Below are 485226 nucleotides of genomic sequence, written 5' to 3' on the forward strand. Positions count from 1 at the left end.
CAAATCGACTGGAGTGTGGACCAGAGATAGGGAAGGTCTAAATCCTACCCAATATTCTTGTCTCCCTTAGGAAACGAAATACGTACTTAAATACTACATCCCCTGAAGATTTCCTCAGCAGGTCACTTAATCCTGGCTCTTCAATCCCATTACTCCTCAAATCTAATAACAATCGCTCCCTTTCCCTCCCATATTTCTGGCACTGAAATAGAACGCGTTCCACTGTCTACATCTCTTGACAATGATCCCACCTCCCAGTCGGATGTTTCCCACCAATTTCAATGTACTATTGAGCCTTGTGTGTCCCAGTGTCAGCATTGTGACTACACTTTCCTCCCTTCTCTCTCGGCCTGATGATCTCCCTGACCCTACCTTTTCCTGAATCTTATACAGGTGTCTTCCCTTTCCCACAACTCTTGCCATTTGTTTTTAACCACTGTTTTGATCAACCCCTTGACTTCTGCTTTACTGATTGACAATTCCATCTCAACGTTAGGATGTTTAAGAGCCTGCTTGGCAATTACATCCACTTCTTCATTCCCCTCTACTCTCACATGAGCTGGTACCCAGACAAAAATCACAAATACCCCTTCTGTCACCCTATACAAACACTGCAAAACCTCATACAATACATCCTGTCTGCTCCAAGACACAAACTAATTGAAGCTCATCAGTGCTTAGTGGAGTCAGAGCAGATGACTACCCTGTCTGGCCACACCTCCTCCACCCACTCTGCAGCCAAGAGTATGACCATCAACTCCATTGTGTAAACAGATAAATGATCCGTTGCTCTTTTTGTCACTGTCACCTTAAACTCTGGAACACTAAAAGCTGCACCTGTCCTCACTGTTTTAGGGTCCTTAGATCCATCTGTGAATATACTCAAGAAAGCATCGTATTATTGTGTGCTTAAATGTTCACTAACAACTGAATCTAGTCCTTCCTCAACAGCTCGTACCCTCTCAAGCAACCCTAGATCAATCACTGGCTGAGGGAGCAACCAAGGTGGGATAGCAGAAAGCAGTTCACTTTACCTCGCTCAGAGGTCTGTCAATAGCTGTTGACATCACATGAACCTCTCTGAGCCAATGAACATTTTGCAGGCACGCTTATGAAACTAGGGCGTGTAGTACCATTTATATCCACTGGATGGCAGTATAATGCACACCATTGGAAGAACAGCAGCGAGCTGAAACTAGCCATATGTCAGATATACTGTAAATGTCCAATTTATAGTTTATAGTTTTTTTTTTTAAACGTATAGTATAGTCTTTTTAATCGATAAAAAAAAACAATTAAACAGCCTACTGCCTGCCATACTTCTTTGTCAGCTCAAGAGGATACTGACTAGTAACTCAAACTCATCACCCATGTATTAACGGTGACCTGCCTTTGATGTTCTGTGTTTTCAGCTCAACAAGCTCACCACTGTTTTCCCCACCCCTATATAAATTAGCATATATCTACATATGGTCGAAGATGATCTACTTGATATGTTTGCATATTGATGTTATTAGATTATAATATTTATGGACCAAGTCTTTATTCATATTTGTTTTTCTTGTTGGGGGGGGGGGCTACATACACAATACACAAATTCATATAATTTCATAGTGGGCTGCCACATTATTTAAAAAGGTACACAAATACAAAGCATTGATCACCATGATCATAACACAGAGCCAAAAAGTAAGATATGTAGTATGTAAAGAAAAGAAAATAAGTTAGCCTCCACCCTGAACCTCCCAAACCCACCCATCCAACATGTCTCCATCCATATACGCACCTCCCACCCCCCACCTGGAAACCATGTTTTCCACCCCTTCCCACCCCCCACCTGGAAACCATTTCCACCCCTTCCCATCCTCCCTAGCAACTAGGGTTTCTTGTCAGTCCCTTTTTTTTGCGGCAGTAATCGTCTGATATATTAATAGATTCAAGGAGTTATCATCGTTAAGTAACATAGTAGATGCGAAGCGTTGAATATTTACATTCATGCACTTCTAAATGTATTTTGTAATTTAGTCCCAGAAGCATTTAACAGCAGGGCACTCCCACATCATATGAAGGAATGTACCTATCTGATTTGGGGGACACAGTGAACAGTTGGGAGTTGGGGCCAATTTCATTGGAAAATATATCTTGGTGTTAAATACAGTCTGTGAACAAATGTACAATGTATAACTTGATGGTTCGGATTATGGGATGTCATAATCTGTTCCAGTAAAAGGGTTATTCATATTCACTTAGATTTGTGGACCATATTTTTTTAATGGCTTGCTCAGAATATGAGCTTTCCAAAAGTTGTTAATATATTATAGAGATCAGTCCTTTCGGGAGCCCAGATAATTTATTTATAAATCACATCATTGGATGGTTCTGTAGTTGGGTTTCCCAGCATAGCTGACCTAAATTGTAAATATATAAAAAGGAGTTGCCTGGTAATGTGTGTCTTTCAAATCTTGGAATGTTCTAAAACCATTAGTCCATGATATCGGCAAGGGTACGGATTCCACATTTGGACCATTGGGGGGATGCAAAAGGCCGCCCTTCAGATCACAAGGAATTATTGTGAAATATTGGAGTATGGGCATGCCATTTTGATTCCCAGTTACATTGGTTATCAATTTTGCACCAAATAGAGATTGTGTGAGCAATAATTGGACAAAAGCATAGTTTACATTGTCTAAGGGATATATCAGTGAAGATCACCTCTTCCAGGGCAATAGGAGACACCATATGTCGCTCTATACTCAGCCAGTGGGGCAGAAGAATCACGTCTAAACCAATTTAGGATGGGACGAAATGCTAGTGCCTGGAAATACTATTTAAAGTTTGGTACGGATAGTCCTCCTACGTCTTTCCCTCTTTGTAAATTTAATAATTTTATCCAGGATCGCTTACCTTGCCATATTAATTTTGAAACCGCACTGGATTTGATCCCAATAGCCAGAAGGGGGAGACAAGGGAAGCATTGAACTAAAGAAATTCAGCTGTGGCAATATATTCATTTTGACAATAGATATTCTGCCGGTTAAATATTGTTATTTGTCAATAATAAATGTGTAGCTATATGCTTTATCAATACTTAGTAAGTTCATAGGTTGTTGTTGGTTGTGGTGCAGAAGAGCAGCATGAATATGAGCCCTCTACAGGTGGCTAGTGATTTGGCCACCTCCATGTAGATGCAATTTGTCTTTATACCATACCGTGGCAATTAATACACATTCTAAAGCTTTTCATCATAGCATCATCTAACAATAGATTTCAGTGGAATTCAAATCTGTCAGATGAGGAAATCAAATGCATCTTATCAAGCATTTCATTTATAAAGTCAACATTTGCCAGAAAAAATATGCTGTGTGACTCCCAATGGAAATCTGACCCTGAATTTTTGTGATGGAACTGTGTGAGAACAAGGTTGATGTCTGTGAGAAACTCAAAGTGATTGAGATCCAAGAAACAGCTTTGAGACATGGACTGACTCTGGATAATGCCTCTGTACTGGCAATGTAAAAACAACCAATTTAGGACATACATTCCATCTTATAATAAAGGTTATAATATGTTATGTCTCTTGATGTATCTAAATGTCAACTGACTTGTATTTAGTGAGGGTCGCTATGAGATGATTGTAAAACATTATGAGGGTTCATAACTATATGCTCATAACTGCGTCATAACTTTTCAAACCTTTGTGTTACCAAAACAATGATTTCCTTTTGTAAAAATGAAAGGTGCATGTCAGTCACTGAGCTAAAACAGACACCTCATGTAACACAGAAACAACACACACTGATGTTTATTACATTACAACACCAAGAGGCTCACCTGCCCATGCCTCTGTCTGTGTATCTATCTGTATCAGACACAATAGCTGCTGCTGTGTTGCGTCAGGCATGGGAGGTAGGAGGATAATTAGGACCCCAGAGATGCCTCTCTACCACGCAAGGAGCGATAGCAGCAGACATGCTGCAATCCCCTGCAATCCTTTCACCACTCCGCCATGCGCCGCCGCTGCCTGCTGTTGCCTAGAAACGGGTCACAAAGACCACCGTGGCTACTGATACCCTGAAAGAGTGATGCTGAGGAAAAGAGCGAGAGATGCTGAGGAAAAGAGTGATGCTGAGGAAAAGAGCGAGAGATGCTGAGGAAAAGAGTGATGCTGAGGAAAAGAGCGAGAGATGCTGAGGAAAAGAGTGATGCTGAGGAAAAGAGAGAGAGATGCTGAGGAAAAGAGTGATGCTGAGGAAAAGAGCGAGAGATGCTGAGGAAAAGAGAGATGCTGAGGAAAAGAGAGAGATTGATGCTGAGAGAGAAACAACAAGAGAGGGAGAGAGAATGAAAGAGGGAGGGATAATGTCATTATCTCTTGTTGTTTCTCACTCAGCATCACTTTCTCTCTTTTCCTCAGCATCACCCACGCGAGAATTATTGCGAGATAGAGAATGACAGCGGGGGACTACAGTGGCATTTTTCCTATTTTGTTGCCTTACAACCTGGAATTCAAATTGATTTTGGGGGGGTTTGTATCATTTGATTTACACAACATGCCTACCACTTTGAAGATGCAAAATATTTTTTATTGTGAAACAAACAACAAATAAGACAAAAAAACAGAAAACCTGAGCGTGCATAACTATTCACCCCCCCAAAGTCAATACTTTGTAGAGCCACCTTTTGCAGCAATTACAGCTGCAAGTCTCTTGGGGTATGTCTCTATAAGCTTGGCATTTCACTGGGATTTTTGCCCATTCTTCAAGGCAAAACTGCTCCAGCTCCTTCAAGATGGATGGGTTCCGCTGGTGTACAGCAATCTTTAAGTCATACCACAGATTCTCAATTGGATTGAGGTCTGGGCTTTGACTAGGCCATTCCAAGACATTAAAAAATGTTTCCCCTTAAACCACTCAAGTGTTGCTTTAGCAGTATGCTTAGGGTCATTGTCTTGCCGGAAGGTGAACCTCCGTCCCAGTCTCAAATCTCTGGAAGACTGGAACAGGTTTCCCTCAAGAATTTCCCTGTATTTAGCGCCATCCATCATTCCTTCAATTCTGACCAGTTTCCCAGTCCCTGCCGAAGAAAAACATCCCCACAGCATGATGCTGCCACCACCATTCTTCACTGTGGGGATGGTGTTCTCTGGGTGATAAGAGGTGTTGGGTTTGCGCCAGACATAGCGTTTTCCTTGATGGCCAAAAAGCTCAATTTTAGTCTCATCTGACCAGAGTACCTTCTTCCATATGTTTGGGGAGTCTCCCACATGGCTTTTGGCAAACACCAAACGTGTTTGTTTATTTTTTTCTGGCTTTTTTTCTGGCCACTCTTCCGTAAAGCCCAGCTCTGTGGAGTGTACGGCTTAAAGTGGTCCTATGGAAAGATACTCCAATCTCCGCTGTGGAGCTTTGCAGCTCCTTCAGGGTTATCTTTGGTCTCTTTGTTGCCTCTCTGATTAATGTCCTCCTTGCCTGGTCTGTGAGTTTTGGTGGGCGGCCCTCTCTTGGCAGGTTTGTTGTGGTGCCATATTCTTTCCATTTTTTAATAATGGATTTAATGGTGCTCCGTGGGATGTTCAAAGTTTCAGTTTTTTTTTTAAACCCAACCCTGATCTGTACTTCTCTACAACTTTGTCCCTGACCTGTTTGGAGAGCTCCTTGGTCTTCATGGTGCCGCTTGCTTGGTGGTGCCCCTTGCTTAGTGGTGTTGCAGACTCTGGGGCCTTTCAGAACAGGTGTAAATATACTGAGATCATGTGACAGATCATGTGACACTTAGATTGCACATAGGTGGACTTTATTTAACTAATTATGTGACTTCTGAAGGTAATTGGTTGCACCAGATCTTATTTAGGGGCATCATAGCAAAGGGGGTGAATACATATGCACGCACCACTTTCCCGTAATTTATTTTTTTGAATTATTTGAAACAAGTTATTTTTTTAAATTTCACTTCACCAATTTGGACTATTTTGTGTATGTCCATTACATGAAATCCAAATAAAAATCCATTTAAATTACAGGTTGTAATGCAACAAAATAGGAAAAACGCCAAGGGGGATGAATACTTTTGCAAGGCACTGTACATTTCTTCATCACGATCTGCTACCCAAAACAACACCTCACCGCAACAGTAGATAAAAGGTTAATTTAAGTGACTAGTTGACTTAAGGTAGGATAGAATAGAATTAAGCATTCATTAGTGACATACCAGGAAGCCTATCCTCTAATCTGATGGATCTGTGGCTCCTTAAAAGCTTCTCAGCAGAACTGCGTCTAAGCGCAACAAGGGATAAATTAGACAGTAAGACTGGGTTTGGTGTGGTGCTTACTGAGTGCAACATATCAAAACACTCAACAAGAAAAAATGTCACCCAAGCATCTGTCACATGAGTCACCTGCTGGGAAGCATTGCAAAGTCATGTCAGCGATTGCCGACCTTTACACCATCCTGCTGGAGGCTTCCCTGTAGTGTGTCAAGGGGACATGCTAATTGATTTCTTCTCCAGGGAAGTAATTTCATCATACTTTTGTTTTTAACTCATCTTACACAATCCTTGCAGTAGTCTCTCTGAGGATGGATGCCGTCTCGAAGGGACCTTCCCTGGAAATGAGAGTGAGTAAATCTAGTAGTGAGTGGGCAGGAGGGGGAAATGTGTGAGTGTGTAAATAAAATAAAGTGAATAAAGGTGTGAATGAGAGGGATAGATTAAAATACACTATATATACACAAAAGTATGTGGACACCCCTTCAAATTAGTGGATTCGGCCATTTCAGCCACAGCCGGTGCTGACAGGTGTATAAAATCGAACACACCGCCAATCTCCATAGACAAACATTGGCAGTAGAATGGCCTTACTGAAGAGATCAGTGACTTTCAACATGGCACCGTCATAGGATGCCACCTTTCCAACAAGTCAGTTCGTAAAATGTCTACCCTGCTAGAGCTGCCCCGGTCAACTGTAAGTGCTGTTTTTGTGAAGTGGAAACGTCTAGGAGCAACAACGGCTCAGCCGCGAAGTGGTAGGCCACACAAGCTCACAGAATGGGACCACCGAGTGCTGAAGTGCGTAGAGCGTAAAAATCGCCTGTCCTCAGTTGCAACACTCACTACCGATTTCCAACTGCCTCTGGAAGCAATGTCAGCACAAGAACTGTTCGTCCGGACCTTCATGAAATGGATTTCCATGGCCGAGCAGCCGCACACAAGCCTAAGATCACCATGCGCAATGCCAAGCGTCGGCTGGAGTGGTGTAAAGCTCGCCGCCAGTGGAAATGGGTTCTCTGGAGTGATGAATCACGCTTCACCATCTGGCAGTCCAACGAACAAATCTGGGTTTGGCGGATGCCAGGAGAACGCTACCTACCCGAATGCATAGTGCAAACTGTAAAGTTTGGTGGAGGAGGAATAATGGTCTGGGGCTGTTTTTCATGGTTCGGGCTAGGCCCCTTAGTTCCAGTGAAGGGAAATCTTAACGCTACAACGTTAAAGACATTCTAGATGATTCTGTGCTTCTAACTTTGCGGTAACAGTTTGGGGAAGGCCCTTTCATGTTTCAGCATGACAATGCCCCCGTGCACAAAGCGAGGTCCATACAGAAATGGTTTGTCGAGATTGGTGTGGAACAAACTTGACTGGCCAGCACAGAGCCCTGACCTCAACCCCATCGAACACCTTTGGGATGAATTGGAACGCTGACTGCGAGCCAGGCCTAATCGCCCAACATCAGTGCCCGACCTCACTAATGCTCTTGTGGCTGAATGGAAGCAAGTCCCTGCAGCAATGTTCCAACATCTAGTGGAAAGCCTTCCCAAAAGAGTGGAGGCCCATGATTTTGGAATGAGATGTTCGACGAGCAGGTGTCCACATACCTTTGGTAATGTAGTGATATAGGTGACTAGGTTTATGATGTGGATTGTGGAGAATGTTTTTGTGAATACAGGGAGTTATTCAGGAAGATGCAACATTATACAGAAAATACAGACAGCCTGGTATTGTGTAGGTTAAAATGGACATTATTCTCTGTCACTGACTCATGCGAGTTCTATAAATTACATTTTTATCTCCAGCGTTGTGAACTTTCACTCCACTGAACACACCCCAGGTGACCACACCCTGCCTGTTTTGTAAGCACTTCACCACAATGCTAAAGCTGAGACAGAAAGCCTAATGGTTTTACATGTAATGGCTGTGCCCACAAAAGGCATTGAATCTAGACGTGACAAAGGACTGGATTCAATCTGTATCGCTGAAGCGTTACAGATTGCACGATCAAAATGTAAAAGTAATTTCTGATTGAGCCAACATATGCAGCGTTTACAGTGAATGCAGTCTCCGCTAACTGAGGAACATTGCCTTTAAATTTCAATCACGCTTTAACGCTGAACTTCAGTGATACAGATTGAATCCAACCCTAAGTCCATATCATTAGTCATTGAAGTTATTGACATGAACTGACTTATGTGTAATAGTGATAGACATATAGGTTTGGTTGACCCCACACAAGAGGGTCAAAGTATATACTCCTAATATTGTAGCTACACACAGCAAATTGGCCAGTATTACCTAGTGTTGATTTTCAGTGTTAGATTTCTAGTGTTGATTCAGGTGTTAAATTAACTCAGTGGTGTAAAATAACCCCAGTGTTGGTGTTAATAACCAGCGTTAAACCAAAACCACACCCCTCATTATCATATTTCCCAGCATGCTCTACCGCAGGTTGATTTTTAGAGTTGTTTGTTTCAATATCTATGCTTTCGCATGTACTATTGTATCTAACAATTGCTGTTGCAGTTAGAATTGATTAATTAATGTTGTGCTACTCAAATATTTTGGAAATTTTTTTATTTCACCGTTATTTAACTTGACAAGTCAGTTAAGAACAAATTCTTATTAACAATGACGGCCTACCCCGGCCAAATCCGGACGACGCTGGGCTAATTGTGCGCCGCCCTATGGGACTCCCAATGTCGGCCGGATTGTGATACAGCCTGGAGTCGAACCAGGGTCCGTACTAGTGGCTTAGACCGCTGCGCCACTCGGGAAGAACTCGGAATGTAAATAACATACATTTTTCTAAACTAATCCAATCTGTTACTTGGATTTATTGCACCCGTTACTGAAATGGTTGTTCCAGTTTAGATGCTTTAGGTAGTCTCATACCTTATTCTTCCCAAAAGTTTAGTGATGGGCATTCTAAGTATTTTGGGTGAGTTGCATCATTTGTCTCCGTTCACGTAAAAGAGCCGCATCATTTGACTCCCAACGGCTCATCATTCAAAATGCTTGAAAATTGACCTAGAACCATAGAATACATAAAATAGTATTAGGATCTCTAACTCCTAAATTCTATGCCAAGAACCATGACAAAATTGAAAATCTCTAATGTAATGCTCAAAAATTAAGCTACCATTGTGTCAGATCATGATATGCACGATCAAATACATGTTTACCTGGTCAAATTATTAGATTGCCTGCAAAAAAATGTAAGGTCACTGCAAAAATTAGCGTGGACCACAATGATGCGCTCTCCCCACTGTGTACTGTTTCTGCAATGAGGATTCACAATCTTCAGATAATTATTTTGTAACTTATTTGTAGATAATGGTTGTTTTAAACTAAAAAAACAGTAGCAGCAGTAGGCAAATCAGGGAGCCAAATGAATGTCTCTTTCACCGATGCTATTCGGTTCCCAACGTTCACCAAAAAGAGCCGTTCGTTCGCGAACAATCCATCACTGCTTCCTAACAGGCAGTCATCCTGAATCCAGGTTGTTGGTGAATAAAAATTCAAAATGTTGGATATCCCCACTTTGGCTGGATTCCAATAGGAATTACACATCACTTTGCAAGCCATCATAATGCAACTTGTTGGCCTGAAAACCATCAGTTTCAGGCCACTGAATTAGGGTAACAACACTGCTTTACAGTAAAATAAATCAATCACACAAACGAAAGTTCACGTAATTGACATGTAAAAGCAGATGCTCATGTTAAAGTCAAGATTCAGCCATTTTGAATGTCACACCGCTCAGAGATGCACAAAAACGATATAACATTCAATGTGGGTGAATCTTTCCTTTAACCTGCTTAGGAAAATTCTGAATCTGTAAAGATTAACATAGACAGTCCATTATGATTATGGTGTGAAACAAGGTTTTATTTATGAACTACAGTATGATCACAAATACCATCTGCTTATTATTATAGTTCTAAATACACCACTTATCTGGATTAAGATTTCAAAACTGATACAATTCAAACACTTAAAACATTTACAATAAAAACAAGCTCCATAGGGCATGAATAAATTACATTGCTGGGTCAGTCAGTAAGGCATACAAAAGTACATTAAATACAAGGTTAATAACTATAATAAATATAAAATAAATATAAAATCAGTGCAACAGTCACAGTTGAGTGTTGAGGTACAGTGCAGGTAAAATTTGATGACAAATCCTATTGGCCTAGGACCACCTTTCTTATAACTGACCTAAAAACACATGTTGCATTGCAACCAGTCAAAAGTTCAATAGAAAATTATGGAAAAACATTTATGTTCGGAGCTCATGGACCAGGGGTGTGGCCAATGTTGAAATGCTTAGCAGATTGGCCCAGATCTTCTCTCTGTGAGATTGACCGAAGCAGTAGCCAATGGCCTGCTCTGCTTCTTGGATCCTCCTTCGGAACCGTCCTCTGTCTCGGGCTAGCTCCTCCCAGGGTCCTTTGCGAGACGCCTGCCGAGCGAAGGGCCAAGTATGCATCACGTGAACCTGAACAAGTGGTGAAAACCGCACCTAAAACACAACAGGTACACACGTGTCAGTCAGATAAGGTCTTCTTCAATCTCACATTATTGTAGTGTAGAATTTAACACAACGGACAGTTTTAGTTCCATCTGTAACATTCTAATCCAGTACCAAGAGCAGGTGACTGCAGTGTTGGCAGAGAGACTTGCACAACACCAATTAACTGGAACTGAACTCTCTGCTGACTCGTATCACATGACGGGGTTAGTCATAACAACCTGTTGTTGCTAATCAACCATAAACAAGGGCTTGGGTAATCACACTTAGTGCGAGCTTATGAGGCAATAGTCATGTTGACTGACCTCACCATAAACTACAAGTGACATGACCTATTTTTTTTTTTTTATCACATACATTGGTTGTTAATACCAAGTATTTCTGAGTAAATAAGTGGTTCTCCCATCCTAATATTCAGTTCCTAATATTCAAGTAGTGTGAACTGGATTTATTGTGTGTTCATGTTTAGCTAATATGTCAATTTGAGCTATAAATAGTCCATGTTTGGTTGTGTATGTTTATATGGATGATGTGATAGGAGTATATCATGTTTAAGGTGGTAACGTTAGAACTAGGACTATAGACTGAGGGATGTAGAACTATAATAACCTTTTTTAGAGGTTGTTTGTCCTTGTCTTCCTGTGTTACTTTAGCTTCTGGTCTCCTCCAGGGCACCAGTGTAGTAACTGGGTGGCAATGCTGCTTCAGCTGTCTCTTGGGTAGACAAGGCTTTGTAGGACTGGTTGTTTGGGGGCTTTTGGTCCCCCTCTGCTTAGCATGGCCGGGTGGTGTCTGTGTGGGGCAGCTCTGTGGGGTGAGTGGGTCTTTTGTGCTGAAGGCAGGTGGCTCTGTGGTTTTAGGGAATCTCTGGAGGCAGGCACGGAAGTTCAGAGGGTGGTAAAGGTCGTCGTTTTGGGAGATGGACCTCCACAGCTGCTCCTCCTCGTCATCCTCAAAGGAGGAAGGGCCCACGCTCTCCCTCTCTGTGTCAGAAGAACATGAGGTCATGACTGAGGCCCTTTCAGCCTCCTGGGAGTGTGTAAGTGCTTTCTCTGTGTGAGGGACTGAGCTGACTACAGATGCCGTGAAACACAGGGGATTGTATGGGTCGGTGGGGCTGGTGAAGAGCTCCCAGAGCCTCTCGCTCTCCTCTTTGTCCAGGTCTGCGCACGAACCATCTGAACTCCCCCAGCTGCTCTCGCTATCTGAACGGCTGCTCCAGAAGCTCACGCCACCGCAGGTCTCTTGAAGTTCTTCGCCAGGCCTGCTGGATAGGTTACAATCGAGGCTGCTCCCAACACAATCTTCATTTTTTGTTTCCCCCATATTGGAGCAGCTTGAAATGCAGGCGGAGAAAGAGAAGGGGTTGTAGGGGTCGTTGGAGATGGACAAGGATTCCCAAAGTGCTTTACTGTCCTCGCTGTCAAACTCACCCATGTTTCGGTCATCCTCCTTTCCCCAGCTAAGATCCATATCATCTTCGGTGGTGTCATGTTTGGGTTTGAAGTCAAACACTTTCTCCTTGCAACACATTTCATCCGAGCTGGAGCTGCTTTCAGTGCTGCTCATAAACAGGTTCCAGTCACCTGGAAAGCCCAGTTTCCAGCTGGGGTGATGTCCAAGGCACAGTCCATCTTCGCTATCCATCGTGGCACGGGACACAAAGTCGTCCACCAATCCGCAGCACAGCTCCTCAGCCCGTAGGCTGGACAGAAGGGCCCCTGAGTGGGAATTCCCAGAGAAGGAATCACCCACGTCCCCGCAGAAATTCGATAGGGTGTTAGAGCCAGCAAGCATGACGCTTTCGTCACTGTCAAACAATGAGGAGAAGAGAAAGGATTCGGCTTGATTTGCTGCAGTAGTCATGTGCTGGACGTGTTGACCAGTTTCGTCCGTGATTCTCAGGTGGACTTCAAACCGGAACATTTGGAAAACTGTTAAAATAATCAAACAAAAAGATTTGGCTCAATATCAAATTCTCCCAAAATGTCCTCTTTTGCCTGATTAAACCAGACTGTATGGATTTAACAATTAACAAAAATATATTTGTTGACAATATTATGGCAACAGTAGTTCAATATCCGACATTTGTTACTTTGTAACGTCACTAGTACATTCTGCCAGTGTTCTAAAATAAGTTACGTAAACTACCGATATATTGGGTGCGTTTGTAAATTCGCTCTGGCTATCTCCTCCGATTTCAGAGCACTCTCGTCTGAGTGTCCCAGAGCGGAGAATAACTTTGAATTTACGAACGCTCAACACCCGTTGAATATGGCTGGTGTCAGTAAACATCGGCAAAAAGGCTTAATTAAATTGTTGCCAGCATCACAGTAACCAACGCTCTGGATAACATGAAAACAGCCTAACCAGCTCTGCTAGGGCAAGTAAAATGGTCAGTGAGGTGTTCTCTCATTTATGTCTGGAAGTAGCTAGCAAGCTAGCTAACTTTAGCCAGTTAGCTTGGGTGCTTGACTGCAGTTGTGAGACCAGAACTCTCGGACAACCCTACTCCTCCGCCAGAGCGTCCAGTGTGCGTTCTGAACGCTCCGAGAGCGAAACGTTCTGAATTTACGAACGGACAATCTGACAACGCTCTGAATTTACGAACGGACAATCTGACAACGCTCTGAATTTACGAATGGACAATCTGACAACGCTCTGAATTTACGAACGGACAATCTGACAACGCTCTGAATTTACGAACGGACAATCTGACAACGCTCTGAATTTACGAACGGACAATTTGACAACGCTCTGAATTTACGAACGGACAATTTGACAACGCTCTGAATTTACGAACGGACAATTTCACAACGTTCTGAATTTACGAACGACCAGAGGTCACTCTGGCACTCCAGAGTGAATTTAAGAACCCACCCAATGTTCCCAAAGAAAGTACAGTAGGGTTTAGAAACCCTGTGTTACGGTCGTCTGTTTTATGGTATCAGGACAAAACACAAGTTAGCAGTCCGACCAGGGCCACATTTCCCACACATACAAAATGAACAGTGAGGTTTCTGTTGCATCAAATTACCTGCCAAGAAGCTGTAGTAAATGACATGGACCAACACCCGTAGTTGTTCCCACAGTACGGTCAGTACGTGCTTGGTCCAAGGTAGAAGCGCCATACCCCCCTCGCCAAACCTCTCCATCGCAGTCCGATGAGAACCCTTCCTAAAACCAACACTTGATGCCATTTTTTCTTGAGCCATGTCGATGATTCTAGGAATTATCCTCACGTGTTCTGATATTCCTCGTCTAAAACAAATAGATTACTCTCCGTCGTCAGTTGTCGTACTGTACGAAAATACTTCATTTTCACCAGAAGTATGTCTTTCTACCTATATTAAAATCTCAAATGTTGACTAGTGGCGCCATATTCTCAGTGTTGTTATTGTTGTTGTAGCTAGTAAAGAGTGAATGTCAAACTAGTGCGACACTGCCCTAATATAAAGTCCGTGTCGTCATAACATGATGTGATTGGACAAGGTAAGTGTCAGTCACACCCAAGTACATCCTCATTGTAAACACTCCCTCAAATTACGTGTTTTAGTGACGCAGTGAAAGTGCCAGTAAATTCCCGAGCCAGCCAGCTGAGGCTGACCCTTTCGGTTAGTGTAGATTAAAATGTCTGACATCACAATAACAAAGATAGAAGCTTTCACTATCCATATCATTCCGACTGTTATTCATTGGTGGGCTACATAAAGCCAAACAAACTATTCTCAAACGTTTCCTCTTAAAATAAAGACAAATAAATATTTCAATCCAAATTCTTTATTTATCCAAAACGTGATGATGATTATGCCACCAGAGCAGAAGCTGTCGATGACTCACTGTAGAACAGAAACAGAAGGAAATTATTACAAATAGGAAAGCACATTACTACTCTCATAATCCAAAAGTGAAACACCAAACCAACCAACCATGAGGAGAATACAAATAACTACTTTGCATTTCAAGATCCAACATAAATCCGGGCATTTCAAGATCCAACATAAATCCGGGCATTTCAAAATCCAACATAAATCCAGGCACCCCACACTTTCACTTCAAGGCTTTACTTTAAAATCTTAAATAATGACTTTCGCTTTCTTATCCTTTCTATCTGACCCCAGATCAGTCAATCAGCCTATGTGAATCAAATGACCAGGGTGCTGGCAATCCCAGGAACTAAGCCATTGGTTGGAGTGTATTATACAGTGCTGTATGAAGGTGACTGGTAGAGTTGGCACAGTGCAGCCACTCTGCTAATTGAGCTCCAATGTTCCTCTGGCACAAAATAAATATCTTAGCTCTTACAGAGCAAAGAGCAGGACAATGAATTGTGCAGGATAAATGGCATAGACAGAGGCTTGATACATTTACATTTTAGTCATTTAGCAGACGCTCTTTAATCAGAGCGACTTACAGGAGCATTTAGGGTTAAGTGCCTTGCTCAAGGGCACATCGACAGATTTTTCACCTAGTCGGCCCGGGGATTAGAACCAGCGACCTTTCGGTTACTGGCACAACGCTCTTAACCACTAAGCTACCTCACGGATTTATCAGGGGTAAAACATTTCCCTGACAGAGGTTTTGGTACGTACTACTTCCAGTTGGGAGCAAGTACTCTCCTGGTCTTGTAGTAACGGGCCAGCCTGTGGATCCTGCTCTCAGTGAGGATCAGGCGGAACTTGGCATCCTTGTCCTGCAAAGAACAGGGGTACAGATATTAGCATATCTAGAAACAAAGAACTTGACAATCCATTCACGAAGAGTGAACATGACTCCTCCCACATGCAGTACAAAAACACCTGGCCAAGAAGGGAGTGTGCTATCCATGATATGGCTCAAAATATGCTGCACTCAAAAACATACACTTTATATACACAAAAGTATGTGGACACCCCTTCAAATTAGTGGATTCGGCCATTTCAGCCACACCCGTTGATGACAGGTGTATGAAATCGAGCACACAACCATGCTATCTACATAGACAAACATTGGCAGTAAATTGGCCTTACTGAAGAGCTCAGTGACATTCAACGGGGCACCATCATGGGATGCCACCTCTCCAACAAGTCAGTTCATAATTTTCTGCTCTGCCCCAGTCAACTGTAAGCTCACAGAACAGGTCCGCTGAGTGCTGAAGTGCATAAAAATCGTCTGTCTTCGGTTGCAACACTCACTACCGAGTCCCAAACTGCCTCTGGAAGCAACGTGTCTTGCTTAATAGACTCAAAATGGGGGAAATTGTTTGCGAACAGAAAATGAAAAAAATCGGGCATCCTTGTTTGACAAGCTTTGGTAGTACCCCTTCCATTTCAAAACGCATGCTGTGTGTGTGTGTAATGAACGCAACACATGCATTCTGGTTCTTTCAAACCCTGCCTGACATCTGGTCCCCTTTTCGCTAACTTCCATAGACGTAGCGCACCGTCTAGTTTCTACCCCGTAACCTTCACTTCTATCAGATCAATAGTGTGACTGAGGGGCTGAAGGGACAGCTTTCTGAATGCAATGCAGCATAAGAAAACACAACCTCCGTCCCTTGAAGTCAACACTGTTCTGTCATGACAAGATTTCACCCATCAAACCATATTTGATCAGCCATTAGCCTACAACAAGGAAATACATTTTTATGTTATGCACACCTTTCTGTTCCTCTCTAGATGCTTCCTGACAGCCACAGCCTTCTTGATGAGGTGGTACAGGTCCTCTGGGAGGTCTGGGGCCAGGCCCTTGGTCTTGAGGATCCTCAAAATTTTGTTGCCGGTGACAAAGCGTACCTGGGCCACACCGTGGGAGTCCCTCAGAATGACACCTGGACACAGAGGGGGAGGAAGGAAGGGTCAGAGTCAACTTGACAGTCGAGAAATGACCTAAGTCAAGGCTGGATGCCTGTCTGTTTGGCATGACAACAACGCATTCTGAAGAAACAGGCACATGAGCTAGCCTAAATCAAGCTCAACAACAAATAGATACTAAGCTCTCATTCATGGATTGTCTGCCACAGAGGAAAATAATTTGCTATTACTAATATGAATACTTATTAATATGAATATTGATAGATTGTATACTGAACAAAAATATTAACGCAACATGTAAAGTGTTGGTCCCACGTTTCATGAGCTGAAAAAAATTATGCTCACAAAAAGTTTTTCAAATTTTGTGCACAAATGTGTTTACATCCATTAGTGAGCATTTCTCTTTTGCCAAGATAACCCATCCATATCAAGAAGCTGATTAACCAGCATGATCATTACACAGGTGCACCTTATGCTGGGGACAATAATAGGTCACTAACATCTGCAGTTTTGTCACAACACAATGCCACAGATGTTTCAAGTTGAGGGTGCGTGCAAATGGCATGCTGACTGCAGGAATGACCACCAGAGCTGCTGCCAGAGGATTGAATGTTAATTTCTCTACCATAAGCCGCATCCACAATGTCGTTTTAGAGAATTTGGCAGTACGTCCAACCGGCCTCACAACCGCAGACCACGTGTAACCACGCCAGCCAAGGACCCCCCACATCCGGCTTATTCACCTGCGGGATCATCTGAGACCATCCACCCGACAGCTACTGAAATTGTGGGTTTGCACAACCAAATAGTTGTCAGAAACTGTCTCAGGGAAGCTCATCTGCGTGCTCGTCAACCACACCAGGGCCTTGACCTGACTGCAGTTTGGCGTCGTAACCGACTTCAGTGCGCAAATGCTCACCTTCGACGGCCACTGGCACGCGGGAGAGGTGTGCTCTTCACGGATGAATCCCGGTTTCAACTGTACCGGGCAGATGGCAGATAGAGTGTACGGCGTCGTGTGGGCTAGCAGTTTGCTGATGTCAAAGTTGTGAACATCGTGCCCCATGGTGGCGGTGAGGTTATGGTATGGGCAGGCATACGCTACAGAATGCACAGAGATCCCCTGAAGAAATCCTGAGGACCATTGTTGTGCCATTCATCCGCCATCACCTCATATTTCAGCATATAAAAGGATCGGTACACAATTTCTGGAAGCTGCAAATGCTCAATTTCTTCCATGGTCTGCATACTCACCAGACATGTCACCCATTGAGCATGTTTGGGATGCCCTGGATCGACATGTACGACAGCATGTTCCAGTTCCCGCCAATATCCAGCAACTTTGCACAGCCATTGAAGAGTGGGACAACATTCCACAATCAACAGCCTGATCAACTCTATGTGAAGGAGATGTGTCATGCAGCATGAGGCAAATGGTGGTCATACCAGATACTGACTGGTTTTCTGATCCAGGTATCTGTGACCAACAGATGCATATCTGTATTCCCAGTCATGTGAAATCCATAGATTAGGGCCTAATTCATTTATTTCAATTGACCGATATCCTTACATGAACTGCAACTCAGTAAAATCTTGTTGCGTTTATATTTTTGCTCAGTGTATTTGCCAGTTTTAAAAAAAATAACATGACCGGGATATCACAAAAAAGGCTGACATATTTCCATTGTGGTCCCTAAACTGTATTTGCCAGTTTTGTTGAACATTATTTTAAAATTACGTTATGGTAAACACGTGCTTTGAGTTGCTGTGATAGTTTGTTCCAGTCAACAGCGCCAGTATATAAAAAGGTCTTAACGGATACACTCTTAAATTTAAAAACAGGCAATAGAGTCTCTGGTGTTGTATTGGTGGACATCTCTAATATAAGTTAAATAATATGATAAGTACCTAGGGGCTGAGTCAGTAATAATTCTATGGAACAGACAAAGTAAAGTTAATGACTCTCTACAGATCATATTCAGTTAAAGATCCACTATTCAGAAATCGCTCCGGCATTTCCGGGTTGCTAAAATTCGAATAGTTTGCCCAATTTCAGTTTATGTGACAAAATAAGCAAGTATAGTGTAGAGAATCATTGTACCATCTAAACCGATGTGAAATATATTTTCCATAACCTAAAATATTTTATTTTCAACTGAAAGTCGCTCTGGAGAAGAGCGTCTGCTAAATGACTAAAATGTAAAAATGGTGTACAAAACCAAAAGACGCAAAAATCTAAACTTAAGGGGAAACAGAAATAGCGCACATAGAACCGATCTACCGCTTCTTGGACTTGCTTCCAATGACAGATCAAACTCTTTTCTATATAAATTTGGTCAAGTCACCCAAAAAGTTACATATTGCAGCTTTAAGAGTGATTAACACAATGCTTAGCATATTTATCCATTTCCCCTTTCTGTATTCATGTTTTCACTGTAAGTTGCTCTGGATGAGTGTCTGCTAAACGACTTAAATGTAAATGTTTAGAGAACATTTTGTACGACCTGATTAGAATATAAAGCGCCTGTCTCCAAGAGCCCAGTTAGACATTTCCTGTAATTGTGCTGGAGGTGTTCTCCCTGAATTCTAGTATTAAACCAGATAGATTTTTTTAAATTGATATTATCAATGACAGCTCTCCTTTTGTGGAAATTCCTATTACACAGTGGTAGTACTTGTTAACTTTACCAATCTGAGAGGGGGTCAATCCCTTCTTCGCCAGCTTGAAGATCTGTTCCTTGACATCATCAGAGGCCAGCTTCAGCCACTGGAAGAGAAGACCATAGGAGTATTATAGCCGGAGTATGACGATGAGGGCCGACTGTTCATCCAATGATCACCTTACGGATCCCAGACTCAAAAAGGATATGAAAATGTTCCTCAATCCAGGCCTTGAGTTGGCATAGGCTTCTCCCGATTAACCCTCAACTCAAAGTAGTGAATAAAAATGATCAAAATCCATTTAGCTTATTCATAAAACACAGCTTTCTATCTCCAAGCTAATGCTAAAGCAGGCCATTGGAATCCATCAAAGTGTGAAGCTTGTTGGGATGAAAAGCTGCCGGAATACAATGGCCTGGCTGCTTTAGCTACCTAGCTTGGAGTTGGAAAGCGGCGTTTTATTAAAGAACGTGGCATATCTTTGATAATTTTCCTCTTTTTGTTGCACCGTACTAAAGCGTTTTGCAACAATATGTAATGAATACACCCCGGGATTGAGGAACCGTTTCATATCCGTGTCCAGTGAGCAGATCAGGAAATGACGATAGTAACCCCTAGCCACATTCTGTAACCCGGTATGTGGCGTTCCCTTACAGATACATATTGGTATTGGCACCATACTCACCAAATACAGAAGTATTTTACCCAAACGTAACTTGTCGATACTTCATTCTGGATTTGGAAGGCTCTGGTGGCTTATAAACTCCTGTGGCTAGTTGTCCATGATAACCAGGCAGTCAGAAAATGCTAGTTATTTCATTTATTTTTTTGCACCATGCACAAATTACATTTTGGGTTAAGTGCCTTGCTCAAGGGCACATTGAGAGATCTTTCACCTAGTCGGCTCCGGGATTCCAACCAGCTACCTTTCAGTTTCTGGCCCAACGCTCTTAACCGCTAGGCTACCTGCTGCCCCAAATAATATACAATGTGCCATCTGGGTGTCATTCATAACGACTCTTAATCCAAATTGCACTGTGACATGCAGTACTTTGGGGTGGACTCATTAGTTGCACACCATAATTTAACGCTTTGCCACGGAAACAGTTTACTCCAAACGCTCTGCAACTTGACATAAGCTGTTGAATTCCGTTTTGTTCTGTCTTGATCAATGAGATGAGGTCGGAAAGTGTTGGTGAGAAGAATTCAGAAAGTATCGGCAAGTTAAATTCAGATAAAAAAGGACTGCAACAGGTAGGTGTCCACCCACCTTACTTACCAGTCTTATGTAGATAGTAGACACTAGTTGCCTACATCCACTCGTATAGTATACAGCAGACCAATATTGACCCAACAATATTGATGAACCGTTATACTTACAGTGGGGACACTTCGCCTGTAAGGCAGCGCCGACTGGGACAAGCCCTTTCTGCAACAATAATTATATTCACATTAGTTTGTCAACTTATAAGTAAACTGTGGCAGGAAACAAGTTGAAAAAATGTGAGTACCGTGCAATTCATTGCCTACAAATTCAATGAACCGACTGAGGTGGTTATAGCTAGCTAGTGAAGTCTGTCAAATACTAACTAGCCAACGGCTCTATTGCAGACAATAAGACTAAAATGTTTAACCAGGGAGTAGGCCTGACTAGCTAACTCATTAATAAGCCAGTGTTAAACATGTGCTGGATCCTTTAACTTACCGAGTTTAACGTACATCCCACATGAATGCAGTTAAGTGTGTTGGCTAACTAACCTTAGCTAGCGGTAACTAGCTTATTGCTGGCTAGCTTGTTCAAACTCATTTATTGGAACTGGGGCAATTTAGACGGTTCAATGTGGATGTCATGTGTACACAATATATTCCCATTGTATAAATGGTAAATACATGTAATAACAGATGTTAGAAAAACACTTTTGTACGTTGAAAAGAAAGCTTACCCGGGAGCATGCATGCGACCCATGATGGCGGTAGAAGAAGAGAGGGCCTCCACGAGACTGAAAGAACAATGTTGCGCCTGCGTGGAAAATGACGTCATATGCGCTTGACTAGATAGCCACAATCCTGAATTTTTTGGGGGGGGTCATTTAGCAGACGCTCTTATCCAGAGCGACTTACAGGAGCAATTAGGGTTAAGTGCCTTGCTCAAGGGCACATCGACAGATTTTTCACCTAGTCGGCTCGGGGATTAGAACCAGCGACCTTTCGGTTACTGGCACAACGCTCTTAACCACTAAGCCACTAAGCTTTCTACCCCTCATTATCTTTATTTGTAAACCCCTCTACCTGTAAAGTGATCAACAAGACCTTTGACTTCATCTGGAAAATATGTCTCAAACTAAAAAAAGTCAGTCCTCTCAATTAAAAGATCTGAAGGAGGTCTGGAATAATGATGGGAAGTTCGGCTCTTTTCTGAGAGCCGGCTCTTTTGACTCGGCTCCCAAAGAAGAGCCGGCTCTTTCGACTCCCGAACGGCTCTTTATTTAGGATCTTTTGTAGCCTATATTTTACCTTAACTTTGAAAAAAAATCATGGTTTATGTGTTGAAAACCCTTTTGCTTTCAGTGTTTTTATGAGAGACCTTATAATGCCTAATTCTGTGCATTTATTCTGTGACAAAACCACTCTTACATTTGTTTATTTCAATTAAACTTTTTTATTGCACAAATTAACAATAAACTTCAAACAAATCCACAGAACAGAATCAAAACCAGAACCAAACTCCAGCAAACAGCATTAGTCCTCAGGGCAGGTTGGCATTCAGGAAGATCAGATGCCTCAGCTTGGATGGGCTGATAGGCCTGATACGATTTCGCCTCTCCGTGAGTATCTGCCCTGTTTTGGAGAAGATTCTCTCAGAAGGAACTGATGTGGCAACAATACATAGTCTCCCCTCCATCACATCAGTTGCAGTAGGAGAGGTTATACTTGCACGCATGGGGATGGCAGTAGACGTTACAGCAGCTGTTGTTCTGGTATGAGACACACCAGGATCAGTAGATGGTGAGCTGGCTTGCCCTCTCTCCTCTAACTGCACTGTAGGATGGACAGTTCTTGTATGTCTATGCAGGTTTGTGGTGGAACCTGCTCTTATAGTGACCTTCGTTTTGCAGTGAAGGCACTCTGCTTTCTTGTTCCCAATATCTTTAAACTGCAGCCAGATGCTGCTTCGCTTTCTAGTGTCACTCATAGTTAAACGACACGACAATGCAAGACGCACACACGCTCCTCAGTCCGCTCTGTCTCTCTCTTCACTTGCAGTGGAGTCAAGTGGTGTGTCTGCCCCGCCCCCCTCTCTGTTTACACATCCTTAATTCTCACGTGAATGCCGCATGCTGGTCGCCATGCTGGCCAATCATAACAGACCTCTGTGAAAGTGAAACCTAAGCAGCGAATGGGCAAAAAACTGGGAGCCGGCTCTCACTCGATGCGAGCCGGCTCTTCTGATTCACTACAAAGAGCCGGCTCTCAGAGCCGATGCTTGTGCGCATGACCCATCACTAGTCTGGAAGTGTTGGATTTTGTTGACATAAATAACACCTCAAGATCAATTGGTTGAAAATATGTTTAGTCAATACAGAATCTATTTGGTATTTCATTCCAAACATTGTGTTAAATAAGTTGTGAAGTCTTCAATTTTTACTCTAATGTAATTATATTCCTGAAAGATTTCCCGCTAAATTGGCTAGGTTTCACCAACAAGCTTTAATGTCCTGGAAAATGTTTCCTGCACAACTTTTCCCCACATAAAGCTATTTTGTGGAATAATTCAGACATAACTGTAAGGAATAAGTCATTGTTCTACCCTAGCTGGCATGAGGAAAATTGACTTTGTTCTTGGCCTGTCTAACTTGGGTTTTTACTGCAAAATTATCATTGTTTGGCTAATTGTGGGGTGCCGAGGTTTTGGACACCTTGAACACGCAACTTAAATATCATCCAAAAATCACTTTACAAATACAAAAGGTACACTTACCGTTAGCTGTTTTACCACAGATTTCCAATGAGGTTTATTTAACACAGCTTCGAGACAACGTTTTTCAGAGTTCCCTCCTGACTTTCCGTAGTTCAGGTAAATGTGCCACGCAAAAAAAAAACACCTCTGTGGGAATCTGTTAAAACCGCACACAGTAAGGCTGCGTTTAGAAAGGCAGCCCAATTTTGGTCTTTTGACCAATCAGATCAGCTCTAAAAAAGCGATGTGAAAAGATCTTACGTGATTGGTCAAAAGTATATATCTGAATTGGTCTCACTGTCTTAACACAGCCTAAGAGTTTCAGGACTATTGTTCATATTGGCAGCGCTGTGGTTAATATTTCGAATGAGAACCCAAGGCTTTGGATCCTCGAGAGATAATCAGGTGCATGGAAATACTAACCTAACGTGCAGGCGTAAAATAAACGCCTGAAAATAGATCTCCTACATACTGGTCTTGAGGAATAGAAAAACACTTTTGGGAGAGATTCTCTTCTGCACTGTCCATCAACCAATCCAGTAAACGTGTAGGAGTTAATATAGAGTGTCGCCTTGCTAGCGTTACAGGCTCTCTTTTTTAAATTTCCCCTGAAAAACGGAACATCCAGTTGTTGGGCTATGGAAATACAGACCTTTCTTTGGTGCAATAACTCTCAATGAGAGTCAATATGACTGATTCTATTGGCCCTTTCCCAACATGAATCATAAAAAAACACTGTCACAATCTTTGTTCAAAAAACATTTAATTTGCTTTAGGAAAGAGGGATTACAGTACACACCGATTCATTCGGGTTAAGGTAACCAATTAAGAATAAATAACTGGCCATGTTAATAGAAAATCATACAGTCATTAAAATAGTGGATCAAGTCACTATTCATAGTGTGAGTGATGCTTATCATAATTGTCTTTGTTGACATTCTCTTTAAAACCACTCCCGGATAAATTCATTATTTCATCTTTAGGTTTGTAGTCGGCTCAGAGGAAGCAGTGTATCTCCTGCCCTGGATGTCTTTCCCTTTTTTTGTCCTGATGGCTCCAATTCAGAGTTACCCCTATAGCACAAATCTAGGATCAGCTTACCCCACCCCAAATCCTACCCTTAAAACCAATAGGAGGTGAAAGAAAAACTGGCATTGGATCAGTGTTGAGGCAACCTTATCCTACACCATCAAATGCACAGACAAGAGAATGTTCGTGATACAAATCCCCAAAAAGGTGCAGTGAAAAGGAGTCAAGTATTTACCATATAAAATACATGGTAGTATGCATACAAGTGGGAGCTGATCGTTCCAACACCTTCTGATGCTAGTCCAGAACCCTGCTCACACTGGAAGAACTGTTGACATTATTTGACAGAATAGATTTCTTTTTTTCAATTGGGTTATCACAATTTTTTTATAAAATATATTGCGATAAGGCTAAAGTGGAGTGTATACGAGATTGTGAACACAAACAAGGCACCATGTTCGCTTCCCCTTTGAGAGTGGTTTGCCATCATCATCAGTTCTTTTGGCACGTGATTGGATAACACAAGATCACTCTCTTTCCTGGAGACTGGTTTGTGATGGGTACGTTCCCAGACGTTCTCAGCTAGCTTAGCAGGAAACCAGACGCTTCCTATTTGTTTACGTAGGAAAAAAATAATGTAAAAATGAGCCACTTCAACAAAAAAAAAAAAGAAGTGTCAACCTATATACACACTCTTCTGAAGCTAAGATGTTTTGGTCCTCGAATGTCAAAATGTACAAAACATTACAGCTCCTGTGTTATAGTTTTTGAACAAACAAAATAAGTGGAGATTGTTTGCTACAATGAGGAAACAAACTTGATTAGTGAGAGGGAGAGACAGAGAGCGAGAAAGGCCCCAACCAGAATCAACCCCTAGCCCCTATCTATCTCTTAGGCACTTGTGTAGAGCTGAAAGGTCGGTGCTACAACCATATTGCTTATAATTCTTTAGGATCTACATGAAGTGCCAAAAGGGGTAAGGGGCTAGGGGTGGTTACTGGACAGGACCTAAGGGGTAAGGGGCTAGGGGTGGTTACTGGACAGGACCTAAGGGGGTAAGGGGCTAGGGGTGGTTACTGGACAGGACCTAAGGGGGTAAGGGGCTAGGGGTGGTTACTGGACAGGACCTAAGGGGGTAAGGGGCTAGGGGTGGTTACTGGACAGGGCCTAAGGGGGTAAGGGGCTAGGGGTGGTTACTGGACAGGACCTAAGGGGGTAAGGGGCTATAGGAGGTTATTGGACAGGACCTAAGGGGCTAGGGGTGGTTTCTGGACAGGCCTTAAGGAGCTAGGAGGGGTTTCTGGACAGGGCCTTGAGGTTGAGGAGGAAGGGGGTGGATTTGAGGCACCACCCTGGGGGGTGTGGCCAGTTCCCAGTTCCGTTGCCCTTATATGGGTGTATCTCGGGAGTTTTCTAAGAGAGGCGAGAAGCAGCGTTGTTCTCAGGTGGAGTCGTCTAGAAGTAGGGCACGGCGGTCAGCTTGTACCACTTGACAGTCTCCTTGCTGAGGTCGAAGTCTTTGAGTGTGAGCGTGACGCCGCCCAGGTAGCAGTTCTCTCTCAGCGACTCGGCACTGAGCACGCTCAGTTGCAGCTCCCGCAGCCCCAGGGTCTCCTTGCTGTAGCCACTGTACACCAGCTGAGGAGGAGGTAGTCAGAGTAGTTAGCACATGCTAGCATCAGTTAGCCCGAGTAGGCAGCAGTTAGCCCGAGTAGGCAGCAGTTTGTATGAGTTAGATCAGTCACACAAACAGATCAGGAGAACAGTTACAAAGTGACACAGCAGGTCAGGACACAAAGCCGTTAACTATGACAATTTGCTACAGGGCCCTAATGGAAATGACCAATAGCCTACACCGATTTCACTCACCATTTCGTTGAAAGTGGGGTTCCTGGTCTTCCTGGATATCTTTGTTTTGCGCTTGGAGGTTTTGTGGGGGTCTGGGAGCAGGTAGGTTTTCACATAGGGGTTAGGGTCTGTCCCCTCCTCAGATACCTATGAGCAGGCGGATGGACATGGACCTAGTTAATGGTGCATTGGGTAAGGCCAAACTGAGGATTCACGTCCGTAATTCAATCCAATGCAACTTTATTCATCCCATCAGGGGCAAATAAATGTCCCTTGAGATATGTTTAATGGTAAATTAACCACCACGCTGCCTCAGCCCCCTCTGTAAGGCTGAGGATAAAAGTATAAATTCATTATAAAAATGCCAAATGTTTTGAGTTGTGCGCTAGTTAGGATTGGGCCCTGTGAGCCACCGTACTCACCAGGTCTCGGATGTGCATGACCATGATAAAGAGTGTGCTGTTCCTGTAGGACACGGATAGCTTCACCTCCCCCTCAACTCTGCCTGAGGTGGGACTCAACGGTGGCGCCTCTGCAGAACAAATCACATTTTAAAAACTGTAGCTGCGACAATGGTCATACGTAGAGAAATTGGGCAGAGTAGGACTCAGGTTTACCTGGTGCTCTGGCCGTCGCCTCCAATCCTTCCGTCTTGTCGTCTCTTGCGATCGGATGGAAGAATGTATAGATAAGATCACACTGATAGAGAGAGAGAAAATGGTCAGTGAAAATGGAGTGCATTGCGCTTTTATAACTCTTGTGTAGGTGGGTGTGTGTGGGTGAATGGTTAGGTGGGTGTGTGTGTGTGGATGGTTAGGTGGGTGTGTGTGGGTGGATGGTTAGGTGGGTGTGTGTGTGTGGGTGGATGGTTAGGTGGATGTGTGTGTGTGGGTGGATGGTTAGGTGGATGTGTGTGTGTGGGTGGATGGTTAGGTGGGTGTGTGTGTGTGGGTGGATGGTTAGGTGTGTGTGTGTGGGTGGATGGTTAGGTGGGTGTGTGTATGGTTAGGTGTGTGTGTGTGTGGGTGGATGGTTAGGTGGGTGTGTGGGTGGGTGGGTGGATGGTTAGGTGGGTGTGTGTGTGTGGGTGGATGGTTAGGTGGGTGTGTGTGTGTGGGTGGATGGTTAGGTGGGTGTGTGTGTGTGGGTGGATGGTTAGGTGGGTGTGTGTGTGTAGGTGGATGGTTAGGTGGGTGTGTGTGTGTGGGTGGATGGTTAGGTGGGTGTGTGTGTGTGTGTGGGTGGATGGTTAGGTGGATGTGTGTGTGTGGGTGGATGGTTAGGTGGATGTGTGTGTGTGGGTGGATGGTTAGGTGTGTGTGTGTGTGTGGGTGGATGGTTAGGTGTGTGTGTGTGTGTGGGTGGATGGTTAGGTGGGTGTGTGTGTAGGTGGATGGTTAGGTGGATGTGTGTGTGTGGGTGGATGGTTAGGTGGATGTGTGGGTGTGGGTGGATGGTTAGGTGGATGTGTGTGTGTGGGTGGATGGTTAGGTGGATGTGTGGGTGGATGGTTAGGTGGATGTGTGTGTGTGGGTGGATGGTTAGGTGGGTGTGTGTGTGTGGGTGGATGGTTAGGTGGGTGTGTGGGTGGATGGTTAGGTGGGTGTGTGTGTGTGGGTGGATGGTAAGGTGGGTGTGTGTGTCAGTCACCTGGGTGACCTCTGTGGAACTCCTCAACAGGTTTTGAACATAACCGTTGAGCTCAATCTTCCTCTTGGCTGCCACGTCCTTGATGTGGGTGCGGCCCAGCACCATTCTATTAGGGAACCTAGGGAGGGGACGGGGAAAGGTTAGTGCACTAACAAGAAGGGTGCATCTGTGGTAGAAGTGGGAGCTACACTTGGAAGGGAAGCATACATTACCCACATACAATGCAAGGCACTGAGTTAAAGCACAATTGTTTTTATATCGTTATGAATATTATTACTATCTTTGCACAAATGTAAGTTACTTTTGGCTTTCTAAGGTCCAATAAGGCAGACTTTCAACCTTTACCACGTCTTTTTGGGAACAGAGTAATGCTATGCCACTTCCAGACAGCCTCAGGTTCTAGGTTCTCCACAAATGTCTGTGTGTGTGTCTGTGTGCGTACCCTGGCAGCTTCCACAGAGGGAAGAGGATGCACAGCTTGTTGTGGAGCTCTTGGAACTCATCGAAGGTGCGGAAGAGAAACTGGGCCTCGCTCTGTCCCTCTCGCAGGAGCCTCACCACGTACGTCTACAGGAGGAGGAGGGAGAGGAGGGGAAGGAGGAGGAGGGGAGGAGGAGGAAGAAGAGAAGGAAGAGGGGGTGGAATTTGAGTTTCTTATTCAGAATTCCATTGATGTTGTGACTACTCTATATATTTTCATTTACACAAAACTCTTTATATGCCAGATATGTGTTCTTCTGGCATCCCTATAGGGCAGCTTGGCCCTGTCTATGAAGGAACAGTGAGACCATGGTGTATGTAAACACATCAATAGACACATTCATATATGTACGTCTCTGGTTGGAGACTCACATAGTGCTTGTCGGGGTTGTATCTCTTCTGGAAGGAGAAGATGGAGGCATCGCGGATGCGCCCCTCCTGCTTCAGTGTATAGGTCTTGGGGGAGAAGGAGAGGATGAGCTCGTCGTTGGACGGCAGGCCAGAGAAGCGCAGCTGGGCCAGGTTGTGGATGAAGAAGTTGAACTTGGTGGCCACGCTGCCCAGGCTGGATTCGATCAACCTGGAGGGAGGGAGGTGGGAAAGAAGGTTAAACTTTAGACAAAAGGGAGTATGTTGTTGAATTAATCTATTACACAGAGGGAGAAGAGAGACAGGAGGTAAATGGATGATAAAATGGCTAATAGCAGGCTAGTAACTGGGAGTTCTAAGGCGTTCATGATGTTATGCTGCAATGATTTATATATACACTAGATGACTGACAGGGGGCGCTGTTTTGAAGGGAGTTCTAAGCTAACATATGGAATTGTTTTAAAATGGTCATACCAAGGATAGTTTAGCTATTTTATTTAGAATTGTAAGACCCCTTAAGGTATCAAAAATATATATAAAATATTTTTGGTATGAAACATTGAATTTGGCATTACTGCTATTAGCCAATAGAAACACATTGGATAACAGATTCACTACATGGAACAACAGATAGTCCCAAAAAAATCTGTCTGTCCTATCTGAGAGATATATGAAAGATCCGGAAACATGTTTTTAACATGTATTTACCCCTTATTTTAGGCACTAAACTATCTCTATATATAGTTCCATTAATTTTTTAAACTGGCACTGGGGACATTCTGATGAGTTTTGTGGGCGTCCCATCTTGTTCGTGAGTCTCAGCTTTCCACAGAGGGGTCATATTAGTGTGTAGCCCAAACAGTTGGGACGCTACAGACAGAAGTTGGCAGAAGAGGCTGTACCGACTTCAGACAAGTCTTGTGAGGCTTGTGGGTGTCCTAGAGCAAAACGGAGAACCCCATCGTGTTCATGAGTCTCAGCTTTCAATAGATAATAGTTTTGTAGGCCAAACCATTCCGACGATACAGACGTTTTCGTGAGAAGACTGAATTTTGGGATGTCTCATGGTCTGACAAACACCGCTCTAGCTTTCACCGCAGATGCGGAAGGGCGATATCGGCGGATGCGGTGGATTGCTTAAACAGACGGATTTGTATGGGGATTTGTTTTATTATGTTATTTATGTTAATTCGATTTCCCAGCAGGGTGCGACCATGGTAGGCCAAGGGTTAAAGTACTAATGTTACTGTCCTCACTACAACAACAAAAATACTTAAATACATGTAATTTTGTCCTTGAAATTATTTAAATGAAATACTATAGAATTCAATTCATTCCTATGGGGGACTGCTTTTCTGGCTTCAAAACCTCTCATTAGCCAATACATAGCATAAGCAATGCAGGTATTATTATTATTTTATTAAAACATTTTCAACAATACAGAACATACACATACAAAGACATCACAAGACGGAGCTGCTCTTCCTCCCGGGGAAGGACTGCCCGTTCCATGATCTCGCCATCACGGTTGACAACTCCGTTGTGTCCTCCTTCCAGAGTGCGAAGAGCCTTGGCGTGACCCTGGACAACACCCTGTCGTTCTCCGCTAACATCAAGGCGGTGACCCGATCCTGCAGGTTCATGCTCTACAACATTCGGAGAGTACGACCCTGCCTTACACAGGAAGCGGCACAGGTCCTAATCCAGGCACTTGTCATCTCCCGTCTGGATTACTGCAACTTCGCTGTTGGCTGGGCTCCCTGCCTGTGCCATTAAACCCCTACAACTCATCCAGAATGCCGCAGCCCGTCTGGTGTTCAACCTTCCCAAGTTCTCTCACGTCACCCCGCTCCTCCGCACACTCCACTGGCTTCCAGTTGAAGCTCGCATCTGTTACAAGACCATGGTGCTTGCCTATGGAGCTGTGAGGGGAACGGCACCTCCGTACCTTCAGGCTCTGATCAGTCCATACACCCAAACGAGGGCATTGCGTTCATCCACCTCTGGCCTGCTGGCTCCCCTTCCTCTGCGGAAGCATAGTTCCCGCTCAGCCCAGTCAAAACTGTTCGCTGCTCTGGCACCCCAATGGTGGAACAAGCTCCCTCACGACGCCAGGACAGCGGAGTCACTCACCACCTTCCGGAGACATTTGAAACCCCACCTCTTTAAGGAATACCTGGGATAGGATAAAGTAATCCTTCTACCCCCCCCAAAAAAAAATAATAATTGTAAAGTGGTTATCCCACTGGCTATAGGGTGAATGCACCAATTTGTAAGTCGCTCTGGATAAGAGCGTCTGCTAAATGACGTAAATGTAAATCACACAAACATTAACTACATCGCACCTGACCAGACCCTTCTCCAGCGCCCGCATCACTCTCCACCACATGGTGTCAAAACGCACCATGTTGTTTCTCTCCATCGCCCACACACTTTCAACATTTAGATAATAAAGCATTTCACCTTTCCATTGTGTTAATGACGGAGGATTGGTTGCGATCCAGGGATTATATACATCATTGTTATGCTGCCACCAGCTGGGCATTGTGGGAAAGTCGACAGTTGCAAATCTGGGCATTGTGGGAAAGTCGACAGTTGCAAATCAAGTATTGTGCTGCGTCAATTGTGACGGCTGAAATGGAATAGTAAATCTAAGTTATATTTTAATTGAGACTACAGATTGCCTTTTTCAAGTGAAACTAATTCAAGCTACTAAACATAGTAAGAGTTAAGGATGTCTTGTGCATTTTGCATTGTAAGGCAGAACACATTGACAGTGACAGAGGCTCAAAGTGAAGCAGTGCACCATGTTTCAAGATATTCAGAGAGTTTGTGGAAAGCAAACACTTGACAGACAGTACCTGGTGAAGATGGTGGCCTCTGATATAATATATTATGTTAAAGGTAGACTGCGCTTCCTGATTTGGCCTCATTTTGAAGATTACTCATTAAGAAACGAGAGATGTCTTGAGGGTGTGGTTTAATGTGGGTGTGTTATGTTCGCATATCGTACCCTGGGAGGTACTGTTGTTTGTCCCTCCTGAGTGTTGCAAAATTCCGGGTACTTTCAATAAATTTGCTGGTTTTCCCGAGATCCTGGTTGGAGGATTCCCGAAATCAGGAGGGAATAAGCAACCGTATGTCACCGTAGAAACGACATAGGAACTTTCTGAAAAGAGTCACTTAATAAAATTAATCTAGGCTAAATCAAGAAATCTGTAATTAATTTAGAGGTTTTTGCAGAGGAGGTCTTAGTCACGCAATTTTACATCTAGCTAAGGATTTTGGTGCAGTATTTCTCAAGTGAAAACATTTGCAGGAAAAACTAGTCAGCGCACTGCATATAGTCTATCTGGCTGCGTGCTCAGGACTGATTTCTGAGAACAATATCATGTCTACAACTTCCTCATCAGCTGTCAAACTATCATAAATAAAGCACAAGCTACACACTGTTTATCAGTGCCCAAAATCACTAGCTGGCAAGCTAAGTTCCAACTCTGTGTTTGTCAATGACGCTAGCAAGTAGTAGCTAGCAGGCACATTGAGCAGCCAGGCCACAATCAGTTTATCAAGTCACTGGCGAGTGGCGACGTGTGCTTCGGTGCCATTTAGTTTTTCACAACTTTCTCACTATCTATTAATAACAGAGTATGCGTCTGTCTGGCAGTGTTTCATAACAGGTCGCAGTAGAAACAAGTCACAAATGGGTTTTGGAATATTGACAAGTTGCAGTTAGGATACAAGTGCGCTCTGATTGTTTCAATTCTCAAGTGATTGACTTGAGTGATTGGATTGACACTAGAGTCAATCAGCCAGTGGCCAACCCATAAAGGCTTAGGGCCAAGGGTTATTTCAACATAACAATGGCGACGTGTTGTCTTCTGTAAACAAGTCTGAGGGGCTGCGTAATGGGCAGGTCTGTTTCACGGTCTGGAGGTTCTGGCTGCTATGATTGGATAGAGCGCATGCAGCTGATAGAGCGCAACCACACAACTGCTTCTCTTGTGTTACTGGGCAAGTGGGCATGATCGTAATCCATACCCAAACCTCCAGTAACTCGTGACGAACTCACAAAAATCAGTTTTGTGCGAAATATTTTATGACGATAATTAACACTTTGTAGTCAATTTTGACACTTCAGAGTTGGCTTAACGTTGGACCAAAACTAGCTAACAGTAGCTAACTCCGTTCCGTCCATATGTGGGCAACCGCAGCATTCAAACGAGGCTGCAATGAAAACTAATGGGACTGTAGCGACTGTGTTGCCGTCAAAATCTGGGGTGTGAACTAAGTTTCGATTCAGTGTTGATTGACATGGTAATGGACCAATAGTATTGGAGAAAAGTTGAAAAAATTGACCCCGCTGACACTGTACGTTAAAGTGTGACATGTCACGACGTAATGTACCGCACGCATTATTCAACTCATTCTGTGCCGTACAGCCTCTTTACACTAGGTGTAGCGCTTCTCTCGCAGATTAAAAACAAGAAATGATCAATGGTGAGTGTAATGGTGAGTGTAAAGTTAATTACTCGTGAGTTCATCAATAGTTAATTCAATCAATTGTTAATTTTTCACGTAATCACTGCGAGCCATCATGACTCTCAAAAACCGTGACACCCACAGTTTAATTGAAAAAATTTAGCACCGCCCTAAAAATCCTATTCAAATTCGACACAATACTTCAAATAGGTATGTAATGAGACATTATATAAACTCTTTATAGTGTTTTATTTACATTTTAGAGGTGATAAGTTGGACAAATCGGGTGAAAAAAGCCGGTTCCCCACACTATATATCTCCCCCTTTCATTATGACGCTTTCGCTTCCCCAACCGCTATTTTTAAAAAGACCCGGCGGAGCTCCATTGCTTTCTTCAATCATGCAGAGACGGGCAGCATGACGGTCTCGTCATTGATTTTGCTGGAAAGGGAAGAAATTGTGCTTTACAATAATATTCATATTACAGTTGACCTGGAAGTATTACGTTTTTGGGGGCACTAAAATAAGGTCAAATGTACGGAACAGCGCGATGTACAAAATTGTGCTAGCTACCGTTAGTTAGCAAGCATGTCTGTAGAGCGGCACCAGAATAAATAAAAAACACGTCTTACCTTTTTGTAGTTAATAAATCCAATGTGAAACGTGATAACTATAATATCCTTAACTAACGTTGAAAAAGTGAATCCATTATTCTCTCATAAAAATCTCCCCAATTTCTTAATCACACTTGTAACGTCAGTAATAAGCTAGTAGACTATGCTTCGGCCGGGGAGGGGGCAGGAAAGCTTACACAAGTACACACAGTGGGAAAGATGTCCAGCTGGCAGGCAGACACTGGGATACGTTTCTGAGTGACAGAGTGAGGGCCTTGCATAGGCGCTTTGTTGCGTTTTTTTGTGTGACTGTAAAAAATGCCCGGAACGTAAAATAACATTATTAACCGGTTCCCATGCTTTTAAAATAATTGTTCTGTTCCGGAACAGTATAGATCACATTCGTTCCCGGTTTTGATTCTGTTCCTCAAAATATTCTGTTATTTTACGGTTTTTGGTTCGGTTCCTTGAACTGGTTCCCAACCCGTTTCTGACTCATATCGATGTTTAAAACCAGATAAGTTGGTTCATAAGGGGAAGTTGACCTTTAATATATGGTAATATGTATATATGTACCTGGTGAAGAAGATGGTGGCCTCTGCATCGGTGGTCTGGGGCTGCAGAGCGTCGTATACATACTTTAGGTCCTGAGTTCCTGTCAGCTCTGGTAGGCCTGACAACGTCATCTGTCAATCACACGCACACATACGTGTGAATTTGTTTTGCTTTGAGACCTAGTTAAAAGGGCTTTATAATTGCAATTGCAATACATTATTATAATGTACAACGAAATGATTTAGTAACAAAAGACTAAGAACCAATGACTTGAGGAAGGTAATATACCGTAGCCAGCAAGGTTTGATTTATGAGGCTAGAGTAGAGCATTTGAATCACAAAGGTACACTCAAAAAATTCCTTAGACCAAGAAGAGGGCCATCACCAAGGACTAACAAAAAAACAGTACCCAGGCAACACCAAAGTAACCATTACGAGTTATTTACTAGGCTGGCATCACACTTTTAAAAACACTTATTTCATGAAGCAGTCTCCTTGTGCACCATCTGTCTCCTATGGTCGTTGTCATGTTAAATGTTTGGCATGACAACAACCATAGGAGTCCGCTATACAGCACACGCTGATCTGGGACCAGGCTAGAACTTGAACTTGACAGCAGAGTGTTAGTTATTACCAGGGAGAGCAGGTTGAGGAAGAGGCCTGAGTGTTTGCGGATGAGGTTGTAGGCCTGGGAGCACAGGTCCACAAACAGCTGGAAGCGACTGGTGGGCCTCTCTCCCCCGTTGATCACGTAGGCCATGTCAGAGGTAAGCACAAATGGAGCACGGTCCCTGGCAGAAGGGGAGCGACAGGAAGAGAAAGGCTCAATAAAACATGGGAGACATGTAACCTGGTTAAATAGTGAGTGTTCTGGTATAAAGCTGGAATCCTTAAATGGTGAAACTGCCACGTCTGTTTGCAATATTACAACAACAAAGTTACTACAACCAACGAATACCGTTTTTTTCTTCCCTCAGACATCACGTGCAATAGAACAGCAGAATATCTACTGCACATTTGTTTTTACCACGCTGCGCGACGCTCCTCACCTCCGCTTCCTCAACAAAACAAAAAACAATAACAACGGCGGTGGGGCGGACAGTGGCGCCGTTTCCCCCTACTGCGGAGTCCATCTTGAACCAAGCTACATGTCATTTTGTATGGACACCTGAAAACAACATGCAACCTACTTTCTGTTTTGCCTGGTACATTCTGGTTTCCCAGGTCTAAATCAGAGAAAGAACAAAAGCAGTAGACACTCAGGCCCCATCTTGAGTGCAAATGGTTCTCAGAGCGCACGTTCCTGTTGTCAATAAACCTTTACTTGTAGTACTTGAACTAAGCACACAATTTATTTTTAATAAGCAGTGGGAATAGGTTAGCGAGAAACAGTAAACGTTTGGGGAGAGAGTGAGGGAGGGAGTAATGAGGGAGGGAGTGAGGGAGGGAGTGTGCTAGAAGATTAGTGGGTCAGATTTGAACCCATGCTAACACTGTTACATGTGTTCTGGAGGAAGCAGCTTGGACCACTAGACCACCCCAGGTCACACTCTTACCTTTTGAAGCTGCCGAACATCTGGGCGTGGCCCAGAAACTTGCCAAAGTCGATGTGGAACATGTGACCGGTGGAGCGCAGCATGATGTTGTCGTTGTGGCGGTCGCAGATACCCAGCACGTAGGTGGCCACGCAGCAGCCCGCGCACGAGTAGATGAAGTTCTCCGAAGCCTGGACACACATAGTGAGGGGCAGAGAGGAGGAGTGAGACACACAGAACATTTTCACACTATCGTGCCGACCCAAACCAAACTGTGCTGGCTTGGATTTTTTAATAATATAATAATAATAAATAATAATGTTGTACTTGTATTTTTTCTGTTCACATTGCCCTCTTCAGCACTGTTCCAGCAACCTTGGTGGGTGTGTGACCAGGGCAGCTCAGAACAGCTTGATTTGGCTTGGCTCCATTCAGCTCAGTGTGAAAAGCCCTACAGTATCTTGTTCTATCTCTAAAAAGAACTCGGAACTCTGAGCTAAATGTGACCTGCATACGTAAATTGGGACTTTCAGCTGAATCATGCATTGATCAAGGACAAATCAGTGTGTAACATATGCACATTGAATACAGACAAGAAATAAAGAGTAGATGTCAGTTGTTCATCTTCTCAACCTCATCCTCTGTAGGAGTCTGGGTTAGGGTTCTAAGGTCTGAGGGTCAGGTTTCGGGGTGAGACAGTTACCTTGTCGTACTCGTCCTCAGCAGGGTTGTACTTGCGGAGCCACTCCGCCAGGGGCTTGTCCTTGAAGGAGCCCGTCACTCCGTACTCCGCCTGGATTTTCCTCAGGGTGTCGGAGGACGGCACCAGCTCCACCATACCTGGCAACATACAGCACCACGACACACACACACTATGTCAAAACCACAGGCATGGCATGAGTACACACTGAATTATAAATTAGTAAACCGGATGTAATGTGATGACGAACACCAAGTTCAGCAGCAATCATCTAACAATCACCCATTGAAATATGAAATATGGCCATGACGGTGCAGTTGCATTGACTTTGAAGCAAGCTTTGTCATGGCCAGAATGGTAGAATCAGAGCAGAGGTTGTGTTGTCATGGGGACAAACTGGTTTCAGTAAGTTTCATTCAAATCAGAATGATTTAGTTAGTGATTTGAGTATATGAGTTCTAGTCTGTGTGTATAGTACCGTTGTCTTTCCCGGTGGAGATGCATTTGAAGTTGACGATGCGCAGGTCCAGTCCCTCCTGAAGCCAGATGCGGTCCATGATCCGGATCATCTGCAGAGCCAGCATGTCCTGCCTCAGGTCCTCTCCCACCTAACACACACACACCAAACACACACAAGCAGACAAAAACACACACACCAAGAGACACGTTAGTTACCATCCACAGAGACTTATTCTAATATTCTCATTACGGAGTTTCATTCCATCTGTGTATCTGCAAGTCTGGTCAAGCAAAGACTCCCATACACATTCTATCGTCAGGGCCTGGTGTTATGTTATGTTATGCCACCAGGTGGTGCAGTTTCAACCATGAAAGACGATGCAAACGAGTGTAGTAACCGATCTCTTCCCTGTGGGGAAGATAATGGACAATGCAGCGTTGATATCAAGCTGTTATAGCATCAAATCAAAACACAAAGAAAACTCTTTAGAATGTATTCCTGCATTCCTTCAAGCTTCAAATACTCCCGAAGCAATGGTTAAGTGTGCCATAAATCATGCAGAGAATGTGTCAAGGTATTTCCAGAGAATGTGTCTAGAATATGTCAAGGTATTTCATGGACTACTTAGTATTACATTTGTGATAAATTGCTTGTCTACGGAGCTTGGCATCTTTCAGAGACTCTGGCTTCATAGAAATATAATCTAGTAGTCTAATCTGATAGCTATTCTATGTGTATGTGTGAGCCCCCATTCACAAAGCATGGCCAGAATAGGAGTGTTAATATAGGATCAGCTATTTACAAGGCAAAACTGGTCCTAGATCAGCACTCCTACTCTAAATACGTCCCAGGTGTGTATCCCGGCCTGTATTTAGAGTAGGAGTGCTGATCTAGGATCAGCGTGTCCCAGCCACCCACCTTGAACATGACGTTGATCTCCTCTCCCAGAGGGTCGGAGTTCACCAGGGCCAGCTTCAAGGGCACCGCGTTGGAGTTGAAGAAGGAGCACGACTGTACATACACACACACACACACACACACACACACACACACACACACACACACACACATTAGATCAACAGGCCCAGATATTGTATTCTAGTCAATGGCCTCTTACAATAGAGGTGGTGGGGGTACCTGAAATGACCTGTAGATGAAGTGCCAGTCAGCATTTGGATGGTGGAGGTTATGATGACATCACTAGTCACTAGGACGACTACAGTATGGGTCAGGACAACTCATGACCGGCAAGACTTAAATGTACCGGACATCCATATGCATTGGGTGCGAAACGCATTAGGGCGTCCATCCACGGTGCTCAAAATCACATTTACATGATTGTAATTAGTCTTAACAGAAGAGAAATTAGCATTGTCTAAGCAAAACATTACCCATTGTGTCTTCATCCCTGCTATAAATCATAAATGAATATCATTAAAAAAAGAAAAAAGCATTTAGCCTAGAAGAACAAGTCACCTACACAGTAGTAAAACAACTTCAAAATATATGTGTATAATATCATTTGTGAACGACCTGTCTTATAGGCTATTAGTATGAACATTTTCATTAATAAATAACAAAACACAGCTGTTTTCAAATACAATCTAGGCCACTCTAATTTAATTTAGCCTCTCTTTGTAATTTAGCCTCTAATTTATTTACGTGGTCCTCTGTAGTTCAGCTGGTAGAGCACGGCGCTTGTAACTCCAGGGTAGTGGGTTCGAACCCCGGGACCACCCATACACAAAAATGTATGCACGCATGACTGTAAGTCGCTTTGGATAAAAGCGTCTGCTAAATGGCATATTATTATTATTATTATTATTATTATTTAGCCTAGGCATGAACATTTTAATTAGGCCTAACAAATAACAAAACATGGTTGTCTACGAACATGAGGGCCGGCCGGTCATGGCTAGAATGGATCCAGCTTTTTTTCAAATTAACGTCAGATTTGACTTTTCGTAGCAGGTTAGGAGAACTTCTGCAGCAGGTTACGATAATTAACGTAGCAGGTTTGGAGAATTAACGTAGCAGGTTAGGAGACTGAGATTAAGGTTAGGAAAATGGTTAGTGTTAGCTAAAATAATCTCCTTTTATGTTAATTTGACAAAAGCTGGATGCCTTCTAGCCATGACCGGGCCAGCCCTCCCCACAGCAGTGCAAAGAGGACACTCTAGGTGGCCATAAAATGAAGAAATTATATGTAAATAAACTAAATTAATTAAGGCTGGTTCATTGAGAGAAAGTTTATTTTAAAATGCTCCTGTGAAACGAGGACCGCGCCATGCATTTATGAAAGCACTTGTTTCCAAACCTCAAATTATATCTCACTCTTTTCACAGTTCTACTGGATGATGTTAATAAATGTTATGTTTATTGTCATTTGAACTATCGTGGGGTCGTGACTCGTGTCATGTGTGATATATGTGGCTTATTGATAACTCTGTTTCCTACTGTAGGCAGATGGCTGCCTAGTGATTGCAACATTAACTCCACTGTGAATAGTTGACAACAATGTTTTGTTTCCAAGTGCTACTGAATAAGCTCAATTGAAATGCACAAATTGCGCATGATACATCATTACCCTAGTCTATCAATCCATTCCACATCTTTATACTATACATGACACAGGGGTGGCATATGTTGATCTTGCCTAGGGCGGCAGCAGAACTGCTAGGAAAGGGCCTGACGAACACAATCATTTGCCTTTCATTTACTTGCGATTGCAGCGGACATTGGCCTGCTCAAAGTGAGCCGCTGCTGTTGGGAAGTCAAAACTCTCCAACTCCTTGGAGCAGCTTGATGCACATCAGCCTCATTACTGGAGGCTGTCTTTACTCTGTTTTGGAGAAAGAATCCCCTCTCGGCGGACACACTGGAAACTGGAATAATCAACACAATTGCAATGGATGTTGTTGTTGTTTTTTTTGGGGGGGGGGGGTAATTTTGCTGGCAACAATTGTATTTATCCGCTTTTCATATATATATATATATATATATATATATATATATATATATATATATATATATATATATACACACACACACAGTGAGGGGAAAAAAAGTATTTGATCCCCTGCTGATTTTGTACGTTTGCCCACTGACAAAGACATGATCAGTCTATAATTTTAATGGTAGGTTTATTTGAACATTGAGAGACAGAATAGCAACAAAAAAATCTAGAAAAACGCATGTCAAAAATGTTATAAATTGATTTGCATTTTAATGATGGAAATAAGTATTTGACCCCTCTGCAAAACATGACTTAGTACTTGGTGGCAAAACCATTGTTGGCAATCACAGAGGTAAGACGTTTCTTGTAGTTGGCCACCAGGTTTGCACACATCTCAGGAGGGATTTTGTCCCACTCCTCTTTGCAGGTCTTCTCCAAGTCATTAAGGTTTCGAGGCTGACGTTTGGCAACTCGAACCTTCAGCTCCCTCCACAGATTTTCTATGGGATTAAGGTCTGGAGACTGGCTAGGCCACTCCAGGACCTTAATGTGCTTCTTCTTGAGCCACTCCTTTGTTGCCTTGGCCATGTGTTTTGGGTCATTGTCATGCTGGAATACCCATCCACGACCCATTTTCAATGCCCTGGCTGAGGGAAGGAGGTTCTCACCCAAGATTTGACGGTACATGGCCCCGTCCATCGTCCCTTTGATGTGGTGAAGTTGTCCTGTCCCCTTAGCAGAAAAACACCCCCAAAGCATAATGTTTCCACCTCCATGTTTGACGGTGGGGATGGTGTTCTTGGGGTCATAGGCAGCATTCCTCCTCCTTCAAACACGGCGAGTTGAGTTGATGCCAAAGAGCTCGATTTTGGTCTCATCTGACAACAACACTTTCACCCAGTTCTCCTCTGAATCATTCAGATGTTCATTGGCAAACTTCAGACGGGCCTGTATATGTGCTTTCTTCAGCAGGGGGACCTTGCGGGCGCTGCAGGATTTCAGTCCTTCACGGCGTAGTGTGTTACAAATTGTTTTCTTGGTGACTATGGTCCCAGCTGCCCGTGTAGTTCTGGGCTGATTCCTCACCGTTCTCATGATCAGTGCAACTCCACGAGGTGAGATCTTGCATGGAGCCCCAGGCCGAGGGAGATTGACAGTTATTTTGTGTTTCTTCCATTTGCGAATAATCGCACCAACTGTTGTCACCTTCTCACCAAGCTGCTTGGCGATGGTCTTGTAGCCCATTCCAGCCTTGTGTAGGTCTACAATCTTGTCCCTGACATCCCTGGAGAGCTCTTTGGTCTTGGCCATGGTGGAGAGTTTGGAATCTGCTTGATTGATTGCTTCTGTGGACAGGTGTCTTTTATACAGGTAACAAACTGAGATTAGGAGCACTCCCTTTAAGAGTGTGCTCCTAATCTCAGCTCGTTACCTGTATAAAAGACACCTGGGAGCCAGAAATCTTTCTGATTGAGAAGGGGTCAAATACTTATTTCCCTCATTAAAATGCAAATCAATTTATAACATTTTTGACATGGATTTTTTTGTTGTTATTCTGTCTCTGACTGTTCAAATAAACCTACCATTAAAATGTTAGACTGATCATTTCTTTGTCAGTGGGCAAACGTACAAAATCAGCAGGGGATCAAATACTTTTTTTCCCTCACTGTGTGTATATACAGTGGGGAGAACAAGTATTTGATACACTGCCGATTTTGCAGGTTTTCCTACTTACAAAGCATGTAGAGGTCTGTAATTTTTATCATATGTACACTTCAACTGTGAGAGACGGAATCTAAAACAAAAATCCAGAAAATCACATTGTATGATTTTTAAGTAATTAATTTGCATTTGATTGCATGACATAAGTATTTGATACATCAGAAAAGCAGAACTTAATATTTGGGAGAGAAACCTTTGTTTGCAATTACAGAGATCATACGTTTCCTGTAGGTCTTGACCAGGTTTGCACACACTGCAGCAGGGATTTTGGCCCACTCCTCCATACAGACCTTCTCCAGATCCTTCAGGTTTCGGGGCTGTCGCTGAGCAATACGGACTTTCAGCTCCCTCCAAAGATTTTCTATTGGGTTCAGGTCTGGAGACTGGCTAGGCCACTCCAGGACCTTGAGATGCTTCTTACAGAGCCAGTCCTTAGTTGCCCTGGCTGTGTGTTTCGGGTCGTTGTCATGCTGGAAGACCCAGCCACGACCCATCTTCAATGCTCTTACTGAGGGAAGGAGGTTGTTGGCCAACATCTCTCGATACATGGCCCCATCCATCCTCCCCTCAATACGGTGCAGTCGTCCTGTCCCCTTTGCAGAAAAGCATCCCCAAAGAATGATGTTTCCACCTCCATGCTTCCCGGTTGGGATGGTGTTCTTGGGGTTGTACTCATCCTTCTTCTTCCTCCAAACACGGCGAGTGGAGTTTAGACCAAAAAGCTCTATTTTTGTCTCATCAGACCACATGACCTTCTCCCATTCCTCCTCTGGATCATCCAGATGGTCATTGGCAAACTTCAGACGGGCCTGGACATGCGCTGGCTTGAGCAGGGGGACCTTGTGCGCTGCAGGATTTTAATCCATGACGGTGTAGTGTGTTACTAATGGTTTTCTTTGAGACTGTGGTCCCAGCTCTCTTCAGGTCATTGACCAGGTCCTGCCGTGTACTTCTGGGCTGATCCCTCACCTTCCTCATGATCATTGATGCCCCATGAGGTGAGATCTTGCATGGAGCCCCAGACCGAGGGTGATTGACCGTCATCTTGAACTTCTTCCATTTTCTAATAATTGCACCAACAGTTGTTGCCTTCTCACCAAGCTGCTTGCCTATTGTCCTGTAGCCCATCCCAGCCTTGTGCAGGTCTACAATTTTATCCCTGTCCTTACACAGCTCTCTGGTCTTGGCCATTGTGGAGAGGTTGGAGTCGGTTTGATTGAGTGTGTGGACAGGTGTCTTTTATACAGGTAACGAGTTCAAACAGGTGCAGTTAATACAGGTAATGAGTGGAGAACAGGAGGGCTTCTTAAAGAAAAACGAACAGGTCTGTGAGAGCCGGAATTCTTACTGGTTGGTAGGTGATCAAATACTTATGTCATGCAATAAAATGCAAATGAATTACTTAAAAATCATACAATGTGATTTTCTGGATTTTTGTTTTAGATTCCGTCTCTCACAGTTGAAGTGTACCTATGATAAAAATTACAGACCTCTACATGCTTTGTAAGTTGGAAAACCTGCAAAATCGGCAGTGTATCAAATACTTGTTCTCCCCACTGTATATATATATATTTTTAATTTATTTATTTATTTATCAGCCAAAACCCGGCATTTATCGGCTAATGGAAACCCTGGTACGGGTCATGGCCCATATGTTGTTGAGATGGTAAAAATGATTTTGATGATCAAATGGGCATTTGCAGAGACAATGGACTTACCTTGATATTGAGTTGTTTGGCCTCCAGGCTGGGGCTGAGGGGCAGTCTGCAGCTGTTCCTCTGGAAGAACGACTGCACCCTCTCCAGACCCTCCTGGAGCACCATCTGGACACACACACACACAAGCAAATAGTTTAATTAGTGTCAAGCAATTAAGGTTTGAGAACGCTTTATTTCATAGTTTAGCTGGTATTTACAACGGAATTACAAGGTAAAATGTTTAACTTAAACACAATTGGTAAATAACTGGTTCCAAATGAAAGAAAAGTGGTTTAACCTCATCAGTCCTGAGACCCCAGCAAAAATCGGCTTTTCATTTATCTGACTTTCATTTATCTGCATGTCCAGCCCTTATATTTAGCCTCACAAGGAAGTATTGTACCATTTTCCTTTCAGGACAACCAGGGTTACAAGTAGAACACAACCCTATTTGACATAAACAGTTGAATTCATGAGTTTTATTGCCAAAGCAAAAAACAGATAAATGAATTTATATAAATGCATTAAGTACAGAAATTGTTTGCTCAGTGGGAAATGAGTATCCAACTAGTCAGTGACAACTCTGTGGAGTTTGGAGTTTGTGACAGAAACTATGTGAGCTTATTAAAGTATTACAGACACTATGTACAGGGTTTTCCTTTGGTCTTCTATGTAGAAGAACCCTTACCTTCTAACAACCCTTGTGTAGCTTGTGAGCGTCATAGAGCAAAACATGTTGCACGTGCATGTTCGGTAGAGTGTGAGCTTTTCATAGATAGCTTTTAATAGTTTGTAATTCAAACCATTCTGACTATACAGATGTTTTTGTAAAAACAAGACCAGGGCCTCTTCAGGATCCGCCCATGTTTCACAAACACCGCTCTAGCTTAGCCCCGGTTAATCACACTGACGGTTGGTTGGTACCAACAGATGCCGAAGAAATAGATTAAGTCTGTAGCTCAAACTCACAATCTATTTTCTTTTTTTCTTTTACCTTTATTTAACCAGGTAAGCCAGTTGAGAACAAGTTCTCATTTACAACTGCGACCTGGCCAAGATAAATCAAAGCAGTTTAAAAGGGGTACGAAGTCCTAAATCACGCCGGCGAGACTCATTGGGTTAAGAAGACATCCCTACCATAAGTAAATACAGGATTAACAGCAGACTGTAAAACAAAGTGTTATCAAGCCTTTATAGAGGCTCCCTGAGGTATAGGTTGGACATTCTAGTAGTGTGTGTGGGTGTGTGTGTGTCTCCAAGCCCCATCACCTGTCGTGTGGAGCCCCCGGCCTGCCGGACCTTCTCGGCCAGCGCCCCCAGCAGAGTGACCAGGCGGGTCTGTTTGTCCAGCTCATCCCGGAGGCCGGCCCCACACAGACACAGCAGGGCCCCCAGCACCTGGTCGTACCTCCGGCCAAACGCTGGGTCCTGCACTGCATCTCTCAGTAGCCTGGTAGGGAGAGAGGATCAGAGTACAACGGGATCGGACAAAGCAGTCGATGCTGCTAATAGCTCCGTATAGATTACTGTGTCTTTTTGGCGACAATATTTAAACTGCAAATGACTTTCCTATTCTTACTACATGTAGTCCTACGATTAAGTTTCCCAGCCTAGATACCGACTTAAAATTCTCTGTTTTGGGCGTCCGGGACAAGCACACTACCTCCTGTTCCATAAAGGTTCAGACCACTTAGCAGAAGCCATGTATATCTATATACAAGCTATGCTATGCTATATACCAGGGGTACTCAACTCTTACCCTACGAGGTCCGGAGCCTGCTGGTTTTCTGTTTTACCTGATAAAAAATTGCATCCACCTGGTGTCTCAGGTCTAAATAAGTCCCTGATTAGAGGGGAACAATTAAAAAAAGTAGTGGAACTAGCTTCGAGGTCCAGAGTTGAGTTTGAGGGCTATATACTATGCTACTAGTTCAGTGGGTGGAGACTCACCAGTACAGGTAGTGGGCGATGCTGACGTTGCCCTGTGCTCTGGACAGTAGGAATATCACCAAGGCATTCTTTAGGTGACACTCAAACTTCAGGGCCTGAGAGAGCCACAAGGACATGGGACAAGGAGATGGGGTGAGAAAAGCCTTCAGAGTCACTAACAAACTGATTACCTGTGTGTGTGTGTGTGTGTGTGTGTGTGTGTGTGTGTATACACTAGACTGTTTACCTGCACTAGCTGAGGCAGGTAGTCTGCCAACTCGTCATCACTGGTGGATTCGATCCAGCTGACAGCCACACTCCTCACCTCTGTGTCAGCAAACCTGCAGGACAGAGACAAAGAGAGACAGAGTGACCTTCAACCTACATACCTTACAGAAAAGTACAATCTGACTGTCTACTATTTATTGAACTACAGTCAAACACAGGTGATTGAATTAGTATAGGTTACATTCTCTTCGATCTCAAGCTGTCACGCTAACCACAAGCAAGTACACACACAGAGAAAAATATAAGACTCCTGTGATATCAACTCGCACCTCCCATTTTACAAATCTAACTTTTTTCTATTGACTATGAACCAAACTAGTTTCACATACTCAAACTCGAGGAGTTCTCTCAAACACCTTCTCTCAAAGTCTCAAACACAAGTGTATCAAGTGTTCAAGAGAACGTCTGTCTGTCTGTGTGTGTGTGTCTGTCTGTCTGTCTGTCTGTCTGTCTGTCTGTCTGTCTGTCTGTCTGTCTGTCTGTCTGTCTGTCTGTCTGTCTGTCTGTCTGTCTGTCTGTCTGTCTGTCTGTCTGTCTGTCTGTCTGTCTGTCTGTCTGTCTGTCTGTCTGTCTGTGTGTGTGTGTACACGCCACACATACTTAGAGTCAAGCAGCTCCAGGGCACAGACGGGTTGGAGCGAGGGCCAGTGATGGAGTAGGGAGTGGATCTCAGCCATGCTGCCCCAGTCCCAGCTGGGGGCGCTGGCCAGCACCTTGGGCAGGCTGTGGGTGTGGGTCCGGCAGTGGTGCCGCTGATCCCACAGCAGCTGGCGGTCGGCCCGCGTCAACCTGGGAGAGGGAGGGAAGAGGGAGAGACATAAACAATACAAAACATCTTTATTGATCGGTGATACAGAGACAACGGAAATTGTTCATTTTGCTATTACAGTACCCTCATACTGTACAAACACACGACCGTCTGTGAGCAGCACAGGGTCAGCCACAGAGCAGCGCCCCCTGGAGCATGTTTGGGGTTAAGTGCCTTGCTCAACGGCAGTAGGTGAGTCATAGGATGGGTCAAAACATAGACCACTGCTGACAGGGTCATCACTATCTGGCAATAGGATGGGTCAAAACATAGACCACTGCTGACAGGGTCATCACTATCTGGCAATAGGATGGGTCAAAACATAGACCACTGCTGACAGGGTCATCACTATCTGGCAATAGGATGGGTCAAAACATAGACCACTGCTGACAGGGTCATCACTATCTGGCAATAGGATGGGTCAAAACATAGACCACTGCTGACAGGGTCGTCACTATCTGGCAATAGGATGGATGACAGTGCGACACTCTCGCTACCAATGCCAAAATGCTTCAACCTTACCCAGTCTAAAGCCATCCACTACTTGGCAATGTAACCTCTGATGATATACCTTTTATTGCACATGTTAGTGTGTCCTTTGTAACTTGGTCATCTAGGACTATCCATGTTAGTGTGTCCTTTGTAACTTGGTCATCTAGGACTATCCATGTTAGTGTGTCCTTTGTAACTTGGTCATCTAGGACTATCCATGTTAGTGTGTCCTTTGTAACTTGGTGATCTAGGACTATCCATGTTAGTGTGTCCTTTGTAACTTGGTCATCTAGGACTATCCATGTTAGTGTGTCCTTTGTAACTTGGTCATCTAGGACTATCCATGTTAGTGTGTCCTTTGTAATTTGGTCATCTAGGACTATCCATGTTAGTGTGTCCTTTGTAACTTGGTGATCTAGGACTATCCATGTTAGTGTGTCCTTTGTAACTTGGTCATCTAGGACTATCCATGTTAGTGTGTCCTTTGTAACTTGGTCATCTAGGACTATCCATGTTAGTGTGTCCTTTGTAACTTGGTCATCTAGGACTATCCATGTTAGTGTGTCCTTTGTAACTTGGTCATCTAGGACTATCCATGTTAGTGTGTCCTTTGTAACTTGGTCATCTAGGACTATCCATGTTAGTGTGTCCTTTGTAACTTGGTCATCTAGGACTATCCATGTTAGTGTGTCCTTTGTAACTTGGTCATCTAGGACTATCCATGTTAGTGTGTCCTTTGTAACTTGGTCATCTAGGACTATCCATGTTAGTGTGTCCTTTGTAACTTGGTCATCTAGGACTATCCATGTTAGTGTGTCCTTTGTAACTTGGTCATCTAGGACTATCCATGTTAGTGTGTCCTTTGTAACTTGGTGATCTAGGACTATCCATGTTAGTGTGTCCTTTGTAACTTGGTCATCTAGGACTATCCATGTTAGTGTGTCCTTTGTAACTTGGTCATCTAGGACTATCCATGTTAGTGTGTCCTTTGTAACTTGGTCATCTAGGACTATCCATGTTAGTGTGTCCTTTGTAACTTGGTCATCTAGGACTATCCATGTTAGTGCGTCCTTTGTAACTTGGTCATCTAGGACTATCCATGTTAGTGTGTCCTTTGTAACTTGGTCATCTAGGACTATCCATGTTAGTGTGTCCTTTGTAACTTGGTCATCTAGGACTATCCATGTTAGTGTGTCCTTTGTAACTTGGTGATCTAGGACTACCCTGGCTGGGTGTGCACCTGTTTACTACTTAGTTCACTACTACATCTAAAAGCATTGGATTGGTGAAAGCATGGGCTAGTGGGAGTTTTCATCGTGTTTCTTATACCGGTCATTTCCTTTTAAATCAGTGAAGGGAAGTGAACAGGTGCACACTAGCTGAAGTCTCTTGTTCTAAGAGAATCTTTACGACTCGGAAATACACCCTAACAAAACAGACGGCAAAAGAAGAAGATGGTTAACATGGGAGTAAATGAGAGAACGCTCAGAGAAAGTCAAAGGGATTAGCGCCTCAGAAGAAATGGCTCTCTGTGGAGGCTGGAAAGCCTAATGGATCTGGCTGGCAGCCTGGCAGAGGTTGGCACTAGTTGGTAGTGTGTAAGTGGGCATTTATATGCCCACAGTTAAACGTCTGGGGGAACAGACACTCTGGAATGAGAACAGATAGACTTCTATGGTCTGGGTCTGGGAGGACTGGAGAGTCATTTGGGGATGAAGTCTTGAAACTTACATCATAATGCCCTACATAAGAGTGTTATAATATGACATTAGTTGTTATAAAGCTGGACTTGGCACTACTCCCCTCTGGGCGCAGGTATAGGGCACCAGCCTGCAGGAAAAACACAACTAGACAATCATTTGTACCAGGTGTGATAACTCTCCTAAACAGCTGGGGTTAATGTCCCTATCCACCCAGTAAGGTGTGATATCTCTCCTAAACAGCTGGGGTTAATGTCCCTATCCACCCAGTAAGGTGTGATATCTCTCCTAAACAGCTGGGGTTAATGTCCCTATCCACCCAGTAAGGTGTGATATCTCTCCTAAACAGCTGGGGTTAATGTCCCTATCCAACCAGTAAGGTGTGATATCTCTTCTAAACAGCTGGGGATAATGTCCCTATCCACCCAGTAAGGTGTGATATCTCTCCTAAACAGCTGGGGTTAATGTCCCTATCCACCCAGTAAGGTGTGATATCTCTCCTAAACAGCTGGGGTTAATGTCCCTATCCACCCAGTAAGGTGTGATATCTCTCCTAAACAGCTGGGGTTAATGTCCCTATCCACCCAGTAAGGTGTGATATCTCTCCTAGACAGCTGGGGTTAATGTCCCTATCCAACCAGTAAGGTGTGATATCTCTCCTAGACAGCTGGGGTTAATGTCCCTATCCACCCAGTAAGGTGTGATATCTCTCCTAAACAGCTGGGGTTAATGTCCCTATCCACCCAGTAAGGTGTGATATCTCTCCTAAACAGCTGGGGTTAATGTCCCTATCCACCCAGTAAGGTGTGATATCTCTCCTAAACAGCTGGGGTTAATGTCCCCTATCCACCCAGTAAGGTGTGATATCTCTCCTAAACAGCTGGGGTTAATGTCCCTATCCACCCAGTAAGGTGTGATATCTCTCCTAAACAGCTGGGGTTAATGTCCCTATCCAACCAGTAAGGTGTGATATCTCTCCTAGACAGCTGGGGTTAATGTCCCTATCCACCCAGTAAGGTGTGATATCTCTCCTAAACAGCTGGGGTTAATGTCCCTATCCACCCAGTAAGGTGTGATATCTCTCCTAGACAGCTGGGGTTAATGTCCCTATCCACCCAGTAAGGTGTGATATCTCTCCTAAACAGCTGGGGTTAATGTCCCTATCCACCCAGTAAGGTGTGATATCTCTCCTAGACAGCTGGGGTTAATGTCCCTATCCACCCAGTAAGGTGTGATATCTCTCCCTAAACAGCTGGGGTTAATGTCCCTATCCACCCAGTAAGGTGTGATATCTCTCCTAAACAGCTGGGGTTAATGTCCCTATCCACCCAGTAAGGTGTGATATCTCTCCTAAACAGCTGGGGTTAATGTCCCTATCCAACCAGTAAGGTGTGATATCTCTCCTAGACAGCTGGGGTTAATGTCCCTATCCACCCAGTAAGGTGTGATATCTCTCCTAAACAGCTGGGGTTAATGTCCCTATCCACCCAGTAAGGTGTGATATCTCTCCTAGACAGCTGGGGTTAATGTCCCTATCCACCCAGTAAGGTGTGATATCTCTCCTAAACAGCTGGGGTTAATGTCCCTATCCACCCAGTAAGGTGTGATATCTCTCCTAGACAGCTGGGGTTAATGTCCCTATCCACCCAGTAAGGTGTGATATCTCTCCCTAAACAGCTGGGGTTAATGTCCCTATCCACCCAGTAAGGTGTGATATCTCTCCTAAACAGCTGGGGTTAATGTCCCTATCCACCCAGTAAGGTGTGATATCTCTCCTAAACAGCTGGGGTTAATGTCCCTATCCAACCAGTAAGGTGTGATATCTCTCCTAGACAGCTGGGGTTAATGTCCCTATCCACCCAGTAAGGTGTGATATCTCTCCTAAACAGCTGGGGTTAATGTCCCTATCCACCCAGTAAGGTGTGATATCTCTCCTAAACAGCTGGGGTTAATGTCCCTATCCACCCAGTAAGGTGTGATATCTCTCCTAAACAGCTGGGGTTAATGTCCCTATCCAACCAGTAAGGTGTGATATCTCTCCTAGACAGCTGGGGTTAATGTCCCTATCCACCCAGTAAGGTGTGATATCTCTCCTAAACAGCTGGGGTTAATGTCCCTATCCACCCAGTAAGGTGTGATATCTCTCCTAAACAGCTGGGGTTAATGTCCCTATCCACCCAGTAAGGTGTGATATCTCTCCTAAACAGCTGGGGTTAATGTCCCTATCCACCCAGTAAGGTGTGATATCTCTCCCTAAACAGCTGGGGTTAATGTCCCTATCCACCCAGTAAGGTGTGATATCTCTCCTAAACAGCTGGGGTTAATGTCCCTATCCACCCAGTAAGGTGTGATATCTCTCCTAAACAGCTGGGGTTAATGTCCCTATCCACCCAGTAAGGTGTGATATCTCTTCTAAACAGCTGGGGTTAATGTCCCTATCCACCCAGTAAGGTGTGATATCTCTCCTAAACAGCTGGGGTTAATGTCCCTATCCACCCAGTAAGGTGTGATATCTCTCCTAAACAGCTGGGGTTAATGTCCCTATCCACCCAGTAAGGTCAGTAGGCTTCGCTTTTACTTCATTGGTATATACTGTATATAACAGTCCTGAATTTGTTGTCTACTGTACTGTTCTTGTCCTTTAAAGTCAGTAAAGAAAAGTAAACATAAAAACAGTTGTCATGGCAGCTGGTATCAGCTTATGACAACAGAAGCAACCCAGTTATGATGACAAACTTATGAAACGTCCATCATAAGGCCCTACATAACACTATTATAATTATAACAGTTGTCATGGCAGCTAGTATCAGCTTATGAAAACAGACACAGTTAAGATATAAACTGTTATTTAGGTAAGCTAGCTTCTTGCATAATGCCTAGCCAACTAGCTAGTGTCTTTGCCTAAGACGTTGATTCAGTAGTATATTTGGTGTCAGTAGTCACCACAGTCAGTGCCACCTTAAATTTGTCCTCCTGTTGTAGCCTGTTTACTTTGGCTGGATCTCATCAGAAAGTAAATAGAGGACTACATCGTCACTAAAACAAAGAAAAAAGCTCCACAGTATAATATTGTATCTTTAAAACTTAGCTGTTACCTTGTAGACAATCCCCAAATAAGAATTCTTAGCAACCGCTGAACAGTCCAACTGCGGAACAGTCCAACCACGGAACAGTCGAACACAAAATTGTTACACGATATACGCCCGTAAGTCTGATTTTTCTCCAATTGATATAGATCAGGATTTAGGTAAAATTCTAGCCTGTTACATATGCAGATCTCAAGTTAGGGGGGTTGGGCCCTTACTGAAGTGCCCCAGTACACCAGTGACTCATACGTACCCGAAGGTCGAGGCTCGGCTGCAGAGTTTGTCCACCTGGCGACGCAGGTCAGGGTCTAGCTCCTCCAGGGTGTTGGGGTCAGGGCTGGGGCTCTCCCGGGGACCCACGTACAGCACATCCACTGCTGGGCTGGGGAAGTCCAACTGAAGAGAAGGGGGTCAGAGGTCATGGAATGGTAAAGGCATCCGCATACTAGGTTTGGTTTGCTCCTAGCAGAACTCGACTAGGCGAAGAGAATGTATGTGTCTGGCACCAAAATACATTTGGTTGAAAAACGAGAAGAAAGCAGCAATATTACTGTTTGTCCCCTTTTTGAGACACCATAGCAACAACATATAGTAACACTTCTTCAAAATAGGTTGAATCAATCTAAGATAAATCAAGAAATCTGTCAAATGTTTAAGTTCTTGCATCTAGCTAAGATGTTTAGTGCCGTGTTTCTCAAGTGAAAGAATGTGCATGAAAACTAGTCGTCTCTCATTGACAACAAACACTTAATTGAAGAATCCCTACTGTTGACCAATAACCAATGAGTGGGGACGTAGACCTCGGCTACTGAACTTCGGGTGCTGAACACTGCTGAACACCAAAACTAACAATAACATCACTAAATATTGTCGTAATATATGCGCAAACTGTTTCGACTGTTTGGAAAGCATACGGTAAGCTTTAGGCAGACACATGCACACAAACAAACTTGCACGCAAGGGCACGTACACACACACTTATTAGGTCACCACAGAAGGCGAAATATGTTTGCGAAAGGGGAGTGTGTGAGCGAGACCTTGGTCCTGTTTGAAGTACATTTCCTTGAGGTAAAAACTGATCTAACATGATTGAACAGGTGCTTGCTTTCCACTGGAGTTGAATCACTGATTGCTTTGAGGAAGTGTGCATTTGAGCAGTGCCTGTACATTACAAAAGTGCAGAAGATTGACTTAAAATGGTAAGGGCCGTTCCAGTAATTCCCAATTATATTGTTTGTATAATTTCACATTTATATGGGCATTCCTGTGTGTAGAGTGGTGTGTGTGTGTGTAGAGTGGTGTGTGTGTGTGTAGAGTGGTGTGTGTGTGTGTAGAGTGGTGTGTGTGTGTGTAGAGTGGTGTGTGTGTGTAGAGTGGTGTGTATGTGTGTAGAGTGGTGTGTGTGTGGCCTCCTGTAGCTCAGTTGGTAGAGCATGGCGCTTGCAACGCCAGGGTTGTGGGTTCGATTCCCACGGGGGGCCAGTATGAAAAGAAAAATGTATGTACTCACTAACTGTAAGTCGCTCTGGATAAGAGTGTCTGCTAAATGACTAAATGTAAAATGTGATTATTTGCCCCGTGTAGCTCAGTTGGTAGAGCATGGCGCTTGCAACGCCAGGGTTGTGGGATCGTTTCCCACGGGAGGCCAGTATGAAAATGTATGCACTCTGGACCACTGTCCTCCTGAGTGGCGCAGTGGTCTAAGGCACTGCATCGCAGTGCTAGCTGTGCCACTAGAGATCCTGGTTCGAATCTAGGCTCTGTCGTAGCCAGCCACGACCGGGAGACCCATGGGGCGGCGCACAATTGGCCCAGCGTCGTCCAGGGTAGGGGAGGGAATGGCCGGCAGGGATGTAGCTCAGTTGGTAGAGCATGGCGTTTGCAACGCCAGGGTTGTGGTTTCGATTCCAGTATTTAAAAAAATATTTAAAAAATGTATGCACTCACTAACTGTAAGTCGCTCTGGATAAGAGCGTCTGCTAAATGACTAAAATGTAAATGTAATAAGAGCATCTGCTAAATGACTAAAATGTGTGTGTAGAGCGGTGTGTATGTGTGTGTGTGTATGTAGAGTGGTGTGGTCACCTGCAGTATGATCTTCTCAGCCAGGTTCTTCCTCCGGATCCCGGCTGCAGCAGAGGAAGCCTGAGGAGACGTCCACAGACACAGCAGCTTGGTCCCCCTCACAAGCACCCTAAAACACACACACACACACACACCATTAACATACACACATTCTAAATCCCGAATAGACAGCTATTACACACAATCAACTCTTGAAATAGACTATACCACACCACAGACACACAGCAATTGCACAGTCAACCACTAAAATTAATGTGGTTGTGCATTACCGTCGGAAGTCAAACAAGGGCAGGGAGACTTTGCCCAGCAGCTCTGGTCCCTTGCGCTGTTTGTTGGAGTCTGGGGAGCCGCTGGCGTTCTGGTTCAGGACCCCGAAGAGAGAGAGAGTCAGCATGGACTCCAATGGAAGCAGGGCCACCGCCATGGGGAAGTTGATCCTGGAGAGAGAGGGAGTGTTTGAGTGGATCAGTTTGAGCAAAGCAAGGCACAGCATCACTTATCTTGATCACATGATGAGTAGTTATTTGGGACGCAAGGCAATTTTTGTAGATCAGTGATTCCACGCAGTCTGACTGCAATGTTCACTACTGGTCAAACGTTTTAGAACGCCTGCTCATTCAAGGGTTTTTATTTTTTACTATTTTCTATATTGTAGAATAATAGTGAAGACATCAACACGATGAAATAACGCATATGGAATCATGTAGTAACCAAAAAAGTGTTTTATATTTTATATTTGAGATTCTTCAAATAGCCACCCTTTGCCTTGATGACAGCTTTGCACACTCTTGGCATTCTCTCAACCACCTTCACCTGGAATTATTTTCCAACAGTCTTGAAGGAGTTCCCACATATGCTGAGCACTTGTTGGCTGCTTTTCCTTCACTCTGCGGTCCGACTCATCCCAAACCACAGCCTGGAAGTGTGTTGGGTCATTGTCCAGTTGAAAAACAAATGATAGTCCCACTAAGCCCAAACCACATGGGATGGCGTATCGCTGCAGAATGCTGTGGTAGCCATGCTGGTTAAGTGTGCTTTGAATTCTAAATAAATCACAGACAGTGTCACCAGCAAAGCACCCCCACACCATAATACCTCCTCCTCCATGCTTTACGGTGGGAAATACACATGCGGAGATCATCCGTTCACCCACACCGCGTCTCACAAAGACACGATGGTTGGAACCAAAAATCTCTAATTTGGACTCCAGACCAAAGGACACATTTCCACCAGTCTAATGTCCATTGCTAGTGTTTTTTGGCCCAAGAAAGTATCTTCTTCTTATTGGTGTCCTTTAGTAGTGGTTTCTTTGCAGCAATTCAACCATGAAGGCCTGATTCACACAGTCTCCTCTGAACAGTTGATGTTGAGATGCGTCTGTTACTTGAACTCTGTGAAGCATTTATTTGGGCTGCAATTTGAGGCTGGTAACTCTAATGAACTTATCCTCTGCAGCAGAGGTAACTCTGGGTCTTCCATTCCTGTGGCGGTCCTCATGAGAGCCAGTTTCATCATAGCGCTTGATGGTTTTTGCGACTGCACTTGAAGAAACGTTCAAAGTTCTTGAAATGTTACGTATTGACTGACCTTCATGTCTTAAAAGTAATGATGGACTGTCGTTTCTCTTTGCTTATTTAAGCTGTTCTTGCCATAATATGGACATAATAATACTATCTTCTGTATACCCCCCCTACCTTGTCACAACACAACTGATTGGCTCAAACGCATTAAGGAAAGAAATTCCACAAATTCACCTTTAAGAAGGCACACCTGTTAATTGAAATGCATTCCAGGGGACTACCTCATGAAGCTGGTTGAGAGAATGCCAAGAGTGTGCAAAGTTGTCATCAAGGCAAAGGGTGGCTATTTGAAGAACCTCAAATATAAAATACATCTTGATTTGTTTAACACTTTTTTGGTTACTACATGATTCCATATGCGTCATTTCAAAGTTTTGATGTAGTTACAATGTAGAAAATAGTAAAAATAAAGAAAAACCCTTGAATGAGCAGGTGTTCTAAAACTTTTGACCGGTAGTGTAGTTCCTCTCAAACACACACATTAGCTTAAGTATGAATGTGCATCGTCTGTGATATATACTGGTAGTGTGTGTTTCAGTTGGTAAGAGGGTTCAACAATCACATACTAAACATGTATGCACTGACTGTACTCTAAGTTTCTTTGGATAAAAGTGTCTGCTAAGTTAAATCTGCTATTATTACTAGTAATTGTATCCAGTGGTTGACCGAATGATACACTTATTATGGGTAACAACAGATACACTTATTACAAGGTAACAATCCTTTAACGTTGTCATGTCTTATCAGTTTGTATTATTGTCCTGCTATGTTCGTTGTGTTGGTGACTGAGCCTGTGTAACAGGCACAAAGGAAATTTCACCCTAGTTTACATTTGGACCCTAAATGGGCAATCAAGATTGGTAGAGGCACATAATTCAATACAACATTATTATAGATTAGATAAACTATTATTGATTTGGTCATGTGCTTCATGATCAAGTACCCATAAATACAGAATAATATACAATTAAATTCATATGGTTGTGTTATGTATAATGACTTGTCTAACAGTATTGTATTGTATAGTATAGTATAGTATAGTATTGTATTTATATGGGTAGAGGGCAGTAGTGACGTACAGTTCGTCCCATTTGATGTGGTAGAAGAAGCTCTTGTAGGTGCCAACTTTCTTGGACTGGATGGGCTTGAACAGGTTCCGGCCGTTGTGCGTTAGAGCACACATCAGGTAGTACTTCTCATAGCTGCAAAACAAGGGAGGAAGGAAAGAGGAGGAAATGAACAAATTATTCACTCTGTTTATTTTCACAGTTTTGATGAAAGACATTTTTGACATTCTGAAAGACCTGGCATTCCATAAGCTCCAATGAAAGAACCAGGCAGTGAACCATTTAGGATTCCAAAAGATTTCCTATTGCTCAACGCCATCTGTCTTGTGTTACAACACAGCACAGTATGCATGCGTTCACTGTTGCTGGTGACATGATGCATCACCATGCCTACAGATGGTGTGTGCGTGAGTCATAAAACTCTAGCCAAAACAGAGCAGAACACTCAAACCTTGATGATGAAGGACGATTCCAGCAATGCCATAATGTATCTAGTGTGTTCCTTACTGCAATTAAGAACACTTCTAATGGTACTACTTTTTTATATGTTCAATAGAATTTGGCCAGGGCAATAATGCTGTAATACAAAAAGTGAAAGTTATACCAAATGACAGGCACTGACAAGTCCATTCAGAAACGGGCAAACAGGTGATTATTAGGATGGGACTGGTCAGTAACTAGGGGTAAAGAAATGTAATTTTTCTCTCTTTCTTGGCTCAGTTCATTGCATCTGTTCCCAGGTGTGCAACTGGTGCACATCTGCAAAAGCAGAAGAGTCGCTGTCCAATTATCGAGCAACAGCACCTAGCAGACATTCCAGCCTCCCGCAACATTCACCAGAGTTGTGGACTCAAGTCACAAATTTGATTTGAAAATAAAATAATGACACTTGACTCGGAGCCTCAAGACTCGGGACTCGACTTTGACTTGAGAAATTATCTGGCCAGGTTTTGTAATGCTTTGTCACTCATTTTGTGGCACAGAGTCTACGTGGATTACTCTACACGCAGCCAGAGACAGTAGCCGCAGCGTCGCCCTTGCAAAACAACCTGCAACAGTTTGGCTAGTGAAACGCACACTCGCCACTCTGATTGTACCAGCAAACTAACAAAGAACACATGTCGGGTGGTGAGCTAGAGAACAGATAGCTGGTTCCCTGTACAGCATTAAGATCAGGTGCAGCACAACATTAAGTTATAGGAAGAGGACTGCCATGATAAATAAATATGCAGCTCCAAAAATGGTTTGGTGATTAACAATAGCTCATCAGCAATGGGGCAACAATTACTAGCATAGGCCTACTGGTATTTTGGTATGTAACAATTGCTTGAAATGTTGAATTTAGTTATGAAGCTTGCATTTGGAAATGTGTTTAAAATTAATTATTACTGTGGTGAAGACGGACCATAGGCGCAGCTCTTCACTTGCGCTCTCCAAACACCCGCCAGTGGAGTGCGCTTTTTTTCTCTTGTTGAAATGTTTGCGCTTGCTTTCACACGTTTAAATGCACAGGCCCTATGTGGTAAATCTACATTCCATCTAATACTACAATAATTGCTAGCGTTACATCATTCTATCCCCGTATCTTTTATTGCAACACGTAGACATTTCTGTTTCATGTTTGATAGGCTTACGATACATTTTCATTTAGCCAACCATTTCTTACCCGCTTTGGAGTCAGAACGTTGAATAAAAAATTATTGTTCCATGTATGCATGTATTGAAATATCATTAATAATCATTAAGTCTGTACCGAAGTAACAATGGATGTGTAAATTGCCTTTTACATTGTAGATCCAGTTTATTGGTTGTAATTGCCAATTGGGTAATCGTATGGTCCTGGGGGCCAAGTGGTTATATTATGTAGGCCTGCCTGTTTGAGCTCCTGTTAGACAGATTCGATTTGGTTTCTCAAGGGGAGGCTGTACAGCCTTGCCCTCTACCTGTGTCCATTCAGATAGGCCAGGTTAAAGGGATTCTCCTGTACTTTTGTATACTTTTTAGCCAGTAGTGGTAAAAGTACTGGAGCACGTCTTTAAGCCTGATACAGAGGCTATTTCTTTTGGGCTATCACCCATGTATATTTTGTAAATCTACTTGTATATTAAGACAGATGTGTAGCATAGCATCCAAACATTGTAAAGTGCCATATTGTATTTTGTTAATTATTGGACTGCTAGGTGAGTATGGGGCACAGGTGGGAGGGATCTTTCCTGTTAGTTATTTTTATTATCAAACCCTCCCCCAAAAAGTAGCTAGTAGCAAAGAAAATGATGTGCTAGTAAATAGCTAGCTAGCTGCACTACCATGTCAAGCCAATAGTGGGTGCCTGGTACACTCACCTGCTGACCCAAGCGGCAGGGATGCCATGCATGGCGAACAGGGTGAACTGCAGGTGGTCCGTGGTACCCGAAGCCTCCTTACTGCTACGCCCCTCCGCAGGAGACTCCCCCTCGGCATGCTGGGAGATGGAGGAGGAGGGGTCAGGGGAGGAGATGGAGGAGGAGGGGTCAGGGGAGGAGCTAGAGGAGGAGGAGGCGGGGCAGAAGGAGCGCAGGTAGAGCTTGGCCAGGTCATAGACGGCGTCCGTCAGGAAGCCCATGCTCTCCTCTACGGGGCTGAGGTGACCTGGAGGAGTCAAAGGGTATGGAGAGGGTCATGTTAACTCAAATGATTTGAACTCTTTTTGTTGATTTCTGTAAGCAGGAAGTTGCGCCACTGTGTGTGATGATATTCTGATCATAGTCTTGCTGAGTCAAACTTCTAATGTGTATGAAAAATGTGACTGGTTGTTGTAGCACTCACCATTTGCCGAGCTACCTGAGGATTTGGAGCCCACCTGAGATAGAATTGTAAACAGATTGGAATAATATAATTCCAGTCCATGATAAACTATCCTATGCCCATCACTGCAGTTCAGAGAGCTGTTAGTGTAGTTTATTAGGATCTCCACTAGCAGCCGCACATGCAGCAGCTACTTTTCATGTGGTCCATAAAACGTACAAATACATGACAAAGAACAGAACTGTTATAGACAAGAAAAATTAATAAAATAAGAGTGATATATTGGAAAGACAACAGAACACAATTACTATTTACACACTTCATTTATACATATTCTTATATACAGTACAGTTAAATTAGATCTTTAGAAAGAGGAGAGGCGCTGTGATAAAAAAATAAATTGTAACTTCACTTCTTGCCTGAGTAACCTCTGGTGGCAGAGCATTCCACGATTACATGGCTCTATACATAAAACTGAGTGACGCATTAAATCTGTTTTTGGTTTGGGTACTTTGAAGAAACCCATGGTGGCGTGTCTGGTGGGGTATGTATGTCTGTTTGAAGTGTATGCAAATAGATTATACAAGTGGTTAGGCATTTTCAACTATGGGAGGCGCACAGTACTATATAGAGCCATGACTACATGGAACTCTATTCCACATCAGGTAACTGATGCAAGCAGTAGAATTATATTTAAAAAACAGATAAAAATACACCTTACGGAAGAGCAGGGTCTGTGTAGAGACATACACTGGTACAGACACACATACGCACACAAAACGCTAGCACTCTACACACATACATTGAAATAACGTTGTATGGTGGTATTATACATTTTGTATTGTAGATATGTAGTGGTGTAATAGTGTTATATGATGTACTGTTTTACCTTTTGTTTTATGTGTAATGTAAGTACCTTAATGTGTTTGGACCCCAGGAAGAGTAGGTGCTGCCTTGGCAGGAACTAATGGGGATCCATAATAAACCCCAGGAAGAGTATACAAAACACACAAATGTTTCTTAAAAAGAAGAGAGGTAGTCAATTTCTCCTCAACTCTCAACCATGAAAGACTAACATGCATGTTGTTGATGTTAGTTCTGTGTGTACAGTTAAGGGCAAGGCGTGCTGCTCTGTTTTGAGCCAGCTGCAGCTTTGCTAGGTCTTCCTTTGTTTTACCTGACCATATTACCGAACAGTAATCAAGATGGGACAAGATCAGAGCCTGCCCAACTAGTACAGTTGATGTGTCAAAAACGCAGAACATCTTTTTATTAGACATACCTCTCCCCAACTTTGTCAATATGACTTGACCATAATAACTGACCATCCAATGTTACTCCTAGGAGTTCAGCTACTTCAACTTGTTCAATGGTCACACCCTTTATAAACAACTCCAGTTGAGGTTTAGGTCTAAGAGAATGCTTTGAACCAAATACAATGCTTTTGGTTTTAGATGCATTTAAGACCCGTTTATTGTTAATTACCCATTCTGACACTGACTAATGCCTTGCTAAGAGTCTCAATGAGCTGACTGGCTGTAGGTGCTGATGTGTAGTGTACAATCATCAGCATACATAGTCATTTTAGCTTCTTGCAAGACAAGTGGCAAATCATTTGTAAAAATAGAGAAGCGTAATGGCCCAAGGCAACTGCCTTGAGGGACACCGCACTGTAAATATCTGATGTTAGAGAAGCTTCCATTGAAGAATACTCTGAGTTCTATAGGATAAGTAACTCTCCAACCAGGTGATGGCAGGTGACGTAAAGCCATAACAAGTGAGTAATTTTTTTTTTTATATGATCAATAACATCAAAGGCTGTACTGAAATCTTACAATAAAGCTCTAACTAACATCTTATTATCCATTTATTTTAGCCAATCATCAGTCATCTGAGTCAGTGCAGTACAAGTCGAGTGCACTTCCCTATATGCATGCTGAAAGTCAGTAGTTAACTTGTTCTTTGAAAAATAGCATTGTATTTGTTCAAACAATTTTCTCCATCAGTTTACTAAGAACAGGCAGCAAACTGATTGGGCGGCAAAGGGTGCTTTACTATTTTTAGGTCGTGGAATTACTTTAGCTTCCTTCCACGCCTGTGAACACACACACTACTTTAGGCTTAAGTTAAAGACATGGCAAATAGGGTGGCAATATAGTCTGCTACCATTCTCAATAGTTTCCCATCTAGGTAGTCTAAAGCTGGTGGCTAATCATTATTGATGGATAACAATAGTTTTTCAACCTCTTCCACACTAAATTCACCAAATTCAAAACAGCAATCCTTCTCTTTCATTATTAGATCTTCAATACACAAATATGATGGTTCACTGTTCAATGTTGTCACTTCACTTCTCATTTTGTACACTTTAATAGTGAAATAGTCATAAAAATGCATCTACATCATGCACTACATCAAAAGGTTTCGTTAGAGATCGGTAGTAGTGAAGTGACCAACCCATAGAGACATGCATTGATATATTCGTATGATGTTTATACATCACTGAACCTACCTCTGGTGAGCGTGTCCTGGGGAGGTTGACTGAGCGCTTGACTCTCTTTACTGCCTCCGTGATGGCCTGGGTCTCCACCTCATCCAGGGCACAGCACAGGTTCTTCACCGTCTGAACCACCCCATCCACCGTCTTATACTGGGTACTCTGTGGTGGAACAAAGTCATTGTTTAGAGTGTGTGTGTGTGTGCAATCTCTATTGAGTTACTCAACAACGCAAGTGATTCTTGAAACAGCACATTTCTTCCAGGAATCTATAGGCCTTTCGCAATTGTGTGTGAACTATCCACGCAATGCACAACCCCCATTCAACGCCTGATAGCAATTCTGCACCACAACCCCAGCACACATGTTTAGGGCCTTCAATGCAGCATCAGAGGTGAATTAACTTAATAAATTACCTCATTCTGCAGGCAGATGTTGACTTGATTGTGATAGCCTTCCAGATAGTCGGCCAGGCCTCGTCTGGGGGGTGGGGGGGAGAGAGAGCATGAACAGATAGTTATCGGGAATTCCAGATGGCTGTATTTGGCTCCAGACAATCAATAAGATGATGCGATAAGGAGCAGAAAGACATGTTCCTACCTGGTGATGTTTTCCTTAAATGGCCTCTCCACTTGGCTCAGGTGCCTCTCCAAGTCCACCGGAGAGGTGTCGTCTTCCGCCTACGTGCACAAAAACCATGAAACAATGAGATCTCACTGTGGTCTCACTCCAGTCTCACTAGGTTCTCAATGGCTGCAGTCCAAACACATTATTTTTACCCCCACAGCCCTCACGCTAGCCACTTTCCCTTGGGGGAATCCCCGTCGTAACCGGATAGAGTTTGATTGCCATCTTAAGTGGAGGTCCAATTCAATAATGTTGCCCCCTCGGCCCTCGATTTAGCTCAAGGGAGCAAATGAAGAACTCTGATCACTTATGGGGTTGACATGACCCACAATTCAATGCAAACTGTAGTCACGTGTCATATGCCGGTGGCCGCGAAGTGTCACATTTAATCAACACAGCTGCATTTTTGGCATGTCAGACAAAATGACGTGAGCTTGCAAAAAATATATATATATATAGATTGACATCGATTTTAGCGCTGGCAAATTGGCTTAGTCTCATAGTGAAGAGCCTATAAAAGGTAGCTAGCTTCATAAACATATTTTTGGGAATTCTGAAATTGAAATATTGGAATAAATGACCAAACTATAAAACTAGCTGGCCAGCTATGGGTAACTGTAACTGACAGGAGTGCTAGCTAGCTACGTTAGCTTGCTAGGTACATTAATAGCTTTAGGTTGGTTGTTTTTAAACTCAACTTCAAGATTTCCACCAATGACGTTGCCTCTCCAATCATCACTCTCCCTCGCTTGGGAAAGGCACATTTAAGGTACACTCGGATGTGATGATGTAAAACGGCTGAGGGTTTAGGGCCGAAGGCTGTCTACTTTGAGTTTTGACTGCAGCCAATGTCTGCTAATTTCTGGAGTGCAGTTTGTCGAGCTATTGATGTGAGGTCCAGGTCTCTCGGCGAGTCTGTCCGTCGGCCTCTCGGCGAGTCTGTCCGTCGGCCTCTCGGCGAGTCTGTCCGTCGGCCTCTCGGCGAGTCTGTCCGTCGGCCTCTCGGCGAGTCTGTCCGTCGGCCTCTCGGCGAGTCTGTCCGTCGGCCTCTCGGCAAGTCTGTCCGTCGGCCTCTCGGCAAGTCTGTCCGTCGGCCTCTCGGCAAGTCTGTCCGTCGGCCTCTCGGCAAGTCTGTCCGTCGGCCTCTCGGCAAGTCTGTCCGTCGGCCTCTCGGCAAGTCTGTCCGTCGGCCTCTCGGCAAGTCTGTCCGTCGGCCTCTCGGCAAGTCTGTCCGTCGGCCTCTCGGCAAGTCTGTCCGTCGGCCTCTCGGCAAGTCTGTCCGTCGGCCTCTCGGCAAGTCTGTCCGTCGGCCTCTCGGCAAGTCTGTCCGTCGGCCTCTCGGCGAGTCTGTCCGTCGGCCTCTCGGCGAGTCTGTCCGTCGGCCTCTCGGCGAGTCTGTCCGTCGGCCTCTCGGCGAGTCTGTCCGTCGGCCTCTCGGCGAGTCTGTCCGTCGGCCTCTCGGCGAGTCTGTCCGTCAATCTAGCTGGTCTTTCTTTGTGACAAGCACACACACCAAAGTGATACGTCACTGATTGGTTGGTTGGTTGGTTAGTTGATAGATGGTTTGGGTCTTACCGTTCGTGCCAGATCCCTTCTCATTGTGCTCTGGGAGAGCAGCTGGAGCTTGATCTCTGCCTCCCACTTCCTGCAGTTCTGTACATACTCATGGCTGCCCAGGCTGTGTTTGCTATGGAGAGGACACAGGACCATAGGGGTGAGGGGCAAAGGTCAAATATGATATCAAGGTCGTGTTCATTAGGCACCAATCAGAAGAAAACAACAGGGACTCCCTAGACTTGGTCCAAAAAGAAATGCTCATGTTCTTTTTCCTTTTCAATAAGTTTTTTTTATGTTTCCTGTTGCCTGCCCAAATGAACAACACCCGGCAGTTATATCCTTATGCTCAAAGAATTTTGAGGCATGGGCCCAGTTCCATTTTAGCCTTTAGGCCCTAGCCATTACCACCTATCCTTGAAGTTTATAGATCTCAAAGGATGGAATGATGTCAGCAAAATTATGGTGGCTCCACCTAGACATCCTATAGGCTATGTTGGGACTTCCGGCATCTTGTTTAAACTTAGCCAGTGCTTTCCAAATCAATGGTGTTCAATGGTGAGGAACTAGACAAAATGGAACTAGGCCACAGTCACCGACTTATCGGTTAAGGCCAGTGGTGTCAATAAAAAGACAAGATTAAGATGGGCAGTCTGAGATATGGCTTTTTCTTTGCAACTCTGCCTAGAAGGTCAGCATCCCGGAGTCGCCTCTTCACTGTTGACGTTGAGACTGGTGTTTTGCGGGTACTATTTAATGAAGCTGCCAGTTGAGGACCTGTGAGGTGCCTGTTTCTCAAACTAGACACTCTAATATATTTGTCCTCTTGCTCAGTTGTGCACCGGGGCCTCCCACTCCCAGCCAGTTTGTGCTGTTCTGTGAAGGGAGTAGTACACAGCATTGTACGAGATCTTCAGTTTCTTGGCAATTTCTCGCATGGAATAGCCTTCATTTCTCAGAACAAGAACAGATTGACAAGTTTCAGAAGAAAGTTATTTGTTTCTGGCCTTTTTGAGCCTGAAATCGAACCCACAATTGCTGATGCTCCAGATACTCAACTAGTCTCAAGAAGGCCAGTTCTATTGCTTCTTTAAATCAGCACAACAGTTTTCAGCTGTGCTAACATAATTGCAAAAGGGTTTTCTAATGATCAATTAGCCTTTTAAAATGATAAACTTGGATTAGCAAACACAACGTGCCATTGGAACACAGGACTGATGGTTGCTGATAATGGGCCTCTGTACGCCTATGTAGATATTCCGTTTAAAAAAAATCAGCCGTTTCCAGCTACAATAGCCATTTACAACATTAACATTGTCTACACTGTATTTCTGATCAATTTGATGTTATTTTAATGGACCAAAAAATTGCTTTTCTTTCGAAAACAAGAAAATGTCTAAGTGACCCCAAACTTTTGAACGGTAGTGTACATATGAGATGAGTAATGCAATATATGTAAACATTTTTAAAGTGGCTAGCGTTCCATTTCTTAAAGTGGCCAGTGATTTCTAGTCTATGTCTATAGGCAGCATCCTCTAATGTGCTAGTGATGGCTGTTTAACAGTCTGATGGCTTTGAGATAGAAGCTGTTTTTCAGTCTCTCGGTCCCAGCTTTGATGCACCTGTACTGACCTCGCCTTCTGGATGATAGCGGGGTGAACAGGCAGTGGCTCGGGTGGTTGATGTCCTTAATGATATTTTTGGCCTGCCTGTGACATCGGGTGCTGTAGGTGTCCTGGAGGGCGGGTAGTGTGGTCCTCTGTAGCTCAGATGGTAGAGCACGGCGATTGTAACGCCAGGGTAGTGGGTTCGATCCCCGGGACCACCCATACACAAAAATGTATGCACACATGACTAAGTCGCTTTGGATAAAAGCGTCTGCTAAATGGCATTTTTTTTTTTAAATTTGAGTGAGAGGTTATTTTCCAGGCACCACACTCCCAGAGTCCTCACCTCCTCCCTGTAGGCTGTCTCGTCATTGTTGGTAATCAAGCCTACTACTGTTGTGTCATCTGCAAACTTGATGATTGAGTTGGAGGCGTGCTTGGCCACGCAGTCATGGGTGAACAGGGAGTACAGGAGGGGCCTGAGCACACACCCATGTGGGGCCCCAGGGTTGAGGATCAGCGAAGTGGAGGTGTTGTTTCCTACCTTCACCACCTGGGGGCGGCCCGTCAGGAAGTCCAGGACCCAGTTGCACAGGGCGGGGTTCAGACCCAGGGCCTCAAGCTTAATGATGAGCTTGGAGTGTACTATGGTGTTGAATGCTGCGCTATAGTCAATGAACAGCATTCTTACATACAGTGGGGAAAAAAAGTATTTAGTCAGCCACCAATTGTGCAAGTTCTCCCACTTAAAAAGATGAGGGAGGCCTGTAATTTTCATCATAGGTACACGTCAACTATGATAGACAAAATGAGAAAAAATATTCCAGAAAATCACATTGTAGGATTTTAATGAATTTATTTGCAAATTATGGTGGAAAATAAGTATTTGGTCAATATCAAAAGTTTCTCAATACTTTGTTATATACCCTTTGTTGGCAATGACACAGGTCAAACGTTTTCTGTAAGTCTTCACAAGGTTTTCACACACTGTTGCTGGTATTTTGGCCCATTCCTCCATGCAGATCTCCTCTAGAGCAGTGATGTTTTGGGGCTGTCGCTGGGCAACACGGACTTTCAACTCCCTCCAAATATTTTCTATGGGGTTGAGATCTGGAGACTCCAGGACCTTGAAATGCTTCTTACGAAGCCACTCCTTCGTTGCCCGGGTGGTGTGTTTGGGATCATTGTCATGCTGAAAGACCCAGCCACGTTTCATCTTCAATGCCCTTGCTGATGGAAGGAGGTTTTCACTCAAAATCTCACGATACATGGCCCCATTCATTTTTCCTTTACACGGATCAGTCGTCCTGGTCCCTTTGCAGAAAAACAGCCCCAAAGTATGATGTTTTCACTCCCATGCTTCACAGTAGGTATGGTGTTCTTTGGATGCAACTCAGCATTCTTTGTCCTCCAAACACGACAAGTTGAGTTTTTACCAAAAAGTTCTATTTTGGTTTCATCTGACCATATGACTTTCTCCCAATCCTCTTCTGGATGCACTCTAGCAAACTTCAGACGGGCCTGGACATGTACTGGCTTAAGCAGGGGGACACGTCTAGCACTGCAGGATTTGAGTCCCTGGCGGCGTAGTGTGTTACTGATGGTAGGCTTTGTTACTTTGGTCCCAGCTCTCTGCAGGTCATTCACTAGGTCCCCCCGTGTGGTTCTGGGATTTTTGCTCACCGTTCTTGTGATCATTTTGACCCCACGGGGTGAGATCTTGCGTGGAGCCCCAGATCGAGGGAGATTATCAGTGGTCTTGTATGTCTTCCATTTCCTAATAATTGCTCCCACAGTTGATTTCTTCAAACCAAGCTGCTTACCTATTGCAGATTCAGTCTTCCCAGCCTGGTGCAGGTCTACAATTTTGTTTCTGGTGTCCTTTGACAGCTCTTTGGTCTTGGCCATAGTGGAGTTTGGAGTGTGACTGTTTGAGGTTGTGGACAGGTGTCTTTTATACTGATAACAAGTTCAAACAGGTGCCATTAATACAGGTAACGAGTGGAGGACAGAGGAGCCTCTTAAAGAAGAAGTTACTGGTCTGTGAGAGCCAGAAATCTTGCTTGTTTGTAGGTGACCAAATACTTATTTTCCACCATAATTTGCAAATAAATTCATTAAAAATCCTACAATGTGATTTTCTGGATTTTTTTTTCTCATTTTGTCTGTCATATTTGACGTTTACCTATGCTGAAAATTACAGGCCTCTCTCATCTTTTTAAGTGGGAGAACTTGCACAATTGGTGGCTGACTAAATACTTTTTTTCCCCACTGTAGGTATTCCTCTTGTCCAGATGGGATAGGGCAGTGCAGAGTGATGGTGATTGCATCATCTGTGGATCTATTGGGGATGTAAGCAAATTGAAGTGGGTCTAGGGTGGCAGGTAAGGTAGAGGTGATATGATCCTTGACTAGTCTCTCAAAGCACTTCATGATGACAGAGGTGAGTGCTACAGGGCGATAGTCATTTAGTTCAGTTACCTTTGCTTTCTTGGGTACAGGAACAATGGTGGCCATCTTGAAGCATGTGGGGACAGCAGACTGGGATAGGGAGAGATTGAATATGTCTGTAAACACACCAGCCAGCTGGTCTGCACATGCTCTGAGGACGAGGCTAGGGATGCCATCTTGGCCGGCAGCCACGGAGAAGGAGAGCCCACAGCCCTTGGTAGCGGGCCGCGTCGGTGGCACTGTGTTATCCTTAAAGCGGGCGAAGGTGGTGTTTAGCTTGTCCGGAAGCAAGTTGTCTTGTTGTTGACTTTTGTAGTCCGTGATTGTCTGTAGACCCTGACACATACGTCTCATGTCTGAGCCGTTGAATTGCAACTCCACTTTGTCTCTATACTGACGTTTTGCTTGTTTGATTGCCTTGCATAACTACACTGTTTGTATTCTGCCATATTCCTAGTCACCTTGCCATGGTTAAATGCGGTGGTTCGCGCGAATGCTGCCATCTATCCACGTTTCTGGTTAGGGTAGGTTTTAATAGTCACAGTGGGTACGACATCTCCTATACACTTCCTGATATACTCAGTCATCGTATCGGTGTATTCGTCTAAATTATTTTCGCAAGCTACCCGGAACATATCCCAGTCAGCATTATCAAAACAATCCTGAAGCGTGTTTTCTGATTGGTCAGACCAGCGTTGAATAGTCCTTAGCACGGGTACTTCCTGTTTGAGTTTCTGCCTATAGGAAGGGAGGAGCAAAATGAAGTCGTGGTCAGATTTGCCGAAAGGAGGGCGGGGGAGGGCCTTGTAAGCATCGCGGAAGTTTGAATAACAGTGGTCCAGTGTTTTAGCAGCGCGGGTACAACAGTCGATATGTTGATAGAACTTCGGCAGCCTAGTCCTCAAATTTGCTTTGTTAAAATCCCCAGCTACAATAAATGAAGCCTCAAGATATGTGGTTTCCAGTTTGCATAAAGTCCAGTGAAGTTCTTTGAGGGCCGTCATGGTATCGGCTTGAGGGGGGATCTAAACGGCCGTGGCTATAACGGAGGAAAATTCTCTTGGGAGATAATACGGTCTGCATTTGATTGTGAGGTATTCGAGGTCGGGTGAACAAAAGGACTTGAGTTCCTGTATGTTATTACAATTACACCATAAGTCGTTAATCATGAAACACACACCTCCACCCTTCTGCTTCCCGGAGAGATATTTATTCCTATCTGCGCCATGAACTAAGAATCCCTCTGGCTGGACCGATTCCGACAGAGTATCCCGAGAGAGCCATGTTTCCATGAAACAAAGTATGTTACAGGCCCTGATATCTCTCTGGAAAGAAATCCTTGCCCTGAGCTCATCAGCTTTGTTATCCAAAGACTGAACATTAGCGAGTAATATACTCGGAAGCGGTGGGTGATGTGCGCGCCTCCTAAGTCGAACCAGCAGGCCGCCTCGAGTGCCTCTCCTCCTCCGCCGGTGATGTTTTGGGTCGGCCTCTGGAATCAGTTCAATTGCTCTGGGGAGAGCAAACAAAGGATCTGCTTCGGGGAAGTCGTATTCCTGGTCGTAATGCTAGTAGTTCTGGTGAGTTACCACCGCTCTGGTATCCAATAGTTCTTCCCGGCTGCATGTAATGACAAAATATTTCCTGAGCTAATAATATAAAAAATAATACATAAAAAAACAAAATACCGCTAAGTTTCCTAAGAGCTAGTCGCGAGGCTGCCATCTCATTCGGCACCATCATGACTCTCCTCCGCTCCTGACTGCATGTGCTGCCATCGAATTATCATTCTATTTCTAGGTGTGCTGCTGCATTATGGGGGGCATTGCATAGGTCAGTGGTTCCCAAACTGTGGGGTGCACCCCCTAGGGGGAGAGGTTGGCGGGGGGGTGAGCGGCCGTCCCGTCTTCAGTTAGCTGCTTGTTTTTTACGGTTATTTAATTCTCTTGACCCATAAACGTCAGTTACACGGTTATACGGTAATTTTGCCAGCCCTAGTTAGAACTAAACACTTAACTCCCACTTAAAAGTTAAAGAGTTCCCATGAATCTAAAGAGTGAGAGGGGGACCTGACTTGAGAGAGATGCTATGCTTGGCGGGGGCAGGGAGCAATGGAAACATCCGTTGAGTCTAATTCCAGCACCTTCTGAGGGCTTGCCAAGATCAGACAAGGCCTGGAGAGCACAGATAAACACACTGGAGAATTTGCAGCGAGACACAAAGTGAAAAAAATTTGCGCACACACAGACACACACTTAACCTAACAAGATTGGTGCTGAAGTCTTTAAAAGGGAGTCCTGCTAGTGCTCAACCCCTCAGTTCTTTATTAGTAAAAGCATCCCCTGCAAAATGTCCAAAAGGAAACATTTTCCAAACACAATTAAAGACAAATAGCTCCCTGCTTGTGGAATGTTGGCAGTGATCTTCTTGATCTTCTTTTTTTTTTATCTCACTCCTCTCTCTCTGCGAGGGGACATTGAAGCAGGATTGTTTGAAACGCAGGGGTCAAGTGGGTTTCTGTGTATGTACAGTTTATGTGCGCCATGTGCAGGACTCACTTTTGCAGCACCTCCTCCTGGCCGCAGACCTTGAGGACGTAGCTGCCGATGTCCACCTGGTTGAGGTCGTCATGAACCCAACATAGGGCCTGCATGATGAGGAGTTCCACAGGAGAACTCACTATGGGGGAGGGGGGCAGAGGCGGGGACAGAAAGAGAGAGGCGGGGACCGAGAGAGCGAAAGAGGGGGGAGAGAGAGGGGAAGAGAGAGAGAGGGGTGAGAGAGGGGGGAGAGAGGAAGGAAGAGAGGGAGAGAGAGGTTGCGGGGAGAGCGAGAAGGGGAGAGAGGAAGGAAGAGAAGGGGAGAGCGAGGGAGGGAGAGAGAGAGGGGGAACGAGAGAGAGAGAGAGCGCGAGAGAGGGGGGAGAGAGAGAGGGGAAGAGAGAGCGAGAGGGAAGGGAGAGAGAGGGGGGAAGAGAGAGAGGGGTGAGAGAGGAAGGAAGAGAGGGAGAGAGAGGTTGCGGGGAGAGAGAGAGGGGGAAAGCGAGAGGGGGGAGAGAGGAAGGAAGAGAGGGGGAGAGCGAGGTTGCGGGGAGAGAGAGGAAGGAAGAGAGGGGGAGAGCGAGGTTGCGGGGAGAGAGGGGGGAGAGAGAGAGAGGGGGGGAAAGAGAGAGAGAGAGGGGGAAAGAGAGAGAGAGAGGGGGAAAGAGAGAGGGGGGGGGGGGGTTTAAGCATAATTGCATACACAGTCCTGTAAAGTGTATCCTTCCTTGAAGTAATCACTGATTAGACATGATTGGTGAGCGCAAGTGCTCCACCACATGGCTTTCACTGGTCCACTCATTTCTAATCAGCGAATACAAGGAAGGGAGAAAGGAAGAATGCACTTTTAAAGAATTTGAACAGGGCCATAGGCTACATCTCACACTACTAAGGGGCATCAGGCATAAAGCAAGGTGGCATTTGTCCATGTCTAGCCACAGGTAGGAGGGGAGCATATTTTAATTCAAGGAGTTTAGATCTAGTGATCTACACAATAAGTGATGATTTCAAGTCCAAGAGCAATGGAATTATGTCCGAAACGATCACTCATGTAAAGAGAGTCAATAATTGGCCCAACAGAAGTTTCATTAAAATATTGTTAAAGTCCTCTCTGACGGATTACAGTATGGGTGGTTCAAGTCAAAAATTATATTCATACATAACCTAGTCCAAGATCTGTATGTGCCGTCTTGCCGAATTCCTATAGTCAATGATAATGAACGTATAGGAGTTGGCAAGACATCATAAACAGATCTGGGACCAGGCTAATACGTATTGTATTACCATATTAATTTCATATTCCCTTATTCAATAAAAACAGTTAACCTAATCCAGATCTCAGGATGCATTACAGTACTGTGGTATTGGAAAATACTCATATGTCAGCATGTCTCCTTCTAGGAAATATTTGTGTGTGTGTGTTTATTGTGTGTGTGTGTGTGTGTGTGTGTGTGTGTGTGTGTGTGAGAAACCTGACACAAAACAGATTGTTCAATCTGCCACTTCTAGAGGGTTCTTGGCTTCTCCTCCGTTTGATGCCAGCACACACACACACAGACCACCCCAGGACCCCGGGCTCTCCAGCAATAACAACCCCACACCCTACTGAGGAATGGACCGGATTAAGGCACCAATACTAGAGGGCCTATCGTATTTGGGCCTGTGTTTTTGGATTCTGACAGAGCTTGTTTTGATTGGTCACGCCTCGGTAGTGGGTGGGTGATGTGAAGTGGCTTTCTAAGGATCCTTGGGATGCTAAATCGTCAACAACCGAAGAGGGGGGCTTTTTGGTAGCCTGTTCCCAGATCTGTTGGTGCTGCCTTGCCTCCTGGTCATTTCGGAGGGTGTGTGTTGAAAAAAAAGACCTTGGTTGTATGTCCCTACAAACTCACACATTGTGCTGGAATGTTTGAGACTTACAAGGTCACACGCACACCAACATGGGTGTTTGGGGGGCTCGGTCTGGTCTAAAGCAGGATTGGTGTCTATGATTACAATACTAGTCTAGCAACACAGCAGGATAATAGGCCAAGTCGCTAGCTAACTAGCACTGGAATACCGAGCCAATGAGTGACATCGATAGAGGGCTCACGTCCAATCATTCCCCAAGAAGGGGCCTGGTCCTGGGCAACCCTACCAGGGAAAAGCAGAACCCAGATGTATTACTTCAGCACCAAGGGGGAACAGGAACAACTAAATTCCTCATCATTAATAGAGGGAATGTAAACAACTCCATTTGTACCGTCTACTTCTTCAACCGATTTAAAAAGGCAGAAAGAAAAAGGAGAGCAACATAACAAGCGAGAGAAAGAACATACCAGAAGATAGTAAGAGAGAGAGTATGATGGCAAGTGAAATCAAAAGACAGAGAGGTGCATTTCAGATCAGAGAATTGCAACAGAGTTAAAAAGGGGGGGGGGTTGATTAAGGTGTCACCCAATACTCTCAAAGCCACAAGACATCCACCTCAGCCAGTTCCCAGGGTTTCCGCTCTCCCCACGCCATGGTACGCAAGGCATCATTAACCTAAATCTTGCGGTTGGAGATTCTAGCCTAAGAAATAATGAATAGTTATTTTCTCCCCGGTAACAGAAGCCAGCTCGGCTCTGATTGGCTGTTAAATACAATAAGAGTGTCAGAGCAGAGCAGAGAAGCTGCTACAGTAGCAGTTGGGGAAAGAGTCGTATGGGAATGTGTTTTTTTCCCCAGTTTACTTTTCCACGTCACATTTAGGAAGTTGGTAAAACGCTGGTGGAAGTGGAACAGAGAGGCCTGGCCTGCCTGACAACGGAGAGAGGAACGCCGTAGATTAGAGAAGCAAGAGAGAGGGGAAAAAAAAAAACTGCTCTCCTTCCCCCTGCACACCTCTCTCCTCCTAGAACAGAGAACTGCTCTCCTTCCACCCACACACCTCTCTCCTCCTAGAACAGAGAACTGCTCTCCTTCCCCCCGCACACCTCTCTCCTCCTAGAACAGAGAACTGCTCTCCTTCCCCCGCACACCTCTCTCCTCATAGAACAGAGAACTGCTCTCCTTCCCCCTGCACACCTCTCTCCTCCTAGAACAGAGAACTGCTCTCCTTCCCCCCGCACACCTCTCTCCTCCTAGAACAGAGAACTGCTCTCCTTCCCCCTGCACACCTCTCTCCTCCTAGAACAGAGAACTGCTCTCCTTCCCCCCCGCACACCTCTCTCCTCCTAGAACAGAGAACTGCTCTCCTTCCCCCGCACACCTCTCTCCTCCTAGAACAGAGAACTGCTCTCCTTCCCCCTGCACACCTCTCTCCTCCTAGAACAGAGAACTGCTCTCCTTCCCCCCACACACCTCTCTCCTCCTAGAACAGAGAACTGCTCTCCTTCCCCCTGCACACCTCTCTCCTCCTAGAACAGAGAACTGCTCTCCTTCCCCCCGCACACCTCTCTCCTCCTAGAACAGAGAACTGCTCTCCTTCCCCCCACACACCTCTCTCCTCCTAGAACAGAGAAATGAGGGACATTGTTCCTTTGTGTCGATATATACGACCTTGGCTTTTCCATTGTGGCCAATCAGGGGAATCTAAACACAACAAAGTGGGTCAGCACTATTGGGTAGGAACCAGGAAGTGAATTGAGGAGCAGGCGATGCGGCCAGCAAATCAGGCCTGGCTATACAGTACAGGGGAAAGAAGAGGCAGTGTGACCAGTTAGTGAGGTACAGAGAGAGACTGGGTCAGTAGGACAGGGCACGCACGCACAAACAACAGGAAATAGCAAAAGATACCAGTTTGTTTGGCACAGAGGGTTAAAAAAAGGTAATTAGGACAGATGGAATACAGACACAGCCATCATGTGAGGAAAGGGAGGGACACCGTTTGTTGCTTCACAGCCAGGGTCCTCAGTGGGGACAGACAGTGCCAAATCTCGCAACCCAGTCAGTATTATCCACACACAAAAGGTTGGTGTTGATTTGCTGCCAGAGCCCAGGGAGTTCAGGACAGACTCCATTAGAGAACTTGGTCACAGGGCGTGGGCCAAGACAGGTCAGTGACTGGCTTTGGAGGGGTTGCCTCAGGGGTGGAGCTACAAACCTGGGGTCAGCCAATGACAATGCACCCCCAGAGAGGGAACCAAAAGCACTTTGGGTGAATGAGAAGATAATATAGAGAAGGCCGTATACAGTGCATTCGGGAAGTATTCAGACCTTCACTTTTTCCACATTTTGATACGTTAAAGCCTTATTCCAAAATGGATCAAAATTATTTTTTCCCTCTCAATCTACACACAACACCCCATAATGACATTTACATTTACATTTTTAGTCATTTAGCAGACGCTCTTATCCAGAGCGACTTACAGGAGCAATTAGGGTTAAGTGCCTTGCTTAAGGGCACATCGACAGATTTTTCACCTAGTCGGCTCGGGGATTAGAACCAGCGACCTTTCGGTTACTGGCACAACGCTCTTACCCACTAAGCTACCTGCCGCCCCATGACAAAGTGAACAGGTTTTTAGAAATGTTAGCAAATGTATTAAAAATAAAAAACAAATACATTACATAACTATGACTCAGACCCTTTGCTATGAGACTCGAAATTGAGCTCAGGTGCATCCTGTTTCCATTGATCATCCTTGAGATGTTTCTACAACTTGATTGGAGTCCACCTGTGGTAAACTCAATTGATTGGACATTATTTGAAAAGGCACACACCTGTCTATATAAGGTCCCACAGTTAACAGTGCATGTCAGAGAAAAAAACCAAGCCATGAGGTCGAAGGAATTGTCCGTAGAGCTCCAAGACAGGATTGTATTGAGGCACAGATCTGGGGAAGGGTACCAAAAAATGTCTGCAGCAATGAAGGTCCCCAAGAACACAGTGGAATTCATTATTCTTAAATGGAAGAAGTTTGGAACCACCAAGCCTCTTCCTAGAGCTGGCCGCCCGGCCAAACTGAGCAATCGGGGGAGAAGGGCCTTGGTCACGGAGGTGACCAAGAACCTGAGTCACTCGATGCTGTAATCACTGCCAAAGGTGCATCAACAAAGTACTGAGTAAAGGGTCTGAATACTTACGTAAATGTGATATTTAAGTTTATTTTTAATAAAGTAACAAACATTTCTAAAAACAGGTTTTTGCTTTGTCATTACGGGTTATTGTGTGTAGATTGATGTGGGGAAAAAACTATTTAATCAATTTTAGAATAAGGCTGTAATGTAACAAAATGTAGTAAAGGTCAAGGGGTCTGAATACTTTCCGAAGGCACTGCAGCTACTCCAGGACAGGGGTATGGAGAAGCCCTTTGGGTTCCCTCCTGATTCCCGGGAACTCTCCTACCGGGATTTCTGGAAAACCTGTGAATTCTGAGAAAGTTTACGGGATTTAGCAATGCTGGTAGGTGTATTGTGTTAATGTCCTTACCATCGCAGGTGAAGGTGACAGGCTCCTGGGACTCTGAGATCTCGATGGACACCTTGACGCTACAGCCATTGTCCCCGCCCCCGTCCCTCTGAGGGATGACTGCACTCAGCACGTACCCCGGGTTGGTGTGGAGGTCATCATGGGCGAACCTTGACCTCAGTCTGGAAAAAAAGCCAGTATGTCACGTTTACCGTTCATAGACTTCATAGACTTGATTATCTTATTTGTATTTCCTTACTCAGCTAATCTGGAAGTTATACATCCATAAACTAGTAGATAATCCAGCCATGATCCATTCTCCTACTTAACTTCCCATAAAAAAAAATAAAAAAAGTTGTATTGTCACATACAGTGAGGGAAAAAAGTATTTGATCCCCTGCTGATTTTGTACGTTTGCCCACTGACAAAGAAATGATCAGTCTATAATTTTAATGGTAGGTTTATTTGAACAGTGAGAGACAGAATAACAACAAAAAAATCCAGAAAAATGCATGTCAAAAAGTTATAAATTGATTTGCATTTTATTGAGGGAAATAATTATTTGACCCCTCTACAAAACATGACTTAGTACTTGGTGGCAAAACCCTTGTTGGCAATCACAGAGGTCAGACGTTTCTTGCAGTTGGCCACCAGGTTTGCATACATCTCAGGAGGGATTTTGTCCCACTCCTCTTTGCAGAACTTCTCCAAGTCATTAAGGTTTTGAGCCTGACGTTTGGCAACTCGAACCTTCAGCTCCCTCCACAGATTTTCCATGGGATTACGGTCTGGAGACTGGCTAGGCCACTCCAGGACCTTAATGTGCTTCTTCTTGAGCCACTCCTTTGTTGCCTTGGCCGTGTGTTTTGGGTCATTGTCATGCTGGAATACCCATCCACGACCCATTTTCAATGCCCTGGCTGAGGGAAGGAGGTTCTCACCCAAGATTTGACGGTACATGGCCCCGTCCATCGTCCCTTTGATGCGGTGAAGTTGTCCTGTCCCCTTAGCAGAAAAACACCCCCAAAGCATAATGTTTCCACCTCTATGTTTGATGGTGGGGATGGTGTTCTTGGGGTCATAGGCAACATTCCTCCTCCTCCTCCAAACACGGCAAGTTGAGTTGATGCCAAAGAGCTCGATTTTGGTCTCATCTGACCACAACACTTTCACCCAGTTCTCCTCTGAATCATTCAGATGTTACAATAATAATAATAATAATAATAATAATGCCATTTAGCAGACGCTTTTATCCAAAGCGACTTACAGTCATGTGTGCATACATTTTTACGTATGTTCATTGGCAAACTTCAGACGGGCCTGTATATGTGCTTTCTTGAGCAGGGGGACCTTGCGGGCGCTGCAGGATTTCAGTCCTTCACGGCATAGTGTGTTACCAATTGTTTTCTTGGTGACTATGGTCCCAGCTGCCTTGAGATCATTGACAAGATCCTCCCGTGTAGTTCTGGGCGGATTCCTCAACGTTCTCATGATCATTGCAACTCCACGAGGTGAGATCTTGCATGAAGCCCCAGGCCGAGGGAGATTGACAGGTCTTTTGTGTTTCTTCCATTTGCGAATAATCGCACCAACTGTTGTCACCTTCTCAACAAGCTGCTTGGCGATGGTCTTGTAGCCCATTCCAGCCTTGTGTAGGTCTACAATCTTGTCCCTGACATCCTTGGAGAGCTCTTTGGTCTTGGCCATGGTGGAGAGTTTGGAATCTGATTGATTGATTGCTTCTGTGGACAGGTGTCTTTTATACAGGTAACAAACTGACATTAGGAGCACCCCCTTTAAGAATGTGCTCCTAATCTCAGCTCGTTACCTGTATAAAAGACACCTGGGAGCCAGAAATCTTTCTGATTGAGAGGGGGTCAAATACTTATTTCCCTCATTAAAATGCAAATCAATTTATAACATATTTGACATGCGTTTTTCTAGATTTTTTTTGTTTGTTATTCTGTCTCTCACTGTTCAAATAAACCTACCATTAAAATTATAGACTGATCATGTCTTTGTCAGTGGGCAAACGTACAAAATCAGCAGGGGATCAAATACTTTTTTCCCCTCACTGTATCATCACTGCACCCTGAAAGGACTGGAGTGAGGCTGCATACCCAATCATACAAACATTAAAATTACAGCCCACACACACACTCACTCACTCACTCACTCACTCACTCACTCACTCACTCTAATGCGCGCTCACACACACACAGTGGCTTACATTGCTACGTCTTCACAGAAGGCTACAACTTCTAGGTTCTGGGCTTCCTTCTCCTCTAGGGCGGTGTACAGTACTCTCCCAGTTCCCTTATCGTGCTGCGAGACGACACACAACATGGGGGACAAAACAGTAAACAAGAAAAATGGAGCATGGGCCAAAACACACGTTTCAATCTCCATTGAGAAAGTGTATTAGGTTTACTGGTGTTAATTTCATATGGAATTGGAATTAAATAGGTGTTCAGTTAGTCATGTGTGTAATGTACACAGATTAAACATAAAAACTACAATTGCAGTAAAGACAGGAAATGCAAATGCACACCCCAACACTAAATTTGACCAATCCACAAATACATTGACACATTATACAAACTGACTGAGGTTCGATTCATTTAGTCTTGTGCATTTGTACCAAAGTAACTGAGGTGTTTAGGAGTGGTGTACGCAGACGGCTCAAATAACAAGGAGACATTTTTATATATGAACGCAATGAATCCTATTGAGTGAATAAACATCAAGTCAGGAAGGGCAGACTGGGGCAAAAAAGCTACACACACCCTAAAAGGGCCCACCCTAGGAATTGAGTTCTGGGATTCCTGGATGCAGTGCGAAAGCTGCCGGGAACTGGCAGGAGGTACGCCCCATAATTCTACAAACTAGCTGTCTGACTGCCAGGGCTAAGAATGTGTTTCCTTTCCTGTGCAACAGGGAATTACCAGTGAAAGTCCCGCCTCCTCTTCCTGATCTACTATGAGTCGGCACAACAGCACAAGAGGTGCGTTGGAATTTAGTGACATCACGATGCACAGAGGAGCATTGGAATTCAGTGACATCACGATGCACACAGAGGAGTGCTGTAATTCAGTGACATCACGATGCATGAAAGAGAAAGACTGATTCTGCTCTGAGGGAATTGGGGAGGGTTACAAAAAGTCCTGGTATGCAGAGTCCCTTTCGTGTGTTGTTCCATGTGTTACATTTTAAACCAAAAACACAAGAGAAACACAAATGTGTGCTTTCTAGGACACTGACTAAAAGCTGCATCAGAGCAGCTTTACACTGAACACCTGGAGAGGCAATCACGCTCTCCGTAGCCGATGTGAGTAAGACCTTTAAACAGGTTAACATTACCAAGACGCGTACTCAGAGCATGCGCTGACGAGCTGGCAAGTCTTCACTGACATTTTCAAACTATCCTCGACCCAGTCTGTAATACCTACATGTTTCAAGCAGACCACCATAGTCTCTGTGCCCAATAACGCCAAGGTAACCTGACTAAATGACTAACGCCCTGTAGCGCTCACATCTGTAGACATGAAATGCTTTGAAAGGCTTGTCATGGCTCACATCAACACAATCATCCCAGACACCCTGGTCCCACTCCAATTCGCATACCGCCCCAACAGATCCACAGATGACGCAATCTCTATTGCACTCCACACTGCCCTTTCCCACTTGAACAAAAGGAGTACCTACGTGAGAAATGTTCGCCAATGCAGAGTGAAAGAGTTTGGGAACCACTGCGCTAGAGAACGTTGCCAGGTGGTGCTCAAACATACAGTGCCTTGCAAAAGTATTCATCCCCCTTGGCATTTTTCCTATTTTGTTGCATTACAACCTGTAATTTAAATTGATTTTTATTTGGATTTCATATAATGGACATACACAAAATAGTCCAAATTGGTGAAGTGAAATGAAAAAAAAATAACTTGTTTAAAAAATAAATAAAAAGTGGTGCGTGCATATGTATTCACCCCCTTTGCTATGAAGCACCTAAATAAGAGCTGGTGCAACCAATTACCTTCAGAAGTCACATAATTAGTTAAATAAAGTCCACCTGTGTGCAATCTAAGTGTCACATGATCTCATATATATATATATATATATATACACACACACACACACACACACCTGTTCTGAAAGGCCCCAGAGTCTGCAACACCTCTAAGCAAGGGGCACCACCAAGCAAGGAGAAGTACAGATCAGGGTTGGGTTATAAAAGAATATCCGAAACTTTGAACATCCCACGGATCACCATTAAATCCATTATTACCACAACAAATGTGCCAAGAGAGGGCCGCCCACCAAAACTCACGGACCAGGCAAGGAGGGCATTAATCAGAGGCAACAAAGAGACCAAAGATAACCCTGAAGGAGCAGCAAAGCTCAACAGCGGAGATTGGAGTATCTGTCCATAGGACCACTTTAAGCTGTACACTCCACAGAGCTGGGCTTTACAGAAGAGTGGCCAGAAAAAAGCCATTGCTTAAAGAAAAAAATAAGCAAACACGTTTGGTGTTCGCCAAAAGGCATGTCGGGGACTCCCACACTCTGGTCAGATGAGACTAAAATTGAGCTTTTTGACCATCAAGGAAAGCGCTATGTCTGGCGCAAACTCAACACCTCTCATCACCCCGAGAACACCATCCCCACAGTGAAGCATGGTGGTGGCAGCATCATGCTGTGGGGATGTTTTTCATCGGCAGGGACTGGGAAACTGGTCAGAATTGAAGGAATGATGGATGGCGCTAAATACAGGGAAATTCTTGAGGGAAACCTGTTTCAGTCTTGCAGAGATGTGAGACTGGGATGGAGGATCACCTTCCAGCAGGACAATGACCCTAAGCATACTGCTAAAGCAACACTCGAGTGATTTAAGGAGAAACATTTCAAATGTCTTGGAATGGCCTAGTCAAAGCCCAGACCTCAATCCAATTGAGAATCTGTGGTATGACTTAAAGATGGCTGTACACCAGCGGAACCAATCCAACTTGAAGGAGCTGGAGCAGTTTTGCCTTGAAGAATGGGCAAAAATCCCAGTGGCTAGATGTGCCAAGCTTATAGAGACATACCCCAAGAGACATGCAGCTGTAATTGCTGCAAAAGGTGGCTCTACAAAGTATTGACTTTGGGGGGGGTGAATAGTTATGCACGCTCAGGTTTTCAGTTTTTTTGTCTTATTTCTTGTTTGTTCCACAATAAATAATATTTTGCATCTTCAAAGTGGTAGGCATGTTGTGTAAATGAAATGATACAAACCCCCCCAAAAAATCCATTTTAATTCCAGGTTGTAAGGCAACAAAATAGGAAAAATGCCAAGGGGGGTGAATACTTTCGCAAGCCACTGTAAGCACCAACACTTGATTAACAGTGCATAAACTATTGTAGAGGATTAATTGCATTAAGAAATATATACATTTTTTAAATATTTCAGTTTCCCTTACAATGAAAACATTAGTGTAATCCATTTGATCAACTTTATTTGTAGATTTGATTAGTAATAGAGTTATAGTCATTGACACAAAGTCCAGTTACAGCTTCTTTTGACAAAGTAGAAATGAAAAAGAACATAACATAACCAGTCAGGTGCACAGGTGAAATGATTTGCCTAAACAAAAGCACCAGTGCATTAAATATTGTAAAGGATGAATTACATAAATAAATATTTGTGGAAATATATCCATGACAAGATATAAAAGTAATTTGTTGATTGTGTCGGACACTGTATTGTGGCTTTAAACATGAATCAATCTCATTTTCTCTTTATGCTTCGGGTCAACAGTCAGCACACAGCTTCGGGGCTTTGCGTGAGAAAGCCCCACAAACAAAATCGGTTGAACTTCACACAGTTTTCATGGGCCTTGTTTCGTGTGCACCTGCCGCAGGTGTGGCAAGGTCTCTCGGAAAATGTCCACCCCGTACCTATCAGACCAAAATGACTCCACATCCCGCGGACATACAAGAGTGCAATAAATGCTTTGAGTTCATCCATAGACATGTCCCACGTACGGTTTCCTTTTCTATGCACGAGCAACAGTACAATCGCTGATGTACTGCGACATATGCATGTCACAAACTCGTCACTCCTTTCTACCCAAACCATGCCATCCCTCCCAGACTCCTGTCTCACCGTGGCAGTTGGGATCACCGTCTCAGTTGGCTCTGCTCTGTTTTTTTCTGCGGCGAGGCTCAGGCATCAGAATTAAAGTAAAGATCAGAATCAGATTACTTTTCATCAGCAACATCGATTTCAAGCTCAATATCCAATGCTCTGTCCAACAACCAACTCATCTAAATTCTGTAGCATTTGCAATGCTGTCAGTGCATCCATTGGTTTGGTTGGTCTTGCCATTGTGAACTACACACATTGTATGTTGTACTCAGTGTCTGATTTGACTCAGAGGAAATTATATTCAATTTCCAGCCTTTCATAATAAAATAAGACCGCCCACAACTCTTCATCATCATCATCACTACACTATTGTTCTAAATTCAATCATCCTCTTCACCCTCATCACTCAGATCAAATTCAATCACCCTCTTCATCATTCAGTTCATTGAAGTCACATGCACCATTATCAGTTTCTATCGCCCATTCATCCATTGACGACAGAATAGCATATATTAATTTGATGATGTTACTAGTTTCTGCTTAGTAGCCAGAGCAATGCTGCTGTGCGAGTGGTCATGTGCTGAATGAATGGACAGCACGGATATTGCTGGAAAAAGTGACATTTGGAAATAGAGCTGCACCTCTTGAATTGAGTTATTTGACAAAAGGTAAATGTCATAGAAACTGCAGAATATGCTCTTTTTGATACTATATAGAAATCAAAATGTTTTACCTGCATGTGACTCTGAAGAGGATTTGATAAAGTGATGCTCCTTTCAATGCATCTGTCAATTACAAGATGCGTCCATCTCTTCATGTTCAAAAGTTGTTGTTTTTTTTTTTTTTTTTTCACCTTTATTTAACCAGGTAAGCCAGTTGAGAACAGGTTCTCATTTACAACTGCGACCTGGCCAAGATAAAGCAAAGTAGTGCAATAAAAACAACACAGAGTTACATATGGGGTAAAAAAACATAAAGTCAGAAATACAACAGAAAATATATATACAGTGTGTGCAAATGTAGCAAGTTATGGAGGTAAGGCAATAAATAGGCTATAGTGCAGAATAATTACAATAGTATTAACACTGGAATGCTAGATGTGCAAGAGATTATGTGCAAATAGAGATACTGGGGTGCAAAAGAGCAAAAAGAAATAACAATATAGGGATGAGGTAGTTGGGTGGGCTAATTTCAGATGGGCTGTGTACAGGTGCAGTGATCGGTAAGGTGCTCTGACAACTGATGCTTAAAGTTATTGAGGGAGATAAGAGTCTCCAGCTTCAGAGATTTTTGCAGTTCGTTCCAGTCATTGGCAGCAGAGAACTGGAAGGAATGGCGGCCAAAGGAGGTGTTGGCTTTGGGAATGACCAGTGAGATATACCTGCTGGAGCGCAGACTACGGGTGGGTGCTGCTATGGTGACCAATGAGCTAAGATAAGGCGGGATTTGCCTAGCAGTGATTTATAGATGGCCTGGAGCCAGTGGGTTTGACGACGAACATGTAGTGAGGACCAGCCAACAAGAGCGTACAGGTCACAGTGGTGGGTAGTATATGGGGCTTTGGAGACAAAACGGATGGCACTGTGATAGACTACATCCAATTTGCTGAGTAGAGTGTTGGAGGCTATTTTGTAAATGACATCGCCGAAGTCAAGGATCGGTAGGATAGTCAGTTTTACGAGGGCATGTTTGGCAGCATGAGTGAAGGAGGCTTTGTTGCGAAATAGGAAGCCGATTCTAGATTTAACTTTGGATTGGAGATTCTTTATGTGAGTCTGGAAGTTGAGTTTACAGTCTAACCAGACACCTAGGTATTTGTAGTTGTCCACATACTCTAGGTCAGACCCGTCGAGAGTGGTGATTCTAGTCGGGTGGGCGGGTGCCAGCAGCGTTCGATTGAAAAGCATGCATTTAGTTTTACTAGTGTTTAAGAGCAGTTGAAGGCTACTGAAGGATTGTTGTATGGCATTGAAGCTCGTTTGGAGGTTTGTTAACACAGTGTCCAATGAAGGGCCAGATGTATACAAAATGGTGTCGTCTGCGTAGAGGTGGATCTGAGAGTCACCAGCAGCAAGAGCGACATCATTGATATACACGGAGAAAAGTGTCGGCCCAAGAATTGAACCCTGTGGCACCCCCATAGAGACTGCCATAGGTCCAGACAACAGGCCCTCCGATTTGACACACTGAACTCTATCTGAGAAGTAGTTGGTGAACCAGGCGAGGCAGTCATTTGAGAAACCAAGGCTATTTAGTCTGCCAATAAGAATGCGGTGGTTGACAGAGTCGAAAGCCTTGGCCAGGTCGATGAAGACGGCTGCACAGTACTGTCTATTATCAATCGCGGTTATAATATCGTTTAGGACCTTGAGCGTGGCTGAAGTGCACCCGTGACCAGCTCGGAAACCGGATTGCATAGCGGAGAAGGTACGGTGGTATTCGAAATGGTCGATGATCTGTTTGTTAACTTGGCTTTCGAATACTTTCGAAAGGCAGGGCAGGATGGATATAATTTGACAACTGATAGGCCTAATATTGTCACTCATCAGTTTATTGTCTATTTAATCTTGTCTATAGGGTAAGTATTGTGTGTGAAATGATTTTAGGCATAGTTGAGGTGTAGTTTAGGTATGGTTTAAGCATTGTTTTCTTCCCGCTCATCAACTTGGATAGAGTCAAGGATATGTTTTGCAATACAATACATTTAATTAGTAATAGAGTTACAGTAAATCAAAAAACAGTCCAATAACAGCTTATTTTTAGTAAAACATCAAAAGAGAATGGTGTCAACCCGCAAGGCACACAGTCTAATTATTAACATGAGCACCAACGCTGGTAAACAGGCAGAACCCAAACTCATCATTACACTACTGTTGTTCTAAATTAAATTCAGTTAGGCCTAATTTAAATTTGATTGTGAAGTAACTTGCACAATTATCGCCCATTCCATCCATTTGTTATTCAGTGGGCTGGCATCGTTTGCTTCCCTGGATAGAGTCAAGGATATGTTTTGCATATGTGACTCGTTTCAGGAAAGTAGGCATTTGTCAGGAAAGTAGGCGTTTGTCGCGGGTCACTACTTCACAGGAGAGCCATTTGAACATAACTTTTTTTATTAAATCAAAATGCTTTTTGTTTTAGCAGAAATGCCTTCTGTAACCTGTGAACATGTGCCTTAATAACAAACTTTTATGCCATCTGTAAATACGATTACAATTATTAAATTACGAGCCTAGTTGGTTTAGCCACAGAAAAAGACAGCTAATCACGGCTAGCGGGAAGGTTGCTGAAATAATGAGTGGGCTGGACATGCTGAGAGATTTCGGATTGGTCTGCCATATAGCACGCTTCTGTCTATTTGAGCTGGTCAGTATGTGTAGGTAATCCTGTCTAACGCGGCTTTAAACAATTTTTTATTGCGTTGTAAAACTGCATAAGTGTTGCTCTCCACTTTCTGGAGGACCGATCTACATTTTCACACATTACACGTTTCTAATTATGACAGAAAGTGGTTTAATTTCAAGTAAAGTGTACTGTTAGCTAGCTAACGTTAGCTGGCTGGCTCGCTAGCTAACGTTACGTGTATGATCTTATTATTCCCCAATGGTGGAACAAGCTCCCCCACGACGCCAGGATAGTGGAGTCACTGACCACCTTCCGGAGACACTTGAAACCCTACCTCTTTAAGGAATACCTGGAATAGTATAATAGTAATCCTTCTACCCCCCCCCCCCCACATAAAAAAAAAGGGAGTGGTTGTCCCACTGGCTATCCTAAGTTGAATGCACCAATTTGTAAGTCGCTCTGGATAAGAGCATCTGCTAAATGACTTAAATGTGTAAATGTATCTCAGAAGTGAGATTACAAGTTTATCAACTTTCAAAGCAGAATTACTTTCCCATTGTTCCTCAAATGCAGTGTATGATATACCATTTTGCTACACATATTCTAAAGGCCTACTGCAACATGTAGCATGTTATCGTTTCCCTGACAATACATTTGATTAGTAATAGAGTTATAGTAAATAAAACAGTTCCATAACAGCTTCTTCTCACAAAGGAAAACGTAAAAGATAAATGGTATCAACCTGCAAGATGCGCTGTAAAATTATTTGCTGCTGATAAATAGGCAAAACACAAACTCATCATTACACTATTGTCTTTCTAAATTAAAATCAACCTCTTCACCCTTCTTATGATTCAGTTAGGCCTAATTTAAAGTAAGGTTAATTATTCTTGCCCATTCATCCATTTGTCATTCATTCAGTGAGGAGAGAGAGCGGCATTAGCGCCTGGCTGGGTACCAACGTCCTACAGCACATTGTCTTGGCGGGTCAAGTTAGGAATAAAAATACCAAGAATTACCTGGACTTGTCCAATAAGAAAATGCTTATTTTAGTTTTCCATTGCAAAGCGTGTAAAAACAAATAATCTGTTGCGTGGCCTAATAAAGACAACCCAAGGAACTGTTACAGAGACAAACGTATTTACCTCAAATAGTATTAAACTGAAACATATTTACAAAGCAGTGTGTTAGTAGCGTCGACTTGGCTGAGATGCCACTCTCTCTCACCAAGCACCTTGTACATCCCATCTAGCCAGGCAGGAAAGGAGTGAGGCATTAGCAGTGTTTGTGTTTTTAGACACAATCCTTTCATCGAAAACAAAACACACAAAGATAATCCAATGAGGCAGGGTGAGCGGTGTGTTCACTCACACCCCCCCCCCACCTACAGGACAGACACCAGGCTGTAGAGTTAGACAGGCCTGTCTTTGTTCTCCTTGTTTCATCCTCTGACGAGAGAGAGAGAGAGAGAGAGAGAGAGAGAGAGAGAGAGAGAGAGAGAGAGAGAGAGAGAGAGAGAGAGAGAGAGAGAGAGAGAGAGAGAGAGAGAGAGAGAGAGAGAGAGAGAGAGAGAGAGAGAGAGAGAGAGAGAGAGAGAGAGAGAGAGAGAGAGAGAGAGAGAGAGAGAGAGAGAGAGAGAGAGAGAGAGAGAGAGAGAGAGAGAGAGAGAGAGAGAGAGAGAGAGAGAGAGAGAGAGAGAGAGAGAGAGAGAGAGAGAGAGAGAGAGAGAGAGAGAGAGAGAGAGAGAGAGAGAGAGAGAGAGAGAGAGAGAGAGAGAGAGAGAGAGAGAGAGAGAGAGAGAGAGAGAGAGAGAGAGAGAGAGAGAGAGAGAGAGAGAGAGAGAGAGAGAGAGAGAGAGAGAGAGAGAGAGAGAGAGAGAGAGAGAGAGAGAGAGAGAGAGAGAGAGAGAGAGAGAGAGAGAGAGAGAGAGAGAGAGAGAGAGAGAGAGAGAGAGAGAGAGAGAGAGAGAGAGAGAGAGAGAGAGAGAGAGAGAGAGAGAGAGAGAGAGAGAGAGAGAGAGAGAGAGAGAGAGAGAGAGAGAGAGAGAGAGAGAGAGAGAGAGAGAGAGAGAGAGAGAGAGAGAGAGAGAGAGAGAGAGAGAGAGAGAGAGAGAGAGAGAGAGAGAGAGAGAGAGAGAGAGAGAGAGAGAGAGAGAGAGAGAGAGAGAGAGAGAGAGAGAGAGAGAGAGAGAGAGAGAGAGAACACTGGAGCCTGAGGGGATGGGTATGGCCCATGTGACTCACACAATTCACAGATCATTCATCAGGTCCGGTCTGCTTTACAGCTCCTCTGTCTTGAGTCAGTCTTAAGATGGTACAGTAAACCACTTCATTGTCCCAGGCTTGTGCTGTTTTGCTGCCTGTAGCGGTCATAGAATGGTACCTACTTCACTAGCCCAGGTTATTAGTAGTTTACTAATACTGTAGACTTCCATTGGCAGGAGTCTATTCTACTTTCCTCAACCTCTTCACTATTCTTGTTTGGGACTTGTTAACCATGTCAGGAGAACCAGCTGACCAAATTAAGTTTGAATTCTTCTTTCAAATCAGGAAGTTAATGATTTCTCTCTACTTTAACTTCCACTGTGGCATTATAGAAATCAAATTTTTCAACAAAGGTTGCTGTTGTCTAGATAGGACTTCCCCAGCTGATTCAGAGGATGCCATTGGGGTTTGCCTCTCAACCACAATTGTTATCCACAATGCACTTCCTGTTTGTTGAGACTAAACCGGGTGAGAGGTGAAGAAGACGGAGCTATTGGACTGGTGAGTCACTGAGTTCACCTGTATCTATCATCACTCTGTAGGCCTATTGATCCACCCCCACACAGGGCATATGGAAGAGTACAGTATGCAGCAGGAGAAAAATACATTTGGTCATAACTGCTACGCCATTTCCTGGTTTCTAAATTTCTAATAGTTTGCCTAATTTCAGTTTGTCACAAAACAAGCAAGTATAGTGTAGAGAATCATTGTGCCATCTAAACTGCTGTGAAATATATTTCCCAAAGCTAAAAATATAGTATTTTCAGCTGGTGTACAAAACTAAAAGTAAAAGACACAAAAACAAAACTTAACAGGAAAGCATAGAAATAGCACACATAAAACCGATCTACTGCTTCTTAGACTTGCTTTCAATGAGAAAGACAGATCTATAACTCAAATGTTAATGTGGTCGGGTCGCCCAAAAGGTTACATATTTCTGCTTTAATGAGAGATTCTCACAGAGGTGTGCGGATATGTGAAAAGCTGTTCAAATGGAGGAAGAGAGGACAGAGCTGAGGTGGCTTTCGGTTATATAAACACACATCCTCTAATTTTAACGGCCATTGATCAACAGTCCCCACACACAGAAACACGCACAACAGCCTGTCGTAACAAGCAAGTCCTAGCTAACACGCTGCTGTGATGACACAGGCGTTCTGTGCGTTCTGTGCGTACAAAAGTCTTGACTTCGCAATGACTGAACTCTATGGTGCACTTCAGTGCTCTGCTGCAGATGGTGTTGTCACCCGGGCCTACTGCATGCTGGGAAGTCCTCTCGGCTTTCCAACACAAACTGCAGGGGGAGCTGACCTGACTAAATGTTTTGCTCCGAGACATGACTGCTCGAAAAACGGATAATGCTGTTTGTTTGACTTTGGTTCCTCAATACAAGGGCCCGGCCCTGGGCTTAGCTACCACAGGTCGTCAATGCTTGAGAAATAAAATAGTAGGGAGGAGAGAGAGCGAGAGAGAGAAAAAGAGAGCGAGAAAAGCTCACTTGTTTCATTTAATACAACAGCAAACATTTCCACAGAAACAAACTACCTGTTTTGCAACATCTGATGCCAGCCCTTGAAGTGTTAGCAACAACAGGCTTACTTACACCCAACCGCTGACGTCCAATCTGTTAATTTGGAAGGTAATGACAATAACAAACAGCACTCTGGCTGGAGTAGGGAGTTGGCTGCGATAGGCTGTGGGGCAGATTACTATGGGCCTGGGTAACTCTACACCGCTGTGCTGTGTAATGCTGCTTGAGAGTAGTGCTTTGCCCGCCAGCCTGCTCACACACACACACGGTCTTACACGCTCGGCCTACATGAGAGCGCCTGCTGCCATGGCAACGCTGGGCCGCTCTGGGACTTGTCAGATGAGTCCGCCGTGGGGCATGGTGGGGAGATGTATGGGCTTGTTCCTGCTTAGACTATACCAACACTACTGCTGCCTGGTAGCTAGGCTAGTTGGCTAGGGCGACACACACAGACACACGTTGCACAGACTTGTACACACACACACAGTTAAGGCGAGAGCATGTACAGACAGACGGACATGCAAAACAGACCTATGAATGCAAACACCCAGACTACAGACAAAACGTTATGTAACAGCAGTCTGTCTAACACACACAGACTACAAACAGACATAACAGTCAAGCAGCCATAAACGTTCACAGAAAAACAGACATTCCACAACCAGACACAGCAGAGTGAACTGGACATAGTTCTCAACTCATGGTACCGAGTAGGTGACACAGACACATTGAAAGGGTTTTAGGTCAAATCTGATTCATTCAAATTTTACTGATGTTCAGATATTTGTCAAATCAAAGGCGCTCCGGTACCGCTTGCCGTGCGGTAGCAGAGAGAACAGACGGTGACTTGGGAGGCTGGAGTCTTTGACAATTTTTAGGGCCTTCCTCTGACACCACCTGGTATATAGGTCCTGGATGGCAGGAAGCTTGGCCCCAGTGATGTACTGGGCCATACGAACTACCCTCTGTAGCGTTTTGTGGTCAGATGCTGAGCAGGTGCCATACCAAGTGGTGATGCAACCAGTCAAGACGCTCTCAATGGTGTAGCTGTAGAACTTTGAGGATCTGAGGGCAAATGCCAAATCTTTTCAGACCAAACTAAATGATGGTGTTGGAGTCGTGTCATGTTTGAATAGGGAGTACAGGAGGGGGGTAAGCACGCACCCCTGAGGGGCCCCAGTGTTGAGGATCAGCGTGGCGAATGCGTTGTTGCCTACCCTCACCACCTGGGGGCGGCCCATAAGAAAGTCCAGTATCCAATTGCAGAGGGAGGTGTTTAATCCCAGGGTTCTTAGCTTAGTGATGAGCTTGGAGGGCACTATGGTGTTGAACGCTGAGCTGTAGTCAATGAACAAATCAAAACAAATTTTATTGGCCACATGCGCCGAATACAACAGGTGCAGACATTACAGTGAAATGCTTACTTACAGTTCTTAACCAACAGTGAATTTATTTTTAATAAAAAAATAGAATAAAACAAAAAAGTGTTGAGAAAAAAAGAGCAGAAGTAAAATAAAATAACAGTAGGGAGGCTATATATACCGGGGGGTACAGGTGCAGAGTCAATGTGCGGGGGCACCGGCTAGTTGAAGTAATATGTACATGTGGGTAGAGTTAAAGTGCCTATGCATAAATAATTAACAGAGTAGCAGCAGAGTAAAAAGATGGGGTGGGGGGGGCAGTGCAAATAGTCTGGGTAGCCATGATTAGCTATTCAGGAGTCTTATGGCTTGGGGGTAGAAGCTGTTGAGAAGTCTTTTGGACCTAGACTTGGCACTCCGGTACCGCTTGCCGTGCGGTAGCAGAGAGAACAGTCTATGACTAGGGTTGCTGGAGTCTTTGACAATTTTGAGGGCCTTCCTCTGACACCGCCTGGTATAGAGGTCCTGGATGGCAGGAAGCTTGGCCCCAGTGATGTACTGGGCCGTACGCACCACCCTCTGTAGTGCCTTGTGGTCGGAGGCCAAGCAGTTGCCATACCAGGCGGTGATGCAACCAGTCAGGATGCTCTCGATGGTGCAGCTGTAGAATTCTTTGAGGATCTGAGGACCCATGCCAAATCTTTTCAGTCTCCTTAGGGGGAATAGGTTTTGTCGTGCCCTCTTCACAACTGTCTTGGTGTGCTTGGACCATGTTAGTTTGTTGGTGATGTAGACACCAAGGAACTTGAAGCTCTCAACCTGTTCCACTACAGCCCCGTCGATGAGAATGGGGGCGTGCTCAGTCCTCTTTTTTTTTCCTGTTGTCCACAATCATCTCCTTTGTCTTGGTCACGTTGAGGGAGAGGTTGTTATCCTGGCACCACACGGCCAGGTCTCTGACCTCCTCCCTATAGGCTGTCTCATCGTTGTCGGTGATCAGGCCTACCACTGTTGTGTCTTTGGCAAACTTAATGATGGTGTTGGAGTCGTGCCTGGCCATGCAGTCATGGGTGAACAGGGAGTACATGAGGGGACTGAGCACGCACCTCTGAGGGGCCCCCGTGTTGAGGATCAGTGTGGCAGATGTGTTGTTACCTACCCTTACCACCTGGGGGCGGCCCGTCAGAAAGTCCAGGATCCAGTTGCAAAGGGAGGTGTTTAGTCCCAGGATCCTTAGCTTAGTGATGAGCTTTGAGGGCACTATGGTGTTGAATGCTGAGCTGTAGTCAATGAATAGCATTCTCACGTAGGTGTTCCTCTTGTCCAGGTGGGAAAGGGCAGTGTGGAGTGCAATAGAGATTGCATCATCTGTGGATCTGTTGGGGCAGTATGCAAATTGGAGTGGGTCTAGGGTTTCTGGGATAATGGTGTTGATGTGAGCCATGACCAGCCTTTCAAAGCACTTCATGGCTACAGACGTTAGTGCTACGGGTCGGTAGTCATTTAGGCAGGTTATCTTAGAGTCCTTGGGCACGGGGACTATGGTGGTCTGCTTGAAACATGTTGGTATTACAGACTCAGTCAGGGACATGTTGAAAATGTCAGTGAAGACACTTGCCAGTTGGTCAGCACATGCTCGGAGTACACGTCCTGGTAATCCGTCTGGCCCTGCGGCCTTGTGAATGTTGACCTGCTTAAAAGTCTTACTCACATCGGCTACGGAGAGCGTGATTAGTCATCCGGAACAGCTGGTGCTCATGCATGCTTCAGTGTTGCTTGCCTCGAAGCGAGCATAGAAGTGGTTTAGCTCGTCTGGAAGTCTTGTGTCACTGGGCAGCTCGCGGCTGTGCTTCCCTTTGTAGTCTGTAATGGTTTTCAAGCCCTGCCACATCAGACGAGCGTCAGAGCCGGTGTAGTACGATTCAATCTTATTCCTGTATTGACTCTTTGCCTGTTTGATGGTTCGTCGGAGGGCATAGCGGGATTTCTTATTAGCGTCCGGGTTAGGGTCCCGCTCCTTGAAAGCGGCAGCTCTACCCTTTAGCTCAGTGCGGATGTTTCCTGTAATCCATGGCTTCTGGTTGGGGTATGTACATACGGTCACTGTGGGGACGACATCATCGATGCACTTATTGATGAAGCCAGTGACTGATGTGGTGTACTCCTCAATGCTATCTGAAGAATCCCGGAACATATTCCAGTCTGTGCTAGCAATAAACAGTCCTGTAGCTTAGCATCTGCGTCATCTGACCACTTTTTTATTAACCGAGTCACTGGTGCTTCCTGCTTTAGTTTTTGCTTATAAGCAGGAATCAGGAGGATAGAGTTATGGTCAGATTTGCCAAATGGAGGGCAAGGGAGAGCTTTGTATGCGTCTCTGTGTGTGGAGTAAAGGTGGTCTAGAGTTTTTTTTCCTCTGGTTGCACATTTAACATGCTGGTAGAAATTAGGTAGAACGGATTTAAGTTTCCCTGCATTAAAGTCCCCGGCCACTGGGAGCGCTGCCTTTGGATGAGCGTTTTCCTGTTGACTTATAGCCTTATACAGCTCATTCAGTGCAATCTTAATGCCAGCATTGGTTTGTGGTGGTAAATAGACAGCTATGAAAAATATAGATGAAAACTCTCTTGGTAAATAGTGTGGTCTACAGCTTATCATAAGATATTCTACCTCAGGCGAGCAAAACATCGACTTCTTTAGTATTTGATTTTGTGCACCAGCTGTTGTTTACAAATATACACAGACCGCCACCCCTTGTCTTACCGGAGTCAGCCGTTCTATCCTGTCGATGTAGCGTATAGCCGATAGCTGTATGTTATCCATGTCGTCGTTCAGCCACGACTCGGTGAAACATAAGATATTACAGTTTTTAATGTCCCGTTGGTAGGATAACCGTAATCTTAGGTCATCCAATTTATTCTCCAATGATTGAAGATTGGCTAATAGGTTTGATGGGAGCGGCAGTTTACTCGCTCGCCGTCGGATCCTTACAAGGCACCCCGACCTACGTCCACGATATCTCCGTCTCTTCCTCATGCGAATGACGAGGATTTGGGCCTTGTCGGGTGTCTGTAGGATATCCTTCGCGGCCGCCTCGTTGAAGAAAAAATATTTGTCCAATACGAGGTGAGTAATCGCTGTCCTGATATCCAGAAGCTCTTTTTGGTTATAAGAGACGGTGGCAGAAACAGTATGTACAAAATAAATTACAAATAACGCAGAAAAACCCACATAATAGTACAATTGGTTAGAGGGCTGTAAAACGGCAGCCATCTTCTCCGGCGCCACTCTATAACTTCAGCATTCTCACGTAGGTGTTCCTTTTGTCCAGGTGGGAAAGGGCAGTGTGGAGTGCATCTGCGTCATCTGTGGATCTGTTGGGGCGGTATGCAAAATGGAGTGGGTCCAGGGTGTCTGGGATGGTGGTCTTGATGTGACCCATGACCAGCCATTCGAAGCATTTCATGGCTACAGATGTGAGGGCTACGGGATAGTCATTTAGTCAGGTTACCTTGGCGTTCTTGGGCATGGGGACTATGGTGGTCTGCTTGAAACGTGGGTATTACAGACTGGGTCAGGGAGAGGTTGAAAATGTCAGTGAAGACACTTGATAGCTGGTCAGCACATGCGCCGAGTATGCGTCCTGGTAATCCGTCTGGCCCTGCGGCCTTGTGAATGTTAACCTGTTTAAAAGGTTTCTCACATCGGCTACAGAGAGCGTGATCACACAATCGTTCGCAACAGCTGGTGTGCTCAAGCACGGTTCAGTGTTGCTGACCTCGAAGAGAGCATAGAAGGCATTTAGCTCATCTGGTAGGCTTGCGTCACTTGGCAGCTCGCGGCTGGGTTTCCCTTTGTAATCCATGATAGTTTTGCAAGCCCTGCCACATCCGATGATAATCTGAGCCGGTGTAGTAGGATTCGCTCTTAGTCCTGTATTGATACTTTGCCTGTTTGATGGTTAAATCGGAGGGCATAGCAGGATGTTTTATAAGCGTCCAGATGTGTGCCCCGCTCTTTGAAACCGGCAGCTCTAGCCTTTAGCTCAGTGCTGATGTTGCCTGTAATCTATGGTTCTGGTTAGGATATGAACGTATGGTCACTGTAGGGACGACGTCATCGATGCACTTATCAATAAAGCCGGTGACTGATGTGGTAAACTCCTCAATGCCATCGGATGAATCCTGGAACATATTCCAATCTGTGCTTGCGAAACAGTCCTGCCTTATTGGACCACTTCCATATTGAGCGCATCACTGGTACTTCGTGTTTGAGTTTTTGCTTGTAAGCAGGAATTAATAGGATGGAGTTATGGTCAGATTTGTCAAATGGAGGGTGAGGGAGAGATTTGTATGTGTCTCTGTTTGTAGAGTAGAGGTGATCTAGATTTTCTTTCTCTAGTTGCACAGGAGACATGCTGGTAGAAATTAGTTTTAAATGGATTTCAGTTTCCCTGCATTAAAATCCCTGCCACTAGGAGCGCCACATCTGGGTGAGCATTTTCTTGTTTGCTTTTAATAATAATACAATATGCCATTTAGCAGACGCTTTTATCCAAAGCGACTTACAGTCATGTGCGCATACATTTTTACGTATGGGTGGTCCCGGGGATCGAACCCACTACCCTGGCGTTACAAGCGCCATGCTCTACAAGCGCCAGCTCGTTGAGTGCGGTCTTAGTGCCAACATCGGTTTGTGGTGGTAAATAGACAGCTACAAAAAATATAGATAAAACTCTTGGTAAATAGTATGGTCTACATGTTATCCTGAGGTATTCTAACTCAGGCGAGCAGAACCTCGATACTTCCTTAATATTAGAGATTGTGCACCAACTATTGTTGACAAAGAGACACACACCCCCTCCTCTGAGCTTCCCCGACGCAGCCATTCTGTCCTGCCGATGTATAGAAAAAACATCTAGATTTATATTTTCCATGTCCTTGTTCAGCCACGACTTGGTGAAACAGAGGATATTACAATTCTTCAGATCACATTGATAGAATAGTCTCAAACGGAGCTCATCCAGTTTATTTTCCAATGATGGCACGTTCGCCAATAGAACGGATGGTAATAGTGACTTATCCACTCACCATCTCAGTCTCGTTAGATATTCCGCATGCCAACCTCTATATCGTCGCTGAGTGTTGGGGATTTGGGCCTGGCCAGGGATGAGCATTATGTCCTTCGCCTCCGATTCGTTGAAATAGAAGTCCTCATCCAAATCGAGATTAGTAATTTCTGTTTTGATGTGGTCCTCTGTAGCTCAGCTGGTAGAGCACGGCGCTTGTAACGCCAAGGTAGTGGATTCGATCCCCGGGACCACCCATACACAAAAAAAATTATGCATGCATGACTGTAAGTCGCTTTGGATAAAAGCGTCTGCTAAATGGCATATTATTATTATATTATTATGTCCAGAAGCTCTTTTTGGTCATTTGAAACGATGGCCGAAACATTATGTACAAAAAGAGTTAGGATCAGCGCAAAAAATTATACATATATCCGCCGCCATTACTCATTGCACATATTGAGACTGGTAGAGGATGATGTCAATTCCCCCTGGGCTTCATCCATCCTCAGGCTTTTATCGTTACAGCAAGAGGTTCGTAAAGGCTGCACCCAAATTGCCCCCTATTCACTTCATAGTGCACTACTTTTGACCATCATAGTCAAAATAGCACAATTGGTCAGGTGTCCTGCTTATTACTATGCCTCTGAGACAGTGGGGGAAAAACCGAATGACACCGTTTATAGTTAAGACAATCGTCTCATGCAGAACGGAAATTATGGTCTTTCTGTGGGAAGAATGCAGCCAATTGTCCTGTTCCGACACGGAGAAACACAATGAGACAGGAAGTGGGCTTTCTGGGAACACCACACACACAGTCTAGGCCTTACTACTCATTCATTCTCTCATTCCAAAATCTATTTTCTGACTAAACCAGACTAAAAAAGGGAAGAGACACAGTAAATAAAGTAATTTCAGACGAGTCATTGTGTGTATAAAGAAGTTACACAACAATTCTGTGACCTCTCTTCAGTTGAGCTCAAACCCACTGACAATGCTTCAGACAGATGGTTGCTCACTTTTAGGAAAAGGATGGAGGCTAATGTTATTCTGTGCCACATGCCTTCGGTCCTGTCCCAAATCTCAGACATTTTGATTAAAATAGACAGATTTAGCGTAGAAAGAGCATCTTTCCTCTCAAAAAGGATTTGAAAAAAAAAAAAGGAGTGGAGGTATAGAGGTCAAGCCTTCACAAGGTGTTGGCAACCATACCACACTACTTGGCTACATGCTTTGGGAACCAAAATTGATGTTTTGGCAGTGCTAGTATGATGTGGGACTTGTAACCCAGTTGTTTTGGCTGGGATTTGTTGAACCCCTTTAATAATTGTATTGTGCTAGAATCTTACCCATTTGTTTTGGCTTGTCACAAGGGCTACATTTAGACAGGCAGCCCAATTCTGATATTTTTTCCCACCAATTGGTCTTTTGACAAATCACATCAGATCTTTTCACATCAGATATTTTTCAGAGCTGATCTGATTGGTCAAAAGAGAATTGGGCTGCCTGTCTAAACGCAGCCATAGTTTGGGCAATGGGCATTGCAACCATTACTGATTGCTTTGCTAGTGGTATTTGCTTTAGGGACCAAATTGAGGTTTCGGCAGTGCCGTTATGATGTAATTGATGTGGGACTTGACCTTGTTTTGGCTCGGCTTTTGATGAACGGACCCTTTAATATTTTGGTTGCGCTAAAGTGCTTTAACTACGTTGGGTTGTTTTGGCTGAGCCATGGTAGAACTTGGTTGTTTTGGCTGAGCCATGGTAGAACTTGGTTGTTTTGGCTGTGCCATGGTAGAACTTGGTTGTTTTGGCTGTGCCATGGTAGAACTTGGTTGTTTTGGCTGTGGTGTGGTTGTGTACAGAGTTGTTTTGGAGAGAGTTTGTATGATCGTCTTATGCAAGTAGAGGACTAGACATACCTGATTGTTTGGCTTGTGCTGGGACGAGGACTCTGGGATGGTGAGGGAGTGGCTCCTGGTGACCCCCGCCCCCACCGACAACTGCCGAGGCTGAGAGCGACCTGCGAGTTGACCCTTCACCTCAGTTGGTGGACTGCTGCCGCCAGCCCCTCCCTCCGTCTCATCTAGCAGCACAGCGTCCCAGGGGTCCCCGCCGGCTGGCCCTCCCACCACCTTCACGGTGCCGCTCGGTGAGGTGCCCTCCTCACACTCGGCTTTGCACTTGTTGAGCGGGTCCAGGTCCAGCCACTCAAAGCGGCTGACTGCAAGTGGTTCCACGGCAGGTGGCGGTGGGTTGGGCGCCAGCGACACGGCACTGGTCGGGGCAGCATCCAGGTCAGTACTGGCCGACCTGCCGTTCTTCAAGTATTCTGAGGTGCTGTGGATCTTGTCAAAGAGCTTGGCCATCTCCGGGGTGACGGTGGGCTGCTGGAACACCATGGCTCCGGGCTGCTGGATAGGAGTGAAGGCCATGAAGGAGGTCTGCGGGCCAGGCAAGCCCATGTAGGGCGGCATGGCTGGAGAAAAGCCTTTCTGGAAGGAGCAGGTCTGGGGCTTGGGAAACGGAGCAGTGGGGAACATGGGAGCCTGTTGGTGGTTTGGTGTGGACACGCCGGAGCCGGAGGGCGTGGAGAGCATGGAGGGCGTCCACTGGCCGTTGGGGAAGGGAGAGGGGCTGCAGGTGGCTTGGCCCCCCGGGTAGGAGGCGCTGAGGTTGAAGCCCAGCAGCGAGGAGGGCCGCGAGGCCTTGCGGCTGTTGGCCCCGAAGCTGTCGTCCAGCAGGAGCTTCTCCAGCTCCTCATTGGTCAGCTTATCCACGTCGATGTCCCGGAACTTGTCCTTCTCCGCCTGCTTCTTGGCCTCGGGGAAGACGATGAGGTCCTTCTCTGGTCGGCTGCTGGAGGAAGGAGTGGGCCTTGGAGCGGCGGTGGTGGGGAGTTTATTTTTAGAGGAAGCAGAAGAAGAGGAGGTGGAAGAGAAGGTGGTGGTCGCCGTGAGCGTGTGTCTCTTCTCCCTTTGTAGTTTCGCTAAGGCCTCCGCCTCCATGCGAAGGGCCTCCTCCTTACCCACAACCCCCATGGGCTGGGCCACGTCCAGCTTGAACCCATTACCACTGGATATCTGGGCCATGGTGTCAATTTGAGGGTGCCATGTACGTAGAGTTTGTAGTCAGCACTGGTGACAATAGGTAAGACAGGAGATCTGCTTCTTCAAACACCTGGGAAAGGATGGGAAAAGAGCACAAGTCACAATACAGACATCACCAGGAACAATACAGACATCACCAGGAACATTCTACAACCACGACAGGGTCCGACTGAGGCATCTGTTCCGCATTTAGTGAGCCATTTCCATAGCCAATGGTAAAATCTGCAAGACAAAAAAATAAATAAACTGATACTAATGCCGATACATTGTTCCCTTACAGCTAGGCTATTTAAAATCTATTACCAAAATATATCAGCTATAATCACACAGGACCATTCTAACTGTGGCTTGTAAAGACATCAGAGCAAGAGGCTTACTGGCATCCTGAAGTATCAAAGTTGTTCAACATGTAGAGACGGCAGAGAGAAAATCCACGACACCCCCACATACACAATGATGCACAGTCAGGGTCAAGGTGAATCCATAAAAGGCCTGCTAAAAAGTTTAGTGCGCCTGGCTAGCACAAGGACTGTCACATGGGTCTCACACTACAGTACAATGTGCTTCAAAATAAAACATCTTCCTTACTGATTTGACTGTGTGTAGCTACAGTACGGATCAATGTTTTGATTGACTGTTACAGGTGTTGTGGTTGTCCAACTTATTTGGCTTGTGTGTGTTTTTGGAGTTAAGAGTTGAGAATCAGGCAAACACACATCTACTGCAGTCTTATGGCCCTTTTCATTGAAATTGATTGTTGGTCGCATACAGCAGCAAGTAATAGCCATGTTATCAGAGGCTCTTCGTGAAAACTGACACGACGCAGTTGTTTATGATCAAACAACCATAATGATATGGGTGTGTAGTTAATCAAATGATGATGCCGTATGCACGCATGACTGTAAGTCGCTTTGGATAAAAGCGTCTGCTAAATGGCATATTATATTATATTATTATATAAAAGGTTTCATAGACAGGCTAAATAATGATACCATGATATTACAGTGCCTGATTATTATTATTTATTTACTTTCGAAACAAAATATTGGATAACGATTTACAAAATCTATTTCAAATGTAGAACATTAACAGGCCTACGTGTTGTGATAAAAACCACTCCCTGGTTGCAATATGTGTGCATTCATTGAGTTCCTCAAACGACACAGCTCTCTTCTTCTCCTCCTCACTACCCAGGCCCTCAGTCAGATCTCTCTCCCCCAGGCAACACAGCCCCTCTCCTGATCTTCCTTCCCATAGTGGTGAAGAATAGCTGTGCCTGGGATCTCTAGCTAGCCAAGCGCAATTGTGCGTGAGGAATTTGGCATGCAAGGCAGCCAGACGGGTCTCTTTCGCTCTCTGTACGCTTATGGCCCAAGAGTGTCTTATCAGCTGTGCTAATATCAGATCCTGGGCAGAGATTCCAGCGGTGGCAAACCAACGGCGGGAGCAGCACTCAAACATTTGTCTAGTAAGCCACATTCTGCCAGACAGACGTCGACCGAGTTTGATCTGGGTAAAGAAAACAGGAAGGCAGACTGTGGTGGTACTGGATGATTTTCTTTCTTCTTCGATTCGTCATCATGTAGCCTAGAATTGGCAGTTTGTTAAGTTTTGCCCTGAGTCTTCCTTTTAAAAAGTAGCCTATACTTGGAGTAGATGCAGTGGGCTATGGCATCTGTTGATGCTATAGGCTTGGCTGGTGGATTTCAAACGTTTCACAATTTTGCTGTGGCCTTAAAATAGCTCACCTCATCTAATCAAGAGCTTGACAGTTAGTTGACAAGTTGAATCAGGTGTACTAGCTCTCTGGAACAGTTCACATACATGGAACGGCTAGGGGTCCCTGAGCAGAGGTTTGAATTGAAAGGGCTACAGTAAGGGATCAGGCCTATATACAGAAGGACTACCAATGCCATTCAAAGGAAGGGTACCTGAGGAAGAATTAGCAGATGTAAGCCTATATGCAATATAAATGAGAGAACGGCCGATAATCGGCCAAGCTGAATTATCCAGCTGATATTGGCCTTTTGTAGTCTTTGCCTATAGTAAAGCTGCTGCTATGCCAGCCGCCACTCACCGCCTGAGCCACGAGCACTGCACAAAGCTGAGGAATAATCTAGCTGGGAAAATTAGCAGCAAGCTAGCCCATTCTCCAACAGAAAAGTGCAGTATTGAGCAATTGATTGACACAGTGACCAAAATCGAACTCCTGTTGCAAATATTAAAATTTAGTTAATTCACTAATAAGGCTCGTGTCGACGTGCCCGGACATACATGCATGCAATAGCAAGCTAGCTACAGTGCCTTCGGAAAGTATTCAGACCCCTTGACTTTTTCCACATTGTTACGTTACAGCCTTGTTCTAAGCTTGATAAAAATAAAAATAAAATGATCAGCAATCTACACACAATACCCCATAATGACAAAGCAAAAACGGGTGAATACATTTGCAAAAATGTCTATACAATTTTAAACTATAATACCTTATTTACATAAGTATTCAGACCCTTTGCTATGGGACTATATTGAGCTCAGGTGCATCCTGTTTCCATTGATCATCCTTGAGATGTTTCTACAATTTGATTGGAATCCACCTGTGGTAAATTCAATTGATTGGACATGATTTGGAAAGGCACACGCCTGTCTATATAAGGTCCAACAGTTGACAGTGCACATCAGATCAAAAACCAAGCCATGATGTCGAAGGAATTGTCTGTAGAGCTCAGAGACAGGATTGTGTCGAGGCACAGATCTGGGGAAGGGTACCAAACAATTTCTGCAGCATTGAAGATCCCCAAGAACACAGTGGAATTCATCATTCTTAAATGGAAAAAGTTTGGAACCACCAAGACTCTTCCTAGAGCTGGCCACCCGGCCAAACTGAGCAATCGGGGTAGAAGGGCCTTGGTCAGGGAAGTGACCAAGAACCCGATGGTAACTCTGACAGAGCTCTAGAGTTCCTCTGTGGAGATGGGAGAACCATCTAGAAGGACAACCATCTCTGCAGCACTCCACCAATTAGGCCTTTATGGTAGAGTGGCCAGACGGAAGCCACTCCTCAGTGAAAGGCACATGACAGCCCACTTGGAGTTTGCCAAAAGGCACCTAAACACTCGAACCATGAGAAACAAGATTATCTGGTCTGATGAAACCAAGATTGATTAATGGATCAAAGTACAGAGAGATCCTTGATGAAAACCTGCTCCAGAGCGCTCAGGAACTCAGACAGGGCTGAAGGTTCACCTTCCAACAAGACAATGACCCTAAGCACACAGCCAAGAAAATGCAGGAGTGGCTTCGGGACAAGTCTCTGAATGTCCTTGAGTGGCCCAGCCAGAGCCCGGACTTGAACCCAATGTAACAGCTCTGGAGAGACCTGAAAATAGCTGTGCAGCAACGCTCCCCATCCAACCTGACAGAGCTTGAGATGATCTGCAGAGAGGAATGGGAGAAACTCCCCAAATACAGGTGTGCCAAGCTTGTAGCGTCATACCCAAGAAGACTCGAGGCTGTAATTGCTGCCAAAGGTGCTTCAACAAAGCACTGTGTAAAGGGTCTGAATATTTATGAAAATTTGATATTAGCAAAAATTTATAAAAACCTGTTTTTGCTTTGTGTGTAGATTGATGAGGGAAAAAAACAATTGAATCAATTTTAGAATAAGGCTGTAATATAACAAAATGTGGAAAAGTCAAGGGGGCTGAATACTTTCCGAATGCACTGTATGTGACTTGTTAGGAAAGATTACGATAACTAACCCTTTCATCTGTGATGTTAGCTAGCTAGCTATATTAGCTACTATGTTAGCTAGCTGGCTAGATATACATGGCGCTAAGATATCAGATAGGAGGTAATAGCCAACATAGCTAGCTAACGTTAGCTGGTTATCATTTTGAACATGCACCATTTTCGGCAACGAGCCATTCGACTTGCAGTGTAATGTTAACTATTCACTGGTGTGCTGATCAGACCAACTGCAATCTTAACCATAAATTGACAGTTGATAGTCGGATTACATTATTGTTGTGATAGGGAAAGGCGTTTTTAAATGCCAAAATAAAGGTTGGCAATAGGTTTAGCTACCTAAGAATCTTCCTGCATGTTTAAGGACCAAGAAAGCTGTAGATCAGCGCATGTGTGCGTTCTCACTTCTCAAACTATGGACAGATTTGAGCCATTCAGACAGAACGTGCATCGTCGTTTCATATTTTTTCCTACCCTCGCTTCTCAGATATTATTATTTACATTGATGGCTTGGTAGCAAAAGTCATCGCCATTGAGCTAGTTGTCATAGCAGCAGTAAACTGCAGCAAGTGATGTGAGCGATGGAGAGAGATGTGAGGAGATGTGTAAGGGAGCAGAGTTACAGCCTCGCTCTATCCAATCGTAGCAGTAGGATCAAGTTAAAGCCCGCCCATTTCTTGACCGATAGCTGAACTAGCCAATTGAGTCGTTTCGTCCTGACAGCAATTGTTTTTTAAATATATATCCAGATCACGGAATATGGTTTCATAAGCATCCGTGATCACAAATCATGACATTACGTTGAATGCATTTGCATTGAATACATGTGCTTTTATATTCTCAAACAGCAGTGCCTATATCAGGGTTCTTCAATTCCGGTCCTGGAGGGCCGAAACACCTCTGTTTTTCATCCTCTTCTTCTAATCAGGGGCTAATTCAGACCTGGGACACCAGGTGAGTGCAATTAACTACCAGGTAGAAATAAAAAACAGAAGGTTTCGGCCCTCCAGGACCGGAATTGAAGAACCCTGGCCTATATGATGTCCTTCAACACAGGCGTGAAATGTTGGAGTGATGTTTCTATGCAAATGTTGTTGATCAGTAGGCTAATATAAGTCCCAAATGGAAGGCAAACAGATTGTCATCTGCAGCACCATAGACTCCACTGATCAGCCAAAACAAGCTCAATAACTCAATGCATGCACACACTCCTATTGAATATGCATTCACCTGTATTGTAGGCCAATGCCATCTTACATTTACCCAGTTTATCATGAGATTTACCATTCAAATAAAATTATTACCATTATGTTGTTATGTAGTTAGATTGGCAAAAACAAAGTTCAATTTATTGTTAGATTTTAAAATTGACGCAGTTATGCATACATGGCTGTCTCTGGAAAATTGTATCCACATTTTCTAATTCAATTATATCGAATACTGGTCATTGGCCTCCTTGTCCCCAAAAAATTGGTATCAGCGTCACCCCCTAAAAAATACATATCTGTTGTTCTCTAATATAAATGGATTGACATGAGCCAAAATAATTTCAAACAGAATGTACCCAAATGTCTCTTACATTTAGCCTACACATTAGGCTACTATGTGGGGCTGCAGGAAGGCAGGCTAAACCTACAGCCACAGAACAAAAGGTCCTGACCCGAGATGGGCATCATGTTTTAGAAGCCCTTAAAAGGCAATGGGTGAAATAAAAAGAAAGAAAGCACTCGGGGAATAGGCTCAAAGTTAAACATATCTGTGGCGCTGTAAACCATGTTGGGCTAAATTCCCTAACGACTTCAAAACGGATCTGAGAACATTGCTTGTTTACCATATTAAAGTATCAAGGGTTAAAAAGACGGACGATACTGGAAGCTACCTACTACTGTTTTTCTACTACTGTGGAAATGTCTGTTTGACTAGAATCATTTAAGGATGCAGGGGTCACGACAACAAATTACATTGAGTTTGAACTTCCAGAGATCATTTGTTCACTCGATTGAGTAGAATGGGCTCTTTTCCATTTCAAATTGCCAACAATCTACTGGGCAGAAGATCAAAGTACAAAACAACATCTTTAATACAGGAATGAGTAACCAGGTCATGCTTATAACGTTTAAAAATGCCGTTTGTACAGTGATGGCCATTGGCTGGGCTAAATCTAAAATGCTGAGCTTCCAAGCTGCTTTGGGTTCAACAGAGAGCTGATGCAAAACATTTATAAAAAGAAACACATTCTGACATCACTTTAGTGTCCACGCTTGAACCTAGAGTCCCAATACCCTATACACAACTATAATGTCACATTATGTCCATGTAGATGAGATTTGAGAGGTAAAAGTATGCAACAAAGTGGCAATAGCCTAACTCAAAATGTTAGTTCATAACTTCAGTACACTAACAGTACATGTGCACTTTCATGCTTATGGTTCCCACATGCAAACTCTGTCACAAACCATGTATGTTTCCATCCACAGTTACGCGAGTAAAGTCATACCGTATTTAAAAAAAACATCACGACACCATCATATCGAAATAAACTTGAAGTCACGCGATGCTATGGTGTGTGGTTCTCCCACTATGACTTGAGAAACCATGCAGTTTACTAGGCTACAGATGAAATAAATTATGATGAAATTCACAGGGTGGTGAAAGTGCACAGTGCTCTTGATGCTCCTTTCCAATAAATATCGAGGTCCTTACACTGGTGACATGATGATCGATGCTTGACTGCCGTTTGACAAATACAAATATTATCGCTCTTATCCATAATAATGTCATCATGTAGACTAACCTACCCACACTATCTGCGAGCTGTTAGCTAGAGAGCACGTGCCAGAGTAGGCATATTTGCTATTCAACGCAACAGTTTGTGACAAAACTATCGGTAGAGTTTAAAATGTGATGGAAACACATTAAATACCTTGTGTGCACTACGTCATCACGCACTGATTTTTATCCGCTACAAGTCAGTTGTGTGAAAACACCACCAGTGGGAAAATGCGCATATTTTCTTTATGCAGATTTTTTTATATTCGCATTAAAATCTGTCACCAATGGATGGAAAACTAGCTAGACACAGATCCTGCCTTTCCCTCTGGGAAACATTTCTGTTGAGTGGGCAAATAGTTATCGGACACTTAAAGGAGCATGAGAGCATGACCTGCTTCTCCAGTCTTTCTGTAGTAACATTACCAACTGTTCTGCGGTAACTAGGCTAAGTTTCACAAAACCATAAAGATCAACTTTAACACTAAGATAATTGCTAGGCAATGGAAGAACGATGATTTAAATTTTTAAAAGTATGTTTATGTTTGAGAAACTCACCCCTGATCAGCAGCAGCCATGACAACTAAGCAGGAGGCAACAGGCAGTCAGCAATGACAAAGAACATACTTGGGAACCCGCAAAATCACTTGATCCACCTCTAATGACGCTGAAAGGGCTTTGAACTTGAGTCTTGATTGAGCAAATGTTGTCACCCCATTCTGTTAGCCCAAATGTCTTCCCCGACAGGCTGGGCAACAGATTTCACACAGTCATAGCTCTTAACTATCCACATAGGCCTACATTGGTGGTAATGCAATATCAGTGCTTCAAAAATAAGGCTCTGGTAAAAGGACAAGATGTTCTATAAAATATATAATACAAAATATAATAAATAATAATATGCCATTTAGCAGACAATTTTATCTAAAGCGACTTAAAGTCATGCGTGCATACATTTTTAGGTATGGGTGGTCCCGTGGATCGAACCCACTACCCTGGCGTTATAAGCGCCATGCTCTACCAATTGAGCTACATACGCTCATGTTGTTGTTTTTTTTTAAACAAAGGACATCCTCTGATACGGTAGTCTACCTGTCATCAAAATGATATGGTAGCCTAACGTTACCTGGCGTCGGTGCACACTGTACCAGTATCTGTGCTCCGATTCAAACTCCCATTCACCAGCTCCGCAAGCATTGTAATGTCAAAATACGTTCGTTCACCAAATATGGAGTTTCGCTGAGCAACTATCTTCATTTACTCACGTTACTGCGGTATGTACTTCCAAAAAAGGTTTAAATAAAAATATACAAACAGAGGAAAAAATGCCTCTTCGGCACCTCCAATGTATTGAGCTGCTGCAGACTTCCGACCTGTTTGTTGCAGTAATGAGTGATTGGAGGTGCCGAATATGCATTCTTTCGGTTGCTTATGTAGATTTTTATTTAGATTTTTTTGGGAAGTACATACCCGCCGTAACAGGAGTTTGTTGCACAGCGAAACTCCATATTGGGTGATCAACGAACATATTTTGACATTATAAAGCTTGCAGAGCTGGTGAATGAGAGTTTGAATCTGAGCTCTCTTGGGGCACAGATACTGGTTCTGGTGCACACCTACCCCCATTCATTGACGATAACTACTTTATCGCCTATTGACGATAGTATCTTCTTTTGTTAGGAGCACCCACGCTTAGTCTAAACATTAACATGCATCGCTTGCAGTACTGTTTTGGAAAAATTCGGAATGTATCTTTCATATCAGCTACAACAACAAAAAACTGGGGGGGGGGAATGTTAAATTACTGCACACCTTTATAGGGTAGTGTTCCCACACGGCCATATCCATGTTACAGCCCTTGTTTACGCTGCCACCTGTGCCATCAAGCCTGCTCCAAACACCTGTGTGTAAACTAACTGGGGAGGAAGTGTAGTTCAACTGGAGGCACAGTGTATGGTTATGTACAAAACTGCAACAGTAAGTATTTTTTTTGGGGAAAGATTATTTCTGTCTTATATGAAAAATAAGGGGCATATCAGCATGTTTCGAAAACAATTTCGAAAGCGACTGATGTTTCTAAATGTTAAAAACACAGCATCAATTGTAGTTTACACGGAGCCAAATGTGGGCAAATGTAACCACTGAAAACCCGGACGTTACATACAGAAGGGTTTTCGAGAGCTAGTGCACACCTGACTCGACTTGAACTTTGAAGCCTAGCCTATTAGCTACTAGTTCTCTGCCACAAATACAATTCGTACTTTGATGTGTACACGTGTCAAGTAGGATTTTACAAATTGAAAATAATAATTGAGTTGATTAACTAGTTAGTTAGAGATAATTCAGTGAATAAACTTGTCAACAGTGACTAACTTTGGCTACAGTGACTAACTTCAAATAGTCAGACAGAGAGCTAGAGAAGTGAATTTCAACGTCGAATCCACGTTGGTACGCGACGGTGGCATAACTACGTGTCATTCGTCTTGGAATAATGTGCTCACGAGGCGTCAAATGTTTATATTTGTTGATCAGAACTTTGCACAACACTGATTCAATAATTTAAAGCACTCCGTGACCTGCCAACAAAGTTAAACACAACAAGGAAGAAACGCAGGATTTTGAGTGCGCGCAAAGCCCGAATACCTGACCGAATTTGGCCAAATATAGTTATCGGTATCTTAACTTTTACATACATATATGATCGGTAAATACATATAATTTCTCACCTTTTAGCGGTACGATGTTTCTAGCCATTTTCCTGCAGCTACAAATTTTATCCATCCACTCGCTCGCGCAGACACAACGTCAGTTCCTGTTGAGGTAGTTTGGTTTGGTTTGATCACGTTTCACCAAAATCATAGACAATTGGGAAACAGCGTCACCATGTGGCACAAAACAGAAAGATGAAAAGGAAAAATAATCATCCTGGAAAATCTTTGGACATTTTACATTTAAGTCATTTAGCAGACGCTCTTATGTTGATGTAATCTAAATCTCTGATTATACTTTTTGTATTTATGCGTGATGGGCTATTTGGTGTCACTGTCCTCAGGTTCACAAACAATATGAATAGTTAGTCATTTTATTTTGTATGATCAATTTGTAGTCAGATTTTTTTATTGAGCTTGAGAGTTGACTACTATGAAAAAATAACAAACAGAACAGTTTATTCAAATAACATAACTAGCAATAGCTGTATCACCTTATCCTCAATAAAATCTCTCCGTTTCTGTCTCTCTCTCTCTCTCTCACACACATATATACACACACACACGCGACATGACAAATTCTAAGGCATTTACATTTTAAGGGCTGTGCATTGTATTCAAATGTCTACTGTAATTCTTGACTGACAGAATGACTCAAATACAGGCAACAGCTGAGACTGGAATGAGTTGGACCCATTGGGTTGGACCACGTCCCAATTCAGCATCTCTTCGGCTCTGATGTAACTCCACCTTCTTGGTTTACACAGGTTTGTAAACGCCACGTACATCTTGCTTCACAGCACCTTGACCAACAATTTTGAGGAAACAATTTGACTGACTACTTCTGCCCAACTGGCTGCTAACGCGACTATTTCACAGAGCAAAGAGAACATTTTTACCCAATGGTGATGGTTGGGGGCGGGGCGTTACCATGGCAATTAGGGGTTTGGTTGGTCTTACTAGGAAGAGGCTGACCGGTGTAAAGTGCATGACAGCTGTAAACAGACTCCAGTCTTTTCGAATTGTCTCCAGGGTTGGATGAATTATAGCAAACGTTTCAAAAGCTCAACGTGACAGAAAATAACTGAAAAGGGTCTACTGTCAAAGTAAGTTTCTGTTTCTCTTAGCTTTTCAATTAAATGTATTATCATGCTATTATGGACAAATGACAGTTCTGTAGTTGCAGATCGCCAGTTGGAGGGAGATGCGACTTGCATCATGCATGCTTATCATCTATCCACAGCATACTTGTTCAACACTTCAGTACCTAGCTAGCTAGTTATTATGCTACTACCTGTATATCGTACACAGAGCTCATTAGAATATTATCAAGAAATACCCACAATATGAACCTGGTCAAATTAGATGGCTAGATAACAGATGTAACAGAACATGTGCAAAACTATTGGCTGCTGCTGATGTGGTCATGATGTTACATCTAAACAGGTTGACAAGGTTCTCTTTCAGGTGTCAAAGCCCAAGAGAACTGGGCTATGGTCCTCTGTAGCTCAGCTGGTAGAGCACGGCGCTTGTAACGCCAGTTAGTAGGTTCGATCCCCGGGACCACCCATACACAAAAATGTATGCACGCATGACTGTAAGTCGCTTTGGATAAAAGCGTCTGCTTAGTGGCATATTATGTTCAGTTGCTAAACGTTGTCGAACACTGCAGATAGAAATGCAATGAATAGAGCCAACATGATTTCTTGTTCTACATGTCAGAGAGGCACTTTTGTTCTGGCAAACATATCTGAACGTTCCAAAATGTGTCCTACTGAACACGTAGGTTGAAGATCTCTTCAACCTAGCGGAACACCCCTTTTATCCCACAGAGACATGAGTGGCACAGTCGCCACGGTTTTCTTCTGGTGGAGGTTACTGTGGAGATTAAGATTAAACTTCTTGAATTTGTCAACACATTGGTCAATGGGGAGGAGTGGGTGTGGGTTCACTGATTCCAAAACCATCGCCCACATTGAACTTACCATAAGAGGGTGATGTTTACTGAAGAACAGTTCAGTATAACCCTGTTTGTTCATATTACCTATGAAACATTTAGTAATTTAATATGCCCTATACTTAAAGAGCTCCATTGGAAACATACAATATCAATGACTTACCTATAGGCTCAAATAGATGCTGTACATCTTGCCATTCTGTCTGTGAAATAGTAGATTAGTGTCATTTCATTTAACCAACTGTGAAGTATGAAATGTGTCTATTTGACCATTAGCCATTTCTCATAGTTTCTCTTGAATCAGCTGTTGATGTAGTCAATGATTAACCTTAGCTTGGTGATGTTCTCCTGTGTACACAGATGTTATGGAGTAAATCATTCTGCCGCTACGCTGTGCTCCCCCTGAGCCTGTGGTTCTGTGTGGAAGCAGTGCCCATCGCTGTGGACAAGACTAAAGTGGAAACCCCAGAGGAGAAACTGGAGGCACCACAGAGTGTGGTGAGTGGAGTGTATGTGTGTGTTGCAGTACCTATGTGCGATTTGATGCATACGATATAATGACTGTGTAGGAAGCAGATGTGATGTTTAATACTTGTCAAACAGTATTTTGAGACTAGCTAGGTTTCCATCCAATTGGTGTCAGATTTTCATGTGAATATTCTAAAATACGTATAAAAACAATATGCGCATTTTCCCAACAGAGATGTGTTTCCATCAAATTGACTTGTTGCAGATAGTCTGTGTGTGATGACGTAGTGCACATAAAAATAATTATTGTGGTTAAATTACCATGTACTGAATTAAAACTACAAGTTAAATGGGTTTCCATTGCATTTTCAACTCTACTGATGGTCTTGTCACAAAAAAATGTTGCGTTATATAGCGAATGTGCCCACTCTGGTATTGGCTCCTGCGCTCTAGCCAACAGCTCGCAAATATAGTGTGAATGTAGCCTACATGATGAGATTATTATGAATAAAAGAGCGAGACTAATTATTGGAAAGGAGCATCAAGTTTATCACCTTGCACTTTCAACCCCCTGTGCAGTTCATCATAACTTATTACATTTACATTTACATTTTAGTCATTTAGCAGACGCTCTTATCCAGAGCGACTTACAGTTAGTGAATACATTTATATATATATTTTTTATACTAGCCCCCCGTGGGAATCGAACCCACAACCCTGGCGTTGCAAACGCCATGCTCTATCAACTGAGCTACATCCCTGCCGGCCATTCCCTCCCCAACCCTGGACGACGCTGGGCCAATTGTGCGCCGCCCATGAGTCTCCCGGTCGCGGCCGGCTGCGACAGAGCCTGGATTACAGTCGTAGTGGGAGGACCACACACCATATAATTGCGTGACTCCAAGTTTACTTTGATATGATGGTTATTATATCAATATTTGCGCATAAAGGCGTTTCCACTGCCATTTCTCGCATAATTAATTTTACCAACAAAAAAAAGATCCCACCATGTCGATCGAACAAATTATCTGTCGGCATTTATAAAATTGTACTGACACTACCTGTTTCCATCACAGCTGTCGTGATTTGTTTTTATACGGTATTTCTTGCATAAAATCTGTGGATGGAAACGTGGTTTCAGACTAAGCTAGGCTGTTTAGGACACTGTAAAGTCCATGGAGAACCTCCTCCCAGTTGCCCACTGCACTGAGGCTATTTGTACGCATAAGAAAAAGTAAAGGCTCTTGGAGCCTGAGCCAGAAAGAGGAAAGGCTCTTAAAGAAATACATCACTCCGGGAAATGGAAGGAGGTCTAGACATACCATAGGCCACATGTGAATCCAATGTAAACCTCTCCCCTCTGTCAATTTACATACTGCAATGTGGATTTGGACTTTGGGTTTTTGTTTCAGGACACCGGGCTTCACTATGACCGCTACCTCAGGGAAGTCATTGATTTCCTGGAGAAGGACCAGCATTTCAGAGAGAAGCTCCACAATACAGACATGGAGGACATTAAGGTACCCCAGCAGCTATAGCATTTGCAGGGAGGGGCTATTTGTACTCGTCCAATAGGAAATGCTCATTTTATTTTCCCGTTGCAAAACATTTTCAGCTGTTGTTCGTTCCGTGCCCTAATGAACACAATCCAGCTAGCCTGGTTTGTTTCCTTTGATTGTTATTGGCCCTCGAAAATCTCTGGCTGCTTTTGTTTCTGAGCAGCAAGGCAAGCTGGCCAAAGAGCTGGACTTTGTCGGCCATCACGTGAGGACCAAACTGGACGAGCTGAAGAGGCAGGAGGTGAACAGGCTACGGAAGCTCATCAAAGCCAAACAAGACGTTGAGGGAAGGCATGGTACGCTGGTCTATCTGTTATTCAAATATGTCATTTCCTGTCTAACTGGCCGTCAACTTATGAGCAGGAATGTTTGTCCACTTGACAGGACATGATGTAATGCACCACCAACATTCTACGCTTGATATAGTCTGTCACATAGGAAAGTGGAAGTGCCTTGAGGCTATTGTGCAAGTAAATAGTAAAATGTTGTGAAATGTCTATATTGACACATTTGGGAAGAGGGATTGAGGTTCTACTACAAGAGGGATCGAGGTTCTACTACAAGCGGGGTTGAGGTTCTACTACAAGCATGGTCTTGCACTCAAACAAGTCTGTGCTTACATTGGAACTGCCAGAAATACTTAGCTGTGGTCACTGCCAAAGCTAACGTGCAGTCGAGAGTCGGTCATCAAAAAACTCAAATCTTAGCAATGTTTTTGCATTGCACTACCAATGTCCACAATGTCAATAACTGCTTGGTATTATCAGTCAAAATGGTGTGTCTAGTTCATTATTGTTAAGAGGGGATTTTAATATACAACGTTTCAGACTAAAGGTCACTATCATTTATTACAAACATACAGTATAATTACAATGATTGAATTGTGGATAAACGTCAGCTGTAACTGCACAATTACCTCATCATATACAGCCTCCATTTTGTCAGCAGTTGTCAGCAAGGGACTTGTAACCACTTAAATCGTAAAGTATTAGTTTCCCTCCTAATCAGATCCTTCTCTCCTCTTTCCCCACAGAAATGAACCACAAGGCGCTGCTCAAGCAGTTTGAGTACATGAACCACATGAACCCACACACCTTCGAAGTGGATGACCTGGATAAGCTTATTAAATCGGTAAGGATGTTATCCATACACACTACACCAGGGATCATCAACTAGATTCAGCCACAGGCCCAAAAAAATTATTGAGCGGCTGGTCGAGGTGCCGGAACATAATTACATATAATTTGTAGACTGCAAATTGACCGCAAGAAGCCCAAACAGATATAATACAGTGGGGAAAAAAAGTATTTAGTCAGCCACCAATTGTGCAAGTTCTCCCACTTAAAAAGATGAGAGAGGCCTGTAATTTTCATCATAGGTACACATCAACTATGACAGACAAATTGAGAAGAAAAAAATCCAGAAAATCACATTGTAGGATTTTTTAATGAATTTATTTGCAAATTATGGTGGAAAATAAGTATTTGGTCACCTACAAACAAGCAAGATTTCTGGCTCTCACAGACCTGTAACTTCTTCTTTAAGAGGCTCCTCTGTCCTCCACTCGTTACCTGTATTAATGGCACCTGTTTGAACTTGTTATCAGTATAAAAGACACCTGTCCACAACCTCAAACAGTCACACTCCAAACTCCACTATGGCCAAGACCAAAGAGCTGTCAAAGGACACCAGAAACAAAATTGTAGACCTGCACCAGGCTGGGAAGACTGAATCTGCAATAGGTAAGCAGCTTGGTTTGAAGAAATCAACTGTGGGAGCAATTATTAGGAAATGGAAGACATACAAGACCACTGATAATCTCCCTCGATCTGGGGCTCCATGCAAGATCTCACCCCGTGGGGTCAAAATGATCACAAGAACGGTGAGCAAAAATCCCAGAACCACACGGGGGGACCTAGTGAATGACCTGCAGAGAGCTGGGACCAAAGTAAAAAAGCCTACCATCAGTAACACACTACGCCGCCAGGGACTCAAATCCTGCAGTTCCAGACGTGTCCCCCTGCTTAAGCCAGTACATGTCCAGGCCCGTCTGAAGTTTGCTAGAGTGCATTTGGATGATCCAGAAGAGGATTGGGAGAATGTCATATGATCAGATGAAACCAAAATAGAACTTTTTGGTAAAAACTCAACTCGTCGTGTTTGGAGGACGAAGAATGCTGAGTTGCATCCAAAGAACACCATACCTAATGTGAAGCATGTGGGTGGAAACATCATGCTTTGGGGCTGTTTTTCTGCAAAGGGACCAGGACGACTGATCCATGTAAAGGAAAGAATGAATGGGGCCATGTATCGTGAGATTTTGAGTGAAAACCTCCTTCCATCAGCAAGGGCATTGAAGATGAAACGTGGCTGGGTCTTTCAGCATGACAATGATCCCAAACACACCGCCCGGGCAACGAAGGAGTGGCTTCGTAAGAAGCATTTCAAGGTCCTGGAGTGGCCTAGCCAGTCTCCAGATCTCAACCCCATAGAAAATATTTGGAGGGAGTTGAAAGTCTGTGTTGCCCAGCGACAGCCCCAAAACATCACTGCTCTAGAGGAGATCTGCATGGAGGAATGGGCCAAAATACCAGCAACAGTGTGTGAAAACCTTGTGTAGACTTACAGAAAACGTTTGACCTGTGTCATTGCCAACAAAGGGTATATAACAAAGTATTGAGAAACTTTTGTTATTGACCAAATACTTATTTTCCACCATAATTTGCAAATAAATTCATTAAAAATCCTACTATGTGATTTTCTGGATTCTTTTTTCTCATTCTGTCTGTCATAGTTGACGTGTACCTATGATGAAAATTACAGGCCTCTCTCATCTTTTTAAGTGGGAGAACTTGCACAATTGGTGACTGACTAAATACTTTTTTTCTCCACTGTATTTGACTAAAACATAATAATTTCAAACCTTGCTTACATTTGTATATGATCATGTCTCTCTATTATGTGTGGGAATACTTGGGAACAGAATTCCCAGATGAAAATCCCTTGGAGCTGATTTCGCCAGTTGGGAAACCCTTCACTACACCATGATACAATGATTAAAATGGTTCTTAAAACCACTGTGCTCAGAACTTGTGGTGCATGGGCCAAGGTCTATACTGAAAAATACACACTGACAATGGCCTTACAACCGAAATGTTTGCGCTGCACTTGTTGCCTCTTGAATGAATAAACAACTCTCTGAACGAGGACATCCAACTCTCTGAACGAGGACATCCAACTCTCTGAACGAGGACATCCAACACTCTGAACGAGGACATCCAACTCTCTGAACGAGGACATCCAACTCTCTGAACGAGGACATCCAACTCTCTGAACGAGGACATCCACTCTGAACGAGGACATCCAACTCTCTGAACGAGGACATCCAACTCTCTGAACGAGGACATCCAACTCTCTGAACGAGGACATCCAACTCTCTGAACGAGGACATCCAACTCTCTGAACGAGGACATCCAACACTCTGAACGAGGACATCCAACTCTCTGAACGAGGACATCCTTTTGGAGCCAACAGCCCAAAGGGTTTATAGCCTTAAAGCTAACTTGCTGTGTTTGAATAATAGCAGATCTATTGGAAAGTTTGCCCTAACCATGCACATCACGTACATGTGCTCCGTCTGGTGAAAAAACTTTTAGAGGGCGATAATTTGCACTTAAAACTAATCATCAAGAACATGTCACGTCTTTCTCACTCTCTTCTCTAATGGTCTCGTTCCCTAGTTGTTAGTGGTCTCTGACACAGAACAGTGGGCTTATATAGTATTCATTTCAATTCCAGATTGTAATAGGAATTTCCAGGTGAACATAAAGGAGAGCAGTCGTTAATGAAGTCAATCAAAAGGAATCCAGTTGAATACAAGAATTCAGGGAGAATGCCTCCAGAACAGAAGCATAGGGAATGTCTAACGGTCCTTCTCTGAGAAGGACCCTGTATTAATCAGACAGTGCCAGATGTTCTGTGAACATCAGCCCGAGAGGCTTGTACGAAGTCACAGCATCAGCGACTACAGAATCACGCCGCATCACAGAGACATTTTCAGTGTACCTTCCGCAGCTCTGGCATAAATCACTATCAAACATTCAACACTGACAGACATTTGATACTGGCAGTTCAAACAGGTCAAAGGTAAGAACATCCATACTTAGTTACAACAGATAATTGTAGACTCACAAGTGAAAACAACCTAATTAAATATGGTATTTAAACGTACATGTTTAAGTCCTGTTTCCCTCCCCAAGGGAATGTATCTGTATGCGTCTCCCCGCATATAAAATCATGTTTATTACACAGGAGGCTGCGGAGGGGAGGACGGCTCTTAATAATGTCTGGAATGGAGTAAATGGAATGCTATCAAACACATGGAAACCATGGAAACCATGTGCTTAATGAGTTCAATACCATTCCACCTATTCCGTTCCAGCCATTACTATGAGCCCGTCCTCCCCAATTAAGGTGCCACCGGCCGCCTGTGGTTTATTACATATCGATCCAGATCCCAGTAAATCAAATACAGGAAAATAATTAATCAAATAATTTCCCATTACACAGATCTACCAAAATGTTCACTTACCTGGTAAAATTAGGGTTGCTATAGAAAGAATAAGAATCTCATGCTCTTTTTTTCCTGGTTTATATATAGGCTACCAGTGACCTGGAGAACTACGACAAGAAGCGCCACGAGGAGTTTAAGAGGTACGAGATGATGAAGGAGCACGAGAGAAAGGAGCACCTGAAGAACCTCGACGAGGAGCATCGCAAAGACGAGGAGCAGCACTATGAAGAGCTGAGGAAGAAACACGCAGACCATCCCAAAATCAACCACCCTGTGAGACATTACCTTGATACTGTAACTAAACCCAAAATCAACCACCCTGTGAGACATTACCTTGATAATGTAACTAAACCTAAAATCAACCACCCTGTGAGACATTACCTTGATACTGTAACTAAACCCAAAATCAACCACCCTGTGAGACATTACCTTGATAATGTAACTAAACCCAAAATCAACCACCCTGTGAGACATTACCTTGATAATGTAACTAAACCCAAAATCAACCACCCTGTGAGACATTACCTTGATAATGTAACTAAACCCAAAATCAACCACCCTGTGAGACATTACCTTGATAATGTAACTAAACCCAAAATCAACCACCCTGTGAGACATTACCTTGATAATGTAACTAAAGCCAAAATCAACCACCCTGTGAGACATTACCTTGATAATGTAACTAAACCCAAAATCAACCACCCTGTGAGACATTACCTTGATAATGTAACTAAACCCAAAATCAACCACCCTGTGAGACATTTACCGTGATAATCAACCCCCTAAAGACATTTCAGTGACATTAAACCCCAAATTACCTGAACCCCAAATTCACTAGCCTGGTATACCTATACAGCACAAACAGGCTCTTGGAGCCTGTATACCTTCACAGCACAAACAGATCTGGGACCAGGCTACAAAAAAAATCACCTGCTAGGAATTTACAATGATATTAATCTAACATTAACAAAGACTATGTTACTGTATATACAGTATAAACTGTTCTACTGAAGTCTTTAAAGTGAAGCATGTGTGTGCATGTGTGTGTGTGTGTGTGTGCATGCGTGTGTGTGTGTGCATGCGTGTGTGTGTGTGTGTGTGTGCGTGCATGTGTGTGTGCGTGCGTGCGTGCGTGCGTGTGTGTGTGTGTGTGTGTGTGTGTGTGTGTGTGTGTGTGTGTGTGTGTGTGTGTGTGTGTGTATAGGGCAGTCAGGACCAGCTGAAAGAGGTCTGGAAGGAGTCAGACGGTTTGGACCCAAATGAGTTTGACCCCAAGACCTTCTTCAAACTCCACGGTAAGTTCACACCAGAAGCCAGTCACAGGTTGAAAACACTGAACAAAAGTATAATAAAATAATCTTGTCTCAAATTACACACCAACCACAACGAAGCCTATTGAGAAATGATCAAATACAATACTTGATGTCTTGCAGACACCAACGGAGACACCTACATTGATGAGCAGGAGCTTGAAGCCCTGTTCACTAAAGAGGTGTGTGTGTGTGTGTGTGTGTGTGTTTTGTAGCTGGAGTAGGCCCAGTGTTGAAGTATGTGTTTGTGTGTGTGTTTTGTAGCTGGAGAAGATGTACAGCTCCAATCTAGATGAGGATGACATGACAGAGATGGAGGAGGAGAGACTGCGCATGAGGGAACACGTCATGAATGAGGTGAGCTGGCACGAGGGGTGGGGTATGATGGGGTCACTGAGTCATACCGTACACACCACACACACACACATCCAACTGTTTTCAGGACTTTGCCCCACTGCTTCTTCAGTCAACCTACTTGCTGACATTGCCTTCCTTTCATCTGTACTCAGGTAGACACCAACAAGGACAGACTGGTCTCCCTGGAGGAGTTCCTGATGTCCACAAACAAGAAAGAGTTCTTAGAGCCAGACAGCTGGGAGGTAAGAGACAGGCTGCCACCACCTGCTGCAGCCTGAGGTGGTCAAGAGTACAGAAATGGTGTTGATCCTAACTCTAAGAGGCTATGCAATAATGGAGCTTCTACCCTCTCATCTCATCTTCTCTCCTCCTCCTCAGACTCTGGAGCAGGCTCCCGCGTACACAGAAGAGGAGATTAAGTTGTTTGAGGAGCAGCTGGCCCAGGAGGAGAGCAACCTCAACCAGAAGAACACAGATCTACAGAAACAGAAGGAGGAGCTGGAGAGGCAGCAGGATAAGCTCAATGCCCAGAAAGCTGAGCTGCAGCAGGTAACCTAATACAGTAGCACATAGCAATGTTAGCATCTACAAAATGTTAGCATAAACAGCTAACAACTCATAAACAGCTAACGTACCCATTTGACACAAAATGCATTTGCAGCCCCTTAGCAGAGGAGCTTTGACACAGTGGAATCCAGCACCTTCATTATTAGAGGGGTAACCAACTTCATAAATACGTGACTTGTAATTTGACTGTTTATTGTGTGACTTTGCCTCACCCTAAACAAAAGAGAGCACCGTTTAATCTACAGTTTGAAATTGGAAACACTTTTGAACTGGGTCATCACTCTCCCATGTTGGTGGGATAACATCTTCTTCTTCTCTTGTCTGTCTTCTCCTCAGGCCGTGGAACACATGCAGATAATAAAATCGGAAAAAGTAAACGCCGCTGTTGAGGTTAAAGGTTAGTTCAAGTTACCTTCAGTTATAACATCCTTTTCCATAGACTAGTATTACCATAATTTAATAATAACTAATGGTAGAATCCTAACTTACACTTAAGTAGTCATGCATTGATGTCAATGGGAGACTAAGTGAACATTAGACTGAAGAGGAAGTTAGGATTTGTCCCCATCTGTTTCAAACATTGTGGTGATGTGTTAACTTGTCTTTAGATGGAGGAGCTACAGTAGCAGTGCCCCCTGGAGGTCAAGCATTGCCAGTACTACCAGGAGACAGCCAACCTCTACCCCCTGGTCACCAGCAAGACTTACCTGCACACTCTTAGCAGGCCCGGCAGCTTTTTCTGTGTGTGGATCTGTGTGTGTTTGCGTGTGTGTGTGTTTACGTGTGCATATGTGTTTTTGTGTGTCTATAAATCTTGCAATTAATCCAGTTTGAGTTTGTTTTAATGTGTTGTCGGAGCTCCGGATTTCCCACAACACACCCGAATGCACACATACAGTCCAACAATTTCCGGAGACTAGCTAAACCAATCAGAATGTAACCTTTGATTTTGACCCACTTCTAGTAGTGGCATTCCGTAGCAGGCAGGAGCAGCCATCACAACCGACAAGACTTGAAAGAATCTCTGAACCAGGCATTCTGTGGACAATCCACTCTTTGTTATTAGTTCATTATCAATCAATCAATCAATCAATTTTATTTTATATAGCCCTTCTTACATCAGCTAATATCTCGAAGTGCTGTACAGAAACCCAGCCTAAAACCCCAAACAGCTAGTAATGCAGGTGTAGAAGCACGGTGGCTAGGAAAAACTCCCTAGAAAGGCGAAAGCCTAGGAAGAAACCTAGAGAGGAACCAGGCTATGAGGGGTGGCCAGTCCTCTTCTGGCTGTGCCGGGTGGAGATTATAACAGAACCATGCCAAGATGTTCAAAAATGTTCATAAGTGACAAGCATGGTCAAATAATAATCAGGAATAAATCTCAGTTGGCTTTTTCATAGCCGATCATTAAGAGTTGAAAACAGCAGGTCTGGGACAGGTAGGGGTTCCATAACCGCAGGCAGAACAGTTGAAACTGGAATAGCAGCAAGGCCAGGCGGACTGGGGACAGCAAGGAGTCACCACGGCCGGTAGTCCCGACGTATGGTCCTAGGGCTCAGGTCTCTCAGTTGGCTTTTCATAGCCGATCATTAAAGAGTTGAAAACAGCAGGTCTGGGACAGGTAGGGGTTTCGGGGCCGCAGGCAGAACAGTTGAAACTGGAATAGCAGCAAGGCCAGGCGGACTGGGGACAGCAAGGTGTCATCATGCCCGGTAGTCCTGACGTATGGTCCTAGGGGCTCAGGTTCTCAGAGAGAAAGAGAGAACGAGAGAATTAGAGAGAGCATACTTAAATTCACACAGGACACTGGATAAGACAGGAGAAGTACTCCAGGTATAACCAACTAACCCCAGCCCCCGACACATAAACTACTGCAGCATAAATACTGGAGGCTGAGACAGGAGCGGTCCGGAGACACTGTGGCCCCATCCGAAGAAACCCCCGGACAGGGCCAAACAGGAAGGATATAACCCCACCCACTCCGCCAAAGCACAGCCCCCGCACCACTAGAGGGATATCCCCAACCACCAACTTACAATCCTGAGACAAGGCCGAGTATAGCCCACAGAGGTCTCCACCACAGCACAAACCAAGGGGGGCGCCAACCCAGACAGGAAGATCACGTCAGTAACTCAACCCACTCAAGTGACGCACCCCTCCCAGGGACGGCATGAAAGAGCACCAGCAAGCCAGTGACTCAGCCCCTGCAACAGGGTTAGAGGCAGAGAACCCCAGTGGAGAGGGGAACCGGCCCGGCAGAGACAGCAAGGGCTGTTCGTTGCTCCAGCCTTTCCGTTCACCTTCACACTCCTGGGCCAGACTACACTCAATCATATGACCTACTGAAGAGATAAGTCTTCAGTAAAGACTTAAAGGTTGAGACCCAGTCTGCGTCTCTCACATGGGTAGGCAGACTGTTCCATAAAAATGGAGATCTATAGGAGAAAGCCCTGCCTCCCGCTGTTTGCTTAGAAATTCTAGGGACAATTAGGAGGCCTGCGTCTTGTGACCGTAGCGTACGTATTGGTATGTACGGCAGGACCAACTCGGAAAGATAGGTAGGAGCAAGCCCATGTAACGCTTTATAGGTTAACAGTAAAACCTTGAAATCAGCCCTTGCCTTAACAGGAAGCCAGTGTAGGGAAGCTAGCACTGGAGTAATATGATCAAATTTCTTGGTTCTAGTCAGGATTCTAGCAGCCGTATTTAGCACTAACTGAAGTTTATTTAGTGCTTTATCCGGGTAGCCGGAAAATAGAGCATTGCAGTAGTCTAACCTAGAAGTAACAAATGCATGGATTAATTTTTCTGCATCATTTTTGGACAGAAAATTTCTGATTTTTGCAATGTTACGTAGATGGAAAAAAGCTGTCCTTGAAACAGTCTTGATATGTTCGTCAAAAGAGAGATCAGGGTCAAGAGTAACACCGAGGTCCTTCACAGTTTTATTTGAGACGACTTTACAACCATCTAGATGAATTGTCAGATTTAACAGAAGATCTCTTTGTTTCTTGGGACCTAGAACAAGCATCTCTGTTTTGTCCGAGTTTAAAAGTAAAAAGTTTTCAGCCATCCACTTCCTTATGTCTGAAACACAGGCTTCTAGCGAGGGCAATTTTGGGGCTTCACCATGTTTCATTGAAATGTACAGCTGTGTGTCATCCGCATAGCAGTGAAAGTTAACATTTATTATTAACATTTATTATAACCTCCTTGACAACCAGTGCACAGTTCTAGAGGGAAGTGCTTTGGGAGAAGTGGGAAGAGTTTTTGTTCCTGAATATTAGCAGAATGTGTCCAGTATTTAGTTTTCTACCTAGTTAGGTAGGCTAGGTAGGCTACACAGTGACATTGATTATGTGGAGAAACATGTTTAATATACAAAAAACATTTGGTTAAATCATTTACAGAGGTGGGAAAATGAAGGTCAAATTAATGTCTATTTCGATACGCTTTAAATAGTCTTGCTGATTCATTCCTGACATTAATAATTGCCCATACACAGATACAAACTCATATTGGCTTCACATCAATGACAATGAAGGCATAAATCGTTATTAGTATTACATTGGTTTTAATTGGACTTTGTTAATCAAGAAACTATTATGGTACTGTAATTCAATGTTGGCCACCTCTTTTTAACCTGCCATAAACTGCCATTCTTCCTGGTTTAAAGTGGACTATGAACGTTGTTAATTGTCCCATTGTGGTTGATACTGACAATAGTGGGATTGGTATTTCATTTATCTTAGTGGTGACTGTCTGTTTACCATGGATATTCTTCTATACTTAATACCATGGATGTTCTACAATACTTAATACCATGGATATCATTCTAAACTTAATACCATGGATATTCTTCTATACTTAATACCATGGATGTTCTACAATACTTAATACCATGGATATCATTCTAAACTTAATACCATGGATATTCTTCTATACTTAATACCATGGATATTCTTCTATACTTAATACCATGGATATTATTCTAAACTTAATACCATGGATATTCTTCTATACCTAATACCATGGATATTCTTCTATACTTAATACCATGGATATTCTTCTGTACTATATCCCTGTGAGGGTGGAATCATGGTCTTAATCACCTGGTTGCATGTCTGACTACAGTAGCTTCTGTCCAACAGGTCTGGCCATTCTCTGGTCCACCCAATCCTTTACAGACTGAAACCAACAGGTCTGGCCATTCTCTGGTCCACCCAATCCTTTACAGACTGAAACCAACAGGTCTGGCCATTCCCTGGTCCACCCAATCCTTTACAGACTGAAACCAACAGGTCTGGCCATTCTCTGGTCCACCCAATCCTTTACAGACTGAAACCAACAGGTCTGGCCATTCTCTGGTCCACCCAATCCTTTACAGACTGAAACCAATAGGTCTGGCCATTCTCTGGTCCACCCAATCCTTTACAGACTGAAACCAACAGGTCTGGCCATTCCCTGGTCCACCCAATCCTTTACAGACTGAAACCAACAGGTCTGGCCATTCTCTGGTCCACCCAATCCTTTACAGACTGAAACCAACAGGTCTGGCCATTCTCTAGTCCACCCAATCCTTTACAGACTGAAACCAACAGGTCTGGCCATTCTCTGGTCCACCCAATCCTTTACAGACTGAAACCAACAGGTCTGGCCATTCCCTGGTCCACCCAATCCTTTACAGACTGAAACCAACAGGTCTGGCCATTCTCTGGTCCACCCAATCCTTTACAGACTGAAACCAACACAATACCCATCATTCCACCCAGAGCCATACTGTATATAGATGTGTCCCAAAGCCATATAAAGAGATGTATCTGTTATGCCGGTTAGGCAGCCTTAGTTGTGGAGCACAGCAGTGTCTTCTCTTTGAGTCAGGAACCAAACCACCATTTCTAATTTAGCGTGGTCTTCATCAGGGTTGGGCAAAATACGGCCTGTAGGACGGATCCGATTAAAATGTGGCCTGCAGTGGTTTTCCTAAAAAATATAAAAAATACCACACTACACTTGAACGTTGAAAACCAGATAGAAAGTCATATGTAGAAATTATTATGGACCTATGTGTTTGGAAATAACTGTCAATTTTCTGGCCCGCAAACCGGTCCAAAAAGAATCTGTGCGGCCCTCCATAGATTTTCTAAATCCTGATGTGGCCCTTGAGTCTAAATGATTGATATTGCATTCAGTGTCTGTATCAAGTTTACAAACTATAATTCTAAATTTATTAAAGTTTCATACATTCAACTTCTCAGATTTCAGATTCAGTTTTCAAATTCAGTCTAAATTCAGATTCAAAAGCAGAGATAACATCCTGGTACTTTGCCAGCCAGGTAAGGTAGAGGAGAACAGACAGAATAAAATGCTCTCTGTGGTAAACAGAACCAATGTGGCATTTGGCTCTAGCTATTATGACCCCAATCCTGAAAGTTTAGACTGTCTGGAACATGGATCTGTCTTCTGTTCCCCTCACAGGCCGCACTGAAATCGCTCCATACAGGTTTGCTGTTGTATTCTTAATCACATCTGTCCCAACTGCTTACTCAAGAAATCCATATGGCTGTACTTCAAATGAAGACATTTACAGCTTGGTTTTGTTTGTATCATTGTGTTTAAACTGATGTAAAGCAAAAACAGGTATAAATACTTTTTATTGTCAACGTTTTGGCTCCAGGTTTTCACAAGACAAGTCTCAATGCAACAGGCTAGTAGTGTACATAGCCCAATATTTACTATTAACATGGGAAATGCTCACTTCCTCCCATAAGAGTAGTCAGAGTCAGGCCCCTGTCTTCACCAGGGGATATATTACACAGGTGCAGTAGAAGGTTAGGAGGTGGTTGACATGACTGTCATAGTTATACAGCTCCACCTACTGCTTATCTGAAAAGCTACTTTGGTCTCTTCTAACTCCAACCAAACTAATCGCGGAAACAACTCAGACCTTGCTCAACTTACAGTGCCTTCAGAAAGTATTCACACCCGTTGACTTTTACCACATTTTGTTGTGTTACAGCCTGATTTTAAAAATGGATTACATTGAGATGTTCTTGTCACTGGCATACACACAATACCCCATAATGTCAAAGTGGAATTATGTTTTTCGACATTTTTACAAATTAATTAAAAATGTTAAGCTGAAATGTCTTGAGTCAATAAGTATTCAACCCCTTTGTTATGGCAAGCCTAAATAAGTTCAGGAGTAAAAATGTGCTTAACAAGTCACATAATAAGTTGCATGGACATGCTCTGTGTGCAATAATAGTGTTTTTAACATGATTTTTGAATGACTACCTCATCTCTGCACCCCACACATAACATTATCTGTAAGGTCCCTCAGTCGAGCAGTGAATTTCAATCACAGATCCAACCACAAAGACCAGGGAGGTTTTCCAATGCCTCGAAAGAAGGACATCTACTGATAGATGGGTAAAAACAAAAAGTAGACATTGAATATCCCTTTGAGCATGGTGAAATTATTAGTTACACTTTGGATGGTGAATCAATACACACAGTCACTACAAAGATTTATGAAACATTGAATTTTGTAATGCCCATAGAAACGCATTGAATAACTGATTCATACATGGAAAAAACAGATAGTCAAACAAAAATCAAAAGGAAGTTTGTTTTGAAGTGTCTATCCTAGTCAGTCACAGTGGTGCAGTAGAAGGTTAGGAGGTGGTTGACATGACTGTCATAGTTATATCTATATACAGTGGGGGAAAAAAGTATTTAGTCAGCCACCAATTGTGCAAGTTCTCACACTTAAAAAGATGAGAGAGGCCTGTAATTTTCATCATAGGTACACGTCAACTATGACAGACAAATTGAGAGAAGAAAATCCAGAAAATCACATTGTAGGATTTTTAATGAATTTTTTTGCAAATTATGGTGGAAAATAAGTATTTGGTCACCTACAAACAAGCAAGATTTCTGGCTCTCACAGACCTGTAACTTCTTCTTTAAGAGGCTCCTCTGTCCTCCACTCGTTACCTGTATTAATGGCACCTGTTTGAACTTGTTATCAATATAAAAGACACCTGTCCACAACCTCAAACAGTCACACTCCAAACTCCACTATGGCCAAGACCAAAGAGCTGTCAAAGGACACCAGAAACAAAATTGTAGACCTGCACCAGGCTGGGAAGACTGAATCTGCAATAGGTAAGCAGCTTGGTTCGAAGAAATCAACTGTGGGAGCAATTATTAGGAAATGGAAGACATACAAGACCACTGATAATCTCCCTCGATCTGGGGCTCCACGCAAGATCTCACCCTGTGGGGTCAAAATGATCACAAGAACGGTGAGCAAAAATCCCAGAACCACACGGGGGGACCTAGTGAATGACCTGCAGAGAGCTGGGACCAAAGTAACCAAAGCCTACCATCAGTAACACACTACGCCGCCAGGGACTCAAATCCTGCAGTGCCAGACGTGTCCCCCTGCTTAAGCCAGTACATCTCCAGGCCCGTCTGAAGTTTGCTAGAGTGCATTTGGATGATCCAGAAGAGGATTGGGAGAATGTCATATGGTCAGATGAAACCAAAATAGAACTTTTTGGTAAAAACTCAACTCGTTGTGTTTGGAGGACAAAGAATGCTGAGTTGCATCCAAAGAACACCATACCTACTGTGAAGCATGGGGGTGGAAACATCATCTCTGAGAACCTGAGCCCTAGGACCATACGTCAGGACTACCGGGCATGATGACACCTTGCTGTCCCCAGTCCGCCTGGCCTTGCTGCTATTCCAGTTTCAACTGTTCTGCCTGCGGTTACGAAACCCCTACCTGTCCCAGACCTGCTGTTTTCAACTCTTAATGATCGGCTATGAAAAGCCAACTGAGAGACCTGAGCACCTAGGACCATACGTCGGGACTACCGGCCGTGGTGACTCCTTGCTGTCCCCAGTCCGCCTGGCCTTGCTGCTATTCCAGTTTCAACTGTTCTGCCTGCGGTTATGGAACCCCTACCTGTCCCAGACCTGCTGTTTTCAACTCTTAATGATCGGCTATGAAAAGCCAACTGAGATTTATTCCTGATTATTATTTGACCATGCTTGTCACTTATGAACATTTTGAACATCTTGGCATGGTTCTGTTATAATCTTCACCCGGCACAGCCAGAAGAGGACTGGCCACCCCTCATAGCCTGGTTCCTCTCTAGGTTTCTTCCTAGGTTTTCGCCTTTCTAGGGAGTTTTTCCTAGCCACCGTGCTTCTACACCTGCATTACTAGCTGTTTGGGGTTTTAGGCTGGGTTTCTGTACAGCACTTCGAGATATTAGCTGATGTAAGAAGGGCTATATAAAATAAAATTGATTGATTGATTGATCATGCTTTGGGGCTGTTTTTCTGCAAAGGGACCAGGACGACTGATCCGTGTAAAGGAAAGAATGAATGGGGCCATGTATCGTGAGATTTTGAGTGAAAACCTCCTTCCATCAGCAAGGGCATTGAAGATGAAACGTGGCTGGGTCTTTCAGCATGACAATGATCCCAAACACACCGCCCGGGCAACAAATTAGTGGCTTCGTAAGAAGCATTTCAAGGTCCTGGAGTGGCCTAGCCAGTCTCCAGATCTCAACCCCATAGAAAATCTTTGGAGGGAGTTGAAAGTCCGTGTTGCCCAGCGACAGCCCCAAAACATCACTGCTCTAGAGGAGATCTGCATGGAGGAATGGGACAAAATACCAGCAACAGTGTGTGAAAACCTTGTGAAGACTTACAGAAAACGTTTGACCTGTGTCATTGCCAACAAAGGGTATATAACAAAGTATTGAGAAACTTTTGTTATTGACCAAATACTTATTTTCCACCATAATTTGCAAATAAATTCATAAAAAATCCTACAATGTGATTTTCTGGATTTTTTTTCTCTCATTTTGACTGTCATAGTTGACGTGTACCTATGATGAAAATGACAGGCCTCTCTCATCTTTTTAAGTGGAAGAACTTGCACAATTGGTGGCTGACTAAATACTTTTTTCCCCCACTGTATATACATACATACATACATACACATACATATCCTTTAAAAAAATATATATATCCCCTTTATTACTTTCCAACCCCATCACCCTTTCCCTAATTGGAGTAAACTAGTGAACAACAATGCTTAGGCCTCTACTTCCAGCTTATACTTACTATATACATTTTATGGACACAGTCAATTTTACAATAATTATATTTTGTTTGTTTTTTCTCCTGAACTTCTTCTACTCTCAACCTCTCCGATCATTTTCATGATGTCCATCCGGTTTGCCCTTCTTGCCTCGTCTCTCAGATCGTTCACAGCTTTGTGGAAGTTACCTGTGGCGCTGATGTTTAGGCCGAGGTATATATAGTTTTTTGTATGCTCTAGGGCAATGGTGTAGATGGAATTTGTATTTGTGGACCTTTTTTGGAACACCATTATTTTTGTCTTACTGAGATTTACTGTCAGGGCCCAGGTCTGACAGAATCTGTACAGAAGATCTAGGTGTTGCTCTAGGCCCTCCTTGGTTCGGGACAGAAGCACCAGATCATCAGCAAATGGTAGACATTTGACTTCAGATTCTAGTAGGGTGAGGCCAGGTGCTGCAGACTGTTCTAGTGCCTTCGCCAATTCGTTGATATATATATGTTGAAGAGGGTGGGGCTTAAGCTACACATTAAGAAATGTGTGTGTTTTTTGCCAATTTTAACCGCACACTTGTTGTTTGTGTACAAGGATTTTATAATGTTGTATGTTTTACACCCAACACCACTTTCCATCAATTTGTATAGCAGGCCCTCATGCAAAATTGAGTCGAAAGCTTTTTTGAAATCAACAAAGCATGAGAAGACTTTGCCTTTGTTTTGGTTTGTTTGTTTGTCAATTAGGGTGTGCAGGTGAATACGTGGTCTGTCGTACGGTAATTTGGTAAAAAGCCTATTTGAAATTTGCTCAGTACGTTGTTTTCGCTGAGGAAATGTACGAGTCTGCTGTTAATGATAATGCAGAGAATCTTCCCAAGGTTACTGTTGACGCATATCCCATGGTAGTTATTGGGGTCAAATTTGTCTCCACTTTTGTGGATTGGGGTGATCAGTCGGAAGTTTACATACACTTAGGTTGGAGTCATTAAAACTAGTTTTTCAACCACTCCACACATTACTTCTTAACAAACTATAGTTTTGGCAAGTCGGTTAGGACATCTACTTTGTGCATGACACAAGTCATTTTTCCAACAATTGTTTACAGACAGATTATTTCACTTATGATTCACTGTATCACAATTCCAGTGGGTCCGAAGTTTACATACACTAAGTTGACTGTGCCTTTAAACAGCTTGGAAAATTCCAGAAAATGATGTCATAGCTCTAGAAGCTTCTGATAGGCTAATTGACATAATTTGAGTCAATTGGAGGTGTACCTGTGGATGTATTTCAAGGCCTACCTTCAAACTCAGTGCCTCTTTGCTTGACATCATGGGAAAATCAACCAAGACCTCAGAAAAAAATAGTAGACCTCCACAAGTCTGGTTCATCCTTGGGAGCAATTTCCAAATGCCTGAAGGTACCATGTTCATCTGTACAAACAATAGCACGCAAGTATAAACACCATGGGACCACGCAGCCGTCATACCGCTCAGGAAGGAGACGCGTTCTGTCTCCTAGAGATGAACGTACTTTGGTGCAAAAAGTGCAAATCAATCCCAGAACAACAGCAAAGGACCTTGTGAAGATGTTGGAGGAAACAGGTACAAAAGTATCTATATCCACAGTAAAACAAGTCTTATATTGACATAACCTGAAAGGCCGCTCAGCAAGGAAGAAGCCACTGCTCCAAAACCGCCATAAAAAAGCCAGACTACGGTTTGCAACTGCACATGGGGACAAAGATTGTACTTTTTGGAGAAATATCCTCTGGTTTGATGAAACAAAAATAGAACTGTTTGGCTATAATGACCATCGTTATGTTTGGAGGAAAAAGGGGTATGCTTGCAAGCCGAAGAACACCATCCCAACCGTGAAGCACGGGGGTGGCAGCATCATGCTGTGGGGGTGCTTTGCTGCAAGAGGGACTGGTGCACTTCACAAAATAGATGGCATCATGAGGAAGGAAAATTATGTGGATATATTGAAGCAACATTTCAAGACATCAGTCAGGAAGTTAAAGCTTGGTTGCAAAAGGGTCTTCCAAATGGACAATAACACCAAGCATACTTCCAAAGTTGTGGCAAAATGGCTTAAGGACAACAAAGTCAAGGTATTGGAGTGGCCATCACAAAGCCCTGACCTCAATCCTATAGAAAATGTGTGGGCAGAACTGAAAATGTGTGTGCGAGCAAGGAGGCCTACAAACCTGATTCAGTTACACCAGCTCTGTCAGGAGGAATGGGCCAAAATTCACCCAACTTATTGTGGGAAGCTTGTGGAAGGCTACCTGAAACGTTTGACCCAAGTTAAACAATTTAAAGGCAATGCTACCAAATACAAATTGAGTGTATGTAAACTTCTGACCCACTGGGAATGTGATGAAAGAAATAAAAGCTGAAAATAATACTCTGACATTTCACATTCTTAAAATAAAGTGGTGGTGATCCTAACTGACCTAAGACAGGGACTTTTTACTAGGACTAAATGTCAGGAATTGTGAAAAACTGAGTTTAAATGTATTTGGCTATGGTGTATGTAAACTTCCGACTTCAACTGTACATACCCAGCGTCCGACAGAGCCACAGGAGTTGTGACCCAATTTTGTTGGTTATGTTGTCATAGTTGTGTCTAGGGGGGCATATGGGTGGAGGGAATGCTGTCACCTCCAGGTAGGTGTTTGTCCCCCTGTGTGCTGAGGGTGTCAGGTTCTTGTCCAGTTCTGGCATTTAGGTCGCCACAGACTAGTACATGTCCCTGGGCCTGGAAATGGTTGATCTCCCCCTCTAGGATGGAGAAGCTGTCATCGTTAAAGTATGGGGATTCTATTGGGGGGATATAGGTCATGAGGACATTTCTCTGTTGAGATAATTTCCTTATTAATTTCTAGCCAGATGTAAAATGTTCCTGTTTTGACTAATTTAATAGAGTGGGTTAGGTCTGCTCTATACCAAATTAGCAAAATGTTATTTTTATAAGAAACATTAATGCGTTGAAAATCCCAATTTGTTGGCATAGTCAACTTACACACAGCTCTGACACATACACTTTCCCCACCAGACATGCCACCAGAGGTCTTTTCACAGTCCCCAAATCCAGAACAAATTCAAGAAAGCGTACAGTATTATATAGAGCCATTATTGCATGGAACTCCGTCCCATCTCATTTTGCTCAAATAAACAGCAAACCTGGTTAAAAAAAAACTGATAAAGCAACACCTCACGGCACAATGCCTCTCCCCTATTTGACCTACAGTGAGGGAAAAAAGTATTTGATCCCCTGCTGATTTTGTACGTTTGCCCACTGACAAAGACATGATCAGTCTATAATTTTAATGGTAGGTTTATTTGAACAGTGAGAGACAGAATAACAACAACAAAATCCAGAAAAACGCAGGTCAAAAATTTTCTAAATTGATTTGCATTTTAATGAGGGAAATAAGTATTTGACCCCTCTGCAAAACATGACTTAGTACTTGGTGGCAAAACCCTTGTTGGCAATCACAGAGGTCAGACGTTTCTTGTAGTTGGCCACCAGGTTTGCACACATCTCAGGAGGGATTTTGTCCCACTCCTCTTTGCAGATTTTCTCCAAGTCATTAAGGTTTCGAGCCTGACGTTTGGCAACTCTAACCTTCAGCTCCCTCCACAGATGTTCTATGGGATTAAGGTCTGGAGACTGGTTAGGCCACTCCAGGACCTTAATGTGCTTCTTCTTGAGCCACTCCTTTGTTGCCTTGGCCGTGTGTTTTGGGTCATTCTCATGCTGGAATACCCATCCACGACCCATTTTCAATGCCCTGGCTGAGGGAAGGAGGTTCTCACCCAAGATTTGAAGGTACATGGCCCTGTCCATCGTCCCTTTGATGTGGTGAAGTTGTCCTGTCACCTTGGCAGAAAAACACCCCCAAAGCATAATGTTTCCACCTCCATGTTTGACGGTGGGATTGGTGTTCTTGGGGTCATAGGCAGCATTCCTCCTCCTCCAAACACGGTGAGTTGAGTTGATGCCAAAGAGCTCCATTTTGGTCTCATCTGACCACAACACTTTCACCCAGTTCTCCTCTGAATCATTCAGATGTTCATTGGCAATCTTCAGGCGAGCATGTATGTGTGCTTTCTTGAGCAGGGGGACCTTGCGGGCGCTGCAGGATTTCAGTCCTTCACAGCGTAGTGTGTTACCAATTGTTTTCTTGGTGACTATGGTCCCAGCTGCCTTGAGATCATTGACAAGATCCTCCCGTGTAGTTCTGGGCTGATTCCTCTCCGTTCTCATGATCATTGCAACTCCACGAGGTGAGATCTTGCATGGAGCCCCAGGCCGAGGGAGATTGACAGTTATTTTGTGTTTCTTCCATTTGCGAATAATCACACCAACTGTTGTCACCTTCTCACCAAGCTGCTTGGCGATGGTCTTGTAGCCCATTCCAGCCTTGTGTAGGTCTACAATCTTGACCCTGACATCCTTGGAGAGCTCTTTGGTCTATAAAAAAAAGACACCTGGGAGCCAGAAATCTTTCTGATTTAGAGGGGGTCAAATACTTATTTCCCTCATTAAAATGCAAATAAATGTATAACATTTTTGACATGCGTTTTTCTGGATTTTGTTGTTGTTATTCTGTCTGTCACTGTTCAAATAAACCTACCATTAAAATTATAGACTGATCATTTGTTTGTCAATGGGCAAACGTACAAAATCAGCAGGAGATCAAATACTTTTTTCCCTCACTGTAGATACTAGTCATGCTGGTGGTGATGGTCCCCAGATATAATGCTCTGTTTTTCTGTACAATTATTTTTGTCTGACTGATTTAATCTTCAGAGTTTAATTAAAACATAATGATGTATTTTTATCAAATGCAATGTTTTAATTGTCTACATTTACATTAATCATGATGTTTGCTGTTAATGTATGTTGGTTTGCATTCAGAACCATTGAAATGTTTTCTCAATTGGTTCTCTGTCTCAATGTCATTTTCCTCAGTATCATGGAACAGGTAGTGTTACTTACTTGCTAATTGAACTATATGGGCCGGTTTCCCGGACACAGATGAAACCTAGTCCTAGACTAAAAAGCATGTTCAATGGAGATGTCCAGGAAACCGACCCTAAGTTTGGCATATTTTATTCTCCCATACTGCTCAGTCAAGCAACATTAAACCTGTCCAGCTGGTGGTGCTATTGACCAAACAATAAAAAACAGCAGATATCTTGACTTGCCACTCAGTATATATCAGTAATGTTCAGAATAGTACTTTAATATCATTGGAGATTGATGGTCTTTTTAATCCACTATCCAGAGTCTGGAACAGATGAAGTTAGGTCTGCTACTGTTCAGTTATTAAATATGATTTATGGTGATGGGAAATAAAAAATACATCTAGTAGTAGTTTTCCTTTGCTATTTATTCCAAGGTGTGTCTTTAACTTGTAAATGGATTGTGTTGAAGCTGGCATGTGGTGTGGATGATAGAATAGAGTGAATAGAGGAGAGAAGAGAGGAGGAGAGGAGAACATAATATAGAAGACAGATAAGATAGAGAGAGAATTCATACCCAGGGGAGTTACTGGCTCTGTCCCAAATGACACCCTGTTCCCTACGTAGTGCACTAGGCTACTTCTGACCAGATCAAAAGTAGTGCACTACATAGGGACTACGGTTGCCTATATATCATACTGTAATGTTAGTGGTTGCCGCATTAGAATATTAGAATATCATACTGTAATGTTAATGGTTGACTCCCCCCTTTTTCTTCTGTTGTGTGTCCTCCCATAAGTCATTGAAGCGTTCAATGAGATAGGCCCCTGCCTTCACAGGGGGATATGTTGGACCGGTCACAACAGGTGATGAGGGCTTCATCGTCCAGCCAGGGACTGCTGTGTGCTCGAGTCTCCAGCGGGGGAGAATATCATACTGTAATGTTAGTGGTTGACTCATTAGAATATTAGAATATCATACTGTGTTGTTGGGCTTTACTATGGTTCTACATACAGTAGCTGTACCTGGAGGGTTTCTGCTCACATATTCCTTTATCTCCACAACTTTATCTGATTCTCTGTCTCCCACTTCCCTTCATATATTTAAAAGGAAATGACTGGTATATGTAAACTCCCTCTACCTCATGTCAACACCAATCCAATGCTTTTACATTTGTGGGGAGTAGTGAACGAGTGCTACACTTCAGGAGGAAGGAGAGATTATTGGGACACACCCATGGAGTGAAGATAGAGGGATGTCAAAGAGGAGAGAGGTAATGGTTGTACTTGACTTATTTATTCTCTCATTACTGACATACTTTTTCCCTAACATAAAATAATTAATGCTAGATAGATAATGCTCACTTCCTCCCATAAGAATCATTGAAGCGTTCAATGAGATATGCCCCTGCCTTCACAGGGGGATATTTGTTGGACCCGTCACAACAGGTGATGAGGGCTTCATCGTCCGGCTGCACAAAGAAAGCCAGGGACTGCCGTGTGCTCGAGTCTCCAGCAGGGGGCAGCAAAACCCTATGGACCTGAAAGGGAAAGTGCCATGCAAAAATCAAAGGTGAATTTACCTTTGTGTCCACAGAGACCCGAGTCATATTCACTAGGCAACAAACTGAAGAAAATGAACTGAATTTAAGAAAATAAATGTTTGTTTTCATTTTCTGTTGCAGAATGTTTTGCTACAGTGTGCCCTAACGAATATTATTTTAAATCTTACAAATACTTTGAGCATTTCCTTTAGTCTTCCAGGTGGGTGGGGTTTGTTTGCACTTTTAGGACTTTTCTATTGGTTCCATTACAACAGGCACATTCAATCAAGCACTGCTTTTAAGTATTCCAAATTATTTTAAATAGTATTTGAACGCAGTTCTGTTTCCACATGCAATAAACCTGTAACATCTTGTATGATCTTATCAGGTAACAGTGTGTCAAATGGAAGGGCAAGTCTCACCGCTGAGAGGAAAACATCACTGGTCCACCTCTGCATCAGGTCAGCTATGTTGATCAGTACTGTCCCAGGGATGCTGGGAGCAGAGATGAACTCCCCTGACCTGGTACGCACCTATGGAGTTGTCATTTTAATATCAGTTTAACCCCATTACTGCTATAACACACATTAGCCATGTTAATAGAATGAAATGGATCCAGGTTCCATTTATTCTACAATATATTTCACCCAGGTCACTTGGTAAGTTTGTTAATCTCCAAAGTGTTCTGAAATTGAGGTGACTGCAGGTCTCATTCCCAAACGAATGGGGGAAATGGCAACATCTAATAAGATGGCATTTAGAGGTATGGATAACTTTATTTTTGACAAACTTTGCTATTGGGGTGAACAAATACATACAGTGCATTCGGAAAGTATTCAGACTCCTTCCCTTTTTACACATTTTGTTACGTTATAGCCTTATTCTAAAATGGATTAAATAAAACATTTTCCTCATCAATCTACACACAATACCCCATAATGGCAAAGCGAAAACAGGTTTTTAGACATTTTTAGCAAATGTATTGCAAATAAAAATCTGAAATACCTTATTTTCAGACCCTTTGCTATGAGACTTGAAATTGAGCTCAGGTGCATCCGGTTTCCATTGATCATCCTTCAGATGTTTTTTACAACTTGATTGGAGTCCACCTGTGGTAAATTCAAGGTCCCAGAGTTGACAGTGCATGTCAGAGCAAAAACCAAGCCATGAGGTCGAAGGAATTGTCCGTAGAGCTCCGAGACAGGATTGTGTCGAGGCACAGATCTGGGGAAGGGTAACAAAACATTTTCGCAGCATTGAAGGTCCCCAAGTGGCCTCCATCATTCTTAAATGGAAGAAGTTTGGAACCACCGAGACTCTTCCTAGAGCTGACCAGCCCAGCCAAACTGAGCAATCGGGGGAGAAGGGCCTTGGTCAGGGAGGTGACCAAGAATCCCATGGTCACTCTGACAGAGCTCCAGAGTTCCTCTGTGGAGATTGGAGAACCTTCCAGAAGGACAACCATCTCTGCAGCATTCCACCAATCAGGCCTTTATGGTAGAGTGGCCAGATGGAAGCCACTCCTCAGTAAAAAGGCACATGACAGCCCGCTTGGAGTTTGCCAAAAGGACCCTAAAGGACTATCAGACCATGAGAAACAAGATTCTCTGGTCTGATGAACCAAAGATTGAACTCTTTGGCCTGAATGCCAAGCCTCACGTCTGGAGGAAACCTGGCACCATCCCTACGGTGAAGCATGGTGGTGGCAGCATCATGCTGTAGGGATGTTTTTCAGCGGCAGGGACTGGGAGACTAGTCAGGATCGAGGGAAAGGTGAACGGAGCAAAGTACAGAGAGATCCTTGATGAAAACCTGCTCCAGAGTGCTCCGGACCTCAGACTGGGGTGAAGGTTCACCTTCAAACAGGGCAATGATCCTAAGCACACAGCCAAGACAACGCAGGAGTGGCTTCGGTACCAGTCTCTGAATGTCCTTGAGAGGCCCAGCCAGAGCCCGGACTTGAACCCGATCGAACATCTCTGGAGAGACCTGAAAATAGCTGTGCAGCGATGCTCCCTATCCAACCTGACAGAGCTTGAGAGGATCTGCAGAGAAGAATGGGAGAAGCTCCCCAAATACAGGTGTGCCAAGCTTGTAGCGTCATACCCAGGAAGACTCGAGGCTGTAATCGCTGCCAAAGATGCTTCAACAAAGTCTGAATACTTATGTAAATGTGATATTTCAGTTTCTATTTTTAATACATTTGCAAATATTTCTAAAAACCTGTTTTTGCTTTGTCATTATGGGGTATTGTGTGTAGATTCATGAGGGGGAAAAAACTATTTAATCAATTTTAGAATAGGGCTGTAACGTAACAAAATTGAAAAAGCCATGGGGTCTGAATACTTTCCCAATGCACTGTAGTCCAGTAAAAAAGTTTTTCCTGCCAGGTGATGTAGCCAGGAAAAACTCCTGCCCCTAATAGACACTGCAGAGGATTCAGTGGTGTCTTGTTTACCTGCAGGCCAACCTCTTGGTTCTAGAAGACCAGAGGATTCAGTGGTGTCTTGTTTACCTGCAGGCCAACCTCTTGGTTCTAGAAGAACAGAGGATTCAGTGGTGTATTGTTTACCTGCAGGCCACCCTCTTGGTTCTAGAAGACCAGAGGATTCAGTGGTGTCTTGTTTACCTGCAGGCCACCCTCTTGGTTCTAGAAGAACAGAGGATTCAGTGGTGTCTTGTTTACCTGCAGGCCACCCTCTTGGTTCTAAAAGACCAGAGGATTCAGTGGGGTCTTGTTTACCTGCAGGCCACCCTCTTGGTTCTAGAAGAACAGAGGATTCAGTGGGGTCTTGTTTACCTGCAGGCCACCCTCTTGGTTCTAGAAGACCAGAGGATTCAGTGGGGTCTTGTTTACCTGCAGGCCACCCTCTTGGCTCTGGAAGACCAGGGTGATGCTGCCGTAGTCAGAGTGTTCTCCACAGCGCAGCTGGCCCTCCTTTACCCTGTCACTCCTCACCGGGGGGTAATACAGAGACCTCAGGGTACTGCCGTTCTCATCACCTGCAGGAGACAACAACAATCAAGCCTGAGTCACACAATAGAGCCCCAACTGTATTTCCTTTCACATTGTCCTTTCAAAGATGGTTCCAGCACTATTGCAACCGTGTCAGAATGTTAAAATACACATTGACGTTGAAAGGGAACCATGATTAATGTGTATTTGTAACATTCTGACACTGTGTTGCAATAGTGCTTTGACAAAGAAGCTTGCTCCAAAACGCTTTAGAAATTAATATCGTTAAAGGGGATAAGCTGCCATCCTTAACTTTATTTTTCAACTGGGCAATTCCACTGTCAAAGAGTGACACAGACTCAGATTTTCACTTTAAAATGTAAGTCTAACAGAATGAGTTTGTGCTCTGTGCCATCATTCTGTTACCAAACTTTGCATCTGCACTGTTCAAGTAAATGTGTTTTTGTTACATTTTGTGTGTACATTGTTAAAAGTAGTCCTTGTACATAGAGTTGTAAGGTTTGTTTAATTTTGCAATCATTGGTTTTTGTTTGACATGCAGTACTAGTCAAAAGTTTGGACACACCAACTCATTCAAGGGATTTTCTTTATTTTTACTATTTTCTACATTGTAGAATAATAGTGAAGACAGCAAAACTATGAAATAGCACATATGGAAGTAACCAAAAAAAGTGTTAAACAAATCAAAATATCCACCCGTTGCCTTGATGACAGCTTTGCACACTCTTGGCTATTTGAAGAATCGCAAATATAAAATATTTTTTGATTTGTTTAACACTTTTGTTGGTTACTACATCATTCCATATGTATTATTTCATAGTTTTGATGTCTTCACTATTATTCTACAATGTAAAAATAAAGAAAAACCCTTGAATGAGTAGGTGTGTCCAAACTTGACTGGTAGCATACATTTTAAAGTAAAGAATCTGAGTCACAGTGTCACTCTGTTACCATGGAATTGCCCAACTTCAGTTTTACATTCCTAGGACTGAGCACCCCTTCACCCAGGTGTGATTGTACATAGATAACCCCCTGAGAGAGAGCTGTACTCACTCCCTATGTGTCTGTGTACACTCAGGAAGACCTCAGCCTCCAGGCCCAGACTGTAGGCCATCACATGGAGCACCCGGAGACTCAGGTCCTTACAGCGCAGGAAGAACGACGACTGGATCTCACAGAATCCACTCACTCCTTCCCACGATGGCCATTTCTATAGACCAGGAAGAGTTATGTAAGGACAGTGAAATCAGAGCTATAGAAGTGCTCAAAAAAATAAAGGGAACACTTAAACAACACAATGTAACTCCAAGCCAATCACACTTCTGTGAAATCAAACTGTCCACTTAGGAAGCAACACTGATTGACAATACATTTCACATGCTGTTGTGCAAATGGAATAGACAACAGGTGGAAATTATAGGCAATTAGCAAGACACCCCCAATAAAGGACTGGTTTTGCAGGTGGTGACCACAGACCACTTCTCAGTTCCTATGCTTCCTGGCTGATGTTTTGGTCACTTTTGAATGCTGGCGGTGCCTTCACTCTAGTGGTAGCATGAGACGGAGTCTACAACCCACACAAGTGGCTCAGGTAGTGCAGCTCATCCAGGATGGCACATCAATGCGAGCTGTGGCAAGAAGGTTTTCTGTATCTGTCAGCGTAGTGTCCAGAGCATGGAGGCGCTACCAGGAGACAGGCCAGTACATCAGGAGACGTGGAGGAGGCCGTAGGAGGGCAACAACCCAGCAGCAGGACTGCTACCTCCGCCTTTGTGCAAGGAGGAGCAGGAGGAGCACTGCCAGAGCCCTGCAAAATGACCTCCAGCAGGCCACAAATGTGCATGTGTCTGCTCAAACGGTCAGAAACAGACTCCATGAGGGTGGTATGAGGGCCCGACGTCCACAGGTGGGGGTTGTGCTTACAGCCCAACACCGTGCAGGACGTTTGGCATTTGCCAGAGAACACCAAGATTGGCAAATTCGCCACTGGCGCCCTGTGCACTTCAAAGATGAAAGCAGGTTCACACTGAGCACATGACAGACGTGACAGAGTCTGGAGACGCCGTGGAGAACGTTCTGCTGCCTGCAACATCCTCCAGCATGACCGGTTTGGCGGTGGGTCAGTCATGGTGTGGGGTGGCATTTCTTTGGGGGGCCGCACAGCCCTCCATGTGCTCGCCAGAGGTAGCCTGACTGCCATTAGGTACCGAGATGAGATCCTCAGACCCCTTGTGAGACCATATGCTGGTGCGGTTGGCCCTGGGTTCCTCCTAATGCAAGACAATGCTAGACCTCATGTGGCTGGAGTGTGTCAGTAGTTCCTGCAAGAGGAAGGCATTGATGCTATGGACTGGCCCGCCCGTTCCCCAGACCTGAATCCAATTGAGCACATCTGGGACATCATGTCTCGCTCCATCCACCAACGGCACGTTGCATCACAGACTGTCCAGGAGTTCGCGGATGCTTTAGTCCAGGTCTGGGAGGAGATCCCTCAGGAGACCATCCGCCACCTCATCAGGAGCATGCCCAGGCGTTGTAGGGAGGTCATACAGGCACGTGGAGGCCACACACACACACACTACTGAGCCTCATTTTGACTTGTTTTAAGGACATTACATCAAAGTTGGATCAGCCTGTAGTGTGGTTTTCCACTTTAATTTTGAGGGTGACTCCAAATCCAGACTTCCATGGGTTGATAAATTTGATTTCCATTGATAATTTTTGTGTGATTTTGTTGTCAGCACATTCAACTATGTAAAGAAAAAAGTATTTAATAAGATTATTTCATTCATTCAGATCTAGGATGTGTTATTTTAGTGTTCCCTTTATTTTTTTGAGCAGTGTACAATATAGGATATAAAAGATTACATGTTTTGACAACTGTCAATGTATTCCTATGGGGGGCCTGGTGAGGTCTGTTCCAAGATGGAGTTTTATCAGAGTGGTTGAACTCTGTATAATAATAAAAATAACATGCCATTTAGCAGACGCTTTTATCCAAAGCGACTTACAGTTATGCGTGCATACATTTTTTTTTGTGTGTATGGGTGGTCCCGGGGATCGAACCCACTACCTTAGCGTTACAAGCGCCGTGCTCTACCAGCTGAGCTACAGAGTGAGGTCAATCACTTTGTACCTTGACCTTAACACTGATAGCAACAACAACCACCTCAGAGAAGTTGGCTGTGTCTACAGCTGTCGCAATAGAGACAGAGACAGAGACAGAGACAGAGACAGAGACAGAGACAGAGACAGAGACAGAGACAGAGACAGAGACAGACAGACAGACAGACAGGTTGTTTACTATGACTGGATGAAGGGATGCAGTGTTGAAGGCTTCCTTTAGGTCTCCTGGTCTCTTGGGATTTAAACTGTGAATACAGATAGTCCTAACCATTCAATCAATGTACTAAACAAACAGTCATCATTAACACTATACTGAGTGGAGCCTATGGATATATAATATAATACAATACAATAGAATAGAATGACTAGAATAGACTAGAATAAGGGTTTTGACATGAAAGCACAGCCAGATGTTTTGACTTGGCAGTGTGTCTATATACCTCTCAGTCTCTGAAGACACCCAGCCATGGTTAGGATTATTTGCGAAGCTTTTCCTGCTGAAAGGCAGTTTCATTTCGTCTGGTTGCAGAAAGAATTTCTTGGATATGTTCATAACACCGTCCACCTATAAAGCATAGCCAAATGTTGGTCACCCAAAGCACATAACGCACTCGCACTGACATGCCCAATATATCTAACATCTTTAAAAAAAAAAAACTCAGCTCACCTCTTGTTGCACTATCCCAGTATTCTTCAAATAAACAAATCCCACTTCAGTAAAAGCCGTTTTCAACTGCCTGCTCAGGATCTCTAACTGCTCGCCAGAAACATCGTTCTCCCCTAATTTGTATGCTCCGAAATCAACTACTGGTATCTTCATGTTGGAAATTGGGACAATGATCTGGCTAAACAATGAACCAGTGAGTAGGATATGATTGCACCCAGACAGTGGGGTCGCCGGGAGTGTATTCCTTATGCCAATTCTGTTGAAAAACTTTTTTAAACGAAAACAAATGGAACGAAACGGGGAAGGGTCTACCTTGAGTTTGTCCAATAGAAACTCTCGTAAAAAAAAAAAAAAACGGTTTGCAACTGTTTAGACTAATGATTACACACTAGTTGAGTGAGCGAACTTTGACGTAATCCCTTTTCCTCAGTGTGCGTGAACCATGTGACTGTGAGCCAATAGGAAAGCGACCTTCATTTACTGTAGCTTGTGCAATCCTATTATTTCACCTTTGGATGTTAATTGTCTTATATAAAGTTAGCTAAGGGCTCATGTTTGTTTGACTCACGAAGGATAAATACGGTTTTTGTTACGTTTATTAGCCCGCAAATACTGAATTATTCACTTTTTACAAAGTTGGTAAATTTGAGTGACAGATTTTGTCATTGAATGACATCTAACATAAACAGTTTTACAGTGTTGTTGACCATTAAAGTCGGTGTGGTTTACTCAAAATAAAGATGCTCGACTTGAAAGGAGGATGGAATATTTATTTTGCAGGTTGTGGGTTCATTGGCATTTACTACGTAGGAGCCTCTAGCTGTATCCTTGAGCAAGTCCCCCACCTCATGGCGAATCCAAAGTATTTGGAGCCTCGACAGGTGCATTGATGGCAGTGGTGCTCACCATTGGAATGCCCATAGGTATGTTGAATACTGTACATTGGTAGTTGGCCGAAACTGTTGAAACGAACAGACTAAATATGACATACATGAAATAATGACTTCTTAATTATTATACAGTCAATATTTAATGTATTTAGTACATAATGATTAGGCATATAGGCCTACTATACCTTGTGCATGAACAGGTAGAATGTGATGTCGGATTGTTATTAATGTAATAACAATCTCTAGGGTTCTCATTTATCAACCGTGCATAAATGTCTTACAGAATTATGGCATATGTGGAGATTCTAGTATTTGCGTTTGAAACAAATTATTGGGATTTATCAAACAGGCGCAAATTGATAATTCAGAGCCATACCATATTTGTGAGCTCGTGAACGAGCACTACAACCCCGCCTTGACTGCACTGTGCTGAACTACACTACTTTTCTTTACTGAACTATACTTTACTGTACTCTGTAGTGTAAAGTACCTTAGCAAAAATACTTTTAAGTACTACTTTTTTGTGTTCTTTTTACTTTACTATTTATATTTTTGACAACTTTTACTTCACTACATTCCTAAAGAAAATAATGTACTTTTTACTCCATACATTTTCCCTGACACCCACAAGTATTTGTTACATTTTGAATGCTTAGAAGGACAGGAAAATGGTCCAATTCACACACTTATCAAGAGGACATCCCTGGTCATCCCTACTGACTCTGATCTGGCATTGACTTATACTTTTACTTTTGATACTTAAGTATATTTAAGCGATTACATTTTCTTTTGATACTTAAGTATATTTAAAACCAAATACTTTTAGACTTTTACTCAAGTCATATTTTACTGGGTAGCTTTCACTTTTACTTGCGTCAATTTCCATTAAGGAGAGGAGCATTCAGCATTGTGGGGAAAACAATTTGAGGTACATACTGTTCTATCACGCGTGCAATGATACATGAGGGGGAAGTAACTTTGTTGTAATATCGCAATCGGAGGTGGCATTTTCACCAAGTACGGATTCCAGCTTTAAACTCTTAGGGCTGGTTTCCCAGACACAGATTAGTCAACTTAATCTTGGACAAAAAAACCACTTTAAATGGGAAATCTCTATTGAACATGCTTTTATTCCAGAACTAGTCTTAATCTGTGTCTGAGAAACCAGCTCTTGGTGATTTCTGTTCAACAGATAATGTCTGAGATATGCAACAATGGATACATGGATGCACTTTGATTCCTGCAAGAAAACAGTGAGCTCTTTTTTAACTTGCTATTACTTTGTCTAACGTAATGAACATGTATTTCACATCAACGTTTGTTTATTCAAATTATGTATAATTGAAAATGTCTCCATTCATTGGTGTGATGATATTTCAGATCTCTTCCGATCTGAGAGCACCTCTGCCGGTGTGATGGTGACTGAAACAGGCTCTGGCTGTGTGATGGTGATGGAAACAGCCTCTTACTATGAGATGGTGAATGAGTCAACAGAAGCCACTGCTGAAGAGATTTGGTCCACTAAGACCCTGCTACTTCGGAGGCTCAACCCCCCGCGCAAACACCACTGGTGGCTGGATGTACACAGCATTGAAAACCTACCAGTACCTATTCAAAAAGGTCAGATGTGATACACTCACAGAACAATCACTATTTTTGTATGCGTTTGCTCATATCAATGTTTTCCGAATGAAAGTCAAGTCTGTCTCTGTTGACCTCTGTATATAGAAATGTAGTATAGTACTGGATACTGAACCTTTAAATGTAGTATAGTACTGGATACTGAACCTTTAAATGTAGTATAGTACTGGATACTGAACCTTTAAATGTAGTATAGTACTGGATACTGAACCTTTAAATGTAGTATAATACTGGATACTGAACCTTTAAATGTAATATAGTACTGGATACTGAACCTTTAAATTTAGTATAATACTGGATACTGAACCTTAAGTCTGGTTTGAAGTCCTATGTTAGCAGGTTGTCTGTTAGCTATGTTTAGTGTTTAGTGTGTGTGTGTGTGTGTGTGTGTGTGTGTGTGTGTGTGTGTGTGTGTGTAGGCGTGCAGGGAGAGACATGCAGGCAGTCTGTTTTCCCAGGTGACTGAGCTGCTTCCAGTGCGTGTTGCCTCCTACATGCTGATGCCCTGCGCTCTCCCAGTGGAGTCAGCCTACTCCATGGCTCAGAGGTAACTGTGACCACTATTGGGTGGGGTGTGTGTTCCGTTCTCTTGAGTGTATTATAGTTAATACATTATAATACGGAAGTCGTCATAATTACTGTGTAAGTCTATGAAAGGGGGTGAGAACCATGAGCCTCCTAAGTTTTGTATTGAAGTCAGTGTACCCAGAGGACGACGGAAAATAGCTGTCCTCCGGCTACAGCATGGTGCTACCCCAGAGATTGCTGTTGAGGCTACTATAGACCTTCATTGCAAAATGTGTTTTAATGAGTTATTTGGTGGCGTGAATATATTTATTATAGTTTAATCTAAAAAGGATCACTTTTGTTATGTTTCACTATTTGTATTTTTATGAAATTCACTGAGGAGGATGGTCCTCCCCTTCCTCCTCTGAGGAGCCTCCACTGATTAGCTCAACCTAAACAAAAGAGAGCACCGTTTAATCTACAGTTTGTTAATTGGAAACACTTTTGAACTGGGTCATCACTCTCCCATGTTGGTGGGATAACATCTTCTTCTTCTCTTGTCTGTCTTCTCCTCAGGCCGTGGAACACATGCAGATAATACATCTGGGAAAAGCAAATTCCGCCGTTGCGGTCAAAGATCATTACAAGTTACCTTCAGTTATAACATCCTCTTTTATAGACTAGTATTACCATAGATAATAATAACTGTTTGTCGAATTCGCACTTCCTCAAGTAGTCATGCATTGATGTCAATGGGAGACTAAGTGAACATTAGACTGAAGAGGAAGTTAGGATTTGTCCCCATCTGTTTCAAACACTGTGGTGATGTGTTAACTTGTCTTTAGATGGAGGAGCTACAGTAGCAGTGCCCCCTGGAGGTCAAGCATTGCCAGTACTACCAGGAGACAGCCAACCTCTACCCCCTGGTCACCAGCAAGACTTACCTGCACACTCTTAGCAGGCCCGGCAGCTTTTTCTGTGTGTGTGTGTTTGCGTGTGCATATGTGTGTTTATATATATATACACTACCGGTCAAAAGTTTTAGAACACCTACTCATTCAAGGGTTTTTCTTTATTTTTACTATTTTCTACATTGTAGAATAATAGTGTAGACATCAAAATTATGAAATAACACATATGGAATCATGTAGTAACCAAAAAAAGTGTTAAACAAATCAAAATATATTTTATATTTGAGATTCTTCAAATAGACACCCTTTGCCTTAATGACAGCTTTGCACACTCTTGGCATTCTCTCAACCAGCTTCACCTGGAATGCTTTTCCAACAGTCTTGAAGGAGTTCCCATGTATGCTGAGCACTTGTTGGATGCTTTTCCTTCACTCTGCGGTCTGACTCATCCCAAACCATCTCAGTTTTGTTGAGGACGGGGGATTGTGAAGGCCAGGTCATCTGATGCAGCACTCCATCGCTCTCCTTCTTGGTAAAATAGCCCTTACACAGCCTGAAGGTGTGTTGGGTCATTGTCCTGTTGAAAAACAAATGATAGTCCCATTAAGCCCAAACCAGATGGGATGGCGTATCGCTGCAGAATACTGTGGTAGCCATATCGGTTAAGTGTGCCTTGAATTCTAAATAAATCACAGACTGTGTCACCAGCACCCCCACACAATAACACCTTCTCCTCCATGCTTTACGGTGGGAAATACACATGCAGAGATCATCCGTTCACCCACACCGCGTCTCACAAAGACACGGCGGTTGGAACCAACATTTTCAAATTTGGACTCCAGACCAAAGGACACATTTCCACCGGTCTAATGTCCATTGCTCGTGTTTCTCGGCCCAAGAAAGTATCTTCTTCTTATTGGTGTCCTTTAGTAGTGGTTTCTTTGCAGCAATTCGACCATGAAGGCCTAATTCACACAGTCTCCTCTGAAAAGTTGATGTTGAGATGTGTCTGTTACTTGAACTCTGTGAAGCATTTATTTGGGCTGCAATTTTTGAGGCTGGTAAATGTAATGAACTTGTCCTCTGCAGCAGAGGTAACTCTGGATCTTCCATTCCTGTGGTGGTCCTCATGAGAGCCAGTTTCATCATAGCGCTTGATGGTTTTTGCGACTGCACTTGAAGAAACTTTCAAAGTTCTTGAAATGTTCCGTATTGACTGACCTTCATGTCTTAAAGTAATGATGGACTGTTGTTTCTCTTTGCTAATTTGAGCTGTTTTTGCCATAATATGGGCTTGGTCTTTTTCCAAATAGGGATATCTTCTGTATACCCCACCCCTACCTTGTAACAACACAACTGATTGGCTCAAATGCATTAAGAAGGAAATAAATTACACACATTTACTTTTAAGAATGCACACCTGTTAATTGAAATGCATTCCAGGTGACTACCTCATGAAGCTGGTTGAGAGAATGCCAAGAGTGTGCAAAGCTGTCAAGGCAAAGGGTGGCTATTTTAAGAACCTCAAATATAAAATATATTTTGATTTGTTTAACACTTTTTTGGTTACTACATGATTCAATATGTGTTATTTCATAGTTTTGATGTCTTCATTATTATTCTACAATGTAGAAAATAGTAAAAATAAAGAAAAACCCTTGAATGAGTAGGTAAGACTGGTACTCATTTGCAAAGGAAAAGCCATATATCAGACTGGCCAATAAAAAGAAAATATTAATTTTTTCTTTGCAACTCTGTCTAAAAGGTCAGCATCCCGGAGTTGCCTCTTCACTGTTGACGTTGAGACTGGTGTTTTGCGGGTACTATTTAATGAAGCTGCCAGTTGAGGACCTGTGAGGTGTCTGTTTCTCAAACTAGACACTCTAATGTATTTGTCCTCTTGCTCAGTTGTGCACCGGGGCCTCCCACTCCTCTTTCTATTCTGGTTAGATCCAGTTTGTGCTGTTCTGTGAAGGGAGTATTACACAGCATTGTACGAGATCTTCAGTTTCTTGGCAATTTCTCGCATGGAATAGCCTTCATTTCTCAGAACAAGAATAGACTGACAAGTTTCAGAAGAAAGTTATTTGTTTCTGGCCATTTTGAGCCTGTAATCGAACCCACAATTGCTGATGCTCCAGATACTCAACTAGTCTCAAGAAGGTCAGTTTTATTTCTTCTTTAATCAGCACAACAGTTTTCAGTTTTCTTGCAACATAATTGCAAAAGGGTTTTCTAATGATCAATTAGCCTTTTAAAATGATGAACTTGGATTAGCAAACGCAACGTGCCATTGGAACACAGGACTGATGGTTGCTGGTAATGGGCCTCTACACGCCTATGTAGATATTCCATTAAAAATCTGCCCTTTCCAGCAACAATAGCCATTTACAACATTAACAATGTCTACACTGTATTTCTGATCAATGTGATGTTATTTTAATGGACAAAAAAATTGCTTTTCTTTCGAAAACAAGGACATTTCCAAGTGACCCCAAACTTTTGAACGGTAGTGTGCTTGCAATGAATCAGTCCAACAATTTCCGGAGACCTGATAAACCAATCAGAATGTAGCCTTTGATTTTGATCCTCTTGACACAACCACTGCACAGTTCTAGAGGGGAAGTCCTTTGGGAGAAGTTCTTGTTCCTGTATATCAGCAGAATGTGTCCAGTATTTCGTTTTCTACCTAGTTAGGTAGGCTAGGTAGGCTAGGTAGGCTAGGTAGGCTATCCAGTGGCATTGTTTCTGTGGAGAAACATGTTTAATACAAAATACATTTGGTTAAATAGTTTACAGAGGTGGGAAAATGAAGGTCAAATTAATGTCTAATTCGATACGCTGCTTGACAGTATGCTGTCATGCTAAATAAGTTAGAACTTACCTTGATACTAAATAGACTTGTTAATTCATTCCTGGCATTAGTAATTGGATATTCTTCTATACTTAATACCATGGATATTCTTCTTTACTTAATACCATGGATATTCTTCTATACTTAATACCATGGATCTTCTACTATACGTAATACCATGGATCTTCTTCTATACTTAATACCATGGATATTCTTCTATACTTAATACCATGGATATTCTACTATACTTAATACCATGGATATTCTACTATACTTAATACCATGGATATTCTACTATACTTAATACCATGGATATTCTTCTATACTTAATACCATGGATATTCTACTATACTTAGTACCATCGATATTCTTTTATACTTAATACCATGGATCTTCTACTATACGTAATACCATGGATATTCTTCTATACTTAATACCATCGATATTCTTCTATACTTAATACCATGGATCTTCTACTATATGTAATACCATCAATATTCTTCTATACTTAATACCATGGATATTCTTCTATACTTAATACCATGGATATTCTACTATACTTAATATCATGGATATTCTTCTATACTTAATACCATGGATATTCTTCTTTACTTAATACCATGGATATTCTACTATACTTAATACCATGGATATTCTACTATACTTAATACCATGGATATTATTTTATACTTAAAACCATGGATGTTCTACAATACCTAATACCATGGATTTTCTACTATACTTAATAACATGGATATTCTGCTATACTTAATACCGTGGATATTCTTCTATACTTAATACCATGGATTTTCTACTATACTTAATAACATGGATATTCTGCTATACTTAATACCGTGAATATTCTTCTATACTTAATATCATGGATATTCTTCTATACTTAATACCATGGATATTCTTCTGTACTTAATACCATGGATATTCTTCTATACTTAATACCATGGATATTCTTCTGTACTATATCCCTGTGAGGGTGGAATCATGGTCTTAATCACCTGGTTGCATGTCTGACTACAGTAGCTTCTGTCCAACAGGTCTGGCCATTCTCTGGTCCACCCAATCCTTTACAGACTGAAACCAACAGGTCTGGCCATTCCCTGGTCCACCCAATCCTTTACAGACTGAAACCAACAGGTCTGGCCATTCTCTGGTCCACTCAATCCTTTACAGACTGAAACCAACAGGTCTGGCCATTCTCTGGTCCACCCAATCCTTTACAGACTGAAACCAACAGGTCTGGCCATTCTCTGGTCCACCCAATCCTTTACAGACTGAAACCAATAGGTCTGGCCATTCTCTGGTCCATCCAATCCTTTACAGACTGAAACCAACAGGTCTGGCCATTCCCTGGTCCACCCAATCCTTTACAGACTGAAACCAACAGGTCTGGCCATTCCCTGGTCCACCCAATCCTTTACAGACTGAAACCAACAGGTCTGGCCATTCTCTGGTCCACCCAATCCTTTACAGACTGAAACCAACAGGTCTGGCCATTCTCTGGTCCACCCAATCCTTTACAGACTGAAACCAACAGGTCTGGCCATTCTCTGGTCCACCCAATCCTTTACAGACTGAAACCAACAGGTCTGGCCATTCCCTGGTCCACTCAATCCTTTACAGACTGAAACCAACAGGTCTGGCCATTCCCTGGTCCACCCAATCCTTTACAGACTGAAACCAACACAATACCCATCATTCCACCCAGAGCCATACTGTATATAGATGTGTCCCAAAGCCATATAAAGAGATGTATCTGTTATGCCGGTTAGGCAGCCTTAGTTGTGGAGCACAGCAGTGTCTTCTCTTTGAGTCAGGAACCAAACCACCATTTCTAATTTAGCGTGGTCTTCATCAGGGTTGGGCAAAATACAGCCCGTAGTGAATTTTATTGTAGAGTATTATTTATTTAAGAAATGACTCCACGCTACACTTCAACGTTGAAAACCAGATAGAAAGTAATATGTAGAAATTATAATGGACCTATATATTTGGAAATAACTAATTTTTCTGGCCCGCAAACCGGTCCAAAAAGAATCTGTGCGGCTCTCCATTGAATTTTAAACATCCTGATGTGGCCCTTGAGTCTAAATGATTACCCCCCCAACCCCGAATTAAAATATTCAGTTTCAATGTGGTAGATATTGCATTCATTGTCTGTATCAAGTTTACAAACTATAATTTAAAGTTGATCAAAATTTCATATATTCAACTTCTCAGATGCATTCAGATTCAGTTTTCAAATACAGTTCTCTAAATTCAGATTCAAAACCAGAGATAACATCCTGGTACTTTCCCAGCCAGGTAAGAAGGTTGGTGGCACGGTATCAAATACATCAAACACATGTGTTTGATGCCATTCCATTCGCTCCTTTCCAGCCATTATTATGAGCTGTCCTCCCCTCACCAGCCTCCTGTGCAGGTAAGGTAGAGGAACACAGATAGAAGAAATGCTGTCTGTGGTAAACAGAAGCTTCTGGCGGTTTCTGAAGCCAATGTGGCCTGTTGAATTTATTTTCTTCCTATGAATTTGGCTCTAGCTTTTGAACCGTTTTGGATATAAGCTATTATGAATGCTTAGACTCTCAGGAACATGGACCTGCCTTCTGTTCCCATCTATGATGATCACAGGCCACGCAGGACACGTCGGAAGGGAGTGTCACAAAAAACACAATTTTGCTGAATAGTTGAATAGCCCTGTTATAGGTTAGATTTCACCCCCCTTTGACCTCATATTCAGAGATCACAGCACCAATATAACTGACTGGGTTCTAAATCAGGCCTACTGCAAAACAACAACACTTTCTATGACAAACACAAGTAGACAGATCTGTGCCCCATTTAATGAGAGTGCAACAGAGGTGGTTTGGTGATCCATGCATGTGATGAACTCCTGAGTGGCGCAGTGGTCTAAGGCACTGCATCGCAGTACTAACTGTGCCACTAGAGATCCTGGTTCGAATCCAGGCTCTGTCGCAGCCGGCCGCGACCGGGAGACTCATGGGCGGCGCACAATTGGCCCAGGGTAGGGGAGGGAATGGCCGGCTGGGATGTAGCTCAGTTGATAGAGCATGGCGTTTGCAACGCCAGGGTTGTGGGTTCGATTCCCACGGGGGGCCAGTATAAAAATAAATAAAAAAGATGTATTCACTAACTGTAAGTCGCTCTGGATAAGAGCGTCTGCTAAATGACTAAAATGTAAATGTGATGAGCAACATTGTCTGAGACCTGAAGACGTGTTAGTTTGACCGATGGGGTTCTAACCCAGGTCTCCTGTGTGCCAGACAATGCAACCTTTTAGGTCTCAGACAAGTTACTCATCACACGAGCGTAGTCACTGAACCACCTGTGTTACACTTCACCCCCCTTTGACCTCCTCGTTGAAGAGACCCATCCAAGTCACAGGACCAATTCCTAGGCTTTAGCTCAGCAGGCTAACACAGTCTTAACCCAGACATTCACGTTACCCATATAATGACTATCCTTGCTGGAGACTTGAAACTAACACATGTCAAACTAAAACATCTTCAGGTTCTCATCACATAAGCATGGATCACCAAACCAAGCTCTTTTGATGAGTAATCTTGCTGGATCTTAAAGACTTGTATTAGTGTAGCAGATCTGTGAAAGTCTCTCCTCAGCCTGAAGTGTTGCCCCTTGCGCAATTTAAGACATTTTTAAAATAACAAGATGGGTGGGAATGCTTCAGGAGGGCGGTCACATGTGTTTTTGAGGCAGAAGTCCTGAGATCGAGTCACTGTATGAGCTGAATCAGGGGGAAGCTGATAGAATAATTATTAATGACTAATTATTACACCCTGAAACTGTGTTAGAATGTGTGAGTGTAGGACCAGTAAAGACTATGACATTGAGCTACTATTTAGCAATGTGAGTAAGAGTTAGGCCAGACAACAAAGGACAAGGAGAACTGTCTACAGACAACTGAGAAACCAAGATAAAGAGGCCTCCCAATTTAGGGAGGAGAGAAACGGTTAGGCTTTTTAAGGAGTATGAGGATGGCGATAACTAAGGAATGCATGTGTATGTGTGTGTATGTACAGTGGGGGGAAAAAGTATTTAGTCAGCCACCAATTGTGCAAGTTCTCCCACTTAAAAAGATGAGAGAGGCCTGTAATTTTCATCATAGGTACACATCAACTATGACAGACAAAATGAGAAAAAAAAATCCAGAAAATCACATTGTAGGATTTTTTATGAATTTATTTGCAAATTATGGTGGAAAATAAGTATTTGGTCAATAACAAAAGTTTCTCAATACTTTGTTATATACCCTTTGTTGGCAATGACACAGGTCAAACGTTTTCTGTAAGTCTTCACAAGGTTTTCACACACTGTTGCTGGTATTTTGGCCCATTCCTTCATGCAGATCTCCTCTAGAGCAGTGATGTTTTGGGGCTGTTGCTGGGCAACATGGACTTTCAACTCCCTCCAAAGATTTTCTATGGGGTTGAGATCTGGAGACTGGCTTGGCCACTCCAGGACCTTGAAATGCTTCTTACGAAGCCACTCCTTCATTGCCCGGGCGGTGTGTTTGGGATCATTGTCATGCTGAAAGACCCAGCCACGTTTCATCTTCAATGCCCTTGCTGATGGAAGGAGGTTTTCACTCAAAATCTCACGATACATGGCCCCATTCATTCTTTCCTTTACACGGATCAGTCGTCCTGGACCTTTGCAGAAAAACAGCCCCAAAGAATGATGTTTCCACCCCCATGCTTCACAGTAGGTATGGTGTTCTTTGGATGCAACTCAGCATTCTTTGTCCTCCAAACACGACAAGTTGAGTTTTTACCAAAAAGTTATATTTTGGTTTCATCTGACCATATGACATTCTCCCAATCCTCTTCTGGATCATCCAAATGCACTCTAGCAAACTTCAGACGTGCCTGGACATGTACTGGCTTAAGCAGGGGGACACGTCTGGCACTGCAGGATTTGAGACCCTGGAGGCGTAGTGTGTTACTGATGGTAGGCTTTGTTACTTTGGTCCCAGCTCTCTGCAGGTCATTCTCTAGGTCCCCCCGTGTGGTTCTGGGATTTTTGCTCACCGTTCTTGTGATCATTTTGACCCCACGGGGTGAGATCTTGTGTGGAGCCCCAGATCGAGGGAGATTATCAGTGGTCTTGTATGTCTTCCATTTCCTAATAATTGCTCCCACAGTTGATTTCTTCAAACCAAGCTGCTTACCTATTGCAGATTCAGTCTTCCCAGCCTGGTGCAGGTCTACAATTTTGTTTCTGGTGTCCTTTGACAGCTCTTTGGTCTTGGCCATAGTGGAGTTTGGAGTGTGACTGTTTGAGGTTGTGGACAGGTGTCTTTTATACTGATAACAAGTTCAAACAGGTGCCATTAATACAGGTAACGAGTGGAGGACAGAGGAGCCTCTTAAAGAAGAAGTTACAGGTCTGTGAGAGACAGAAATCTTGCTTGTTTGTAGGTGACCAAATACTTATTTTCCACCATAATATGCAAATAAATTCATAAAAAATCCTACAATGTGATTTTCTGGGAAAAAAATCTCAATTTGTCTGTCATAGTTGACGTGTACCTATGATGAAAATTACAGGCCTCTCTCATCTTTTTAAGTGGGAGAACTTGCACAATTGGTGGCTGACTAAATACTTGTTTTCCCCACTGTATGTGTGTGTGTATTTATGTGTGTGTGTGAACTGATGGTCAGGAGAGCAGTTTTAAAGTGGAAAACTACAGCCTGCCTAAAGAGGGGAGGGATTTTTGTATGACGTATGAGTATAAAAGATGGACTCTGAAATTGTGATGGCAGAATTCTCAATGAATAAATCTCTGACTATGCAGACCGGGACTCTGTCCGTTTCTTAAATCCAAAAGACTTACAACCTTTTGGGAGACACACAGAGACACTGAAATAGTTTGTTAAATAATTCACATAACAGAAGCGGTACTCACTAAGCAGGCAGCTTGGCGTCCTTTACAACGGTGCCAATGGCCTTGGAGCTACAGATGCGCTCACCTTAACCACTGGGGGTCGCTGTGGAGGAAGTTTGGGGGGTAAATGTAGCAGATGGGGATCTGTGAAACTCACTCATCAGCCTAAAGTGTCACCCCTTCCGCAATTGAAGAAACCCTTTTTTAATAGCGTGTTGGCTTAAAATGCTTCAGGAGGGCGGTCACGTGTTTGCGAGGCAGAGGTCCTGAGTTTGAGTCTCAGTATGATCTGAATCAGGGGGAAGCAGTACTCGTTAAGTTAGCAGTGTGTCGTCCTTTACATGAATTTCCTGAACTTATCCCTATAGGCTTTAGCTAAGTTGGCTAAAACAGTCTTGTGACATGCAGGAGACCTGGTTCGAACCCAGTCAGTCACTAGAGCAAGATTAAATAGGGAGTAGAAAGGCTATCCTTAAAAGGGCTATGACAGGGCTATTCAACTAAATTTCTTATGGGGACCAAATTGTGTTTTTTGTGACACTCCCTGTCCTGCGCGGCCTGTGAGGGGAACAGATGACAGATCCATGTTCCAGAGAGTCTAAACTTTCAGGATTGGGGTCATAATAGCTAGAGCCAAATTCATAAGAAGAAAATAAATTCAACATGCCACATTGGCTCTGTTTACCACAGAGAGCATTTTATTCTATCTGTTCTCCTCTACCTTACCTGGCTGGCAAAGTACCAGGATGTTATCTCTGGTTTTGAATCTGAATTTAGAAAACTGAATTTGAAAACTGAATCTGAATGCATCCGAGAAGTTGAATATATGAAACATTTGATAAACTTGAAATAATAGTTTGTAAAGTTGAAACACAGACAATGAATGCAATATCTACCATATTGAAACTGAATATATAAATATTAAATTATATTGATATTGAATTTTAAAACTTTAATGAAATATTCATTCAATTCCGTTTCAAATCATGAAATACAAGTTCAAATTATGAATTCTATTATTCAATTTGTGCATTACAAATGCAAAAATATGAAATTTAAATTCAATATCCTAATACAAATGCAAAATGATAGAATTAAAATACAATTTCTGTTGGCACTGAAATCGCTCCATACAGGTTTGCTGTTGTATTCTTAATCACATCTGTCCCAACTGCTTACTGAAGAAATCCATATGGCTGTACTTCAAATGAAGACATTTACAGCTTGGTTTTGTTTGTATCATTGTGTTTAAACTGATGTAAAGCAAAAACAGGTATAAATACTTTTTATTGTCATCGTTTTGGCTCCAGGTTTTCACGAGACAAGTCTCAATGCAACATGCTAGTAGTGTACATAGCCCAATATTTACTATTAACATGGGAAATGCTCACTTCCTCCCATAAGAGTAGTCAGAGTCAGGCCCCTGTCTTCACCAGGGGATATATTACACAGGTGCAGTAGAAGGTTAGGAGGTGGTTGACATGACTGTCATAGTTATACAGCTCCACCTACTGCTTATCTGAAAAGCTACTTTGGTCTCTTCTCTAACTCCAACCAAACTAATCGTGGAAACATCTCAGACCTTGCTCAACTTACAGTGCCTTCAGAAAGTATTCACACCCGTTGACTTTTACCACATTTTGTTGTGTCACAGCCTGAATTTAACATGGATTCAAATTATATGTTTTTGTCACTGGCATACACACAATACCCCATAATGTCAAAGTGGAATTATGTTTTTCGACATTTTTACAAATTAATTAAAAATGTTAAACTGAAATGACTTGAGTCAATAAGTATTCAACCCCTTTGTTATGGCAAGCCTAAATAAGTTCAGGAGTAAACATTTGCTTAACAAGTCACATAATAAGTTGCATGGACTCACTCTGTGTGTAATAATAGTGTTTAACATGATTTTTCAATGACTACCTCATCGCTGTAAGTCCCCTCAGTCGAGCAGTGATTTTCAAACATAGATTCAACCACAAAGACCAGGGAGGTTTTCCAATGCCTCGAAAGAAGGGCACCTATTGGTAGATGGGTAAAAAAACAAAAAGTAGACATTGAATATCCCTTTGAGCATGGTGAAGTTATTAATTACACTTTGGGTGGTGTATCAATACACCCAGTCACTACAAAGATACAGGCGTCCTTCCTAACTCAGTTGGCAGAGAGGAAGGAAACCCCTTTAGGTATAAAAAAATATATATACAAAAGTATTTGTTGAAACACTGAAGTTGGTATTACCCATAGAAACGCATTGAATAACCAATTCATACATGGAAAAACGGATAGTCCAAAACAAAATCTAAATGAAGTTTGTTTTGTAGTATCTGTCCTATATCTGAGAGATATAAGAAAGATCAGGAAACTATTTGTTTTTAATTTAATTTTTTATTTTTATGACACATTCAACCCCTTTTTTTAGATACTAAACTACTTCCATATAGACTTCCATTCATTTTTATAACTTTTACCGGGCTGCCTTCAGACAAGTCTTGTGTGTGCTCGTATGCGTCCTAGAGCAAAACAACCAACATTTACATTTTTTTTACATTTTAGTCATTTAGCAGACGCTCTTATCCACAGCGACTTACAGTTTAGTGAGTGATATATATATATATTTTTTTTCATACTGGCCCCCCATGTACAGTAACAGTCAAACGTTTGGACACACCTACTCATTCAAGGGTTTTTATTTATTTTTACTATGTTTTACATTGTAGAATAATAGTGAAGACATCCCAACTATTAAATAACACATATGGAATCATGAAGTAACCAAAAAAGTGTTAAACAAATCGAAATATATTTTATATTTGAGATTCTTCAAATAGCCACCCTTTGCTTTGATGACAGCTTTGCACACTCTTGGCATTCTCTCAACCAGCTTCACCTGGAATGCTTTTTCAAATGTCTTGAAGGAGTTCCCACATATGCTGAGCACTTGTTGGCTGCTTTTCCTTCACTCCGACTCATCCCAAAACATCTCAATTGGGTTGAGGTCGGGGGATTGTGGAGGCCAGGTCATCTGATCCAGCACTCCATCACTCTCCTTCTTGGTAAAATAGCCCTTACACAGCCTGGAGGTGTGTTGGGTCATTGTCCTGTTGAAAAACAAATGATAGTTCCACTAAGCCCAAACCAGATGGGATGGCATATCGCTGCAGAATGCTGTGGTAGCCATGCTGGTTAAGTGTGCCTTGAATTCTAAATAAATCAGACAGTGTCACCAGCTAATCACCCCCACACCATAACACCTCCTCCTCCATGCTTTATGGTGGGAACTACACATGCGGAGATCATCCGTTCACCCACACCGCATCTCACAAAGACACGGCAGTTGGAACCAAAAATCTCCAATTTGGACGCCAGACAAATTTCCACCAGTCTAATGTCCATTGCTCGTGTTTCTTGGCACAAGCAGGTATCTTCTTCTTATTGGTGTCCTTTAGTAGTGGTTTCTTTGCAGCAATTCAACCATGAAGGCCTGATTCACACAGTCCCCTCTGAACAGTTGATGTTGAGATGTGTCTGTTACTTGAACTCTGTGAAGCATTTATTTGGGCTGCTATTTCTGAGGCTGGTAACTCTAATGAACTTATCCTCTGCAGCAGAGGTAACTCTGGGTCTTCCTTTCATGTCGCGGTCCTCATGAGAGCCAGTTTCATCATAGCGCTTGATGGTTTTTGCTACTGCACTTGAAGAAACGTTCAATGTTTTTGAGCCAAGCACGAGCTAGCGAGATCCTATTGGCGCATTCTAGCATGTATTTGCACATTTCCATTAGGGAATGCCTACTCTGTGAAGTGTGTGTGTACAATAACACAATTCGTCCTTGCACTCCTTCTAAACAACGCAATTTTTTGAAACTTTGGCAAAGGGTCAAGTCTCCAGAACTTAGTCCACTCTGTTCGTAACAGATTCTAGTTTTGCGAACAGAAATCTGTATTGAGATCAAATGTTCAATCGATGAGAACATTAGCAGAATGTTGGCCAAAATCCACCTTGTTCCATCTTCTCCCACTGCCGGCCACTGGGCTTCCTCTCACCACCAACCGGATGCTTCACATTTATAAATCCAGTGAAATATCAGTCTCATTGTTCTATCTGTGGTCTCATCTTTCCATAGAAGGCCATATTAGTGTGTAGCTTAAACTGTTCGGACGCTAAAGACAGAAGTTGGCAGATCTGTGGTACAGACTTCAGACGAGTCCTGTGAAGCTTGTGGGGGTCGTAGAGCAAAACAGAGAACCCCGTTGTGTTCGTGAGAGTCTCATGTTTCCAAGGAGGTTTTATAGGCCAAACCGTTCGGACGCTACAGATGTTTTCGTGAGAAGACCAATTTTCGGGATGTCCCATGGTCTGACAAACACAGCTGTAGCTCTGCCAAATATCTCTATCTTATACAGACAGATTTGAATAGGGATTTTTTTATTATGCTAGTTCGATTTCTGCGGGTGCGCAGACATCAACTCTAGGGTTTTTTAAAACAGTTACACAATTTAATAGCTGTGATAGGAGACAACTGAGGATGGATCAACAACATTGTAGTTACTCAAATACTAGCCTAATTGACAGAGTGAAAAGAAGGAAGCCTGTACAGAATAAAAAATATTACAAAATATGCATCCTGTTTGCAACAACACACTAAAGTAATACTGCAGAAAATGTGTCTAAGCAATTCATTTTTTGTCCTGAATACAAAGTGTTATGGCAAATTAAATACAACACATTACTGAGTACCATTCTCCATATTTTCAAGCATAGTGGTAGCTGCATCATGTTATGGGGATGCTTGTAATCGTTAAGGACTGGGGAGTTTTTCAGGATAAAAAAGAAACAGAATGGAGCTAAGCACAGGTAAAATCCAAGTGGAAAACCTGGTTCAGTCTGCTTTATACCAGACACTGAGAGATGAATTTACCCTTAAGCAAGTAAATAACCCTTAACACAAGGCCAAATATTGCTTACCAAGAAGACAGTGAATGTTCCTGAGTGGTCGAGTTACAGTTTTTGACTTAAATGTGCTTGAAAATATATGGCAAGTTGCTACATGGTTGTTGAAGAATCTTGAAAAGAATAATGGGCAAATGTTGAACAATACAGGTGTGGAAAACTCTTAAGAGACTTACTCAGAAAGACTCACAGCTTTAATCGCTGCCAAAGGTGATTCTAACATGTATTGACTCAGGGGGTTGAATACTTATCTAATCAAGATATATTCGTTTTTTATGTTTCATATATTTGTTTTACAAATGTAAGATTTTTATTCTCCACTTTGACATTACAGAATTTTTGTGTTGATCATTGACAAACAATGACAATTAATCCCATTTTAATCCCATTTTGTCAATACTTTCTAAAGGGACTGTACTTCCTTTATTCTAACAACTCATATTTGAGAAAGTTCATTATTTGATTTATTCCATGTTAAACTTAAGGCCTTAACCTGGAACAAAACTACTTGTCTGTCTCCCTCCCTTCTTTTAACCCCACCCACCCATCTGGCAGAACCAGAAAGTCCATTCCCCTTCCACAAACTCTCTTCTGAGGAAGAAATACTGATCTGAGTCTCTGTGTCGTCTGTCTGTGTGAGAGTGAACAACCGTCCAAATGGCTCAGCAGGGAGTTCTGCTCGACCTGGACCAGGACCAGTTCTGTTGTTCTGTCTGTCTGGATCTACTGAAGGAGCCAGTCACCATCCCCTGTGGACACAGTTACTGTAGAAGCTGTATTGAGGGCTGCTGGGATCAGGATGTTCTGAAAGGGGTCTATAGCTGTCCTCCGTGCAGAGAGACCTTCATTCCAAGGCCTACTCTGAGGAAAAATAACATGTTGGCTGAGGTGGTGGAGAAACTGAAGAAGACAGGACTCCAGGCTGCTCCCCCTCCTGCTCTGTGCTATGCTGGACCTGGAGATGTGGCGTGTGATTTCTGCACTGGGACCAGAAAGCAGAAAGCCCTCATGTCCTGTCTGGTGGCCTCTTACTGTGAGACTCACCTCCAACCTCACTATGAATCTCCTGCTTTCAAGAAGCACAAGCTGGTCAAAGCCACCGCACAACTACAGGATCGTACCGATCAGCAGTGTATCTGTTATCAGTGTGTGATGGATGAACATAAAGGCCATGATACAGTGCAGGCTGCAGCAGAGAGGACTGAGAAACAGGTAAGACCAGAACTACTTGTTGGTGACTGTCTGATAAACAAAGAATTAAAGATACAGTAGGATCTAAGGCTGTTTGAATATGAGAGAATTCAAATGAAATCGATCCTCAGCAGAACAAATATGAACACAAACCTTGAGCATATAGATTTTCTTAACCTAGATGCTTCAAATGTATCACAATTTTCTAAAGTCAAACACCATTATTATTTGTTATCAAACACCATTATCGTTTTGAATGCCCTTTTTTGAGTCAAAAATTCAGTCTGAACTATAATCATTCACATAGCAGCATAATAATACCATATTGCAAAGGGACTTCCTCAAGATTTTAGACATTCCTCTCTATAGGCCCTACATCACAATATTATACTGTTCATCTACTGAACAAATAAAGCTTGATAGCTCATTGAAGAGTGATTCTCCACAGAGGCAGCTGGGGATGAGTCAGCAGAAGGTCCAGCAGAGATTCCAGGAGAGAGAGAAGGAGCTCCAACAGGCTGTGGAGTATTGTTGACCAGAGGAGACACACCATTTCACTTCTCTCCTCCAGTCAGAGAGAGAGAGGGAGAGAGAGAGAGGGGCCCGTCTCCAATCCCACTGTGGGAAACAGGCTGCTTGGGCTCCCAGTTGGAAAGATAATAGACTGCTTAAAATGGAGCCTTCTCTCTCTCTCTCTCTCTCTCTCTCTCTCTCTCTCTGTCTTAACAGCACTCTGCACAGGCAGCAGTGGAGGACAGTGATAAGATCTTTACTGAGCTGATCTGCTCCATTGAGAGAAGGCGCTCTGAGGTGAAGGAGCTGATCAGAGCCCAAGAGAAGGCTAAAGTGAGTCAAGCTGAAGGACTCCTGGAGCAACTGGAGCAGGAGATAGCTGAGCTGAGGAAGAGAAGCACTGAGCTGGAGCAGCTCCCACACACAGAGGATCACATCCATTTCCTCCAGGTAACTAAACTGCCTTGTTACATGTGATATGAAAATAAACGTTTCAATCATTCTGTTCTGTTCTGTCTGTGTGTGTGTCTCTCGCTCTCTCTGTCTTTCTCTTTCTCTCTCTCCAGAGTTCTCAGTCTCTCTCCAGTATCAGTGTATCTTCAGACTTAACCAGCATCGTTGTCCGTCCTCTTCAGTACTTTGGAGATGTGAGTAAGACTGTGTCTGAACTGAGAGAGAAACTAGAAGACTTCCTTAAAGGAGAATGGACCAAGATCTCCACTACAGGTGTGTTGAAAATAATAAGAACATCAACTTTAGACCATTGAATGTTCCCTACTAGTCATATACATGTGGAATATGGTATGATGATAACATTCCCTCTCTCTGTGAATGTGTTTGTGTGTCTGTAGTGAATATAGTGGATGTTGTACTGCCTCCAGAGCCCAAGACCAGAGAACAGTTCTTACAATGTGAGTCTCTTTATTCTGAAGTAACTAACAGTCTCTTTTTTACTGACACTCCTAACAATCCCTCTAGAAATATATAGAAATAGTAGATCTAATCAAAGACTGGGTAGCTATCTGACTCATCATATTTCTCTGATTTGATCTCTGCTGTGCTCTGATCAAAGACAGGGTAGATACAATATCTGACTTAACTTATTGTTCTAACTCCCCTCATTGGTCTCTGCTCTGCTCTTCTCCCAGATTCCTGTCAGCTCACACTGGACCCAAACACACATACCTCTCTCTGTCTGAAGGGAACAGAAAGGTGACCTATAAACGCTAAGTCCAACCATATCCTGATCATCCAGACAGATTCACAAATGACTTGATGGTTCTGTGTAGAGAGGGTCTGTCTGGATGCTGTTACTGGGAGGTGGAGTGGAGTGGGGAGTGTGTTATTACAGCAGTCTCATATAAAGACATCAGCAGAACACGGAGAGGTAATACATTTGGACTCAATGACAAGTCCTGGAGTATAAAGTGCAATAGGTGTGGTTATTTGTTCAGACACAATAATGTTGAGACTAAAGTATCAGGCCCTCAGTCCTCCAGAGTAGGAGTGTACCTGGATCACAAGGCAGGTACTCTGTCCTTTACAGTGTCTCTGATACAATGACCCTCCTCCACAGAGTCCAGACCACATTCACTCAGCCCCTCTACCCTGGGTTTTGTCTCTCTGGTACTGTTGAGCTGGTTAAACTGTAGTAGGGTCCACATAGATACTAGTTATGCTGGTGTAGTCTATAGCTGAGCTGGTTAAACTGTAGTAGGGTCCACATAGATACTAGTCATGCTGGTGTAGTCTATAGCTGAGCTGGTTAAACTGTAGTAGGGTCCACATAGATACTAGTCATGCTGGTGTAGTTTATAGCTGAGCTGGTTAAACTGTAGTAGGGTCCACATAGATACTAGTCATGCTGGTGTAGTCTATAGCTGAGCTGGTTAAACTGATCTTTGATCTTCATAGTTGAATTAAAATGTAATGTACTTATTTTTATCAAATGTAATGTTTTAATTGTCTACATTTACATTAATCATTATGTATGCTGTTAATGTAAGTTGGTTGTCATTCAGAACCATTGAAATGTTTTCTCAATTGGTTCTCTGTCTCAATGTCATTTTCCTCAGTATCATGGAACAGGTAGTATTACTTACTTGCTAATTGAACTATATGGGCCGGTTTCCCGGACACAGATGAAGCCTAGTCCTAGACTAAAAAGCATGTTCAATGGAGATGTCCGGGAAACCGACCCTAAGTTTGGCATCTTTTATTCTCCCATACTGCTCAGTCAAGCAACATTAAACCTGTCCAGCAGGTGTGGCTATTAACCAAACAATAAAAATAGCAGATCTCTTGACTTGCCACTCAGTATATCAGTAATGTTCAGAATTGTACTTTAATATCATTGGAGATTGATGGTCTTTTTAATCCACTATCCAGAGGCTGTAACATAACAAAATGTGGAAAAAGTCAAGGGGTCTGAATACTTTCCGAAGGCACTGTAGATGGAGAGCTTCTGGGTTATCAACAGTCTTCCACTAGGCCTATGATCTGGTTCAATTCCCCTTTTTTAACATTATTGTAAAATATATATTTAGACATAGCATATTCTTATTTGCCTGGTCCCAGATCTGTTAGTGTTCTTGCTAAACTGATGGCATGATAGCACATACAGACTGACACTCAGGCTTCAGACTTTTACTGTCTACCTGATCACCTCTTGGCTGTTGCAATCCTCTGTAAATGTGTCTTTTTTTCTCTTTATGTAAAACTGCAGTACTGGCAAACCGGTAAAATCAGAAACTGTGATCATTGTTTATCCATTTATGATCAGATGAGAATATTTAAATCACATCAATCAATTACTGAATCAATGTGATCTTTCAAAATAAAACTCATCATCATGACATTGGAATCGCTCTATTATTGAATTGATTGACACAATTAATCAGCTATTTCCAGTAATGTATGCACCAGTATATCCATTTAGACAAAAAGACAGCACATAATACACCCACACATTATATTGGAGTACGAAGGAACACAAAGATTTAAGTCTATGACCATCTAAACCAGTGGTATTCAACGTCGGGGTGGCGACTCCTAGTGGGGTTACGGGGGAACAAAAAATTAAGAGTACAGATTATTGTATGGGACAATATACAAACATTTTTGAGAAAGATCATTTGAAAATTTTATTTTATTGAGTAAATGTATTTATTGATTAAAATGTAATGAATTCATGTATTTTTGTTGATTTAAAAATAGAAATGTACAGTATTTAAGGTTGTGTCATTAGATTTGGGATGGGGTGGGGTCGCAATAAATTAATTGGGAAAAAATGGGGTCCCCAGAAATTCTGGCGGAATAAATAATTGGTATTCAATGAATAAGTTTGAATACCACTGATCTAAACTGACTGTCTAAAACTGACTGTTGAATACCACTGATCTAAACTGGCTGTCAATGAAATGAATACACAGTACTGTACATACAATATATATACAAAAGTATGTGGACTCCCATTCAAATTAATGGATTTGGCTATTTCAGCCACACCAGTTGCTGACAGGTGTATAAAATTGAGCACACAGCCATGCAATCTCCTTAGACAAACATTGGCAGTAGAATGGTCTTACTGAAGAGCTCAGTTACTTTCAACGTGGCACTGTCATAGGATGCCACTTTTCCAACAAGTCAGTTTGTCAAATTTCTGCCCTGCTAGAGCTGCCCGGTCAACTGTAAGTGCTGTTATTGTGAAGTGGAAACGTCTAGGAGCAACAACGGCTCAGCCACAAAGTGGTAGGCCACACAAGCTCACAGAACAGGACCGCCGAGAGCTGAAGCGCGCATAGTGCAAACTTACAAATTTGGTGGAGGAGGAATAATGGTCTGGGGCTGTTTTTCATGGTTTGGGCTAGGCCCCTTAGTTCCAGTGAAGGGAAATATTAACGCTACACCATACAATGACATTCTAGACGATTCTGTGCTTCCAACTTTGTGGCAACAGTTTGGGAAGGCCCTTTCTGTTTAAGCATGACAATGCCCCTGTGCACAAAGCGAGGTCCATACAGAAATGGTTTGTCGAGATCGGTGTGGAAGAACTTGACTGGCCTGCACAGAGCCCTGACCTCAATGACATCCAACACCTTTGGGATGAATTGGAATGCCGACTGCGAGCCAGGCCTAATCGCCCAACATCAGTGCCCAACCTCACTAATGCTCTTGTGGCTGAATGGAAGCAAGTCCCCACAGCAATGTTCCAACATCTAGTTGAAAGCCTTCCCAGAAGAGTTGAGGCTGTTATAGCAGCAAAGGGGGGACCAACTTCATATTAATGCCCATGATTTTGGAATGAGATGTTCGACGAGCAGGTGTTCACATACTTTTGGTCATGTAGTGTACATAAATAAAGCAAGTGGAAGTCCAGCGCTACAGGGGACAAAGGTAGTGTAGAGGTCACAACACTGTGTCTATGGAGGATGTTGTGGAGGAGCATTCCATGGTGTCGTAGAATCGCAGGCAGGTCTTGTACTGCAGGAGTTTCTCTGCCAGAAGGCTGCTTCCTACTCCTCTACACTGCACCACACTCAGGTCTAGGTACCTGGGACACAGGGGAGGAGAGACTGCTAGGGTGGATCTGTCTCAATACTGTCACCTGGCCTAATACTGTCACCTGTCTCAATACTGTCACCTGTCTCAATACTGTCACCTGTCTCAATACTTTCACCTGTCTCAATACTGTAATTTGTCTCAATACTGTCACCTGTCTCAATACAGTCACCTGTCTCAATACTGTCACCTGTCTCAATACTGTCACCTGTCTCAATACTGTCATCTGTCTCAATACTGTCACCTGTCTCAATACTGTAACCTGTCTCAATACTGTCACCTGTCTCAATACTGTCACCTGTCTCAATACTGTCACCTGTCTCAATAGTGTCACCTGTCTCAATACTGTCACGAATCTCAATACTGTCACCTGTCTCAATACTGTCACCTGTCTCAATAGTGTCACCTGTCTCAATACTGTCACGAATCTCAATATTGTCATCTGTCTCAATACTGTCATCTCTAAATACTGTCACTTGTCTCAATACTGTAATCTCTCAATACTGTCACCTGTCTCAATACTGTAATTTGTCTCAATACTGTCACCTGTCTCAATACAGTCACCTGTCTCAATACTGTCACCTGTCTCAATACTGTCACCTGTCTCAAAACTGTCACCTGTCTCAATACTGTCACCTGTCTCAATAGTGTCACCTGTCTCAATATTGTCACGAATCTCAATACTGTCACCTGTCTCAATACTGTCACCTGTATCAATACTGCCATCTGTCCCAATGCTGTCACTTGTCTCAATACTGTCATCTCTCAAAACTGTCACCTGTCTAAATACTCTTAATACTGTCACCTGTCTCAATACTGTCACCTTTAATAACTGTCACCTGTCTCAATACTGTCACCTGTCTCAATACTGTAACCTGTCTCAATAATGTCACCTGTCTCTATAGTGTCACCTGTATCTATAGTGTCACCTGTCTCAATACTGTCACCTGTCTCAATACTGTCATCTGTCTCAATGCTGTCACTTGTCTCAATACTGTCATCTCTCAATACTGTCACCTGTCTCAATACAGTCACCTGTCTCAATACTGTCACCTGTCTCAATACTGTCACCTGTCTCAATACTGTCATCTGTATCAATACTGTCACCTGTCTCAATAGTGTCACCTGTCTCAATACTGTCACCTGTCTCAATACTGTCATCTGTCTCAATGCTGTCACCTGTCTCAATACTGTAATCTCTAAATACTGTCACTTGTCTCAATACTGTCATCTCTCAATACTGTCACCTGTCTAAATACTGTAATTTGTCTCAATACTGTCACCTGTCTCAATACAGTCACCTGTCTCAATACTGTCACCTGTCTCAATACTGTCACCTGTCTCAATACTGGCACCTGTCTCAATACTGTCACCTTTAATAACTGTCACCTGTCTCAATACTGTCACCTGTCTCAATACTGTCACCTTTAATAACTGTCACCTGTCTCAATACTGTCACCTTTAATAACTGTCACCTGTCTCAATGCTGTCACGAGTCTCAATACCCTCACCTGTCTCAATACTGTCACCTGTCTCAATACTGTCACCTGTCTCAATACCGTCACTTGTCTCAATGCTGTCACCTGTCTCAATACTCTCACCTGTCTCAATAATGTCACCTGTCTCAATACCGTCACTTGTCTCAATACTGTCACCCGTCTCAATACTGTCACCTTTAATAACTGTCACCTGTCTCAATACTGTCACCTGTCTCAATACTGTCACCTTTAATAACTGTCACCTGTCTCAATACTGTCACCTGTCTCAATACTTTCACTTGTCTCAATTCCGTCACTTGTCTCAATACCGTCACCTGTCTCAACACTTTCACCTGTCTCAATACTGTCACCTGTCTCAATACTGTCACCTTTCTCAATACTGTCACCTGTCTCAATACCGTCACCTGCCTCAATACCGTCACCTGCCTCAATACCGTCATCTGTCTCAACACTGTCACCTGTATAAACACTGTCAGCTGTCTCAATACTGTCACCTGTCTCAATACTGTCAGCTGTCTAAATACGTGTACATGTCTCAATGCATGTACCTGTTTAGTACTGTAATCTGTCTCAATACTGTCACCTGTCTCAATGCTGTCATCTGTCTCAATGCTGTCACCTGTCTCAATACTGTCATCTCTCAATACTGTCACCTGTCTAAATCATCTTAATACTGTCACCTGTCTCAATACTCTCACCTGTATCAATACTGTCACCTGTCCCAATCCTGTCACCTGTCTCAATACTGTCACCTGTCTCAATACTGTCACGAGTCTCAATACTGTCACCTGTCTCAATACTGTCATCTCTCAATACTGTCACTTGTCTCAATACTGTCATCTCTCAATACTGTCACCTGTCTCAATACTGTCATTTGTCTCAATACTGTCACCTGTCTCAATGCTGTCATCTGTCTCAATGCTGTCACCTGTCTATATACTGTCACCTGTCTCAATACTGTCACTTGTCTCAATGCTGTCATCTCTCAATACTGTCACCTGTCTAAATCATCTTAATACCATCACCTGTCTCAATACTTTCACCTGTCTCAATACTGTCACGTGTCTCAATACTGTCACCTGTCTCAATACTTTCATCTGTCTCAATACTGTCACCTGTCTCAATACTGTCACCTGTCTCAATGCTGTCATCTGTCTCAATGCTGTCACGTGTCTCAATACTGTCACCTTTTCTCTATACTGTCACCTGTCTCAATACTGTCACATGTCTCTATACTGTCACCTGTCTCAATACAGTCACATTTCTAAATACTGTCATCTCTCAGTACTGTCACTTGTCTCAATACTGTCACCAGTTTCAATACTGTCACCTGCCTCAATACCGTCACCTGCCTCAATACCGTCATCTGTCTCAACACTGTCACCTGTATAAACACTGTCACCTGTCTCAACACTGTCACCTGTCTCAATGCTGTCATCTGTCTCAATGCTGTCACCTGTCTCAATACTGTCACCTGCCTCAAAACCGTCACCTGTCTCAATACCGTCACTTGTCTCAATACTGTCATCTCTCAATACTGTCACTTGTCTCAATACTGTCAGCTGTCTCAATACTGTCACCTGTCTCAATACTGTAATTTGTCTCAATACTGTCACCTGTCTCAATGCAGTCACCTGTCTCAATACTGTAACCTGTCTCAATACTGTCACATTTCCAAATACTGTCATCTCTCAATACTGTCACTTGTCTCAATACTGTCACCTGTCTCAATACTGTCACCTGTCTCAATACTGTCACCTGTTTCAATACTGTCACCTATATCAATACTGTCACCTGTCTCATTACTGTCACCTGTTTAATACTGTCACCTGTTTCAAAACTGTCAACTGCCTCAATACCGTCACCTGCCTCAATACTGTCACCTGTCTCAATACTCTTAATAATGTCACCTGTCTCAATACTGTCACCTGTCTCAATACTGTCACCTGTCTCAATACTGTCACCTCTACATACTGTCACCTGTCTCAAAACTGTCACCTGTCTCAATACTGTCATCTGTCTCAATACTGTCACCTGTCTCAATACTCTCTATACTGTCACCAGTCTCAATACTGTCACCTGTCTCAACACTGTCACCAGTCTCATTACTGTCACCAGTCTCATTACTATCACCAGTCTCATTACTGTCACCTGTCTAATACTGTCATTTGTCTCAATACTGTCACCTGTCTCAATACTGTCACCTGTCTCAATACTGTCACCTGTCTCAATTCTGTCACCTGTCTCAATACTGTCACCTGTCTCAATATTGTCACCTGTCTCAAGACTGTCACCTGTCTCAATACTGTCACCTATCTCAATACTGTCACCTGTCTCATTACTGTCACCTGTCTAATACTGTCACCTGTCTAATACTGTCATTTGTCTCATACTGTCACCTGTCTCAATACTGTCACCTGTCTCAATACTGTCACCTGTCTCAATACTGTCACCTCTACATACTGTCACCTGTCTCAAAACTGTCACCTGTCTCAATACTGTCATCTGTCTCAATACTGTCACCTGTCTCAATACTTTCTATACTGTCACCTGTCTAATACTGTCATTTGTCTCAATACTGTCACCTGTCTCAATACTGTCACCTGTCTCAATACTGTCACCTGTCTCAATTCTGTCACTTGTCTCAATACTGTCACCTGTCTCAATATTGTCACCTGTCTCAATACTGTCACCTATCTCAATACTGTCACCTGTCTCATTACTGTCATTTGTCTCATACTGTCACCTGTCTCAATACTGTCACCTGTCTCAATACTGTCACCTGTCTCAATACTGTCACCTGTCTCAATTATGTCACCTCTCAATACTGTCACCTATCTCATTACTGTCACCAGTGTCATTACTGTCACCTGTCTAATACTGTTATTTGTCTCAATACTGTCACCTATATCATTACTGTCACATGTCTCACTACTGTCATATTTCTCAATACTGTCACCTCTCAATACTGTAACTTGTCTCAATACTGTCATCTCTCAATACTGTCACCTGTCTCAATACATTCGCCTGTCTCAATACTGTCGCTTGTCTCAATACTGTCACCTGTCTCAATACTGTCACCTGCCTCAATACTGTCACCTGTCTCAATACTGTCATCTTTCTCAGCTGCACAGACTATATTGATACTTTGTTCAGGTCACATCAAGGGGTCAAGGAAATTCTCCAATTTGTTTAACTGAAAATGTTGAAGTCCAAGACTGAAAGAACTCTAATGGCTTCCTCTCCTCCTCATGTCCTCTGTCTCGTCTACAGTGACTATATTGATACATGAGAGGTTCTCATACTGTACCTGGAAGATATCCACCAGAACACCAGAGTGTTTATGGTCATCAACATGGCTAAGAAGAAGAAGAAATGCTCCAGATTCCCTTCATGCAGTGTGTTTGGGTAGAAGTTACCTGTAGTTGGACAGAACAGTGCTATCAGTGGCCATAGGACTGAATCACCATAATGCAGACAGAACCCCATCAACCATTCCAACATGAATGTATGTTCCTCTTCAGTTTCTATGGTTATGATGATGCATCTGTTAGTGAAGCCTTTACCTCCAGAGAGTAGGTAGACCAGCTGGATGATGAGGGCTCCCAGGAAACAGCCCCCTCCGTAGGACAGGGTGAGGAAGTGCAGGGAGATGCCTCTGATATGACTGGGTGTCAGGTGGAAGGAGATCACAGAGCCTGGAACAGAGAAGAGAGGAAGACTGGGAAGAGAAAGAAGCATTCATTTGGTTCAAACGTCTCTTGTCTGTCTCTAATACACCAGTAGGGGGCATCCTAACCCTAGCTTCCAGAGTTCAGAATACTATCCTCCATGTTGGCAGTTGGTTCCAACACTCCACATTCTAACTTCATCCCAACTACATATGGTGTCCATTGACATTGTAAATCTCCAACCCAGTTTGTCTCTGTGTACGAACAGTGTAGCAGCAATAGGTGTGTCAGAAATACGTGCTGGCTCTCTGTCACTCACAGGCAGGGGTGACGAGGGCCTCAGCCAGCCCCAGTAGGATGTACTGGGGAGCCAGCTGGAAGCAGGCCATGGAGGACACCTGGAGCACCTTCCCTGACAGGGCCTGCTCCGTCAGAGGATAGCCCTTTCTGTGGACCTCAGACAGGCCCGCTACCAGGACAGACAGGGCCGCACACGCATGACCCAGCGCTGAGAGAGGAGAGGAGAGGAGGGGAGAGGGAGAGAAACAGAGAGAGAGAGAGGGAGAGAGAGAGACATTAACATTGACTGACTCATTAATGAGGATGGTATTTGTGCATGTGTGTGCTTGCGTGTGTGTGTGCCTGTATGTATCTCTGTGTGTGCCGTGTGTGTGTGTGCTTACTAATGACTCTGGCGGGGGAGAAGGGTGTTTTCTCCATGGACAGGTAGCAGGAGGTGACACACTCCATGAGAGGGGCCAGCAGCAGCAGAGGTAGGATGCTGATGACGTTCATGGCACCGATGGGCAGGAGGAAGCTGTTCAGGTGCAGGTTAGAGTTCATGGTCTGAATGTAGTAACCTGCTGGAATCTGTGGGAGAGGTCAGGGTAACAACAGATTCTAGGACAACTTTTTGGAGCATAAATAAACATTATAGATTTGCCAGTTTTACCCCCAACATCTGAAAAATGATGTATTTGCACTTGCCAATGACCTGAAAATGCTCTAAAAATCTCCTTTTGAAGCATGTCAATGTAGAGCCCTGATATTCTCCATTACATTGACCTGCCTGAGTGATGCAGGCCCGGTACAGTATCTGCAAGCCATACAGGGGGAAGAGCCTGGCCAGGACCTTGACGTTCTCCACGTGCGTCTCACTGTAGCACCCCCCGTTGTTCTCCTTGGCGCGGTCCAGCCAGCTGGCCACGCCCCCACTCAGGTGGCGGTAGTGCAGGCAGCACATCTTCAGAGAGTTCAGGAACACCCCCAGAGTGGTCAACAGGGAACTGCCTGCACAACAACCACATCAATACTAGAATAGACCACAACAACCACATCAATACTAGAACAGACCACAACAACCACATCAATACTATAACAGACCACAACAACCACATCAATACTAGAACAGACCACAACAACCACATCAATACTAGAATTGACCACAGCAACCACATCAATACTAGAATTGACCACAGAAACATAGGTACATACACTGTAACACAAAGGTGAGATAGTCTGTGTGTGAGGTTGAGGTTGTGTTACCTTTCTTGGGCCTGCAGGTGAGATTGAGGTTGTGTTACCTTTCTTGGGCCTGAAGATGAGGTTGTTGCGGACCATGTGTATGGTTATGAGCATCAGCAGCACAGACATGAAGGGGATGAGGAATCCCAGGTTGTTGGCCACTGACTGCTGGATGTAGGCGATACCCAGAAACACTACCGTCGAGTTCAGGTTCACCAGCCAGTAGAACCTAAGAGGACAATATAACAACCAGGGATGAGGGGAAACTTTTTGGAATTAAATGCAGGCCCTGTGCTCTCCACATTAATCTTGGTACCCATAACCAAATCAGCTAGTCACTGAGAGACTATTTATCAACACACCATCCAACACACCATCCATACGGCGCCTCCAACCACATTTTCGGATCAAGCATAACTTGGCTTTAAAGCCACTCTACAATTAGGGCCACATCCTAGTTAAGCAGTACACCTTGCTGCAGTCAGCTCTCTATGCCTGTTTGGTGAGCCACCATGCGGCTGGTTGTCACCAACCCAGCCACTATCTCAAACACTATGGACCTCTTGATGAACTCTTTTGATGTAGTTTTGATTGGTATGGTGGCCAAAGACATTTCAGTTATAGTTTTGACTTAAAGGGATACTTCAGGATTTTGGCAATGAAGCCCTATATTTACTTCCCCAGAGCCAGATGAACTCGTGGATACCAGTTTGAAGGAAGTTGCTAACTAGCATTAGCACAATTGCTAACTAGCGTTAGCGCCAAAACTGGAAGTCCCGAAGTATCCCTTTAAAGTGATTATGCGCTGAAGAGAGCTAGTTATTTTATTTTGCCTTTTGAAAGTGATTTGTGAAACATTTAGTTTTAATAAAACTTATTTTCAACTGGTCCTTTGCCTCCAGTGGTCATGCCCTGAAAACACCCTGCATACAGAGTATTCTACTACCAGGGATGGGCAAACATTTAAAAAATAAAATTACAAAATACAGATACAAAATACCATAAAAATCAATGTATCAAAAATAATACTTGTATTTTGTAATGTATTTAATTAAAAATACAAAAATACATTTGCAAGTATCCAGCCCGAACAGCAACAACATTTTCAGTAACGGTTCCAAAACCTTTTTTCTTTCTGTGAGCAAGTTACTCTGGATAAGCTAAATGACTAAAATGCAAGTGCAAATGTGAAAATGAACATACCAAATTAACTGCAAAGCACACTGGGTATTATTGTTCGGGGCGGAGCTCATTAGAATAATCCTCAGCGTGCTCTGTAGTTATAAAATGTACATTTACATTTTAGTCATTTAACAAATGCTCTCATCCAGAGCGACTTTCAATTTATGCATTAGTACTCATCTTAAGATAGCTGGGTGAGACAACAACATATCACAATTGTATCAAGTACATTTTCCTTCAACAAAGTATTTATCAACATTTTTACATATACATGTATATTTACTTCATTTAGCAGACGCTCTTATCACACCACCAGACTATTCTGGGGGGGGGGGGTAGACAAAATGTGAACCGCTATAAAACAAAATGGCATAGAAAAGTATTTACTATTTTGAAAATACAAATTACAGTAGTGTAGTTCAGCCCAGCATAATTCAAATGACCTATACTCAGAAGTAATTCAAATACGTATTTCAAATATATGTAACAGAACTACTAACCATCTCTGCCTACTACGCAACACTCTGTTACACTTCCTTATCAAAGAAACCATACCCCCTCTACATACAGAGTTCACAGTCAAGTAGGAAGCCACTCCCTGTCCTCTGGTGTAGAGTTCCATGAAACAGAAAATAATCTTTGTTATTCTGTTGCTCAACCATTGGGTGAAAGCACTAAAATGGCTGACAATCTAGAACTGTTCTGTTGCTCCATCTGTCTGGATCTGATGAAGGATCCGGTGACTACTGCCTGTGGACACAGCTACTGTATGGGCTGTATTAAAGAAAGCTGGGATCAGGATAATCTGAAAGGTGTCTACAGCTGTCCACAGTGCAGACAGACCTTCTCTCCAAGGCCTACTTTGAAGAGAAACACCGTGCTGGCTGAAGTGGTGGAGAATTTGAAAACAGCAGATTTCCAAGGTACCCCTCCTGCACACTGTTATGCTGAACCTGAAGATGTGGAGTGTGACGTCTGCGAAAGGAAAAAACTCAAAGCTGTCAAGTCCTGTCTGGTGTGTCTGGCCTCTTACTGTGAGACTCATCTCCAGCCTCACTACCATGTGCCCCCACTAAAGAAGCATAAGCTTGTCAACGCATTGACAGATCTACAGGAGAAGATTTGCCCAAACCATGACAAACTGCTGGAGGTTTACTGTCGTACCGATCAGCAGTGTATCTGTTATCAGTGTACAATGGATGAACATAAAGGCCATGATACAGTGTCAGCTGCAGCAGAGAGGACTGAGAAACAGGTAAGATGCTGAATAGTACTCTCCCATGATATACAGTATACTTGTTTACATAAAGAATTGCATTGTTATCGGACGGATCAAACCACACAACATTAATGTCAACCGATCCAACAAAAACTAGAATCTATTAGCATGCCTTCAATGTAATATCCACCATTAGAGAGTAGCAAGTTCAACATAAGCCAGCACACTAAAACATAAAGGGCGGGTTTCCCAGACACCAATGCAACCTAGTCCTAGACTAAAATGCAAGATTAAAGTGGCATTATGTAACTTTTTCGTCGACCTCACCAAATTAACATAGAAATGTGAGTTATAGATCTGTCATTCTACTTGAAAGCAAGTCTAAGAAGCGGTAGATATGTTCAATGTGCGCTATTTCTATGCTTCCTGCGCTTAAATTTTGTTTTGGGGTCTTTTACTTTCGGTTTTGTACACCAGCTTAAAACAACTGAAACAACAATATTTTTGGTTATGGAAAATATATTTCACAGCGGTTTAGATTGTACAATGATTCTCTACACTATACTTGCTTATTTTGTCACATAAACTGAAATTAGGCGAACTATTAGAATTTTATGAACCAGGAAATGGCGGAGCGATTTCTGCATAGTGCAACTTTAATAGATAATCTCAATTGAAAATGCTTTTTAGTCCAGGATTAGGCTTGATCTGTGTCTGAGAAACTACCCCATAATGTATGCAACTTTTATCAGTAAGATAAGTATGTTGAACTCTCAAAGACCTTTCCTTTTGGTATGGCAGAGTTTTTATTAGTAAAGTATGTTATGTGATGTGTTTGGTATGGCAGAGTTTCTCCTAGTAAAGTATGTTATGTGTTTGGTATGGTAGAGTTTCTACTATTAAAGTATGTTATGTGTTTGGTATGGCAGAGTTTCTACTATTAAAGTATGTTATGTGTTTGGTATGGCAGAGTTTCTACTAGTAAAGTATGCTATGTGTTTGGTATGGTAGAGTTTCTACTATTAAAGTATGTTATGTGTTTGGTATGGCAGAGTTTCTACTAGTAAAGTATGTGATGTGATGTGTTTGGTATGGCAGAGTTTCTACTAGTAAAGTATGCTATGTGATGTGTTTGGTATGGCAGAGTTTCTACTAGTAAAGTATGCTATGTGATGTGTTTGGTATGGCAGAGTTTCTCCTAGTAAAGTATGTTATGTGTTTGGTATGGTAGAGTTTCTACTATTAAAGTATGTTATGTGTTTGGTATGGCAGAGTTTCTACTATTAAAGTATGTTATGTGTTTGGTATGGCAGAGTTTCTACTAGTAAAGTATGCTATGTGTTTGGTATGGTAGAGTTTCTACTATTAAAGTATGTTATGTGTTTGGTATGGCAGAGTTTCTACTAGTAAAGTATGTGATGTGATGTGTTTGGTATGGCAGAGTTTCTACTAGTAAAGTATGCTATGTGATGTGTTTGGTATGGCAGAGTTTCTACTAGTAAAGTATGCTATGTGATGTGTTTGGTATGGCAGAGTTTCTACTAGTAAAGTATGTGATGTGATGTGTTTGGTATGGCAGAGTTTCTACTAGTAAAGTATGCTATGTGATGTGTTTGGTATGGCAGAGTTTCTACTAGTAAAGTATGCTATGTGATGTGTTTGGTATGGCAGAGTTTCTACTAGTAAAGTATGCTATGTGATGTGTTTGGTATGGCAGAGTTTCTACTAGTAAAGTATGCTATGTGATGTATTTGTGAGCAGCACCAGTTGGGAGAAACACAAGGGGAAGGGAAGCAGAGAGCCCAGATGAGAGAGAAGGAGCTGCAGGAGCTGAGACATGCTGTAGATGCCATGAAGGTGAGTTTAAATCAAGGTTCAAATGATGGGGGTGTCAATGGTGCTGGGGCTCTGGGTTTGGGGAGCCAAGAGGAACAGGGGGTTTACAGTCCTGGTGAGAGCTGTGTTTTTGTGTCCTAACAGGAGTCTTCATGGGTAGCAGTGGATGACTTTGAGAGAATGTGTACCATGCACATCCTTTCATATATCCGCTCCAATGAGCGAAGGCGTTCTGAGGTGAAGGAGCTGGTCAGAGCCCTGGAGAAGGCTGGAGTGAGTCAGGCTGAAGGACTCCTGGAGCAACTAGAGCAGGAGGTCACTGAGTTGAAGAGGAGAGATTCTGAGCTGGAGCAGCTCTCACACATAGAGGATCACATCCATTTCCTCCAGGTGACGTTACTCTCTGCCTTAGACAATGTTGTCAGTGAAGTGTGTTTGAGCTCCAGAAGTCTTTGACTCAATTCATTGTCAATTTATTTTCAGAGTTTCGATTCTCTCTGTGACCCTCCTGGACCAAAGGCCTTTCCTAGCAGTTTTGAAGCAGTGAAGAAATTTGTCTCTGAACAGAAAGAGAGAATGAAAAATATATGCAAGGAGGAAACCGACAAGATGTGGAATTGTCTCGAAAGAAATATGTGTATGGCGAGTAGAATCTTATCTACACTGAACAAAAATATAAACGCAACATGTAAAGTGTTGGTCCCATGTTTCATTAACTGATATAAAAGATCCCAGAAATGTTCCATACACACAAAAAGGTTTTTCTCTCAAATGTTGTTTAAAAATGTGTTTTCATCGCTGTTAGTGAGCATTTCTCCTTTGCCAAGATAATCCATCCACCTGACAGGTGTGGCATATCAAGAAGCTGATTAAACAGCCTGATCATTACACAGGTGCACCTTGTGCTGGGGACAATAAAAGGCCAACCTAAAATGCGCAGTTTTGTCACACAACACAATGCCACAGATGTCTCAAGTTTTGAGGGAGCATGCAATTGGCATGCTGATGTCAGGAATGTCCACCAGAGCTGTTGCCAGAGAATTGAATGTTAATTTCTCTACAATAAGCCACCTCCAACGTTGTTTTAGAGAATTTGCCAGTACATCCAACTAGCCTCACAACCGCAAACTACGTGTATGGCGTTGTGTGGGCAAGCGGTTTGCTGATGTCATCATTGTAAACAGAGTGCCCCATGGTGGCGGTGGGGATTATGGTATGCGCAGGCATAAGATACGGTCAACAAACACAATTGCATTTTATCGACGGCAATTTGAATGTACAAAAATACCGTGATGAGATCCTGAAGCCCATTGTGAGGCATTATATCTGGATTCCCAGTCATGTGAAATCCATAGATTAGGGCCTAATAAATGTATTTCAATTGACTGATTTCCTCAAATAACCGTAACTCAGTAAAATATTTTAAATTGTTGCATGTTGTGTTTATATTTTTGTTCAGTATAATTTATACATATAGTATGTCAGGTGACAATCATAAAATCATTATTAAGGTGGTTGAATTGCAGTGAGAAGTAATACATAATGGTTTAACTTTCTCTTGGTACGTTTCTGGTTACAGTAATAAGAGTTTCATAATTCTATGGTAAAAGTTCTGTGACAGTAACGCTCCATCTGTCTTCATAGTGACAAAACCATCTTCACCATCTATGCAAGTGGACAGTACAAGAAGTACATTTTTGAATGGTGAGTAATAATTATTTTGTAATAATTGCACAAACACACATGGACTCTCAGCATCCCTCTTTATGTCCTGTCCTATCTCCCTGCCTCTGGCTCGCTTCTTCTTCTTTGGTATAATGGCGTTCACAACAATTATCTGTGCATTCCGTCACCTACTGTGGATAATAAAGATGAAATAATGCGTTGTAAAATAATAATAATACAAAAAATAAATATATATATATTTTTTTAAATTATAATAAAAATGAAATAAATAAAATCTCTCTCTCTATATATATACAGTGGGGAGAACAAGTATTTGATACACTGCCGATTTTGCAGGTTTTCCTAATTACAAAGCATGTGGAGGTCTGTAATTTTTATCATAGGTACACTTCAACTATGAGAGACGGAATCTAAAACAAAAATCCAGAAAATCACATTGTATGATTTTAAAGTAATTATTTTCCATTTTATTGCATGACATAAGTATTTGATCACCTACCAACCAGTAAGAATTCCGGCTCTCACAGACCTGTTAGTTTTTCTTTAAGAAGCCCTCCTGTTCTCCACTCATTACCTGTATTAACTGCACCTGTTTGAACTCGTTACCTGTATAAAAGACACCTGTCCACACACTCAACCAAACAGACTCCAACCTCTCCACAATGGCCAAGACCAGAGAGCTGTGTAAGGACATCAGGGATAAAATTGTAGACCTGCACAAGGCTGGGATGGGCTACAGGACAATAGGCAAGCAGCTTGGTGAGAAGGCAACAACTGTTGGCCCAATTATTAGAAAATGGAAGAAGTTCAAGATGACGGTCAATCACCCTCGGTCTGGGGCTCCATGCAAGATCTCACCTCTTGGGGCATCAATGATCATGAGGAAGGTGAGGGATCAGCCCAGAACTACATGGCAGGACCTGGTCAATGACCTGAAGAGAGCTGGGACCACAGTCTCAAAGAAAACCATTAGTAACACACTACGCCGTCATGGATTAAAATCCTGCAGCGCACGGAAGGTCCCCCTGCTCAAGCCAGCGCATGTCCAGGCCGGTCTGAAGTTTGCAAATGACCATTTGGATGATCCAGAGGAGGAATGGGAGAAGGTCATGTGGTCTGATGAGACAAAAATAGAGCTTGTTGGTCTAAACTCCACTCGCCGTGTTTGGAGGAGGAAGAAGAAGGATGAGTACAACCCCAAGAACACCATCCCAACCGTGAAGCATGGAGGTGGAAACATCATTCTTTGGGGATGCTTTTCTGCAAAGGGGACAGGACGACTGCACCGTATTGAGGGGAGGATGGATGGGGCCATGTATCATGAGATCTTGGCCAACAACCTCCTTCCCTCAGTAAGAGCATTGAAGATGGGTCATGGCTGGGTCTTCCAGCATGACAACGACCCGAAACACACAGCCAGGGCAACTAAGGAGTGGCTCCGTAAGAAGCATCTCAAGGTCCTGGAGTGGCCTAGCCAGTCTCCAGACCTGAACCCAATAGAAAATCTTTGGAGGGAGCTGAAAGTCCGTATTGCCCAGCGACAGCCCCGAAACCTGAAGGATCTGGAGAAGGTCTGTATGGAGGAGTGGGCCAAAATCCCTGCTGTAGTGTGTGCAAACCTGGTCAAGACCTACAGGAAACGTATGATCTCTGTAATTGCAAACAAAGGTTTCTGTACCAAATATTATATATATACACAGTGCATTCAGAAAGTATTCAGACCCCTTGACTTTTTCCACATTTTGTTACATTACAGCCTTATTCTAAAATTGATTAAATTATTTCCCTCATCAATCTACACACAATACCCCATAATGACAAATCAAAAACAGTTTTTTATCAATCTTTGCAAAAAAACGGAAATATGACATTTTCATAAGTATTCAGACCATTTACTCAGTACTTTGTTGAAGCACCTTTGGCAGCAATTATAGCCGTAAGTCTTCTTGGGTATGACGCTACAAGCTTGGCACACCTGTATTTGGGGAGTTTCTCCCATTCTTCTCTGCAGATCCTCTCAAGATCTGTCGGGTTGGATGTGGAGCGTCGTGGCATAAATATTGTCAGGTCTCTCCAGAGATGTTTGATCGGGTTTAAGTCCGGGCTCCGGCTGGACCACTCAAGGACATTCAGAGGCTTGTCCCGAAGCCACTCCTACTTTGTCTTGGCTGTGTGCTTGGGGTCATTGTCCTGTTGGAAGGTGAACCTTCGCCCCAGTCTGATGTCCTGAGCACTCTGGAGCAGGTTTTCATCAATGATCTCTCTGTACTCTGCTCCATTCATCTTTCCTTCGATCCTGACTAGTCTCCCAGTCCCTGCCGCTGAAAAACATCCTCACAGCATGATGCTGCCACCACCATGCTTCACCGTAGGGATGGTGCCAGGTTTCCTCCAGACGTGACGCTTGGCATTCAGGCCAAAGAGTTCAATCTTGGTTTCATCAGACCAGAGAATCTTGTTTCTCATGGTCTGAGAGTCCTTTAGGTGCCTTTTGGCAAACTCCAAGCGGGCTGTCATGTGCCTTTTACTGAGGAGTGGCTTCCGTCTGGCCACTCTACCATAAAGACCTGATTGGTGGAGTGCTGCAGAGATGGTTGTCTTTCTGGAAGGTTCTCCCATCTCCACAGAGGAACTCTGTAGCTCTGTCAGAATGACCATTGGGTTCTTGGTCACCTCCCTGACCAAGGCCCTTCTCCCCCAATTGCTCAGTTTGGCCGGGCGGAAAGCTCTAGGAAGAGTCTTGGTGGTTCCAAACTTCTTCCATTTAAGAATGATGGAGGCCACTGTGTTCTTGGGGACCTTCAATGCTGCAGACATTTTTTGGTACCCTTCCGCAGATTTGTGCCTAGACACAATCCTGTCTCGGAGCTCTACAGACAATTCTTTGGCCTCATGGCTTGGATTTTGCTCTGACATGCACTGTCAACTGTGGGACCTTATAAGTTAGGTGTGTGCCTTTCCAAATCATGTCCAGTCAATTGAATTTACCACAGTTGGACTCCAATCAAGTTGTAGAAACATCTCAAGGATGATCAATGGAAACAGGATGCACCTGTGCTCAATTTCGCGTCTCATAGCAAAGGGTCTGAATACTTAAGGTTTTTTTTTTCACTTGTGCAGTACAATTAATAACTGTGGCTATAAATGCTACAAAATCCACCTTCTTCCAAATAAGTGTATCCAGATCACTTGATTGACGTATAACATTTGCAACTGGTTGCGGTGCATCCACCGCCATATCTTCTTCAGCACTGTGGCCTCTTTTTAATTAAATGTTTCATAATTTAGCCGACGTTCTTATCCAGAGCGACTTACAGGAGCAATTAGGGTTAAGTGCCTTGCTCAAGGGCACATTGACATATGTTTCACCTAGTTGGCTCGGGGATTCGAACCAGCGACCTTTCACTTACTGGCCCAATGCCCAGCTGTCCACTTCATGTGTCGATAATTCCGCGAGCCACAATGCACACTCCTTTTGCTCTTTAGATACAAACCATATCAACACCATACCACTCCTTGTTACTTTGACGGCATCCACTTTTCCCAGCGTCTTCTTCACCATCCTCGTGACTTCAAAAGTGTCTCGATGTACTCGGGGTACTCGACGTGCTTTCAGCTTTAAACAACACTTCTGCTTCCTCCAGCTCAACCTCTCTCTCCGAAGCCTCTGTTCTTCTTCTTCTCCAAGCACCTCCTTGTTTCTCGATGCCACAATATTATATATATAATAATATATTAATAATGATGCTGAGCACGGCTTACTTTTTTCACTCCCGCCTCTCTCTCTCTCAACCTCGCCCTTTCTCTCTCTTTCTCTCTTTGCCTCCTCCCATCTCTCTCTCACACACACACACACATACACACACACACACACACACACACAGCACTGACCTAGTATCTTGTACGACCTCTTTTGCAGACTATCGAAGCATGGAAGTGGATCCCAACACAGCATGTGCAACCCTCTCTCTGTCCAACAGAAACAAGGATATATCATGGAGTGACAAGGCCCAGGCCTATTCAGACCATCCAGAAAGGTTTACTTACTATCACCAGGCTCTGTGCAAAGTGGGTCTGGCTGAAACCTGCTACTGGGAGGTAGAGTGGAGCGGGGGCATCGTTGATGTGGCGGTCTCATACAGAGGGATCAGCAGGAAAGGCTGGGGCAATGACTGTTGCTTTGGACACAATGATCAATCCTGGAGTTTGGTCTGCTCTCCCTCCAGTTGTTCATTCTGGCACAATAATAACAACAAAACCAAAATCCCTGTCCCCCGCTCCTCCAGAGTAGGAGTGTACCTGGACCACAAGGCAGGTACTCTGTCCTTCTACAGCGTCTCTGACACAATGACCCTCCTCCACAGAGTTCAGACTATATTCACTGAGCCCCTCTACCCTGGGTTTGGAGTTGATTTAGGATCATCTTTAAAGATATGCCACCTGCCAGCATGACCATGATCTAACAACACTCAAACCCCTCCTAACATGTTATGGTTCTGGTACACTAACCCTAGGCTTGCTCTATTGGGGTTTTATTTATTTAATTTTAGTTAAACATGCTCTGCCTTTGTAAAAAGCACTGTTAAAAAGGAGTGGCAATTTTTTGGATTAAGGGCTCGTAAGTAAGCATTTCATGGCACATATGACAGATAAAATGTTATTTTATTTAGATGTTTTATTCCAGATATTGACCACTCAATTTCTGTCTATATTAGTAGATGGGCAAGTACTTATGGCTTCATATGTGTTTTTGATCAATGTCAGATGAATAAAATCAAAGTAAGATCAGTATGACTTTGACTCCCTGTTTTTGCAGACTTTTTCAAGTCTGTCCAATACAACAGGTTAAATGTGTATCCTCCCTCTCTGAATGGTCAAGTTACTAGTTTAGTTACTGTTTCAAGGCATCACCTCTACCATGTATAGCACATACACACCCCTCTATAACGCAGCAACCCACCAGTTGAAGAAGGAGAGTAGCTGGTGCTGGTCGTAGCCCTGTAGTTTGTATGCCCCCATGGGACAGAGGATGGCACGGATGCCGCCGATGCCCAGGGCAGCTGCCAGCAGGCCAGTGTAGAACAGGATGTGCTGCTCCCGGTGCTCCAGCTGGTGGATCATGTTGTGTGTGTCGATGTAGAAGTCCTCGAACGGGAACGCCACCACTGGGAGCATGGCTGTGCCTGAGGTAGGACGTGGGAGTGGAATCAGATTTTCATTAGAGGGATTTTATTTGGATTGGGAAAATGTACAGGGGTTGGTAGAAGTAGGCACACATTTGAAAGTGCAGCCATGTACATGACAGTGATAGCAGAGCTGGTGAATACTGAAACAGAAGGAAGTTAAATTTAGAATGTAAGATAAGATAAAGGTAAGTTAACGTTTTTTTGCATCATCTTAGATGCACGTTTTTTTTTACTAAGATGCTAGCTCCAGTAGCTAAGTGTCTCGAATGATTTTCAAATATCTCTATACGCACTGTCAGACTCAGATCAGTCAGTTTAGGAATAACATAACCAGTTACCAAATTCCAAACTGTCGTAAAATCCAAACTTGCAAAATCAAGGTAGCTAATTGCTAACTAGCTAGATGAGCTAGGCTAGTTGATCTGAGCCACGAGTCTATGACAAACAATAGGCTACTAAATGTACTGATAATTAATGTACTGCAATCAATGCGCCATTGTATGTGGCATATTAGCTTTCAAGACTTAGATCTCAATACATAGCTAGCTATCTAGATGATTTGTCTAGAGGTTGTCGGGAGAGGTTGTCGGGAGAGGTTGTGTTTTTCTCTAGCTGGAGGTAAGCAGGAGGTAAGCTTCTCATATGGTGTTGAGTAAAGCTTAACCATGTATTAGATCGTAGGTAGGTAGTTAGCTGTAGTTAGGTATTGTATTTATTATAGGTTAGTATTGTTGTTATTGTAGGTTTCCGTAGGTAATTGTAGGTTAGTATCGAAGCACGAGGCTAGCTAGCTAGCGGGTAGCTACTGGTAACGATTAGCAACGCTGGAGAGCTGTTTCCAATGTTAATGTGCTGCTAGCCAACGTTTAATTTTTTGCTGCGTTATGCGTTATGAAAGGAACTAGACACGGACTTGAATTATCTGTTTAGTGTGCTAACACACTCTTGGCAGTTTGTTGTAACCAAGTATTGGTGCTAAATTGTGTGTTAATGGATGCTAGCTTGCTAGTTAGCTACGGCGTCATAGCTAGGCATCGTGGGTTGTTGTGGGTAGTTACTGTGTCTTGGCAGTGTCTTCGGCCGTGCCGGCTGTAGCACGAAGCGAGCTAACTAGCCGTTTTTTCGAACAGAGTCAGAGTCAACACAGTAGCCATTGTGTGCCGGGTGTAGCACGAAGCTAGCTAGCTAGCCGTTCTTCAAACAAAGTCAACACAGTGGCCATTGCTAGCTACCCAACACGACCAGCTAACTGTACTGTAGTAGCTAACTACAATATACTTGTCCTAGCTAGCCAACGTTTAATCATTGCTGCGTCATGAAAGGAACTTGACACAGACACGAATGATCTGTTTAGTGTGTTATCACACTATTGGTGGTTTGTTGTGACCAAGTGTTGGTGCTAAACGGTGTGTTATTGTTATTGGATGCTAGCTTGCTAGTTAGCTATGGTGTCATAGTTAGCTAGCTGAATAAAGTGGGTTGAGTCTATTCCTTTAAACATTGAACCGCTGTGGTTCACAACAATTCTGATTTCTAAAGGTGGAAGTTGGGAGAGTTTTTGTTCAGGTGGTTCAGTGAAACAATTTTAGTTTCTGAGGTAGAAGTTTTTGGTGAGGGAGGCCCTGCTCTCTCCTCTCCCAGATGCTTAGCTCATTTCATTCCGATCTCCTCTGCATTTTTGTAGCCATTTGCTACAGCCTGTCAACTATGCCTCTGCCTATCCCTGTTCTCTCCTCTCTGCACAGGCTACACAAATGCACCACACCGCGTGGCTGCTGCCTCTCTAACCTGGTGGTCCCTGCACGCACCACCCACGTGGAGTTCCAGGTCGCAGGCAGCCTCTGGAACTGCCGTTCTGCTGCCAACAAAGCTGACTTCATCCCAGCCTATGCCAACCTCCAGTCCCTCGACTTCCTGGCGCTGACGGAAACATGGATCACCACTGAAAACACTGCTACTCCTACTGCTCTCTCCTCGTCTGACCATGTGTTCTCGCATACCCCGAGAGCATCTGGTCAGAGGGGTGGTGGTACAGGAATCCTCATCTCTCCCAAGTGGACATTCTCAATTTTTCCCCTAACCCATCTGTCTATCTCCTCATTTGAATTCCATGCTGTCACAGTCACTAGCCCATTTAAGCTTAATATCCTTGTCATCTATCGCCCTCCAGGTTCCCTTGGAGAGTTCATCAATGAGCTTGACGCCTTGATAAGTTCCTTCCCTGAGGATGGCTCACCCCTCACAGTTTTGGGGGATTTCAACCTCCCTATGTCCACATTTGACTCATTTCTCTCTGCCTCCTTCTTTCCACTCCTCTCCTCTTTTGACCTCACCCTCTCACCGTCCCCCCCTACTCACAAGGCAGGCAATACGCTTGACCTCATCTTCACTAGATGCTGCTCCTCTACTAATCTCACTGCAACTCCCCTCCATGTCTCCGACCACTACTTTGTTTCCTTTTCTCTCTCGCTCTCCTCCCACACTACTCACTCTGCCCCTACACAGATGGTAATGCGCCGCCGCAACCTTCGCTCTCTCCCACTACTCTCTCCTCTTCCATCCTATCATCTCTTCCCTCTGCTCAATCCTTCTCCCTCCAATCTCCTGATTCTGCCTCCTCAACCCTCCTCTCCTCCCTTTCTGCATCCTTTGACTCTCTGTGTCCCCTATCCTCCCGGCCGGCTCGGTCCTCCCCTCCAGCTCCGTGGCTTGATGACTCATTGCGAGCTCACAGAACAGAGCTCCGGGCAGCGGAGCGGAAATGGAAGAAAACTAAACTCCCTGCCGACCTGGCATCTTTTCCTCCCTCCTCTCTACATTTTCTTCATCTGTTTCTGCTGCTAAGGCCACCTTCTACCACTCTAAATTCCAAGCATCTGCCTCTAACCCTAGGGAAGCTCTTTGCCACATTTTCCTCCCTCCTGAATCCTCCCCCCCTCCTCTCTCTCTGTGGATGACTTCGTCCAACCACTTTGAAAAAGAAGGTTGACGACATCCGATCCTCGTTTGTTAAGTCTAATGACACTGCTGGTCCTGCTCACACTGCCCTACCCTATGCTTTGACTTCTTTCTCCCCTCTCTCTCCAGATAAAATCCTGCGACTTGTGACTGCAGGCCGCCCAACAACCTGCCCGCTTGACCCCATCCCCTCCTCCCTTCTCCAGACCATCTCCGGTGACCTTCTCCCCTACCTCACCTCGCTGATCAACTCATCCTTGACCGCTGGCCATGTCCCTTCCGTCTTCAAGAGAGCGAGATTGCTCCCCTTCTCAAAAAACCAACACTCGACCCCACTGATGTCAACAACTACAGACCAGTATCCCTTCTTTCTTTTCTTTCCAAAACTATTGAGCGTGCCGTCTTTAGCCAACTCTCTTGCTATCTCTCTCAGAATGACCTTCTTGATCCAAACCAATCAGGTTTCAGGACTGGTCATTCAACTGAGACTGCTCTTCTCTGTGTCACGGAGACTCTCCGCACTGCTAAAGCTAACTCTCTCTCCTCTGCTCTTGTCCTTCTAGACCTGTCTGCTGCCTTTGATACTGTGAACCATCAGATCCTCCTCTCCACCCTCTCCGAGCTGGGCATCTCCGGCGCGGCTCACTCCTGGATTACGTCCTACCTGACCGGTCGCTCCTACCAAGTGGCGTGGCGAGAAGCTGTCTCCCGCACCACGTGCTCTCACCACTGGTGTCCCCCAGGGCTCAGTTCTAGGCCCTCTCCTTTTCTCCCTATACACCAAGTCACTTGGCTCTGTCATATCCTCACATGGCCTTTCCTATCATTGCTACGCTGACGATACACAACTAATCTTCTCCTTTCCCCCTTCTGATAACCAGGTGGCGAATCGCATCTCTGCATGTCTGGCAGACATATCAGTATGGATGACGGATCACCACCTCAAGCTGAACCCTGGCAAGACGGAGCTGCTCTTCCTCCCGGGGAAGGACTGCCCGTTCCATGATCTCGCCATCACGGTTGACAACTCCGCTGTGTCCTCCTCCCAGAGTGCGAAGAGCCTAGGCGTGACCCTGGACAACACCCTGTCGTTCTCCCGCCAACATCAAGGCGGTGACCCGCTCCTGCAGGTTCATGCTCTACAACATTCGAGAGTACGACCCTGCCTTACACAGGAAGCGGCACAGGTCCTAATCCAGGCACTTGTCATCTCCCGTCTGGACTACTGCAACTCGCTGTTGGCTGGCCTCCCTGCCTGTGCCATTAAACCCCTACAACTCATCCAGAATGCCGCAGCCCGTCTGGTGTTCAACCTTCCCAAGTTCTCTCACGTCACCCCCCTCCTCCGCACACTCCACTGGCTTCCAGTTGAAGCTCGCATCCGCTACAAGACCATGGTGCTTGCCTATGGAGCAGTGAGGGGAACGGCACCTCTGTACCTTCAGGCTCTGATCAGTCCCTACACCCAAACGAGGGCATTGCGTTCATCCACCTCTGGCCTGCTGGCTCCCTTCCTCTGCGGAAGCATAGCTCCCGCTCAGCCCAGTCAAAACTGTTCGCTGCTCTGGCACCCCAATGGTGGAACAAGCTCCCTCACGACGCCAGGACAGCGGAGTCACTCACCACCTTCCGGAGACATTTTGAAACCCCACCTCTTTAAGGAATACCTGGGATAGGATAAAGTAATCCTTCTAACCCCCCCAAATTGTAAAGTGGTTATCCCACTGGCTATAGGGTGAACGCACCAATTTGTGAGTCGCTCTGGCTAAGAGCGTCTGCTAAATGACGTTAATGTGCCCTTGAGCAAGGCACTTAACCCTAATTGCTCCTGTAAGTCGCTCTGGATAAGAGCGTCTGCTAAATGACTAAAATGTAAATGTAAATGTCTACTTGGCGCCACTCACAATACCCTTATGTTATGTGTTAAGTCTCATTGGATCTAACGTTAATTGAGATGCAAGTTAGGCTAGTCAGGTAGACTGAGGCTAGTTAGATAGGCTGTGGGAGTAATTCAGGAGACAGTGAGAACCCATTAGGTGTTGGGGTATAATAAACAGTTATTTTTACAAGCAGGCATGGTCCTTAGAGATGTCGCTAGAGAGGGTGGACTCCCATGGTCAGTTGGCAGAGGCCTACACTGGGGGTCAACTGTAGTTACACCACTATATCTAATATTACAGAACTTATTTCCTCAGAATCACCTCATTTTCAGTTGCCTAACACTTTGTGACAACTGCTGTTGTAAAAAGGGCTTTATAAAATTAATTCTAAATACACTGCTCAAAAAAATAAAGGGAACACTTAAACAACACAATGTAACTCCAAGTCAATCACACTTCTGTGAAATCAAACTGTCCACTTAGGAAGCAACACTGATTGACAATACATTTCACATGCTGTTGTGCAAATGGAATAGACAACAGGTGGAAATTATAGGCAATTAGCAAGACACCCCCAATAAAGGACTGGTTTGCAGGTGGTGACCACAGACCACTTCTCAGTTCCTATGCTTCCTGGCTGATGTTTTGGTCACTTTTGAATGCTGGCGGTGCTTTCACTCTAGTGGTAGCATGAGACGGAGTCTACAACCCACACAAGTGGCTCAGGTAGTGCAGCTCATCCAGTATGGCACATCAATGCGAACTGTGGCAAGAAGGTTTGCTGTGTCTGTCAGCGTAGTGTCCAGAGCATGGAGGCGCTACCAGGAGACAGGCCAGTACATCAGGAGACGTGGAGGAGGCCGTAGGAGGGCAACAACCCAGCAGCAGGACTGCTACCTCCACCTTTGTGCAAGGAGGAGCAGGAGGAGCACTGCCAGAGCCCTGCAAAATGACCTCTAGCAGGCCACAAATGTGCATGTGTCTGCTCAAACGGTCAGAAACAGACTCCATGAGGGTGGTATGAGGGCCCGACGTCCACAGGTGGGGGTTGTGCTTACAGCCCAACACCGTGCAGGACGTTTGGCATTTGCCAGAGAACACCAAGATTGGCAAATTCGCCACTGGCGCCCTGTGCCCTTCACAGATGAAAGCAGGTTCACACTGAGCACGTGACAGACGTGACAGAGTCTGGAGACGCCGTGGAGAACGTTCTGCTGCCTGCAACATCCTCCAGCATGACCAGTTTGGCGGTGGGTCAGTCATGGTGTGGGGTGGCATTTCTTTGGGGGGCCGCACTGCCATTAGGTACCGAGATGAGATCCTCAGACCCCTTGTGAGACCATATGCTGGTGTGGTTGGCCCTGGGTTCCTTCTAATGCAAGACAATGCTAGAGCTCATGTGGCTGGAGTTTGTCAGCAGTTCCTACAAGAGGAAGGCATTGATGCTATGGACTGGCCCTGTCACGAGTTACAAAGCCAGAACCCAGAAGCAGACCAGGACAAGGTAAGTTGAAACGAAGGTGAGTGTTTATTTACAAATTCAAGAGTGATGCTGAATAATCCAGGGAACAGAGCGGGCGGCGTTGATTAGTTGTTGGGGGTGCAGTGGTTGATCCCATCATGGCTCGGCAGCCGCCGACCACCAGGCAGAGGTTGGATGAAGGTTCCGGACGAGTGACTGCAGATGGAACAAAACGGAGGTAAGTAAACAACAAACCAACAAGGTGCAAAAACAACAAAACTAACGCTAGAAGCTCTAAGACTGATACTCTGGTAAACCTACTGTTCATGGCTAACGATCCGGCAGGGAATGGATGTTAGGCCAGAGCCTAAGAAGGGTGATGATCAGGACCAGGTGTGCAGATTGCTGATGGGATGCAGGTGCGGAAATCAAGAGAGCTCCCCGAGCGTTCCAGAACCCTCGGGAAACTGGAGATCCCGAGCAGAAAAACTAGTCCACAGACAGGACCCGACTCAGACTGCCGGGATCGTTACAGTACCCCCCTCCGACCAACGCCACCGGGCGGACTCCCCGGAGCACCAGGATGGAGGCGGTAGAAGTCACGGATGAGGTCAGCATCTAGGATCTGTCGCCGCGGAATCCAACTCCTCTCCTCAGGACCATACCCCTCCCAGTCCACGAGATACTGGAAACCCCGGCCCCGCCGTCTGGAATCCATGATGCGTCGCACCGTGTAGGCAGGACCACCTCCGATCATCCGAGGAGGAGGAGGAGGAGGCGGAGGAGGCAACAGAGGACTGAGGAAAACAGGCTTGAGGCAGGAGACATGAAAGGTGGGATGGACTCTGAGCGTCCTCGGGAGTTTGAGTCGAACTGCCACCGGATTGATCACCTTCTCCACCACAAACGGACCAATGAACTCGGTAACAACTTCCTAGACTCAGTCCGTAAAGGAAGATCCCGTGTGGCCAACCAGACCCTATCTCCGATGGTGTAGGTGGGAGCGGGGGATCCGGCGACGAGTCGCCTGGAGCTGATACCGGTCCGAAACTCTAAGGAGTGCCTTTCTGGCCCGATGCCAGGTCCGGTGGCAACGGCGAATATGGGCCTGAACAGAAGGCACTGAGAGCTCCTTCTCCTGAGAAGGGAACAAGGGAGGTTGGTAGCCATACAGGCACTGGAAGGGAGACATCCCAGTGGCAGATGTAGGGAGAGTATTGTGGGCATACTCAACCCAAGGCAACTGAGAGACCCAGGAGGTGGGGTTGGAAGAGGCCAGGCAGCGTAGCGTGGATTCCATCTTCTGGTTGGCTCTCTCCGCCTGACCATTAGATTGGGGGTGAAAACCAGATGTGAGACTGACTGTAGCTCCAATGGCCAAACAGAAGGACTTCCAGACAGCAGAGGTAAACTGAGGGCCACGGTCGGAAAGCGATATCACTGGGCAACCCGTGGACCCTGAAAACCTCCCTAACCAGGATCTCGGACGTCTCCGAGGCAGAGGGAAGCTTGGCAATTGGCACAAAGTGGGCGAACTTGCTGAATCTGTCCACGATAGTCAGAACGACCGTGTTCCCCTCAGAAGCGGGCAACCCAGTGACAAAGTCCAGGGCCAGATGCGACCATGGTCGCGGGGAATAGGAAGGGGGTGAAGTAGTCCAGAGCTGGGCCGATTGGTACCCTTATTCTGCGCACACACTGGACAGGCAGCAACATAACCCCCGAGTATCCTCGGCCGGCAGGCCACCAAAAACGTCTGCGAAGAAACGCCATCGTCCGAGCCACGCCAGGGTGACAAGCCATCTTGCTGGCGTGGGACCATTTGAGGACCGCGGACGAACCGACTCAGGCACAAACAACCGACCGGGTGGACCGTTACCGGGGACCGGGCTGCGTCCGAAGAGCCGCCATCACCTCCTCCTCAATCTTCCACCTAACCGCTCCCACGACGCAGTTCCGGGGGAGAATTGTCTCGGTCTTGGACCCACTCTCCTCCGTCTTGGAGAACATCCGAGACAAGGCGTCCGCCTTGCCGTTCTTAGATCCAGGTCGGAACGTCAGGGAAAAATTGAATCGTCCGAAAAACAACGACCACCTGGCCTGAACGGGAGTTGAGACGTCTAGCCGATTGCACGTAAGCAAGATTCTTGTGGTCAGTCCAGACAATAAACGGTTGCTCCGCCCCTCCAACCAGTGGCGCCACTCCTCCAAGGCAAGTTTCACCGCGAGAAGCTCCCGGTTACCCACATCGTAATTCCTCTCCGCAGGCGAAAGGCGACGAGAGTAGTAGGCGCAGGGATGGAGTTTACTGTCCGTGGAGCATCGCTGCGACAGGATGGCGCCAACTCCCACATCAGACGCGTCCCACTTCAACGACGAACTGACGGGCCGTGTCCGGTTGAGAGAGAATCGGTGCGTTGGTGAACCGCCTCTTCAAATCCAGAAACGCTCGATCCGCCTCCGGATTCCACTTGAAGCTCCTGATACTGGAAGTCAAGGCAGTTAACGGAGCGGCCACACGGCTGTAATCCCCGGATGAATCTGCGGTAGAAATTCGCAAACCCCAAAAATCTCTGGAGCTGCAATCTCGTACCGGGCTGGGCCCATTCCAGAACCGCTCTAACCTTCTCCTGGTCCATCCTAATCTCTCCCCTGGAGATGATGTACCCGAGAAAGGATGTCGTGTGGGCGTGAAACTCGCACTTCTCGGCCTTCACGAACAGGCGATTCTCCAACAATCGCTGCAGAACCTGCCGGACATGCTGGACGTGGTCGGAAGGTTCCTTCGAGAAGATCAGAATGTCATCCAGGTAAACAAACACAAAGAGACCGATCATATCTCTCAGGACGTCGTTCACCATACTCTGGAATACCGCTGGCGCATTGGTCAGTCCAAACGGCATCACCTGATACTCGAAGTGACCCATCGGTGTATTGAAACCCGTCAACCACTCGTCTCCCTCTCTGATCCGGACCATGTGATACGCATTGCGTAGGTCTAGCTTGGTGAACACCGTAGCACCCTGTAAGGAGTCGAAGGCAGAACTCATCAAGGGCAGGGGATACTTGTTCTTGACCGTGATGTCATTCAACCCCCGATAATCAATACACGGTCGAAGAGAGCCATCCTTCTTACCCACAAAGAAGAATCCTGCCCCCAGGGGGTGATGACGAGGGACGAACGAGACCAGCAGCTAGGGACTCCTTGATGTAGGTCTCCAAAGCCTCACGTTCAGGGCGGAGATACTGTATAACCTTCCCTTGGGGTAGACAGCTCCAGGGAACAGGTTGATGGCACAATCATATGGTCGGTGGGGAGGGAGTGACAGAGCCTTCTGCTTACTGAACACCTCCCCCAAATCGTGATATGTCTCGGGAACCAGGGACAAATCTGGGGGTTTAGCCTCAATCACCTGACTGGGAACCGAATGGGGACAGGCAGTCTTGAGACAGTTAGCATGACAATCAAGGCTCCAACTCGTTACCTTGCCCGTCACCCAATCGAACGTGGGATTGTGTTCCTTCAGCCAGGGGTATCCAAGGACCAGAGGAACATGGGAAGACGGCAGAATGAAGAATGAAATCATCTCCGAATGATTCCCGACAACAGCATCTTAACCGGTTCAGTCCTCATCGTGATACGTGCCAGACTACTGCCGTTCAGAGTGGTCGCTTCAATGGCTTCCGGCAATTGCTCCTTGGAAAGCCCAGCTGTTCCACCAACTCGGCATCAAGAAAGCTTCCACCGGCACCTGAATCGATAAAAGCGTTAATCGCTAAGCTCTGATTCCTGTTCACAAGGGTAGCCGGGAAACGGGGTCTGACAGAGGTACTGAGAGGTTGAAACCGGCTCGCTAAAAGTCCTCCCAACTTTAGCGAGCCGGGCAGTTTGACGACCGCCGAGAACAAGTGGAGATGTAATGTCCCGAGCTACCACAGTAGAGGCAGCAGTTGGTCTTACGTCTATGTTGACACTCCTCCTTGGTTAACCCGTGCCGCCCCACTTGCATGGGTTCAGAATCGAAGAGAGGACCTCTCCACTAATCCTTTGTGGTGGAGAATGATCGACGTGTTCTGGTCCACCACCCGACCCGACTGGGAACTGAGAAGCTGATCGATTGGACGGACCCCATTGCTTCTCCCTCCTTCGCTCTCGGACTCGATTATCCACCCGAATAGACAAGGCTACCAAGCTGTCCAGGTCACTAGGCTCCGGATAGGAGATCAACTCATCCTTGAGCTGCTCCGACAGACCCTGGTAAAAGGCCGCTTGCAGAGACTCCTCATTCCACCCACTCTCCACAGCCAACGTCTTGAACTCGATCACGAAGTCGGCCACGCTGCGAGTTCCTTGGCGAAGCGAAAACAGGCGCCTGGCTGCGTCCCTCCCTCGGACGGAATGGTCGAAGAGCTTCCTCATCTCGGCCGTGAACCCCTGGTATGAAGCCATGCAGGGATCCTGTCGTTCCCAAACGGCTGAAGCCCACTCCAGCGCTCGACCACGCAGCAACTCAATCACAAAGGCTATCCTAGCCTTGTCTGTGGCATAAGAGTAGGGCTGTAGATCGAACACTAATCCACACTGCATAAGGAAGGAACGGCATCTTCCCAGCTCCCCCTCATATTTATCCGGCGTCGGAACCTTGGGCTCACGGAAGGACACAGCTCCAGAAGCGGCAGGCGAGATGGGTGAAACCGGTAGTGGATCCTCCACCGGAAACTTGCGTTGGTTCTGGACCTCCGTCAGACCGGTAGAAAGGTTCCGAACTGACAACGCCGATCTCCTGTAGTACCGTGCTATGATGGCCCAACATCTTCTCCTGATGGGTAATGGCATGGCGAACAGAGTCCAGGTCCGCTGGGTTCATTACTGGCCGGATCGTTCTGTCACGAGTTACAAAGCCAGAACCCAGAAGCAGACCAGGACAAGGTAAGTTGAAACGAAGGTGAGTGTTTATTTACAAATTCAAGAGTGATGCTGAATAATCCAGGGAACAGAGCGGGCGGCGTTGATTAGTTGTTGGGGGTGCAGTGGTTGATCCCATCATGGCTCGGCAGCCGCCGACCACCAGGCAGAGGTTGGATGAAGGTTCCGGACGAGTGACTGCAGATGGAACAAAACGGAGGTAAGTAAACAACAAACCAACAAGGTGCAAAAACAACAAAACTAACGCTAGAAGCTCTAAGACTGATACTCTGGTAAACCTACTGTTCATGGCTAACGATCCGGCAGGGAATGGATGTTAGGCCAGAGCCTAAGAAGGGTGATGATCAGGACCAGGTGTGCAGATTGCTGATGGGATGCAGGTGCGGAAATCAAGAGAGCTCCCCGGAGCGTTCCAGAACCCTCGGGAAACTGGAGATCCCGAGCAGAAAAACTAGTCCACAGACAGGACCCGACTCAGACTGCCGGGATCGTTACAGGCCCGCCCGTTCCCCAGACCTGAATCCAATTGAGCACATCTGGGACATCATGTCTCGCTCCATCCACCAACGCCACGTTGCACCACAGACTGTCCAGGAGTTGGCGGATACTTTAGTCCAGATCTGAGAGGAGATCCCTCAGGAGACATCCGCCACCTCATCAGGAGCATGCCCAGGCGTTGTAGGGAGGTCATACAGGCACGTGGAGGCCACACACACTACTGAGCCTCATTTTGACTTGTTTTAAGGACATTACATCAAAGTTGGATCAGCCTGTAGTGTGGTTTTCCACTTTAATTTTGAGGGTGACTCCAAATCCAGACCTCCATGGGTTGATAAATTTGATTTCCATTGATACTTTTTGTGTGATTTTGTTGTCAGCACATTCAACTATGTAAAGAAAAAAGTATTTAATAAGATTATTTAATTCATTCCGATCTAGGATGTGTTATTTTAGTGTTCCCTTTATTTTTTTGAGCAGTGTAGTTTACACATTAGGGCTGAATTACTTCTGAGCTCTCTACTTCTCAGATCCCAGTATGAAAATGTATGCACTCACTAACTGTAAGTCGCTCTGGATAAGAGCGTCTGCTAAAATGACTAAAATGTAAAAAAATGTAAAGTCCCTACTTCTGAGCTCCCTACTTTGCCCCATACTATTACTGTGTGTTGGGCTGCAACTCTGAGATGAGACAGCAACTTCAAATAATGAGTCATCATAAGTAATGGGGTTGGTTTGAGCTCACATCCAGAGTCCAACTGCTAACATTGAGCACACGCAGTCCTCTGATGCATTTATTCACCCAAAGCACTCAGACCCATGTATTTATATACATGTCTCTAGACCGAAACTGGCCTTACAGCTGAACTGCTGAAATGGCCATGGTAAGAAATGATTATATTTCGAATGAAGGAGTAGAAAACCTTTGTTGGAACCCATAAAACTAGCAATGTAATGCAGTGCAGTCCACACTCCACACATCTTCTCCTTCAATGCAAATGTATTGTAAACTCAGAACCTTAATCCCCATCCCCCCACCCTGTAGTTTCTCTAAGAGACTATAATCCACAGAAATTATTCTGCATTAAGAGATAGATAATGATTAGGCATTGAGAAAATAAAGCTTTGAAAACAGTAAAAATGATGTTACATGAATTAAATCAGTTTGACCAATAAGTATTCCCTATACCAATATAAAAGGATAAGTGTTCAACATCAATGTTCCAAACTTCCCCCTCCCCTTGAAAACAAACAGGAGCACCTTACCAAAGAGGTGGAGAAGAGCGCACAAGTAGAGCACCTTGGTTCTCCCAAGGCAGGTCTCAGCAAACCATCCCACCAGCACAGGAGTGAGTGTGCTGGCCCCAACAAAGCACAAGTTGACGGTAGCAGCCTGGTAGTGATCATAGCCCAGTTTGACCGTACAGAACAGGATCATGTTACACACGATCCCAAAGAAGGTGAACCTCTCAAACAGCTCCACCAGCAGGATGCAGATGATGACTTGGAGCTTCTTGCGGGTCTTCTGGGGACAGTTCTGGGGCAGCCCCCTGCTCGGGCACGGGGTCATGGAGGGCCGACACAGCTGGTGGTGCCCCACTTCCATGGAGGGCCGATGCAGCTGATGGTAGTGCCACCCCTCTTCCGGCAGCCCTTGGAGGTCCACTGCCACCATACTGCCTGTCTGCCTGGTTATCTGGCTTCCTGGCTGACTGAATGCGTCTTAGAGAATATTACAATAGAGAGAGAACACTCCTCAAAAGAGGAGTTACTGTAGAATCCAGGGCTGGAATTATACACCTTTCTGTGAGTGCTCTGGAACCGGAATGGGGTATCAGTGATCAAAGTGTCCGTACTGGGTGCTCTGTCCTTGATCCTGTGGTGGCTCAGATGTGTCTGCTGACTAGGATGGTAAGGTTCCAGCAGTAGTTTGATTGGGGGCCACCACGTGCAAATTATGCAGTGCCATGTGTTCCCTGTGACCCATACGCAGGTGTGAGTGATAAGAGATATTTAGGAAGTGTCCCTGACATATTTTCTAAATGAGCTTCAGGGTATTCTCAGGGTATACTAATATTGTTGTTTTGAGGGATCCTCTGTTACAAAACAGAGATGTGATAAAGGGATAATGGGGCTTCGATGGCTTCTGTAATGTTTATAGTATATTGCTACAAATAATGATGGAGTTATGAATAACTGATAGTTAATAAATCATTTGTTTTCTATATTTATTTTTAAAAATCCGAAATTATTTCCTAAAATATCAAAGACTATAATTCTGGGTGCTGTGTTTTGTTATCAAACCCTTTGGACAACAGTGCATTCTCTGGCTGTGCCCCCACCTCCACCCAAAAAGGCTACCAAAACAAATGTTACATGTTTATATCAAATCAAATTACAGACAATTGAAATAGAGGCCAACACCATTACAGACACCTGAAATATGTCACACTCAACTGTTTGAGCAGTCTTCCAAAGTGAAAGTTAATTTAGGTTCACCCTGAAGAGGTGCTGCCACAATTAGACAGCTGGTGTGAAGTGTGAGACCTTGAAGAGTCAGCATGTCTCCAAGCTGTTTGCACCTCTCCTCTGACAAGCAAGGCTGGCTCTGATATAAACTGATATAAACTAGTCATCCTGGAATTATGCTGCATTCATGTAGGCTGCCTGCTGACACCATCATCATAGGAACACCATATGGAAATGCCCATATAATTACATTATAACTTAATATAGGATCTCCCTAAGGGTTGGCCTGGCCCATAGAAAAATAATCGCATGGTACATTTTCCAATATTTACCGCCTTTTAAGAAGATAAAACGGTCTATTTCCATGTCCATCAACTTTTTCATGGTTGTCACTACAGCCACAATCTATCTTCTTAAATTCTGATATGAAACCTAACCTTAACCCTAGATTGAACCACACTGCTAACCTTATGCCCATCCCTAACCTTAAATTAAGACCGAAAAGCACATTTTTACTATAGCCAATTTTGACTTTCTGGTTGTGGTAACAACCCTCGCCTCATGATGTCGCTATGGTTACCACACAGCGTCTACAAGGAGCGTCACGTTCTGCTTTGGTGATTTGCTAGACATTGCGTGTAGCTCAGTTGGTAGAGCATGGCGCTTGCAACGCCAAGGTTGTGGGTTTGTTTCCCACGGGGGGTCAGGGGGGCCAGTATGAAAATGTATGCACTCACTAACTGTAAGTCGCTCTGGATAAGAGCGTCTGCTAAATGACTCAAATGTATCATGGGAAAATAAATTGTTTGTAATCCCAACCAAGTAAACAGAAGGAAAGAGAAACACCCAAATGTTTCTTGGATAGTCTAGCTAGATAAAATAAAATGAATTCATAAAGCCCTTTTCATCCACCGCAGGTGCCTCGATCTGGCTCTGATGCCATGGTGCCAGGACCGGCTGATAACCTAGTACACACTGAAACGGAGACAGGTTAGTGGAGGAGTGGCGGAGGGAGTTTTGGGCCATCTCTGCCCAGGGGATGAAAACCGGCCACTCCCCTGGCCGGTCCTGGCAATAGGACCGCAGAAACCTACCCACATCCTGGTTAACTCTCTCCACCTGCCCATTACTCTCGGGGTGAAAACCTGAGGTCAGGCTGACCGAGACCCCCAGACGTTCCATGAACGCCCTCCAGACCCTCGATGTGAACTGGGGACCCTGATCAGACACTATATCCTCAGGCACCCCGTAGTGCCGGAAGACGTGGGTAAACAGGGCCTCCGCAGTCTGTAGGGCTGTAGGTAGACCGGGCAAAGGAAGGAGACGGCAGGACTTAGAAAACCGATCCACAACGACCAGGATCGTGGTGTTACCGATAGGTGTGACCATGGCCATTGTGGAACGGGTAGGGGTTGTAATTTCCCTCTGGGCAGGTGTCTAGGTGCCTTGCACTGGCCACACACCGAGCAGGAGGAAACATAAACCCTCACGTCCTTAGCTAAAGTGGGCCACCAGTACTTCCCACTAAGACAGCGCACTGTCCGACCGATGCCAGGATGACCAGAGGAGGGTGACGTGTGAGCCCAACAGATCAATCGATCGCGTACATCAGACGGAACGTACAGATGCCCAACTGGACACTGGGTGGGAGTGGACTCCGTACGTAACGCCCGCTCGATGTCCGCGTCAACCTCCCATACCACCGGTGCCACCAGGCAAGAAGCCGGAAGTATGGGAGTGGGATCCGTGGACCACTCCTCTGTGTCATACAGCCGGGACAGTGCGTCTGCCTTAGCGTTCTGGGAACCTGGTCTGTAGGATAGGGTGAAAACAAAACAGGTGAAAAACATGGCCCACCTTGCCTGGTGAGGGTTCAGTCTCCTCGCCACCCGGATGTACTCCAGATTGCGGTGGTCAGTCCAAATGAGGAAAGGGTGTTTAGCCCCCTCAAGCCAATGCCTCCACACCTTCAGAGCCTTGACAACAGCTAACAGCTCCCGGTCCCCCACATCATATTTTTGCTCTGCCGGGCTGAGCTTCTTCGAAAAGAAAGTACAGGGGCGGAGCTTTGGTGGCGTACCCAAGCGCTGAGACAGCACAGCTCCTATCCCAGCCTTGGATGCGTCCACCTCTACTATGAATGCCAAGGAGGGATCAGGATGAACCAGCACGGGAGCCGAGGTAACAGAGCCTTCAGGTGACCAAAAGCCCTGTCCGCCCCAGCTGACCACTGCAGTCGTACCGGTCCCCCCTTCAGCAAGGAGGTAATGGGAGCCGCTACCTGACCAAAGCCCCGGATAAACCTCCGGTAGTAGTTGGAAAACCCAAAGAACCGCTGCACCTCCTTCACCGTGGTTGGAGTCGGCCAATTACGCACGGCTAAAATGCGGTCATTCTCCATCTCCACCCCTGACGCGGACAGGTGGTACCCTAGGAAAAAGACGGACTGTTGGAAGAACAGACATTTCTCAGCCTTGACGTACAGGTCATGCTCCAACAGTTGACCAAGCACCTTACGCACCAGGGACACATGCACATCGCATGTAGCAGAGTATATTAGAATGTCATCTATATACACCACTACATCCTGCCCGTGCAGGTCCCTGAAAATGTCGTCTACGAAGGATTGGAAGACTGATGTAGCATTCATCAACCCGTACGGCATGACGAGGTACTCATAGTGCCCAGAGGTGGTACTAAATGCCGTCTTCCACTCATCCCCCTCCCGGATACGCACCAGGTTGTAAGCGCTCCTTAGATCCAATTTGGTGAAGAAGCACACCCCGTGCAATGACTCTGTCACACTGGCTATGAGAGGCAGTGCGTAACTGTACTTAACAGTGATCTGATTTAGATCTCGATAGTCAATGCACGGGCGTAAACCTCCATCCTTCTTCTTCACAAAAAATAAACTTGAGGAGGCAGGTGAAGTGGAAGACCGAATTTATCCCTGTCCCAGAGATTCTGAGACATATGTTTCCATAGCCGCCGTCTCCCCCTGAGACAGAGGATACACGTGACTCCTGGGAAGTGCTGTGCCTACCTGGAGATTTATCGCACAATCCCCCTGTTGATGGGGTGGTAGTTGTGTCGCCTTCTTTTTACAGAAAGCGAGAGCCAAATCGGCATATTCGGGGGGAATGTGCATAGTGGAAACCTGGTTTGGACTTCACCGTAGTTGCACCAATGGAAACACCTACACACCTCCATGAGCACTGACGTGACCATCCCTTGAGAGCCCTCTGTTGCCACGAAAGAGTGGGGTCATGAGAGGCCAACCAGGGAAGCCCCAACACCACAGGGAATGCAGGAGAATCGATCAGGAAGAGACTAATTCTCTCCTCATGACCCTCCTGCATTTTCATACATAGTGGAGCTGTGACCTCCCTAATCAGGCCCGACCCTAAAGGACGACTATCTAAGGCATGTACAGGGAAGGGCACATCAACAGGAACAATAGAGATCCCTAATCTACGGGCCAATGAACGGTCAATAAAGTTCCCAGCTGCTCCTGAATCTACTAGCGCCTTATGCTGGGAATGCGGGGAAAACTCAGGAAATTCTATGCATGCACACATGTGCGCAACAGGGAGCTCTGGGTAAGTCGGGTGCCTACTCACCTGGGATGATCCACCAGTGCCCTGCCTGCTGCCTCGACTCCCTGAGGAAACCTCCCCAGCACCGACCAGCAGTGTGCTCTCTGCGACCACAGTTGGTGCAGGAAACGCCCCCCCCCTCCGGTCACCCTTAGAGCAGCACCTCCGAGCTCCATAGGGGTAGGGTCAGAGGTGCTGGGGAATGGAATGGACAGACCCTGATCCGGACGTCTGTGGGTGGCCAACAGGTTATCCAGCCGTATAGATAGATCCACCAGCTGGTCGAGGGTAAGGGTGGTGTCCCTGCATGCCAGCTCCCGACGAACGTCCTCACATAGACTACACCGGTAATCGTCAATCAGGGCCCTCTCATTCCATCCCACGCTGGCCGCCAAGGTCCTGAAGTCCAGTGCGAAGTCCTGTGCGCTCCTCTTCGCCTGTCTGAGGTGGAACAAACGTTCCCCCGCCGCTCTCCTCTCAGGTGGATGATCGAAGACCGCCAGGAAGCGGCGGGTAAAATCCTCATAGCGAACCAACACTGCGTCTATTCCTCCCCATTTGGCGTTGGCCCACTCAAGCGCTCTCCCCGACAGACAGGAGATGAGGGCGGACACGCTCTCGTATCCCGAGGGAGCCGGGTGGATGGTCGCCAGGTAGAGCTCCACCTGGAGCAGGAACCCCTGGCACCCGGCAGCCGTCCCATCATATGCCCTCGGGAGCGAGAGCCGAATCCTACTGGGTCCAGGTGACGGAGGGGTGGACATCGGTGTGGGTTGACCTGAAGTTGATGGGGGTGTGGGAAAACCCCCTCTCTCCCAGCGCTCCATGGTCTGCAACATAGCTGTGCCAAGATTCTGGAGCATCGTCGCGTGCTGCTGGACGCGCTCCTCCACTGGTACCGGAGGACTGGCTGCACCTGCTGACTCCATTCTTGGTGCGTGTTTCTGTCATGTGTCAAATGTGCAGCGGTAGGACGGAGTCAGGCGCAGGACACAGAACTAAAAAATAAACCATACTAATCTCCACGCAGGGAGAACACACCAGCTCACATAAGTGTATGACACAAAACAACGAACAAACACGCACAAAACCATGTGGGAACTAAAGGGTTAAATAGGGAAATAATCATAATAATAATAAACAAATGGAAAAAGAAATCGGTGGCAGCTAGAAAGCCGGTGACGACGACCACCGATAGCCGCCCGCACAAGGAGAGGCACCAACTTCGGCGGAAGTCGTGACAGTCACTCAGAAATGTCCTTGTTTTCTAAAGAAAAGCAATTTCTTTGTCCATTAAAATAACATCAAATTGATCAGAAATACAGTGTAGACATTGTTAATGTTGTAAATGGCTATTGTAGCTGGAAACGGCTGATTTGTAATGGAATATCTACATAGGCGTACATTATCAGCAACCATCAGTCCTGTGTTCCAATGGCACGTTGTGTTTGCTATTCCAAGTTTGTCATTTTAAAAGGCTAATTGATCATTAGAAAACCCTTTTGCAATTATGTTAGCACAGCTGAAAACTGTTGTGCGGATTAAAGAAGCAATAAAACTGGCCTTCTTGAGACTAGTTGAGTATTTGGAGCAATTGTGGGTTTGATTACAGGCACAAACTTTTGAACGGTGGTGTATATTGCCTGTTTTGCATGTTATTTAGGCATTAATACATGTCACATATCAGTTTGCAAACAATGTAAAAAAAAAAATGGAGTTAATAAAGCCGCATACAAACATGGTCTCTTTTTTGCTTTCTTGAGTAAGGCAGCTCCAAAATGCAGGTGTTTCAGCCCAGCTCAGTGCTTTCTGTGGTGGTGGTGCAGGAAAATATGGAGCATAGGGGTTGGTAATGTTCTCTAGTTGCACCATGATTGGCTCAGTGTTCTGTCACTCATGCGGACACTATGTCACCACAAAATCTACGGAGAGCACGAAAATTCAAGCCCCTTGGATGCCGCCATAGAGTTACATTAGAAGTGCCCATCCAAGAATGCTCAAGGTCATTGGCCACAGATAAAATGAAGTCAAATCACGTTATATCTACTGTAGCTTTGATTGGACTGATCATGTCAACATCATACTTTCAAAGTCTTAGCTAACAAAAGCTAGCAGTCATCATCATGAATCAAGTCGACAATCTACATTTACATTTACGTCATTTAGCAGACGCTCTTATAATAATAATAATATGCCATTTAGCAGACGCTTTTATCCAAAGCGACTTACAGTCATGCGTGCATACATTTTTGTGTATGGGTGGTCCCGGGGATCAAACCCACTACCTTGGCGTTACAAGCGCCGTGCTCTACCAGCTGAGCTACAGAGGACTTATCCAGAACGACTTACAAATTGGTGCATTCAATTATGATAGCCAGTGGGACAACCACCCTATTTTTTAGAAGGATTACTTTTATACTATTCCAACAATGAGTGGTTTGGAAAGAATCAGTGGCTAACTGCAAACATTGCAAAGCAATCACTAGCCTGCTTTTAAGTGGAGTGGGTGTGTGGTCCAAATCTGGGGTTAAGGGTCTCTTTTCCAAGCTTAAAAGGATAAACATTCAACGTTGGCCATGCTGTCAATCCAGCATGACTTCTGCCGTGTTCAAAACAACTGGAAACTCGGAACTGGGAAATCTCAGACTTCAGTGAGTTCAAGACTACTGGGAACTCTGAAAAAATACGTTTTTAACTATCATCCAACTCGGAATTTCAAGTCGGGGACTCGGGCCTCTTTCTAGAGCTCCGACCTGAAGATCACTGACGCCATGATTCAACCTTGTTTTTTCAGAGTTCCCAGTTGTCTTGAAAGCACCATAAATCCAGAGAAATTTGCCCACAAAGGACCGCCACGCCACCTTCCTGTTCAATGGAGCACAGCACAACAAGGTGAGTCCAAAAATGTATTCTATGCTGTTGCATAATTGATGTAATATGCCAGGGAGATATGTATACTGTAGCTAAGAAAGTAATACTAAGTGTATGTTGTGTAGTAAGCTGTTAGTAGCCCATGTGCCTCACCATTATAATTTGGTCCCTTTTCCCCCTCATAATTTAGCCTACTGTTCTGACTTGGTGGTGCACATGTAGCCTATAGCTTGTTTTAGAGAAATGTCATAATAAAATATTGTAAGAGCTTTCATTGTCTGCTCATATGCCCCCATTATTTATCGTACGGTTCTGACTTGGTGTACAGGGAGAATACTGTAAGAACAGCCCATGTTCTGAATTCTGTCGCTGTACATTTCAAAAGTGCTGAACAAATAGTTATATTGACTAAGTCCGTCCTAGCTCGCTCATTAATGTCTTAACCCTCCCGTTGTCCTAGGGTCAAAATGACCCGCCACTGTGTTGAACCAACTTTATTTAATTTTTATATTTTTTGGATCATTTGTGAGAAGGAGGCAGTGATACTTTCTTTAAAGTCTCACTGCCTCCTTCTCACAAAAGATCCCCAAAATATAAAAATTAAATAAAGTTGGTTCAACACAGTTGCGGGTCATTTTGACCCTAGGACAACGGGAGGGTTAACATCCATACTCAAACAGTACAGCGGTACAGTCCACGGAATGTGGTCCAATAGGGGGGTGTTTTTAAATCGCATACCCAAACTCACACAGTCCACAAGCCGGTGAAGCACAGTCCACAAGCCGGTGAAGCCCCTCTGGCGGTTATGCGTTGTGTTTGCATTTGTTTTCGTTCACCCTGTATGTTGTATGACCACTAGATGTCGGCATTGTACCGCTGTAAAATGATAGGTCTTTGATAATCAAAATTACAGATTGCCTCTTATCTACTCGTCGTCCCCTTATGCCATAGTTTGTACATCTCAATTGTCAGTAGAAACCACATTTGTTTAAGCAAGTCAGCCATATCAGCTATGTTTTTTAAAAGGCAGTAAATGAGGCTGAATTAACTGTTTCGCTGCCAGACAAGGCTTCGCTGATAGCCAGGTGTAGCGGTGGTAAGGTGTTGGGACTGCTGTTGGGACAGCTTTATGTAGCCCCTAACAGTTTGTGGGCACCGTTTGTCACCATTCTAGTGCAATTAATGTATTGTTTAGTGTTGTGTTGTGTTGTGTTGTGTAGTGGCTTTGCTGGCATGCATCGAAATATATATACAGTGGGGAGAACAAGTATTTGATACACTGCCGATTTTGCAGGTTTTCCTACTTACAAAGCATTTAGAGGTCTGTAATTTTTATCATAGGTACACTTCAACTGTGAGAGACAGAATCAAAAATCCAGAAAATCACATTGTATGATTTTAAGTAATTAATTTGCATTTTATTGCATGACATAAGTATTTGATCACCTACCAACCAGTAAGAATTCCGGCTCTCACAGACCTGTTAGTTTTTCTTTAAGAAGCCCTCCTATTCTCCACTCATTACCTGTATTAACTGCACCTGTTTGAACTCGTTACCTGTATAAAAGACACCTGTCCACACACTCAATCAAACAAACTCCAACCTCTCCACAATGGCCAAGACCAGAGAGCTGTGTAAGGACATCAGGGATAAAATTGTAGACCTGCACAAGGCTGGGATGGGCTACAGGACAATAGGCAAGCAGCTTGGTGAGAAGGCAACAACTGTTGGTGCAATTATTAGGAAATGGAAGAAGTTCAAGATGACGGTCAATCAGCCTCGGTCTGGGGCTCCATGCAAGATCTCACCTCGTGGGGCATCAATGATCATGAGGAAGGTGAGGGATCAGCCCAGAACTACGCGGCAGGACCTGGTCAATGACCTGAAGAGAGCTGGGACCACAGTCTCAAAGAAAACCATTAGTAACACACTACGCCGTCATGGATTAAAATCCTGCAGCGCACGCAAGGTCCCCCTGCTCAAGCCAGCGCATGTCCAGGCCCGTCTGAAGTTTGCCAATGACCATCTGGATAATCCAGAGGAGGAATGGGAGAAGGTCATGTGGTCTGATGAGACAAAAATATAGCTTTTTGGTCTAAACTCCACTTGCCGTGTTTGGAGGAAGAAGAAGGATGAGTACAACCCCAAGAACACCATCCCAACCGTGAAGCATGGAGGTGGAAACATCATTCTTTGGGGATGCTTTTCTGCAAAGGGGACAGGACGACTGCACCGTATTGAGGGGTGGATGGATGGGGCCATGTATCGCGAGATCTTGGCCAACAACCTCCTTCCCTCAGTAAGAGCATTGAAGATGGGTCGTGGCTGGGTCTTCCAGCATGACAACGACCCGAAACACACAGCCAGGGCAACTAAGGAGTGGCACCGTAAGAAGCATTCAAGGTCCTGGAGTGGCCTAGCCAGTCTCCAGACCTGAACCCAATAGAAAATCTTTGGAGGGAGCTGAAAGTCCGTATTGCCCAGCGACAGCCCCGAAACCTGAAGGATCTGGAGAAGGTCTATATGGAGGAGTGGGCCAAAATCCCTGCTGCAGTGTGTGCAAACCTGGTCAAGACCTACAGGAAACGTATGATCTCTGTAATTGCAAACAAAGGTTTCTGTACCAAATATTAAGTTCTGCTTTTCTGATGTATCAAATACTTATGTCATGCAATAAAATGCAAATGAATTACTTAAAAATCATATAAAGTGATTTCTGGATTTTTGTTTTAGATTCCGTCTCTCACAGTTGAAGTGTACCTATGATAAAAAATTACAGACCTCTACATGCTTTGTAAGTAGTAAAACCTGCAAAATTGGCAGTGTATCAAATACTTGTTCTCCCCACTGTATATGCCCTACTAAGACTTACATGCTAAAATCGCCACTGTATAAGTGTTGAGGCCACATCATTCTTCAAGATGTACAAACGTTCATAGATGACCAGCAGGGTCGAATAATAATCACAGTGGCTGTAGAGGATGCAACAGACAAGGTAGCACGTCCGGTGAACAGTTCAGGGTTCCATAGCTGCAGGCAGAACAGTTGAAACTGGAGCAGCAGCACGACCAGGTGGACTGGGGACAGCCAGGAGTCATCAGGCCAGGTAGTCTCAGATCCTGAGAGAGAGAATTAAAGGGAGTATACTTAAGTTCACACAGGACACCAGATAAGACAAGTAGAATTTCACCAGATAGGACAAGGAAAATTTCCCCAGATCGGACAGACTGACCCTAGCCCCCCGGCACATAGACTATCGCAGCATAGATACTGGAGGCTGAGACAAAGCATGCGTAGCCAAGTAAGTAACTAGCTCATTTGCTAACTGGCTAACGTGGTACCTAGCTAGATAGCTAACTAGCAAAGGGAGGCTAGTTTACAGTAATTTATCTAAGCATGTTCAACAACAGTCTGCTAGGCTTGCTAGGGCTGCTCGGCCCTGCACATAGCTTGGATAACTTTAGTAATGTGTGGTGAAGCTGGTGGGTCTTTGAAGCTCTGCTTTGGCTGTCTGGTCTGTAAATGTTCAAGTAGCCATGTACATGATGCTCGCTAGACTAACGTTAGATACTGCTGTTCATAGGAGTTGCAGATCAGTTTTAGGATCACCTTTGCAGAGATTTGCTTTGTTGCTGACATATCTATATTTTATCAAATTGTTTAAACTGTAATTCATTTCCTTCTCTGTGACTGCACAATATATCAGTGTGAGCATCCTCCAAGAGTTTCAGCTGAACTCCTCTGAAGATGTACCAGGACAGTGGCAGGAAATGTGGACTATGACTCGACAGGTGACCCCACCTACTCTTTGCTCTCCCCCATCTACCACCACGACAGCTATGAGAGTGATGAGGACCTGTCTGCAGTTCACCACGCCCATCAAACAGACACCTCAGCCAAACGGAGTAAAGATGCCAGACCCCTGACACCCATCAGATATGGTTGGTGTACAAGAGCAATGTTACCCAACTCGACTCAGCAGACAGTGAACTAAATTGTTATTAGAGCCACCTGCTGTTTAGCTAGGGTCGATCCCCTCATCAACAAATAAGGGGATAGTTCACCCAAATCACAAAATGTGACATTGGTTTCCTTACTCTGTAAGCAGTATACGGACAAGGTATGACAGCAATCCATTAGGGCCGGGACGATACCAGTATCGTGATACTCGTTAGTATCGTGGCAAGGAAACAAAACATGAAGGGGATATGATTTCTTTAGGAAAACAGCCCTAAAGTTGGAAACAAATAGCATTATGTTGTCATCCAGAGTTACATGTATTTATTTTCCAAGCTATAGCACACAATATTCTCCATACAGCTGGTTTTTAAAGAACCAAAGAGTATGATCTGCTTCGTGTTTTAATTTTTGCCATGGAAAGATGATCCACCACAGAAGCCCCCAGAGAGGACAGCAGTGACCGAGGCAGAGGATCCAGAGGCATCTCTCTCTGCATGGGAGAGGTGGCTGGTCTGGAAAGCCAAAGAGCAGCGACTCAGAATAGAAAAAGGAAGCAGAGGAGGTGCACTGCCATATATCTTTTTAGTTTCTTCTTCAGTTCGGCATCTCTTGTTTGCATTTGAGTCAGAATTTGATCATTTAGTTGTTGATAATTATTAATATTTTCAATTCCGTAAATTAGGGCCGCAAATGTCTCCACATGGAGCAACTGAGTGTGACTGGGACTGGCAAGTGTTCTTTGTTAGAAGCGCCTACTGAAGGAGCGGAATGAGGAACAGGAGAGAGAGCAGAAGAAGAAGAAGATGGTGGTGGAGAAAAGATCCAGGAGTGGCTGCAGATGAAGAAAGAACCCCCTTATTTTCACCCAGTTATTAACACAATCCCAGAGAGGAACCGTGCAGTTTGTGTGCTTTCTGATGCATCTGGGCACCTAAAGGTGGGAGTAATGTTTGTGTTATTGTTTGCCATCTCCAGGAGAGACAGCTGAATGAGAGCAAGGAGCAGAAGGAGATGCAGAGGGAGATTGAAAAGAAAGCAGAGGAGAAGTACAGAGAGTGGTTACGGAGGAAGGACCTGGAGAAAATACAGTAGGTTCCTTAACTGTAGCCTTGAGGAATTATTCAGATAATTATTCAGAACAGTAAACTGAAAAAGAGGAAAATGAATTAAATGTTCTGTTGCTTTGCTCTCTACATTAGCATGCTAGCCATTTGCTAAATATTCCAATTCTCTCTCTCCTCATGCTAACTAATCAGCATCAACACACAACTAAACCATGTTATTGAAGTATACAGCAGTTTGTTACTCTGAATACAAGTTGATGTGAACTTGTGGAACTGAAGTAAGGCAAATTCCTGTAAATGCAACTTGAAGTTGAGTTTGAATGTTTCTGACAACATAGCGTTGGTTTCCATGGAAACTAGTATGAGCTGTTCAGGTGCTGAGATTGGAGCGCTTGTGTTGTAAGAGGAGGAGGCAGCCAGGAGAGGGAGCGCAGACAGCGAGCAGAGGAAAACTTTAAGGAATGGCTTTGTGCCCAGGACAAGAGTCGACCCAGTCCCAAGGTACCCGGCTGCCTACGAGGTAACGTAATGGTCTTCCCCTTGTTTAGGGTTGTTCTTTGTGTCATATTCACCTTGTGGAAAATGGCAATTATGAGGGAATTAAGTCAAGGTCAGAATACAGCGTACAGTGGGGAAAAAAAGTATTTAGTCAGCCACCAATTGTGCAAGTTCTCCCACTTAAAAAGATGAGAGAGGCCTGTAATTTTCATCATAGGTACACGTCAACTATGACAAACAAAATGAGGAAAGAAAATCCAGAAAATCACATTGTAGGATTTTTAATGAATTTATTTGCAAATTATGGTGGAAAATAAGTATTTGGTCAATAACAAAAGTTTCTCAATACTTTGTTATATACCCTTTGTTGGCAATGACACAGGTCAAACGTTTTCTGTAAGTCTTCACAAGGTTTTCACACACTGTTGCTGGTATTTTGGCCCATTCCTCCATGCAGATCTCCTCTAGAGCAGTGATATTTTGGGGCTGTCGCTGGGCAACACAGACTTTCAACTCCCTCCAAATATTTTCTATGGGGTTGAGATCTGGAGACTGGATAGGCCACTCCAGGACCTTGAAATGCTTCTTACGAAGCCACTCCTTCGTTGCCCGGGCGGTGTGTTTGGGATCATTGTCATGCTGAAAGACCCAGCCACGTTTCATCTTCAATGCCCTTGCTGATGGAAGGAGGTTTTCACTCAAAATCTCACGATACATGGCCCCATTCATTCTTTCCTTTACACGGATCAGTCGTCCTGGTCCCTTTGCAGAAAAACAGCCCCAAAGCATGATGTTTCCACCCCCATGCTTCACAGTAGGTATGGTGTTCTTTGGATGCAACTCAGCATTCTTTGTCCTCCAAACACAACGAGTTGAGTTTTTACCAAAAAGTTCTATTTTGGTTTCATCTGACCATATGACATTCTCCCATTCCTCTTCTGGATCATCCAAATGCACTCTAGCAAACTTCAGACGGGCCTGGACATATACTGGCTTAAGCAGGGGGACACGTCTTGCACTGCAGGATTTGAGTCCCTGGCGGCGTAGTGTGTTACTGATGGTAGGCTTTCTTACTTTGGTCCCAGCTCTCTGCAGGTCATTCACTAGGTCCCCCCGTGTGGTTCTGGGATTTTTGCTCACCGTTCTTGTGATCATTTTGACCCCACGGGGTGAGATCTTGCGTGGAGCCCCAGATCGAGGGAGATTATCAGTGGTCTTGTATGTCTTCCATTTCCTAATAATTGCTCCCACAGTTGATTTCTTCAAACCAAGCTGCTTACCTATTGCAGATTCAGTCTTCCCAGCCTGGTGCAGGTCTACAATTTTGTTTTTGGTGTCCTTTGACAGCTCTTTGGTCTTGGCCATAGTGGAGTTTGGAGTGTGACTGTTTGAGGTTGTGGACAGGTGTCTTTTATACTAATAATAAGTTCAAACAGGTGCCATTAATACAGGTAACGAGTGGAGGACAGAGGAGCCTCTTAAAGAAGAAGTTACAGGTCTGTGAGAGCCAGAAATCTTGCTTGTTTGTAGGTGACCAAATACTTATTTTCCACCATAATTTGCAAATAAATTCATAAAAAATCCTACAATGTGATTTTCTGGAATTTTTTTTCTCAATTTGTCTGTCATAGTTGACGTGTACCTATGATGAAAATTACAGGCCTCTCTCATCTTTTTAAGTGGGAGAACTTGCACAATTGGTGGCTGACTAAATACTTTTTTCCCCCACTGTATCTGTTGACACAACTCTGCCACACCTCCATTTCTGCGATCTCCACCCCAGACAAATTCCTGGCTGACCCATGCGTTGCCCATGCTAAAGTTCAAGGTCAAAATACCCATAGAGAAAAAGGTGCATAAAAAGGAAATTAAGTTCCATTTACGCTTAACTCAGGTCTGAATTCTCCCCTAACTGTATTTTTCTGATACAGTAAAAAAAATGCTAACATGGTGAAATCAGTAGAGAGCTGTAGAATATTAATCAATAACAGGAGATACGGTGTCGGTCGGTGGGTGTGTGTGTGTGTGTGTAGTCAATAACAGGATGTGTGTGTGTAGTCAATAACAGGAGATGTGGGTGAAATATAAACATTCCTCAGGCTACAGTGCTTAATGTGGAACCATCATGTGACACACACATACACACATACACACTGAGGTAGAAGATGGTGGCCAGCCATGGTGCACAGCGCCTTTCACACTCACATGCATTGTTCTGTGTCCAGCTTTGCCATGTGCCTCTGTGGGCTGAGATGACAACGAACCAGTGTGTGGGTAGAGAGAGAGAGAAGAGGGGGTCTCTGATTTCCAGAACAGTAGACTCTTCATCACTCCACTTAACATCTCCCTGAGAGGTCATTGTATGGATTGAGGTCAAATGGATTCATTACACAGAGTAAATTAAATCAACCCTCATTAACAAGATGTCTATAAACAACAAGATAACTCATGTAAAATATACTGGTTCAGAACTTTAGTGAAAAAGCACAGTTAGAAATATATGGCAAATAGAAATCAAAACTGTATACTCTTCAGAGATAGATGGGAGGGGTTGAGGGTAGCTGAAGGATGGGATTAAAAACAAACAAAAGATAACTATTGTAAAATACATTGTGTCCGTAAAATGTATATAGTATGTATAAGCTAGAAGTAGAAGCCCAAGTGTTGTTGTCCATTAGTTTACTCCAATTAGGGGAGGGGTGGTAGGGTTAGGGGAAAATAATAAAGGAAAAAATATGTTTTTTAAATACATATGCTGTTGGAGGTCAACATTTGATTTAGTGTGGAATGAGCTCACTTAGGGATATATATATATATTTACCAATAAAATATATGGGGGTTTGGAAAGGATGCAGACAATTACATTGATGGATGCTACAATCTATCTGCAATATTAAAGCTGATTTACCCCCCCTCCAAAAGAAAAGAAGATGTTTAAAATGCTTAAGTGTTGTCTTGTGTTTTTGCCTGCTTTTTACTTAGCTGTTATCGTGTGGTTTTGAATGCACTGGAATGTGTTAGTTGTCAGGAGGTGGCAATAGTGAGAGGGGCAGGCCGTGTGTGTCTGTTCATGTGTGTTTCTGAGTGTTTTCTATGCAGCTCTCTGGGGTCCAAATGCCACCTGTCAAGACAAAATAGTTGAGTGTTTCCATTTCTTTAGGAGCAGCTATAGGAGGAGTGATTCCCTCTGTTGAACGATGTGTACCTAGTGAGCCTTGTAAGAACCCAGAGACAAGTCTTAGATGTGACCGCTGCGACTGATAAACAATGAACTTCTCACTGACTAATCCCTCCTTCCTGTCCTCACAGACCTGGGACCTTGCCTAGAAAACTACAATTCCCAAGATGCAGCGGTGCAGGTGGCCAGACAACTGGTATTCGCACCTGCCAGGAAAGGTAAGGGGTGTACCTTAGCGGTCTGTGAACCAATGAGAGTGGGGAGAACAACAGAGTAGTAGAGAGAGGGATATGGTATGAAAGGCATAAGCACACTAACTGCACAGGGAAGCAGTTGGAAGAATGAGCACAAAGAATGTGAGTGATTTGGATGTATACAACCTATCGAACAGGGTAAATAGGACTTGAAACGTGGACCTTAAAAAAATCAAAAAATCAATAATAATCCAACACACTGTTCATTGAGGACTAGCATTTTATATGTGATATTGTTTATACTGTGAATGAATCTGTTGCAGGTCAACATTTGATTTAGTGTGGAATGACCGCACTTTGGGAGATGGACACCTGAGGAAATATCTGAAGAGGTGCCGAGTAGGGAACACCTGTAGAGGTAGAGGATATAGCCTACTGAATGAAGCCTTATCTTCAATACTTCAGCAATTTATTTTCTGCATAGGAACCTTTTATTTTTTAAGTTCCTGAGCTTTCCCAAGACAATCTGAATAGAAGTGACACAGTTTAAGTAGGAAGTGTTCATGTACTTCTTTAGCTCCTCTTGAGGAAGTGTTCTCCCCATGTTTCTGACCAGGATGTAACCAATCTCTGTCAACAGTTTCAACTGTTATTGACACAACTAACAACATACACATTAGAGAACCAGTTCTATCACTGCTGCAGGGCATCTCAGCCTGGCCCTAGTTTAGTGGTGTCTCTGACTGGCCCTGTGGCGACCCCTCACCATGCAGTCCTCTGGGCCGGAGCAGGACGACTCCTTTGACTTCCTCTTTAAGATTATCCTGGTGGGAGACTCAGACGTGGGGAAGACCTGCGTGGTCCAGAGATTTAAGTCTGGTGTCTTCATGGAGAAACAGCAGAACACTATCGGGGTGGACTTCACCGTCAGAACCATGGTCATCAATGGCAGGAAGGTCAAGGTAAGGTGCATGTGTACATTTTCCATTTTTCTAGGATAATCAATGATAAGTACAGGACATTTTGTCTTTGCTTTGTCAGTGTTTAAGTTGTGTCAATAGGCCTAGCTATCTCAACTGTCTTTACATTGTGTGAATCCTTCTGCCTCTGCTGTCTTCGTCGGGCAAAGAAGCATTCAGCATATACTTTTTTTGTATTTTAAGGAACAAGGGTGGTCTAACTAACATTCGATCGCCCCGCTGCGTGAGTTTTCTGGGTGTGTCAAGTGACTACAATTGAGTATATGGATAGTATAAGCGTTTTCCTAGGTGCATGTTTGTCTGTGTATTTGGAGGAGGGAATGGAGATATTATGGACTTTAAAAACATATCTTCCATAAATTAAACAAGTGACAAACCTCCCTGTACCAGTTTCTCCTCCACAGTGATGTATAGAAGTTTAAAAAACACAGTCCCTTCCCTGTTAAGGGTTTGCCGAAGCGACTAGGTAAAAGCAATATGGTGATGTCTCCAGCTGGCTTTCTAATATGCTTAGGGGAACATTCTCCATGCTTACACCGATCTCGTTCCACCGAAGGGTTGGGGAAAGGGCTAGGGGTGCTTTTTCAATGGACCCTTTGTTCCTTAGCTGAGTGTGTGTGTAAGGAATTGGTGTACTGTGTGTGTGTGTTCTCCAGCTGAAGCGTGTGTCGTCTCGTCTCCTCAGCTGCAGGTGTGGGACACAGCTGGACAGGAGCGTTTCCGCTCCATCACCCAGAGTTATTACCGTAGTGCCCACGGCGCCATAGTGGCCTACGACATCACACGCCGGCCAACCTTTGACTCTTTGACACACTGGATCCAAGAAGTGGAACAGGATGGGGCTGCTAGCGTTGTGCTCATTCTCATTGGTGGGTGGGAGAGACACAGGAAAAACATGGCTTTAGATAAACTCTTGTTATAAAGCCTACTGAACAGTTATGACATAACAGATGTGGTGCTCATCTTCACTGGTGGGTGAGAGAAATGTCTGACACACACACAAAAAAATGTAATCTTCCAAACAATCAACATTCATCAACAGAAACTAACATAGAAAGACACATTTCCTTCTGTAACTTCCTCTGCTCTTCTCTTCTAGGGAACAAGTCAGACCGGCAGTCGGAGAGACAAGTGCTGTTTGAGGATGCCTGTACCCTGGCTGAGGGGAGGGGTGCGCTGGCCGCCCTGGAGACCTCGGCCAAGGACGCCCAGAATGTGGAGGCAGCCTTCCTGCTCATGGCCCGGGAGCTGATGGTGAGGAATGGCCTCGCTGTCACAGACCAACACTCACAGGCCTCCCCACACTTCTCCTCAAACTCCCATCCAATCCATGGCTCCGATCCTACAGACAGGAAATCATGTTGTTGAGAGAATTGACGGGAAGCGTGGGAGACGTTGTGGTGCTGATAACCTGTCTGGAATCAACGTTGCCTACACACTGTCCCTTGACACTTGTAGATGTAAAGCCACAAAGCCCACTAGTTTTAGACTGCTTACATCTATAGGTGCTGCCAAGAAATGTCTTAGGATAGGGGATGTGTGTACTATATTGTGTGGATGTGATAAATGTGCATTTGGAAAGTATTCAAACCTTTGACTTTTTCCACATTTTGTTACGTTACGGCCTTATTCTAAAATTGATTAAATTGTTTTTTTCCCCTCATCAATCTACACACAATACCCCATAACCACAAAGCAAAAACAGGTTTTTAGAATATTTAGCAAATTTAATCAAAATAAAAAAACTGAAATATAACATTTTCATAAGTATTCAGACCCTTTACTCAGTACTTCGTTGAAGCACCTTCGGCAGCGATTACAGATCCTGTTGGAAGGTGAACCTTTGCCCCAGTCTGAGGTCCTGAGCAGGTTATCATCAAGGATCTCTCTGTACTTCGCTCCGTTCATCTTTCCCTCGATCCTGACTAGTCTACCAGTCCCTGCCGATGAAAAACATCCCCACAGCATGATGCTGCCACCACCATGCTTCACCGTAGGGATGGTGCCAGGTTTCCTCCAGACGTGACGCTTGGCATTCATGCAAAGAGTTCATTCTTGGTTTCATCGGACCAGAGAATCTTGTTTCTCATGGTCTGAGAGTCCTTTAGATGCCTTTTGGCAAACTCCAAGCGGGCTGTCATGTGCCTTTTACTGAGGAGTGCCTTCCGTCTTGCCACTCTACCATAAAGGCCTGATTGGTGGAGTGCTGCAGAGATGGTGGTCCTTCTGGAAGGTTCTCTCATCTCCACAGAGGAACTCTGGAGCTCTGTCAGAGTGACCATCGGGTTCTTGGTCATCTCCCTGACCAAGGCCCTTCTCCCCCGATTGCTCAGTTTGGCCGGGTGGCCAGCTCTAGGAAGTCTTGGTGGTTCCAAACTTCTTCCATTTAAAAATGATGGAGCCCACCCCAGAGCTGTGCCTCGACACAATCCTGTCTCGGAGCTCTACGGACAATTCCTTCGACCTCATGGCTACGTTTTTGCTCTGACTTGCACTGTCAACTGTGGGACCTTATATAGACAGGTGTGTGCCTTTCCAAATAATTTCCAATCAATTGAATTTACCACAGGTGGACTCCAATCAAGTTGTTGAAATATCACAAGGATGATCAATGGAAACAGGATGCACCCGAGCTCAATTTCGAGTCTCATAGCAAAAGGTCTGAATACTTATGTAAATAAGGTACTTGTGTTTTTAATCTTTAATACATTTGCAAAAATTTATTTTAAAACGTATTGCTTTGTCGTTTTGGGGTATTGTGTGTAGATTGATGAGGGAAAAAAACGATTTAATCAATTTTAGAATAAGGCTGTAACGTAACAAAATGTGGAAAAGGACAAGGGGTCTGAATACTTCCCAATGCGCTGTAGGTTTAGGAGTACTGTACTGATGATGGTGACTATCACTGCCACTGAAGTTGTTTTCACTTTTAACTTTCACAAGTTTACCAGTAATTTTAAACATGGCTGCCAGTAGTCATAAGCACCTCATTATTGTTAACATACTATTATTGTATAAACAATGCCAGTACTTAATAACCAAACGTGTTGAAAGTATCCCTAGTCACCTGTGGTCTATTTTACGTGGGGGGAAAAAAATGACTGGTTTCAATGAATACTCCTGTTTGAGCTTTTACCTTTTTTTTTTATTATTGTCCTTCAGTTTGTCAAATACAGTGTTGCATTTATGACAATTCCACAGTCTCACACGTCTTTCCCTCAGAACTTTTGGCCAATTGAACATAGCTAAAAATGTTGACACCCCTGCATAAAACATTCAATAACAAATCCCATAAAAATAAATCATTTCATAAAATATCACAAAATGCTTTACATCCCCACAATGTCCTGCCTTCACATGCTAATGGCTATTGTAAGACGCTCCAAACGTTACTTGGAACACAACCAGATATGTAGCACCTGTTTAGTTAATGGTAAATGGAACAACTAGCCTTGCATCAATTGTGGAGCCCATCGAAGAACATTCCTGGACTTAAACTGGTCACTTGCATGAAGTTGTTCCTGTGATTCTGTAACAGGCCTGGATAGAGACATGGCAGACAGATATAAAGGGAAACTGTATATCTTAAAAGCTAACCCATCACAGTAAAGTAACTGGCCTATCAACAGTGTATTTAATGTATTCAGTCCACTGATGCTGCTTCAAGTTGACTAAGAATATTAATCAAGCCAAAACAGACCGCATTACACCTTCAAACAGGCCCACGGGTGATTTTGTTTCTCCCCACCAGACGCGTTCATGACACGTAGATTAAAATACCAAAACCAACTATATTAATTTGGAGACGGGTCAAAACACACATGAAACATTCATGGACATTTAGCTAGCTTGCTATCGCTAGCCAATTTGTCCTGGAGATAAACATTGGGTTGTTATTTCACCTGAAATAAATATAGAATTTTGACCCATTTTGAGTCATACAAAATTGACAATTAATCCACAGATAAAAGGGGAAACCTTGTAGTTAATCTCTGCTCGTTCATTTTTCAGTCACCCACGTGGGTTAGTATGCTCGAGAAAACCACTGAGTAGATGGGAGCGCCGCCCGCAGTTCGGATTAAATGATGGAATAACATGCATGTGTACATTTATTTTGCAATGCTCGCGCATGCAACTTGGCAGGTCTAGTCAGCATGCTACACTCCTTAGAACAGGGCACGTAACAGTAAGGTAAAAGTTAGGGAAATCTCAATGGCAGTAAATGTGCACAGACATTCTAGACTTTTGCTGTATGAGTGACTGTACTAGTATGGCCGAGTGAGGCGGTTGAGGAGGACGTTGCTTTCATATGTGAACTTGTATTTTAGAAGTTTATTGGTCACAGAGGGGTCTCTGAACTCTTAGACCCTGTCCTAACCCAAGAGGATGCGAGTACACAGGCAGCACAATAGATGTTTTGGCCACTAATTTGTCTTTTGACCAATTGGATCAACTCTGAAAAAGATCTGATGTGATAGGTCAAAAGACCAATTAGTGAAAAAATGTTTTGGGGGGGGGAATTGTGCTGCCTGTGTAAACACAGCCTTATAGACCCAGACATTGAGGGGCTGTTAATTTACTTGGCAGGCAGTGCTGTGAACAGGGTACGGGACAGGACAGTATTTTTGACTCAAGCCCCTCTTACTCCAGAGGCCATCCCTCCTGCTGGAACACCAGCTCCACAGCCTCCTTCACATCCTGCACCATGAAGGATGGCTGGGTCAGGTTGGGGTCGAAGCGGAAGTCCCTGTGACCGTGGAAGATCTGATGCTCTGTAACCGTATGCCTGGGGTCAGGTGGCAGCTCCTGCTGGTCCCGGGTGTACACCCCCGTACACACCAGGATGGAGCTGCACCCCATAGGGAGGGGCTCCTCACCCCCGTACACCCCTGTAACGCCTCCCATCTCGGCACAGGTCATTTCGTGGGCGTCCTCCAGGGGTTGGCTCTGAGGCTCCCCCCCTCCCCCCCCTTTGAGCTGCATCAGGGCCCGGGTGCGGTGGCAGGACTGTAGGTAGCGGTTGTAGAGGTTGGCGCCGTAGATGTCTGCCATGGGGTTGTCACTGAGGGAGAGACGGGAGGGAAGGCAGAGAGTTAAGGAACTTGAGTTAAATAGTCAAGTTGGAATGCATAGATGTGACCCAGGCCTGATTGAAACAGTATCTACGCCGGGCAGGCAGTCTCACCCAATGGCGTAAACAGTATGTAACCCAGGCAGGCAGTCTCACCCAATGGTGTAAACAGTATGTAACCCAGGCAGGCAGTCTCACCCAATGGTGTAAACAGTATGTAACCCAGGCAGGCAGTCTCACCCAATGGTGTAAACAGTATGTAACCCAGGCAGGCAGTCTCACCCGATGGCGTAAACAGTATGTAACCCAGGCAGGCAGTCTCACCCGATGGCATAAACAGTATGTAACCCAGGCAGACAGTCTCACCCGATGGCATAAACAGTATGTAACCCAGGCAGGCAGTCTCACCCGATGGCATAAACAGTATGTAACCCAGGCAGGCAGTCTCACCCGATGGCATAAACAGTATGTAAACCAGGCAGGCAGTCTCACCCGATGGCATAAACAGTATGTAACCCAGGCAGGCAGTCTCACCCGATGGCATAAACAGTATGTAACCCAGGCAGGCAGTCTCACCCGATGGCATAAACAGTATGTAACCCAGGCAGGCAGTCTCACCCGATGGCATAAACAGTATGTAACCCAGGCAGACAGTCTCACCCGATGGCATAAACAGTATGTAAACCAGGCAGGCAGTCTCACCCGATGGCATAAACAGTATGTAACCCAGGCAGGCAGTCTCACCCGATGGCATAAACAGTATGTAACCCAGGCAGGCAGTCTCACCCGATGGCATAAACAGTATGTAACCCAGGCAGGCAGTCTCACCCGATGGCATAAACAGTATGTAACCCAGGCAGGCAGTCTCACCCGATGGCATAAACAGTATGTAAACCAGGCAGGCAGTCTCACCCGATGGCATAAACAGTATGTAACCCAGGCAGGCAGTCTCACCCGATGGCATAAACAGTATGTAACCCAGGCAGGCAGTCTCACCCGATGGCGTAGAGTCTCTCCACAGGCTCAGTCCAGCCCAGACTCTCAGCCTGCTGTCGGATGAGCAGCTCAGCGTAGTTATAGGTCACCACACTGGGCTTTCCGATCAGAGCTTCATACTTCAGCTCACAGCCAGTCACCTTCTTATACAGACTCTCGAGACACACCAGGAACATGCCGTGACCAAACCTAGCAAACAGGGACATTTACAGTTGTTTTCAACAATTTGGCTACAGGTTCACTGAGACTGAGCTAAATCGCCTTGATGGTATGCTCAGTGTAAGTATGTGTTCCCACCTGGGGTTCTTGGCCTCAGCCACCCACATCAGGTCCATGTTACAGGCCAGCACTGGGATGTGAGGGTACTGCAGTGTTGTCAGGGCATTCCCAGGCTTCCCATTGGTTAAGAGCACGTCCATTATTAGCTGGAGGTTGGTCTCCCATCTGACTGGCTCGCCAAACAGAATGATGGCTAAAAAAAAACAAAGTTAAGACAGTCAATCAGTCAAAAGTCAATCTTCTGTAAGTTTAAAAATGTTTTATTTTTATATTACCTTCTATCGGGGGTAACTCTTTACTTGGTGGAACCTGTAAGATAATTCAACACTCTGTAAACATGCTGGAGATCCGAACGGTAAATCCATAAGAACGTATGCATCATAAAGGTCTAATTTAGCTCTCTATTCTCCTCTTTCATACCATTATTAGTTTGTTCCTGCTGAACACAACCCAGGTCACACCCTTTCTCCCCCAACTAAACCCTCACCATGTCTTTGGGTCTTCTGTTGTGATCCACCATGTCCTGGAGAGGATAGGCATCCCTCAGCATGTCTATGGTAACAACATTCTGAAATCCCAGACTGGTGTTGGATAGGTTAAAGGTCAAACTGAAAATAACAGAACATTAAACAGAGCAAGACAATGCAACACATTCATAGAGGGAGAGCAGCACAACAGTGAGCATTTAAAAAGGTTATGCTGGGATTAAAGGGGCAATCTGCACTTTTAAATTATTGGTCTTTTAAATTAATGATATACCCATTGATTCTTGAAGAATATAACTTATAAATGCCTCACGAGCTTAGTTCAACTGTTGTATCCCATCAGAACCCAAAATATAGGCTTGTTTTACTCCACTGTTTGTAAACAATCACTAAAGCCTCAAAACATGGTTTAAACTACAATGTATCATGGATGGTCAGTCCTTGCATCAGAAACGATGTCTATGAATTTGAGAGTGGTTACAATTCTCCAGCCCCATCCCTCAGCTGTTTACTGCAACAGTGGGGGGTTCATGCTTTGTTATTGTTGGAACTGCAGATTGCCCCTTTAAACCGTCCTACTGTTTACCAAACAGTTGAAGCAAAATCTAGACAAAGACCTCATCTTTCTTGGACTACTGAATGGCTCAGGAAAACAAATGTGTGCCTATTTTGCCCAATAGATGTCTTCTATTGTATTACAGTCTGCACATCAGTTTTGATCGCAGTGTACATTTTACATAGTTGGCTGTGAAAGGACATCCCTTTAGAGGACAATAGAGACTTAATCTATACATAGTGTACTGCTCTTCACCACTTTTAAAATGACTGAAATGTTGTGTATATCCCTAGACATCTCACAGTCGTCCCAATTATCACTGCTGCTCTGTTACATAGATCATCTATCTCTCTTCAAAATGTCTAGGAGAGAGTCACCCCCATGATCACTGCTCTGCCTGGAGATTAGTAAGGATACTTGTAAGCCACTTCCAGCACTGGGCCCTGACCTGACACCAGCACACACATGTTGTGATATTGACTGAACATACGCAAAGGACTGTGGGACAGCATCACCTGGTCTGGAGACACCTGTGGGGGAAAACACAAGCAAAACAATCAGTAAAGCACAGAACCAGTTAGTGCAGGATTGTTGGCTGCAAGATGCATCCCTGACCTCCACCTCCAGTAGGTGAGACATGACAACATGACCAAGACGCATCCCTGACCTCAACCTCCAGCAGGTGAGACAATATGACCCAGATGTTAGTGCAGGATTGTTGGGTGCTATATGACAATATGACCCAGATGTTAGTGCAGGATTGTTGGGTGCTATATGACAATATGATGCATCCCTCACCTCCACCTCCAGCTGGTGTGACAGTTGTTCAGCTTTGGTCTGCCTCATCGAGTTCCCTGCGTTGGTCACAAACACCACAGGCACCTTGTACTTCCCTTTCCTGTCCACCAGGTTCCTGAAGATCTGTTTGGCTGCAGGGATGGGTGTGCGGCCCCGCACCAGCACCCCATCGATGTCGAAGAGGAGCCCGAACAAGTTGTGGCCCTGTGGAGAAATAGGAATGGTGTGTGACGTGCAGCCTTTCTTTAGTGGACTTTGAGACTTGATGGTTTACAGTAGTGGTCTCGCATCCTTGTATGTGTGTAGGCCTTAGGTCTACATGCCGGACCACCCTCATTTTCTTTATGGTAGGCCTTTAAGGTGGGTTAGTAGTGGGATTAGTCTGCAGTGATACAGTGACCAGCCCAACAGTTACGCAACAGCAATGTCCTGAACTGGTTCCCTTCTGTAAGGGGGCTGTCCAAGCCAAGGACAGGTAAAGACAGGCAGTGAACATACTGTATCATAGTGGTGTGTTTACATGTACTATATTCTGTCCCTGTCAACCAACTCTTTCAAGTTTCAGCCGGTTGGGAGTGGTATTTTTAGGACAGTATTGGCAGGGACTGTGGGTCATTAAGGACAAGCAAGTGTAAAGGTGACACAAGGGAAACTGTCTAGCTAATCTAGCCAACTCGGATGAAAATATTATGTCAGTGGTTTACCATGCAAATGCCATTATCAAAGTCACCAGATTGGATAACTGTGCGTTTGAAACTGAGATTTGTAGCTAGCTATGTGGAATGTGAATATTGAGTGACCACACTTTGAATCAAAGTTTGATTATGGTAACTAGTTAGCTAGCTAACTATAAACGAATCAGAATCAACAATGAAATATTCGACTTACATTGCTGTAACTCCGTGATGACAAATACGAGATATAAAGTTGTTTGCCTGCTCCTGCGTGACTTGATTTCAGGAGTCGCCAACCAAATTTCAAAACGTTAAATCTTTGCAGAAACTCTGCCATTTCCTCTAACGCGTTAACTAGCAAGCGTAAGCTAGCTAAAACAATTGCTACAGACAAAAAAACAACAGCAGTGACGTTACACACTACCAAGCGCTAACTAGCTACAGCAACTACATAACTAGCTATATCATACACGACAGTAGGAAAGTGAAAAGTGTGCCATCTCTAAACTTGATAGCTAGCTGCCATATAAATAACAGATGGCCTCACTTCGTCTAGCTAGCTTTCTGTTAGTGTCAACCCATACCGCGCTTGCGCACATCTCAATTTGATGGAAGTGACGTCGCCTACATCGAATTGAGCCAATGGGCTTTTTTTCTAAAATAAAGTTTCGATTCATATTTTGATTGCGGTCTGTTTCTGTTCAGAGGAAACATCAAACATGTTTAATGCATCTAGCTCACTTAATTGTGCATTTGGTTTGTAAACAGCCATTTTCAATCTAGTTATTACAATTAATTATAAAAAAAACATCTTTATTGATCAAAATGAAACACCCACTTGTTCTTTCATAGCAACACACAATAGATAAATCAGTAGTGAAAAACAAGTGTGTCTAGGATGAACTTTGTTTTGTGCACATTGTTCATGCTGTTCTGTTTGTATTTCATTACTGTATCAATGTAAAAGGAAATGTAATACATGTCATACACACCAAGGTCTCCTTGGCCTAAAACCTAACCTAAAACCTAATCGCAAACAAAGTTCTGAGACATTCGTGAGACATTCTAGATAGGCACATGTGCTGCATCTCATATCATCAGGTGTCAGACAAAAATACTAGCCAAACTCAAACTTAGCATGTCGAAGGGGGAATACAGGATCATGATGAGTAGGGCATTCTAAATTAACTTGTCCAACAACAATGTAAAATTATTCAGTTTCCTGTTTCGTGGCTACTGAACAGTACCCTGATCCCCAGTGGGCCAGTGTGCGCTGTATCTCAGCTGTATCGGAGGTCGTTCTCCAGGCCGTAGATCTTGGCCTTCAGGGTCTTCAGCTCCCCCTGGACCTTCTTGGTCCGAGCGTTGGTCTGATGCACCTCGTGTAGGATGGCCAGGTCCTGATTCGGGCCCACGTTCAGGGTCACCTGAAACACACAGGTACCACACTCACACGTGAGCCTACACATAGAAGCTAAGTAAACATCCAACCAGGTAACACACCTAGGTCTACGATATACACCCCCTACTCACCTTGAAGAGTTGTTTCTCCACATCTTTGAGTTTCTGTCTGAGGTGTTTGATGTCGGTCTTGAAGCCCTCCACCTCCATGGCCCTCCTCTTCTCCAGGGCCTCATACCGCTGGGTCGTCATCTGAAGACGCTTCGCCATCTTGTCCGACCGATCCTACATACAAAGGTGAGCAAAACACAGTGGCGTAAACTCACACACAAACACAAGGTGCTTCTACATCTGCATTGCTTGCTGTTTGGGGTTTTAGGCTGGGTTTCTGTATAGCACTTTGTGACATCTGCGGATGTAAAAAGGGCTTTATAAATAATAATAAAACATTTGGTTGTATAACAACACAAACACAATAATTTAGCAAAATATAGTGGTCAGAATTATTCATATCAAGTAAGGATTCGTGGCTACGCACCTTGAATATCTCCCTGCCCATGTCCCCCTCCTCTCTGATCTGAGCCAGGTCTGTCTCCAGGGTAACACACTGCTCCCTGTACATTTCAGCCAGGCGGTGGGCCTGCTTCAGCTCTTCCTGCACTGCCTGGGGCCACAGGAAATAGCAGGACACAACAACGCTATTAACACCACAGGAAATAGCAGGACACAACAATCAATCAATCAATCAATTTTATTTTATATAGCCCTTCGTACATCAGCTAATATCTCGAAGTGCTGTACAGAAACCCAGCCTAAAACCCCAAACAGCTAGTAATGCAGGTGTAGAAGCACGGTGGCTAGGAAAAACTCCCTAGAAAGGCCAAAACCTAGGAAGAAACCTAGAGAGGAACCAGGCTATGAGGGGTGGCCAGTCCTCTTCTGGCTGTGCCGGGTGGAGATTATAACAGAACCATACCAAGATGTTCAAAAATGTTCATAAGTGACAAGCATGGTCAAATAATAATCAGGAATAAATCTCAGTTGGCTTTTCATAGCCGATCATTAAGAGTTGAAAACAGCAGGTCTGGGACAGGTAGGGGTTCCATAACCGCAGGCAGAACAGTTGAAACTGGAATAGCAGCAAGGCCAGGCGGACTGGGGACAGCAAGGAGTCACCACGGCCGGTAGTCCCGACGTATGGTCCTAGGGCTCAGGTCTCTCAGTTGGCTTTTCATAGCCGATCATTAAGAGTTGAAAACAGCAGGTCTGGGACAGGTAGGGGTTTCGTAACCGCAGGCAGAACAGTTGAAACTGGAATAGCAGCAAGGCCAGGCGGACTGGGGACAGCAAGGTGTCAGCATGCCCGGTAGTCCTGACGTATGGTCCTAGGGCTCAGGTTCTCAGAGAGAAGAGAGAACGAGAGAATTAGAGAGAGCATACTTAAATTCACACAGGACACTGGATAAGACAGGAGAAGTACTCCAGGTATAACCAACTAACCCCAGCCCCCGACACATAAACTACTGCAGCATAAATACTGGAGGCTGAGACAGGAGCGGTCCGGAGACACTGTGGCCCCATCCGAAGAAACCCCGGACAGGGCCAAACAGGAAGGATATAACCCCACCCACTCTGCCAAAGCACAGCCCCCGCACCACTAGAGGGATATCCTCAACCACCAACTTACAATCCTGAGACAAGGCCGAGTATAGCCCACAGAGGTCTCCACCACAGCACAAACCAAGGGGGCGCCAACCCAGACAGGAAGATCACGTCAGTAACTCAACCCACTCAAGTGACGCACCCCTCCTAGGGACGGCATGAAAGAGCACCAGCAAGCCAGTGACTCAGCCCCTGTAACAGGGTTAGAGGCAGAGAACCCCAGTGGAGAGAGGGGAACCGGCCTGGCAGAGACAGCAAGGGCTGTTCGTTGCTCCAGAGCCTTTCCGTTCACCTTCACACTCCTGGGCCAGACTACACTCAATCATATGACCTACTGAAGAGATAAGTCTTCAGTAAAGACTTAAAGGTTGAGACCGAGTCTGCGTCTCTCACATGGGTAGGCAGACTGTTCCATAAAAATGGAGATCTATAGGAGAAAGCCCTGCCTCCCGCTGTTTGCTTAGAAATTCTAGGGACAATTAGGAGGCCTGCGTCTTGTGACCGTAGCGTACGTATTGGTATGTACGGCAGGACCAACTCGGAAAGATAGGTAGGAGCAAGCCCATGTAACGCTTTATAGGTTAACAGTAAAACCTTGAAATCAGCCCTTGCCTTAACAGGAAGCCAGTGTAGGGAAGCTAGCACTGGAGTAATATGATCAAATTTCTTGGTTCTAGTCAGGATTCTAGCAGCCGTATTTAGCACTAACTGAAGTTTATTTAGTGCTTTATCCGGGTAGCCGGAAAGTAGAGCATTGCAGTAGTCTAACCTAGAAGTAACAAATGCATGGATTAATTTTTCTGCATCATTTTTGGACAGAAAATTTCAGATTTTTGCAATGTTACGTAGATGGAAAAAAGCTGTCCTTGAAACAGTCTTGATATGTTCGTCAAAAGAGAGATCAGGGTCAAGAGTAACGCCGAGGTCCTTCACAGTTTTATTTGAGACGACTTTACAACCATCAAGATGAATTGTCAGATTTAACAGAAGATCTCTTTGTTTCTTGGGACCTAGAACAAGCATCTCTGTTTTGTCCGAGTTTAAAAGTAGAAAGTTTTCAGCCATCCACTTCCTTATGTCTGAAACACAGGCTTCTAGCGAGGGCAATTTTGGGGCTTCACCATGTTTCATTGAAATGTACAGCTGTGTGTCATCCGCATAGCAGTGAAAGTTAACATTATGTTTTCGAATAACATCCCCAAGAGGTAAAATATATAGTGAAAACAATAGTGGTCCTAAAACGGAACCTTGAGGAACACCGAAATGTACAGTTGATTTGTCGGAGGACAGACCATTCACAGAGACAAACTGATATCTTTCCGACAGGTAAGATCTAAACCAGGCCAGAACTTGTCCGTGTAGACCAATTTGGGTTTCCAGTCTCTCCAAAAGAATGTGGTGATCGATGGTGTCAAAGGCAGCACTAAGGTCTAGTAGCACGAGGACAGATGCAGAGCCTCGGTCTGACGCCATTAAAAGGTCATTTACCACCTTCACAAGTGCAGTCTCAGTGCTATGATGGGGTCTAAAACCAGACTGAAGCATTTCGTATACATTGTTTGTCTTCAGAAAGGCAGTGAGTTGCTGCGCAACAGCTTTTTCTAAAATTTTTGAGAGGAATGGAAGATTCGATATAGGCCGATAGTTTTTTATATTTTCCGGGTCAAGGTTTGGCTTTTTCAAGAGAGGCTTTATCACTGCCACTTTTAGTGAGTTTGGTACACATTCGGTGGATAGAGAGCTGTTTATTATGTTCAACATAGGAGGGCCAAGCACAGGAAGCAGCTCCTTCAGCAGTTTAGTAGGAATAGGATCCAGTATGCAGCTTGAAGGTTTAGAGGCCATGATTATTTTCATCATTGTGTCAAGAGATATAGTACTAAAACACTTAAGTGTCTCTCCCGATCCCAGGCCCTCGCAGAGCTGTGCAGATCCAGGACAGCTAAGCCCTGGAGGAATACGCAGATTCAAAGAGGAGTCCGTAATTTGCTTTCTAATGGTCATGATCTTTTCCTCAAAGAAGTTCATGAATTTATTACTGCTGAAGTGAAAGCCATCCTCTCTTGGGGAATGCTGCTTTTTAGTTAGCTTTGCAACAGTATCAAAAAGAAATTTTGGATTGTTCTTATTTTCCTCGATTAAGTTGGAAAAGTAGGATGATCGAGCAGCAGTGAGGGCTCTTCGGTACTGCACGGTACTGTCTTTCCAAGCTAGTCGGAAGACTTCCAGTTTGGTGTGGCGCCATTTCCGTTCCAATTTCCTGGAAGCTTGCTTCAAAGCTCGGGTATTTTCTGTATACCAGGGAGCTAGTTTCTTATGACAAATGTTTTTCGTTTTTAGGGGTGCAACTGCATCTAGGGTATTGCGCAAGGTTAAATTGAGTTCCTCAGTTAAGTGGTTAACTGATTTTTGTCCTCTGACGTCCTTGGGTAGGCAGAAGGAGTCTGGAAGGGCATCAAGGAATTTTTGTGTTGTCTGAGAATTTATAGCACGACTTTTGATGCTCCTTGGTTGGGGTCTGAGCAAATTATTTGTTGCGATTGCAAACGTAATAAAATGGTAGTCCGATAGTCCAGGATTTTGTGGAAAAACATTAAGATCTACAACATTTATTCCATGGGACAAAACTAGGTCCAGAGTATGACTGTGGCAGTGAGTAGGTCCAGAGACATGTTGGACAAAACCCACTGAGTCGATGATGGCTCCGAAAGACTTTTGGAGTGGGTCTGTGGACTTCTCCATGTGAATATTAAAATCACCAAAAATTAGAATATGATCTGCTATGACTACAAGGTCTGATAGGAATTCAGGAAACTCAGAGAGGAACGCTGTATATGGCCCAGGAGGCCTGTAAACAGTAGCTATAAAAAGTGATTGAGTAGGCTGCATAGATTTCATGACTAGAAGCTCAAAAGACGAAAACGCCATTTTTTTTTTTGTAAATTGAAATTTGCTATCGTAAATGTTAGCAACACCTCCGCCTTTGCGGGATGCACGGGGAATATGGTCACTAGTGTAACCAGGAGGTGAGGCCTCATTTAACACAGCAAATTCATCAGGCTTAAGCCATGTTTCAGTCAGGCCAATCACATCAAGATTATGATCAGTGATTAGTTCATTGACTATGACTGCCTTTGAAGTGAGGGATCTAACATTAAGTAACCCTATTTTGAGATGTGAGGTATCACGATCTCTTTCAATAATGGCAGGAATGGAGGAGGTCTTTATCCTAATAAGATTGCTAAGGCGAACACCGCCATGTTTAGTTTTGCCCAACCTAGGTCGAGGCACAGACACAGTCTCAATGGGTATGGCTGAGCTGACTACACTGACTGTGCTATTGGCAGACTCCACTAAGCTGGCAGGTTGGCTAACAGCCTGCTGCCTGGCCTGCACCCTATTTCACTGTGGGGCTAGAGGAGTTAGAGCCCTATCTATGTTGGTAGATAAGATGAGAGCACCCCTCCAGCTAGGATGGAGTCCGTCACTCCTCAGCAGGTCAGGCTTGGTCCTGTTTGTGGGTGAGTCCCAGAAAGAGGGCCAATTATCTACAAATTCTATCTTTTGGGAGGGGCAGAAAACAGTTTTCAACCAGCGATTGAGTGCTGAGACTCTGCTGTAGAGCTCGTCACTCCCCCTAACTGGGAGGGGGCCAGAGACAATTACTCGATGCCGACACATCTTTCTAGCTGATTTACACGCTGAAGCTATGTTGCACTTGGTGACCTCTGACTGTTTCATCCTAACATCGTTTTTGCCGACGTGGATAACAATATCTCTATACTCTCTACACTCGCCAGTTTTAGCTTTAGCCAGCACCATCTTTAGATTAGCCTTAACGTCGGTAGCCCTGCCCCCTGGTAAACAGTGTATGATCGCTGGGTGATTCGTTTTAAGTCTAATACTGCGGGTAATGGAGTCGCCAATGACTAGGGTTTTCAATTTGTCAGAGCTAATGGTGGGAGCCTTCGGCGTCTCAGACCCCGTAACGGGAGGAGTAGAGACAAGAGAAGACTCAGACTCAGACTCCGACTCGCTACATAATGGGGAAAACCGGTTGAAAGTTTCTGTCGGCTGAATGAGCGACACCGGTTGAGCATTCCAACAGTATTTCCCTCCAGAAGCCATGAGAAAGTTGTCCGGCTGCGGGGACTGTGCGGGGGATTTATACTAACGTTACTATCTGTACTTACTGGTGGCACAGACGCTGTTTCTTCCTTTCCTACACTGAAATTACCCTTGCCTAACGATTGCGTCTGAAGCTGGGCTTGTAGCACAGCTATTCTCGCCGTAAGGCGATCGTTCTCCTGTATATTATGAGTACAGCGACTGCAATTAGAAGACATCATGTTAATGTTACTACTTAGCTTCGGCTGTTGAAGATGTTGACGAACCATGTCCAGATAAAGCGTCCGGAGTGAAAAAGTTGAATGAGGGAAAAAAGTTGCGATGGAAAAACTAAAAATATAAACGGTAATTAAAAACAAAACAAAACAAAAAAAACATAAAGTTGTCAGCTAGCAAAATAAAGTAAAGTTGGCAGCAAAAACGCACAGCAACAAAACGCACAGCAACACGTCTGATGCTCTTAACACCACAGGAAACAGGAAATAGCAGTACACAACAATGCTCTTAACACCACAGGAAATAGCAGTACACAACAATGCTCTTAACACCACAGGAAATAGCAGTACACAACAATGCTCTTAACACCACAGGAAATAGCAGGACACAACAATGCTCTTAACACCACAGGAAATAGCAGGACACAACAACGCTATTAACACCACAGGAAATAGCAGGACACAACAACGCTATTAACACCACAGGAAATAGCAGGACACAACAACGCTATTAACACCACAGGAAATAGCAGGACACAACAACGCTATTAACACCACAGGAAATAGCAGGACACAACAACGCTATTAACACCACAGGAAATAGCAGTACACAACAACGCTATTAACACCACAGGAAATAGCAGGACACAACAACGCTATTAACACCACAGGAAATAGCAGTACACAACAATGCTCTTAACACCACAGGAAATAGCAGTACACAACAATGCTCTTAACACCACAGGAAATAGCAGGACACGACAACGCTATTAACACCACAGGAAATAGCAGGACACGACAATGCTCTTAACACCACAGGAAATAGCAGGACACGACAATGCTCTTAACACCACAGGAAATAGCAGTACACAACAATGCTCTTAACACCACAGGAAATAGCAGTACACAACAATGCTCTTAACACCACAGGAAATAGCAGTACACAACAATGCTCTTAACACCACAGGAAATAGCAGGACACAACAACGCTCTTAACACCACAGGAAATAGCAGGACACAACAACGCTATTAACACCACAGGAAATAGCAGTACACAACAATGCTCTTAACACCACAGGAAATAGCAGTACACAACAATGCTCTTAACACCACAGGAAATAGCAGGACACAACAATGCTCTTAACACCACAGGAAATAGCAGTACACAACAATGCTCTTAACACCACAGGAAATAGCAGTACACAACAATGCTCTTAACACCACAGGAAATAGCAGGACACAACAACGCTCTTAACACCACAGGAAATAGCAGGACACAACAACGCTATTAACACCACAGGAAATAGCAGTACACAACAACGCTATTAACACCACAGGAAATAGCAGTACACAACAACGCTCTTAACACCACAGGAAATAGCAGTACACAACAACGCTCTTAACACCACAGGAAATAGCAGGACACAACAACGCTCTTAACACCACAGGAAATAGCAGTACACAACAACGCTCTTAACACCACAGGAAATAGCAGGACACAACAACGCTCTTAACACCACAGGAAATAGCAGGACACAACAACGCTCTTAACACCACAGGAAATAGCAGGACACAACAACGCTCTTAACACCACAGGAAATAGCAGTACACAACAACGCTCTTAACACCACAGGAAATAGCAGGACACAACAACGCTCTTAACACCACAGGAAATAGCAGTACACAACAACGCTCTTAACACCACAGGAAATAGCAGGACACAACAATGCTCTTAACACCACAGGAAATAGCAGTACACAACAAGGGCTGTGGCAGTCATTACATTTTGTCAGCTGGTAACTGTCATGCAAATAACTGCCGGTCTCAAGCCACTGATGCGGACCATTGGAACATTTACATTTTTAAAAGTCTAATTAATCCATTTAATATAGCTTACACCATCACAAATCCATTATTTATTTTAGGCAGATCTAAAGAAACATTATGATATGAAGAAAATGTAGCCTATTTCAGAAGAACAGAATAGCATATTCTGAGTCGTCCTTTCGTTAGACCCTGATCTGGCTATGCCATATGGCTGTGGGCTACACTAGTTCATTTAGCTGACAAGATTTGCTTAGAATTCCCATGTTATTATTTTAGAGTAAGAAGAATACAATTGAACATAGATTAATAAAATATAAAATATATTTTTCCCCAAACAATTTCAGAGGGAGTGTGCACATGCGGCTATTCTGTGTTGAGCGGTTAACAAAGTGATCATTTGAAACACGTCCTCCTATATGCTTAATTTAGAGTTATTTATGCAATTTTAGTTGTGATACAATCATTGGGCTATATGTTTTGATTTCTAATACATTCTAAGGCTGCATGATGCGACTAATAATGATTTGAAAAAAGTCGCATTAAAAGGCATGCGTACTGCTCTGTTTGTTCCACATGCTACACACTTCAGTCTCTCATTCACAATTTGACACTTGATCATTTTCTCAACCATTAGACTATTCTCAATTTAATATGGTCTTTATATATGTGTAGAATTATTATTTGTATTTAGAATGGCCCACAAAAAAATAAAATATATATATTCCGTAGCCTTAGTAAATGCAGGAATCGCTTCCTGCGGTTATGGTCACTTGGGGGGAAATGCCCCCCTTAAGGGAAATTTCTATTTCCTAACAGAAAAAAGCAAAGTTTGGTAAGATTTAGATATGTGCATACTATACTATATGCTTTATTTAGGCATTTTTGAGTAATTGACTCTTAAAATCTAAAGTCTAGGTATCTTATTTTAATCTATTTGTAAGTCGCTCTGGATAAGAGCGTCTGCTAAATGACGTAAATGTAAATGTAAAATTAAATAAATCAAATATTGGAACAAAATGACATTGCACATCTCTCTATTAATATCCTCACTATGATGAGGTTCTGATGTACAGACCCTCTTTTTATTTTCACCATTCCTGTCCAAATAATCCTAAAGTATCTCAAAATTGATTGTGTAGCTGATAGATTAATTTGTATTTTAAGAATAATGACTAAAGGATTTCACCCCAAATACAGTATAAATGTGTAAACTGTGTAACAATTATCAACCCACTAACAGAGGGGGGGGGACTAAACATTCCAGGGTGAAGGAGAAAGGTGGAAACTGTTTAAGAAAGCCTCCTAAAGGTGGGCAGAGCAAAGTGCCTTTGTGTGTCAAGAGGTATAAAACAGGAGGGTATGGGTTTTGGCGCCAGAGCTCTCCATGAATAAAGATACAGATAGTCCTTGTTGGTTGTGGACCTTGAATCATTTATGATTAAAACCAGAGCCTTACAACCTCTGGTAATGATTCAAGCTTAGGTTGAATTAGAGATAGGAATTCTCTTAACAGAGTGGTCCTTTGAGCGGAGCTTAAATACGTCTTTGTCGTTCTAAAGACACCGAAACCGTGCACGGGCGGATGATTGCATCCGTGGAGAATAGTCCTGGCCTTCCACGTTAAGGTTATAAACAGGCCGCTGATTACTCTTATGAACGATAAAGACGTTAACGAGTTTGAAAAAGCATTTAAATCCAAACTGCAAGAAAAAGGTCAGTAATTTTTATTCATGGATTTTGGTGAAATGATTTGAACTTGTATAAGAATAAGTAATTCTTGTGAAGGGCAGAGAATAGTTACCAAAATCTCAAAGGAAGTAATAATTATTACTAAATGGGGAGGGTCCGAAATTGACCCTAGGTATAATAATATAATATGCCATTTAGCAGACGCTTTTATCCAAAGCGACTTACAGTCATGCATGCATACATTTTTGTGTATGGGTGGTCCCGGGGATCGAACCCACTACCTTGGCGTTACAAGCGCCGTGCTCTACCAGCTGAGCTACAGAGGACCACAGGTAAATAGCTATTACCAAAATAATCTAGTCCGAAATGACCCGGGGTGAATGGCCATCACCAATGTAAACTAGTTTTTATTGAGATTGTACTGGGTACAATGTTACAATAAACAGGGAGGGGATGATTTTCGTCGTGTGCTATGGATACATTAAACAGGTCAAAAGTCGCGTAAACAACTGGGGATTTGCTATAACTCTGTAAACTGGAGCAGTTACGACCTCTAGGTTACAAATAGGTTTGGCAAATGATTGTATAATGTTGTGTACGTGTGAGATTTATGAATCCATCGGAATACGTGATAATTGTTTCAAGGAAGGAGCTAAAAATAAGTCGCGTGAGAAAAAATGGTTATCTGACTCTTTTCATGAAACCGGAGTTTTAAATAAAAAACTTTGGGTTAGGGGTTAAATAATTTTAAATGGTTAATTACAAAAGCAGATCATACATTGGCTCAAGAGACGCACTAAAATAATAGCTCCTAGGAGAATAATTCTGGGAATTATTACTAAACGGGGGGATTTCTTATTTTTCCACCATGGGTAATAAATATTCTAAAGAGGTCCGAGAATTAACGGGGGATGAAAGATATATGTTAGGAAGAGATCGAAGAAATATGTTTTATGGATCCATTTGGGAGAAGAGGTACAGATTTATTGGGCATCTAGATTAAAAATTAGAAGTTATGATTGCATGTAAACTGTGGAACGGATTTGAAAAAACAGCGAGGGGAGGGGCTAGAGACAGCAAGGGTCTTTTTTAAGCGCGAAAGTGCTTTAACGGTAACAAAGGAATATTTAACCATCGTGACTGCAGGGGTAAAGGAAAGGGCAGTGTTGGAGATAGGACAGTCTATTTTTTGGTTCAACGGGTAAAATGTTTGAAAAAATGATTAGTGTCCATTAAGAATTGGCTAAAAACACCACGAAGCGATTATTTGAGAGGTACCTATAAAATTCCAACGATGCATATGTATGAACTTTCTCACTCAAACGTAGACGTACGTCATGAGTGAGAAAGTAGAGAATATTTACATTTGCATTTTTGGTCATTTGGCAGACACTCTGGTCAGGAGCGACTTGCAGGAGCAGTGGGGGTTGGGTGCCTTGCTTGGGGGCACATCGGCAGATTTTTCGCCTGGTCGGCTCGGGAGTTGGAGCCGGCGACCTCGGTTACTGAGACGGTGCGCTTGGTTACTGGGCTACCAGCCGGCGGGGATGAGTTTAAGGTTGTGCCATTGTTTGATTAGGTGATAAGGTTATGTGATAAGGTTTAATGGGTAATCGGACCATAACTAAAGTGGTTGTCTAATGTATAAATAGTAGAGAGCCAATAGAGGGTTCCATTGAACTATTATGTTTTGTTGGGCATTTGAATGGCATAAGGTGAAATATGTGTGTATGAGGGAATTCAACGGCGGGTATGAATGATAACCGGATACTACTTAGTATTTGGTTGGTTAAATGCTGAATAAAAGATTTGAGGCGTGGTTATGGGGTAACTAGGAAGACGCACTTATTCAATGGGGAATGGGTGTAGGGAGAGAGAGTTTTTACGTGTATTAAAAGTTGCATTAGATAGCTTTAGTAGTATTCTAGATAGGTCTATGAAAATATGTTACAAGTACGAATGACATTATTTCCTAAGAAGGAAAATGTGTAGGGAAGGTCCCGCGCCTCCCCAATAATGTAGGAAGGAGCAGGAGAGGGGGGGAGAGGTGAGAGACAATACATAGTTCAGATGGTAGGAATGTCATTAAGTGTATGCTTATCAACGATATCAAGTATTTGTTTTATTGATTGGGGCCGAATCAGAGAGAACGGTTAAAGAGATTGAATAGTGAACTGAAATGGGTTAGCGGGAAAATACAAATAGTTGGAAAATTTTTGAACGATAATTTATTTTCGTTACGGGGAAGCAAGTGGCATTGGCTGTTGTGCTGGGGGAATAGGGCCAGCCTGTGGTGGGTTCTGGATTTGTTATAAAGAAACGTATATTTTAAACCAAAGTGATGTTATAGGCTACAATTATAACATCAGAAAAAGGGCACAATATAATTTGTAATAGTTATTACAATTATTATTGATAGTTATTACAGTTATTATCATTGATTCAGTAATGATAGAAGGATAGTAGAGGAAAGGCAAGGGATTAAATCTCATTTAGGGAAATAAGAAGAGTATGAAATATTAGGGAGAAAATACCATTAACTGAGGGAACATTTGATGTAACCGTGATTGTATTGGCTAAAAACTGAAATATGACATTTACAAGGGGGACAGGAACAATAGAAGGGGAGACAGATTTTCCTAGGGGGTTGAACAAATAATGGATAATGGATCATTTGAAATGAGATCACATGTAGCAGATTTAGGGTAATCAATTAAATAATCATTGGATATTCGAGGAATTTTGAGTGGTTTTATGGATTAGTTATGAGGAATTAGATTGATACAAACACTATTGATGGGTTAGGACTGGGGATATCTGTATCATGTTTTGTGTGTACTACCATCTTTAGATTACTGATGGTAATTGAAGGTTAACAAAATGTATAACCAGGAGGAAGAGATTAGCTTATGTCATTGGAATGTTGCTAAGGGGGAGCAGTAGTGAAGTTAGGCAGTATTTAGGTCATAGAAGGGAGCTACCAAATTAAGTTGAGCCTGGCTATCTTTGATTGTTGTTTTTCAAATTGGGTTTTTCAAATAAAAAAACAACACACCTAGCATGATGTTTATAAAGGGTTGTTATGTTGAATTTAGGGGATTTTCAACAGTTCATAGGTGGTGTTTGCTATGCTGTGGGATGGAATGGTTTGTTGGGGGATATTTGAACCTAAATTAATGCAATAAGCTGCAGTAATAAGAGGAATGTACAATCTAAGGCGAGACAGCTCTTGCCTAGAACATTGATTTAGCAATAGGATCAGGAAGATAGGGACTAGAGGAAAAAAAAAAAAATAGATGAAGAATTATGAGCTTTTTGGTGATGATAGACTGCTGTAAAGCTTGGGTACTCCATTATGTACTGCATACGGGTAAATTAAGTGATCTTATCTATGGGAAGGCAATGGCAGCCCATGGTAAAATCATTTAGAACTCTAAGGAGGCATACATATATCAGGGATGTTACCCAAATGGTAGAGAGTAAAGAGGAATATGACATTGGTCGTGATTTAAAGATGATGAGGGTTTTTTGGGTGGGCTATTAGATATAACTGGGTTAATCACGAACATAGAGGTTTTTATTCTTTGTTGCTAGGCAGAAGACTTAGGTGACCTAAATATGGAATTGTCATCTCCAACAATCAGTCTTCAGGTCAAGCCCGGGAGAGCCGGGGTAGAACAGAGTTTGAACTAAACATAAGTGTTTTTACAAGATAAGAGATTGATTGATTGGATTACTAATTGATTCTGAACTGAATGAAAGTCGAATTTAGCCGCCATAAAGACAAAGGAAGTGGGAGGAGCAATAAAGAAGCAAAAGACAATCTCAAAAATGAAAGGCATGGCAATTGGTTGATAAATTACCTAAGGGAATGTTTAGGTAGGTGGTAATATTGACACATGAGCAGAACTATGTGTCAAGAGGGGGGAAGAGGCTAATTGTAGGATTAAATAATATACGAAGGAGAGGACAAAATACTTAAGAAAATTTTTTTTTTTAGATACAGTCTAGAAAGAGAATGCAGTCAGAAATTGTTAGATTAATCTGAACATGTGTGAAGATAGTTTATTAACCACACCCGTATGTCAGAGGATTTGTGCCCCACAGGTGAACTAAAGGAGAAGGTGACCCACTATCTAACCAGGTGACTGGTGAGCATCCAGTCACTAGAAGGAAAACTGGAAGCAGGCCTGTTGGGAAGGGCCCTATCAGGTTATATTGGTCACCGCCTTTGCCATTAGAATAGCAGAGAGAGGAACCTGGGTCCATGTTACCCACTGCAAGAAGGTAAGACCACATACAAGCACCACTTAGCACACGCAGAGTTGGAGAGCAGAACTAGACCAATAGGGTCCGGGGATCACCTCTGTCAACGAAGATCTCCTACCCCGACCTATCATCACTGTAGTGTGTTCTTAGGGTGTGAGTATGGGGTGGTACCAAGCAGAAGGACTAAAGGCAGGAGAGGGTTGGCGGTTATTGGGAATATGGGTGACCCTGAGCTGCATCATAGTCTCGGCAATAGTCTTGGTATGTCAAGATCCACCACCACCTCGCACCAATTACGCTATGGCCTTACCATTATTAAGAAATAAAAGGGAAGCGACCCGACATACTGACCGTGAAGGACGAGTGATCTACAAAATAGGAGTCAGAGAAGGGTGGGGAGTAAGATTCAAAATTAGGATTAGGGATCTTATCAGGACGGATAAGCAAGCAACGTGGGATTATAAAATCCCATTGTATTTATGTTCAGCTCCCTCGGCGGATTGTTCCTGGGCTCAGGTATTTAGACATACTGGGGGACGGAGATATGAGACGGGGGGCTGGACGTCCAGATGGAGGATAAGAAGGTATAACGACATCCCCACGGAGATGGTTGTAACAATAGTAAAGGTCACTAAAGAGGACATGAAAATAACTTACTGGGCTTGCGCGGACGAATACGGATGGGATACTTGTCTAAGATTACATTTGATGGAGTCAAAAGATATGGAGGGCACAGGTACTGTCATTAATCCATTAATAGCAATAGACCGAGTAGATCAGTCAAGGGATGACGGAGTCAATTCGACTAACCCGTCCACTATGAAAGATTTTCTCCTCCAAGAATGGAACCAAGGGGAAGTGGAGGGGGTCCCTGATGAGAATCTCTGGTTAAAGTGGATGAAGTACACCGCTAGGGCCTTGGGGGAGACCAATTGTTATACATGCTCAATTGGGCGACCGACAATGTTGACCGCCCCAATGCCAAAGGCAATGTTTCCCTGTGTATTAGACCTGGGGTCCAATCAAAAAGAGCCAAATTGCACAGGGATTGGGCTGGCAAAATTGACATACTCGGCCAGCCCACCTAGATTCACTTTAACTCCTGGCGAATACCAGTGTTACAGACATAGAAATGGCACCCGTAACTTGGGTGATTTTGATGGCTGTAAAGAGATAATTAATGTGACTGATTTAGATAAGGAAGGGAGGGGAAAAATTAGGAACCTTACCATCCCTCTGACTGATGTGTGATGGGCATGCACTAACAAAGGGAGCATTCGACAGACATTACCAGAAGGATGGGTGGGTACTTGTGCACCAGTATTGTTGGTCCGTCCAAACCTGTAAGAATTAGTCATCAAAGACCAGTGACAGGAAGAATAATCAGGAGGAGAAATATAGGTCAGAAAGGAAATAGCCCAATTTGGAAAGATGGTATAGGCATCCCCAGGGGTGTTCCAGACGAATACAAAGCTATGAATCAAATATGGGAGGGTTTTACCACAACATTTTTCTGGTGGGTGACAATAAACAAAAATGTTGATTGGATAAATTCTATCTATTACAACCAACAACGATTTATTGACCAGACTAGAGATGCAGTAAAGGGGATCTTCGAGCAATTATCCGCCATCCCGCTCATAACTTAGTAGATGATGGTTCTAGATCAGGCAGAAAGGGCCGGTGTCTATAGAATGATAAGCCATTGTTGCACATTTATCCCTAACAACACCACACTGGATGGGACAGTCACCAGAGCTCTTACAGAATTAACTGCACTAAGTGAAGAATGAACTGAGAACTCAGAAGTTAGTACATCGTGGATAGGGTGGTTTGAGGAAATATTTGGTAAATGGAAAACCATAGCAGCCACCATCTTAGGAGCGGTCAGTGTTTGTATGGGTATTCTTGTATTATGTGGTTGTTGTCTTGTTCCCTGTGTCCGAGGATTGGTGAATCAGGCGTTGGTGAAATGCAGTATCTAAACAATGATGAAAGATGGACTGACTCCGGACTCTGACCAGGGGAATGTGAAAAAACGATCCTCCAGGCTTGGTGGATGACGAGGATTTGGACCCTGAAAGACCGCAATTGGATGAAATGTTTATTAGTTCTGACGTGATCTCTGAGATTTATCCTGAATATGTAATACATTTATCCTGAAAATGAAACCATTTAGTCAAAGGGGTGGATTGATAGATTAATTTGTATTTTAAGAATAATGACTAAAGGATTTCACCCCAAATACAGTATAAATGTGTAAACTGTGTAACAATTATCAACCCACTAACAGAGGGGGGGGACTAAACATTCCAGGGTGAAGGAGAAAGGTGGAAACTGTTTAAGAAAGCCTCCTAAAGGTGGGCGGAGCAAAGTGCCTTTGTGTGTCAAGAGGTATAAAACAGGAGGGTATGGGTTTTGGCGCCAGAGCTCTCCATGAATAAAGATACAGATAATCCTTGTTGGTTGTGGACCTTGAATCATTTATGATTAAAACCAGAGCCTTACAACCTCTGGTAATGATTCAAGCTTAGGTTGAATTAGAGATAGGAATTCTCTTAACAGTAGCAAAGAAGTGACTTTTTTATTTTATTTATTTAACTAGGCAAGTCAGTTAAGAACAATTTCTTATTTACAATGACGGCCTACACCGGCCAAACCCGGACGACGCTGGGCCAATTGTGCACAGCCCTATGGGACTCCCAATCACGGCCGGTTGTGATACAGCCTGGAATCGAACCAGGGGGGTCTGTAGTGACGCCTCAAGCACTGAGATGCAGTGCCTTAGACCGCTGCGCCACTCTGGAGCTTATAGATGATTTGGAAAATGCTAACATACAGTGCATTCGGAAAGTATTCAGACGCCTTGACTGAGAATGCCAAGAGTGTGCAACGCTGTCATCAAGGCAATGGGTGGCTATTTGAAGAATCTCAAATATAAAATATATTTTGATTTGTTTAACACTTTTTTGGTTACTACATGATTCCATATGTGTTATTTCATAGTTTTGATGTCTTCACTATTATTCTACAGTGTAGAAAATAGTAAAACTAAAGAAAAACCCTTGAATGAGTCTGTGTGTCCAAACTTTTGACTGGTACTGTATATATATATATATATATATATATATATATATATATACACATACAGTGAGGGGGAAAAAGTATTTGATCCCCTGCTGATTTTGTACGTTTGCCCACTGACAAAGACATGATCAGTCAATAATATTAATGGTAGGTTTATGTGAACAGTGAGAGACAGAATAACAACAAAAAAATCCAGAAAAACGCATGTCAAAAATATTATAAATTGATTTGCATTTTAAATGAGGGAAATAAGTATTTGACCCCTCTGCAAAACATGACTTAGTACTTGGTGGCAAAACCCTTGTTGGCAATCAGAGGTCAGACGTTTCTTGTAGTTGGCCACCAGGTTTGCACACATCTCAGGAGGGATTTTGTCCCACTCCTCTTTGCAGATCTTCTCCAAGTCATTAAGGTTTCGAGGCTCACGTTTGGCAACTCAAACCTTCAGCTCCCTCCACAGATTTTCTATGGGATTAAGGTCTGGAGACTGGCTAGGCCACTCCAGGACCTTAATGTGCTTCTTCTTGAGCCACTCCTTTGTTGCCTTGGCCGTGTGTTTTGGGTGATTGTCATGCTGGAATACCATCCACGACCCATTTTCAATGCCCTGGCTGAGGGAAGGAGGTTCTCACCCAAGATTTGACGGTAAATGGCGCCGTCCATTGTCCCTTTGATACGGTGAAGTTGTCCTGTCCCCTTAGCAGAAAAACACCCCCAAAGCATAATGTTTCCACCTCCATGTTTGACAGTGGGGATGGTGTTCTTGGGGTCATAAGCAGCATTCCTCCTTCTCCAAACACGGCGAGTTGAGTTGATGCCAAAGAGCTCGATTTTGGTCTCATCTGACCACAACACTTTCACCCAGTTCTCCTCTGAATCATTCAGATGTTCATTGGCAAACTTCAGACGGGCCTGTATATGTACTTTCTTGAGCAGGGGGACCTTGCGGGCGCTGCAGGATTTCAGTCCTTCACGGCGTAGTGTGTAACCAATTGTTTTCTTGGTGACTATGGTCCCAGCTGCCTTGAGATCATTGACAAGATCCTCCCGTGTAGTTCTGGGCTGATTCCTCACCGTTCTCATGATCATTGTAACTCCACGAGGTGAGATCTTGCATGGACACCCAGGCTGAGGGAGATTGACAGTTTCTTCCATTTGCGAATAATCACACCAACTGTTGTCACCTTCTCACCAAGCTGCTTGGCGATGGTCTTGTAGCCCATTCCAGCCTTGTGTAGATCTACAATCTTGTCCCTGACATCCTTGGAGAGCTCTTTGGTCTTGGCCATGGTGGAGAGTTTGGAATCGGATTGATTGATTGCTTCTGTGGACAGGTGTCTTTTATACAGGTAACAAACTGAGATTAGGAGCACTCCCTTTAAGAGTGTGCTCCTAATCTCAGCTCGTTACCTGTATAAAAGACACCTGGGAGCCAGAAATCTTTCTGATTGAGAGGGTTGTCAAATACTTATTTCCCTCATTAAAATGCAAATCAATTTATAACATTTTGACATGCATTTTTCAGGATTTTTTTGTTGTTATTCTGTCTCTCACTGTTCAAATAAACCTACCATTAAAATTATAGACTGATCATTTCATTGTCAGTGGGCAAACGTACAAAATCAGCAGGGGATCAAATACTTTTTTCCCTCACTGTGTATATATACAGTGGGGAGAACAAGTATTTGATACACTGCCGATTTTGCAGGTTTTCGTACTTACAAAGCATGTAGAGGTCTGTAATTTTTATCATAGGTACACTTCAACTGTGAGAGACGGAATCTAAAAATCCAGAAAATCACATTGTATGATTTTTAAGTAATTAATTTGCATTTTTATTGCATGACATAAGTATTTGATCACCTACCAACCAGTAAGAATTCCGGCTCTCACAGACCTGTTAGTTTTTCTTTAAGAAGCACTCCTGTTCTCCACTTATTACCTGTATTAACTGCACCTGTTTGAACTCGTTACCTGTATAAAAGACACCTGTCCACACACTCAAACAGACTCCAACCTCTCCACAATGGCCAAGACCAGAGAGCTGTGTATGAACATCAGGGATAAAATTGTAGACCTGCACAAGGCTGGGATGGGCTACAGGACAATAGGCAAGCAGCTTGGTGAGAAGGCAACAACTGTTGGCGCAATTATTAGAAAATGGAAGAAGTTCAAGATGGCGGTCAATCACCCTCGGTCTGGGGCTCCATGCAAGATCTCACCTCGTGGGGCATCAATGATCATGAGGAAGGTGAGGGATCAGCCCAGAACTACACGGCAGGACCTGGTTAATGACCTGAAGAGAGCTGGGACCACAGTCTCAAGGAAAACCATTAGTAACACACTACGCTGTCATGGATTAAAATCCTGCAGCGCACGCAAGGTCGCCCTGCTCAAGCCAGCGCATGTCCAGGCCCGTCTGAAGTTTGCCAATGACCATCTGGATGATCCAGAGGAGGAATGGGAGAAGGTCATGTGGTCTGATGAGACAAAAATATAGCTTTTTGGTCTAAACTCCACTCGCCGTGTTTGGAGGAAGAAGAAGGATGAGTACAACCCCAAGAACACCATCCCAACCGTGAAGCATGGAGGTGGAAACATCATTCTTTGGGGATGCTTTTCTGCAAAGGGGACAGGATGACTGCACCGTATTGAGGGGAGGATGGATGGGGCCATGTATCGCGAGATCTTGGCCAACAACCTCCTTCCCTCAGTAAGAGCATTGAAGATGGGTAGTGGCTGGGTCTTCCAGCATGACAACGACCCGAAACACACAGCCAGGGCAACTAAGGAGTAGCTCCGTAAGAAGCATCTCAAGGTCCTGGAGTGGCCTACAATGTGATTTTCTGGATTTTTGTTTTAGATTCTGTCTCTCACAGTTGAAGTGTACCTATGATAAAAATGACAGACCTCTACATGCTTTGTAAATAGGAAAACCTGCAAAATCGGCAGTGTATCAAATACTTGTTCTCCCCACTGTATATATATATATATATATATATATATATATATATATATATATGTATATATATATATATATATATATATATATATATATATATACTTTTTCTATATGACAAAATATTAGTACTGCAAAATAGTTTTGTTGGAGTGACTTAAAAAGTTGAGATGATACAGATTATATTTTTAGTTGAGCAAGACAAGGCATCCAGGGAAAGTATTGAAATTATTTTGGGTGACAAAATGGTTTCTGTGAGAATTACAGGAGGGGGGCGTTTAACTCCAAGCCACCCTACGTTTTTAATATGCCAGGTAGGCTACACCATTTGTAAAGCGGATTAATGTGCTTCATTTTAGCAGAAGAGAAAGCTGGGATCCTATTTTAAATAGTGGCCAGTCGATTCCACAATGACTGGGCTTATAAGAACACCTTTCACTATGCTCTGTAGGCTATGGGCTCTCCAACCCTGTTCCAGAGGTCCGAGGCCTATAGGCTACTCTTAGGGTTATTTGGCCACTTCAGTTGTGATACAAACCTTATCTAAACATATAGGCCTATAGGCTAGGCTACGTGATGCTTGCGTCTATGATTTTTAAAAAGTTGCAAAAAATGCATGCGCTGTTTCTTGCCTTAGACTGCACACGCAGGGTATCATTCACAAGTGATAACATTCTCACCCATCAGACTATTCTCAATTTAATCTTGTCTTTACATATAATATGTGTGACATTAGTTTTGATTTAGAATAGACCATTATCATGCACCTGTTGAAACAGGGGCAGGGAAAAAAAGACGTAATCCGTATGCACTTAAATAGGGAATGGAGGACGCTTTTCCCAAGGTTCATTTTCATGCCAGCCAGGTAGGCGACTCCGGTTGTAAAGCAAAGCAATGTGCTTAATATTAGGAAAGTTCCTAAATAAATATTGTTAGCCTATAGAAAGCTGATGGGATCTTCCTCTTTTTAATAGAGGCCATCAGAACTGTTTTCTCACGCAATTACATAGCCTATAGAAATGTTATGCAACATGGGATTATAGGAACACATTTCATTCCATGCATCAACCAGCTATGAGGAGCTGGCTCTCGCTGTGCAACAGATGATGATCATATTCCACTCCAACTCTGAACGCCAGGGCTCTAATGAAGTGCTTGATTAGATTTTCGATCACATTTGCATAGATGTCAGAGTGATTAGAGAGACAATAGAGCGCTGAGTACCAGGCCATTAGCAAGTTTGGTAGGCTACTAATGACTATCAGAGCGCAGTTTTGGAGAAGCCTAGTTACCGTGACGGTCACGTGGAATTTGACAGCGGTAATATGGTCACCGTAACAGCCACGCTTTTAACACCACTTTAAAGAAGAGACCCTCCTTTATTTGAGGTGTTGGGTGGGACATGATCCCAATTATGTAAGACCTCTGATCTGAAGCATGTGTACCACTACTCACCCTGATCTCCTCCCTGTGGACGTGCTGTGTGTCAGGCTGGGGCTGGGTTAGGAGCAGGGCCATGCTGCTGCTGTGTCCTCTGGATCCTGGTCCCGGCTGCTCCCTCCCGTGACCATCACTGGCTTTCCTCAGACGGTCCTGGGTTGAGTCCAGCTCTCGCAGCAGCCGGTCCTTCTCCACCATCCAGCCCTTCTCCTGGGCCCGCGTCTCAAACTTCAGCTGTAGGAAGTCCCTGGTGCTCTCGTACAGCAGGTTCTGGGTCCGGTCCAGCCTGGGAGGGAGAGTAGAGAGGGACAGGGAGCGGGAGCGGGACAGAAAGGAAGGGAGAGAACATGTATTCGGGATAGTGGTACGTGAACTAGGATGGGCATTTGACATTTTCTGACTGTTCGAGTACTCAGATGATTTTTTTCTGAGTACTCAGGCCCACACTGGAAAAAAACATGCGCATTTATCTATATGCCAACAACAATGCCTAATATAACATAGCCATTACAGGATAACAAATCTGAATTGCTAAATTGCCCCATATACACTGAGTACACCAAACATAAAGAAAACATTCCTAATATTGAGCTGTACCCCCTCTTTTCCCCTCAGACCAGCCTCAATTTGTCAGGGCATGGACTTTACAAGGTGTCAAAAGCATTCCACATGGATGCTGGCCCATGTTGACTCCAATGCTTCCCACAGTTGTGTCAAGTTGGCTGGATGTCCTTTGGGTGGTGGACCATTCTTGATACACACAGGAAACTGTTGAGCGTGAAAAACCCAGTAGCGTTGCAGTGCTTGACACAAACCAGTGCGCCTGGCACCTACTACCATACCCCATTCAAAGGCACTTAAATATTTTGTCTTGTCCATTCACCCTCTGAATGGCACACATACACAATCCATGTCTCAATTGTCAAGACTTAAAAATCCTTCTTTAACCTGTCTCCTCCCTTTCATCTACACTGATTGAAGAGGATTTAACAAGTGACATCAATAAGGGATCATAGCTTTCACCTGGTCAGTCTATGTCATGGAAAGACCAGGTGTTTTTATTTTACCCTCTTGTTCGATCTTGTCTCATCGCTGCAACTCCCCAACGGGCTCGGGAGGTGAAGGTCGAGTCATGCGTCCTCCGAAACATGACCCGCCAAAACGCGCTTCTAAAACACCCGCCCACTTAACCCGGAAGCCAGCCGCACCAATGGGTCGGAGGAAACACTGTTCACCTGACGACTGAGGTCAGCCTGCAGGCACCCAGCCCGCCACAAGGAGTCGCTAGAGCGCCATGAGCCAAGTAAAGCCCCCTCGGCCAAACCCTCCCCTAACCCGGACGACGCTGGGCCAATTGTGCGCCACCCTATGGGACTCCCGATCACAGCCGGTTGTGATACAGCCCGGGATCGAACCTGGGTCTGTAGTGACGCCTCTAGCACTGCGATGCAGTGCCTTAGATCGCTGCGCCACTCTGGATACCCAGAACAGGTGTTCTTAAATGTTTTGTATACTCAGCGTATATTCATTCAATAAAAAAAACAAGTGCCATTTAAGACTAATTTATTGAAACCGTAATATCAACTAGTTACATTATATTGTGGAACACAATCTTCAAAACGGCAGCAACCTCGCCAGTGGCACTTGCTTGTAGAAGCCTATGGCTGTGCATTGGCATAGTCTTGCTTTGTTAATTTAGCAGACAAGACACTTATTTCCGAGCCCTTATCACAGTAAAGACACACCTATTTTATCAAAATTATGTAATACAGTGCCTTCGGAAAGTATTCAGACCACCTGACTTTTTCCACATTTCGTTAGGTTGTTTTTCCCCTCATCAATCTACACACAATATCCCATAATGACAAAGCAAAAACTGGTTTTTATAAATTTTTGCAAATGTATTAAAAAAAACAGCGACTACGGCCTCGAGTCTTCTTGGGTATGACGCTACAAGCTTGGCACACTTGTATTTGGGGAGTTTCTCCCATTCTTCTCTGCAGATCCTCTCAAGCTCTGTCAGGTTGGATGGGGAGCGTCGCTGCACAGTTATTTTCAGGTCTCTCCAGAGATGTTCAAATCGGGTTCAAGTCCGGGCTCTGACTGGGCCACTCAAGGACATTCAGAGACTTGTCCCGAAGCCACTCCTGCATTGTCTTGGCTGTGTGCTTAGGGTTGTTGTCCTGTTGGAAGGTGAACCTTCACCCCAGTCTGATGTCCTAAGCGCTCTAGAGCAGGTTTTCATCAAGGATCTCTCTGTACTTTGCTCCATTAATCTTTCCCTCAATCCTGACTAGTCACCAAAGCCCCATATACTACCCACCATTGTGACCTGTAAGCTCTCGTTGGCTGGCCCTCACTATATATTTGACGCCAAACCCACTGGCTCCAGGTCATCTATAAATCACTTCTAGGCAAATCCCCGCCTTATCTTAGATCATTGGTCACCATAGCAACACCCACCCGTAGTATGCGTTCCAGCAGGTATATCTCACTGGTCATCCCCAAAGCCAACACCTCCTTTGGCCGCCATTCGTTCCAGTTCTCTGCTGCAAATCACTGGAACGAACTGCAAAAATCTCTGAAACAGGAGACACTTATCTCCCTCACTAACTTTAAGCATCAGTTGTCAGAGCAGCTTACCGATCACTGCACCTGTACACAGCCCATCTGTAATTAGCCCACCCAACTACCTCATCCCCATATTGTTATTTACATTATTTATTTTGCTCATTTGCACCCCAGTATCTCTATTTGCACATCATCTTCTGCACATCTATCACTCCAGTGTTAATACTAAATTGTAATTATTTTGCACTATGGCCTATTTATTGCCTTACCTCCATAACTTACTACATTTGCACACACTGTATATATATGTTCTATTGTGTTATTGACTGTACGTTTTGTTTATTCCATATGTAACTCTGTGTTTGTTGTTTTATCTTGGCCAGGTCGCAGTTGTAAATGAGAACTTGTTCTCAACTGGCTTACCTGGTTAAATAAAGGTGAAAAAAAATAAAAAGAATAATATTGTCTCACAGTCCCTGCCGCTGAAAAACATCCCCACAGCATGATGCTGCCACCTCCATGCTTCACCGTAGGGATGCTGCCAGGTATCCTCCAGACGTGACGCTTGGCATTCAGGCAAAAATAGTTCAATCTTGGTTTCATCAGACCAGAGAGTCTTGTTTCTCATGGTCTGAGAGTCTTTAGGTGCCTTTTGGCAAACTCTAGACTTCCGTCTAGCCACTCTACCATAAAGGCCTGATTGCTGGAGTGCTGCAGAGATGGTCGTCCTTCTGGAAGTTTCTCCCATCTCCACAGAGGAACTCTAGAGCTCTGTCAGAGTGACCATCGGGTTCTTGGTCACCTCCCTGACCAAGGCCCTACTCCCCCGATTGCTCAGCTCAAGGAAGAGTTCTAAACTTCTTCCATTTAAGAATGATGGAGGCCACTGTGTTCTTGGGGACCTTCAATGTTGCAGAAATTTTTTTGTACCCTTCCCCAGATCTGTGCCTCGACACAATCCTGTCTCGGAGCTCTACGGACAATTCCTTCGACCTCATGACTTGGTTTTTGCTCTGACATGCACTGTCAACTGTGGGACCTTAGATAGACAGGTGTTTGCTTTTCCACATCATGTCTAATCAATTGAATTTACCACAGGTGGACTCCAATCAAGTTGTAGAAACATCAAGGATGATCAATGGAAACAGGATGCATCTGATTTCAATTGAGTCTCATAGCAAAGGGTCTGAATACTTATGTAAATAAGATTTGTTTTAAAAATTTTATAAATTTGCTTAAATGTCTAAAAATGTGTTTTTGCTTAGTCATTATGGGGTATTGTGTGTAGATTGATGAGGATTTAAAAAAATATATTTCATACATTTTAGAATAAGGCTGTAACGTAACAAAATGTGGAAAAAGTCAAGGGGTCTGAATACTTTCCGAATGCACTGTATAACCAATAATGTGTATAAACACTGGATGACTGACAGGGGGCGCTATATTGAAGCGACCACACAGCCATCTTGGCAATCCTCCTCCATTGTAGAAAATAATTTGAAAGCTATAGAAATGCATTTATTAATTGTCTACATTCGTTTTGACACGTTTATTCTATTACAGACACCTTAATGCATACTTTTAAATTATATTATGCGAGCTAAACATAAAAATATATAAATATACACAGTGGGAGAACAAGGATTTGATACACTGCCGATTTTGCAGGTTATCCAGAAAATCACATTGTATGATTTTTAAGTAATTAATTTACATTTTATTGCATGACATAAGTATTTGATACATCAGAAAAGCAGAACTTAATATTTGGTACAGAAACCTTTGTTTGCAAATACAGAGATCATACGTTTCCTGTAGGTCTTGACCAGGTTTGCACACACTGCAGCAGGGATTTTGGCCCACTCCTCCATACAGACCTTCTCCAGATCCTTCAGATTTCGGGGCTGTCGCTGGGCAATATGGAGTTTCAGCTCCCTCCAAAGATTTTCTATTGGGTTCAGGTCTGGAGACTGGCTAGGCCACTCCAGGACCTTGAGATGCTTCTTACGGAGCCACTCCTTAGTTGCCCTGGCTGTGTGTTTCGGGTCGTTGTCATGCTGGAAGACCCAGCCACGACCCATCTTCAATGCTCTTACTGAGGGAAGGAGGTTGTTGGCCAAGATCTCGCGATACATGGCCCCATCCATCCTCCCCTCAATACGGTGCAGTCGTCCTGTCCCCTTTGCAGAAAAGCATCCCCAAAGAATGATGTTTCCCCCTCCATGCTTCACGGTTGGGATGGTGTTCTTGGGGTTGTACTCATCCTTCTTCTTCCTCCAAACACGGCGAGTGGAGTTTAGACCAAAAGCTATATTTTTGTCTCATCAGACCACATGACCTTCTCCCATTCCTCCTCTGGATCATCCAGATGGTCATTGGCAAACTTCAGACGGGCCTGGACATGCGCTGGCATGAGCAGGGGGACCTTGCGTGGCGCTGCAGGATTTTAATCCATGACGGCGTAGTGTGTTACTAATGGTTTTCTTTGAGACTGTGGTCCCAGCTCTCTTCAGGTCATTGACCAGGTCCTGCCGTGTAGTTCTGGGCTGATCCCTCACCTTCCTCATGATCAATGATGCCCCACGAGGTGAGATCTTGCATAGAGCCCCAGACCGAGGGTGATTGACCGTCATCTTGAACTTCTTCCATTTTCTAATAATTGCGCCAACAGTTGTTGCCTTCTCACCAAGCTGCTTGCCTATTGTCCTGTAGCCCATCGCAGCCTTGTGTAGGTCTACAATTTTATCCCTGATGTCCTTACACAGCTCTCTGGTCTTGGCCATTGTGGAGAGGTTGGAGTCTGTTTGATTGAGTGTGTGGACAGGTGTCTTTTATACAGGTAACGAGTTCAAACAGGTGCAGTTAATACAGGTAATGAGTGGAGAACAGGAGGGCTTCTTAAAGAAAAACTAACAGGTCTGTGAGAGCCGGAATTCTTACTGGTTGGTAGGTGATCAAATACTTATGTCATGCAATAAAATGCAAATTAATTACTTCATACAATGTGATTTTCTGGATTTTTGTTTTAGATTCTGTCTCTCACAGTTGAAGTGTACCTATGATAAAAATTACAGACCTCTACATGCTTTGTAAGTAGGAAAACCTGCAAAATCGGCAGTGTATCAAATACTTGTTCTCCCCACTGTGTATATATATATACAGTACCAGTCAAAAAGTTTGGACACACCTACTCATTCAAGGGTTCTTCTTTATTTTTACTATTTTCTACATTGTAGAATAATAGTGAAGACATCAAAACTATGAAATAACACATATGGAATCATGTAGTAACCCAAAAAGTGTTAAACAAATCAAAACATATTTTAGATTTTAGATTCTTCAAAGTAGCCACCCTTTGCCTTGATGACAGCTTTGCACACTCTTGGCATTCTCTCAACCAGCTTCATGAGGTAGTCAACTGGAATGCTTGAAGGAGTTCCCACATATGCTGAGCACTTGTTGGCTGCTTTTCCTTCACTCTGCGGTCCAACTCATAATATAATAAATAATATGCCATTTAGCAGACGCTTTTATCCAAAGCGACTTACAGTCATGCGTGCATATTTTTTTTTTTTGTGTATGGGTGGTCCCGGGGATCGAACCCAATACCTTGGCGTTACAAGCGCCATGCTCTACCAGCTGAGCTACAGAGGACCACAACTAATCCCAAACCATCTCAATTGGGTTGTCGGGTGATTGTGGAAGCCTGGTCATCTGATGCAGCACTCCATCACTCTCCTTCTTGGTCAAATAGCCCTTACACAGCATGGAGGTGTGTTTTGGGTCATTGTCCTGTTGAAAAACAAATGATAGTCCCACTAAGCGCAAACCAGATGGGATGGTGTATTGCTGCAGAATGCTGTGGTAGCCATGCTGGTTAAGTGTGCCTTGAATTCTAAATAAATCACAGACAGTGTCACCAGCAAAGCACACCCACACCATCACACCTCCTCCTCCATTCCTTCACGGTTGGAACAACACATGCGGAGATCATCCGTTCACCTACTCTGTGTCTTACAAAGACACGGCGGTTAGAACCAAAAATCTCAAATGTGGACTCATCAGACCAAAGGACAGCTTTCCACCGGTCTAATGTCCATTGCTCGTGTTTCTTGGCCCAAGCAAGTCTCTTCTTCGTATTGGTGTCCTTTAGTAGTGGTTTCTTTGCAGCAATTCGACCATTAAGGCCTGATTCACGCAGTCTCCTCTGAACAGTTGATGTTGAGATGTGTCTGTTACTTGAACTCTGTGAAGCATTTATTTGGGCTGCAATCTGAGGTGCAGTTAATTGCTGATTTCTGAGGCTGGTAACTCTAATGAACTTATCCTCTGCAGCAGAGGTAACTCTGGGTCTTCCTTTCCTGTGGCGGTCCTCATGAGAGCCAGTTTCATTATAGCGCTTGATGGTTTTGCGACTGCACTTGAAGAAACTTTCAAAGTTCTTGACATTTTCCGCATTGACTGACCTTAATGTCTTAAAGTAATGATGGACTGTCATTTCTCTTTACTTATTTGAGCTGTTCTTGCCATAATATGGACTTGGTCTTTTACCAAATAGGGCTATCTTCTGTATACCAACCCTGCCTTGTCACAACAAAACTGATTGGCTCAAACGCATTAAGGAGGAAAGAAATTCCACAAATTAACTTTTAACAAGGCACACCTGTTAATTGAAATGCATTCCAGGTGACTACCTCATGAAGCTGGTTGAGAGAATGCCAAGCGTGTGCAAAGCTGTCATCAAGGCAAAGGGTGGCTCCTTTGAAGAATCTCAAATATAAAATATATTTTGATTTGTTTAACCTCTACGGAATCGGTGTCCCGTATAAGGGACGGTTGAGCTAACGTGCGTTAATATGATTAGCATGACTGTTGTAAGTAACAGCAAACTTTCCAGGACATATACATGTCTTATATGGGCAGGAAGCTTAGATTCTTGCTAATCTAACTGCACTGTCCAATTTACAGTAGCTATTAAAGTGAAAAAAGACCATGCTATTGTTTGAGGAGAGTGCACATCAACAAAAAATGTATCACGGCAACTGGTTTGATACATTCACCTCTGAAGGTAAATAATGTACTTACATTCAGTAATCTTGCTCTGATTTGTCATCCTAAGGGTCCCAGAGATAAAATGTTGCATAGTTTTGTTTGATAAAATCAATTTTTATTTTCAAATGTAGGAATATGTAGTTTGAACCCCTGCTGTCTCTGGCTCCACACCCACCCCGCCCGGCCATCTAGATATGTGAAAGTTAGTGTATAAGCTAATGATCCATCATGTATGACATTCATGGGAGTGTATAAACTTACATTTTGTATTACTATATCATTTTTGTATGTTCTCTATAGTTATGTACTTGAAAATATATCATCTGACCAATTCGGCACATTTGGGCAGACTTGATACAAAATTGTCCAGTATTGCAACGCTTCACTGGATCAATCTGAAACTTTGCACACACACTGCTACCATCTAGTGGCCAATATCTAAATTGCGTCTAAACTGCAATATTATATTGTGGCCTTTCTCTTGCATTTCAAAGATGAAAAAAAACAAAACAAAAAAACATGTTTTTTGGTTTGTATTATCTTTAACCAGATCTAATGTGTTATATTCTCCTACATTAATTTCACATTTCAAAGTGTTTCCTTTCAAATGGTATCAATAATATGCATATCCTTGCTTCAGCTCCTGAGCTACAGGCATTTAGATTTGGGCATGTCATTTTAGGCGAAAATTGAAAAAAGGGGTCCGATCCTTAAGAGGTTAACACTTTTTGGGTTACTACATGATTCCATATGTGTTATTTCATAGTTTTGATGTCTTCACTATTATTCTACAATGTATAGTAGGTGTGTCCAAACTTGACTGGCACTGTATATACTGTTCCTTAAAGTATATTTTTAGAGAGTACTATTGTTACTGTCCCCACTACAACAACAAAAATACTTAAATACAATGTAATTTTGTCCTTGAAACATTTAATTGAAATACTGTAGAATTCCATTCATTCCTATGGAGGACTGCTCCTGCTGGGGAGTGCCAATATGGATGTCCAGTGGCTTCCAAGCCTCTTAATGGCCAATACATAGCATCAGCACCAGGGTTTATATACATAATTGAATATAACAGAATAAAATGGAACATAATATTTTTCCAAATGAAAAAAAGTTGACAGTACGAAGTGATGCGCATCTCGCGTCGAAACAGTTATTCTCAAAGAGTTATAATTTGAAACGGGACTCAATTTGGCGAGTTCAAAGACAGTTTTTTCATGTCTTATTTTCGATATAAAGACGTTCAATTTAGTATATTTAGCCTGTTCTTTGGAATTTTACAAATGGATTAACAATTCCACATTGAACACTGCATGGGGATGAATTATGGCCACAACATCTGTTTGGTGAGTAGGCCTAGGCTAATGATTCTGATGAAAATATTTTCACCGTCTATGTTTAGGGGGGTTCTAAATGGCACTAGCACTTGGGAAAGTAGCCTAAGCAGAAAATAGACAGGATGCAAATATTTCAAAACTGCAGCTCTCGTTGTTGGAACACATATTTCCCTACCTCAGTCAACCAGTCAATTTTGAATGTGATTAAACTGTCGTCTTTTGGCAAGCTTGTGTATCCCATCAGTTAGATAGTTTTTATAGACATTTACAGTGCTTTCAGAAAGTATTCATGCCCCTTGACTTATTCCACATTTGTTGTGTTACAGCCTGAATTCTAAATGGATTAGATTAATTTTCTCCCATCTTCACACAATACCCCATAATGACAAAGTGAAAACATTTTTTGAAAATGTTTTGCAAATGTATTAAAAATACAGAAATATCTAATTTACATAAGTATTCACACCCCTGAGCACCTTTGGCGATTACAGCTTTGAGTAGTCTTGAGTATGTCTGTATCAGCTTTGCACATCTGGATTTGGGGATTTTCTCCCTTCTCCCTTGAGAATTTTCTCAAGCTCTGTTAATTATGATGGGGAGCGGCGGTGAACAGCAATCTTCAAGTCTTTCCATAGATTTTCAAATGGGATTCAAGTCTGGGCTTTGGCTGGGCCACTCAAGGACATTCACATTCTTGTTCTGAAGTTCAGTTGGTAGAGCATAGCGTTTGCAACGCCAGGGTTGTGGGTTCGATTCCCATGGGGGGCCAGTATGAAAATAAATAAATAATGTATGCACTCTGGATAAGAGCGTCTGCTAAAATGACTAAAATTTAAAAAAAGGCTGTATGCTTGGGGTCATTGTCCTGTAGGAATGTAAGTCTTCGCCCAAGTCTAAGGTCGTCTTTCTACTCCGAAACAGGTTCTCATCAAGGATATGCCTGTACTTGGCTCCATTCATTGTGTCCTCTATCCTTACCAGTCTCCCAGTCCCTGCCACTGAAAAGCTTCCCCATAGCATGATGCTGCCACCACCGTGCTTCCCGGTAGGGATGGTGTTAGATGGGTGATGAGCTGTGCCTGGTTCTCCAGACATAGCACTTTGCATTCAGGCCATAGAGTTAAAAAAAAGTATAAATCTGACTACAGAATCTTTTGCATTACTATCTCAGTCTTTCACATGCTTTTTTACTAACTCCAGGCATGCTGTCATGTGCCTTTTTCTCAGGAGTGGCTTCCATCTGGCCACTCTCCCATAAAGTCCTGATTGGTGAAGTGCTGTAGAGACTGTTGTCCTTCTGGCAGGTTCTCCCATCTCAGCCAAGGAACTCTGTAGTTCTGTCAGAGTGCTCATTGGGTTCTTGGTCACCTCCCTGACCAAGGTTCTTCTTGCCCTGTTGCTCAGTTTGGTCGGACGGCCAGCTCTAGGCAGAGTCTGGGTAGTTTCATATTTTTTCAATTTCCCAATGATGGCGACCACTATGCTCTTGGAAACTTTCTAAACTCTAGAAATTGTTTTATACATTTCCCCAGATACATGCCACACATCTCAAAGATCTTCGGACACTTCCTTGGACTTCATGGTAAAGTTTCCGCTCTGACATGGACTGTCAACTGTGGGACCTTATATAGACAGGTGTGTTTCTTTCTAAATCATGTCCAAACAATTGAATTGGCAACAGGTGTAGTGGCATCTCAAGGATGATCAAAGGAAATGTGATGCACCTGAGCTTAATTTGGTGTCACAGCAAAGGGGTGTGAATACTTTTAAATTAGATATTTAATTTAGTCCCGTGTAGCTCAGTGGGTAGAGCATGGCGCTTGCAACGCCAGGGTGGGGGTTTGATTCCCACGGGGGACCAGTACGAAAAAAGTATGAAAATGTAATGCACTCACTACTGTAAGTCGCTCTGGATAAGAGCGTCTGCTAAATGACTAAAATAATTTTTTTAAATGTAATTTTCAAAACATTTGCAAACATTTCTAAAAACATATTTTCACTGTCATTATGAGGAATTGTGTGTGAAAAAAAATAATATTTAATCCATGTTGAATTCAGGCTTTAACAACAAAATGTGGAATAAGTCAAGAGGTACAATTACTTTCTGAAGGCACTGTATTTCTGTAGGCCTAACGGGAGCTTGTGTACGCACTCAGCACATGTGTGTATAGGAATCTGTCGGAACGCAATTGAGTGAGTGAGTGAGACAGAGGGGAAAGGGAATTTAGGGAGAAGAACTGTGTGATGATTTGCTTGGTTAATTTTTTGTTGTGCCCCGCAAATGCACATGAACAAATGGAACACTAGAGTCAAAGCAAATTAACGTTGTCTTCAAGTCAAAATTTCGATCTCTGGTTAAAGATGGCGTTTTGACGTCAGTTGGAGTACTCATACCCATCCCAAATGTGAACCCACCTTGACAGTAAGAGTAGTGATGCAGTCCTGGCCTCTAGTAGAGACATCTCTCTCTTACAGATCATTTCATGGTACAGTATGTGGGGTGGAGAAATATGAAAGGTAGTAGTGATATGAAGAGTACAGTATAGTAGGTAGTTAGCATACTTGTCAGTGAGTGTGGTGATGCGGTCCTGGTCTCTCTGGTGCTGGACCTGTCCCTCCTCCACGTGGATCCTCCTGTCCTCCAGCAGAGACTCCACCTGCTCTTTGGACAGACGAGTCTGCTCCTCCATCTGAGCCTGCAGCGCCTCCACCTGCACAGGTAGGCACATTACACCAGTTCAACTTACAGCAAGAGTGTTCAAGGAGCTAAAGGAGTTGCTTGTGAGTGTGTGTCGTACTACCTGTAGCAGTAAGGTCTGGTTGTCTCTTCTGTACTGCTCTGGGCTTTCTCCATTCACCACTCCCACTGATCTGGACGCCTGGCTTCCCTCTGCTCACAGACAGAAGCAAGGCTAAGTGACACAGTCAGGAAAATATTGCACTCCCAAAACGGATTATTCCACATTTCCGTAAACTGATGTGCTAAGAACCCACTGTGATCCTATTTACTAAATTTGATTTTAGTAGCTCCCCTCCTTAGGCTTAGGTTTATCTTACGTAGGGAACATCTTTCAACTCTTAGGTAGAGCAAATTGTTATGAGATGCAGGGCCAGCCCTAGCCCACACATTTTTGCCATGGGACGGAGAGAAAATTGTGCTATTTTATAACTAATTTTATGGTATTCTACTAATTTCTGCGTTGGTCGGAGAGAAAAATGTGCAGTTTTACAGCTACTTTCCTGCAATTCTACACATTGCCATGACTTATCCCATGCTGATATGATATCTGAGGGAGAGTGAATAACAAAATCAAATGGGGGCCCCCTGGAGGTCAGGGCCCCTGGGCACGTGCCCTGGATGCCCGGTCGGTAATTCGACCATGATTACGATAAGTTTAGATAGCTGGCTAGACTAACTTACCAATCTAAAACGTTAGAGTTGACATGGGCTAATTGAGTGATTGTCAGTGACTGACATAAGAAGAAAACTGCTAATCCACAACCAAATTTCGGAATTGCACCTTGTGTATTCTACTATTCTAACTATCAACAGTAAGTTGAGACCTCAACGGTCGCCTATGTCGCTTATGCCTGGGGCCGGCCCTGATCAAATGCCATCTAGAATGATTTTTACTTATAAACCTTCTGCAATATCTCAAACCAACAGATACATCTAAATATGTATACCCCAAAAATATATTTATCAAGTCACGGAAATTTTCTTCAACCTTTTGCAGATCCAGTTCTTGACTTTGCCGTCTTCCGATGGTCCAGAATCCTGGGCTCAAGCTCCTTCTGGGCTATGGTAACCTACAGCACAGCAGACAGACAGGCAATAGTCATGTACAGTGAGGGAAAAAAGTATTTGATCCCCTGCTGATTTTGTACGTTTGCCCACTGACAAAGAAATGATCAGTCTATAATTTTAATGGTAGGTTTATTTGAACAGTGAGAGACAGAATAACAACAACAGAATCCAGAAAAACGCATGTCAAAAATGTTATAAATTGACTTGCATTTTAATGAGGGAAATAAGTATTTGACCGCCTCTCAATCAGAAAGATTTCTGGCTCCCATGTGTCTTTTATACAGGTAACGAGCTGAGATTAGGAGCACACTCTTAAAGGGAGTGCTCCTAATCTCAGTTTGTTACCTGTATAAAAGTCACCTGTCCACAGAAGCAATCAATCAATCCGATTCCAAACTCTCCACCATGGCCAAGACCAAAGAGCTCTCCAAGGATGTCAGGGACAAGATTGTAGACCTACACAAGGCTGGAATGGGCTACAAGACCATCGCCAAGCAGCTTGGTGAGAAGGTGACAACAGTTGGTGCGATTATTCACAAATGGATGAAACACAAAAGAACTGTCAATCTCCCTCGGTCTGGGGCTCCATGCAAGATCTCACCTCGTGGCGTTGCAATGATCATGAGAACGGTGATGAATCAGCCCAGAACTACACGGGAGGATCTTGTCAAAGATCTCAAGGCAGCTGGGACCATAGTCACCAAGAAAACAATTGGTAACACACTACGCCGTGAAGGACTGAAATCCTGCAGCGCCCGCAAGGTCCCCCCGCTCAAGAAAGCACATATACAGGCCCGTCTGAAGTTTGCCAATGAACATCTGAATGATTCAGAGGAGAACTGGGTGAAAGTGTTGTGGTCAGATGAGACCAAAATCGAGCTCTTTGGCATCAACTCAACTCGCCGTGTTTGGAGGAGAAGGAATGCTGCCTATGACCCCAAGAACACCATCCCCACCGTCAAACATGGAGGTGGAAACATTATGCTTTGGGGGTGTTTTGCTGCTAAGGGGACAGGACAACTTCACCGCATCAAAGGGACGATGGACGGGGCCATGTACCGTCAAATCTTGGGTGAGAACCTCCTTCCCTCAGCCAGGGCATTGAAAATGGGTCGTGGATGGGTATTCCAGCATGACAATGACCCAAAACACACGGCCAAGGCAACAAAGGAGTGGCTCAAGAAGAAGCACATTAAGGTCCTGGAGTGGCCTAGCCAGTCTCCAGACCTTAATCCCATATAAAATATGTGGAGGGAGCTGAAGGTTTGAGTTGCCAAACGTCAGCCTCGAAACCTTAATGACTTGGAGAAGATCTGCAAAGAGGAGTGGGACAAAATCCCTCCTGAGATGTGTGCAAACCTGGTGGCCAACTACAAGAAACGTCTGACCTCTGTGATTGCCAACAAGGGTTTTGCCACCAAGTACTAAGTCATGTTTTGCAGAGGGGTCAAATACTTATTTCCCTCATTAAAATGGAAATCAATTTATAACATTTTTGACATGTGTTTTTCTGGATTTTTTTGTTGTTATTCTGTCTCACTGTTCAAATAAACCTACCATTAAAATTATAGACTGATCATTTCTTTGTCAGTGGGCAAACGTACAAAATCAGCAGGGGATCAAATACTTTTTTCCCTAACTGTAAGCCGCCAACTAGATATCGATCCCTGTCCGAAGTCATGTAATGTAAAATAAGACAATGGGGTAGAATAGGTCCTGAAGTGAGACTGTGACCCCTGACCTTGTGAGGAGGGTCACGGTGGAAGTAGGTGATCTCCCCAGTGTCTGGCCCCACCAGGGCTAACAGATGCTGGATTTTCTTCCTGTCCTCCAGCTCTCTGAACACAAAGACAACATAAAACCTTCAACTTTCATGTTTTTCATGTCTAAAGCTGGAAATGTCAATAGCAATTGTAAAGTGTAATTGTGAATCAAATGAGAGCTCACCTGATCTTGAGCCTGTCATTCTCTGCGTACAGACGCAGGGCCTGTTCCCTCTCCTGGAAGAGGTACACTTGCATGTCGCTCAAAGCCTTCTGCAGCTCAGAGATCTCCCCCTCGCGCTGGCGCACCTCCCACTGCAGCTTGTGCTGGGAGGGCAGGGAGAGACAGGGGATTAAAACACACTCATCAGTTGCTCTGTCTGCATGCATGCCCCCTACCACCACACACACAGTTTACCTGGTCCTCTGTGGTGCCTCTGTACTTCTCCAGCATCTGCATCAGGTCATCGTGTTCTCCATCAAACTGGGCAATCTTCCCCCTGTAGAACTCCAGCAGCTCTCTGGAGGGGCGCAGGTAGGCCAGACGCTCCGTGATGGGGGGCAGGGGAGAGTCCTCCACCCCAGGGGTGCGGCCCGTCGGCCTGGAAGGGAAGACAACCCAGAAAATAGGAAATTATCCCACTAAGCTAACAAAGATAAAACCAATCTAGGAACAATTCCTTAGAGTCAGATTAGAGTAGGAGCCGTAGGGGGATTAGACACAATAATGTTAAGTATTCTGTGATTACAGTTACTAGGTTTCTTGACTTTAGTGGATTCGTCAGAGTTGGTCACTACAATTATGTTATCTGATAGAGGAAACAATTAAACAACACAATACAGGTAGCCTTTATAATAATAATAATAATATGCCATTTAGCAGAGGCTTTTATCCAAAGCGACTTACAGTCATGTGTGCATACATTTTTACGTATGGATGGTCCCAGGGATCGAACCCACTACCCTGGCGTTACAAGCGCCATGCTCTACCAATTGAGCTACAGAGGACCACTTTACTTACCTTTCTCTTGTTGGAGGTGACTCCATCATGTTGACCTGAAACAGATTTACAATATTGACTTGTAATACATATATTGTTCAATTTGAGACACAGTTAGATGATTGTTATGATCTGCGTGGAAGACTGGTAGGTTTTAAGTAGGGCATTATAGCAGCTATCTGTTGTTGTGACTTGTGCCATGATACTGGGTGTTCAGTTGCCCACAGGAAAGCATCTAGTCTAAGAGATGCTAACACTGTAAAAGGACCTCTCAAAACAATGTAATTCCCAAATTGAGTAACAGGTGTCTGGCCGCTCTCCTGTGTAATTCATTCAGGGTAGCCTTCCCGTCGTTGCTAAGCGCCTGCGTGGCAAGGGCGCGGTGAGTTTGAAACTGCACAACGCTACTGTAGCTGGCTACCACCACCACTGGTTGCACTTGGTTACCCAGCTAGGTAGCGATTTGTGTCTATTAAATGTATTGATGAAATACAATCGTTTGCTTGCTAGTTCGTTCGTTCTAACAAAGTGAGCTGCCAGCTAGAACAACGCAACAGTGCACTCACTTCACAAACAAGTCTCAAAAACATTCGCCAGTCAAATTAGCTTGCGTTAGCTAGCTAACACCGATGGATAACAGTACAACGCTCAGGTTTGAGTGCCATATCAGATGGCATTATTTCAACAATGATTCTGTTTTAAACATTGACATTCGTTTTCTCGTTACCTTTTACTGTTTCATGAAACTTCTAACTGTCTGCCGCTTGAGATACCGGAAGTTTACAAATGTCTTTCTTCGGAGAAAAAAATAAGTGCAGTGTGATTCGAGTAGCGATGCTCTACCGCTACCTACTGTTCTTTGTAGTGAATTGAAACATTGTGTGGCCGGCTGGACTTGTGCACCAATTTCTACATTTCATTTGATGTAGCAACATCACTGTTTTAAGGTAGCCCATAAGGAAATAGTGATATATAAGCCTAACTATGTTTTTTCTTTGTCATAGACAATTAGGCCTAAAACGTAATTGCCACAGGCACTAGTTTATCATATGTTAAATAACCTAAATGTACAGTAGTAGTAGAGGTGGTGGCATAAGGCCTATGCTATGAATTATTTGCATTCATAACCCTGTCAATTGAGGTTATGATTTGGGGAGTGTACGCTGATCCTAGACCTGCTCCTGAGCAACTGTTACCCGGAGCTATTCTCTAAATAGGGCCACTGGTGTCACGCATCTACCACCCAGCGTTCATTATCGGTAGCGCCACTGTTGGTAGGGAACTGTCGATTGAACGCTGGTCGGTGGCACCGTTTTTTTTGTTGTCGAAAATGGAACGAAAAGTAGCTCGAGAATTTAAGCACAAGGTAAGAACTTAAGAATGAAATATTTGCATAATGTGTTAAGCAAAGCAATTGGTGTTTCAGTTCTCTTTGGCTGTCATCAAAGTATGATGTACTCTGAACCCTATTGGGGTAACGCTTTTACTTACACAGCAGTCTTTAAATGCGTTTATTATGTATTGATAGGTGTTGAGAACTAATTAGTATAGGACTAACACAAGTTCTGTCTTGGATTTTTATTGCATTGTTTCATCCTTTATTTCACAATTGTGAAATTAGGCTGTTTGTGTTATACAACTGTAATACAACTTCATTCTCTGTAAGATTAAAACGTTGCCCCCTCATATGTAAGGATATTTAATTGAATATATTCCTTTTTAACACTGTATGTGTGTATGGGTTATACAGTAACATACATTTAGATGATCGGGAGAGTCTGTACAGATAAACTAGGCTACAGTATATCATGATGACATATGGCCTGTGTGTCGGCGTTCTTGATTGGTTAGTCTTTGTGCACTATGTGTATCGTAGAAAGTTCGTCTGGGTTTTCCAACTTCTATTTTGTTTGTTGGTCATTCTTGATCCAACACAAATATACCAATGATGCATTTTGTAGGCCTACATAGACATACACTTGTTCATTTCCCAAATGCAGGTTACAGTATCAGGGTAATAATGTCAAAACATAAACTGTGTAAAGGGAACGTGATACATTTGGGTTCAATCCTCTGTAATGTGGATCCCTAGCCATCTGGCCTCAATGTTGTAGGCTGTCACTGGGTCGCTCCCCATTTGATAATTTAGTCAGTGTCAGGGATGTCCAACACAGCTGAAAGGAAGGGACAATTTACAGCAGCAATTAGAGAAGGAGAGAGCAGGCAGGCAGGCAGGCAGGCATGAGCAACAACAACTCATTTGATTTGTCTTTTAGAGGTGAATATAGGCTAATGTTGGATTGAAGTGGGCCCTTTAATCTCTCTTATAGCTGATTTGACATTAATGTGTGTTGTATTCACCCCTGTGCTTTTGTTGAATGTTTGAGAATAAGCTGTGTGTTGGTCCATGTTCCCGGACTACCCAGTGTTCTGTGGGTGGTGCTTTATGATCTGCTTCATCAGTTTATGTGGCCAAAGTCTACACATAGTCACATTGCTTACCTTGTCTCTCAATGTTGAGTTAGAGAGCTTTACAACACTATAAACCGGCATACACCCAGCAACCTTTGCATGTTTGTGCTTGTGTGCGGTAATGTGTATCTAGGTGTGTGTGTGTGCTTGCGTGTGTGTGTGGACGTGTTTAACTATGCTTGTGGGGACCAGAAGTCCCCACAAGGTCAAATGCTATTTCTAGGGGGGTAGGGTTAAGGTAAAAATTAGTGTTAGGGTTAGAATTAGGGTTAGGGTTAGGAGCTAGAGTTAGTTTTAGGGTTAGGAGCCAGGGTTAGGTTTAGGGTTAGGATTAAGGTTAGGTTTTGGGGTTAAGGTTAGGGTTAGGGTTAGGGTAAGGGTTAGAGTTAGGGTTATGGTTAGGGGGTAGGGAAAATAAGAATTTGAATGGGACTGAATTTTGTGTCCCCACAAGGTTAGTTGTACAAGACTGTGTGTGTGTGTGTGTGTGTGTGTGTGTGTGTGAGTGTATCTCTAATACTTTTTTTTGTATGGTGGAGGACCTCTTGTCTCAGGGTTGTACTGTAAGGTTGTATTTCTCACCTCACTATTCCAAACCCCCCTCCAACCTCTCCCCTCCGTCTCACTCCCTCTCTCCCTCTCCCCAGTCCGGTGGCATAAGAGTGGCTCCCAGCCCAGAGTCATAGTAAGAGCCGGCCACTTCACAGGAGAAAGGATCTAGAAAGAGGGAAAGCTATCTGGCCTTCTGCCACCAGCATCAACAATAGAGCAGAGATACTATTGATGCTAACACTTTTATAGGCACACAAACGCACACACGCACACACACACACACACACACACACACACACACACACACACACACACACACACACACACACACACACACACACACACACACCTAGGGCTAGAGTGCATGCCCCATGCCGTGGTGAAAGGACCACAGTTGAGAGGGATGTGTTTGTAAGTATCTGCAGCCTTCTCTGCCTGTGGCAGCTGCCATCTTGTCTGTGATGATGAGGATGATGATGAAGATGTATTTGTTGTCTAGGTGGAGCTGCTCATTGACAATGAGGCAGAAAAGGATTACCTGTACGATGTCCTGCGGATGTACCACAAGTGAGTACCACCATCTCTGTCTGACTTTCACATTAGTTTAGTGCTAAATTATTGACTTGTTTGTAATTTTCAGGACAACCTATTTTCACCACAGTTGTTACATTTTCTTCCCTTAACTGATTTCAGTTTGCTGATCCTTTATTTGGGTATTATTAGTAGTGTACTCTGCCAGTACTAGATAAATCAATTGTTAGTAGTTAGTAGTATTTGTTAGTAGTGTACTCTGCCAGTACTAGATAAATCAATTGTTAGTAGTTAGTAGTAGTAGTTGTTAGTAGTGTACTACTATATTTCTGTCACTTCTATTTCAACCAAGATGGAAATGGTCAAAGCAAATGTCTTGATTTCTCTCAAATTACACATTTATGTATAATAGGAGGGTTAAGTCTCCTGTGTGTGTGTGTGTGTGTGTGTGTATGTGTGTGTGCATGCTTGTGTGCGTGCTTGTGTGTGTATACAGGTATTTTATGTTGGAAGATAAGGTTTCATTCAGGACTGTGATGTTAATGTGGACTGAATGGGAAGTTAGAGGTGCTGGTTTCCATGTGCTCTTGTGGAGCCAGAGCCCTAAGACCCCATTGGTTAGACCTATGTTCAGTTTTCCATTGTGCTCCGCCAAGCCTGGCCAGCTATTCACAAAAGCCATTTCCACTTTCATACACGAGTCAGGAGTGAAATGGTGAACGTTAATAATTAATAGTCATAGGTCATAGGCCTATTTGTTCCCATTGATAGGTTGATTGCACATTCTTGGAATCCTTGATGACCCATAAGGGTGTGGTGTTTATCATACTGTTCTGTCCTAGTTGTTCTGTACGCTGCTTTGAGTCACTTTGTCCTCAAAGTCATGTAAAAAAAAAAAAATGATAAAGAAAGGCGTTCAAAACGTCTCCCTCTCTCTAAGATTATTGTGCAGTGACACAGTGTGTGTGTGTGTGCTTCCGTCAAGCATGTGTGTGTGTGTGTGTTGAGCTGTCCTCTGACCCTCTGCTCTCTCCGTCAGGTCCATGGAGCTGTCAGTGTTGGTGGGGGACCTGAAACTGGTCATCAACGAGCCCAGCCGCCTGCCGCTGTTTGATGCCATCCGGCCCCTCATTCCCCTCAAACACCAGGTGGAGTACGACCTGCTCACCCCCAAGAGGTCACGGTGAGTGGAGGGGTCGCTGCCATCCACCAGGCTGGAGCTTTAACAGTCCATAGACTTTCAATAAGATGCCCTTGTCTTATACGTTCTAGTCACTATTCCAAGGTAATGAGAATGTACACTACATCGATACACATAACTGATAACCCCTTCCTGTCATCCTCCATCTATCCCCTTCTCCTTCTCCCCTCCTGTCTTTCTCCTCCTCCCCCTCTCCATCCTGTTGGCGCAGTAAGTTAAAGGAGGTGCGTCTGGATCGTACTCATCCTGAGGGGCTGGGGCTGAGTGTAAGAGGGGGCCTGGAGTTCGGCTGTGGACTCTTCATCTCACAGATCGTCAAGGATGGACAGGCTGGAAACAGTGGCCTGCAGGTTTGTGTGTGTGTGTGTGTGTTTTCATGAGGTCATGAAAGGGACAGTCTTTCATATGATATGGTCAGTATTTCCACTGGTTGGAGTAAAGAAACATTGATTGGATAACCCTTGAGAAGCAGATTCATAGACAGCACCACTTGACTCCGTTGAGAAATGGGAAACCTCATGACGTCAAACGTCTTTGTATTAGTCATTATGAAGTTCATATGAGTATCTCCCTTTGCTGGTTTACATATAGTAATCAGGGTTGGGGTCAATTCCTTTTAAATACAGTCAATTCAGAAAGTAAACCAAATTCCGATTCCACATTTTCCTCATTGAAAAGCATTGAAGAAAATTGGAATTGGAATTAGAGTTTCAGTGTTATTTCTGAATTGTATGGAATTGAAATGGAATTGACCCCAATCCTGCTGGTAATCGAATGCATCACCTATGCATGCCTCAAATAAAATCAATCAGAGGAACCAACCTCTTTGATAAAAACCTTTTAAGTACCTTCCTGTCCTTCATGAAGTAATTTGCTCCTGAGTCAAGACTGATTGGACCTGCTGTCCTGTCTGTCTGTATACTGTAGTTATTCCCCTCAGCCAGCGCGACAGATGTCCCACACTTCCATTAGCTCAATAACCGGTGACACAAATTGACACACCGCTACAGCTGAGGTGTCACAGCCATCCTGTCTGGCATCTGGAGATAAAAACTATTCTGAGACACATCCTTACCCAGTGAGCACAAGACATTGAAAATATGTATTTTCAACGTCTTTTGCTCATCGAGTACCCAGTATGGAGGGCGGAGGGGTTGTTGTCAGACATCTGAAGAGAAGCAAACACATAATGCGAAACATAACACTCAGAGAAATGTAGTCACACTTTGTCACAACCCATAAAAAGTGATGGTCGTCGTAACGTCTGACCTCTGTGTGACCTCCAGATGGGAGATGAGATTGTACGCATAAATGGATACTCCATTTCTTCCTGTATCCACGAGGAAGTCATCAACCTCATCAAGACCAAGAAGACCGTGTCGCTCAAAGTCAGGCGTAAGTCCACCCAACCCCTTAATGGCATATCCTAATAATATACCTATCTTTATGCCATCTAAGTAATAAGACTTAATTTCAATTTCTGTCTCTTTCCTTCTTTTCTCTGTGCAGAGTTTGGGATGATACCAGTGAAGAGGTAGGGCTGTTTCTCTCTTGGTTGGTATTGTATTTGACAACTTTCTGTTTTAGCAAAGACTGAGATGAATAAAACAACTAACTACAGTGAAGGAAAAAAGTATTTGATCCCCTGCTGATTTTGTACGTTTGCCCACTGACAAAGAAATGATCAGTCTATAATTTTAATGGTAGGTTTATTTGAACAGTGAGAGACAGAATAACAACTAAAAAATCCAGAAAAACGCATGTCAAAAATGTTATAAATTGATTTGCATTTTAATGAGGGAAATAAGTATTTGACCCCCTCTCAATCAGAAAGATTTCTGGCTCCCAGGTGTTTTTTATACAGGTAACGAGCTGAGATTAGGAGCACACTCTTAAAGGGAGTGCTCCTAATCTCAGTTTGTTACCTGTATAAAGACACCTGTCCACAGAAGCAATCAATCAATCAGATTCCAAACTCTCCACCATGGCCAAGATCAAAGAGCTCTCCAAGGATGTCAGGGACAAGATTGTAGACCTACACAAGGCTGGAATGGGATACAAGACCATCGCCAAGCAGCTTGGTGAGAAGGTGACAACAGTTGGTGCGATTATTCGCAAATGGAAGAAACACAAAAGAACTGTCAATCTCCCTCGGCCTGGGGCTCCATGCAAGATCTCAGCTCGTGGAGTTGCAATGATCATGAGAACGGTGAGGAATCAGCCCAGAACTACACGGGAGGATCTTGTCAATGATCTCAAGGCAGCTGGGACCATAGTCACCAAGAAAACAATTGGTAACACACCACGCCGTGAAGGACTGAAATCCTGCAGCGCCCGCAAGGTCCCCCTGCTCAAGAAAGCACATATACAGGCCCGTCTGAAGTTTGCCAATGAACATCTGAATGATTCAGAGGAGACCTGGGTGAAAGTGTTGTGGTCAGATGAGACCAAAATGGAGCTCTTTGGCATCAACTCAACTCGCCGTGTTTGGAGGAGGAGGAATGCTGCCTATGACCCCAAGGACACCATCCCCACCGTCAAACATGGAGGTGGAAAACGGGGGTGTTTTTCTGCTAAGGGGACAGGACAACTTCACCGCATCAAAGGGACGATGGACAGGGCCATGTACCGTCAAATCTTGGGTGAGAACCTCCTTCCCTCAGCCAGGGCATTGAAAATGGTTCGTGGATGGGTATTCCAGCATGACAATGACCCAAAACACACGGCCAAGGCAACAAAGGAGTGGCTCAAGAAGAAGCACATTAAGGTCCTGGAGTGGCCTAGCCAGTCTCCAGACCTTAATCCCATAGAAAATATGTGGAGGGAGCTGAAGGTTTGAGTTGCCAAACGTCAGCCTTGAAACCTTAATGACTTGGAGAAGATCTGCAAAGAGGAGTGGAACAAAATCCCTCCTGAGATGTGTGCAAACCTGGTGGCCAACTACAAGAAACGTCTGACCTCTATGATTGCCAACAAGGGTTTTGCCACCAAGTACTAAGTCATGTTTTGCAGAGGGGTCAAATACTTATTTCCCTCATTAAAATGCAAATCAATTTATACAATTTTTGACATGCGTTCTTCTGGATTTTGTTGTTGTTATTCTGTCTCTCACTGTTCAAATAAACCTACCATTAAAATTATAGACTGATCATGTCTTTGTCAGTGGGCAAACATACAAAATCAGCAGGGGATCAAATACTTTTTTCCCTCACTGTATATATTCTGGATAAGAGGCATCCGGGGAGCACTGAAATGTTAACTAGATTCATGTTTTATGTATTTCCTGTGCCAGGTGTCCCTCACAAAATAGGTTTTCAACTGTCCTCAAGGTATCATCCTGGTTAAATAAAGGTTAAATAAATACATAAATGAATATAGAATTAGATTTCTGTTCTTCTCCAGTTCCACAGAGGAGCCTCTGAAGTGGCAGTTCGTGGACCAGTTTGTGTCTGAGTCTGGGGTGAGAATGAGATTCATATTCTTTTAGATTCAATATTCTCTCATATTCTTTAGGCCCTTCTTCATTCCCATTGTTGTAATTGAATAAACACTCTTATCCAGAACGACCTACAAATAAATAGAGGGGCAGAAAATAACATACTGTAATGCAACCAACCACATCATTTTCTCTCTCTCTCTCTCTCTCTCTCTCTCTCTCTCTCTCTCTCTCTCTCTCTCTGTCTGTCTGTCTGTCTGTCTGTCTGTCTGTCTGTCTGTCTGTCTGTCTGTCTGTCTGTCTGTCTGTCTGTCTGTCTGTCTGTCTGTCTGTCTGTCTGTCTGTCTGTCTGTCTGTCTGTCTGTCTGTCTGTCTGTCTGTCTGTCTGTCTGTCTGTCTGTCTGTCTGTCTGTCTGTCTGTCTGTCTGTCTGTCTGTCTGTCTGTCTGTCTGTCTGTCTGTCTGTCTCGTCTGTCTGTCTGTCTGTCTGTCTGTCTGTCTGTCTGTCTGTCTGTCTGTCTGTCTGTCTGTCTGTCTGTCTGTCTGTCTGTCTGTCTGTCTGTCTGTCTGTCTGTGTGTGTGTGTGTGTGTCTCTCTCTCTTCTCTCTCTCTCAGGAGAAGACGAGAAGTGTGGCAGGCCTGGTGTCCATGGGAGGCAAGGAGATGAAGGAGAAGAAAGTGTTCCTGAGCCTGGTGGGCACCAAGGGCATGGGCGTCAGCATCTCCAGTGGCCCCACACAGCAGCCTGGTATCTACGTCAGTAACGTCAAACCTGGCTCTCTCGCTGCTGAAGTAGGACTACAGGTAAGAGTTTGGCCCTGTTCAGCGTACTGTAAACCACTTTGAAATGAACATCTAGAAATGTATCATGATGATCACATGTGCATAATAAACTGGCTAGGAATTGTTTCTGAACCATGTCTCAATATTGTGTGAGTGTTTATGTGAGAAGATTCCATCTAGCTGGGTCCTAGTATGCCACAATGTCCAAATATGGATTCCAATAAAGTACTGACGTGTGTGTGTTGTTGCATGGTTGGTATTGCGGGTTGTATTGTGTTTTGTGTTGGTAGATTGGTGACAAGATCGTGGAGGTGAATGGGGTGGAATTCACCAATCTGGACCACAAAGAGGTAGGACACACGAAATGCAAACAAAGGTTTGATACCTCCAGAAAACAGTTTTGCTTGGTAAATAATACATTTGTAATATTGTAATCTTTTGTGTTTATTGCTTAGTAAAGTTGTATCTGTATTGTGTCTGCAGGCTGTCAGAGTTCTGAAGAGCAGCAGGAGTCTAACCATCACAGTTCTTTCTGGTGCTGTAAGTACACCATCAACTGTTACGAATAGTGCTTCCTTAAAGGAATAGTCCACTCAAAAACACTGTACCCCTAACGATATACTATACCCCTAATGATATACTATACCCCTAACGATATACTATACCCCTAATGATATACTATACCCCTAATGATATACTATACCCCTAATGATATACTATACCCCTAATGATTTACTATACCCCTAATGATTTACTATACCCCTAATGATATACTATACCCCTAATGATTTACTATACCCCTAATGATATACTATACCCCTAATGATTTACTATACCCCTAATGATTTACTATACCCCTAATGATTTACTATACCCCTAATGATATACTATACCCCTAATTATATACTATACCCCTAATGATTTACTATACCCCTAATGATATACTATACCCCTAATGATTTACTATACCCCTAATTACTTACTATACAACTAATGATATACTATACCCCTAATGATATACTATACCCCTAATGATATACTATACCCCTAATTACTTACTATACAACTAATGATTTACTATACCCCTAATGATATACTATACCCCTAATGACTTACTATACCCCTAATGACTTACTATACCCCTAATGATATACTATACCCCTAATGATTTACTATACCCCTAATGACTTACGATACCCCTAATGATATACTATACCCCTAATTATTTACTATACCCCTAATGATATACTATACCCCTAATGATTTACTATACCCCTAATGATTTACTATACCCCTAATGATTTACTATACCCCTAATGATATACTATACCCCTAATGATATACTATACCCCTAATGATATACTATACCCCTAATGATATACTATACCCCTAATGACTTACTATACCCCTAATGACTTACTATACCTCTAATGACTTACTATACCCCTAATGACTTACTATACCCCTAATGACTTACTATACCCCTAATGATATACTATACCCCTAATGATTTACTATACCCCTAATGACTTACTATACCCCTAATGACTTACTATACCCCTAATGATTTACTATACCCCTAATGATTTACTATACCCCTAATGACTTACTATACCCCTAATGACTTACTATACCCCTAATGATATACTATACCCCTAATGATATACTATACCCCTAATGATTTACTATACCCCTAATGATATACTATACCCCTAATGATATACTATACCCCTAATGACTTACTATACCCCTAATGACTTACTATACCCCTAATGATATACTATACCCCTAATGACTTACTATACCCCTAATGACTTACTATACCCCTAATGACTTACTATACCCCTAATGATTTACTATACCCCTAATGACTTACTATACACCTAATGATTTACTACACCCCTAATGACTTACTATACCCCTAATGACTTACTATACCCCTAATGATTTACTATACCCCTAATTTTTTACTATACCCCTAATGACTTACTATACAACTAATGATATACTATACCCCTAATGACTTACTATACCCCTAATGACTTACTATACCCCTAATGATATACTATACCCCTAATGACTTACTATACCCCTAATGACTTACTATACCCCTAATGACTTACTATACCCCTAATGATTTACTATACCCCTAATGACTTACTATACACCTAATGATTTACTACACCCCTAATGACTTACTATACCCCTAATGACTTACTATACCCCTAATGATTTACTATACCCCTAATTTTTTACTATACCCCTAATGACTTACTATACAACTAATGACTTACTATACCCCTAACGACTTAATTTATTTCTACTTCCTAGTAGAGTCACACATACCCCTAGCAAGTCCTTCTAAATATCTGGTAATCCCTTTGGCAATTTTGGAAAATGCAAATAACTTTGATAAAAATCTATCCAAGTTTACCCTAAAGCTTTATACCCACACCACAGTTTCCACAGTTACTGCAGAAGACAAGAACATTGCATTGTGTCCACCTACAGAGTAGAATAATCTCACTGGGCACACACTGGTTGAATCAACATTGTTTCCGCGTCATTTCAATGAAATTCCGTTGAACCAACATGGAATAGTGGGATGTGTCTGTTTTCTCTTTAGGAAACTTCCCATTTACAAAGACAAACACATCTGTCTGCTTCAGTAGGCGAAAATGTATCAATAGATACATTTGAAAAATGAAGCTATTTACCAGGTGGTTGTCATCAGGCCTCAGTGACAGAGCTGTGTTCTTGTCACACGCTATCTCCTCTTATTTACTGCTGGCAGAGTAAAGAACACTTATCCCCTCATTAGTACATGTATAAGTATTCCCTCTGCCCCCCTTGTCCTTGTGGGTAATTGTTATTTGTGAGTTGAGTGTAGCTCGGTTGAGCTATCCGTCACTTGTATTTCCGGGGCTATTGTTCCGCGTGTGCCTGTATTTTGTTGACGCTATCCAGCGTAACTGTGTCCTACGGAATAAACTCTGTATTCAGTGATTTACCTTTCAGCGCCTGACTCCTTCAAATCACACTCTCACAGAATCACCCACCCTTCAAAATGGAATGATGAGATATGGAGCGGCAGTGGCTAGTAGGCCGTTGACGACGAACGCCGAAGCCTGCCCGAACAAGGAGGGGAGGCAGCTTCGGAGGAAGTCGTGACAGTACTATTTTCTACATTGTAGATGTCACGAGTGTCAGTGTAATGCGGTGGATCGAAGTCAGGTGCAGGACACAGAACTCTTAAGAAACGTACTTTACTGAATAAGTAAAGAACCAATACAGTAATACCTCTTTTTACTGAAGGCGATAGCCAAATCGGCATACTCAGAAGGAATGTGCATTGTGGAGACCTGGTTTGGACTCTCCACCGTAGTAGCCCCTAAGGAAACCCCTACACACCTCCCTGAGCACTGACTGGACCATCCATTGAGAGCCCTCTGTTGCCAAGAAATAGTGGGGTCATGAGTGGTTAACCAGGGAAGTCCCAACACCACAGGATACGCAGGAGAATCAATCAGATAGAGACTAATCCTCTCCTCATGACCCCCCTGCGTCCTCATTAAGAGTGGTGTGGTAACCTCCCTGATTAGGCCTGACCCTAACGGGCGACTATCTAATGCATGTACAGGGAAGGGCACATCAACACGAACAGTGGGAATCCCTAAACTAAGTGAATACTGATGATCAATAAAATTCCCAGCTGCGCCTGAATCTACTAGCGCCTTATGCTGGGAATGAGGAGAAAACTCTGGGAAAACAACCTCTATACACAGTTGACCAACAGGGAGCTCTGGGTGAGTCGGGGGCTTACTCACCTGAGATGGTCGACCAGTGCTCTACCTACTGCCTCGACTCCCTGGGGACCCTCCCCAGCACCGACCCGCAGTGTGTCCTCTGCAGCCACAGTTGGTGCAGGGGACGGCCCCTCTCCTGGTCTCCCTAAGCGCAGCACCTCCGAGCTCCATGGGGGTAAGGTCGGAGGTGCTGGGAGATGGAATGAACGGGCCCTGATCAGAACGTCCGCAGGTCTCCAACAGGTTATCCAGCCTGATGGACATCTCCACCAGTTGGTCCAGGTTGAGGTTGGTATCCCTGCGGGCCAGTTCCCACCGAACGTCCTCCCTTAGGCTGCAACGATAGTGGTCGATCAGGGCCCTCTCATTCCATCCTGCGCTGGCTGCCAAAGTCCTGAACTTCAGCACAAAATCCTGGGCGCTCCTCCTCTCCTGTCTTAGGTAGAACAAACGCTTGCCCGCCGCTCTCCCCTCCGGTGGATGATCGAATAGCGCCCGGAAGCGGCGGGTGAAATCCTCGTAGCGGACAGATGTAGCGTCAATTCCTCCCCACTCTGCGTTGGCCCACTCGAGCGCCTTCCCCGACAGACAGGAGATGAGGGCGGACACGCTCTCGTATCCCGAGGGTGCCGGGTGAATGGTTGCCAGAGACGATGTCCTCCGGAAGGCCATAATGCCGGAAGACCTGTTGGAACAGGACCTCAGCGACCTGGAGAGCAGAAGGAAGACCAGTTAGTGGCAAAAAATGGCATGATTTGGAGAACCGATCTACGACCACCATGACTGTGGTGAAGCCGTCAGAACGTGGGAGAGGAACTAGTTTGCCTGCTGGGGCGTTCCGAGGTGTCTTCGTTTGGGCACATACGGAACAGGAGTTGACATAGCGGGAGACATCAGAAGCCAAGGTGGGCCACCAGTATTTTTGGGCTAGAGATTGCAGGATGCGTGTAATACCAGAGTGCCCTGCCGTAAGAGTGGAGTGCGCCCAGATCAGCAGGCAGTCACGCACACTGGTGGGTACATACACACGCCCCGGAGGGGCGTTGGCAGGCGGGGGGTCCTTCTGAGCCGCCAGGCGGCTGTCTTCATCCACATCCCAAATGACAGGTGCAACGATGAGAGACGAGGGCAGGATAGGACCCCCCAGATCCTTCCTGTCTCCGGTATGGTGCATCCTGCGTCGGCTTTCACATTCTGGGATCCTGGGCGGTAGGACAGAATGAATTGAAAGCGAGTAAGAAATTGGGCCCACCTGGCTTGACGAGAGTTCATCCGTTTCGCTGCCCGTATGTGCTCCAAATTCCGGTGGTCAGTAAGAATCCGGAATGGATGGACTGCGCCCTCCAGCCAGTGTCTCCATTCCTCCAGAGCGAGGACCACCGCCAACAGCTCCCTGTCTCCAACTCCATAGTTCCTCTCTGCGGGAGTAAGCTTTTTAGAGAACAAGGCACAGGGATACATTTTCTCTGGCGTACCGTGCCGCTGGGAGAGGACCGCACCCACGCCCTCCTCTGATGCGTCCACCTCCAGGATGAAAGGACGAGATGGATCTGGGTGTTTTAGGATGGGCGTTGTGGTGAATCTCTCCTTCAGCCTCTTGAAGGCAGCGTCAGCCTCAGGGTTCCAGGCCAGCTTCTGAGGCCCACCCTTAAGGAGAGAGGTGAGCGGTGCGGCTATGGAGCTGAAGGACCTGATAAAACGCCGGTAGAAATTGGCGAAGCCCAGGCAACTCTGTAGGCCCTTGATGGTGGTGGGGACTGGCCATGACCTGACGGCGTCTGTCTTCACTCCTTCCATGAACACTCCCTGAGGACTGATCCTGTATCCCAGGAAGGAGATGGCCTGTTGGTGGAATTCACATTTCTCCCCCTTCACCAACAGGCTGTGTTCCCGGAGGTGGAGTAGGACAGCTCGGACGTCCCTGACGTGCTCCTCGAACGTAGCTGGGTAGATCAGGATATCGTCGATGTACACCACCACCTGTCTACCCAGCATCTCCCGGAACACGTCATTGACGAAGGACTGGAACACAGAAGGTGCGTTTGCGAGGCCATAGGGTATTCATAGTGGCCTGATGTAGTGCTGAATGCCGTCTTCCACTCGTCTCCTTCCCGGATTCGGATCAGGTTGTAGGCACTCCTCAGGTCCAACTTGGTAAAGTACCGGGCCCCTCGTAGCTGCTCGATGGCCGACGGCACCAGAGGGAGCGGGTACCGGTACTTGGTGGTGACTGCATTCAGTCCCCTGTAGTCAATGCATGGTCTCAGTCCTCTGTCTTTTTTGGCCATGAAGAAGCTGGCGGAGGCAGGAGAGGTAGAGCGTCTGATGAACCCCTGTTTCAGGATCTCCGCAACATACCTCTCCATGGCCTCTGCCATGGAAAGGGGGTAAATGCGACTCTTCGGGGGGGTGTTGTCCCTCCAGCAGGTCAATGGCGCAGTCCCAGGGCCTGTGAGGAGGGAGACACGTAGCCTTTAATGAAGAGAAGTAATCAGAGAGATTTGCGTACTCATGTGGAATGTTGGGCTGGAGGGTGGACTCCAGACTCTCCACTGACGTGGAACAACAAACCACCAGCAGGCAGGTCTTCCGGCATGAGGTGGACCAGGCTGTGATCCTCTTGGTGATCCAATTGATGGTGGGGTTGTGTAGCCTAAGCCAGGGCAATCCCAAGACGATCCAGTGAAGGGGTGACATGACGATGTGGAATGACAGCTCCTCGTGGTGCTCCGGTAGTGTGGGAATGGTGATGGTGATGGGGAGAGTGACGTGCATAATGGTGCCTGATCCAAGGGGTTTATTGTCCAGTGAGGTGACGTGTAGCGGAGATGGCAGTGGCACGGTGGGTAACCCGCATTCAGAGACCAGCTCCCTATCTACAGTATAAGGTTCCCTGCTGATCCGGAATCTATCATTGCAGTAGAAATGGAAGAGAAGGAATAACCATTCACCGTTATGACATAACACTCACGGAGTGGCGACGGGAGTCACACCGCCTAGATAGGGAGCCACCAGGAGATCTGTGGTGGTGTAGGGGGTGCTGCCCACCTCCATGGGTGAGGACTCGGAAGCAGGGTGGCTTCCATAGCTCAGATGGGGTGAGCGTTGAGGCTCCGGGAGGTGTTGGGAACGCCGTCTCTCTCTCAACATGTCGTCAAGACGGATGGACAAGGTCCATCTCGTCGTCCCAACATGCGAGTTCCGTCTTAATGCCCTCCCGTAAGCCTCTCCTGAAAACCGTGCACAGAGCACGCTCATTCCAGCCAGAAGACCACGCCACCATGCGAAAGCTCAGAGCGTACTCGGACGCGGGCCCCTCTCTCTGTTGTAGATGGAGGAGACGCTCACCCCCGTCCTTTCCCTCCGTGGGATGATCAAACACCGCCGTGAACCGAGCGAGGAAGGTGGGGTAGGGAAGCGCCACTGCCTCCTCTCCTTCCCAGACTGCCGTGGCCCAATCCAGCGCCTTTCCTGTAAGTAGCGAAATCACCAGCGCTATCCTGGCTTGGTCAGATGGATATGCCCCAGGCTGACGCACCTGATAAAGTGAAACCTGTAGCAGGAAGCCGCTACATTTAGTAGTTTTACCATCATAGAGCTCCGGTGGGGCGAGGGGTTCCCGCAGAAGTGGGTGATAGCACGGGAACAGGTGGATTGGATGCACTCGCCACTCCCTGAGGTGGAACCGGAGCGCTGGGCAGATTATGCAGAGTTTGGAGCACTTCCTGCATGGTGGCGTTCAACTGGGCAAGCTGCTGCTGGTGCTGGTCGAGGCACTGGGAAACTCCTGCTCCATCCATTTTCGTGGTGTGTGATTCTGTGATGAGTACTGATATACGAAGAGGCAGGACGCAGGAATTAACAAGGTCAAGGTTCACTTAATAATGAGGAAGAGAATAACAAAGAGAGAGTAAACGACACGAAGCTAAACAATCACACACAACACAATACAGAACAGTCCAGGGCTAAATAGGGGTGGTGATGAGATGATGAGGTGCAGGTGCGCTGGAGGTGATTAGGGTGCGTTGGGTTTCCATTCCGGTGTTGCCGAGGTGGTGCGCTCAGACCGGTGGCTCAGTAGACCGGCGAATCAGAGCGCCGGAGGGGAGCAACGGGAGGAGACGTGACAATAATAATTTATTGGATTTATATAGTGCTTTTCTACCAACTGAGATACTCAAAGCACTTTCCATAGTAGGGTGAAACTCCATCATCAATGTGTAGCACCCACCTCAGTGATGCACGGCGACCATTTTTATGCCAGAACGCTCACCACACATCAGCTATCAGGTGGAGAGGTGAGGAGTGATATATGGCCATTAGGAATGAGGGGGATGATTAGGTGGCAATGATGGAATGTGGCCAGGTTGGGAATTTAGCCAGGACACCGTGGTGAACACCCCTAATCTTACAATAAGTGCCAAGGGATTTTGAATGACCACAGAGAGTCAGGACACTCGTTTTAACGTCCCATCCAAAAGACGGCACCCTACGCAAGTGGAATGGCACTTTCATTACAGTCCATCACAGATGTGTTATCTGTTGATTTGTGTGCAAACAAGTGCCTTCTTGTGATTGTCCATATGCTTGAGTGAGTTAACATTCGTTTAACCCGTTTGTAATTCTAAGGCTCACCCAAAGTTCCAAAGCTGAGCGATTGGAACACTCTGACGCCCCCTTTCTGCCTGTCTGTCTGTCCGTCCGTCCGTCCGTCTGTCCGTCCGTCCGTCCTGCCTGTCTGGATGTCTGTCCACCTGCCTGCCTGTCTGTCTGCCTGTCTGCCTGTCTGCCTGTCTGTCTGTCTGTCTGTCTGTCTGTCTGTCTGTCTGTCTGTCTGTCCCCCACAGGGCAGTGAGTTGTTTATGACAGGCGAGGAGCGTCTGGCGGTGGAGGCTCGCAGGGAGCTGGACAGACAAGAGCTGATGCAACAGAAGAGGGTTGCCATGGAGACCAACAAGATCATCAAGGAGCAGCAGGAGAAGGAGAGGCAGTGCGTGGATATCAATGAACTGATTGATTGACTGGTTGATAAAAATTTGATATTTGGTTCTACTTTTAACAATAAAGAAGCTTTTTTATTTAATTCCATTGTCCTCCTAGAGTTGCCGAATCTCCTCTCTACTTCAGTTTGCGCCTCAATTCATGCACCTTGGTTGGAAAACGAGGTAGCAGCGGTGATCCCTTCCCAAAAACACAATTTAATCCACACAAGTGGATATAGGGCATTTAAAATCATCAAGTGTAGCTCAAAGAGGTGATCAAACATATTTCCATTGTGGTGCTTAGAGCCAGGGCCAAATCCTCAAAAAAATATTCTATAGAATAGTTTTCCCTCCAAACAATGATGGGGAGATTGGACAGAAACACTCACAGAAAACACTTGATGACTATATATTATTGTATTCAGAGAGCTGGAGCTTTGACATTTGGGAACTGATCAATGTACTTTTGCCAAAAGTTATTGTTGTCTGTGCATATACTTTATGACCAGATACCTATCTTGGCACACCCAGAGAGAGAGAACATATGTCATCTCTTTGGGCAGACAGTAGGTGATGACTGAAACATATGTTGCTTTCCACTTTTCAACCCACAAGAAGACAATCTTTGCTCAGTTTGCCAAATTCCGTCCAGGCATCTGTTCAGAAAACAATCTGTGAAGACATCAGCAGAGCACAAAAGCCTCTATCTCTTTTGCTCTGTACACTAGAAAAGGACTGCAATTCCACTAGCAATGATAGCAATCAGACTCACAGGAGAAGACAAGCAAAACAGAAGATACATTTTTTTTTTCTGATTGGCATCCAAGATATACAAAGACTCCAGTGATTACTTGTTGTCAACATAACTTTCAGAGTGAATGCATTACACTGACACTATCTCCAGAAGAATAGGCTGTACATCTCAGTGTGATAGCTAGCCTATACATGTTTATGTTGTTAACATGTGTTTCTTTGTGTTGTGAACAGGCGAATGATGGAGATTTCTCAGAAGACTGCTGAGGAAGAGGAACGCTACCAGAAGGAGATGGAGAAGTGGGTTCACCCTGCTTGCATATTGATTGCTGTTTCTATAATAAATGTATTTGGTATATTTTGTATTTGGTACAATAATGCTACACTTAATAACGTATTCTACTCCTAGAGGAACATACAGGTCAGTCAGGGACTAGGAGAAACAGACGGATCAGTCAGGGACTAGGAGAAACAGACGGATCAGTCAGGGAATGGGAGAAACTGACGGATCAGTCAGGGAATGGGAGAAACAGACGGATCAGTCAGGGACTGGGAGAAACTGACGGATCAGTCAGGGACTGGGAGAAACAGACGGATCAGTCAGGGACTGGGAGAAACTGACGGATCAGTCAGGGAATGGGAGAAACAGACGGATCAGTCAGGGACTGGGAGAAACTGACGGATCAGTCAGGGAATGGGAGAAACAGACGGATCAGTCAGGGACTGGGAGAAACTGACGGATCAGTCAGGGACTGGGAGAAACTGACGGATCAGTCAGGGAATGGGAGAAACAGACGGATCAGTCAGGGAATGGGAGAGTGACATAAAGGGAACCCAGGATCTATCTAAACTTCAAAGACCATCTAGTTGAAATAAAAGAGTTTCAGTTCTCTTGTGTGTTGACAACTATATCAGAGAATGTTTAGTAACTTTGGATGACGCAGTGACCTCCTGACCTGTGTGTGTGTGTTTAGGATCGAGGCTGCGGAGGTGAAGGACAACAGGGAGTGGGAGGAGGACTGTACCCCTGGAGAACAACCCAAAACCAAGAGTCCCTCCCCGGCCCCGCCCGAAATCAACACCCCACCCACCAAGTCCAAGAGCTCTGGTAAGGACAAGGGAACAGGCGATACCTATAGATGAAGGAAGAGCAGCAGGACCAGGAAGGGCCTAGTCTTACAGTTGTGTTGAATCTCTGCATGCTGTCTGTCTCCTGTCTTCTTCCTCTGTGTGCCGTGCTTTTCTGACTTTCTTCACTTCCAGACTATGAAGCCAGCTCGTTTCAGGCTGACGACAATGATGATGAGGAGGAGGAGGAAGAGGAGGAGGAAGAAGAAGAAGAAGAAGGGAGAGAAGTGAGTGACTGAGTCTCACAGTGTACCGACACATCGCAGAGTCAGAGACTCTCACAACATACCACTCACAACATGCTCAATTTCCTTTGACAACCAAAACCCATTGACATGTTCATATACTGTACATTAGTAGTGCTAGCCTGGATGCTAGGCTGTTTCTGCTTTAGCTAGCTTGTCTTGTGTTTCCTAAACTGCCTAGCATCCAGGAGGGTGCCATGTTTCTCAATACAACCCCTTGAGCTCTCTTTCTTTCTTAATTTCTGTTGTGTGCAGTGGATTCAGTTGACCAACTATAATAGATGTGTTTCCTCTATAGTTGCTCAAGTTATACGCTGACTGAGTTCTCCGGCCTTGCAAGGTTTTGCGTCTGTCATCAAAGTGACTCTGGTTGATGTTGTTTTTCCTCTATGAAGGGAAGCTGCCCACACTCCGCAAGGTCTTCTGTACGGTCGCAGTTTGGTGTACTGTGAGTGTGTTCTCTCAAAGCTAATGCATATACAGTGCCTTCAGGAAGTATTCATATCCCTTGACTTACTCCACATTTAGTTGTGTTACAGCCTGAATTCAAAATGGATTACATTTATTTTTTTTCACTCATCTACACACAATAACCCATAATGACAAAGTGAAACCGTTTTTAGAAATCTTTGCAAATGTATTGAAAACGAAATACAGAAATATCTCATCTAAATAAGTATTCAAGTCAATACTTTCTAGAATCACCTTTGGCAGTGATTATAGCTGTTCGTCTTTCTGGGTAAGTCTCTAAGAGCTTTGCACACCTGGATTGTACAATATTTGCACATTATTCTTTTAAAAGTTCTTCAAGCTCTGTCAAGTTGGTTGTTGATCATTGCTAGACAGCAAGTCTTGTTATAGATTTTCAAGCCGATTTAAATAAAGTCAAAACTGTAACTAGGCCACTCAGGAACATTCAATGTCATCTTGGTAAGCAACTCCAGTGTATATTTGGCCTTGTGTTTTAGGTTATTGACCTGCTGAAAGGTGAATTCATATCCCAGTGTCTGGTGGAAAGCAGACTGAACCAGGTTTTCCTCTAGGATTTTGCCTGTGCTTAGCTCTATTCCATTTCTTTTTATCCCAAAAAAAAAACTCCCTAATCCTTGCCGATGACAAGCATATCCATAACATGATGTAGCTACCACCATGCTTGAAAATATGAAGAGTGGTGCTCAGTGATGTGTTGTGTTGGATTGTGTTGTATTTTCCCCCAGGACATAAAGTTCATTGCCACATTGTTCCAGTTCTACGTTAGTGCGTTATTGCAAACAGGATGCTTGTTTTGGAATATTTTTTATTCTGTACATTCTTCCTTCTTTTTACGCTGTCATTTATATTAGTATTGTGGAGTAACTACAATGTTGTTGATCCATCTTCAGTTTTCTCCTATCACAGCCATTAACCTCTGTAACTGTTTTAAAGTCACCATTGGCCTCATGGTGAAATTGTAACGATCCCGGCAGTCTGAGTCGGGTCCTGTCTGGTGACTAGTTTTTCCTGTTCGTGATCTCCAGTTTCCCGAGGGTTCGGGAACGCTCCGGGGAGCTCTCTTGTTTTCCGCACCTGCATCCCATCAGCAATCTGCACACCTGGTCCTGATCATCACCCTTCTTAGGCTCTGGCCAAACATCCAGTTCCTGCCGGATCGTTAGCCATGAACAGTAGGTTTATCAGAGTATCAGTCCTAGAGCTTCTAGCGTTAGTTTTGTTGTTTTGTACCTTGTTGGTTTATTGTTGACTTACCTCCGTTTTTGTTCCATCTCCAGTCACTCGTCCGGAACCCTCACCCTACCTCTGCCTGATGGTCGGCGGCTGCCGAGCCATCATTGGACCAACACCTGCACCCTCAACAACTCATCCACGCCGCCCGCTCTGTTCCCCTGGATTATCCTGCACCTTTTTGAATCTGTAATAAACCCTCACCTTCGTTCAACTCTCCTTGTCCTGGTCTGCTTCTGGGTTCTGTCTGAGGGAACCGTGACAGAACGATCCGGCCAGTAATGAACCCAGCGGACCTGGACTCTGTTCGCCATGCCATTACCCATCAGGAGAAGATGTTGGGCCATCATAGCACGGTACTACAGGAGATCGCGTTGTCAGTTCGGAACCTTTCTACCGGTCTGACGGAGGTCCAGAACCAACGCAAGTTTCGGTGGAGGATCCACTACCGGTTTCACCCATCTCGCCTGCCGCTTCTGGAGCTGTGTCCTTCCGTGAGCCCGAGGTTCCGACGCCGGATATATATGAGGGGGAGCTGGGAAGATGCCGTTCCTTCCTTATGCAGTGTGGATTAGTGTTCGATCTACAGCCCCTACTCTTATGCCACAGACAAGGCTAGGATAGCCTTTGTGATTGCGTTGCTGCGTGGTCGAGCGCTGGAGTGGGCTTCAGCCGTTTGGGAACGACAAGACCCCTGCATGGCTTCATACCAGGGGTTCACGGCCGAGATGAGGAAGCTCTTCGACCATTCCGTCCGAGGGAGGGACGCAGCTAGGCGCCTGTTTTCGCTTCACCAAGGAACTCGCGAGCGTGGCCGACTTCGTGATCGAGTTCAAGACGTTGGCGGTGGAGAGTGGGTGGAACGCAGGAGTCTCTGCAAGCGGCCTTTTACCAGGGTCTGTCGGAGCAGCTCAAGGATGAGTTGATCTCCTATCCGGAGCCTAGTGACCTGGACAGCTTGGTAGCCTTGTCTATTCGGGTGGATAATCGAGTCCGAGAGCGAAGGAGGGAGAAGCAATGCGGTCCGTCCAATCGATCAGCTTCTCAGTTCCCAGTCGGGTCGGGTGGTGGACCAGAACACGTCGATCATTCTCCACCACAATGGATTAGTGGAGAGGTCCTCTCTCCCGATTCTGAACCCATGCAAGTGGGGCGGCACGGGTTAACCAAGGAGGAGCGTCAACATAGACGTAAGACCAACTGCTGCCTCTACTGTGGTAGCTCGGGACATTACATCTCCACTTGTTCCCGGCGGTCGCTCAAACTGCCCGGCTCGCTAAAGTTGGGAGGACTTTTAGCGAGCCAGGTTTCAACCTCTCAGTACCTCTGTCAGACCCCGTTTCCCGGCTACCCTTGTGAACAGGAATCAGAGCTTAGCGCTTAACGCTTTTATCGATTCAGGTGCCGATGGAAGCTTTCTTGATGCCGAAGTTGGTGGAACAGCTGGGGCTTTCCAAGGAGCAATTGCCGGAAGCCATTAAGCGACCACTCTGAACGGCAGTAGTCTGGCACGTATCACGATGAGGACTGAACCGGTTAAGATGCGGTTGTCGGGGAATCATTCTGAGATGATTTCATTCTTCATTCTGCCGTCTTCCCATGTTCCTCTGGTCCTTGGATACCCCTGGCTGAAGGAACACAATCCCACGTTCGATTGGGTGACGGGCAAGGTAACGAGTTGGAGCCTTGATTGTCATGCTAACTGTCTCAAGACTGCCTGCCCCCATTCGGTTCCCAGTCAGGTGATTGAGGCTAAACCCCCAGATTTGTCCCTGGTTCCCGAGACATATCACGATTTGGGGGAAGTTTTCAGTAAGCAGAAGGCTCTGTCACTCCCTCCCCCACCGACCATATGATTGTGCCATCAACCTGGTTCCTGGAGCTGTCTACCCCAAGGGAAGGTTATACAGTATCTCCCCACCTGAACGTGAGGCGTTGGAGACCTACATCAAGGAGTCCCTAGCTGCTGGTCTCGTTCGTCCCTCGTCATCACCCCTGGGGGCAGGGATTCTTCTTTGTGGGTAAGAAGGATGGCTCTCTTCGACCGTGTATTGATTATCGGGGGTTGAATGACATCACGGTCAAGAACAAGTATCCCCTGCCCTTGATGAGTTCTGCCTTCGACTCCTTACAGGGTGCTACGGTGTTCACCAAGCTAGACCTACGCAATGCGTATCACCTGGTCCGATCAGAGAGGGGGACGAGTGGTTGACGGGTTTCAATACACCGATGGGTCACTTCGAGTATCAGGTGATGCCGTTTGGACGACCAATGCTCCAGCGGTATTCCAGAGTATGGTGAACGACGTCCTGAGAGATATGATCGGTCTCTTTGTGTTTGTTTACCTGGATGACATTCTGATCTTCTCGAAGGAACCTTCCGACCACGTCCAGCATGTCCGGCAGGTTCTGCAGCGATTGTTGGAGAATCGCCTGTTCGTGAAGGCCGAGAAGTGCGAGTTTCACGCCCACACGACATCCTTTCTCGGGTACATCATCTCCAGGGGAGAGATTAGGATGGACCAGGAGAAGGTTAGAGCGGTTCTGGAATGGGCCCAGCCCGTACGAGATTGCAGCTCCAGAGATTTTTGGGGTTTGCGAATTTCTACCGCAGATTCATCCGGGATTACAGCCGTGTGGCCGCTCCGTTAACTGCCTTGACTTCCAGTATCAGGACCTTCAAGTGGAATCCGGAGGCGGATCGAGCGTTCTGGATTTGAAGAGGCGATTCACCAACGCACCGATTCTCTCTCAACCGACACGGCCCGTCAGTTCGTCGTTGAAGTGGACGCGTCCTGATGTGGGAGTTGGCGCCATCCTGTCGCAGCGATGCTCCACGGACAGTAAACTCCATCCCTGCGCCTACTACTCGTCGCCTTTCGCCTGCGGAGAGGAATTACGATGTGGGTAACCGGGAGCTTCTGCGGTGAAACTTGCCTTGGAGGAGTGGCGCCACTGGTTGGAGGGGGCGGAGCAACCGTTTATTGTCTGGACTGACCACAAGAATCTTGCTTACGTGCAATCGGCTAAACGTCTCAACTCCCGGCCAGGCCAGGTGGGCGTTGTTTTCGGACGATTCAAGTTTGCCCTGACGTTCCGACCTGGATCTAAGAACGGCAAGGCGGACGCCTTGTCCCGGATGTTCTCCAAGACGGAGGAGAGTGGGTCCAAGACCGAGACAATCCTCCCCCCGGAACTGCGCTCGTGGGAGCAGTTATGTGGAAGATTGAGGAGGAGGTGCTGGCGGCCCTTCGGACTCCAGCCCGGTCCCGTAACGGTCCACCCGGTCGGTTGTTTGTGCCTGAGTCGGTTCGCCCTGCTGTCCTCAAATGGTCCCACGCCAGCAAGATGGCTTGTCACCCTGGCGTGGCTCGGACAATGGCGTTTCTTCGCAGACGCTTTTTGGTGGCCTGCCATGGCCGAGGATACTCGGGGTTTTGTTGCTGCCTGTCCAGTGTGTGCGCAGAATAAGAGTACCAATCGGCCCAGCTCTGGACTACTTCACCCCCTTCCTATTCCCCGGCGACCATGGTCGCATCTGGCCCTGGACTTCGTCACTGGGTTGCCCGCTTCTGAGGGGAACACGGTCGTTCTGACTATCGTGGACAGATTCAGCAAGTTCGCCCACTTTGTGCCAATTGCCAAGCTTCCCTCTGCCTCGGAGACGTCCGAGATCCTGGTTAGGGAGGTTTTCAGGGTCCACGGTTTGCCCAGTGATATCGTTTCCGACCGTGGCCCTCAGTTTACCTCTGCTGTCTGGAAGTCCTTCTGTTTGGCCATTGGAGCTACAGTCAGTCTCACATCTGGTTTTCACCCCCAATCCAATGGTCAGGCGGAGAGAGCCAACCAGAAGATGGAATCCACGCTACGCTGTCTGGTCTCTTCCAACCCCACCTCCTGGGTCTCTCAGTTGCCTTGGGTTGAGTATGCCCACAATACTCTCCCTACATCTGCCACTGGGATGTCTCCCTTCCAGTGCCTGTATGGCTACCAACCTCCCTTGTTCCCTTCTCAGGAGAAGGAGCTCTCAGTGCCTTCTGTTCAGGCCCATATTCGCTGCTGCCACCGGACCTGGCATCGGGCCAGAAAGGCACTCCTTAGAGTTTCGGACCGGTATCAGCTCCAGGCGAATCGTCGCCGGATCCCCGCTCCCACCTACACCACCGGAGATAGGGTCTGGTTGGCCACACGGGATCTTCCTTTACGGACTGAGTCTAGGAAGTTGTTACCGAAGTTCATTGGTCCGTTTGTGGTGGGGAAGGTGATCAATCCAGTGGCAGTTCGACTCAAACTACCGAGGACGCTCAGAGTCCATCCCACCTTTCATGTCTCCTGCCTCAAGCCTGTCTTCCTCAGTCCTCTGTTGCCTCCTCCGCCTCCTCCGCCTCCTCCTCGGATGATCGGAGGTGGTCCTGCCTACACGGTGCGTCGCATCATGGATTCCAGACGGCGGGGCCGGGGTTTCCAGTATCTCGTGGACTGGGAGGGGTATGGTCCTGAAGAGAGGAGTTGGATTCCGCGGCGACAGGTCCTAGATGCTGACCTCATCAGTGATTTCTACCGCCTCCATCCTGGCGCTCCGGGAGGTCCGCCCGGTGGCGTTCGTCGGAGGGGGTACTGTAACGATCCCGGCAGTCTGAGTCGGGTCCTGTCTGGTGACTAGTTTTTCCTGTTCGTGATCTCCAGTTTCCCGAGGGTTCGGGAACGCTCCGGGGAGCTCTCTTGTTTTCCGCACCTGCATCCCATCAGCAATCTGCACACCTGGTCCTGATCATCACCCTTCTTAGGCTCTGGCCAAACATCCAGTTCCTGCCGGATCGTTAGCCATGAACAGTAGGTTTATCAGAGTATCAGTCCTAGAGCTTCTAGCGTTAGTTTTGTTGTTTTGTACCTTGTTGGTTTATTGTTGACTTACCTCCGTTTTTGTTCCATCTCCAGTCACTCGTCCGGAACCCTCACCCTACCTCTGCCTGATGGTCGGCGGCTGCCGAGCCATCATTGGACCAACACCTGCACCCTCAACAACTCATCCACGCCGCCCGCTCTGTTCCCTGGATTATCCTGCACCTTTTTTGAATCTGTAATAAACCCTCACCTTCGTTCAACTCTCCTTGTCCTGGTCTGCTTCTGGGTTCTGTCTGAGGGAACCGTGACAGAAATCCCTGAGCGGTTTATTTTCTCTCTGGCAACTGAGTTAGGAAAGACGCCTGTATCTTTGTAGTGACTGTGTAATTAATAAGTGTAATTAATAACTTCACCATGCAGAAAAGGGATATTCAATGTCTGCTTAGAAAATATTTACCCATCTACCGATAGGTGCCCTTCTTTGCGAGGCATTGGAAAACCTCCCGGTCTTTGTTGTTGAATCTGTGTTTGAAATTCACTGCTCGACTGAGGGACCTTTACAGATAATTGTATGTGTGGGGTACAGAGATGAGGTAGTCATTCAAAAAATCATGTTAAACACTATTATTGCACAAAGAGTGAGTCCATTTAACTTATTATGTGACTTGTTAAGCAAATCTTTACTCCTGAACTTATTTAGGCTTATCATAACAAAAGGGTTGGATATTTATTGAGCTTTTCTTTTTTGATGAATTTGTAAAAATTTCTAAAACCATTATTCCACTTTGACATTATAGGGTATTGTGTGTAGGTCAGTGACACAAAATCAATTTTAAATTCAGGCTGTAACACAACAACATTTGGAAAAAGTCAAGGGATGTGAATAATTTCTGAAGGTTAACTTGGAGCAAAATAACATGACTTATTTACTGGTTCTGTCACCACAATGCTGTGGCAGTTATTAACCTATATTGTAATGGCCGTCAGTGTCTGTTGGAAGTTGGAAAACGTTATTGTACTGTATCGTTTTTTGCATGGTTTGTGGTTTGGAGTGGAATCATGGGTTCTGGTTTCTCCTTGGTTTCTATAATGACAAACTTAACTGGCGCCTCAGAAAGGAGAGAAGAAGAAGAAGGTGTCCAACATGGACACCCTGCAGGAACAGAGGAAGAACAAGAAAGAGATGGAGTTAGAGCTGAAGCTGGCTGCAGAGAAGGAGGAAATGTATGAACGAGAGAAACAGCTGAAGATCAGTAGACTGGTGCAGGAGGTAGGAGTAATGATCTGACTGGTGTAGAAGGTAGGACTAATGATCTGACTGGTGCAGGAGGTAGGAGTAATGATCTCACTGGTGCAGGAGGTAGGAGTAATGATCTGACTGGTGTAGAAGGTAGGACTAATGATCTGACTGGTGCAGGAGGTAGGAGTAATGATCTCACTGGTGCAGGAGGTAGGAGTAATGATCTGACTGGTGTAGAAGGTAGGAGTAATGATTTGACTGATGCATGAGTTAGGAGTAATGATCAGTAGACTGGTGAAGGATGCAGGAGTAATGATCTGACTGGTGCAGGAGGTAGGAGTAATGATCAGTAAACTAGCGCAGGAGGTAGGAATAATGATCAGTAGACTGGTGCAGGAGGTAGGAGTAATGATCTGACTGGTGCAGGAGGTAGGAGTAATGATCAGTAGACTGGTGAAGGATGCAGGAGTAATGATCTGACCGTTGCAGGAGGTAGGACTAATGATCAGTAAACTGGTGCAGGAGGTAGGAATAATGATCAGTAGACTGGTGCAGGAGGTAGGAGTAATGATCAGTAGACTGGTGAAGGAGGTAGGAATAATGATCTGACCGTTGCAGGAGGTAGGACTAATGATCAGTAAACTGGTGCAGGAGGTAGGAATAATGATCAGTAGACTGGTGCAGGAGGTAGGAGTAATGATCAGTAGACTGGTGAAGGAGGTAGGAATAATGATCAGTAGACTGGTGCAGGAGGTAGGAGTAATGATCAGTAAACTGGTGCAGGAGGTAGGAGTAATGATCAGTAGACTAGTACAGGAGGTAGGAGTAATGATCAGTAGACTGGTGCAGGAGGTAGGACTAATGATCAGTAAACTGGTGCAGGAGGTAGGAGTAATGATCAGTAGACTGGTGAAGGATGCAGGAGTAATGATCTGACCGTTGCAGGAGGTAGGACTAATGATCAGTAAACTGGTGCAGGAGGTAGGAGTAATGATCAGTAAACTGGTGCAGGAGGTAGGACTAATGATCAGTAAACTGGTGCAGGAGGTAGGAGTAATGATCAGTAGACTGGTGAAGGATGCAGGAGTAATGATCTGACCGTTGCAGGAGGTAGGACTAATGATCAGTAAACTGGTGCAGGAGGTAGGAGTAATGATCAGTAAACTGGTACAGGAGATAGGACTAATGATCAGTAGACTGGTGCAGGAGGTAGGAGTAATGATCAGTAGACTGGTGCAGGAGGTAGGAGTAATGATCAGTAAACTGGTGCAGGAGGTATCTCGCCAATAGTATGTGCGTTCTTTTTTCATTTATACTTTGCTGTATGACTGAGCCATAACCCAGCCTTGAGTTATATGTTGTTCTGTATGACTGAGCCATAACCCAGCCTTGAGTTATATGTTGTTCTATATGAGTGACCAGTGACCCAGTCTTGAGTATTCCGTTGCCTTGCGTTGCGCTGTGCAGTGCCCCAGGTGTCAGAGACTGAGCGGGAGGATCTGGAGGAGTCGGAGAAGGTGCAGCGCTGGGTGGAACGTCTGTGTCAGACATGGCTGGAACAAATTTCCTGTGTGGAGAACGAGTCCCCAGAGGTACACCTAGAACCCCCTCTCCTAGAACTATGTAGAACTACCTCTCCTAGAGCTATGTAGAACCACCTTTCCTAGAACCCCCTTTCCTCCTTGTATCAGTGAGGACCACCTGTGTTCCTATCGCATATTATTTTTTTATTTGTAGGTAATTGATAGATTTGTGGTAGGATACAGTGAGTCATTTATCTTGTTATTCAAAGACAGTGATCATAGTGCTCTGTGACTGTCTGTGTGGAGTACTGTGATAGCTCTGTGGTTGTGAGTGTCTGAGTGACAGGGCTTGTCCTTCAGATGTCCCCTCCTCGGTCTCCTGCCTCTGGGCCCATGGTGAGGCGTTTCCATGGGGGTCTCCGGCTGGCAACCACTGACCTGGATGATTTCAACTTGGATGAGGTGGACCAGAGTCTGAGGGGGCACCTGAAGAGACTGGACCCCACCCAGCCTTCTTCCTCCCAGCCCCCACCACCCCTACCTCTCCCGCCACCTTCCCCCAGACTCAACCCCACCATCCCCAACTTCTCTCCCCCCTCACCACGACCATCGACCCGCAAGCCCCCTCCCTCGGCTTCTACCGCGGCCTCCAGAGGATGTCAGCCCCTTCCTCCTCCTCCGCCTCCACCTCCTCCTTCTAGGTACCCTCCTCCCTCCTCCTCCTCCTCCTCCCACTACCCCCCTCCCTCCCCAGGCCACCCTCCTCCCCCTGGCCCACTCCTCAACCTCCACCTCCTCCACCCCCGCCTCCCCCACCCCCTCCGCCCCCACCTCCCCAGCACCCTGAGGGTACCACCACCATCACCCCTCCAGTCCTCCAGAGACAAGGAGCGAGTGGGAAGGGGGTGGGTACCTGCCGAGGGGAGGTTACTCCTCGTCCAACGCCAGTGAAATGACCTACCCCTCGAACTCTAAGGTAGCCTCCCTGGGGTGTCTATGGTCTGGTCTGAAAACAACCCCTAGCCCCTAGCCCTTGCCTTGCCCCGAAACCTTTTAGCTGAGTTGATGGGTGCGGACAAGTGTGAGCAACAATATTGTTATGGTTCCCAGTAAACCATCTAATTGGTTTAGGGAAGATACTTTTACATTGCTGCTTACATCTTGTTCCTTCAGATCTTAGAACATCAAGGGGGCAGGGTAATTTGTTAGGACATTAACTCTGCATGATCTGTGCTGGGAAGATGTATGGGAGAGGAAAACATCACAATGACTGAATGGTGTGAAGAACGACATCAATTTCCTCTCCATTGAAATGAAATGCTGGTTTTTATTCAGTCTGTTTGTGGTGGTGCTGTGTGATTTGTAATGTTGTTATAGTATTTGACAGCAGTGGGTGTAGAATCGCATGGTGTGTTGTGGTGTGATATGCAGTAAGTGGTGGGTGTTTTACGTTACATTGTCTATGCAGGCGAGAGAGGCTGTGAGTCAAGAATGAATAGCTCATCTTTAAGTGCAATATTTCTCCTCTCTTGATGTATGTTCCACTTCAAACCACCCCTTTGAGTGTGTGTGTGTGTGTAACATTGATATTCCAGTAGCGTTTGGCAAAAGTAATTCAGGGATGAATACACGATACTCTTTCCCTGGTTCAGGTGATGAGAAACACTTTCCATGTCAGTGGTGTATCCAATTCAAGCAATCCCCTGGTAAGTCTGATATTTGAGATTGTTCAGTAAGCCTGCCTAGAAGGAGTTACTTGTGTGATGTGAACAAATGTTGAGACAAGCTGGAGATCTGTTGACATTTAAACCATGCCACGTTCTTCACAGTTCTAGAACATCCCCAGGCCTCTGATCTTACAGGGTTAAACATAGAGATACACAGGGTTAAATCACAGTTGGTAAATCTCTGATGTCAGTGGTTTCATCATGAGCTGTTTGTTCTGGGATTCAGCAGTAGAATCCTTATGAGTGCTTTTCAATAATGTCCATGGTGCTCTGCTTCTCACTGTAGACCACTGTAACCCCATTGTTTGCTGTCATATTTGCTGCTCAACGGATGTTCCCAATAGCAAATAGCTCCTAGCCCACCCAACCAGAGGCGTCAGATGGCCCCTGCCATGTCTAAACCAGTCATGCTACCCCAGAACCAGTCCCATCGACCTACCCTCCGCTCTGAGGGCGTGGTAAGAAACACAGACTCCTAACCCCCCTCTTTCTCTCTCCCTCAACCCCTTTGTGCACGCTTGCTGTGTTCTCCTGTCACTGTCCCTAGCCGGGGTGCTAGTTGGTTGTCACTGTCCCTAACCAGGGTGCTAGATGGTTGTCACTGTCCCTAACCAAGGTGCTAGTTGGTTGTCACTGTCCCTAGCCGGGGTGCTAGTTGATTGTCACTGTCCCTAGGCAGGGTGCTAGTTTGTTGTCATTGTCCTAGCCAGGGTGCTCGTTCAAGCTGTTTCCCTGGTTTCTGTGCTGCACCAGACAAGGGTGGTTAGCGTACAGATGCTAACTTCATTATCAGGATGTTATCAGGTTGACCCAGAGGCTAGGCAGGCAGAGGCTATCATAGCTGTTGGATGAAAACCTCTTAAAGGTCCAATGCAGTAGTTTTTATCTCAATATCAAATCATTTCTGGGTAACAATTAAGAACCTTACTGTGATTGTTTTCAATTCAAATGGTCAAAAATAAACACATCATCATAGCAAAGAGCAATTTCTCAAGCAAGAATCTGGCTAGGACGGTCTGGGAGTGGTCTGAGTGGGGAGGGGAAAACTGAAAACTAGCTGTTATTGGCAGAGAGGTTTGGAACTCCCTTTCTTGTTGGTCTATTAACTAATTTACCGCCTGGTGATGTCACCAGGTAGACCAAAACTAGGGCTGTGACAATACCAGGATTGCAATATTGTTTCCACAGCAAAAGTGAAAACACGAAGAAGACCAAATTGTTCGGTCCTTTAAAAACCTGCTGTATGTAAAATATTGTGTGCTAAGGTTTTAAAAAAAAAATTGGACTCTGGATGACAACATAATTATGTTTGTTTCCAACATTAGGGGTGTTAAATCCGCTTCGTGTTTTGTTTCCTTGCCGTGATACTCGTTTACATTATTATTCCAACCTCATAGTGTGGAAATATATATAAAACACAGGAAAATCATGTTTTTGATTGCACTGTATTCAAAATACATTCTGAAGTTTCATAATTGTATGTTCGTTAATGGGAAAATATGGCAGCTTTTTCCATTTCCTGAAAGGTTTCTGTTTTGGAGATAAAGAGGTTTTCATCCAACAGCGAGGCTATGCTAATGTCCCTTCCTCTCTCCCTGCCACTCTCCCTCCCATGGAGATAGCACTCACTCTGCTCCCACTGGTCATTTACCATATGTCAGCACCACAGGAGGTTGGTGGCACCTTAATTGGGGAGGACGGGCTCGTGGTAATGGCTGGAATGGCATCAAATACATCAAACACGTGGTTTCCATGTGTTTGATGCCATTCCATTTACTCTGTTCCAGCCATTGCTATGAGCCGTCCTCCCCTCAGCAGCCTCCACTGGTCACCACCATCCAGAAAAACCAAGAGAGGATCAGCTCTTTATATATCATCCATGTTGTCAAGGGTGAATCCACAGAGAGTATTATCGTCTTTGCAGTTTATCTACAGAACTTGTCAGTAACAGAGTACTTAACCGTAAGATGCAGAGGGAAATAGATAGAGAGAGGGAGAGAGAGGGAGAGAGAAAGAAGAAGCTTAGTGTTGTAGTGTCAATCTCTTATGAATGCTGTCTGGTTCCTGTTACAGCCCCCCGAGATGCTGAAACGGATGGTGACGTATAACACCTCCTTTAGGTCCAACAACAAGAGACAAGTAATCCATACCCATCACCACCTTCCCTTCTGACTCTCCTCTCCTCTGACTCTCCTCTTCTCTGACTCTCCTCTTCTCTGACTCTCCTCTCCTCTGACTCTCCTCTTCTCTGACTCTTCTCTGACTCTTCTCTGACTCTCCTCTCCTCTCCCTCTCCTCCTCTCCTCTCCTCTCCCTCCCTCTCCTCTCCTCTCCTCTCCTCTCCTCTCCTCTCCTCTCCCTCTCCCTCTCCTCTCCTCTCCTCTCCTCTCCTCTCCTCTCCTCTCCTCTCTTCTGACTCTCCTCTGACTCTCCTCTCCTCTGACTCTCCTCTCCTCTTCTCTCCACTTCTCTTCTCTCCTCTGCTCTGAGTGGTTATTAGTAGTTTAGTGGCTGTTTCCCCTTCCTCTTTCCTATCTAAATCAATCCCTCTTTCTTCCCTTGAGTGATGCATGGAGTGACTGCCTCCTTTACGTCTCTGGTTCCCAATCTGTCCTCTCTGTTGGATGCACTAGTTCCTTGTAGTCGATAGCTCAACTAATGACTGTGTACATGAATTGGGCGTTATTTTGTCTCTATGTAGATATGCAGATGGTGTGGATGCTGAATGGTGTACATTATGTGGGTGTACAGCTTCTTTAAGTGTCCAGGTTGACCTCATGTGCGCTGACAGTGCATTGTCCCACTGTCAAGGCCTTTTTAGTGTTTGATACAAACTGAGACTGAGACCAAAAACCACTTCCTGTGCTCTAGGAAGAAAGACCTCCCTGTTTTTATTCTAACCTACATGATTATTGTTATTACATTTTTTGATTTGACAGTCCTTGTTCTAAACTTCATTCCAGATCTGTCATAACAAACTCTGTGGAAATCTCAATTGTCACTCTGCTGTTCCCTATATTCTGCACTGTATCTGGTGAAAAGTGATGCACTATAGACAATTTGAAATGCAGCCTCGTACCTCAGAGGGCCTTTTGTTCTGGTGATGCTATTCAAAAATATGTTGATGTGCCCATGAGCAAGGCACTTAACCCTAATTGTTCCAGGGTCGCCGTCAATAATGGCTGTTCCCTGGCTCTGACCCCATTCTCTGAGGGTTCTGTGGGATATGTAAGAAAACTATTTACCAATTCGCACTTGTACATGTGTGAAATAGGACAAACGTTCATTCAGAAAACAATGCTTTTATAGAGACGCTTTTTATTCCTCCTTTGTTACAGATGACGGTGTGTGTGCTTTTGTGTGTGTGCATGCGTGCGTATCAATGAGGCCTGTCCTAGAGGAGAATGATGAGCCTTTAGATGTCACATTGTGAATGTCACATTAGCAGACAGAGACACGTGAAAGGCAGATTGAATAAGCCTGTTCTGTTTTCTTTCTCTCTTTTTTTACTCCTTTTGAGATATTTTGAAGTGAAAATAAAAAATGTGGTCGCTATCTCGCTTTTTCAAATGACAGTTCTTGAACAGTGGAGAAAACGGAAAAACTGATTTTCAGCAACTGTTGGTAGGACAATGGAAGTTTGCTTCAAAAATCTATGTTTTATAGTTACATCCAATGCATTGAAACACTGAAATGAGTTGGTTTTAGCAATAAAAGATAGATTTTTGAAGTTAGCCTTGTTCGTTTAATTTGACCGATATTCATACTGACGTTCTTATCTCTACAGTTGCCTAGACCTTGTCATCACTTTATTTTACAAAGATTGAAAGATATGGAAAATGGATCCACAGCCTTGGTTTTTCTCATATTATTAAATAAATCCATTTAAAGTACCATTTAAAGACATAGAAGTGGTTGTCAAAAGAAATCTAGCCCTTTAACACTCAGCACACTCATTCTCTGCTAGGGCCTGATTACATGCCAAAGTCATTTAGAAACGTAATGATAAATGATAAATGATACGCTACATTGAACTGGTTTGGGTTGAACCTATGAAGAAGTTTTACAATGTTGTAGCCTAACAAAATAAAGAATTGCCATTTCAGTGATATAGGGTTATATTATAGACCTATTGCTCAACCATGTTTCCTAGTGGTGCTGAACCTCAATGCAGGAATGACATGTTGAACTGTCTCATCATATGTTGTTTGTCTTTCAGAGCTTTCAGAAATATGTGGAAGACTTTGATCCCCACTCCATGGTACTGTATGCCTGAGCTTAGCCTGTCTATATCTGCCAGACTTTTAAACGTATAGGATCATGTCATGTACAGTGCATTCGGAAAATATTCAGACCCCTTGACTTTTTCCACATTTTGTTACGTTACAGCCTTATTCTAAAATTGATTAAATAGTTTTTCCCCCCCTCCTCAATCTACACACTAAATCCCATAATGACAAAGCAAAAACTGGTTTTTATAAATTTTTGCAAATGTACTAAAAATAAAAAACGGAAATATCACATTTACATAAGTATTCAGACCCTTTACTCAGTACTTTGTTGAAGCACCTTTGGCAGCGATTACAGCCTCGAGTCTTCTTGGGTATGACGCTACAAGCTTGGCACACCTGTATTTGGGGAGTTTCTCCCATTCCTCTCTGCAGATCTTCTCAAGCTCTGTCAGGTTGGATGGGGAGTGTTGCTGCACAGCTATTTTCAGTGCTCTTCAGAGATGTTCGATCAGGTTCAAGTCCGGGCTCTGGCTGGGCCACTCAAGGACATTCAGAGACATGTCCCGAAGCCACTCCTGCGTTGTCTTGGCTGTGTGCTTAGGATCGTTGTCCGGTTGGAAGGTGAACCTTCGCCCCAGTCTGAGGTCCTGAGAGCTCTGGAGCAGGTTTTCATCAAGGATCTCTCTGTACTTTGCTCCGTTCATCTTTGCCTTGATCCTGACTAGTCTCCCAGTCCCTACCGCCGAAAAAAACATCCCCACAGCATGATGCTGCCACCACCATGTTTCACCGTAGGGATGGTGCCAGGTTTCCTCCAGACGTGACACTTGGCATTCAGGCCAAATAGTTCAATCTTGGTTTCATCAGACCAGAGAATCTTGTTTCTCATGGTCTGAGAGTCCTTTAGATGCCTTTTGGCAAACTCCAAGCGGGCTGTCATGTGCCTTTTACTGAGGAGTGCCTTCCGTCTTGCCACTCTACCATAAAGGCCTGATTGGTGGAGTGCTGCAGAGATGGTTGTCCTTCTGGAAGGTTCTCCAATCTCCACAGAGGAACTCTGGAGCTCTGAGTGACCATGGGATTCTTGGTCACCTCCCTGACCAAGGCCCTTCTCCCCTGATTGCTCAGTTTGGCCGGGCGGCCAGCTCTAGGAAGAGACTTGGTGGTTCCAAACTTCTTCCATTTACGAATGATGTCCACTGTGTTCTTGGTGACCGTCAATGCTGTAGAAATGTTTTGGTACCGTTTCCCAGATCTGTGCCTCGACACAATCCTGTCTTAGTGCTCTACGGACAATTCCTTTGACCTCATGGCTTGGTTTTTGCTCTGACATGCACTGTCAACTGTTTGACCTTAGATAAACAGGTCCCACAGTTGACAGATCATGTCCAATCAATTGAATTTACCACAGGTGGACTCCAATCAAGTTGTAGAAACATCTCAAGGATGATCAATGGAAACAGGATGCACCTGAGCTCAATTTCGAGTCTCATAGCAAAGGGTCTGAATACTTATGTAAATACGGTATTTCTGGGGTTTTTGCAAATAATTCTAAAAACCTGTTTTCACTTTGTCATTATGGGGTATTGTGAGTAGATCGCTGAGAATTTTTATTTATTTAATCCATTTTAGAATAAGGCTGTAACGTAACAAAATGTGGAAAAAGTCAAGGGGTCTGTATACAGGTGTAGAACCCACAATACGCAAAAATATCTCTTTGAAGAAGTAGATCATTCATATACCACTGGGCACAGACGTCAATTCATTGTCTATTCCACGTTGGTTCAACGTAATTTCATGGAAATTATTTGGAAACAACATTGATTCAACCAGTGTGTGCCCAGTGGGATGCCAATAAGATCTTTACGAAGAGACTGAACAGAAGATGTGCCTTTGAAGATCTGTGAATCGTGACTTTGACTATAAAGCCGTGTGTAAATGTCAGTCTCCTTTCAATGTGAGCCATGCCTTCTAGGTAACCATAGATCCTCATTGAGTCGCTGTGACAGCCATTCTATTCGTGTTATAACCATCCTGGAAACCTCTTTTGTTCTCGTCTTTCTTTGAAAAAGTAAATGCACCTCAGGAAAGCGGTTTTCTATAGCTAAAGCCATATATAATGGAGATATAATGTATATATTGTACTATCCATACACTCTTAGAAAAAAAAGGTGCTTTCTAGAACCTAAAAGGGTTCTTCGGCTGTCCCCATAGGATCACTCTTTGAATAACCCTTTTTGGTTCCAGGTAGAACCCTTTTGTTTCCAGGTAGAACCCTTTTGTTTCGAGGTAGAACCCTTTTGGGTTCAATCTACATGGAACCCAAAAGGGTTCTACCAGGAACCAAAAATGGTTCTACCTGGAACAAAAATGGTTCTCCTATGGGGACTGCCGAAGAACCCTTTTGGAACCCCTGTCTATACATGTCTATTCACTGTGATCCAGTATTGTGATGTAACCATCCCTCTCTGCTGGCTGTGTTAACAGTTCTCCTCGGAGCAGATAGCTGGACGAGACGTGAGACTGCTGAGAATCAAAAAGGTAATCAGAACCCCCCTCAGGATTAACTGTCCAGTTATGACTACAGTATACTTCTCAGGTTGTTATAATAATAATATGCCATTTAGCAGACGCTTTTATCCAAAGCGACTTACAGTCATGCGTGCATACATTTTTGTGTATGGGTAGTCCCGGGGATTGAACCCACTACCTTGGCGTTACAAGCGCCGTGCTCTACCAGCTGAGCTACAGAGGACCATGCTTTTTATGAAGGAAAGAATGATTAAAACACATTTTCCTTCAGGGCACATAGAGTTAATCCTGCCCTGCAGAATTATTCCTTTATTACCTCAGACAGACATACAGTAGGATGACAGACATACAGTAGTATGACAGACATACAGTAGGATGACAGACATACAGTAGGATGATGATGATACATCTATGGCTTTAAATTGTATGTAATGAATGGATTACATGTACTTCCATGTACAGTGAGGGAAAAAAGTATTTGATCCCCTGCTGATTTTATACGTTTTCCCACTGACAAAGACATGATCAGTCTAGAATTTTAATGGTAGGTTTATTTGAACAGTGAGATAAAGAATAACAACAAAAAAATCCAGAAAAACGCATGTCGGAAATATTATAAATTGATTTGCATTTTAATGAGGGAAATAAGTACTTAGTACTTGGTGGCAAAACCCTTGTTGGCAATCACAGAGGTCAGACGTTTCTTGTAGTTGGACACCAGGTTTGCACACATCTCAGGAGGGATTTTGTCCCACTCCTCTTTGCAGATGATCTCCAAGTCATTAAGGATTCGAGCCTGACGTTTGGCAACTCAAACCTTCAGCTCCCTCCACATATTTTCTATGGGATTAAGGTCTGGAGACTGGCTAGGCCACTTGTTTTCTTGGTGACTATGGTCCCAGCTGCCTTGAGATCATTGACAAGATCCTCCTGTGTAGTTCTGGGCTGATTCCTCACCGTTCTCATGATCATTGCAACTCCACGAGATGAGATCTTGCATGGAGCCCCAGACCGAGGGAGATTGACAGTTATTTTGTGTTTCTTCCATTTGCGAATAATCACACCAAATGTTGTCACCTTCTCACCAAGCTGCTTGGCGATGGTCTTGTAGCCCATTCCAGCCTTGTGTAGGTCTACAATCTTGTCCCTGACATCCTTGGAGAGCTCTTTGGTCTTGGCCATGGTGGAGAGTTTGGAATCTGATTGATTGATTGCTTCTGTGGACAGGTGTCTTTTATACAGGTTACAAACTGAGATTAGGAGCACTCCCTTTAAGAGTGTGCTCCTAATCTCAGTTCGTTACCTGTATAAAAGACAGCTGGGAGCCAGAAATCTTTCTGATTGAGAGGGGGTCAAATACTTATTTCCCTCATTAAAATGCAAATGAATTTTTAACATTTTTGACATGCGTTTTTCTGGATTTTTTTGTTGTTATTCTGTCTCTCACTGTTCAAATAAACCTACCATTAAAATTATAGACTGATCATTTCTTTGTCAGTGGGCAAACGTACAAAATCAGCAGGGGATCAAATACTTTTTTCCCTCACTGTATCTCTCTTACCTTAGGTTGGACCACTTGATCTGGCCGTGGAGGGGGGAGTAGACTCCCCTCTGGGAAAGCTAGTGGTATCTGCCATTTATGATGGAAGCTCGGTAGACAAACATGGTGAGTCCATAAATGTCATAACGAAGTCCATAAGAAAGCACCCCCATTGGTATATGTTACAGTATTCCATTGAAAATGCAATACAGAAATACTGCTTTTAGCTTTTTGTTGTTGTTGTTGGGCTACATAGACAATTGATTTTGTGTTTCAACACTTGATTGATTTTGGCTTCATGTAAAGAACCTGACAAACATGAATCTCTTTCCTTATGCTCTGTTGTCAACAATAAACATGGAATGTTGTTTTGTGTATGATTTCAGAATATCAATGAGAAAAGGTTTATTGTACCCAATCTCTCAGTCTGATATTTATTAGGCTGGCTCATTTCATATCCCCTTGGAGCCATTATAGTAGAAACTAATCCCAGGCTATTGAGTGGGATCTGGTTACAAAGCATAAATTGAATCTACATAGGCAGCACTATTGTGGTATGTAAAAACAATTGCAGACAGCAATTAATTAGTAACTGACTCTGCATGTGTGTGTGTGTGTGTGTGTGTGTTGTGTGTGTGTGTGTGTGTGTGCCTCCCCAGGTGGGATAGTACCAGGAGATGAGGTGATGGCTGTGAATGGGGAGATCCTGACTGACTCCTCACTGACAGAAGGAGAGAACTCTCTGAACGAGGCCTGGAACAGTGGAGGGGTACGATTCTACTGTCTTTTTTTTACAGCAACTCTGACAACCATATCGAAGATCAGAAATACTGGCGGGTATTTCTCGCAGCAGAATCGATGAGTTAGGCAGTTTACGTTCATGACTATTCTCAATAAACAGCCATTTATTATATTTATCCCGATACTACCCTGATCGTTTGTGCTGAAGGTAATTTGTTGCCGTACAAGAGTTTTATTGGTGTGGTTATAAAGGCCAGCCCTGATGAAAACGTTCACAATCAGACCAGTTGGTTTTATAGTGAGGGGAGGGAAGGAGAGGAGAGGAGAGGAGAGGAGAGGAGAGGAGAGGAGAGGAGAGGAGAGGAGAGGAGAGGAGAGGAGAGGAGAGGAGAGGAGAGGAGAGGAGAGGAGAGGAGAGGAGAGGAGAGGAGAGGAGAGGAGAGGAGAGGAGAGCGGTGGGGGGAGGGGAGAGGATATTTTGTAACCATAGAAATCCTGTATGGAAGAGGGATAGAAATGTCATCACATTTTTAGGAAGATGTTATAGATTTGTTTTATTTCTTTATATGTCTGTGTGTCTTTAGGATTGGATTGAGCTGGTGATAGCAGTGTCACCTCCAAAAGAATACGAAGATGAGGAGTAAGTATATTCTCTCCATCAACTCAACATATAGTATATTCTCTCCATCAACTCAACATATAGTACATTCTCTCCATCAACTCAACATATAGTATATTCTCTCCATCAACTCAACATATAGTATATTCTCTCCATCAACGCAACATATAGTATATTCTCTCCATCAACTCAACATATAGTATATTCTCTCCATCAACTCAACATATAGTATATTCTCTCCATCAACTCAACATATAGTATATTCTCTCCATCAACTCAACATATAGTAAACTCTCCATCAACTCAACATATAGTATATTCTCTCCATCAACTCAACATATAGTATATTCTCTCCATCAACTCAACATATAGTATATTCTCTCCATCAACTCAACATATAGTATATTCTCTCCATCAACTCAACATATAGTAAACTCTCCATCAACTCAACATATAGTATATTCTCTCCATCAACTCAACATATAGTATATTCTCTCCATCAACGCAACATATAGTATATTCTCTCCATCAACTCAACATATAGTATATTCTCTCCATCAACTCAACATATAGTATATTCTCTCCATCAACTCAACATATAGTATATTCTCTCCATCAACTCAACATATAGTAAACTCTCCATCAACTCAACATATAGTATATTCTCTCCATCAACTCAACATATAGTATATTCTCTCCATCAACTCAACATATAGTATATTCTCTCCATCAACTCAACATATAGTATATTCTCTCCATCAACTCAACATATAGTAAACTCTCCATCAACTCAACATATAGTATATTCTCTCCATCAACTCAACATATAGTAAACTCTCCATCAACTCAACATATAGTATATTCCCTCCATCAACTCAACATATAGTACATTCTCTCCATCAACTCAACATATACAGTGGGGGAAAAAAGTATTTAGTCAGCCACAAATTGTGCAAGTTCTCCCACTTAAAAAGATGAGAGAGGCCTGTAATTTTCATCATAGGTACACGTCAACTATGACAGACAAATTGAGGAAAAAAATCCAGAAAATCACATATTAGGATTTTTAATGATTTTATTTGCAACTTATGGTGGAAAATAAGTATTTGGTCACCTACAAACAAGCAAGATTTCTGGCTCTCACAGACCTGTAACTTCTTCTTTAAGAGGCTCCTCTGTCCTCCACTCGTTACCTGTATTAATGGCACCTGTTTGAACTTGTTATCAGTATAAAAGACACCTGTCCACAACCTCAAACAGTCACACTCCAAACTCCACTATGGCCAAGACCAAAGAGCTGTCAAAGGACACCAGAAACAAAATTGTAGACCTGCACCAGGCTGGGAAGACTGAATCTGCAATAGGTAAGCAGCTTGGTTTGAAGAAATCAACTGTGGGAGCAATTATTAGGAAATGGAAGACATACAAGACCACTGATAATCTCCCTCGATCTGGGGCTCCACGCAAGATCTCACCCCGTGGGGTCAAAATGATCACAAGAACGGTGAGCAAAAACACTACGCCGCCAGGGACTCAAATCCTGCAGTGCCAGACGTGTCCCCCTGCTTAAGCCAGTACATGTCCAGGCCCGTCTGAAGTTTGCTAGAGTGCATTTGGATGATCCAGAAGAGGATTGGGAGAATGTCATATGGTCAGATGAAACCAAAATAGAACTTTTTGGTAAAAACTCAACTCGGTCGTGTTTGGAGGACAAAGAATGCTGAGTTGCATCCAAAGAACACCATACCTACTGTGAAGCATGGGGGTGGAAACATCATGCTTTGGGGCTGTTTTTCTGCAAAGGGACCAGGACGACTGATCCGTGTAAAGGAAAGAATGAATGGGGCCATGTATCGTGAGATTTTGAGTGAAAACCTCCTTCCATCAGCAAGGGCATTGAAGATGAAACGTGGCTGGGTCTTTCAGCATGACAATGATCCCAAACACACCGCCCGGGCAACGAAGGAGTGGCTTCGTAAGAAGCATTTCAAGGTCCTGGAGTGGCCTAGCCAGTCTCCAGATCTCAACCCCATAGAAAATCTTTGGAGGGAGTTGAAAGTCTGTGTTGCCCAGCGACAGCCCCAAAACATCACTGCTCTAGAGGAGATCTGCATGGAGGAATGGGCTAAAATACCAGCAACAGTGTGTGAAAACCTTGTGAAGACTTACAGAAAACGTTTGACCTGTGTCATTGCCAACAAAGGGTATATAACAAAGTATTGAGAAACTTTTGTTATTGACCAAATACTTATTTTCCACCATAATTTGCAAATAAATTCATTAAAGATCCTACAATGTGATTTTCTGGATTTTTTTTTCTCATTTTGTCTGTCATAGTTGACGTGTACCTATGATGAAAATTACAGGCCTCTCTCATCTTTTTAAGTGGGAGAACTTGCACAATTGGTGGCTGACTAAATACTTTTTTCCCCCATTGTAGTATATTCTCTCCATCAACTCAACATATAGTATATTCTCTCCATCAACTCAACATATAGTATATTCTCTCCATCAACTCAACATATAGTACATTCTCTCCATCAACTCAACATATAGTATATTCTCTCCATCAACTCAACATATAGTATATTCTCTCCATCAACTCAACATATAGTATATTCTCTCCATCAACTCAACATATAGTATATTCTCTCCATCAACTCAACATATAGTACATTCTCTCCATCAACTCAACATATAGTATATTCTCTCCATCAACTCAACATATAGTATATTCTCTCCATCAACTCAACATATAGTATATTCTCTCCATCAACTCAACATATAGTATATTCTCTCCATCAACTCAACATATAGTAAACTCTCCATCAACTCAACATATAGGAAACTCTCCATCAACTCAACATATAATACATTCTCTCCATCAACTCAACATATAGTATAATCTCTCCATCAACTCAACATATAGTATAATCTCTATAGTATGTGAATGCATAGCCTACAAATGCTCACAATTATTAAATTGAAAGTAGAATTGTCTTTATGTGTCGACTGTGATGTGACTGTAGCTAGTGAACCTGGTCTGTGTTGTGTGTGTCTGTCAGACTGTGTATCTGTCCATGTTCATGTCTCTATGTTGTGTGTGTCTGTCCAACTGTATCTGTCCGACTGTGTCTGCATCTCTATGTGTGTGTGTCCAGCCCTAAGTCGGCATCAGTCAGTCCCACTGCGAACCGAAAGGTGTTTGAAGGCAGTGCATCAGTGTACAGACACGGCTACCGGCTCCAGTTATAACCCTGAACTCCCACCCTGCACACCCCCACCTGAGAGTAAACCCTTACCCCCATGCACCCCTGTGCCCCTGCCAGAGGGGGATGTTTGCCGTGACTCTGTTTAGCCCCAGGGGAGGTGGGCTATATGTTCTTGTGCACTATGCATCTATTTCATGTGACAGTGTTTCTGTCAATCAGAAACGAGGACACACCAGCTTCAAGACAAGTTTTATGCCTCTCATTTTAGACACTTAATGTCACAATGAATGACACAGTGCCTGTCTTCTAGAGCCATAGACATACTGCACATATGTGTATATCTAATGCTCTGGCCTGTCCTAAGAGGTCACGGCCATACGTAGCATGACATAGCCTTCTGCCAGCCTTCAGCAGTTGTTCTGATTGACGTTAGTCAATAGGGACTGTTACATGTTTTGACCTATACTGGGAGATTACTATAGTGGTGGTCCCCAAACTGTCCCCAACTGTTTTGGTGCTGTGACCCACCAAACACTTTTTTGGAATGTTCCCATGTACCCACCACATTATGACCTATCTAGTTGAAACAAATATTTCTGGTCACAATTCATGGCTCAAAAATAATTTATGGAACCCACCAATGGGTTCAATCAGTCTATTTATGTGGAACACAGACCTATAGGGTTTCTCCACACATCTGCATGCGGTGTTATTTCTAACTTGCTTCTACTTGTGACTAAAGACATGTTCTACGGCTCCTCAACGGATGACATCCAAGTAATTCACCGGTTTCTGTCTTTCTGTAGGACATTCTTCTGAGAGTCACTTCACCGCCAGCCTGCCAAACAAGCCACACCCACCAACCAGCCAAACAAGCCACACCCACCAACCAACCACCCTTCTCATTCTCTCTGATCTATTTCTATCATCACAATCAAATCGCTGCATCAAACTGTTTCAAATGCAATGCTGATCGTTACTGAAAGCAAGTCTGTTGAACCAGAACCACGCTGTCAAATGCTACCTGTAAACTGTATGTGAACTTCATCCTATGTTGAGTTTCATTTAGATCCCAGTACAGATACTTCCTGGAGAATCTGGAGGGTTATGATATATATAATAAAATTGATATGGGGCAATATTTAAACAATGCTATGTAACTGAATGTCTAGAAATGTCTAAATTTGGCCCAACTCTCTAAATACATGTCTCTGGTAACCCCACTTCTTCTCATATTAGAACACGACAGCAAAGGAAGTGTGTCTTATTGAGTTTCGAGTCAATCTAGTGGTGAAAACCTGAACTCTGAAGAGCCCGAGTGTCAACTGGTCTATATTGTTCATTCCCAAGTGGAGCTGGTAGTGCTGAAAGTCTAATTAAATGCTAAGTGCATCTCAGTGAGCTTCTAGTATGCTATAGAGCAAAGCATGAGCTGGTGCACATGCAAAAATGTTAGTAGAGGTTCTGACTAACGGTGAGTAAACTGGAGGCTATAAAAATTTAAAACAGAGTCACACACTACATATAAGCTCCCAGTAGTTTATTGGGTAAACCACCAACGGTTCGGCATCACAGTGCCCGTGGTTTACCCAATAAATTACTTAACTTATACTGTATATATAGAGAGTTATTTTATTTTTATAGCCTTCTAGTATGCCATAACATGCCCTTGGCTCTCGGTGAAATGGCACTCCTAAGTCCCCAATTAAAGGTGTTTGATATTATCATTCAGTTACAATGGGTAATCAGAAGCAGACGCAGAGGCCCAGCAGGCAGGCAGGCACACTGTGATGTAATCAATGTCCTTCCTCTGAAATCACTCTCTCAGAATTAGTAAAGGTATTTGTTCACTTTGACTGACTGATGAGATTGTCTTGACTTAAAAGATTGTCAGTTTATAATACTGGAATTCTAATGCATTAGTTAGTTAAATCTCTCTCTCTCTTTCTCTCTCTCTCTCTCTCTCTCTCTCTCTCTCTCTCTCTCTCTCTCTCTCATTGCATTGATTAAAATATTGTTGTGGATATTAGTCCTAAATCTCATACTCATTATGCACTCCTGTGAAATTATTAACGTCCACAGGGGGCAGTCATGTTCCTCTCTTCTGGTCTAAAGTGGAGTTCCTGATTTTACAGTAATTGGCGAGGTCTCCCTTAATGGATTGGTCATTCATTAGAGGCACTTATCGTGTCCTACTTACACTACGGGAACACATAAAATATTAATCATAATTATTGTAGCCTGTGTGAAATCGGTTGTACAATTATCAATTCCATGTGTCTACAAATTAAGTAGTTCAAGTAGGATTGCATGCCTAGAGCTCTAATACACCAGGCAATGATGTAATAGCAATGCTCACTGCTCAGGGAATGATGTTCTGCTCCTTTTCAAATGTGGTGGCATAAGTGACTATCTACAGACCTTTGTGTGTGTATGGATTGGATCGACCGGTTTTTGTACGGTAGTCAAAGGCACATGCTAAAGCCAAAGGTGGCCAAGAAATTGTGTTTGGCGTTCCCTCCTCCTCCGTACCCTGTTTCAGTACCGTGACGAGCTCCCGGTAAAGGAACAGAACCCCAGATGGTCACGGAATCCATCAATCATTTCTGACAGTTAAGCGATTGTATTTTGTTTGAGGACGTGATGGACTCTAGCTGCGTTTAAAAACAAATAGGAGTAAAACTCTTGTCTCTGCAGATGTGATTTCTTGTTTGTTTATTTCCGAATGTTGGTTGAATACTCATTCAAGACAAGAGGAACAAGTGAGAAGATGCACAAACCCTACGATTTTTTATCAGTTTGTAAAATAACTTCCGTAGCCTACTTTTTATTGAAAATCATCTGTCTATGGTGGCTTTTTGTTGCACTCGGTGTCTAAGAAAATTTATTTTTAAAATTACAGTGTAGTCAAATCAAGTTGTTCTTGGAACGTGATGATCTCACGACACAAACGGGTAGGTGTTTTGGATGTGTGCGCGCTTGATGGATGGCTCAGCTGTTGATTGAGTTTGTCGAGGCAGTTACAGTGCTTTCAGAAAGTATTCATACCCCTTGGCTTATTCCACATTTGTTGTGTTACAGCCTGAATTCTAAATTGATTAAATATATTTTCTCTCTCACCCATCTACAGACAATACCCCATAATGACTAAGTGAAAACATGTTTTTATAAATGTTTGCATATTTATTAAAAATGAAATTCCGAAATATCTAACTTACATAAGTATTCACACCCCTGAGTCAATACTTTGTAGAAGCACCTTTGGCAGCGATTACAGCTGTCAGTCTTTCTGGGTAAGTCTCTAAGAGCTTTCCACACCTGGATTGTGCAACATTTGCCCATTATTCTTTTCACTATTCTTCAAGCTCTGTCAAATTGGTTGTTGATAATTGCTAGACAACCATTTTCAGGTCTTGCAATGGATTTTCAAGTAGATTTAAGTAAAAACTCTAACTCGGCCACTCAGGAACATTCACTGTCTTCTTGGTAAGCAACTCCAGTGTAGATTTGACCTTGTGTTTTAGGTTATTGTCCTGCTGAAAGGTTAATTAATCTCCCAGTGTCTGGTGGAAAGCAGACTGAACCAGGTTTTCCTCTAGGATTTTGCCTGTGCTTAGCTCCATTCCGTTTCTTTTTAAAACTCCCCAGTCCTTAACAATTACAAGCATACCCACAACATGATGCGGCCACCACTATGCTTGAAAATGGAGAGTGGTACTCAGTAATTTGTTGTATTGGATTTGCCCCAAACATAACACTTTGCATTCAGGACAAAAAGTGAATTTCTTTGCCTTTTTTTTTTACTGTTTTACTTTAGTGCCTTGTTGCAAACAGGATGCATGTTCTGTAATATTTTTATTCTGTGCAGGCTTCCTTATTTTCACTCTGTTATTTAGGTTAGTATTGTGGAGTAACTACAATGTTGTTGATCCATCCTCAGTTCTCTCCTATCACAGCCATTCAACCCTGTAACTGTTTTAAAGTCACCATTGGCCTCATGGTGAAATCCCTGAGCAGTTTTCTTCCTCTCCGGCAACTGAGTTAGGAAGGACGCCTGTATCTTTGTAGTGACTGGGTGTATTGATACACCACCCAAAGTGTAATTAATAACTTCACCATGCTCAAAAGGATATTCAATGTCTCCTTTTTTTTTTTACCCATCTCCAATAGGTGCCCTTCTTTGTGAGGCATTGGAAACCCTCTCTGGTCTTTGATGTTGAATCTGTGTTTGGAATTCACTGCTCGACTGAGGGATCTTACAAATAATTGTATATGTGAGGTACAGAGATGAGGTAGTCATTCAAAAATCATGTTAAACACTATTATTGCACACAGAGTGAGTCCATGCAACTTATAATGGGACTCGTTAAGCACATTTGTACTCGTGAACTTATTTAGACTTGCCATAACAAAGTGGTTGAATACTTATTGACTCAAGACATTTCAGCTTTTCAATTTTAATTAATTTGTAAACATTTTGAAAAACATAATTCTACTTTAACATTATGTTGTATTGTGTGTAGGCCAGTGACACAACATCTAAATCGAATCCATTTTAAATTCAGGCTGTAACACAACAAAATATGAAAAAAGTAAAGGGGTGGGAATACTTTCTGATGTCATGCACCGTATCTAAATAAATAAAAAAAATTCCAGTGAGAAACCTATGCCTTTTTATACTTGGCCCAAATTACTCACTATTGATGTTTTCTCTGTCAAAGAAGCTCATCATTCGGTTGGGGGGGGGGATCACTTCCAATCCCCCATGTTTTTTATATATATACTCCTGTTTACTACTTGTTATTTTAGTCAGAAAGTGATGGGAAAAACATGACCATCCTGTTAAAAGCACCTCAAGAAAAAAAGCACCTCACCTATTGATGTCTCAGTAGGTAAATGAAGACAGAGCCAGGCATTCATACTCCTGATATCCCTTTGGCATTTTAGGACCAACGTTCTCTCCCAAAATCAAATGACATCAAATGACATCATGATCTTACTCTTTCCTTCTCACCACATCACGTTACACTGTAAAAAAAAAAATCCTGTTGTTTTTACAGTAACTTACTAGCAGCCAGTTACCTGTAAGTTGCTGTACAAAAATTTAACAGTATGTTACCGTACCGTATTTTACGGTATACTGTTAATATTTTTAAGGTATAATGTTTTACGGTATACCAATACTGTTACTGTAATATATTTACAGTATCAATAATTCTACTGTAGTTGTTTTACAGTAACAAATATTCTTACTGTAAAGGCCTATTTGCATATTTCCCAGAGTGTGTTGCCTTTCGAGTGAATTGTAGCGTTACCACACATTACTGTATTTGTTAGTGACAGAGACATGGTTGTTGATTTTCTTCATTTTCAGTCCTGTGGTCTTCAACAAGTGAGTTCTTAGGTGAATGTTATCATTAAAATTCAACTCTTTATGACAATATATTACATATCTCATAAGGCCTTATTTTGAGGCCTAGTTTTACCCTGATACAGTGGCCTGAAACTCATGGTTTGCAGGCCACATCAGGCCTCAAAACGAATTGTATTTGTCACACGCGCTGAATACAGCTGGTGTAGACTTTACTGTGAAATGCTTGCTTAGGAGCCCTTCCCAACAATGCGAAGTTAAAAAATAAAATAATAATAGTAACACAAGAGGAATAAAATAAAATACACAAGAACAGAGCTATATACAGGGAGTACCAGATCAAAGTACAGAGGTATGAGCCACTTCGCAAGCCAGCATAATATGACTTGGAAGTTGGGTTGCAAAACTCCAGTAACTTTCCCTGGGAAACCTGGGAATTTTACCAGTATTTTGCAACCCTACTTGCAAGTCACATTATTCTGGTTCGCAAAGTGATGTGTATTGGAATTCAGGCGTTCCAACATTTGGGATTTCCATTCACCCGCAACCTGCATTCAGAATGACTGTCAGGGTTAGGGACATTGTGGAGACTACCTAAACCCTTTAAACTGGAACAACCATTTAAGTAACGGGTGCAACAAATCTAACTGACTGGATTAGTTTAGAATTGTTTTATTTATCTTTGTTTAGCATAAGATTAATCAATCAATTAATGTACATGCAAAAACACAGATAAAAACATCTAAAATCTACCTGCAGTAGAGCATGCTGGGAAATATGATAACAAATAGTTATGAGTGTACAGTACCAATAATAATAGTATTTTATGGTACCCAATTCTCTCACTGTAATATTTTTTACAATTTTTTTACAGTAACTTACTGGTAACTGGCTACCAGTAAGTTACTGTAATTAAAACAGTTTGACAGTACCATTACTGGTACTGTAATCTATTGTAAGGGTGGGGGAAGGGTAGAGTTGTTTGAATTCAGGCTAGGTGATGTTGCAATTTGTCTAATTTCCAAAAGGGGCATGCATTTTTACATGTAGCTTCCTATTTTGTGTGAGCTTCAATGGAAAAGTATTTATTTAATATAAAACAACATGGCCACAAACAAAGCAATGCATATAAAATAACAAAACAGGTACCAATTCACTAAGAATAAAATATTCCATTTATAAAAAATAATTTGCAAAGACATTTTCGGTCTTGCTTCAGAGGATGTGTTTTGATTTTGTTGCCCGTGTGCTTTTAGTGTGGCATTCAATTTTGAATATTCACAAATACAGTAAGTGAACTGCTACTGTATTTTACAAAGCATTTTTTACGGTAATGTCCAAAATACATAAAATATTTCCCAACCATTGAATTTCTTCCCACAATGCAATGTAATTTATGGTAATCTACAGTATTCAGTTCATACAGTATGTTACTATTGATTATATAATAATTTACAGTGACAATTACAGGATTTATTTTTATGTTTTACAGTTTACCTTAGAGACCAGTGCCAGGTCCATACACATCTATAATCCAATGATACATCAGTGTAACAAAGACTTACACATATCACTGGTAAATTGGGACTCTTCTGACGTCAGCTAAATAATATAATCCAAGTGGTTCAATAGCTGGGGCACAGCTATAGGTTATACAAGGATTCTTTGGATGTGCTCCAATAGAGTCATATATCTGCCCTATATCTTGCTGGATGCCCAATCATGCTGTGCAGGCTGTCAAGATGGGGAGTGACAAAATATAATGCATTTCGGGCCCCGGGGCACCTACCTCCAGGGCCCCAGTCTACACCATCCCAGGAGTGTTCAACAAAGAACAGATGTTTGACGAGCAGGTGTCCACATACTTTTGGTCATGTAGTGATTATTTAAAAGTTCTTCCTCGAGATGTCTGTGGAAGCTACTGGGTATCTCCCTCATGACAACTTCTTCCTATGTTTCCCATGCATTCCCACTTGGGGAGGTATTTTGGTTCTGGACAGGAAGTGAGTGGGCGGAGTTACATATTTGGCATTCCCCCAGGCTTGGGTGTCGAGGCAGGGTTCAGGTATCGTGTCTAGACGACCAGCTGTGCATCTTCACTCCCTGCCTCTCCCTCTGGCATCAGGAGTCACCTCTGAACTTAAACACCTCAGCTGGCCACTGCACACATGATCTAATTAACTATTATATAAACATTAGTCAATCTACTCTGTGCATTCTGTAGCTCAGGCTGATGACAATCATGAACAACTTGAATGTCTTTGGGATCCATAGAGAGTATAATCCTGAAAATTAAAGAACAGTATAACATAACATTTCAGGATGTCTTTCATTTTTCATGTCCCTGTGTTATGTGGTTTAGTGTGTATGTGCAACTACAGCAACCTAGTTATTCTGCCACCACTGTGTTCTTTCTTAATGTGCTAAATGTGTAGAAATGTAATGAATAAATATGATTATGTAATTTCTATAAATTACATTCTGTTTGGAATTTAGATTTAGCATGCTTTTTGACATGCTTCTCACGTACCTCTCGTCTCTGTGATGTCAGCATTGGTACTTCTGGTTCTGTCTAGCTTTCACTCTCTCTCTCTCTCTCTCTCTCTCTCTCTCTCTCTCTCTCTCTCTCTCTCTCTCTCTCTCTCTCTCTCTCTCTCTCTCTCTCTCTCTCTCTCTCTCTGTGTGTTTCTCTCTCTTCTCTCTTTTCATTCATGCTCACCCCTCCTCTTCTTTGATTACCCCCCTCTCTCTTTCCTCTGTGTCTTGTTCACCCCTTTCTCTTTCTCTCTCCATCCCTCTATCCACTCCCTCTCCCTTCCACTATTTCACTCACTTCTCCCTCCTTCTCCCTCCCTCTCTCCCTCCCTCTCTCGCTGCCACCTCTAGCAGGCCGTCTGCTCTGTAGGGACGAATGGTCTCACATTCAGCTTTATGTATCATCTTGCAAGGTCGACTCTGAAATCTTATTTACAGAGACAGGAATACCAGGTGCATCGAGGAAGGGCTCCGCACTAGTCTCTGTGTGTGTGTGTGTGTGTGTGACTGAGTGAGTGTATGTGTGTGTTTTGTGTCCTTTTGTCTGTGTGGTGTGTGTTCCAGAAGAGCTGTGCAGCGTTTTGCAAAAGAGTGCGAGCAGACAAAGCCGTCCGGCGAGCAGATGCGGGTGTAAAGGATGTGTGTTGGAGACTGGGGACCAGGATGTAGGAATGTATTACCAGCAAGCTCTCTGCCGTCAAAGCTGCTTCTTAGACACCCAGAGAGGATTGGAGAGGGGGATGCTGTCTCCCTCTAACTGGACTGTGACTGCCCTTTGTCTGCAACCCCCTCTCTCTATCTCCCTCCTTTCTTCTCCCTCTCCCTCCTTTCCCTCTGTGTCTGGTATTGGGAGTGAGGATGTGAGAGAGAGGAACAAAGAGAGGAGGTCACGTTCTAACCTTCTAACCTCAAGACCTGCTGCTGGAAATATATGTAAAAAGAAACAACATGCTCTGAGAGATTCTCTCTCTCATTTCTTCTCGTTTTTCTCCTCCTCCTCTTCCTCCCTTTCTTCCTCCTCCTGTTCCTGTGGCGAGTTCCTCCGTAGAGTCACGGTTCCACTATGTCCTTGGCGTTCTGTGGAAACGAGAACAACTCGTTGGCGTACAACGTGGACCGCGGCGTCCTCAACAATGGCTGCTTCCTGGACGCGCTCAACGTGGTGCCGCACATCTTCTTGCTCTTCATCACTTTCCCCATCCTCTTCATTGGTGAGTGTCCGCACGAGTTGAGAGTCCCCCGGCCCCATCACACACACAACAACCACAAGACCGGGAAAGTATGCACACACACACACAGTAAATTGTGTTACTTAGTGTTGATTTTTCAATGTAACATTTCTAGTGTTGATTCAGGAGTTAAATGAACTCTCTAAGAGTGAAATTAACACTCAGTGGTGTAAAATAACCCCAGTGTTGGTGTTAATGTTAATAACCAGTGTGAGAGTGAGATTGTGTCAGTTTTACTCTGTGGAGAGTAAAACGTTCTCATCAAAACCACACCCATCATTATCATATTTCCCAGCATGCTCTACTGCAGCTATAATTTTTTTAATTGTTTTTCATATCTGTGTTTTTGCATGTACAGTGATTGACATCAAAGTAAAGCCTTACGGTATTTATAATGTAATGTCATAAACAGTTTAATTTTAAAGAAAACATTACCCTACAGTAGCCTACGTGAAGTACACAAGACTGATCATGATGAAATTCAACAACCATGTCTGTCACTAACAAATACAGTCATGGGTGGTAACTCGCCAATTTATACAAAAGGCAAGGCACACTGGGAAATTATATTGGAGACGTGGCTTAGTGGGGGCATGGCTTTCAATTTGTTATTTTTGGCCACCCGTGACTGGAAGTATTGTACAAGTTTAACTGGTCTATGGTTATGTGACTTAAAGTTTGATTATGTTTGCAGCCAGTTTTGAGCTCTTTTTAAATGTTTAAGTAAGAACATGTGGTAATGAAGACTTATAAATATTATTGTGATGTCTTAAAACCAATACTAAGTGACTTTGTCAAGAGATAAAAATCTCTAGGTGTAGTGGTTAAAAACAGTACGTACAGTGCATTTGGAAAGTATTCAAACTCCTTCAGTTTTTCCACATTTTGTTGCATTACGGTCTTATTCTAAAATGTATTAAATATTTTTTTCCCTCATCAATCTACACACAATACCTCATAACGACAAAGCGAAAACAGGTTTTTTGAAATCTTTGCAAATGTATTACAAATAAAAAACAGAAATACCTTATTTACATAAGTATTCAGACCCTTTGCTATGAGACTCGAAATTGAGCTCAGGTGCATCCTGTTTCCATTGATCATTCTTGAGATGTTTCTACAACTTAATTGGAGTCCACCTGTGGTAAATTCAATTGATTGGACAGGATTTGGAAAGGCACACACCTGTCTATATAAGGTCCCACAGTTGACAGTGCATGTCAGAGCAAAAAACAAGCCATGAGGTCGAAGGAATGGTCCATAGAGCGCTGAGATCTGATTGTGTTAAGGCACAGATCTGGGGAAGGGTACCAATAAATGTCTGCAGCATTGAAGGTCCCCAAGAACACAGTGGCCTCCATCATTTTTAAATGGAAGTAGTTTGGAACCACCAAGACTCTTCCTAGAGCTGGCACCTGGCCAAACTGAGCAATCGGGGGAAAAGGGCCTTGGTCAGGGAGGTGACCAAGAACCTGATGGTCACTCTGACAGAGCTCCAGAGTTCCTCTGTGGAGATGGGAGAAACTTCCAAAAGGACAACCATCTCTGCAGCACTCCACCAATCAGGCCTTTATGGTAGAGTGACCAGATGGAAGCCCGCCTGGAGTTTTCCAAAAGGCAGCTAAAGGACTCTCAGACCATGAGAAACAAGATTGAACTCTTCCGCCTGAATGCCAAGCATCACATCTGGAGGAAACCTGGCACCATCCCTATAGTGAAGCATGGTGGTGGCAGCATCATGTTGTGGGGATGTTTTTCAGCAGCAGGGACTGGGAGACTAGTCAGGATCGAGGGAAAGATGAACGGAGTAAAGTACAGAGAGATCCTTGATGAAAACCTGCTCCAGAGCGCTCAGGACCACAGACTGGGGCGAAGGTTCACCTTCCAACAGCACAACGACCCTAACACATAGCCAAGACAATGCAGGAGTGGCTTCGGGACAAGTCTCTGAATGTTCTTGAGTGGCCCAGCCGGAGCCCGGACTTGAACCCGATCGAACATCTCTGGAGAGACCTGAAATAGCTGTTCAGCGACGCTCCCCATCCAACCTGACAGAGCTTGAGAAGATCTGCAGAGAAGAATGGGAGAAACTCCACAAATACAGGTGTGCCAAGCTTGTAGCGTCATACGCAAGACTCAAGGCTGTAATCGCTGCCAAAGGTGCTTCAACAAAGTACTGAGTAAAGGGTCTGAATACACGTAAATGTTATATTTCTGTTTTCTTTGTGTGCAAAGAATGTACTTTAATCACTGGTGGTGAGGATGATGAGGATGAAGATATTGTCAACATATGCCAGAGGGAGTGTACCGAGCGTTACGCCTTAAGATCATCATTTATTACAGAGCCTTACTCCTTAAAATCATCATTTATTACTGAGCCTTACTCCTTAAGATCATAGTTTATTGCTGAGCTTTACTCCTGAAGATCATCAATTATTACTGAGCCTTACTCCTTAAGATCATCGTTTATTACTGAGCCTTACTCCCTAAGTTCATCAATTATTACTGAGCCTTACTCCTTAAGATCATCAATTATTACTGAGCCTTACTCCTTAAGATCATTGTTTATTACTGAGCCTTACTCCTTAAGATCATCATTTATTACTGAGCCTTACTCCTTAAGATCATTGTTTATTACTGAGCCTTACTCCTTAAGATCATTGTTTATTACTGAGCCTTACTCCTTAAGATCATCATTTATTACTGAGCCTTACTCCTTAAGATCATCATTTATTACTGAGCCTTACTCCTTAAGACCATTGTTTATTACTGAGCCTTACTCCTTAAGATCATCATTTATTACTGAGCCTTACTCCTTAAGATCATCATTTATTACTGAGCCTCTTCCATGTGCTTCACTTTTTACATTTAACTATGCATTTATTAATTTAGCATAGGAATATACGTTCCACTGTACAGTATGCATATTACACAGTGTGTCCCCTATGATAAAACCATTAACATTCTAACGGACACTGGGCCCTAGGTGAAGCCCCTTGTTGTGGGAAGCATTTTTATTTTCGACAAACCAATGTGACCTTTCTGGTGGAATTTAGGCCAAGCGAGCAGGAGCTGGAACCATCTTCTACTGTAGGGTTGGGTTACACATCCCTGCTCGCCTTCCGTCCTCTTCTGCCTGGCTACCCCCCTCCCCCCATTCCACTGGTGTCATCATCGTATGACAAGTTCACTGTGTCCCTGTTGTTAATGTGATTACAATGTGCTAAGGCATTCCTCTGGTGTCGTTATCATTGCGTGACCGGTGTTTTGTCCCTGTGACAGCTGTTAAAGTGACACTAATGTACCTGGCTATGTGTCATCCGTGTGTGACTGACCAGTTCACTTTGTCCCTGTCACACTGTTGGAGGGAGGCCATTCCAACTGAAATGGAACCCTATTCCCTTTACAGAGCACCACTCTGGGCTCTGGGAAAACAATGTGCATGCCATATCAGATTTACCCTGAAACTAATAAGGACTGGTATTAACTAATTAGCTCAGAATGTAGATGAGAGACAAAAAAACAGAGAAAGATAGCAATAGAGATGGAGAGAGAACTACTGTGTAAACTGATGCTAATGTTTATAGGTTAAACTAATAAACTCACAAGGACCACCATGGAGTTGAAAGGCTGCGGAGCAAACTGATCTCTGTTTCCCTCTTCTCTCTCTCTCTCTCTCTCTCTCTCTCTCTCTCTCTCATTCTCTATTTTCTCTCTCTCTCTCTCTCTCTCTCTCTTAATTCAATTCAAAATGCTTTATTGGCATGGGAAACATATGTTTACATTGCCAAAGAAAATGAAATAGATAATAAACAAAAGTTAAATAAACAATAACAAATTAACAGTAAATATTACTGGTTGCCCTTTTCTTGTGGCAACAGGTCACAAATCTTGCTGCTGTGATGGCACACTGTGGTATTTCACCCAATAGATATGGGAGTTTATCCAAATTGACATCAGACGGATGTCACACTGTTCTCTGAGGTTAACTTCCTGTTTCCTGTGTTGTTGTTTTTTTAAATGTGTGCTGTAAGGCTGGGGCAGCCAGAGCTCCAAGGTGCACATCCACCACAGCACCTGGCTGCACTTCCCTGGTCACAACCTGCGCTGGCTCCTCACCTTCATCCTCCTCTTCGTCCTGGTCTGTGAGATTGCAGAGGGCATCGTCTCCGATGGGTGAGTCCATTTCCCCCTAATACATTTACCCCTACTGGAACTATGTTCATGTTTGACGTACCCCTCCCCAGTACCTCCCCAGTACCTCCTCAATACCTCCCCAGTCCTCCCCAGTACCTCCTCAATACCTCCCCAGTACCTCCTCAGTAAGAAATTAACATTAAATTATCTGGCAATAGCTCTGGTGGACATTCCTGCAATCAGCATGCCAATTGCACGCTCCCTCAAAATAAGGTTTCTGTGCGTAGGGAACATTTCTGGGATCTTTTATTTCAGCTCATGAAACATGGGACCAACACTTTACATGTTGCGTTTTTGTAAATAAAAAACTAAAAGCATTGCATTTGGGACAAATCATTCACTAAACCCCAAATCTTGTAATTAAAAATGTTTATGGAGACTTAACTGCTTGGTGTAACCCTAGATTGTAGAAACACATTGATGCAACGGCTGCTAAGATGGAGAGAGGTCTGTCTGTGATAAAGACCTGCTCTGCTTTCTTGACATCACAATAAACCAAACAAGTTTTATCACACCTGGAGTACTGCCCAGTTATATAGCCAAGTGCTGCAAAGAAGGACATAGGAAAATTAGAGTTGGCCCGGATTAGAGCAGCACGTCTGGCCCTTAAATGTACACGGAGGGCTAATATCAAGAACATGCATACTAGTGATGGGGGAAGAAATCGATACAGTGACATATCGGGATATTATTTTTGACAATATATTGTATCATTTGTACAATATCTCAATATTATTTTTGCGCTAGTTGCCTGTACTTGCACCAAAACCCCAGTATTTTTCCTTCTTAGCTTGTTCTGAATTTTCTTTTTAAGAAAGGACCCAATTTGTTTTCAGCACTTTTATTTCCATGACTGATCAAAACTCGTTTTCTCATGGCTCTCTCTTGTCCCTCTGCAGCAGACATATAGTGAGCAATATGTTTGGAACATCAAATCACAATAAAATCACATTATCGAATCGCAATACATATAGAATCGTGAGAATCGCAATACATATCATATCGGCACCTAAGTATTATGATAATATGGTATCGTGAGGTCCCTGGCAATTCCCAGCCCTAATGCATGTCAATCTCTCCTGGCTCAAAGTAGAGGAGAGATTGACTGCATCAAATCAAAATAAAATCAAGGTTTATTGGTTGCATACACAGATTTGTACGTTATTGCAGGTGCAGCAAAATGCTTGTTTTTAGCTCCAACAATGCAGTAATTCCTAGCAATACAAAACAATACACACATAATCCAAAAAGTAAAAATTAAGAAATTAAGAAATAGAATTAGCAATGTCAGAGTCCGGAATATATATATATACAGTTGAAGTCGGAAGTTTACATACACCTTAGCCAAATACATTTAAACTCAGTTTTTCACAATTCCTGACATTTAATCCTAGTACAAATTCCCTGTATTAGGTCAGTTAGGATCACCACTTTATTTTAAGAATGTGAAATGTCAGAATAATAGTAGAGAGAATGATTTATTTCAGCTTTTATTTATTTCATCACATTCCCAGTGGGTCAGAAGTTTACAAACACTCAATTAGTATTTGGTTGCATTGCCTTTAAATTGTTTAACTTGGGTCAAACGTTTCGGGTAGCCTTCCACAAGCTTCCCACAATAAGTTGGGTGAATTTTGGCCCATTCCTCCTGACAGAGCTGGTGTAACTGAGTCAGGTTTGTAGGCCTCCTTGCTCGCACACGCTTTTTCAGTTCTCCCCACAAATGTTCTATAGGATTGAGGTCAGGGCTTTGTGATGGCCACTCCAATACCTTGACTTGTTGTCCTTTAGCCATTTTGCCACAACTTTGGAAGTATGCTTGGGGTCATTGTCCATTTGGAAGACCATTTGCGACCAAGCTTTAACTTCGTGACTGATGTCTTGAGATGTTGCTTCAATATATCCACATAATTTTCCTTCCTCATGATGCCATCTATTTTGTGAAGTGCACCAGTCCCTCCTGCAGCAAAGCACCCCAACAGCATGATGCTGCCACCCCCGTGCTTCACGGTTGGGATGGTGTTCTTCGGCTTGCAAGCTACCCCCTTTTACCTCCAAACATAACGATGGTCATTATGGCCAAACAGTTCTATTTTGTTTCATCAGACCAGAGGACATTTCTCCAAAAAGTACAGTCTTTGTCCCCATGTGCAGTTGCAAACCGTAGTCTGGCTTTTTTATGGAGGTTTTGGAGCAGTGGCTTCTTCCTTGCTGAGCGGCCTTTCAGGTTATGTCGATATAGGACTCGTTTTACTGTGGCTATAGATACTTTTGTACCCGTTTCCTCCAGCATCTTCACAAGGACCTTTGCTGTTGTTCTGGGATTGATTTGCACTTTTCGCACCAAAGTACGCTCATCTCTAGGACAGAACGCGTCTCCTTCCTGAGCGGTATGACGGCTGCGTGGTCCCATGGTGTTTATACTTGCGTACTATTCTTTGTACAGATGAACGTGGTACCTTCAGGCGTTTGGAAATTGCTCCCAAGGATGAACCAGACTTGTGGAGGTCTACCATTTTATTTCTGAGGTCTTGGCTGATTTATTTTGATTTTCCCATGATGTCAAGGAAAGAGGCACTGAGTTTGAAGGTAGGCCTTGAAATACATCCACAGGTACACCTCCAATTGACTCAAATGATGTCAATTAGCCTATCAGAAGCTTCTAAAGCCATTACATCATTTTCTGGAATTTTCCAAGCTGTTTAAAGGCACAGTCAACTTAGTGTATGTAAACTTCTGACCCACTGGAATTGTGATACATTGAATTATAAGTGAAATAATCTGTTTTTAAACAATTGTTGGAAAAATTACTTGTGTCATGCACAAAGTAGATGTCCTAACCGACTTGCCAAAACTATAGTTTGTTAACAAGAAATGTGTGGAGTGGTTGAAAAACAAGTTTTAATGACTCCAACCTAAGTGTATGTAAAATTCTGACTTCAACTGTACATATGAAGTGGGTAAAACAGTATGTCAACATTATTAAAGTGACTAGTGTTCAATGGCTCTATTACATAGGGCAGCAGCCTGTAAGGTGCACGGTAGAGTCCCGGGTGGTAGCCTGCTACTTACAGTGACTAAGGTTCAGGGCAGGGTACTGGGTGGAGGCCAGCTAGTGTTGACTGTTTAACAGTCTGGTGCCCTGGAGATAGAAGCTGTTTATCAGTCTCTCGGTCCCAGCTTTGATGCAGCTGTAATGTCTCCACCTTCAAGAGGGTAGTGGGGTGAAAATGCCATTACTCGGGTGGCTCAGGTCCTTGATTATCTTCTTGGCCTTCCTGTGTCCTGGCGGGCAGACAGTGTGCCCCTGGTGATGTGTTGGGGGCTGACCGCACCACCATCTGGAGAGCCCTGCGGTTGCGGACGGTACAATTTTAGTACCAGGCGCTGATACAGCCCAACAGGATGCTCTCAATGGTGCATTTGTAGATGTTCGTGAGGGTCTAAGGGCCCAAGACAAATTTCTTCAGCCTCCTGAGGCTGAAGAATTGCTGTTTGCACTTTCTTCACCACATTGTCTGTGTGAAGGGACCATTTGTGTCATCAGTGATGTGCACAGTGAGGAACTATATATTTTTTTAGCCTCTCTACTGCGACCCCGTGGTCCACGATCAGCTCCTTCGTTTTGTTGACGTTGAAGGGAGAGGTTATTTTTCTGGCACCATTTTGCCAGGGTTCTCACCTTCTCCCTGTAGGCTGTCTCGTCGTTGTTGGTAATCAGGCCTACCACTGTTGTGTCGTCAGCAAACTTGATGATTGAGTTGGAGACGTGCGTGGCCACGCAGTCATGGGTGAACAGGGAGTACAGGAAGGGGCTGAGCAGTGCACCCCTGTGGGGCCCCCATGTTGAGGATCAGCATGGCTGAGGCGTTGTTGTCTACCTTCACCACTTGGGGTTGGCCCAAAAGGAAGTCCAGGACCCAGTTTCACAGGGAGCCTGAGTTTAGTGATGAACTTGAAGGGTACTGCAGCCAGATTTGTTTTGGGATTGTTTTTCATATCTGTGTTTTTTCATGTACAATGATTGATTGATTGATTCATGTTATGCTGCACAAAGATAAATAACATATATTTTTCAAAACAAATCGACAAAACAAAAGGTTCTTCCAGGCAAGAGTGTACACTGGGTAAATAGTGGACAGAACACACGTTGGGTTCTTTTTTATCCAGCCAGTTGGGTCACTTAGTTGGATTATTGAGCTTTGATCCATCGGGTCACGTCAGAAGACTGGAGGCGTGGCTTAGTAGGGGTGTGGCTTTCAGATAGTTATTTTTGGCCACCCATGAGAGTAAATGTCATTCTGGTACATCTTTTCTGTTGTATTGTCAATACATGTAAAGCATTAGTACTGTCATTTTGGAGCTTAATGATGCTTACGCAAGTTAAGTGCCTATGTGTATCTCAATGTTGGAGTAGTTACTGCTTTGTTATGGTTTTTAATTTATGCTATTAATTGTATATAAAAATATATATAATGTGGAAAAATATTGAAGGGAAAATTGAATTTATATAGGCCACGCCTCCTGAAAGTAACCTATGTATTACATTATAAAAGACCCACATGTTGGGTCAACCCAGCATAAAAAGTGAATAAAAACCCAACGAATGGTTAAATTAAGCAATGTTTGGGTAATCCAAAGCAGTGGCCTATTGGGGGTGTGGCTTTCAGATAGTTATTCTTGGCCACATGTGAGAGTAAATGTCATTAATGTTCATCATGTTAAGTTTGTACACTGCAACATTTTATTTTCCTTCAATATTTTCACATATTACATATTTTAATATAAAATGTATAAGTTTATTATTTAAACATTCTAACAAAGTGGTAACCCTCCCAACATTGGGAAATGCATAGGCACTTAAGTAACTCATACTCTTCTGTAGTGATGTTACGTTTGATACCAGAGCTCAGAGGCATGCATCAAAATCGCTAAGCAGTTAACTTTGAAGTAGTGTGCCAATGCGTGTATGACTTTATTAGAGGTATGTCATCAATGATGTCCAAAGCTTTGTTTGATCACGTGCTTTTTCAAACCATGTGTTGCAAAATGCGAGATCCCACTGATTTTGCTGTGGTTCCAGTGTTTTCTTCGGTTCAAAACTGCTTTCAAACACCGACCTCTACTGGACACCATACTTACAAATATAGTTTGGATTTTGTACAAACAATTTTCACCTGACCGGTAGCTTAGCAAGTAGAGTAGGGAACTATGGAACATCCAGGGACGTGAGGGTATGAGGTTGAATCCTGTTGAAGGCACACTATATTTTTTTAATGTGAAACCACACTTTCTGCACTGTTCAAATAATTTATTTTATTTCATATAGTACATGAGCTTCTGTCTTAAGCATCCTAAATAATGCTATAGAGGCAATTTTTGAAAAATAGTGAAGGCAAAAATGGGAAGCATGGTGCAAGATGCGAACCTGATATTCCCAGTGGTGGAAAAGGTACCCAATTGTCATACTTGAGTAAAAGTAAAGATACCTTAATAGAAAATGACAAGTAAAAGTGAATGTCACCCAGTAAAATATTACTTGAGTAAAAGTCTAAAAGTATTTGGTTTTAAATACATTTAAGTATCAAAAGTAAATGTAATTGCAAAAATATACTTAAGTATCAAAAGTAAAAGTATAAATCATTTAAAATGGCTTATATTAAGCAAACCAGACGTTGTCTTGACAAGTGTGTGAATTTGACCATTTTCCTATCCTGCTAAGCATTCAAAATGTAACGAGTACTTCTGGGAAAATGTATGGAGTAAAAGGTACATTCTTTTCTTAAGGAATGTAGTGAAGTAAAAGTAGCGAAAAATAGAAATAGTAAAGTAAAGTACAGATACCCCAAAAAAACTACTTAAGTACAGTACTTTACACCACTGGGTATTCCAAATGATTATAGGCTACTAAAGCCAACAACTAACCACTGCGCCACAGAGTTTCGCTGAAAAAGTGGAGAAATATAATATCGATAATCACACACTTCTATATATTGCTGACAAGCGGATGACACAAATTTACAATGTGAACAGATAATGAAGCTCTGAGTAAAAAAAGTGGTCAGATGACGCAGATGCTAAGCTACAGGACTGTTTTGCTAGCACAGACTGGAACATGTTCCGGGATTCTTCAGACAGCATTGAGGAGTACACCACATCAGTCACTGGCTTCATCAATAAGTGCATCGATGATGTCGTCCCCACAGTGACCGTACGTACATACCCCAACCAGAAGCCATGGATTACAGGAAACATCCGCACTGAGCTAAAGGGTAGAGCTGCCGCTTTCAAGGAACGGGACTCTAACCCGGACGCTTATAAGAAATCCCGCTATGACCTCCGACGAACCATCAAACAGGCAAAGAGTCAATACAGGTCTAAGATTGAATCATACTACACTGGCTCTGACGCTCGTCGGATGTGGCAGGGCTTGAAAACTATTACAGACTACAAAGGGAAGCACAGCCGCGAGCTGCCCAGTGACACAAGCCTACCAGACGAGCTAAACCACTTCTATGCTCGCTTCGAGGCAAGCAACACTGAAGCATGCACGAGAGCACCAGCTGTTCCGGACGACTATGTGATCACGCTCTCCGTAGCCGATGTGAGTAAGACTTTTAAGCAGGTCAACATTCACAAGGCCGCAGGGCCAGACGGATTACCAGGACGTGTACTCCGAGCATGTGCTGACCAACTGGCAAGTGTCTTCACTGACATTTTCAACATGTCCCTGACTGAGTCTGTAATACCAACATGTTTCAAGCAGACCACCATAGTCCCCGTGCCCAAGAACTCTAAGATAACCTGCCTAAATTACTACCGACCCGTAGCACTGACGTCTGTAGCCATGAAGTGCTTTGAAAGACTGGTCATGGCTCACATCAACAGCATAATCCCAGAAACCCTAGACCCACTCCAATTTGCATACCGCCCCAACAGATCCACAGATGATGCAATCTCTATCGCACTCCACACTGCCCTTTCCCACCTGGACAAGAGGAACACCTACGTGAGAATGCTATTCATTGACTACAGCTCAGCATTCAACACCATAGTGCCCTCTAAGCTCATCACTAAGCTAAGGATCCTGGGACTAAACACCTCCCTCTGCAACTGGATCCTGGACTTCCTGACGGGCCGCCCCAGGTGGTAAGGGTAGGTAACAACACATCTGCCACACTGATCCTCAACACGGGGCCCCCTCAGGGGTGCGTGCTCAGTCCCCCTCCTGTACTCTCTGTTCACCCATGACTGCATGGCCAGGCACGACTCCAACACCATCATTAAGTTTGCCGACGACACAACAGTGGTAGGCCTGATCACCGACAACGATGAGACAGCCTATAGGGAGGAGGTCAGAGATCTGGCCGTGTGGTGCCAGGACAACAACTTCTCCCTCAACGTGACCAAGACAAAGGAGATGATTGTGGACTACAGGAAAAAAAGAGGACTGAGCACGCCCCCATTCTCATCGACGGGGCTGTAGTGGAACAGGTTGAGAGCTTCAAGTTCCTTGGTGTCCACATCACCAACGAACTATCATGGTCCAAACACACCAAGACAGTCGTGAAGAGGGCACGACAAAGCCTATTCCCCCTCAGGAGACTAAAAAGATTTGGCATGGGTCCTCAGATCCTCAAAAAATTCTACAGCTGCACCATCGAGAGCATCCTGACTGGTTGCATCACCGCCTGGTATGGCAACTGCTTGGCCTCTGACCGCAAGGCACTACAGAGGGTAGTGCGTACGGCCCAGTACATCACTGGGGCAAAGCTCCCTGCCATCCAGGACCTCTATACCAGGCGGTGTCAGAGGAAGGCCCTCAAAATTGTCAAAGACTCCAGCCACCCTAGTCATAGACTGTTCTCTCTGCTACCGCACGGCAAGCGGTACCGGAGTGCCAAGTCTAGGTCCAAAGACTTCTCAACAGCTTCTACCCCCAAGCCATAAGACTCCTGAACAGCTAATCATGGCTACCCGGACTATTTGCACTGCCCCCCCACCCCATCCTTTTTACGCTGCTGCTACTCTGTTAAGTATTTATGCATAGTCACTTTAACTCTACCCACATGTACATATTACCTCAACTACCTCAACTAGCCGGTGCCCCGCACATTGACTATGCAACGGTACCCCCCTGTATATATAGCCTCCCTACTGTCACTTTATTTTACTGTATATATAGCCTCCCTACTGTCACTTTATTTTACTTCTGCTCTTTTTTTCTCAACACTTTTTTGTTGTTGTTTTATTCTTACTTTTTTGTTTAAAATAAATGCACTGTTGGTTAAGGGCTGTAAGTAAGCATTTCACTGTAATGTCTGCACCTGTTGTATTCGGCGCATGTGACCAATAAAATTTGATTTGATTTGATTTGAGTAGTGAACCTTTATTTTGGCACAATTTGGTGAGGACATCAAAGCCTAAAGAAAGCCTCGGGTTCCTAGCACTACTCTTTTGGAAGCCATATTAAAGCTACAAAAATGTCAGTATTCAACCTTTACATGTGTTAACAATGCAACAGAACCGGTATGACATTCACTCACACTGGTGGCCTAAAATAACTACCTGAAAGCCACGCCCCTACTAAGCCGTTCCTCCAGTCTTCTGCTCTGACCCGGTGGATCATACATTTTTTGATATACAGTACCAGTCTAAAGTTTGGACACACCTACTCATTCAAGGGTTTTTCTTTATTTTTACTATTTTCTACATTGTAGAATAATAGTGAAGACATCAAAACTATGAAATAACACATATAGAATCATGTAGTAACCAAAAAGTGTTAAACAAATCAAAACATAGTTTAGATTTTAGATTCTTCAAAGTAGCCACCCTTTGCCTTGATGACAATTTTGCACACTCTTGGCCTTCTCTCAACCGAGCACTTTTTAACCCAGCATTATTTTGTGTGTACAGTCCCCAAACAGTCCCCTACACTCCCCTACACTCCACTACAGTCCCCTACACTCCCCTACAGTTCCCTACACTCCCCTACAGTTCCCTACAGTTCCCTACACTCCCCTACACTCCGCTACAGTCCCCTACAGTTCACTACACTCCCCTACACTCTCCTACACTCCCCTACAGTTCCCTACACTCCCCTACACTCCCCTACAGTTCCCTACACTCCCCTACAGTTCCCTACACTCCCCTACAGTCCCATACACTCCCCTACAGTCCCCTACACTCCGCTACAGTCCCCTACACTCCCCTACAGTTCCCTACACTCCCCTACAGTTCCCTACAGTTCCCTACACTCCCCTACACTCTGCTACAGTCCCCTACAGTTCACTACACTCCCCTACACTCTCCTACACTCCCCTACAGTCCCCTACACTCCCCTACAGTTCCCTACACTCCCCTACACTCCCCTACAGTTCCCTACACTCCCCTACAGTTCCCTACACTCCCCTACAGTCCCCTACACTCCCCTACACTCCCATACACTCCCCTACAGTTCCCTACACTCCCCTACACTCCCCTACACTCCACTACAGTCCACTACAGTCCCCTACACTCCGCTACAGTCCCCTACACTCCCCTACAGTCTCCTACAGTCCCCTACACTCCCCTACAGTCCCATACACTCCGCTACAGTCCCCTACACTCCCCTACAGTCCCCTACACTCCCCTACAGTCCCCTACAGTCCCCTACATTCCGCTACAGTCCCCATACACTCCCCTACAGTCCCCTACACTCCCCTACAGTCCCCTACACTCCCCTACAGTCCCCTACAGTCCACTACAGTCCTCTACAGTCCCCTACAGTCCACTACAGTCCCCTACAGTCCCCTACACTCCCCCCTACAGTCCACTACAGTCCCCTACAGTCCACTACAGTCCACTACAGTCCCCTACAGTCCACTACAGTTCCCTACACTCCCCTACAGTCCCCTACACTCCCCTACAGTCCCCTACACTCCCCTACAGTCCCCTACACTCCGCTACAGTCCCCTACACTCCGCTACAGTCCCCTACACTCCCCTAAAGTTCCCTACAGTCCACTACAGTCCACTACAGTCCCCTACAGTCCACTACAGTTCCCTACACTCCCCTACAGTCCCCTACACTCCGCTACAGTCCCCTACACTCCGCTACAGTCTCCTACACTCCCCTACAGTCCCCTACACTCCCCTACAGTCCCTTACACTCCGCTACAGTCCCCTACACTCTGATACAGTCCCCTACACTCCCCTAAAGTTCCCTACAGTCCACTACAGTCCCCTACACTCCCCTAAAGTTCCCTACAGTCCACTACAGTCCCCTACACTCCCCTACAGTTCCCTACAGTCCACTACAGTCCACTACAGTCCCCTACAGTCCACTACAGTTCCCTACACTCCCCTACAGTCCCCTACACTCCGCTACAGTCCCCTACACTCCGCTACAGTCCCCTACACTCCCCTACAGTCCCCTACACTCCCCTACAGTCCCTTACACTCCGCTACAGTCCCCTACACTCCGCTACAGTCCCCTACAGTCCCCTAAAGTTCCCTACAGTCCACTACAGTCCCCTACACTCCCCTAAAGTTCCCTACACTCCCCTAAAGTTCCCGTCAGTCCACTACAGTCCACTACAGTCCCCTACAGTCCACTACAGTTCCCTACACTCCCCTACAGTCCCCCTACACTCCGCTACAGTCCCCTACACTCCGCTACAGTCCCCTACACTCCCCTACAGTCCCCTACACTCCCCTACAGTCCCTTACACTCCGCTACAGTCCCCTACACTCCGCTACAGTCCCCTACACTCCGCTACAGTCCCCTACACTCCGCTACAGTCCCCTACACTCCGCTACAGTCCCCTACACTCCGCTACAGTCCCCTACACTCCCCTAAAGTTCCCTACAGTCCACTACAGTCCCCTACAGTCCACTACAGTTCCCTACACTCCCCTACAGTCCCCTACAGTCCCCTACACTCCGCTACAGTCCCCTACACTCCGCTACAGTCCCCTACACTCCCCTACAGTCCCCTACACTCCCCTACAGTCCCTTACACTCCGCTACAGTCCCCTACACTCCGCTACAGTCCCCTACAGTCCCCTAAAGTTCCCTACAGTCCACTACAGTCCCCTACACTCCCCTAAAGTTCCCTACACTCCCCTAAAGTTCCCGTCAGTCCACTACAGTCCACTACAGTCCCCTACAGTCCACTACAGTTCCCTACACTCCCCTACAGTCCCCTACACTCCGCTACAGTCCCCTACACTCCGCTACAGTCCCCTACACTCCCCTACAGTCCCCTACACTCCCCTACAGTCCCTTACACTCCGCTACAGTCCCCTACACTCCGCTACAGTCCCCTACACTCCGCTACAGTCCCCTACACTCCGCTACAGTCCCCTACACTCCCCTAAAGTTCCCTACAGTCCACTACAGTACCCTACACTCCCCTAAAGTTCCCTACAGTCCACTACAGTCCCCTACACTCCCCTAAAGTTCCCTACAGTCCACTACAGTCCCCTACACTCCCCTACAGTTCCCTACAGTCCACTACACAGGATTATTATTCTCTGTGGAATTGAATTGAATGGAAGAGCTCTCCTCCTGCACTCCAGCCTTTCACTCCAGAATACCATTCACTATAACATAATGCCTTATTGTAGCTATTATATGGCTTCAAGTTGTTCTATGACATATCAAATCAAGTTGTTCTATGACATATAAAATCTACAATCAAGTTGTTGTATGACATATAAAATCTACAATTAAGTTGTTGTATGACATTAAATCTACAATCAAGTTGTTGTATGACATAAAATCTACAATCAAGTTGTTTTATATAGAATGGTTTTAAACGCACCGATTGGGATGTGTGTGTGCGTCTGTGTGAGCGTGTGTGTTAACCTTGTCCTGTCCCGTGTGTGTGTGTGTGTGTGTGTGTGTGTGTGTGTTCTCCCAGGTTCACACAGTCCCTCCACCTGCACCTGTACATGCCTGCAGGCCTGGCCTTCATGGCTGGGATCACCTCCATCATCTACTACCACAATATAGAGACCTCCAACTTCCCCAAGCTACTGCTAGGTAAGGCTTTTTAATACTTACCTCCAACTTCCCCAAGCTACTGCTAGGTAAGGCTTTTTAATACTTACCTCCAACTTCCCCAAGGTACTGCTAGGTAAGGCTTTTAATACTTACCTCCAACTTCCCCAAGCTACTGCTAGGTAAGGCTTTTTAATACTTACCTCCAACTTCCCCAAGCTACTGCTAGGTAAGGCTTTTTAATACTTACCTCCAACTTCCCCAAGCTACTGCTAGGTAAGGCTTTTTAATACTTACCTCCAACTTCCCCAAGCTACTGCTAGGTAAGGCTTTTTAATACTTACCTCCAACTTCCCCAAGCTACTGCTAGGCAGGGCTCCTTAATGGTTCTCGAAGCACTTTTCAGTGTGTTGTAACAAATTGCTGTAAATTTACAGCAAAACTTTCACAGTTAGCTACAGTACTGCAAAGAGCAATGCATTATGGGGGCTCAATGTCGTTCCACTGCACTGCTATAAAACTGTATTATCTGTTTTGCTGTGTATTTACAGCAGCATAGTGTGAATTATGGTGCATTGTGGGAAGATGTTGTGGGCGTTGATTGAATCTCTTGCTAATTAACATATTTTGAGGCGGGCCTTGTAAGTTGTAGCCGTTAGTGAGAATGCTGTGGTAGTAGTGCCCTAACAATTTGAACCACTAATATAAAATAGAGATTGAATATAAAGCTGGGTGGGTTTGCCCTGTAATCACAGCCTGTTTGGAAGCCTTTTTTAGACCTCTAGAAGTTTAAGTGATGCCAAACACCAAATATGAATAAATATGTTGAGGTTTTCCAGGCAATTGTGTCAAAATTAGGTTAATTACTCAAGGCTCTGATCAACAGTTTCTTCTAGTAGCACCTGCTTGTCAAAAGAATTTAGAGCAGCCAAATTACTATGACTTAAAGGAAGCTGGTAGCAAGTTACTGTGAATATTACAGTAACGTACTTTGCACTAGCCAGAGATGGGCAAAGATACATCCAGAAGTTCTCATGTTACAAATACAGGCTATTTTGAAGACCAATTTATCCTTAATTCCCAGTAACGGTTACAGAAATGTTTTACTTGCTATGGCTGTGATATGTTAAAAAAAAAATCAACCTTAGATGAATCGCTCTGGAAAATAATGTCTGATAAATTGCCAAAATGTAAAAGTTAAAAATGAGCATTAGCAAAGCAAACAACTGGGTATTAATCGAATGAGCTCCGCCCTCAAACTATTTGTATTTTGATCAAATTTGGCCTTGTTTGGGGCAGAGCAATAGCGGTGCGTGGGTAGAATAACTGGGGAAGCCAAGCCAAGGAAAAATAGCTATATTACAACCTATGTGTTGTTTATATACCTTGACACCGTTTATATACCTTGACACCACACTTTTGTTTCATCACAAAACCGGAGCGCAACATCTGTTCGGTGAAGTCCACAAAACATATTGCATGTAACAAACAGTTACATAACCTACAGCATGGTCAAGAAAGTTAATGTTTCTGACATTTTCGGACTACTAAACAACTATTGATTTAGAACCATGGAGAGTTACTGCAAGTCGGAAAGAAAACAGGAGCTGCCTCCACTATTCCAGCACCATTTCAACTTCAACATCATCTAATCACCTATGCTTAGTCTACTACAGTGACAACTAAAAGATACCAAAAATGATTTAGTGCAATCGACGTCAGCTAAATATGATGAGGCTGTCCATGGTACTGATATCCTTGCATGCTTGCAAGTAGAAAAAACTTTCACTGCCAGCAATGCCATCCTCCTTTTTCATGTTGCTTAAACGTTCTATTAGTCTGTTATACAGTACACACGTTCAGTTTTTGTTGTCCTAGGCTACCTGGCTAAAATGCTTGCTCGCTAGCCTAACTTCCTTTCATGGGCAACAATGTGCTATGCTTACTACATCTAGCTACATGTTGAACTTTCATCCTCTCAGGCCAGGGACACAATGTATACATTTATGGTTGGATCAGAATCACCATTAAAATCATTGGCCAGTATGGAGAATTAAGTAAAACCACAAGTCCAAATCCCTATCTCCATCTATGGCTAATTTAGGAATGGGACAATTTTAGCTAGCTAGCTAGCCACCAGAGGACAACAACAGAACGAGATGCAACAATTACATTTTTTCTGTCAATGACGTCTGGATTCTGGTGATGTGATTGGTTTGAAGCCAAATCCAAACTGTCTTCCCTTGACATGTTATTTTAATGTGCTAGGACCATTCACAGCTGAGCTCGCTCAGTTTATTTAGCTCAACTCTGATTGACTAATATTTTAAAAATTATCAAGGGAGGCCAAATGCTCGCTGGATTCCCTTGCATTCAATGCTATGGGCGGCAACAATGTCATACTCTTTTTGACCAGACAGCATCAGATAGTTGGGCTACACATACCGAGACAGAGGGGCGTTTTGTCGTTCCCTCGGATGCTTTCTCCTGTGAGATACATTCAGCCTCTTACAAATTGAAGGAAATTTATGAAACACAGAGAGACGAAAGATACATGATTTTGTATGTTTTTTTTATATTTTTTATTTTGTGTAAAAAAATGTGGGAAGCCTGGCTTCCCTTGGCAGCCATGAATACACACCACTGGGGCAGAGGTCATTAGAATAATACCCAGCAGAGTGCTTTGCAAGTGTTCAGTTTACATGTACATTTTGGTCATTTAAAGCACACGCTCTTATCTAGAATGACTTGTATTATCCTAAGGTAAACAAGAATATACCACAGTCATAGCAAGTAAAAAGATTATGTTACCGTTACCGAAAATGTTGTGGTTAAGCGGGCTACTTGCAATATGTACAGTGGGGAAAAAAAGTATTTAGTCAGCCACCAATTGTGCAAGTTCTCCCACTTAAAAAGATGAGAGAGGCCTGTAATTTTCATCATAGGTACACGTCAATTATGACAGACAAATTGAGGGAAAAAAATCTAGAAAATCACATTGTAGGATTTTTTATGAATTTATTTGCAAATTATGGTGGAAAATAAGTATTTGGTCACCTACAAACAAGCAAGATTTCTGGCTCTCACAGACCTGTAACTTCTTCTTTAAGAGGCTCCTCTGTCCTCCACTCGTTACCTGTATTAATGGCACCTGTTTGAACTTGTTATCAGTATAAAAGACACCTGTCCACAACCTCAAACAGTCACACTCCAAACTCCACTATGGCCAAGACCAAAGAGCTGTCAAAGGACACCAGAAACAAAATTGTAGACCTGCACCAGGCTGGGAAGACTGAATCTGCAATAGGTAAGCAGCTTGGTTTGAAGAAATCAACTGTGGGAGCAATTATTAGGAAATGGAAGACATACAAGACCACTGATAATCTCCCTCGATCTGGGGGCTCCACGCAAGATCTCACCCCCGTGGGGTCAAAATGATCACAAGAATGGTGAGCAAAATCCCAGAACCACACGGGGGGACCTAGTGAATAACCTGCAGAGAGCTGGGACCAAAGTAACAAAGCCTACCATCAGTAACACACTACGCCGCCAGGGACTCAAATCCTGCAGTGCCAGACGTGTCCCCCTGCTTAAGCCAGTACATGTCCAGGCCCGTCTGAAGTTTGCTAGAGTGCATTTGGATGATCCAGAAGAGGATTGGGAGAATGTCATATGGTCAGATGAAACCAAAATAGAACTTTTTGGTAAAAACTCAACTCGTCGTGTTTGGAGGACAAAGAATGCTGAGTTGCATCCAAAGAACACCATACCTACTGTGAAGCATGGGGGTGGAAACATCATGCTTTGGGGCTGTTTTTCTGCAAAGGGACCAGGACGACTGATCCGTGTAAAGGAAAGAATGAATGGGGCCATGTATCGTGAGATTTTGAGTGAAAACCTCCTTCCATCAGCAAGGGCATTGAAGATGAAACGTGGCTGGGTCTTTCAGCATCACAATGATCCCAAACACACCGCCCGGGCAACGAAGGAGTGGCTTCGTAAGAAGCATTTCAAGGTCCTGGAGTGGCCTAGCCAGTCTCCAGATCTCAACCCCATAGAAAATCTTTGGAGGGAGTTGAAAGTCCGTGTTGCCCAGCGACAGCCCCAAAACATCACTGCTCTAGAGGAGATCTGCATGGAGGAATGGGCCAAAATACCAGCAACAGTGTGTGAAAACCTTGTGAAGACTTACAGAAAACGTTTGACCTGTGTCATTGCCAACAAAGGGTATATAACAAAGTATTGAGAAACTTTTGTTATTGACCAAATACTTATTTTCCACCATAATTTGCAAATAAATTCATAAAAAATCCTACAATGTGATTTTCTGGAAATTTTTTTCTCATTTTGTCTGTCATAGTTGACGTGTACCTATGATGAAAATGACAGGCCTCTCTCATCTTTTTAAGTGGGAGAACTTGCACAATTGGTGGCTGACTAAATACTTTTTTTCCCCACTGTATAAAAAAAATACAATGTATATGTATTCTAATTAAACTGTTACAAAATAGGCTACATAAATTGTAGTTCAGGCCAGTGAAATGCAAATGACAAAATAGGTATTGAAAATACCTATATAAAATACAGGTAACGTAAATATTGCCTAGCTACCGGCACTTTAAATCTGCAATACTAATTACTGTGCTTCCAGTAATGCACTGTAAATTCTAGAAATACAGTATGTTACTGTAGTCAGGTGTTACAGTAAAAGTCCTGCAAATCTACAGTAATTTACTGGCTACTGTGCTGCCAATAATTTACTCTAAATTTACAGTAACCTACTGGCTACTGAGCTGCCAGCAATTTACTGTAAAATTTACAGGACATTTTTTATAGTGTGTGTTTATGCATAGTGTGTGTGTGTGTGTGTGTATGCATAAAGTGTGTGTGTGTGTGTGTGTGTGTGTGTGTGTGTGTGTGTGTGTGTGTGTGTGTGTGTGTGTGTGTGTGTGTGTGTGTGTGTGTGTGTGTGTGGATGTGTGCGTACAAACTATGGCAGAATGGTCACCACACTTTAATGCACAGCTCACCTCACTTTAGTACTAAACATGAAAACGTCCATCTTCCACTGCTGAAATCTGCCTCTGCAGTGCAAAGAAGCCAAAGGATGTAGAAGAGATGCCCAATTACTGTGTGGTGGATAAACCTTGTATGACTCACTGTAGCCTTGCTGGCCCCTAAGGCCTTCTAAGCACAATCAATGAGCAATTCAATGATGTACTGTACGTGGTTTCGTCTAAACCAGGGATGGGCAACTGGCGGGGGGAACTCAGTCGGGGTCTCAACTTAATGTTGAGAGTTAGAATAATCGAATACACAAGGTGACATTTCAAAATTTGGTTGTACATCAGCAGTTTTTTTCATGTTATGTCAGTCAATGTCACTCACTCAATTAGCCCATGTCAGCCAAAAAAAAAGTGATTGGTAAATTAGTCTAGCCAGCTATCTAAACTTGTAGTAATCATGGTCAAATTACCGACCGTGGGGCCCCCATTGATTTTGTTACTCACTGTCCCTCAGATATCATATTCAAAACAGCAAACATTGGCAAAATGAGTAGAATTGCAGGAAATGAGCTGTAAAATTGCTAAATCTTCTCTTCATCCCGTAGCAAAATGTGTAGAATCGCAGCAAACATGCTTTCAAACTTCAAAATGTTCCCTCCGCTGTCAAGATGGGGGCCGCTAAAATATTTTGCTCGCAATGTGAGGGGCCCCACAACACAATTTCACTTAGGGCCCCCAAAAGGCTAGGGCTGGCTCTGACTGCATGTGTGGGTATGCAGACCTGCAAGCCACTCATGGTGGTCAGATTGTTTGTGGCCCCCACCCCCATCAAAGATGCCCATCCCTGGTCTAAACCATAGGCATTACAAATGTACTGTTAATCCAGATGCACGGTTCATTATGTTGAGCTGGTTATCGGTCTGTAGGTATGAGGCAATATTGTTAAAAGTCCAATTACATTCTGATTGAATGGCTGTTAATTCTACTGCAGTATGAGGTAGAGAAACAATGTAGTAGAATATTCTATGTGTGTCCGCTGAGCATGAGTCAGAGATATGATTTGTGTAAAGATTGTATACTTGTGTATATTCCAAACCGATATTAGGTTGAAATGGGATTGTTTTTTCAATACTGTGTACTGTAGTTATTCTCGTAAATAATTTGTATTGAATAAGTAGTGATACAAATGACAGCTGAGAATATTAAAGGTCCTGCACAGTCAACATCATGTTTTTTATTACATTTGATGATATTTGGTGAAACCAGATCAAAGTAGGATGACCAAAGTATGAAAAATGACTGTTGCTTAACATTGATAAAGTTTGATCATAACATTACTGGTCCCCTCCCCAGTGTCAAAAAGTTGGCTTTAGACGGCTGGATTATAAAGGCTTTTGTGACTTTACGAAAATCCTCTCAATGCACCAATGGTAACGTTTTATTATCTTTCCTAATTTAGTACCGCCTTGTAACCAACATCACAAAAGGTGTGTTCGCAGAGGGGCGTGGGTTACTTAGCTAGGTAGCTAGTCTACTGGTGCCAAAATTTGACTGCAGCGTATCAACAAATATAATGACATGTTTCCCCTATTCATCTAAGGCAGGGGTCTCCAACAGGTCGATCGCGCCAGTAGCTCGCAACCCACCTATGAGTTCTGATTCTGAAATTGTGAAAGTACATGCAATTTTCACGTGTTCCACAGCAAAACTGTCACAAATCTCACAAGTACCAGACAACACAAGCTCCCAGCTACTATCTAATCACTGCTACATTGACATTATCCCACCCCCTTAAAGCCACTATTGACTTAAAAAGCCAAAATGACACTATCTGCCAATTCATTTCCAGCAATATTGCCTCTGTCTGTGTGGTGTGCACATTTGTCCATCACTCCGTGTGTAGCCAGTTGATGCGATAACCCTCTTGTGGGTTGACAGAAATACTTTCCCCAAAAGCTTCTCAAATAATTGTTAACCTGGCAGAAGTATATAATGAGTAAGTATTTTTTATTTATTTAACCAGGCAAGTCAAATTCTTATTTACAATGAAGGTGTCACACTCTGGCTCTGGGGACTTTATATGTTGAGTCAGGGTGTGTAGATTCCGTGTGTTTTTGTGCTGTGTTTTAGTGTCTAGTTGTTCTATGTCTAGGTTGGCCTGAGTGACTCCCAATCAGAGGCAACGAGTGTCAGCTGTTTGCTGGTTGTCTCTGATTGGGAGCCATATTTAAACTGTCGGTTTTCCTTTGTGTTTTGTGGGTTCTTGTTTCGTGTTGGTTGTGTTTGACCGTTTACTGTCACGTTACCATCTTTTGTTGTTTTGATCGCGTTTCACTAAATAAATGAGTATGTTTGCCTGCAACGCTGCGCCTTGGTCTACTCCTTACCCAGACGTTCGTGACAGAAGAACCCACCAAAACTGGACCAAGCAGTGAGTCGAGGAGCCATCGCCGGGGAGATCCCTAGCAGATCTCCGTGGCAGCCTCGACTGGGTCAAGCCGAGGGAAGAGCAGAGAGAGTGGACGTGGGAACAATGGAGGAAGAGCCTCGACTGGGTCAAGCCCATTGAGGAGCTGAATAGCGGGAGTTGGAAGCAGAGGAGTGAGAGTTGGGCGAGAAGTATAGAGGCCTGGCCCACGGGGAGGAGAGAACCCCAGAAAATTTTTAGGGGGGGGGCTCACGACGTGGACGACGGGGCAGCAGGAGGCCGCGAAGGAGCGGTCCAGCGGGTGTGCAGAGGAGGCCGCCAGGTTAAGGGGGCCACTGGTCACAGAGGAGAGGGAGAATGTGGAGGCACGGCGAGAGGTACTGGGGTGTGTTACCAGTCCGGTCCGGCCCGTTCCTGATCCCTGCGTAGGGCCAGTGGTGTGTGTCCCCAGTACGGTCCGGCCTGTTCCTGTTCCTCGCATCGAGCCTGTGGTGCGTGTCGTCAGCCCGGCCCGGCCTGTTCCTGCTCCCCACACCGAGCCTATGGTGCGCTTCGTCAGCCCTGTCCGGCCTGTTCCTGCTCCCCGCACAAAGTCTGTGGTGCGTTTCGTCAGCCCTGTCCGGCCCGTTCCTGCTCTCCGCACCAAGTCTGTGGTGCGCGTCGCCAGCCCGGTCCGGCCCATTCCTGCTCCCCGCACCAGGTCTGTGGTGCGTTTCGTCAGCCCTGTCCGGCCTGTTCCTGCTCTCCGCACCAAGTCTGTGGTGCGCGTCGCCAGCCCAGTCCGGCCCATTCCTGCTCCCCGCACCAAGTCTGTGGGGCGTTTCGTCAGCCCTGTCCGGCCCGCTCCTGCTCTCCACACCAGGCCAGTGGTGTGCGTCGTCAGTCCGGTGAGGCCCGTTCCGGCTCCACGCACCAAGCCAGGGGTGCGTATCGTCAGCCCGGTCCGGTCCGTTGCTGCTCCACGCACCAAGCCAGAGTTGCGCATCGTCAGCCAGGTCCGGTCCGTTCCTGCCTCACGCGCCAAGCCAGGGGTGCGCGTCGTCAGTCCGGTGCCTGATCAGGTACTGGTCAGCTGCTCCACAACGGAGCTTAAGCAATCCGCTCCGTCGATGTCCAGTCCTGATCCAGTCAGCGGGTCAGACCGGACCAGGGGCGCTACGGGGGGATTATGGAGGGGTGGTGGTCAAGCCCGGAGCCGGAGCCGCCTCCGAGGAGGAATGCCCACCCAGCCCTCCCCTGTTTGGGGTTTTGTTGAGGCGCGGTCGCAGTCCGCGCCTTTGGGGGGTACTGTCACACTCTGGCTCTGGGGACTTTATATGTTGAGTCAGGGTGTGTAGATTCCGTGTGTTTTTGTGCTGTGTTTTAGTGTCTAGTTGTTCTATGTCTAGGTTGGCCTGAGTGACTCCCAATCAGAGGCAACGAGTGTCAGCTGTTTGCTGGTTGTCTCTGATTGGGAGGCATATTTAAACTGTCGGTTTTCCTTTGTGTTTTGTGGGTTCTTGTTTCGTGTTGGTTGTGTTTGACCGTTTACTGTCACGTTACCGTCTTTTGTTGTTTTGATCGCGTTTCACTAAATAAATGAGTATGTTTGCCTGCAACGCTGCGCCTTGGTCTACTCCTTACCCAGACGATCGTGACAGAAGGCCTACACCAGCCAAACCCGGACGACGCTGGGCCAATTGTGCACCGCCCTATGGGACTCCCAATCACGGCTAGTTGTGATACAGCCTGGAATTGAACCAGGGGGTCTGTAGTCACGCCTCAAGCATTGAGATCCAGTGCCTTAGACTGCTGCGCCACTCGGGAGCCCACGAGTATATCATTATATCATTTGTATCTATTATTTGTTATTTTAAAACTTTGCCATGAAATGAACAGTAGCAGTACAGGACCATCGCTTATTATTTTTTTATTTTAATGTAATTTTTGTTGGGACCAGCACATAAGACGGCACATTCCTCACTCGCTAGATGCACAATCAAATCAAATCAAATTGTATTTGCCACATGCGCTGAATACAACAGGTGTAGACCTTACAGTGAAATGCTTACTTACAAGCCCTTAACCAACAATGCAGTTTTAAGAAAAAAAGTGTTACGTAAAAAATAGCGAAGTAAAAAATAAAAAATAATTAAAGAGCAGCAGTAAAATAAAATAACAGTAGGGAGGCTATATACAGGGGGTACCGGTACAGAGTCAATGTGCGGGGGCACCGGTTAGTCGAGGTAATATGTACATGTAGGTAGAGTTATTAAAGTATTAATATATAATATGTAAAGTGACTATGCAAACAGTGGCTTGTGAAAGTATTCACCCCCCTTGGCATTTTTCCTATTTTGTTGCCTTACAACCTGGAATTAAAATTGATTTTTGGGGGGTTTGTATCATTTGATTTAAACAAAATGCCTACCACTTTGAAGATGCAAAATATTTTTTATTGTGGAACAAACAAGGTGCAGCGTGGTATGCGTACATGTTTAATATTATAATAAACACTTGACAAAATAACAAAAGCAACTGAACGTGAAGTTCTAAAGGCTAACAGCAAACAGAAACAAGGCTAAACAGAAACAAGATCCCACCACTAAAGGTAGGCAAAATGGCTGCCTAAGTATGATCCCCAATCAGAGACAACGATAGACAGCTGCCTCTGATTGGGAACCACACCCGGCCAACAGAGAAATAGAATAAACTAGATTCTATCCAAATCACACCCTGACCTAACCAAACAGAGAATACAGGTGATCTCTAAGGTCAGGGCGTGACAACCCCCCAAAGTCAATAATTTGTAGAGCCACCTTTTGCAGCAATTACAGCTGCAAGTCTCTTGGGGTATGTCTCTATAAGCTTGGCACATCTAGCCACTGGGATTTTTGCCCATTCTTCAAGGCAAAACTGCTCCAGCTCCTTCAAGTTGGATGGGTTCCGCTGGTGTACAGCAATCTTTAAGTCATACCACAGATTCTCAATTGGATTGAGGTCTGGGCTTTGACTAGGCCATTCCAAGACATTTAAATGTTTCTCCTTAAACCACTCGAGTGTTGCTTTAGCAGTATGCTTAGGGTCATTGTCCTGCTGGAAGGTGAACCTCCGTCCCAGTCTCACATCTCTGGAAGACTGAAAAAGGTTTCCCTCATGAATTTCCCTGTATTTAGTGCCATCCATCATTCCTTCAATTCTGACCAGTTTCCCAGTCCCTGCCGATGAAAAACATCCCCACAGCATGATGCTGCCACCACCATGCTTCACTGTGGGGATGGTGTTCTCGGGGTGATGAGAGGTGTTGGTTTTGGGCCAGACATAGCGTTTTCCTTGATGGCCAAAAAGCTCAATTTTAGTCTCATTTGACCAGAGTACCTTCTTCCATATTTTTGGGGTGTCTCCCACATGCCTTTTGGCAAACACCAAACGTGTTTGCTTATTTTTTTCTTTAAGCAATGGCTTTTTTCTGGCCACATTTCTGTAAAGCCCAGCTCTGTGGAGTGTACAGCTTAAAGTGGTCCTATGGACAGATACTCCAATCTCCGCTGTGGAGCTTTGCAGCTTCTTCAGGGTTATCTTTGGTCTCTTTGTTGCCTCTCTAGTTAATGCCCTCCTTGCCTGGTCCGTGAGTTTTGGTGGGTGGCCCTCTCTTGGCAGGTTTGTTGTGGTGCCATCTTCTTTTAAATTTTTTATAATGGATTTAATGGTGCTCCATGGGATGTTCAAAGTTTATTATATTTTTTTGATAACCCAACCCTGATCTGTACTTCTCCACAACTTTGTCCCTGACCTGTTTGGAGAGCTCCTTGGTCTTCATGGTGCCGCTTGGTTGGTGGTGCCCCTTGCTTAGTTGTGTTGCAGACTCTGGGGCCTTTCAGAACAGGTGTATATATACTGAGATTATGTGACAGATTATGTGACACTTAGATTGCATACAGGTGGACTTTATTTAACTAATTATGTGACTTCTGAAGGTAATTGGTTGCACCAGATCTTATTTATTACACTACCCCGGTCACCAGCTCTGCACCCTCCGCTGCAACTTGCCCATGCCCGCCCCTTCTCCGCTATGCAATCCGGTTTCCGAGCTGGTCATGGGTGCACCTCAGCCACGCTCAAGGTCCTAAACGATATTATAACCACGATCGATAATAGACAGTACTGTGCAGCCGTCTTCATCGACCTGGCCAAGGCTTTCGACTCTGTCAACCACCGCATTCTTATTGGCAGACTAAATAGCCTTGGTTTCTCAAATGACTGCCTCGCCTGGTTCACCAACTACTTCTCAGATAGAGTTCAATGTGTCAAATCGGAGGGCCTGTTGTCTGGACCTATGGCAGTCTCTATGGGGGTGGCACAGGGTTCAATTCTTGGGCCGACTCTTTTCTCTGTGTATATCAATGATGTCGCTCTTGCTGCTGGTGATTCTCAGATCCACCTCTACGCAGACGACACCATTTTGTATACATCTTCATTGGACACTGTGTTAACAAACCTCCAAACGAGCTTCAATGCCATACAACACTCCGTCCGTAGCCTCCAACTGCTCTTAAACACAAGTAAAACTAAATGCATGCTCTTCAATCGAACACTGCTGGCACCTGCCCACCCGACTAGAATCACTACTCTCGACGGGTCTGAACTAGAGTATGTGGACAACTACAAATACCTAGGTGTCTGGTTAGACTGTAAACTCTCCTTCCAGACTCACATTAAGCATCTCCAATCCAAAGTTAAATCCAGAATCGGCTTCCTATTTCGCAACAAAGCCTCCTTCACTCATGCTACCAAACATGCCCTCGTAAAACTGACTATCCTACCAATCCTTGACTTCGGCGATGTCATTTACAAAATAGCCTCCAACACTCTACTCAGCAAATTGGATGTAGTCTATCACAGTGCCATCCATTTTGTCACCAAAGCCCCATATACTACCCACCATTGTGGCTCTCGTTGGCTGGCCCTCACTACATGTTCGTCGTCAAACCCACTGGCTCCAGGCCATCTATAAATCACTGCTAGGCAAATCCCCGCCTTATCTTAGCTCATTGGTCACCATAGCAACACCCACCCGTAGTATTCGCTCCAGCAGGTATATCTCACTGGTCATCCCCAAAGCCAACACCTCCTTTGGCCACCATTCCTTCCAGTTCTCTGCTGCCAATGACTGGAACGAACTGCAAAAATCTCTGAAGCTGGAGACTCTTATCTCCCTCACTAACTTTAAGCATCAGTTGTCAGAGCAGCTTACCGATCACTGCACCTGTACACAGCCCATCTGAAATTAGCCCACCCAACTACCTCATCCCCATATTGTTATTTATTTTGCTCATTTGCACCCCACTATCTCTATTTGCACATCATCTCTTGCACATCTATCATTCCAGTGTTAATACTAATTGTAATTATTTTAAACTATGGCCTATTTATTGCCTTACCTCCATAACTTGCTACATTTGCACACACTGTATATATATTTTCTATTTTCTGTCGTATTTTTGACTTTATGTTTTGTTTTACCCCATATGTAACTCTGTGTTGTTGTTTTTATCGCACTTCTTTGCTTTATCTTGGCCAGGTCGCAGTTGTAAATGAGAACTTGTTCTCAACTGGCTTACCTGGTTAAATAAAGGTGAAATAAATAAAATAAATAAATACATTTAGGGGCTTCATAGCAAAGGGGGTGAATACCTATTCATGCACCACTTTTCCGTTATTTATTTTTTAGAATTTTTGAAACAAGTTATTTTTTAAATTTCACTTCACCAATTTGGACAATTTGTGTATGTCCATTACATGAAATCCAAATAAAAATCCATTTAAATTACAGGTTGTAATGCAACAAAATATAAAAAATGCCAAGGGGGATGAATACTTTTGCAAGGCACTGTAGATAATATACAGAGTAGCAGCAGTGTATAAGAGGGTGGGGTGTGGTGGGGGGTCAATGCATATAGTCTGGGTAGCCATGATTAGCTGTTCAGGAGTCTTATGGCTTGGGGGTAGAAGCTGTTAAGAAGCCTTTTGGACCTAGACTTGGCGTCCCGATACTGCTTGCCATGCGGTAGCAGAGAGAACATAGACTAGGGTGGCTGGAGTCTTTGACAATTTTTAGGGCCTTCCTCTGACATCGCCTGGTATAGAGGTCCTGGATGGCAGGAAGCTTGGCCCCGGTGATGTACTGGGCCGTACGCACTACCCTATGTAGTGCCTTGCGGTCGGAGGCCGAGCAGTTGCCATACCAGGCAGTGATGCAACCAGTCACGATGCTCTCGATGGTGCAGCTGTAGAACTTTTTGAGGATCTGAGGACCCATGCCAAATCTTTTCAGTCTCCTGAGGGGGAATAGGCATTGTCGTGCCCTCATCACGACTGTCTTGGTGTGTTTGGACCATGATAGTTTGTTGGTGATGTGGATACCAAGGATCTTGAAGCTCTCAACCTGTTCCACTACAGCCCCGTCGATGAGAATGGGGGCTTGCTCAGTCCTCTTTTTTTCCCTGTAGTCCACAATCATCTCCTTTGTCTTGATCACGTTGATGGAGAGGTTGTTATCTTGGCACCACATGGCAAGGTCTCTGACCTCCTCCCTATAGGCTGTCTCATCGTTGTCGGTGATCAGGCCTACCACTGTTGTGTCGTCGGCAAACTTAATGATGGTGTTGGAGTCGTGCCTGGCCATGCAGTCATGGGTGAACAGGGAGTACAGGAGGGGACTGAGCACGCACCCCTGAGGGGCCCCCGTGTTGAGGATCTGTCAGGTAAGCTAGGCTGTGTCTTGGGGATTTAGAATGGATAGCATAGTGAGTGATTTGTCTTTTGACAGGTAGGCACAGTAATTCTGACAGTTTATTACAGCTGTTTATTCCCTATTGACACTGAGTTGTAACATGAGTAGAGCCATCAGAAATGCTATGACACAAAATGTAAACTAAACCGACAAAAGCAGAGGAAAGATAGGAAACATGGATTATAAAATGTATGCATGATATTCACTTCACATTCGCTGTGCCTCACAGAAGACAGTCCACTCCTGATGCAGTGTTCAATTCCTTTGACTTACTCTGGATATCTGCATCATCTGTATAGGAATGTATAGGACGTTCCTAACCCTTTACATTTATCAGGAGTTGACTTGAAAATGACTTGTGTAGTCAGACTGAGTGGGGATTTCCTTATGATTCCAGACATGTTCTAATGTTCCTCTCTGATCCTCTCTGAAGCTCTACTGTTCTACTGGGTCTTGGCCTTTCTGATGAAGACCATCAAGTTTGCCAAGTACACAGAGCACGGCATCGGCCTGAGACAACTCCGCTACTGCATCACAGGACTCCTGGTCCTGCTCTACGGACTACTGCTGGCTGTGGAGATCAACGTCATACTGGGCAGGGTGAGCACCAGTGTGTGTGGGAGTGGAATGGAATGTGTGTGTGTGCCCATGCATTTGTGTGTGTGTATTTGTGCGTACCTTTTTGTGTGTATCATCCTAGAGTGAGGAGTGTGTGTGTGTGTGTGTGTGTGTGTGTGTGTGTGTGTGTGTGTGTGCACGCACGTGCATACGTGCAAGCATACATTTGTGTGTATGCATCGATTTTCCTCAGTGTGACTGGCGGCCATCTCTTTCCTGTCTTTCCTGTGTCTTTCAATCTAGCATTTTGGATGCTCCTGCACATTGGATGATCAGTATTGCTGCCTACAGGTCTGCTCATTAGGCTGATAGATCAGGCAGAATGTGCTGGACTGTTGTGACGAGTGGGACCTTGTAGTTACATGTAACAAGGTCATATTCTCTTAACCTGCTGTGTAAGTTCTCCTAAACATGCTCCGAAAAGTCAATTTTGAAAAAAGATGTATCCCTTCTAGAAAAAACCTTGTTTTGCGGCAGAGCTCATTAGAATAATACTCAGCATTCAATTGTCCATTTTTACAAACACATTTATATTTAGTTCATTTAGCAGACGCTCTGATCACACCATAGTGCCATCAGACTTCTGATACCAATGCAGGGTGAAAGGTGGGCCACAAAATGGTGAATCTCAATAAAAAATTGTATAGAAAAGTATTTTGTATTTCGAAAATATAAATTACAGCTCTCGAAAGTATCTTGTTACAAAATGATACAGGGAGGCTTTGCCAAGGTATTGATACTTTTGCCAACCCGTTATCATGCAACCCATAATTTAATACACAACAGAGCCAACTTCACAGTCAAATACTCTTCATCACCCATAATGATCAGACACTATCTGTGATATCCAGTGGAGCACAGGCCAACAAGATAATTAACCATTATCTCTTCAAAACTTGGATTAAGTAAGTGTTTCTGAAACTGGATGTACGTTAGCAAATAGTTGCATAGTTCATTGCATTGTTCACATTTGTATGAGAAAAAGTGAATTTTTCTCCCTCTGTCCCTCCACACAGCGCTACCTATGTTTCACTGAGGCTATGGAGGTGAAGCCCCCAGAGGACCTGCAGGACCTGGGGGTGCGGTTCCTGCAGCCCTTCGTCAACCTGCTGTCCAAGGCCACCTACTGGTGGATGAACACCTTCATCACGGCAGCCCACCACCGCCCCATCGACCTCAAGGTCATCGGCAAGCTGCCCATCGCCATGCGAGCCCTCACCAACTATCTGAAGCTCCGCAAGGCTTTCGAGAGCCAGAGGGTAAAGGTAGTAATACTACTTTACTTCTCTCACACCGAGCATGTGAGAGAAAGACAGACAGATGAGAGAGAGAGAGAGAGAGAGAGAGAGAGAGAGAGAGAGAGAGAGAGAGAGAGAGAGAGAGAGAGAGAGAGAGAGAGAGAGAGAGAGAGAGAGAGAGAGAGAGAGAGGAGAGGGAGAGGGAGAGGGAGAGGGAGAGGGAGAGGGAGAGAGAGAGAGAGAGAGAGAGAGAGAGAGAGAGAGAGAGAGAGAGAGAGAGAGAGAGAGAGAGAGAGAGAGAGAGAGAGAGAGGAGAGAGGGAGAGGGAGAGGGAGAGGGAGAGGGAGAGGGAGAGGGAGAGGGAGAGGGAGAGGGAGAGGGAGAGAGAGAGAAACATAATCATAGACACTAAAACGTGTTCAACACTTCCACTCACAAATTGAAAGCCAATTGGAGGTGTACCTGTGAATGTATTTCAAGGCCTACCTTCAAACTCAGTGCCTCTTTGCTTGACATCATGTGAAAATCCAAAGAAATCAGCCAAGACCTCAGAAAAAATATATTAGACCTCCACAAGTCTGGTTCATCCTTGGGAGCAATTTCCAAATGCCTGAAGGTACCACGTTCATCTGTACAAACAATAGTACGCAAGTAGAAACACCATGGGACCATGCAGCCGTCATACTGCTCAGGAAGGAGACGCGTTCTGTCTCCTAGTACTTTGGTGCGAAAAATGCAAATCAGTCCCAGAAAAACAGCAAAGGACCTTGTGAAGATGCTGGAGGAAGCAGGTACAAAAGTATCTATATCCACAGTAAAAGGAGTCCTGTATCGACATAACCTGAAAGGACGCCCAGCAAGGAAGAAGCCACTGCTCCAAAACCGGCATAAAAAAGCCAGACTACGGTTTGCAACTGCACATGGGGACAAAGATCGTACTTTTTGGAGAAATGTCCTCTGGTCTGATGAAACAAAAATATAACTGTGTGGCCATAATGACCATCGTTATGTTTGGAGGAAAAAGGGGGATGCTTGCATGCCGAAGAACACCATCCCAACTGTGAAGCACGGGGGTGGCAGAATCATGCTGTGGGGGGGCTTTGCTGCAGGAGGGACTGGTGCACTTCACAAAATAGATGGCATCATGAGGAAGGAAAATTATGTGGATATATTGAAGCAACATAAGAAGACATCAGTCAGGAAGTTAAAGCTTGGTCGCAAATGGGTCTTCCAAATGAACAATGACCCCAAGCATACTTCCAATGTTGTGGCAAAATGGCTTAAGGACAACAAAGTCAAGGTATTGGAGTGGCCATCACAAAGCCCTAACCTCAATCCTATAGAAAATATGTGGGCAGAACTGAAAAAGCGTGTGCGAGCAAGAAGGCCTACAAACCTGACTCAGTTACACCAGCTCTGTCAGGAGGAATGGGCCAAAATTCACCCAACTTATTGTGGGAAGCTTGTGGAAGGCTACCCGAAACGTTTGACCAAAGTTAAACAATTTAAAGGCAACGCTACCAAATACTAATTGAGTGTATGTAAACTTCTGACCCACTGGGAATGTGATGAAAGAAATAAAAGCTGAAATAAATAATTCTCTCTACTATTTTTCTGACATTTCACATTCTTAAAATAAAGTGGTGATCCTAACTGACCTAAGACAGGGAATTTTTACTAGGATGAAATGTCTGGAATTGTGAAAAACAGAGTTTAAATGTATTTGGCTAAGGTGTATGTAAACTTCCGACTTCAACTGTATATCCATGAAACTGGAAAGTTTCGGAAGTGAATGTGAAGTATCAGAAGCAGAAGAATCAAATCTGGTTTATTTATACATTTTTTGTTTATTTATGTATGTATCTGCCCTCGTGCTCTCTGCATCAAAGAGCCTGACGAGAGGCTGCCTCCAAGCCAATCACCCCCTAGAGAGGAGTTGGAAAACCAGGAGGACACCATGATTATTTACCTCTCTGCAGCCAAAGTAGCTAGATGTTGTCCCCGATCTTCACTAACAATAAATGTGTAAACATCACACAACGCATTCATGTCAGCGGGGTTGACTACAATAAATGTTTGGCCTTCATGCATTATACATGGAGGGTTTCAACCTTTTGAGATCGGACTAACTATTTGACTGCACACAAACACTTGAATGCCTGAATGCCTGAATTCCCGAACGCCTGAATGCTGGTGTACTTTCAGATCTGAACGAACCTCTTCTGTGAGGTCCCATTGTGCGGTGTGCCGATGCCACAGTAGCCTGAGTCATTAGGACTGAAGTCAGGAGATGGCATATTGGGAGGACATCATTACTACTGAAAAGCACAAGAACTACGCTCTTCTCCTTCTCCCCTCAGTAAACACTGAATTCCATTAAACATTGAATTTCATTAAACACTGAAAGCCATTAAACACTGAAAGCCATTCAACACTGAATATCATTATACACTGAATCCTATTAAACACTGAATCCTATTAAACACAGAATTTCATTAAACACAGAATTTCATTAAACAGTGAATTCCATTCAACACTGAATTCCATTCAACACTGAATTCTATTAAACAGTGAATTCCATTCAACACTGAATTCTATTAAACACTGAATTCTATTAAACAGTGAATTCCATTCAACACTGAATTCCAGGTTCCATGCAGGTTTCTATTCTGTAGATGTAATTGGCTCCTGATCGCCTTGGGTATGCAGGTTTTTGTTCCAGCTAATTATCTTTTCATGTTCCTTTAACAGCCTTTTGATGAGTGGCCTTGTTTTGCTTGTGTAAGAAACCCACAGGGAATAGCCACACTGTGTGTGGGAGGAGACTGACTGTGAGAACCGCTGCAAGAGTCCAATTACCTCAGGTTCCTTAATTGGAACTTGGGTAAGACTGTACATGGACATTTTACTTTTCACTGTTTTACCTGATACAACCATGATGTCCTTCCTCTTGCAGAGGCCTCTGGGCTCCATGCCGCAGGGCCCTAAGTGGATCTGGAGGGCCCTACGCCAGGCGTTTGGACGGCCCCTCATCATCAGCATCACCTTCCGCTTCCTGGCTGACCTGCTGGGCTTCGCTGGGCCCCTCTGTATCTCTGGCATCGTCCATCACATCAGCAAGGACAACCGCACCATACAGCCCCCAGTGAGAAGACATTATGCGTACACCAGCGGAGGCTGCTGAGGGGAGGATGGCTCGCTCATAGTAATGGCTGGAATGGAGTCAATAGAATGGTATCAACCACATGCAAACCACATGTTTGATACCATTCCGTTGACTCCATTCCAGGCATTATTATGAGCCGTCCTACCCTCAGCCGCCTCCGCTGACGGCAAGGAGACACACGCACGCACGGATGCACGCACACATTCACACACGCTCACTGTTGAGAGAGTGAGAGAGACAGATATCCCATGATCTCCTGACTTTCAAAAGGTCAAGGCCTGTATCCACAAAGCATCTCAGAAAAGGTCTTAGGAATCCTGTTAAAACCTGTTTTAAGACAACAACAAAAAACTCCCAGCTCAGAGTAGGTTTTAGGATGATGTTAAGACACTGCTCAGACAAACTCCGAGTCAGGAGTAAAATCAACTCATAAAAATGTATCTCAGCTGGTAATCACGACAGTTTGAGGTACCGCAAAGGAAAGCTGTTGATGAATTTCATTGACATTATTGCAAATTATGGGGAATAACCAATCGCAATGAGGCATCAACAGCTATGAACTCTATAGCACGCTTCAGACAACCACAGTGAATGTGACTTTACATCAAATGTTGCAATAAAACGTTTGATATAATATTCGCCTGACACGATCACTTTGCCTACTAATTATTGCCTAATACTGTATGTTGGCGTGCATAACCGTTTAAAAAAAAACAATTCTGAAAGTTGTTCAAAGTGGAATTTTTACAATAATTACCATTATATCAACACACTCGTCACGCACGTTTAACAACTCTAAATCACTTTGGCACAGTAGGCATCAAGTCACTTGCCGATAATGTTGAATACAACCATTTTTTTATTTAACCTTTATTTAACCAGGTAAGCCAGTTGAGAACAAGTTTCTCATTTACAACTGCGACCTGGCCAAGATAAAGCAAAGCAGTGCGATAAAAACAACAACACAGAGTTACATATGGGGTAAAACAAAACAAAGTCAAAAATACAACAGAAAAAATATATATACAGTGTGTGCAAATGTAGCAAGTTATGGAGGTAAGGCAATAAATAGGCTATAGTGCAAAATAATTACAATTAGTATTAACACTGGAATGCTAGATGTGCAAGAGATGATGTGCAAATAGAGATACTGGGGTACAAATGAGCAAAATAAATAACAATATAGGGATGAGGTAGTTGGGCGGGCTAATTTCAGATGGGCTGTGTACAGGTGCAGTGATCGGTAAGGTGCTCTGACAACTGATGCTTAAAGTTAGTGAGGGAGATAAGTGTCTCCAGCTTCAGAGATTTTTGCAATTTGTTCCAGTCATTGGCAGCAGAGAACTGGAAGGAATGGCGGCCAAAGGAGGTGTTGGCTTTGGGGATGACCAGTGAGATATACCTGCTGGAGCGCATACTACGGGTGGGTGTTGCTATGGTGACCAATGAGCTTAGATAAGGCGGGGATTTGCCTAGCAGTGATTTATAGATGGCCTGGAGCCAGTGGGTTTGGCGACGAATATGTAGTGAGGGCCAGCCAACAAGAGCATTGTATGAAAGGTCTATAATATTTACACAATCAAGGTTAACATAAGCCCTAGATGCCTTCAATTTCCCAACTTATAGGCATGCCCAATTTAGACATATTTTTAACAACGTGATGTTGTGCTCCAAATGGATAACTTGAAATAACATGATGTAGGTAATTAAATAATGGAAATAAAAGAATGTGATTATTTATTAGCCTAGTGGTTATAAGTATGTAGGCATATAATGTGAAATCATTGTCTAAAGCGCAAGAGATACTGTTGCATGTAAGTCTGGATTATTTATGGTTTGATCATATAGAAATATAAAAACATTGTTTCAACAACTCCAAAGCAGTTGCCTGTCTATGGCAGAGGAACCACTGACTTCCTTTTTCTATTATCAAGACACCTGCTGGTAACTCCTAACTGGTTTGGACTGGTGGGACTCCTAAATATCAATCAATCAATCCAATTTATTTATAAAGCCCTTTTTTTTTACATCAGCAGATGTCACAAAGTGCTATACAGAAACCCAGCCTAAAACCCCAAACAGCAAGCAATGCCGACTAGGTGTGACTCTTATGACTAAAGAGGCTTCATGAGTAGCTTTTATTTTTACCCATAATAGTAGGAGTAAAACGTCTCTATTCTCAGCACTTACCACCAGTTCTCTACTCTGAGACGCTTTGTGGATACAGGCCCAGGTTTCCATTCTGATATGACATTTACTGTCCTCCTCCCAGCACAACTGTCCTCAAAGGTGAAATCCTTGAGGCTTATGACTGGCAGCCTCACTGTGCTGCTGTCTGTTTGTCTGTCTGGCTCTCTGACTCCTCTCTAATTCCACTCAGAGCAGGACACGGACGCATCTGTCAGATCTCCTGTACTGACCCCATTCAGATCCCCTCTCCTGCTGTAATGATAGATCCTCAGTTATTGGTTTGAAAGTTGCGTAGTGGAATATTGCTGATTTGTCTCAGTAACTGTAAAAGGCTGTGTGTTCTGTAGCTCCTCATAGAAGGCAAATAAGGTATGCCCTCTCCTGAAGAAAAGGCATTTGATGATTTTGTTTGAATGTCACTGAGTTAGTTACACAATATAATTTCTAATAGGGGAGCTGATTTGGAAACATTGGGTGGCCATGTCGTCTGTAGTCACTCATAGAAGGCAGACAGTGTTCTCCTCCGTCTCTATCTCCATCTTGACAGTGTTTTTGGTCCGACGGTAGACTAAAATAGTCGCCCCTGGAAGAGATTAAATATTAAAGAGTGATATCAAGCTAAAAATATCACCATGAGACTGACAAGAAAAGGCTGTGTAGTCAACTGATAAATGCAATGTCATGGAACGTGGCAATAGCTTATTGTGAATGCGTGGAATGGAGCACCCAGATGTCCTGAGCACTCGAAAGCATGCATGGGAGTGCACTCAAACAAAGTATTTATTTGCATTAATTTGACATACACTCGGGAAAGGAGTCGGCTGTATGCCATTAAAACACTGTAAAATGTGTCTGTGTATGAGTGTGTGTGTGTGTGAGAGAGAGAAAGAGAGAGGGAGGGAGAGCGAGAGAGGGGAGGAGAGAGAGAGAGAGAGAGAGAGAGGGGGGAGGGGTACCTGCTAAATGATTTATAGAGATGTATTTATTACCTGTCCTGTTCCAGTTTGAATGGCTCCTCAGAGATAGGAGAGATGAGAGATAAGATATCCCTTACATTTACATTTAGCAGACGCTCTTATCCAGAGCGACTTACAGTTAGTGAGTGCATTACATTTTCACCTGAGACCCTTTACGGCATAATCCAATGTTAGGGTTTCACACCTGAAGGATGACTTCTGTCGGTGTATTGAACTTCCTTAAGACAGTGGATTTGTTATGGAATGACCCCAGCCTTGGTGTGATTCACTGGTAGAACTGAAAGACTGAGGACATCCATCATCATTACAGTGCAGAGATAGAGGGAGAGTGTTCCAAGAATAGCTGGCCTGATCCAGAGTGTTATGGTGTGTAGTTAGATAAGATACAACAGATGACTACAATGACTCCGTTGACTCAGATGACTTGAAGTGGACTGTTGATTGATCATCTTAAGGAATTTCTGGGAGTTATTCTCCTCTGCGTGTTAGGAATGATTCTGTAATATCCTTATAGAAAATCAAAGCATTTCCCCCTCTGATGTACATATTCTCTTTGATGCTTGATTACTGTCTTGTAAACAGATGTGGTTGGATATTAGTAGTAGATCTCTGCTGTAGATTTTGAACCTGCCATTTCATAACAGTCACAGTCAGACTTTCCATACTGGAATGGCTGTTCTTTCCCTTGCCCTCCCTGCTGGCAGCTCCTGGGAAGATCGCAATGTCATACTCCTCACGTCCTTTCTCCTCTCTCCTCATCTCCTTCTCAAAACCCATTGGATGAGAAAGCCAGAGGTACCTCCCCTCTGACCTTCTACTCCAATGGGTTTTGAGAAGGACGCGAGGAATATACAATTGAGATGTTCGCCCTGTCTGTGTGAGTAGGATACTGACTGGGTGTACTGACTGACTGGGTCCATGTCTGTGTCTCTCGCTGTGCTTTCAGATAAAGCTGCTGGGGGTCTACTTTATCTCCTCTCAAGAGTTCTTGGCGAATGCCTACGTGCTGGCCGTGCTGCTGTTCTTCGCCCTCATCCTGCAGAGAACCTTCCTCCAGGCCTCGTATTATGTGGCTATCGAGACGGGCATCAACTTACGAGGGGCTATACAGGTACTGTACTGTAGGCTTATATACAGTAGGGACCACATTGCAAAATTGTGGATCTCTACAGTGTGATCTCTGTAGACTTTCACATACATCACACATTGATGTCAATGGAGAGTTGTGTGAAGAGATTCTTACCCCTTACGTTTATTCTTATTCTCTATTACTTAGCATCAGGGATTCAGCGTTAGAAAGCGTCTGCAGTGTCAATACCTCTATATTGTGCAGTACGCCTGTCTATAGCAGCAAGGTATTGCTCATAGAGGGTAGGTTCATACATTGTTCCCTATGTTTTCGTTATTATACGTGTGTAGCAGAGGGAACTAAGAATGAGAGTTGCCAAACGACATCATATTTTAGCTGAGTTATAGTAAGGCTATGTCCTCTGGTAACTATAAAAACACAGGTTAATTGATCGGTTTCCCCATGATGTGTCTGGCTGTGTTCTCCTTCCAGACTAAGATCTACAATAAGATCATGCGGCTGTGCACCTCCAACATGTCCATGGGAGAACTGACAGTAGGACAAATCTGTAACCTGGTCGCCATAGATACCAACCAGCTCATGTGGTTCTTCTTCCTCTGTCCCAACCTGTGGGCCATGCCAGTCCAGGTGAGACCTATTCTCTTCTACTCTACTCTACACTACACTACTCTACTCTACTCTACTCTACTCTACACTACTCTACTCTACTATTCTTTACTCTACTCTACTATTCTTTACTCTACTCTACTCTACACTACTCTACTCTACTTTACTTTACTCTACTCTACTATTCTTTACTCTACTCTACTATTATTTACCCTACTCTACTCTACTCTACACTACTCTACACTACACTACACAACTCTACTCTACACTACACTACACTACACTACACTACACTACTCTACAGTACTCTACACTACACTACTCTACTCTACTCTACACTACACTACACTACACTACTCTACAGTACTCTACACTACACTACTCTACAGTACTCTACACTACACTACTCTACTCTACTCTACACTACACTACACTACTCTACTCTACAATACTCTACACTACACTACTCTACAATACTCTACAATACTCTACACTACACTACTCTACTCTACACTACCGGTCAAAAGTTTTAGAACACCTACTCATTCAAGGGTTTTTCTTTATTTTTACTATGTTCTACATTGTAGAATAATAGTGAAGACATCAAAACTATGAAATAACACATATGGAATCATGTAGTAACCACAAAAGTGTTAAACAAATCAAAATATATTTTATATTTGAGATTCTTCAGATAGCCACCCTTTTCCTTGATGACAGCTTTACACACTCTTAACATTCTCTCAACCAGCTCCATGAGGTAGTCACCTGGAATGCATTTCAATTAACAGGTGTGCCTTCTTAAAAGTTAATTTGTGGAATTTCTTTCCTTCTTAATGCGTTTGAGCCAATCAGTTGTGTTGTGACAAGGGGGGGTATACAGAAGATAGCCCTATTTGGTAAAAGACCAAGTCCATATTATGGCAAGAACAGCTCAAATAAGCAAAGAGAAATTACAGTCCATCATTACTTTAAGACATGAAGGTCAGTCAATACGGAACATTTCAAGAACTTTGAAAGTTTCTTCAAGTGCAGTCGCAAAAAACATCAAGTGCTATGATGAAACTGGCTCTCATGAGGACCGCCACAGGAATGGAAGACCCAGAGTTACCTCTGCTGCAGAGGATAAGTTCATTAGAGTTAACTTCACCTCAGATTGCAGCCCAACATTTATTTCACAGAGTTCAAGTAATAGACACATCTCAACATCAACTGTTCAGAGGAGACTGTGTGAATCAGGCCTTCATGGTCGAATTGCTGCAAATAAACTACTACTAAAGGACACCAATAAGAAGAAGAGACTTGCTTGGTTCAAGAAACATGAGCAATGGACATTAGACCGGTGGAAATGTGTCCTTTGGTCTGGTGTCCAAATTGGAGATTTTTGGTTCCAACTGTCGTGTCTTTGTGAGACATGGTGTGGGTGAACGGATGATCTCTGCATATGTATTTCCCACCGTAAAGCATGGAGGAGGAGGTGTTATGGTGTGGGGGTGCTTTGCTGGTGACACTGTCTGTGATTTACAAGGAACACTTAACCAGCATGGCTACCACAGCATTCTGCAGCGATACGCCATTCCATCTGGTTTGGGCTTAGTGGGACTATCATTTGTTTTTCATGACCCAACCCACCTCCAGGCTGTGTAAGGGCTATTTTACCAAGAAGGAGAGTGATGGAGTGCTGCATCAGATGACCTGGGCTCTACAATCCCCCGACCTCAACCAAATTGAGATGGTTTGGGATGAGTCAGACCGCAGAGTGAAGGAAAAGCAGCCAAGAAGTGCTCAGCATATGTGGGAACTCCTACAAAACAGTTGGAAAAGCATTCCAGGTGAAGCTGGTTAAGAGAATGCCAAGAGTTTGCAAAGCTGTCATCAAGGCAAAGGGTGGCTGTTAGAAGAATCTCAAATATAAAATATATTTTGATTTGTTTAACACTTTTTTGGTGACTACATGATTCCATATGTGTTATTTCATAGTTTTGATGTCTTCACTATTATTCTACAATGTAGAAAATAGTAAAAATAAAGGAAAACCCTTGAATGAGTAGGTGTTCTAAAACTTTTGACCGGTAGTGTACACTACTCTGCTCTACACTACTCTGCTCTACTCTCCACTACTCTATGCTACTCTACGCTACTCTACTCTACTCTACTCTACTCTACTCTACTCTACTCTACTCTACTCTACTCTACTCTACTCTACTCTACTGTACTTGATTAGGGTAGGTCCTGTATAGTTTTAATTGATTATATTCTATCCGGGTCTATTCAGTTTGGTTCTAAACTAGTCTAGTCTAATCTACTGTATTAAAGGTAAAGCCAGGATGTTTCTACCCAGGGTAGAAAAGGGAAAGAAGACCGGCAGGCAGAAAATAAGCAGCACATCAGGAGAAGCCCCCATGGAGTTGAAATAGATTCATGGCATACTGTATATTACATCAGAACAGTGTGACCTTCAAGTTAATGCTCCTTGCCCCATGGCATGATGATCTCTCATATCCCATCTCTAGATCCGTACATGGAAATGGAAGGAAGGTGTTGTGGGGGGTGGGGGGGGGGGGACTCTTATTTAGAAATACAGGTATATCAGTTACTGGTTTGATGTTCCCTGACTATTAAATAAAAGCAGGAGTTGCAAATGTAATCTTCCAATATAATGTTCCAGACAGCCTTGGTATAGTTTCTATCTCCCAGCCTGCAACTACTATCAGTGGTGCAGATACAGAACCCTTATCAAGATCACCTGATGGATCAGGGGGACCCAGGGGCCTTTAAAAATGTTTTACTTTTCCTTCTTAGTTTGTCTTCTTATCCTGCTCTTGTTTTGGGTGTCTTGTTGTTTGCCCAACATATTCGTCTGTGTGTCAGTCGGTCAGTCAGTCTGTCTGGTAAGACGTTTCTCTGTTAGTTCAAGCTGAGACTTACCTTATCTCTCTCTACCAGGGAGAACACTGTGTCTCCCGACTCAGTTTCTTTCTCTCTCTCTCTCTCTCTCTCTCTCTCTCTCTTTCTCTCTCTCTCTCTCTCTCTCTTTTTCCTGGTAGAGTAAGATTCCATTATGTTCCCTTTCATTTGTGTTCTTTACAATGTGACAGTGCATTTAACAGGAGTAAAAATCCCAGGCCCAAACCACTGTAGAAAACAATCTTAGTGTAACAGTGACTCTGGTTCCTTAATGATTCTGACTGACACTATAGGCACAGGGATTAGCTTTATGGATTAAGTGGAGGAGTGAAGAAGACTGTCTGGGGGGTTCATAATGCATGGAATTGAAAACGATAACAGCTAAATGAAATATGTTGGGCTACTTTAGGAAGTTTAGTACTACTACCTGTTCCTATCCAACTGAGGGGAGAATGAACAGGTGAATCCATGTCAGAAAACAATTTACTACTGGATGTGTTTTATATGAATGGTCTTCTCAGCTCAGGCATGTGTGTGTGTGCCATACCAACCCCTCTGATTTACAGCCTTGACAATATTTAGATTCTGGCCTCGTATTTCAAAGGCAGAGAGTAGTTAGTTGTAACTACAATTATTCAGCAGCAATACTACGCCTCTGATCCTCCTTCACTAAATCTCTCCTATTTTTGTGCATAAGGCCAATTCCAAGGAGTTCAACAGATTTCAAGATCGTCCATGTTCCAATGTAATGTTCCATGCAGCCTTGGTAATGTTCTGTGCAGCCTTGGTAATGTTCCGTGCAGCCTTGGTAATGTTCCGTGCAGCCTTGGTAATGTTCCGTGCAGCCTTGGTAATGTTCTGTGCAGCCTTCGTAATGTTCCGTGCAGCCTTGGTTATGTTCCGTGCAGCCTTGGTAATGTTCCATGCAGCCTTGGCAATGTTCCGTGCAGCCTTGGTAATGTTTTGTGCAGCCTTGGTAATGTTCCATGCAGCCTTGGTAATGTTCCATGCAGCCTTGGTAATGTTCCATGCAGCCTTGGTAATGTTCCATGCAGCCTTGGTAATGTTCCATGCAGCCTTGGTAATGTTCCATGCAGCCTTGGTAATGTTCCGTGCAGCCTTGGTAATGTTCCATGCAGCCTTGGTAATGTTCCATGCAGCCTTTGGTAATGTTCTGTGCAGCCTTGGTAATGTTCCATGCAGCCTTGGTAATGTTCCGTGCAGCCTTGGTAATGTTCCGTGCAGCCTTGGTAATGTTCCGTGCAGCCTTGGTAATGTTCCGTTTAGCCTTGGCAATGTTCCGTGCAGCCTTGGTAATGTTCCGTGCAGCCTTGGGAATGTTCCATGCAGCCTTGGTAATGTTCCGTGAAGCCTTGGTAATGTTTCGTGCAGCCTTGGTAATGTTCCGTGCAGCCTTGGTAATGTTCCGTGCAGCCTTGGTAATGTTCCATGCAGCCTTGGTAATGTTCCGTGCAGCCTTGGTAATGTTCCGTGCAGCCTTGGTAATGTTCCGTGCAGCCTTGGTAATGTTCCGTGCAGCCTTGATGACACAGCGTTTTGATCCTCTGTAATTGAATTTCCCTTTTCATTTGATTCAAGAGTTCAAGACGGTTTTCAAGATCGTCCACGTTAAGAAAACCAATCTAATAAAAAGCTAAAATTTGACGCACACACAAAATAGTTAGAGGTGCTGAATAACAGAAAACTAAACTTGTGAAAAAATAAAGAAGGTTGCACAGTTGCACACTCCCAATGAGTTATTGGGTATCACCAACATTTTAGCACACAGGGTTACATCTTCTTCAGGGTTACATAATGAGATCTGCCAGAAAAAGAAACAGTGGTCAAGGTTTTAAAACAGCTGGATACCAAGAGGTTCAGACCTCTACGTGTGAAGGTGTTGGACTCATAGACACATGGCTGCAGGTTTAAGTCCCACTGGCTACTTCGTAAATCTGCTCTAGGATTTGTCATTATTTTGTTCCATTGAGAAAGACTAAATTTTGGGACTCCAGAATGATGGACAGAGCCAACTCTCTAAAGGCATTAGGACTCATTGATGATTCAGTCAGCAGTGAGACAGTTGACTCCCATGCTAGCCCTAGGTGATTCCTGAATAGTGTTAGTATTCTGTAGGAGTGGTCATGCTTGCCTGCCTGCATGCCTGCCCTGCTAAACCCACACTGAGCCCTCTGCTAGCTCTCTGATTATGAGTTGAGAAATCAATACCAAGTTATGGTGCACTTTTATGGGGTGTTGCTATCCATTTTCTGGTTTTGGAAGGCAAAGAACTCTGTTCTGGAACCTGTCAGTGGTCTTCTATCATAGCATTACAATCGATTCTAATTCTAATTCTAGCCATGTCCCTTTGATCTGTTTTGTCCTGTAGTCACTGTCAGTTTAGAAGCCTTTGTTAAGGCCTAAAGTGAAAGTGATATAAAACACCAAATATCAGTTGGTATGCTGTAATATACAGTTAAATATTCACTATTAGCAATTGCTGATTTTATTTTTGAACATTTCAACAATAAAGTACTGTATTGCTGTTTTGCTATATATTAACTGCAGCATACTGTAAATGATGGTGCATTGTTGAGAAATATTGTGGGAGGAGAAAGAATCGCTGACTCATTAACATATTTTAAGGCGTAAGTGATGTGGCAGTAGTTCCCTAATAATTAAATGTATGTACAGTTGAAGTCGGAAGTTTACATACACCTTAGCCAAATACATTTAAACTCAGTTTTTCACAATTCCTGACATTTAATCCTAGTACAAATTCCCTGTCTTAGGTCAGTTAGGATCACCACTTTATTTTAAGAATGTGAAATGTCAGAGTAATAGTAGAGAGAATGATTTATTTCAGCTTTTCTTTCTTTCATCACATTCCCAGTGGGTCAGAAGCTTACATACACTCAATTAGTATTTGGTAGCATTGCCTTTAAATTGTTTAACATGGGTCAAATGTTTCGGGTAGCCTTCCACAAGCTTCCCACAATAAGTTGAGTGAATTTTGGCCCATTCCTCCTGACAGAGCTGGTGTAACGGAGTCAGGTTTGTAGGCCTCCTTGCTCGCACACGCTTTTTCAGATCTGCCCACACATTTTCTATAGGATTGAGGTCAGGGCTTTGTGATGGCCACTCCAATACCTTGACTTTGGTGTCCTTAAGCCATTTTGCCACAACTTTGGAAGTATGCTTTGGGTCATTGTCCATTTGGAAGACCCATTTGCGACCAAGCTTTAACTTCCTGACTGATGTCTTGAGATGTTGCTTCAATATATCCACATAATTTTCCTTCCTCATGATGCCATCTATTTTGTGAAGTGCACCAGTCCCTCCTGCAGCAAAGCACCCCCACAGCATGATGCTGCCACCCCTGTGCTTCACGGTTGGGATGGTGTTCTTCGGCTTGTAAGAACCCCCTTTTTCCTCCAAACATAACGATGGTCATTATGGCCAAACAGTTCTATTTTTGTTTCATCAGACCAGAGGACATTTCTCCAAAAAGTACAGTCTTTGTCCCCATGTGCAGTTGCAAACCGTAGTCTGGCTTTTTTATGGAGGTTTTGGAGCATTGGCTTCTTCCTTGCTGAGCGGCCTTTCAGGTTATGTCGATATAGGACTCGTTTTACTGTGGCTATAGATACTTTTGTACCCGTTTCCTCCAGCATCTTCACAAGGACCTTTGCTGTTGTTCTGCGATTGATTTGCACTTTTCGCACCAAAGTACGCTCATCTCTAGGACAGAACGCGTCTCCTTCCTGAGCGGTATGACGGCTGCGTGGTCCCATGGTGTTTATACTTGCGTACTATTCTTTGTACAGATGAACGTGGTACCTTCAGGCGTTTGGAAATTGCTCCCAAGGATGAACCAGACTTGTGGAGGTCTACCATTTTATTTCTGAGGTCTTGGCTGATTTCTTTTGATTTTCCCATGATGTCAAGGAAAGAGGCACTGAGTTTGAAGGTAGGCCTTGAAATACATCCACAGGTACACCTCCAATTGACTCAAATTATGTCAATTAGCCTATCAGAAGCTTCTAAAGCCATTACATCATTTTCTGGAATTTTCCAAGCTGTTTAAAGGCACAGTCAATTTAGTGTATGTAAACTTCTGACCCACTGGAATTGTGATACAGATAATTATAAGTGAATCTGTCTGTAAACAATTGTTGGAAAAATTACTTGTGTAATGCACAAAGTAGATGTCCTAACCAACTTGCCAAAACTATAGTTTGTTAACAATACATTTGTGGAGTGGTTGAAAAACAAGTTTTAATGACTCCAACCTAAGTGTATGTAAACTTCCGACTTCAACTGTATATATGAAACCAATCAGAGTGGTAGCAGGTCTTAAACCTTTTAATGGTGGACTATTTGTGACCGACCGCCTTGATTTGGTCTTATGTAGCAAAATGTGAAATTGTGTTTTTTTACATTGGATAAAAGTACAGACTCAGAGCTAGAAAATTGTATATCATACACTGCAGTTGAGGAGCAATGAGAAAGTAATTCTGCTTTGAAAGGTGATGAACTTGTAACCCCACTTTTGAGAAAATAGCCCTTCAATGTTTTGGTACACCTACTGGAGAGCTCTTCTTTGTCTATACCCATTCAACATTGTTCACACCCTCTTAAGCCTTAGCCCCACCCATCTCTTAAAGGATTCACATGTGAGGCCATGTGGTAAACACACGCTATATCAAATAAAATCTAAGTTTATTTGTCACATGCACAGGATACAGAAGGGGTAAACGGTACAGTGAAGTGGTTACTTGCATAGTAGCAATATCAAAAACAGAAATTGTCCAGAAAAAAATTATTTTATACATATTTTATCATTATTAGATGACGCTTACCCGACACACTAAATTGATTGGTCATGTGAAGGAAATGCTATAACCACCCCCCAGCCACATTTAGCTAAGTGGATTGGTCACTATTGTCTAGACATGTACACATGTTCATGAAATATAATAGATGGCCGTAATCACCCCCAGACACACCTAGCTAATTTGATGGGTCATGTAATAATCCAGCCGAAGTGGAGTCTTTTGTTTAGACATGTAGCTAGCTAGGTAAACAATGAACAGGCATAATCCCAACTCATACTACTACCAATACAAACATTGTCATAGCTGTAGTATGAATCTGCAGGTAGCTAACGCTAACAAACTAGGTTCAATCACAGATAGAACAATGAGACAGATATTTCACCGGATGTATAAATGTGAAGCATCTGCTTGGCGTTTCCACTCACTACCAAATATGGTAGTGAGAGGAAGCCCACTGGCCAGCAGTGGGAGAAGATGGAACGAGATGGAATTTGGCCTACATTCTGCAAATTTTCTCATCAATGAAACATTTGATTTCAATACAGTTTTCTGTTCCCAAAACTAGAATCTGTTATGAACAGAGTGGAACATTTTTTGTAGACTTTCCCCTTTGCAAAGGTTTTTAAAAATCGTGTTGTTTAGGAGTGCAAAGGCAAATTGAGTTATTGCACACGCGCACTTCACAGAGTAGGCGTTCCCTAACGGAAATATGCAGATGATGCTAGGACACGCCAATAGGATCTCGCTAGCTCGTGCTTGGCTCTGCCCACCTCCTTGCTTGTTCTGCCCACTATGACTCATTTGTTCCTATTGCAAACGACAGGCTGTGGTCTATCTTGGTTTAGTTATAAAAATATTTGGTTCAATGTTATCTAGCTAACATTAGGCTATAACTAGCAATGCAAATGAGTTTCTGATTCAAATAATATTACAGATCATACAAGTAATGTTAGCTAGCGAGCCAGCAAGCTAACATTTGCTAGCTAACTAACAGTACGCTTTAATTTGCAATAAAAACGACGTTGTGTCAAGTCACACTGGTTCACACTGACCGTGGCGTGTGCAGAAAGTAGCACATCAATTTTTCCAACTAATCTGTCGATAGTGCCTGCTAAATTCAGGGCATCAATGTTGTGAAAAGTAGCAAAACTTTTGTGGCTGATAATAATACTGTATGCACTGACTGTAAATTGATAAGGACAAGAGCACCCACTAAATGGCCAAAATATGATTGTAAATGTGAAAATGAAAACGTGTAAAGAACACTGGGTAATATGTCGCTGCATGGGTAATTCCAGTAATATACTGTAAAGAATGTGGTACGGTAAAATGGATTACCGTAAAATTGATTACAGTAGCTGTACTGTAAAATAAATTACAGTAACTGACTGGACAATTGCTGCCAGTCAGTTACTGTACATTTAACAGGAAATGTTTTACAGTGTGGCCTAGGCAAATGGTGCCCTGTATAAAGGAGAAAGCGTGTAGCTAGTATGACATGTCACATTCATCTCCATCACTTAGTGCTGTACCCCTCCCCCTCACTGTGAATCCTAGGGACGTGTGAATCAGGCTGTCACCGTGAGGATGCCAGGGCATAGAGGACAGGCCAGGTGGAGGAACGCGACACATTAATCATCCATCATGATGTCGCTATATCACTGTTATGTCATCATTTATTACATTACCATACGGATGCCAGGACAGGACAGGACAGGGGCCAAGGCCAGGTGAAGGAACTCAACATGACTCATCCATCATGTTCAATGCAGTTTCTTTGGTGGAGAATACAATCAATACAGGCATACAGGCTGAAATGGTGTTATGATTCGCCATGTTCTTGTGAAGGACGAAGCATTGATTTTAAAAACCTCTCGCTCTCTCCTGAATGACTGTGCAGTGACACAGTGTGTGTGTGTGTGTACAGTGCATTCGGAAAGTATTCAGACCCCTTGACTTTTTACACATTTTGTTACGTTACAGCCTTATTCTAAAATTGATTAAATTATTTATTTTTCCTCATCAATGTACAAACAATACCCCATAATGACAAAGCAAAAACAGGTTCTTAGACATTTTTGCAAATGTTCTAAACATATATATAACTTAAATATTACATTTACATAAGTATTCAGACCCTTGACTCAACTTTTTTTTTTTCTTTTTTTTTGGGGGGTGGATCAGCTTAATATTGCAGATAGATTGTATCTTCTATCAATGTAATTGTCTGCATCACTTCCAATCCCCCATGTTTTTTATATATATACTCCCCTTTATTACTTTTCAACCCCGCCATCCTTTCCCTACTTGGAGTAAATTAGAGAACAACAATGCCCAGGCCTCTACTTCCGGTCTATACTTACTATCTACACCTTATGGACAGAGTTAATTTTACAATAATTCTATTATATATATATATATATTATTTTTATTTTTTATTTTTTGCTCCTGAACTTCTTCTACTCTCAACCTCTCCGATCATTTTCATGATGTCCATCCGGTTTGCTTCTATATGCCATATCGTTCTAACTGTGCTCTTTCCCAAAAGCTCCCAACATACAACCTATATACTTATTATGGACACAGTATGCTTACATTATTAGCTATCTTTGTTATTATTTGTTGTTATTTGTTATTAGTCCCATCCTTCAACTCTATTCAATACCTCCCATCTATCTCTTAACACCATCCATATAGGATTTCTATTTGCCATATATTGCTAAAAGTATTATTATATTATTGATTGATTGACTATGACTTTTCAGATCACCCAGTAATGCTATCTGCAAGGTTAGCTCCAGGTAAATATTGCAATCCTTTAGCCATTCCTGGACCTGTGTCCAAAAACAAGCTACAAATGGACAGAACCAAAACAAATGATCTAATGATTCTGTCTCTTCACAGCAAAATCTGCAGAGCTGGGAAGATTGTATCCCCCATATAAATAACATTCTATTGGTAGCAAGAATTTTATATAATAATTTAAATTGAAAGATTCTAATTTTTGAATCCGGTGTTGTTTTGCGTGTCAGTTCATAAACACTATGCCATGGAATCGGTACGTCAAAGATCTCTTCCCAACTATTTTGCAATCTATATGGGACGGCTGTCAATCCTTTGGTCCTTAAGTGAAACTGATATACTTTTTTATTTATCACAGTTTTCCTTAACCAATTATGTTCTTTAATGCAAGGCCGACAGACAAGTTCCTTACTTTCTCCCCCTTCCACTTTTGCGGTAAGGCTACAATTATTTGGTTGTAATTTTGAGTAGAGCAGACATTTCCATATGTTTTTGTTAGCTGCATGTGCGACATAACTCCACCAGTCCTACCGTTTACGAAGATTATACCTTTTTTAAACATTCTGTCAAAAAATTAAGTTTTTTTGTCAATTAGTATATTTGAATTTAACCACAATATTTGTTGCATTATTTGTTCTGTCGTTTCTGGAGGATTAAATTGAAATTGCAACCAACTTTCTATGGCTTGTTTTAGAAATAGTGATATTTGGGAGATGATTTCCTTTTCAAATAACTGCAAATGAGTTGTTGTAATCTGAATAAAGGGGAAAAGGCCTTTCTTGAACATTGGGTGAGACAATCTTACTAATTTGCTTGAGAACCAGTTCGGATTTAAGTATAACTTTTGTATGACTGAAGCTTTTAGTGATAGGTCTAATGCTTTAATATTTAATAATTTCTGTCCTCCGAATTCATATTCATTATATAAATATGCCCTTTTTAATTTTGTCTGGCTTGCCGTTCCAAATAAAATTGAATATTTTTTTCTCATATAATTTAAAAAACTGTTCGCTAGGCGTAGGCAAGACCATAAGCAAATAGGTAAACTGGGATAATACTAAAGAGTTAATCAGGGTGATTTTTCCACAAATTGACAGGTATTTTCCTTTCCATGGTAGTAAGATCTTATCTATTTTTGCTAACTTTCTATTAAAATTTATTGAAGTGAGATCATTTATTTCCTTTGGGATATGTATTCCGAGTATATCCACATCACCATCAGACCATTTTATTGGTAAACTACATGGTAATGTAAAAATTGTATTTTTTAGTGATCCAATACAAAATATAGTACATTTGTCATAATTTGGTTGTAATCCAGAGAGGTTAGAAAATGTATCTAGATCCTCTATGAGGCTGTGGAGGGATTCTAGTTGTGGATTTAAAAGAAAACATGAATCATCAGCGAACAATGACACCTTTGTTTTTAAGCCCTGTATTTCTAATCCTCTGATATTATTATTGGATCTGATTTTAATAGCTAACATCTCGATGGCCACAATAAATAGATATGCCGATAGTGGGCAACCTTGTTTCACTCCTTTTGACAGTTTAAAACTTTCTGAGAAATAGCCATTATTTACTATTTTACACCTAGGGTTACTATACATGATTTTGACCCATTTTATAAGAGATTCTCCAAATTTGAAATGCTCCAGGCATTTATATATAAACCCCAGTCGAACTTTATCAAATGCCTTTTCGAAGTCTACTATGAATAGCAGGCCTGGTTTCCCATATTTTCCATAGTGTTTTATTGTTTCCAATACTTGCCTTATATTATCTCCAATGTATCTTCCATGTAAAAAACCTGTCTGATTAGAATGAATAATATCCGACAATACCTTTTTAATTCTATGCGCTATACATTTTGCTAGGATTTTTGCATCACAACACTGAAGTGTAAGGGGCCTCCAATTTTGTAAATGGACTGGATCTTTATATTTTCCACTTGTATCCTGTTTCAGTAATAATGAGATCAGACCTTCTTCTTGAGTGTCAGATAATCTACCATTTACATAGGAGTGGTTAAAACATGCTAATAACGGTCCTCTTAGTATATCAAAAAAGGTTTGGTATACCTCGACTGGTATGCCATCCAACCCTGGAGTTTTCCCAGACTTAAAGTATTTAATTGCATCCAGAAGTTCCTCCTCTGTAATTTCACCTTCACATGAGTCTTTCTGTGTGGCTGTTAATTTGACATTATCAATAGAAAAAAATCTCTACAATTAGCTTCAGTTAGAGGAGATGGAGGCGACTGAAAAGAAAACATATGCTTAAAGTACTTTGTTTCTTCCTTCAAAATATAATTTGGTGAATTATGGGTGACTCCGTCAATTGTAACCAGTTTCATTAAGTTCTTTTTGGTAGCATTCCTATGTTGAAGATTAAAAAAGAATTTTGTGCATTTTTCCCCATATTCCATCCAGTTTGCTTTATTTTTATAATATATTACACTTGATCTTTCTTGAATAAGTTTCTCCATTTATTTTTGTTTTTCCTCTAATTTATTCTGAGCCTCTATGTTACAGTTTTTATTGCCATCTATCTGTTCTGTTAGATTTTCTATTTCCTTTCTTAGTATAAACTCTTTTGACCTAAATTGCTTTTGTTTTCGAGATGAGTACTGAATTGCATGGCCTCTAAAGGCACATTTAAAGGTGTCCCATACAATAAGGGGATTCGCTGTACCTATGTTATGTTGGAAAAAGTCAGTTATAAATTCCTTTGTTCTAATTATAAATAAATTATCATCCAATAGGCTTTGATTAAATTTCCAATATCCTCGCCCACGTGGAAATTCAGTAAGAGTAATGTATATGCCTATTATATGATGGTCCGACCGCATTCTGTCCCCTATCATCACTTTTTTTTACTTTTGGTGCCAACGAGAATGAGATAAGAAAGAAGTCAAGACGACTAGCTTGATTCAGTCTCCGCCATGTATATCTCACTAGATCAGTATATTTAAGCCTCCATATATCTACTAGTTCTAATGTATCCATGACATTCACAATTTCCTTAAGAGCATGTGGGTGATTGTTTGTGGTGTGATTTCCTTTACGGTCCATTGAGCTATTTAAAACAGTATTATTATCCCCCACCATAATAATATTGTCTTGAATTGCTTGCAGGCTTGATAATGTATTATATATATTGTCAAATAATTGTGGATCATCATTATTTGGTCCGTAAAGGTTAATGAGCCATATCTGTTTATGGTCCAATAACATATAAAAAAAAAAATAATAATAATAATAATAATCCATCTACCTTGCGTATCTATTTTGACAATTTGCACATTCGGATCGAAATTACTATTAATTAATATCATCACCCCTTTTGAATTTCTTTGCCCATGGGAGAAGTATATTCCCCCCCATTCTTTTTTCCACGCTACTTCATCTCGAATTGTTGAATGAGTTTCCTGTATACAATAGATATTATATTCCTTCTCTTTGAGCCATGTAAATATTGTTCTTCTTTTGTTATTATCAGCTAAGCCATTACAATTATAACTGACTATACTTATTTCACCATACACCATAATGAGATACAAGTTTCAAGTCTATTTATCATTATATATGTTTGTAAATTTACCAATAAAAAATACCGTAATGATTGAGTGTCCATATAGCTGTACCGTGATATTTGCATTGCTACGGAGTAACCCTTCAATTGTTCTCCACTAATTCCTCCGCTAAAGCCCCTCCCCATCCCAAGTTGAGCCGTCATCCCATTGATCAGCATCCCACCCATGTCCCTCCGGATCCCTAAGGCCCCGAGAGGCCAGGACCCATCCATCGAAAACAGCACACAGTGCCACCCACAAAACAGAAGTAGATTAACCGCCAAAAGCATTTCCAATGCTTTCACCTCTCTATATATATATCTATATAACTATTTTTTAAAAATTATGCATATCCTATTTTCTATCATTATCAATTAATATGCGTAATAATGTTGGCAGTTCACGCGTAGGATTCTAACATATAACCCGGATTGCCATTGTATTACATTTAATTCATTGACAAGCAATTATTATCCTAGCAAATAATTCCCGTGGTCCATCCCATACCCCCCCCTCCCCCAACATCCCCACCCCCCCACAACAGATGCCAGACAAGCACACACGCACATACTCACATTCTCCAACACACTCAACCCCCCTCCTCCACAATCCACCATAAAATCAGATACTCAACGGCTGTTATATCCCAGAGCCCAACTCGAGAAATAACTTGATTTACGAGTGCACATACAGTTAAAGCTGATTGAGAAAGCATGCAGATTGAGCAGAAATTTATAACAATGTGAGATTTGATTAATCTACTTAATCTATGTCAAGTCCTAGGTGATGGAGATCAGATCCACCCTCTTCACCTGAGACACAAACACTCTGATCCCCTGTTGTAACCATTTTCCCAAGCTTCTCCGTGCGGTCAGACCTTTGATTATTCTGTGCCACCTGGGCCACAATGATAAACCCCCTCTCTGATTGTCCGAGTGTGACCCCCTCCCCATGGGTTACTGCAGCCAGTGTTGCCAGCACTGCCACTACCTGGGTGGGTGTACCCCACCGGAATCCCCACCGGCTAGGTAAAAGGTCGTCAAGGTTCTCATTAGCAGCTTTGAGAATTTCCTTGTATATTATGCTCTCCCATCAGGGGGCTTTGGCTTTGTAGGACCAACCCTGCCAAACAGGCTCAGAATCTTGAGGGGGCGGTGCTGCTCAAGTAGGTTCTCTGACCGCATTTATTTCTCTGTTTAGGCTGCATACTCACAGCAGGTCCATAAAAGAGATGGGAACTTCTCTTTGGTGTATGGGTCGCTCAGGTGGGTGTCCAGGTTATAGGGTTAGGGATCTTTCCATCATGATAGGACAATGAAAAATTAGATTAGATGTATACTATATTTAAAAATGTATATCCCTCATCTACACAAAATTGAAAGCTCTCTCTCACTACCCCTGCTCATAGACCCCCGGTCGGCTCTGGGATATGCAACCATTTCCCCTCTCACTCACTTAACGCCGCACCTTTTCAAACACAAAAATGCACACCACATGGTTGACTGCTGGGCCGAGCGTGCAAACGCACCCGCATCCACATCTGCCGCAAGGGGGAAAGGACGCCAGAGAGAACACAGGACCAACCACAACAACCATCCGCCAAAACAACAACCTCCCGCCAAAAAAGCCATGTTCTAATTATTTGTATTTAAATATGTATTATTCTGCTTGTTATGTCGTTTTATCCTTTTATAAAATACTATACTTACTATAAATGTTATTTAATATTACAATCCCTATCATTGCTAGTATCAGGTGCTCCAATATTCGACTCCTCTATTACAACTTTTAGAATAGCCGTGGAGTAGTCTTTGTGTCTCTGAACATTTGGTTGTCAATATATAGTTTATCCACCACGAGTGCAACACGTTTCCCTTTTAATCTGTTTTCCTTGAAGATTGGATACAGAACTTTGCGCCTTTCTACAATCTCCCTCGGGAACTGATCATTCATGCCTATTTTCGTGCCAGCAAGTCTTTTCCTAGGCTTTTCACCATAGCTTTATCCTTAAAAAAGTAAATTTGGCAACGATTGGGCGCTCATATTTCTGTCCTCTTTTTCCGAAACGGTGTACACGTTCGAGTTGGATTTTATCGACAGCCTCGAGTGGGATTTGTAGCGCTGTATGCAGGAAGTCCTTCACAATATTCTCTGTTATTTCTCCCTCCTTTTCCTGAATACCCGTAAGTACTAGATTTTCCCTCATCGATCAAGTTTGGATGTCTAGTAAGGCTTCTCTCAGAAGGTTGTTCTCCTTTTTTAGTTCCCTAACGTCCGTTTCCATTTTAAAGACTGTCACTTTTAATTCTTTGGTTTCTTTCTCCATTACCAAAGCTTTTTCGTCACTCATTTGAAGACTCGCTTTCAACTCTTTTACGTCTTTACTGACCAATTCTAGTATGCCCAATTTGTCATTTATCGACTTCAACAGGTCGCTTTCCACACTTACCATACCCAGTGGTGAAAAGCATACATCATCTGTATCAGTCGATGAGTCGCGTTTCCTTTTGGGGATCGGCTCTCCACGCTTGTCTTCAGTCATGTTTGGGTGTTGCGTGTTGTTGTAATATTTGTCGATATATTTCTCTAGCCTTATGATCTGTTTTGTGTTATTATCCAGATTGAATTATATTAACTGCGAATATATGAAATGCTAATATTTAGTCTAACTTACTGATTTGGAATATTATGTTTTTATCTTGAGGTGTTTTGTACCGCTTTCTATTCAATACGCCATCTTGTCTACGCGTGCCCCGCCCCTCTATACTCAATACACAATACTTTGTTGAAGCATCTTTGGCAGCGATTACAGTCTTGGGTATGACGCTACAAGCTTAGAACACCTGTATTTGGGGAGTTTCTGCCATTCTTCTCTGTAGATCCTCTCAAGCTCTGTCAGGTTGGATGGGGAGCGTCGCTGCACAGCAATTTTCAGGTCTCTCCAGAGATGTTCGATCGGGTTCAAGTCCGGGCTCTGGCTGGGTCACTCAAGGACATTCAGAGACTTGTCCAGAAGCCACTCCTGTGTAGTCTTGGCTGTGTGCTTAGGGTTGTTGTCCTGTTGGAAGGTGAACCTTCGCCCAAGGCTGAGGTCCAGAGCGCTCTGTAGCAGGTTTTCATCAAGGATCTCTCTGTACTTTGCTCCGTTCATCTTTCCATCGATCCTGACTAGTCTCCCAGTCCCTGCCGCTGAAAAACATCCCCACATCATGATGCTGCCACCACCATGCTTCACCGTAGGGATGGTGCCAGGTTTCCTCCAGACGTGACGCTTGTCATTCAGTCCAAAGAGTTCAATCTTGATTTCATCAGACCAGAGAATGTTGTTTCTCATGGTCTGAGAGTCCTTTAGGTGCCTTTGGCAAACTCCAAGAGGGCTGTCATGTACCTTTTACTGAGGAGTGGCTTCCTCTGGCCACTCTACCATAAAGGCCTGATTGGTGGAGTGCTGCAAAGATGGTTGTCCTTCTGGACCGTTCTCCCATCTCCACAGAGGAACTCTAGAGCTCTGTCAGAGTGACCATCGGGTTCTTGGTTACCTCCCTGACCAAGGCCCTTCTCCCCGGATTGCTCAATTTGGCCGGGCGGCCAGCTCTAGGAAGAGTCTTGGTGGTTCCAAACTTCTTCCATTTAAGTATGGTGGAGGCCGCTGAGTTCGTGGGGATCTTCAATGCTGCAGAAATGTTTTGGTACCCTTCCCCAGATCTGTGCCTCAACACAATCCTGTCTCTGAGCTCTATTGACAGTTCCTTCAACCTCATGGCTTGGTTTTTGCTCTGACATGCACTGTCAACTGTGGGACCTTATATAGACAGGTGTGTGCCTTTCCAAATTATGTCCAATCAATTGAATTTACCACAGGTAGTCTCCAATCAAGTTGTAGAAACATCTCAAAGATGATCAATGGAAACAGGATGCACCTGAGCTCAATTTCGAGTCTCATAGCAAAGGGTCTGAATACTTATGTAAATAAGGTATTTCTGTTTTTATTTGAATAAATGTGCAAAAATTTCCCCCATTTTTTTTTTGCTTTGTCATTATGTTGTATTGTTTGTAGATTGATGAGGATTTTTATTTATTAAATTTTTTTTGGGAAAAAGGCTGTAGCGTAACAAAATGTGGAAAAAGTCAAGGGGTCTGAATACTTTCCGAATGCACTGTACTTCGGTCACTAAATCCAGATCCAGATTATTAATTTTATACCAGACAGTTTCCTCCTCATTCATTCTCATCTCCTACCACCCTGTCATTATTCAACACAGTAATCTAATCTCCTACCACTCTTTCATTATTCAACACAGTAATCTCATCTCCTACCACTCTGTCATTATTCAACACCGTAATCTCATCTCCTACCACTCTGTCATTATTCAACACCGTAATCTCATCTCCTACCACTCTGTCATTATTCAACACAGTAATCTCATCTCCTACCACTCTCTGGTTAATGGCATATTGTGTGTGTGTGTGTGTGCATGTGTGTGTGTGTGTGTGTGTGTGAGAGAGAAAGAAAGAAAGAAAGAAAGAAAGAAAGAAAGAAAGAAAGAAAGAAAGAAAGAAAGAAAGAAAGAAAGAAAGAAAGAAAGAAAGAAAAAAAGAAAGAAAGAAAGAAAGAAAGAAAGAAAGAAAGAAAGAAAGAAAGAAAGAAAGAAAGAGGAAGACGGAGGGAGAGAGAACATATGCAGTTCACTGAGTCATGTTCCACTAAACGAAATGTCCACTCAGGCGTACAATCTAATATTTTCTCTGATCTCAACATTTCCCAAACAACTTAGTGTATTGTATTGTCCAGATCATTGTGGGGGTGATTCTACTCTACTACCTCCTGGGGATCAGTGCCTTTATCGGGGCCACAGTCATCGCTGTCCTGGCCCCTGTGCAGTACTTTGTGGCTACCAAGCTGTCCCAAGCACAGAAGAGCACTCTGGTAAGTAATATGCTATTTAGCAGACACTTTTATCCAAAGTGACTTACAGCTATGCATGCATACATTCCTGGTCCCAGGAATCAAACCCACTATTCTGGCGTTGGAAGCACCATACTCTACCAACTGAGCTACAGCAGGACCCATCATTAAGCAGTTAGCAGTTTGATAAACAGCGTTCTGTGTGGGCTTTGACCTAGCACTGTTCCAAGGAGACCGACCGCACTGCCATCTAACAACCCGTATGTATAGACTGCTCCATGACTTCCTTGTGGAAGAGATTAGAATAGATGTCATACTGATGAATTAGGGTATGTGATCCTTTGACAGTACGCACGCACGCACGCCCGCACATGCACGCACGCACGCACGCACGCACGCACGCACACACACACACACACACACACACACACACACACACACACACACACACACACACACACACACACACACACACACACACACACACACACACACACACACACACCTTCAGCTAGAACCCTTGGATAACCTTTGGTATCTTACTAATACTTTTTAAAAGTTGATTGTTATGAACAATGATTCTTTTTCAACCATAATCTGTTAATTAATCACAAAATATGTCTTTGAGCTTTGTTTGCCTCTCTCTCCAATCACTTTGCTCATTCCCATAATGCCATGCTACAGGAATAATGGTAACACTTTCTTGACACCCAGTGTCATAACACATTATGAAACGGTCATAACCATGTCATAATATGTCATAACAGCTGACATAACTTGTCATAACCTGTCATAATATGGTCCTAACACTGTCATGATGACCCATATATATACACCTGTTGTGACATGTATTGCGTTATTTTATGTCTGGTTATGACACATAAGAGTGTCAAAACCCACATTTATTCAAATACGTTTGAAAGTTTGTTTCTTAAATCTTTGTTGTTGTTGTAATGAATTCTTTACAGTCATGTTTTTTTCATCATATTTTAAATAACTTGTAGAAAATTCATTTTATGACACTGTCATGAAGCATTATGACCATCCTGTGTCACTTTACTTGGACTAAGAAAATGCACTTTATGACACTGTCAAGAAGCATTATGACCATCATAATCATATAAGCCAGATAGGCCTATCACGTACATGCCCTTATGTCAGCCATCAGTCAAAAAGAGGGTGTCTTGTCCTGCTGCTAAAATCTGTTCCTGCATTCATCCCAGTCATTAGCAACAGAGCATTGGGGTAGGTACATGTCTGACATCAATGTGTGCGCAATTACAATGATAATTTAATATGGTCAATTTAAAAATGTTTTTATATAACATAAACATACTGTTTACAAGTAGGCTATGGTGTAATGGAATGTTTTGCCTTGTGTAGTAGATTTTGTGGGTTTTTACACTCTTATATAGGTGTCATAACCAGCCATAAAATTACACAATATATGTCACAACAGTTCTAAATATATGTGTCATGACAGTGTTATGACCATATTATAACAGGTTATGACAAGTTATGTCTGCTGTTATGACATATTATGACATGGTCATGACCATGTCATAACCTGTTATGACGCTGGGTGTCACGTAAAGTGTTACTGTAATATAAATGTGTATCCCGCTCGCTTAATTGTCTGAGGTTAAATACTATATCTTTCATGCCAATTATTCTGTTCTGACAGGAGAACAATTACCAGTAATAATTAACAGCTCTCTTCTCTTATTCTTCTTCTCTTATCACGACTACTCTGGTGTAGAATAACCCCTGAGTGGTCATCCTCCTCAACTTGAACCCTGAGTGGTCATCCTCCTTAACTTCAACCCCGAATGGTCATCCTCCCCAACTTGAACCATGAGTGGTCATCCTCCCCAACTTGAACCTTGAGTGGTCATCCTCCCTAACTTGAACCCTGAGTGGTCATCCTCCCCACCTTGAACCCTGAGAGGTCATTCTCCCCAACTTGAACCCTGAGTGGTCATCCTCCCCAACTTGAACCTTGAGTGGTCATCCTCCCCAACTTGAACCCTGAGTGGTCAGCCTCCTCAACTTGAACCCTGAGTGGTCATCCTCCCTAACTTGAACCTTGAGTGGTCATCCTCCCAAACTTGAACCCTGAGTGGTCATCCTCTTCAACTTGAACCCTGAGTGGTCATCCTCTTCAACTTGAACCCTGAGTGGTCATCCTCCCCAACTTGAACACTGAGTGGTCATCCTCCTCAACTTGAACCCTGAGTGGTCATCCTCCTCAACTTGAACCCTGAGTGGTCATCCTCCTCAACTTGAACCTGAATGGTCATACGAAAAGGAAAAGGGAAAAACAAAAACCAGAATCTTCCTCAAGTGTCAGAAAAATCTATTACAAAACAAAACCAAAAAGTAATCCTCATTCAATTACAAATCATTCAGATCTACACACAGGAACCTGAGAGGATGGAACTGCTCCGGCCATTAGTTTGGAGTACTCCATGTGTGTATTATCCTATAGGAGTGTATTATGGTATAGGAGTAGTTCATGTTTGTGTGTACTATGGTATAGGAGCAGTTCATGTTTGTGTGTATTCTGTTAAAGGAGTACTCCAGTCATTCAGATGTTTGTGTGTATCATCCTATAGGAGTACTCCAGTGAGCGGTTGAAGAAGACCAATGAGCTGCTGCGGGGCATCAAGCTGCTGAAGCTGTACGCCTGGGAACACATCTTCTGTCACAGTGTGGAGGAGACCAGGGGCAAGGAGCTCATCAGCCTGCAGGCCTTCGCCCTCTACACAACCATATCTAGTAGGTTACCATACCTCAAATACACAGACCTCTACACATCCATATCTAGTAGGTTACCTTACCTCAAATACACAGACCTCTACAGATCCATATCTAGTAGGTTACGTTACAGACCTCTACAGATCCATATCTAGTAGGTTACGTTACAGACCTCTACAGATCCATATCTAGTAGGTTACATTACAGACCTCTACAGATCCATATCTAGTAGGTTACGTTACCGACCTCTACAGATCCGTATCTAATAGGTTACGTTACAGACCTCTACAGATCCATATCTAGTAGGTTACGTTACAGACCTCTACAGATCCATATCTAGTAGGTTACGTTACAGACCTCTACAGATCCATATCTAGTAGGTTACGTTACAGACCTCTACAGATCCATATCTAGTAGGTTACGTTACAGACCTCTACAGATCCATATCTAGTAGGTTACGTTACAGACCTCTACAGATCCATATCTAGTAGGTTACGTTACAGACCTCTACAGATCCATATCTAGTAGGTTACGTTACAGACCTCTACAGATCCGTATCTAGTAGGTTACGTTACCGACCTCTACAGATCCGTATCTAATAGGTTACGTTACAGACCTCTACAGATCCATATCTAGTAGGTTACGTTACCGACCTCTACAGATCCATATCTACTAGGTTACGTTACCTACCTCTACAGATCCAAATCTAGTACGTTACCTACCTCTACAGATCCATATCTAGTTGGTTACGTTACCTTTGCTTTAACCCTTTCACCAACTAAACACTTTTAATATGCTTAAATTAAATTAAGGACAACCCTCAAATAGGTGATAGACTTTTAGCATGCAATACAAATAATTGTTCAGATCCTCACTAGCCTCTGTGGACAGGCATGTAGCAGACCAAGGGAAGCTGATTCACTCATTGGAGCGGACAATACCCTACAGTACATAACATTTTACCCCTCTCAACTCTATGTCAGTCCTACTAGAGTTCATAAAATGTATGAACTGTGGTAGTAGTTTCATGTAATGAACTCTATGTTTAATTCTGAGCCTTCTAAGTCATCTTGTCAGTTCCTCCAATTCTGCAATCAGATTTGTTTTTGTAATATGAACAGTTTCCTGCATATTATGCAATGGCTTGCAAATTTGACCAATCACCGCATAAAACAGTCATATCACTGCAATATTAACGTATTAAACTGTCCGATCACCGCAGTACATAAGGAAGGCTGACAACTTTAACCAATCTCCACCCTTTTGCTGCAGAAAATGGTTCAATGTGTGTGTGCCTCTCTCAGTGCTGATGCTCTAGCTTAGTCCAAGACAACCACTGCTGTAAGCCATTCAGTTGAGCTGAGTTCCTGGAGAAAGCACTGTCTATAGAGAGAGAGCCTGAGATCCTGGAGAAAGTCACTGTCTATAGAGAGAGAGCCTGAGATCCTGGAGAAAGTCACTGTCTATAGAGAGAGAGCCTGAGATCCTGGAAAAAGACACTGTCTATAGAGAGAGAGCCTGAGATCCTGGAGAAAGACACTGTCTACAGAGAGAGAGCCTGAGATCCTGGAGAAAGTCACTGTCTATAGAGAGAGAGCCTGAGATCCTGGAGAAAGACACTGTCTATAGAGAGAGAGCCTGAGATCCTGGAGAAAGACACTGTCTATAGAGAGAGAGCCTGAGATCCTGGAGAAAGTCACTGTCTATAGAGAGAGAGCCTGAGATCCTGGAGAAAGACACTGTCTATAGAGAGAGAGCCTGAGATCCTGGAGAAAGTCACTGTCTATAGAGAGAGAGCCTGAGATCCTGGAGAAAGACACTGTCTATAGAGAGAGAGCCTGAGATCCTGGAGAAAGACACTGTCTATAGAGAGAGAGCCTGAGATCCTGGAGAAAGTCACTGTCTATAGAGAGAGAGCCTGAGATCCTGGAGAAAGTCACTGTCTATAGAGAGAGAGCCTGAGATCCTGGAGAAAGACACTGTCTATAGAGAGAGAGCCTGAGATCCTGGAGAAAGTCACTGTCTATAGAGAGAGAGCCTGAGATCATGGAGAAAGACACTGTCTATAGAGAGGGAGCCTGAGATCCTGGAGAAAGACACTGTCTATAGAGAGGGAGCCTGAGATCCTGGAGAAAGACACTGTCTATAGAGAGAGAGCCTGAGATCCTGGAGAAAGTCACTGTCTATAGAGAGAGAGCCTGAGATCCTGGAAAAAGTCACTGTCTATAGAGAGAGAGCCTGAGATCCTGGAGAAAGACACTGTCTATAGAGAGAGAGCCTGAGATCCTGGAAAAAGACACTGTCTATAGAGAGAGAGCCTGAGATCCTGGAGAAAGACACTGTCTACAGAGAGAGAGACTGAGATCCTGGAGAAAGACACTGTCTATAGAGAGAGAGCCTGAGATCCTGGAGAAAGACACTGTCTATAGAGAGAGAGCCTGAGATCCTGGAGAAAGACACTGTCTATAGAGAGAGAGCCTGAGATCCTGGAGAAAGACACTGTCTATAGAGAGAGAGCCTGAGATCCTGGAGAAAGACACTGTCTATAGAGAGAGAGCCTGAGATCCTGGAGAAAGACACTGTCTATAGAGAGAGAGCCTGAGATCCTGGAGAAAGACACTGTCTATAGAGAGAGAGCCTGAGATCCTGGAGAAAGACACTGTCTATAGAGAGAGAGCCTGAGATCCTGGAGAAAGACACTGTCTATAGAGAGAGAGCCTGAGATCCTGGAGAAAGACACTGTCTATAGAGAGAGAGCCTGAGATCCTGGAGAAAGACACTGTCTATAGAGAGAGAGCCTGAGATCCTGGAGAAAGACACTATCTGAACCATACTGTCACGTGTCTAATGGTGCCTATGTGTCTCCTCGTTCTCAGTATTCATGAACGCAGCCATCCCTATCGCAGCTGTCCTGACTGTGAGTATTCATTCCAGTCATAAACGCCTGTTCATATCTCATAGGTGCCATCCATAATACTGTCTACAGCCCTGGCCCAAATATCTGTCCTCCCTCACATTATTCACCATAGAACAGCATGTTCTGACCACAGTTCCCCCTCTAAAAATATGGTGTTTACTGTCCACTGGTCTGTGTATTGTTCTCAGTGGATGGGCGATCCCTTTTCCCAAGTAAAGGGCACAGACTAGAACAGACTAGAGTGGTGTCACTCAGGATCCAGTCAGTCTGGCATGTTGACACTATAAAGGATGGCCAGTGACATTTCCCAGGGACACCGTGGAGGTTTGTGACATGGCAGGCCACTGTAAATCCTAGTTATATTTATGGTAGCTGGAGCCGTCAAGACAGTTGTTGGTGTGGTGACAAATCCAGTATGGCAGACAGACAGACAGACAGATAGACAGGCAGGCAGGCAGGCAGGCAGGCAGGCAGACAGACAGGCAGACAGGCACACAGACAGACAGACAGACAGACACGCAGACAGACAAACACGCAGGCAAACAGACAGACAGACAGACAGACAGGCAGGCATACAGAACATAAGGAGAGGTCCTTGAATGAGTGAAATGTATTTTGGAAAGATACTGAGTGATGGGTTTATCCCTCACCCTTTGGAACACAAATTAAATAGAGATAGAGAGATAGAGAGAGAGAAAGGATGAACTGATGTCCTTGTGGATGAGTGATGTGTGTTTTGGAGACAGTGATTTGCTTATCATTGTTAAGCCCTGAAATGGAAATTCTCAAATTCATCACAAACTAAATAGATGGTAAAAGCATTTGCATAAATCAGTTGTAAGTGCTTGTCTTTCTGAGGGATATTTATTATTCAGGGCCAAATCCTGTATTGGAAGATATATAGCACACATTTCCCATTGACATCAATGCATGTTTATGTAAAAGTTTGAGTTGCTAACTTACATTTTGAATCAGGATTCAGACCTCACCCCTGGTATACTGTATATGCTCACCCCTGGTATACTGTATATGCTCACCCCTGGTATACTGTATATGCTCACCCCTGGTATACTGTATATGCTCACCCCTGGTATACTGTATATGCTCACCTTGGTATACTGTATATGCTCACCCCTGGTATACTGTATATGCTCACCCCTGGTATACTGTATATGCTCACCCCTGGTATACTGTATATGCTCACCCATGGTATACTGTATATGCTCACCCCTGGTATACTGTATATGCTCACCCCTGGTATACTGTATATGCTCACCCCTGGTATACTGTATATGCTCACCCCTGGTATACTGTATATGCTCACCCATGGTATACTGTATATGCTCACCCCTGGTATACTGTATATGCTCACCCCTGGTATACTGTATATGCTCACCCCTGGTATACTGTATATGCTCACCCCTGGTATACTGTATATGCTCACCCCTGGTATACTGTATATGCTCACCCCTGATATACTGTATATGCTCACCCATGGTATACTGTATATGCTCACCCCTGGTATACTGTATATGCTGGTTACTGGAGTGATACTAATTGTTTTCTCTCCTCTCATCTTCCTCTAGACGTTTGTGGTCCATGTGCACATCTCTGAGGAGGCTGACCTGTCCCCTGCTGTAGCCTTCGCCTCCTTGTCTCTGTTCCACATCCTGGTCACTCCCCTCTTCCTGCTCTCCAGCGTGGTACGATCCACAGTCAAGGCCCTGGTCAGGTGAGCTGGGGTATCATGGACACCAGACCTGGGAAAACTATAGTTTTAACTATGCTTTGTGGAAATAAATAAAATATCCAGGGGAACAAATAGTTACTTTCGTGGTGACTACAACTATTTAAATACAGATCCTCAAAAATTACTACTTTTTAAAAAGTATTTAAATACAGATCCCCCAAAATGACTACTTTTTAAAACGATTTAAATACAGATCCCCCAAAAATTACAATTGTTCAATACAGATCTGAGAAAGCAACTACTTTTTTTTTTTTTTTTTACTATTTGAATACAGATCTCAGGAGGTGACTACTTTTGGATTGGCTGCTAATGGCAGGGCTGTATCTGTAACTACATGTTGCAGATAGAAATATAATGAATAGATAACACACAATCTCCTATTGTATTCCAAGCTATCTGACAGTCATATTTGATCTACACAATACATTTCTATCTGAACATTTTGTAAATGTCCATTCTCCTGAATGTCCATTGCCCCATGTGTACATAATCAAGCCAAACCAATTAACCAATGATATTTTGTACAGATAAGTATAAATAAGTTGACGCTCAACTACTGTATGACTCAACATGCCACTGAAAAGTTCAAAAGCTGCAATTCATTTTATAATACCTGAAAATACTGCAGAGAAATTCAAAGCCATTTGCAAACAGCAAGTTGGATGCTTAGCAAAAACAACGTTGAACCTATTTATCCATCTGAGGGTAAGTGTTATTGTTTCAAACACACACTATACCAAATCAAATCAAATCAAATCAAATCAAATTTTATTGGTCACATGCGCCGAATACAACAGGTGCAGACATTACAGTGAAATGCTTACTTACAGCCCTTAACCAACAGTGCATTTATTTTAAACAAAAAAGTAAGAATAAAACAACAACAAAAAAGTGTTGAGAAAAAAAGAGCAAAAGTAAAATAAAGTGACAGTAGGGAGGCTATATATACAGGGGGGTACCGTTGCAGAGTCAATGTGCGGGGGCACCGGCTAGTTGAGGTAGTTGAGGTAATATGTAATATGTATATATACCATCTTTCAAGAGATAGTTTACTCAGAATACAAAACTAACATTATGTTCAACCTACCTTGGCTGTAGTTGATTCAAGAAGGCAGTTTTGTGATATGTAGTTTCCTTTCGACACTTAAAATACCTATTTTGTTACTGTTAGCATGCTCAGTAACACTTCATATTAAACTGTTCTTGTTCCTGTGTAATAAAATTGTAATAACATTTGGAGCAATTTTATTAACATGTTGTTACATTGCATTTTAATTTCATAGCAATGAGCTGAGAGGTTTTGTAACTACTCTACACAAGAGGAATAGTGACTGTTCCTTATTCCACTTATGTAATAACTCCCTTATTATGCAATTATAAAGCAATTTCCAAGGCCCTATGTTACAACAATGTTGCTATGTAATAATCACAAAGTTACTAAACATGTTAAAGAACTTGATGTAAACTACAAAATACAACTATTTTCTGTCAAGATCTGATGGACACACACACACACAGTCACATGCACACATGCACACACAGCTCTGTTTTAGTGAATTTTCAGGACATTTTGGGGAGTACAAATGTATTCCCATTCAAAATCCTATTTTCCCTAAACCTAACCCTAACCTTAACCCAGATCCTAACCTTAACCCTAACCCTAACCCCAAACCTTAAACCTAACCCTTAACCCTAAAATAGCATTTCAGGACATTCTGGTGACTTGTCAGGACACACACACACACACACACACACACACACACACTGAGCTGAATTGAACTGAGTAGTGGTGATCAATTAAGTTGAGATATGGTGAATTTACGTCAAATCTACCAGAATAACGTTTTTAACTCAGGTGAAACTAAATTGAAGTCAGAGTGAATCAATCTAGATTTTTTCCGCGGTGCCCCAGTCACTAAAACACCTGTCTGTTTCCCTCAGTAACATTGACTTCTACACTGGGGATTTGTTTAACTGCTGTAATTTATTATGTTGTCATAGAGCTACCCATTTACCAATTCCTCACAGACCATTACCCATCCTGTCATACAGTTCATACAGGGTAGTGCGTACGGCCCAGTACATCACTGGGGCCAAGCTTCCTGCCATCCAGGACCTCTATACCAGGCGATGTCAGAGGAAGGCCCTAATAATTGTCAAAGACTCCAGCCTCCCTAGTCATAGACTGTTCTCTCTGCTACCGCACGGCAAGCAGGACCGGAGCGCCAAGTCTAGGTCCAAAAGGCTTCTTAACAGCTTCTACCCCCCATATATGTGTTCCAGAAGCAGCAGCTTTGACCACTGGACCACACTTTGGCCACCCAGCCTGTCAGTCAACCACTGCTTTCATATTTGTTTACCATCATCTATGTATAAGTAAGTGCTTTAGATATGGTATATTGGCCTTCTGTAAGTAGAAGAGCTGTACATCATGTATGCAGAGTGTTGTATCTCCAAGGAGAGGGGCATCATTACCATGTTACAGTCATCCAGAGTGGAGAGATTGCGTCTGTCGTTTTCTCTGCATCCTGAGAGGATGTATTGATGTCTCATAACAATCAATGGTGTGGATCTGATCTCTGAACATGGAGCCAGTATGTGTATCATTTATATCCCACTTAAACCACTACTTCCTTACTCAATGACACACAAGTAATTACATCTATAATGTAATGCATTATAGATGACGCCTGTACCATGCTTGACTGTGATTGTTTTTAGTGTTTCAAAACTCAATTTGAGTGGTCCACAATGTGCTTTAAAATAATCTGTATTGTGTATTATTGTGTCATTGTGGAGTGTCACTTAAATACAGTTTTCTAACTAACTCTAACACGATGACTTGTGCTGAGTCACAGCCATAGAGACCCTATCTTTATTAATGGTGACAGCAGGTTGAATGTAATGCTGTATCTCAGGGGTAATCTAAGTCCATCGTTCCATTTACGGTCAAGAGGTCCTGATGATCCCTGTAACAGCCTGGCATAAACATGACATTTAATGGTACCATCTGCTCACTGCCATTCTGCAGTATAGCTGGAACATGCTGCTGTTCTGCTCTACTGCATTGGCTTTGGACACTCGCACACGATCAGTCCTCACAATTAATTTAGAATGCTCAAGGATAGAATGTAAAGAAAATGAGTCTTGCGTAACAGGACCGAAGTCAATAACTCCTGTATCCTGGCATTTGAGTAAAGCTGAAGTGAAGTCTGACAATTCTGACTTGAACTGGCTTTGAAGCTTTGATAAGTCGTTGACAGCCCCAGTGAGTGTAGAACATTTGTTTCATTCTGGAGTACAGAGAGAGGGAGCGAGAGAGAGAGAAGGGGGAGAGAGAGAGGGGAGAGAGAGGGGGAGATAGGAGGGGGAGAGAGAGAGAGAGAGGGGAGAGAGAGAGGGGGAGAGAGAGAGGGGGAGAGAGAGAGGGGGGAGATAGGAGGGGGAGAGAGAGAGGGGGAGAGAGAGGGGGGAGAGAGAGAGGGGGAGAGAGAGAGGGGGGAGAGAGGGGGAGAGAGAGAGGGGGAGAGAGAAGGGAGAGAGAGAGAGAGGGGAGAGAGGGGGAGAGAGAGAGGGGGAGAGAGAGAGAGGGGGAGAGAGGGGGAGAGAGGGGGAGAGAGAGAGAGGGGAGAGAGAGGGGGAGAGAGGGGGGAGAGAGGTGGGAGAGAGAGGGGAGAGAGAGAGAGAGAGGGGAGAGAGAGAGGGGAGTGAGAGGGGAGAGAGGTAGATTTTGTTTAGGTGTGCAGTCATGTTTGTACTTAGGACTTCTACTAATCATATTCACACCTTTATGCGCTAGTTGATTCCAGATGTTCTGAAGCTGGAGCAGGTAGATGACGGTGATAAGATGGCTGAGTCTAGTTTGACCCAGAAAAAGGCACATATAAAAACAGAATACTTTATCACTGTTGACTTTGGAGACTTGCCTTAGGAAATTAAACCAATCACCTTTTCACTCCTCCTGTCACGGTTCAGACAGACGACAAGAGGACCACAATTGCGTCACACCAGAAAGTTTATTAAAACTTAAGGGAAAAGGGAAGTAGGGAGTGAGTGAAGGCTCCAGGGGTTATCCCGTCCAATGTGCTGGGTCTGTGCCCCCCCCCAGTGGCAGCGATGCGTCCGATGACGCCGGTGGTTGGTGGTCCAGAAGTCCTGGGGGGGAGGAAACACAGACACAACGGGGCGGATGAAACAAGGCAGAAGTACAGTTCAAGGGAAATCCAAATACGTTGTAGCAAGGCAGAAGGCTGGTCAGAGTTACCGGGGTCGAAGAGTAGTCAGGAGTCGTAATGGCAGAGAGCAGGTCTGGTTTTCCTGGGGCAGAAGAGTATCCAAGAATCAGGCAGGTCCGGGGTCACAAAACAAGGGTGAGCCAGAAGCGCGAGCACACAGGTTCCGGGGTGTGAGCTTTGCAGACGATCTGACAAAGGAGAGCTGAAAGACGGGACTTTAAATACTGGGAGAGGTTAGTGGGTAATGCAGCGCAGCTGGCAGAGTAATTAGAGCCGAGCAGAGCAGGAACAGGTGGAGCTCGTTAGGCTGAGTAGAGAGAGAGAGATGAGCAGAGTGGAAGATAGTGGAAACACATTAAGGTGGTAACCCGGTGGAGTGAGAGGGCTCATGACAGAACCCCCCAAGGGACGGCCCCAGAAGTCCCAAGAGCAACACCACGCCGGGCGGGAGGAGGGGAGCCGGAGGAGGGCTAGAACTCCTCCGAACGGTCCGAGCGAACGCCCTCATCCTCGGAGGAAGCCGGAGGGCCGTGGTCGGGAGATGGGACAGGTCCCGAGACAGGATCAGGCACAGGACAGGAAGCCGAGCGGGCAGGACGGTTAGGGATCCCTCTGGGGCGGCCCCCTACGGATTGCAGGTTGATCAGGATGCCGTTGGTGGAAGGCGGTGATGAGAGTCCTATCCACAATCCGACTAGCTGGCACCCAGGTCCTTTCCTCAGGTCCATAGCCCTCCCAGTCAATGAGGTACTGGAGACCCCTACCCCTCCGTCTGGACCGAAGCAGGCGGCGGACGGTGTAAACCAGACCACCATCGACGAGCCGTGGAGGAGGAGGACAAGGCGCAGCAGGGACCAGCGGACTCTCATGAATGGGCTTAATCTTAGACACATGGAAAGTGGGGTGCACCCTCATGGAATTAGGCAGTTGGAGCCGGACAGCAGTTGGGCTAATCACTCTTATGATAGGGAATGGGCCAATGAACCGAGGTGCCAACTTCTGCGACTCCACCCTGAGTGGCAGGTTCCTTGATGACAACCACACCCTTTGACCAACATGGTAGGTGGGAGCAGGGATTCTCCGACGGTTGGCCCCGGTAGTGTAGCTGGCAACGGATCTGAGAAGTGTGGCTCGGGCCTGTGACCAGGTGCGGCGACATCGACGGGCAAACGCAAGTGCAGATGGGCAAGTAACCTCCCCTTCCTGACTGGCAAATAGAGGAGGCTGGTATCCATAAACACATTGGAAAGGGGACATACCGATGGCAGAGCAGGTCAGAGAATTGTGTGCGTACTCCACCCATGTCAATTGCTGCGACCAGGAGTGGGGGGTTGCGTGAAGTCATGCATCGCAGTGCCTTCTCGAGCTCCTGATTTGCCCGCTCTGACTGCCCATTGGATTGGGGATGGAATCCGGAAGTCAGACTGACTGTGGCTCCCAGCAGGTGACAGAACTCCTTCCAAAAAGCGGAGGAGAATTGTGGACCACGGTCAGAAACTACATCCTTTGGCAGTCCGTGGATCCGGAAGACGTGTTCCAGGACCACCTGGGCGGTCTCCTTGGCGGTTGGGAGCTTGGGGAGGGGAATGAAGTGTGCCATCTTGCTGAATCGGTCAACTATGGTGAGAATGACGGTCTTGCCCCTTGAAGGGGGGCAGCCCCGTGACAAAGTCAAGGGCGATGTGAGACCAGGGACGTCTGGGCACAGGCAGGGGCTGCAGCAATCCGGCTGGGGGCTGGCAGGACGACTTGTGTTGGTTGCAGATGGGGCAGGCTTGGACGAATTCCCGTACATCCTTTCTCAGAGCGGGCCACCAGAACCTCTGGGCGAGCAGGTTGTAAGTGCGGGTGGAGCCCGGGTGACAAGCTAGGCGGGAGTCATGTCCCCACTGAACGACCTGGGACCTTAGGTTTTCGGGGACAAAAAGGCGGTCAGCTGGGCAAGTGCTGGGACCGGGCTGGTTACGGAGAGCTTCCAGCACCTGTTCCTCAACAGCCCAGGTCAGAGCTGCTACGATGCAGGGACTTGGCAGAATCGACACAGGATCCTTGGAGGGGTTGTCATCCTTCTGGAATTGACGGGAGAGGGCGTCTGGCTTGGTGTTGCGTGATCCAGGCCGGTATGACAGAGTGAAATTAAACCTGGTGAAGAACAGGGCCCAGCGGGACTGCCTGGAGTTCAACCGTTTGGCCGTGCGGATGTACTCCAAGTTCTTATGATCGGTCCAAACGAGAAATGGAATGGTGGACCCCTCCAGCCAGTGACGCCACTCCTCCAAGGCAAGCTTCACAGCCAGCAGCTCTCGGTTCCCTATGTCGTAATTGCACTCAGAGGGGGACAACCGACGTGAGAAAAAGGCACAGGGATGGAGCTTCCTATCCTCCGCAGCCCACTGAGAAATCACAGCACCAACTCCCACATCCGAGGCGTCCACCTCCACAATGAATTGCCGGTCCACGTCAGGCATCTGGAGGATGGGAGCGGAGGTGAACCTTACCTTGAGGGTACTGAAGGCCTTGTCGGCTGCTGGGGTCCAGGTGAAGGGCTGCTTGGTGCTGGTTAGAGCAGTGAGAGGGGCAGCAACGGTACTGTAGTTCCGGATAAACTTTCTATAGAAGTTAGCAAACCCCAGAAACTGTTGCAGCTTCTTTCTGTTCTCCGGAACTGGCCATGACGTGACTGCTGATACTTTGGCAGGATCCATTTGGATACTTCCCTCTGCCACTATGTACCCCAGGAAGGCCACTGTCTTGACGTGAAACTCACATTTCTCTGCCTTGGCGTAGAGGGAATTCTCCAGAAGACGATGAAGGACTTGCTGGACATGGCGGGTGTGTTCAGACAGGTTTCTGGAGTAGATTAAGATGTCATCCAGGTAAACGAAGACAAACTTGTTTAACATGTCCCGCAGTACATCATTCACTAGAGCCTGGAACACAGCAGGAGCATTGGTGAGGCCAAAAGGCATAACCAGATACTCGTAGTGGCCTGTTGGTGTATTGAATGCGGTCTTCCATTCATCTCCCTCCCGGATCCGCACTAGGTGGTAAGCGTTTCTGAGATCCAACTTGGTAAAAACAGTGGCTCCCTGGAGCAACTCAAAAGCAGAGGTGAGCAGAGGGAGAGGGTAACGGTTTTTCACTGTGATGTCGTTGAGTCCCCTGTAGTCGATGCAGGGGCGAAGAGATCCGTCCCTCTTCCCCACAAAGAAGAAGCCAGCACCAGCCGGAGATGAAGATGAACGGATCAATCCTGTGGACAGAGAGTCATTGATGTAGTCCTCCATGGACCTTCTTTCAGGAGCAGACAACGAATAAAGACGGCCCCTTGGAGGGGCTGTTCCAGGGAGGAGGTCGATGGCACAGTCGTACGGTCGGTGAGGGGGCAGAGATGTGGCTCTTGCTTTGTTAAACACTTCTCTGAGACCATGGTAGCATTCTGGGACATGGGAGAGGTCAGGGGCGGAGTTAGTAGGTACTGGCCGAGGGGGTAGTGCGGCAGCAAGCAGGCAGGTTCGGTGGCAGTCCTCTCCCCACTCCCTGATCACCCCGGTCACCCAGTCGAGCTGAGGGTTGTGCCGGGCGGAGCCATGGGTAACCCAGGATGAGGGGTTGGCCTGGAGAGGGGAGCAGGTGAAACTGGATAGTCTCTTGATGGTTTCCGGACAGACCCATCAAGACCGGGGCCGTGACATGAGTGACCGATCCGAGTAAGTGTCCGTCCAGTGCCCGGGCAGGAATAGGAGGTGTCAAACGGAGGTTCTCCAGTCCCAGTTGGCGTGCCAGCTTGATGTCCATTATGTTGGCTTCGGCGCCAGAATCCACCAGAGCAGCCAGGGTGTGAGTAGAGTCAGAGAGGCGGAGGTGAACTTGCAGCAAGGGTTTGCGGTCGGAGGACTGGATGGTCATTGAGCTCAACCGGACTCCCCCTATGCCCGGTGAGCTTCGGCTTTTAAAGGGCAGGTTACCACCACGATGTCCATCACCTCCACAATAGAGGCAGAGGTTTGAGGTGAAGCGGCGCTGGCGCTCTGCAGGAGTGAGAGAGGCTCGCCCAATCTCCATAGGCTCAGACTGATCAAGCTGACTTGGGTGAGTGGCAGTAGCTGACAGGAGCCCAGTCGGATCTCTCCGAATGCCGGTAGTTGGTGGACCTTGGCGCCCCCTCTCACGACGACGGGTCTGTATCCTTCTGTCGATCCGGACAGTCAGTGCGATGGCTTCATCAAGAGTGGAAGGCAGTTCATGGGAGACCAACTCGTCCTTGATATAGTCAGCCAAGCTATGGAAGAACGCGTCCACCAACGATGGTGTGTTCCAAGAACTTCGTCTTGCCAGGGTTCGGAAGTCGATGGAATGGTCTGCGACTGTACGTCTGCCTTGTCGAATACTGAACAGTTCACGAGACGCCTCTGCGGTTGGTGAATCCAGGTCAAACACCTTCAGCATCTCCTCAGCAAACAGGTCGAAGGTTGCACATGCGGGGGTTTGACGTTCGAACTCTGCTGTTCCCCAGAGTCGAGCTCGGCCCGTCAGGTGAGTGATGGCATACCCGACCCTAGCCCCCTCCGTGGCGAAGGTCCTTGGCTGCAAGGAGAACTGAAGTCGGCAGCTAGTCAGGAATGGCCGGACCTGGGTAGAATCGCCGTTGAACCGCTCGGGGTTTCCAATCTTGGGTTCCGGGGCAGCGGCTGAAATGACCGGGGCAGGTAACTCGGAGGCAGGGCTGGTGGGCAGACTGGCTGGGGTAAGGTTGGTGAGGAGTTGGATGATCCTGGCGAGTTGTTGTTGCTGCTGCTGGGACTGCTGCTGGTGCTGCTGGAACTGCTGATGCTGTTGGTGGCCGACCTGAAGCAGAGAGGTGATGTCGCCGCTCATGCGACCTAGCTCTCTCTCAGTGTGTTCCAGGCGTAGCATGGCGGTGGGTTGCTCAGGTTCTTCGGTTTCCATGTCGGGGGGAAGTGTGCGCTGAGTCCATGATGGTCAGATCGTACTGTCACGGTTCAGACAGACGACAAGAGGACCACAATTGCGTCACACCAGAAAGTTTATTAAAACTTAAGGGAAAAGGGAAGTAGGGAGTGAGTGAAGGCTCCAGGGGTTATCCCGTCCAATGTGCTGGGTCTGTGCCCCCCCCCCAGTGGCAGCGATGCGTCCGATGACGCCGGTGGTTGGTGGTCCAGAAGTCCTGGGGGGGAGGAAACACAGACACAACGGGGCGGATGAAACAAGGCAGAAGTACAGTTCAAGGGAAATCCAAATACGTTGTAGCAAGGCAGAAGGCTGGTCAGAGTTACCGGGGTCGAAGAGTAGTCAGGAGTCGTAATGGCAGAGAGCAGGTCTGGTTTTCCTGGGGCAGAAGAGTATCCAAGAATCAGGCAGGTCCGGGGTCACAAAACAAGGGTGAGCCAGAAGCGCGAGCACACAGGTTCCGGTGTGCGCTTTGCAGACGATCTGACAAAGGAGAGCTGAAAGACGGGACTTTAAATACTGGGAGAGGTTAGTGGGTAATGCAGCGCAGCTGGCAGAGTAATTAGAGCCGAGCAGAGCAGGAACAGGTGGAGCTCGTTAGGCTGAGTAGAGAGAGAGAGATGAGCAGAGTGGAAGATAGTGGAAACACATTAAGGTGGTAACCCGGTGGAGTGAGAGGGCTCATGACACCTCCGTCATTTTTGCCTACTTCTATCAGATGTACAGTCCAATGAGACTTACCTGGGACTTTTACTTTGAAAACCCTCTTGCTGTATTGTTCCCTATCCCATCTCCAATAAGGTAACTTTTCCTTATTGTAACTCACTCTGGAGAACAGCATCTGCTAATACTAGAATGTGAAAATATGAAATGTATCTGTGGTGTCCCCCTGTGACACTAACCCTGTAACCCTAACCCCTGTTTCCTATAACCCTAACCCCTGTTTCCTATAACCCTAACCCCCGTGTCCTCATAGCGCCCAGAAGCTGAGTGAGTTCTTCAGTAGTGATGAGATTGGAGATGAGCAGGAACCCAATGCTACCATGCCCTCCGGCCCCAGCAACCACAACAGCAAGTACCAGGCAGTGGTGAGTACCCAGCAAGCACATAACGTTCTGAGAACCATATGTTTCTTAGAGCTTGGTGAGAGCGTGGTTGTCCTATGGTGATTTAGCATACAAACTTCCTAAACGTTTCTGGGAATGGTGCAGGATAGTTGCTTGGTTTTGGAACATTCTCAGCACATTTAAGGAACTTTAACAGAATGTTTCCTAAAAGTTCAAACATGGTTACATTTATACTGAACATAAATATAAACACAACATGTAAAGTGTTGGTCCCATGTTTCATGAGCTGAAATAAAAGATCTCAGAAATGTTCCATATACACAAAAAGCTTATTTCTCTCAAATGTTGTGCACACATTTGTTTTCATCCCTGTTAGTGAGCATTTCTATTTTGCCAAGATAATACATCCACCTGACAGGTGAGGCATATCAAGAAGCTGATTAAATAGCATGATCATTACACAGGTGCAACTTGTGCTGGGGACAATAAAAGGCCACTCTAAAATGTGCAGTTTTGTCACATAACACAATGCGACAGATGTGTCAAGTTTTGAGGGAGCATGCAATTGGCATGCTGACTGCAGGAATGTCCACCAGAGCTGTTGCCAGATAATTTAATGTTAATTTCTATACCATAAGCTGCCTCTCCAACGTCGTTTTAGAGAATTTGGCAGTACGTCTAACCGGCCTCATAACCGCAGACCATGTGTAACCACGCCAGCCCAGGACCTCCACGTTCAGCTTCTTCCTCTGCGGGATCGTCTGAGACCAGCCACCCGGATAGCTGATGAAACTGTGGGTTTGCTCAACCGAAGAATTTATGCACAAACTGTCATAGACCGTCTCAGGAAAGCTCATCTGCATGCTCGTCGTCCTCACCAGGGTCTTGACCTCACTGCAGTTTGGCGTCGTAACCGACTTCAGGCGGCAAATGCTCACCTTCAATGGCCACTGGCACGCTGGAGAAGTGTGCTCTTCACGGATGAAACCTGGTTTCAATTGTACCGGGCAGATGGCAGACAGCGTGTATGGCGTCGTGTGGGCGAGCGGTTTGCTGATGTCAACGTTGTGAACAGAGTGCCCAATGGGGGTGGTGGGGTTATGGTATGGGCAGACATAAGCTATGGACAACGAACACAATTGCATTTTATCGATGGCAATTTGAATGCACAGAGATACCTTGACAAGATCCTGAGGCCCATTGTCGTGCCATTCATCCGCCGCCATCACGTCATGTTTCAGCATGATAATGCACAGCCCCATGTCACAAGACTCTGTATACAATTCCTGGAAGTTGAAAATGTCCCAGTTCTTCCATGGCCTGCATACTCACCAGACCAATTGAGCATGTTTGTGATGCTCTGGATCGACGTGTACAACAGCGTGTTCCAGTTGCCACCAATAATTAAATGGAGTAAGCGGATCCGAGAGCACATGCTCCAACGACACACTTAGCGACCATTCTCTCTGCGTGGTGTTTTGGGAAACGCATGTGACATCTTTGGACGTTAAAACACTCGTAAGCCATCGTTACCGGTCAGGAAACGTATGGCTTCTGTTTCAATATGCTTTGTGTTGTAGTCACGATCAATATTGCTACAGCTTCGTTCCCACAACCAATGTGAAACCAAAAACATACGTTCCCACAGCTTCCAAGGAATCAAATGTGCTAGCTGGGTAAGGACCACACACTCACACATACATTTACACACATGCATGCAGGCACGCAAGCGCACACATGCACACACATACCCTTGTACACACACACAAACACACACACACACAAACACACACACACACACACACACCAACACACACACACACACACACACAAAGAGGACTCTATGTCCTCCTTCCACCTCCACCCCAACCTCACTTACACACACACTCTCACCACCTCCACCACCATCCACCACCTCCACCACTACTCTCTGTGGTTTTCATAGTGGTCCTGTAAAAAGCCTAAGCCATGCCCTGCCCCCTCCCTGCACCTCTCCCAGCCTCTGAAGGTGGTGAACAGGAAGAGACATCCCAGGGATGACTGGAACAACTATAGCCATGAGGGAGGCGACCCTCCCCCCCAGGAGGGAGACCAAGACCTCTGCATCAGGGTGAGTGGGAGGCAGACCAGGAGAAGGACCTAGACCTCTGGATCAGGGTGAGTGGGAGGCAGACCAGGAGAAGGACCTAGACCTCTGGATCAGGGTGAGTGGGAGGCAGACCAGGAGAAGGACCTAGACCTCTGGATCAGGGTAAGTGGGAGGCAGACCAGGAGAAGGACCTAGACCTCTGGATCAGGGTGAGTGGGAGGCAGACCAGGAGAAGGACCTAGACACTGGATCAGGGTGACTGATCAGGGTACTGCTGACCCTCTCCTGTCTGACTGCTTACCGCTGACCCTCTCCTGTCTGGCTGCTTACTGCTGACCCTCTCCTGTCTGACTGCTGACCTTCTCCTGTCTGACTGCTGACCCTCTCCTGTCTGACCGCTTACTGCTGACCCTCTCCTGTCTGGCTGCTTACTGCTGACCCTCTCCTGTCTGACTGCTGACCCTCTCCTGTCTGACTGCTTACCGCTGACCCTCTCCTGTCTGACTGCTGACCCTCTCCTGTCTGACTGCTGACCCTCTCCTGTCTGACTGCTGACCCTCTCCTGTCTAACTGCTGACCCTCTCCTGTCTGACTGCTGACCCTCTCCTGTCTGACTGCTGACCCTCTCCTGTCTGACTGCTGACCCTCTCCTGTCTGACTGCTGACCCTCTCCTGTCTAACTGCTTACCGCTGACCCTCTCCTGTCTGACTGCTGACCCTCTCCTGTCTGACTGCTTACTCAATCAGATGATGTTTCTGTGAAAGCAGCGGGAATCAGTCTTTGACATTTGCTTTGATCAATGTGTGTGTGATGTTTCTTTCTCCAGATAACCAGTGGATATTTCACCTGGACAGACGGGACTCCCACCCTGTCTAACGTAGACATCAAGGTTCCCTTTGGTAAGGCTCTGCAGCTGGAGGAAGGTTAAATGCCATGGCATTCATACTATATTAAAGGAATCACAAGAGGAATCACTACTCACTCCTCCTATCCCCCATCTCACACTATCGCTCATTCTTTCTCTCTCTCTCTCTCTCTCTCTCTCTCTCTCTCTCTCTCTCTCTCTCTCTCTATCTATCTATCTATCTATCTATCTATCTATCTATCTATCTATCTACCTATCTACCTATCTACCTATCTACCTATCTACCATCTACCCTATCTACCCATCTACCCATCTACCCACCACCCATCTACCCACCCACCCACCCACCCACCACCCACCCACCCACCCCACCACCACCACCCACCCACCTACCCACCTACCCACCCTACATTTTACATTTTTACCTACCTACCACCTACCTACCTACCTACCTACCTACCTACCTACCTACCTATCCCACCCACTCTAATTTCCTGTGTCTCTGGCTCTCTCGCACTCTCTCTCTCGCTCTCTCTCTCTCAGGTCAGCTGACAATGATCGTGGGCCAGGTGGGTTGTGGGAAGTCGTCCCTGTTGCTGGCAGCTCTGGGAGAGATGCAGAGAGTCTCTGGGACTGTCACCTGGAACATGTAAGACTGGATGAAATTACTACGCACACCGCAGACATCATACTGTAGATATATAGATGGACAGTAAACTACTAGTAGGATGGAAATACTAAATGGTTGTCAAGCCTCTTTTTCATCCAAACTATTAACAAGGTCTATTAAATTACAGTAGGTTCATGTGGACTGAGCTCGGATGATGTTGATTATAAAGGTCATAGGTTAGAGGTGGAAGGTGTATTGACTCCACAGAGAACCAGGTAGCTGTCCACAGAGAACCAGGTAGCTGTCCACAGAGAACCAGGTAGCTGTCCACAGAGAACCAGGTAGCTGTCCACAGAGAACCAGGTAGCTGTCCACAGAGAACCAGGTAGCTGTCCACAGAGAACCAGGTAGCTGTCCACAGAGAACCAGGTAGCTGTCCATAGAGAACCTGGTAGCTGTCCACAGAGAGACGACTGACTGTTTACCTCTCTCAGCGAAGTAAAATGCTCTAAAATCGAATCAAATCCCCAAAAAATGGTCACATGCTTCTTAAACAACAGGTGTAGACTAATAGTGAAATGCTTACTTACGGGCCCTTCCCAACAAGGCAGAGGAATAAATATAAAAATAATAACACAAGGAATAAATACACAATGAGTAACTATAACTTAGCTATATACATTTACATTTTAGTCATTTAGCAGACGCTCTTATCCAGAGCGACTTACAGTTAGTGAGTGCCTACACGGGGCCACAGGGTACCAGTAACGAGTCGATGTGCAGGGGTACGAGGTAATTGAGGTAGATATGTACATATACAGTGAGGGAAAAAATAATTTGATCCCCTGCTGATTTTGTACGTTTGCCCACTGACAAAGAAATTATCAGTCTATAATTTTAATGGTAGGTTTATTTGAACAGTGAGAGACAGAATAACAACAAAAAAATCCACAAAAACGCATGTCAAAAATGTTATAAATGTATTTGCATTTTAATGAGGGAAATAAGTATTTGACCCCTCTGCTAAACATGACTTAGTACTTGGTGGCAAAACCCTTGTTGACAATCACAGAGGTCAGACGTTTTCTTGTAGTTGGCCACCAGGTTTGCACACATCTCAGGAGGGATTTTGTCCCACTCCTCTTTGCAGATCTTCTCCAAGACATTAAGGTTTGGAGGCTGACATTTGGCAACTCGAACCTTCAGCTCCCTCCACAGATTTTCTATGGGATTAAGGTCTGGAGACTGGCTAGGCCACTCCAGGACCTTAATGTGCTTCTTCTTGAGCCACTCCTTTGTTGCCTTGGCCGTGTGTTTTGGGTCATTGTCATGCTGGAATACCCATCCACGACCCATTTTCAATGCCCTGGCTGAGGGAAGGAGGTTCTCACCCAAGATTTGACGGTACATGGCCCCGTCCATCGTCCCTTTGATGCTGTGAAGTTGTCCTGTCCCCTTAGTAGAAAAACACCCCCAAAGCATAATGTTGCCACCTCCATGTTTGACGGTGGGGATGGTGTTCTTGGGGTCATAGGCAGCATTCCTCCTCCTCCAAACACAGCGAGTTGAGTTGATGCCAAAGAGCTCAATTTTGGTCTCATCTGACCACAACACTTTCACCCAGTTCTCCTCTGAATCATTCAGATGTTCATTGGCAAACTTCAGACGGGCATGTATATGTGCTTTCTTGAGCAGGGGGACCTTGCGGGGGCTGCAGGATTTCAGTCTTTCACGGCGTAGTGTGTTACCAATTGTTTTCTTGGTGACTATGGTCCCAGCTGCCTTGAGATCATTGACAAGATCCTCCTGTGTAGTTCTGGGCTGATTCCTCACCGTTCTCATGATCATTGCAACTCCACGAGGTGAGATCTTGCATGGAGCCCCAGGCCGAGGGAGACTGACAGGTCTTTTGTGTTTCTTCCATTTGCGAATAATCGCACCATCTAATAAACAGTAACAGCAGCTTATGTGATAAGTCAAAAGAGTTAGTGCAAAAAGGGTTGATGCAGCTTTCCAGGTAGCTTTAGGCTACCTGGAAAGCTTGATGCATCGGTACTGCTTGCCATGCGGTAGCAGAGAGAAAAGGCTATGACTTGGGTGTCTGGAGTCTTTGACAATTTTTAGGGCCTTTCTCTGACACTGCCTGGTATAGAGGTCCTGGATGGCACTGAGCTCGGCCCCAGTGATGTACTGGGTCGTACGCACTATCCTCTGTAGCGCCTTGCGGTCGGATGCCAAGCAGTGAAGCAGCTGTAGAAGCTGTAGAACTTTCTGAGGATCTGAGGGCCCATGCCAAATATTTTCAGCCTCCTGAGGGAGAAGAGGCATTGTCATGCCCACTTCACGACTGTGTTGATGTGTGTGGACCATGATAGTTCCTTAGTGATGTGGACACTGAGGAACATGAAGCTCTCAACCTGCTCCTGGGGGCATGCTTGGCCCTTCTTTGTCTTGCTGACGTTGAGGGAGAGGTTGTTGGCCTGGCACCACACTGCCAGGTCTCTGACCTCCTTCCTGTAGGCTGTCTCATCGTCGTCGGTGTTCAGGCCTACCACCGTCGTGTCGTCTGCAAACGTAATGATGGTGTTGGAGTCGTGCGTGGCCACACAGTCATGGGTGAACAGGGAGTACAAGAGGGGACTAAGCACGCACCCCTGAGGGGCCCTCATGTTGAGGGCCAGCGTGTTGTTGCCTACCCTCACCACCTGGGGGCGGCCCGTCAGGAAGTCCAGGATCCAGTTGCAGAGGGAAGTGTTTAATCCCAGGGTACTTAGCTTAGTCATGAGCTTGGAGGGCAGTATGGTGTTAAACGCTGAGCTATAGTCAATGAACAGCATTCTCACGTGGGTGTTCCTTTTGTTCAGGTGGGAAAGGGCAGTGTGGTGTGCAATAGCGATTACGTCATCTGTGGATCTATTGGGGCGGTATGCGAATTGGAGTGGGTCCAGGGTGTGTGGGATGATGGTGTTGATGTGAGCCATGACCAGCCTTTCAAAGCATTTCATGGCTACAGATGTGAGTGCTATGGGTCAGGGAGAGGTTGAACATGTACGCGTCCTGGTGATCCATCTGGCCCTGCAGCTTTGTGAATGTTAACCTGTTTAAAGGTCTTACTCACATCAGCTATGGAGAGCGTGATCACACAGTCGTCCGGAACAGCTGGTGCTCTCATGCATAGTTCAGTGTTGCTGGCCTCGAAGCACATAGATGGTATTTAGCACTAACTCTCTGGTACCCTTTCCTGCAGTCAGGTGACCAAAGCGCCCTCTAGTGGCCTCATGGGTGGAATGTTATTAATATGTTTTATAATTTCAAAATTATACCAGGCATCAACAGCCTTTCTTTAAATTACTATAGCAGTTGCGAAACAGCCTTGTTTTTCTAACAATAATATCTGTGTCAATATCGCAACATTATATGGCTAATAACCTGTTGTCCTATCTGCGTGGCTGTTGTCATCAACCAGAAACTTCAAATACTCAAAATTACGGCGCCAAAGCAGACACGACTTTTCACTGTGAAAGAGGCTTTGTCTATGTTAGTTCATGATACGGATTCGCACACGTCCTTGCACTTTGAAAAGCAATGATGTCTAAGTGAGTGAAATAAATAAACAACAGATATATGTTTGGTGTTGTCAATGTTTGATGCTGTGAAATTTGGGGAATAGCTCACAGATTAGCAAGTCCTGTCATGTCATCATAATTTGGTTGGTACAGGCGAGCACATTAGCAGTGGAGCTCGAATGATTGCTCTCTCTCTCATGGAAATAGTTGCAGTGTTTAGCTGTATACAGTTAGCGAGCTAATTAGTTGGTTGTTTTGTCTTGTTTTTACCTATGTAATTCATATGGAAACGGCCCAAGCTGCTTGCTATAGCTAGCTAGGTAACTAGTTAGTCTGTCAGGCAAGAAAAGTTGTGTAGCGGTAAATATAGGATGCACTCACGAAGCGTCAACCTCAGCTGTCACTTTCACGAGCTAGACATACAGACAACCAGCTAACTAGTCGCCAAAATGAAGGCTGGAGTAATTTGTGTTTATCTGTTGGGCTTATGTTATGTTTTGTCATGTTTGCTAGGTGAAAATATTAATTGGCTATACATTGCCTCGTTTTCCAATTACATTTATTTGACAGCTTAGCTGTCGTATTAGGGTAGTAGATGCCCATGCTGTGGAGCTCAAATGATGAGTTGGATATTTGTTTACATAGCCAGCTAACAAGTTGCTTGTTCTGTCCTGTTTCTAGCGATGCAATTAATTTGTTCTCTTTCAGGGGAACAGTTCATCTCGCCAGTGTGTCGTTCTTTTGTGTTCAGTAGGTGACGACGATTGCGGTGGTACACCGCTCCTTCTGCGGTGCGAACGTGATATGAACGTTCAGTGTCAGCTGGTTGGATGACGACTGCTGGCTTCCAGTAGCCATGCTCCTGGATTCTAACTGACTCTCCGTCGTTCAGTGGTGGCAGTGGTCTGGCTGACCTGTCGTAGTATCGCTTTTGCTGTTGTTGTCTCTGTGCACGTTTTGCATGCATTTCCTTGTAGCTTACGACCTCAGGTTGCAGCTGCTGGTTGGTGCTGGAAAGGATTGAGCGAAGTCTGCGGCTCATCAACAGCTGGGCTGGTGACAACTGGAGTGTTGCGGTATTCAAGGAGACTGAGGTAGGGGTCTCTCTCGTCTGCTTTTGCTTTGTCAATGAGTGATTTAGCAATCTGCACAGATTTTTCAGCAAGGCCATTACTTTGAGGGTAATGTGGGCTTGTGGTGACGTGTGTGAACTCCCATGCTTTTGTGAAGGATTCAAACTCATTTGATTTGTAACAGGGCCCATTGTCAGATATTAAAAACTCTACAATGCCATGCCTGGCAAAGGCTGCTTTCAGCTTGTGTATCACAGCTGCAGATGTGGTGCTGTGAAGCTTGTCGAGTTCGAAGTATCTGCTGTAGTAGTCCACTGTTATAATGTAGTCCTCGTTGTTCCAGGTGAACAGATCGGTTGCCACGACCTGCCAGGGTCGGTCTGGGATACGATGAGGTAACATTGGCTCTTTGGTGTTTGAGGGGTGTCGTTCAAGACAGGTGGGGCATTTACCAACCATGTCCTCTATTTGTTTGCCAAAACAAAATGTCCCGTGCTCTCTGTTTGCACTTTTCCATGCCTATGTGTCCAGCATGGATCTTTGTCAAAATCTCTTCTCTGAGACTGGTAGGAATGATGATTTTCTCTCCTTTGAAAATGATTCTGTTGATCTGGGATAGTTCGTCACGATGGTTCCAGAACTCTGAGACGCTCTGAGGGCATTTTCTCCTCTCCTCAGGCCATCCTGACTGTATGACTTTCCTCAGCTGTGTGAGTTGTGTGTCTTTTTCTGTTTCTGCTCGGATCTCCTTCAGTTTTGTGTCACTAACTGGTAAGTTGCTGTACACAGTGTGCACCTGCATGTCCATGCTTTCACTGAGGCTGCTGTCCTTGTAGGTAAGAAACTTCCTGGAGAGTGTGTCTGCGACAGGGATGTCTTTGCCTGGACAGTGAGTGATTGTGAAGTCGTATTTTTGTAGTTGAAGGATCATTCTCTGTAGCATTGGCGGGGCTGCGGCTAACGGTTTCCTCATGATTGACTCGAGGGGCTTGTGGTCTGATTCCACAATTACTTGTCGTCCATAGACATACTGATGGAATCGCTTACATCCGAACAGAATGGCGTACAGCTCCTTTTCGATTTGAGCGTAGTTGATTTCACAGTCTGTGAGAGATTTGGAAGCGTAGCCGATGGGTTTTCCTTCTTGCAGTAGCACTGCCCCTAGTCCATACTTCGACGCGTCCACCTGGAGTCTGAGCTCTTTGTTGGGGTCGTAGTAGGCAAGGATTGGTCCTGGTTCTCTCATGATCAAGTCTTTCACTTTCTGGAAAGCGATGTCGTGTTGCTTGTCCCAGAGGAACTCACTGGACTGCTTTAGCAGCTGACGCAGGGGTGCATTAGCATTGTAGAGGCTGGGTGAAAACTTGGCTAAGTAGTTGACCATGCCAAGCACTGTTTCCAGCTCTGCACGGTTATTTGGTGGCTCCATTTCCTTTATGGCTGAGATCTTCTGCGGATCTGGCTTGATTCCATTCCCTGTGAGAAAATGTCCGAAGTAGCTGACCTCTGTAGCGCCGACTGTGCTCTTCTCGGGGTTGAGCCGGACTCCTCTCTTGCGGGACCTTTGCAGCATCACGCTGAGGTTTCTGTCGTGTTCCTCTTTGGTTCGACCATAGACAAGGATGTCGTCCACAATTGCCAGGACTCCGTCGAGGCCTTCATACACCTCGTCGATCTTTCGCTGAAACTCGTCTTGGGCTGAGATAATCCCAAAAGGCAGGTGACGGAACCTGTAGCGTCCAAACGGTGTGTTGAACGTTGTGAGCTTAGATTACTCTTCTGTGAGCTTGATAGCCCAGTAGCCTGATCTGGCGTCCATGACATTGAAGTAGCGTGCGCCCGCTAGCTTGTGTGTGATGCCATCTAGCGTCGGTAAGGGGTAATGGGGGTGTTTGATAGCCTTGTTCAAGTCTCTTGGGTCGAGACATACTCTGAACTTGCCTGTGCGTGGTTTCTCCACCACGACTAACGCGTTGACCCAATCCGTCGGTTCTGTAACCTTGGTGACGATATCAGATTGCTCCATGCTCTCCAACTCTTTCTTCAGACGGGCGCGGAGAGCAAGTGGAATCTTTCTCGGTGGGTAGACCACAGGGGTTGCGTCTGGGTCAAGGTGAATGGTACATTCTCCTGGGAATAGTCCTATTCCTGTAAAAACATCAGCAAACTCCTCCATGACATTCTCCATCTCTACTGGTGCTGTCACTGATAAAACTAGCTTGATAAGGTCCATGTCTAAACATGCTTTAAGACCTAGCACTGCAGGTGCTCGAGTGTCAACAACATAAAAGTCCAACATCATGTCCCTTTCCTTGTATTTGCATTTTAAAGTGCATGTGCCTTTTACTGGGAGCTGTTCACCACCATAACCAGTCAGTCTGCGCGTGGTGGGCTGTAGCTCGCACTCAGATGTCAAGCTTCTGTACTTATTCAGAGGAATAATGTTTACTTGTGCACCAGTGTCTAGTTTGAATTTTAGCTCTGTGCCTTGTCTTTCTATTTCAATGTCAGCAAAGGCTTGCTCTGTCTTTGATATCTGACTTTTCTGTGTCACTGAATCAATAAACAGTTCATCAGCATTTGACTCTTTGATTGACATTTAATCTTCACTCACTGTTTGTACTGTTTTTCCACGGTAAGCTCTGCACACTTTTGCAAAGTGATTCCATTTTCCACATTTAGTACACTGTTTGCCTTTAGCTGGGCAATTCCCCTGTTCGCCATGCACTTTGTATCCAAAATATCCACATGTTTTAGGGCGTTTGGAGTCTTTGTCTCTCTGTTTTGGAGTTCTGTCTGTCTCCGTTCTGAAACATGCTCTCTGGGCACCTGAGGTGTGCTTTGATGTCTGCCTGACTGCGTGCACTGCTTGTTCACGTGATGCGCTCGTGCTGCTGCCCGAAATGGTTTTCATCTGAACCTGTGCTAGCTCGTGAGATCTGGCTATGTCGATAGCTTTGTCCAGCGTTAGCTAAGATCCAACATTCAAAAGTTTCTCTCTCACTCGCGGTGAGTGTATTCCAAATACAATACGGTCCCTGACCATCTCATCCTTGTTTGCATAATCACAGTCTTTCACAAGCAGACGCAGCTCAGTGACAAACTGTTCAAACGATTCGCTAGCGTCTTGTACTTTCTCATGGAATTTGTACCTAGCGAAAATTGTATTGGTCTTTGGCACAACATATGCTTCAAAACGATCGTAGCATTTTCAGTACCTTTGATTCAGCTTCGGTAAGTGTCCATGTGTTGTAAATGTCTCTCCCTTTTTCACCGATCCAGAGGAGCAGGTAGCTGCACTTTTCCTCTTCTCCTCTCTCCTTCAGAGTACCCGTGAATATTAGCTCCACATGCTGTTTGAACTTAAGCCATGCATCGGGTAGATTTGTAGACCCCCAATCCATTCGAGGTGAAGGAACTCCAGCAAAATCCATCTTTTAGTCCTTTTACTCTGACAGCATGTCTTGTTTTGTATGCTTTGTACAAAATAATCAAATGCAAGACGACAGGATATTTATAAACGTAGCTCTTTATTAACTAGCTATAACTGGCATGTTCATGTGTCTCCGGCCATGATCATCTTTAGAATGACCTCACCACCTGGGTGGCCTTAACCAATCATAGCACAGTATGATATGACGGTAGAATGCATCCAATTACAATTCAGTATCCTGACACATACGAATATTACACAAGGTAGGCTACTATTTCTACATTTTGTGTCAGGCCTGGTCTGTACTAAATCTTATTGAGAGAGGTTACCTAGATTCTGAAATAGTCTCTGAATAGTTGTTTGCATTTTTACATTGTTACAGAAGGAAGAATTGTTGTCAATCAAATAGCCTACTTTGTGTGGGTTTTGAAATACTTTCTGAATATTTTCCTCTGGTCACATTTTGGATAATTTGTTTATTTATATGTAAATAATATTTATAAGCATAATATATTATACTTGGTACATTTTAAGTGAGTAATTTAAAGTTACTACAATTGAAATACTCTAGGGTTTATTGTTGTGTTAATCGTTTTTTGATAGTGAGTGTCTTTACACAATGGAAGACAAAATTAGGGTTATTCCTATTGACATGAATGTGGTGTCATATTAAAGAAGATGTTGTGCTCTTTAAAACTAAGTTAACTTGTAATTGTCATTTGTTCTTTGTTTTTTAGCTACTGTATGTCTGTTTGTTTGAAATGTGTGAGAAAATGAGCTTTATCTAGAAAATTCTCAGTGATCTACAGCAGCATTCTAGAACTCTATTGGGGTCTAAAGGGTTAATAATCGTTTCTTTTTTTTAACGCTGAAAATCCGGTGTTTCTATGTCAAAGGGTTTTGTTATATTTCAGTCTTCTGTGATGTATATAATTAAGTGTTTACCAACATATTCAATGGGTTACCAACATATTAAAATAATGATTGACATATTTTCATGAAAAATTATTTTTGTGAATTTATTCATACTATTTCATCCTTCCAGAAGATATAGTTCCGACACAAATCTAAGGTTGCTACCCAAGCCGGCTGTTCGTTTTCTATTGACATTTCTTTGTATATATCCATAAAAATGATGCCAGCTTATTCATGATTTCCATTGGCTGAAAAAAGCTGCCTGCCTGTCTGTCTCATCCCGTCTCCCGACACGTTCATTACTATGGGACAGCTGGAGATCGAATTTCAATATTGAAACAATGTTGGAGAGACAGACACAAGGTTTAAACAAATCTCCGCTGTTGAAAATCAAATGCTAGCCTAAAAGAAATGGGAGATAATTTCTAGATGCTTTTTATAGTGGAGAGTTTATAAATTGCCTGGCTGGGCTGATGAGACAGTGGATTGCGCAGTAAGATGGAACAGAGTAAATAGGCATTTCAACGTCATAGCTTTAGCCGGTGGTAACTTGTGGAATAGACACCAGCTGGAATGCGGTTTTAGACCCACCCGTTGTATAAAGTGTAATATTGGGATGCAAACTCAAAATGGAATACATTTCAACTCTTTAGCTGACATGGTTCAAGTGTCTTATTTTTTCTGTGTGAGGTGTATACTTCAGAGTAGATTTGCTTAAGACCCCCAAGAAACACTCTGTGTGATCCTGATTTAGCCCACTGCAGTAAAAGGTTAATGAGTCTGACTGGGGAAGAGAGAGTGTTTGTTTTAGATGTTGGGAATGGGGGATATAAACTGCTGCTCTCAGGGCTATTTCATTAACATCAATATACTGCTGCCTGATTCTGCTACTGGTTCCTCCTCCAAGTCATCAAACTGCATTAGAACTAATAGGATTTAGCTGATTTACTGGGCCACTTAAAGAGAGCTAATGTTGCAGATTTTCCTCATCATGTAAAATGCTGAGAGGTTGAAGAGAAACCGATCTCTTCAGATCTGTGTTGCTCAGCCTAGGGGGAGGGATATGTATGAATCAGGAGTTTATGGAGTGATGCTGGCTCAGTCATCTATCCCCACTGCCCTGTCTGTGGTCCCACAAGCCTTATTGAGTAGAAACTTTACTTAATCTTAGTGAATAAAAATGTCACTATTGTTCCTCTAGCAAAAGACATACACTGGAGAGAGAGCGAGAGAGATAATACTTACTATCACTCAAGACACCAGATAAGACAGGAGAATTACACCAGATTGGACAGACTGACCCTAGCCTCCCGGCACATAGACTATTGCAACATAGATACTGGAGACTGAGACAGGCGGATTGGGGGACACTGTGGCCACGTCCGATGATACCCCCGGACAGGGCCAACCAGGCAGGATATCACCTCACCCACTTTGCCAAAGCACAGCCCCCACACCACTAGAGGGATATCAACAGACCACCAACTTACTACCCTGAGACAATTCTGAGTATAGCCCACGAAGATCTCCCCCACCTCACAAGCCAGAGGGGGTGCAAAAGCGGACAGGAAGATCACGTCAGTGACTCAACCCACTCAAGTCGAGTATAGCGGAAAAAAGCCTGGCACGACGTGACGCACCCCTCCTAGGGACAGCATGGGAGAGCACTTGAAAGCCAGTGACTCAGCCCCCATAATAGGGTCAGAGGCAGAGAATTCCAGTGGAGAGAGGGGAGCCGGCCAGGCAGAGACAGCAAGGGTGGTTCGTCACTCCAGTGCCTTGCCGTTCACCTTCACACCCCTGGGCCAGACTACACTCAATCATAGGACCTGCTGAAGAGATGAGTATTCAGTAAAGACTTAAAGGTTGAGACCGAGTCTGCATCTCTCACATGGATAGGCAGACCATTCCATAAAAATTGAGTTCTATAGGAGAAAGCCCTGCCTCCAGCTGTTTGCTTAGAAATTCTAGGAACAATAAGGAGGTCTGCGTCTTGTGACTGTACCGTACGTGTAGGTATGTACGGCAGGACCAAATCGGAGAGATAGGTAGGTGCAAGGTTAGCAGTAAAACCTTGAAATCAGCCCTAGCCTTAACATGAAGCCAGAGGCTAGCACTGGAGTAATATTATATTTTTGGAGGGTTCTAGTCAAGATTCTAGCAGCCATATTTAGCACTAAGTTTATTTAGTGCTTAATCTGGGTAGCCGGAGAGTAGAGCATGGCAGTAGTCTAATCTAGAAGTGACAAAGCATGGATTAGCTTTTCTGCATAATTTTTGGACAAAAATGTTCTGCTTTTTGCAATGTTACGAAGATGGAAAAAAGCTGCCCTTTTAAATATTTTTGATATGTTCATCAAAAGAGATCAGGGTCCACAGTAACGCTGATTTCCTCCACAGCTTTATTTGAGACGACTGTGCAACCATCAAGATTAATTGTCAGATCAAACAGCAGATCTCTTTGTTTCTTGGGACCTAGAACTAGCATCTCTGTTTTGTCCGAGTTTAAAAGTAAAACATTTGCCACCATCCACTTCCTTATGTCTGAAACACAGGCTTCCAGGGTAGGCAATTTTGGGGCTTCACCATGTTTCATCGAAATGTACAGCTGTTGTCTGCATAGCAGTGAAAGTTGAAATTGTGTTTCCAAATGACATCACCAAGAGGTAGAATATATAGTGAAAACAATAGTGGCCCTAAAACAGAACCTTGAGGAACACTGAAACTTACCATTGATTTGTCAGAGGACAAACCATCCACAGAGACAAACTGATATCTTTCCGACAGATAAGATCTAAACCAGGCAAGAACTTGTCCATGTAGACCAATTAGGGTTTCCAATCTCTCCAAAAGAATGTGATCAATGGTGTCAAAAGCGACGCTAAGGTCTAGGAGCACGAGGACAGATGCAGAGCCAACGGTCTGATGCCATTAAAGGTAATTTACCACCTTCATGAGTGCAGTCTCAGCATTTCGCATACATTATTTGTCTTCAAGAAAGCAGTGAGTTGCTGCGCAACAGCTTTTTCAATTTTTTTGGAGAGGAATGGGAGATTCAATATATGCCGATTTAGTTTTTAGAATATTCCGGGTCAACGTTTGGCTTTTTCAGGAGAGGCTTAATTACTGCCACTTTTAGTGAGTTTTTTTTACACATCCAGAGGATAGGGAGACGTTTATTATGTTTAAGAAAGGAGGGCCAAGCACAGGAAGTAGCTCTTTCAGTAGTTTAGTTGGAGTAGGGTCCAGTAGGCAGTTGGAAGGTTTAGAGGCCTTGACTATTTTCATAAATGTGTCGAGAGATACAGGATTTAAAAAACTTGAGTGTCTCCATTGATCCTAGGTCCTGGCAGTTCTGTGCAGACTCAGAACAACTGAATTTTTGAGAAATACACATATTTTTTATTTATTTCACCTTTATTTAACCAGGTAAGCCAGTTGAGAACAAGTTCTCATTTACAACTGCGACCTGGCCAAGATAAAGCAAAGCAGTGCGATAAAAACAACAACACAGAGTTACATATGGGGTAAACAAAACATAAAGTCAAAAATACAACAGAAAATATATATACAGTGTGTGCGAATGTAGTAAGTTATGGAGGTAAGGTAATAAATAGGCCATAGTGCAAAATAGTTACAATTTCGTATAATACTGGAATGATAGATGTGCATAAGATAATGTGCAAATAGAGATACTGGGGTGCAAATTAGCAAAATAAATAACAATATGGGGATGAGGTAGTTGGGTGGGCTAATTTCAGAAAGGCTGTGTACAGTTGCAGTGATCGGTAAGCTGCTCTGACAACTGATGCTTAAAGTTAGTGATGGAGATAAGAGTCTCCAGCTTCAGAGATTTTTGCAGTTCGTTCCAGTCATTGGCAGCAGAGAACTGGAAGGAATGGCGGCCAAAGGAGGTGTTGGCTTTGGGGATGACCAGTGAGATATACCTGCTGGAGCGCAGACTACGGGTGGGTGTTGCTATGGTGACCAGTGAGCTAAGATAAGATGGGGGTTTGCCTAGCAGTGATTTATAGATGACCTGGAGCCAGTGGGTTTGGCGACGAATATGTAGTGAGGGCCAGCCAACAAGAGCGTACAGGTCACAATGGTGGGTAGTATATGGGGCTTTGGTGCCAAAACGGATGGCACTGTGATAGACCATCCAATTTGCTGAGTAGGGTGTTGGAGGCTATTTTGTAAATGACATCGCCGAAGTCAAGGATCGGTATGATAGTCAGTTTTACGAGGGCATGTTTGGCAGCATGAGTGAAGGAGGCTTTGTTGCGAAATAGGAAGCTGATTCTATATCTAACTTTTGATTGGAGATGCTTAATGTGAGTCTGGAAGGAGAGTTTACAGTCTAACCAGACACCTAGGTATTTGTAGTTGTCCACATACTCTAGGTCAGACCCGCCGAGAGTAGTGATTCTAGTCGGGTGGGCGGGTGCAAGCAGCGTTGAAGAGCATGCATTTAGGTTTACTAGTGTTTAAGAGCAGTTGGAGGCTATGGAAGGAGTGTTGTATGGCATTGAAGCTCGTTTGGAGGTTTGTTAACACAGTGTCCAATGAAGGGCCAGATGTATACAAAATGGTGTCGTCCGCATAGAGGTGGATCCGAGCGTCACCAGCAGCAAGAGCGACATCATTGATATACACAGAGAATAGAGTCGGCCCGAGAATTGAACCCTGTGGCATGCCCATAGAGACGGCCAGAGGTCCAGACAACATATTTGAAGAGGAGTCCGTAATTTGCTTTCTAATGATCATTATCTTTTTGTCAAAGAAGTTCATGAATTCATCACTGCTGAAGTGAAGGCCATCCTCACTTGGGGAATGCTGCTTTTCAGTTAACTTTGTGACAGTATCAAAATACATTTTTGATTGTTCTTATTCTCCTCAATCAAGTTGGAAAAGTAGCCTGATCGAGCAGCAGTGAGGGGTTTACGATATTGCACGGTAGCTAGTCAGAAGAGTTCCAATTTGGTTGAGCGCCATTTGCGATCCAATTATCTGGAAGCTTGCTTCAGTGCTCGGGTATTTTCTTTATACCAGGGAGATAGTTTCTTGTGACATGTTTTTGTTTTTAAAGGTGCATCTAGGGTATTACGCAAGGTTACGTTTAGATCCTCAGTTAGGTGACAACAGATTTTTGTGATCCGACATCCTTGGGTAGGTGGAGGGAGTTTAGGAATCTTTGGGTTGTCCGAGAAGTTATAGCGCGGCTTTTGATAATCCTTTGTTGGGGTCTGAGCAGATTATTTGTTGCGATTGCAAACATAATAAAATGGTGGTATGATAGTCCAGGATGATGAGGAAAAACATTTAGATCCACAATATTTATTCCATGGGACAAAACTAGGTCCAGGGTATGATTATGGCAATGCGTAGATCCTGAGACATGTTGAACAAAACCCATTGAGTCGATGATGGCTCCGAAAGCCTTTTGGAGTGGATCTATGGACTTCTCCATGTGTCCAAAAATTTGAATATTATCTGCCATGACTACGAGGTCTGATAGGAATTCAGGAAACTCAGTGAGGAACACTGTATACGGCCCAGGAGGCCTGTAAACAGTAGCTATAAAAAGCGCAAAATATGCTTCTGTAGTCATTTGTTTTTCTTACATTTAAATTTGCTGTCGTAAATGTTAGCCTTTGTGGGATGGATATGGTCACTATTGTAACCAGGAGGAGAGGCTTCATTTAACACAGTCAATTCATCAGGCTTGAGGCTTGTTTCAGTCAGGCCAATCACACCAAGTTTATGATCTGTGATTAGTTCATTGACTATGGCTGTCTTGGAAGTGAGGGATCTAACGTTTAGTAGTCCTATTTTGAGATGTGAGGTATTATCACAATCTCTTTCAATAATGACAGGAATGGAGGAGGTCTTTATTCCAGTGAGATTGCTTAGGTGAACACCGCCATGTTTAGTTTTGCCCCACCTAGATTGAGGCACAGACACAATGGGGAAAACTGAGCCGACTACACACTCCACTACATTTACATCATTTAACAGACTCTCTTATCCAGAGCAACTAGGGTTAAGTGCTTTGTTCAAGGGCACATTAACAGATTTTTCACCTAGATGGCTCGGGGATTCATACCAGCACCCTATCTCATTGTGGAGCTAGAGGAGTTAGAGCCCTGTCTATGTTGATAGATAAGATGAGAGCACCCCTCCAGCTAGGATGGAGTCTGTCACTCCTCAGCAGGCCAGGCTTGGTACTGTTTGTGGGGGAGTCCCAGAAAGAGGGCCAGTTATCTAAAAATGATATAATTTGGGAGGGGCAAAAAACAGTTTTCAACAAGCGATTGAGTTGTGCGAGCCTGCTGTAGAGCTCATCACTCCCCTAACTGGGCGGGGGCCAGAGACAATTACTCTATGCCAACACATCTTTCTATCTAAGTTACACGCTGAAGTTATGTTGCGCTTGGTGAACTCTGACTGTTTCATCCTAACATCGTTGGTGCCTACGTGGATAACAATATCTATCCTTATACCATCTACACTCGCCAGTTTTAGCCTCAGCCAGCACCATTTTCAGATTAGCCTTTACATCATTAGCCCTGCCCCCTGGTAAACAATGTATGATCGCTGGATGATTTTTTAAAAGTCTAATATTGCGGATATTGGAGTCGCCAATGACTACGGTTTTCAATTTGTCCGAGCTAATGGTGGAAGGCTTCGGCGGCTCAGACCCCGTAACAGGTGGAGGAGAGACCTGAGAAGGCTCTTACTTAGTGGGGAAAACCGGTTGAATGTTTCTATCGGCTGAATGAGCGACACTGGTTGAGCATGCCGACAGCATTTCTTTCCAGAAAATTGTCCGGCTGCGGGGACTTTGCAGGGGGATTAACACTACTACCTGTATTTACTGGTGGCACAGACGCTGTATCATCCTTTCCTACATTTAAATTGCCCTTGCCTAACGATTATGTCTGAAGCCGAGCTTGCAACTCAGCTATCCCCACCATTAGGCGATAGTTCTCCTGTATATTATGAGTACAGCGACTGCAATGAAAAGGCATAATGTTACTTCGCTTTTTTTGGCCGAAGGAGGTCCTGCAGATCCATGTCCAGATAAAGCGTCTGGGGTGAAAAAGTAAAATTAAAAAAGTAATGTGAGGACAAAACTAAGACGTTGGTAAACTTCAATACAGAGTTTGATTAAATTGTTATTAAGAGTAAAAAGCCCAAAAGTTTGTCAGGTATCCAAGTAGCGACAAACGGCACAGCAGTACGGAGACAACGCGGAAGTGCGTTGCGTGTGTGTGTTATGTGTGTGCATATGTAGTGAATGTGTGTGGGTTTTGTGTGGGAGTGTCAATGTAGCGTGTGTGAGTGAATGTGTATATGTTGAGTATATATAGTCTAGTGAATGTGCATAGGGTCAGTGCAAGATGGAGTCAGTTTAGATAGTTCAGGTACTATTAATTGACTATTTAACAGTCTGGCTATTTACCAGTCTTGTGGCTTGAGGGTAGAAGATGTCTTGGAGCCTGTCTGTCCAAGAGCCGATGCTCCTGTACCGTTTGCCGGACGGTAGCAGAGTGAACAGTCTATGGCTTGGGTGGCTGGTGTCTTTAGGAATTTTTTGGGCCTTCCTCTGACACCACCTGATATAGAGGTCCTGGATGGCAGGGAACTTGGTCCCAGTGATGTACTGGGCTGTCCGCACCACCCTCTGACATACCAAGCGGTGATGCAGCCAGTCAAGATGTTCTCGATGGTGCAGCTGTAGAATTATTTGAGGATCCGAGGGCCCATGCCAAATCTTTTCAGCCTCCTGAGGGGGAAGAGGCACTGCCGAGCCCTGTGTGTGTGTGGGTGTGTGTGGACCATGTTAATTCCTTATTGATGTGTGACCTCCTCCTTGCAGGCTGACTCATCGCCGTCGGCGATCAGGCCTACCACCGTTGTGTCGTCAGCAAACTTGATGATGGTGTTGGAGTCGTGCGTGGCCACCACTCGTGGGTGAACAGGGAGTACAGGAGGGGACTAAGCACACACCCCTGAGGGGCCCCTGACCAGCCTTTCAAAGCACTTCATAATTACAGATGTGAGTGCTACAGGGCGATAGTCATTTAGGCAGGTTACCTTGGCGCTCTTGGGAACAGGGATAAAGGTGGTCAGCTTGAAACATGTTGGGATTACAGACTGGGACAAGAGGAGATTGAAAATGACTGTGAAGACACTTGCCAACTGGTCTGCACATGAAGAAAGAAATAAGGGAGATGAAAGCGAGAAGGGAGATGAAAGAGAGAGGGGAGATGAAAGAGAGAAGGGAGATGAAAGAGAGATAAAGATACAGGTGGTAGAGAGTAGTAAAGAAAGATGGAGTTAGACAGAGATTAAGAGATGGGGCCAGAGACAGATACCACAAGGGAGAGGTGAAATTAAAAGACATTAAGAGCCCTGGTATTAATGTGTAAGTATTGTAACTGCATTGAGTTTGTACTCAGGCCAAGGTCTTGGCTTTGTGACTGGCGACCTGGCCACCAAGGTCTTGGCTTTGTGACTGCCCACCTGGACACCAAGGTCTTGGCTTTGTGACTGCCCACCTGGACACCAAGGTCTTGGCTTTGTGACTGCCCACCTGGACACCAAGGTCTTGGCTTTGTGACTTCCCACCTGGACACCAAGGTATTGGCTTTGTGACTGGCGACCTGGCCACCAAGGTCTTGGCTTTGTGACTGCCCACCTGGACACCAAGGTCTTGGCTTTGTGACTGCCCACCTGGACACCAAGGTCTTGGCTTTGTGACTGCCCACCTGGACACCAAGGTATTGGCTTTGTGACTGCCCACCTGGACACCAATGTCTTGGCTTTGTGACTGCCCACCTGGACAACAAGGTCTTGGCTTTGTGACTGCCCACCTGGACACCAAGGTCTTGGCTTTGTGACTGCCCACCTGGACACCAATGTCTTGGCTTTGTGACTGCCCACCTGGACAACAAGGTCTTGGCTTTGTGACTGCCCACCTGGACACCTGCCCATGCATGGTCAGACTACGCTGTCTCTTCATGAAGATCAGATTCCTTGTGTTGCAGTGTGCCCCTGGCTATCAGTACTTTAAAAAAACAAGAAAATGGTGCGGTCTGGTTTGCTTAATATAAGGAATTTGAAATTATTTATTACATTTACATTTACGTCATTTAGCAGATGCTCTTATCCAGAGCGACTTACAAATTGGTGCATTCACCTTATAGCCAGTGGGATAACCACTTTACAATGTTTTTATTTTTTATTTATATATATATATTTTTTTTTTTTGGGGGGTGGGGTGGGGTAAGGGGGGGTAGAAGGATTACTTTATCCTATCCCAGGTATTCCTTAAAGAGGTGGGGTTTCAAATGTCTCCGGAAGGTGGTGAGTGACTCCGCTGTCCTGGCGTCGTGAGGGAGCTTGTTCCACCATTGGGGTGCCAGAGCAGCGAACAGTTTTGACTGGGCTGAGCGGGAACTGTGCTTCCGCAGAGGTAGGGGAGCCAGCAGGCCAGAGGTGGATGAACACAATGCCCTCGTTTGGGTGTAGGGACTGATCAGAGCCTGAAGTTACGGAGGTGCCGTTCCCCTCACAGCTCAGTAGGCAAGCACCATGGTCTTGTAGCAGATGCGAGCTTGGAGGGGAGTTGCAGTGAGATTAGTAGAAGAACAGCATCTAGTAAAGATGAGGTCAAGTGTATTGCCTGCCTTGTGAGTAGGGGGGGACGGTGAGAGGGTGAGGTCAAAAGAGGAGAGGAGTGGAAAGAAGGAGGCAGAGAGAAATGAGTCAAAGGTAGATGTAGGGAGGTTGAAGTCCCCCAGAACTGTGAGGGGTGAGCCATCCTCAGGAAAGGAACTTATCAAGGCATCAAGCTCATTGATGAACTCTCCAAGGGAACCTGGAGGGCGATAAATGACAAGGATGTTAAGCTTAAATGGGCTAGTGACTGTGACAGCATGGAATTCAAATGAGGAGATAGACAGATGGGTCAGGGGAAAAGTAGAGAATGTCCACTTGGGAGAGATGAGGATTCCTGTGCCACCACCCCGCTGACCAGATGCTCTCGGAGTATGCGAGAACACATGGTCAGACGAGGAGAGAGCAGTAGGAGTAGCAGTGTTTTCAGTGGTAATCCATGTTTCCGTCAGCGCCAAGAAGTCGAGGGACTGGAGGGTAGCATAGGCTGAGATGAACTCTGCCTTGTTGGCAGCAGAACGGCAGTTCCAGAGGCTGCCTGAGACCTGGAACTCCACGTGGGTGGTGCGTGCAGGGACCACCAGGTTAGAGAGGCAGCAGCCACGCGGTGTGAGGCGTTTGTATAGCTTGTGCAGAGAGGAGAGAACAGGGATAGACAGAGGCATAGTTGACAGGCTACAGAAAATGGCTACAATAATGCAAAGGAGATTGGAATGAAATGAACTAAACATCTGGGAAAGGAGAGAGCGGGGCCTCCCTCACCACAACACCCAAATATAACTCTCCCAACTTCCACCTCAGAAACTATAATTGTTGTAAACTACAGTGGTTCAATGTTTTCTAGTAATAGACTAACTTTGTTTATTCAGCTAGCTAACTTGGTACAGTATTCTTCCGTGAAAATCGTCCAGGGCACCTAGTCATAAGACGCCACAGCCAGCTAGCATGCCGGACTCCAACAACACGGTTTAGCACCAATACTCGGCCACAACAAACCACCAGTGTGTCAACACGCCAAGCAGATAATTCGTGTCCATGTCTAACATTGTGGGTTAGTCCCGACAGCTTGAGTGAGTCCGTCGTCAACTTATTCAGCCAGTTAGTTAGCTAGAATAGTTATACTTTTTTATACTTACTTTTTTAAAACTTTTTTTATACTAATTTATACTTTTACTTTTACTTTCCATACTTAAGTATATTTAAAACCAAATACTTTTAGACTTTTACTGAAGTAGTATTTTACTGGGTGAATTTTACTTTTTACATTTTCTATTAAGGTATCTTTACTTTTACTCAAGTATGACAATTGGGTACTTTTTCCACCACTGTTTAATGGGATGTTTAGAGTGGAACGTTACTGTGGTGGCCGGGGATCAGGGGTTGGCTAATGTCCTGACATCCTGTGGATAGTTTGACTTTGAACTGTTGGGTCAGATGTTCATCATCATCATCATCATCATCATCGTTGTTGGTGTTTTTGTCATCTTCCTCATCATCCTCATCTTAATATGTGTAATCTTCATCTTCATCAGTAGCATAATTGTTGTTGTCATCATCAAAGTCACTGTCATTTACAGTAGCACAGCATATGCAGAACCTTTCTCAAACCTCCATTACCCACATTAAATCAAACCAGTAGCTAAGTATCTGTCGTTGTGATCTTATTAATTGTTTAGACAGTTGCTTCCCTTAACTGGCACTAACAAGTGATGTTTATGATAATCCATAGACTAGTCTCTTACAAGGATTCTGTCAGGAGTGTGTTCAGTTTGACCTCAGCACTTTTGCCTACTGTCATCACCCTCTTTACATAGATGCCATGCCACATATCTTACCTCGCCCTCACCCTCGCCGCGTGTAGTAATCCCTGTGTACTCCCGTGGAGGGGTCCCCTGGTGTCCTAAGTAGGACACAGCACATTCTCAGAGAGGTTGCGATGATTTAGAGGGATATAGATCTGAGTTGAGTCTCTAGTAATCTCTCGTAACAGCATGCAATATTACGTCTGAGTTCCGAGAATAGAAAGTAATAGAATATACAATTTATAGAATAGAATAGTCAACTAAAATTGTTAAATTGTCTGATATTGACAATTGTTTAGTGTATGTCCAGTTTTTCATCAGATATGTCTGATCTTAGATTACGTGTCAAGTCTGCAGTATTAGTAAAATCAGCTCTAATTGTTTGTTGATCCTGTTTTTTAAGGAAGTACAATATAAGAGGATTATTATAGCCTCCTACAGTACATGGGTAATTAGCTTTCACTCTGACAGCTGGGACATCATTTGCCTCACCATACATTTACATTTACATTTTCGTCATTTAGCAGACGCTCTTATCCAGAGCGACTTACAAATTGGTGCATTCACCTTATGATAGCCAGTGGGACAACCACTTTACAATATATACACTTCTCAAAAAAATAAAGGGAACACTTAAACAACACAATGTAACTCCAAGTCAATCACACTTCTGTGAAATCAAACTGTCCACTTAGGAAGCAACACTGATTGACAATACATTTCACATGCTGTTGTGCAAATGTAATAGACAACAGGTGGAAATTATAGGCAATTAGTAAGACACCCCCAATAAAGGACTAGTTTTGCATATGGTGACCACAGACCACTTCTCAGTTCCTATGCTTCCTGGCTGATGTTTTGGTCACTTTTGAATGCTGGCGGTGCTTTCACTCTAGTGGTAGCATGAGACAGAGTCTACAACCCACACAAGTGGCTCAGGGAGTGCAGCTCATCCAGGATGGCACATCAATGCAAGCTGTGGCAAGAAGGTTTGCTGTGTCTGTCAGCGTAGTGTCCAGAGCATGGAGGCGCTACCAGGAGACAGGCCAGTACATCAGGAGACATGGAGGAGGCCGTAGGAGGGCAACAACCCAGCAGCAGGACTGCTACCATCGCCTTTGTGCAAGGAGGAGCAGGAGGAGCACTGCCAGAGCCCTGCAAAATGACCTCCAGCAGGCCACAAATGTGCATGTGTCTGCTCAAACGGTCAGAAACAGACTCCATGAGGGTGGTATGAGGGCCCGACGTCCACAGGTGGGGGTTGTGCTTACAGCCCAACACCGTGCAGGACGTTTGGCATTTGCCAGAGAACACCAAGATTGGCAAATTCGCCACTGGCGCCCTGTGCTCTTCACAGATGAAAGCAGGTTCACACTGAGCACATGTGACAGACGTGACAGAGTCTGGAGACGCCGTGGAGAACGTTCTGCTGCCTGCAACATCCTCCAGCATGACCGGTTTGGCGGTGGGTCAGTCATGGTGTGGGGTGGCATTTCTTTGGGGGCCGCACAGCCCTCCATGTGCTCGCCAGAGGTAGCCTGACTGCCATTAGGTACCGAGATGAGATCCTCAGACCCCTTGTGAGACCATATGCTGGTGCGGTTGGCCCTGGGTTCCTCCTAATGCAAGACAATGCTAGACCTCATGTGGCTGGAGTGTGTCAGCAGTTCCTGCAAGAGGAAGGCATTGATGCTATGGACTGGCCCGCCCGTTCCCCAGACCTGAATCCAATTGAGCACATCTGGGACATCATGTCTCGCTCCATCCACCAACGCCACGTTGCACCACAGACTGTCCAGGAGTTGGCGGATGCTTTAGTCCAGGTCTGGGAGGAGATCCCTCAGGAGACCATCCGCCACCTCATCAGGAGCATGCCCAGGCGTTGTAGGGAGGTCATACAGGCACGTGGAGGCCACACACACTACTGAGCCTCATTTTGACTTGTTTTAAGGACATTACATCAAAGTTGGATCAGCCTGTAGTGTGGTTTTCCACTTTAATTTTGAGGGTGACTCCAAATCCAGACCTCCATGGGTTGATAAATTTGATTTCCATTGATAATTTTTGTGTGATTTTGTTGTCAGCACATTCAACTATGTAAAGAAAAAAGTATTTAATAAGATTATTTCATTCATTCAGATCTAGGATGTGTTATTTTAGTGTTCCCTTAATTTTTTTGAGCAGTGTATATATATATATATTTTTTTTGTTTGTTTGTTTGTTTGTTTGTTTTGGGGGGGAGGGAGGGTAGAAGGATTACCAGTGACTGGGTCTATCTTCTGTCAGCTGTTGAGATTTTTGATGTGACTTTTTTTCAAAATCTTACTTCTACAGTTTTCTTTAGTGGAAGCTAGTTTAACATTGACTGGCATACAGTAATGTGTAGATGCAACTTCTGGAGTAAGTTGCAGTACTGTGTCAATTTGGCATAACATGTGATAGTAACTTGCAGTACCGTGTCAGTTGGCCTAACATGTGATAGTAACTTGCAGTACCGTGTCAGTTGGCCTAACGTGATAGTTGCCTTGCCATCTGTGTTTTTTGTCCTGCAGCCACAAATACCTTGATCCTCATAGCTCATTCTAGTCTTAACACCTACTCAATGCACTACCTCACATTGAGAAAGGGGGGCTATGAGTGTGTGCAAGTGTGTATGTGTGTTTCGTAGAGAAAGGGCAGTGCCATTGAGGGCTTCCACCATGCTTCCACCATTTGAAAGTGGTCAAAGTAGTCAACTGGGCGGTGTCCCCTCGAGAGGCGGCCATTTTAAATCCCTGGTGGTGTGAAAACACAGAGTGTAGAAGATGCCCTTAGAGTCAGATGATTTCCTATCCTCCTAATGGTTAAGGTTAGGAATTAAGTCTGGGTAATCTGATACTGGATCTGCAGCTCTCCCTTCTCTGGCTGTGAACTCACTTCATCAGAAACACTGACCCAGGGACATGTCAACTGGTCAAGGCTAAAAATACAACAGCAGTGTCTACTGGCCTGGGGAAGTTCAAACTGAGCATAGGATGGCTACCCAAACAGCTTTCTACTGGCCATGGGAAATTCGAACTGAGCCAGGAATACTCAAACAGCTGTCACAGTGAAAGGGAGACTAGGGGCAACAGAGGTTGGGTCAAAGATTAAATAGTTTTATAAAATGGGCATTTAGTACTTCTGTAACTACAAGAGTTCATAATTAGAGAAATATCATCATTAATAATATTCTACCTTCTGACATTGAAATGACCTCTGTGTTTTTTCTCCTCCATTTCTTTTGCCAACAGTTTGCCCAGCCTGGACTCAGAGGGAGATGACAGGTATGTGAATGTGTTGAATCACAGGAACATCTCCATAGATCTAGGTGTAATCCAGGTCGGCGCAATACGATCAGGAGTCACTGATATAAACAGCACATCAACATCAGAGTTACATTTAGGAGACGTTTCCCGGTAGGCCATACACTGTGTTTATTTCTCTGGCAACACTCTCTCTCTCTCTCCCACTCACACACACACATAGCAGGGTACATTTGAATATGCGATTCGTCACTCTCACAGCAGCTCAACTTTCCATCCATCAATGATATCACTCACAGCATGACCCCCCCTACACACACACAGAAAGGACACACATGGCTGGTGTCCCTGTCCTGTCATTGGGTAATCCCTCTATCTCTGTCCTGCTCCGCTAGTTTCCCTAATAAAACACTTAACTCTGTACTATGATAAGCTGTGTGTGTGTGTGTGTGTGTGTGTGTGTGTGTGTGTGTGTGTGTGTGTGTGTGTGTGTGTGTGTGTGTGTGTGTGTGTGTGTGTGTGTGTGTGTGTGTGTGTGTGTGTGTGTGTGTGTGTGTGTGTGTGTGTGTGTGTGTGTGTGTGTGTGTGTGTGTGTGTGTGTGTGTGTGTGTGTGTGCACGTAATTATGTGCATCCACGCGTGTTTGTGTGTGTGGTATGTGCGCTCCTGCATTTGCGCGAGCGTGCTTGTGTGTGTACCTGCTGACAGAATCATGGAAACACCAGTAGTCCCTCAGCATGCCAGGCCTACCAGAGTAATAAATAAAGACATGTTTTTCACCCAGACAGAAAAACAGAATGGAAAACGCTGCACATTGCTGCTCATGCTCCCAGGTGATATTTATTTATAACAATGTTTCGACCCTTAGGTCTTCATCAGGCATCCATATCCCAAGTGGGGTGGAAGGTCCTATATATAGGGGCAGTACTCAGTGACATCACTTCCTAGGAGGTAAAAATATATAACATTAGGTTCACAATATCAACATTCAATGTATAAAAATACAGTGTATTCAAAAAGTATTCAGACCCCTTGACTTTTTCCACATTTTGTTACGTTAGAGCCTTATTCTAAAATTGCTTAAATGTATTTTTTTTCCTCAATCTACAAACAGTACCCCATAATGACAAAGCAAAAACAGGTTTTTAGAAATTTTTGCAAATGTATTAAAAATATAAAACAGAAATATCTTATTTCCATGAGTATTGAGACCCTTTGCTATAAGACTCGAAATTGAGCTCAGGTGCATCCTGTTTCCATTGATCATCCTTGAGATGTTTCTACAACTTGATTGGAGTCCACCTGTGGTAAATTCAATTGATTGGACATGATTTGGAAAGGCACACACGTCTATATAAGGTCCCACAGTTGACAGTGCATGTCAGAGCAAAAACCAAGCCATGAGGTTAAAGGAACTGTCCGTAGAGCTCTGAGACAGGCACAGATCTGGGAGAGGGTACCAAAAAATGTCTGCAGCAAGGTCCTCAAGAACACAGTGGCCTCCATCTTTCTTAAATGGAAGAAGTTTGGAACCACCAAGACTCTTGCTAGAGCTGGCCGCCTGGCCAAACTGAGCAATCGGGGGAGAAGAGCCTTGGTCAGAGAGGTGACGAAGAACCCAATGGTCACTCTGACAGTGGTCCAGAGTTCCTCTGTGAAGATGGGAGAACCTTCCAGAAGGACAACCATCTCTGCAGCACTCCACCAATCAGGCCTTTATGGTAGAGTGGCCAGACGGAAGCCACTCCTCAGTAAAAGGCACATGACAGCTCAACCTGACAGAGCTTAAGAGGATCTGCAGAGAAGAATGGGAGAAACTCCCCTAATACAGGTGTGCCAAGCTTGTAGCGTCATACCCAAGAAGACTCGAGGCTGAAATCGCTGCCAAAGGTGCTTCAACAAAATACTGAGTAAAGCGTCTGAATACTTATGTAAATGTGATATTTCTGTTTTTTATTTTTAATACATTTGCAAAAAATTCTAAAAACCAGTTTTTGCTTTGTCATTATGGGGTATAGATTAATGAGAATTATGATTATTTTTTGTATCAATTTTAGAATAAGGCTGTAACGTAACAAAATGTGGAAAAAGTCAAGGGGTCTGAATACTTTCCGAATGCACTGTATATGACCATACACAAGGAATGTGATCAATATTTACAGTAATATATAAATATACACAATATTCAATTAGGATAAAAAACTATAGTTTGGACATTTCTGAGCTATAAAAATGGTTTTAAGTCATACTCCTCGTTAAGGGCAAGAGGAGACAGTGTATTGAGCATGTGGAGCCAGAAAGATTCACTTTGAAGAAGTTTCCTCTCAATGTCCCCTCCCCGGCGTGACATCTTGACCATTTCTATTCCAAATGAACAGCAACCAGGTCTCACCTGTTTTGTCTCACCTGTCCGTATATTGCTGCAGTGCTCACTGATCCGGGTCTTAAGGCTTCTATGGGTTTTCCCTAAATAAGACAGACCACAGCGACATTTCAACATGTAAACAACATTGGTGGACATGCAGGTAATCAGGCCTTTGATCTTAAATCTTTGTCCTGTGCGGGGGTGGGTAAATGAGTCACATTTATAGGTGAAACTGCATTGAGCACATTGGCCACATTTGTAATTACCTTCCAAGAAAGTTTCCTATTTCTCAGGTGGATAACAGAGTTGACCACAATGTCTCTCACGTTTGGGGGTCTTTTAAAGACCATACATGGGGGATATTTAAAGATAGGTTTCAATTGTGGGTCAGTATCAATAATGTACCAGTGCTTCCTGGAAATGTCCTTAAATGCCTTCCCCAATGGTGAGTATTGGGTGAAGCATGATGGGACACGTTCTGCTTTTTCTTGTACTTTTGGTTGAAGGCTTTCCTACTGTGTTAGCCCTTCAACACGATCATTGGCATGTTTTACCCAATCGTCTTTGTACCCTCTTTCATTCAACTTTTGTGTGAGGTCTGTGGTCTGTCTCTGGTAAGAAGCATCAGAGCTGCATATTCTTCTGATGCGGCTGAAGGGACTTACAGGGAGAGTTTCCTACAGAGATCTGTAGAGAGGGAGGTGTTGTCCTTAATAACCAACACATCAAGACCACCAAGGTTATAGCTGCTAACCTGTGGTTGTCTGTTGCATCCCAGGCGACCGTTAGTGTGGTAACCTCTTGGATAGATATTTTAGGGGATGCGGTTGTGTATGAAGTAGTGTCAGAAATATAATTAGTGTGCACTTGAGGCTGTGAAGGGCAGTAGTGCATAGTAGTTCAAAAGAGAAATGAGTGTGTATCTGTTCTTCTTCCCTTTGAGGCAGTGCTATACAGTATACAGCCTGTAAACCAGACTTTTAGACTCTTTCTGCCACTTCTTCTAATTACTATCTTGTGCAGGGACTGGGAGACTTAATCAATAATGAAGTTGTATCATTCAGATAAATTATCATCATCATGTCTTGTAAAGTGATGTGTAATTCCTATTGGAACCAAGCTAGAGTTAGGACATCCAACAGTTGGAATTTTCTTCACCTGTAATCAGCATTCAGAATGATCGGGTTAGAAACATTGTGAGGAGACTACCTAAACCATTTAAACTGGAACAACCATTACAGTAACAGGTGCAATAAATCTAACTAACTGATTGGATTAGTTTAGAAAAATATATGTTATTTATCTTTGTGTAACAGTATTAATCAATCAGTCAATGAACATGCAAAAACACAGATATTAAAAACAATTCTAAAAATGTCTACCTGCAGTAGAGCATGCTGGGAAATATGATAATGATGGGCGTGGTTTTGATGGGAATGTTTTACTCTCCACAGAGTAAAACTGACATAATCTCACTCATACTCAACACTGGTTATTAACACCAACACTGGGGTTATTTTACACTAATTAGTTAATTTAACACTTACAGAGTTAATTTAACTCCTGAATCAACACAATAAATGTTACACTGAAAAATCAACACTTGGTAACAGTGGCCAATTTCCTATGCTGGAGCACAGCCTTGTGACATCCTGTCTGGGACATGCATCTTTACCTGGCCCTGTCTGTATGTCTGTGGTGTTCAGGATAATTAGATAAGGGATTGGGGCGGCAGGTAGCTTAGTGGTTGAGAGCGTTGTGCCAGTAACCGAAAGGTCGCTGGTTCTAATCCCCGAGCCAACTAGGTGAAAAATCTGTCGATGTGCCCTTGAGCAAGGCACTTAACCCTAGTTGCTCTGGATAAGAGCGTCTGCTAAATGACGTAAATGAATGAAATGAATAAGCATCCCATGCAGGGCCTATCAACAACACAGCAAAATATTATATCTCCTCCTCCCCCCCTCCCCTTCTCCTCCTCTCCCTTCTCTCAAGGACAGGCAGAGCTCCTGTCACCCCTGGCAGTGGAACTCAGATTGCGTCCAGCCCTTTTCTCTATCTCTTAATTATTACACTTATACCTCACATCTATACAATTGTCACACCCTACACTTTGAGCGCGTTTGAGTGGTAAGGCGAAAAAAACTGAAAACTTGAGCGTGCATAACTATTCACCCCCCCCCAAAGTCACTACTTTGTAGAGCCACCTTTTGCAGTAATTACAGCTGCAAGTCTCTTGGGGTACAGTGGGGAAAAAAAGTATTTAGTCAGCCACCAATTGTGCAAGTTCTCCCACTTAAAAAGATGAGAGAGGCCTGTAATTTTCATCATAGGTACACGTCAACTATGACAGACAAAATGAGGGAAAAAAATCCAGAAAATCACATTGTAGGATTTTTTATGAATTTATTTGCAAATTATGGTGGAAAATAAGTATTTGGTCACCTACAAACAAGCAAGATTTCTGGCTCTCACAGACCTGTAACTTCTTCTTTAAGAGGCTCCTCTGTCCTCCACTCGTTACCTGTATTAATGGCACCTGTTTGAACTTGTTATCAGTATAAAAGACACCTGTCCACAACCTCAAACAGTCACACTCCAAACTCCACTATGGCCAAGACCAAAGAGCTGTCAAAAGACACCAGAAACAAAATTGTAGACCTGCACCAGGCTGGGAAGACTGAATCTGCAATAGGTAAGCAGCTTGGTTTGAAGAAATCAACTGTGGGAGCAATTATTAGGAAATGGAAGACATACAAGACCACTGATAATCTCCCTCGATCTGGGGCTCCACGCAAGATCTCACCCCGTGGGGTCAAAATGATCAGAGAGAGCTGGGACCAAAGTAACAAAGCCTACCATCAGTAACACACTACGCCGCCAGGGACTCAAATCCTGCAGTGCCAGACGTGTCCCCCTGCTTAAGCCAGTACATGTCCAGGCCCGTCTGAAGTTTGCTAGAGTGCATTTGGATGATCCAGAAGAGGATTGGGAGAATGTCATATGGTCAGATGAAACCAAAATAGAACCTTTTGGTAAAAACTCAACTCGTGTTTGGAGGACAAAGAATGCAGAGTTGCATCCAAAGAACACCATACCTACTGTGAAGCATGGGGGTGGAAACATCATGCTTTGGGGCTGTTTTTCTGCCAAGGGACCAGGACGACTGATCAGTGTAAAGGAAAGAATGAATGGGGCCATGTAACGTGAGATTTTGAGTGAAAACCTCCTTCCATCAGCAAGGGCATTGAAGATGAAACGTGGCTGGGTCTTTCAGCATGACAATGATCCCAAACACACCGCCCGGGCAACGAAGGAGTGGCTTCGTAAGAAGCATTTCAAGGTCCTGGAGTGGCCTAGCCAGTCTCCAGATCTCAACCCCATAGAAAATCTTTGGAGGGAGTTGAAAGTCCGTGTTGCCCAGCGACAGCCCCAAAACATCACTGCTCTAGAGGAGATCTGCATGGAGGAATGGGCCAAAATACCAGTAACAGAGTGTGAAAACCTTGTGAAGACTTACAGAAAACGTTTGACCTGTGTCATTGCCAACAAAGGGTATATAACAAAGTATTGAGAAAATTTTGTTAATGACCAAATACTTATTTTCCACCATAATTTGCAAATAAATACATTAAAAATCCTACAATGTGATTTTCTGGAGAAAAAAAATCTCATTTTGTCTGTCATAGTTGACGTGTACCTATGATGAAAATTACAGGCCTCTCTCATCTTTTTAAGTGGGAGAACTTGCACAATTGGTGGCTGACTAAATACTTTTTTTCCCCACTGTATGTCTCTATAAGTTTGGCACATCTAGCCACTGGGATTTTTGCCAATTCTTCATTGTCCTGATGGAAGGTGAACCTCTGTCCCAGTCTCAAATCTCTGGAAGACTGAAACCGGTTTCCCTCAAGAATTTCCCTGTATTTAGCGCCATCCATCATTCCTTCAATTCTGACCAGTTTCCCAGTCCCTGCCTATGAAAAACATCCCCACAGCATGATGCTGCCACCACCATGCTTCACTGTGGGTATGGTGTTCTCGGGGTGATGAAAGGTGTTGGGTTTGCGCCAGACATTGCATTTTCCTTGATGGCCAAATGGCTCAATTTTAGTCTCATCTGACCAGAGTACCTTCTTCCATATGTTTGGGGAGTCTCCCACATGCCTTTAAGCAATGGCTTTTTTCTGGCCACTCTTCCTTAAAGCCCAGCTCTGTGGAGTGTACAGCTTAAAGTGGTCCTATGGACAGATACTCCAACCTCCGCTGTGGAGCTTTGCAGCTCCTTCAGGGTTATCTTTGGTCTCTTTGTTGCCTCTCTGATTAATGCCCTCCATGCCTGGTCCATGAGTTTTGGTGGGCGGCCCTCTCTTGGCAAGTCGGATAAAAAAACGTAATTACTGATGGAAACAGAAAGAATGTCCATATGTCGACAAAACAAAATACGCTAGACAAGGTGGGATCTTTTTGTGTCGGTAAAATGAATTATGCATGAATTTATGCAGATTTTAGAATATTCACATGAATATTGTATGGTAACCTACCTATTGATATGTTTTCCTACAGCAAGGCTTAGTGCAACATGGCAATGTTGCCATTGTTTATAAAAGTTGTTTTTTATAATGTCAAAATAATATGTCTCCATCCCCTATATTACACACTCACAATCTGAAAATATATGTACATTGCACAATCAATTGGTGAAAGAGAGAGCCTGTATACAGTACATGAATTGCGGCAAAGTTGGTTACTGTTTTAGTCACATCTTTGGTCACGTTTGCGTGCGTCAAACAAAAACATCCTAATGATTGGTTGGCAATAGAGCCTCCCACAATGCAGGCGATGGCTGCAGGAGGAAGTTGGTGAAGAGCAACTGCAGAAACTTAAAGTCGACTGCATTCAAAAATGTCATGACTTTTGATTTATGTCAAGTTCATGCAGTCGACATGTAGGCGCAAGTCGGACAGTTTTTGTCCCCATAATGCAACACACTTTGAAAGCCAACGATGGTCACTTGACGAAAGTGAGCTGCTCGAACGCGCCCAATATGTCACAACACAATATGTCACAACTACACTAAGACACAATAACAGAGTAGATACAACAACAGAAAATCTAGGCATCATGTATTCAGCTTTTCCCAACAACTCCTCTATATTCAGAGTGCGTCAGAGCGTCCAGTTGATGAGTCTGCAAACAACAGGAAGTAATACAAGTTGTTTTATTTATAGACACTTCGACCTAATGATAGACGTTCCGCTATCTACTGCTCATATATGGCAACATGATGGCCTTGTTTTGGTTTGTGATGCTGACTGTACACATTATTGGTGCTAACGATGTGTGTGTGCGCGTGTGTGTGCGTGCGTGCGTGCGCATTTGCCATTGCAGCCCCACATCAGACAAGGATGCAGCTGGTGATGGAGATATCCAGTAAGCGCACACAACATGACTCCTCTCACCAGATGGTCACTATGGAGATGCTGTATATCACTGTTATCACAATATAAAAGAATACAGCCAGTATCTAGTCAATACAGTGAAGTAATTGCCTGCAAGATAATACCCTGCTCTTCCATTGTTACTGAACAACACAGAAAGCAATCCAAAACCACTTTACCTCGCTCGTTGCAGACCTTGGAACTGAGTCTGCCATCTATGTGACTCTTTAATAAAATAAATAAATGTGACAACAGCTACTTTGGATGACAGTAGTGCTGTATTCCTGGACAGGAAGTGGTCAGTTGTTGACACTGTGTTTATCTTGGCAGGAAGAGAGGCTCTGTGGCCTACGCTTCCCAGAAGCCCTGGCTGCTCAATGCGACGCTAGTGGAGAACATCACCTTCGAGATGCCCATGATCAAACCCAGGTGAGACTTGATTTATAGACTACTTGTAAACCATTAGAACAAAAGTGAAACATGGTATCTACACTGTAACAAATGTATGTAAAGCTACTGGAATTCTATCGTACAGTACAGTAAAGAGCGATGCATTATGGACCTCCAAGGCCCAAGGGTTAGTTGCCCTCTGATTCAGGCCATTCTGAATCTCTGTTTGCCTCTTTTGTCATTGAGAACTGTTTCTGCCCTCGCACCCAGCCTCCAACCCCCACCCGTGGCACAACACCATATGTTGTTTCCCCTGCCACTGGATGGGCACTGTGACACACGCTTTTTTATCCTAATGACAAATGGTTTCCCAGAAGATCAGGAAGCATGTGTTTATGGTCCTATCTCCTCGCTCTCTGGGCCTAATGGGCTAGCTGCCGAAAATATTATCTCATGGAACCCTGATTTCTCTCTGTTGCTGTGGAGACGCATAAAATAGTAGTGTTTACCTACTCACACTGGTTACTTTTCTCTCTCCCAGTCACTCTCCTCTCTCTCTCTCTCTGTCTCTCCAAGCACAGTGGGATATTTCTCTCTGTAGTCTTGCTTCTTCTGTCTAGCTCTGGTGTTGTGCTTCATTGGACTGTCTGCCTTCTCTCTAAGGCATCAGCATGCTTCAGTTCGGCTGGCGGCTAGCCGAAGTCAGCTAGGCGAACCGAACGAGCGTGCTCGCCTACCTCCTTAAAAGACCGTCGCTTGAAAAACTAGAAGAAAGCGGCAATAGGACTGTTTGTCCATTTTGAGACACCATAGCCAGTATACACGTCCTCAAAATAGTCTGAATTAATATATTTATTAATCGAAGATAACTCAAGAAATATGTAATTGACTTTGACGTTTTTGCAGAGGGGATCTTAGTCGCGCAATTTTACATCTAACTAAGATGTTTGGTGCATGGGACTAATAACAACTAACGACAACTAATAACAACAAGATAACTAATGTAAAGCATACTGTGTCTATAATAAGTATATAGGTTATAGGTTGAGAGCTTTTGTGAAAGAGCACAGTTAGAAAGATATGGCATATAGAAGCAAACCGGATGGACATCATGAAAATGATCGGAGAGGTTGAGGGTAGAGGAAGTTCAGGACTAAAAACAAACAAAATAGGATTATTGTAAAATTGACTGTGTCCATAAAACGTATATAGTATGTATAAGCTGGAAGTAGAGGCCTAAGCATTGTTGTTCACTAGTTTACTCCAATTAGGGGAGGGGTGGTTGGGTTGGAAAGTAATAAAGGGAAATACATTTTTTTAAAGGATATGTAATATATGTATGTATATGTATTTATATGTGTGTATTCGTATGTATGTGTGTATAAATAGTACCTGCAAAACGGCAGTCTCAACGTCAACAGTGAAGAGGCGACTCCGGGATGCTGACCTTCTAGGCAGAGCTGCAAAGAAAAAGCCATATCTCAGACTGCCCATCTTAATTTTTTTATTTTTTATTGGCCAGTCTGAAATATGGCTTTTTCTTTGCAGCTCTGCCTAGGTCAGCATCCCGGAGTCGCCTCTTCACTGTTGACGTTGAGACTGGCGTTTTGCGGGTACTATTTAATGAAGCTGCCAGTTGAGGACCTGTGAGTCACCTGTTTCTCAAACTAGACACTCTAATGTATTTGTCCTCTTGCTCAGTTGTGCACCGGGGCCTCCCACTCCACTTTCTATTCTAGTTAGAGCCAGTTTGCGCTGTTCTGTGAAGGGTGTAGTACACAGCGTTGTATGAGATCTTCAGTTTCTTGGCAATTTCTCGCATGGAATAGCCTTCATTTCTCAGAACAAGGATAGACTGACGAGTTTCAGAAGAAAGTTATTTGTTTCTGGCCATTTTGAGCCTGTAATCGAACCCACAATTGCTGATGCTCCAGATACTCAACTAGTCTCAAGAAGGCCAGTTTTCAGCTGTGCTAACATAATTGCAAAAGGGTTTTCTAATGATCAATTTGCCTTTTAAAATTATAAACTTGGATTAGCAAGCACAATGTGCCATTGGAACACAGGAATGATGGTTGCTGATAATGGGCCTCTGTATGCCTATGTAGATATTCCATAAAAAATCAGCCGTTTCCAGCTACAATAGCCATTTACAACATTAACAATAACAATCTACACTGTATTTCTGATCAATTTGATGTTATTTTAATGGACCAAAACAAGGACATTTCTAAGTGAACCCAAACTTTTGAACGGTAGTGTATATATTTGCGAGAAAAAAAAACATATAAAAAACAAAATATTGATGATTGGTGCAGTATTTCTCAATGAAAAAATGTGCATGTAATTGAGTCGTCTCTTCGTTGAATGATAACAGAGACTTTATTGAAGAATCCCTACAGTTGACCAATCACGGACGAAGGGGCGTACACTTCGACTCCCAAACTTCAGCTGGCCTTGAGAAAATAAATGGTGTGCCCAAACAGCCGAAAAAACCCTTACTGAAGTCCAAAACGAACAAAAACTTCACAAAATGTCATCATAATATATTTTGGAACTCTTCCAAACTATTTAGGCTGGGAAGCATTCGGACACCTTAATAACCACCCCAGGGCCAAACAGTCTGTAGTCTGCCCAATATGCTGAGGGCTGCGGGCCCCGAAAGAGATCATTGCGGCGCGGTCTGCATTTGTCATGCTGCAGACAGTCAGACAGACAACTTTGGAATGAAAATATTTTTATGCATTAGCCTACACTCTTAAAAATAAAGGTGCAAGCTGGAACCGGATAAGGTTCTTGAAAGCAAAGCCATAGGGGAACCATTTTAGTGTCTCCGAAGAACCACAAATGGGATGGTTCTTTGATGAACCATACAAAAATCCAAAACCAGAAGTGTTTTGGCCCTCCAGGAATGGAATTGAATAGCCATGCTGTAGGGTTTTAAGCCTTATTTGTATATTTCCCAGGGTGCCTTACATGTGAATTTTAGAGTTACCAGTACCACCCAAAAAGTTAATATGTTGTCATTAAATTTTTATTAAGACAATACGTATTTCATAAGGCCTTCTTTTGAAGGCCTAGTTTAAACCTAATACAGTGGCCTGAAACTCATAGTTTATGGGCCATATCAGGCCTACAAGTCACATTATAATGGCTTGCAAAGTGATGTGTAATTCCTATTGGAATCCAGCCAAAGTGGGGATATCCAACATTTGGGATGTTTTGTCACCTGCATTCAGAATGACTACCAGGGTTGGGAAGACTAAGATATGAGAATACCTTAAACATCTAAACTGGAACAAACATTTCAGTAACGGGTGCAATAAGTAACAGATTGGAATAGTTTAGAAAAATCTATGTAATATACAGTAGCAGTCAAACTTTTGGACACACCTACTCATTCAAGGGTTTTCTTTATTTTTACTATTTTCTACATTGTTGAATAATAGTGAAGACATCAAAACTATGAAATAACACATATGGAATCATGTAGTATCCAGAAACATGTTAAACAAATCAAAATATATTTTATATTTGAGATTCTTCAAAGTAGGCACCCTTTGCCTTGATGACAGCTTTGCACACTCTTGGCATTCTCTCAACCAGCTTAATCTGGAATGCTTTTCCAACAGTCTTGAAGAAGTTCCCACATATGCTGAGCACTTGTTAGCTGCTTTTCCTTCACTCTGTGGTCCAACTCATCCCAAACCATCTCAATTGGGTTGAGGTCGGGTGATTGTGGAGGTCAGGTCATCTGATGCAGCACTCCATCACTCTCCTTCTTGGTCAAATAGCACTTACACAGCCTGGAGGTGTTTTGGGTCATTGTCCTGTTGAAAAACAAATGATAGTCCCACTAAGCGTAAACCAGATGGGATGGCGTATTGCTGCAGAATGCTGTGGTAGCCATGCTGGTTAAGTGTGCCTTGAATTCTAAATAAATCACCGACATTGTCACCAGCAAAGCACCATCACACCTACTCCTCCATGCTTCACGGTGGGAACCACACATGCGGAGATCAAAGAAACGGCAGTTGGAACCAAAAATCTCAATTTTGGACTCATCAGACCAAAGGACAGTTTCCCACCAGTCTAATGTCCACTGCTCGTGTTTTTTGGCCCAAGCAAGTCTCTTCTTCTTATTGTTGTCCTTTAGTAGTGGTTTCTTTGCAGCAATTCGACCATGAAAGCCTGATTCACACAGTCTCCTCTGAACAGTTGATGTTGAGATGTGTCTGTTACTTGAACTCTGTGAAGCATTTATTTGGGCTGCAATCTGAGGCACAGTTAACTCTAATGAACTTATTCTCTGTAGCAGAGGTAACTCTGGGTCTTCCTTTCCTGTGGCGGTCCTCATGAGAGCCAGTTTCATCATAGTGCTTGATGGTTTTTGCGACTGCACTTGAAGAAACTTTCACAGTTCTTGAAATGTTCCGGATTGACTGACCTTCATGTCTTAAAGTAATGATGGACTGTCGTTTCTCTTTGCTTATTTGAGCTGTTCTTGCCATAATATGGACTTGGTATTTTACCAAATAGGGCTATCTTCTGTATACCACCAGTACCTTGTCACAACACAACTGATTGGCTCAAACACATTAAGAAGGAAAGAAATTCCACAAATTAACTTTTAACAAGGCACACCTGTTAATTGAAATGCATTCCAGGTGACTACCTCATGAAGCTGGTTGAGAGAATGTCAAGACTGTGCAAAGTTGTCATCAAGGCAAAGGGTGGCTACATTGAAGAATCTAACATCTAAAATATATTTTGATTTGTTTAACACTTTTTTGGTTACTACATGATTCCATATGTGTTATTTCATAGTTTTGATGTCTTCTCTATTATTCTACAATGTAGAAAATTGTAAAAATAAAGAAAAACCCTGGAATGAGTAGGTGTGTCCAAACTTTTGACTGGTACTGTATGTTTTAAAAGCATAAGATTAATTAATCAATCAATGTACATGCAAAAACATAGATATTGAAACAAACAATTCTACAAATCAACCTGCAATAGACCATGCTGGGAAATATGATAAAGATGGACGTGGTTTTGGTTCAACTCTGGTTATTAACACCAACACTGGTGTGTTTTACACCACAGAGTGTTAATTTAACTCTTTACAGTACACTAGAAATGTTACACTGAAAAATCAACCCTAGTTAACACTGGCCAATGTGATGTGTGCTATGAAAGGGACACATCTGCAGCCTTCCATGCATTTCAATAACCTTTTAGAAATCTGAAAAACAGTAGATGCCACATCAAGAACCCAGCACTGAAAGCGATACTTCGGGATTTAGTCAATGATGCCTTTATCTACTTCCCCAGTCAGATGAACTCATGGATACCATTTTTATGTCTTTGTGTTCTGTATGAAGGAAATTAGAGGTAGTTTCGCGAGCCAATGCTAACTAGCGTTAGCACAATGACTGAAAGTCTATGGGTATCTGCTTGCATGCTGAAGCGAAACTACCTCTAACTTCCTTCATACTGGACACAGAGATTCGTAATATATGAATTGAATTGTAAATCGTAACATATCATACGAAATGGGTGATGGACATCAACAAATTAATACATACAGTTGAAGTCGGAAGTTTACATACACTTAGGTTGGAGTCATTAAAACTCGTTTTTTTCAACCACTCCACAAATGTCTTGTTAACAAACTATAGTTTTGGCAAGTCGGTTAGGACATCTACTTTGTGCATGACACAAGTAATTTTTCCAACAATTGTTTACAGAAAGATTATTTCACTTAAAATTCACTGTATCACAATTCAATTGGAGGTGTACCTGTGGATGTATTTCAAGGCCTACCTTCAAGCTCAGTGCCTCTTTGCTTGACATCATGGGAAAATCAAAAGAAATCAGCCAAGACCTCAGAAAAAAAATGGTAGACCTCCACAAGTCTGGTTCATCCCTGGGAGCAATTTCCAAACGCCTGAAGGTACCACGTTCATCTGTACAAACAATAGTACACAAGTATAAACACCATGGGACCACGCAGCCATCATACCGCTCAGGAAGGAGATGCGTTCTGTCTCCTAGAGATGAACGTACTTTGGTGCGAAAAATGCAAATCAATCCCAGAACAACAGCAAAGGACCTTGTGAAGATGCTGGAGGAAACAGGTAAAAAAGTATCTATATCCACAGTAAAACAAGTCCTATATCGACATAACCTGAAAGGTCGCTCAGCAAGGAAGAAGCCACTGCTCCAAAACCGCCATAAAAATGCCAGAATACAGTTTGCAACTGCACATGGGGACAAAGATTGTACTTTTTGGAGAAATGTCCTCTGGTCTGATGAAACAAAAATATAACTGTGTGGCCATAATGACCATCGTTATGTTTGGAGGAAAAAGGGGGCCCCTTGCAAGCCGAAGAACACCATCCCAACCGTGAAGCACAGGGGTGGCAGCATCATGCTGTGGGGGTGCTTTGCTGCAGGAGGGACTGGTGCACTTCACAAAATAGATGGCATCATGAGGAAGGAAAATTATGTGGATATATTGAAGCAACATCTCAAGACATCAGTCAGGAAGTTAAAGCTTGGTCACAAATGGTTCTTCCAAATGAACAATGACCCCAAGCATACTTCCAAAGCTGTGGCAAAATGGCTTAAGGACAACAAAGTCAAGGTATTGGAGTGGCCATCACAAAGCCCTGACCTCAATCCTATAGAAAATGTGTGGGTAGAACTGAAAAAGTGTGTGAGAGCAAGGAGGCCAACAAACCTGACTCAGTTACACCAGCTCTGTCAGGAGGAATGGGCCAAAATTCACCCAACTTATTGTGGGAATCTTGTGGAAGGCTACCCGAAACATTTGACCCATGTTAAACAATTTAAAGGCAATGCTACCAAATACTAATTGAGTGTATGTAAACTTCTGACCCACTGGGAATGTGATGAAAGAAATAAAAGCTGAAATAAATAATTCTCTCTACTATTATTCTGACATTTCACATTCTTAAAATAAAGTGATGATCCTAACTAACATAAAACAGGGAATTTTTACTAGGATTAAATGTCAGTAATTGTGAAAAACTGAGTTTGGCTAAGGTGTATGTAAACTTCTGACTTCAACTGTACCATATGAAACGTAACATATCCTACTAAATGGAGTGTCCTGGATTTACATGCAGAATAATACGAAATGCTCTGAGACCAGGTTGGTTTTTACAGTAACTTACTGGCAGCCAGTTACCTGTAAATTACTGTAAAAAAACATTACAGTATGTTACCGTAAAATTCCAAAGAAACTTTGGTTTAACACTACATTACTGTAAAGAAAGCACTTGTTTACAGTACTTGTAAAGAGAAGCTGCTGCCTTGGCATCAGCTAATGTGGATCCTTAATAAATACAAATAAAAAAATACAAATACAGGTAACTGGCTGCCAGTAAGTTACTGTAAAAACAAGTTATGGTTTAACTGTGTTAGCTATATGCATGGGCGGAGAAGCACAGCGGCAGTTTAATAGGCCTATCTTTCCAAGGAAATTAACTTCTTACATATGATGAGGCTATAGTTTACTACTAGTAAGTAGTAGACTACATTGCCTGGAAATAAATAGGCCTATTGATCACCCGTATTTCTCTTAATCTGAAAATCGTCCCGCTCCTAAAAGGTAGGCTATATGCAAAACATAGCTCAAGAGAAAGTGCAAGTGTCCATTCTCTCTCCAACTCTGCTCTCTTCAAACTACCTCTAGCCTATTGGCTGATATAGCCAAGTAATACCGATGTCCTAATATAATGGGCCATGTGAGAATCTCTGGTAATTTAAACTATTTATTCGTAGGTTATTTTAGCGTATTTTGATATTGCCTATAGGGCGCAAAATTGCTGGGACCATGGCTGGCAAACGAGCTGCGTCACATACGTCAAAATAACATTGTTGGGTTCGGGACCAGTTTTTGCGAAAGAGGGTGGGTGTCGGACAGAAAGCCGGTGGGTGTCGGACAGAAAGCCAGTGGGAGCGGGCAGGGGAGGTATGAAAAGCTGGGGGTGCGAGCGGGAGGCAGATTAAGAAATCAGTCCTCTACTCTAGGCCTTCCTTCCTACTACAGGCTGTCTGTTTTATTCTCTCATTCAGGCTTATCTCGCTTTCTCTCTTGTTCTCTGTCCTCTCATTCCCTCACTACACCCCCTCTCTCTCTCTCTCTCTCTCTCTCTCTCTCTCTCTCTCTCTCTCTCTCTCTCTCTCTCTCTCTCTCTCTCTCTCTCTCTCTCTCTCTCTCTCTCTCTCTCTCTCTCTCTCTCTCTCTCTCTCTCTCTTCTCTTCATCTCTCTCCAATAAAGCCCCAAGGCCTGATTCATCCATACAGACAATTTTTCAGCCTGAACACAAACTGAGAATAATATACTGTTGTTGTTGTTGACTGGGTTGCTGCACAATCACTGTTGGTACCCATAGTTACCATAAATCTTCTGAATGACCTGAATTGAATTGCCACTAAAGCATACTTTAAAATAAGTGGAGGTGGTGTCTACTAGTCCCCAGCCGAGTCCCTTATTGACATTGCAGGGTCTTTGTTTTAATGTCACGGTTGTCATCTGATTATCTGTTTCGGTGTTGTCCAGGTACAAGGCTGTCATTGAGGCGTGTTCCCTGCAGCCAGATATCGACATCCTGCCACAGGGAGACCAGACGGAGATTGGAGAGAGGGTCAGTGACCAGCACCGTCTCTGTCACGGTCTCTGTCTCTGTTTCTGTCTCTGCCACTGTTTCTGTCACTCAGGACCACCCGTGCCTGTCTCTCTTCACTCTCAGTAACTAACTGACAATAAAGGACTGCATGGTAATAGTAATTAAGTATAACCTTTATTTATTCAGGGTGTCCCATTGAGACAGAATCTCTGTTACTAGTGATTCCTGTCACCGCCTGTCTCCGGTTGATGTATTTATGTGACCCCATCACCAGAGACTACCCAGTACACTGTCATGTTTCATTTGGTCAGGCATCATTCTATTATGTGATCAGGTCTTGGTTGTGTTCTCTCCATGTCTATTTTATTATTGTGAGTTTGGTGCAACAAATGTTATGCATGTGACAAAGGTGTGTGTGTGTGTGTGTGTGTGTGTGTGTGTGTGTCTTTTAGTAATTTAGCGTATTTCTGTAATGTCGGTGTGTGTGTAATCTCTCGTGTACAGACTATGGAAACATACGCAATATTTTAGTTCTGGGTTAACCAAATTTAGTGTGTGTGTTATTTTGAAGCATATGTGTTTGTGTGAGTGTACATGCGCTTGTGTGTATGTGTGACGTCTACTACTGAAGGATAGTAGATTATTCAAATCAAATCAAATTTTAATGGTCACGTACACATATTTAGCAGATGTTGTTGCGGGTGTAGCGAAATGCTTGTGTTCCTAGCTCCAACAGTGCGGTAGTATCTAACAATTCACAAAAAAAAGAAAAAAAAGAAGAAGAAAAATGTATGCACACATGACTGTTAGTCGCTTTGGATAAAAGCGTCTGCTAAATGGCATATTATATTATTATATTACAACAATACACACAAATCTAAAAGTAAAAGAATGGAATAAGTAGGCCTGATTAGAAATATATAAATATTAGGACGAGCAATGTCTGAGTGGCATTGACTAAAATACAATAGAATACAGTATATACATATGAAATGAGTAAAACAGTATATAAACATTATTATTAAAGTGACCAGTGTTCCATTTAAAGTGACAAGTGATTCCATGTCTATGTACATAGGACAGCAGCCTTTAAGGTGCAGGGTTGAGTAACCGGGTGGTAGCCGGCTAGTGATGGCTATTTAACAGTCTAATGGCCTTGAGATAGAAGCTGTTTTTCAGTCTCCCGTCCCAGCTTTAATGCACCTGTACTGACCTTACCTTCTGGATGATAGCGGGGTGAACCGGCCGTGGCTCGAGTGGTTGATGTCCTTGATTATCTTTTTGGCCTTCCTGTGACATTGGGTGCTATAGGTGTCCTGGAGGGCAGGCAGTGTGCCCCTGGGGATGCGTTGGGCAGACCGCACCACCCTCTGGAGAGCCCTGCAGTTGCGGGCGGTGCAGTTGCCGTACCAGGCGGTGATACAGCCCGACAGGATGCTCTCAATTGTACATCTGTAAAAGTTTGTGAGGGTCTTAGGGGCCAAGCCAAATTTCTTCAGCCTCCTGAGGTTGAAGAGGCGCTGTTGTTGTCTGTGTGGATGGACCATTTCAGATTGTCAGTGATGTGTACGCCGAGGAACTTGAAGCTTTTCATCTTCTCGACTGCGGTCCCGTCGATGTGGATAGGGGCGTGCTCTCTCTGTTGTCTCCTGAAGTCCACGATCAGCTCCTTCATTTTGTTGACGTTGAGGGAGTGGTTATTTTCCTGGCACCACTCCGCCAGGGCCCTCACCTCCTCCCTGTAGGCTGTCTCATCATTGTTGGTAATCAGGCCTACTACTGTTGTGTCATCTGCAAAGTTGATGATTGAGTTGGAGGCGTGCTTGTCCACGCAGTCATGGGTGAACAGGGAGTACAGGAGGAGGCTGAGCACGCACCCTTGTGTGGCCCCTGTGTTGAGGATCAGCTTACTGGAGGTGTTGTTTCCTACCTTCACCATCTGGGGGCGGCCCGTCAGGAAGTCCAGGACCCAGCTGCAGAGGGCGGGGTTCAGACCCAGGGCACGGAGCTTAATGATGAGCTTGGAGGGTACTATGGTGTTGAAGGCTGAGCTATAGTCAATGAACAGCATTCTTACATAGGTATTCCTCTTGTCCAGATGGGATAGGGCAGTGTGCAGCGCAATGGCGATTGCATCATCTGTGGATCTATTAAAGTGGGTCTAGGGTGTCAGGTAAGGTGTAGGTGTTATGATCCTTAACTAGCCTTTCAAGGCACTTCATGATGACAGAAGTGAGTGCTACGGGGCAATAGTCATTTAGTTCCGTTACCATTGCTTTCTTGGGTACAGGAACAATGGTGGAACAATATTCCACTACAGTGACAGTCTGCCCCCGGGAAGAGCTCCTGACACTCAATCACACACTCTTAAAATAAAGGAACCAAATAAGTTTGTTGAGAGCGATGATATAGGGGAACCATTTTAAGGTCTCTGAAGAACCATAAATGGGATGGTTCTTTGATGAACCATACAAAAATCCCAAACCAGAAGTGTTTCGGCCTCCAGGACCAGAATTGAATAGCCCTGCTGTAGGGTTTTAAGCCTATTTTTTTCATATTTCCCAGGGTACCTTTCAGTGAATTTTAGAGTTACCAATACCACCTATGATTGTGTTTGCTAGTGAAAGAGACGTGGTTGTTGCATTCATTCATTTTCAGTCCTGTGGCCTTCACCAAGTGAGATCCTAAGTGAATATGTTGTCATTAAAATTACATTATTTAAGGCAATACAATACACATTTGATAAGGCCTTCTTTTGAGGGCCTAGTTTTAGCCTAATACAGTGGCCTGAAACTCATAGTTTACAGGCCACATCAGGCCTGCAAGTCACATTATGCTGGTTTGCAAAGGGATGTGTAATTCCTATTGGAATCCAGCCAGAGTGAGGATATCCAACATTTGGAATTATCATTCACCTGCAACCTGCAATCAGAATGACTGCCAGGGTTGGGAAGACTAAGAAATGAGACTACCTTAAACATCTAAACTGGAACAACCATTTTAGATGCCAAATCAAGAACCCCACACTTTACTCAAACGTTCTTTATCGGGCAAGAGTTCTCAGAGCTGAGGAAGAACCATTTAAGAACCTTTATTTTACACAAGCGCACACACATAGTACATACATACCTTCAGAAAATAATCACACCTCTTGACTTTTGCCACATTTTGTTGTGTTACAGCCTGAATTCAAAATTAATTAAATTGAGATTTTCTGTCTACATACAATACCCGTAATGTCAAAGTGGAATTGTGTTCTTCAATTCTTTTACAAATTCATAAAATATGAAAAGCTGAAATATCTTGAGTCAATAAGTATTCAAACCCTTTGTTATGGCAAGCCTAAATCAATTCGAGTAAAGATTTGCTTAACAAGTCACATAATAAGTATGGACTTTTTGAATGACTTCCTCATCTCTGTACCCCACACATACACTTATCTGTAAGGTCCCTCAGTCGAGCAGTGAATTTCAAACACAGATTCAACAACAAAGACCAGGGAGATTTTCCAATGCCTCGCAAAGAAGGGCACCTATTGGTAGATAAAAAAAAAAAAATGAGACCTTGAATATTCTTTTGAGCATGGTGAAGTTATTACAGTTTTTTTCAATTGTTTAAGCACAATTTTGAAAACAGGGCCCGGTTTGTCAAAACACTACACACAATTAGCACAACCCTACACCAAAGTAACACAACACTTCAGATCATTTGCAAAATGGAGCACTTTTGTCAAAACTATACACGACTTCATAAAAACAATATTTTGTTACCATACGAAACACACACATTTCATATGACTTCAATCTTTTTGAACCAGTTACACACTGCTGTTGCTAACCTAAAACACTTTTAGCAAGTCTAATTCTCAGTGATTAGAGTACTGTAAATGAAGTACACAGAGAAAGTGCAACTATACAAACACTACACAAGACCAATGCTGCAGACTGAGGAAAATATCATTTATTTCTCTCCATATACCAGATCAGTCAACATGTCAACATGGAGAATCACAACAAAACATGTCCCAGTTTTCATGCTACTACAGTAGTGTGCATAACACTGTTAGCTCAGCAAACAACAGACAAACGTAAAATACTGTATCTAGTACAGGTTACAATTACAGTAAATAACAACAACAACAAACATAAAAAATTATCTGAAAAAAACAGACAATATTGTACAGAAAATACTACAGTAAACATACTATACATTATCTCTTCGCCTAGCTGGATCTGGCCAGAGAATTTCATCAACATCACAAGCAATATCCTCATTAGCAAGACAACGCGGGAAGAACCGTCTTGAATGTCGAATCCATCTTTGCACAGCTGCGGCGTCGACTTGGTCACAGGCATCCTCCATGGCCTGAATGAGGGGTACCTGAGCCTGGGGCTGGAGATCATAAACTTTCCACCGCCTTGCAGAGAAAAACTCTTCGATAGGGTTTAGAAACGGAGAGTATGGTGGAAGGTATAGTACTGTCAACTGTGGATGGTGTTGAAACCAGTTCTGGACCAAAGCAGAGCGGTGGAATGACACATTGTCCCAGATGGTGCATTTCATTACCTGCTGTGACGATGTGGTGCAATCGGTCCAAAAATGCAAGAATGTGAGGTGTGTTGTAAGGGCCCATTTTGGCATGACGGAGGAGAACCCCATGCTGTGAAATGGCAGCGCAAAGGGTGATGTTACCCCCACGTTGCACTGGGACATTGATTATAGCCCTGTGGCCAATGATATTTCTGCCTCTCCTTGCTTTTGTGAGGTTGAAACCTGCCTCATCAATATATATGAATTCATGCAGGATTTCCTCAGCATCCATCTGCAAAACTCTCTGAAATACAGTGAAAGACAAGATTGTGTAGTTCAGGATAGGTCTAGTTTACAGTCAATGTAAAAAAGTAATGTGTGCAGTTGTCACGCTCTGGCTCCGGGACTGTGTAGTTTGAGCCAGGGTGTATTCATTTGGTTGTGTTGGGTATAGGGTGTGTTCATTTGGTTGTGTTTGGGTTTGGTTGTAGTGTCTTGTCTCGTCATGTGACTCCCAATCGGAGGTAACGAGTGTCAGCTGTCGGCTCGTTATCTCTGATTGGGAGCCATATTTAAACTGTCAGTGTTCACCTTAGGGTTGTGGGTTTTTGTTCCATGTTTCAGTCTGTGTACTGAGGACTTCACTATCCGTCATTGTTTATTGTTTTCTCGTTCGTGCACTTTTAACTTTAATAAAGTCATGTTCGCTACAAACGCTGCGCTTTGGTCCACTCCTTCCGTAGACGGCCGTGACAGAAAAACCCACCAAAAAAGGACCAAGCAGCGTGTCCAGGAGCAAGGAGACTGGACATGGGAGGAAGCGCCGGGTAAGGAGATCGAGAGGCTGGCGATGGCCCAGGTGGGCAAATCGTGGTCCTGGGAGGACATGCTCGGGGGCAAGGGACCTTGGGGAGGATCAAGGCCCTGGCGAGAGAGGAGCAACGGCGTCAGCAGGGCCATCGTCGGAGGGACGAGAGCAACCCCAAAAAGTTTTTTGGGGGGCACATGGCTTGGGCGGCTGGGCAGCAGGAGGCTGCCACAGGGAGACGTGGAGAGAAGGCTACCGGATTACGGGAGCCATTGGCGAGTAGAGGGAGGGAAGTAGTTGAGGCACGGCGTGAGAGACTGAGGTGTGTTACCAGTCCGGTCCGGCCCGTTCCTGATCCCCGGTTAAGGCCAGTGGTGTGTGTTCCCAGTGACGGACCGGCCTGTTCCTACTCACGCACCAAGCCCATGGTGTGCGTCGCCAGTCCAGCCCGGCCGGTTCCTGCTCCACGTACTAAGCCTACGGTGTACGTCGCCAGCCCAGCCCGGCCTGTTCCTGCTTCTCGCATCAAGCCTACGGTGTGCGTCGCCAGCCCAGCCCGGCCTGTTCCTGCTCCACGCACAGAACCTACGGTGTGCGTCGTCAGCCCAGCCCGGCCAGTTCCTGCTCCACGCACAGAGCCTACGGTGTGCGTCGCCAGCCCAGCCCGGCCTGTTCCTGCTCTACGCACAAAGCCTACGGGGTGCGTCGCCAGCCCAGCCCGGCCTGTTCCTGCTCCACGCACAAAACCTACGGGGTGCGTCGCCAGCCCAGCCCGGCCTGTTCCTGCTCTACGCACAAAGCCTACGGGGTGCGTCGCCAGCCCGGTCCGGCCTGTTCCTGCCACCCGCACCAAGTCTACGGTGCGCGTCGCCAGCCCGACCCGGCCTGTTCCTGCCACTCGCACCAAACCTACGGTGCGCGTCGCCAGCCCGGTCCGGCCTGTTCCTGCCACCCGCACCAAGTCTACGGTGCGCTGTCGCCAGCCCGACCCGGCCTGTTCCTGCCACTGCACCAAACCTACGGTGCGCGTCGCCAGCCCGGTCCGGCCTGTTCCTGCCACCCGCACCAAGTCTACGGTGCGCGTCGCCAGCCCGACCCGGCCTGTTCCTGCCACTCGCACCAAACCTACGGTGCGCGTCGCCAGCCCGGTCCGGCCTGTTCCTGCCACTCGCACTAAGCCAGGGGTGCGAGAAGTCAGCCTGGTAAGGCCCGTTCCTCCTCCACGCACAAAGCCAGGGGTGCGAGTCGCCAGCCTGGTCAGGCCCGTTCCTCCTCCACGCACCAAGCCTACGGGGTGCGTCGTCAGCCCTGTCCGGCTCGTTCCTGCTCTCCGCACCAAGTCTGTGGTGCGCGTCGCCAGCCCATTCCGGTCCATTCCTGTTCCACGCACCAAGCCAGGGGCAAGTGTCGTCAGTCCGGCTCCGGCCAGCGGGGCTAGACAGGACCAGGGGTACTTTGGGGGGTTGGAGAGGAAGTGGGGATCAAGGCCGGAGCCAGAACCACCGCCGAGGAGGTATGCCCACCCAGCCCTCCCTTGTTTAGCCCTTATTGAGGCGCGGTCGCAGTCCGCGCCTTTAGGGGGGGGTACTGTCACGCTCTGGCTCCGGGACTGTGTAGTTTGAGCCAGGGTGTATTCATTTGGTTGTGTTGGGTATAGGGTGTGTTCATTTGGTTGTGTTTGGGTTTGGTTGTAGTGTCTTGTCTCGTCATGTGACTCCCAATCGGAGGTAACGAGTGTCAGCTGTCGGCTCGTTATCTCTGATTGGGAGCCATATTTAAACTGTCAGTGTTCACCTTAGGGTTGTGGGTTTTTGTTCCATGTTTCAGTCTGTGTACTGAGGACTTCACTATCCGTCATTGTTTATTGTTTTCTCGTTCGTGCACTTTAACTTTAATAAAGTCATGTTCGCTACAAACGCTGCGCTTTGGTCCACTCCTTCCGTAGACGGCCGTGACAGCAGTATGCAACATCACAGTGCTAAAGTGAACAATACAAACCTCCACATACTCATGCCGCAGCCGTTTGACCCTCTCTGAATTCCGCTCAAAAGGCACTCGATAAAGTTGTTTCATTTGAACCTGATGTCTTTTCAGGATGCGTGCCAGTGTTGATTGAGAGACCTGATGGACATTATTGAAAATGGCATGGTCACCGATAATGTTGGCTTGTAGTTCTCTGAGTCTGATAGCATTATTGGCCAAAACCATGTTTATTATCTCTCTCTCTTGTTCTTGCGTGAATATGGGCCCCCTTCCTCCTTGTCGTTCCCGACCCTCAATCCTATGTAGAGAATAATACATGTAACTTACTGTACAATGTCACAGGAAGGGGTATCACAAGTGCTGATATGGTGCATACAATAAGCGGCTGATTACTGTAACTGTAGACAGATCTTCTTTTACCTGTTTTCCTGTCGAAAAGTCCTTATGACAGATGACACTGTATAACTGCTAATATTTGGCTGAACTCTCAGTCCAGCCTCCCTCAGCGTCAATCCGTGGTTCACAACATGGTCCACTAGTGTTGCACGAATGTCATTTGATAAGTTTGGTCCTCTTCTTCTTTGTGCACGTTCTCCTCCTGCTTCAGGTCTTCCTCGTCCTCTGGCTCGGCCTCTGCCTCTTCCTCTACCTCCTTCTCCTCCTCTGTGTACTCCTCCTCTCACCCTCACTCTTCTTCTGACTCCTTCCATTTTGGTTGAAGGCAGGTGAACCTACCTGCTGCATTTTTATAGTGCTTAAACCTGATTGGTGTGTCTACAATTTAGCAATCATGTGTTTGTGCACCTGATGGCTGTGTTTAACAGATTGGCTCATAGGTGTGGTAATTTGACAGTCAGTGCTTTGGAATTGCAAGGAAGTGACATCATGATATACTTCTGTGTCTGATGTATACAAGTGTGTTTAGTGTTTTGCAAATAGTGTGAAGCTGACAATGTGCTTACAGTTGTGCAAATCTAGCCTTGTGTTTTGCTCCTTGAGTGTAAGGTTTTGCTAATTGTGGGAAAATTTTAATTTTAGTGTGTAAGCAATCGTAAAAAACTGTAATTACACGTTGGGTGGTGTATCAATACACCCAGTCAGTACAAAGATACAGGCTTCCTTCCTAACTCAGTTGCCGGAGAGGAAGGAAACCACTCAGGGATTTCACTATGAGGCCAATGGTGACTTTAAAACAGTTACCGAGTTTAATGGCTAATAGTAACCTAATTGACAGAGTGAAAAGAAAGAAGCCTATACAGAATACAAATACAGTTTTGACTTAAACCTACTTGAAAATCGATGGTAAGACCTGAATATGGTTGTCTAGCAATGATAAACAACCAATTTGACAGAGCTTGAATAATTTTTTTAAGAATAATGGGCAAATGTGGCACAATCCAGGTGTGGAAAGCTCTTAGAGACGTACCCAGAAAGACTCACAGCTGTAATCACTGCCAAAGGTGCTTCTACAAAGTATTGAATACTTTGTGTAAATTAGATATTTCTGTATTTCATTTTCAATAAATGTGCAAACATTTCTAAAAACATGTTTTCACTTTGTCATTATGGGGTATTGTGTGTAGATGAGTGAGAAAAAAACAAAACCATTTAATCCATTTTGAATTCAGGCTGTAACACTTCTATTCTGAAGGCACTGTACACACGCACACGCACACGCACACGCACACGCACACGCACACGCACACGCACACGCACACGCACACGCACACGCACACACACACACACACACACACACACACACACACACACACACACACACACACTGTAATGTGGTCTGGGTTACATAACCTCTACAATCATAGATTCACCTTGCGGGCAGACAGACATCTCAGCACTCAGCATTGGGTGTGGGTAGGTGAGAACGAGAGAGAGAGAGAGAGTATTTTTGGGTAACATGCTCTCAGGGGATAGGTAGTCAATGAGTGCAAATAGTTATTTTTCATGGACTGAGTAAGTGTGTGCATGTTTTCATTCTGTTAGCCTTGTTCACTGACACGGTGTTGACCTGATGGAATTAATAATCTCTCCATTAATTATTTAATATCTCTCTCTCTACCTCTCTCTTCCTCCTCCCTCTCGCTACAGGGTATAATTCTGTCAGGAGGGCAGCGCCAGCGTATAGGTGTTGCCAGAGTCCTGTACCAACAGACCAATGTGGTCTTGCTGGTGAGAGAGACAGCCTGTCTACAGGTCTACACAGTGAATGATAGACTGCATTTGGACAGGGACACTGTACAACAAAAACAGAAGTCTCAGTATACAGAGAAATCATGCCTTGCACCAGATTTAGATAGCAGCTAATTTCCATCTGATTTTCCAATCAGCTTGATCAAAATAACTAGAACTCCATTAGTTCTGTTTTTGACCATTTGACATTTAACTTTTAATCTGTGTTGTTTCAGGATGACCCATTCTCAGCGCTGGACATTCACCTGAGTGACCACCTGATGCAGGAGGGCATCCTGAAACTGCTGAGAGAAGAGAAGAGGACTGTGGTTCTGGTCACTCACAAACTGCAGTACCTACCACATGCTGACTGGGTGAGAGCACAGTGTGTGTGTGTGTGTGTGTGTGTGTGTGTGTGTGTGTGTGTGTGTGTGTGTGTGTGTGTGTGTGTGTGTGTGTCAGTGGAGGCTCTTCAGAGGAGGAAGGGGAGGACCAGCCTACTCAGTGAATTTCATAAAAATAGTGAAACATTAACAAAGTTATCCTTTGTAGATAAAATTATACTAAATATATTCATGTCACCAAATAACTGATTAAAACACACTGTTTTGCAATGAAGGTCTACAGGAGCCTCAACAGCACCCTCTAGGGTAGCGCCATTGTGTAGCCGGAGAACAGCTATTTTCTGTCCTCCTCTGGGTACATTGACTTCAATACAAAACCTAGGAGGCTCATGGTTCTCACCCCCTTCCATAGACTTACGCAGTAATTATGACGACTTCCGGAGGACGTCCTCCAATCTATCAGAGCTCTTGCAGCATGAACTGACATGTTGTCCATCCAATCAAAGGATCAGAGAATGAATCTAGTACTGAAAGCATAAGCTACAGCTAGCTAGCAACGCAGTGCATAACGTGTGGTGAGTGTTTGACTCAAAGAGAGAGAAAGACAATAGTTAAACAGTTTTGAACAAATTAACTTCTTTAAAAATTAAGAGACAGAAATATTTAGTTGTTATTCTTAGTTTACCTTACACTTATTTAGCTAGCTAATGAAGCTAAGTTATCCTACTCAACAACCTGAATGCTATTTATGTTAGCTAACTGGCTAAGGCTACTGCAACTCTTCCAAGTCAAGGTAAGCTTTCTGTTTTAGTAATTTATTGCCATTAGAGTATCATGTAGTAGCCTAAACCTATCAATATTACATTGAGTTGGGTGAATGGAACAGGAATGACAGTTATCCAATATGCTGTAATATAAATAAGGCCATGCTCATTAAAAACATATCGTCCTCCCTCATCATAAACAGCACCAACCGCCTGGGGCTGTGTTTCTACTAAGCTAACATATGGAATTATTTTAAGATGGTCATACCAAGGATCATTTAGTTATTTGATTTAGAATTTTAGGACCCCTATAAGTGTTAAAAAAAAACAAAAAAAACATTGAATTTGGCCTTACTGCTATTAGCCAATAGAAACGCATTGAATAACATATGCATACATGGCGAAACAAATAGTCAAAAAATAAATAAAAAGGAAGTATGTTTTTATATCTGAGAGATATAACAAAGCTCAGGATTATATATATTTTTAAACCAAATTTAAACCCTTTTTTGCCACTAAATTACTTCCATATATACTTTTTTTAATAGTTTTTAGTGGTTCCAGGGCTACCTTCAGACGGGTCTTGCCAGGCTTGTGGGCATCCTAGAGCAAAGCAACATGCATGTGTTCGTGAGAGTCTCACCTTCCGATGGTGGGTTCATATTAGTGTGTAGCCAAAACTGTTCGGACACTACAGACAGAATGGCACCGACTGCCACTGATGTGTCTGTGGGTTTGTGGTTTTACTATCCTTGTGGGGAACAGAAGTCCTCACAAGGATAGTAAAACAAGAAACATTCTCCACAAGGAAAAAGTATATTTTAGGCTTAGGGGTTAGGTTTAGGGTTAGAGTTACAATTAGGGTTAGGGTTAGAATAAGGGTTAGGGATTAGGGTTAGGGGAAATGGGAATCAATTGTTAGGTCCCCACAAGGATAGTAAAAAAACGTGTGTGTGTGCGTGCGCACGTCTGTAGATTGAGCCACTAATTCATTCACCTGTTCTTTATCTCTTTCTCTCCATTCCTCCGGCTCTTCCTCTCTCTCTCCCTCCGTGGTCAGATCATAGCGATGAAAGACGGCACCATTCAGACCGAGGGGACTCTGAAAGACATCCAGAACTCTGATCCTGAGCTGTTTGAACAGTGGAAGACCCTGATGCACCGGCAGGATGGGGAGTTTGAGAAGGTACCAGGCCATGTGTCTATAGATGGCAATGACAGACAGAGCCAAAGGGGTGATATTGTCGCAACAGATGAGCAATAGTAATGTGTTTTTACTGAGCTTGCTCTTTTTGTGTCCTCTTTTCCTGCTTTGTTTTAAATTCATCTGGTCACGTCTATTTCGGCAAACTACCTGGAACTCTGACGTGTGTCTGTTCCAGGAGACAGTGGCTGAGAGTATGACGGTGTTGGAGCGTAAGAACCTGCGGAGGGCCATGTACTCCAAGGAAGCTGCCAAGACTGAGGAGGAGCACGAAGGTGAGAGGTCAAAGTTCACAAACCTCCCCATGAGACTGAGGGACTCCGGCTGTCAATCACTCTCTGATGGGAGAGTTTAGCATCATTGGTATTAGCATCATTGGTATTTGCTTTTGTATGCTTTGTTTGTGCAGACTGCAAAATTACAGGTGATATATTTACTGGGTGGTAACATTTTATGAATTTACCCTCTGTGTCTCTAAAATGTGATGCCTCCACAGTTTTCCTATCCTTGTATCAGTCTCTGAACCTACTGTGGAACTAATAATGTATTTGATCCTGTTGTGTCTGTCTGTGGCCCAGTAGTAGTACTCATCAATGGCCTTCTTTTCTCATCCTCTGTCACCATTCACCACTGATCTGTAAAAGACATGGACTGGTCAAGTCCTGGGGCAAAGGCTCCACGTCTTTAAGATCTGTTGAAAAGGAAGGGGGGGATCTGATCCTTGGGGGCCTGCTGGTTTTCATCCTTTTCATCCTCTCCCTTTTCATCAACTGGTTTAGGCCTGGGAAACCAGGTGAAGAATCAACACCATTACTACTAGAATAAAGTACCAGTGGGAAACAGGAAAACCAGCACACTGCTGCTCCCTAGGACCAGAGTCCCACACTGGTTTAGAATATTGGTGTGTCTCTCTGCTATGATGTCTCAATAGAAGTTTTCTTTAAGCACAGATCTCGGATCAGCTAACCCTCCCCATCCCCAAATCATTACCTCCTCCACATTACTGACCCTAGATCAGCATCTAAGGCAACTGCATCCCACTCTGAGTCTGTTTGTTTTGTGTGCCTGTCAGTGTTGTTGTGACAGTGTCATGCTGGTGCCAGTGCTCGCTTCAATCTGTGTTCTGCGTTGTCACCTGTGTTCTGGTGGTACCCCGGTGTGGACTCTTGCGATATCCCCAGCACAGAGTGCTGCTGCTCTTTTAGCCGAAGCAGGGCCGACCGCATGGTTTTATAAGAGTGGTGACCGATCGTGACCAGTCTGTGGCATCGTGCTGCAACTACACTCCTTGCTACTTCCCATGTAGATCCTACCATATGTCCATATTGCTCCTATTGCCTTGTAGCTTGAAGACTCTGCCCATGATCCATTCTTACCAGTTCCCATCCTCTCTCTCTCCATCCCTCGCTCTTTCTTTCCTTATCTATCCCTCAGCCCTGTCCCATGGACACGTAGGCGCCCATGCAGTCATCAGGTTTGCTTGCAGATATGATGTATATTTAGATGAGGGGAGGAGCTTCACTCACCGTGACCAATGTGTCCTGCCTGCTCTCTACTGCTCTCCATTCTCTGGCTAACCTTAACCCAACACCCGACACATGAGTATGAGGATTTATACCAGTGGAGGCTGCTGAGGGGAGGACGGCGCATAATAATGTCTGGAACGGAGCCAATGGAATGGCATCAAACCATGTGTGTTTGATGTATTTGATACCATTCCACACATTTCGCTCCAGTCAGTACCACGAGCCATCCTCCCCAATTAAGGTGCCACCAACCTCCTGTGAGCTATATCTCTTTCTCTTCCCCCATTCTCTTTTTTATTGTTTCTCTCTCTCTACCTATCCCTCTATCATAAGTCTCTCTGTCCTTCCAGAAGAGTCTGTGGAAAGTGACGAGGATGACAACCTGTCCCAGGCCATGCGTCACCGCGCCACCATCCCCTGGCGCTCCTGTGGGGTCTACCTGTCCTCTGCAGGGCTCCTCCTCCTGTCGCTGCTCCTCCTATCACAGCTCTTCAAACACTCCTTCATGGTTGCAATCGACTACTGGCTGGCCCACTGGACCTCCCACGTCATCACTGCCAAGATGGACGCCGCCGGGAGAAACTGCACCGTCGCTCAGGTCAGGGGTCAATTTGGTTCTACCAAACCAAACGGCAATGTGCTTTCAAAACACTGTGGTTACGCTTTATTCTACAGACCAGTATTTACAGTACAGTGTTGTATTCCCTTATAAAGGAGTGAAATGGTAGTTTACAGGATAATTCCTGCTAACTACAGCATTCATTTCATATATACAGCTGAAATAGTATCATAAGATAATGTTAGAAAACAACACATGTTGAGTTAAGTGCTGTACTTTTGACCTAAAAGTAATGTTCCCAGACGGAGCCTCCATATGTGTGTGTTGCCTTTGAGCTACACTCAGTCTCATCCTCATATGTAGATTAAATGGCAATTCCACCACTTTTCAACTAAATGTTCATTATCTCCAGCATAATACCACGATCTACATATGTGAAAAAGGTTCATTTCTACGTTTTGTACAAAAAATATATAAAGTGAAAACGTTTTAAAAACTGATTTTCAAACACTGTTTCAAGTTTTATTAGTCTTATGTACACCTTCTAATGAAATGCTTAGTTTCAGGTTCCTTCTCGACAATGCAACAACAATAAGAAATAATAAAAGATAAGAATACGACCATAAAGTAAGGGAGTGAAAAGCTTGTGGCTGGGGTGTGTGTGGGGGGTTCTTGATGATGCTGGGGGCCTTCATCAGGCACCGTTTCGAGTAGATATCCTGGAAGGGTGGGCGCACAGTTCCAGTGATGTACTGGGCCGCCTTTACCATGCGCTGGAGGGCCTTGCGGTCGTGGATGGAGCAATTCTCCTACCAGGCCGTGATGCAACTGGTCAGGACGCTCTCGATGGTGCAGTGGTAGTATTTGGAGAGGACCTGGGTTGGTATGCCGAATTTCTTCAGGAAGTAGAGATGCTGTTGCGCCCTCTTGACAAGAGTGGTGGTGTTGTTGGTCCATGTCATGTCATCTGTGATGTGGACACTGAGGAACTTAAAACTGTTGACTCTCTCTACTGCAGTCCCGTTGATGTGGATCGTGGCATGTTCACTCCTCTGTTTCCTGAAGTCTACAAACAACTCCTTTGTTTTGCTGACATTGAGGAAGAGCTTGTTGTCCTGGCAATTCCAGTTCACTTACCTCCTCCCTATAGGCTGACTCGTCGTTGTTGGTTATCAGGCCTACAACAGTGGTGTCATCAGCAAACTTGATGATGGAGTTGGTTTTGTGCAAAGCCATGCAGTCGTGGGTGAACAGGGAGTACAGCAGAGGGCTGAGGACACACCCCTGCGAGGCCCCTGTGTTAAGAGTCAATGTGGAGGAGGTGTTGTTGCCAATCCTCATAGCCTGTGGTCAGGAAGTCCAGAATCCAGTTGCAGAGGGTGCTGTCCAGACCCAGGGCTCTGAGCTGGGTGTCGAGGTTGGAGGAACAATAGTGTTAAATGCCGAACTGTAGTCAATGAACAGCATTCTCACATAGGTGTTCCTCTTGTCCAGATGTGTTACGGCCGTGTGAATAGTGATGGAAATGGCATCTTCCGTGGATCTGTTGGAGCGGTAGGCAGATTGGAGTGGCTCCAGTGGGCCTGGCATGCTGGCCTTGATGTGGGCCATGACCAGCCTCTTGAAGCACTTCATGGGCTTGTTTTTCTTGGGCAGTGGGAAGATGGTGGTCTCCTTGAAGCAGGTGGGGACTACAGCCTGGGACAGGAACAGGTTGAGATTTTTCCTCACGTCAGCCTGGGAGAACGAAAGCACATGGTCATCCAGAGCAGCGAGAGTCTTCCTGGATGGCTCGGTATCGTCTGGAAGGGAGGCTTCGGTGGGCACCATACAGCTGGATTTGCGAGTCTGAGTTGTCAAACATCAATTGAAGTTTGAGTCTGTCTTTTTGCGTCCCTAATGGATTTACAGAGCTCGTACCGGCTTGCCTTGAACGTGTCGTGCGCCGCCGAGTCATCGGGGTTCGTTCTGCTGACATTGAAATTATGCAGTACAGGCTCTCAGCATGGTACGGATATCTCTGTTCATCCAGGGTTTTTGGTTGGGGTATGTCTGGATTGTTATTGTGGGTACAACATCATCAACACATTTCCTAATGAAGCCTGTGACTGATTATCTATATTCCTCCATGTTGAAGGATGAGTCCTGGGTGGATGAATCTTTGAACATACAGTGCATTCGGAAAGTATTCAGACCCCTTGACTTTTCCCACATTTTGTTACGTTACAGCCTTATTCTAAAATGGATTAAACCATTTCCCCCCCCTCATCAATCTACAAACAATGCCCCATAATGACATAGCAAAAACAAGGTTTTTAGAAATTTGTGCAAATTTATAAAAAACATTCTACTGAAATATCACATTTACATAAGTATTCAGACCCTTCACTCAGTACTTTGTTGAAGCACCTTTGGCAGCGATTACAGCCTCGAGTCTTCTTGGATATGGCGCTACAAGCTTAGCACACCTGTATTTGGGGAGTTTCTCCCATTCTTCTCTGCAGATCCTCTCAAGCTCTGTCAGGTTGGATGGGGAGCGTCGCTTCAAGTCCGGGCTCTGGCTGGCCACTCAAGGACATATTCAGACTTGTCACAAAGCCACTCCTGCATTGTCTTGGCTGTGTGCTTAGGGTCGTTGTCCTGTTGGAAGGTGAACCTTCACCCCAGTCTGAGGTCCTGAACGCTCTGGAGCAGCTTTTCATCAAGGATCTCTCTGTACTTTGCTCCGTTCATCTTTCCCTCGATCCTGACTTGTCTCCCAGTCCCTTCCGCTGACAACCATCCCCACAGCATGATACTGTCACCACCATGCTTTACTGTAGGGATGGTGCCAGGTTTCCTCCAGAAGTGACGCTTGGCATTCAGGCCAAAGAGTTCAATCTTGGTTTCATCAGACCAGAGAATCTTGTTTCTCATGGTCAGAGTCCTTTAGGTACCTTTTGGCAAACTCCAAGCGGGCTGTCATGTGCCTTTTACTGAGGAGTGGCTTCCTTCTGGCCACTCTACCATAAAGGCCTGATTGGTGGAGTGCTGCAGAGATGGTTGTCCTTCTGGAAGGTTCTCCCATCTCCACAGAGGAACTCTGGAGCTCTGTCAGAGTGACCATCAGGTTCTTGGTCACCTCCCTGACCAAGGCCCTTCTCCCCGATTGCTCAGTTTGCCGGGCGGCCAGCTCTAGGAAGAGTCTTGGTGTCACAGCTGCCCCCGCGCCAGGCTGCCCATCATTACGCACACCTGTCACCATCGTTACGCACATCAGCGCTTCATTGGACTCACCTGAACTTCATCACTGCTTGGTTACTTTCCTTATATCTGTCTGTTCCTCAGTTTGATCCCGGTGTCTGCATTAATGTTGTTTCGTTTCCGTTGTCCAGACGCTATCTGTGTTTTGTTCCTGTCTGTTTTTTTCATTAAATCTTCACTCCCTGTACTTGCTTCTCGTTTCCCAGCGTCTGTCCTTACACTTGGTGGTTCCAAACTTCTTCCATTTAAGAATGATGGAGGCCACTGTGTTCTTGAGGACCTTCGATGCTGCAGAAATGTTTTGGTACCCTTCCCCAGATCTGTGCCTCGACACAAACCTTTTCTCTGAGCTCTACCAACAATTCCTTCGACCTCATGGCTTGGTTTTTTCTCTGACATGCACTGTCAACTGTGGGACCTTATATAGACAGATGTGTGCCTTTCCAAATCATGTCCAATCAATTGAATTTACCACAGGTGGACACCAATCAAGTTGTAGAAACATCTCAAGGATGATCAATGGAAACAGGATGCACCTGAGCTCAATTTCGAATCTCATAGCAAAGGGTCTGAGTACTTATGTAAATAAGGTATTTCTATTCTTTATTTGTAATACATTTGCAAAAATTTCTAAAAACCTGTTTTTTCTTTGTTATTATGGGGTATTGTGTGTAGATTGATGAAGGAAAAAATGAATTTATTCCATTTTAGAATAAAGCTGTAAAGTAACAAAATGTGGAAAAAGGGAAGAGGTCTGAATATTTTCTGAATGCACTGTATTCCAATAAGTATTCTTAAGAGTCCTGCAGCATTGAGCTTGCCTCCTCTATCCAGCGCCTCACCTTTCTCTGTGTTGGAGACGTTTTCAGACGAATAAGAAATATTTTGGGGTAACTAGTTATTTGCAGTTTCTGTGTACTTCTTGTTCAATCAAGCACCTAGAAAAGGTTGCTGTGAGTGTGTGCATTAAAGCCTGGGACCTGATGACTTGCGTTTGTTCCCCGTGCTATTGCCAAGGCTTTAGCTCAGTGGGCTTGACAGTCTTGTGGTAGGGCTGTCCCCGACAAAAAAAAATATTGTCTGATGCTTTAAGCACTGCAGTTAAAAATGAAGACACACAAATTACTAAAGAGGGAGCCAGAGATCAATATATCCATGAACTGCCACTTCAGAGAACAGAAATCGAATTATATATTCATTTATGTATTTATTTAACCTTTATTTAACCGATGAACACTTAAGGTTGGTTGAAGACACACAAATTGAGTTATCTAACCTGAATTGTTTCTATAGGTTTACCCTCACAAAGATGGGATGGATATTTTCATTAGTGCAATGTCTCTCCACCTATATATTAATTATTTCATATTTCATCATCATAATCATATTTGGTCACTTAGAAAGTATTTTGCCAAATGCTATTGTAATGTAATTATAGTGATGTAATATCATTATTAGCACTTGAGTGAGTATGCACACACAAGCTTGCGCACACACAGACACCCGCACACACATTATACTTGCAGGAGAAGGTAAGCTGTGTTATTAACACATTGGAGCCATGGCAGGTGTGTGGGTTATCCTGGTGCTACTAAAGGCTGCCTCTTATTAATAGATCATTCCTCTGCGTTTGTGTGTGTTTCCTACGTTGGGAAGGACATTAAAACCCTCCAGATACAACTCCTCTCCTCACAGAGGCTCCTTCAGTTGTCGGTTGACCTTGAATTAGAATCCTATTAATTCTGTCAGGCCCTTAAAGGAAATTTTAGGCAATGTTGTTGGCATCAGTGTACTCTCTGAGAGAGAGAGGAGGAGAGAGGGCAACGTGGTGTGAGTGCATAATGTCCAAATGTAGTCAGTTCAGGCTTGGTGACTCATGCATTTGCCAACGTAGTCAGCTAATTCCTGCCTAATAAGTCACAATTACTCATCGTTAGAGCTCATGTTACAGTAGTGCTCAGGGTTACTCTCAGTGGGAACTAAGTATTGGTGTGTGTCTGTGTGAGAGTGTATGTGAGAGAAGGGGTGTGATGTTATTTTGGTTTGTGATAAGTTCTCTAATGAACCCAGAGTGTGATGGTCACATTACTGACAGACACACGCACGCACGCACGCACACTGCTCTCTAACCAAGCCTATTTCCCCTGTGTTCCCCTCTGTAGGAGTGTGGTTTCAGCCACTCGTGGTACCTGTCAGTGTTCAGTGTGCTGTGCTGTCTGGGCATCATTCTGTGTCTGGTCACCTCTGTGGCCGTAGAGTGGACAGGACTGAGAGTGGCCAAAGAACTACACCACAACCTGCTCAGCAAGATCATACTGGCACCTATGAGGTGTGTGTGTGTGTGTGTGAATCATGTGCCTTTCATGGTACCTATTACTTCTCGAGAGAGCAGGGTGTGTGTGTGTGTGTGTGTATGATGCATTGGTGTGTGTGTGTGTGTGTGTGTGTGTGTGTGTGTGTGTGTGTGTGTGTGTGTGTAACAATTGATCATCCTGGGGCCTGAGTTGAGACACTGTATACATTGTGATCCACCCCATTACCCAGAGGTCCATCTGCCTTCCACACACTGAAACCACGGTGATGCCAGCGCAGTGCCAGATCACAGATAATTAAGGACCTTGTGGTCAGGGCTCTGTAATGAACCCTTTTAGATGAGGTGACGGCCAAGAAGAATAATCACTTTCATTGTTTTCAAATGTAATTCCTTGCAACCCTCAGAGGAATAGAATTTGTAACAGAAACATTGATGATATACCAGCAGCTTTATCCTTCCACTTGAGGTTGTACATATAGGACAGTAAAAAGCTTAAAAATATGATATTTCAGGTACAGTAATGTAAGATATGAAACTGTGGTGTAGTTAGTCTGTGTGGTTGTCTCTTTCAGGCTGTTTGAGACCACTCCCCTGGGCAACATCCTCAACAGGTTCTCCTCTGACACCAACACTATAGACCAGGTATTGCTCCACCACCCCTCTATGTGTGTTAACACTAGAAGTAGCCACAACCATACTGAGTTGGAACTTTCGAAGTCTATGAATCTCAAATAGAGTTTCATATTTTTCTTCACGGTTTTGGAAGTAGCTACAGTCTGTGAACCCTTTGGTTGCTTTTCCTGGTAGATGGTAGTAATGTAATGTTTTATTGGTGGCTGTGTCCCCAGCACATTCCTGCCACCTTGGAGTGTCTGAGTCGCTCCACCCTGCTGTGTGTGTCGGCGCTGGGGGTTATCTCCTATGTGACCCCTGTGTTCCTCATCGCCCTGGTGCCCCTGGCCATCGCCTGCTACTTCATACAGAAGTACTTCCGGGTCGCCTCCAGGTGAGCACTTGGTTTGGGAAGTTTATTTTTTTGTCTCTGTCACTTGTTTTGCTTCAGTTGATCAGTTTATTCAAAGGGCAGTGTTCTCATCAGGACTAGTTACAGTATGTCTCCCCTTTTCTCTATCTCCTCTCTCTCTCTCTCTCTCTCTCTCTCTCTCTCTCTCTCTCTCTCTCTCTCCCTACCTCGCTCCTCCCCTCCCCTCTCTCTCCCCCTCCTCCCCTCCCCCTCCCCTCTCTCTCCCCCTCCCCCTCCCCCTCCCTCTCTCTCCCCCTCCTCCCCCTCCCCCTCCCTCTCTCTCCCCCTCCCCCTCCCCTCTCTCTCCTCCCTCTCTCTCTGGTCAGGGACCTCCAGCAGTTGGAGGATAGTACCCAGCTCCCCCTCCTGTCCCACTTCTCAGAGACAGTGGAGGGCCTCACCACCATCCGGGCATTCAGGTAAAGATGTTTTAAACAACATTTTGAAAGGGACCAGCTAGGTGGTTGTGTGTTTCTCCACTTAAACGTATTACTCTGTGATGGTCTCTCCTCCAGGTATGAGCCCAGGTTCAGACAGAGGTTACTGGAGTACACCGATGCCAACAATATCGCCTCCCTCTTTCTCACAGCAGCCAATCGCTGGCTAGAGGTCCGCATGGTAATGAGATCTACTATCTATAATGTATTCTACTCTACTAAACTTTTTTGTCTGGTGCTGTATCCAAGGCATGGTTCATGTTGATCAAATTATTACGTCTGCTCACATTCTATTGGGTGACTGCTCCCGCTATGGGAATTTTGAATATGACAGGATTATATGGATTTATACTGAGCATTTTTGTATTTCTATTTGACTATATAGTTATCTGTGTATTTCTCTCTATAGAGTATATATATTTGTGTGTGGTGACTATGTATGCTGTTTCGCTATAGGAGTATATAGGAGCCTGTGTGGTTCTGATAGCAGCTGTGGCCTCCATCACCAACTCTCTATACAACCACCTCTCCACTGGCCTAGTGGGACTAGGACTCACCTACGCACTCATGGTGAGGACCGCTCTGGGGTGTGTGTGTGTGTGTGTGTGTGTGTGTGTGTGTGTGTGTGTGTGTGTGTGTGTGTGTGTGTGTGTGTGTGTGTGCATGTGTGTGTGTCTAAGGTCAAAGATCTAATGTAGTCACACATTTCTTGATGAAAGACAGGTTGAGTTGCCTGACTACCTGTCCACATGGCTCCGGCCAAATGCCACGCCCACTAGTGTTTCTTCTCCATGATGAGTCTGGATTTGATCTCCCTGACGTCTTACAGAATGGAGCACATTCTGACCGTTTTGATTGGTCCCAGAAACCGATGGGTTGGGCCAAAGCCAGCCTACATGATGACGTCATCAACTTTGATACTCTGATTGGTTAGATTTGTTAGAGACGATCCAATTGCTGATGAATTTGAAATCTGCACAAACGATTTCTAGGATGGCAGTTTCAGACTGAATTTACTGAACAATCGATAGAGCAGCTGAATTCAGAATGAGTCGTCAGGCAAGAGGTTGAGGCTCTAAACCAGTGAAACCTCTCTCCTCTCCTTCCTGTTACAGTAACTGTCTGTCACGTCTATAATGATGTTGTCTCGTCTGTCTGTGTCTCTGTGTCCCAGGTATCTAACTACCTGAACTGGATGGTGCGTAACCTGGCAGACATGGAGGTTCAGCTGGGTTCAGTCAAGAGGATCAACGGCCTGCTGAAGACTGAGCCTGAGAACTATGAGGGACTGATGGGTTAGTACAGTACCACCTCTTAGCTCCAGACATAACTCTAACCCTAGTACAGTACCACCTCTTAGCTCCAGACATAACTCTAACCCTAGTACAGTACTACCTCTTAGCTCCAGACATAACTCTAACCCCAGTACAGTACCACCTCTTAGCTCCAGACATAACTCTAACCCCAGTACAGTACCACCTCTTAGCTCCAGACATAACTCTAACCCCAGTACAGTACCACCTCTTAGCTCCAGACATAACTCTAACCCTAGTACAGTACCACCTCTTAGCTCCAGACCCAAACCCTAACCCTAGCTTAATTTCCACATCCCGGTTCAATCCAAACCCTAGCTCCAGTCACAACCCAAACCCTAACCCTAGCTTCATGTCCACATCCCAGTTCAACCCTTACTCTAACCCTAGCTCCAGCCACAACCCAAACCCTAACCCTAGCTTCATGTCCACATCCCAGTTCAACCCTTACTCTAACCCTAGCCCTAGCCACAACCCCAACCCTAGCCTCAAACACAACCCTAGCCACAAAGACAACCCTAACCCTAGCTCCAGCCCAAACTGGGTAGCTCTGGCTCAATTTAACTGCTGCCTATGTCCCAGGCATGCTTGTGTGGTCCTTGATAATGAAGTTAAAGCTGGAATCTATGTTCACTTGCGATATTACAACAACAAAGAAGTTACTGCAAACAACAAACACTTTTTTCCCCTCTGACATCATTGCACGCTTGATATAATTTGTTTTGCCATGCTGCGCAACGCTCCTCAGCTCTTTAGCGGAGGCCAGCAGTGCTGTTTTCCCCTACTACTCCCTCTCTCTGTCTGTCTCACCTGTCTCTCCATCTTTCTGTCTGTCTCACCTGTCTCTCCCTCTCTCTGTCCATCTCACCTGTCTCTCCCTCTCTCTGTCCATCTCACCTGTCTCTCCCTCTCTCTGTCCATCTCACCTGTCTCTCCCTCTCTCTGTCCATCTCACCTGTCTCTCCCTCTCTCTGTCCATCTCACCTGTCTCTCCCTCTCTCTGTCTGTCTCACCTGTCTCTCCCTCTCTCTGTCTGTCTCACCTGTCTCTCCCTCTCTCTGTCCATCTCACCTGTCTCTCCCTCTCTCTGTCCATCTCACCTGTCTCTTCATCTCTCTGTCCATCTCACCTGTCTCTCCCTCTCATTCCATGTCTCTCCCTCCCTCTAGCTGCATCTCAGGTGCCGGATGGCTGGCCAAGGCAGGGAGAAATTCAGATCCAGAACCTGAGTGTGCGTTACGACACCACCCTGAAACCTGTCCTCAAACAAGTCAACGCACACATCAGCCCTGGACAGAAGGTAACATACAGTCACACAGAATGAAAGGGGGAGTGAGCAAGAAAAGTAAAATGAAGGAAATATACTGTAGCCAACGAAAGGCAGCGTAGAGCAGTTTATGTGGTGATAGTGATGATGATGATGATGATGATGATGAAGATGATGTGTCATCAAACAGACTTTCTTACTGTGGTTTCCAGGTGGGGATCTGTGGTAGGACAGGAAGTGGGAAGTCTTCTTTCTCCTTGGCCTTCTTCCGCATGGTCGACATGTTCGAGGGTAAACACTGCCAAAATGTTTGATTGGACTTAGTTTTATAATTATTTGTTTTAAAAAATGTAGGGGGTGTATCAGCTTTAATATTGCAGATAGATTATAGCTTCCTTCAATGTAATTGTCGGCATCATTTCTAATCCACCATATATATTTTTTAAATATATATATACAGTGGGGAAAAAAAGTATTTAGTCAGCCACCAATTGTGCAAGTTCTCCCACTTAAAAAGATGAGAGAGGCCTGTAATTTTCATCATAGGTACACGTCAACTATGACAGATAAAATGAGAATTTTTTTCCCCAGAAAATCACATTGTAGGATTTTTTATGAATTTATTTGCAAATTATGGTGGAAAATAAGTATTTGGTCAATAACAAAAGTTTCTCAATACTTTGTTATATACCCTTTGTTGGCAATGACACAGGTCAAACGTTTTCTGTAAGTCTTCACAAGGTTTTCACACACTGTTGCTGGTATTTTGGCCCATTCCTCCATGCAGATCTCCTCTAGAGCAGTGATGTTTTGGGGCTGTCGCTGGGCAACACGGACTTTCAACTCCCTCCAAAGATTTTCTATGGGGTTGAGATCTGGTCACTGGCTAGGCCACTCCAGGACCTTGAAATGCTTCTTACGAAGCCACTCCTTCGTTGCCCGGGCGGTGTGTTTGGGATCATTGTCATGCTGAAAGACCCAGCCACGTTTCATCTTCAATGCCCTTGCTGATGGAAGGAGGTTTTCACTCAAAATCTCACGATACATGGCCCCATTCATTCTTTCCTTTACACGGATCAGTCGTCCTGGTCCCTTTGCAGGAAAACAGCCCCAAAGCATGATGTTTCCACCCCCATGCTTCACAGTAGGTATGGTGTTCTTTGGATGCAACTCAGCATTCTTTGTCCTACAAACACGACGAGTTGAGTTTTTACCAAAACGTTCTATTTTGGTTTCATCTGACCATATGACATTCTCCCAATCCTCTTCTGGATCATCCAAATGCACTGTAGCAAACTTCAGACGGGCCTGGACATGTACTGGCTTAAGCAGGGGGACACGTCTGGCATTGCAGGATTTGAGTCCCTGGCGGCGTAGTGTGTTACTGATGGTAGGCTTTGTTACTTTGGTCCCAGCTCTCTGCAGGTCATTCACTAGGTCCCCCCGTGTGGTTCTGGGATTTTTGCTCACCGTTCTTGTGATCATTTTGACCCCATGGGGTGAGATCTTGCGTGGAGCCCCAGATCGAGGGAGATTATCAGTGGTCTTGTATGTCTTCCATTTCCTAATAATTGCTCCCACAGTTGATTTCTTCAAACCAAGCTGCTTACCTATTGCAGATTCAGTCTTCCCAGCCTGGTGCAGGTCTACAATTTTGTTTCTGGTGTCCTTTGACAGCTCTTTGGTCTTGGCCATAGTGGAGTTTGGAGTGTGACTGTTTGAGGTTGTGGACAGGTGTCTTTTATACTGATAACAAGTTCAAACAGGTGCCATTAATACAGGTGCTTCTACACCTGCATTACTAGCTGTTTGGGGTTTTAGGCTGGGTTTCTGTACAGCACTTCGAGATATTAGCTGATGTAAGAAGGGCTATATAAAATAAAATTGATTGATTGATTGAGGACAGAGGAGCCTCTTAAAGAAGAAGTTACAGGTCTGTGAGAGCCAGAAATCTTGCTTGTTTGTAGGTGACCAAATACTTATTTTCCACCATAATTTGCAAATAAATTCATTAAAAATCCTACAATGTGATTTTCTGGATTTATTTTTCTCAATTTGTCTGTCATAGTTAACGTGTACCTATGATGAATATTACAGGCCTCTCTCATCTTTTTAAGTGGGAGAACTTGCACAATTGGTGGCTGACTAAATACTTTTTTCCCCCACTGTATATATATACATTTAAATATACATACATACAGTGGGGAAAAAAAGTATTTAGTCAGCCACCAATTGTGCAAGTTCTCCCACTTAAAAAGATGAGAGAGGCCTGTAATTTTCATCATAGGTACACGTCAACTATGACAGACAAAATGAGGGAAAAAATTCCAGAAAATCACATTGTAGGATTTTTAATGAATTTATTTGCAAATTATGGTGGAAAATAAGTATTTGGTCAATAACAAAAGTTTATCAATACTTTGTTATATACCCTTTGTTGGCAATGACACAGGTCAAACGTTTTCTGTAAGTCTTCACAAGGTTTTCACACACTGTTGCTGGTATTTTGGCCCATTCCTCCATGCAGATCTCCTCTAGAGCAGTGATGTTTTGGGGCTGTCGCTGGGCAACACGGACTTTCAACTCCCTCCAAAGATTTTCTATGGGGTTGAGATCTGGTCACTGGCTAGGCCACTCCAGGACCTTGAAATGCTTCTTACGAAGCCACTCCTTCGTTGCCCGGGCGGTGTGTTTGGGATCATTGTCATGCTGAAAGACCCAGCCACGTTTCATCTTCAATGCCCTTGCTGATGGAAGGAGGTTTTCACTCAAAATCTCACGATACATGGCCCCATTCATTCTTTCCTTTACACGGATCAGTCGTCCTGGTCCCTTTGCAGAAAAACAGCCCCAAAGCATGATGTTTCCACCCCCATGCTTCACAGTAGGTATGGTGTTCTTTGGATGCAACTCAGTATTCTTTGTCCTCCAAACATACGAGTTGAGTTTTTACCAAAAAGTTCTATTTTGGTTTCATCTGACCATATGACATTCTCCCAATCCTCTTCTGGATCATCCAAATGCACTCTAGCAAACTTCAGACGGGCCTGGACATGTACTGGCTTAAGCAGGGGGACACGTCTGGCACTGCAGGATTTGAGTCCCTGGCGGCGTAGTGTGTTACTGATGGTAGGCTTTGTTACTTTGGTCCCAGCTCTCTGCAGGTCATTCACGAGGTCCCCATCGTGTGGTTCTGGGATTTTTGCTCACCGTTCTTGTGATCATTTTGACCCCACGGGGTGAGATCTTGCGTGGAGCCCCAGATCGAGGGAGATTATCAGTGGTCTTGTATGTCTTCCATTTCCTAATAATTGCTCCCACAGTTGATTTCTTCAAACCAAGCTGCTTACCTATTGCAGATTCAGTCTTCCCAGCCTGGTGCAGGTCTACAATTTTGTTTCTGGTGTCCTTTGACAGCTCTTTGGTCTTGGCCATAGTGGAGTTTGGAGTGTGACTGTTTGAGGTTGTGGACAGGTGTCTTTTATACTGATAACAAGTTCAAACAGGTGCCATTAATACAGGTGCTTCTACACCTGCATTACTAGCTGTTTGGGGTTTTAGGCTGGGTTTCTGTACAGCACTTCGAGATATTAGCTGATGTAAGAAGGGCTATATAAAATAAAATTGATTGATTGATTGAGGACAGAGGAGCCTCTTAAAGAAGAAGTTACAGGTCTGTGAGAGCCAGAAATCTTGCTTGTTTGTAGGTGACCAAATACTTATTTTCCACCATAATTTGCAAATAAATTCATTAAAAATCCTACAATGTGATTTTCTGGATTTATTTTTCTCAATTTGTCTGTCATAGTTAACGTGTACCTATGATGAATATTACAGGCCTCTCTCATCTTTTTAAGTGGGAGAACTTGCACAATTGGTGGCTGACTAAATACTTTTTTTCCCCACTGTACATACAAATACAAAACACCAGACTCAATGTCAACAGTGAAGAGGCGACTCCGGGATGCTGACCTTCTAGGCAGAGTTTTGCGGGTACTATTTAATGAATCTGCCAGTTGAGGACCTGTGAGGCGCCTGTTTCTCAAACTAGACACTCTAATGTGTTTGTCCTCTTGCTCAGTTGTGCACCGGGGCCTCCCACTCCACTTTCTATTCTGGTTAGAGCCAGTTTGCGCTGTTCTGTGAAGGGAGTAGTACACAGCGTTGTACGAGATCTTCAGTTTCTTGGTAATTTCTCAAATGGAATAGCCTTCATTTCTCAGAACAAGAATAGACTGACGAGTTTCAGAAGAAAGTTATTTGTTTCTGGCCATTTGAGCCTGTAATCGAACCCACAGATATTAAACTAGTCTCAAGAAGGCCAGTTTTATTGCTTGTTTAATCAGCACAACAGTTTTCAGCTGTGCTAACATAATTGTAAAAGGGTTTTCTAATGATCAATTAGCCTTTTAAAATGATAAACTTGGATTAGCAAACACAACGTGTGATTGGAACACAGGACTGATGGTTGCTGATAATGGGCCTCTGTACGCCTATGTAGATATTCCATAAAAAATCAGCAGTTTCCAGCTACAATAGCCATTTACAACATTACCAATGTCTACACTGTATTTCTGATCTATTTTATGTTCTTTTAATGGACAAAAAAATTGCTTACAAAATTATTCTACAATGTAAAAAATAGTAAAAATAAAGAAAAACAACACTCAGGCTTCTACTTCCAGCTTATACATACTATATACCTTTTACGGACCCAATCTATTTTACAATAGTTATATTTTGTTTGTTTTTATTCCTGTCCTTCCTCTACCCTCAACCTCTCCCATCTATGTATGATCTCCATCCAGTTTTATTTCTCTTTGCCATATATTTTTAACTGTGCTGTTTCACAAAAGTTCTGAACCTATATACATTATACAGACACAGTATATTTTACATTTGTTATCTTGTTGCTATTAGTCCCACCCTTGAGCTCCATTCAACTCCTCACATCTATCTCTTAACACCATCCATTTGAATTTCTATTTGCGATATATTTTTCAACTGTGCTGCGGTGCTTCACAAAAGTTCTGAACCTTTCTATTCTCATAGTTTCTACAGATTGTAAATTAAAGATAAACATTTTTACTAAAAGTATTATTATATTATTGATCAATTGACTATGATTTTTCAAATCACCCAGTATTGCTATCTGCAGCGTTAGCTCCAGGTAAATGTTGCAATTCTTCAGCCATTGAACATGCACCTGTGGAACGGACAGTGCTACATATGGACAGTACCAAAATAAATGATCTAATGACTGTCTCTTTGAAAAATCTGCAGAGCTGGGAAGGTTGTATCCCCCATATATATATAACATTCTATTGGTTGCAAGAATTTTAATTGAAAAATTATACTTTTTGAATCTGGTGTTGTTTTGCGTATCAGTTCATAAACCATGTGCCATGGAATCGGTACATCAAAAATCGTAGGTTTATTGACAGGGTCATTTTAACATAGCTGGCCTTCTCTCCCAACAGGGCGTATCATCATCGATGACATTGACATTGCTAAGCTGCCTCTGCAGACTCTGAGGTCTAGATTCTCCATCATCCTCCAGGATCCCATCTTATTCAGCGGAACCATCCGGTAAGAGAACCCCCATACTACGGTTCCATCTAAATCAGTGTTCTTCTCTCCTGGTTCTGGAGGGGCAACAGTGTCTTCAGCATGGCTAGCGCCATTACACATGATTCAATCAATAAACTCATCATCAAAACCTGGATTAGCTGATTCAGGTGTTTTAGGGCTGGGCTGGAACAAAAGCCTGTAGGACAAAGAGTGAAGAACATTGAGACAGCATATAGGAAGTTAAGCCAAAAGTATTGAGGTATTGAGAGTAATGCAGCGTTGTGCTCCCAGCAGCAGCCGCGCCACACTACCTAGTGTGAGTTGTTTTAGGAGGGCAATAGAGAGACGGAAGCTACTTGTAACTGGGTCAGTTGGCCGACTGTTGAAACTTCAGAGAGTGTCATCTTAGGAGGTGTCTGATAACCGGATGCATCTCGGAAAAATCCAACACCAGTCATTTATTTTTGGACCGCTCAAAAGCTTGATGTTTTAGATGCACCCAGCTAAATGAAAAGTCAACTCAGGACAAGCCCAACATTCAAAAAAGAGAAACAGAAAAGTAATACAAGAAAGATGACTATGAATTAGATGAAATAATAGAAAACATCCTGGCAGTAAATAATGCATACTCCTTTGACACGATACATGAGTGGGATTTGAAGTAGCAGGTTATACTGTATCAAATCCTACTGGTATATGTTATTAGAATGTACTACTGGTCCAGTCCAATGACCCTGTGGTAAGGAGTGTGTGTGTGTATTTGTGCGTGTGTGTGTGAGATCATCAGGTTTAACCTGGACCCAGAGATAAAGGCTACAGACGACATGCTGTGGGAGGCTCTGGAGATCGCTCAGCTCAAACCTGTAGTCAAGACCTTACCAGGAGGACTGGGTAAGGAATGTGTGTGTGCGTGCGTGCGTGCATGCTCTGAAGTTCTAGCTTGTTTAGGTTGATGGAATTCTACATCGACTGAGGATGAAGGGTCACCATTATGTAGAATTATGTTGAATATACACTGCTCAAAAAAATTAAGGGAACACTTAAACAACACAATGTAACTCCAAGTCAATCACACTTCTGTGAAATCAAACTGTCCACTTAGGAAGCAACACTGCTTGACAATACATTTCACATGCTGTTGTGCAAATGGAATAGACAACAGGTGGAAATTATAGGCAATTAGCAAGACACCCCCAATAAAGGACTGGTTTTGCAGGTGGTGACCACAGACCACTTCTCAGTTCCTATGCTTCCTGGCTGATGTTTTGGTCACTTTTGAATGCTGGCGATGCTTTCACTCTAGTGGTAGCATGAGACGGAGTCTACAACCCACACAAGTGGCTCAGGTAGTGCAGCTCATCCAGGATGGCACATCAATGCGAGCTGTGGCAAGAAGGTTTGCTGTGTCTGTCAGCGTAGTGTCCAGAGCATGGAGGCGCTACCAGGAGACAGGCCAGTACATCAGGAGACGTGGAGGAGGCCGTAGGAGGGCAACAACCCAGCAGCAGGACTGCTACCTCCGCCTTTGTGCAAGGAGGAGCAGGAGGAGCACTGCCAGAGCCCTGCAAAATGACCTCCAGCAGGCCACAAATGTGCATGTGTCTGCTCAAACGGTCAGAAACAGACTCCATGAGGGTGGTATGAGGGCCCGACGTCCACAGGTGGGGGTTGTGCTTACAGCCCAACACCGTGCAGGACGTTTGGCATTTGCCAGAGAACACCAAGATTGGCAAATTCGCCACTGGCGCCCTGTGCTCTTCACAGATGAAAGCAGGTTCACACTGAGCACATGTGACAGAGTCTGGAGACGCCGTGGAGAACGTTCTGCTGCCTGCAACATCCTCCAGCATGACCGGTTTGGCGGTGGGTCAGTCATGGTGTGGGGTGGCATATCTTTGGGGGGCCGCACAGCCCTCCATGTGCTCGCCAGAGGTAGCCTGACTGCCATTAGGTACCGAGATGAGATCCTCAGACCCTTTGTGAGACCATATGCTGGTGCGGTTGGCCCTGGGTTCCTCCTAATGCAAGACAATGCTAGACCTCATGTGGCTGGAGTGTGTCAGCAGTTCCTGCAAGAGGAAGGCATTGATGCTATGGACCGCCCGTTCCCCAGACCTGAATCCAATTGAGCACATCTGGGACATCATGTCTCGCTCCATCCACCAACGCCACGTTGCACCACAGACTGTCCAGGAGTTGGCGGATGCTTTAGTCCAGGTCTGGGAGGAGATCCCTCAGGAGACCATCCGCCACCTCATCAGGAGCATGCCCAGGCGTTGTAGGGAGGTCATACAGGCACGTGGAGGCCACACACACTACTGAGCCTCATTTTGACTTGTTTTAAGGACATTACATCAAAGTTGGATCAGCCTGTAGTGTGGTTTTCCACTTTAATTTTGAGGATGACTCCAAATCCAGACCTCCATGGCTTGATAAATTTGATTTCCATTGATAATTTTTGTGTGATTTTGTTGTCAGCACATTCAACTATGTAAAGAAAAAAATATTTAATAAGATTATTTCATTCATTCAGATCTAGGATGTGTTATTTTAGTGTTCCCTTTATTTTTTTGAGCAGTGTAATAATGAACTACATTCATCAATCTGACTCCATTATTATGTGAATAAATGCAACAGGCCCTGTACATCTCTGGAGGTTCTAATCAAGGTAGAGCCTTCTATCACCTCTCAGTATGACTATAATGAACATGTGTCTATCTTGCACCATTTGGCAATTATTAAGAGGCTAGATACAAATAGCTAATCCTGGCAACCAGTGTTCTAGCATTAATTTATTGAGTCAAGTAGACCAGGGATGTCAAGATGGAATGCAAGCATGTACTATGTGTAGTGTAAATAACAACTACCAATAGACCTACTACATTTTTAACGTATAGTCAATCAAATAATTACTCTGTAATCAAGGAATCAAGGAACTCAATTCAACTAATAGGATTTATTAGTCATGAAAGAATTAACACTCAAACAATTAGTGTACCTGATGGTCAAATGCTGACCCTTCTACCTCCCGACGGAGTATTCAGCTGTTATCAGGTTCATGCTCTACAACATTTGCAGAGTACGACCCTACCTTACACAGAAAGCGGCACAGGTCCTAATCCAGGCACTTGTCATCTCCCGTCTGGATTACTGCAACTCAATGTTGGCTGGGCTCCCTGCCTGTGCCATTAAACCCCTACAACTTATCCAGAACGCTGCAGCTCGTCTGGTGTTCAACCTTCCCAAGTTCTCTCATGTCACCCCGCTCCTCCGCACACTCCACTGGCATCTACTACAAAACCATGGTGCTTGCCTACGGAGCTGTGAGGGGAACGGCACCTCCTTACCTTCAGGCTCTGATCAGACCCTACACCCAAGGTCACATGCACAAGTACAATGAAATGCCTTTCTTATAAGCTCCAAACCCAACGATGCAGTAATCAATAACAATGTAATACTAAAAATATCAAGGTAGAACAAAAACACACGAGAAATAAAAAAGAAGAAGAACAGGATAAAGTTAATTGTTGGGGTTAGAGTTTGCAAGAAAGGCATTTCATTGTACTTGTGCATGTGACATTAATAAACTTCAAACTTGAAACAATAAAACATATCACAATTCGTAGCTCTTTATGAACTCTTGAAACAATCCAAACTAGACAATTTAATTCACAGTAACATTCATTTCGTCGATTCAAGTTTTGATCAGTCTTCACACCTCTCCTGGCGTCAGTGACCCCAGGACTTCCGTGGGAACGTCTATTCCTGGATAATTGAGATGTAAATAACTCTCCTGTGAGATGCAAATATACAGCCATCCATCTAAACGATGTATTGAGTCCTCATACTGGGCCTCAGCGCCAGCAAGTTGCCAGTGTCACATTCTCTCATTCTTCCACCACACTTCAGAGATGAGAGCTGGTGCTTAATGAGATATAGATGTGTCGGTCTCATCATGTCCATCACTGGAAGAACAATTTATATGATTAGGAAAGCAGTAGATCTGTGCAGCACCTGCTCTGAGTTGACCCCGGATGAACCCTGCTGGCTGGTTAAGAGAGGTGCAGTGGGTTTGAGAGCAGTGGTGCCCTGACCAATCTCTCATCCTATCATACATCGTCTGATCTGTTGCAACATGTGGCATTTATCTCTAGTCTTTATAGTAGACTCTGGGATGTCAGGACAGCTATCTCTAGCCTTTATAGTAGACTCTGTGATGTCAGGACAGCTATCTCTAGCCTTTATAGTAGACTCTGTGATGTCAGGACAGCTATCTCTAGCCTTTATAGTAGACTCTGTGATGTCAGGACAGCTATCTCTAGCCTTTATAGTAGACTCTGTGATGTCAGGACAGCTATCTCTAGCCTTTATAGTAGACTCTGTGATGTCAGGACAGCTATCTCTAGCCTTTATAGTAGACTCTGTGATGTCAGGACAGCTATCTCTAGCCTTTATAGTAGACTCTGTGATGTCAGGACAGCTATCTCTAGCCTTTATAGTAGACTCTGTGATGTCAGGACAGCTATCTCTAGCCTTTATAGTAGACTCTGTGATGTCAGGACAGCTATCTCTAGCCTTTATAGTAGACTCTGTGATGTCAGGACAGCTATCTCTAGCCTTTATAGTAGACTCTGTGATGTCAGGACAGCTATCTCTAGCCTTTATAGTAGACTCTGTGATGTCAGGACAGCTATCTCTAGCCTTTATAGTAGACTCTGTATCGTGGCTGTATGATGTTAGTTAGTGCATCTCCAACCTTTAGACTCTCTCTCTCTCTGTTCTAGCAGAATAATGGCTGCAGGAAATTCTCACATGATGTACTCCAGTTATGACTGAGAAAAAGTGTGTGTGTGTGTGCCTGTGCGTGCGTTTGAGTGGTGGCTATACACACTGGACAGTGACAGAGAGATGTAGAGACTGAATTACTCAGCCCTACAGTTTCTGTTGGTATTCATTCCAGCTAAATGTTGGATTAGATGTTGATCAATGACCAGCCAGTTAAAAGGAGGTCAATTCACTCGACTGAGTTGACAAATCCATTTTCATGGGGTCAAGCACAAGTTTAACAACATTTATGTGATAAATTGTAGGTAATGTAACGTCATTGTAATACAAATGTCAGGCTACTGATACGTAAGGTGTAGTACAGTCCAGTATTATAAAGCAAGATGTGTTGAAGGTGATAATATTTGTTGTGTTGCAGACGCCACGGTGACAGAGGGAGGGGAGAACTTCAGCCAGGGCCAGAGACAGCTCTTCTGTCTGGCCAGAGCCTTCGTCAGGAAGTCTAGCATCCTCATCATGGATGAAGCCACAGCCTCTATAGACATGGCCACGGTGAGGCAGAATTATGTGTGTGTGGAGAAGGGATGGGGGTGTGGAGAAGGGGTGGGAGTGTGGAGAAGGGGAGGGAGTGTGGAGAAGGGAAGGGAGTGGAGAAGGGAGATGGTGTGGAGAAGGGGAGGGGGGTGTGGAGAAGGGGAGGGAGTGTGGAGAAGGGGAGGGAGTGTGGAGAAGGGAAGGGAGTGGAGAAGGGAGATGGTGTGGAGAAGGGGAGGGGGTGTGGAGAAGGGGAGGGAGTGTGGAGAAGGGAAGGGAGTGTGGAGAAGGGGAGGGAGTGTGGAGAAGGGAAGGGAGTGTGGAGAAGGGAAGGGAGTGTGGAGAAGGGAGATGGTGTGGAGAAGGGGAGGGGGTGTGGAGAAGGGAAGGGAGTGTGGAGAAGGGGAGGGAGTGTGGAGAAGGGGAGGGGGTGTGGAGAAGGGGAGGGAGTGTGGAGAAGGGAAGGGAGTGTGGAGAAGGGAGATGGTGTGGAGAAGGGGAGGGGGTGTGGAGAAGGGGAGGGAGTGTGGAGAAGGGAAGGGAGTGTGGAGAAGGGGAGGGAGTGTGGAGAAGGGGAGGGAGTGTGGAGAAGGGGAGGGAGTGTGGAGAAGGGAAGGGAGTGTGGAGAAGGGAGATGGTGTGGAGAAGGGGAGGGGGTGTGGAGAAGGGAGACGGTGTGGAGCTGGGGAGGGAGTGTGGAGAAGGGGAGGGGGTGTGGAGAAGGGGAGGGAGTGTGGAGAAGGGAGACGGTGTGGAGCTGGGGAGGGAGTGTGGAGAAGGGAGACAGTGTGGAGAAGGGGAGGGAGTGTAGAGAAGGGAAAGGAGTGTGGAGAAGGTTTAGGGTGAAAAATGAGGAGAGGGGGAGGTGTATGGTGATGGGTAAAATGAGGAGAGGGGGAGGTGTAGGGTGGTGTGTAAAAGGAGGAGAGGGGGAGGTGTAGGGTGATGTGTAAAAGGAGGAGAGGGGGAGGTGTAGGGTGATGGGTGATGGGTAAAATGAGGAGAGGGGGAGGTGTAGGGTGATGGGTGATGGGTAAAAGGAGGAGAGGGGGAGGTGTAGGATTAAAGAGAGGATAAAGTAATTATTCTATAGATGGATGGGGACAATAGAGGTATATTGAAAGGGGAGAGGAGGAGAAGAGAGGCCTAGGGCAACAGTGGGAGCGGGACTGAATGAATGGGTGCTTGCTAAATAGGTTCATTTCACTGCTGCACACTGGCTGCACACATACAAATGCACGTACACACCACACACACTCATACGGACGAGAGCACATTCACGCACAGTCACACTTAAGCGACCTGTCACAACGAGGGACTGCACTGCCTCACAGTAGCACAGGAGTAACCCTGGGGAAATGAAGCATATCTTAAACAGGAGACTGAAGGGATGCAGAGAGATTGGACAGAATTAGAGTCAGGAGAAGTGATGTTTTGTGTTGACATAGAGGTTGAGGTGTGGGGAAATTCTGGTAACTAGAGAATCCTTCCATTGATAGTGAGCCTCAATCTTCGAATACTCCAATAATCTGGTGACTCTTTGGTATTACTTGTGTTTATTACACACATATGGCAATATAAAACTTGTTTTAATCAAATGGGGACGATTCAGGATGCATAACGGCCTTTGCAGGCGTGGTTCTGGGATACTTGGGACGTCCCTACCCCATTGAAGTTTACATTTTAAATGGTTACGGTAAGGGTTGTGGTTAGGGTAAGGGTTAAGGTTAGGGTTAGGGTAGGGATGTCCTAAGGTTCCCGGATAGCACTATCCATACATTTAATTCAACTGCTGGAAAGTATTTATGGATAAATAAATACAACTTTTGAAACGCCTTTACCCACAAAATATATTGGTGAATAAAAAATACAGTGGTTTGATTCATCCTGAAAGTTGCCATATATTCAATTGTTTAAGCCATGAAATATTGGAGGTAGTCTATATAGTAGTCCTACAGTGGGGAAAAAAAGTATTTAGTCAGAAACCAATTGTGCAAGTTCTCCCACTTAAAAAGATGAGAGAGGCCTGTAATTTTCATCATAGGTACACGTCAACTATGACAGACAAATTGAGAAAAAAAAATCCAGAAAATCACATTGTAGGATTTTTAATGAATTTATTTGCAAATTATGGTGGAAAATAAGTATTTGGTCACCTACAAACAAGCAAGATTTCTGTCTCTCACAGACCTGTAACTTCTTCTTTAAGAGGGTCCTCTGTCCTCCACTCGTTACCTGTATTAATGGCACTTGTTTGAACTTGTTATCAGTATAAAAGACACCTGTCCACAACCTCAAACAGTCACACTCCAAACTCCACTATGGCCAAGACCAAAGAGCTGTCAAAGGACACCAGAAACAAAATTGTAGACCTGCACCAGGCTGGGAAGACTGAATCTGCAATAGGTAAGCAGCTTGGTTTGAAGAAATCAACTGTGGGAGCAGTTATTAGGAAATGGAAGACATACAAGACCACTGATAATCTCCCTCGATCTGGGGCTCCACGCAAGATCTCACCCCGTGGGGTCAAATTGATCACAAGAACGGTGAGCAAAAATCCCAGAACCACACGGGGGACCTAGTGAATGACCTGCAGAGAGCTGGGACCAAAGTAACAAAGCCTACCATCAGTAACACACTACGCCGCCAGGGACTCAAATCCTGCAGTGCCAGACGTGTCCCCCTGCTTAAGCCAGTACATGTCCAGGCCCGTCTGAAGTTTGCTAGAGTGCATTTGGATGATCCAGAAGAGGATTGGGAGAATGTCATATGGTCAGATGAAACCAAAATATAACTTTTTGGTAAAAACTCAACTCGTCGTGTTTGGAGGACAAAGAATGCTGAGTTGCATCCAAAGAACACCATACCTACTGTGAAGCATGGAGGTGGAAACATCATGCTTTGGGGCTGTTTTTCTGCAAAGGGACCAGGACGACTGATCCGTGTAAAGGAAAGAATGAATGGGGCCATGTATCGTGAGATTTTGAGTGAAAACCTCCTTCCATCAGCAAGGGCATTGAAGATGAAACGTGGCTGGGTCTTTCAGCATGACAATGATCCCAAACACACCGCCCGGGCAACGAAGGAGTGGCTTCGTAAGAAGCATTTCAAGGTCCTGGAGTGGTCTAGCCAGTCTCCAGATCTCAACCCCATAGAAAATCTTTGGAGGGAGTTGAAAGTCCGTGTTGCCCAGCGACAGCCCCAAAACATCACTGCTCTAGAGGAGATCTGCATGGAGGAATGGGCCAAAATACCAGCAACAGTGTGTGAAAACCTTGTGAAGACTTACAGAAAACGTTTGACCTGTGTCATTGCCAACAAAGGGTATATAACAAAGTATTGACAAAACTTTTGTTATTGACCAAATACTTATTTTCCACCATAATTTGCAAATAAATTCATAAAAAATCCTATAATGTGATTTTCTGGATTTTTTTTTCTCATTTTGTCTTTCATAGTTGACGTGTACCTATGATGAAAATTACAGGCCTCTCTCATCTTTTTAAGTGGGAGAACTTGCACAATTGGTGGCTGACTAAATACTTTTTTGCCCCACTGTATACATCTACCCTAATAATCCTCTAATCATGGAACAGTGATGACAACGGTCCAGTCATCCTGAACCATACACGGATTTTCTGCGTTCCATAATGATTCAAATAGGCTACATTTCCCAAATATTGCACAGCTTGTAATAAGTTATCCTAATATGATCCACTATTGCTAGCGATCTTCAGGAACAACCACAAATGTGACAGAGGAAATAAAGTTGAACTAACAATGGAATGGAATGACGCAAAATGTAAAGAAACTAAAGCTAAAGAGACAGTTATGTGTGTGGGTATAACTAAGGGTGACTACCGATAGTGGCTAATATTTAACACAATACAAATTGTTAAAAAAAATGAAAAAAAGTGAAAAGTCTGGGCATATAATTAAAACATCATAGAAATCATAAATCAACTCTGTAGATTTGGCACTATACTGTCATTTGCGCATGGCTACAGAAACCAATAGCTCGGGTCTCCACATTTCATCTCTGCAAGTTATAAGGCCAGTATTTTAATAAACTTAATTGTGGAAAAGGTGATATGTTGATATGCTTCAGTTTGCTGCCATATGACTGGTTTCACATTTATTTATATCAGAAAAAAGAAAGTAGATGTTGTTCTACTTGGAACCGACAGGTTGCTCGACCTTATTCATCGTTTCATCGCGCATAAAGGTGAATTATTAGGGAATTAAGTCAAGGTCAGAATACAGTGTTTCTGTAGACACACCTCCGCCACACCTTCATTTATTCGATCTCCACCCCAAATGAATAGCGGGTGAATAGCATGCTATTCACAAACTTAAGTTCAAGGTCAGAATACATTTAGAGAGAAAAGTGCATTAAACCTGAATTACGTTCCATTTACATGCGCTTAACTGGGGTCGGAATTCCCCCCATAGTGAAGGCACAAACTATTTGACTTTTTTTAAGTACAGTGTACTCTGCATAAGAATCATGGATATAAGAACGTCATGTTACTACAGGCTCATCTTCTGCCTTGGTCTTGTGACTGTATTGTGCCTACAGGAGAGCATCCTCCAGAAAGTGGTGATGACTGCCTTCGCTGACAGAACAGTGGTTACCATAGCAGTAAGTATCTCTGTTGGAAGCTCCCCAGTTCGGTCTCACCGACAAGAAAGCCGATACATCCTGACATGCACTGACATCAGGTGACCACTGGAGACTTATGATATATTGAGCGCCAGTAGCTCTTCTGCTATGACCTTCATGCAAGTGGTTGCAAGGTTATAACATAGATATAGGATGGGTGGAACTGGGTAAATAGAGATAGAAGTGGAATCTGAACTGGTAACGCAGGAGGGTCCAGCTCTAGTCCTGGAGTGCCACCGTCCTGCTGGTTTGTGTTTTTCTATTGGACTGCATTCTGTGAGAGCAAACATGCTTTTTATGCACTTAGAAGTTAGAATAACAAGAGTCAAAAGTGACTGCCAGGCAGCCATGGTGGTATCCCATGGGGAAGTGATATGGAGAGAGGACCCTAGGAGACGGTGCACAACGCTGGTCCTCAGGGAAGGTAGCAAGGTAGGGTAGATCCCTGAAAGATCACTGAAATGTATCTTTAGTAGGTCTATGGTGGTCATAGTGTGCGGAGCATGTACAGTATATTTGTATTCTATGTAACCCCGAAGACGGAAGTTGTTAAAAACGTTTATATTTCTCCCTAACCTCATGTTTCTTTCGTTCTTTCGTTCTCTCCTCTTTTCTTTCTCTACTCAGCATCGTGTCCACACCATCCTGAACGCAGACCTGGTGATAGTGATGAAGAGAGGGATCATTCTAGAATACGACAGACCCCAGGCACTGCTGGAGAAAGAAGACAGCGTCTTCGCCTCATTTGTCAAGGCGGACAAGTGACCGATGAGGAAGAGGGAGGAAATTCAAAGTGCATTTGAAGAGCTAATTTCCAAAACGCTATATCCACAAATTTTTCACATTTGTGTTTTTTCATCAGAAATGATTGCTTATGGGTACGTTCATGTGTGTGTAAAATAGTACTGTTCTTAGATTTTGTATTAATAGATTTTTGATGTGTATGAAATTAGTTTTTGCTAAATGCTATATATCCATTGTTTAGCTGGAATGGAATGTTCGTATCCTGTATATTTGACTGAAATGTGGTTGTCTCACCTAGCCATCTTAAGATGAATGCACTTACTGTAAGTCGCTCTGGATAAGAGCATCTGCTAAATGACTAATATGTCAAATGTAAATGTTTTACATACAGATCTCATATTACTGTATTGACTTATTTTCTAAAACATGTTTTAAATATTTATGTCACAAATTTATAATTTGTACATTTCTTTGTTAAAAATGTAGTTATTTGTTACATTTGACTGTGTAGGCGGATATATAGCATTTTGCAAAAAAACATGATTATTTGTCTCTCTGAAATGAAACCATCCCCCTCCACTCTGGAGCCAGAGCAGTCCGTTCCACCGGTGCCTGATCCAGCTCCGGTCAGCGGCTCCACTCCGGAGCCAGAGCAGTTCGCTCCACCGTCGTCGGGTCCAGCTCCAGTCAGCGGTTCCAGTCCAGACCCAGACGTCAGCCCCTCTCCAGGTTCGGGGTCTCCCACACCAGGGTCCAGACAGGGCTTGGTACTTCGTGGGAGGAAGGAGAGGGGAAGCAGCGCGCCGAGGTCCAGACCAGACCAGGGGCGCAACAGGGAGGCGGAGAGTAAGTGGTCGTCATGCCCTGAGCCGGATCCGCCTCCGAGGCGGAATGGCCACCCGGCCCCTACCCTGTTATGTTTATGTTGTGCGGTCGGAGTCCGCACCTTTGGGGGAGGGTACTGTCATGCCCTGACTCTGGGGACTCGTATTTGTTGAGTCAGGGTGTGTATTTTCTGTGTGGTATGTACTATGTTGTATTTTCTAGGGTTAGATCTAGATCGTCTAGATCTATGTTGGCCGGTGTGGTTCCCAATCAGAGGCAGCTGTCGCTCGTTGTCTCTGATTGGGGACCATACTTACTTACTGTATTGACTTATTTTCTAAAACATGTTTTAAATATTTATGTCACAAATTTATAAGTTGTACATTTCTTTGTTAAAAATGTAGTTATTTGTTACATTTGACTGTGTAGGCGGATATAGAGCATTTTGCAAAATAACATGATTATTTGTCTCTCTGAAATGAAACCATCAAGTGATAGATTTTAAACAAATACATGTCTGTCATTGAACAACCCCATGCAATGATTAGATAGTGAAAAAACACACCAATCTCTTTCAGAAGTTCTTTAATCAAGAAAAGCTAATTTATCAACATTTCTGAAAATTGATATATATAGCATTTTAGAATGAAACTCTTTACTTGGACCATGGGCTGTATATTATTATTTTATTTTCTAATCCTGTATGATATTTGTACATAAAATGTTCATTCTTTGTTAATAAAAAGCATAAATAATCATTGCGCAGCAGTGTTTTGCCAACAGTTTATTGACTGGAAGGTGGTTTTGTGTGACCTCACAATGTACAAAGCCAAACGAGTCAGCTGTGGAAGTCTGGGTTAGAATGACACGTTAACTGACTCTGGGAGGTGTTCTAGAAATACGGAATAGTATCTAGCTGAAGCAGCTCCCAGACAGACAAAAGTCCCAGGAACAGTATGTCTTTTTGGAGTTAAGAGTTAGGTTAGGGTTGGGGTTCATGTAAGCATTGGACTTGAGGTTAAGTCCTGTGGAACAGGTGACACCAGGGTATCCCAGTGCCTGCAATGTGAAAGTGACTGCTGCAAGCAGGGTTTATATTTGTCGTGTTTATGGGAATGCCAAGGTCAATATTAACATTTATGGAGTCCCCTGGTTTGTTATGGGGGCCCACAGCACCCATGGACATTCTGGAAATGTGAACCCAGTTCAGCATGGGTGTTGTGTGTTGTGACTGAGGGAGAGACACAAGGGATGTCAGAAACAAAAGATTTAGGACCTGAATCATAGCCTTGTAAACAGCATGAGAGAGATTGAGATTCCATGTGTATGTAATGGGCCTTCTCCAAGGTTGCTGGATAATGGTCCACGAACACCAACACAGTCGTGAAGAGGCCACGACAACACCTCTTCCCCCTCAGGAGGCTGAAAAGATTTGTCATGGGCCCTCAGATCCTCAAAAAGTTATACAGCTGCACCATTGAGAGCATCTTGACTGGCTGTACCACCGCTTGGTATGGCAACTGCTTGGCATCCGACTGCAAGGCGCTACAGAGGATAGTGCGTATGGCCCAGTACATCACTGAGGCCGAGCTCCGTGCCATCCAGCACCTCTATACCAGGCGGTGTCAGAGGAACGCCCTAAAGAAATGTCAAAGACTCCAGCCACCAAAGTCATAGACTTTTCTCTCTGCTACTGCACGGCAAGCGGTACCGATGCACCAAGTCTGGAACCAACAGGGCCCTGAACAGCTTCTACCCCCAAGCCATAAGATGACTACATAATTGTTTAAATAGTTAACCAAATAGCTATGCTGACTATGTGCATTGACCCTTTTTGCACCAACTTTTTTGACTCATCACACACACTGCTGTTAGTTTATTATCTGTCACTTATTCCTTGTTATATGTACATATCTAGCTAAATTACCTCGTACCCCTGCACATCGACTCAGTACTGGTACCCTGGGTATACAGCCAAGTTACTTTTAGTATTACGTGTTTTACTTTTCTATTATTTCTCTATTTTCTTTCTCTGCATTGTTGGGAAGGACCCCTAAGTAAGCATGTCACTGTTAGTCTACACCTGTTGTTTTCGAAGCATGTGACAAATACAATTTGATTTGCTCCAAAGCTCTGGAACTCCAGCCATCCGTGACTCTGAGTCCATCACCATCTTTCAGTCCCTCTTAAAGCCCCACCTCTTCACCTTCTTATCAATATATTATGTCATTAGTGTTCGGGAAGATTGTCTATAATTGAGAATGAATAAATAGCCTTCTATATGTGAAAACGTTCGAATTAGACTATTCGAGTAGAAACATTGATGAACTAAATGTAGTTAATTGATCCCTAGAGAGGGAAATGCCATCAACATAACCCAGGCTTACAGATGATCAAGTACAGCTGAAAGAGGAAAAGTTTCTTCTGCCTAATGCCTTCCCAGCTCTCGTTTCAGTCATGTCACACCAGATCGACACCAGGTCCTCAGGACTCCGGGAGATGCCTTCAATACCGGCCATTAGGGGCAACATGAGCCTCTATTACCATCTAGTAAAAATAATAATCAATAATTGATTGGACTTATACAACACTTTTTCTAGACACCCAAAGCGCTTTAAGGGGGAAGCTCACCTCACCCACCACCAATGTGTAGCACCCAATGTGTTGGGGCAGAATGCTGACCACACATCAGCTAATGTATCAGGTGGAGAGGTGAGGAGTGATATATGCCAATTAGGAATGAGGGGGATGATTAGGTGGCATTGATGGAAATGGGACCAGGTTGGGAATTTAGCCAGGACATCGGGGTTAACACCCCTACTCTTACGATAAGTGCCATGGGATCTTTAGTGATCACAGAGAGTAAGAACACATTTAACATCCTATCCGAAAGACGGCATCCTACGCAGGGCGATGCCCCCATCACTACCCTGGGGCATTGGGATTTGATCTTAAGACCAGAGGGAAGAGTTCCGCCTTTTGGCCCTCCAACACCACTTCCAGCAGCATCTTGTCTAGCTTCAGCGGCAAGCGAGCAGTGGAATTCATGCCTAAATTTAACCGTCAAGATGTTCTGTTTTAATACTAACCCTATCCCAAACCTTTACCTTAACCAGTTGGAATGAATGGCTAAACTGACCCCCCCCCCCCCCCAGGACAAATATTGAATACTGAAGTGAGACCATGAGATCTTGGTGCTCATTCAGCAACACTAGCCTGCCTGCCTCCCATAGAGATAGTTACACATCATTGTATCTGTCCCATTATGGCATCTGTGAGAGCACAGGCACTGCCATTAAGGCCATCTCCATTTTGAAGTAGTCCATGTTCTTCTTCTACTACTTCTATGAGTTGGCAAGCAAACTGAAAGGGTGCATACTGCCACTTGGAGTGTGTTGTTTGAACAGGTTTAAAGCCAAGGTTGGCGATTTACTGCCACCTGCAGTTATACTTCATTGGCTGATCCCTCCTGGTGACCTGGATGGAATCATGTGATCCTTCCTTAACCCATAGGAAGCCCCACCCAGTAGACTACTTCAAAAAGGTGAAAGTCCTTTAAAATGGCCTTTTGGGCAATAGAGTCCTCTATGCATCTCTATGCTGCCTCATCAGAACAATGGGGCCGGGGGTAGTTGTATCACCTCTGGGTAAAACACACGGGTTAGTAGACAATTACACCACTCCTGTTGCGATATATGTACCTCGTTAAAAGTTGGCCTATACATGAGAGAATTCTGTTTTCATCGTGTGAAAAGCGCTCCAGACCGGTGCGTCAACTGCGATGGAAATATCGAGTTGCAGTTCGTGACTGACAGCGGCAGCTGAATCTTTTCATGAGACCTGGACGGCTATGGTGGTGCCCCTGCCTAACCGATGTGAGGAGCACACATACTTTTAGAAACTAGATGACAGCACAACACTCTCTCCGGCCAGCTGCTATCATTCGGAAGAGAACTGTCACGGGAGGTTAACCTTCGGTTAGAAGACACAGTTGAGAAAAGGAATTCATTAGCCTATATATTTCATCAAGAGAAGAGGTAGCTAATCTGCGTAATCTAAAGCAAGTGGTCACGGGGTGAATAGTAGGCTATGGGAGCATTATGCTTTCCCGTAAAGGACTGATCCCGGACGACTACTTGCTGACCCGCTTGGCTGAGGATGTCCAGCAGCCTAAATTCAAGGCGAGTAAAGCGCGGAAGGCTCGGTTCGTCGCCAAAAACGGAACCTGTAATGTGGCCCACACGAACATTCGCGAACAGGGACGGTTCCTACAGGATGTTTTCACCACTTTAGTGGATCTAAAATGGCTTCACACACTTATCATTTTCACCATGTCATTTCTGTGCAGCTGGCTGCTGTTTGCAATGGTTTGGTGGCTCATTGCCTTTGCGCACGGTGACCTGGATCTAAAGGGTGACGACTTTGTCCCGTGCGTAACGGACATCCACTCCTTCGCCTCTGCGTTCCTATTCTCCATCGAGGTACAGGTGACCATCGGGTTCGGGGGGCGCATGGTTACAGAGGAATGCTTGTCTGCCATAGTGGTCCTCATTATTCAGAACATAGTGGGCTTGCTGATTAACGCAATCATGCTGGGGTGTATCTTTATGAAGACGGCCCAGGCCAACCGTCGCGCCGAGACGCTGATCTTCAGCAAGCACGCCGTCATCTCCATACGAAATAACAAGCTGTGCTTTATGATCCGTTTAGGGGACCTGCGGAAGAGCATGATCATCAGTGCCACCGTGCGGATGCAGGTGGTAAGGCGCAGCACCACTTTGGAGGGCGAAGTGGTCCCACTAGACCAGATAGACATTCACATGGACAACCCCGTGGGGACCAACGGTATTTTCCTGGTGGCCCCTCTCATCATATGCCACGTTATTAACAAAGACAGCCCGCTCTACGAGCTGTCGCCAACGGATTTACAAAATAATGACATCGAAGTGATAGTGGTGCTGGAGGGGGTTGTGGAGACCACGGGTATAACCACCCAGGCCCGGACATCCTACCTGTCCGATGAGATACTGTGGGGGAAGCGCTTTGTGCCCACTATATCCGAGGAGGAGGGCATGTATGCGGTGGACTATTCTAAATTCGGGAACACAGTTAGAGTAGCGACACCCAGCAGCAGTGCCAAGAAGCTGGATGAGGAGGGAGGCATCGCCAGGTTTAAACTGCACGAGCACGCGACCCCGCGGCCGTCCGTGAGAAGGCGGCGGCTCTCACTGCGCATGAAGCAATACAGCACCATCAGCCCACTAGCCTAAATAGCGTACTTTTACAGGTATAAAGGAGTTGATATTACCATTGCATTTTGTATATGAAAGTAATATATTTGTATTACCTATTGAATTTTAATGGATCTTTCTGTATACTACAGAAATGAAATGTTTATTATGTCCTAGCAGTGTTCTTATTCTGTACAATGGCACCTATAGGGTGTGCAGACTTTTTTTTCTTGCCCAGTCCTAACACACCTGCTTCAACCAAGGACGTTAGCAATAGCGGTGAGTGGGTAAAATCACCGGGGAAGCCAGAAAAGAAAAATCCATATTACAACATACAGTGGGGAGAACAAGTATTTGATACACTGCCGATTTTGCAGGTTTTCCTACTTACAAAGCATGTAGAGGTCTGTCATATGTATCATAGGTACACTTCAACTGTGAGAGACGGAATCTAAAACAAAAATCCAGAAAATCACATTGTATGATTTTAAAGTAATTTATTAGCATTTTATTGCATGACATAAGTATTTGATCACCTACCAACCAGTAAGAATTCCAGCTCTCACAGACCTGTTAGTTTTTCTTTAAGAAGCCCTCCTTTTCTCCACTCATTACCTGTATTAACTGCACCTGTTTGAACTTGTTACCTGTATAAAAGACACCTGTCCACACACTCAATCAAAGACTCCAACCTCTCCACAATGGCCAAGACCAGAGAGCTGTGTAAGGACATCAGGGATAAAATTGTAGACCTGCACAAGGCTGGGATGGGCTACAGGACAATAGGCAAGCAGCTTGGTGAGAAGGAAACAACTGTTGGCGCAATTATTAGAAAATGGAAGAAGTTCAAGATGACGGTCAATCACCCTCGGTCTGGGGCTCCATGCAAGATCTCACCTCGTGGGGCATCAATGATCATGAGGAAGGTGAGGGATCAGCCCATAACTACACGGCAGGAGCTGGTCAATGACCTGAAGAGAGCTGGGACCACAGTCTCAAAGAAAACCATTAGTAAGGTCCCCCTGCTCAAGCCAGCGCATGTCCAGGCCCGTCTTAAGTTTGCCAATGACCATCTGGATGATCCAGAGGAGGAATGGGAGAAGGTCATGTGGTCTGATGAGACAAAAATAGAGCTTTTTGGTCTAAACTCCCCTCGCCGTGTTTGGAGGAAGAAGAAGGATGAGTACAACCCCAAGAACACCATCCCAACTGTGAAGCATGGAGGTGGAAACATAATTCTTTGGAGATGCTTTTCTGCAAAGGGGATAGGATGACTGCACCGTATTGAGGGGAGGATGGATGGGGCCATGTATCGCGAGATCTTGGCCAACAACCTCCTTCCCTCAGTAAGAGCATTGAAGATGGGTCGTGGCTGGGTCTTCCAGCATGACAACGACCCGAAACACACAGCCAGGGCAACTAAGGAGTGGCTCCGTAAGAAGCATCTCAAGGTCCTGGAGTGGCCTAGCCAGTCTCCAGACCTGAACCCAATAGAAAATCTTTGGAGGGAGCTGAAAGTCCGTATTGCCCAGCGACAGCCCCGAAACCTGAAGGATCTGGAGAAGGTCTGTATGGAGGAGTGGGCCAAAATCCCTGCTGCAGTGTGTGCAAACCTGGTCAAGACCTACAGGAAACATATGATCTCTGTAATTGCAAACAAAGGTTTCTGTACCAAATATTAAGTTCTGCTTTTCTGATGTATCAAATACTTATGTCATGCAATAAAATGCAAATTAATGACTTAAAAATCATACAATGTGATTTTCTGGATTTTTGTTTTAGATTCCGTCTCTCACAGTTGAAGTGTACCTATGATAAAAATGACAGACCTCTACATGCTTTGTAAGTAGGAAAACCTGCAAAATCGGCAGTGTATCAAATACTTGTTCTCCCCACTGTATGTGTTGTGATAATTGCATTGTTTGCTCTATAACCTGTAAGTTCATATGCCTTGCGACCGTGATATATGCCTAAGGCTGAGACAATAAGAAGACACAGTGGCAGAATAAATTCAACCACACCTTTGTTTCATCACAAAACCGGAGAGCAACCTCTGTCCAGTGAAGTCCATAAAGCATATTGCATGTAACAAACAGTTACATGACCATCGTCAAGAAAGTTAATGTTTCCGACATTTTCGGACTACTAAACAACCATGGAGAGTTACTGCAAGTTGCAAAGGAAACAGGAGCAGCACCATTTCAACTTCAACAAATCACCTATGCTTAGTCTGGCCATGGTTCTGATTTGTGTGTGTTTGTGCAAGAAATAGAGTACCATAGTATGAGTCATAATACCCATAAAACCTAGCGGTCAAACAAGGAAATGGTTCCAATCGTTTTTTCCACCATTAATTTTTCCCCATAGGAGATTGTAGAAACACTTAAAATATGGGCTGTGCTTCGTGTAGGCTTACCCAGGAGTGACGTTTTGATAACCGTGTAAATCTCTCTAGGACAAGGTGACTTTTATCAAAATATTTCCCTGTATTTACCCCAAAATAAAATACTAATTAGCTGCTGTGTCTATCATATAGAACTACAAATGCCATGATCTGAACGAGACTGCCGAATCGAGGCAAAGGTAAGAATCTCTGGATTAACATGTAATGTTAGGTCAATTTAGTAATGAATAAATTGGCAAAACGTCTTTAAATGGACAATTCTGTGAACTGTCTTGTGCAAGTTTTAAATTGACACACCACGGTCAGCTAGAGGTGACGTGGAGGAGCTTGCAGGGATTCTTGCTTGAGAAATGTATCTTCGCTAAGAAGCCTTTTTTGTTTCTTTGTGACCATTTTATATGAAAATAATCACAGTAAGGTACTTAGTTGTTACCCAGAAATGATTTGAAATCGAGATAAAAACGGATGCATTGGCACTTTAAATAAATAGAATGGTTAAATTAGCATTATTTAGAACCCTCCGAAAATGTGTCTTTTGTTGCATTTAAAGCTGCAATATGTAACTTTTTGTGAGACCCGGGTATTATGACTCATAGAAATGTGAGTTATAGATCTGCCATTCTCATTGAAAGCAATTCTAAGAAGCGTATTCTCTCATTCAGGGGGTTGAGCCCCCCCCTCCCCCTCCTCATTCAGGGGAGTTCATTCCCCTCCCCACCCCCGTAATTACCACTCAGTGCTGGACTAGAACAAAAGCCTTCTCAGCCTGTGGGTATAGTCAAGACCAGGATCAAAGAACATTGTAGCCTAATAGTCACATGGCCCTATATAGACTGCAATGTGAACGCGACATTACCTGAAGCATTAGGTGATGTTAGGGGCCTGAATGTCATGCCGTTTTATCAATCCCACAATAAGCACGTATCAAATACCTTCTTAAATCAGGGTCCTAAATGAAAACATATGCACATGTATGATGGAATGCAGTTTGATAGATTTATAACATTATACAAAGTTATGCAAGTACTGTATCCAGTTCGGAGGCAGAGGCCAGAGTGTGTGTTCTGGTGCCCAACACTCCTACTGGAGAACTAGCCACCTGCAGGCTTTCTATCCGGCCCTGGATTAAAACCAGTAGAACTGACACTGTGGCCCTCGAGGACTTGAGCACTGCTGATCTACATAATGATGCTCTTTTATGGTAAAAATCACTATGGTTTTTGATATTGTGTTTATGCTAAGCTTGACTTTGGAAATAAAGAGGGAACGCCTGTTGAAAAGCACTTGACATGTACTGTGTGTGTGTGTGTGTGTATATGTAAGGATGATATGCAGAGGAGAGTTTCCTTGAAAAGTGACATGTTTTCCTTGTTTCTATGCATGTCACACATCTACCTCATCATCAGGTTGACAGAAGACAACACGAGGTCGAGCGGCATTTATGTATTTTATTCGATTATAATCCGCAGAGCTTAAAATATTAAATTGCTTTTAACTTAGTTAATAATTAAAATACATAAAAATGAAAGCCAGAACTGAAGAACCCTGCAAACAAAACAAAATGAAAATAAATAAAATAAAAGGGAGAACAGTAAACCCAAGTCCTCCCGATACAGAGGCTATGTCTAACGGACTCTTTCCACTCTACACTGAAGATGAAGCATACTGTGCAGTTTTCTATACATGTGTAGGATAACATTATTTTTCATGAACTAGTTTCCTCTTTGATCATTTAAAAGGGAAAATAAAACCCCAAAAGACAAGGGGCTTGGCTGGAGGGGTTATCGTGAAGAGACAGTCGGGCTCTTTAGCAATACAGGACAGTAAAGCAGACCACCCCACACTTCTCCTTTCTCTCCTCCTTTCTGGGCCTGCAGACATGACCAATGTCCTTGTCCTTCTCCTGTGCTGCTAGAAAGGGCAGGGGGGCCGCCACTCTATCTCACCCCAGCAAACAGCTCTGTTCCCTGGGGAAGAGGTCTCCACTCTCCACCAACCTCCCCTGTAACCAGACATGGGCACCAGTCTGTCTTGTAATAGCAGGTCTGGTCATATTAAATATCTAATATAGAATTTTGATATCTTCTTCTTTATCTCCCTGTTTGTGTGGCAGTGCCACCCTACGTCTACACTGCCCCCTATGGGTGGCCTCTGGGACAGGGCTGTTAAAGAGGGGTTCATCAGGTGAATACATGACTAGAGTAATACGAGAATGACAACTGTAATATTGAAGGGACTGAGAGTAGTTTTGTGGACAGAGAGAATGAGAGAGAGAGAGAGAGAGAGAGAGAAAGTGAGAGAGAGCGCGAAAGAGAGAGAATAATAGCAGTGACTTGTGTTCTCTCAGGTCCTGAGTAGCAAGCGCTTTAATCATCTCCAGATTAACAACCCAAACAGTGATTGGCTAGTATTACCCTACCAGGTAGTAACGTGGCTCCCTATAGACCTTCC

General features: G+C 44.0%; 14 protein-coding genes and 1 non-coding gene across 16 annotated transcripts; 7 read left to right on the forward strand and 8 right to left on the reverse strand.

Annotated features, from left to right (window-relative positions):
- Window positions 1–10135: 10135 nt before the first annotated feature.
- On the reverse strand, window positions 10136–14233 carry LOC121540717. Its single transcript, XM_041849761.2, has 3 exons — window positions 13840–14233; window positions 11412–12736; window positions 10136–10793 (listed from the first exon to the last, which is right to left on the reverse strand). Exons 1-3 carry the CDS (start codon window positions 14015–14017, stop codon window positions 10551–10553), a joined length of 1746 nt encoding a protein of 581 aa, XP_041705695.1. The 5' UTR covers window positions 14018–14233; the 3' UTR covers window positions 10136–10550.
- Window positions 14234–14566: 333 nt separating this feature from the next.
- LOC121540716 (40S ribosomal protein S13) lies at window positions 14567–21270 on the reverse strand. Its single transcript, XM_041849759.1, has 6 exons — window positions 21199–21270; window positions 20636–20684; window positions 19283–19361; window positions 16442–16611; window positions 15395–15495; window positions 14567–14641 (listed from the first exon to the last, which is right to left on the reverse strand). The coding sequence occupies exons 1-6, from the start codon at window positions 21219–21221 to the stop codon at window positions 14608–14610; spliced, it is 456 nt and encodes a 151-aa protein (XP_041705693.1). The 5' UTR covers window positions 21222–21270; the 3' UTR covers window positions 14567–14607.
- LOC121541018 lies at window positions 15009–15138 on the reverse strand. The gene has a single exon (XR_005995662.1). It is a non-coding gene; the product is annotated as a small nucleolar RNA SNORA19 (small nucleolar RNA).
- Window positions 21271–23957: 2687 nt separating the features above from the next.
- On the reverse strand, window positions 23958–107891 carry LOC121540715 (phosphatidylinositol 4-phosphate 3-kinase C2 domain-containing subunit alpha-like). Its single transcript, XM_045207839.1, has 33 exons — window positions 107819–107891; window positions 97392–98649; window positions 78010–78104; window positions 75801–75961; window positions 70424–70544; window positions 63829–63940; window positions 62227–62306; window positions 62043–62106; window positions 61642–61788; window positions 59151–59184; window positions 58688–58973; window positions 56358–56480; window positions 53968–54135; window positions 53699–53807; window positions 51867–52009; window positions 46128–46316; window positions 45487–45580; window positions 45261–45355; window positions 44580–44760; window positions 43332–43436; window positions 37854–37946; window positions 36954–37083; window positions 36479–36615; window positions 35797–35966; window positions 34875–35031; window positions 34262–34371; window positions 28593–28800; window positions 28183–28307; window positions 27741–27858; window positions 26708–26789; window positions 26513–26622; window positions 26112–26237; window positions 23958–25880 (listed from the first exon to the last, which is right to left on the reverse strand). Exons 2-33 carry the CDS (start codon window positions 98559–98561, stop codon window positions 25698–25700), a joined length of 5226 nt encoding a protein of 1741 aa, XP_045063774.1. The 5' UTR covers window positions 98562–98649; window positions 107819–107891; the 3' UTR covers window positions 23958–25697.
- Window positions 107892–108778: 887 nt separating this feature from the next.
- LOC121540714 (nucleobindin-2-like) lies at window positions 108779–119419 on the forward strand. Its single transcript, XM_041849757.2, has 13 exons — window positions 108779–108906; window positions 110118–110255; window positions 111638–111745; window positions 111948–112080; window positions 112818–112915; window positions 116445–116630; window positions 117562–117652; window positions 117791–117849; window positions 117932–118024; window positions 118177–118266; window positions 118403–118573; window positions 118928–118988; window positions 119200–119419. The coding sequence occupies exons 2-13, from the start codon at window positions 110118–110120 to the stop codon at window positions 119310–119312; spliced, it is 1341 nt and encodes a 446-aa protein (XP_041705691.2). The 5' UTR covers window positions 108779–108906; the 3' UTR covers window positions 119313–119419.
- A 14548-nt stretch (window positions 119420–133967) lies between these two features.
- si:dkey-10o6.2 (uncharacterized protein LOC100124608 homolog) lies at window positions 133968–141304 on the reverse strand. The gene is made up of 7 exons (XM_041849756.2): window positions 141004–141304; window positions 140777–140901; window positions 140515–140581; window positions 138264–138420; window positions 137091–137236; window positions 134656–134766; window positions 133968–134230 (listed from the first exon to the last, which is right to left on the reverse strand). Exons 1-7 carry the CDS (start codon window positions 141154–141156, stop codon window positions 134051–134053), a joined length of 939 nt encoding a protein of 312 aa, XP_041705690.1. The 5' UTR covers window positions 141157–141304; the 3' UTR covers window positions 133968–134050.
- A 588-nt stretch (window positions 141305–141892) lies between these two features.
- LOC123481927 (E3 ubiquitin/ISG15 ligase TRIM25-like) lies at window positions 141893–161021 on the forward strand (the record flags this gene model as incomplete). The annotated part of the gene is made up of 5 exons (XM_045207629.1): window positions 141893–141926; window positions 143274–143473; window positions 159403–159912; window positions 160636–160860; window positions 160977–161021. Coding segments are annotated over exons 1-5 (1014 nt in total), but the record flags the coding sequence as incomplete, so codon positions are not given.
- A 3685-nt stretch (window positions 161022–164706) lies between these two features.
- On the reverse strand, window positions 164707–196114 carry slc15a5 (solute carrier family 15 member 5). The gene is made up of 9 exons (XM_041849755.2): window positions 195765–196114; window positions 182548–182770; window positions 171724–171893; window positions 171210–171430; window positions 170824–171010; window positions 170460–170648; window positions 170036–170167; window positions 169780–169888; window positions 164707–164962 (listed from the first exon to the last, which is right to left on the reverse strand). The coding sequence occupies exons 1-9, from the start codon at window positions 196102–196104 to the stop codon at window positions 164818–164820; spliced, it is 1716 nt and encodes a 571-aa protein (XP_041705689.1). The 5' UTR covers window positions 196105–196114; the 3' UTR covers window positions 164707–164817.
- Window positions 173362–182375, forward strand: LOC121540710 (E3 ubiquitin/ISG15 ligase TRIM25-like). The gene is made up of 6 exons (XM_041849754.2): window positions 173362–174101; window positions 175827–175922; window positions 176046–176291; window positions 176385–176538; window positions 177546–177605; window positions 181507–182375. The coding sequence occupies exons 1-6, from the start codon at window positions 173526–173528 to the stop codon at window positions 182037–182039; spliced, it is 1665 nt and encodes a 554-aa protein (XP_041705688.1). The 5' UTR covers window positions 173362–173525; the 3' UTR covers window positions 182040–182375.
- A 12765-nt stretch (window positions 196115–208879) lies between the features above and the next one.
- Window positions 208880–214929, forward strand: LOC121539983 (ras-related protein Rab-19-like). Its single transcript, XM_041848634.1, has 4 exons — window positions 208880–208979; window positions 212267–213291; window positions 213995–214178; window positions 214409–214929. The coding sequence occupies exons 2-4, from the start codon at window positions 213097–213099 to the stop codon at window positions 214675–214677; spliced, it is 648 nt and encodes a 215-aa protein (XP_041704568.1). The 5' UTR covers window positions 208880–208979; window positions 212267–213096; the 3' UTR covers window positions 214678–214929.
- Window positions 214930–216432: 1503 nt separating this feature from the next.
- Window positions 216433–222769, reverse strand: hdhd5 (haloacid dehalogenase like hydrolase domain containing 5). Its single transcript, XM_041849753.2, has 8 exons — window positions 222383–222769; window positions 221495–221698; window positions 221114–221226; window positions 220143–220236; window positions 219931–219964; window positions 219674–219848; window positions 219377–219565; window positions 216433–218371 (listed from the first exon to the last, which is right to left on the reverse strand). Exons 1-8 carry the CDS (start codon window positions 222503–222505, stop codon window positions 217951–217953), a joined length of 1353 nt encoding a protein of 450 aa, XP_041705687.1. The 5' UTR covers window positions 222506–222769; the 3' UTR covers window positions 216433–217950.
- A 195-nt stretch (window positions 222770–222964) lies between these two features.
- Window positions 222965–261163, reverse strand: ccdc77 (coiled-coil domain containing 77). Of its 2 annotated transcripts, none has more exons than XM_041849752.1 (12): window positions 261113–261163; window positions 260407–260441; window positions 259804–259987; window positions 259570–259712; window positions 259364–259460; window positions 257543–257624; window positions 256616–256704; window positions 256377–256525; window positions 244861–245131; window positions 224108–224233; window positions 223702–223854; window positions 222965–223595 (listed from the first exon to the last, which is right to left on the reverse strand). In XM_041849752.1, exons 2-12 carry the CDS (start codon window positions 260433–260435, stop codon window positions 223449–223451), a joined length of 1470 nt encoding a protein of 489 aa, XP_041705686.1. In that variant the 5' UTR covers window positions 260436–260441; window positions 261113–261163; the 3' UTR covers window positions 222965–223448. The 2 variants fall into 2 exon arrangements, with proteins under 2 accessions (XP_041705686.1, XP_041705685.1); XM_041849751.1 differs by having other exon boundaries at window positions 256616–256707.
- Window positions 261164–261611: 448 nt separating this feature from the next.
- LOC121540707 (harmonin) lies at window positions 261612–306253 on the forward strand. The gene is made up of 20 exons (XM_041849749.2): window positions 261612–261751; window positions 263909–263976; window positions 264980–265123; window positions 265353–265491; window positions 266428–266536; window positions 266651–266675; window positions 268544–268601; window positions 269192–269380; window positions 269650–269709; window positions 269843–269899; window positions 278013–278155; window positions 279135–279200; window positions 279875–280008; window positions 280164–280255; window positions 295549–295590; window positions 298049–298102; window positions 299660–299759; window positions 300293–300402; window positions 300959–301014; window positions 305012–306253. The coding sequence occupies exons 1-20, from the start codon at window positions 261716–261718 to the stop codon at window positions 305022–305024; spliced, it is 1695 nt and encodes a 564-aa protein (XP_041705683.2). The 5' UTR covers window positions 261612–261715; the 3' UTR covers window positions 305025–306253.
- Window positions 306254–312382: 6129 nt separating this feature from the next.
- On the forward strand, window positions 312383–474604 carry abcc8 (ATP-binding cassette, sub-family C (CFTR/MRP), member 8). Its single transcript, XM_041849747.2, has 39 exons — window positions 312383–313322; window positions 317375–317516; window positions 329445–329566; window positions 344164–344330; window positions 345365–345607; window positions 348543–348731; window positions 352866–353030; window positions 353481–353636; window positions 372529–372663; window positions 375258–375420; window positions 378276–378316; window positions 379903–380048; window positions 390249–390360; window positions 392339–392449; window positions 393256–393328; window positions 393838–393943; window positions 417650–417682; window positions 425415–425456; window positions 425795–425893; window positions 434449–434533; window positions 443943–444023; window positions 444260–444397; window positions 446192–446317; window positions 446514–446610; window positions 448212–448459; window positions 453826–453992; window positions 454550–454619; window positions 454826–454983; window positions 455328–455420; window positions 455517–455619; window positions 455895–456008; window positions 456613–456733; window positions 457921–458051; window positions 458231–458309; window positions 463499–463607; window positions 464377–464480; window positions 468793–468926; window positions 473488–473550; window positions 474199–474604. The coding sequence occupies exons 1-39, from the start codon at window positions 313175–313177 to the stop codon at window positions 474334–474336; spliced, it is 4752 nt and encodes a 1583-aa protein (XP_041705681.1). The 5' UTR covers window positions 312383–313174; the 3' UTR covers window positions 474337–474604.
- Window positions 474605–478701: 4097 nt separating this feature from the next.
- On the forward strand, window positions 478702–480770 carry kcnj11 (potassium inwardly rectifying channel subfamily J member 11). Its single transcript, XM_041849748.2, has one exon. It carries the CDS (start codon window positions 479241–479243, stop codon window positions 480408–480410), a length of 1170 nt encoding a protein of 389 aa, XP_041705682.1. The 5' UTR covers window positions 478702–479240; the 3' UTR covers window positions 480411–480770.
- The last annotated feature ends 4456 nt before the right edge of the window (window positions 480771–485226 follow it).

The sequence above is a fragment of the Coregonus clupeaformis genome, chromosome 26 (assembly GCF_020615455.1).
Source record: "Coregonus clupeaformis isolate EN_2021a chromosome 26, ASM2061545v1, whole genome shotgun sequence".
Classification (NCBI taxonomy): domain Eukaryota; kingdom Metazoa; phylum Chordata; class Actinopteri; order Salmoniformes; family Salmonidae; genus Coregonus; species Coregonus clupeaformis.

Bases quoted from the DNA above. Each gene is read 5' to 3' on its own strand.
- LOC121540716 (XM_041849759.1), bottom strand. From the start codon at position 21,221: ATGGGTCGCATGCATGCTCCCGG. The intron at 16,612-19,282 runs GTAAAGTTAACA...CTCTGTGTCCAG, and splicing joins ATTGACCCCCTCTCAGATTG to GTGTCATTCTGAGGGACTCC. The intron at 14,642-15,394 runs GTACGTACCAAA...TCTGTTCTACAG, and splicing joins CTTGCTCCCAACTGGAAGTA to TGAGTCATCGACAGCTTCTG.
- hdhd5 (XM_041849753.2), bottom strand. From the start codon at position 222,505: ATGGCAGAGTTTCTGCAAAGATTTAACGTTTTGAAATTTGGTTGGCGA. The intron at 219,566-219,673 runs GTGGGAACACAT...CCTGTTTGCTAG, and splicing joins GCTGAGGCCAAGAACCCCAG to GTTTGGTCACGGCATGTTCC. The intron at 218,372-219,376 runs GTGAGACTGCCT...TCTCTCCCTCAG, and splicing joins GAGAGACTCTACGCCATCGG to TGACAACCCCATGGCAGACA.
- LOC121539983 (XM_041848634.1), top strand. From the start codon at position 213,097: ATGCAGTCCTCTGGGCCGGAGCAGGACGACTCCTTTGACTTCCTCTTT. The intron at 213,292-213,994 runs GTAAGGTGCATG...TCGTCTCCTCAG, and splicing joins TCAATGGCAGGAAGGTCAAG to CTGCAGGTGTGGGACACAGC. The intron at 214,179-214,408 runs GTGGGTGGGAGA...CTTCTCTTCTAG, and splicing joins CGTTGTGCTCATTCTCATTG to GGAACAAGTCAGACCGGCAG.
- LOC121540710 (XM_041849754.2), top strand. From the start codon at position 173,526: ATGGCTGACAATCTAGAACTGTTCTGTTGCTCCATCTGTCTGGATCTG. The intron at 176,292-176,384 runs GTGACGTTACTC...ATTTATTTTCAG, and splicing joins ATCACATCCATTTCCTCCAG to AGTTTCGATTCTCTCTGTGA. The intron at 176,539-177,545 runs GTATGGCGAGTA...CTGTCTTCATAG, and splicing joins TTGTCTCGAAAGAAATATGT to TGACAAAACCATCTTCACCA.
- slc15a5 (XM_041849755.2), bottom strand. From the start codon at position 196,104: ATGGAAGTGGGGCACCACCAGCTGTGTCGGCCCTCCATGACCCCGTGC. The intron at 171,431-171,723 runs GTAACACAACCT...GTTGTTGTGCAG, and splicing joins CATCTTCAGGCCCAAGAAAG to GCAGTTCCCTGTTGACCACT. The intron at 169,889-170,035 runs GTAAAGGCTTCA...GTCCAACTACAG, and splicing joins GGTCTACCTACTCTCTGGAG to GTAACTTCTACCCAAACACA.
- LOC121540717 (XM_041849761.2), bottom strand. From the start codon at position 14,017: ATGGCTCAAGAAAAAATGGCATCAAGTGTTGGTTTTAGGAAGGGTTCT. The intron at 12,737-13,839 runs GTAATTTGATGC...TTATTTTAACAG, and splicing joins TTACTACAGCTTCTTGGCAG to TTTTCCAAATGTTCCGGTTT. The intron at 10,794-11,411 runs GTTATTATAGTT...GTTGTGTTTTAG, and splicing joins ACAAACAACCTCTAAAAAAG to GTGCGGTTTTCACCACTTGT.
- LOC121540714 (XM_041849757.2), top strand. From the start codon at position 110,118: ATGTTATGGAGTAAATCATTCTGCCGCTACGCTGTGCTCCCCCTGAGC. The intron at 118,025-118,176 runs GTGAGCTGGCAC...ATCTGTACTCAG, and splicing joins GGGAACACGTCATGAATGAG to GTAGACACCAACAAGGACAG. The intron at 118,989-119,199 runs GTTAGTTCAAGT...ACTTGTCTTTAG, and splicing joins CGCCGCTGTTGAGGTTAAAG to ATGGAGGAGCTACAGTAGCA.
- si:dkey-10o6.2 (XM_041849756.2), bottom strand. From the start codon at position 141,156: ATGAAGATACCAGTAGTTGATTTCGGAGCATACAAATTAGGGGAGAAC. The intron at 140,902-141,003 runs GTGAGCTGAGTT...TATGCTTTATAG, and splicing joins CTGGGATAGTGCAACAAGAG to GTGGACGGTGTTATGAACAT. The intron at 134,767-137,090 runs GTAAACAAGACC...ACAACTCCATAG, and splicing joins GCCAAGAGGGTGGCCTGCAG to GTGCGTACCAGGTCAGGGGA.
- ccdc77 (XM_041849751.1), bottom strand. From the start codon at position 260,435: ATGATGGAGTCACCTCCAACAAGAGAAAG. The intron at 257,625-259,363 runs GTCAGGGGTCAC...GCTGTGCTGTAG, and splicing joins ACCGTGACCCTCCTCACAAG to GTTACCATAGCCCAGAAGGA. The intron at 245,132-256,376 runs GTATGCTAACTA...TCTCCCTCCCAG, and splicing joins ATCACCACACTCACTGACAA to GCTGGACCGGACCCAGAACC.
- LOC121540707 (XM_041849749.2), top strand. From the start codon at position 261,716: ATGGAACGAAAAGTAGCTCGAGAATTTAAGCACAAG. The intron at 265,124-265,352 runs GTGAGTGGAGGG...CTGTTGGCGCAG, and splicing joins CTCACCCCCAAGAGGTCACG to TAAGTTAAAGGAGGTGCGTC. The intron at 295,591-298,048 runs GTACTGTATGCC...CTGTGTTAACAG, and splicing joins ACTTTGATCCCCACTCCATG to TTCTCCTCGGAGCAGATAGC.
- abcc8 (XM_041849747.2), top strand. From the start codon at position 313,175: ATGTCCTTGGCGTTCTGTGGAAACGAGAACAACTCGTTGGCGTACAAC. The intron at 372,664-375,257 runs GTAAGTAATATG...ATCATCCTATAG, and splicing joins AAGCACAGAAGAGCACTCTG to GAGTACTCCAGTGAGCGGTT. The intron at 458,310-463,498 runs GTAAACACTGCC...CTCTCCCAACAG, and splicing joins CATGGTCGACATGTTCGAGG to GGCGTATCATCATCGATGAC.
- kcnj11 (XM_041849748.2), top strand. From the start codon at position 479,241: ATGCTTTCCCGTAAAGGACTGATCCCGGACGACTACTTGCTGACCCGC.
- LOC121540715 (XM_045207839.1), bottom strand. From the start codon at position 98,561: ATGGCCCAGATATCCAGTGGTAATGGGTTCAAGCTGGACGTGGCCCAG. The intron at 36,616-36,953 runs GTACTATACACA...GTATGTTGCCAG, and splicing joins CTCCACCGGGAAAGACAACG to GTATGGTGGAGCTGGTGCCG. The intron at 35,967-36,478 runs GTAACTGTCTCA...ATGTGTGTCCAG, and splicing joins CTGAGGACGAGTACGACAAG to GCTTCGGAGAACTTCATCTA.